The 503,021-nt window shown below is 39.9% G+C and overlaps 1 protein-coding gene and 1 non-coding gene across 2 annotated transcripts; both read right to left on the minus strand.

Annotated features, from left to right (window-relative positions):
* Positions 1-192,238: 192,238 nt before the first annotated feature.
* On the minus strand, positions 192,239-485,276 carry PCMTD1 (protein-L-isoaspartate (D-aspartate) O-methyltransferase domain containing 1). Its single transcript, XM_053715034.1, has 6 exons — positions 485,068-485,276; positions 395,645-396,086; positions 308,697-308,799; positions 266,268-266,439; positions 252,299-252,422; positions 192,239-194,647 (listed from the first exon to the last, which is right to left on the minus strand). Exons 2-6 carry the CDS (start codon positions 395,949-395,951, stop codon positions 194,280-194,282), a joined length of 1,074 nt encoding a protein of 357 aa, XP_053571009.1. The 5' UTR covers positions 395,952-396,086; positions 485,068-485,276; the 3' UTR covers positions 192,239-194,279.
* LOC128661887 (U5 spliceosomal RNA) lies at positions 260,068-260,179 on the minus strand. Its single transcript, XR_008402661.1, has one exon. It is a non-coding gene; the product is annotated as a U5 spliceosomal RNA (small nuclear RNA).
* Positions 485,277-503,021: the final 17,745 nt, after the last annotated feature.

A 503,021-nucleotide genomic window follows, 5' to 3' on the forward strand; every position in this document is an offset into this window, starting at 1 on the left:
TTCTTTTAAGGTGCTACGGTTTGAGGCATCGGTTGATTTGAGACTCCAGTGGGTGGTAGAGAGATGATGGGAGTTGGGGAAAATAAAAAAGGGATAAAAACTGCCTTGAAAACTAAATAAGGGTAACTTGAACTACGGAGCTCAAATGTGGTGTGACTTCTCTGCGATGCGGCTAGCTTCACCCCCCCCCCCCATAGTGATGCTAATAGGTTGCATGTATGCAATTTACTTGTTGTGCTGTAAAGCCATAGAGATACGTGTGTATATCCCATTAAGGGTTTAGAACAGGGTTATTATTGGTATAGTGGATATACTGTATGTATTTGTTTAGTAAATGTTTAATAGTGTGAAAGTGCTTATTATTAATTTTGTAACTTGAATTGGTCAAGCAGGTTTGTATCTGTTTGGTGATGTTGCTTCTTAAAGTCATCCAATATGATGGCAGCTAATTTCAGTGTCTTTTGTCCATGTGAAAAACAAATGTTACATATAAAAACTTTGTGTACTTGGTAATAGGTAAAAAAGTGTTTGTCCAATTCTATTAGCTGTTTCCATAAATAAAAAAAAAGGTTTCTTTAAATTCTGAGAATTTGGATTATTATCAGAAAAACAGAACTTCTGATAAACAATTTGCTATTTGTTAAAGCCCACGCAAACTGAATAGACATTTCATCCAATCAAGTTATTTTATTCCAAAGTTAAAAGCATTTGAGAATTGAATAATCTGGCTAATATTTAGCATTCCATTTAAATCAGCTGTGTAGACATATTAACCTACTCTTGTTTGTGCAATAATTTCTACTAGTAAATATCTCAAATAAAATGCTGCTAAAAATTTTTATACACTTTCCAAAAGCACATACCAGGCACATACATTTCAAATTCTTGAGCAAACTACACATTCAGTTTTTCTGTGAACACTTACAAGTAACCTTAAATAGCATCTTACAGAGGGAAAACTTTAGAAATTTACTTTAAAGGGGCATCAAAGTCAAGATTAAACTTTTATGATTCAGAGGGAGCATGCAATTAATAATCTAATTTACATTCCTTATCAAATTACTTTGTTCCTTTGGTATCCTTTGTTGGAGATGGTAGCTGATTTTGCAATATACATTATGATTAATCATAAATATCTTATTTTTTTATAATACCATGTTAGCTTTATGTAGGGGAAGTGAACAATAGCTATACAATACGTCTGAATTTGATAGCATACAACTCTGTCAGTCATCAGGAGTACAAGTTTACAGAATGTCAAAGGCTAAAATGGATTAATAAAATACCCATTGGGAAATCACAATCATTAACTTTAGTGCACTGATTTTACTGTATGTTCCCATTTTTACCTGACATTTATTAAATTGTATTTTATATTCAAGTAATTTTTTATTTTCATGTTTGTGTTTCATTTTTTTTAGCTTTTTAAACTTAATAATTAATTTGTTTTTGTTGCTGAAGACTACATCACTGGGTAAAAATAAAATTGAAATATGAAGTCAAAGTGAAATATATGTCTACATAGTCCTGAAAGAGATATGAAGAAACAGAATACTACTAAAATAATAAGTTACACAATTCATTCAGGCCTATTGATCGTTTTAGTGCTGCCAGCTCTGGAAAAAGAATAGTAGATTTTAAACTGTAATGAACTCCAACCAAGAACCAACAGCCTCATAGTTTTTCATTCACATGCAGGTTCATTATAACATCAGTAACGAACTTTGTAGCATCTTAGACATAAATGTCTATTTTGTTACTGTTGTTATTTGGTTTTTAGTATTCCTCATGGGCAGTAGTTAAAGTTGCCAACAAAAGTATTGTTTTTGCTCTTTTTGTCTGGCAATCAGGCTGTCATTCTATCACGCTCAGTGGTCTTCTCCTCGCACATACAGTATATGTTCTGTACAGTGCTTGGAAGAAACAGCAATCACTCATAATACTACCAGCACTTGTATAGAGCAACCTGAACAGCCTCTTAAGGAAGGGACTTGAAGGTTAGGGAAATGTGACTGAAAGAGGGACTGCTGAGCTAGGAGTGTTATTTGATGTCTGAATAGGACTTGTGATTGCCGCAGGCTCTGGAGTTTGATCTGGACATGTCTGGCATAACAGTTGCAGGGCCAGGGATCTGATCTAAAGTCTCATTTTTGCATTTGGCTGGCAGAAGGGCTTCAGCATGAGAGGTCTGATCTGGGGTTTTATGTGGGATGTGACTGACAGAGGCGCTGCAGATTTAGAGATTTGATGGGATGTGAGCATATAGTCCACAAAGTGGCTACAGGACCTTGATGTTTAATCTGAGTTCTGATATGGGTATGTGGAGCTGCAGAGCCTTAATATATTATTTGAAATCTTATTTGAATATGTGGCTAATAAATGGGCAGCAGGCCCAGGGGGTTGTTAAGATACAAAATGTGGGCAAGGGGCTGGGAGGGGCTGCAGAGCAAGGGATTGGGTCTGAGATGAAATTATAATTTAGTCTGTCACTTCCCAGACCTAGATCACTCCCTGGTCATCCAGTAACTTTTTGGAGGATAACTGGTAACAAAAGTCTTTACACTGATTACAATGTAAACTCTGAACTTCAAATGGCTTCTATTAAAGTATTTTTTTTTAATTACAAATTTAAACGGGGCCTTTATAAGATGGATAGAAACATAATGTGTTAAATGGTGTTTACACAATAAAGCCACACAAATGCAGGGTGTCCCGTGTGAGCACACATCAGTTATTTAACAGTTTAGGTATAAAGGCGTTCATATCCTCAAAACAGTTCTTTCTTCAGCCATTAAGAATAAATACTGTATATCCCTAGATGCAAGACCGTCAGGACCAGGGATAGGCACGGACCAAGGCTGTGGCGGACATTTTCCAAAGTACAGACCTTAGAGAAGGACACCAATGTACATTTCAAATTAAAAACATCAAAAAACACTCTCTTTACCGAGAGGATAGTGGATGCTTGGTGGAATAGCCATCCATCAGAAGTGGTAGAGACAGTGAAGGAGTTTAAAAATGCATGGGATAGGCATAAGGCTATGTTAGGTATAAGATAAGGCTAGGAACTAATAAAAGTATTCAGAAAATTGGGCAGACTAGATGGGTCACATGGTTCCTATCTGCCAACACATTCTACGTTTCTATAAGTCAGGAGAGCAGCAGTTTGTTGTCAAATGGGCTGCTTGTTGGTTGCTGACAACATCATCAGTGCTGACTCCTAGGTAACTTCACGGATGTGAGAACAATGTTATCTATATGGAAAACTGTCAAACATGCATTCAGATAAGAGGAGGCCTTCAAGGGCTAAGAAATTAGTAAATGAGCCTACCTAGGTTTAGATTTAAACTAAGCATACCAAGAGAACAAAGCAACATTGATGATAAAAGTAAAATAGAAAGTTGTTTAAAATTACATGCCCTATCTGAATCATGAACGTTTATTTTTTACAAGACTGTCCCTTTAATATTGACTTTCATTTCCCTTTAAATAAACAATGAAAATTCTAAATAAAGAATTAAATATAATGAAACCAAATGTTCTTTCCAGTCATAAAAATGTATTAATATATTTAGCTGAGGTGTAAATTGGATCATTTGTATGCATTTATATATTTACTACTTTTTCCTTTTGTTATTTTTAAACAAATAGCAAACGTATTTTACATAGGTTAGATAAAAACTGAAATAATACTAAAATCGAATTATCCAGAATAGACCATGCTGAAACAAAGTAAAGCTATTATTTGCAATTCAAAAAGAAAATATTCAAGGCTTCCATTAATAACAAAGACATTTACATTATTCATAAACATACAAAACATTTTTACATTTATTATTTTGTACTTCTCTTGCAATTTCCTCTGCTACCAAATATTGATTCCTTTTTTTTTTCCACATTAGGCTTTTATCTTAATGTAATACAATATCTATGTTTGTTTGTCATGTTTGATTATCCCCTTGAATTCTCTTCCCTACGCACATCAGTATTAATTCTAATATTCTATCTTCCTCTGAAAGCATCTAAGATAATTGACTTATTATTATGCAGATTTGTATTATAATTAAACCGCGCTTTAAATAATCATGGTAAAATTATGCTAAAGCACATATTTTTTATTATTCAAATATCTGCAAAATTTCATTTTACAATTTTCCATTGTTCCACTCACTGTAACAAAAGGCTTAGCACTATTACTATATGAAAATGTTTTTTATACCTACTATAATATCAGATTCATTTAAGTTGTGTTTCCCCTCATAACCCATATTAAATCATAATGTCATTCCTTCCTGGGATTACTGTTGGGTATAGTTGCTATAAAGGCAATGGAAGTTGAGATATTTTTTCCATTATTAGACATTTATTAGTTACTTATGAATTTGTACACATTGTGATAATCATTGTTTGCTGGAAGTATTTATTAATTACTTAGTTTATTCTTTAATACACTATCGCACAGTCACCTAAGATATTGATATTATTATTGGTTGTTTACTTCCATTTGTATTTTTTCATTATTTTTTATTTATTATTTTTTATTATAATTTTCACTATTTTTTACTTTGTATATTTCCCATCACTAGAGTTTAATTAATAAACTTACTGTATCACAATTGTAAATACAAAATTATTTTATATTTTAATATTTCAAGGGCGCCCCCTATCTGTTTTTTTGCATCCCTTAAAACAGTACTGTATGACAATACAATTTACATGTGTCAACAGAAATCCAACCCCTGTTCGTACAATACAATAGTGAATTAAACATATCAATAATACACCTATGAGAGATGAGGGATTGTGGTTATATGATATATGTATATATATTGTTTAATGTATATGTATTGTTTTGTATAATGTAACAATATGTGTGTAAACTGTAAACGTGATTGTCCAAATCTTCTATTGTGTCCTTATGCATGTATTTTTACTTATTTTAAGATTGGGATTGCGCATTCTCAATATTCATATCTACATTAAATTGAGAACGCGTATTGGCGATCACAATATTCATATTTCAAAATATTGAAATCACTTTTTCGCAAACGTGTTCTATATTAATATATTTCTATATATATACATATATATATATATATATATATAAATATAGAACACAATATTATAAATAAAACACGATCACACAGTCATGATCGCAATATTGGCAAATATATACATTGCGATCGCAAATTCTCAATATAATGTAAATATGATAATTGAGGACGCGCAATCACAATCTTAAAATAAGTCAAATGCACTCATACGGACACAATAGAAGATTTGTACAATCACATTTACAGTTTACATACATGTTGTAACATTATGCTATACAATGCCCCAGCTCCTATAGTTTTAATAGGAAGTGTTTTTATGATTTTTTTTTTCTTTATTAGCAAAGTTGATCACAGACACGACGTATATATAGGCGTTCCGTGGGAAATTACTGGCCATTCCATGGGAGTAACCTGTATGTTAATGGAAAACATCACCATGGTTTTGTAATATTCAAAGCCCTGTCCTCCATCTTAGCTATTCCTTTTCAGTCATACCAGTCTAACCTGCTTTTCAGTGGCGATATTTCCCACTGTTAACTGTCATCCCATTGTATCTGAACTTGATTATAACAATAGTATTTTGAGGACGAAATTCTGGAATTAGATATGTCATATAAATTATACTTTCTCCTAGGAAGAGCTTTAAAATTGAGCTTATTATAAAGCTTCCCAACCATATAACTGTATACAATAACCTGAACCAGAGTAGACCTGTAGCTATTACTGTTTCTTGTATCCTAAGGAGATATGGGCAAGATATTAATCTAAAATGAATTAAAAAAAATGTAATCAAATTACAGAATCATAAACAGCACATTATAAGTGCTGTACCAACCTGCATGCTGAATATACATTCCAGTCACACTATTTCAATAAAATGTAAGGATTAAATAATAATAGTTCAGGCCTTGGATCACGTAATTATGCCTATCTACATATACATATAGTGCTTGTAAAAAAATCTCCCTTTGGATGCCAAACACACATGAATATACCATTTGGTGCTATTTTTAGGTTATTTTTATGTGTATGGTTTTTATGTACTTTTTTGTTGTTCATTATTTCATAATATCATTCGGTAATATGATTTTTTTTTATGTAATATGAAATGTCACCATGTGATTAATCATGTCACATGATAAAGGACATATGGCTGAAATATTGTCCAGTTTTATGGACTCATAACATTGATTATTTTAATGGAATCTCCAAGCTGCGTTTCTCTGCTTGCTTAACAAACCTTAAAGTCCCTCCGATTTCTATTTTCCATTTCTGTTTTAAATTTATTTTTTTATTTATAATTTTATTGTCTAATAATAATAGAATGGAATAACACATATCAAACATATTTATATAGCATGAATAATATTTCTTAGGTTAACCAATTTTCATGCTCTGTAAAAGGAAGTTCCAAGATGGGTCAGAAGTGCCAAATCCCTTTTTAGAATTCTGAATAACAGGACATGTAGAGTAAAAGTTAATGTATAAAAAACAATTGACATTTTTTAAAAAAAAAATTTGAAGAGAAAAGTATGATCTAAAGTTGAATAAACTTTCTTTTATCCTGAATTTCAGTCTTATTTTGTATTCTCCTTTAATTTCCAAAACATAGTTATTTGTATTCCCTTTATTCAAAGGTGTGGAGTCAACGTTGAATTCTGACATAAGAAGAAAGCAGAACAATATCAGTAAAAATGATTAATTTTGAATGCAATAAAAAATAGTAAAATATAAAACATTTGTTTGAATTGCTTTCTGCTGTGAATTTACATGTCATATCAAATCACACAGCATATTGATATCACAGAATTTGTGTGGAAGAACAACAGCTTTTAAAAATGAAAGTCAGTCTATTACGATATATTTTGTCACATACTTTCAAATGCAGAAAACAAATCCAATGATAGTTTAATTTCACTTGAAACTCCTATATAAGCCTGATTTTTCAAAATGCATTTCTTGATTGTAGTAGTTTAGGAATAATTACCGAACATTACAAAGCATAAAGTTCTGTTTAGTTGTTTTGTGATATTTTTTAATAAATATGAGCTGTCAAGTGTTATGTCTCCAAAGCATACCTGAAGATGCCTACATTCAAAAGTACTGAATGTATTTGTTACAAATTTAACAGGATCTTAAAGGAATAGTAAAGTCATAAATAGACATTCATGATTTAGACAGAGCATACAATTTTATACAACTTTCCAATTTAAACTGGAAATTTTTCAATGTCTGTCACTTTTAACCCTTTGCAGTAAATTTGACAATACATGTCTAGATTACAAGTGGATCGCTAAATTATTGCACGTTCGCAAATGGGCAAATTTGCCCGTGTGCGGGGGTGCGATAATTAACGAGCCATTACAATTGGCTGGTTATTGCTACTGTGCTCAAAAAACGTAAGCGCCCCAAATGCCCTCAAAATAGGGAGCATTATAGTTTTTTATTTTAAAAAGTCGATTTTATTTAAATAAAAAAACAACTGCACTAGGCAGTTTCTGGGGTCTAATGTTGGTGGAAGTGGGGTGTAAGAAAAAAAAAAAAGCACTTTACATTGTGGTCTCTAATGGCATCAAAACGAGGCTCCCATTGGAGCCTATGGAAGTGCAGTCTTGTGAGCACCTAACATGTAATACTAGTGCACATTAGCATGTGTTGGTATCTCAAAGTGGAGCGCAAATATCGCTTCAGTGAAAGCGATATACAGGGAGTGCAGAATTATTAGGCAAATGAGTATTTTGACCACATCATCCTCTTTATGCATGTTGTCTTACTCCAAGCTGTATAGGCTCGAAAGCCTACTACCAATTAAGCATATTAGGTGATGTGCATCTCTGTAATGAGAAGGGGTGTGGTCTAATGACATCAACACCCTATATCAGGTGTGCATAATTATTAGGCAACTTCCTTTCCTTTGGCAAAATGGGTCAAAAGAAGGACTTGACAGGCTCAGAAAAGTCAAAAATAGTGAGATATCCTGCAGAGGGATGCAGCACTCTTAAAATTGCAAAGCTTCTGAAGTGTGATCATCGAACAATCAAGCGTTTCATTCAAAATAGTCAACAGGGTCGCAAGAAGCGTGTGGAAAAACCAAGGCGCAAAATAACTGCCCATGAACTGAGAAAAGTCAAGCGTGCAGCTGCCAAGATGCCACTTGCCACCAGTTTGGCCATATTTCACAGCTGCAACATCACTGGAGTGCCCAAAAGCACATGGTGTGCAATACTCAGAGACATGGCCAAGGTAAGAAAGGCTGAAAGACGACCACCACTGAACAAGACACACAAGCTGAAACGTCAAGACTGGGCCAAGAAATATCTCAAGACTGATTTTTCTAAGGTTTTATGGACTGATGAAATGAGAGTGAGTCTTGATGGGCCAGATGGATGGGCCCGTGGATGGATTAGTAAAGGGCAGAGCGCTCTAGTCCGACTCAGACGCCAGCAAGGTGGAGGTGGAGTAAATGTGAGATTTACAAGGAGGGAAAAAAGTACACCTCTCTGAACAGTGTCTGGGAGGCTGTGGTTGCTGCTGCACGCAATGTTGATGGTGAACAGATCAAAACACTGACAGAATCCATGGATGGCAGGCTTTTGAGTGTCCTTGCAAAGAAAGGTGGCTATATTGGTCACTGATTTGTTTTTGTTTTGTTTTTGAATGTCAGAAATGTATATTTGTGAATGTTGAGATGTTATATTGGTTTCACTGGTAAAAATAAATAATTGAAATGGGTATATATTTGTTTTTTGTTAAGTTGCCTAATAATTATGCACAGTAATAGTCACCTGCACACACAGATATCCCCCTAAAATAGCTATAACTAAAAACAAACTAAAAACTACTTCCAAAACTATTCAGCTTTGATATTAATGAGTTTTTTGGGTTCATTGAGAACATGGTTGTTGTTCAATAATAAAATTAATCCTCAAAAATACAACTTGCCTAATAATTCTGCACTCCCTGTATTGTGCTCCATTACTTTGTTTCAGGACCTAGTGTTCTATCTAAACAGTAATCCACTGCAATTATAGGGGCGAAAATTACAGTAGCTGCCATCAGTTAATACTTTTATGTTTAATATTCCCTCCTGCATTGACTGAAGATCCAACTGCATCAGCCCTAATTACATGTTCTGAAAGAGACCTCTTTCATTAATTGTTGCAGTGGTATTTTTTTTTTATTTGTATTATTTTAGCTATTCTTCCTCTCCCCAATGCATCTTTACATAAAAGTTTCCCTTATGTTTAGTTGTGTCGCATGACACCATTTCTAAACAGTTGTTCCTCTAATTATATACAATAAATGATTTACTATATCAATTTACAGTTTAACTAACAGGGTCATTTTATATACAGTTATTTAATGTATTTATTCATTGTAAAGTGATATTTTATAGAAGCATACAACCTCCTGCTAATGTGGATATATGTGTTATGAGGATATAAGTGTGGCTTCCTTTAATTTAGGGGTTGAAACAACATATATATTATTATATTTACCCCCAGTTCTGGTAATTATATATACTGAGCCACTAGCTATAGCCAGTCATAGTTTAACTGGCACAATCATATCCGCTGAGTTGCCTGCTATTTTTACTCACAATTTAGGGTCCTACGATATAGAATTTTAGCAACCTCTGGCTGATTTTGTTATATACTGTATGTTATGAGGAGGTCTAAGAGTGGCTTCTTTTAACATTGTGGTAGATACAACATATAGCAACATATCCACCTCCTGCTAGTTTATTTCTTTTTTTTTTTTACTTAAGAGATTCAAAAGTAATATCCATTTTTTTTTCAACATAACTTCAGACTAAAGAACTGTTATGAGCAATGAGGGGTCCAAGAGTGGCCTCATTTAAGACCCAGAAGGTTTTTGGTATCAGTTGGAATCCTCTGAGTATGTAAGTCTTGCTACAATTGTTCCTTAATGCATTTATACATAATAAGAAAACACTGAGGTTTTCCTTTAAGTTTACAGACATGAAGCTTTATTGATAAACACTCAAACACAGTCAAATGTAATTATTGAATTATATGTATTGATCATACTGCTCTTATCTGCTCAGTATTGGCATTTTTGTTAAAAACCCAATAAAAACTACATTTAAAAAAAAAAAAGTATAAAATTGTTAAAATAATTCTTGCCAAACTGCTGCTCAAGACGTGCATGCTCCTAAACATACCTACCTGCTTTAAAAAACAACCAAATTTTTTTTTAGTTTTTTAATTGTATGCTCTATTTTAATCATTTGTCTTTAAGGGAAACCCTAAGGTATGTTTTCGCACTTATAGTTATATCTAAGTTTAAAATATGTGAGATAGAAAATTAGTGAACATTTAACAATTGGAAACAGTCAGTAGAATATTTACCAGCAGAAGGGTCTGTGCAAAAGAATATTTTATATATTGGCATTGAGAGATGGTATCTGAACACATATATGATACACTGGAACATGAGGGGCCCGATCCGATAAAAATCGTCGCCCGCAAAAGCTGGCGACGCCAATATTTGCGCTGGTTTGGTATCCTATATACGGCGTAACTTAGAAGTTACGCGCGTATATTTCTGCCGTCGCCCGTAGTTTTTTGGGCCATAGGCAGGTATACCAAACCAGCGCAGTTTGGTATCCAATATACAGCGTAAGGACTTACGTGGCGAAAATGGAGAAATCTTACTCCATTTTCACCTCGCCACAAAAAGCAGCCGTAAGAAGCCTTACGCTGACTATTGGAGCCCCGTAACTCCCTAAACTACCTGCTAAATAAACCTAACAACTAACGCATGTGCAATGTCTATCTAGCTGTCAACCGCGATCTGCTAAATAAAACCTAACACCTAACGCATGCGCAATGTCTATCTACCTGTCAATCGCGATCCCCCGCCGCAATCCCTAATAAAGTTATTAACCCCTAAACCGCCGCTCCCGGACCCCGCCGCCATCTACATAAACTAACCCCCTACTGTGAGCCCCTAAAACCGCCACCATCTAACTGATCTATCCCCTAATGTGAACCCCTAAAACCGCCGCCATCTACCTTATCTATCCCCTAATCTGACCCCTTACACCGCCGCCACCTATATAAAAATTATTTACCCCTAATCTAATCCCCCTATACCGCCGCCAGCTATATTAATATTATTAACCCCTAATCTAATCCCCCTAAAGTAATAAACTAGGGCCTTTTGCGGGGCTTTGCCCCAAAGTAAACAGCTCTTTTGCCCTATAACCTGCCCTCCCTACACCGCCGCCACCTATATTAATAGTATTAACCCCTAATGTAAGCCCCTTACACCGCCGCCATCTATATTAAAATTATTAACCCTTAATTTAATCTACCTACCCCGCCGCCAGCTATATTATCTATATTAACCCTAAGTATATTATAGTTAATATAGTTATTACATTATATATATTAACTATATTAACCCGAATTATATTAGGGTTAATATAGTTAATATAGTTACTATAGTATTTATATTAACTATATTAACTCTATCTAACCCTAACACCCCTAACTAAATTCTTATTAAATAAATCTAATTCATATTATAAACTAAAATATTCCTATTTAAATCTAAATACTTACCTATAAAATAAACCCTAAGATAGCTACAATATAAATAATAATTACATTGTAGCTATGTTAGGGTTTATATTTATTTTACAGGTAAATTGTTAATTATTTTAACTAGGTATAATAGCTATTAAATAGTTAATAAATATTTAATAGCTACCTAGTTAAAATAATTACCCAATTACCTGTAAAATAAATCCTAACCTTAGTTACAAATACACCTACACTATCAATAAATTAAATAAACTACAAATATCTAAACTAAAATACAATTAAATACACTAAACTAAATTCCAAAAAAAACATCCGGGATGGATGCTCCGCGTAGGCGGAGCGAAGAAAGAAGATTGAAGATGCCGCTTGATGGAAGATGCTGCTGGATGGAAGAAGACTTTGCTGCCGCTTGGAGAAAGACATCGCCGGGATGAAGACTTCTTCTTTGCCGCTTGGAGAAAGACATCGCCGGGATGAAGACTTCTTCTTTGCCGCTTGGATAGACATCGCCCGCATCGGATGAGGAGTTCGGCCCGGTTGCGTGAAGACAAGGTAGGGAGATCTTCAGGGGGGTAGTGTTAAGTTTATTTAAGGGGGGTTTGGGTTAGATTAGGGGTATGTGGGTGGTGGGTTGTAATGTTGGGGGGTGGTATTGTGTTTTTTTTTCAGGCAAAAGAGCAGTTTTCTTTGGGGCATGCCCCGCAAAAGGCCCTTTTAAAGGGACAGTCTAGGCCAAAATAAACTTTCATGATTCAGATAGAGCATGTAATTTTAAACAATTTTCCAATTTACTTTTATCACCAATTTTGCTTTGTTCTTTTGGTATTCTTAGTTGAAAGCTTAACCTAGGAGGTTCATATGCTAATTTCTTAGACCTTGAAGCCCACCTCTTTCAGATTGCATTTTAACAGTTTTTCACCACTAGAGGGTGTTAGTTCACATATTTCATATAGATAACACTGTGCTTGTGCACGAGAAGTTATCTGGGAGCAGGCACTGATTGGCTAGACTGCAAGTCTGTCAAAAGAACTGAAAAAAAGGGGCAGTTTGCAGAGGCTTAGATACAAGATAATCACAGAGGTTAAAAGTATATTATTATAAATGTGTTAGTTATGCAAAACTGGGAAATGGGTAACAAAAAGGAATTATCTATATTTTAAAACAATAAAAATTCTGGTGTAGACTGTCCCTTTAAGGGCTGGTAAGTTAAAAGAGCTTTGAACTTGTTTAATTTAGAATAGAGTAGGGCATTTTTTTTATTTTGGGGGTTTATTATTTTATTAGGGGGCTTAGAATAGGTGTAATTAGCTTAAAAATCTTGTAATCTTTTTTTTATTTTTTGTAATTTAGTGTTTGGTTTTTTTTGTAATTTAGTTTAGTGTATTTAATTGTATTTTAGTTTAGATATTTGTAGTTTATTTAATTTATTGATAGTGTAGGTGTATTTGTAACTTAGGTTAGGATTTATTTTACAGGTAATTGGGTAATTATTTTAACTAGGTAGCTATTAATTATTTATTAACTATTTAATAGCTATTGTACCTAGTTAAAATAAATACCAAGTTACCTGTAAAATAAATATAAACCCTAAAATAGATACAATGTAATTATTAATTACATTGTAGCTATCTTAGGGTTTATTTTATAGGTAAGTATTTAGATTTAAATAGGAATATTTTCATTAATAATATTAATATTAGATTTATTTTAATAAGAGTTTAGTTAGGGATGCTAGAGTTAGATAGGGTTATTATACTTAATATATATAATATATAATAACGATATTAACTATATTAACCCTAATATAATTAGGGTTAATATAGTTAATATATATAATAATTATATTAACTATATTAACCCTAATATAATTAGGGTTAATATAGTTAATATAGCTGGTGGCGGTGTAGGGGGATTAGATTAGGGGTTAATACATTTATTATAGGTGGCAGCGGTGTAGGGGGATTTAGATTGTAGGCAAAAGAGCTGATTACTTTGTGACAAAGCCCTGCCAAAAGCCCTTTTAAGGGCTGGCAAAAGAGCAGTTTACTTTGGGGTAATGCCACGCAAAAAGCCCTTTTCAGGGCTATTTGTAGGGTTAGACTTAGGTTTAGTGGTAGGGATAGTTTAGTATTTTAGGGGTTAAATAATTTAATATAGATGGCAGCGGGGTAGGGGGATTAAATTAGGGGTTAATAATTTTAAAATAGATGGCAGCGGGGTAGGGGCTCACTTTAGGGGGTAGGTAAGGTAGATGGCGGCGGAGTAGGGGCTCACATTAGGGGGTTATAGATTTAATATAGCTGGTGGCAGGGTCTGGGAGCGGCGGTTTAGGGGTTAATAACTTTATTAGGTGGCGGCGGGGTACGGGAGCGGCGGTTTAGGGGTTAATAACTTTTTTTATTGTTAGGATAGTAAGGGGGGATAGCGGATAGAGGGTTAGACGTGTCGGGCTATGTTTAGGAGGCGTGTTAGACAGTGCGGGTGATTTCATACTTTAGTCAGGTTTTGTAGGCGCCGGCAGTTTCTAACGTGGCGCAAGTCACTGGCGACGCCAGAAATTTGTACTTATGCAGATTTCTGGACATTGCTGGTTTATCCAACTTACGGCACATTAGCATCTGACGGCGCCGTATATTGGATAGCTCGAGTTGCGAGCTGAAACTGCGGGCGACGCGGGTTCCCTCGTTTGCGTCGCAAACTACGCTGCATATCGGATCGCGCCCGAGATGTCTAATTTCATAAAATGCAATCTAAAAGTTAAGTATACCCTATATTTACTTTGTACTGAATAGAACCATGGAGGGCAGGTAACTGGTAAAAAATATACCTCATATTCTTTAATGCCTGTGGTGACTTATGCCAGCAATTATACATTATACAGAAAATGTGACATAGGACATATTTATATTGTCATTTTTTTCTTATATGCCAGTGTAAATACAAATTCTATTATTAAAGGGCTACTAAACTCAACAACTTTATTTTGTGATTTTGACAGAGTATGCAATTAAAAAAAAAAAGTTTCAAATGTACTTCTATTATCAAATTTGTTTTGTTCCCATGGTATTATTTGTTGAAGAGATACCTAGATAGGTCTCTGGAACACTACATGGCAGGAAATAAATGTTCTTGTAAATAGATAACATTCTTGCAAAACCACTGCCATAAAGTGCACATTTTTCTTAAATAAAAAACTAAAATATACTTTATTTTGGGGCCAATTGGGGCACTTCTGAAAAATTAACCAGAGATCTGATCTCTAGTTAATTTTCAGAGCAGTAATTGCTACCACAAGCTCACCTGTGGTTATTTAGCATGCGTGACGACTTTGCCTGTTTTGCTCCACTTGTAATCTAGCCTTAAATAGACAAATTAACCCAGGCTGTTCCCAGCTCTTGAATACATCTGGGAAATTAGGGTTTCTTGATTTGTTTGAATATTTGTGATCAATAATGAATTATTTCACATAATCAAGTTAAATCTAAAGGGAGTTTTCATTCACTGTTTGCAGCAGTTAAATATGTAAAAGCATAAACTAACATTGAAATTAAATATAGATAATCGTTTTTTAAAGATCATCTCAAACTGAAATGTGTTGCATATAGTTTTTCACTGTTGGCATCAGATTTCATTGTATTATTCATCATCATGACAGAAAACGAGCTTCCCTTTTAACATCATAAATCTTTCTCATGACACACAGAGCATTTTTAAACGAACTTATTGACATTTATATCCAACTATGAACTTCCACACGCTGCATCTAAATGAGTATTACCTTCATGTGAATATATTTAATACCTTAATATAAAATTGTCTTAAAAACGACTTTCAAATTGGTCTTTTTGTTCTACTTTTAGGGTGTTATATAATTTTTACGACTGAATTTGCATTTCAAAGATATTTTTATTTTCTGCAAAGTTGACCTGGTGCTTTCATATATTTATTCCAACTGAGATAAAATGTTGTATAACAGCAAATGCAACTATAATTCACAGGTAACTCTAGTGAAGCCAAATAAATGCCGGGAACTATCATAAGTGGCTAGTGCCTTTGTTAACTTGATTGCAATAATAAACGGAAAAGTACTATGTCGCTATTCTTCACTCTTTCCTCACTAAAGTACTAAATTCTAATATTGAATGTTAACATTTAAATATTGAATGCCAATACGAATCAGCATTTAAATGATGATATTTTTACCTTTATATGTAATAAACTAATGCTACATTTGATAATCAATTGGAACATTCAATAATGGAAAAAATATAATTTTGTGGTAACTGCAAAATTATCTGTTATGTGCTGGTGCCGCATTTGGTAACTTTTGTTTAATTAAATTATGCAGTGGTTGTAGATTCTTGAGGACCTTATGACTGCTCAAATCTCACAGTGAAGAGCAAACTGCATTGTGGTAATTACCTATCACTTTCTTTGAATGGAGCGCTAAAACTTACGCACATCAATAATACATTACAAAGTACAGTTGCACTCATAATAACGCTATATAATAAAAAATATATTTTTAAAAAATATTGCACAAAAAAGTATAAGTGCTCTAAGATATGAGGTCTCAGGTGTAAAAATAAGTATTCTCTAGGCTTTAACATAGAGATTCATACATATACATCTCTAAAGATGTATATGTACGTACATATATAATTTATATGGCATGGCCTAGTACTTACCGTAACCTTTGAACCACCGGGGTGCACATCAAACGATCAAACATACGTTGAAGATGACATGTACAGTACTTGCAAAAAGGAAGGCACTCACTGGGTTTAACAAGGAAAACAGCTTTTTATTCCTTATAACATGTAACGTTTCAGAGTGTTACCTCCGTTTTCAAACAGACAATAAGAACTCTAACTTTACACAGCCTTAAATACCCTCTTTACCTTAATCACCTAGTGCAGGTGTTGCACAGCACATAGCACGCATCGTCAGGCAGTGCCAGTATCTTAGCATCCAAATAAACAGCCTCTTGTGACCATCCATACCTATATGAAAAAACCAACGTGTTAAAAAACTAATGTGTTAAAAAACTATCGTATCTAAAAACAATATTACTGTGAATAATGTTAAATCTCTTATTGTAGCTTATTAAAGCATCTTAAGCATTTTAGTATATAGCGAAATTGAAGCATGTTTAAATGGACTTAAGCACAAATATCATTGCTACCTAAAGATTATATATATATATATATATATATATATATATATATATATATATACATACAGAGAGAAGTGCACTCACAGGAACGAACAACTGGCTCAATGCAATTGTTAGCCTGTTCTATGGCGATTTACCACCTGAGTGCAGCTTTTTAGCCCAGTAATGCTTTTCACAGAGAAGAACTTTCCTGTAGTATATCAGTCTGATCCCGCCTATTACGGTCAGTCCAGCGCCGAAATACCAGGCAATTCCTCTCTGAACAAGGAACACAGCAACCCCAGACGATCGTTTCGACCTTCATTGGGCCTCGTCAGTGAGGTGTAGCCATATTCCTCAAAGCACACTGAGCAAGGAGTCCACGTCTGGTTGCCCCTTTTTCCCATAGGGAGACTAAATACATACAGAGAGAAGTGCACTCACAGGAACGAACAACTGGCTCAATGCAATTGTTAGCCTGTTCTATGGCGATTTACCACCTGGGTGCAGCTTTTTAGCCCAGTAATGCTTTTCACAGAGAAGAACTTTCCTGTAGTATATCAGTCTGATCCCGCCTATTACGGTCAGTCCAGCGCCGAAATACCAGGCAATTCCTCTCTGAACAAGGAACACAGCAACCCCAGACGATCGTTTCGGCCTTCATTGGGCCTCGTCAGTGAGGTGTAGCCATATTCCTCTAAGCACACTGAGCAAGGAGTCCACGTCTGGTTGCCCCTTTTTCCCATAGGGAGACTAAATACATACAGAGAGAAGTGCACTCACAGGAACGAACAACTGGCTCAATGCAATTGTTAGCCTGTTCTATGGCGATTTACCACTTCTCTCTGTATGGAATCAGCCAATCAGAATCAAGTTCAATCCGATTGGCTGATTCGATCAGCCAATCAGATTGTGCTTGCATTCTATTGGCTGTTCCAATCAGCCAATAGAATGCGAGCTCAATCTGATTGGCTGATTGGATCAGCCAATCGGATTGATCTTGATTCTGATTGGCTGATTCCATCAGCCAATCAGAGTATTCCTACCTTAATTCCGATTGGCTGATAGAATCCTATCAGCCAATCGGAATTCGAGGGACGCCATCTTGGATGACGTCCCTTAAAGGAACCGTCATTCGGCTAGTAGGCGTCGAGAGAAGAGGATGTTCCGCGTTGGAGGTCTGCAAGATGGATCCGGAAGAAAGAAGATTGAAGATGCCGTTGATAGAAGACTTCATCCGGATCATGGACCTCTTCAGCTCCAGCTTGGATGAAGACTTCATCCGGATCATGGACCTCTTCAGCTCCCGCTTGGATGAAGACTTCAGCCGGATCATGGACCTCTTCAGCCCCCCGCTTGGGCTTGGATCAGGACATCGGAGGAGCTCTTCAGGACGGATCGGTGAACCTGGTAGGGTGAAGACAAGGTAGGAAGATCTTCAGGGGCTTAGTGTTAGGTTTATTTAAGGGGGGTTTGGGTTAGATTAGGGGTATGTGGGTGGTGGGTTGTAATGTTGGGGGGGGTATTGTATGTTTTTTTTTACAGGCAAAAGAGCTGAATTTCTTGGGGCATGCCCCGCAAAGGGCCCTGTTCAGGGCTGGTAAGGTAAAAGAGCTTTGAAATGTAGTAATTTAGAATAGGGTAGGGCATTTTGTTATTTTGGGGGTCTTTGTTATTTTATTAGGGGGCTTAGAGTAGGTGTAATTAGTTTAAAATTGTTGTAATATTTTTCTTATGTTTGTAAATATTTTTTTATTTTTTGTAACTTAGTTCTTTTTTATTTTTTGTACTTTAGATAGTTTATTTCATTGTAGTTATTTGTAGGTATTGTATTTAATTTATTTATTGATAGTGTAGTGTTAGGTTTAATTGTAGATAATTGTAGGTATTTTATTTAATTAATTTATTGATAGTGTAGTGGTAGGTTTAATTGTAACTTAGGTTAGGATTTATTTTACAGGTAAATTTGTAATTATTTTAACTATTTTAGCTATTAAATAGTTCTTAACTATTAAATAGCTATTGTACCTGGTTAAAATAATTACAAAGTTGCCTGTAAAATAAATATTAATCCTAAAATAGCTACAATGTAATTATTCATTATATTGTAGCTATATTAGGGTTTATTTTACAGGTAAGTATTTAGCTTTAAATAGGAATAATTTATTTAATAAGAGTTAATTAATTTCGTTAGATTAAAATTATATTTAAGTTAGGGGGGTGTTAGTGTTAGGGTTAGACTTAGCTTTAGGGGTTAATACATTTATTATAGTAGCGGTGAGCTCCGGTCGGCAGATTAGGGGTTAATGTTTGAAGTTAGGTGTCAGCGATGTTAGGGAGGGCAGATTAGGGGTTAATACTATTTATTATAGGGTTGGTGATGCGGATTAGGGGTTAATAACTTTATTATAGTAGCGCTCAGGTCCGCTCGGCAGATTAGGGGTTAATAAGTGTAGGCAGGTGGAGGCGACATTGAGGGGGGCAGATTAGGGGTTAATAAATATAATATAGGGGTCGGCGGTGTTAGGGGCAGCAGATTAGGGGTACATAAGGATAATGTAAGTAGCGGCGGTTTACGGAGCGGCAGATTAGGGGTTAAAAATAATATGCAGGGGTCAGCGATAGCGGGGGTGGCAGATTAGGGGTTAATAAGTGTAAGGCTAGGGGTGTTTAGACTCGGGGTACATTTTAGGGTGTTAGGTGCAGACGTAGGAAGTGTTTCCCCATAGCAAACAATGGGGCTGCGTTAGGAGCTGAACACGGCTTTTTTGCAGGTGTTAGGTTTTTTTTCAGCTCAAACAGCCCCATTGTTTCCTATGGGGGAATCGTGCACGAGCACGTTTTTGAGGCTGGCCGCTTGCGTAAGCAACTCTGGTATCGAGAGTTGAAGCTGTGTTAAAAATGCTCTACGCTCCTTTTTTGGAGCCTAACGCAGCCTTTTTGTGGACTCTCAATACCAGAGTTATTTTTATGGTGCGGCCAGAAAAAAGCCGGCGTTAGCTACGCGGGTCTTTACCGACAAAACTCTAAATCTAGGCCCTAGTTATGCAATATTAATTTTTTCCCATTCCTATGTTCTGCACATAATATTTATAAATAGATATAGCTATATATATCTGTACATATTTATCCCTATATAACATGTATATTGTACCAATAAAACATTATATATATATATATATATATATATATATATATATATATACAGTGAAACCTGTCCAAGACAGACCCTGTATAACACAGAAACCTGTCCATGTCGGAAATATCCCTCCGTCCCGGCGCTTAGTGTATACTTTCATTGCTTTACTACCTGGATAAGCCGGAAACTGTCCAACGCGGAAACGGAAAGTGGTCACAGTGTTAATTACGCATACATTTGGTTCACTTACCTGGATAAGCCGGAAAACCTGGATAAGCCGGAAAATGTAACGCGGAACAGAAGTGAGGTAAGAACAAGACGACGGAACAGACGCTGACACGGAAGTGATGAGAGAAGGACGCAGAAGCGTTAGTGGTGTGGGAAGGAAGCGGAAGGGGTGTTAAGTGGTGTGGGAAGGAAGCGGAAGGGGTGTTAAGTGGTGTGGGAAGGAAGCGGAAGAGGTATTGGAACAGACACTGACACGGAAGTGATGTGAGAAGGATGCAGAAACGTTAGTGGTGTGGGAAGGAAGCGGAAGGGGTGTTGTAAGGACGCTGAAACGTCAGTGGTGTGGGAACGAAGCGGAAGGGGTGTTGGAAGGATCCTGAAACTTAAGAGACTTAAGAGGTGTGTGACAAAGAATGGCTCCTAGAAAGTGCAACACTCTTACTCTTGCTATGAAAGTTAAAGTGATTGAGGCCTACACAAAAGATAAATTGTCTGTAAAACAATGTGTTGAGAAATTTAAGTGAGGCAAAACACAAATTTATGAAGCTATCAAAAATAAAGAGAAAATCATGGAAGAATGGTTAGCTGGCAATTGCGAAGTGAAGAGGAAAGCGAAGGCAACTGGAAATGAAGATTTAAACAAGCTCCTGTGGGAATGGTTTGTAGCCGCACGCTCTAAAAATGTACCAATTTCTGGTCCTATACTACAAACACAAGCCCTCGCACTAGCCAAAGAATTAGGCAAAACAGATTTTAAGGCATCTAATGGCTGGTTGGAAAGCTTTAAAAGGAGGCATTGCATTGTATGGAATGAAATATGTGGAGAAGCAAAGGATGTAGATCAAGAAACTGTTAGCCAATGGGAAGAAAAGCTCAAAATGCTTAAGGAACCATACGCTACAAAAGATATCTACAATGGCGATGAAACTGGCCTATTCTTTAGGTTGCTACCTTCAAAAACTCTGGCTGTTAAACGTGAAAAATGCACAGGAGGAAAGTTATCCAAGGAAAGATTGACGGTGTTCCTCTGTGGAAACATGGATGGAGATTGGAGAAGCCTCTTGTGATTGGTAAGGCAGCAAAGCCACGTTGCTTCAAAAACATAGACACTACACAGCTTCCGTTATTTGGCGTGCAAATAAAAAAGCCTGGATGACAGCAGAACTAATGTCTGAATGGCTCAAGATTTTTGACAGAAAAATGAAGAGAGAAGGTCATAAAGTCATCCTGTTTTTGGATAATGCTACCTGCCATCCATATCTGAAACTTAGCAATGTAAAATTAGCCTGGTTCCCTGCAAACACAACAAGCGTAACACAGCCAATGGACCAAGGTGTTATCTACACGATGAAGACACACTATAGAAAATTATTGCTACAGTCCTTGGTTGCAAACATTTCTACCACACAAAATGTACACCAGCTTGCCAAGTCCATAACAGTCCTTGATGCTGTCAACTGGATTTCTATGGCATGCAAGTCTATTTCTGCTGATACCATTTGCAAGTGCTTTGTAAAAGCTGGTTTCTCTAATTCAAACAGGAACGATAATGAAGAATTGCCAGAAATAATACAGGTGACTGTAGAAGAAAACAATGATATTCGTTCATTATTCCAGCAAGGAGGTCTTGTTGACAGTGAAATAGACCGTTACATTGACATAGACAAAGAACTTGCGACGGAAAGCACATTTACAAATGCTGTGGAACTTATAGATCAACAACAAGATAGTGATGAGAACATGGATGACGATCAAAGTGCTGAAACCACAGAAATTCCCAGTGAGCCAGAAATCAAAAGCTACCAAGATGCTCTAGAGATAGTTCATCAGTTGCAAGAGTTTGCATTATTTAATAACTGCCCGGAGCTTCTAGAACCAATAACATCCACTAGACATTTACTTGAAAAAAGGATAACCAATGCCCCAAGAAAACAAGCAACATTATTGGCACTGTGGGGACAAGAAAACCAATAAAGGTACAGGTATGTACAGTAAAAACATACAGTAGACAGTAACTGTAGTACACTATCTAAATACAGTACAGTACTGTATAAGAGTATGTAAAGCGTAAATACAGTACTGTACTGTTTTTTTAGTAAGGTACTGTACATTATTTAACAGTACTGTTGAATGTTTTGTTTATGATCATTATTTCTGATGACTAACTACTGTATTTCCCTGTTTTAGAACACACTGGCCTGTTCCAGATCATTCTGTATCCAGACCTTCAAGCAAGACCTCTCCAGCAACAGTACAGTACAAACATTTTAAAGTACAGTATGTAAACATTGTCTCCATCTGCAGCTAAAAAAAAATTAAAGTACAGTACTGGATTGGATACAAAAAACTATACAGTACTGTACTTTAAAATGTTTACTGTATTACAGTAATTGTGAACAAAGTTGATGCAACAATTGATCTTTTAATAATGTTCAGTACTGTACCATTTTCTGTTAGAATAAAAAAGTACTGAAGTACAGTACTGTAGAAATAAATCCAGATACTGTACTGTATAGAACAGGTGTACACTAAAAAAATTAAAAGTACATACAGGTAGAGTACAGTACCTGTATTTTTATTTACAGTACTGTATTTTATTAACAGTACTTGCACAGGTATTTTTATTTTCAATATTTTACTGGACAGTATTTACAGTACTGTAGTTTAAAATGTTTGCATATTACTGTATGTGAATGTGATTACTGTATTAGTGGGCATTGCGCACAATAGATACTGTAGCTGTGATTGTACTGTACTTAGAAGAGTTTAAGTTTGTGTACTGTATTACTGTAATTGTGAACCAAGTTGATGCAACAATTAATCTTTTACACTTAATAATGTTCAGTACTGTATTTGTATAGAATATACAGGTAGTTCATGTCTTCAGAGCCATTTTCTTTTAGAATGAAAAAGTACTGAAGTAAAGTACTGTAAAATAAATCCATATACTGTACTGTACAGGTGTACACTAAAAATGTTAAGGTATGTACAGGTAGAGTACAGTACCTGTGTTTTTATTTACAGAATTTCATTTTCAGTAGTTGTACACTATTTTAGGTACATTATGTTATTTACAGTAATTGTACTGTTTTTTTATTTACAGTACTGTACATATTTTATTTACAGTACTGTACTTTAAAATGTTTGCATAAGATGCGATTATTAGTGGGCATTGCGCTCAATAGATACTGTAACTGTAATTGTACTGTACAGTACAGTACTGTATTTAGAAGAGTTGAAGTTTGTGTATTACAGTACAGAAATTATGAACAAAGTTGATGCAACAATGAATCTTTTAATAATTTTCAGTACTGTACCATTTTCTGTTAGAATAAAAAAAGTACTGAAGTACAGTACTGTAGAAATAAATCCAGATACTGTACTGTATAGAACAGGTGTACACTAAAAAAATGAAAAGTACATACAGGTAGAGTACAGTACCTGTATTTTTATTTACAGTACTGCACTGTATTTTATTAACAGTACTTGCACAGGTATTTTTATTTTCAATATTTTACTGGACAGTATTTACAGTACTGTAGTTTAAAATGTTTGCATATTACTGTATGTGAATGTGATTACTGTATTAGTGGGCATTGCGCACAATAGATACTGTAGCTGTGATTGTACTGTACTTAGAAGAGTTTAAGTTTGTGTACTGTATTACTGTAATTGTGAACCAAGTTGATGCAACAGTTACAGTTAATCTTTTACCGGTAATGTTCAGTACTGTTCCATTTAATGTTAGAATAAAAAAGTACTGTAGTACAGAACTGTAAAAATAAATACAGATACAGTATTGTACAGTACAGGTGTACACTAAAAAATAAAAAGCACGTACATGTAGAGTACAGTACTGTACCTGTATTTTTATTTTTACAGTATTTTACTGTACATTTTACAGTATTTAAAATGTTTGGATAAGGTGTGATTACTGTACCTGTATCTGTGGTAATTGTGCACAATAGATACTGCACCTGTAGATGTCTTTGTACTGCATACTGTACAGGTAGACTTAAAGTTTGTGTACTGTATTACTGAACAGTAATTGATGCAACACATAATCTTTTAATACTGTACTGTACTGTGTTTGTATACAATTTATGTTTTCTCACCCATTTTCTGTGTTAGAGAAAAAAAGGCAATCCAGATAAAAACTAAATAAAAGACTGTAATGATTAAGCAGCAAAATTGTACTGTCTTTGTTACTTGAATGCAAGAAAAACAAGAAATTGATTCTGATTAGGGATGCACTGATATTGCTACTTTATGATATGGTGCTGATCCTGAGCATTTGCGCCAAAATGCTCTGATACCAGAACTGACGGTCAGAGGGAGACCTGCAATACCGCGAGGGAACATGGAAATGGCTTCCCAGCCAATCAGGAAGCTGGACAGCAGGTCATTACCTGCCGCCCGACTTCCTAATTGGTCAGGAATTCAATCCTATGCTCCCTTGCGGCAAGGCAGGTCAGACTGGCTTCATGACCAATACAGTAAAATTATTCTGCCATTTTTGAATTTGCACATGTCAAAAGATGCTCCATCAGTTACTAACTGTATAAGACGGAAACCTGTCCAAGACGGAAAATTTTCGTTGTCCGATGCCATTCCGTCTTAAACAGGTTTCACTGTATATATATATGTATTTATGAATAAACTAGTCCTAAAGCCTGTGTACACGGGCCAATTGTTTAGGTACCGCGGTTCCAACCCTTGCTCCCTCTCTCTTCCCCCTCTCTTTTGCGCTCTCTCTCTCTCCCCCCCTCTCTTTTGAGTTCTCTCTCTCCCCCTTATTTTGCACTCTCCCCCCTCTTTTGCTCTCTCTCTCTCCCCTTTTTTGCTCTCTCTCTCCCCTCTTGTGCTCTCTCTCTCCCCCCTCTTTTGCTCTCTCTCCCCTCTTTTGCTCGCTCTCTCTCTTCCCCCCCTCATCTGCTCTCTCTCCCCCTCTTTTGCTCTCTCTCTCCCCTATTTTGCTCTCTCCCCCCTCTTTTGCTCTCTCTCTCCCCCCTCTTTTGCTCTCTCTCTCCCCCCTCTTTGCGCTCTCTCTCTCTCCCCCCCCCTCTCTTTTGCTCTCTCTCCCCCCTCTTTTGCGCTCTCTCTCTCTCCCCCCCTCTCTTTTGCTCTCTCTCCCCCTCTCTTTTGCTCTCTCTCCCCCCTCTCTTTTGCTCTCTCTCCCCCTCTCTTTTGCTCTCTCTTCCCCTCTCTTTTGCTCTCTCTCTCCCCCTCTCTTTTGCTCTCTCTTCCCCTCTTTTGCACTCTCTCTTCCCCTCTTTTGAGCTCTCTCCCCCTTCTCTTTTGTGCTCTCTCCCCCTCTCTTTTGCACTCTCTCTCCCCCCTCTCTTTTAAACTCTCTCTCCCCCCACTCTTTTGCGCTCTCTCCCCCCTCTTTTTTGCGCTCTCTCCCCCTCTTTTTTGCACTCTCTCCCCCTCTCTTTTGCTCTCTCTTCCCCTCTTTTGCACTCTCTCTTCCCCTCTTTTGCACTCTCTCTTCCCCTCTTTTGCGCTCTCTCCCCCTTCTCTTTTGCGCTCTCTCCCCCTCTCTTTTGAGCTCTCTCTCCCCCCCTCTCTTTTGAGCTCTCTCTCTCCCCCCACTCTTTTGCGCTCTCTCCCCCCTCTTTTTTGCGCTCTCTCCCCCTCTTTTTTGCGCTCTCTCCCCCTCTCTTTTGTGCTTTCTCCCCCTTGCACTCTCTCCCCCTCTTTTTTGTGCTCTCTCCCCCTCTCTTTTGCGCTCTCTCTCTCCCTCTTTTGTACACTCTCTCTCCCCCTCTCTTTTGCGCTCTCTCTCCCTCTTTTGCTCTCTCTCTCTTCCTCTTTTGCACTCTGTCTCCCCCTTCTCTTTTGCGCTCTCTCCCCCCTCTTTTGCACTCTCTTTTAAACTCTCCCCCCTCTCTTTTGCGCTCTCTCTCTCCCCTCTCTTTTGTGCTCTCTCTCCCCCCTCTCTTTTGAGCTCTCTCTCTCCCCCTCTTTTGTGCGCTCTCTCTCCCCCTCTCTTGCGCTCTCTCCCCCTCTCTTTTGCGCTCTCTCTCTCTCCCTCTTTTGCGCTCTCTCTCCCACCTCTCTTTTAAGCTGTCTCTCCCCCCTCTCTTTTGAGCTCTCTCTCTCCCCCCTCTCTTTTGAGCTCTCTCTCCCCCCTCTCTCTCCCCCTCTTTCTCTCCCACTCTCTTGCGCTCTCTCTCCCTCTTTTGCTCTTCCCCCCTCTCTCTGCTCGCTTTCTTTCCTTCCTTCCTCTGTTTTGTTCTCTCCCGCCGGCCACGCCCCTCCCGCGTGCTCCCGCGAGGCCACGCCCCCTCATCACGCCTACCGTCCACGCCCCCTCATCACGTCCGCCACGCCCACCGGTCACGCCCCCATCACGGCACGCCCGATGCCGGTCATGCCCCCACCAGGCAGCTTCCGCAGTGCGCACTACTCTGCAGCTGAAGGCCAGGTGTGTTTGTCTGCGCGCAGTCTCTACTGCGCATGACGGCTTCAGACAAACACACTTGGCCTTTTATAATATAGGATAGAACATATTCTGCCATGTGAACAACATTGGAATGTGAAATATTTATATTTTCATGTCGGGTTAGCTCCCATGGGAATATGGGATCGGGTTTGCCCACGAGTTGGGTGTGTTTTCCCACTTTTTTTCTTGACTTGTTGACTTGTAGGGGGAAAAGGTTATAGAGCGCGTGATATTCTAAGTTTGGCTTTTTGCACTTGTCGGGTTAGCGTGTGAATGAAAACAGTTTACTTTCAACTCATAATACTAGTGCAACCCGAGGCGCAGAGAAAGTTTACTTCTAGAGCTAACGCTTGAGTGGAAGCATTAAATAATGCTTCATTCGTAATCTATTTTTTTGCAAAAATGATGGCCTCTGGACCTAATCGTTTTTGACCCCTACTTATTCACTGTGAACCAAGTCACCTGACAATTTCCACAGGATAGTGGAATGACTCCTCTGTTCCTTTCTTTGGATGTGGAGAAGTCATTTGACTGAGTGGACTGGGCCTATATGCATGAGGTACTTGATGAGGCGGGTATTGTGGGAAGTTTTTATAGGGCAGTGTCTACGATTTATTCACAGCCTTTATTAAAATTGATGGGTTTTGTTCTAGATATATAAATATTAAGAACAGAACAAGGCAGGGATGCCTTCTCAGTTTGTTTTTTGTATAGAACCCCTAGTTGCATATATCAGACTAAATGCAGGTATCTAGGGTATTAAAGATTGCAATAGGGAACACAAGATTTAATGGTTACTGGCCCCTTAACATCGCTTCCAGTTATATATTCAACTATAAAAAAAAATCTTAACTAATATAAGACAAATGTGAGGAGAGTTTTGCTGCCTACTCAAACCAAATAATAGCTGGAAATAAATGTTAATTTCTCATATGCCAAAAAAGGTATTAGATTCCTGAGCATCAAGATTTCCCACAATATCAGGGAGTTATACCACCTTATTTACAAGCCTATCTAGCGAGAAAACTATTAAAGACTTTGGGTGCACCTCAAAATTTCATTTTATGGCAGGTGAGTGACGGTCAAGATGTGTGTCATTACCTAAACCCTCAGACTAACTGACCTTTATGGAATACAGGGAAACATTCTTTCCTTTTGTGGGGCAGAATAACTCATATCAATAAGAAAACCAGGCTTAGGAACAAATTGGGGAGGAGAAGTTGACCAGACGTGGTGTCTTATTATTATGCTGCTAGATTAGCACAAACTGCTCTTTGGCATAATAAGACAGATACAATATTATCAATTGGAATATGATAGGAGTTACACCTATGTCAAAAATTATTATGGTCTGCTCAGGGGCACTGTTCATCCTTTTGAAAAGAATATAATGTGAAAGTGCATTCTGTTTATATTTGGGAGTTAATGAACAAATTTACCTTATGAGGAATGGGGCCACATTCCTCCCCTGTCTGCCTTATTGCCTTATTGGGCAATTTATTCAGACTAAGTCGGAAAATAGGGGTTTCTACAGGGTAGCTGATCTCATTAGAAATCATTTATTTCTTATCATCAAGATTAATTCAAGTGTGACAGCACCACTCAAGTTCAAGCATATACTAAGTTACTTGCTGTACCTGGGATATGACACTCATGAATATTGGAAAATAGTGATGATGGCAGCACACTAAATTGGTTCCAATATAAAAAATTTATAAGAACATCTTCAGACAAAAAACTTTTTTGTCTGAAGGAGATGTTCTAATACATTTTTGATATTGGAACCAATTTGGTGTGCTGCCATCATCACTGTTTTGCATTTGTTTTAGAGGACAAAGGTGTGGTGTCCTGTATGGGGTTTGCACCCCTGATATACACAGGTGCTGGGTAAGAAAGACTATTATGAATGTCATGAATATTGGGCCAGATTACAAGTGGAGCAGTATTTAACTCCGCTAGAAGTAAGCTTTTTGCGAGTGTCGGGTATCACTTGTATTCAAGTTGAAACTAAACAGTTTTCACTTGCGTGTTAACACGATGGGTGTAAAAAGCCAAACGTAGAATATCTCACATGCGATAACGTATTCCCCCATAGAAGTCAATGGAGCAAAAAAAGTGTAAAACACTATGAAAACCCTTCTCGAATGCAAACCCGATTGCCTATTCTCAAGTGCGGTAACCCAACATAAAAATATAAATATTTCACATTCATGTTCTTCACATAGCATAGCAGAATATGTTTTTTTTATTCATAAATATATATTTCTACATATACCTGATGGTATTTTAGTGCAATATATTTTTATGCCTACAATATCTATTTATAAATATATAAAACACATTCTGCTATGTGAAGAACTTTGGAATGTGAAATATTTACAGTACATACATATGCATATTTAGACATGAGTATGTATGTATCTCTATGTTAAAGCCCTTTGCCTGCCTTTTATTTCCTAACACCTGTTTGAGCCCTTATAACTTTTTGTGCAATATATTTTTTAAATCATTTTTATTAGATGGTGTTCTTATGAGTGTAACTGTACTTTGTAATGTATTCTTATTTTTAAACTTTTTATTGAAGAATAAGCTTACAAAAACAGTGATACCACCATAAACATACAAGACATATGTGGTAAGGATCAAACATATTAGTGGTATATAAAAGGTCATACACTACATATTGATATGTACTCACGTCCCCAGATCTAAGCTGAGTCGCAAGTTTACAAACATACTTGTTTAAACATTTTATAAAAATAATGTATTAGAGCAATGTGATGTTTATACCAGATAAGAGAAAGGATAGAGTTGTGGGTATAGAAACAATTAAAGGAAGTGAAGGAGAAGTAAGGGGGAAGAGTGGGAGAAAAAAAAAAAAGGGGGGAGGAATGGGGTGTATACAGGGAAAAACCCTGCCCTTACGGCACTTCTCCTGAATCATGGAGCTTTATATTGAGCCACGCCAAATTGCTAGTAAAAGTTCGTATTTATCTAACATGTGGTTTTTGAGATAATGGTATCTTTCCAGAAGCAACAGCTCTTCCGCCTGAAGGCGCCACTCCCCCAAATTGGGAAATGAGCGGGTCTTCCACTTTCTTGGAATTAGTCTCTTTGCGCTAGTAAGCATAATCAGTAATAGGGCCAGATGAGCCTGACTTTGAGTTTTATGTAATCTCAGGAAGAGGAGAATCTCCGGAGTAATCGGAATGGGGGAGTGAAGGATCTCAGACATTTTGAGGATGACATCTGACCAAAAGGCCGTTAGTGTAGGGCATGACCACCATATGTGTAACAGAGAGCCATATTCTCCGCAGCCCCTCCAGCACGAAGGGCTGGCCGTTGGGTAAATTTTGCATAATCTGGCAGGTGTTAGATACCATCTACTCAACAGTTTTATATGTGATTCTTGTATAATCGATGAGACAGAGGATTTTTTAATAAGTTTAAACGCCTTCATCCAGTGTTCCGGGCTGATATCTGATTCAAAGTCCCCAGACCACCGTATAGTGTAAGACGGAAGATAGTCTTTCCCCTGGAGGGCCACTAACTTGTATATGAGGGAGATTAAATGTCGTGGCATCGATTCACCAACACAGAAACTCTCAAAGGGAGTGAGGGATCTGCCTAAATCATGTTTATGTTTGTGGTTAGATATAAAATGTATCAACTGGTTATAGTGCATCCATGAAGTAAAGATTTTGGGTTGAAATGCCCTAAGAGACTCAAGAGACTTAACCTTCCCTTCCTCCACAACTCCAAGAACAGATCCATCCTTAATTCTATAGGGTGTAATTTTGTGAAAACCTAATCTATGATAGGGAATCTCAGGATTTTCAATAACCGGTAATAAGGGAGAGGGGCAAGTGGAAATATTAGTAGAAGTAGCCACAGTGGAGTCCCAGTTGTTGAACGTCTCTTCAAGCATGTGATATCTTTTAATCGTTTTTGGGCGCTGCGCTGAGGGGAGCCACGCTAGGGCCCCAATTTTACCAACTTTTAGGATTTGCCTATCCAAATCAACCCATGCCTTATGTTTGGCGTTGTGGGCCCATTCTGCTATCCTCTGCAGACCTATTGCCTTTCTATACGACGAGAGATCTGGTAGGCCTAGACCACCCCTCTCTCTTGGTAAATACATAGTACGCCTAGGGACCCTGGGTTTGATGTTTCCCCAGATATATTGCTCGATAAGTTTCTGCAACTGAGCAACATAGCCCCTAGGTAGCGCTATGGGGAGTGTCTGAAATAAGTATAATATTCAGGGCAGAATATTCATTTTAATAACCCCCACCCTACCCAGCCAAGAGATATATCTACTCTTCCAAGAAGAAAGGTCAGCTGCAATCTCACCTCTGAGAGGGGCGTAATTAAATTTAAAGAGGTCTGCAGGATCAGAGGTAATATAGATACCGAGATATTTTAGTTTCTTGGTGGCAAGGGGGAGATTGTGAGTTTGTTGTAAATTCTGTACAATCTGAGGGCAGGTATTGATGTTCAGGAGTTCCGACTTACTCAGATTAATAGAAAAGTCAGAGACCCTTCCGTATTCTTTCAATTCATCAAGCAGTACTGGAAGTGAGTCTGGGGCATTGGATAAAGTATACAGGACATCGTCGGCGTATAACGCCTGTTTGTGTTCCGTTTCCCCCACTCTTATGCACCTTATGTGATGGTTTGTTCTTACCTTATAAGCGAGGACCTCTATAGATAGAGCAAAAAGTAACGGGGATAGGGGGCAACCCTGTCGAGTTCCATTCCTTATGTCGAACGAGCCCGACAGGGTGTTGTTAATTCTGATCCTGGCATTAGGGTTGGAATAAAGTGCTAAAACATAATTTATAAAAATCTGTCCAAAACCCATCTTCCTCAACACCTGACGCAGAAAGACCCAATTCACCCTATCAAAAGCCTTCTCCGCGTCAGTGGAGAAGAGCACTATGGGGAGGCCGGAAACTCTGGCATGGTTAATTAATTGGGTCACCTTGATAGTATTATCCCTAGCCTCACGGCCAGGGACAAATCCCACCTGATCATTACATACTAACTGCGGTAGAAATGTATTTAGTCTGGTTGCCAGAATCTTTGCTAACAATTTCATGTCCGAGTTAATCAGGGATATAGGACGGAAATGACTAGGGGAATCCGCTGGCTTACCCGGCTTGGGGATGACCGTAATATGTGCCTCTAAAAGGATACGAGACAAGACAGGGTTATCACGGAGACTATTAAATAAGTTCAGAATTGGTACAGCCAAGATCTCTTTGAATTTTTTGTAATAGGCCGCGGAAAAACCATCCGGCCCCGGCCTTTACCCCGTGGACAGTTCTTAATGGCTTCAAATAATTCCTCCGCTGTTATAGGGGAGTCTAAAAGGTCAGATTCTTCCTTTGAAAGCGACGGAAGGGCTACATTATCAAGATATGAATTAACAAGGACTTTGTGTTGCGGGACTACCCCCGTGTGGTCTGGCTCATTTAGTGATTCGTGTATATTGTATAGAGAGTGGTAGTAACTATGAAACTCTTTGGCTATCTGTTCTCTACTGCGCAACTCACGGCCATCGGGAGATTTGAGGGAGTGAATATGAGAACGAAGCTGCCTCTTCTTGAGAGTTCTAGCAAGAATTCTACCTGGTTTATTGCCCCCCTCATAATAAAACTGTCTCAAATGCAGGGCTGCCTTTTGGTGGGATTGCGCTAGGTGCTTTTGAAAATTAGTTCTAGCCTTCTTAAGCTCATCTAGGATGGCGCTACAGGAGGGGTCAGCCTTATGTCTCACTTCAAGTTTGGCAATTTGTGTTTGGATATCATTATATTTGGTTCTGTATTGCCTATTGAGGAAGGCCTTATGTTGAATCAAAGCCCCTCTAATCACACTCTTGTGCGCCTCCCAGATGATTCCCAGAGAGGAGTCTGGATATGTGTTATTCTTAAAGTATTCTTTTAACGTGTTAAGAATATCTTTAAAGATTAAGGGGTCATCAAGGATAGAGTCGTCTAACCTCCACTTTTTATGTGTGATGGGGATGTCTGGCCACAATATCGAGCACGAAACCGGAGCATGGTCAGACCAAGTTATGTGGTCAATTAGACAGCGATGAGTGATAGAGAGACCACAAGAATCCGTGTATATGTAATCAAGCCTAGAGTAGCTGTTATGAGGTATGGAGTAAAATGAAAAATCCCTAGCCGTCGGGTGTAGTGTACGCCAAACGTCATGAAGCTTAAGGTTAGCGAGTATGTTATTAACCTGGCTAATCGTGGAGGTGGGTGTACAGGATACACCCTTTGAGGTGTCAACCAATGGGTCAGCCACTAAATTGAAGTCGCCTGCCATGTAAGTGATTCCTCGCGAATATTCTAGGACAAGGTCCGAGATGTGTTTTAAAAAGGTATCTTGTCTTTGGCTGGGTGAGTATATAGAAACCAGTGTAATATAATGTCCGAACAGAGTGCCGACCAGAATCAGATATCGCCCGTTGGGATCTCTTTCTATGTGTGTCGCAAGGAAGGGGACTGACTTGTGAAAAACTATTCCCACTCCTCCTTTTTTGTCTTGGCCCGATGCGAAGTACGCAAGGGGATATAACGGGTTATTCCATTTACGTTCCTTACCTTTTTTATAGTGCGTTTCCTGTAGGAGAATAATATGGCTCTGAGATTTATGTAATTCCGTAAAGGCTATGGAACATTTGCCAGGGTTATTCAGGCCCTTTGCGTTAATGGTTGTGAGGGTTATGGAATGGTCATCGAACCTCCCAGACTTAAGCTTCTGGGACATGTCTACCCCTGTACAGGAAAAAAAAAAAAAAGGGGGGGGGGAAGGGGTGGATATAGAAGACGATAGAGTAGAAAAGAAAAGAAAAGAGGATTTCAAAAAAGAAAATGAGAACCAAGTAGTTGTTAAAAGAGAAAATAAGAGGCGTTTATCCGAAGAATTCAAGGAAATCCCAGGAACTGCCATGATAAAGAGGATTAACAACCTTGTGACAGACAGAAAATACAGAAACAGGGGAAAAGCCCCTTTACTGACGTGAATTATATGCAGATTAAGAAAAATAGCAACAAGACATTTATAGCATATGTAAACAAGAGAGCTAACCAACCTTTGTCATAACTTTTCAAAACACAATTGTACTGGCCTGCTAAAGCACGAAGGTTTACCAAACTAACTCCTAATTCCCTCAACTCAAGATGGACCGTATTAACTAATTAAGGCCTAGTATCTCATGCTGCACTAAACAAAATAAACTAAATGATTGGGATCAAGGACAAGGGGCTTAAGTAACGGATCTCGACTTACCAAGATCCGAAATGTCGCTCACATTAGCCAGAGAGCACTAGTCCTCCGTCTGATAGAATTATGGGGCCTTGTGTATCAGGTATCATCTTAGGGCCAGCCCTGAACAAAGTTATAGCTGTAGCAGGCAATTATTCAAAAGGAGGACTGTCCTCCCATTTTCAATGATCACACAAAATAACATGGGTAAAACAACACAAAGATTTAAACATGAATCCAACATGAACATTAAACTATTCAGATAAAGTTTAACCATTTTGCACGTATAGAGAGTAATGTATTTAGCACTAGACAGTGAATAATATTATAAACCAATTTACCTCATTAGAGAAAGAATTCAACACAGGTCTTTTTTAACATAGAGGACGGTGCTATGGGGCCACTTATGTGAGGGAGAAGCATACAAAGAGCATATTTAAAGAAAAATATTATACACAAAAGTCCCACAGAAACCATACAGTTCTGCGCCAGAAGGCGTAAAGTACTTTACCCCATAGAGTTTCCAGGCGGATGGGTTTCAGATATGCGAGCGGGTGGCTGTGGTCTGCCCTTATCATGGTTACTGGTAGAGGCGACAGGTATCGCCAAACTGTCGAGAGAGTCTCTATGATCCATTCCCGGTCTGAAAATGGAAGCTTTGTTGTTGTTGGTAGCGATAATGGAGACCGGGAAGCCCCACCTGTAAGGTATACCTTGATTTCTAAGAGCTGATGTTATGTGGCTCAAGTCTCTCCATTTCTGCAAAGTCATAGGGGAAAGGTCTGAAAAAACCTGTATTTCTTCACCCACATGGGTAATAGGGTGTTTTTTCCGAGCTCCTTGAAGAATTTCTTCCTTATCCTTGTAGCTTAAAAATCTCACTATAATATCCCTCGGGGGAGCCTTGCTAGGTGGTTTGGGCCTAAGAGCCCTATGCGCCCTTTCTATAGGAATCTCAGGGGAAGACGGAGTATCCTTGATGATTCGGAATAAAGCTTGCAGATACCCTTCTATGTTCTGGGGGGAGACAGTTTCAGACACTCCTCGCAAACGTAGATTATTCCTACGTCCCCTATTATCCATGTCTTCTAATTTATCATTAAGAAACTGCAGATTCTCTGAGTGATTTTGTGTATCAGAGGTGTTTTGACGTATCATTGCTGTGTTATCTTGTGAGGACTTCTCAATCTTGAGAACTCTGGCTTCTAGTGTGGAAAAATCTTTTCTGAGGTCTCCAAACAAGCTCCGCATTTCACTGAGAACACCCTGAATGTCCTCTTTAGAGGATAAATTATGAATGTCAGCCTTAGTGATACACTGGGAGTGAGTGTCAGCATTCATGGCGGTATCCAGTGTGGCTACTCCCTGGGTGTCTTGTGATATTGCCATTTCACCCCCAATGTTGTCACTGGTTATGTCAAGAGGTCTGAGATAGTGACTCATGGGCTTAGATGAACCTATTTTATCCGCCTTACTTGGCCGTTTGTTAGGCATGCCCTGTTTAATATGAGCAGTATGGGGAGACAAGTAGGGTTTAGATAGACTAATAGAAGCCAAAAATGCCAATCTCAGAAAGTGTCAGTGTACATATACTATCCTAGCCCAGTAACAGTGGCACCGGCAATGCTGGGCTATACTCTGAGATATTCAGCCCCCTTAGATGTAAAATAAGCTGGCGTGTGTCTCTGTATAGTTGGTATCCGGCTTCAGTGTGCAAGCCTAAGATACCGTGCTCAAATCTTTATTTAGTAATAGTGAATAAAAACCCCCGTAAGGGAAAAAACACATGTCCCAGAGTTTTCCTGCAAAGAGATATGCGGTCTGAGGGAGGGCTACTATACAATGTGAGGAGGTCACAGTGCGGGGGCCAAGACTTATTAGTACCCAGCACTGACCTTTTGCAAATCACTTGGCTCCGGTCCCTCAGGCAGCGGTGGTGTGAGTCAGGGAGAACCCGGTGTTTGCTGCAGTACAGAACTTCTTACCGGGTATGAAGGTCTTCTCCGGTTTAGTGGCAGGGTGACGGGTGATCATCTGCACAGCTCCAGGTACAGAACTCCTGTGTAGCAAGTGGGTCAGGGTACTTGGAGAGGGTATTTTCTTGGAGCCAGTTCTTGTAGTGGGGTAGTCGTCGGATCAGTTAGAGGGCCTGTGTAGAGATTAGGCACCACGTGGATTAGCGGTGTTGAGACACGGGCAGAGCCCCCGGTAGTGATAGGAGGGTATAATGGCACCAAACCAGGATCCTGCTCAGGGATAAGAGAAAGCACAGTTCTTTAGGGCCAATACATGAGAGCTGAATGTTGGTAAAAAAGTGATTTGTTGCCATAAAAAGCTATATTGTCAGCATAGGTGGCTGGAGCTCTCCTAGTGTGCGACCATCTTCCAGCGTGGTCAAGCTCCGCCCCCCTGTAATGTATTCTTGATGTGTTTTGCAACACTTTTTTGTTTTGCGACACAGTTAACCAGAGCTTTGAGGACACGGTAATTGTTTTAGCGTAAATCACGATTGCGCTCACACATTCGTGTTGACTTTCAGCTTGTAATAGGAGTGTTAAAACCAATGCACATAGATAGCCACATGTAATCTGTCCCATAGTGTCATAAGATGAACTAGAAAAAAAATATACAAAACCCCAGCAGTTACACATGTTTACAAATATAAACATTTTTATTCATAAAAAAAGACATAAAAATATATCATCCACTCTATAATTGCCCTTAAAGTGACAGTAAAGTCAAAATTAATAGAAAAGGGGGAAGGCGCCAACATAGCGTGATTCTGCAAATATATGCTAGATATACAATTTGAATCAGATACACTCACATGTATTCAAGCACTGTAATGTAGTGCAGAGTAAGCAGACCGGATCCTCTGAGTTGTCCGGTAAACTCTCTCCAGGTATATATGACAGGAACAACTGCAAAGGAGTGTGTTTCACTCTGATGTGTGCTCTATAAATATAAGAGGCAATCCCCACATAGCATAATACTGTATGAAAGGAAATATTTTGCTAATAAGTGGATAAATTACACTCACTTGTGGTCTAGCACTGTAATGTAGTGCAGACTAGGCAAGCTGGAGCTTCTGAGCTGTCCGGTAAGCTCTCCTCCCTCCACGATCAAGTGAAACCAGGTGTTTGACCAGGTGTATGGTGTATCTCTCAGCTTGCTTGCAGAGTTCAGGGTGTGCTTTACAACCATAAAAAAGGTTTCTTATTGTGAATAAAAAAGTGGATCAAAAATAGCAAGTAACTTTGGAAAACTTAAAAACAAGTGTTTATTAAACACATAGATAAAATACAGCAACGCGTTTCTCAGTAATGTTACTGTTTCCTCAGGCTGATCGTCAAAGTCAAAATTAAACTTACATGGATTACACATAGAATGAAATTATAAACAATTAACTTATATTATCAATTTTCTTAGATCACTTTGTATCCTTTGTTAAAGAGTAATCCTAGGTGAGCTCGGGAGCGTGCATATGTCTTAAGACTTCTGCTGACACTGCTGACATAGATTGCTATAGACATGTGCATGCTCCTAAGATCATTTCTGAAAGAAGCTAATTTGATTTTAGAAGTAAATTGGAAAGTTGTTTTAAAATTGCATGCTCTATCTGAATCATAAAAGTTAATTTTGATTTTACTGTCCCTTTAACTATCACCAATTCAGTGTGAGTGTTTGCAATGGCCAGCCACTAAAAATGATTATATATTTTATAAAAAATAGTTGAAATGTATGCTGTTAGGTGACTAACCCTAGCCTATTGAGCATAGAGCATAAACAACGACCAGTTGATAAGAGTTTATTGTATTTAATGTTCCTGCAATGAGATGAGATCTCTCTCCCAACTGGGAGTTTGATTTCTGCTATTGTCTCTTGTTTATATAGAATTTCTAGAGCCAAATTCAAATAACAAAAGATAAAGGAGCTATTTGTAAACTATGCTAATACACTGCAACAGGCACAATCAATCATTCAGAACATATTAATGGGAAGAAAACACTATGATGTCCAATTAAGTTTTTTGCAAATGGAGCAACAACCCATAAATTTGAGAGCTTCCCTTAAATGCCGGAGCCAAAGGTTCAATAACCAGTTTAAAAAAGGAGGGGAGTGTACACTCCTGGTGGGTGCCATTACAACAGAATCCTAAAACTCTTACTTTAAGGAGAAGATTAGAGAGCATGAGAGTACTTAACACTGCCTGGAATTAATCAGTGATTCCAAAAGCCTCTGTCTCCTGGAACATAAAATCCCTTCTGACCCTGTCAAATATCTTATCAACATTAAGAGACAGGGTAAGTAGTCAGTGACATGAAGATGATTCCAAGAAAAAAATTGCAGTTATTGTTAGAATCTTGGTCATACTGAACAACATAAGATTTAGAACTTGGCATAGATTTCAATCTCAACATTGATCAATAAGATTGGTCTATTACTTTCAGAAAGAAGGGCCTTTCCGAGATTTAGAGATTGTAAGCATAGAAACTTATAAAAACATACAAAAAATGCACTTGAAAAAATGCAGTAAATCTTCAGCAACACAAGAATAGTTTAGGCAAAGAACTTCTTATGAAAAAAATTTAAGTGAACCCATTCAGTCTCAGAGCTTTATAAGCCTTTAGTACCTGAATATTTTTCTTGACCTTCTCTACAGAGATAGGGGCCAAGGAAATCTCAACAATCAAAACCAACATCTTTGGAAGGGAAAAACAATGCAAGAATGTACATTATCCCTAACTCCACGCACAGAAGAGTCCAACACATACATAGACTGATAATAGCATGAAAATATTTTCTCAGTCACATCTGTTGCAAAGACCATCTTCCCTCCCAGCCTATATACAGGACATCCTATTTTCCAGAGCATGTTGCCTTTACTTTTAAACATGTATGCAGTTTGCCTTTATAACAGAATAATAGTTTCAGGTTTTTTTTTAAAAAGAGTTGGCTTAACTACTGACTTTCCCTAATGTAATGACCCTACTCATACTGACCACACTAAGATCTGCAATTCTGGTAGCCAGGGGTAGGTTCAGGACTTGTTTATGACCAGTTTCAAGAAGTCTCAACTCACAACAGAGTTGAACTAAAGTTGTCCCCTGATATTTCTTCAGCTGTACAATTCTCTTTATCAAATAAATGTATATAAGATCGGTGTTTAAATGCCCTTAAAGGGACATGAAACCCACATTTTTTTATTTTATGATTTAGGTAGAACATACAATTTTAAACAACTTTCCAATTTACTTCTATTATCAAATTTGCTTATTTCTCTTAGTATAATTTGTTGAAGGAGCAGCAAAGTACTACTGGTTTCTAACTGAACACATGGATGAGCCAATGACAATCGGTATATATATATATGCAGCCACCAATCAACAGCTTGAACCTAGGTTTTTTGCTGCTCCTGATAATAGAACAGTATAGGGAAGTGCTGAAAGCTGGTTGGGATGGATAAAATTATACCTTCATAGGATTAATATAACTCCAAGAAAATAATTTATTTATACACTTCTCTCCTCCTTGGAAAAGTGAAAGATAATATAAATGAGGTTATAATAGTGTGTAAGCACTTATGTGAAAACATGTGTCCTATTGTGAATTAAGTGACGTGTGAAACGTGATTTCAAATTAGGTTAATCAACCAGTGGGGCATAATAAGTGTGTATTTACAGACATCCAAAAACCGTGATTTAAAATAGACAAGAGGTTCATTTGTGTAAACACTTTACTATAGATGAAAGTTAAATAAAATCAAAGTATAAATAAAATCAATTTAGATGATATAAACTGTATAAAAGACAATCCTAATTAAATATCAGGAAAAATGAATATTTCATAAAATATGGTGGGTGAACAATATCTGTAAACAGTGGTTAAACAATGATAATTGATATTGTTGTTTTTTAGGCTATCTAATAAAGCATTATCGGCTAGATTTAGAGTTTTGTCGGTAACGACCCGCGTAGCTAACGCATGCTTTTTTTCCCCCACACCTTTTAAATACCGCTGGTATTTAGAGTTCACAGAAGGGCTGCGTTAGGCTCCAAAAAGGGAGCGTAGAGCATAATTTACTGCCACTGCAACTCTAAATACCAGCGGTGCTTACGGACGCGGCCAGCTTCAAAAACGTGCTTGTGCACGATTCCCCCATAGGAAACAATGGGACAGTTTGAGCTGAAAAAAAACCTAACACCTGCAAAAAAGCAGCGTTCAGCTCCTAACGCAGCCCCATTGTTTCCTATGGGGAAACACTTCCTAAGTCTGCACCTAACACCCTAACATGTACCTCGAGTCTAAACACCCCTAACCTTACACTTATTAACCCCTAATCTGCTGCCCCCGCTATCGCTGACACCTGCATATTATTATTAACCCCTAATCTGCCGCTCTGTACACCGCCGCCACCTACATTATCACTATGTACCCCTAATCTGCTGCCCCTAACACTGCTGACCCCTATATTATATTTATTAACCCCTAATCACCCCCCCCCCCCAACGTCGCAGCCACCTACCTACACTTATTAACCCCTAATCTGCTGACCGGACCTCGCCGCTACTATAATAAAGTTATTAACCCCTAATCCGCCTCACTCCCACCTCAATAACCCTATAATAAATAGTATTAACCCCTAATGTGCCCTCCCTAACATCACCGACACCTAACTTCAAGTATTAACCCCTAATCTGCCGACCGGACCTCACTGCTACTATAATAAATGTATTAACCCCTAAAGCTAAGTCTAACCCTAGCCCTAACACCCCCCTAAGTTAAATATAATTTTATTCTAACGAAATAAATTAAATCTTATTAAATAAATTATTCCTATTTAAAGCTAAATACTTACCTGTAAAATAAATCCTAATATAGCTACAATATAAATTATAATTATATTGTAGCTATTTTAGGATTAATATTTATTTTACAGGCAACTTTGTATTTATTTTAACCAGGTACAATAGCTATTAAATAGTTAATAACTATTTAATAGCTACCTAGTTAAAATAATTACAAAAGTACCTGTAAAATAAATCCTAACCTAAGTTACAATTAAACCTAACACTACACTATCAATAAATTACTTAAATAAAATACCTACAATTATCTACAATTAAACCTAACACTACACTATCAATAAATTAATTAAATCCAATACCTACAAATAAATACAATTAAATAAACTAACTAAAGTACAAAAAATAAAAAAGAACTAAGTTACAAAAAAATAAAAAAATATTTACAAACATTAGAAATATATTACAACAATTTTAAACTAATTACACCTACTCTAAGCCCCCTAATAAAATAACAAAGCCCCCCAAAATAAAAAAATGCCCTACCCTATTCTAAATTACTAAAGTTCAAAGCTCTTTTACCTTATCAGCCCTGAACAGAGCCCTTTGCGGGGCATGCCCCAAGAAGTTCAGCTCTTTTGCCTGTAAAAAAAAACATACAATACCCCCCCCCCCAACATTACAACCCACCTTCCACAAAAAAAACATTTTGTAACTTTTTGTAGTTATTTTTAAGCTCCAGCTAACCATATCCACAGTGCATAAAATACACGGTTAACATTTAGACATATAGGGCACGATCCGATATATGGCGCAGGTTTCGGCGCAAGCATGGAAACCTGTGCCGCCCGTAGTTTCAGCTCGCAACTCGAGCTATCTTATATACGGTGCTGTCAGATGCTAAAGTTCCGTAATTCTGACAAACTAGCGATGTCCAGAAATCTGCGTAAGTACAAATTTCTTGAGTCGACAGTGACTTACGGCACTTTAGAAACTGCCGACGCCTACAAAAACTGACTAAAGTATTAAATCTCCCGTACTGTCTAACACGCCTCCCAAACATAGCCCGATACATATACCCCCCTATCAATCCCCCCTCTCACTCCTAATAATAAATATATTAACCCCTAAACCCCCGCTCCCGGACCCCGCCGCACCTAATAAAGTTATTAACCCCTAAACCGCCGCTCCCGGACCTCGCCGCCAGCTACATTATCTATATTACCCCCTAATGTGAGCCCCCTACCCCGCCGCTACCTATTTTAACTATATAACCCCTAATCTGACCCCCTTACACCGCCGCCACCTATATTAAATTATTAACCCCTAATCTAATCCCCCTATACCGCCGCCACCTATATTAAATTAATTAACCCCTTACACCGCCGCCACCTATATTAAATTATTAACCCCTAATCTAATCCCCCTATACCGCCGCCACCTATATTAAAAAAATTAACCCCTCTTATCTAAATCCCCCTACACCGCCGCCACCTATAATAAATGTATTAACCCCTAATCTAATCCCCCTACACCGCCGCCACCTATATTAAATACATTAACCCCTAATCGAATCCCCCTACACCGCCGCCACCTATATTAACTATATTAACCCTAATTATATTAGGGTTAATATAGTTATTATATTATATATATATATATATATATATATATATATATATATATATATTAACTATATAAACCCTATCTAACTCTAACACCCCTAACCTAATTATTATTAAAATAAATCTAAATAATATTAATAATATTAACTAAATTATTCCTATTTAAATCTAAATACTTACCTATAAAATAAACCCTAAGATAGCTACAATATAATTAATAATTACATTGTAGCTATTTTACGATTTATACTTATTTTACAGGTAACTTGGTATTTATTTTAACTAGGTACAATAGCTATTAAATAGTTAATAACTATTTAATAGCTACCTAGTTAAAATAATTACCAATTTACCTGTAAAATAAATCCTAACCTAAGTTACAAATACACCTACACTATCAATAAATTAAATAAACTACAAATATCTAAACTAAAATACAATTAAATACACTAAACTAAATTACAAAAAAAACAAACATTAAATTACAAAAAATAAAAAAAGATTACAAGAATTTTAAGCTACGTACACCTAATCTAAGCCCCCTAATAAAATAATAAAGCCCCCCAAAATAAAAAAATGCCCTATTCTAAATTAAAAAGTAACCAGCTCTTTTACCAGCCCTTAAAAGGGCTTTTTGCGGGGCATTGCCCCAAAGTAATCAGCTCTTTTGCCTGTAAAAAAAACACAATACCACCCCCCAACATTACAACCCACCACCCACATACCCCTACTCTAAACCCACCCAAACCCCCCTTAAAAAACCTAACACTAACCCCCGGAAGATCTCCCTACCTTGAGTCGTCTTCACCCACCCGGGCCAAACTCTTCATCCAGATGTGGTCCTCCATCCCGGCGATGTCTTCATCCAAGCGGCAAAGAAGAGGTCTTCCATCCCGGCGATGTCTTTATCCAAGCGGCAAAGAAGAGGTCTTCCATCCCGGCGATGTCTTCATCCAAGCGGCAAAGAAGAGGTCCTCCATCCCGGCGATGTCTTCATCCAAGCGGCAAGAAGAGGTCCTCCATCGGGGCAAAGTCTTCCTCCAAGCGGCATCTTCAATCTTCTTCCGGCTTCCTCCGACCTCCGATGTGGAACATCCAGCTGGCCCGACGACTGAACGACGAATGAAGTTTCCTTTAAATGACGTCATCCAAGATGGAGTCCCTCGAATTCCGATTGGCTGATAGGATTCTATCAGCCAATCGGAATAAAGGTAAGAAACTCTGATTGGCTGATTCAATCAGCCAATCAGATTGAGCTCCCATTCTATTGGCTGTTCCGATCAGCCAATAGAATGCGAGCTCAATCTGATTGGCTGATTGGATCAGCCAATCCGATTGAACTTGAATCTGATTGGCTGATTCAATCAGCCAATCAGATTTTTCCTACCTTAATTCCGATTGGCTGATAGAATCCTATTAGCCAATCGGAATTCAAGGGATGCCATCTTGGATGACATCCCTTAAAGGAACCTTCATTCGTCGGGAGTCGCCGGAAGAAGAGGATGGATCCGGGTCGGCTGCTTCAAGATGGTCCCGCTCCGCGCCGGATGGAAGAAGATAGAAGATGCCGCCTGGATGAAGATGTCTACCGGTCCGGATGCCCTCTTCTTGCCGGATAGGATGAAGACTTCGGACCCTCTTCTGGACCTCTTCATGCCGGATAGGATGAAGACTTCGGACCCTCTTCTGGACGGATCGGTGATACCCGGCGTGGTGAAGATAAGGTACGAAGATCTTCAGGGGCTTAGTGTTAGGTTTTTTAAGGGGGGTTTGGGTTAGATTAGGGGTATGTGGGTGGTGGGTTGTAATGTTGGGGGGGTATTGTATGTTTATTTAAATGCAAAAGAGATGTTTTCTTTGGGGCATGCCCCGCAAAAGGCCCTTTTAAGGGCTGGTAAGGTAAAAGAGCTGTTTAATTTTTATTTTAGAATAGGGTAGGGCATTTTTTTATTTTGGGGGCTTTGTTATTTTTTTAGGGGGCTTAGAGTAGGTGTAATTAGTTTAACATTCTTGTAATCTTTTTTTTTTTTGTAATTTAGTGTTTGTTTTTTATTGTAATTTAGTTTAGTTGATTTAATTGTAGATAATTGTAGGTAATTTATTTAATTAATTTAATTATAGTGTAGTGTTAGGTTTAATTGTAACTTAGGTTATGATTTATTTTACAGGTAATTTTATTATTTATTTTATAAATATAAATCCTAAAATAGCTACAATATAATTATTCGTTATATTGTAGCTATATTAGGATCTATTTTACAGGTAAGTATTTAGTTTTAAATAGGATTAATTTATTTAATAAGATTTATTTTATTTTGTTAGATTTAAATTATCTTTAATTTAGGGGGGTGTTAGGGTTAGGGTTAGACTTAGCTTTAGGGGTTAATACATTTATTAGAGTAGCAGCGAGGTCCGGTCAGCAGATTAGGGGTTAATGCTTGAAGTTAGGTGTCGGCGATGTTAGGGAGGGCAGATTAGGGGTTAATAAAATTTATTATAGGGTTTTTGAGGTGGGAGTGAGGCGGTTTAGGGGTTAATACATTTATTATAGTAGCGGCGAGGTCCGGTCGGCAGATTAGGGGTTAAAAAGTGTAGGTAGGTAGCGGCGACGTTGGGGGGGGCAGATTAGGGGGTAATAAATATTATGTAGGGGTCGGCGATGTTAGGGGCAGCAGATTAGGGGTACATAGGGATAATGTAGGTTGCGGTCGGCAGATTAGGGGTTAAAAAAAATTAATAGAGTGGCGGCGATGTGGGGGGACCTCGTTTAGGGGTGCATAGGTAGTTTATGGGTGTTAGTGTACTTTAGAGCACAGTAGTTAAGAGCTTTATGAACCAGCGTTAGCCCAGAAAGCTCTTAACTCCTGGGTTTTTTCTCCGGGTGGAGTTTGGTCATTAGAGTTCTAACGCTCACTTCAGCCAAGACTCTAAATACCGGCGTTAGAAAGATCCCATTGAAAAGATAGGATACGCAATTGACATAAGGGGTTCTGCGGTATGGAAAAGTCGCGGCTGGAAAGTGAGCGTTAGACCATTTCCCCCTAACGCTGGTTTGGACGGCTAACACAGAGCTCTAAATCTAGGCGTAAATTAGGGGTGTTAAAGTTAGATAGGGTTAATATAGTTAATATATATATAATATAATAACTATATTAACTATATTAACCCTAATATAATTAGGGTTAATATAGTTAATATATATAATATAATAACTATTATATTAACTATATTAACCCTAATATAATTAGGGTTAATATAGTTAATATATATAATATAATAACTAAATTAACTATATTAACCCTAATATAATTAGGGTTAATATAGTTAATATAGGTGGCGGCGGTGTAGGGGGATTAGATTAGGGGTTAATGTATTTAATATAGGTGTCGGCGGTGTAGGGGGATTAGATTAGGGGTTAATACATTTATTATAGGTGGCGGCGGTGTAGGTGGATTTAGATTAGAGGCAAAAGAGCTGATTACTTTGTGACAATGCCCCGCAAAAAGCCCTTTTAAGGGCTGGTAAAAGAGCTGGTTACTTTAGGGCAATGGCCCGCAAAAAGCCCTTTTATGGAAAAGTCGCGGCTGGAAAGTGAGTGTTAGACCCTTTCCTGACTGACTCTAAATACCAGCGGGCGGTAAAAACCAGCGTTAGGACCCCCTAACGCTGGTTTGGACGGCTAACGCAGAACTCTAAATCTAGGCGTAAGTTAGGGGTGTTAATTTAGATAGGGTTAATATAGTTAATATATATATAATATAATAACTATATTAACTATATTAACCCTAATATAATTGGGGTTAATATAGTTAATATATATAATATAATAACTATATTAACTATATTAACCCTAATATAATTAGGGTTAATATAGTTAATATAGGTGGCGGCGGTGTAGGGGGATTAGATTAGGGGTTAATGTATTTAATATAGGTGTCGGCGGTGTAGAGGGATTAGATTAGGGGTTAATACATTTATTATAGGTGGCGGCGGTGTAGAGGGATTTGGATTAGAGGCAAAAGAGCTGATTACTTTGTGACAATGCCCCGCAAAAAGCCCTTTTAAGGGCTGGTAAAAGAGCTGGTTACTTTAGGGCAATAGCCCGCAAAAAGCCCTTTTAAGGGCTGGCAATAGAGCTGTTTACTTTGGGGCAATGCCACGCAAAAAGCCCTTTTCAGGGCTATTTGTAGGGTTAGACTTAGGTTTAGTGGTAGGGATATTTTAGTATTTTAGGGGTTAATTAATTTAATATAGCTGGCGGCGGTGTAGGGGGATTAAATTATGGGTTAATAATTTTAATATAGCTGGTGGCAGGGTAGGGGGATTAAATTAGGGGTTAATAATTTTAATATAGCTGGCGGCGGGGTAGGGGGATTAGATTAGGGGTTAATAATTTTAATATAGCTGGCGGCGGGGTAGGAGCTCACATTAGGGGGTAGGTAATGTAGGTGGCGGTGGTGTAAGGAGATCACATTAGGGGGTAGGTAATGTAGGTGGCGGCGGAGTAAGGAGATCACATTAGGGGGTAGTTAATATAGGTGGCAGCGGTGTAAAGGGCTCACATTAGGGGGTAGGTAATGTAGGTGGCGGCGGAGTAAGGGGCTCACATTAGAGGGTAGTTAATGTAGGTGGCGGCGGGGTCTGGGAGCGGCGGTTTAGGGGTTAAATACTTTATTAGGGATCGCGGCGGGGGATCGCGGTTGACAGGTAGATAGACATTGCGCATGCGTTAGGTGTTAGGTTTTATTTTGCAGTTCGCGGTTGACAGGTAGATAGATATTGCGCATGCGTTAGGTGTTAGGTTTTATTTTGCAGGTAGTTTAGGGAGTTACGGGGCTCCAATACACAGCGTAAGACTTACTACGCCTGCAATTTGTGGCGAGGTGAAAATGGAGTAAGATTTCTCCATTTTCGACACGTAAGTCCTTACGCTGTATATTGGATACTAAACTGCGCTGGTTTGGTATACCTGTCTATGGGCCAAAAAACTATGGCCGAAGGCAGAAATATACGAGCGTAACTTCTATGTTACGCCGTATATGTGATACCAAACCAGTGCAAAATTTTGCGTTGCCGGCTTTTGCGAGCGACGCTGCATATCGGATTGAGGCCATAATGGTTTATTAGATAGCCTACAAAACAATAATGTCAATTATCATTATTTAACCACTGTTTACAGACATTGTTCACCCACCATATTTTTATGAAATATTCATTTTTCCTGATATTTAATTAGGATTGTCTTTTATACAGTTTATATCATCTAAATTGATTTTATTTTTACTTTGATTTTATTTAACTTTCATCTATAGTAAAGTGTTTACACAAAGGAACCTCTTGTCTATTTTAAATCATGGTTTTTGAATGTCTGTAAATACACACTTCTTATGCCCCACTGGTTGATTAACCTAATTTGAAATTATGTTTCACACGTCACTTAATTCACAATAGGACACATATTTTCACATAAGTGCTTACAAACTATTATAACCTCATTTATATTATCTTTAACTTTTCCAAGGAGGAGAGAAGTGCATAAATAAATTATTTTCTTGGAGTTATATTAATCCTATGAAGGTATCATTTTATCCATCCCAACCAGCTTTCAGCGCTCCCCTATACTGTTCTATTATCTTCATTTTTTGACATTCGTTTGGAGTAACTAATGTGTTTTTAGGGTGTAGCAGAGTTGAGATTCATCATAGAGGTGCACTCACTCACATTTGTTCTTTTAATCTTTGCTGCTCCTGAGCTTTCTTAGATAAACCTTTCAGCAAAGAATAACAAGAGATTGAAGCAAATTAAATAATAGAAGTAAATTGGAAAGTTGTTTAAATGTTTGGCAACAATTGATGTATGGTATTAATGAACCATCAAGGGACCTTCATAAAAAATACTACATCAGATATAAATTTAAATAACAGATAATCCTATGCAAAATTAAAATATACTACATAACTTTTAAAATCAACCAGAGTTAAGGAAAACCAATCACATCTAAGCTTATATAGATTCAAAATCCTTGTACCTTGAGGTCTCCCCTAAGTAAGTCTTGCAACATAGACATTCATTAAATAAAAGGCAAATTTAGACTCACATGCCAGAAGTTACATTCCTAATTGCATATTGATGCCCAGTATAAGAGTGATAAAAATCTTCTTTAATCAGAGGATTAGAGTTAGCCCAACTAAGAGACAGCATATCCTGGCTCTGGCAATGGTTGTCTGAAATACTATATTAAATGTATCTATGACAGCCCTAACAAGTTTACCTCTCAGATTAGAGCATCCTTTAAAGGTTGACATAGGTGAATGCTGAAAAGTCTGACTTACACCACTGAAGAGTATACTAATATTTTTGAGAATATGCACATTTTCTATATGTCATTATATTGTGGCTAAAAGATGTCTATAATTTTGCTCTTGGTAGATACATTTTCCAAACTATTTAATTCAACCTCATGTGTGCCTTTCTTTTATCAGCAAAATCATATTGACTCTAATAAACTGGCTTCTTAGTAGACAGATGACAGCTGCCAAAAATAAATTAATTATTTTTAGGTTTAACATAATTCCTTTTTTTGTTAATTCATGTATTTTAGTTTTAACATACAGTCTTTTTTAGTTGTTCCTCCTCTTTACATACTGTAGTTTCTAAAAAAAATAAATAAAACATTCAGTATAAGACAAGGTAAACATTGTTTTAATACGTTTAGTTCTAATCTCATCTTACCACATGCCAAAAATATCATCTAATAACAACCATCAAATTGCACCATACTGTTTAAACAAAGTGTTTTCAAACACATTTCTCCTCAAGGGTATTCATGTATATATCTAAATAGATAGAGTAAAATTGGAAAATGTTGCCATCTATTGTATCTCTATGTAATCTGTATCCTAAAAAAAGGAAATGGTTGTAATTAAATAAGAAATAACAATCAAGTGTCAGTTTTCAAAAGCATTTCAACTGATGCAATAGTAACTAAACGGCTAAGCAAGGGATATAACTAAGTGTTGATTGAGTTATAAATGGTTGTAGTAAAAAATTTAAAAATTGATTTTGAACCCGCTAAAATTGGTCTTTCTGGCATCTTATGAGATTCAAAAAAAATATCTTAAAAATCTTCTGAAGTTATCAATTAGTTTAATTCAGAATATACTTAAATTCCTTCAAATCTTGGGTCTACAAGTAGCTGTAGATATAGTCTAGAGTAATTGGGGCCAATTTAACAAGCTCCGTATGGAGCTTGATGCCCCTTGTTTCCGGCGAACCTAAAGACCACTGCTCCATAACTTGTCCGCCTGCTCTGAGGCTGCGGACAGAAATCAACCCGATCGAATACGATCAGGTTGACTGACACCCCTTGCTAGCGGCCGATTGGCCTCAAATCGTAAGCATATGCTGTCAGCATTTATCGATGTGATGGAAATCGTATCATGTCCGCTCACACTATGTTAAATAAACCCCATTGTGTTTACCTGATGTGGATATTCAAAATGATTTAATTTACTTTTTGTTCTATAAATATAAATAAACTGGCTACTAAAACGGTACATGGTCTAAAATATAAAACGTACAAAGAAAGACTCAAAAACTAAATATGTATAGTTTAGAGGAGAGAAGGGAAAGATGTAACATGATAGAAACCTTAAAATATATGAAGAAATTTAATAAAGTGGAAGCTGAAAGCATTTTTCCACAAAACAACGAATGCCTTCCGTTCACATTGCTAGGAAGCATTGCGCTCATAAGAGCGCGCTTCCATAGGCTCCGTCAGAGATGGCATCAGAACCTAAGCACAGTGAAGGGGCTAAGTAGCGCAGCGATGGCAGCAAATATAAATATAAAAATATAAAAGTATATGATTATGTACATACTAGTCCTAAAGCCTGTGTACACAGGCCAATTTTTTTAAATACCGCGGTTCCAACCCTTGGTCCCTCTCTCTCCCCCCTCTCTTTTGCACACTCTCTCTCCCCCCCTTCTTTTGCTCTCTCCCCCCTCTTTTGCTCTCTCTCTTCCCCTTCTTTTGCTCTCTCTCTCCCCACCCTCTTTCACCCTCCTTCCCCCTTCTTTTGCTCACTCTCTCTCCCCCCTCTTTTGCTCTCTCCCCCCTCTTTTGCTCTCTCTCCCCCTCTTTTACTCACTCTCTCTCCCCTCTTTTGCTCACTCTCTCTCCCCCCTCTTTTGCTCTCTCTCCTCCTCTTTTGCTCTCTCTCTCTCCCCCCTCTTTTGCTCTCTCTCTCCCCCCTCTTTTGCTCTCTCTCTCTCCACCCTCTTGTGCTCTCTCTCCCCCTCTTTTGCGCTCTCCCCCCCCTCTTTTGCTCTCTCTCCTTTCTTTTGCTCTCTCTCTCCCCCTCTCTTTTGCTCTCTCTCTCTTCCCCTCTCTTTTGCTCTCTCTCTCTCCCCCTCTCTTTTGCTCTCTCTCCTCCTCTCTTTTGCGCTCTCTCCCCCCTCTCTTTTGCATGCTCTCTCTCCCCCTGCTCTTTTGCACTCTCTTCCCTTCTCTTTTGTGCACTCTCTCTCCTCCTTTTTTGCTCTCTCTCTCCCCCCTCTTTTGTGCTCTCTATCTCCCCCCCCCCTTTTGCGCTCTCTCTCTCCCCCTCTTTTGCGCTCTCTATTCCCTTATTTTGCTCTCTCCCCCCTCTTTTGCTCTCTCTCTCCCCCCCTCTTTTGCTCTCTCCCCCCTCTTTTGCTCTCTCTCTCCCCCATCTTTTACTCACTCTCTCTCCCCTCTTTTGCTCACTCTCTCTCCCCCCTCTTTTGCTCTCTCTCCTCCTCTTTTGCTCTCTCTCTCTCCCCCCTCTTTTGCTCTCTCTCTCCCCCCTCTTTTGCTCTCTCTCTCTCCACCCTCTTGTGCTCTCTCTCCCCCTCTTTTGCGCTCTCCCCCCTCTCTTTTGCTCTCTCTCCTTTCTTTTGCTCTCTCTCTCCCCCTCTCTTTTGCTCTCTCTCTCTCCCCCTCTCTTTTGCTCTCTCTCTCTCCCCCTCTCTTTTGCTCTCTCTCCCCCTCTCTTTTGCGCTCTCTCCCCCCTCTCTTTTGCATGCTCTCTCTCCCCCTGCTCTTTTGCACTCTCTTCCCCTCTCTTTTGTGCACTCTCTCTCCTTCTTTTGCGCTCTCTCTCCCCCTTCCCTTTTGCCCTCTCTCTCCCCCTCTTTTGCACTTTCTCTCCCCTCTCTTTTGAGCTCTCTCTCCCCCTCCTTTGTGCTCTCTCCCCCTCTTTTGTGCTCTCTCTCCCCCTCTTTTGCGCTCTCTCCCCCTCTTTTGTGCTCTCTCTCCCCCTCTTTTACGCTCTCTCTCCCTCTCTTTTGCTCTCTCCCCCTCTTTTGCTCTCTCTCTTTTCCCCCTCTTTTGCTCTCTCCCCCGTCTTTTGCTCTCTCCCCCTCTTTTGCTCTCTCTCTCCTCCCTCATTTGCTCTCTCTCTCCCCCTCTCTTTTGCTCTGTCTCTCTCCCCTATTTTGTGCTTTCTCTCTCCCCCTCTTTTGCGCTCTCTCCCCCCTCTCTTTTGAGCTCTCTCTCCCCCTCTTTTGTGCTCTCTCTCTGCCCCTTTTTTGCGCTCTCTCTCCCCCCTCTTTTGTGCTCTCTCTCTCCCCCCCTTTTGCGCTCTCTCTCCCCCTCTTTTGCGCTCTCTATCCCCTTATTTTGCTCTCTCCCCCCTCTTTTGCTCTCTCTTTCCCCCCCTCTTTTGCTCCCCCCCCCCTCTTTTGCTCTCTCTCTCTTCCCCCTCTTTTGCTCTCTCTCTCCCCCCTCTTTTGCTCTCTCTCTCTCCCCCCTCTTTTGCTCTCTCTCTCCCTCCTCTCTTTTACTCTCTCTCTCCCCCCCTCTTTTGCTCTTCCCCCCCCCTTTTGCTCTCTCTCTCTTCCCCCTCTTTTGTGCTCTCTCTCTCCCCCTTTTATCTCTCTCTCTCCCCCCTCTTTTGTGCTCTCTATCTCCCCCCCCCCCTTTTGCGCTCTCTCTCCCCCTCTTTTGCGCTCTCTATTCCCTTATTTTGCTCTCTCCCCCCTCTTTTGCTCTCTCTCTCCCCCCCTCTTTTGCTCTCCCCCCCCTCTTTTGCTCTCTCTCTTCCCCTCTCTTTTGCTCTCTCTCTCCCCCCTCTTTTGCTCTCTCTCTCTCCCCCCTCTTTTGCTCTCTCTCTCTCCCTCCTCTCTTTTACTCTCTCTCTCCCTCTCTTTTGCTTCCCCCTAATCTCTTTTGCTCTCTCTCCCCTCTCTTTTGCTTGCTTTCTCTCTTTCCCCCATCTCTTTTGCTCTTTCCCTCCTCTCTTTTGGTCTCTCCCCACTGTCTTTTGGTCACTCCCTCTCCCCCTCCTTTCTCCCCTCTGTTTTGCTCTCCCCTCTGTTTTATGTACATACAAGTCCTAAAGCCTGTGTACACAGGCCAATTTTTTTAAATACCGCGGTTCCAACCTTTGGTCCCTCTCTCTCCCCCCTCTCTTTTGCACACTCTCTCTCCCCCCTTCTTTTGCTCTCTCCCCCCTCTTTTGCTCTCTCTCTTCCCCTTCTTTTGCTCTCTCTCTCCCCACCCTCTTTCACCCTCCTTCCCCCTTCTTTTGCTCACTCTCTCTCCCCCCTCTTTTGCTCTCTCCCCCCTCTTTTGCTCACTCTCTCTCCCCCCTCTTTTGCTCTCTCTCCTCCTCTTTTGCTCTCTCTCTCTCCCCCCTCTTTTGCTCTCTCTCTCCCCCCTCTTTTGCTCTCTCTCTCTCCACCCTCGTGTGCTCTCTCTCCCCCTCTTTTGCGCTCTCCCCCCTCTCTTTTGCTCTCTCTCCTTTCTTTTGCTCTCTCTCTCCCCCTCTCTTTTGCTCTCTCTCTCTCCCCCTCTCTTTTGCTCTCTCTCCCCCTCTCTTTTGCGCTCTCTCCCCCCTCTCTTTTGCATGCTCTCTCTCCCTCTGCTCTTGTGCACTCTCTTCCCCTCTCTTTTGTGCACTCTCTCTCCTTCTTTTACGCTCTCTTTCCCCCTTCCCTTTTGCCCTCTCTCTCCCCCTCTTTTGCACTTTCTCCCCCCTCTCTTTTGAGCTCTCGCCCCCTCTTTTGCGCTCTCTCTCTCCCCCTCTTTTGTGCTCTCTCTCCCCCTCTTTTGCGCTCTCTCCCCCTCTTTTGTGCTCCCTCTTCCTCTCTTTTGTGCTCTCTCTCCCCCTCTTTTATGCTCTCTCTCCCTCTCTTTTGCTCTCTCCCCCCTCTTTTGCTCTCTCCCCCCTCTTTTGCTCTCTCTCTCTTCCCCCTCTTTTGCTCTCTCCCCCGTCTTTTGCTCTCCCCCCCTCTTTTGCTCTCTCCCCCTCTTTTGCTCTCTCTCTCTCTCCTCCCTCATTTGCTCTCTCTCTCCCCCTCTCTTTTGCTCTGTCTCTCCCCCCTATTTTGTGCTTTCTCTCTCCCCCTCTTTTGCGCTCTCTCCCCCCTCTCTTTTGAGCTCTCTCTCCCCCTCTTTTGTGCTCTCTCTCTGCCCCTTTTTTGCGCTCTCTCTCCCCCCTCTTTTGTGCTCTCTCTCTCCCCCCCTTTTGCGCTCTCTCTCCCCCTCTTTTGCGCTCTCTATCCCCTTATTTTGCTCTCTCCCCCCTCTTTTGCTCTCTCTCCCCCCCTCTTTTGCTCCCCCCCCTCTTTTGCTCTCTCTCTCTTCCCCCTCTTTTGCTCTCTCTCTCCCCCCTCTTTTGCTCTCTCTCTCTCCCCCCTCTTTTGCTCTCTCTCTCCCTCCTCTCTTTTACTCTCTCTCTCCCCCCCTCTTTTGCTCTTCCCCCCCCCTCTTTTGCTCTCTCTCTCTCTTCCCCCTCTTTTGTGCTCTCTCTCTCCCCCTTTTTTGCTCTCTCTCTCCCCCCTCTTTTGTGCTCTCTATCTCCCCCCCCCTTTTGCGCTCTCTCTCCCCCTCTTTTGCGCTCTCTATTCCCTTATTTTGCTCTCTCCCCCCTCTTTTGCTCTCTCTCTCCCCCCCTCTTTTGCTCTCCCCCCCCCCTCTTTTGCTCTCTCTCTCTCTTCCCCTCTCTTTTGCTCTCTCTCTCCCCCCTCTTTTGCTCTCTCTCTCTCCCTCCTCTCTTTTACTCTCTCTCTCCCTCTCTTTTGCTTCCCCCTAATCTCTTTTGCTCTCTCTCCCCTCTCTTTTGCTTGCTTTCTCTCTTTCCCCCATCTCTTTTGCTCTTTCCCTCCTCTCTTTTGGTCTCTCCCCACTGTCTTTTGGTGACTCCCTCTCCCCCTCCTTTCTCCCCTCTGTTTTGCTCTCCCCTCTGTTTTTCTCTCTCACTTGACCATGCCACTGCCACCATGGCTGTTCTTGTCGGCCACGCCCCTTCACACACATTCCTGCCCAACCACGCCCCTGCCCACACCCGCCGGCCACACCCCCATTACGTCACGCCCGGTCATGCCCCTATCACGGCACAGCCGGCCATGCCTCCATCACGGCATGTCCGGCCACGCCCCCACCAGGCAGCTTCCACAGTGCGCACACTCCTCTGTTGCTCAAGGCCAGGTATGTTTGTCCTTGTGCAGTCTCTCTCCCCCCTCTTTTGCTCTCTCTCTCTCCCTCTTTTGCTCACTCTCTCTCCCCTCTTTTGCTCACTCTCTCTCCCCCCTCTTTTGCTCTCTCTCCCCCTCTTTTGCTCTCTCTCTCTCTCCCCCCTCTTTTGCACTCTCTCTCCCCCTCTTTTGCTCTCTCTCTCTCTCCCCCCTCTTGTGCTCTCTCTCCCCCTCTTTTGCTCTCTCTTCCCCCTCTCTTTTGCTCTCTCTCCCCCCCTCTCTTTTGCGCTCTCTCCCCCCTCTCTTTTGCACTCTCTCCCCCTCTCTTTTGTGCACTCTCTCTCCTTCTTTTGCACTCTCTCTCCCCCTTCCCTTTTGCCCTCTCTTTCCCCCTCTTTTGCGCTTTCTCCCCCCTCTCTTTTGAGCTCTCTCCCCCTCTTTTGCGCTCTCTCTCCCCTCTCTTTTGAGCTCTCTCTCCCCCTCCTTTGTGCTCTCTCTCTCCCCCTCTTTTGTGCTCTCTCTCCCCCTCTTTTGCGCTCTCTCTCTCCCCCTCTTTTGTGCTCTCTCTCCCTCTCTTTTGTGCTCTCTCTCCCCCTCTTTTATGCTCTCTCCCCCTCTTTTGCTCTCTCCCCCTCTCCCCCCCTCTTTTGCTCTCTCCCCCCTTCTTTTGCTCTCTCTCTTCCCCCTCTTTTGCTCTCTCCCCCGTCTTTTGCTCTCTCCCCCCTCTTTTGCTCTCTCCCCCTCTTTTGCTCTCTCTCTCTCTCTCTCTCTTCCCTCATTTGCTCTCTCTCTCTCCCCCCCTCTTTTGCTCTGTCTCTCCCCCCTATTTTGTGCTTTCTCTCTCCCCCTCTTTTGCGCTCTCTCCTCCCTCTCTTTTGAGCTCTCTCTCCCCCTCTTTTGTGCTCTCTCTCTCCCCCTTTTTTGCACTCTCTCTCCCCCCTCTTTTGTGCTCTCTCTCTCCCCCCCTTTTGCGCTCTCTCTCCCCCTCTTTTGCACTCTCTATCCCCTTATTTTGCTCTCTCCCCCCTCTTTTGCTCTCTCTCTCCCCCCTCTTTTGCTCTCTCTCTCCCCCCTCTTTTGCTCTCTCTCCCCCCTCTTTTGCTCTCTCTCTCCCTCCTCTCTTTTACTCTCTCTCTCCCTCTCTTCTGCTCCCCCCTCCTCTCTTTTGCTCTCTCTCCCCTCTCTTTTGCTTGCTTTCTCTCTTTCCCCCATCTCTTTTGCTCTTTCCCTCCTCTCTTTTGGTCTCTCCCCACTCTCTTTTGGTCACTCTCTCTCCCCCTCCTTTCTCCCCTCTGTTTTGCTCTCCCCTCTGTTTTTCTCTCTCACTTGACCATGCCGCTGCCACCACGGCTGTTCCCGTCGGCCACGCCCCTTCACACACATTCCTGCCCAACCACACCCCTGCCCACACCCGCCGGCCACACCCCCATTACGTCACGCCCGGTTATGCCCCTATCACGGCACAGCCGGCCATGCCTCCATCACGGCATGTCCGGCCACACCCCCACCAGGCAGCTTCCACAGTGCGCACACTCCTCTGCTGCTCAAGGCCAGGTATGTTTGTCCTCGTGCAGTTTCTACTGTGCATGACTGCATCTGACAAACATACCTGGCCTTTTTTTATATAGGATATATATTTATGTGTTAATATGTATATATACATATATTAACAGATAAATATATATGTGTATAAGCATATACATATATAGTTACAGGAAAAACACAGTTCTCAAAGACCGCAATGTAAAGGCACTTTTCAGTGCCCACACCCCACTCTCGCCAACTTTGCCACCAAAATACTGCCTAGTGCAGTTATTTTATTAAAAAATAAAAATACTGCAATTATTATTTTTTACTAAAATACACACCACCGTCGTTTCGGGGCATTTGGGGCACATTTATAAAACCAGAGATCTGATTTCTGGTTAATTTTATAAACTCTAATTGCTACCGCGACCTTGTGGTAGCAATAACCAGCCACTTGTTATGGCTGGTTATATATGGCGCGACCGCAAATGGGGACAGTTGCCCCTTTGTGTATGCGCAATAAATTCACGCTCAAATTGTGATTTAGTTCTAAACGGGAAATAGGGCCCTCAATTCCTCCTGTATGTGTTTGTAAAATGTTGTCTTGTCTCTTACTCGTCTTTATTATTGTTTTATTTAAATTAATTGCACCCATGGACAGCGCTGCGGAGTATGTTGGCGCTTTATAAATAAAGTATAATAATAATAATAAATTGTTTACACATTTTAGAGGAAACTGGCACTATGACCAGAGAATGTAAGCTGCAGAAGTGCCTAAGACTTCACAGCATTAGTGAGTACTCAGTAAAGAAGAAAGTCTAAGGTGCCAATTCCTCAGTCGTTTCTATCTCTTTAGCAGGATACTTTCATATTTAAACCCCACACACTGAGAAGCTTACTAGGAGGAAGATGGGAAAATATGCTACAGGTCTGTTATGTTCTAAGTGAAGAATAATGATATTCAAAGTATTTCTTAAAGAGACATGAAACCCATTGTGTTTCGTTCATGATTCAGATAGAGCATACAATTGTAAACAACTTTCCAATTTATTTCTATTATCAATGTAGCTTCTTTCTCTTGGTATCCTTTATTGAAGGAGCAGCAAAACCCTACTAGGAGCAAGCTATACATATTCGTAAACCAATGACAACAGGCATATATGTGCAGCCACCAATCAGCAGTTAGCTCTCAGTTCTATCTAGATATGCTTTTTTAATAAAAGATACCAAATGAATGAAGCAAATTAGATAATAGCAGTAAATTGGAAAGTTGTTTAGAAATTGTATGCTCTCTCTGAATCATGAAAGCAAATTTGAGTTTCATGTCCCTTTAATGAACAGTTTGATTTAGCACCTAGCACACCTTCGGGTTAGCGAGTAAAAGCCAAAACAAGGTTTTGTAGCGCGACCCATGGAAGTCTATGGGGAAATAGAGTTAGCATGGCCTCGCTACTCGACCGCCAGATGTTGCGCCTGTGGCTTTCTCTCGAGTTATAACTTTTTACTTAACACTCATAATAGAAACACAAGAAAAGGAGCGCTAGTGATTTAGCTTGAGCTGTGTTAGAGATCAATAGCGCTAATATTTTTGTGCCATACTTGTAATCGAGCTTAGAGAAAGCAAATCACAGATAACAGGGAACTTATAAATTCCTGACTAGTATTAAAAATAGCTAAAATGAAAATAAGTATTCCAGTAATGCACTAATCTCAATGTCACTAAGAGAAAAATTCATGACTTATGTGGGAAAAAATGAAGCGTAAGATATATCCATTGTATATAGAAATAGAAATAGTTAAATAGCGCCCTCCAGTGCACTGTTATAGCAAATAAATTATTCAGGTAAAATGTATAAAGTTAGAAATATGAATATCCATACATGTGATCTATTACTTTTAAATTAGACAGTTCACAATCTTTTTATAGTGAAAATATATAGTTTAATTAATCGAATTTAAAGGGACATTAAACACTAAATACATGCTAGATAGAATGATGCATTCAAAGAAAAGATTAGTCCATGACTAACATGTAGATGTATTTTTTAAAGTTTCATTAGTTGTTTAAAAAGTGACAAAATAAGTGTAAAGTTTTAATGTCTATAAAACACTGGGAGCTGCCATGCTGTAACTTGTGTTACCTTCTCTGCTGTGGCCAATTAGGTTCAGTTATAAATAGGTCACTAGAGTGTGCAGCCAATGGTTGTGCTGGATTTAACAGTGTTCTGCACTTCCATTTGTAACAGGAACTGAAAAGCTCACAATTTCAGAATGGAATTACAGGCAAAGAGGACAAAATAAATAATGAAAGTATATTGCAGAGTTGTTTTATTATATACAATGTATCATTTTATATTACCATCTCAAAGTGTTTAATGTCCCTTTAACAGTGTTCCTGGTATTTACTAATTCAATATATCACAAAACAGAAAAGGAAATGTGTGGGTTAAAAATGGCAAATATGTTAAAGAAGGTAACTATAAATGTAAATGGCCAGTAGAGTCAAAATGAAATGTTCATGATTCAGATAAAGCATGCAATTTTAAACAGCTTTAAAGTTTACTTATATTTTTTAATTTGCTTTTGTTTTCTTGGTATCCTTTTTTCAAAAGCATACCTAGGCATGCTCAGGAGTAGCAATGACCTACTAGGAGATAGTTGCTGAAAGTTGGCTGCACAAATATGACTCTTGTCATTAGCTCACCTGTTATGTGCAGCTAGCTCCCAGTAGTGCATTGTTGCTCCTTCAACAAAGGATACCAAGAGAATGAAACAAACATAAATTAGAAAGCTGTTTAAAAATGTATGCCCTACCTGAAACATTGTAAAATTAAATAGGAGTCATATGAGTTAAACATCATATTGTGGTTTACTCTAATAAATAATGTATACTAATTTTTTTTTTTAAACATATCTGTGTGATATCTCATAAAGCAACTCACAATGAAAAATATTTTGCAGTCCAGAAAGAAGACTTGAGACAGCATAGAGGCATTCTTCTGTACTAAAAGTAATTTAAATGACATTTCGGAACAGATAAGCATTTATAAGCTGATCGTTAGTTGCATCTCATGTGCACACAAGCGTTATATTAATATTGAAGAACTATTGAGAGAACACAATATGCAGAAAATCTGAGTTGTGAATCATACACAGACCAAAGTATTTTTAGAAAAAATATAAAACAGCATCTCTAACATTTAGAAATAACACAAAAATAATTAAATTCCAGTTATAAACTATACTATTTACTAGTAATAGCAGATGAATGTATTAAAATGAAGGCAATAATACCAGTTAGTTAAAAGGACATTCAATTCAACATTTACACTACATTAAAGGACCACTAAACACAATATAATTACATACTCAACAAAGACAATGCAAAAGCTAAACATGCGTAGTATATATTTTTTTTGGACAAATTTAAGGTTAGTTCAATTTCTTTTCCATTTTATCATGTGACAGCCATCAGCCAACCACAAAATGCATATACATATATAGTGTGAATTATTGCACATACTCAATGCAACCGGGTGCCTCTGAAAGTGTGCTTATAAAAAGAACGTGCACATTTAGATAATGGAAGTGAACTGGGAAGTTTATTAAAACTGTGTGCTCTATCTGAATCATGAAAGTTTAATTATGATTTTAGTGTTCCTTTAGGAGTAGTAAAAAAATACACAGTGCGCATTCATTATTTATTTTAAATGATTTAACTATAAATTACCTCTGATAATGGTGGTTTCCCCTCTTCCTCCAGAAAGGCTGGCTTAAAGGGAAATTGTACATTAAAATAGCCGTCCCATTAAGCACAAGATTACAAGAGGAGCGGTATTTAACGCTCTGGTTCGCGCGCTAACTCTACTTAGTGTTGCCACCTCGGCCATGTTTTCCTGGACACTTATGAGTTACATATGCTGCAGGGTGTGCAGGGAGGAACTTGAATAGTGCTTTTGTGTGGTGTCCAAAGAAGCAATTCATGTTCCCCTCTTCACACCCTGCAACATGTGTAACTCATAAGTGTCCAGGAAAATATGGCGGAGGTGGCAGCCCTAACTCCACTAGAAGTAAGCTTTTTGCGCGCTTTGGGTAGCTCTCATATTACAAGTTGAAAGTAAAATGTTTTCACTAGCGCACTAACCCGATGCGCAAAATGACAAAGAATAGTGTGGCAGCGTTAAAGTATTCCCCCATAGAAGTCAATGGAGTAAAAAAAAAATGGGAACAAAATCGCATATTCTCAAGTGCACTAACTCAACATGAAAATATTAATATTTCACATTCTAATGTTCTGCACAAAGCAGAATATGTTATTTCTCCAACATTGGTGTGTCCGGTCCACAGTTTCATCCTTACTTGTGGGATATTCTCCTCCCCTACAGGGAATGGCAAGGAGAGCACACAGCAAGAGCTGTCCATATAGCCCCCCCCTCTGGCTCCGCCCCCCCAGTCATTCTCCTTGCCGCTCTGAACAAGTAGCATCTCCACGGGGATGGTGAGGAGTTTGTGGTGTTAGTTGTAGTTTTTTATTTCTTCTATCAAGAGTTTGTTATTTTAAAATAGTGCCGGTTTGTACTATTTACTCTACAACAGAAAATGAAGAAGATTTCTGTTAAAAGAGGAGTATGATTTTAGCAGCAGTAACTAAAATCAATTGCTGTTCCCACGCAGGACTGTTGAGCCCAGAGAACTTCAGTTGGGGGGAACAGTTTGCAAACTTATCTGCTTCAGGTACGATTAGTCATATTTCTAACAAGACATGTTAATGCTAGAAGACTGTCAGTTTTTCCCTTAGGGGATCGGTAAGCCATTTTCTTAGATTCATAACAGATTAAGGCTTATAAATGGGCTCTATACTGGTTGACACTATTGTGGGCTAAATCGATTGGTTTATATCAGATTTATTGGACATTTAGAGTGTTTTTTTTGTGTTATAAAAGCACTTTTGGGAACGTTTTTTTCGCCTGGCATCTAGTTAGACTACTATTTTAGTCAGAAAGGCCCCTTCACTCTGGTAATGCAGATGGAGGAGGCCCCGTTTTCGCGCCTCAATTGCGCAGTTTATTTCCTTGGCAGTGCATGCAGCTTCATTTGAGGGTCCTGTGGGTAAAGAAAACGGACTCAGGAAGTTTTATTTCAGTGCTGAATCACTTTAAGAGAAGGTAAAAAGCCGCAGCAAGGCTGTGGCAGTGATTGTTGTGTGAGAAAATTGTTTATTTGAACAAATAGCTCCGTTTTGCTCATTTTAAGGGTTAAAGTCTTGAAACTTGGTGTGCAATACTTTCAAGGCACTAGGACTCTGGGGTGCAAATTTTGTAAAAAATCGGACATTGCCTTCATAGTTTTTCAAACTTTCAGAAATAAAGTGTGCTTATTTATTATTTAAAGAGACAGTAACGCTTTTCTTTAAAAACGTTTTTATTGCATTATTAGCCTGCCATATTCTGTCTAACATGTCTGTACCTTCAGATAGCTTATGCTCTGTATGTATGAAAGCCAAGGTGGTTCCCCCTATTAATGTTTTGTGCAAATTGTGTCATAGCGTCCAAACAAAGTAAGGACAGTACTGTCACATTTAATAAGATTGCCCAGGATGATTCTTCATGTGAAGGTAGTGGGGATAGTTTATCATCCTCTCCTTCTGTGTCAACACCAGTTTTGCCCACGCAGGCGATACCTAGTACATCTAGAGCGCCAATGCTGGTTAATATGCAGCAATTATCTGCAGTGATGGATAATTCTATAGCAAATCTATTATCCAAACTGCCATCCTATTCTAGAAATCGTGATTGCTCAGTTTTTAAATACAGAAGATGAGCAGGTTAGCGCTGAGGACAATTTATCAGTTGTTCCCTCACATCAATCTGAGTATAGCAGTGAGGGAGGGCCTGTCTGAAGGGGAAGTTTCTGATTCAGGAAAAGTTTCTCAGCAGGCAGACACTGATATAGTGATTTTTAAATTTAAGTTAGAACACCTCCGCGCCCTGCTTAAGGAGGTCCTAACTACTCTAGATGATTGTGATTCTCTGGTAATTTCAGAGAAATTGTGCAAGATGGAAAAATTCTTAGAGGTTCCAGTGGACGCTGATGCCTTCCCGATACCCAAGCGGGTGGCGGACATAGTGACTAAGGAGTGGGAAAAGCCAGGTATACCTTTTGTTCCACCTCATATATTCAAGAAAATGTTTCCCATTGTCGACCCTAGAAAGGACACATGGCAGACGGTTCCTAAGGTTGAGGGGGTGGTTTCAGTGTTAGCTAAGCGCACAACTATTCCTATTGAGGACAGTTGCGTTTTCAAAGATCCTATAGATAAAAGATTAGAAGGACTGTTAAAAAAGAATTTATTCAGCAGGGCTTCCTTCTTCAACCAATCTCGTGCATTATTCCTGTCACTACCGCAGCATATTTTGGTTCGAGGAAATGGAAAATTCGCTTCAAAGGGAAACTCCATATGATGAAGTCATGGACAGAATTCACGCACTTAAGTTGGTTAATTCATTTCTTTTGGATGCCGTTTTTCTATTAGCTAAGTTAGCGGCGAAAAATTCAGGGTTTGACATAGTGGCGCGCAGAGCGCTTTGGCTAAAATCCTGGTCGGCAAATGTGTCGTCCAAGAACAAATTGCTTAATATTACTTTCAAGGGTAAGACCCTATTCGGGCTGGAATTGAAAGAGATTATTTCAGACATTACTGGTGGAAAGGGACATGCCCTCCCACAAGATAGGCCTTTTAAGGCTAAGAACAAATCTAATTTTCGTTCCTTTCATAATTTCAGGAACGGACCAATTCCTAACTCTGTGGCCTCCAAACAAGAAGGCAACACTTCCCAACCTTAACCAGCATGGAAACCATTGCAAGGTTGGAACTAGGGTAAACAGGCCAAAAAGCCTGCTGCTGCTACCAAGACAGCATGGAGGGGTAGAAGAGAAGAAAAAGTGATTGGGATAGCGCTATGCAGCTGCGAGTCTTATAAAGTGAAATAAATATATATTAGTTTGGATCTATTTTTATCTGAATATGAAGGTGTCCCTGTTTTGGGTTGTTCAATTATGGGATTACTATTTTGATATATAAGGATCCCCGGTTTATTTTGATCATATAACCTGGATGATAGAGTAATTTCTATATTTTTAAAATAGTCTTATGTCCTATGTTTTTTATATATATCTTATAGATATTATTATAAAATATGATGTAAAAGAAGAGAGAGGAGCAAGTGCTTTAAGATATATGTATTTTATTCCTATACAGATAAGGTTCTTATCGTATAATAGTTAACAATAAAATCTAACACATAGATGCCGGCATCTAGATTTAAAACCACATTAAAACAGTTTTTTATTTGAAATTTATACTTGTTATATTCTATCAGTATTACTGCTGGTTTTGGACTATAACCGTGGTTTTATGAAAGCAGCTCTGATTGGCAACATCTGATAAAAAACAAAAAGTTTCTATTCCTTGACATACATGTATCGTATATTTTGTTTGTTACAATTACAATTTTTCAGTGCAGATCTAGTTTTACAATATATTAGCTAGATGAGTGTGAATACCACGTATTTTTACTTAGACATTGATATTCCAGGTCTACGGTGGTTTGTCACAGCGGTAAATGGTAGTAAGTGGATTTATCTGTCATATATACGTGTATAAGCAGATTGTCTCTTGTTATAAAAACCTTTTTATATTGTCCATATTCTGGATCTCCTCCGTTAAAGTTGTGACCGGCCGGTCCTTTGGTGAAGTAGTTCCGTATGTTCTCCCTTGTTTTCTTTTTTTTGGTTAAAATTCGGGTTCTTCAGGTATTTCCTGATCCAATTGTGGATTTTCTCCTTGTGTCTGTGTAGCCCTTAAGCCAGGTGATTGAGGCTGGAGCGGTTACTGGATCCTTGGATAGGAATTACACATATGGAGTCTGTCCCTAGAAAGTGGGATATGGCTCGATGTACCTATCCTAGCCAGCCCGAACACGAGAAAGACCTCTCACCTGCTGGGTTCTGTGTTTAGATATCCTGTGACTGTCAGCAATCTCTAAGCGTTTCAGCCTGGGGCCTTTATCAGCATGGAGGGGTAGCCCCGATCCAGGACCGGATCTAGTAGGGGCAGACTCTCTCTCTTTGCTCAGGCTTGGGCAAGAGATGTTCCGGATTCCAGGACACTAGAATAGTCTCTCAGGGATATCTTCTAGAATTCAAGGAACTTCCTCCAAAGGGAAGGTTCCATATGTCTCGCTGATCTTCAGACCAGATGAAGAGACAGGCATTCTTACACTGCGTAGGAGACATAGTAAAGATGGGAGTGATACACCCAGTTCCAATAACGGAACAAGGAAGATTTTTCCAACAATCCAGGAGGGTCAATTCATGACTACCGTGGATTTAAAGGATGCGTACCTGCATATTCCTATCCACAAAGATCTCCATTAGTTCCTGAGGTTCGCCTTCCTGGAAAGACAGTTCGTGGCTCTTCCATTCGGTTTAGCCACTGCTCCCAGAATTTTCACAAAGGTGCTAGGGTCCCTTCTAGCGGTATTAAGACCGAGGGGCATTGCTATAGCACCTTATCTAGACGACATTCTAACCCAAGTGTCGTCTCTTTCCAAAGCAAAGGCCCATACAAGACATTGTTCTAGCCTTTCTCAGATCTCACAGGTGGAAGGTGAACGTAGAAAAGAGTTCCCTGTCTCCGTCAACAAGAGTTCCCTTTTTGGGAACAATAATAGATTCTTTAGAAATGAAGATCTTCCTGACAGAAGTCAGAAAGACAAAGCTTCTAAATGCTTGTCAAGTTCTTCACTCTATTCTGCAGCCTTCCATAGCTCAGTGCATGGAAGTAGTTGGATTGATGGTTGCAGCAATGGACATAGTTCCTTTTGCTCGAATTCATCTAAGACCATTACAACTGTGCATGCTCAATCAGTGGAATGGGGACTATGCAGACTTGTCTCCACAGATTCAAGTAGACCAGATGAACAGAGACTCACTCCGTTGGTGGTTGACTCAGGATCACCTGTCTCAGGGAATGAGTTTCCGCAGACCAGAGTGGGTCATTGTCACGACCGACGCCAGTCTATTAGGCTGGGGCGCGGTATGGGATTCCCTGAAAGCTCAGGGTCTATGGTCTTGGGAAGAGTCTCTTCTCCCGATAAACATCCTGGAACTGAGAGTGATATTCAATGCTCTCCGGGCTTGGCCTCAACTAGTGAAGGCCGGATTCATAAGATTCCAGTCAGACAACATGACGACTGTAGCTTACATCAACCATCAGGGAGGAACAAAGAGTTCCTTGGCGATGAGAGAGGTATCCAAGATCATCAAATGGGCGGAGGATCACTCCTGCCATCTATCTGCAATTCACATCCCAGGAGTAGACAACTTGGAGGCGGATTATTTGAGTCGTCAGACTTTCCATCCGGGGAAGTGGGCACTCCACCCGGAGGTCTTTGCCCAGTTAACTCAACTATGGGGCATTCCAGATATGGATCTGATGGCGTCTCGTCAGAACTCCAAGGTTCCTCGATACGGGTCCAGATCCAGGGATTCCAAGGCGACACTAGTGGATGCATTGGTGGCGCCTTGGTCGTTCAATCTAGCTTTTGTGTTTCCACCGTTCCCTCTCCTTCCCAGGCTTGTAGCCAGGATCAAACAGGAGAGGGCCTCTGTGATTCTGATAGCTCCTGCATGGCCACGCAGGATTTGGTATGCAGACCTGGTGAATATGTCATCGGCTCCACCATGGAAGCTACCTTTGAGACAGGATCTTCTAGTACAAGGTCCATTCGAACATCCAAATCTAGTCTCTCTGCAACTGACTGCTTGGAAATTAAACGCTTGATTCTATCTAAGCGTGGGTTTTCAGATTCGGTTATAGATACTCTGATTCAGGCCAGGAAGCCTGTGACTAGGAAAATTTACCATAAGATATGGAAAAAATATATCTGTTGGTGCGACTCCAAGGGATACTCTTGGAGTAAAATTAAAATTCCAAGGATACTTCCTTTCTTCAAGAGGGTTTGGATAAAGGTTTGTCAGCTAGTTCTCTAAAAGGACAGATATCTGATCTGTTTGTTTTGTTGCACAAACGTCTGGCAGCCGTGCCAGATGTACAGGTGTTTGTACAGGCTTTAGTCAGAATCAAGCCTGTCTACAGACCTTTGACTCCTTCATGGAGTCTAAATTTAGTTCTTTCAGTTCTTCAAGGGGTTCTGTTTGAACCCTTACATTCCATAGATATTAAGTTACTATCTTGGAAAGTTCTGTTTTTGGTTGCTTTTTCTTCTGCTAGAAGAGTTTCTGAATTGTCTGCTTTGCAGTGTGTTCACCCTATCTGGTATTCCATACAGATAAGGTAGTTTTACGTACAAAGCCTGGTTTTCTTCCAAAAGTGGTTTCCAACAGGAATTTTAGCCAGGAAATAGTGGTTCCTTCTCTGTGTCCGAATCCAGTTTCGAAGAAGGAACGTTTGTTACATAATTTAGATGTAGTTCATGCTTTGAAATTCTATTTAGAAGCAACGAAGGATTTCAGACAGACATCTTCTTTGTTTGTCATCTATTCTGGTAAGAAAGCAACTGTTACCTCTCTTTACTTTTGACTGAAAAGCATCATCCGATTGGCTTATGAGACTGCTGGACGGCAGCCTCCTGAACAATTTACAGCTCATTCTACTAGAGCTGTGGATTCCACATGGGCCTTCAAGAACGAGGCTTCTGTTGATCAGATCTGTAGAGCAGCGACTTGGTCTTCCCTGCATACTTTGCCAAATTTTCAAATTCGATACTTATGCTTCTTCGGAGGCTATTTTTGGGAGAAAGGTTTTGCAAGCCGTGGTGCCTTCCGTTTAGGTAACCTGATTTGCTCCCTCCCTTCATCCGTGTCCTAAAGCTTTGGTATTGGTTCCCACAAGTAAGGATGAAACCGTGGACCGGACACACCAATGTTGGAGAAAACAGAATCTATGTTTACCTGATAAATTACTTTCTCCAACGGTGTGTCCGGTCCACGGCCCGCCTGGTTTTTTTTTTAATCAGGTTTGAAAAATTTCTTTCTTTCTTTATACACTACAGTCACCACGGCACCCTATAGTTTCTCCTTTTTCTCCTAACCATCGGTCGAATGACTGGGGGTCGGAGCCAGAGGGGGGCTATATGGACAGCTCTTGCTGTGTGCTCTCCTTGCCATTCCCTGTAGGGGAGGAGAATATCCCACAAGTAAGGATGAAACCATGGACCGGACACACCATTGGAGAAAGTAATTTATCAGGTAAACATAAATTCTGTTATTTATTCACAAACACATATTTCTACATATATATGATGTGTTTTTTTGCAAATATATATATATAAATACATAGAACACATTCTGCTATGTGTTAAATATTTATAGTAAATGCACAGTATAACACTTTATTAAGTATAAATATAGCATAAATATGCTTTTTCATGTTTTCATCTACTTGACTACAAAGGGCTCCAATGCACTTATATGTTTGTCTATATATGTAGTATACTTATGTATTTATGTGTTTATATTTGTATATATGTCCGTAAATACATATATACACATATAAATACAGATGTACACACATATAAACATATATATATTTAGACATATATCTGTATGTATCTCAATGTTAAAGCTCTTTGCCTGCTTTTTTTTCTAACACCAGAGACCGCATATCTTTGAGCCCTTATAATTTTTTTGTGCAATATTTGTTTTTAATAATTTTTTATTAGTGTTATTATGGGTGTAACTATACTTTTAAATGTATTTTTAATGTGTTTTGCAACACTTTTGTTTTGTGAAACAGTTAACCAGTGCTCTGGGGTCGCCTGTTAACTTCAATTGCGCTCAAGCAAACGCGTTTACTTTCAATTAGTAATATGATTGCTACAATCGGAGCACGCAAACAGTCATGATATACCAAATATCCATTGTGCGTAACTGTTAGTGCTCCACTCGCAATCTGGCCCTTTAATGTGCATCCAAAGATCCATTTTACTTGTCTGAGTTCAAAAGCTGGAGATCCCTGGTGAGTCTGAACAAGGTGAGATTTTAGTTAAAGGGCCATGATACCCAAATGTTGAAACACTTGAAAGTGATGCAGCATAGCTGTAAAAAGCTGACTAGAAAATATCACATGAAAATCTCTATGTAAATAAGAAATATATTTTACCTCAAAAATTCCTCAGTAGCCACATCCCATTGTAAAGGACTTCTAAGCAGCAAATCAGTATGTCTGTCCTGGGACAGCTAAGGGAGTGAGCTTACGTGCACACTCATATTATTTCCCTATTCAGTTTAAGGAAGTTTACTATGAAATCTCATGAGAGTTAAAGGGACATGAAACCCCAAAAATGTATTTCATGATTCAGATAGAGAATACAATATTAAACAGCATTCCAATTAACGTATATTATGTAATTAGCTTCCTTCTCTTGTTATGCTTTGCTGAAATATTTTTCTAGGCAAGCTCAGGAGCAGCACAGAACCTAGCTTCTAGCTGTTGATTGGTGGCTGTATATATATATATATATATATGTCGATTGTGATTGGCTCACCCATGTGTTCAGTTAGAAACCATAAGTGCATTGCTGCTCCTTTAACAAATTATACCAAGAGAATTAAACAATTTAGATAATAGAAGTAAATTAGAAAGTTGTTTCAGATTATATTCTCTACCTGAATCATAAAAGAAGAAAAATGTGTTTCATGTCCCTTTAAGTGAATTCTCATGAGATCACAGTAAAAGAGTTCATGACCTCAGCACTGCTGATGCTGATTGGCTGCTGTTCATTTCTTCATTTATTTATTTTTACCTGCAGCTAAGCAACAGCTAAAGTATAATTTTTTACACAGAACTTACTCTGCTGAGCTGAGGAAATTGTGAGGTAAAATATCTTCCTTTTTTACATAGAGATGCTCAGGTGATATTTTCCTGTCAGCTTTTTACAGTTATACTGCATCAGTTTCACGTGATTTAGCATATGAGTATTATGTCCCTTTAACTTTTGTACAGTGATTGATCAGTACAGGATGTATTTACACCTACAGACAGACAGACAGATATATTTGAGCCACTGAGAAATAAGATTTTCAAAGTGAAAAAAAAGTAAAATTAAAATTGGTTAAAACTTTATTTTTAATTCAACTTGCATATACTTTTTACTCTTTTTTTTTAATGTTACAGCTTTTAAAAAAAATCAAGGTTCAGATTACAAGTGGCGTGCTAATGATTGCTCATGGAGGCATGTGGATTGGCCCAACATGGAGGGTGAAAGGAGGGGTGGGGTTTCAATATGCTACCAAAATATCAACATGAAGGGAGGAGCCCAAACGCTATGGAGCAAACTCAGCTGGAGGGGTACCCTACTCTACAGAAAAATCGGATCTTGGAGGGGGGAAGGGAAAGGAGGAGCAGCTACACTACAGAAAAAAAAGTAAAGGGGGGAGGTAAGAGAGCTGCTGGGAGGGATTTTTCTTTTCAAAAATCCCTAAACTGCATGCTGGAAGACTATCTGCCATTACCTAAAATGGTGCTGCCCAAAGGAAGGGGAGGGAAGAGAGTTATTTGGGAGGGATCAATCAGGGAGGGTTGGGAGGTGAAAGGTGGGGAGTAATCTCTACTCTTCAGAAAAACTGAACCTTACAAGCTAATTGATTAACCCCTTCACTGCTTGTACAACCATTTGTTTTCTGACTGCAGTAGCTGTGTGTAAATTATTTCAGTGAGAAACCAAAGTTTGCAAAAATGTTAACGATTTATTTTATACAAAATGGCTTCTTAGGGCAAAGTCAGTATTTAGAGTGACCTCCCTTGGCACTAAAAACATCTTTTGGGGAAACTGTCCTGAAATTTTCTGCAGTAATCTTCTGGTATATTAAACCAGGCTTCTTTCAGTACTTCCCAGAGTTATTCTTTAGATTTAGGTTGTCTTTTATTTATTTCTCTTCCTAGATGATCCCATACTGCCGCTATAATATTCAGGTATGGGCTCTGTGGAGGCCAGTCCATGACTGTCAGTGTTTTATCAGATTTTTTTCTCTCCAAATAAGATTTCACTGCATTAGCAGTGTGCTTGGGATCATTATAATGCTGAATAATAAAACCATTCCCAAACAGGCGCTTTCTAGAAGGAATGGCATACTGAATTAAAGCCTGTACTTTTCAGAATTCATTATCCTATCAATTCAGACAATATCGCAAACACAACTGGCAGAAATGCAGCCCTAAAACAGGACAAAGTCTCCACCATGTTTAAGTGAAAGCCGCAAGCACTCATTCCTCCATCTCTCTAGAACTCTTCTCACATATTGTCGACGATTGGACCACAAAATGTCAAACTTGGATTCATCACTCCATAATACTCTTCCACTGATCTTAATTCCAATCTTTGTGAATGTTAGCCTTTTCACTCTGTTCCCCTTACAAAAAAGTGGTTTCTTGGCTGCTACCCTTCCACAAAGACCAAGCTAATCAAGCAATTATACTATTGCCAAAACAACATATCTATTGGTGGCCTTAGACTTTTGCACAGTACTATATATATATATATATATATATATATATATATATATATATATATATATATATATACAATATACACACACACACACACATTTATATATATATATATATATATATATATATATATATATATATATATATATATATATTGTTTTCAAAGGTAAATAAATAAAATGAAAGTGCTAAACATTCTCTGGTACTTTGGCCAAGTTTTTCTCTGAAATTCCTGGTTCTGAAGAGGTTAAAGGACAGTGTACTGTATTTTATTGTTTCTTCCATTTAATGTGTTCCAAATGATCCAGTTGACAGCCGAGTACCCTTGACCAATCGGTTGCCGACAGCGTGTTGAGAATACTTCTTCCACTGATCTTAATTCCAATCTTTGTGAACGTTAGCATATATTAGCCTTTTCACTCTGTTCCCCTTACAAAAAAGTGGCTTCTTGGCTGCTACCCTTCCACAAAGACCATTCCTAATCAAGCTTCTTCGGACTGTAGAAGGTTCAACTTGGTATCCTGATGAAGCTGCCAGATGCTGAGCCAGGTCTTTGCTGGACTTCTTATGGTCTCTCAAAGAAGAAACTCTGAAAAACTTCCAGTCCTTTTTTGTCCTTGACCTCTCCTCATTCTTCAAAAAAATTTATAACAGCTTGAATACCATATCTTGAGTATCCAGTTTGTTTGTTATTTTCCCTTTGAGAGTAGAAAAATTGTCTGATCTTTGGCATTTTGAATGGAATGATGTGATTGAAAGTTGGTCTTATTTGAAAGCTTCCAATTAATTAAACTCATACCACATGTGTATGTAATGCTCAAGCATGTCTTGCACAAACCTGGTGTAATAGACATTTTTAACAGCAGTTATTTTGACATGAAATAGTAGGGTTCCATTCCATTTAGGTTTACGAGAGACAGGTTCCTGTAATTGCTGTAATGTAAAGGGAGGTAACACTAAACACTTGCCACTTTAGCCTATAGAAGCATTGTTTTCTGATTTTTTTTTTTTCCTGGAAATATCCAGTATTTCCTGGCTGTATTCTAATAAAGAGAGTGAGAAATAATGGTCATTATACTATTGCTAAAACAACATATCTATTGGTAGCCTAAGACTTTTGCACAGTACTGTACATATATATACAGTATATACACACACATATATCTATATATATATATATATATATATATGTATATATATATATATATATATATATATATATATATATATATATATATATATGTATACTGTATATATATATATAGTTTTCAAAGGTAAATAAATAAAACGAAAGTTCTAAAAATTCTCTGGTACTTTGGCCAAGTTTTTCTCTGAAATTCCTGGTTCTGAAGAGGTTAAAGGACAGTGTACTGTAATTTATTGTTTCTTCCATTTAATATGTTCCAAATGATCCTGTTGACAGCCGAGTACCCTTGACCAATCGGTTGCCACCTGCGTGTTAAGAATACTTCCCCATTATTTTATTGCTATCACTGTGTTTGTGGGCTGCGCAGTGTGGAGCTATAACATGTTCAGAGATGGAGTACAGTGACACCTGGATTTTACAGCACTTATTGCCCCACTACTTGCATTTAAGTTAAGTATCTTATGAGCCATATATGAACAATATGGAACTTGTTGCTACTGTTTTTATTTCTCTACTTGGGTGTACTCCTGTGTAGTTTTGATGCATCTTGATTGCACATGTGACTTCTTTATATATCAGTACTTGAGTTCACTTATTTTTTAAGGTGGTATGAACCATAGTCAATAAAAAAAATTATAGTCTTAAAGGGACAGTCTACTCTAGAATTGTTATTGTTTAAAAATATAGATAATCCCTGTATTACCCATGCCCCAGTTTTGCATAACCAACACAGTTATATTAATATACTTTTTACCTCTGTGATTATCTTGTATCTAAGCCTTTGCAGACTGCCCCCTTATTTCAGTTCTTTTGACAGGCATGCATTTAGCCAATCAGTGCCCTCTCACTTGTAAATCCAAAAGCATGGTCACAATGTTATCTGTATGGCACACATGAACTTACGCCCTCTAGCTGTGAAAAACTGCCAAATGCATTGAAATAAGGGCGGCCTTCAAGGTTTTAGAAATTAGCATATGAGCCTACCTAGGTTTAGATTTCAACAAAGAATACCAAGAGAACAAAGTAACTTTGATGATAAAAGTGAATTGGAAAGTTGTTTAAAATTGCATTCGCAGGGTTCCGGAGGAGGAGAACAGATGTGAGGTCATGTGAGACACCTGTTCTGACTTACCTCTCTGCAAGCTTGCTGGCGGGAATTCTGTGCTTCAAACCCCTGACCTTGGGTGGCTTGCAAAGCTATGATACATCGCTACTGGAACCCAATAGTGCCACTCTAATGCACTTAAATGACTTTACCTAGGATCCAAGTCATTTCACAGATATATATATAATAATATCTACTTCTCCAAACTTGATTGCAAGAGGAATAGGCTTTTTTTCTGCTTTGTGCATATTGCTACTGCACTAATCACCTTATATACCACACCTGTACAGGTAATCTGTGAGGAAAGCCTTACCTATCCTGGATGCTGCAGGCTTTTTTGTTTGCTGGAGCGAGTGGGAGATAGTGTCCCAGTTTGAACTCTGGGGGTCTGGGGAATGGTTCGTTGCCCGGTTGGGGTCCTGTTACCTGATCGTGAGAAGGAGGTTGCTTGCCAGTTGGACTGCTTCCAAATTAAACAGGTGCCCAGCGTGTGCAGAGAATTACAGCTTCAACAGTGAGGAGGTGTAACAGCCTTGGAAGCGAAGCCCTCTACTGGTCCGGACGTTCCCCTCCCACCGGTGCTGCGTGAGGGGTTTGGACCATTCTTACACGCTGCGCTGCTTGTCCTGATCTGGGCTACGGCTCTCCTCATCCCATCCACTGCCAGATTTGCTCTGCTGGGTACGGCATTTCAGGATCCTCGCACCTGCCTGCTTGTTTTGCGCTCCCCCTCCCACCGGTGCTGCGTGAGGGGGGGTCTGTCTCCACAGGCAAGACTTTCTGGAGCGGGTAAAGTACATTCTTTTTGTATGGCATACGCCTGAGTCCTACCTATCTTTTTGATTGTTTCCCTTTGAACGCAGTGTCAATCAACATAACTGTGTTGTACAATAACTTAACTCTGTCATAAACTTAGTTTGCATTGATTCCTTCACCATAAACCTAACTGGAATAACTAGAGATGGACTTTAAGAAGGCACTGGGCTAAAAGCAAGACAGAGAAAAGGGGGGAAGGAAGGAAAGGAAGAAAAATTAGAGAAAAGAGTGAAATTTGAAAAAAATCTATGGCCTAGATTTAGAGTTCGGCGGTAAAAGGGCTGTTAACGCTCCGCGGGCTTTTTTCTGGCCGCACCATAAATTTAACTCTGGTATCGAGAGTTAAAACAAATGCTGCGTTAGGCTCCAAAAAAGGAGCGTAGGGCATTTTTACCGCAAATGCAACTCTCGATACTAGTTGCTTACGGACACGGCCAGCCTCAAAAACGTGCTCGTGCACGATTCTCCCATAGGAAACAATGGGACTGTTTGAGCTGAAAAAAAACCTAACACCTGCAAAAAAGCAGCGTTCAGCTCCTAACGCAGCCCCATTGTTTCCTATGGGGGAACACTTCCTACGTCTGCACCTAACACCCTAACATGAACCCCAAGTCTAAACACCCCTAACCTTACACTTATTAACCCCTAATCTTCCGCCCCCGCTATCGCTGACCCCTGCATTACAGTTTTAACCCCTAATCTTCCGCTCCGTAAACCGCCGCAACCTACGTTATCCCTATGTACCCCTAATCTGCTGCCCTAACATCGCCGACCCCTATGTTATATTTATTAACCCCTAATCTGCCCCCCACAACGTCGCCGACACCTGCCTACACTTATTAACCCCTAATCTGCCGAGCGGACCTGAGCGCTACTATAATAAAGTTATTAACCCCTAATCCGTCTCACTAACCCTATCATAAATAGTATTAACCCCTAATCTGCCCTCCCTAACATCGCCGACACCTACCTTCAATTATTAACCCCTAATCTTCCGATCGGAGCTCACCGCTATTCTAATAAATGCTCAGGTCCGCTCGGCAGATTAGGGGTTAATAAGTGTAGGCAGGTGTCGGCGACGTTGAGGGGGGCAGATTAGGGGTTAATAAATATAATATAGGGGTCGGCGGTGTTAGGGGCAGCAGATTAGGGGTACATAGGGATAACGTAGGTGGCGGCGCTTTGCGGTCGGAAGATTAGGGGTTAATTATTTTAAGTAGCTGGCGGCGATGTTGTGGGGGGCAGATTAGGGGTTAATAAATGTAATATAGGGGTCAGCGGGGTTAGGGGCAGCAGATTAGGGGTACATAAGTATAACGTAGGTGGCGGTCGGAAGATTAGGGGTTAAAATTTTTAATCGAGTTGCGGCGATGTGGGGGGACCTCGGTTTAGGGGTACATAGGTAGTTTATGGGTGTTAGTGTACTTTAGGGTACAGTAGTTAAGAGCTTTATAAACCGGCGTTAGCCAGAAAGCTCTTAACTCCTGCTATTTTCAGGCGGCTGGAATCTTGTCGTTAGAGCTCTAACGCTCACTGCAGAAACGACTCTAAATACCAGCGTTAGAAAGATCCCATTGAAAAGATAGGCTACGCAAATGGCGTAGGGGGATCTGCGGTATAGAAAAGTCGCGGCTGTAAAGTGAGCGTTAGACCCTTTAATCACTGACTCCAAATACCAGCGGGCGGCCAAAACCAGCGTTAGGAGCCTCTAACGCTGGTTTTGACGGCTACCGCCGAACTCTAAATCTAGGCCTAAGGAAACAGAATTTTGGATATTAAGAGTCACAAATAGTCAAAATCTGTGATTTGATTACACAGTTCATATCTTCCTTATAGAAGTATACAAGCACAAATTTTTATATGAAGTAACAGAATTCAGGGCAATCTAGGTATGGTTTCCAGGCCTTGCCAGGTGAAACAAAAATGTAAAGTTTGTGATTGTTCTGATAAATGCACATACGGTTGTTAATTTCAGATAAGTATTGTCAGATATATAGTACCTAAGAAAATAATTGATTGGGACCTGATGGGTATTTAAAAAAAAAAAAGAAGAAAAAAGAATAATTTTTTTTTTTTTTTTTTTACAGGTATTGGAGATTGTTACGTTAATAACTAGAGTTGAATGCAGATACTGTCTTTTTTTAAGTATACTTTAAACTCTGCTAGGATATAAGAAACATTGTGTCTTCCCATTATTGGCAATTAAGTAATTCTCTTCTACATATTTTTTATAAATTTAAGGACACAGAATTTTAGATATTAAGAGTTACAACTAGCTATTTCTGTGACTTAAAGTGAAGGTAAAGTTATTCTAATAGAAATGTCTCTTTATTTTCCTTTTCTAACTTACAAGGTAGTCGCTAGGTTTATTTTTAAAAAAAACTTTTATTTAACCATATTTACTAACTTTTATTTTAATGTGCCTGACAATCGTAATCCCCTCCCATCCAGCAGTTCCGTGTTTTCAATACATAGACGTATAGAGCGGTCCCACCCGCTCTATACGTCAGAACTACACTCGTGCACATCTATTCTCTGCTTACCGCGCATGCCCACAAAAACGTTTGCTCTCAAAAGCGCATGCGTTAATCGCGCTCAACAAAGTCCTCTGCAGCGCATGCGTTTGATCCAATGCGGTGGGTGTTTGGAAAACAAATGAAACTCCTAATGCGCATACACAAAACGAGGACGCGCTCGCTTTGAAGGAGGAGATAGAATCACTCGCGCATGCGCACAATCAAGCATCAGCTTGTGACGTCAATTGACGGCCGCCTAACGGCCAGAAAATCAATTGGCTATATAAACAACGTGATCGTTGTTTATAAAAAAAAAAAAAAAGAGACGGGTTGTTTTTTGACAAGCGAAATCGCAGCAAATTATACAAGAAAACAAAGGTAATAAATAAAATTAGAAAAAACCATGAATGAACATCATATTCAATTTTAATGCTATATCGATTTTAACATAGAAGAGAGAGTAAGTTTACCTTCACTTTAAGTATATAGTTCATATCTCCTTTATAGAAGTATATAAGCATATATCTTATATTAAGTAGCAGAACCCAAAACGCCTCTCACTGACTGAGTATAAAAACTACTAGGGGAAAAAATGTATTTTACTCTATTTTGTTTGAAATAAATATAATAATCTACCCTGTTAATTTTGGTATATAATAACTGAATTTAAGTCTTTTCACTTGACACAATTTGGTCTCTTATGGTGTGACCAATGATACGATAATCTCATCATAAAGGATCTCCCTAGAATACTAGTTTGAGGCGAACTAAAATATCAAAATTACATTTAACCCATCAGAGAGTGTTTTTTATTGCTTGGTCTTCGTTTTTTCTTTCTGCCTACCCCCACATTGACTCACGTCCCCTCACCTGATTCTAAGGCAATTCACAATTAATTAAATTACCCCACATCCTTCACTTCACCCCCTTCCTTCACGGTCTCTCAACTTAAAGCAAGTCTCTTTTTAATCACTTTTCTACATACCCAGGGAATTTTGTCTTTTTTCCCCTTCACTCTATTAAGTCATCTCCACCCGTCACAATCCGTACGGTTACAACCATATGGATACATTTTTACATCCTCACTCCAAAACACCACCTTCCCCCATGGCGGCTAGACAGAGAGATAAGCGAAATAAAAGCACTCTTGATCCTTCTGCTGAGACACAGTCATCTATCACTAGCACTCAAACATCAATAGAATCTATGGACATTCAATTCTTAGTTTCTAAAATATCTGAGGCCCTTGCGCCTAAATTTGAAATCTTGAAAAATGAGATTAAAGTAGATATTGCACAATTAGCATTAGAAGTTAAACAATTTGCTAGCAGGCTGACAGAAGCAGAGCAAAGGATATCCGATCTTGAAGATGCCATGATAGAAAATAATACTAGGTCCGAAGTCTCTTTTACTACTATATCTAAATTACAGCACAAAATCGAAGATCTTGAGAACCGCACACAAAGGAATAATTTAAGAATAATCGGGGTCCCCGAGGAGCAACAGTATGAGCATTTATTTAAATTACTTGCATCTACAATCCCCCAGCTTTTAAAGATCTCTGAGGGATTCCCCAAAACTTTTATAGAAAGAGTGCATAGGATAGGTTCTATCTCCCCTGGTAAAACAAATACAAAACCCAGACCAATTATTGTTACATTTTTAAATTACCAAGACAAGGTTACATTTATGCAATCTTTCCGTAAGCATCAACCTATATTTTTAGGGGACAATAAAATCCTCCTCTTTCAGGATTATTCACTAGAGACAGCCACAAAGAGAAGGGAAATATCCCTAATATGCACAAAATTTATTCAAAAGGGAACACGAGTAACTATCATATATCCCGCCAGACTTAAAATATACTCTGATAACCAGACATATTTTTTTGATTTTATGCTAAGGAGTTCGCTGCAGGTTAAGGAACTGTATAGCTAATAATAGGAAGGTAACTGACTAATGTTTGCTAAAACTAATCCAAGGATAAAGTCTTGCTTACACTGGGTATCAGAGAGCCCAGATGGCATGGGCTCTCTGAAGTGTCATTTTTTTTCCCCTTTTTTTTTTTTTTCCTTCCTTCTCTCTCTTCCTCTCTCCTCTCTCTTCTTTCCTTCGCTCTCATATCTCTCATATAGAGAATAGTTATGTCTGGGGAGTTTAAAATTACCTCATGGAATATTGGAGGCTTAACATCCTCCATTAAAAGAAAAACAATACTATCATACTTAAAGAAAATTAATACCTCTGTTGCATTTTTGCAAGAAACGCACTTAAAAGCTGAAGAGATTCTCAAACTCAAGTCTTCCTGGGTTGGAGGAGTTTTTTTCTCTACAGGTATTAATAGAAAGGGGGGAGTAGCCATCTTAATAGGTAAAAATGTCAACTATGAAATAATTCAGGTAGACCCTGATCCTGAGGGGAGATTTATAATTGTTAAAGCTAAAATTGACAATATATTGTATACACTCTGTAACTTATACGCCCCAAAAGTTTTTGACCTGGTGTTCTGGGAAAATTTACAAGCCAAGCTTATGACATGTGTTGAGGGTTACTGTATTATGGGAGGGGATTTTAACATGGCTCCAAAATATCTGCTTGACAGGCTCAGAAAGGATCCTGTTCCAAAAAAGACAAAAAGGGATAAACTAGAGTCAAAACTCTTTTCTAGATTATTTACAAACCTGAAAGTTAGGGACGTGTGGAGATTGCAAAACCCTGATTCTTGCAATTATACTTGCCTTTCAAAGGCACATAAATCGCTTTCAAGGATAGATCTATTTCTATTAGATGAAAGGCTATGTAAAACACAAGTGCAAGCACAGATATTACCTATTGTTATATCGGATCATGCCCCTATTTGTCTAGATTTTCGAGCGAATAATCTGGCACGAGGCCCTAGGCGATTTTTATTTCCCACTTTTCTCGTGAAAGATCTCAAATTTAAAAATTGGATGGAAACTAAATTTAAAGATTATGACCATTTTAATCATTAATTTGTCTCTCGCCCGATGTTATTCTGGGAAACAGCCAAGGCAGTATTAAGGGGAGAAATATTAGCCTATAGTGTGAAAAGATCTAAAAAAATTAAGCAAAGAGAGGGAGAGTTAGTACGGGCAGTCTCAAATGCTTACAATTTGCATCTACTTGAAAACTCTTCGCGAAGCTGGGACAAATATACTCTAGCTCTTCAAAATAGAGATTCTTTCTTACTTCATAAAACAACTCAAAAGGATACCAGGGTTCAATCTAAACTGTATCGATACGGCAATAAGACGGGGAAATTACTAGCAAACCTTCTAAAAATTGAGAAAGGCTCTCAATTGATAGATCTCATAAATACAGAAGGTCAGACTTTTAAAACCTCGGAAGAACTTCTACAAGTCTTTCACGATTATTATACTGATCTTTACTCACTACAAAGTTCGGATATATTAAAACGTGAGGAATTCTGGAACAGAATTTCTCCTCCTCCATTAGATCCAGAGGTATTGCAAGATTTATATGCCCCTATAACTGAGATAGAGGTGAATAAAGCAATCCAAAACCTTCCACACAATAAAGCACCAGGTCCAGATGCGTTACCTAATGAATTTTACCAAATTTTACACTCCTCTATTGTACCATATTTAACTTCTTTATTTAATGATATTTATATAGAGTTAAAAGAGCCAACAGCTAATTTCTCTGCATCTTGTACTTCTTTAATATTAAAAGCAGGTAAGGATCCAACAAAAAAAGAATCCTACAGGCCTATTGCACTACTCAATACAGATTATAAAATTTTAACATCTATATTAGCGTCTAGGCTACAAAACATCCTGCCCTCTATTATCCATCCTGATCAAGCAGGCTTCATACAGAATAGAAACTCAGCTGCCAAAATACGTGAACTTTTTCTCGTTATTGATTATTTCGAGTCACTCAGGACCCAGAAAGGGCCGGGGGGAGAGGACACCCCTGACAGGGTGGTAATATCTATTGATGCAGAAAAAGCCTTCGACTCAATACATTATGACCATCTTTTGTTCACCCTAGATAAATTTGGTATAAGGAAAAACTTCACTAGGTTTGTAAGTAATCTCTATCAAAATGCTTCTACAAAGCTGGTGGTTAACGGTTATTTAACACAGGATATAAAATTACAGCGAGGTACCAGGCAGGGATGTCCTCTCTCCCCGATTTTGTTTGATATATCTATTGAACCCCTTGCCATTGCAATAAGACAGCAACTTGATGGTATAAAGATAGGCAAGAAGGAGTTAAAAATCGCTTTATATGCGGATGATGTCCTTATTTTCATGACTAATACAAAAATAAATATTCCTAAGCGTGTATGTATAATACAACAGTTTGGATCCTTTTCAGGATACAAAGTTAACAACACAAAATCTGAATTGTTCTGGATTACTCATGCAGTAGATTCCCTGGCAAATATACCGTTCTCTATAGCTCAGACCTCTTTTCGTTATTTGGGCATTAATATCTCGTCTACTCCAGACACTTGGTATACTCTTAATATTACTCCTGTATTAAACAGAATTAAGGATACACTCAAAAATTGGCAAAACCTTCCTCTTTCTTTATCTGGACGAATAGCAGCTTATAAAATGATGATTCTGCCTAAACTTTTATATATTTTACAAAACATCCCTCTTTTCCTTAAGAAAAAAGATATTGATTATTTGAATTCCACTTTGAGACTCTTTATTTGGCAGAGTAGAAAACCTAGAATATCTCTTTCTAAATTATCGCTTCCTTTGAAATATGGTGGTCTTGCTTTGCCAGATATAGGGGCTTCTAATCAAGCTTTTTTGGCACGAACAGTCATTGACTGGATATTCCTGCAGAATTATGTAACAGATAACAACTTGGAGAAAAGTATAACACACCCTTTATACCCAGTGGCACTTATACATTGTGATACCAACGCGATACCGTCTGAAATAAAGAAATTAAGATCGATATATAACCCAATTCTTGCCTGGAAGAAAATTTGTAAGTTATTAGTAGTAGATCATCATATCTCTAGGTTTATCCCATTTCTGGGTAACCCTCAATTTCAAGCAGGACTTCAAACTAGAGTGTACCTAGAATGGGAAGCACTAGGCTTTATTAATGTTCATCAGATCCTAGATTTTGAAAGACGATGCATTAAATCATTTGACTCTATTAGATCAGAATTTAAACTACCACACAAGAATTTTTTTGCCTATTTACAGGCAAGACACTTTGCTCTTAATCTTACACATGATCATGGATGGGACTGGTCCCTGAAGGGTGTTGGGGATTGGCTTACCATTGCCAAAACTGGAAATTTATCAATTACTCCAGGATATTCAATTATGGTATCAGTAAAGGGCTTAAATAATTTGGAAAAAATACATAGTAAGTGGACTATACAGATTAATCAAACACTGGATCCCCGAATATCCTACCTATCAATCCAAGAGACTGCTCGTGTAACTCTCTCCTCCTCATGGAGGGAATCCCATCTTAAATTATTATACATGTCGTATTTCACCCCAGAAAAGGGATCCAAATATAGGAATTGTAGTTTTGTCATTTGCCCAAAATGTTCCTTGCCCGCAGCAGACCTTCAACACATGTTATGGGCTTGTCCAAAGATCAGGAATTTCTGGCTGAGTCTCCAATATTGGCTAAATAAGATACTAAATCCCACCGTGGTGACTTTTTCATTTAAAACCATAGTTTTTCTTTTTCTTCACCCAGCGGGCAATTTAGGTACCAATAAAAAAATTATTAATATGACTATATTAGCCGGTAGGTATCTAATTTTCAGAAAATGGAAATTAAGATCTATTCCTAGCATAACTGAAATTAAGAACTATTTAAAGAAACAATACATTCTTGAACAAATCGATACCAATCAAGACAATGATCAAGAAATTAGGAGACTCTTTTCAAAATGGTCTCTCTTTATTAAGGATTTTACACCTAGTGAAATTGATTACCTGATATATCCTTTTAGAAACACAGAATTAGTTGAGCTCAGTATGTGGTGATGTAACTCCGGAGGTGGGGGAGGGGGAGGGAATTCTTGGGGGTTTTTTTGTTTGTTTGTTTTTTTCCCTTTCTTTTTTTTCTTCTTTTTTTCCCCCTTTTTTTTTTTTTTTTTTTTTTCTCTCCTTGTGTATGGTTGGGGGCCATACTGGCTATATATAGGGAAAAAATATGGAAAACCCCAATTCAGTTACAGGAAATTAGGTGTTAATTGTATTGCTTCATTATTAACTGTGATGTTATAATGTTAGGTTTATAAGCATTATTGTTAAAATGTTATTTATTGTTTTGAATGAAGCTGTAACTTTGAATTGGAATAAAATAAACATTTAAAAAAAAAATTGCATTCGCTATTTGAATCATGAAAGTTTTATTTTGACTAGACTGTCCCTTTAAGGCAAGAGTGCTGTTATGAAGTCTGTCTTTTCTTTCTACATTTAGCTTCTATGTAAAAATAAAACCTAAGAGGCCAGTTTTCTGGTTTGCAAAGTTTTATATAAGCAATCACAATGACTTTATCAGAGCTTTTCACTTTGGTTAATATTTCCAGTGTTAATATGATTATTGCTTGAGTGCAAGGATTAACCATGGACTTGTAATACAAGAGTGAATTATATTTTTGCACTCATTATTGAAAGTATATGGAGTGTTAGTTCCTGCACAAGCGAGGCTGTAATACTTTTTTTAAACGTTTAATTAATATATATATTTTTTTGTGTGTGTGTGTGTGTGTGTATATATACAGTATATATATATATATATATATATATATATATATATATATATATATATATATATATATATAACGATGTGTTTGAAAAAAGGTCAGCAAGCACTTTCTTCCTTTTAAAAGTCCAAGTTTATTCAACATATATTAAAAGGATTTAGTAAAAATCAAACAGCTTTAGGTATCAAGATAGTCTATAGTATATATAGTGTGAGTGTGTATACATAAATATAAATATATAATTATTGTGTGTGTGTATGTATACATTTATCTTACAAGTTAGTCTATGTTATTGTCAATTATTAGCTTACTAAGGAAAGGTCACCAGTATTTGGAGGACAGAGCCCTAGCAGGAGGACAGTGTGTGTGCAGTGGGTGTGGCAAGCATGGTAAGGAAGGGTGAAGTCAAAGTATAATGTGGATAGAAAGATATTTGCGCTGATGAGGGAGCCACAGGAGGGTCAGCGGTAAGACAGCCTAAGCCAATGACAACCATGCAAGATTCAAGATGTTTAGGAGGTCTTTATAAGTTGCCCCTCTACTTTGGATTTGTATCACTTATATTTGATTCCTGGGGATGAAAGTCTAGTCTAGAAAAAAAAAATACAGCAATTGAACAATAAAACATGCTTTCCATTACTGACTTTATTCTTTTTAGTAACTTTTCACCACCAATCGATAAGCTATAATGATTTTATTTCCTGCCCTAAGTATTAAGGTTAGACATTGCCATCTATAAGATTAAAGGCTGTCTGAAAAAGATCCACTCAATGAAGAGTCAATCAGCTTTAAAGAACAGTTGACAGGTTAATGGTTGTGGCTACAGTATGATTTCTTTATATTTTGCCTTACCCTTTCTATTAGCTCTTATACATTTGATGAAAATTCTATAACCTCCTTAAGCAATAATCACATAATAGTGATATTTTGATTTAATAAATAGGCCAGTGATTGAAAATACAGTTATGTTGTGATGGGAGATTTTCTATACTCCTTTGATGCATTTCTGTTACCTGTAATATAAAAAGCAAACAGCAGGTTTTCGGTTTTCAAGAAGGAAAAAAACAAAATACTGATCTTTGGGCTTATTTAGGCTTACTTAATATAGTGTAATACTGCCATCTGGTGGTTAGAATATAAAAGCATATTTAAAGGGACACTGTAACCAAAATTTTTCTTTTGTGATTCAGATTGAGCATGAAATTTTAAGCAACTTTCTAATTTACTCCTATTTTCAATTTTTCTTCGTTCTCTTGCTATCATTATTTGAAAAAGAAGGCATCTAAGCTTTTTTTTGGTTTCAGTACTCTGGACAGCACTTTTTTATTGGTGGATGAATTTATCCACCAATCAGCAAGGACAACCCAGGTTGTTCACCAAAAATGGGCCGGCATCTAAACTTACATTCTTGCATTTCAAATAAAGATACCAAGAGAATGAAGAAAATTTGATAATAGGAGTAAATCAGAAAGTTGCTTAAAATTTCATGCTCAATCTGAATCACGAAAGAAAAATTTTGGTTACAGTGTCCCTTTAATGTTTGAAACAACTGTAAGGTCCTTTATCATTCCATCTTTTAATTAATGTTAGTTTTAGGTTTACTGCTTTATACATGCTTTAAATATTGATTTTGCTTTACTTCTACAGATCTGCTGGCTTTCTTAATATAATTTATGTCAGCTGTTTGTATGGAAAATGTATAATACAACCATATATCCTTTTATGTATACTTTTATCACTGTTCATTTGGATAAAAAAAATGTTAGCTTTAAGCAAATTAGCTTTGCTGCCCTACACTTTGTTTTCAGGTCTATAACAAATTAGTGTGTGTATGTCATTATCTATACATTTTATGTTTTTATTAATTTTAATTTGTGGATTCCTAGGTAATATTTACTTTAAAGGGATATTAAAGTAACTGTTATATGCCCATATAATATGTCAGCAATTCTATAGACTTAAAAATCTATATGTGTATATATGTATTCACAGACATATATCCTGTATAATAAAAGGCCAAGTGTGTTTGTCTGAAGCTGTCATGTGCAGTAGAGACTGTGCAAGGACAAACGCACTTGGCCATTTAAAAAGCTCTTTGCGAAACATGTTAGCGGGAGTAGGGACCTAATTGTCTTGCTCAGGTTTTTTTTAACTTGCAGTAACGATATCTACGGCTACTGAATTACTTATGTAGTGGCAATTTAGCTTATACAGTTAACTTTGTTGATGGCTGACGATTGGTGTCGCCGTAGATAGTTTAGTTAAATTGCTCACAGTCATCATTGGGTTTGTAACCTCTATGTATTAAAATATAGCAACCTGTCTGCCGTATATGAAATAGCAGTTAATCAGTTAACCAGTGGGACCTCCGCTAATGAATATTCAATGCCCTAACCTCATGGGAATTTAATAATTCGTAAATACTGCTCTAAAGAGATACTTTCTATCCAAAATTATGGAGTGCTATACGTAATCACAGTTAATCAGTTAACCAGTGGTACCGCCATTAATAAAAATGTAATGCCCTAATCTTATGGGAATTTAATAATTTGTATTTACTGTTCCGAAGAGATACTTATTATCCATAGTTATTCGGGTTCTCCCAGCAGGTTTATTGAGTATATGTTGCTATTTAATACAGATTAAAATTGAGCATTACTTAAGCAATAAGTTTCAAAACAACACTTGAATCACACTGATATTTCTCCCAGTTCATATATACAGGTATATATATATATATATATATATATATATATATATATATATATATATATATATATATATATACTAGTGAATCTGGAAACCAACTGCTAGATTACGAGTTTTTTTGGTAATGGTGTGCGGTGCTAATGAGCAGTTTTCCCTCACCGCTCACCTACAGACAACGCTGGTATTACGGGTTTTTACAAACCCGGCGTTAGCCGCAGAAAAGTGAGCGGAGAGCAAAATTTTGCTCCACATCTCACCTCAATACCAGCGCTGCTTACGGTAGCGGTGAGCTGGAAAAACGTGCTTGTGCACGATTTCCCCATAGGAATCAATGGGGGAGAGCCGGCTGAAAAAAAACACCTGCAAAAAAGCAGCGTAAAGCTCCTAACGCAGCCCCATTGATTCCTATGGGGAAATAAAATGTATGTCTACACCTAACACCCTAACATGAACCCCGAGTCTAAACACCCCTAATCTTACACTTATTAACCCCTAATCTGCCGCCCCCGACATCGCCGACACTTGCATTATATTATTATCCCCCTAATCTTCCGCTCCGGACATCGCCGCCACCTACATTATATGTATTAACCCCTGATCTGCTGCCCACAACATCGCCGACACCTACATTATATTTATTAACCCCTAATCTGCCACCCCTAATGTCGCCGCAACCTACCTACACTTATTAACCCCTAATCTGCCGCGTCCAATGTCGCCGCCACTATATTAAAGTTATAACCCCTAAATCTAAGTCTAACCCTAACACCCCCCTAACTTAAATATAATTTAAATTAATCTAAATAAAATTACTACAATTAACTAAATTATTCCTATTTAAAACTAAATACTTACCTATAAAATAAACCCTAAGGCCTAGATTTAGAGTTCGGCGGTAGCCGTCAAAACCAGCGTTAGAGGCTCCTAACGCTGGTTTTGGGCGCCCGCTGGTATTTGGAGTCAGTGATTAAAGGGTCTAACGCTCACTTTTCAGCCGCGACTTTTCCATACCGCAGATCCCCCTACGCCATTTGCGTAGCCTATCTTTTCAATGGGATCTTTCTAACGCTGGTATTTAGAGTCGTTTCTGCAGTGAGCGTTAGAGCTCTAACGACAAGATTCCAGCCGCCTGAAAATAGCAGGAGTTAAGAGCTTTCTGGCTAACGCCGGTTTATAAAGCTCTTAACTACTGTACCCTAAAGTACACTAACACCCATAAACTACCTATGTACCCCTAAACCGAGGTCCCCCCACATCGCCGCCACTCGATTAAAATTTTTAACCCCTAATCTGCCGACCGCCACCTACGTTATACTTATGTACCCCTAATCTGCTGCCCCTAACACCGCCGACCCCTGTATTATATCTATTAACCCCTAACTTGCCCCCCACAACGTCGCCGCAAGCTACTTAAAATAATTAACCCCTAATCTTCCGACCGCAAATCGCCGCCACCTACGTTATCCCTATGTACCCCTAATCTGCTACCCCTAACATCGCCGACCCCTATGTTATATTTATTAACCCCTAATCTGCCCCCCACAACGTCGCCGACACCTACCTACACTTATTAACCCCTAATCTGCCGAGCGGACCTGAGCGCTACTATAATAAAGTTATTAAGCCCTAATCCGCCTCACTAACCCTATCATAAATAGTATTAACCCCTAATCTGCCCTCCCTAACATCGCCGACACCTACCTTCAATTATTAACCCCTAATCTGCCGACCGGAGCTCACCGCTATTCTAATAAATGTATTAACCCCTAAAGCTAAGTCTAACCCTAACACTAACACCCCCCTAAGTTAAATATAATTTTTATCTAACGAAATAAATTAACTCTTATTAAATAAATAATTCCTATTTAAAGCTAAATACTTACCTGTAAAATAAATCCTAATATAGCTACAATATAAATTATAATTATATTATACCTATTTTAGGATTAATATTTATTTTACAGGCAATTTTGTAATTATTTTAACCAGGTACAATAGCTATTAAATAGTTAAGAACTATTTAATAGTTACCTAGTTAAAATAATTACAAATTTACCTGTAAAATAAATCCTAACCTAAGATATAATTAAACCTAACACTACCCTATCAATAAAATAATTAAATAAACTACCTACAATTACCTACAATTAACCTAACACTACACTATCAATAAATTAATTAAACACAATTGCTACAAATAAATAACATTAAATAAACTATCTAAAGTACAAAAAATAAAAAAGAACTAAGTTACAGAAAATAATAAAATATTTACAAACATAAGAAAAATATTACAACAATTTTAAACTAATTACACCTACTCTAAGCCCCCTAATAAAATAACAAAGCCCCCCAAAATAAAAAATTCCCTACCCTATTCTAAAATACAAATATTACAAGCTCTTTTACCTTACCAGCCCTGAACCGGGCCCTTTGCGGGGCATGCCCCAAGAATTTCAGCTCTTTTGCCTGTAAAAAAAAACATACAATACCCCCCCCCCAACATTACAACCCACCACCCACATACCCCTAATCTAACCCAAACCCCCCTTAAATTAACCTAACACTACCCCCCTGATGATCTTCCTACCTTGTCTTCACCATGCCAGGTTCACCGATCCGTCCTGGCTCCAAGATCTTCATCCAACCCAAGCGGGGGCTAGACATCCACTGAAGAAGTCCAGAAGAGGGTCCAAAGTCTTCCTCCTATCCGGCAAGAAGAGGACATCCGGACCGGCAAACATCTTCTCCAAGCGGCATCTTCTATCTTCTTCCATCCGATGACGACCGGCTCCATCTTGAAGACCTCCAGCGCGGATCCATCCTCTTCTTCCGACGACTAGACGACGAATGACGGTTCCTTTAAGGGACGTCATCCAAGATGGCGTCCCTCGAATTCCGATTGGCTGATAGGATTCTATCAGCCAATCGGAATTAAGGTAGGAATTTTCTGATTGGCTGATGGAATCAGCCAATCAGAATATAGTTCAATCCGATTGGCTGATCCAATCAGCCAATCAGATTGAGCTCGCATTCTATTGGCTGATCGGAACAGCCAATAGAATGCGAGCTCAATCTGATTGGCTGATTGGATCAGCCAATCGGATTGAACTATATTCTGATTGGCTGATTCCATCAGCCAATCAGAAAATTCCTACCTTAATTCCGATTGGCTGATAGAATCCTATCAGCCAATCGGAATTCGAGGGACGCCATCTTGGATGACGTCCCTTAAAGGAACCGTCATTCGTCGTCTAGTCGTCGGAAGAAGAGGATGGATCCGCGCTGGAGGTCTTCAAGATGGAGCCGGTCGTCATCGGATGGAAGAAGATAGAAGATGCCGCTTGGAGAAGATGTTTGCCGGTCCGGATGTCCTCTTCTTGCCGGATAGGAGGAAGACTTTGGACCCTCTTCTGGACTTCTTCAGTGGATGTCTAGCCCCCGCTTGGGTTGGATGAAGATCTTGGAGCCAGGACGGATCGGTGAACCTGGCATGGTGAAGACAAGGTAGGAAGATCATCAGGGGGGTAGTGTTAGGTTAATTTAAGGGGGGTTTGGGTTAGATTAGGGGTATGTGGGTGGTGGGTTGTAATGTTGGGGGGGGGGTATTGTATGTTTTTTTTTTACAGGCAAAAGAGCTGAAATTCTTGGGGCATGCCCCGCAAAGGGCCCTGTTCAGGGCTGGTAAGGTAAAAGAGCTTGTAATATTTGTATTTTAGAATAGGGTAGGGAATTTTTTATTTTGGGGGGCTTTGTTATTTTATTAGGGGGCTTAGAGTAGGTGTAATTAGTTTAAAATTGTTGTAATATTTTTCTTATGTTTGTAAATATTTTATTATTTTCTGTAACTTAGTTCTTTTTTATTTTTTGTACTTTAGATAGTTTATTTAATGTTATTTATTTGTAGCAATTGTGTTTAATTAATTTATTGATAGTGTAGTGTTAGGTTAATTGTAGGTAATTGTAGGTAGTTTATTTAATTATTTTATTGATAGGGTAGTGTTAGGTTTAATTATATCTTAGGTTAGGATTTATTTTACAGGTAAATTTGTAATTATTTTAACTAGGTAACTATTAAATAGTTCTTAACTATTTAATAGCTATTGTACCTGGTTAAAATAATTACAAAGTTGCCTGTAAAATAAATATTAATCCTAAAATAGGTATAATATAATTATAATTTATATTGTAGCTATATTAGGATTTATTTTACAGGTAAGTATTTAGCTTTAAATAGGAATTATTTATTTAATAAGAGTTAATTTATTTCGTTAGATAAAAATTATATTTAACTTAGGGGGGTGTTAGTGTTAGGGTTAGACTTAGCTTTAGGGGTTAATACATTTATTAGAATAGCGGTGAGCTCCGGTCGGCAGATTAGGGGTTAATAATTGAAGGTAGGTGTCGGCGATGTTAGGGAGGGCAGATTAGGGGTTAATACTATTTATGATAGGGTTAGTGAGGCGGATTAGGGCTTAATAACTTTATTATAGTAGCGCTCAGGTCCGCTCGGCAGATTAGGGGTTAATAAGTGTAGGTAGGTGTCGGCGACGTTGTGGGGGGCAGATTAGGGGTTAATAAATATAACATAGGGGTCGGCGATGTTAGGGCAGCAGATTAGGGGTACATAGGGATAACGTAGGTGGCGGCGGTTTACGGAGCGGCAGATTAGGGGTTAAAAGTGTAATGCAGGGGTCAGCGATAGCGGGGGCGGCAGATTAGGGGTTAATAAGTGTAAGGTTAGGGGTGTTTAGACTCGGGGTACATGTTAGGGTGTTAGGTGCAGACTTAGGAGGTGTTTCCCCATAGGAAACAATGGGGCTGCGTTAGGAGCTGAACGCTGCTTTTTTGCAGGTGTTAGGTTTTTTTTCAGCTCAAACAGCCCCATTGTTTCCTATGGGAGAATCGTGCACGAGCACGTTTTTGATGCCGGCCGCGTCCGTAAGCAACTCTGGTATCGAGAGTTGCATTTGCGGTAAAAATGCTCTACGCTCCTTTTTTGGAGCCTAACGCAGCATTTGTTTGAACTCTCGATACCAGAGTTAAATTTATGGTGCGGCCAGAAAAAAACCCGCGGAGCGTTAACAGCCCTTTTACCGCCGAACTCTAAATCTAGGCCTAAGATAGCTACAATATAACTAATAGTTACATTGTAGCTAGCTTAGGGTTTATTTTTATTTTACAGGCAACTTTGTATTTATTTTAACTAGGTAGAATAGTTATTAAATAGTTATTAACTATTTAATAGCTACATAGTTAAAATAAAGACAAATTTACCTGTAAAATAAAACCTAACCTAAGTTACAATTACATCTAACACTACACTATAATTAAATTAATTAATTACCTAAATTAACTCCAAATTAATACAATTAAATACAATTATCTAAAGTACTAAAAAAAAAAAACACTAAATTACAGAAAATAATAAAATAATTACAAGTTTTTTTAAACTAATTACACCTAATCTATCCCCCTAATAAAATAAAAAAGCCCCCCAAAATAATAAAAAGCCCTACCCTATACTAAATTACAAATAGCCCTTAAAAGGGCCTTTTGCGGGGCATTGCCCCAAAGTAATCAGCTCTTTTACCTGTAAAAAAAGTACAATACCCCCTCCCAACATTAAAACCCACCACCCACACACCCAACCCTACTCTAAAACCCACCCAATCCCCCCTTAATAAAACCTAACACTAACCCCTTGAAGATCACCCTAATTTGAGAAGTCTTCACCCAACCGGACCGAAGTTCTCAACGAAGCCGGGCGAAGTGGTCCTCCAGACGCGCAGAAGTCTTCATCCAGGCGGCATCTTCTATCTTCATCCATCCGGCGCGGAGTGGGTCCATCTTCAAGACATCCGACGTGGAGCATCCTCTTCATTCTTTATCCGACGACTGAATGAAGGTTCCTTTAAATGACGTCATCCAAGATGGCGTCCCTTCAATTCCGATTGGTTGATAGAATTCTATCAGCCAATCGGAATTAAGGTAGAAAAAATCCTATTGGCTGAAGCAATCAGTCAATAGGATTGAGGTCGCATTCTATTGGCTGTTCCAATCTATATATTGTGTGTGTGTGTGTGTATGTATAAATTTATCTTACAAGTTAGTCTTTGGTATTGCCAATTATTAGCTTACTAATGAAAGGTCACCAGTATTTGGAGGACAGAGCCCTAGCAGGAGGACAGTGTGTGTGCAGTGGGTGTGGCGAGCATGGTAAGGAAGGGTGAAGTCAAAGTATAATGTGGATAGAAAGATATTTGCGCTGATGAGGGAGCCACAGGAGGGTCAGCGGTAAGACAGCCTAAGCCAATGACAACCATGCAAGATCCAAGATGTTTAGGAGGTCTTTATAAGTTGCCCCTCGACTTTGGATTTGTACCACTTATATGATTCCTGGGGATGAAAGTCTAGTCTAGAAAAAAAATACAGCAATTGAACAATAAAACATGCTTTCCATTACCGACTTTATTCTTTTTAGTAACTTTTCACCACCAATCGGTAAGCTATAATGATTTTATTTCCTGCCCTAAGTATTAAGGTTAGACATTGCCATCTATAAGATTAAAGGCTGTCTGAAAAAGATCCACTCAATGAAGAGTCAATCAGCTTTAAAGAACAGTTGACAGGTTAATGGTTGTGGCTACAGTATGATTTCTTTATATTTTGCCTTACCCTTTCTATTAGCTCTTATACATTTGATGAAAATTCTATAACCTCCATAAGCAATAATCACATAATAGAGATATTTTGATTTAATAAATAGGCCAGTGATTGAAAACACAGTTATGTTGTGATGGGAGATTTTCTATACTCCTTTGATGCATTTCTGTTACCTGTAATATAAATAGCAAACAGCAGGTTTTCGGTTTTCAAGAAGGAAAAAAAAATACTGATCTTTGGGCTTATTTAGGCTTACTTAATATAGTGTAATACTACCATCTGGTGGTTAGAATATAAAAACATATTTAATGTTTGAAACAACTGTAAGGTCCTTTATCATTCCATCTTTTAATTAATGTTAGTTTTAGGTTTACTGCTTTATACATGCTTTAAATATTGATTTTGCTTTACTTCTACAAATCTGCTGGCTTTCTTAATATAATTTATGTCAGCTGTTTGTATGGAAAATGTGTAATACAACCATATATCCTTTTATGTATACTTTTATCACTGTTCATTTGGATAAAAAAATGTTAGCTTTGCTGCCCTACACTTTCAGTTTTCAGGTCTATAACAAATTAGTGTGTGTATATCATTATATATACATTTTATGTTTTTATTAATTTAAATTTGTGGATTCCTAGGTAATATTTACTTTAAAGGGATATTAAAGTAACTGTTATATGCCCATATAATTTGTCAGCAATTCTATAGACTTAAAAATCTATATGTGTATATATGTATTCACAGACATATATCCTGTATAATAAAAGGCCAAGCGTGTTTGTCTGAAGCTGTCATGTGCAGTAGAGACTGTGCAAGGACAAACGCACTTGGCCATTTAAAAAGCTCTTTGCGAAACATGTTAGGGGGAGTAGGGACCTAATTGTCTCGCTCCGGTTTCTTTTAACTTGCAGTAACGATATCTACGGCTACTGAATTACTTATGTAGTGGCAATTTAGCTTATACAGTTAACTTTGTTTATGGCTGACGATTGGTGTCGCCGTAGATAGTTTAGTTAAATTGCTCACAGTCATTATTGGGTTTGTAACCTCTATGTATTGAAATATAGCAACCTGTCTGCCGTATATGAAATAGCAGTTAATCAGTTAACCAGTGGGACCTCCGCTAATGAATATTCAATGCCCTAACCTCATGGGAAATACTGCTCTAAAGAGATACTTGCTATCTATAATTATGGAGTGCTATATGTAATCGCAGTTAATCAGTTAACCAGTGGTACCGCCATTAATAAAAATGTAATGCCCTAATCTAATGGGAATTTAATAATTTGTCATTACTGTTCCCGAAGAGATACTTATTATCCATAGTTATTCGGGATCTCCCAGCAGTTTTATTGAGTATACATTGCTATTTAATAAAGATTAAAATTGAGCATTACTTAAGCAATAAGTTTCAAAACAACACGTGAATCACACTGACATTTCTCCCAGTGCATATATATATATATATATATATATATATATATATATAAATATATATATATATATATATATATATATATATGTGAATCTGGAAACCAACTGCTAGATTACGAGTTTTGTTGGTAATGGTGTGCGGTGCTAACGAGCAGTTTTCCCTCACCGCTCACCTACAGACAACGCTGGTATTACGGGTTTTTATGAAAAGTGAGCGGAGAGCAAAATTTTGCTCCACATCTCACCTCAATACCAGTGCTGCTTATGGTAGCGGATAGCTGGCAAAATGTGCTTGTGCACAATTTCCCCATAGGAATCAATGGGGGAGAGCCAGCTGAAAAAAAAACACCTGTAAAAAAGCAGCGTAAAGCTACTGACGCAGCCCCATTGATTCCTATGGGGAAATAAAATGTATTCATGTTAGGGTGTTAGGTCTACACCTAACACCCTAACATGAACCCCGAGTCTAAACACCCCTAATCTTACACTTATTAACCCCTAATCTGCCGCCCCCGACATCGCCGACATTTGCATTATATTATTATCCCCCTAATCTTCCGTTCCGGACACCGCTGCCACCTACATTATATGTATTAACGCCTAATCTGCTGTCCCCAACATTGCAGACACCTACATTATATTTATTAACCCTTAATCTGCCACCCCCAATGTCGCCGCAACCTACCTACCCTTATTAACCCCTAATCTGCTGCCTCCAACGTCGCCGCCACTATATTAAAGTCATTAACCCCTAAATCTAAGTCTAACCCTAACACCCCCCTAACTTAAATGTAATTTAAATAAATCTAAATACAATTACTACAATTAACTAAATTATTCCTATTTAAAACTAAATACCTATAAAATAAACCCTAAGATAGCTACAATATAACTAATAGTTACATTGTAGCTAGCTTAGGGTTTATTTTTATTTTACAAGCAAATTTGTATTTATTTTAACTAGGTAGAATAGTTATTAAATAGTTATTAACTATTTACTAACTACCTAGTTAAAATAAAGACAAATTTACCTGTAAAATAAAACCTAACCTAAGTTACAATTACATCTAACACTACACTATAATTAAATTAATTACCTAAATTAACTATAATTAAATACAATTAAATACAATTATCTAAAGTACGAAGAAAAAACCCCACTAAATTACAGAAAATAATAAAATAATTACAAGTTTTTTTAACTAATTACACTTAATCTAATCCCCCTAATAAAATAAAAAAGCCCCCCAAAATAATAAAAAGCCCTACCCTATACTAAATTACAAATAGCCCTTAAAAGGGCCTTTTGCGGGGCATTGCCCCAAAGTAATCAGCTCTTTTACCTGTAAAAAAAGTACAATAACCCCCTCCCAACATTAAAACCCACCACCCACACACCCAACCCACTCTAAAACCCACCCAATCCCCCCTTAATAAAACCTAACACTAACCCCTTGAAGATCACCCTACCTTGAGAAGTCTTCACCCAACCGGGCCGAAGTCCTCAATGAAGCCGGGCGAAGTGGTCCTCCAGATGGGCAGAAGTCTTCATCCAAGCCGGCCAGAAGAGGTCCTCCAGACGGGCAGAAGTCTTGATCCAGGCGGCATCTTCTATCTTCATCCATTCGGCGCGGAGTGGGTTCATCTTCAAGACATCCGACGCAGAGCATCCTCTTCGTTCTTCATCCGACGACTGAATGAAGGTTCCTTTAAATGACGTCATCCAAGTGGCGTCCCTTCAATTCCGATTGGCTGATAGAATTCTATCAGCCAATCGGAATTAAGGTAGAAAAAATCCTATTGGCTAAAGCAATCAGCCAATAGGATTGAGGTCACATTCTATTGGCTGTTCCAATCAGCCAATAGGATTGAAGTTCAATCCTATTGGCTGATTGCATCAGCCAATAGGATTTTTTCTACCTTAATTCCGATTGGCTGATAGAATTCTATCATCCAATCGGAATTGAAGGAACGCCATCTTGGATGACGTCATTTAAAGGAACCTTCATTCAGTCGTCGGATGAAGAACGAAGAGTTTAGGGGTTAATAGGTAGTTTATGGGTGTTAGTGTACTTTTTAGCACATTAGTTAAGAGTGTTATGCTACGGCGTTAGCCCATAAAACTCTTAACTACTGACTTTTTAATGCGGTACCAGTCTTGACAGGAGAGGCTGTACCGCTCACTTTTTGGAAGACTCGTAATACCGGCGTTATGCAAGTCCCATTGAAAATATAGGATATGCAATTGATGTAAGTGGATTTGCAGTATTTTTGAGTCTGACCAAAAAAGTGAGCGGTGAGCCTGTCATTTCAAGACTTGTAATACCAGCAGGCGTTAAAAAGCAGCGTTGGGACCTCTCAACGCTGCTTTTTAAGGCTAACGCAAGACTCGTAATCTAGCCGCAAGAGTTTCATTCTTCCTGTTGCATTTAAACATTGTGATAGTTTAATACATATTCAGATAGGGTGTCCCCAATTATAAAATTATAACCTAGATCCTCCCAATCCGGATCCACCACACAACCAGTAGGATTTCCAAATATGACCAACCTGAATTAAATAGTGAGCCACTAGTATTACCACTAGTATTATTAATAAGTCATTTTAGGACGGTACGCTTTGGTGTTAAGTCCTACCTTACTATCTGTGTCTGCACAGTAAAAATTGGTAACACTGAAATCTTATGTAGTCCAGCATTTTGGTTAATTTTTTTTTGAGAACCTGGGAACTATCTTTAACTACCAGATCTTATTTCCGTCTGGAAGTAATAATTAATACATGAGACTAGCAACAACTGCTTGGGTGACTTGCGGAACACAGTGACTACCCATGAAACTTATTATTTGACTCTCCTAGTAACATTGAGGATACACCAAGATCTAGTAAATGTCATTTTGGCATATATAACGCCAAAACCTTATACGAGCAAATATTATCCAGACGGTACTTATACTCAATAGATGTCGAGATTTACCTACAGTAGTACATGTCTTCTGGATGCTCATAGCAATAATAGGTATTATTATATCCCTGAATAGGGAAAGACCCACTCAGGTTTACCAAACGGCTCCATTACTCCTCATCCTTCAAGGGGGACACCCATACCACTGCCCTGATAGAACCTGCTACCTGAATCTGATATAGAGATACATTTGGGCACTGTGGTACTTAGGTATGACCTAATGGTACTGCGCTACACACAACTAGATAATTAATGCTGCCTAGATTCACCACTACTGTGTTTTTAAAATTTCATGGTTATGTTGTTTATTTTTATTTTTTAGAACTAATAACTAATAACTAATAAGAACTAATAAAAGTTTTACCTCAATTACTCGAACTGGATATTCACATTCATTTTCTTCCCTCTCTGCCCATTGCTGTGAATTTACCCCAATAGAGTTTTGTTGAGTGCTATATATGTACATTATTTTCCAGTTATCCACTGGATTTTCTTGTACGTAACACTTGGCCTTTTCCCTGCAGCGCGAGACAACTTCAGGAAGCTCCAGCACTCTCAGCTGTTATGTTACAGCCGAGAGATGGAGCTTATGAAGCTTCAGGCGTCTGCCGCATATGGAGCAGGAGCGCGATCGGTGCTCCACATCCATATGAGTTCAGATGCCTGATCGTTACAGACGGTGACACACACAGTGTAACGATCTTCTGCTGGTGCCGGCGGGAGGTGTGGGGGGAGACAAGTGGGATAGGGAAAGAGGGATAGAGAGAGGGACAGAAGGATATGGACAAAGGAATAGGGAGAGGGATAAAGGTATAGGGATAGGGACAGAGAGGACAGAGGGATAAGGACAGGGGGACAGGGACAGAGGGATAGGGACAGAGGGACAGGGATAGAGGGATAGGGACAGAGGGATAGGGACAGAGGGATAGGGGAAGAGAAACAGGGACAGAGGGATAAGGACAGGGACAGAGGGATAGGGACAGGGGTAGAGGAACCGGGACAGGATAGAGAGAGGGACAGAAGGATACGGACAAAGGAATAGGGACAAGTACAGAGGGATAGGGACAGGGACAAAGGTATAGGGATAGGGACAGAGAGACAGGGACAGAGGGATAGGGACAAGGGGACAGGGACAGAGGGATAGGGACAGAGGGACAGGGACAGAGGGATAGGGACAGAGGGATAGGGCGAGATGGATAGGGGAAGAGGAACAGGGACAGAGGGATAAGGACAGGGACAGAGGGATAGGGACAGGGGTAGAGGAACCGGGACAGAGGGATAGGGACAGGGGTAGAGGAACAGGGACAGAGGGATAGGGACCGGGGTAGAGGAACAGGGACAAAGGGATAGGGACAGAGGGATAGGGACAGATGGATAGGGGAAGAGGGACAGGGACAGAGGAACAGAGACAGAGGGACAGGGACAGAGGGACAGGGAGAGAGGGATAGGGACAGAGGGATAGGGACAGAGGGAAAGGGAAAGAGCGATAGGGACAAAGGGATAGGGATAAAGGGATAGGGACAAAGGCATAGGGGTAGAGGGAAAGGGACAGAGGGATAGGGACAGAGAGATAGGGACAGAGGGACAGGGACAGAGGGATAGGGACAGAGGGATAGGGACAGAAGGCACAGGGATATGGACAGAGGGATAGAGACAGGGACAGACGGATAGGGACAGGGAAAGAGGGATAGGGACAGGGATAGAGGGACAGGGACAGAGGAATAGGGAGATAGAGATAGAGGGATAGGGAAAGAGGAATATTGATAGGGACAGAGGAATAGGGAGATAGGGATAGGTACAGAGGAATAGGGATAAAGGGATAGATATATTTCTTTCATTAAACATTTTGGCCCATGTACACTTTAACACTAGTACACATATAAACACATAAATACACTATCCACTGGATTTTCTTGTACGTAACACTTGGCCTTTTCCCTGCAGCGCGAGACAACTTCAGGAAGCTCCAGCACTCTCAGCTGTTATGTTACAGCCGAGAGATGGAGCTTATGAAGCTTCAGGCGTCTGCCGCATATGGAGCAGGAGCGCGATCGGTGCTCCACCTCCATATGAGTTCAGATGCCTGATCGTTACAGACAGTGACACACACAGTGTAACGATCTTCTGCTGGTGCCGGCGGGAGGTGTGGGGGGGAGACAAGTGGGCGGCTCAGCAGTGGAGGGGGGGAGGGAAGGGGGTTGGTATGGCCCTACGCTACAGAAATTAAAGGAACAGGGGTTTGGGGGTTCCAGGGGGGACTAAATGGTGATCGCGGGAGGGGGAGGTGGTAGGACCACTACACTACAGAATTAAAAAAAATATAATAATAAAAAAAGGGGTTTATAGGTACTGGCAAACTACTGCCAGTACCTAAGATGGCAGCAATAGTTAGAGGGGGGAGCGTTAGAGAGCTGTTTGAGGGGGGATCAGGGACAGAGGGATAGGAAAAGAGGGATAGGGACAGGGATAGATGGATAGGGACAGGGACAGAAGGATAGAGCGAGGGACAGAATGATATGGACAAAGGAATAGGGACAGGGACAAAGGTATAGGGATAGGGACAGAGAGACAGGGACAGAGGGATAGGGACAGGGGGACAGGGACAGAGGGATAGGGACAGAGGGACAGAGACAGAGGGATAGGGACAGAGGGATAGGGACAGATGGATAGGGGAAGAGAAACAGGGAAAGAGGGATAAGGACAGGTACAGAGGGATAGGGACAGGGGTAGAGGAACTGGGACAGGATAGAGAGAGGGACAGAAGGATACGGACAAAGGAATAGGGACAAGTACAGAGGGATAGGGACAGGGACAAAGGTATAGGGATAGGGACAGAGAGACAGGGACAGAGGGATAGGGACAGGGGGACAGGGACAGAGGGATAGGGACAGAGGGACAGGGACAGAGGGATAGGGACAGAGGGATAGGGACAGAGGGATAAGGACAGGGACAGAGGGATAGGGACAGGGGTAGAGGAACCAGGACAGAGGGCTAGGGACAGGGGCAGAGGAACAGGGACAAAGGGATAGGGACAGAGGGATAGGGACAGATGGATAGGGGAAGAGGGACAGGGACAGAGGGACAGGGACAGAGGGATAGGGACAGAGGGATAGGGACAGAGGGAAATGGAAAGAGCGATAGGGACAAAGGGATAGGGATAACAGGATAGGGACAAAGGGATAGAAGCAGAGGGATAGGGACAGGGAGATAGGGACAGAGGGACAGGGACAGAGGGATAGGGACAGAAGGAAAAGAGGGATAGGGACAGGGATAGATGGATAGGGACAGGGACAGAAGGATAGAGCGAGGGACAGAATGATATGGACAAAGGAATAGGGACAGGGACAAAGGTATAGGGATAGGGACAGAGAGACAGGGACAGAGGGATAGGGACAGGGGGACAGGGACAGAGGGATAGGGACAGAGGGACAGAGACAGAGGGATAGGGACAGAGGGATAGGGACAGATGGATAGGGGAAGAGAAACAGGGAAAGAGGGATAAGGACAGGTACAGAGGGATAGGGACAGGGGTAGAGGAACTGGGACAGGATAGAGAGAGGGACAGAAGGATACGGACAAAGGAATAGGGACAAGTACAGAGGGATAGGGACAGGGACAAAGGTATAGGGATAGGGACAGAGAGACAGGGACAGAGGGATAGGGACAGGGGGACAGGGACAGAGGGATAGGGACAGAGGGACAGGGACAGAGGGATAGGGACAGAGGGATAGGGACAGAGGGATAAGGACAGGGACAGAGGGATAGGGACAGGGGTAGAGGAACCAGGACAGAGGGCTAGGGACAGGGGCAGAGGAACAGGGACAAAGGGATAGGGACAGAGGGATAGGGACAGATGGATAGGGGAAGAGGGACAGGGACAGAGGGACAGGGACAGAGGGATAGGGACAGAGGGATAGGGACAGAGGGAAATGGAAAGAGCGATAGGGACAAAGGGATAGGGATAACAGGATAGGGACAAAGGGATAGAAGCAGAGGGATAGGGACAGGGAGATAGGGACAGAGGGACAGGGACAGAGGGATAGGGACAGAAGGCACATGGATATGGACAGAGGGATAGAGACAGGGACAGAGGGATAGGGACAGGGTTAGAGGGACAGGGACAGAGGAATAGGGAGATAGGGATAGAGGGATAGGGACAGAGGAATAGGGATAGGGACAGAGGAATAGGGAGATAGGGATAGAGGGATAGGGACAGAAGAATAGGGATAGAGGGATAGGGACAGAGGAATAGGGAGATAGGGATAGAGGGATAGGGACAGAGGAATAGGGATAGGGACAGAGGAATAGGGATAGAGGAATGGGGATAGAGGGATAGATATATTTCTTTCATTAAACATTTTGGCCCATGTACACTTTAACACTAGTACATATATAAACACATAAATATACATGTACACATTTATAGACATATAAGTGCATTGTAGCCTTTTGCAGTTAAGTAGATGAAAACATGTTAAAACATATTTATGCAATATTGATATTTAATACAGTGTTATGCTGTATTTTTACTGTAAATATTTCACATTCAAATGTTCTGCACATAGCAGAATATGTTCGATGTATTTTTAAATAGATATTACTCTATATATCTGTATATATCTATACCTATATATAATCATATATATATATATATATATATATATATATATATATATATATATATATATATATATATATAGATATATGTAGAAATATGTACTTATGAATAAATAGAACATGTTCTGCTATGTGAAGAGCATTGTAAAGTGAAATATTAATATTTTCATGTTGGGTTAGCGCACTTGAGAATATGAGATCGGGTTTGCATGTGAGTAGGGTGTTAGTTTTCCCCCCCCACTTTATTGCTTCATTGACTTACATGGGGGAACATTAATGCGTTCATGATATCCTAACTTATGCTTTTTGCGTGCATGAGAGCGAAAACATTTTACATTCAAGTTGTAATACAAATGCTACCCAGCAGGGTGCAAAAAGCTTAATCCTAGCAGAGTAAGCACATGAGTGGGAGTGTTGAAGAAGCGACAATACACTACTGGTTACTAGCTGAACACATCATGTGAGTCAACGACAAAAGACGTATATGTGCAGGCACCAATCAGCACCTAGCTCCTAGTAGTGCATTGCTACTCCTGAGCCTACCTTGGTATGCTTTTCAACAAAGGACACCAAGAGAACAAAGCAAATTGGAAAACATAAGTAAATTGGAAAGTATTTAAAATGTGTACTGTCCCTTTAATCATAAAATAAAAAGAAATGAGTATTGTGTCTCTTTAATCACTATAAAAATGTTTTAAAAACATCTAAACATGCAATTTTTGTTAGCAAACTATGCAATGCTTTCTTTTCCAGGAACATATATTTAAAAAAAAAGTTCTTTTACTGTAGCTAATTAGGACATGTGCACAGCGAAAAAAGTTGTTTCGTTTTCATTAGTTAAATAAATAATTTTGCTTCGGCAAATTAAGTTAAATAAATAATTTTGTTTCGGCACATGAGTTGTGTTAAGTTAAATGATTTTTCGGATCCATTCGTTATTTCGGAACCATTCTTTATTCATATGCATTATTCTATTCTAAAGTTTAGAACAGAATAATAAATATGAATAAAGAATGGATCTGAAATAACAAATACATCTGAAAAATGATTTAACTTAACATAAGGAATATGCCAAAACAAAATTATCTAAACCGCCCCCCCACCACATCGCCAACACTAAATAAAAACCTATTAACCTCTAAACTGTTGTCCCCCAACATTGCCAACACTAAATAAAAACCCATTAACCCCTAAACCCCCCCACATCACCAACACTAAATAAAGCTATTAACCTCTAAACCGCCATCCCCCACATCAACAACACTAAATAAACAAGTTACAAATATAGTCTAAACCCATAGGCGGGTAAGGACTAAAAGAATGCACTTATGTAGCACTTCAATTCCTGAAAGGAGAGTTGTAAATTGAAATGAAAACTTCAATAATTACCAATCAAAGCCAGTGGGTTGAAAAGAAGAATTAAAATATAACTTTTATTAGAACTAAACTAGATAAAAAATATATAATTACTCTTATTACTGTTTTCTCAATTCAGTTATCTCTAAGTACACCAAGCACCGCAGCATGATATACAAATGATTAGAGAAGTCCACCCCCTATGGTATCCCCTTAGACAAGTGTAATCGATTACGATATTCAAAATTACTTCTCTGAGAAATAAGTGCATATACTAATAACTACTACTATGATGGGACAGTTGTAACATCCAAGGAAACTAATGTGAGATAGAAATCAATATCTACATATAGATATAAGTTTACCTACAATTTTCTACCCCACACCACCTACTTGTTATATGGTCTCTTAATTTCATATAACTTTAATAGCATGAGGGAATTGTGACTTTCATGCAGGTGCGCCATTCTGATGGATAAAAGGACAGATATAATCTGTCACACTTACTATACCAATACTAGTATATCACTGCAGTACTGCAGGTCCTAAGCAATTTACTCTCAAGTAATTTTAAGCCACTCTTATTATTTGTCGAGTTGTTATGTGTTTTTAAAGTGCACACACTCACACATTATATATTTTTTATCTAGTTTAGTTCTAATAAAAGTTATATTTTAATTCTTCTTTTCAACCCACTGGCTTTGATTGGTAATTATTGAAGTTTTCATTTCAATTTACAACTCTCCTTTCAGGAATTGAAGTGCTACATAAGTGCATTTTTTTAGTCCTTACCCGCCTATGGGTTTAGACTATATTTGTAACATGTATGTTTCTATGCACAAGCACTCTAGCTCATAAGGTATATATATATATATATACCAATTCAAATGATATGTCTGCATACAATTAAAAATACATATCCGCGTATTAATGCACACATATATAGAAAAATAAAGTGACATTATTTAATTTGAATTATTTATCCAATTTGGACATTTAACTGAGCATTCCTCTCTTATTTGTGTAGTGCTTTTGCTATTTTTTGCTTAACGAACACTAAATAAACCTCTTAAACTCTGAACCTCCCCCCACATCGCCAACACAATAAATTAAAAACTATTAACCTCTAAACTGTTGTCCCCCCACATTGCCAACACTAAATATTAACCTCTAAACTGCTGTCCCCCCACATCAACAACACTAAATAAACCTATTAACCCCTAAACCACCATCTCCCACATCGCCAACACTAAATAAATCTATTAACCTCTAAACCGCCCCCCCACATCGCCAACACTAAATAAAAAACTATTAACCTTGAAACCTCCGCCCCCCCACATTGCTAACACTAAATAAACATATTAACCTCTAAACAACTGTGCCCCCATCACAAACACTAAGGACGATCGTATGAAGAGGACCTCCATGTCGGACCGATGGACCTCTGCCTCTGCTCCGCCTCCGCGCATCCACCAACCACTACGCCTCCGCCATGAAGATAGAAAATGCCGGACCAGCGATGGATGAAGATGGAGCCGCCTGGATGAAGATGTTTCACTGCTGGGAAGAAGATGAATGTCCGGACTTCATCGATCATGAGTAACGATTTTGGGATTAGTGTTTGTGTTTTTTGTGTTTTTGGGGGGTGTTTTTTTTTTAGATTAGGGATTATTTTTATTTTTAATGGGCTGAAAAAGAGCTGAATGTCCTTTTAAGGACAATGCCCATACAATTCCCCTTTTCGGGTCAATGGGTAGATTAATTTATTTTATTTTTTTAGGGGTTGTTATGTTAGGGGTTAGTTGGTTTAATTTATTGGCAAAAGAGCTGTTAACTTTAGGGCAATGCCCTACAAAAGGCCCTTTTATAGGCTATTGTTAGTTTATTATAGTTTAGTTTTTTTATTTTGGGGTGTTTTTTTTTTTTTTAAAACGGGGTATTAGAATAGGAATATTTTTATATTTTATTTTTTGTATTTTTAGTGTTAATTATTTTTTGTAATTGTAGTTTTTAATTTTTTTTGTATTTTTTTTTTTAAAACAAGTAATGTTAGTTTTTTTTTTAGTTTAAGCTTAGGTTTTTTTTTTATCTCACAGGTAAGTTTGTATTTTTTGTAATATTGTAACTTTAATTTAGGTGTATTTTAATTATGTTAACGTTAGGGAGTGTTACATTTAGGGGTTAATAGTTTAATTTAGGTAGTTGCGATGTGGGGGGACGGCGGTTTAGAGGTTAATAATTTTATTTAGTGTTTGCGAAGTGGGGGGATGGCAGTTTAGGGGTTAATAGTTTTATTTAGGGAGTTGCCATGTGGGGGATAGCGGTTAAGTGGTTAATAGCTTTATTTAGTGTTGACGATGTGAGGGGGACGGTGGTTTAGGTGTTAATACTTTAATTAGGTGTTTGCGATATGGGGGCGGCAGTTTAGGGGTTAATAGGTTTATTTAGTGTTGGCGATGTGGGGGGATGGCGTTTTAGGAGTTAATAGCTTTATTTAGAGTTGGTGATGTGGGGGGCGGCGGTTTGGGGTTTAATAGGTTTATTTAGTGTTTTATTTCGTGTTGACGATGTGGGAGGACGGCGGTTTAGAATGAATATGAAGAATAAATCTGAAAATTTGGAAACTGATTTATTCGTTTTCGGAATTTTTCGGGATTTTAAGTTATGGTGCCGATTGGAAAATTCAGATTCATCTGAATCTCCAAATCAGCCAAAAATTTGTCCAAAAACAGAATTCGTCCGAAACTAATTGCACATGCTCCCGTAGACTAAAATTACAGGTAAATGTGAGCAAAATTCTAATGACTGCAAGTAATGTATTTTTTCAGTGCATTATTAAAGTTTTAGTCTAAATTACGAGTGGAGTGTTATCGTTAGGATGAGGAGCGTAAAAGCTATCACGTGATTGCTGTGTTCTTTACACTGAAATGCATATTACAAGTGGCACTCTGTTAAAATTACCAGGAATTAGCTTGCACAAAATCACGGTAATTTACGTTCTCCATAAATTCTATGGGTAGCGTTGAGCGGTAATATGCGCTCGTATTACAAGTTGAAAGTAAATGCGGTCTCATTTACTGCTTAAACTTGTAATACGTAACCTTTCATAACTTTCATTCTATTGGCTGACTTGAGTTTAAGGTAACTACAAGAGGAGCTAAGTGGAATGGCTCACAAAGGATAAAAAGCACTCAAAACATTTGGGACCATAATTGTGTTGGTATCTGATATATCAGCAGGAATGATAACCCCTAATATAAGCGAACACAACAAATACTGATGCACCATGTGGTGTGGTCATTAGGGGGGGCTAACAAAATATAGTAAAGACTAAAAATAAATATATGAGTATCAATATAATTTTAGCCTTGAGTGGTAGCTATATAATAAAATAGCCACAAGATCCCTATTGCTGTAAAAGTGGGGCAATGGTCTTACAAAACCAGCCTCCTTTGTATGTTGCTTACAAAAAGGGCACTTGCTACAGTAAAATGGAAACTAAATCATTATGGTTTGCATACCGTGTTACCCAAAGGTCAGATGTAGCTTTAGCAAGCATAAGAATAATCCAACAGTAACTAGAAAAGTAAAAAACTGCTCTGCAAACTGAAGACTCTAGAAAACAGATTGAAGTTGCTTCTAAATGGTACTACCAAGTAAAAAGCATTTGCAAAACTGCAAATAACAAGCAACTTAAGTTTTATAAGAAATATAAGAAAATTATTTAAATAATTCAGCAAAATAGGCTGTCAAATAATTATGTTAAAGGTACAGCATGTGTCTTTCCGAGAAAATAACTTTTCTGTAGTATATCAGTCTGATCCTGACTAAACAGTACAGTCCAGCCTCGAAATACCAGGTAATCCCTCTCTGAACGAGACAGAGACTTGGCAAACATAAGCCATACGTTTCAGTCTTGCGTGGGCCTCGTCAGTGAGGTGCAGCCATTGGCAGATTGGGAACCAGGTCCACGTCAGAGTTTAACCAAGGTACTCAGTGACAAGCACATTTCTTGCTAAGAAAGAAAATGTTGATTGAATATTGTTTGTTTGGTTTATATTGTTCAAGTGTCCACTAATTAATTAATGTCAATCTGTTCATTTGAGCAAACTGGCTTTTAAATTAAACATAGCTTTGATAGTTATGATTTATGCAGACACTATTACATAGGTTAGTAGATATAAACTTTTTAGACAGCCTTGAAACATGTATAGGTATTTTGAAATAGTTTTATACTATTTTTTTAATTTAAATTTACGGCTAATATGTGATTATAAGGTATTAAGTATTTACTGTACATAAATGCATTATTAATATGTTTTATTTAAATTGCTGCTGTTTTGTAGAAATAATATTCCCTAATATTAATGTAAGCAACATGACACCTGGGGAAGTTAATTATGAACTGTTTTTTTATTCTATCTTGTTGGGCAGTGAAGAATTGGTTATATATTATGAGTTGTTAAACTGAATATGTTACAATTTGTTTGGAAGGAAACATGTTTAACTTTGGTCAAGATAAAGACAAGATTTGCACTGAGACACATGAGCAAGATTATTGTTTTTGATGCAAAAAATAACTTTATACCTAAACATTGAATTTTGCTATAATAAACAAGATAATTTTAAAATGTTCTTGAGATAGTGGGCTCCATTTATCAAGCAGCGGATGTTGCTTCGGAGGCCTATTGCTTTAGGTTCGCCTGAAACGAAAGTTAAGAAGCAGTGGTCGTAACCGTTTAGGTGACGAATTGAAATCATCCCAATCCGATCAGGATGATTGACAGCCCCTGCTAGTGAGCAGGGAGCGGCATTGCACAAGCATTTCACCAGCGATGATAAATGCTTGACAATAAATAAATCTAGCCCATAAGGTAAAGAGGAAACAAGATAAAATCTGAACTGCTTCAATAGCTAAATCTGGAGTTAAAGATTAATTGAAATGTTACAATTAAATTATTTTTCAATATTTCCCTCTTTGTTGTTTCACTTTATAAATTTGTCCTAGGACGAAAAGAGCCACCATTGGAGACAAGTTTATAGGCAGTTTTGAGAGACTGGGGCCCTATTCTCTAAAGATCTGTAGTCTGGTGAGATTCTATAACATGTTTCATCAGTATTACAATTGTCTCAAAGGCAATTTTCACCTTGACAACTGTGTATCTCATTAATGAATGTTCACTACAGGGAGTGCAGAATTATTAGGCAAGTTGTATTTTTGAGGATTAATTTTATTATTGAACAACAACCATGTTCTCAATGAACCGAAAAAACTCATTAATATCAAAGCTGAATATTTTTGGAAGTAGTTTTTAGTTTGTTTTTAGTTTTAGCTATTTTAGGGGGATATCTGTGTGTGCAGGTGACTATTACTGTGCATAATTATTAGGCAACTTAACAAAAAACAAATATATACCCATTTCAATTATTTATTTTTACCAGTGAAACCAATATAACATCTCAACATTCACAAATATACATTTCTGACATTCAAAAACAAAACAAAAACAAATCAGTGACCAATATAGCCACCTTTCTTTGCAAGGACACTCAAAAGCCTGCCATCCATGGATTCTGTCAGTGTTTTGATCTGTTCACCATCAACATTGCGTGCAGCAGCAACCACAGCCTCCCAGACACTCTTCAGAGAGGTGTACTGTTTTCCCTCCTTGTAAATCTCACATTTGATGATGGACCACAGGTTCTCAATGGGGTTCAGATCAGGTGAACAAGGAGGCCATGTCATTAGATTTTCTTCTTTTATACCCTTTCTTGCCAGCCACGCTGTGGAGTACTTGGACGCGTGTGATGGAGCATTGTCCTGCATGAAAATCATGTTTTTCTTGAAGGATGCAGACTTCTTCCTGTACCACTGCTTGAAGAAGGTGTCTTCCAGAAACTGGCAGTAGGACTGGGAGTTGAGCTTGACTCCATCCTCAACCCGAAAAGGCCCCACAAGCTCATCTTTGATGATACCAGCCCAAACCAGTACTCCACCTCCACCTTGCTGGCGTCTGAGTCGGACTGGAGCTCTCTGCCCTTTACCAATCCAGCCACGGGCCCATCCATCTGGCCCATCAAGACTCACTCTCATTTCATCAGTCCATAAAACCTTAGAAAAATCAGTCTTGAGATATTTCTTGGCCCAGTCTTGACGTTTCAGCTTGTGTGTCTTGTTCAGTGGTGGTCGTCTTTCAGCCTTTCTTACCTTGGCCATGTCTCTGAGTATTGCACACCTTGTGCTTTTGGGCACTCCAGTGATGTTGCAGCTCTGAAATATGGCCAAACTGGTGGCAAGTGGCATCTTGGCAGCTGCACGCTTGACTTTTCTCAGTTCATGGGCAGTTATTTTGCGCCTTGGTTTTTCCACACGCTTCTTGCGACCCTGTTGACTATTTTGAATGAAACGCTTGATTGTTCGATGATCACGCTTCAGAAGCTTTGCAATTTTAAGAGTGCTGCATCCCTCTGCAAGATATCTCACTATATTTGACTTTTCTGAGCCTGTCAAGTCCTTCTTTTGACCCATTTTGCCAAAGGAAAGGAAGTTGCCTAATAATTATGCACACCTGATATAGGGTGTTGATGTCATTAGACCACACCCCTTCTCATTACAGAGATGCACATCACCTAATATGCTTAATTGGTAGTAGGCTTTTGAGCCTATACAGCTTGGAGTAAGACAACATGCATAAAGAGGATGATGTGGTCAAAATACTCATTTGCCTAATAATTCTGCACTCCCTGTAATATTCTTTATGCAAAGGAGATACACTTAAATTACAATATAGTTATAAATAAATTAAGCTGATTTCTCTCCATGATAATTGAGCACTGAGGGAGGTTACATCTGTCCATAAATGGTTTTATTTTATTGTTGTTTGGTTTCATTCTGTTGTTTTACTGTACATTTTTTTTTTCTGGTTCTGGCTAGATTACGAGTTTTGCGGTATGAGTGAAAAAGCAGCGTTAAGCCTCATAACGCTGCTTTTTCACTACCGCTGGTATTACGAGTCTTTCAGGTTTAGGAGCACCGCACACTTTTTTGGCCTTAATGCAAATTAACTTACGCAATTTGCGTGAAGTCTTTTTTCCAATAGGACTTCCATAGCGCCGGTATTACGAGTCTGCCTGGGAGGCCAAAAAGTGAGCAGTACAGCTTATACCACCAAGATTCGTAATGCATTCTAAAGTCAGTAGTTATGGGTTTTATGCTACAACGCCGTAACATAAAACTCATAACTAAAGTGCTAAAAAGTACACTAACACCCATAAACTACCTATTTACCCCTAAACTGAGACCCTTCGGCATCGCAAACACTAAAATAAAATTATTAACCCCTAATCTGCCGCTCCGGACATCGCCGCCACTAGAATAAACATATTAACCCCTAACCCGCCGCACTCCCGCCTCGCAAACACTAGTTAAATATTATTAACCCCTAATCTTACACTTATTAACCCCTAATCGCCTCCCACTACACTATATTTATTAACCCCTAAACCTAAGTCTAACCCTAACCCTAACATTCCCAACTTTAATATAATTAAAATAAATCTAAAGAAAACCTACTATTAATAACTAAATAATTCCTATTTAAAACTAAATACTTACCTTTAAAATAAACCCTAAGATAGCTACAATATAACTAATAGTTACATTGTAGCTATCTTAGGTTTTATTTTTATTTTACAGGCAAGTTTGTATTTATTTTAACTATGTAGAATAGTTACTAAATAGTTATTAACTGATTGGAACAGCCAATAGAATGCAAGCTCAATCCTATTGGCTGATTGGATCAGCCAATAGGATTGAACTTCAATTTGTCTGGATGAAGACTTCTGCCCATCTGGAGGACCACTTCTCCCTGCTTGGATAAAGACTTCTCCTGACTTCGTTGAGGACTTCTTGCCGCTTCGTTGAGGACTTCTCCTGGCTTTGTTGACGATGGATGTCCAGTCTTCAAAACTGTAAGTGGATCTTCGGGGGTTAGTGTTAGTTTTTTTAAGGGTTCATTGGGTGGGTTTTATTTTTAGGTTAGGGCTTTGGGCTGCAAAAGAGTTAAATGCCCTTTTAAGGGCAATGCCCATCCAATGCCCTTTTAAGGGCAATGGGGAGCTTAGGTTTTTTTAGTTAGGGTTTTATTTGGGGGGTTGGTTGTGTGAGTGGTGGATTTTTCTGTTAGGGGGTTGTTTGTATTTTTTTTACAGGTAAAAGAGTTGATTTCTTTGGGGCAATGCCCCGCAAAAGGCCCTTTTAAGGACTATTGGTAGTTTAGTTTAGTCTAGGATTTTTTTTTATTTTGGGGGGGCTTTTTTATTTTGATAGGTCTATTAGATTAGGTGTAATTAGTTTAAATATCTTGTAATTTGTTTTTTATTTTGTGTAATTTAGTGTTTTGTTTTTTTTGTAATATAGGTAATTGTTTTTTTTTTGTTTTGTTTTTTTAATACTTTATTTATATCCGGCAATGTGTAATACAAAAGAAAAAAAAGAACAATCAAATTCGTCATTTTACGCCTCGCAGGGCTCCTTATCATGCTTCATATAAAAGAAAACAAAATAAAGCTAACCGCGTATTGCCTTGTTGACATTTCATAGTCATATTCAAACTGATTTACACATAATGCTGGGTTTTAAACATAATTCTTAAAAACCTTTTACATTCATGTTTGCCCTACTACACACACCAAAAAAAAAGAGGAGAGAAAAAGAAAAAAAAAAGAGAGAGAAAAAAAAAAAAAAGGGGGGCTATTCCCTCTTCCTCTCTCCCCCCGGTCCCCAAAACTACACCATCCTCTCTCTTACTTCACCCCACTGATAAGGTATCTTCTCTTCACATATCAAAGTCTGGAAAGCTAATGAATTTCTTAGCGGGGCTATATATTGTTTTTGTATCTTGATTGGCCATTCTACAATTATTTTAAGCCATTTATTGAAATATGTTATGCTCCAAGACTAGTTTTTTGTCGTATATTTCTGCTGTCATTTGTGTCTTTATCAGCTTTGTAAATTCCACCATCTTTGGGGCTTTTTTAAGTTTCCATTTTCTTAAAATTAAATTTCGAGCTGCCATAATGGAAGTATTAATTAGTTGTTTATCTCCTGGCCTTATCTGTTCTTGGTATAGTAAAAAAACCAAAAAAAACACCTCTGGATTAAATTCCATCCGTATTTAAATGTATCTATTGAGCCAATAGTTAATTTTTCCCCAGAATTGTCTGATCTTGGGACATGACCAAAAACAATGTAAAAGGTCTGCCCTTTCCACATTACATTTATAGCAGCCCAGACTAAGGCCCTCGGCTGCCCACTTGTTGATTCTGTCTGGAGTAAAATAGTAGTTATTCAGGATTTTCCAATGAGCTTCCCTCCAGCTAACTATTGAAGTGGACTCTACAACTACTCCTATACTCTTCTTAATATCCTCCTCTTGTATGTTTGGAAAGAATTTTTTGAGTTTATCTCTTATCCCCATCAAGTAATTGTCCCCCAGTTTTATAAATAACGCCTCATACCAATAGGATACTGCTCTAATACCCCCCTTATAAAGTTTGAGACCTGCCTCTACTTCTCGTAGCCTCCATTCCGGATTTGTCTCAGCTATTAATGTTGTAATAAAGCTTCTAGCTTGTAGAAACGCAAAAAAGTTTTTTGAAGGAAGCTGAAACTTAACCGAAATCTGGCTAAATAATTGTATATTGTTTGTACCTTCTATTAACAGCTGCGAAAAATATGTAACTCCCTTATTTTGCCATTCCCTAAATACTGCATTGTGAATGCCTGGTGAAAATGCTGGTGCTCCAATTATAGGTAAATATTGTGATATTCTATAATCTATCCCCAATACTTTACAATACTTTTGCCACACCAATATTATATTTGAAAATGTCAACAGCTGTTTGATATTACCAGGCAATTTTCCATATGTATGGTGTAGGACGGCTTTCAAATTAAAGGGGGCTATTAACTCCGACTCTATATCATAATATGTAATATACTGCGCTTCCGTTAACCAGTCTATTGCATATTTCACCATGGTGGTCCAATTGTAGTATCTTAAATTTGGTAGAGACATACCACCATATTTTTTGGGTATAGTTAACCTATCTGCCGATATTCTAGGTCTCCTCTTTCCCCAAAAAACTTTGTGCATGCCTTGTTATATCTAAGTAAATCCTGCTTAGGGATAAACAGCGGTAAATTTTGTAATAAGTACATTAAACGCGGAAAAAAAATAGATTTGATTAACATAACTTTAGCTGAAAGGGAAAGGAAAAACAATTTCCATCTCTGTACTTCCGTTTCCAAATTTAAGAAAAGCTGCGTATAGTTCAAGGTATACCACTTATGAGGGTTATTTCCTAGTTTAATTCCCAGGTATTCTATAGTAACCACTTCTCTAAATGGATGTTTAATATAACTTGTTTTATTTTTATTTAGCCACAAAATCTCAGATTTCTGCGTGTTGATCTTATACCCCGTAAATTTGCTAAAACAGTTTATTATCTCCAGACTTTTTGGGATATTTGTCTTTGAATCACTTAAGAATAAAATAATGTCGTCTGCATAGAGTGATACGACTATTTTTTGTTTACCAAGATTAATACCCCTTATCTCTTTTCTCAAATAAATTGCAAGTGGCTCTAATAATATATTAGTAATATAGGTAATTGTATTTCATTTAGTTAATTGCATTTAATTTAGGTAATTTATTTAATTGTAGTGTAAGGTTAGGTGTTAGTGTAAGACAGGTTAGGTTTTATTTTACAGGTAAATTTGTATTTATTTTAGCTAGGTAGTTATTAAATAGTTAATAACTATTTAGTAACTAATCTACCGAGTTAAAAAAAATACAAACTTTAGTTATTAATAGTAGGTTTTGTTTAGATTTATTTTAATTATATTTAAGTTAGGGGGTGTTAGGGGTTGATCCTCGATTCTTAGCAAAGCTGCATATTTTAGTGTATTAGGAGAGTTTGTTTATACTGAGGACGGTGTAGGATAAATGTACACTTTTAAACAATGTTATTTTGAAAATTATTGATAGAAAAGTAGAAGATAATTAAGAGATGAGCAGTTTATACACCAGGCCAGTATCCCAAACTTGTCTGGCCTAAAACTCTATGCACAATGGGTTGAGCACATGCAGGGCTTAGCTGTACAGTTTGTTTGTGCAAGTAATTTCAAGTTTTTTTTATAATATATTAATAACATTAAATGTATGCACATTAGTACAGGCTACATAACTTCTAGAAAAAAAAGCTATTTAAGAATTATAAACAGTATACCCAAAAATATAATGTGCATGTAAAATGTTTATACAATTTAGCTTTGTACCAGCTTATCTTTAAGAGCAGACAATAAGCCAAAGTAAGCTCTTTCTACAGTCTCAGATGCTAAGACGCATGACAGAAAGAAGAATATTTGTGCACTTGTGTGTGTGTGTGTGTGCACGTGTGTTCTTCTTCATCAAATTTATGTTCAGATGCATGTGTTTATTTGTTAGTGACTCAGTTTGAAGCTTTGTGTGTATACCAGATTATGTAACAATATTTGGGCTTTTGTAATTTATTTTGTATGTGAGTGTTCTAGCAAGTGTGTGTATGTCAGCACTTGTGCTTTTTGGTTTGTGTGAGTTTCTCAGTAAGTGTGAATGTCTTGATGTGTGAGTTTGTGTATGTGACAAAATGCATGATTCTTTTTAACCAACCTTTTATGTGAAAAAAAGAAGGAAATTATTTCATACAACACAGTGCAGTATGTTTCACTTGTCTGGCTTTTTCAAGGATCCTTAAAAAAGCCAGATAGGTGAAATATACTGCAACAAATGTTGGAGTCAGCAGTAAAAAGGCAAAGTCACAAGGAGGGGCAGGCATATTGAAATCAAGTTGCACCGGACTCTTCTGATATCTGTCTAGGAAGGAGATCTGAAAGTGTTGCCTGTTGATATTGCCGCTGGGACCTTTGAGTGACAGACAATTATTGCCTTTTTATTATGCAAGGACTTTGCTTTTTAAAGAATATTTTTAACACATTTGTATTTTTGATATTAAATATTGGAACCCCCTACAACAAGTCTACAGTCTTGGATCCATTTGTACTGAGCGCATCACTTAGAGCTATAGTAGCTCAAAATCATGTGAGCAGTTTTCCTATTGTGCTTAAAGGGATATTCTCATATGGTTTAATACTATGAACATTTCTCTCCATTTTCTTTGAGATACAAAGATCACCTTTTGAATATTATCCCATGACCTTATAGTGCATGGTGTTGTATAGTATAATTTCCTTTTTTTCACTTTTATTGTTTGATTATAGACACTGTTATAATTTAACTATATACTGTCTTTATTTTATGTATCTCTACCTACGTGTCATTTGTACATGTCTGTCTGTCAGCCTATGCATGTGTTATGTGTTAGTATGTTTGATTGTATTATGTAAGTGTGTGCGCATGTTAACGGGGCATAAAACCCAAAATATTTTGTTCATGATTCAGATAAACAATACAAGTTTAAACAACTTTCCAATTTACTTATATTATCTAATTTGCTTAATTCTCATGGTATCCTTTGTTGAAGAGCCAGCAATGCACTACTGGGTGAGCCAATAACATGAGGCATATATGTGCAGCCACCAATAAGTAGCTCCTGGGTCTACCTAGGTATCCTTTTCAACAAGTGATACCAAGAAAACAAAACAAATTAGATAATAGTAGTACATTGTAAAGTTGTTTAACCCCTTGAGTGCTAACGACAGCTCTGAGCCGTCACAGAGTTTCCCACTCTGGTGCTAACGACGGGCTCCCATCCGCTCCTACCCAGGCAATCGGGCCTGCATAGTGACAGGCATCGCCGGGGCTTCACATTTTGCGTGGTGACGTCACACGCAATTATGTGATGACGTCACCGCACAACTTTATTAAAAGTTAACAATACAAAGAATAGGAAAAGGGGGCATGCTGCTTAGACACCTGTATCTCAGGCACCTAAGCAGCTACAGACACCCAAGACCCACTGTTGGAAAGGTAATCGCCTAAACATTCCAACTTTGTAGGTCTTGGGGATCTAGGGGAAAAAATAAAGAAGTAAAAAAAATGTTTTACAAAAAATACAAATTTAAAAAAAAAAAGAAATCACCTTAGCACCCATGTGGGAAAGTGCTTAGCACTCAAAGGGTTAAAATCACATGCTCTATCTGAATCATGCATTAAAAAGGGGTTTATGTCCCTTTAACATATGTGTGTCTGCTTGGGTGAGTGTATGTGTATCAATGGGATGTAAATTTGTGTTTGTATACTGTTTGTATACTGTTATAGGTCTTTTTATTTTTTAGGTGGGTAGTAATTCCACATGTGTGTTTGTGTGTACATGCAAGTCACATGGGTATTCATAGATCTCTTGTAAGAATGGTAACATTAAGATTATATATATATATATATATACAGTATATATGTGTGTGTGTGTATATATATATATACAGTATATATGTGTGTGTGTGTATATATATATATATATATATATATATATATATATATATATAAAATAGCATTCCATGTTCCTAAAATGTGAACCATACTAACTAACAATAAAAAATCTTAAAGGGACATAAGAGTAGAAAAACAAATTCTGTAATGAGTTAAAGGATTTCATCATTGTACTATTGCATGCATACAACTATGTGTTTAACCATGCAACCCGTGGGTTAAACATAATTAAAGTCAGCTCCAGAGAAGCAATGCGTTATTGGTGACCTAGCTCGGCACATCTGCTGAGTCAATCACAAGAAGCATAGAGTGAAAAGTGAAAACTTTGATCACAAGCTAACTCCCTACTGTTTCTAAGCTTACCTAGGTATGTTTTTCAACAAACGATAACAACATAATTAAAGGGACGGTCAACACCAGAATTTTTGTTGTTTAAAAATTAAGATAATCCCTTTATTACCCATTCCCTAGTTTTGCATAACCAACACTGTTATAGAAATACACCTTTTACCTCTGTGATTACCTTGTTTTACCTAGCTTCTGTAAACTGTCCCCTTATTTCAGTTCTTTTGACAGACTTGCATTTTAGCCAATCAGTGCTCACTCCACGGTAACTTCACGTGCATGAGCTCAATGTTATCTATAGGAAACCCATGAACTAATGCCCTCTAGTGGTCAAAATGCATTCAGATTAGAGGCAGTCTTCAAGGTCTAAGAAATTAGCATATGAGGTTTAGCTTTAAACTAAGAATGCAAAGAGAACAAAGCAAAATCGGTGATAAAAGTAAATTGGAAAGTTGTTTAAAATTACATTCCCTATTTAAATCATGAAAACATTTTTTGGACTTGACTGTCCCTTTAAGTAAGTTTGCTAATAGAAGTACATTAAAAAGTCTCTTAAAATGACATGCTCTAACTGAATCATGTTAATTTCATTTTGACTTTAATGGCCCTTTATTTTAGAACCTCAGCTCCCTGTGAAAGCAGTTGTGAGGATTCACAGGGTGGCACTCTGTAATGCTAAACCAATGTAGGACACAAATTTAAATGTGACTGTGGTTTAATTTGTATTCACTATTGAGTCAGTCATTGTTTTATTATCTTACATTTTAGACAAACTATCTTAGTTTTAAGACAACCCCACGACCATAACTTTTGTCTCAGTTTCTTGAGCTACAGCATTTTTAACAAAGTTTCAGTTTATTGCAATCTCGTGATGCACCTTGTGGTTTTAGATTTAGAAATAGCAAGGCAAACAAGAATTATTAAAGGGAAATTAAACACTTATTATATATTATTGTTTAAAAAGATAGATAATCCTTTTATTTACTGTTCCCCAGTTTTGCATAACCAACACTGTTATAGAAATATACTTTTTACATCTGTGATTACTGAAGAGTGCCTCCTTAGCGCAGATCTTTTGACAGACGTGCCTTTCAGGCAATTGATGCTGAATCTTAAATAACTTCACAGGCGTGAGCACAATGTTATCTATATGGTACACATGAACTAACGCCCTCTAGCTGTAAATAACTGTCAAATACATTCAAATAAGAGGTGGCCTTCAAGGGCTTAAAAATAAACATATAAGCCTACCTAGTTCTAACTAAGAATACCAAGAGAACAAAACAAATTTGATGATAAAAGATATTTGGAAAGTTGTTTAAAATGACATGCCCTATCTGAATTATGAAAGTTTAATTTGAACTTTACTGTCCCTTTAAATAGAGGTCACTGTGCTGAATTATACATGTTTATTTTACTTCATGGTATGTATGCTCAGTACAATTGGTGACATTGCATGCCACAATTCTAAATAAAAATAAGGCGATAAGTTGTTATTAACAATGGATAAAATGCATTAAAAGGACATAATATACTCACTTTTTATTATTATTATTATTTATATTAAAGTTTTTTAAAAAAATATTAACATTTAGTTTTTTCTTGTTTGTTTTTTGGTTACAATGAAATTTGTAATTAAGGCCAGGCAGAAATAGAAATTCTGTTACTACAGGCTTTGGAAAATTCTTAGGAGCTTTGTTTCCTTATAAATGGTCCCTCCAAAGATACATATGTCAGTAAGTCTCCCATGATTAAGAAAGTAACTTTACAAGTTAGTATATGCTAGAGGTGAAAGATGTGATCTTACAAATAATTTTACTATTAGTTAAGTAAATATTTTACTTATATTTTGTACATGTGGAAAATCAGTAGTCATATTATAAAATATATTGTAGTAAATGAGATAAGGCGAATTCACAAATATATATTATTGTTATGTGTCTCATTTTATAGCTGCTGTTTGGGATTATAAATTCTCAATTCATTACAATTCTAACAGGGCTGTCTCTAGAACTGGAGCAGGTGGGTTCATGAGACACTCTCATTTAAACAGGGATGGCACATAGGGAGATTATATTCACACTAGTCCATCAGCTAGGTATCAGCATGCTCTGGTGGGAAACTTCCTTAAGACTGCTGACTATAGATGGGTTTACATTGTGATGGTATTGGTGGGGTCCCCATTTTATTATCTGATTCAGGTAATGTAGTGTACTGAGCAGGTCCTAAAACTTCAACAGATTAAGAAGAGCTATAAATATAGGTGCAATCTAAAATGGTAACACTTTTAGAGACAATAATAGACCACATGGAGGTGATTTACGGGACAGCTGGGCTTTAAAACTTAAATGCTTAAGGGGTGCATGGGGCTGATGACGGAAAGTGAAGAACTGGGGTAAGAAAAGGTAAGCGTATATTGTGTGCATCCATGGACAGTAGAGTTTTTTTTAAGTAATGCTTAAAGGAATATTCTCATATGGTTTAACACTATAAATATTTCTCTCCATTTTCTTTGAAATACGAAGATCAACTTTTGAATATTATCCCATGACCTTATAGTGCATGGTGTTGTATGGTATCATTTCCTTCTATTTTTCACTTGTATTGTTTGATTATAGACACTGTTATAATTTAACTATATACTGTCTTTATTTTATGTATCTCTACCTACGTGTCATTTGTACATGTCTGTCTGTCAGCCTATGCATGAGTTATTATTACTATTTCATCACCTGAACCCCTGTGGTCAAAGAAACCGGAAGTCTGCACTTTGAGATACATTTCCAGGATGGCCAGGAAATGTAAATATCTATTATCTAGGTGTTAATTGTCCCATACTGAGTTAAATATACAAAACCCTAGACTCCTCGTCTGAGTTAAAAGTAACAAAGGAAGAAATATCTTTACCCGTGTAATTTGAAAACATAAGAGTTTGAAGATTTAAAGTTTAAACTAACTGCATATATAGTTTTCATATGAGTTAATATAGTAATTACTGATATATATATATATATATATATATATATATATATATATATATATATATATATATATATATATATATATATATATATATATACAGGGAGTGCAGAATTATTAGGCAAGTTGTATTTTTGAGGATTAATTTTATTATTGAACAACAACCATTATCTCAATGAACCCAAAAAACTCATTAATATCAAAGCTGAATATTTTTGGAAGTAGTTTTTAGTTTGTTTTTAGTTTTAGCTATTTTAGGGGGATATCTGTGTGTGCAGGTGACTATTACTGTGCATAATTATTAGGCAACTTAACAAAAAACAAATATATACCCATTTCAATTATTTATTTTTACCAGTGAAACCAATATAACATCTCAACATTCACAAATATACATTTCTGACATTCAAAAACAAAACAAAAACAAATCAGTGACCAATATAGCCACCTTTCTTTGCAAGGACACTAAAAAGCCTGCCATCCATGGATTCTGTCAGTGTTTCGATCTGTTCACCATCAACATTGCATGCAGCAGCAATCACAGCCTCCCAGACACTGTTCAGAGAGGTGTACTGTTTTCCCTCCTTGTAAATCTCACATTTGATGATGGACCACAGGTTCTCAATGGGGTTCAGATCAGGTGAACAAGGAGGCCATGTCATTAGATTTTCTTCTTTTATACCCTTTCTTGCCAGCCAAGCTGTGGAGTACTTGGACGCGTGTGATGGAGCATTGTCCTGCATGAAAATCATGTTTTTCTTGAAGGATGCAGACTTCTTCCTGTGCCACTGCTTGAAGAAGGTGTCTTCCAGAAACTGGCAGTAGGACTGGGAGTTGAGCTTGACTCCATCCTCAACCCGAAAAGGCCCCACAAGCTCATCTTTGATGATACCAGCCCAAACCAGTACTCCACCTCCACCTTGCTGGCGTCTGAGTCGGACTGGAGCTCTCTGCCCTTTACCAATCCAGCCACGGGCCCATCCATCTGGCCAATCAAGACTCACTCTCATTTCATCAGTCCATGAAACCTTAGAAAAATCAGTCTTGAGATATGTCTTGGCTCAGTCTTGACGTTTCAGCTTGTGTGTCTTGTTCAGTGGTGGTCGTCTTTCAGCCTTTCTTACCTTGGCCATGTCTCTGAGTATTGCACACCTTGTGCTTTTGGGCACTCCAGTGATGTTGCAGCTCTGAAATATGGCCAAACTGGTGGCAAGTGGCATCTTGGCAGCTGCACGCTTGACTTTTCTCAGTTCATGGGCAGTTATTTTGCGCCTTGGTTTTTCCACACGCTTCTTGCGACCCTGTTGACTATTTTGAATGAAACGCTTGATTGTTCGATGATCACGCTTCAGAAGCTTTGCAATTTTAAGAGTGCTGCATCCCTCTGCAAGATATCTCACTATTTTTTACTTTTCTGAGCCTGTCAAGTCCTTCTTTTGACCCATTTTGCCAAAGGAAAGGAAGTTGCCTAATAATTATGCACACCTGATATAGGGTGTTGATGTCATTAGACCACACCCCTTCTCATTACAGACATGCACATCACCTAATATGCTTAATTGATAGTAGGCTTTCGAGCCTATACAGCTTGGAGTAAGACAACATGCATAAAGAGGATGATGTGGTCAAAATACTAATTTGCCTAATAATTCTGCACTCCCTGTATATATATACAGGGCCACCACTAGAAATTTTGGGGCCCCTGACTTAACCATTGATCAGGCCCCCCCTCCCCCCTTTGACATGTGCAATGTTTGACCAAGTGACTAAAACGTATATGCACTTTATTCTTAAGTGTAGTCAAACTTGGAAATGTTGTAAAGGTAGTAACACACAAACATAGAAACACACAGACACACTTATTCACTGAAACACACACTCCCACATAAGGATTCACATATAGACACTCTAGCAGACACGCAAAGAAACACACTCAGACACAGACACCCAAACAGACACTTAGCACTTGTTTACGTTGACCTGATAAGTAATGAGGTAGACTACAGTTTTGTCAAAAAAGGAGATTTACAAAACAAAATATGGAGTTTTAATTATCTTTTTGTCAAGGAAGATGCCAACTAAATGATGACAACATAATGCAGTGGCTGAAAGGAAGGGCCCTGAACTGCCTAAACAATAATTTAAAGGTTAAATGGTGGATTGGTGACTTCCGGAAAGGTCTCATTAGTCTCAAAGCCTGTAGAAAGATGTGAATAATCAGTAGTAAGGTCAAAATGTCCTAAAAAGGAACAGACAATACACACACACACACACAAACTTGCACATACACCCATGGAAACACTGACAGATACAGCCTCAGAAGACACACAAAGACATACACACACACACACACACAGACATCCACAGAAAACACACAAAGACATACACGCACACAGAGACAACCACATTAAACACAGAAAGACATAAATATGCACACACCCTCACTGAGACATCCACAAAAAACACACAAAGACATACACACACTCTCACAGAGACACCCACAAAAAATGCACAGACAAACACACACCATCACAAAGACACCCACAGAAAACACACACCCTCACAGAGACATCTACAGAAAACACAGACATACATACATACACACACACCCTCATAGAGACATCCACAGAAAACACACAAAGACATACACACACTCTCACAGAGACACCCACAAAAAATGCACAGACAAACACACACACCATCACAAAGACACCCACAGAAAACACACACCCTCACAGAGACATCTACAGAAAACACAGACATAGATACAAACCTACCCTCATAGAGGCACCCAGAGAAAATACACAAAGACATACATACACACAACCTCACAGAGACACCCATAGAAAAAGCACAAAGACATACACACACCTTCACAGAGACACCCTCAGAAAACACACACCCTCACAGAGACATCTACAGAAAACACAGACATATATACATACACACACACACCCTCATAGAGACATCCACAGAAAACACAGAGACATACACACCCACCCTCATAGAGGCATCCAGAGAAAATACACAAAGACATACATACACACACCCTCACAGAGACACCCATAGAAAGAGCACAAAGACATACACACCCACCCTCACAAAGGGACCCACAGAAAAAAATACATACACACTCATAGAGACACAAACAAAAGCACAAAGACATAAATACAGACACCCACAGAAACACTAACAGGAGGTAACATTTCTGGACATTGCATCCCCTAAATCAACAGTATGTGACATGCATGATAAAAAAAAACACATAAATTAAGAGATTACTTTTTAAAGAATGATATTTGTAAATGTGAAAACAAAAATAATTCTGTGAATTCAAAATTGTACATTAATGATCTGGGTAGATGGCTAGATGAAGAAAAGTGCTTTTAAGAGGTTGACATATGTTTGGTTTTTCCCCCATTTTCCACAACCAAGAGCACCACTTTGAATATAGTGTACAAATGTTCTCATCTGTCAGATGTACTTATGGATTTTGAAAATGCTGTACTCTATATGGTCTTGGTGGAAGCATAAGCTGTGGTACACATACCATTAGATCTGGTTAAATGCAGGATTTTGGCTTGTTTGTATGTATTTCAAAATAAAGTCAGCTGTAATGTAAACTGAACAGTTTTAAGTTAACCTGTCTCATTTCAAACACTGAGCAATCTTAGTCTGAGAGTATAACATTTTATGCAGATGTAAAAAAAAATGTGTTTTTATGGACCCCTGGCCCCACCATACAACTACTACCACACTGAAGTTACAATCCAAAATTGCACAAAGAAATGAAAAACATTTACTAAGTAAGTCCTACCTCCTCTGCAAATGAAAGTGATCTGCCGTCTGACTCAGGCACACACTGCATATGGGTTTAGTGCACACTCAGAAATCCTTTCAAATGCTAATACTTTACTCCTTGTAATAACATTTCCCATGCTCAATTAGCATGCTCAATGTGTCTAATGCCCAAGACACTATATTAAACATGAAGTGAAATAAATAAATATCTGTATTAATATTTAAAATGTATGACGGTATTTCAAAATAAACAGCATTGCTTTATTCCAGAATCTGATCCCAATGAGTTTTGGGAATGAATACATCTTCAATAAGTTGTCCAATGAACTATAATATACAGTTGCAAGAAAAAGTATGTGAACCCTTTGGAATTATATGGATTTCTGCACAAATTGGTAATAAAATGTTATCTGATCATCATCTAAGTCACAACAATAGACAATCACAGTCTGCTTAAACTAATAACACACAAAGAATGAAATGTTGCAATGTTTTTATTGAACACCCCATGTAAACATTCACAGTGCAGGTGGAAAAAGTATGTGAACCCCTAGACTAATGACATCTCCAAGAGCTAACTGGAGTGAGATGTCAGCCAACTGGAGTCCAATCAATGAGATGAGATTGGAGGTGTTGGTTACAGCTGCCCTGCCCTATAAAAAAACACACAGCAGTTCTAGGTTTGCTTTTCACAAGAAGCATTGCCTGATGTGAATGATGCCTAGCACAAAAGAGCTCTCAGAAGACCTACGATTAAGAATTGTTGTCTTGCATAAAGCTGGAAAGGGTTATAAAAGTATCTCCAAAAGCCTTGCTGTTCATCAGTCCACGGTAAGACAAATTGTCTATAAATGGAGAAAGTTCAGCACTGCTGCTACTCTCCCTAGAAGTGGCAATCCTGTAAAGATGAGTGCAAGAGCACAGCGCAGACTGCTCAATGAGGTGAAGAAGAATCCTAGAGTGTTAGCTAAAGACTTACAAAAGTCACTGGAAAATGCTAACATCCCTGTTAGCGAATCTACAATACGTAAAACACTAAACAAGAATGGATTTCATGGGAGGATACCACAGAGGAAGCGACTGCTGTCCAAACAAAACATTTCTGCATGTTTACAGTTTGCACAAGAGCATCTGGGTGTTCCACAGCAGTACTGGCAAAATATTCTGTGGACAGATGAAACCAAAGTTGAGTTGTTTGGAAGAAACACACAATACTATGCGTGGCGAAAAAGAGGAACAGCACACCAACATCAAAACCTCATCCCAACTGTGAAGTATGGTGGTGGGGGCATCATGGTTTGGGGCTGCTTTGCTGCGTCAGGGCCTGGACGGATTGCTATCATCGAAGGAAAAATGAATTCCCAAGTTTATCAAGACATTTTGCAGGAGAACTTAAGGCCATCTGTCTACCAGCTGAAGCTCAACAGAAGATGGATGTTGCAATAGGACAATGACCCAAATCATAGAAGTAAATCAACAACAGAATGGCTTAAACAGAAGAAAATACGCCTTCTGAAGTGGCCCAGTCAGAGTACTGACCTCAACCTGATTGAGATGATGTGGCATGACCTCAAGAAAGCGATTCACAACAGACATCCCAAGAATATTGCTAAACTGAAACAGTTCTGTAAAGAGGAGTGGTCAAGAATTACTCCTGACCGTTGTGCACGTCTGATCTGCAACTACAGGAAATGTTTGGTTGAAGTTATTGCTGCCAAAGGAGGTTCAACAAGTTATTAAATCCAATGGTTCACATACTTTTTCCACCTGCACTGTGAATGTTTACATGGTGTGTTCAATAAAAACATGGCAACATTTCATTCTTTGTGTGTTATTAGTTTAAGCATACTGTGATTGTCTATTGTTGTGACTAAGATGATGATCAGATCACATTTTATGACCAATTTGTGCAGAAATCCATATCATTCCAAAGGGTTCACATACTTTTTCTTGCAACTGTATATGTGTTTTTGTGCATTCAAAATAACATTATCAAGAGATGTACTAAATATGGATTATATTTATATTAATAGGAAATGAGAATCCAATAAATATATATGTATAATTAGTTTTACTACAGAGTTCACTTTCAATTACATACATATACAATATAAGATGGTGACTGGGAGATGCAATATATACCAGTATATTAAATGAACCGATATATTAATTAATATCATACGGAAAGTATTAAATTAGAATCCTTTTAAGTCCCCTCATAAAAATGTGACTATTAAATACATCTCTTAAAATATTAAGTAGAATTGTATTGAGACACACACTGAATATATGTGTATTATATTTAAGCAGATATGCAATTAGACATATGTCTAAAACTAAATCAATATACCCATGTTTGGTATTGAATTACACATGCTCAGTCAAACTAAATAATACCATATCAAATTGACCAAATAGTTTATTGAGCTATAAAATCATGAGTGTATTAAATAGACATTGTATAAAAATATATATCCCTGTAATTGAGAAACAGAATATTTTAAATATGAAATGAAACTACACTCCTACTCCTGTTGCCCTCCAGTGTCCAATGTGAGGTATTACAGCCAGAGAAATTCAATCAAAGGGAGCTTGAAATACAAAGTGGCATTACCAGTAACCAATGAGAAACTAAGGGCATAACCAGATCCTATTGGAATTATTAGAGAATGAAGGAGTGGCTTATGACTGATATAGGCTTCCACTCTATGCAAGAGGGGACAAGATCACTTTGTAAGAGAGAGATACAAACCTTTTGGGCCTATACTTTCTCTGACTCTTGGCTGGAACACTCTCTGTGGACAAGAGAGATACTCTGTGACCTGTACCCTTGCAAAATAAGTGGAATATTCCATCACGTATGACCAATAGAATACCTGGAAGCTGAAACTCTTAATTTGGTTATCTTGTAATGTATGTGCATTTAATTTCTTTTAATAATTTAAATAAGCCTTAGCAAATAAATTTGTTATAGCATAGTACAGCCGCAGCTGTGAATTAAAAGGTATCTTATTCTTATATTAAATATTAATTAGACCAGTGTAGTAAGTGTACTAGTGTTAAATATTATTATTAAGAAAGGATTTATGTATTTTAATGCCATAAGTTATTTGTAGTTATTGTGATATATTTTAGAATTTGTTTTATTGTGGCTAAATAAGAAGTTATCTCATGCTAGATTAATTGGTATATTTTGAATTGGTAGTATTGTGTAACAATATCTGGGTTTAAGTGAAGCATATTAGATTATATTTGGTTAAAAATAGTGAATTATATTTCCCTGGAAATTCCATTAGATTGTGGGAGTTAAGCTAAAATTTCATTGTGAGATTTGAACATAGGTGAATACAAATGTTGTTAAATAAGCTATATATATTGAATTGATTAAACTTTCTGGCTATTTATAAATTATTCTAGTATAATTCCTGTGTGATATTTAATAAGCGATTCATTTTTAGTTGAGGTTAATGTATAGAAATATTGTGTCCATAATACTGAGGTACCTTTAATTTATTTTGAGTTAAGGTTAATTTATAGAAGTGTTTCTTCCATTCATGGCATAATAGACATATATATTTGGTCATAATTAATACACTATTTTCTGCATAAATATAATCAATGTGTTTATAGAGTGTTTATACTGGTCAGAACTCAAGAACTAATTTAATTTGAGATTAAATATTAATGTTCATAATAATTTTATTGTCATACTTTCTAGATATCTCATTAGCATTTTGGATACACTACAGAGTGTATTGTATTGACAAATGCTACCATATCAGAATTAATATTGCTGACAATAATTTTATGATTGATTATTAATATTCGTAATTCCATTTATCAAAAATATTGTTATGTAAAAAACATAATTTATGTAAGAACTTACCTGATAAATTCATTTCTTTCATATTAGCAAGAGTCCATGAGCTAGTGACGTATGGGATATACATTCCTACCAGGAGGGGCAAAGTTTCCCAAACCTCAAAATGCCTATAAATACACCCCTCATCACACCCACAAATCAGTTTAACGAATAGCCAAGAAGTGGGGTGATAAGAAAAAAGTGTGAAGCATAAATATAAGGAATTGGAATAATTGTGCTTTATACAAAAAAATTATAACCACCACAAAAAAAGGGTGGGCCTCATGGACTCTTGCTAATATGAAAGAAATTAATTTATCAGGTAAGTTCTTACATAAATTAAGTTTTCTTTCATGTAATTAGCAAGAGTCCATGAGCTAGTGACGTATGGGATAATGACTACCCAAGATGTGGATCTTCCACGCAAGAGTCACTAGAGAGGGAGGGATAAAATAAAGACAGCCAATTCCACTGAAAAAAATCCACACCCAAAAATAAAGTTTAAATCTTATAAAGAAAAAAACTGAAAATATAAGCAGAAGATTCAAACTGAAACAGCTGCCTGAAGTACTTTTCTACCAAAGACAGCTTCAGAAGAAGAAAACACATCAAAATGGTAGAATTTAGTAAAAGTATGCAAAGAAGACCAAGTTGCTGCTTTGCAAATCTGATCAACCGAAGCTTCATTCCTAAACGCCCAGGAAGTAGAAACTGACCTAGTAGAATGAGCTGTAATCCTTTGAGGCGGAGTTTTACCTGACTCGACATAAGCATGATGAATTAAAGATTTCAACCAAGATGCCAAAGAAATGGCAGAGGCCTTCTGACCTTTCCTAGAACCGGAAAAGATAACAAATAGACTAGAAGTCTTTCGGAAATAAGTCTTCCAGACTCTATAATATATCTCCCTAGATACAGATTTACGAGCCTGTAACATAGTATTAATCACAGAGTCAGAGAAACCTCTTTGACTAAGAATCAAGCGTTCAATCTCCATACCTTTAAATTTAAGGATTTGAGATCCTGATGGAAAAAAGGACCTTGCGACAGAAGGTCTGGCATTAACGGAAGAGTCCACGGTTGGCAAGAGGCCATCCGGACAAGATCCGCATACCAAAACCTGTGAGGCCATGCTGGAGCTACCAGCAGAACAAACGAGAATTCCTTCAGAATCTTGGAGATTACTCTTGGAAGAAGAACTAGAGGCGGAAAGATATAGGCAGGATGATACTTCCAAGGAAGTGACAATGCATCCACTGCTACCGCTTGAGGATCCCTGGATCTGGACAGATACCTGGGAAGTTTCTTGTTTAGATGAGAGGCCATCAAATCTATTTCTGGAAGTCCCCACATTTGAACAATCTGAAGAAATACCTCTGGGTGAAGAGGCCATTCGCCCTGATGTAACGTTTGGCGACTGAGATAATCCGCTTCCCAATTGTCTATACCTGGGATATGAACCGCAGAAACTAGACAGGAGCTAGATTCCGCCCATACCAGAATTTGAGATACTTCTTTCATAGCCAGAGGACTGTGAGTCCCTCCTTGATGCTTGATGTATGCCACAGTTGTGACATTGTCTGTCTGAAAACAAATGAACGATTCTCTCTTTAGAAGAGGCCAAGACTGAAGAGCTCTGAAAATTGCATGGAGTTCCAAAATATTGATCGGTAATCTCACCTCCTGAGATTCCCAAACCCCTTGTGCTGTCAGAGACCCCCACACAGCTCCCCAACCTGTAAGACTTGCATCTGTTGAAATTACAGTCCAGGTCGGAAGAACAAAAGAAGCCCCCTGAACTAAACGATGGTGATCTGTCCACCACGTCAGAGAGTGTCGTACAATCGGTTTTAAAGATATTAATTGAGATATCTTTGTGTAATCCCTGCACCACTGGTTCAGCATACAGAGCTGAAGAGGCCGCATGTGAAAACGAGCAAAGGGGATCGCGTCCGATGCAGTAGTCATAAGACCTAGAATTTCCATGCATAAGGCTACCGAAGGGAATGATTGTGACTGAAGGTTTCGACAAGCTGATATCAATTTTAGACGTCTCTTGTCTGTCAAAGATAGAGTCATGGACACTGAATCTATCTGGAAACCTAAAAAGGTTACCTGTGTCTGAGGAATCAATGAACTTTTTGGTAAATTGATCCTCCAACCATGATGTTGAAGAAACAACACAAGTCGATTCGTATGAGATTCTGCTAAATGTGAAGACTGAGCAAGTACCAAGATATCGTCCAAATAAGGAAATACCACAATACCCTGTTCTCTGATTACAGACAGAAGGGCACCGAGAACCTTCGTAAAAATTCTTGGAGCTGTAGCTAGGCCAAACGGCAGAGCCACAAACTGGTAATGCTTGTCTAGGAAAGAGAATCTCAGAAACTGATAGTGATCTGGATGAATCGGAATATGCAGATATGCATCCTGTAAATCTATTGTAGACATATAATGCCCTTGCTGAACAAAAGGCAGGATAGTCCTTACAGTTACCATTTTGAATGTTGGTATCCTTACATAACGATTCAATATTTTTAGATCCAGAACTGGTCTGAAGGAATTCTCCTTCTTTGGTACAATGAAGAGATTTGAATAAAACCCCAGTCCCTGTTCCAGAACTGGAACTGGCATAATTACTCCAGCCAACTCTAGATCTGAAACACATTTCAGAAATGCTTGAGCCCTCGCTGGGTTTACTGGGACACGGGAAAGAAAAAATCTCTTTGCAGGAGGCCTTATCTTGAAGCCAATTCTGTACCCTTCTGAAACAATGTTCTGAATCCAAAGATTGTGAACGGAATTGATCCAAATTTCTTTGAAAAAACGTAATCTGCCCCCTACCAGCTGAGCTGGAATGAGGGCCGCACCTTCATGTGGACTTAGGAGCTGGCTTTGATTTTCTAAAAGGCTTGGATTTATTCCAGACTGGAGATGGTTTCCAAACTGATACCGCTCCTGAGGATGAAGGATCAGGTTTTTGTTCCTGGTTGTGACGAAAGGAACGAAAACGATTATTAGACCTAAATTTACCTTTAGATTTTTTATCCTGTGGTAAAAAAGTTCCTTTCCCTCCAGTAACAGTTGAGATAATAGAATCCAACTGAGAACCAAACAATTTATTACCCTGGAAAGAAAGGGAAAGCAGAGTAGACTTAGAAGACATATCAGCATTCCAAGTTTTAAGCCATAAAGCTCTTCTAGCTAAAATAGCTAGAGACATATACCTGACATCAACTCTAATGATATCAAAGATGGCATCACAAATAAAATTATTAGCATGTTGAAGAAGAATAATAATGCTATGAGAATTATGATCTGTTACTTGTTGCGCTAAAGCTTCTAACCAAAAAGTTGAAGCTGCAGCAACATCCGCTAAAGATATAGCAGGTCTAAGAAGATTACCTGAACACAAGTAAGCTTTTCTTAGAAAGGATTCAATTTTCCTATCTAAAGGATCCTTAAAGGAAGTACCATCTGCCGTAGGAATAGTAGTACGCTTAGCAAGAGTAGAGACAGCCCCATCAACCTTAGGGATTTTGTCCCAAAACTCTAATCTGTCAGATGGCACAGGATATAATTGCTTAAAACGTTTAGAAGGAGTAAATGAATTACCCAAATTATTCCATTCCCTGGAAATTACTTCAGAAATAGCACCAGGGACAGGAAAAACTTCTGGAATAACTACAGGAGATTTAAAAACCTTATCTAAACGTTTATATTTAGTATCAAGGGGACCAGAATCCTCAATTTCTAATGCAATTAGGACTTCTTTAAGTAAAGAACAAATAAATTCCATTTTAAATAAATATGAAGATTTATCAGCATCAACCTCTGAGACAGAATCTTCTGAACCAGAAGAACCATTATCAGAATCAGAATGATGATGTTCATTTAAAAATTCATCTGAAAAATGAGAAGTTTTAAAAGACTTTTTACGTTTACTAGAAGGAGGAATAACAGACATAGCCTTCTAAATGGATTTAGAAACACAATCTCTTATGTTATCAGGAACACTCTGAGTATTAGATGTTGACGGAACAGCAACAGGTAATGTAACAGTACTAAAGGAAATATTATCTGCATTAAAAAGTTTGTCATGACAAACAGTACAAACAACAGCTGGAGGAACAGATACCATAAGTTTACAGCAGATACACTTAGCTTTGGTAGCTCCAGCACCAGGCAGCGATTTTCCAGAAGTATCTTCTGACTCAGTTTCAACGTGGGACATCTTGCAATATGTAATAGAAAAAACAACATATAAAGCAAAATTGATCAAATTCCTTAAATGACAGTTTCAGGAATGGGAAAAAATGCCAGTGAACAAGCTTCTAGCAACCAGAAGCAATAAATAATGAGACTTAAATAATGTGGAGACAATAGTGACGCCCATTTTTTTTTTTTTTTTAGCGCCAAAAATGACGCCCACATTATTTGGCGCCTAAATGCTTTTGGCGCCAAAAATGACGCCACATCCGGAACGCCGACACTTCTGGCGCAAAAGAACGTAAAAATTGACGAAACAGAAAAAAAAATTTGCGCCAAAAAAGTCAGCGCCAAGAATGACGCAATAAAATGAAGCATTTTCAGCCCCCGCGAGCCTAACAGCCCACAGGGAAAAAGTCAAATTTTAAGGTAAGAGAAAAATTGATTTATTCATATGCATTATCCCAAATATGAAACTGACTGTCTGAAATAAGGAATGTTGAACATCCTGAGTCAAGGCAAATAAATGTTTGAATACATATATTTAGAACTTTATAAAAAAGTGCCCAACCATAGCTTAGAGTGTCACAGAAAATAAGACTTACTTACCCCAGGACACTCATCTACATGTTGTAGAAAGCCAAACCAGTACTGAAACAAAAATCAGCAGAGGTAATGGTATATAAATATATAAGTATATCGTCGATCTGAAAAGGGAGGTAAGAGATGAATCTCTACGACCGATAACAGAGAACCTATGAAATAGACCCCGTAGAAGGAGATCATTGAATTCAAATAGGCAATACTCTCCTCACATCCCTCTGACATTCACTGCACGCTGAGAGGAAAACCGGGCTCCAACCTGCTGCGGAGCGCATATCAACGTAGAATCTAGCACAAACTTACTTCACCACCTCCATAGGAGGCAAAGTTTGTAAAACTGATTTGTGGGTGTGGTGAGGGGTGTATTTATAGGCATTTCGAGGTTTGGGAAACTTTGCCCCTCCTGGTAGGAATGTATATCCCATACGTCACTAGCTCATGGACTCTTGCTAATTACATGAAAGAAATATATAACACATTGGAGGTTACTGCTGAGATAGAATTAAATAATATTGTAACCTAGGATATATAACACTTTGATTGTATAGTTAATATAGCTTAAGACTTAAAGGGACAGTAAACCTTAAAAATAATGTTATATAATTCTGCACATAGTGCAGAATTATATAACATTATTTAAGTGCTATAGTTCTAAAACCCTTTTTTACCTTTTAAAATGTAAAAATGATGGCGCTTTTACAGACCCCCTCTCTGCTCTCTACTGAGCGGGTCTGTAATTTTTAGTCAGCGCATCGGGCCAGCTGTATAGTCACAGCCCGGCCCGACCGCGCCATAGCACTAAGTGCAGCTCGCTCCTGTGACAGGAGCGAGCTGCACTTAGTCTTATGGCGCGGTCGGGCCGGGCTGTGACTATACAGCTGGCCCGATGCGCTGACTAAATATTACAGACCCGCTCAGCAGAGAGCAGAGAGCAGGTCTGTAAAAGCTCTGTCATTTTTACATTTTAAAAGGTAAAAAAGGGTTTTATGGCTATAGCACCTAAATAATGTTATATAATTCTGCACTATGTTCAGAATTATATAACATTATTTTTAAGGTTTACTGTCCCTTTAATAACAACAATCATAGGACTCTTTATTAGAATTTTAGGTTCTCCTTATTACTGTCTATTCTATTTTAATGCATTCAATTTTCCTCCACAAAACAATTCATAATTCAGAATCACTCTTTTGTATCCATAGAACACATTTATATTGGTGGTGCTTTTTTGACTAGCTGATAGCTAATAAAATGCCTTCCCCCCAAAATGATATCTTCTGGCTGTTCAGGTATCAGATTTATCTTCTGCATAACTGCCTTATGGTAGCTGAGGGTCACTTTCAATTCCCATTGCAGTCAATAGTAACCTTTAACTCTGGATCCATTCAGCATTATTGACTAGTCAAATACTGATGTCAACATAATGTTAAGATCTACTAGGTGTAAATGAAAACAATGATCTTTCCAACGAGTAGTACAAAAAGTAAAATAGTTTTATCCCTTGAATCAGCTTGAAGGTTAACGAGTCAGCCAAAAAATGATCACATTGTGCAATTGTTTTTATCCAAGAGAGGTCAATACAGACTGAGTTAAGTGACTTTATACAGCACAGAGTGGTTGGAAAAAAAATTCCACTGGTATAGTGGGACTTTAGCACGGACTTGCCATTTATTGCTATTCATTGATTATATAATTTTGTGTGCCATCTGTTGCACTATTCTTGATGTTTGGTCTACAATCATATGAATATTTAAGAGTGATATTGACTCATATTTACATATTAAAGGTGCATATAAATATATATATATATATATATATATATATATATATTAAATATATAGTATATTAAAGGGACATTAAACTGATGTGCACAGCTACAAAAGAATAGTACCTACTCACTATCGGCTAGATTTAGAGTTTTGTCGGTAACTACCCGCGTAGCTAACGCTGGCTTTTTTCTGGCCGCACCTTTAAAATAACTCTGGTATTGAGAGTTCACAGAATGGCTGCGTTAGGCTCAAAAAAAGGAGCGTAGAGCATATTTAACGCAACTTCAACTCTCGATACCAGAGTTGCTTATGGAAGCGGCCAGCCTCAAAAACGTGCTCGTGCACGATTCCCCCATAGGAAACAATGGGGCTGTTTGAGCTGAAAAAAAACCTAACACCTGCAAAAAAGCCGCGTTCAGCATTGTTTTATATGGGGAAACACTTCCTACTTCTGCACCTAACACTCTAACATGTACCCCGAGTCTAAACACCCCTAACCTTACACTTATTAACCCCTAATCTGCCGCCCCCGCTATCGCTGACCCCTGCATATTATTATTAACCCCTAATCTGCCGCTCCGTACACCGCCGCAACCTACGTTATCCCTATGTACCCCTAATCTGCTGCCCCTAACACCGCCGACCCCTATATTATATTTATTAACCCCTAATCTGCCCCCCACAACGTCGCCTCCACCTGCCTACACTTATTAACCCCTAATCTGACGAGCGGACCGCACCGCTATTATAATAAAGTTATTAACCCCTAATCCGCCTCACTAACCCTACAATAAATAGTATTAACCCCTAATCTGCCCTCCCTAACATCGCCGACACCTAACTTCAATTATTAACCCCTAATCTGCCGACTGGAGCTCACCGCTATTCTAATAAATGTATTAACCCCTAAAGCTAAGTCTAACCCTAACACTAACACCCCCCTAAATTAAATATAATTTTAATCTAACGAAATTAATTAACTCTTATTAAATAAATTATTCCTATTTAAAGCTAAATACTTACCTGTAAAATAAATCCTAATATAGCTACAATATAAATTATAATTATATTATAGCTATTTTAGGATTTATATTTATTTTACAGGTAACTTTGTATTTATTTTAACCAGGTACAATAGCTATTAAATAGTTAAGAACTATTTAATAGCTAAAATAGTTAAAATAATTACAAATTTACCTGTAAAATAAATCCTAACCTAAGTTACAATTAAACCTAACACTACACTATCAATAAATTAATTAAATAAAATACCTATAATTATCTACTATTAAACCTAACACTACACTATCAATAAATAAATTAAATACAATTCCTACAAATAAATACAATGAAATAAACTAACTAAAGTACAAAAAATAAAAAAGAACTAAGTTACAAAAAATAAAAAAATATTTACAAACATTAGAAATATATTACAACAATTTTAAACTAATTACACCTACTCTAAGCCCCCTAATAAAATAACAAAGCCCCCCAAAATAAAAAAATGCCCTACCCTATTCTAAATTACTAAAGTTCAAAGCTCTTTTACCTTACCAGCCCTGAACAGGGCCCTTTGCGGGGCATGCCCCAAGAAGTTCAGCTCTTTTTCCTGTAAAAGAAAACATACAATACCCCCCCCCAACATTACAACCCACCACCCACATACCCCTAATCTAACCCAAACCCCCTTAAATAAACCTAACACTAAGCCCCTGAAGATCTCCCTACCTTGAGTCATCTTCACCCAGCCGAGCCAAATTCTTCATCCAAGCGGAGCAAGAAGAGGTCCTCCATCCGGCAGAAGTCTTCATCCAAGCGGGGCAGAAGAGGTCTTCCATCCGATTGAAGTCTTCATCCAAGAGGCATCTTCTATCGTCATCCATCCGGAGCGGAGCGGCAGCATCCTGAAGACCTCCGACGCGGAACATCCATCCTGGCCGACGACTGAACAACGAATGACTGTTCCTTTAAACGATCAGCCAATAGAATGCGAGCTCAATCTGATTGGCTGATTGGATCAGCCAATCGGATTGAACTTGATTCTGATTGGCTGATTCCATCAGCCAATCAGAATATTCCTACCTTAATTCCGATTGGCTGATAGAATCCTATCAGCCAATCGGAATTCGAGGGACGCCATCTTGGATGACGTCATTTAAAGGAACAGTCATTCGTCGTTCAGTCGTCGGCCAGGATGGATGTTCCGCGTCGGAGGTCTTCAGGATGCTGCCGCTCCGCTCCGGATGGATGACGATAGAAGATGCCTCTTGGATGAAGACTTCAATCGGATGGAAGACCTCTTCTGCCCCGCTTGGATGAAGACTTCTACCGGATGGAGGACCTCTTCTTGCTCCGCTTGGATGAAGAATTTGGCTCGGCTGGGTGAAGACGACTCAAGGTAGGGAGATCTTCAGGGGCTTAGTGTTAGGTTTATTTAAGGGGGGTTTGGGTTAGATTAGGGGTATGTGGGTGGTGGGTTGTAATTTTGGGGGGGGGTTTGTATGTTTTTTTTTACAGGAAACAGAGCTGAACTTCTTGGGGCATGCCCCGCAAAGGGCCCTGTTCAGGGCTGGTAAGGTAAAAGAGCTTTGAACTTTAGTAATTTAGAATAGGGTAGGGCATTTTTTTTATTTTGGGGGGCTTTGTTATTTTATTAGGGGGCTTAGAGTAGGTGTAATTAGTTTAAAATTGTTGTAATATATTTCTAATGTTTGTAAATATTTTTTTATTTTTTGTAACTTAGTTCTTTTTTATTTTTTGTACTTTAGTTAGTTTATTTTATTGTATTTATTTGTAGGAATTGTATTTAATTTATTTATTGATAGTGTAGTGTTAGGTTTAATAGTAGATAATTATAGGTATTTTATTTAATTAATTTATTGATAGTGTAGTGTTAGGTTTAATTGTAACTTAGGTTAGGATTTATTTTACAGGTAAATTTGTAATTATTTTAACTATTTTAGCTATTAAATAGTTCTTAACTATTTAATAGCTATTGTACCTGGTTAAAATAAATACAAAGTTACCTGTAAAATAAATATAAATCCTAAAATAGCTATAATATAATTATAATTTATATTGTAGCTATATTAGGATTTATTTTACAGGTAAGTATTTAGCTTTAAATAGGAATAATTTATTTAATAAGAGTTAATTAATTTTGTTAGATTAAAATTATATTTAATTTAGGGGGGTGTTAGTGTTAGGGTTAGACTTAGCTTTAGGGGTTAATACATTTATTAGAATAGCGGTGAGCTCCAGTCGGCAGATTAGGGGTTAATAATTGAAGTTAGGTGTCGGCGATGTTAGGGAGGGCAGATTAGGGGTTAATACTATTTATTATAGGGTTAGTGAGGCGGATTAGGTGTTAATAACTTTATTATAATAGCGGTGCGGTCCGCTCGTCAGATTAGGGGTTAATAAGTGTAGGCAGGTGGAGGCGACGTTGTGGGGGGCAGATTAGGGGTTAATAAATATAATATAGGGGTCGGCGGTGTTAGGGGCAGCAGATTAGGGGTACATAGCTATAATGTAGGTGGCGGCTCTTTGCGATCGGCAGATTAGGGGTTAATTATTGTAGGTAGCTGGCTGCGACGTTGTGGGGGACAGGTTAGGGGTTAATAAATATAATATAGGGGTCGGCGGTGTTAGGGGCAGCAGATTAGGGGTACATAAGGATAACGTAGGTGGCGGTCGGCAGATTAGGGGTTAAAAAAATGTAATCGAGTGTCGGCGATGTGGGGGGACCTCGGTTTAGGGGTACATAGGTAGTTTATGGGTGTTAGTGTACTTTAAAGCACAGTAGTTAAGAGCTTTATGAACCGGCGTTAGCCCAGAAAGCTCTTAACTACTGACTTTTTTCTGCGGCTGGAGTTTTGCCGTTAGATTTCTAACGCTCACTTCAGCCACGACTCTTAATACCGGAGTTAGAAAGATCCCATTGAAAAGATAGGATACGCAATTGACGTAAGGGGATCTGCGGTATGGAAAAGTCGCGGCTGAAAAGTGAGCGTTAGACCCTTTTTTGAATGACTCCAAATACCGGCGGTAGCCTAAAACCAGCGTTAGGAGCCTCTAACGCTGGTTTTCACGGCTACCGCCAAACTCTAAATCTAGGCCTCTGTTATTGTATTGCATCCTGTTCCTGCAGCTCTTTACAAATCATTTCTCCAGCTCAAATAGCTTAAAGGTGCCAGATACTAAAGCTCCTCCTCTTCATACTGGGGGCTGCTTTCTTGGAGCTCAGGTATTCTCACAGCCGTGACACAAGCAGTGCACACTCACAGATCAGTAATATTGCCCTCTTTTTTCAGCTGTATAATGTGCTTCAGGTTAGTGCGCATGGTACATCATGTGAACTTTATATTTTTGCATTTTTATACAGTTTTACAGTTACACAAAATATAAATACAAAAGCACTCAACAATAAAATAGAGCAATGCAGACACAGCACTGTTTTGTACCATGCACCCTAACCTGAAGCACATTATACAGCTGTAAAAAGTAGGCAATATTACTGATCTATGAGTGTGCACAGCTTCTGTCAGTGAGTAAACCTGAGCTCCAGTACAAAGAGGCATAAACTAGAGGGATGATGTAAACCTGCATAAAAAAGAAGCTCTTTTCTGCTCTATTTAACATTTGCTATGTAAACTGCATCTTGTGTGTAGAAAAAGAATATTGATAAAAATAGTTGTACCAATATCTGTACAAATACAAGATGTAGTCAAAATAAAATACACCAGGTGGCAGGAGTGAGCAAGTAAATGCATACTGAGGTGTTTGCATTGCAGCAATACATAACTGATTTTAGTGGGTCTGATGTTACAGAAATACAAGTGCAAAGTATCATCAGAAACAGGCAGCTCTCTAAGGGTTTCTTCCAATTAAAGAGCATTGTGAAGTGTTTCATGTGACTTTGTTCAGCGCTTTCAAACTGAAATCCCTTCTAATCTATTGAAAAACTATGGATTTATGGACTTTTTATTTCAACAGTTGTGGCTACTTGAAAACAAACCTTTGTCTATTCCACTTGGAATGACATTTCAATATTTATGTTCTTGTACATACTCAGATCAAATAATAAAACACATTACTACTGCTATTTGTTCTTTTTTCTCTCCTTAATATTGTTTTTTAAGCTCACATTATTGTAGTTGGAAAAAAATCTGCTTTTTGCTATTTTCTTCTTTATTGAATGACATAGTATTACAGGGTTAGTAATCGTTTAATGAAGCACAATTATCTCTTGGTGTATAATTGAAGAATAAAACATCTATAAAACTTAGAGATAGAAAGGCAACAATGGCACTAACATTGACAATCCCCACTTGTATCTAGGTAATATGGTGGCACTATATTATTTTATATTATTATATAATTGTGCTTTATTATACCATTTCATACTATGTGGGTTGGTGCTCTGCATAGGTTGATATGAAATTAGAGAATGTGGATAAGGAAAAATCCACAGAAACTTATGCATATAGCACTCTAATGCCCAGACTTGGAAATTATTCGGTATTCCGATGGTTAAAACATAACTTTTAATTGTTCATTTAAAACTATATAAACTACAACAAAACATCCATTCATTTAAAATATTAAACTCTGTTGTTCACTAGATTATGATTCAAGAAGAGGGAGTCGGTCAAATAATAGTGGCCTTCCACAGCAGTGTTAATTTCGTCGACTAAAACTAGACTAAAATGACTATAAAACTAAAGAAATTCTGATGACTAAAATACGACTAAAACTAAAATGACATTTTAGTCAAAAGACTATGACTAAAACTAAATCAAAATGAAATTTTAGTCAAAAGACTATGACTAAAACTAAATCAAAATTTGTTGACAAAAACATTTTTGCAAGTTGTTATAATCAATCCATATCTAATTACTGCTCTTTTGTAAAATTAACGAAACTTAATTTTATTAAATTTTAAGATAAATAAATACATGTTTATATACCACAACTGTTAAATCTGTATTGCATGCTCAAACCTTAATACCATAAATAAAAACAGGTTAATAAACCTTTACTCCAGGAGTATATAATGAGTTTGGAAGTTCTAGAGCAGTGCTAATATCGTTGCCGAAACTTTTTCTAATCTGTGAACAATCAATTGATTCTTCCTATATAAATAAGCATAACCCACCAGTATGGGTTTAAGTTATGCTGTGCCTGTGCTAGCTGCAGAAACTTTTTGTTGTGTTGAGTTACTTGATACTTGTTTTAATTATTAACAGAGAACTGTTAAAGGTTTTATATTGGGTAATATGTTCAATTTAGCCAATACAGTTTACAGTTTTTTTTTTTATATTTTAAAGTTGCACTTCTGTTTTTTTATGAAACTTGGTGTTATTTAATTGTAAGTTTAATAAAGATGTTACATATCACAACGGCTAAATCTGTGTCTATATTGCATGTTTAAACCTTAATACCATAAATATTAACAGGTATTATGTTTACTCCTGGAGTATGTAATCAGTTTGCAAATGATAGAGAAATGCTTAAATAATGCATTACACTTTAACTAAACCCCTTAGATTTTAGTTGACTAAAATCTACTGGGTTTTAGTCGACTAAAATCTACTGAAAATTCAGTCGACTAAAACTAGACTAAAACTAAAACAATTCAGATGACTAAAATACGACTAAAACTAAAATGGCATTTTAGTCAAAAGACTAAAACTAAGACTAAATTGAAATTTGCCGTCAAAATTAACACTGTTCCACAGTTGATATCTCCACTTCTTCTATAATTCAATGTGTGTTGTACATATGTATTGGCTTAAAGTAGTTACATGTGTGACTGCCAGGTTATTTTATATTGAAATAGTTTTTATTGATTATAGAGTTTACAACCATGGTACATAAACAATATCATTCACATTTACATAATTGTACAGGTGTCTTCTGAAAATTAGCATTCCACCACAAATCCTTTAACCTATTCTAATGAAAATTTTTCTTGACATTGTCATGGTGTGTGTCTTTAATCCCAATGAAGAATCAAAACTCCCTGTACTCATATTGCTTTCAACTAGAACCTTACCCTGCTAACCCCCCTCCCCAACAAATTCCCACCCCATCCCCCGTCCCCTCCAGGAGGTGCCTTAACTGTTATTTTGCTTACACCTATCTCCTATTCTTCTACAGGGAGTGCAGAATTATTAGGCAAGTTGTATTTTTGAGGATTAATTTTATTATTGAACAACAACCATGTTCTCAATGAACCCAAAAAACTCATTAATATCAAAGCTGAATAGTTTTGGAAGTAGTTTTTAGTTTGTTTTTAGTTATAGCTATTTTAGGGGGATATCTGTGTGTGCAGGTGACTATTACTGTGCATAATTATTAGGCAACTTAACAAAAAACTAATATATACCCATTTCAATTATTTATTTTTACCAGTGAAACCAATATAACATCTCAACATTCACAAATATACATTTCTGACATTCAAAAACAAAACAAAAACAAATCAGTGACCAATATAGCCACCTTTCTTTGCAAGGACACTCAAAAGCCTGCCATCCATGGATTCTGTCAGTGCTTTGATCTGTTCACCATCAACATTGCGTGCAGCAGCAACCACAGCCTCCCAGACACTGTTCAGAGAGGTGTACTGTTTTCCCTCCTTGTAAATCTCACATTTGATGATGGACCACAGGTTCTCAATGGGGTGCAGATCAGGTGAACAAGGAGGCCATGTCATTAGATTTTCTTCTTTTATACCCTTTCTTGCCAGCCATGCTGTGGAGTACTTGGACGCGTGTGATGGAGCATTGTCCTGCATGAAAATCATGTTTTTCTTGAAGGATGCAGACTTCTTCCTGTACCACTGCTTGAAGAAGGTGTCTTCCAGAAACTGGCAGTAGGACTGGGAGTTGAGCTTGACTCCATCCTCAACCCGAAAAGGCCCCACAAGCTCATCTTTGATGATACCAGCCCAAACCAGTACTCCACCTCCACCTTGCTGGCGTCTGAGTCGGACTGGAGCTCTCTGCCCTTTACCAATCCAGCCACAGGCCCATCCATCTGGCCCATCAAGACTCACTCTCATTTCATCAGTCCATAAAACCTTAGAAAAATCAGTCTTGAGATATTTCTTGGCCCAGTCTTGACGTTTCAGCTTGTGTGTCTTGTTCAGTGGTGGTAGTCTTTCAGCCTTTCTTACCTTGGCCATGTCTCTGAATATTGCACACCTTGTGCTTTTGGGCACTCCAGTGATGTTGCAGCTCTGAAATATGGCCAAACTGGTGGCAAGTGGCATCTTGGCAGCTGCACGCTTGACTTTTCTCAGTTCATGGGCAGTTATTTTGCGCCTTGGTTTTTCCACACGCTTCTTGTGACCCTGTTGACTATTTTGAATTAAACGCTTGATTGTTCGATGATCACGCTTCAGAAGCTTTGCAATTTTAAGAGTGCTGCATCCCTCTGCAAGATATCTCACTATTTTTTACTTTTCTGAGCATGTCAAGTCCTTCTTTTGACCCATTTTGCCAAAGGAAAGGAAGTTGCCTAATAATTATGCACACCTGATATAGGGTGTTGATGTCATTAGACCACACCCCTTCTCATTACAGAGATGCACATCACCTAATATGCTTAATTGGTAGTAGGCTTTCGAGCCTATACAGCTTGGAGTAAGACAACATGCATAAAGAGGATGATGTGGTCAAAATACTCATTTGCCTAATAATTCTGCACTCCCTGTATACGCGATTCATCTAAGTCTAACTCCCATTATCCACTCGATTCCGATCTTCTCTTGCTCTTGTCGTCACAATAGTTGCCCTATTTCTACCTATCTCTGTTGATGTTCCTACTCTCAACATCCAATAAAACCAAATCTTATTAAATTGTTCTAATTATCCCTGTGACCAAGCTGCTAGCTCTGACATAGTGTATGTGTCCGTAATTTTCCCCATAACCTCTTGCCACGAGGGTACGCCAACCTTCCAATGGCGGGCTATGCAAATTCTCGTACATGTACATAGGATTCTAATAAACTTGTTGATTGTTGTGTTAAATAGTTTCACCCTTTCATGAAGTAACGCTTGTGATATTGTGAGGGACACTCTCTCCTCTAACACATTTCCTATCAGATCTGAAAGCTTTTCCCATAATGTTTGGACCTCCTGACACTCCCACCACATATGTTTAAACGTGCCCCTTTCTGGGCAACCTCTGTAGCAATTTCCATTATGTGTCACAGAGTAGTGAGCTGTCCTTACCGGCGTCAAATACCATCTGTACATTACTTTTATACAATTTTCTCTCATGTCTGCACTTATCAGACCCTTATAGGAGCTCAACATCATCTCATTCCAGTCATCTATCCCCCAGGTCTTTAATGTGTCTCTTTCCCATCTCTCAGTCACCTCTAACTTGGATTCATATTTACTTTTCTGGATTAAAATATAGAGTCGAGAAATCAGTTTTTTCCCTCTTGTTCCTGTCATTACCATTCTCTCAAGTTCTGTGGGATGTTGGCCCTGTGCGTGTGACGTATATGTTACTATTACTGACCTAATCTGTAAATAAAGAAACCAATGCAATTGTTCCGGCTCAATTCGATCTCTAATATGATTGAACGTAAGCATCTTGGAGCCTGGCAGAAAATCAGCCACCCTATATAACCCCTTATTGTCCCATTTATCTACTAATTTCCTTATATTTTTTGGAAGTAGGAACCTAACAGGTTTCGCTAGTGATACTGGTCTGCATAAACTCAATCCTTTCGTGGTCTTATTCCACAGCCGGATTGCCTCCAGTGTGATCGGTGACCTATATTCCTCTGGTTTTCCTAATGCCTCAGAGTCCCAAATAATGTCTGTTGCCCTCTGACTACCCGCAATTTCTGCTTCTATCTGTGTCCACACTGATCCGTTATGTAATTTACTTAAAGTTACCGTCTGTGCCAGTCATGCTGCCTGATAATATTCAATTAAGTGCGGGACTCCCACCCCCCCTGCTTGTCTATGTAATGTTAGCAGTTTTGACCCTATTCTTGGTCTCCCTGTCCCCCTCAAAAATTTCAATAAATCCGTTTGCAGTGCCTCCAGCTCTGGTAAGGGGATTTTGATCGGTATAGCCCTGAACAGATACATTAATCTCGGCAGCACATTCATTTTGATAGACATTAATCTTCCATACCATGAAAAATTACCTTTTCTCCACTTTCTAAGATCTGTCCTAATAGTTTTATAAACCTGGGGGTAATTTAAGTTATACAAATCTGCTAATTTCTCACCTATCTTTATCCCCAAGTAGGTAATATAGCTTTTTGCCCATTTGAATTCGAAATTCAGCTCAATCGTTTTTTTAGTGTGGGAAGGTATGTTGAGTGCAAGCGCTTCGCATTTATCGGAATTTATCTTATATCCTGAGATCTCTGCATAGTCATGTAAAGTTTGGTAAAGGTGTGGAAGTGAGCTCAATGGTCTAGTTATTGTCAGCAGAACGTCATCCGCAAACAACATAGCCTTATACTCAGAAGAACCGATCTGTACTCCCGAGATATCTCTCGAGTTCCTTATACACGCCGATACATATTGCGAATATCAGCGGTGACAGCAGGCACCCCTGTCTTGTTCCGTTCCGAATATCTATCTGTCTTGATAAATATCCCGCCGCCCCCACCACTGCCGTTGGTTTTGAGTAAATGCTCCCTAGCGCCTGCATAAAAGCCCCATGAAAACCCATATTCGATAGTACCTTAAACATAAAGTTCCAATCCACCCTGTCGAACGCTTTTTCTGCGTCAAGTGACAGGAATAGAGTTGGAATCCCCTTGGCACTCACATAATCCATCAAAGAAAGCGTTCTTCTAACATTATCTGGTGCCTCTCTTTCTTGGACAAACCCCACCTGGTCTTGGTGGATCAGGGAGGGCAAGATCAATTTTAATCTATTGGCCATAATTTTTGCAAAAATTTTTAAGTCGTGATTAATCAAAGATATGGGCCTATAATTTTGACACAGTTGTCCGTTCTTTCCACTCTTTGGTATCACTATAATCTTTGCCTGGAGCATTTCCCTAGGTATTTCCCATCCCTCCAAGATCCCGTTGCAAAAGTTAGTCAAATGGAGAAGCAAATCTGTCTTAAAGAGTTTGTAATATTCACCCGTCAACCCATCGGGACCCGCTGCTTTACCTATTTTCAAATCTTTGAGTACCCCCATTACTTCTATATTTGTTATTTTTGAGTTTAAGCTTTCTAAGTCCTCATTCGAAATAGATTTCAAACACGCCTTGTCTAAAAATTGAGTGATTTGGTCATCCAAGTTTCCAGCCTTCACTTTATTCCCATCATATAGTTGTTCATAATATTGGGCGAAACTATCTGATATATCTTGTGGGTTGGAGGTGATCTCTCCCTTTGAGGTCATCAACTTAGGTATGGATAAAAATTTGTTGTTATCTCTTAACTTACTTGCCAGATACCTGTCCGGCTTATTCACAAACACAAAATAATGGGCCTTCAACCTCAATGCAGCTCTAATTGATGCCTCATTCAGTAATTTAGCTAATTCCTTTCTCTTATTGGCTAATATTTTATACGTTTTCTCTGAGAGGGTACGCTGATGTTCCTTCTCCAGCTGTTCCACCTCCCTTTGTAGTGTGCTAGCTAGTGTAGTCATCTGCCTATTCTTCAATGTCTTTTCCTTTATTAGCAATCCCCTTAATACTGACTTGTGGGCTGCCCACGCCATCAGTGGGTTGTCTACTGAACTTGCATTTATCTCCCAGTATTCAGTCAGTGCCTTCTGAATTCTACTAAATATCACGGGATCTTTCAGCAAAGTTGGGTTATATGTCCATGATCGTTGTCTGGTAAAATTTATAATCCCCCCGAGTTCTAGGTAAATAAGTGAATGATCAGACCAGACGCATGTCTGGGTGTCCGCCTTCACTATGTTCGGTGTTAGTATTTGGCTAACATAGATGTAGTCCAGGGTTGTATAGGTCTTGTGTGCTGGCGAGTAATAAGTAAAGTCGTGACCTGATTTACCTAGAGCCTCCCATGCATCTACCAACCCATGTTCCTCCAAAGACCTTCGAATTGATTTAACAACACTATTGTGTCTATGTTGTTTAGCAGTGACTGTCGAGGTGTCTGAGCCCTTGAAAGATGTCATGTTAACATTAAAGTCCCCTGCTACGATCAACCTAGTTTTTTCCCACTGTGTGAGTAATGATGAGATTTCGGTAAAAAACAAATTCTGAGATTCGTTAGGGGCATATACATTACACAGCGTGATTTTCGTGCCCTGCAGTGTACCCTGAATTATTATATATCTCCCATTCTTATCCCTAATTATCTTATCTGTCGCAAAATCTAGTGACTTATGTAGCAAGATTGATACCCCTCTTTTTTTGGAGTCAGTTGTGGCATGGTAGTGTAATGGGAAGTTGTTTGACCAGAATTTTGGGATACTGTCCTTCACAAAGTGTGTCTCCTGCAAAAATATAATCTTAGCTTTTGTTTTTAAATATTGAGCCATTGCTGTCTTTCTCTTGATATCTGTATTAAGACCTCTCACATTGTGTGAGAGGAGAATAAAATTATGCGTCATTAGTGTAGGTTTCCCCGCAGCTATCTAGCTTCTGTCCCTCCTCTCCTGACCCCACATTTATTGTATAGTATAGATAATGCATCCCGCTGTATCTTGCTTCCTCAACTCTGTCCTTCCTCTCGCTTACATCAGTCCCTCCTTTTCTATCATTAATTGGCACCCCCTGGTAAAGAACATTAAATAACAAACAATAGCATAACAAATAAACTGTACTTTTCACAATTTCAGCCAAACATTGCCTCATCGTGACCTAACAGGCAGTAATATTAACTCGTCTCAAATTCTTAATTACAATCAAGATTACATTTGGTATTTGTAGATAGGTATCCCCATTCATTTTTGTTATGGACTATTCAACATTGTAACCTTTTCGCCCTTCCTACAGTGATAATAATAATCTGTGCCATTATATTTGTTCAAAGACACCATTTGTCCATTGTCACATAGGAATGTAAGTCTCTGTTGTGTCCTTCAAAAAGTTTCTTCCTACTTCCTTAAAATCAGGAGGAAGGAACATAACAGTCAAAGAGAATAGAGAAAAGAAATGCATATCAAAGTAATAAAACATTTTAGATGACAAAAAAAACAATACTCATCTATCCGAAGATCTGTATCTGTCTCCGGCTTCTTAACTTTTCTTCCTTCAGGCCATGATAGCCCTAGTCCCGTTAAGGAGTTCATGTCAGATCCCAAACTCCTGTAACACAAATGCTGTTTTGCCTCTTTAGTTTCTTCTCAAAACCTTCCTCCAATTTTTTCATGTCTTCCTCCTTTTCTCAGGCATCTTGGACCATCTATTCTGTAAAGGCACTCTGGGTTGCTCCTCTTTTCCTGTGGGTGATCGATGCTGTTGATGGTGCTCTGGTAGATCTATCTTCAGCTTTCTGCTTATTTCAGGTATTTCTTCTGGGTCTTTGATGGTTAACAGCCTATTTTCCCAAGTAATCATCAGAGCAAACGGGAAACCCCATCTATATGTTATTTGGGCTTTCCTTAGTTGCGTCGTTAAGGGCCTGAGTGCACCCCGTCTCTGCAAAGTCCTTGCACACAAATCTTGAAAGAATTGCACCACATTTCCCTGGTGTTTAAATGTAGGATTTCTTCGTGCCGCCGCTAAGATTTCCTCCTTTTCCTGATACCTAAGCATCCTGATAATGATGTCACGTGGAGGGTCTTCTCCCTTAGGCTTAGGACGTAGGGCCCTATGTGCCCTTTCTATTTGGAATCTGTGTGCTTCCTCAGTGCCCGTTATACCTTGAAACAAGGATAGTAGATATGCGTTTAACTCTTTCTGGGTCACTGACTCTGGTACTCCTTTCAACCGTATGTTACACCGGCGACTCCGGTTCTCCAAGTCTTCCAATTTATCATAAATTTCCTCTATATCATGTTGATGAGCACTTGTGTGATTCGAGACCTCATTTAACTCTTCTGCTAAGGCCTCTCCGTTTTCTTCAAGAGTGTTCACTCTGGTTCCTATTTCTCCCAAATCTTGTTTAAATTCTGACAAACTGCTAGCAACCGTATTCTGCAGCATTTCCATTTTTTCGAGAAGCTTTTCAAAATTTACGGATATGTCCTGTTTCGACACCAAGTTATCTAAATCAGCTTTTGTTAATGGCGTCAACCTGTCTGCTTCTCTCGTGTGCCCTGCAGCAACTTCCTGTTCCCCATCTGCTCTAGGTGACTGTTGTTCTGGGGATTTATCCTCTCTGCTAGTTTTGAAAAAAATGGGAGCAGTGGTTTGTTTGTTTCCTATGTTAGCTTTGGAGCTTCTTTTGGTTGACATTTTAAACACTGCTGCTTCTATAGTCCTCCTGTCCTAAAGTGAATTATCTGGTGTTGCTGGCGCTGTTTTGCTTCAGATCAAGTAGTTTACTATAGTCACTGTCCCTTTACTGTGAGGATAAGTCTCTTAGCAAAGTTTCTTACTCCGGTATAATGGTGTTGGATGTTAAAAGTCTGTTGCGTAGCTTTATCGCTTTACTATTTGTGCTCTCATCTGCTTGCCTTGAACCTAACAGGGGGTCTTATATTGTGACAGAAAGGATTGTTTAAACTGCTTTCTCCCCCCGTCTAGTTCTCTGGATTCGGGCTCTGTTATCTGATAGAGGATAATTCTTTTACTAGCTGCCGGAGTAGGAATTTTACTTCAGGGCCTCTGCTTATAGTTGTATTTTGGCGCCCCTCATCACTGCCATGTGACCCCGTTATATAGTGCTTCCTTTTATCTCCGCTTTCATGTCCCCTTAAGCGACCTGACCTCAATTACATTTATCCGGTCTTACCCTCTGTTTGCCCCTCTCTGTTTGAGGCCTCTCTTCTCTGACAAGCGAGTATTCCGCGGTCTGAGCCGCTCCACGTGGTCGTCCGGCATTTACTTGCGCTAATCTCTCCTTGCCTTTCCGTCTGTTCCACTCCGGTAGCGGGCACTTCTCCTCCCGGCTTCCTTTAATTTCAGCTCAGTTTGCTCCCCATATAGTCCGGTGATCTGTTTACAGGTTGAGGATCCTATTTGCTAATCACAATAGCTCATTGCAGTCTTGTTGTTCTCTGTACTGCCTGGAGCTTCGCTTCTAAGCAGCCATTTCTTGGCTTCCCTAGGCTCCGCCCCCCTTTGCCAGGTTATTTTAGATATACTGTCTGATCATATCTACTCTATCATCACAGGTCATAGTAAATATGTATCCTAAATATGTATGATCAGAGTCACTCTCTTATTTATGGTAATTTACCCCCCTCCCCCTTTCCTCCTTTTCTCCCACATGTGTGACATATACCAATAAAGGGTTATATACATGAGAGTTTTCCCAAACACCAGATAGTTGATGATAACTTACTAGTCTGATCATACATATTTAGGATACATATTTACTATGACCTGTGATGATAGAGTAGATATGATCAGACAGTATATCTAAAATAACCTGGCAGTCACACATGTAACTACTTTAAGCCAATACATATGTACAACACACATTGAATTATAGAAGAAGTGGAAATATTAACTGTGGAAGGTCACTATTATTTGACCGACTCCCTCTTCTTGAATCATACTCTAGTGAACAACAGAGTTTAATATTTTAAATGAATGGATGTTTTGTTGTAGTTTATATAGTTTTAAATGAACAATTAAAAGTTATGTTTTAACCATCGGAATACCGAATAATTTCCAAGTCTGGGCATTAGAGTGCTATATGCATACGTTTCTGTGGATTTTTCCTTATCCACATTCTTTAATTTCATCTATAAAACTTAACTTACAGATATACCTCTACATGACGCCAGGAGCTATGTGTAAAAACTTTATATGTCTAAACATTTACACAAATAACTATTTTAGTACATCAGTTTACTGACATCATGAGTGCATGACATCAAAAGTTATGGGGTTGATTCCAATGATAAGGTTTTGGGCAATGTGGGAAGCATGTTTTTCATGTGATCCCAATCCATAATGGATTTGGCTGCCAAAAGCTTGAAAAAGTTGCTGAAAACGTGATTTTGGTTTTTAAGTTCTTGCTATCGGGATCAAAACTGGGAATACAACTGAAACTGACAATGGCCATTACACACCTCTTAAAGGGACAGAAAAGTAATATTTAGACATTCATGATTTAGACAGAGCATACAATTTTTTCCAATTTACTTCTAGTATTTAATTTGCTTCCTTCTCTTGTTATCCTGTTCTGAAAGGTTTATCTAAGTAAGCTCAGAAGCAGCAAAGAACCTAGGTTCTGGCTGCTGATTGGTGGCTGCATATTTATACTGATTGTCATTGGCTCACCCATGTGTTCATTTAGAAACCAGTACTGCATTGCTGCTGCGTCAACAAATGATACCAAGAGAATAAAGCAAACTCTAAAGTTGTTTAAAATTGTATGTGCTACCTAAATCATGAAATAAAATGTTTGGGTTTCATGTTCTTTTAAGGTTATACAGTTGCTTTGAGCAAGGGAAATCATTATTTACATGTGTGGGATTAACCTATTGCAGTATTTTTCAACTCCAGTCCTCAAATACCCCTAACAGGCAATATTTTCATGATGTCTTAACTAGAGCACATATAATATAATCAGCTGATAAGTGAGAAGGTTAGTAACCATAGTAACTGATCAGCTGATTATTTAACCTGTGCTCTAGTTAAAATATTGTGAAAATCTTGCCTGTTAGTGATACTTGAGGACTGGAGCTGAGAAACATTGACCTATTGTGATCTAAATCCTTCCTCATAACTGGCAAGCAATATGAATGCAATTTGTATAAGGGCATTATGGGTATACTGAGCATATTTGCTTAATGATTATATTGACACAATAATTTAAAGGTATTTGATAGAGAAAATACCATTATATTTTTTTGTGAGATATACATCTGAAATCAAGAAACAACACAGTTTCTAATAGAAGGGAATGGACGCAACACTCATCTTCTAAAACTGAATTTTAAGAGTTCTTACACTATAAATCGTGAAACTGGCAAGTTACTAGGTTTCCTATATTACAATAATGTAGCTGCAAGAATGTTGCCAAAACCGGAAACCGCACTGTCATGAATGTTTGTCTCTGCACATTTTCTATTACTTTAGGCATATTGCGACACAAGATTCTGGATATAGTAAATTGTGTTATTTAAAAACACGATTGTTGCCCCATCTAATTAAAAAAATAATAATAATCTTGGTTGCCAGTAAATGAGCCATAATGGCAAACAGTGAAATCCCAGTCACAATGAGGAGGTTCTATTTAAAATCCCTCTCATAAAGATACAGTTCTGTTTAAGATGCTGTTTACAAACATGTCTGTACTGAAACTGACAATCACAACAATATAAGTTTGAATTAAAAACAAACATTTACAGAACCTGACTGCTACACAACATTTCCCTTTTGTCGCTTTTCCTTCAGATACCATTAGCTGTGTAGGATATAACGTATAAAATACATGTACATATGTAAATATGTGTTTTGCCTGCTTCAGGCGGACTATACACTAATAATTCATCTAGACCATGTATACAAATACACTTTTAATATGTCATCTGCGGCCATTTTAGAGTGTCTTGCACCTGTGCAACATAATAGAATTATCAAAACTGTCTTAGAATCCTTGCAAATAGTAAAAAAAAAAAAAGGGATTGTAAGTTGGCAAGAATTTTTCAGCTCTATGCTAAAAACAAAAGCTTTTTTTTTGGCAAGCTCTGAGAAACAGCCAACACCCCCCCCCCCCCCCCCCCCACACACACACACACACACACACACACAATTTTGAGCATGTTGAAACAAAAATTTGCCAAAAACAAAACTTCTTATAGATTGGAATCTACCCGTTTGAAAACCCCACAAATAAATGTGTAAACATTTACAAAAATAAGTATTTTCTCCTTGTAAGAATAAGTACCTGTGTTAATCAAAAACTTTAAATGTCTTTTTTGTTTTATAAATTTATTTTAGTAAAGTATGTATATATTATAATTTTATTTTAATAGTTTTTTTATTACTAAGTTTTACTTTCTGCTGTTGGCCATAAAAGCTTTACTCTATTTTCAAACCAATAATTCCATCCTTGTAGTATAGGGCCTATATTTGCTACAAATTACTTGGGAACACGGGGTATTCTTAAAAGCAGGACAAAATAAGTTCTTTTTATGTATTTTATTTTACTTAAACTAGACTTGTAGAAAATATTATTAAAAAGTAAATACAAAAAAAGTCAGTATTAAATTCCTATTTATTGCTATTTTATGTATCTCTATAGGGTATTACAGGAAAGCCATATTTGTCTGTTAAAAACATTATATAGTATGTGCACTTAAGAGAGCACATAAATTATAGTGAAAGCAAAAGTGCCAAAATGGCCTCTGTCATTTAAATAGAGAATCTTTGAAAAACCTTTGTCATTGAGGGGTTAAAAACAAAGCAGTCCCAAAGTGTAATATTAAAACATGCTGGGCCAGTACAATACCAATCCCACACCTTAGTTGGATATATTTTTTGTTTTGTTTTAAATAAAGTCCATTGTAATGTAAAAAAATGTACAGTACATACACAATAAAACACATGATTAAATATTAACTATGAACAAAAATAGATTTTTCTTATTTTCAGGTAATTGGGTGGGAAGGGCTCAAAAAGTAAGTGTATGTGTATATATATATCTATATCTATCTATCTATCTATCTATCTATCTATCTATCTATCTATATATATATATATATATACACATATAAACACATCAATACACATGTTTATATGTGTATATATAATTGTTGCAATTAGAAATGTTTAGGCATTCTCCTGTTTATTTCTTTTGTTTGTATTGGTATGACACAAAATAGTTGAGAAAAAAAAAAAAAAGCCAAATCTGACACATTACACGCAAAACTCAAAAAATGGACAAACTTATTGGCACCCTCAATTTAATATTTGGTAGCGCACTCCTCGGAAAAATAACTGAAATTAATTGTTTCCTGTAACCATCAATGAGTTTCTTATACCTTTCTACTGGAATTTTGGACCACTCTTCTTTCGACAACTACTCCAGGTCTCTCGTATTAGAAGGGTTCGTTTTCCCAACTGCTGTTTTGAGATCTCTCCACAGGTGCTCTATGGGATTGAGATCTGGACTCATTGCTGGCCAGTTCAGTACTCTCCAGCACTTTGTCTTAAACCATTTCTGGGTGCTTTTTGATGTGTGTGTTTGGGTCATCGTCCTGCTGTAAGACCGATGACCTCTGACGGATACACAACTTTCTGACACTGGGCTCTACATTGAACCACAGAATTCTTTGATAGTCTTCAGATTTCATAATGCCATGCACACAGTCAAGACATCCAGTGCCTGAAGCAGCAAAGCAACCCTAAAACATCAGTGAACCTCCACCATGTTTGACTGAAGGAACAGTATTATTTTCTTTAAAAGCCTCATTTCCTTTTCTGAAAACAGTAGAATGATGGGCTTTACCAAAAAGCTGTAATTTTGTTTCGTTTGTCCACAGCATATTCTCCCAAAAGGATTTTGGCTTCCTCGGGTAAGTTTTGGCAAACTCCAATCTGGCTTTTTTATGTTTCTGTGTCAGCAGTGGGGTCCATCCTGGGTCTCCTACCATAGCGTCCCTTTTCATTCGGATAGAGATGTATAGTGTGCAAGCTAACACATTTGTACCCTGTGCCTGAAGGTCAGCTAGAATTTGTCTGAAAGTTGATTGAGGTTCTTTATCCACCATTCGAACAATCCATTGCAAACTTTGATCAATTTTTCTCTTTCGTCCACGTCTAGGGACATTAGCTACAGTGCCATGGGCTGTAAACTTCTTGACAATGTTGCGCACGGTGGAGACAGGATCTCTGGAGATAGACTTGTAACCTTGAGATTGTCCATGTTTTCCCACAATTTTTTTTCTTAAATACTCGGACAATTCATTCCCTTCTCCATGCTCAGTGTGGCACACAGAGACACACAACAGAAAGGTTGAGTACATTTTTCACCATTTTAGCTGGTTGCCGGTATGATTTCTATATTGTCAGCACCTGATAATTGGTACAGATGAGTGTGATTACAAATTACAGGAGCATCACAAACTTGGAATGCAATTATTTCTTACAATTTTGATAAGGTGCCAATAATTTTGTCCAGTCCATTGGAGTTTTGCGTGGAATATGTCAGATTTGGCTTTTTTTCATCCACTTTTTTTGTGTTATACCAATACAAACAAAAGAAATAAACATGAGAATGCCTAAACATTTGTAATTGCAACAATTTTAGTCCAGAAATTTAGATATCAAAATAACAAGAGTATTGCATTGAGCAATGATACTTTTTTTTATTGGACTAACTATACATTTATAAGTTGACAAGCTTTCGGAAGAGTTCCTTCCTTTATCAACTCTGGAGCAATACTGACCAATTCAATGGAATTTACAGATTATTTCTTAAAACACAGAATAGCTAAGAAGACAGAAAGTGCAGGGAGAGGAGGAGGTGTCGTAAAAATCATGAGGGGGGCTTAGGTAACAGGCAGACAGTGTCCAGTGTAGGAGAACAGACAGGGGAAATATATAGCTATACATAGAGCATATACTGACATAAAGTTCTATATCAACATTGAATCAATATCTATAAAGATGTGAAATTGTATATACAGGGGGAATACAAAAGTTAAAAAAGACAAAAGTGTGGACATAGGCTTACCTGTGTTCCTATGTATAAAGAATGTGGAATATTCAATGTAATTGACTAAATGAAAGTACATTACAAAAAATTCTGATAATGTGTTAAGAATCATAAATAAAAAAATTAACTCTGCCCTTAATACTCCACGTGAACACTTACCATACAAAAAGGAGGCGCGGTTGAACTATACCCAATTAGTTGTTTAACATTGTGGTCTGGTCCACATGCATATGTTTGAGGTGTGTAGCTTGTTGATATGCGGTATTACTCATGCCCACATTTAGGTTGTCAGTGGTTACCATGGGGACACATTACGAATATGAGGACCGGCCTGATTGTTGTTGGGTGTTGTTATGATCACGCAAACTGGAGACGGGGCTGATCTGTACCCAATCATGTGTTTGTTAGTGTGGTCTGGTCCATTTTACATGAAGTACAGGGACACTTAGGACTTGGGGGAGGACGAGTAGGGTTTGATCATGCTTCACTGTTGGTATTTTGCAACATGTTTTTTCTTATTAACACTTGATGTAACACTTATTGTAGCCCATTATATGCTAATGGGCATTTATATAGCAACAATATAACTTTTGCACAGTTGGGCCACTTTTATGTTAGGGTCCTCTGATGTGTGCACACGGTCTTGTTTGATTGGCCAATTGGAAGGGGGGAGGATTTACAGGCCTTGAGGTCCCAAAACGTCACAAATAAATTATTCTTTTTCACAGATATCCAGACGTATATCCAGTTAAACTGAACCTTGAAACGTCATAATAAAGTTAAGTTACCTTTTGGTTTAACCCACTAAAAAGAAGTCCTGAGAGTGTTTTCTTTTATTATATATATATATATATATATATATATATATATATATATATATATATATACACACACACCCTGTTCCAAATTATTATGCAAATTCTATTTCAGTGTCACAAAGATTAATTATTTTTTTTTCAGTTTAACTCATGGATGGCATTGTATCTCAGGGCTCTTTTGATCACTGAAAACAATCTCGGACACCTGTGATAATTAGATTGCCAGGTGAGCCCAATTAAAGGAAAAACTACTAAAGGAGGGTGTTCCACATTATTAAGCAGAGCACCATTTTCAAGCAATATGGGGAAGAAAAAGGATCTCTCTGCTGCCGAAAAGCGCTGATTCAGAGCACAGACGGTTCGTGCAGATAAAGGCATATTGAAGAACATTTCTGCCAGATCCATGCATCGGATCAAGAGAGCAGCTGCTAAAATACCATTACATAGCAGCAAACAGATATTTGAAGCTGCTGATGCCTCTGGAGTCCCATGGACATCAAGGTGTAGAGTCCTCCAGAGTCTTCCAACTGTGCAAAAACCTTCCATTCGGCCACCACTAACCAATGCTCCCAAGCAGAAACGGCTGAATTGGGCAGAAAAATACATGAAGACTAATTTTCAAACAGTCCTGTTCACTGATAAGTGCCGTGCAACCCTGGATGGTCCAGATGGATGGAGTAATGGATGGTTGGTGCACGGCCACCCTGTTCCAATAAGGCTGCGATATCTGCAAGGCAGTGGTGGAGTCATGTTTTGGGCTGGAATCATGGGAAGAGAGCTGGTCGGCCCCTTTAGGGTCCCCAAAGGTGTAAAGATGACCTCGGCAAAGTATGTGGAGTTCCTGACTGACCACTTCCTTCTCTGGTATATAAGGAAGAACTATGCTTTCCGTAATAAAATCACCATCTCATGATGCAAAGAATACATCTGCATCAATGGCTGCTATGGGGATAAAAGGAGAGAAAGTCATGGTGTGGCCTCCATCCTCCCCTGACCTCAATCCTATTGAGAACCTTTGGAGCATCCTCAAGCAAAAGATCTATGAGGGTGGGAGGCAGTTTACATCCAAACAGCAGCTCTGGGAGGCTATTCTGACATCTTGCAAACAAATTCAAGCAGAAACGGTCCAAAAACTCACAAGTTCAATGGATGCAAGACTTGTGAAGCTGCTATCAAATAAGGGGTCCTATGTTAAAATGTAACGTGACCTGTTAAAATGTTTAAAAAGTTAAAATGTTGTTCAAAGTTTGATTGAAATAGCTTTTGATTTCAGTAAATATGCTACAAACACAACAAATGACAATTTTCAGTTCTTTACAACCTATAAAGTGTTTTGAAACTTACTGTGCATAATAATTTGGAACAGTGCATTGCAAGTTTTTTATTTTTAAAAAAAAATACTGTTATCATTAGGAGGTTTGTTCAATAAAATTTGAATTGTACTCTTAATAGTTGATAACATGAGAATTATGCTGACTGTTGTTTACATCAATTATTTAGGTAAATGAGAAAGATATCATTGGCATAATAATTTGGAACAGGGTGTATATATATATATATATACAAACATACATTCACATATTTAGACATGAATATCTGTGTGTTTATATATATATATATATATATATATATATTTTGCAGGTAAAGTCAGATATAAGGGAATCCTAGGATTACCCGTGTAAGACTGACATTACCCAGCAGCTGTGGGTAAAGCCCAACGTAAGATCATACATAAAGCTAATCACAGCACTATTTTCGTCCTTTGAAGACAATAGTGCTTGCAAATCAAACATATATACAATGCTCTGAAAATCCCCATCTTCACTATCTTTTTTGCCTCCGCCTGGGGGGTTCAAGGGGGGTGAACTTTTTTTATTAATATTTATATAAATATTTTTTATTATATAGTGTATATATGAGTGTAACACTTTATTTCAATGTATTTATTTGTGTTTGGTGTAACTTTTTATTCAGCCCTATGTGAGGCCGTCACTCTCACTAACTCAAAGAATGCAAATTTAGTTTGCGCTTATGCGGTCACGTTTACATTCAACTTGTAATATGAGCACAAATTATTTCAGTATTGAGTCCAAGCTAACAATAGTGCCCCACTTTTAATCCAGCCCTCAATGTATTGGGACAGTGTTGGCTACAGTCACTTCTCAGCTTCTGTGTCCTTTCCTGGACAGACATTTACTACTGGCCTGACAGAGGGCTAAGCAAAATTGATAATAGAAGTAAATGGCAAAATTATTTAAAAGTTCATGCTCTATTCAATCAAATTGAGTTTAATTTTGACTTTACTGTCCATTTAATCACCCTACTTGGTTATTAACACTTCCATTAACACTTTGAAATAATTAAATAAAAACAGGTAAATTGAGCTAAAACTATGCATTTATAATGTGTTCTGTCCATTTACAAGTAAATTGTCAGTGTAAATACAATATATCTCACCATAGGCCCGACGTTCATAGCATCATCAAAATAGTGTAATGTTATAAAGTTATCCGCATGGCAGTTGAAATGTTCTAAAGGAATGTGGTCACTGTTAGAAGATAGCCTCACACAGAGGTGTTTTACTAGACTTCACTGTGGGATGCGATGGTTCTCTGCCTAGGGTTGCCAACCCTCCCGTATTTCTCGGGTCCTCCCATAATTTAATAAAAAAAATACCTGTCTCCTGGATCTCTGGTGCTCAATCTCCCATACACACACAGCCAAGGAAGAAACAGCAGGTTTTCTTTATTTTGAAGATTTTTTTTTTTTTATTTAAATGGCACAGCGTTATATAGTGTGCAAACTGTAGGAAGCGGGAAATGTTGCAATCTTACGTTATAGGCTGAGAAGCTCTGACACCGCCCACTTGCCTGCACATCTGTCTGCGGCTTGTAAGTGAGTGACATGCAGACTGACAAGGATGACATCAGAGATTCTCAGCTTATTAGGTTAAGTAAGTCTTAGTGCAGCATTGGTTTATCTCCCATATGCTGGGGGGCCACTGATATTGCCATTTCATAAACTGCTGAGCACGCCGAGCGAGCTGAGCACACAGATAGAAGCACCTGGTAATGTGAGCTAGCATTTTTCCCTACTCAGATGCTTAAAGGGACACTCAAAGTCAAATTTAAACTTTCATGATTCAAATTGAGCAAGCAATTTTAAATAACTTTCCAATTTACTTCCATAAACAAAATTTGCACAGACTTTTTATATTTGCACGTTTTGAGTCACCAGCTGCTATTAAGCATGTATAAGAATTTACAGAATATAGGGACATGCATTTGTGATTGGCGAATCGCTGTCAGATCATGCAGTGGGAGTGGAAATAGACATCACTAAATGTCACTGTCGGCATTTAACTTTGCACAAGCATTTCTGGTGAAAGAGTAGAAAAGCATAGTCAATAAATGCATAAGAAATTGACAATGCAAAAGCACGTAGCTTACATTTTACGAGTAGTAGATGTTTTTCTGACAAATTTCAAAATTAGTTTTATTTTCCTTCCTATTGCTCATGTGACAGCCCTAAGTGAATCACAAAATGCATTTATGTATATTCTGTGAATCTACATGCTCAGTAGGAGCTGTTGCCTCAGAAAGTGTGCAGTCTTTTAACCCCTTTTAATGGGGATTGTTTTCTCAATAGCGCAGTGTTGGCACCAGTGGCGAGACTGAGCTGTTTTAGGAAGCCTGCAGGAGGGAGGGTCTAATAGCGCGGTCTTGCTGCAGAAAAGCCCTTAATGACCAGCGATGTACATGCTACGTCACGGTTGTTAAGGGGTTAAACCTTTTGCAACCAGAGGTGAATAAGCAGCTAGTAATACTTCTTATGATCTCTCTAAGGTACTCCTTATCTTACAGGCTAAAAAAAGTACCCAATAGACAGCAAAATTTAACTGTATGGCAAATTTAATAAAATTGGAGTAGTGATTTTTGCTATAGGTTTGACTAGTTGTTTTTAATGTTGGAGTATAAGAAAAGGTACTTTTAAAAAAATACACAGTAACTGATGCTGAAAATGTGAAATAAACTGTCTAAGGGTCCCTAGAAAACTATAAATAAATGTATTCATAGAATCCAAAGTCACAAGCACCTATAAAACAGGAATTAATATTTAAACTATAGCTTCAGAGTTCCCCAACCAAAAGTGAAAAGCTTGGAAATTTTAAAATTAAAAAGCTTCACCCCACAGAATTAAATAATATAAAAACAAAATGCATTCTTTGACAAAGGAGTTTTTTTTGGCATCAACATGTCTGACATTAACATTATCATGTCTGACACACTAAACAGACCTTTCTGACAATACATGCATCATCTCAAATTTGCTACAACAATTAATATTTATTTATTTTTGGCACTAATGACTCTCAGGTGAAGCAAATAAAAATTAGAGATTCTTCAAATTTTGGAAAAAGGTAGGTTCCTAATTGAAGATAGAGATTCTTCATTTTTTGGCACTTACTTTATATTAAGAAGCATACCTGTAGATAGGAAAGTCACAATTAAATTAGCATTATTCAGATAGAGAATGTAATTTTAAGACACTTTTAAATTGACTTTTAGTATAAAATTTACTTTATTCTTTTAGTATCCTTTGTTGAAAAGCATATGTACAGATCCTCAGCAGCAACTACTGGGAAATACTTACTGATTGGTGGCTGCACATATACGCTTCTTGTCATTGTGTTCACTAGCTTCCAGTAGTGCACTGCTGCTAATTCAACAAAGGATACCAAGTGAATGAAACAAAATTGATAATAGAAAAATAGTTTAAAATTGTATGCTTTATCTGAATAATGAAGAATTGTTGGGTTCAATGCCCCTTTAATGGGTTGATACTTCAGTTTATCATTTTAGAAATATATTTATTTTATGATGCTAATCAAGGCTTCCCAAACTACAGCTTTTCAAGTTTTTTTTTTTTTCCCAGTGGAAGTCAGCAAAAAATAGACATAAATAATAAGATAGACAAAAATCCACATTTTGTTATGTAATTAACCTCATGGTTGCTCATGACAACCGGTTGTTGTCATCTTCATCTACTCTGCAGTGCTGATGATAACCATGTGTCATCATCTGGGGTGGCCCCTTTTCCACTTCAGATTCTGGGAATCCACACTATAGTCTTCATCCCTGCTTCTTTCTGGCAGAGCTGGTGACAACACCATGCTCACATGTTGCGCTGTCACAGGTGAGCCGGGAGTCCCTGCTAATGCAGGGTGTTATAAAAACTAACTTCAATGCACACACCATGTATCCAGGCAGCACATTGTAAGTGCTCCAGACTTCCTGTGTGTCTCTCCTTCTCGGCTCAGAGCACCTGTACTGCGAGGGATCAGCTCCCTCCTATACTTCTGAACTCTTGCACAAGTACGGCACTACAAGATGTAGTATCATTAAAAATACCTTTTATTTGGACAAATTAAAAGCACATTGTAAAGTAGACAAGGATGGCACCCAAGTGTGGGTCCATCGGACGCATTTAGCACCCCCAAGGTGCTTAGTCATATCCTAAGTCATATGACTAAGCGCCTGTAGGGGGCGCAAATTGACTGTGACTGGCTCCTCTTATTTAAAGTATAAGAACCCAGGTTGTTAACTGTATTAATTTAGCAATGGATTATGTATCATTGAAAAAACTAAATTTATGCTTACCTGATAAATTTATTTATTGACACGATGGGGGGTAGTTATCAAGCCGTCTACTTTTCTGCCTTCGCCGGCCCAATACGCCCGCCTAAACTCGCCTACCTTCTCCGCCGCGGACCTTGAATACGTTTGCCTAAGTTATCAAAAAAAGCTGTCAAAAAGCCGCGGGGCGATGAGCAGCGGACTGTGAGAGTTATCACTCATCTGATCTCGCTGCCCTTCGGCTTTTTCCCAGCTTTCTTGCTAGCCTGTCACTAAGCACTCACACTAAACTACACTGTTCTATCCCTATACCGGCGCCCCCGGAGCCCCCCGCAACTCAATAAAGTTACTAACCCCTAAACCGCCGCTCCTAGACCCTGCCGCAACTCTTATAAATGTATTAACCCCTAAACCGCCGCTCCTAGACCCTGCCGCAACTCTGATAAATGTATTAACCCCTAAACCGCCGCTCCCGGACACCTCTGCCACCTACAGTATACCTAGTAACCCCTATCCTGCCCCCCCTACACCGTCGCCCTCTATAATAAAGTTATTAACCCCTATCCTGCTGATCCCGCACCTCGCTGCAACTAAATAAATAGTTTAACCCCTAAACCGCCGCTCCCTGAACCCGCCGCAACCTATATTAAACCTATTAACCCCTATCCTGCCCCCCCTACACCGTCGTCACCTATAATAAATTTATTAACCCCTATCCTGCCCCCCCTACACCGTCGTCACCTATAATAAATTTATTAACCCCTATCCTGCCCCCCACTACACTGCCGCCACTGTAATAAAATTATTAACCCCTAAACCTAAGTCTAACCCTAACCCTAACGCCCCCCTAACTTAAATATTAATTAAATAAATCTAAGTAATATTTCTATTATTAACTAAATTAATCCTATTTAAAACTAAATACTTACCTGTAAAATAAACCCTAATATAGCTACAATATAAATAATAATTATATTGTAGCTATCTTAGGATTTATATTTATTTTACAGGTAACTTTGTATTTATTTTAGCTAGTTAGAATAGTTATTAAATAGTTATTAACTATTTAATAACTACCTAGCTAAAAGAAATACAAAATTACCTGTAAAATAAATCCTAACCTAAGTTACAATTAAACCTAATACTACACTATCATTAAATTAATTAAATAAACTACCTACAAATAACTACAATTAAATACAATTACATAAACTAACTAAAGTACAAAAAATAAAAAAGCTAAGTTACAAAAAATAAAAAAATAAGTTACAAACATTTTAAAAATATTACAACAATTTTAAGCTACTTACACCTAATCTAAGCCCCCTAATAAAATAACAAACCCCCCCAAAATAAAAAATGCCCTACCCTATTCTAAATTAAATAAAGTTCAAAGCTCTTTTACCTTACCAGCCCTTAAAAGGGCCATTTGTGGGGGCATGCCCCAAAAAGTTCAGCTCTTTTGCCTGTAAAAGAAAAATACAACCCCCCCCCCAACATTAAAACCCACCACCCACATACCCCTAATCTAACCCAAACCCCCCTTACAGCCGATCAGATTTTTCCTACCTTAATTCCGATTGGCTGATAGAATCCTATCAGCCAATCGGAATTGAGGGGACGCCATCTTGGATGACGTCCCTTAAAGGAGCCTTCATTCGTCGTAGTCCGTCGGTGAAGAAGGAGGTTCCGCGTCGGCGGGAGGAAGATTCAAGACCCGGCTTGGAAGATGACATCGCCCGGATAGAAGACCTCTTCAGCGCCTCTTGGAAGATGACATCGCCCGGATCAAAGACTTCTTCAGCGCCGCCTGGATGATGACTTCATCGGATGGAAGATTTCTTCAGCGCCACTTGGAGGATTAACTTCTTCCGCTCCGGATGTCCACTTCGGTTCCATCGCTGCTCGGCTGAGTGAAGACGACTCAAGGTAGGATGATCTTCAGGGGATTAGTGTTAGGTTTTTGTAAGGGGGGGTTTGGGTTAGATTAGGGGTATGTGGGTGCTGGGTTTTAATGTTGGGGGGGGTTGTATTTTTCTTTTACAGGCAAAAGAGCTGAACATTTTGGGGCATGCCCCCACAAATGGCCCTTTTAAGGGCTGGTAAGGTAAAAGAGCTTTGAACTTTATTTAATTTAGAATAGGGTAGGGCATTTTTTTTATTTTGGGGGGGTTTGTTATTTTATTAGGGGGTTTAGATTAGGTGTAGTAGCTTAAAATTGTTGTAATATTTTTAAAATGTTTGTAACTTATTTTTTTATTTTTTGTAACTTAGCTTTTTTTATTTTTTGTACTTTAGTTAGTTTATGTAATTGTATTTAATTGTAGTTATTTGTAGGTAGTTTATTTAATTAATTTAATGATAGTGTAGTATTAGGTTTAATTGTAACTTAGGTTAGGATTTATTTTACAGGTAATTTTGTATTTCTTTTAGCTAGGTAGTTATTAAATAGTTAATAACTATTTAATAACTATTCTAACTAGCTAAAATAAATACAAAGTTACCTGTAAAATAAATATAAATCCTAAGATAGCTACAATATAATTATTATTTATATTGTAGCTATATTAGGGTTTATTTTACAGGTAAGTATTTAGTTTTAAATAGGAATAATTTATTAAAGTATAGTGTAGTGTTAGGTGTAATTATAACTTAGGTTAGGATTTATTTTACAGGTAAATTTCAGTTTATTTTAGCTAGGTAAGCTATTAAATAGTTAATAACTATTTAATAGCTATTGTACCTAGTTAAAATAAATTGAAATTTGACTGTAAAATAAATATAAATCCTAAAATAGCTACAATATAATTATTATTTATATTGTAGCTATATTAGGGTTTATTTTAAAGGTAAGTATTTAGTTTTAAATAGGATTAATTTAGTTAATAATAAAAATATTATTTAGATTTATTTAATTAATATTTAAGTTAGGGGGCGTTAGGGTTAGTGTTAGACTTAGGTTTAGGGGTTAATAATTTTATTACAGTGGCGGCGGCATAGTGGGGGGCAGGATAGGGGTTAATAAATTTATTATAGGTGGGGACGGTGTAGGGGGGCAGATTAGGGGTTAATAAATTTATTATAGGTGGCAACGGTGTAGGGGGGGGCAGGATAGGGGTTAATAAATTTAATATAGGTTGCGGCGGGTTCAGGGAGCGGCGGTTTAGGGGTTAATACATTTATTATAGTTGCGGTGGGCTCCGGGAGCGGCGATTTAGGGGTTAATATGTATAGAGTAGCTTGTAGTGGGCTCGGGGAGCGGCGGTTTAGGGGATAATAACTTTATTTAGTTGCGGCGGTGTAGGGGGGACAGATTAGTGGTGTTTAGACTCGGGGTACATGTTAGGGTGTTAGGTGCAGACAGCTCCCATAGAAATCAATTGTATGTCTGGCAGCAGCGAACTTGTACTTTCGCTATGGTCAGACTCCCATTGATTCCTATGGGATCCGCCGCCTCCAGGGGTGGCGGTTTGAAAACCAGGTACGCTGGGCCGTAAAAGTGCTGAGCGTACCTGCTAGTCATTTGATAACTAGCAAAAGTAGTGAGATTGTGCCGCACTTGTGTGCGGAACATCTGGAGTGACGTAAGAATCGATCTGTGTCGGACTGAGTCCGGCGGATCGAAGCTTACGTCACAAAATTCTACTTTTGCCGGTCTCGAGCCTTTGATAACTAAGGCGAATCAGCCTCGCCACAAATACGCTGCGGAATTCCAGCGTATTTGAGGTTGACGGCTTGATAACTACCCCCCGATGAGTCCACAGATCATCTAATTACTAATGGGATATATCACTCCTGTCCAGTAGGAGTCGGCAAAGAGCACCACAGCAAAGCTGTTAAATATCACCTCCCTTCCCTCCCACCCCAGTCATTCGACCGAAGTAAAGGAGAGAAAGGAAGTAACAAGGTGCAGAGGTGTTTGAAGTTTATAACATACTCATACCCTGTCTAAAAAACAGGGCGGGCTGTGGACTCATCGTGTCAAGAAAGAAATACATTTATGAGGTAAGCATAAATTTTGTTTTCTTTCTAATGACATGATGAGTCCACGGATCATCAAATTACTAATGGGATTCAATACCCAAGCTAGAGTACACAGATGATAAGGGAGGGACAAGACAAGGAACCTAAATGGAAAGCACCACTGCTTGAAGAACCTTTCTCCCAAAAGCAGCCTCAGCAGAGGCAAAAATATCACATTTATAAATTCTTGAAAAAGTGTGAAGAGAGGACCAAGTTGCAGCCATGCAAATCTGTTCCACAGAAGCTTAATTTTTGAATGCCCATTAGGAAGAAACAGCTCCATGGAATGAGCTGTAACTCTCTCTGGAGGTTGCTGTCCAGCAGTTTCATAGGCAAAACGTATGATACTCTTCAGCCAAAAAGAAAGAGAAGTAGCCATAGCTTTCTGTCCCTTATGTTTCCTGAGAAAACCACAAACAAGGCAGAAGACTGACAAAAATCCTTAGTCGCCTGTAAATAGAATTTTAGTGCATGTACCACGTCCAGATTGTGCAGAAGCTGTTCCTTCTGAGAAGAAGGATTAGGACATAAAGAAGGAACAACAATCTCCTGATTGTAATGTTCCGGTCAGAAACCACTTTTTTGGTACGTAAAACTACCTTTTCCGAATGAAAAATAAGTTAAGGAGAATCATACTGTAATGCCGAGAGCTCTGACACTCTACAAACAGATGAAATAGCAACAAGAAACAAAACTTCCCAAGATAACAACTTAATATCTAAGGAATGCATAGGCTCAAACGGAGCCCCGTTAAAGAAGAATAAGAACTAAATTAAGACTCCAGGGAGGAGTAACTGGTTTGAACACAGGCCTGATCCTGACCAAGGCCTGACAAAACGATTGCACGTCTGGTACGTCCGCCAGACGTTTATGTAACAAAATAGACAAGGCAGATATTTGACCCTTTAGGGAACTTGCCGATAAGCCCTTCTCCAAACCTTCTTGGAGAAAGGACAGAATTCTAGGAATCCTAACTCTTCTCCAAGAGTAGCCCTTGGATTCACACCAATATAGATATTTACGCCATATCTTGTGGTAAATCTTTCTAGTCACAGGTTTACGAGCCTGAATCATGGTCTGTCTGTATGACCAATTCTGAAAATCCCTGCTTGGATAAAATTAAGCGTTCAATCTCCAAGCAGTCAGCTTCAGAGAAACTAGATTTGGATGAAGGAAGGGTCCTTGAAGTAGAAGGTACTTCCTCAACGGAAGTCTCCAAGGTGGAAGAGATGACATGTCCACCAGATCTGCATACCAAATCCTGCGAGGCCATGCCGGTGCAATGAGGATCACTGACGCCCTCTCCTGCTTTATTCGAGCAATGACCCGAGGTAGAAGAGCGAACGGAGGAAATAGGTATGCAAGAATGAAATTCCAAGGTACCGCCAGGGCGACTATCAGTACAGCCTGAGGGTCCCTTGATCTCGACCCACACCTTGGAAGCTTGGCATTCTGCCGAGATGCCATGAGATCCAATTCCGGCTGACCCCATTTGAGAATCAGGCTGGAAAACACTTCCGGGTTGGAGTTTCCCCCGGGTGAAAGGTCTGTCTGCTCAGGAAGTCCGCCTACCAGTTGTCCACCCCTGGGATGTGGATCGCCGACAGACAACAATTGTGGGTCTCTGCCCACCAAATTATCTTTGCTACCTCTGTCATGGCGAAGGAACTCTATGTTCCTTACCTGGCGGTTGATGTAAGCCACTAAAGTTATGTTGTCCAACTGGAACCTGATGAACCGGGCCGAGGCTAACAGGGGCCAGGCCAGAAGAGCATTGAAGATTGCTCTAAGCTCCAGAATGTTTATGGGCAGAACAGACTCTGACTGAGTCCAAGTTCCCTGCGCCTTTAGAGAGCCCCCAGACGGAGCACCACTAAGAGGGATCCCAGAACCATTGAGAAAATTGTGGGAGCTGTGGCAAGGCTGAAAGGAAGAGCCACAAATTGGAAGTGTTTGTCTAGAAATGTAAACCTTAGAAACTTGTGATGATCCCTGTGAATGGGAACATGCAGGTACACATCCTTTAAATCCACCGTTGTCATAAATTGACCTTCTTGGACCAAAGGAAGAATGGAACGAATAGTTTCCATCTTGAAGGACGGTACTCTGAGGAATTTTTTTAGACTCTTGAGATCAAAAATTGGTCTGAAGGTTCCCTCCTTTTTGGGAACCACAAACAGATTGGAATAAAACCCCAGACCCCATTCCTGCATCGGAACAGGAACTATCATTCCCAGGTCGGAGAGGTCCTATACACAGTGTAAGAATGCCTTTCTTTTTGTCTGGACTACAGATAATCTTAAAAGCAGAAACCTGCCTCTGGGAGGAAAATTCTTGAACTCTAGTTTGTATCCCTGGGACACTATGTCTACTGCCCAGGGATCCTGAACATCTCAAACCCAAGCCTGAGCGAAGAAGGAAAGCCTGCCCCTCACAAGATCCGATCCCGGATCGGGGGCAGGCCCTTCATGCTGTCTTTGATTCAATAGTAGGCTTTTTGGATTGTTTTCCCTTGTTCTAAGACTGATTGGGTCTCCAGGAAGGTTTAGACTGTTCTTGGTTGGAAGAGGAAGCGGAAGAATTTCCTTTGAAATTTTGAAAGGAACGAAAATGACTCTGATGTCCCTTTTGCTTGTTTCTCTTATCCTGAGGGAGAAGATGACCTTTTCCTCCCGTAATATCAGAGATTATTTCCGTCAAACCCAGTCCAAACAAGGTCTTTCCCTTGTAAGGAATCGAAAATTTTAGCCTTAGATGACACATCCGCAGACCAAGGTTTTAACCATAAAGCTCTGCGGGCTAGTACAGCAAAACCTGAAATCTTTGCTCCCAGTTTGATAACCTGTAGGGAAGCATCAGTAATAAAGGAATTAGCCAACATAAGGGCTTTTATCCTATCCTGGATCTCGGCAAGGGGGGTGTCTGTCCTAATAGCATCAGACAACGCATCAAACCAATATGCAGCCACACTAGTGACGGTAGCAATGCACACAGCAGGTTACTATTGTAAACCCTGGTGTACATACATCTTCTTGAGTAACCCCTCTAATTTTTTGTCCATAGGATCTTTAAAGGCACAACTATCTTCTATGGGGATAGTAGTTCTCTTGGCCAGAGTGGAAACAGCTCCTTCCACCTTGGGTAATGTTTGCCAAGCCTCCTTGATAGAGTCCGCTAAGGGAAACTTTTTTAAAATATAGGAGATGGAGAAAAAGGGATACCCGGTCTCTCCCATTTCTTAACAATGATCTCAGAAGCTCGGTCTGGTACTGGAAAAACCTCTACCGAGGAATGTACATCAAAATATTTATTTAGCTTACTGGATTACTTAGGATTAACTACGACCATAGTGTCGCTGTCATCCAATGTAGCTAAAACCAACTTGAGTAACAGACCAAGGTGTTCTAGCTTAAAAACTGAAAGATACAACTTCAGTATCAGCAAGAAGAATTACACTGTCAGAATCTGAAATTTCACCTTCAGATGCTACCGAAGTATCCTCCTCCTCAGGCTTCAGGTAGGGGACATTCGAAATAGCAACAACTGCGTCAGAAACCTCGCTTACTGAATGTTTGTTTTTCCTCTTATGCTTTCCCTGCAACATGGGAAAAGCAGACAATGCATCAGAAACTGCAGAAGACATGAGAGAAGAGATGTCTTGCAACATAACTCCAGGAGGAGCTAGAGAGGAAGCGCAGGCCACTGCATGTGTGGGCGGTAAAATTTGGGACACTTGAGGAGAAAGCTGCTGCATATATTGAACATTGACATTAGACTCCTGAACAGCATCCGCCTTGGAAAATGTTGGCTCGGAAAAAAGTCTATCCCTATAATTTAAAGTCCTCAATTCATGAGGAACAAAAAGTGATTGGTGGTTCCACGTTGACATCAAAACACAAAGAACAAGTGACATTTTGCAAAGCCCCTTGGTCCATTCTGGCTCAAAATGGGTCAAATTATCAAATAAAAACCTTAACTTTTTATTAAAAAATTAAAATAAATAAGAAGTTACTGTCTTTTTAAATTTAAAAGTGTAACTTTTCTACTGGAGACCGCAGAATGAATAAATCAGCTAAATAACAGCAATAGAGCACCTCTACACCTCAACTGCTTTGCTGAGGTGCCTACCTGACCCGCTACACCGGAGCTTTATCCTTTCCCACAAGAAAACGATCCGGAACTCAGCAGGAGAGGAATGGAGCCGTTCTCCGGTCCTAGAAAGGCATGCTTGTCAGAGAACCATGCGTTTCTAGACAGACCTTGTAGAATCTCTTCCTCTGAGAATGTGTCTCACTCTGAGGCGGAATAAAAGTGGCGCACAACCCAGATTACCGCCTTACATTGATCCGCCCATTGTGGGTGTTCCCAAAAAACAATCTCCCGGTCGGCATTTTTCTAAGTTAAACCGCCGAGAGAAGTTAGCCACCAGAGCCATCCTTTTACTAAGCTTTCTCTCAGCCCCAGTGCCTGCATAATAAAGGCTGTCTAAAAGTCCCCTCCAGTATAGGAGAGTTTACGTGTCCCACATATAATAAAGTGCCCTCACTCTGAGCCTTTTATAATGGTCTTTCAAATAAAGTGCCCACTTCTTTCTGAGTGTTTCCTTGCCCCAGAAATAATAAACTCATCACTTACCTCACACATCTGCCCGACAGCAAGGCAGCTCACCAGGTTTGAGAGGTCCTCTTCCTCCCATCGACCTGTGGAAAGAAATAAAGACTGAGTAATTTCACTCAGGCTTTAGGAGTAAGGGCAGCATCAGTATATGGAAGGCGCAGTGAGAATTATGTCCCACCAGTTCCCATTGCTCTAAAGCCACCACTACCCTACTGAAGAGACTGATGTGGACTACGGCTACACCCTAGGACAAAGCAGCACAATCTTGCACTACTTAAAAAAAAATCTTGGATAAAAAAATCATTTTCTAACACCTAACTTTACCACTTTCTTGCTCTAACATAGGCAAAGAGAATGACTGGGGTGAGAGGGAAGGGAGGTGATATTTTGTGGTGCTCTTTGCTGCCTCCTACTAGGCAGGAGTGATATATCTGATTAGTAGATGATCTGTGGACCCATCGTGCCATTAGAAAGAAAGCACCACTTTTTTTTTCCATGTTTAGTATGAGTATCTTTAAAGGGATAGAAAAGTCAAAATGGAAATGTGCATGATTCATTTAGATTTGAAATAGAGGCATTTTTGTAATATACTTCCATTAGAAAAAATGAGAGAGAGAGAGAGAGAGGTGTGTGACACCTTTTAGGTTAATAACAGCAGTAGTGGTATTTCAGTAATTCTTAAGTTTATTAGCCACTGCAAACTCTATAACTAACGATACTTCTATAAACATTAAGAGTAGTATTCCATTACCTATCAGTGCTTATATTCAAAAATCCAAATAGAGTTTTTAGATTTAGTATTGTTTAATGACAGTGGGGGTAAAATTGCAGTGAAAAACTATCGTAAGACAACAGACCGTAATAGCTTTATACAAGCAAAGAGTGCCCATAAGAAAAGCTGGATTAATAATGTCCCTTACAGCCAATTCTTACGCATCAAAAGAAACTGTACAGATACAGCCGATTTTGAAACAGAAGCCCTCATATTGGAGAATAAATTCTTAGAGAAAGGGTACAATCATGAAACCATACAACTAGCTAAAAATAAAGCAGCAAATAAGGATAGAGTTTCAATTATTAATAAGAAAACAGATAATGAGGAATCTACTGAAAAACTGGGGACTAGAGTACATAATACAGTCATTAAATCACAAGCAGGTTCAATGAACCAACCCAGATTCATTACAACTTACAATGAGGGCACCAAGAAACTGGAAAATATCTTTAAAAAACATTGGCCACTATTAAAGTCAGATCCCATCCTTGGGCCACACTTAGAAAACAAACCTACTTTCACATACAAAAAAGCAAAAAGTCTGAAAAATATTTTGGCACCAAGCAAACTTAAATCTGTGAAAAAAAACAAATGTAGAAAAGGCAGAAACACAATCAGTGGCAGGAAATTGGCTGAGCGAATGGAAAGGAACTATGAGATGCAACAAACCAAGATGTAACATGTGTAAGCACATCAATAGAACACCAACTTTTTCGAATAGTGAATTGACTCATACATATAATATTACATTTAGAAGTAACTGCGACTCAACATATGTAGTATACTTGCTAGAATGTGGGTGCGGCCTATTATATGTAGGCCGCACGAAACGCAAAATAAGAAGAAGAACTAATGAACATATCTATAATATAAAAGAAAAACTGCTCAAACATAGTGTACCCAGGCATTTTTCAGAGTGCCACGGTAGCAATCCAACTTCACTTAAAATACAAGTTATAGACTGGGTACCCCCCTCCAACCCAAATAGGCTACTCGAACTAAGGAAACTGGAAACCAAGTGGATCTACAAATTAAAAACACTTCAACCTCTTGGTATGAATATAGATATTGATGTAGCTGCTTTTATCTAAAATATATATATTTTTAACAAGTTCAATAATATGAAATAGCTCTAAATAAACAATCCATGACCAAATAAACAATCCATGACCAGATCCTTTTTTAGAAAATATATCAAGTCATTTAAATTCCTAGATATTCTACGTTTCGTTTAAAACTTTTAGATGATACAGATATTTAATATTTTTACATATAAATTTTAGTGTTAAAACAATTATTTATCATTTAGTTATTATAGAAATTGTTTACTATTAGGTTTGATTTTAGAATTATAAACATTATTTAATCACCATCAGCAAAAACAAATATCCAAAATATTGTTAATAAAACCAAATCTCCCCTATAGCACATCATTCCATAAAAATTAATATAGTTTTTACTTGATCACTAACACTTCGTTTTTAATCAATTTTAATACAAGATATGTATGAGCAATGTGCTCAGTTAGTTCGAACATCCATACTATATATGATAGGTCCTATTTGTGTGTGTAAGATAACTATATATTGCAAATGAACCCTTTCAATCATTAGTAACGTTTATTGAAAAGCTTCTTAAATCGTGAATATTATTCATTATTATTATTTTTTATCAAACATAGAAATGAATGTAATCTCATCTGTTTTATCAATTTAGCAATGTAATATTTCGTTATTGTTTTTATATTATTTCATTTTTTTGTGTAATATCACTAATATGATTTTTTAACTATGCTGCTATAACCTTTGAGCACTGTCACTTTAGAACTATACGGGCATTAACACCGGCCTGATCTTGTGTAAGGAGCAATCTTTCAGGAGCTCCCGCTCACACCTCTGAGCCCTGATTGGATAAGTTCAGCCTAATGTTTTGAGAATCCTGATAGGCGCTCCTATACACACCTCCGAATTCTGATTGGATTATCCGGACCTAAAAAGGAAGAGCGCCTATTCCAATGTATCCGTTTTATCCCTCTTGAAGAAGGAACGCGTCAGGGTATTGAACTGACAATTCAGGTTGGACACAGAGGTCTCGGTATCCTGCACCCACAACAGCCACAGGACTTGCTGACAAGGTATCTGGACTTACCTGCCAGTTACATCCAGTGTAGCAGCGCTCGGCATTTACAAACAAGCCGGCTGTGGGAAGCATTAAGATCTGTACCACCTATGATCCTCCTAATTGCAGCAAATTCATTTTAATCTTGTAAGTGCATATATGTATGTGTAATATACTATGTCATTAAACGCTTTCACTTGAGTCCTGCCTTTTGCGCCATCTTTTCTCTTTACATATACATCTGTTCCTGCACACGAAGCCCTGGTTTGGGAATACCAGGCTGGATTAAAGGCAGCAAGGCTTGGGCGCAGTGTTTTTCCCTGGAACCAAAGGGATCCTGGAAATTAACCATTTGGAATCAACTTGGAACCATTTGTAATAACATTGCTAATTATCCCTGAGCACAGGAAGTCGTTTTGGTTTTATCTTCCATCAGAGGTACTGTTTCTCTTCACCATCTGATTAAATTGAAACATTGCAATTTGCAATTTTTTTAACAAAAAGGACATTTCTGCAAACCCATTGCAAATATATATAACATTATTTTGAGGTACAGCGCAATTTTATCATTTTTTGTTTTATCAGTGCTTATAAGCTATGTTTAATAGTGTGTCACACATGTGAACCTGTGTTGCAGTTTTATGACTTTCCTTTGTAGTAGCAGGTGGGCATTAACTTTTGGTCCACGAATGAGCAGGCCATCACCCATATGGCTCCCAGACTAAGTTCCCCGGGCTCTGGCAGCAGGGCCGGTTCCCAACTCAAACCGATCTGGATGTGCCTGTGGGGCTGAGCGGCCGTATCATGGGTGGGGGCACTAGGGGGAGAAACTGGTGAGACAGAGAGCCGCACTCCGGGAAGGGACATGTGGACACAAGTTCAAAGAACTGCACAACTAGGGAGTGACATAAATATAAAACACCCCTTGCACCACCTGCAGTTGCAGCTCCTGGAACTCTGGGCTGTCTAACGTAGCCAGGCTTCTGCACCAGCCATAGCCTGGTTTCCACACCAGTTTTAGAATTAGCGGTTGAGATGGGGGTGTGACCGCAGAGCAGCCAGCTGAGCTAGGCTTTCCTGTGAGCATAGGACACAGGAACAGAACCATTGGTATAACATGTGTGCAGAAGGTGTGTGCTTAGACATCCATAACATTTTAAAAAATGCCCTTAAATGTTGAAAGTATTTCTTACGTTTTTTTTTTTTTTTTAATTTGTTATAAGTATTTTTAATATTTTAAACTAACCCCCATTCCTTTCCTGAAAAAAAATAGTAACTTGACACCTCACAATAAAATTGTATTTCTCCTACATTGGTGTGTCCGGTCCACAACTTCATCCTTATTTGTGGGATATTCTCATTCCCTACAGGAAATGGCAAAGAGAGCACACAGCAAAAGCTGTCCATATAGCCCCCCCTCTGGCTCCGCCCCCCAGTAATTCTCTTTGCCGCTCTGAACAAGTAGCATCTCCACGGGGATGGTAAAGAGTATGTGGTGTTAGTTGTAGTTTTATTTCTTCTATCAAGAGTTTGTTATTTTAAAATAGTGCCGGTTTGTACTATTTACTCTACAACAGAAAGTGATGAAGATTTCTGTTAAAAGAGGAGTATGATTTTAGCACCAGTAACTAAAATCCATTGCTGTTCCCATGCAGGACTGTTGAAACCAGAGAACTTCAGTTGGGGGGAACAGTTTGCAGACTTATCTGCTTCAGGTATGACCAGTCTCTTTTCTAACACGACCTAGTAATGCTAGAAGACTGTCAGTTTTCCCTTATGGGATCGGTAAGCCATTTTCTTAGACTCAGTAACAGAATTAAGGCTTATAAATTGGGCTCTATACTGGTTGACACTATTGTGGGCTAAATCGATTTATTTTTATCATATTTATATGACATTGGGAGTGTTTTGCAAACTTTGAAACACTTTTGGGAACGTTTATTTGCACCTGGCAGTTGTTTAGACGCCTAATCTAGTCAGAAAGGCCCATTCACTCTGGTATGCAGAGGGAGGAGGCCTCATTTTCGCGCCTCAGTTGCGCAGTTACTTTCTATAGGCAGTGCATGCAGCTTCACGTGAGAGGGTCCTGTGGCTTAGAAAATGACTCAGAAAGGCTTATTACTGTGGTGAATAACCCCTAAGGAAGGTAAAAGCCGCAGCAAAGTCTGTGGCAGGGACTGTAGTGTGTTTTAACCGGTAAATTGGGATTATTAGCTCCGGTTTGCTCATTTAAGGGTTTAGAGACTTGAAATATGGTGTGCAATACTTTCAAAGCATTAAGACACTGGGGTTTAAATTTCATAAAGATCGGATATTTCTTTGATAGTTTTTCGATCATTCAGAAATAAAGTGTGCTCTTTTTATTATTTAAAGAGACAGTAACAGTTTTGTTTAAAATTGTTTTTATTGCATTTATAACCTGCCTAAGTCTGTCTAACATGTCTGTACCTTCAGATAGCATATGTTCTGTGTGTATGAAAGCCAAGGTGGTTCCCCCATTAAATGTACGTGCAAATTGTGCCATGGCGTCCAAACAAAGTAAGGACAGTACTGTCACATTTAATAAGGTTGCCCAAGATGATTCTTCAAATGAAGGTAGTGGGGATAGTTCATCATCCTCTCCTTCTGTGTCAACACCAGTTTTGCCCGCGCAGGCGATACCTAGTACATCTAGCGCGCCAATGCTTGTTACTATGCAGCAATTAACAACAGTAATGGATAATTCTATAGCAGCTCTTTTATCCAAACTGCCAGCATTTCCCAGAAAGCGTGATTGCTCAGTTTTAAATACAGAGGATGAGCAAGTAGGCGCTGAAGATAATTTATCTGTTATACCCTCACATCAATCTGAGTTGGCAGTGAGGGAGGGTCTGTCTGAGGGAGAAATTTCTGAATCAGGAAAAATTTCTCAGCAGGCAGAACCTGATATCGTGGCATTTAAATTTAATCTAGAACATCTCCGTGCCCTGCTTAAGGAGGTGCTAGCTACCCTTGATGATTGCGATTCTTTGGTGATTCCAGAGAAGTTGTGCAAAATGGACAAATTCTTAGAGGTCCCAGTGCACGCTGATGCTTTTCCGATACCCAAGAGGGTAGCAGACATAGTGACTAAGGAGTGGGAGAAGCCAGGTGTACCTTTTGTTCCACCTCCTATATTTAAGAAAATGTTCCCCATTGTCGACCCCAGAAGGGACGCATGGCAAACGGTCCCTAAGGTAGAGGCGACAGTTTCAATGTTAGCTAAGCGCACAACTATTCCTATAGAGGACAGTTGCACTTTCAAAGATCCTATGGATAAAAAATTGGAAGGATTACTTAAAAAGATTTTGTTCAGCAAGGTTTCCTTCTTCAACCAATTTCGTGCATTATTCCTGTCACCACGGCGGCGTCTTTTTGGTTCGAGGAACTAGAAAATGCGCTCCAAAAGGAGACTCCATATGATGAAGTCATGGACAGAATTCACGCACTAAAGTTGGCTAATTCCTTTATTTTGGATGCCGCTTTTCAATTGGCAAAATTAGCGGCGAAAAATTCAGGTTTTGCAATAGTGGCGCGCAGGGCGCTTTGGCTAAAATCTTGGTCGGCGGATGTGTCGTCCAAAACAAATTGCTTAATATTCCTTTCAAAGGTAAGACCCTTTTCGGGCCAGAATTGAAGGAGATTATTTCAGGCATCACTGGGGGAAAGGGCCATGCCCTCCCACAGGATAGGCCTTTCAAGGCTAAGAACAAATCTAATTTTCGTTCCTTTCGCAATTTCAGGAACGGACCGGCTCCTAACTCTGCAGCCTCTAGACAAGAGGGTAACGCGTCCCAGCCTAAACCAGCATGGAAACCATTGCAAGGCTGGAACAAGGGTAAACAGGCCAAGAAGCCTGCTGCTGCTACCAAGACAGCATGAAGGGGTAGCCCCCGATCCGGGACCGGATCTAGTAGTGGGCAGACTTTCTCTCTTTGTTCAGGCTTGGGCAAGAGATGTTCCGGATCCCTGGGCAATAGAAATTGTCTCTCAGGGGTATCTTCTAGAGTTCAAAGAACTTCCTCCGAGGGGAAGGTTCCACATGTCTCGCTTATATTCAGACCAGATAAAGAGACAGGCATTCTTACATTGCGTAGGAGACCTTTTAAAGATGGGAGTGATACACCCAGTTCCAACAGCGGAACAAGGTCAGGGTTTTTACTCAAACCTGTTTGTAGTTCCCAAAAAAGAAGGAACTTTCAGGCCAATTCTGGATTTAAAAATTCTAAACAAATTCCTCAGAGTTCCATCATTCAAAATGGAAACCATTCAGACGATTTTACCAACAATCCAGGAGGGTCAATATATGACTACCGTGGACTTAAAGGATGCATACCTGCATATTCCTATCCACAAAGATCATCATCAGTTCCTGAGGTTCGCCTTTCTGTACAAACATTACCAGTTTGTGGCTCTTCCATTAGGTTTAGCCACTGCTCCAAGAATTTTCACAAAGGTGCTAGGGTCCCTTCTAGCGGTCCTAAGACCGAGGGGCATTGCTGTAGAACCTTACCTAGACGACATTCTAATCCAAGCGTCGTCCCTTTCCAAAGCAAGGGCTCATACAGACATTGTTTTAGCCTTTCTCAGGTCTCACGGGTGGAAGGTGAACATAGAAAAGAGTTCCCTGTCCCAGTCCACAAGGGTTCCTTTTCTGGGAACAATAATAGATTCGGTGGAAATGAAGATTTTTCTGACAGAGGCCAGAAAGTTAAAGCTTCTAAATGCTTGTCGAGTTCTTCAATCAATTCCTCAGCCTTCCATAGCTCAGTACATGGAGGTAATAGGACTAATGGTTGCAGCAATGGACGTGGTTCCTTTTGCTCGAATTCATTTAAGACCATTGCAACTGTGCATGCTCAAACAGTGGAATGGGGATTATGCAGACTTGTCTCCCCAGATTCAAGTAGACCAGGTAACCAGAGACTCACTCCTCTGGTGGTTGACTCACGATCACCTGTGTCAGGGAATGAGTTTCCGCTGACCAGAGTGGATCATTGTCACGACCGACGGCAATCTCTTAGGCTGGGGCGCGGTCTGGGACTCCCTGAAAGCTCAGGGTCTATGGTCTCGGGAAGAGTCTCTTCTCCCGATAAACATTTTGGAACTGAGAGCGATATTCAATGCGCTCCTGGCTTGGCATCAACTAGCGAAGGCCGGATACATAAGATTCCAGTCAGATAACATGACGACAGTAGCGTACATCAATCATCAGGGGGGAACATAGAGTTCCTTGGCGATGAGAGAGGTATCCAAGATCATCAAATGGGCGGAGGATCACTCCTGCTATCTATCTGCAATTCACATCCCAGGAGTAGACAACTGGAAGGAGGATTATTTGAGTCGTCAGACTTTCCATCCGGGGGAGTGGGAACTTCACCCGGAGGTCTTTGCCCAGTTAACTCAGCTATGGGGCATTCCAGATATGGATCTGATGGCGTCTCGTCAGAACTCCAAGGTTCCTCGCTACGGGTCCAGATCCAGGGATCCCAAGGCGACACTAGTGGATGCATTGGTGGCGCCTTGGTCGTTCAATCTAGCTTATGTGTTTCCACCGTTCCCTCTCCTTCCCAGGCTTGTAGCCAGGATCAAACAGGAGAAGTCCTCTGTGATTCTAATAGCTCCTGCATGGCCACGCAGGACTTGGTATGCAGACCTGGTGAATATGTCATCGGCTCCACCATGGAAGCTTCCTTTGAGGCAGGATCTTCTAGTACAAGGTCCATTCGAACATCCAAATCTAGTCTCTCTGCAACTGACTGCTTGGAAATTGAACGCTTGATTTTATCTAAGCGTGGGTTTTCAGATTCGGTTATAGATACTTTGGTTCAAGCCAGAAAACCTGTGACTAGGAAAATTTACCATAAGATATGGCAAAAATATATTTGTTGGTGTGAATCCAAGGGATACTCTTGGAGTAAAATTACAATTCCTAGGATACTTTCCTTTCTCCAAGAGGGTTTGGATAAAGGTTTGTCAGCTAGTTCTCTAAAAGGACAGATATCTCCTCTGTCTGTTTTGTTGCTCAAACGTCTGGCAGCAGTGCCAGATGTACAGGCGTTTGTACAGGCGTTAGTCAGAATCATGCCTGTCTACAGACCTATGACTCCTCCATGGAGTCTAAACTTAGTTCTTTCAGTTCTTCAAGGGGTTCCGTTTGAACCTTTACATTCCATAGATATTAAGTTACTATCTTGGAAAGTTCTGTTTTTGGTTCTGCTAGAAGAGTTTCTGAATTGTCTGCTTTGCAGTGTACTTCTCCCTATCTGGTATTCCATACAGATAAGGTAGTTTTACGTACCAAGCCTGGTTTTCTTCCAAAAGTGGTTTCCAACAGGAATATTAACCAGGAAATAGTTGTTCCTTCTCTGTGTCCGAATACAGTTTCGAAGAAGGAACGTTTGTTACATAACCTAGATGTGGTTCATGCTTTAAAATTCTATTTAGAAGCAACAAAGGATTTCAGACAGACATCATCCTTGTTTGTCGTCTATTCTGGTAAGAGGAGAGGGCAGAAAGCTACTGCTACTTCTCTTTCTTTTTGGCTGAAAAGCATCATCCGATTGGCTTATGAGACTGCCGGACGGCAGCCTCCTGAACGAATTACAGCTCACTCTACTAGAGCTGTGGCTTCCACATGGGCCTTCAAGAATGAGGCTTCTGTTGAACAGATCTGTAAGGCAGCGACTTGGTCTTCTCTGCATACTTTTGCCAAATTTTACAAATTCGATACTTATGCTTCTTCGGAGGCTGTTTTTGGGAGAAAGGTTTTGCAAGCTGTGGTGCCTTCCGTTTAGGTTACCTGACTTGTTCCCTCCCTTCATCCGTGTCCTAAAGCTTTGGTATTGGTTCCCACAAGTAAGGATGAAGCCGTGGACCGGACACACCAATGTAGGAGAAAACAGAATTTATGTTTACCTGATAAATTTCTTTCTCCTACGGTGTGTCTGGTCCATGTCCCGCCCTGGCTTTTAGTCAGGTTTAACATTTTTTATTTTCTGTACACTACAGTCACCACGGCACCTTATAGTTTCTCCTTTTTCTCCTAACCGTCGGTCGAATGACTGGGGGGCGGAGCCAGAGGGGGGGCTATATGGACAGCTTTTGCTGTGTGCTCTCTTTGCCATTTCCTGTAGGGAATGAGAATATCCCACAAGTAAGGATGAAGCCGTGGACCGGACACACCGTAGGAGAAAGAAATTTATCAGGTAAACATAAATTCTGTTTTATGTTTGTATTTATTTATTGTTGTTGCCCAAAAACTGGAGGGGCCAATGTTATTGGTTAATTAAGAAAGGACTGTGATTGGTTCTTTTGGATATAAATAGGATAGTTGGTGCATACTGTTTTTGAGATTATACCTGATGAAGCAGCTATACAAAAGATGGGAAATGGGTTGTGTTTTTAATCCTGTAATGCTATTTTAAATAAAATACTTTTACATTACACTATTTGGCCTCTGTTATTCTGGACTAGCACCTTCTCACAGGATTTGTGTTTGACCTATTTTTTAATTTTTGTATATGATCAGATATTCTTTCCCTATTTATTTTTTGGTAAAGTGAAGAAAAAAAAATCATCTGGTTTACTAATTTTAAATGATTTGAAACCATAGGTTTAAAATGCTGGTTTTTACGCGATTTTGGTATTACATATACGGAGGCGCATATAAATGCGGTACGTATATTTCACCCGTCGGTCGCTATTTTTACTCCCATAAGCTAACATAGAACCGCGTCGCAAATCGGTATCACATATTCAGCGCAAGGATTTGCACAGCGAAAATGGAGAAATTTTACTCCATTTTCACCTTGCAACACATAAGCAGGTGCAGCAAACCTTGCGCTGAGTATGTGAGCACCGTAACTCCCTGAAAATAGTAACTAACACCTAACACATACGCAATATCTATCTACCTCCTGAAAATAACTAACACCTAACGCATGAGCAATATCTATACCTGTCAGCCGCAATAACTAATAAAGTATATTAACCCCTAATCCGCCATTAATCAACATCGGAACTAATAAGAAAAGTATTAACCCCTAAACCTACAAACCCCACAATGCAATATGCCTAATTAAACTATTAACCCCTAATCCACAATTCACCCACATCGCAAACTACCTAATAAAAGTTTTAGTCCCTAAATCTGCAAACCCAAACATCGCAAAATACCTATTAAAACTATTAACCCCTAATCCACCATTAATCCACAACGCAATAAACCTATTAAACTATTAACCCCTAATCCGCACAATGCAATAATGCTAATAAATGTATTAACCCCTAAACCACCAAAGCCCACAACGCAAATAACTAATCACTAAGCCCCATAAATTACAATTAAAATAAAAAACCTAACATTACTTTAAAAATAAAAAAATAAGTTTAGATTAAGCTAAAATTTCAGAAAATAAAAAAGCTAAAATTACAGAAAATAAAAAACAAAATTATCAAAAATATTTTTTTTAAAAATGGCGTCCCTTGAATTCCTATTTGCTAATTTGATTCTTCAAATTCAAATCAGCCAATAGGATGAGAGCTACTAAAATCTTATTGGCTAATTTGAACAGCCAATAGAATTTCAATAGTTCTCATCCTATTGGCTGATTTGAATTTGAAGACTCAAATCGGCCAATAGGAATTCAAGGGACGCCATTTTTAATTGCGTACCTTGAATTTACTATTCAGTGTACAGCAGCGATGGTATGAAGAGGATCCTCCACGCTTCATGGCTACGTGGTCCCCGGTCTTCAGTTCCGTGGTCGCCAGTCTTCAGTTCCGCGGTCCTGGATGAAGATAGACGAGGTCGCCACTTGGAAGATGACTTCACCGCCGGACTTCAGGAACAGGTCACTGCTTGGAAGAAGACTTCACCGTTGGACTTCAGGAACCGTGAGTACCTATCTGGGGGTTAGAGTTAGGCTTTATTTATTTATTTTATTAATTTTTTAGATCAGGGTTATGGGCACTCTTAAAAGAGCTGAATGCCCTTTTAAAGGCAATGCCCATACAAATGCCCCTTTAAAGGCAATGGGTAGTTTAGGTTTTTTAAGTGTTAGTTTTTTTTAATTTTGGGGTGTTTGGTGGGTGGTTTTACTGTTAGAGGGGGACTCACATAGTATTTTTTTTAAGGAAAAGAGCTGTTTAACTTAGGACAATGCCCTACAAAAGGCCCTTTTAAGGGCTTTTGGTAGTTTAGTATTAGATTAGGGGTGTTTTATTTGGGGGGGCTTTTTATTTTCATAGGGATTAGGTATAATTTTTTTTTATTTTGGATAATTTTGTTTTTAATTTTCTGTAATTATTTTTAAAGTAATGTTAGTTTTTTTTTTATTTTAATTGTAATTTAGTTTTATTTTAATTTATGTAATGGGGTTAATTTAGGGGGTGTTAGGTTAGGGGGCATAGTGTTTAGTTATTTACATTGTGGGCTTTGGCGGTTTAGGGGTTAATAGATTTATTAGCATTATTGCGTTGTGTGGGTTTGGCGGATTAGGGATTAATAGTTTAATAGGTTTATTGTATTGTGGGTTAATGGTGGATTAGGGGTTAATAGTTTTAATAGGTAGTTTGTGATGTTGGGGTTGGCGGATTTAGGGGTTAATACTTTTATTAGGTAGATCAGGATGTGGGTGAATTGGGGATTAGGGGTTAATAATTTTATTAGGTATATTGCGTTGTAGGGGGGTTGTCAGTTTAGGGGTTACATACATTTATTATTAGTTCCGATGTGGGTTTGATGGCGGATATAGGGGTTTTAAGTGTCAGATTTATTTTTGGGAGGCGTGTTAGACTTATACGGGAGATTTTACATTTTTTTTTTTATTTTCTTAGGCGCCGGCAGTTTCTAACGTGCCATAAGTCACTGGCGACTCCAGAAATTTGTATTTACACTCATTTCTGGACATTGGTAGTTTATCCGACTTACGGCACTTTATGAACTGCCGGCGGAGTTTATGTAATACCCTGATTTGTGAGGTGAAACTACGGGCGGCGCGGGCCTGCACAGTTATCTCGCCCCTGGTGTTTTGTAAACATATTGAAAATAAAGTAAAAATATGTTTAAAGTGAAATCAAAGTGATTTCATAATTTATAAACTAATTATGTGTTCGTTACCCTAATATGTCTCAATAAAATGAGCCTCACAAGCTGGGACATAATAAAGTTAGATGCAGAAATGTGGTAGCATGAATTGCCTGTTCTTTTTCTCATGTGTCTGACTTTTCTATATAAGATGCAGTGGAGGGCACTTAGGGCAACAATGCATGTCTTAAAGGGACATTAAACCCCAAATTTTTCTTTCATGGTTTAGAAAGGGCATGCAATTTTAAACTACTTTTTAATTTACTTCTATTATCTAATTTGCTTCATTCTCTTGATATTCATTGCTGAAAAGCTTATCTAGATAGGCTTAGAAGCTGCTGATTCGTGGCTGCACATATGCATTGCTATTCCTTAAACAAAGGATATCTAAAGAATGAAGGAAATTAGATAATATAAGTAAATTGGAATGTTGTTTAAAATTGTATTAGATGTAGTAGATGATACATATGTGGCCAGATCTTTGAGATTACTTTTTGAGTCTTCCATAGCTGAAACCTGGAGAGAGTCCCATATAAAACCCTTGTATCAATCCTATTTCACTCCGGATAAAGGCTATATATGGCACAATAATTTTAGCAAATGTCCAAAATGCAGCTTACCAGCAGCAGACCTAGCTCATATGATCTGGAATTGTCCCAGACTCAAACAATTCTGGAAGAAGATTGAATTCTGGCTGCTTACTTGGTTACATCTTTTACTCTCACATTCCCCATAATTATCTTTCTGATAACTAATTATGGTAACTTTTCTGACGCTAAGATAGTAAATGTAACTATTTTAGCAGCCAGAAATTTAATCTTTAAAAAATGGAAAAGTAAATTTATTCCCTCAATTGTAGAAGTACGGAATTACCTTAAAAAACAATTCTTAATTGAACAACTAGTTACAGATTTGAATTCAGAGCAAGAAATAATAACCTTTTTCAGGAAAAGGGCCAAATTTATTAAGATATTTACACCCTCTGAAATTGACCATATGATCTTTCCGTTCAGAAACTCCGAAATAGTTTTATTAGACAGGTGGTGATACCAGGAGGGTCTGAGGGGGGAGATCGGGAGGAGGGACATCCCCCTTTTTTTTATTACAATCTTAAACTAAAGTCGAATAGATAATCTATATTTTCAAGTCAGCAAATGGATATACATTTTTATTACATTTCCTTATTAGGGTTGTTTTTTTGTTTGTTTATGGTTTGTTCTGATTGTTGCTTTGTCTTGTTTTGTTCTGCTTCGTCCTATATTAAGGTATATATTATGGAATATGAATTGCAGAAGATATGCATGTTTTTTCTTTAAATGATCATTAGAATTACAAGCTAAAAGCCGAATAAGATTATTTTCATTATGAACCTGTATATATATTATTTTCTCTTTTGTTTTTGTATTCTATCAATATTGTTGATGCAGTACTATTATATAAAATAAAGACAAATTTGTATTTAAAAAAAATAAATAAAAAAAATTGTATTCTCTATCTGAATAATGAAAGAAAAAAATGTGGGTTTAATGTTCCTTTAATCATTTAGCTGCAACAACAACACAAATATATCCTTATCCAGTTTCTAAAGTTGTCAGGGATAGTTTTACTTATCACACTTTTTTTTATTTTTAAATATGCAAATTTAAAAGGCAACCCCCCCAAAAAATGTACATTAATGAAAGTTTAAATATTTGCCTAAACAGTAAAATAAAATTATAGTGATAAGTACCTTATTTCTGCATGCACATAAACAAAATATGGCTGCAGCCAGAAGCTCTATCAGATGTGTTTGCATGTAGTTTATTGCTAAGGAAGCACAGAGTTTAAGTTTCACATTAGGAAATAGCTGAAACCAAGACCCTGCTTTTTTTGCATGAGACTAAACATAATTAAACTCTTCCCTCAAAGACATGGGAGCTGATTCACCAAGCTCCGAATGGAGCTTGATGCAGCAGTTTCCGCGCGAGCCTTCAGGTCTTAAGACCGCTGCTCTGTAACCCCTCTGATCGGGTTGATTGACACTCCCTGCTAGTGGTCGATGGGCCGCAAATCAGCAGGTGGCTGCATTGCACAAGCAGTTCACCAGAACTGCTTGTGCAATGATAAATGCCGACAGCGTACGCTGTCGGCATTTATCGATGTGCGGCTGACATCATCGCTACAGCAGATCATGTCCTTCCGCACTTTCATAAATTGGCCCCATCAACCTCACTGTTTTTCTGTCATGATTCACATAAAGCATACAATTTTAAAGGGATATGAAACCCAATTTTTTTCTTTCACGATTCAGATAGAAAGTTGCTTAAAATTGCATGCTCTAATTTACTCCTATTACCATTTCTTCTTTGTTCTCTTGTTATCTTTATTTGAAAAGCAGGAGTGTAAGTTTAGGAGTCGGCCCATCTTTGGTTTAGCATCTGGGTAGCGCTTGCTGATTGGTAGCTAAATATAGCCACCAATCAGCAAGCGCTACACAGGGTGCTGAATGAAAAAATGGTCTGGCTCCTAAGCTTACATTCCTGCTTTTTCAAATAAAGATACCAAGAGAACGAAGACAAATTGATAAAAGGAGTAAATTAGAAAGTTGTTTAAAATTGCATGCTCTATCTGAATCATGAAAGAAAACAAATGTGGGCTTCATATCCCTTTAAACTAAATTTCCAATTTACTTGCATTATTGAATCTGCTTCATTCTCTTATAAAAAAAAACTTAAAAGCATACCTAAATAGGCTCAGAAGCAGCAATGAACTACTGGGAAACAGATGATGATTGGTAGTTGCACATATATGCCTCGTCAGTTTACCACATTTGATCAGCTAGCTCCCAATGATGCATTGCTGCTTCTTCAACAAAGTATCACAAGAGAACAAAGAAAATTTGATAATATTAAATAAAAAGAAATTGCATTTGGCTTCATGTCCTTTTAATGTATTATTTTAATTTGTTATGCCTTTTACTCTTTACTAACAATTATAGAAATGTACTATATTTAAATTAAAAATCATGACATACAAGTATGGATAATGAATTAGGTTCTATATTATAGGTACATATTCCAAAATTCGGAATTCAAAAATCCAAACTTATTCTGAAATCCAAACTTTTTAATGTATTTAATTTTTTTTTAATCAAAAAATACAGTTTCTGATGGTACTATGCATACAAAAGTATTACAAATGATATAAAACTATCTTTAAGTTGCATATATCAGCCGTATTATGACATGTAAATATTGCTTAAATGGTACAAGATATTACTTTTTACACTTGGCCCCATCCCCTCGCCAAGCTGTTCCATTTTAAAGACACAAATATTCCAAAATCCAAACTATTATAAAATCCAAACCTTTCAGGTCCTAAGCAGTTTGGATAATGGACTTTCTATCTGTATATTAAAAAAGGAAATTTATGCTTACCTGATAAATTGATTTATTCTACGATATGACGAGTCCACGGATTCATCCTTACTTGTGGGATATTATCCTCCTGCTAACAGGAAGTAGCAAAGAGCACCACAGCAGAGCTGTATATATAGCTCCTCCCTTCTCTCCACCCCCAGTCATTCGACCGAAGGTATAGGAAGAGAAAAGAAAAGCTAAAAGGTGCAGAGGTGACTGAAGTTTTGAAAAAAATATAATCTGTCTTAAAATGACAGGGAGGGCCGTGGACTCGTCGTATCGTAGAAGAAATCAATTTATCAGGTAAGCATAAATTTCCTTTTCTTCTACAAGATACAAGTCCACGGATTCATCCTTACTTGTGGAATACAATACCAAAGCAACAGGACACAGATGAACGGGAGGGACAAGACAGATACCTAAACGGAAGGCACCACTGCTTGAAGAACTTTTCTCCCAAAAATAGCCTCAGAAGAAGCAAAAGTATCAAATTTGTAAAATTTGGAAAAAGTATGAAGGGAGGACCAAGTCGCAGCCTTACAAAACTGTTCAACAGAAGCATCTTTTGAAAAGCACATGTGTAAGCCACAGCTCTAGTAGAATGAGCCGTCATTTTTTCAGGGGGCTGCTGTCAACAGAAGCATCTTTTGAAAAGCACATGTGTAAGCCACAGCTCTAGTAGAATGAGCCGTAATTTTTTCAGGGGGCTGCTGTCCAGCAGTCTCTTATGCCAGGCGGATGATGCTTTTCAGCCAAAAAGAAAGAGAGGTAGCCGTAGCTTTTTGACCCCTACGTCTTCCAGAATAAACAACAAATAGAAAAGATGTTTGACGGAAATCCTTGGTCGCTTGTAAGTAAAACTTCAAAGCCCGAACCATGTCTAAGTTATGCAACAGACGTTCCTTCTTAGAAGAAGGATTAGGACACAAGGAAGGAACAACAATTTCCTGATTAATATTCATATTAGAAACAACCTGAGGAAGAAATCCAGGTTTAGTACGCAAAACCACCTTATCAGATCACATTGCAACACAGAAAGTTCAGAAACTCTTCGAGCCGAAGAGATAGCAACTAAAAACAAAAAACTTTCCAAGATAACAGTTTAATATCTATGGAATGCATGGGTTCAAACGGAACCCCTTGAAGAACATTGAGAACTAAATTCAAACTCCATGGCGGAGCAATAGGTTTAAACACAGGCTTGATTCTGATTAAAGCCTGACAAAAAGACTGACATCTGCCAGATGCTTGTGTAGTAAAATTGACAAAGCAGAAATTTCTCCCTTTAAGGAACTATCTGATAATCCCTTCTCCAATCCTTCTTGAAGAAAGGACAAAATCCTAGGAATCTTAACCCTACTCCACGAGTAGCCCTTGGATTTGCACCAACAAAGATATTTACGCCATAAATCTTTCTCGTGACAGGCTTGCGAGCCTGAATCAAAGTATCAATGACCGAGTCAGAGAATCCCCGCTTAGATAAGACTAAGCGTTCAATCTCCAAGCAGTCCGCTGCAGAGAATTTAGATTGTGATGTTGGAACGGACCTTGAATGAGAAGGTTCTGTCTCAATGACAGTTTCCACAGTGGCAGAGATGACATGTCCACTAGATCTGCATACCAAGTCCTGCATGGCCATCAGGATTACTGAAGCTCTCTCCTGTTTGATTCTTGCAATCAGACGAGGTAGGAGAGGAAATACATAAGCCAGGTTGAACGACCAAGGTACTGCTAGAGCATCTATCAGTACAGCTTGGGGATCCCTTGACCTGGACCCGTAACAAGGAAGTTTGTTGTTCTGACGAGATGCCATCAGATCCAATTCTGGCGTGCCCCATTGACGGATCAATGATGCGAACACCTCCGGATGGAGTTCCCACTCCCCCGGATGAAAAGTCTGACGACTTAGAAAATCCGCTTCCCAGTTCTCTACTCCTGGGATATAGATTGCAGACAGATGGCAAGAGTGAGCCTCCGCCCATCGGATTATTTTTGAAACCTCTATCATCGCTAGAGAACTCTTTGTTCCCCCTTGATGATTGATATATGCTACAGTCGTGATATTGTCTGACTGGAATCTTATGAATTTGGCCAAAGCCAACTGAGGCCACGCCTAAAGCGCGTTGAATATTGCTCTCAGTTCCAGATTGGTAGTAGAGACTCCTCCTGAGTCCAAACACCCTGAGCATTCAGGGAATTCCAGACTGCACCTCAGCCCAAGAGGCTGGCGTCCGTTGTCACTATTACCCATGCTGGTCTGCGGAAGCACATTCCCTGGGACAGATGATCCTGTGACAACCACCAAAGAAGAGTCTCTGGTCTCTTGATCCAGATTTATCTGAGGAGATAAATTCGCATAATCCCCATTCCACTGTCTGAGCATGCACAGCTGTAGTGGTCTGAGATGAAAGCGAGCAAACGGAATGATGTCCATTGCTGCTACCATTAATCCAATGACCTCCATACACTGAGCCACATGTCTACCGAGTCTATCAGAGTTCCCAAGAATGGAACTCTTGTTAGTGGAACTAGTGAACTCTTTTCTATATTCACTTTCCAACCGTGAGTTCTTAGAAATGCCAACACAATGTCCGTGTGAGATTTGGTCAGATGACAAGTTGACGCCTGGATCAAAATGTTGTCCAGATAGGGCGCCACTGCTATGCCCCGCGGCCTGAGAACCGCCAAAAGGGACCCTAGAACCTTTGTGAAGATCCTGGGTGCTGTGGCCAACCCAAAGGGAAGAGCCACGAACTGAAAATGTTTGTCCAGGAAGGCAAACCTTAGGAACTGATGATGATCCTTGTGAATAGGAATATGAAGGTATGCATCCTTCAAGTCCACGGTAGTCATATATTGACCCTCCTGGATCATTGGCAAAATTGTTCGCATAGTCTCCATCTTGAATGATGGGACTCTGAGAAATTTGTTTAGGCATTGAGATCTAAAATTGGTCTGAAAGTTCCCTCTTTTTTGGGAACCACGAACAGATTTGAGTAAAACCCTTGTCCCTGTTCTAGTTTTGGAACTGGGCAAATTACTCCCATGGTATAGAGGTCGTTTACACAGCGTAAGAACACCTCTCTTTTTGTCTGGTCTACAGACAAGCGTGAAAGATGAAATCTGCATCTTGGGAGAAATTCTTTGAATTCCAGCTGATACCCCTGGGTCACAATTTCCAATGCCCAGGGATCCTGAACATCTCTTGCCCAAGCCTGAGCAAACAGAGAAAGTCTGCCCCCTACTAAATCCGGTCCCGGATCGGGGGCTGCCCCTTCATGTTGTCTTGGTAGCAACAACGGGTTTCTTGGCTTGTTTACCTTTGTTCCAGGCCTGGTTAGGTCTCCAGACTGACTTGGATTGAGCAAAATTCCCTTCCTGCTTTGTGGCGGAAGAGGAAGCAGAGGGTCCTCCTTTATTTCGAAAGGAACGAAAATTATTTTGTTTACCCCTCATCTTCACAGCCTTATCCTGAGGCAGGGAATGACCTTTACCTCCAGTAATGTCAGAAATGATTTCCTTCAATTCAGGCCCAAATAGGGTCTTACCTTTAAAAGGAATAGCTAAAAGCTTAGATTTTGATGACACATCAGCAGACCAAGATTTAAGCCATAACGCTCTACGCGCTAAGATGGCAAAACCTGCATTTTTCGCCGCAAATTTAGCCATTTGAAAAGCAGCATCAGTAATAAAAGAATTAGCTAGCTTGAGAGCCTTAATTCTATCCAAAATATCATCTAATGGGGTCTCGACCATAAGAAACTCTTCTAGAGCATCAAACCAAAAAGCTGCTGCAGTAGTAACTGGAACTATGCAAGCTATAGGTTGTAAAAGAAACCCCTGATGAATAAATAATTTCTTTAGAAGACCCTCTAACTTTTTATCCATAGGATCTTTGAAAGCACAACTGTCCTCAATAGGTATAGTTGTATGCTTAGCCAGGGTAGAAATAGCTCCCTCCACCTTAGGGACCGTTTGCCAGGAATCCCGAATGGTGTCAGATATTGGAAACATTTTCTTAAAATTAGGAGGGGGAGAGAACGGAATACCTGGTCTATCCCATTCCTTTGTAACAATGTCCGAAATTCTTTTAGGAACTGGAAAAACATCAGTGTAAGTAGGCACCTCTAGATATTTGTCCATCTTACACAATTTCTCTGGTGGTATCACAATAGGGTCACAATCATCCAGAGTCGCTAAAACCTCCCGGAGTAACAGGCGGAGGTGTTCAAGCCTAAATTTAAAGGACATTATGTCCGAATCTGTCTGAGGCAACACATTTCCTGATTCTGAAAGTTCTCCCTCAGACAGCAATTCCCCGACCCCCAAATCAGAGCACTGTGAGGGTACATCGGAAATGGCCAATAAAGCATCAGTATGTACCGTAATACCTGACCTACTGCGTTTACCCTGTAAAACAGGCAGTTTAGATAATACCTCTGTAAGGGTAGTAGACATAACTGCAGCCATATCTTGCAGAGTAAAAGAATTAAACGCACTAGAAGTACTTGGCGTCGCTTGAGTGGGCGTTAAAGGTTGTGACACTTGGGGAGAATTGGATGGAATAACCTGATTCTCTTCAGACTGAGAATCATCCTTAGACATACTTTTATCACCTAAAATATGTTCTTTGCAGTGTAAGGCCCTTTCAGTACAAGAAGGACACAATGTAAGAGGGGGTTCCACAATGGCTTCTAAACACATAGAGCATTGACTTTCCTCAATGTCAGACATGTTGAACAGGCTAGTAATAACCACAAAAGTCGTGAAAACACTTTATTTATTGAAGAAAACAATTTTTGAAAAAACAAGTACTGCAACTTTAAGAGATAAAAAAGCGCAACATTTCCCCAAATCTGCTTAAAAGGTTAACAAACATTCAATTTTAACATATATCTACCCTAGATTGCATTCTGATATTGCACCACAAGTAAGGGACAAATTAACCCTCTAAAGAAATAATGGGACACAAAACCGTTATGAAAAAAATGGAGACAACCCCCTGCACCTCGCCACACTCTGCTGTGGCGCCTACCTGCCCTCAGGGATCTGACAAACGTCTCACTATGACTCCGGTAGAAAATTTCTCAGTTTTGGCCCAACCGGAGCTGAAGTTTGCTGCCTTCTTGACAAAATTAACTGAGGCGCGAAAATTAGGCCCCGCCCATCATATGCGATGTACTCTCAGCCTAAACAACCGCAAGTAAAGCGGAACAGAACTAGCCATGTGGTAGACAGCATCTTAAATTGTATGATTATAGCCATGTGAACCCCCAGCACAATGTACAACACCAGTTATATTGAACCGTTTTGCAATAAAAACCGTTATGCTGCCCCAGTGTATAAACCTGATACAAATAAAATACATAGGATTTCAGTAATACCCCTTCTTATGTCTATAGGATTACTGCTTACCCCTTCCCTGTTTGGGAACTATGTCAGCCAGTTCTGATATATCACAGTCTCCTCAGAAAAAAATTACTAAACATACCTCAATGCTTGTAGCATGAAAACGTTCCCCACACTGAAGATTCTCTAGTACTCCTCAGCCATTCTGTGGGAACCCACATGGATCTTAGTGACATCTGCTAAGATCATCAACCTCCAGGCAGAAATCTTCTTTTAAATGCTGCCTGAGGAAAAATAGTACTCACCGGTACCATTTAAAATAAAAAATTCTTGATTGAAGAAAACTAAAAACTATCATTTTAACACCTCTTTCACTTTACCTCTTCCTATTACTAGTATAGGCAAAGAGAATGACTGGGGGTGGAGAGAAGGGAGGAGCTATATATACAGCTCTGCTGTGGTGCTCTTTGCCACTTCCTGTTAGCAAGAGGATAATATCCCACAAGTAAGGATGAATCCGTGGACTCGTCGTATCTTGTAGAAGAAATCTATAGTATATTAAAAGAACATTTCAGGAGTATTTTTATTGCAATTATCCCCCAATCAACAAAATAAGTAAACAAGTTCAAATATACACTTTTTATTTGCAATTTTTCATTTATGTTAATAAAAATGTAAACAGAGAAAAGAATGAGAAAATCATTTATTGAGAATATAGACAGAAACCAAACATGAAGAATCGTCAGGAAACATTAACCGTATTTTCAAAGAGTGCAATTAAATGAATGAGCGAGTGCAGGCATCCTACAAAAGCATTTTATACATATCAGTTTAAACTTGAATAAGCTATTGTCACTGTCCAACAACCCAGAACACCATACACTTTACAACTGAGTTCACAGTTTTGGAAATAATCTGATTGTAAATATTTATAAGTTAGCTAACTAAGATGCCACACCGAACAGCTCAGGCGTTTTTAAACCAAAGATGAGGAAGTCATTTAAATTTTCAGAATTACATACTAAAAAAAAAATTATAAACCAGAATAAAGCAGCTATGACAACCTCGGCAGTTTAAAGAAAGTTATATTACACACTTTAAAAATGGACTTCAAATTAAGCCACCTTAAATGCCTAACAATATTTCCACAGATTACAACCAAGCAACTGCCACAGCAATGTGGAGCAAAATCTATTTCAAGCTTCAAAATATGCTACATAAAAAGGTGAAGGTGGCTATAGATATTTACATGTCAGATAAGTCAATGTGGATTCATAAACTGACAAATATTGCCATACTATTTTAAAGTTACTGTATTTTCCGACAAAGATGTATATCTGGTATAAATTGTCACAAAAATAATGTTATTGTCTATATTGCCCTTCCTAATGATTAGGTAACTGTTTAGCTGGTGAAAATGACATGGTAGGAATGTTAAGATATTTGTGCCTCAAGAAAAATAAAACAAATTACTTTCTCAGTGTTTTTTTTTAACCTTTGTTTGACTATTAATGCAAATAAAATATCCAGAAAGCCACTTTCTAGAAAATGAAAGACACATTCTTTTAAATATTGTGCACTTAGAGGTTTGAATACTAATAGCACAAGAATATATTTGAAGCTGGCCATTGTAGTATATTGTTCAATACCATGTTTTGTTGACCTAAAAAGAAAGGCTTAGATGTAGGAAATTCAAAAACTGTTACTCATGCTTCATTTCTAGAGACAGTTAACCTAGAAAGTCACTGACAAATCTATACAATTCGCACTTGCCAACACATTTTTCCCCATCTGGCCTAAACATGAAAAGGAGAGCTGCAAAGAGTAAGAAATTAGCCAGGCAGCAAGATGAAACATATAAATGTACATATCACTATGTATTCTACTTTATGTACTAAATATTCTACTAAAAATCCAGGTTGTCTCATCCTAGGAAAAGTATTAAGTGGAATCTTAACCTTCCCTGTAAATAGAATATTGAAGCTAATCCAGAAATCACTGACTAAACTGAATACTCAAAAATCCAAGTTATTAACAGTACATGGTATACTTTATCTTTTTAGTAATTACAAGACCTCTTTCAATTACAGTTCGTTCTTTACAGTAACAACACTATTAAACAAATTATTGATAAATTATCAAACACAAATTTAATGTTTTGAAAACAAAGGAATTACAGTAAGTATATAACAAATGTGTGGGTTTAGGCTTTTTACTTTATATATTTTAAGGAAAACATTGTTTAAAGATGTTGATACCTTTAAACAGTAAATTATACCATAAATGATGGAACTTATTAAAATGCTATTTTTGCCTATATTTCACTGCCATTTATGTATCTTGCTATTTTTTAGAGAGATTATTATGACAGCAGCCAAAAACCACAATAGACTGCCCCAAATGTGCTTTATTGTGCACAAGGCTTGGGAATCAAATGCCTTATCTACTAGAAAATACTCACAGAAAGATGCGTTTTTAATTTGCAACATATACCCTATCACTTTGCGATAACCTGTTACAGATAAAAACCTGTGTACATTGTATCTCAAAATGTAAAGAAAATATAGATTTAAAAAAATAAACTAAAGTGATGAAAGGAGAGTTAAGGTGTCCAAGGTATTTTGTTTTCAAATATCAGTTTTATCTGCTAAGTTGATTCTTAACAAATGCTACATTTTCAAAAAGTACAATTATCAGCAGGTGTAAAAGCTTTAAACTCAAGTCGATCATTTTTCTCTGTAGTAGGTCAAGTATGCTTTTAAAGATTCAGGGAGCGGCAAGCTCATAATTTTTTCTCTGAGTAGATTCTGTTGAGGTTCTTCAGGTTTCAAAACTTCAGTATGATCTTTTTCTTCTTCTTTGCTGTCCTCATCAATCTTTTCATCATCATCACTATCTAAGTGTTGTGGAATAAGTTGATTGCCAACAAACACATAAGTGTTAATGCGGCGCCTGCGGCACCTCCTCCTTTTCCGTTTTGGCGGGGGCTTGGCAAAAATACCTTTTGCCTGCATCTCATCATTCAAGCAGTTTCTAAGTGTGCGACGAATGTAGATACGAGACAAGTCTTGAAGGCTTCGAACAGAACAGGAAGCTAGAAAAAGAAAACGTTTTTTATTTTAAGTTATAAAATACAAATCTTAGCTCTAGAAGTTTAGTAAGATTAAAGGGATACTAAACCCAAATTTTTTTCTTTCATGATTCAGATAGAGCATGCAATTTTAAGCAACTTTCTAATTTGCTCCTATTTTTCTTCGTTGTCTTGGTATCTTTTTTTTTAAAAAAAAAAGCAGGAATGTAAGCTTACGAGCCGACCCATTTTTGCTTTTTCAAATAAAGATACTAAGAGAACAAAGAAAAATTGACAACAGGAGTAAATTAGAACTTTGCTTAAAATTGCATGCTCTATCTGAATCACGAAAGAAAAAAAAAATTGGGTTCAGTATCACTTTAAGATATAAACAAGTCTTGCTCTCTATTATATATGGAGCCCAGTAAAAATGACTTTTTAAGTCACTGGCATAAATGAAAGGAGTATGTACAGTATATTTGCTCCTTTTCCATTTGAAGCCAAATATCTGTATAGCCGCTTGATAGTTTCATTGGCTGATGTGTATTTATGTGGCAAGTAAGCAAGATACTCTCCTTCATTTACCCCACCCTTAGCTACCTGTGCCCTGTAGTGAAAGAATAGCAATAAGATTAATTCACTTTGTGTGTCCCATGCAATAATGTGTGTCCTAAATAATTAGGCGCAATGATTTAATCCCTTAACTGTTTTAGTGTGGCGCTGGTAATCAATGGGGTTAAATTATATATATATATACACATACACGCACACATATTATATACATATAAATATATATATATATATATATATATATATATATATATATACACACACATGCATATATACATACATGCATACATAGAAGAAGCCCTTTTGTCCAAAAGAGGGTGAAATGTGCTCTAGAATAAGTGTTCCTAATTTTTTGTTGGGGGCTGCTTTAATTCCCAGCCATGAGGAATGTGTCATGGTTGTACTGTGTGCTGACCTGCTGTGAGCTGGCTATGATATACAGAACAATATGTATTTGCCGATACCCTGTGGGCTGTATAATGGCTGTGACACACTGCAAGTGATGCGGCGCGAGGCAGCTGCTTCGCTCCACATCGCTTCTGAAGATCAAATATTTCATCTCTGAACGCTCAGCTATGCGACCTGACCCAGCAGAGTGCTCAGAGATGAATAGGCAGGACACACTGAGCGTGCACAGCCGCATCTACACGCTGCGCATCGCTCCGCTTGTAGTGTGTCACAGCCTTTAGACATGCAGGTAATTACCCAGCAAATGTCCCCTCCACTGTTCTTACCCAAATGCTGATCCTTAGGATACAGTGAAAACCCCATCCTGTACTGTTACTTACAGTAGAGGATATAATAAGGGAGTACTTCTTCCTGGCCAAAAAAGGAGGAGGAACTGTCCCAGCGACACCAATGGCAGGCTTGTAACCACTACTCCCGCAAGGAGGTTTACATTGCACAGCCAGTACTCTCCTAGGTCCCACTCTTCCAGGAACTATCCATTGAGGGAAAAACATAAATAATGCTTATCTGATAATTTCATTTCCATCGTGGGGAGGAGAGTCCACTGCTTCATTCATCACTTGTGTGAATTAAGAACCTGGCCACCAGGAGGAGGCAAAGACACCCCAGCCAAATGCTTAAATACCTCCCACACTTCCCTCATCCCCCAGTCATTCTGCCAAGGGAACAAGGAACAGAAGGAGAAATATCAGGGTATAAATGGTGCCAGAAGAACAAAAAATGTATTTAGGTCTGTCCACCAGAGAATGGGCAGATGCAGTGGACTCTCCTTCCATGATGGAAATGAAATTATCAAGTAAGCATAATTTATGTTTTCGATCTAATAATTTATGTTTTCGATCTAAAGGGGAGGAGAGTCCACTGCTTCATTCATCACTTGTAGGAACAAATACCCAAGCTCTAGAGGACACTGAATGAAGAAAACGGGAGGGTAGAGGAGGCAGACCCTGTACTGAGGGCACCACAGCCTGTAGAACCTTTCTCCCAAAAGCTGCTTCCGCCGAAGCAAAAACGTAAAATTTGTAAAACTTTGCAAAAGTATGTAAGGATGACCAGGTTGCCGCCTTACAAATCTGCTCCATAGAGGCCTCATTCTTCAAGGCCCAAGAAGAGGCCACAGCTCTAGTCGAGTGAGCCGTAATCCTTTGAGGAGGCTTGTGTCCCGCTGTCTCATAAGCCAGATGGATCATACTTCCCAACCAAAAAGATAGAGAAGTTGCAGAGGCCCTTTGCCTCCTGCGCCTTCCAGAATACACAACGAATAAAGACGACGTCTATCTGAACTCCTTCGTGGCTTGAAGATAAAACTTCAAGGCTGAACCACATCCAGATTATGAAGTAACCTCTCCTTCGAAGAGGAAGCATTAGGACACAAGAAAGGAACAACAATTTTCTGGTTAATGTTACAACTCGACAGTACCTTGGGAAGAAATCCCAAACCGGTTCGCAGAACGGCTTTGTCAGCATGAAAAACAAAGTAAGGAGGCTCAAATTGTAAGGCCACCAACTCAGAAACTCTGCATGCCAATGCAATAGCCAATAACAACAGGACCTTCCATGAGATAATCTTAATGTCCAGGGCATGCATAGGCTCAAACGGAGTCCTCTGCAAGACCTTAAGCACCAAGTTTAAGCTCTAGGGAGGAGCCGGATCTCTGAAAAACGGTCTAATCCTAACAAGTGCCTGAACAAAGGACTGAATGTAAGGAAGCTCTGTGAGCTTCTTATGCAACAGTACAGATAAAGCCGAGATCTGTCCCCTTAGGGAACTAACGGCAAGACCCTTATCCAGAACCTCCTGGAGAAAGGCCAAAATCCTGGATACCTTGACCTTATGCTATGGGTATCCTTGTTCCTCACACCAGGACAAGTAGGTCCTCCACACCTTGTGGTAGATGCATCTATTGACCGCCTTTCTGGCCTGGACGATAGTGTTGATCACTCTCTCCGAAAAAACCTCTCTTGGCTAAGACTAGGCGTTCAACCTCCACGCAGTCAGCCTCAGAGAATCAAAGTTTTGATGTAGAAAAGGATCTTGAACTAGCAGATCCTTGCAACAAGGTAACTTCCACGGCGGATATGACGACATCACCACCAGATACGCAAACCACGTCCTCCGCGGCCATGACGGAGCAATCCTTGCAACAAGGTAACTTCCACGGCGGATATGACGACATCACCACCAGATACGCAAACCACGTCCTCCGCGGCCTGCTTGATGCGGGCCACTACTTGAGGTAGAAGAGGCAACGGTGGTAATATGTAGATTAGGTTGAAGTCCCAGGGTATCGCCAAGGCGTCTATCAGTTCCGCCTGGGGATCACTGGATCTCGACCCATATCTGGGTAGCTTGCAATTGAGTCTGGACGCCATGAGATCTATTTCCAGCGTTCCCCATCTGCTGCAGATCTCCACAAACATCTCAGGGAGGAGAGACCATTCCCCTGGATGAAACGTCTGTCTGCTCAGAAAATCCGCTTCCCATTTGTCCACACCCGGAATGTAGATCGCTGAGAGCGAACAATTGTGAGTCTCTGCCCATTCCAGAATCCGAGATACTTCCCTCATTGCTAGGGAGCTTCTTGTCCCCCCCCTGGTGGTTTATGTAAGCCACTGAGGTGATGTTGTCCTATTGGAATCTGATGAATTGGGACGACCCCAGAGGAGGCCAAACCTTCAGAGCGTTGAATATCGCTCGAAGTTACAGAATATTTATAGGTAGGCTCGATTCCATCTGCCTTGTGCCTTTCCAGCACCCTAAACAGCTTCCCATCCTGATAGACTCGCATCCGTGTTTACAATCTCCCAGGATGGACTCAGGAAGGAAGTCCCCTGGGACAACTGGCCCGGTCGGGTCCACCAAGACAGGGACTCTCTTACCAGTCTGTCCAGAGATATCTGTTGGGACAAATCTAAATGATCGCCGTTCCATTGTCTCAACATGAACAGCTGCAGAGGTCTGAGATGAAACCTGGCGAATGGAATGACATCTATGCTGGATACCATGAGCCCAATTACCTCCATACACCTGGCCACAGATGTCCTGGAGGATGTCTGTAGGGATAGACAAGCTTGCAACTTCTCTGGTCTGTCAGAAATATCTTCATCGCAGAAGAATCTAGTATCGTTCCCAGGAACTCCACCCTGTTGCTGGGGACCAATGAACTGTTTCCTTCATTTATCTTCCACCCGTGGGATTGAAGTAGAAGGAGAGCAGCTCTCAAGTGATCCTCTGGCAGACTATAGGATGGAGCCTGAATCAGGATATCGTCCAGATACGGAGCCACTGCAATCCCTCTGGCTCTCGCTACTGTGAGAAGAGCTCCCAGAACCTTTGTAAAGACTCTTGGGGCCGTCGCCAGACCAAACGGAAGGGCCACAAACTGGAAGTTCTAGTCCAGGAAGGCAAACCTTAGAAATTTGAAGTGATCCTTGTGGATTGGAACATGAAGGCAAGCATACTTCAGGCCTATAGTCGTCATGAATTGCCCCTTATGAACCAGAGGCAAAATTGACCTGATCGTCTCCATCTTGAACGATGGGACTGACAAAAACTTGTTTAGGGCCTTTAGGTCTAGAATTGGACGAAACGTGCCCTTCTTCTTTGGGACCACGAAAAGGTTTGAATAATACCCCAGAACTCTTTCTGCCGGAGGAACTGGGACGATTACCCCGAGAGATGAGAGATCCCTCACATATCCCAGGAAGGCGTCTCTCTTCTCTGGTTTTGAAGAGATGTTTGACAGGAGGAACCTGCCTCTGGGCAGATACGAACCGAAACCTATCCTGTACCCCTGGGCGACGACTTCCAGGACCCAAGTGTCTGTAACGTATCCCCTCCAGGCCCCCGCAAAAAAAGATAATCTGCCTCCTACCTGGTCCAAGGACAGGTCAGGGCCGCCCCTTCATGCTGACTTTGACTCAGAGAGCTTCTTGTTCTGCTTGGACTTATTCCAGGAGTTTGTTGGCTTCCAAAATCCCTTGTAATTGCTCATATTTTGCGGAAGGCTGCTGGCGCTGAGACTTGTCTGCATGAAAGGGACGAAAAGTAGATCCCTTAGGTTTGGCTTTCTAATCCTGAGGTAAGAAGGCGCCCTTGCCACCTGTGACTGTAGATATGATAGAATCCAAGCCCGGGCCAAACAAAACCTTTCCTTTGAATGGTAGGGAAAGCAAGCAAGACTTAGATGTCATGTCAGCAGACCACGATTTTAGTCAGAGCCCTGCAAGCTAAAACAGAAAACCCTGACGTCTTAGCATTTAGGCGAATAATCTGCAGGTTAGCATCACAAATGAACGAATGTGCTACCCTTAAGGCTTTGATTCGATCCAAAATCTCCAGGGGGGTCTCCACCTCAACCATTGACGATAGTGCATCACACCAATAGGTAGTCGCACCAGCCACCGCAGTGACAGCCGCCGCCGGTTGGAAAACGAACCCCATTAGTTGGAACATCTTCCACAACATGGCCTCCATCTTTTCATACACGGGTTCCTTAAAAGAGGAGCTATACTTAAGTGGAATGGTCATTCTCTTAGCGAGCGTGGAGATAGTACCATCCACCTTAGGGACGGTTCCCCACAGTTCAAGCTGCGCGTCCAGAACGGGGAAAAGCTTCTTTTAACCGCCGCCTGCAATTGATCAGCGAAACCTGGAGGCCAAAGGGCCCCTCCCGCGGGAGGGTTAGTAGTGCCCTGGGGAACTGCTTGTGTAATCGGAGATGCTTGTAGGGAATGCACCTCGCGGGATGGAGAACCCTCAGAGTTGGACGGCTCAGTTTCACTAAATACTTTATTCTTTTCAGAAGTAGTAATATTGTCATAACATGTAAAACAGAGCTGTAACGGCAGCTCCACAGGAACCTCCTCACAGTATACACAGTTAGTAGTTTTAGATAAGGAAGGAGTATCCTCCAACATATCAGAGTCATCCATAGCTTGCGCCTTTATTACGGACTTGATTATAGATTAAATGGCACCTTTATATCCCAATGGACAGGGCACTCACCACCTCCTATGACCCGGACTACAAGAAACAGCTTCCGTCTCCTTCGAACACAGGTCGAGAAAGAGGAAGTTACTGAGGCCACACCCAGTCACGCCAAAAAGCCGGCCTCAATCTCTCTCTAACTGTTCCACATTGACAGATCCTCATCTCCACAAGTGCAGCAAAAAAACACAATAAACATTATTATGTATATTAAAATCCCCCCTGTTCCATAACCCCCTTCAGAGGGTATTACCCTAGATTCTATACAGATAAAAGGAGTCACACACTGTGACCCTGTCTTCTAGCTTTATCGCATATATATATATATATATGAACAGGAACACGGCACTTCAATTGTGACAGGTTAGTAGCGTCCTGACATGGACTTGAGAGAAGAAAAGCAGGCAGTGAAACTCGTCAACGCTGATTGCTTAAGGAGCTGTTAATATGAGTCGGGATGGTTTCGCAGAAGAACTCCCCCTGCATCTCCGGTCTCTAACTTTCACCCATGCTCTCACTGAGAGGCTGACATTACTACTGAAAACTCCAGTCCCATTGCAAAGAGTACTACCCTCCATAAGAGACTACTCCGAATCTTCCGACACTTTTCTGCCAACCTCCTGTGACGAAAGGCAAAGAATGACTGGGGGATGAAGGAAGTGGGGGAGGTATTTAAGCCTTTAGCTGGGTTGTATTTGCCTCCTCCTGGTGGCCAGGTTCTTAATTCCCACAAGTGATTAATGAAGCAGTGGACACTCCTCCCCTTTAGATGGAAATTTGGGATTATCCATGAGCACATCTAAGTTTGCCTTATTCTTGGCGAGGCAAAAAACTACTGGGATGGAAAGGGAAATTGAAGGAATGCTTAACGCTTTGGTGTAGGTTGTCTGTCTCCTCCTGGTGGCCAGTAGATGAAGTAACACAAGTAAGGAATCATGTAGTCTCACAACCTTAAGAAATAAATCTAGACCAGCAGTACTTTGCTCAGTGTACCCTGTTAACTTATTAGCTATGCCCAACCTTCTGCCTCATGCTGCAGTCCCGGCTGTCAGCTCTGACAGCTAAGACCACAGTGTCACTGTTTGCATTGGCTTGCGGTGCTGCCGTGGGTGGTGTGAAATGGAAGAAGGGGGGTGGGTGGTGCATCGCGGGAGGGGGGAAGGAGGGGAGGAAGGTGGGATCCCCTACCTACATAAAAATGTTTAGTGAGGGAGGGATGGGTTCCCTACACTATGTAAAGGGTGAGGGAGGGGTTCCTCCATACAATCTGTTGGGGGAGAGGGTAATTTTAAAATAAATAATAAAAATAAAACCAGTAAAAAATAAAAAAAAAACCACTACAAACTGGGTACTGGCAGACAGCTGTCAATACCTGAGATGGCCATAGCTAGTGAGAGGGGGAAGGGCTAGAGAGCGGTTTAAGGGGATCAGAGAGGTGGGTGGATCGGTGAGGAGGGTTCCCTACATGACATAAACAAATAAAAAATATAAAAATTAAAAAAATAATCTCCCAAAACTGCATACTGGCAGAGTGGAAGGGAAGTGCACTGTTCGGGAGGGATCCGGGTATAATCTCTACACTACAGCTAAAATTAACTTTACAAGCTACCTGATTAACCCCTTCACTACCGGGAAGTGCGGTGCGCAGCTGCATTTAGCAGCCTTCTAAATGCCAAAAACAATGTATTTTGGTGGTGAAACAGTGGCATGAAATATAGCAAAATGGGCATAGATCAATACCTTGGGTTCTCTACTAATATATATATATATATATATATATGTATATATCAATCTATATATATATATATATATATATATATATATCCCAGTTACTAACTGTAACTGCCGTGCTAAGTCAGTGCATTGAGATGAAACCCCTAGGTGAATTAGCTGAATAGTAAATAACAGTTATTACCACATAATAATGTTTACATAATCACTAGACTAAATATGAAAAGTCTAAAAAATTAAGGTGGAATTAATCTGTTATATGTGTACATCCCCTGGGTATGATGCACCTCAAAATTGGTGTACCTACTAATGTAAGTGCAAGAAATGACTGCACTTGCCTCAGTGCATACTGACTGCAGAAAAGACTGCTTCCGGTAGAAATCACAGCAGAGGGGGGGATCTATGTGTGGAGTATATCAACAATCCAACAGTAGGAGGCTAAGAGACTAGTCCCTGCGACAACTGTGGCAGGCTTGTGACCAACTCCTCACTGGGTGTAATTTTCTCACTGCCCAATACTCTAATCTCCCCTCTGTCTCTTGGTAGCAGCTCCCTGAGGGGAATCGGCCTCAAATCGGTCTGAAGAATATAGAGCACCTCAATTCTTCACCTTTCTCGTGTGGAGGCAAAGTCAAGCCTATAATACCAGAGAGATGGGAGGGATTAAGTACTCAGAGTTTTTGGAAGCTTTGCTCGACCTAGTGGCCAGGAATTGAATCCCAGGAGTAATGGCTTGTGGACTCTCACCACCACCTTACTAAAGAAATGTAGGTTTAATATTGAGAAAAAATGTTTTAACAGTGATTTAAAGGGATATAATATATGACAAGAATCATAGCATATTTGCTGGTTCACCCTGATGGTTGGCATCATGTTAATAAATAAAATCCTTACATGATGTTAAAATATCTTAGGACCCCAGATGATTAGTAGTAAAAAAAAATACTCTGACATCAATAAGAGAGGACTCCTGTGCTCTAAGATTATTTTGATGTAGTTTTGATTAAGACGTCTGCCTCAGAAAATATTATTTTCAGCCCCCCAACTAATAGTCTTATGTGAAAAGACAAATGGATCCTGAGACAGGCCAAAGGTATCTTGTGAAAACCGAACAATCACCTAAGCTGCTGCCATCAAACCAACAAATTAAACCTCAACAGTACAAATATCTCATTAATTATTTTTCCCAATATATACAGCTTTTCAAACCAATACAAACTTGCTTAACCCTGAAGTTCTTTGTATGCTTAGAGGTTCAAGGTATTTCTGAAAAAGACAGTTCCCAAAGACATGATCATGAAAAAATACACTAATTTACCCAGAGTAAAAATTGTTTAGTATTACTTAAAGGGACAGTGTACATCGATTTTCATATAACTGCATGTAATAGACACTACTTTAAAGAAGAATATGCACGGTTACTGAACTAAAATCCAATATAAAACCTTTTGAAAACTTGCTTAGAAGCTCCCAGTTTAGCACTGTTGATGAGGTTAGGATGGGACACTCTGAAAGATGCTCCCCCTTCCCTGGATATAAAAAACAGATTATACAAGCAAGAGCAGCAGGAGTCTCTAGACTTAGGTCTACATGTGGTATTTTGGGGCTTGGTTAGGAGTCTAAAATCAACACAATGTTATTAAAACATAAGCAAAAACTATACATTGTTACAAAAACAGTTCAAGATGGGCTATATGAATGGATCATCTACAAAACAACTATGCAAAAAAAAAAAATCTAGTGTACAATTTCCCTTTAATGAACTTATCTATATGACAACAAGAAGAATAAACCTGGAGCTGCAGGGATATGCAAAGTGTGTTGTCTGAATTGTCTGAGTGGCAAGCCAAAATAAACAGCATCAGCGTAACTTAATACCTGTAGTAAGACATAACAGAAGTATGATAGCATATTTAAGCTGTTGAAATGTGGCGGAGACAATGCTCACACAAAAGTGTTGAACTATACACAAAACACTTAGATCAGGGACATTTTTTTTAATAAAAATAACAAAGAAAGAGAAGGTTAGTAAAAAATGTAAGATTATGAATATAAAAGGATTATATGATGTGATATGCATATATGTATATACAATCTAGATTACAAATAATTAAAACTACCATAAGTACTATACTATATATACCATTATATATGTCAACCTAGAGAAAAACCCAGGGATAGTAAAACTACCAAACCGTTAACTATACATGACAAAACTGACCACCGAACCTTATACAATAATATTAACAGTAGCAACAAGAATAATTAATGAGATAGTGATGCAACTACGGAAAAAAAAAAAAAAAGTATAATACCCTCATGCAAACATCTCAACAAAAATGTGGTGAAAATGGGGAGAAATCATGTGAATTATAGCATAGTAACACTTTTGAACATGCAAACTCGTCCCTTTTAAGAAGTAGAAACTTCAAAACATGGAAGCTTTGTAACTGCATGGAAAGAATGTGACGAATAGCCATTTAAAGTGACATGAGTGTCTAATCCATGAAAGTTTAATATTGACAGAGTATGTGGTTTAAAGAGACTTTTCAATTCACCTATTATCATATTTATTTTGTTCTCTTGATATTCTTTGTCTAAAAGCATACATAGAAAGGAACAGAAGCAACCCTGCACTATTGAGAGTTAGCTGGTAATTGGTAGCTACCCACACATACCTCTTGTCATTGGCTCATAAGATGCATTCAACTAACGTCCAATATTCAATTCCCGCTCTTGCTCTGACTTTAACTATGTGTTTAACCTTTCTCGGCGGGATTAAACACTTAGGGGTCAATCACAATCTATGGTTAATTTGCTCCAGAATAAAAATAAAATTCCGGCAAAATTGGTTGGCAAGTTTTCCAGGTGCTTACAATGCAAAATGTATACATGAGTTAAAAGCCTGCATTCATGAAAGCCTTAGGCCCTTTCGTGTTTTAAGTATCTGTTTTTGGAATAGAAACTGTGAGGTTTACCAAAACTGATAAATACAATATCCCTTTCAAACCTCAAGGCTTTTGAATTAACCCTTTTGTTCACTGTTTAAGGGAAAATATAATTTATATCTTACCTGATAAATTAATTTCTTTCATGGTGGCAAGAGTCTGCGAGCTGTTACGTATGGGATAAACTTTCCTACCAGGAGGAGGCAAAGTTTGGCAAACCTCAAAAGTCTATAAATACCCCGCCCACCTCACTCAAACCTTAGTTTGATATATAACCAAGTGGTGAGGTGTTTAGATGGAGTAAAAGCCAATAATTAGGAGCAGAAAAAAGATGTGCTAAACAAAACAAAAAAACAAAAGGTTGGTGGCTAGTGGACTCTTGCTACCATGAAAGAAATTAATTTATCAGATAAGATATAAAAAAAACAGAATTTATGCTTACCTGATAAATTACTTTCTCTTGCGGTGTATCCAGTCCACAGATTCATCCTTTACTTGTGGGATATTCTCCTTCCCTACAGGAAGTGGCAAAGAGAGCACATAGCAGAGCTGTCCATATAGCTCCCCCTCTAGCTCCACCCCCCAGGTTAGGAAGAAAAAGGAGAAACCATAGGGCAGTGCTTTCCAAACTGTGTGTCGGGACACACTAGTGTGTCGGCAGCAGTGTGTAGGTGTGTCCCTGCTTCAGCACAATTTTTTTTTTATTTTTATTTTTTTTGGTTTCTGACTTTCCACCTGCCTGCTACGCATATCACATGGTTGACATGTGATTGATACCTAGGGGGACACAGATCATCTTAACCTATTGGCGCAGCTCAGTGGGAACTGAAACTATTCCCATTGGCGGCACATTGGCTCCTGACTGCACGTGTAGTCTCCTTAATCGGCTTGTGACTGCACGTGTAGTCAGTGAGTGGGACAGCAGTGTGATTGCAGGGTGGGCAGTAGTCAATCAGACTCACCGAGCTCTGAGGGCGGCAGCTTAAATGCTGAGCTGAAGTCAGTGGGGTATTTTTTGCAGCTAGCTCCCAGTAGTGCATTGCTGCTCCTGCTCTTGATATATGGATAGGAAGTGGAAGCTTAAAAATGCTTGCTGATGAAATGCGAGTGTCTTTATCTAATATTCCACTAAATATTCAGAAACTGCTTTCATCCCATCAGCCTCATACATCCCATTAAAATAGTAAGTAGCTATTGGTGATATTAATTCTTGCACATACATAATGTTACTTGTAAATACATTTCATTATTATATAATTCATGTATCTGTCCGTATCTCTTAAACCAAGTTAGTTTAACCTCCTTTTTGCTAGTACAACTGAATTACTGTGTCGCAAAATGATGTAGGTCTAAAAAGTGTGTCACCAACATGACAAGTTTGGAAAGCTCTGCCATAGGGTGCAGTGGTGACTGTAGTTTAAACAAAAAATTTATACCTGACTTAAATGTCAGGGCGGGCCGTGGACTGGATACACCGCAAGAGAAAGTAATTTATCAGGTAAGCATAAATTCTGTTTTCTCTTGCAAGGTGTATCCAGTCCACGGATTCATCCTTTACTTGTGGGATACCAATACCAAAGCTTTAGGACACGGATGAAGGGAGGGAACAAGACAGGTACCTTAAACGGATGGCACCACTGCTTGCAAAACCTTTCTCCTAAAAATAGCCTCCGAAGAAGCAAAAGTATCAAATTTGTAAAATTTGGAAAAAGTATGCAGTGAAGACCAAGTCGCTGCCTTACAAATCTGTTCAACAGAAGCCTCATTTTTGAAAGCCCATGTGGAAGCCACTGCTCTAGTAGAATGAGCAGTAATTGTTTCAGGAGGCTGCTGGCCAGCAGTCTCATAGGCCAAACGGATGATGCTTTTCAACCAAAAGGAAAGAGAGGTAGCAGTTGCTTTCTGACCTCTCCTCTTACCAGAATAGATAACAAACAAGGAGGATGTTTGTCTGAAATCCTTGGTTGCTTGTAAATAGAATTTTAAAGCACGAACCACATCAAGATTGTGCAACAGACGTTCCTTCTTCGAAGCAGGATTAGGACACAGAGAAGGAACAACTATTTCCTGGTTAATATTCTTGTTAGAAACAACTTTAGGAAGAAAACCAGGCTTGGTACGCAAAACTACCTTATCTGCGTGGAACACCAGGTAAGGTGAATCACACTGTAAGGCAGAAAATTCTGAAACTCTTCGAGCAGAAAATATAGCTACCAAAAACAAAACTTTCCAAGATAATAACTTAATATCTATGGAATGCAAAGGTTCAAACGGAACCCCTTGAAGAACTGAAAGAACTAGATTCAAACTCTATGGCGGAGCCACAGGTTTATAGACAGGCTTGATTCTGACTAAAGCCTGAGCAAACGCTTGAACGTCTGGTACCTCTGCCAGACACTTGTGTAAAAGGATAGACAGAGCAGATATCTGTCCCTTTAAGGAACTAGCTGACAATCCTTTCTCCAATCCTTCTTGTAGGAAGGACAATATCCTGGGAATCCTAATCTTACTCCATGAGTAACCCTTGGATTCACACCAACCCAGATATTTCCGCCATATCTTATGGTAGATTCTCCTGGTGGCAGGCTTTCTAGCCTGAATCAGAGTATCTATAACTGACTCCGAGAAACCATACTTTGATAGAATTAAGCATTCAATCTCCAAGCAGTCAGACGTAGAGATGCTTGAATGGACCTTGTATTAGAAGATCCTGCCTCATTGGCAGTGTCCATGGTGGGACAGGTTGACATGTCCACTAGGTCTGCATACCAAGTCCTGCGTGGCCAGGCAGGTGCTATCAGAATCATCAAAGCCTTCTCCTGCTTGATTCTGGCGACCAGACGAGGGAGAAGGGGAAACGGTGGAAAACCATAAGCTAGATTGAAGGACCAAGGCGCTGCTAGAGCATCTATCAATACCGCCTTAGGGTCCCGGGACCTGGACCCGTAGAGAGGAAGTTTGGTGTTCTGACGGGACGCCATCAGATCCAACTCTGGAGTGCCCCATAGCTGGGTCAGCTGGGCAAACACCTCTGGGTGGAGTTCCCACTCCCCCGGGTGAAAAGTCTGGCGACTTAGGAAATCCGCCTCCCAGTTGTCTACTCCTGGGATGTAAATTGCTGAGAGCTGGCAGGAGTGATCCTCCGCCCACCTTATTATTTTGGTTACTTCCGTCATCGCTAGGGAACTCTTTGTTCCCCCCTGATGATTGACGTAAGCGACAGTCGTGATGTTATCCGACTGAAATCTGATGAATTTGGCCGCAGCTAGTTGAGGCCATGCCTGAAGAGCGTTGAATATCGCCCTCAATTCCAGAATGTTTATCGGGAGAAGCTTTTCTTCCCAAGACCATAAGCCCTGAGCTTTCAGGGAGTCCCAGACCGCACCCCAGCCTATGATCCACTCTGGTCTGCGGAAACATATTCCCTGAGACAGGTGATCCTGAGACAACCACCAGAGAAGAGAATTTCTGGTCTCCTGGTCCAACTGAATTTGAGGAGACAAATCTGCATAATCTGAGGTGCATCCGAGCAAATGGGACTATGTCCATTGCCGCTACAATGAATCCAATTGTCTCCATGCACTGAGCCACAGATGGCCGGGGAACGGAATGAAGAACTCGGCAAGTAGTTAAGAGTTTTAATTTTCTGAGTCTATTAGAGTCCCTAGGAAGGGAACCCTTGTGAGAGGAGTAAGAGAACTCTTTTTATGTTCACCTTCCACCTGTGAGACCTTAGAAAGGCCAATACAATCTCTGTGTGAGACTTGGTTGTTTGGAAAGACGGCGCCTGAATTAAGATGTCGTCTAGATAAGGCGCTACTGCTATGCCCCGCGGCCTTAGAACCGTCAGGAGGGACCCTAGCAACTTTGTGAAAATTCTGGGAGCAGTGGCTAATCCGAAAGGAAGAGCCATAAACTGGTAATGCTTGTCCAGAAAAGCGAACCTGAGAAACTGGTGATCTTTGTGGATAGGAATGTGTAGGTATGCATCCTTTAGATCCACGGTAGTCATATATTGACCTTCCTGGATCATTGGTAAGATTGTCCGAATGGTCTCCATTTTGAATGATGGGACTCTTGGGAATCTGTTTAGAATTTTTAGATCCAGGATGGGTCTGAAAGTTCCCTCTTTTTTGGGAACCACAAATAGGTTTGAGTAAAAACCCAACCCTTGTTCTGCCATTGGAACTGGGTGTATCACTCCCATGGTATGTAGATCTTTTATGCAGCGTAAAAACGCCTCTTTCTTTGTCTGATCTGTAGACAGACGAGAAACGTGGAACCTCCCCCTTGGAGGAGAACCCTTGAATTCTAGAAGATATCCCTGGGATACAATATCTAACGCCCAAGGATCGTGTACATCTCTTGCCCAGGCCTGAGCGAAGAGAGAGAGAGAGTCTGCCCCCTACTAGATCCGGTCCCGAATCGGGGGCTACCCCTTCATGCTGTCTTGGTGGCAGCTGCAGGCTTTTTGGCCTGTTTACCCTTATTCCAGCCCTGGTAAGGCTTCCAGGTTGCCTTGGGCTGTGAAGCGTTACCCTCTTGCTTTGCAGCTGGAGAGGATGAAGCGGGGCCGTTCCTGAAATTACAAAAGGAACGAAAATTAGCCTTGTTCTTAGTCTTAAAAGGCTTGTCCTGAGGGAGCGCATGGCCTTTTCCCCCGGTGATTTCTGAAATAATCTCTTTCAATTCAGGCCCGAAAAGGGTCTTTCCTTTGAAAGGGATGTTCAAAAGCTTGGATTTAGATGACACATCGGTCGACCAGGACTTTAGACATAGCGCCCTGCACGCCAAAATGGCAAAACCTGAATTTTTTGCCACTAACTTAGCTAATTGGAGAGCGGTGTCAGTGATAAAAGAATTAGCTAGCTTTAGAGCCTTAATTCTATCCATAATTTCCTCATATGAGGTCTCCGTCTGGAGCGAGTCTTCCAGCTCCTCAAACCAGAAAGCGGCTGCATTAGTTACAAAAATAATGCAGGCAATAGGCTGGAGAAAAAAACCTTGTTGAACAAAAATTTTCTTAAGTAGACCCTCTAACTTCTTATCCATAGGGTCTTTAAAAGCACAACTGTCTTCAATTGGTATGGTTGTGCGTTTAGCAAGTGAAGAAACAGCCCCCTCCACCTTAGGGACCGTCTGCCACGAGTCCCGCACAGGGTTAGATATGGGGAACATTTTCTTAAAAACAGGAGGGGGAACAAAGGGAACACCTGGTCTATCCCACTCCCTAGTAACGATATCCGCAATCCTCTTAGGGACCGGAAACGCATCCGTGTAAACAGGGACCTCTAGGTACTTGTCCATTTTACACAATTTCTCTGGGATCACCAAAGGGTCGCAGTCATCCAGAGTAGCTAATACCTCCCTAAGCAAAACACGGAGGTGTTCTAGTTTAAATTTAAAAGCCAATGTATCTGAATCTGTCTGAGGGGGAACCCTTCCTGAATCAGAGACTTCTCCCTCAGACATCAAATCCCTCGCACCCACTTCAGAGCGTTGTGAGTGTATATCGGATACGGCTACCAAAGCGTCAGAATGCTCATAATCTGTTCTTAAAACAGAGCTATCACGCTTTGCAGGTAAGACGGGCAGTTTAGATAAGAAGGCTGTAAGAGAATTATCCATGACTGCCGCTAAGTCTTGCAATGTAAAAGGGGTAGACGCACTAGAGGTACTAGGCGTTGCTTGCGTGGGCGTAACTGGTTGTGATACTTGGGGAGAGGCAGACGGGCTACCCTCGTTACCTTCAGTCTGAGAATCATCTTGGGCCACATTTTTAAGCACACCAATATGATCTTTAAAGTGTATAGACATATCAGTACAAGTGGGACACATTCTGAGAGGGGGTTCCACCATGGCTTCTAAACACATTGAACAAGGATTTTCCTTAGTGTCAGACATGTTTAACAGACTAGTAGTAAACACAAGCAGGCTTGGAAATCACTTTAATCAAATAAAAAACACAATTTGAAAAAAACGTTACTGTGCCTTTAAGAAATAAAAAGAGCACACAATTTTACAAAACAGTGAAAAATGCAGCAATCCTTTTGAAATTTTCACCATATGTACCTAAAGCCTTAATAAGATTGCACCACAAGTTGCAGAACGATTAACCCCTTAATGCCCAAACCGGAGCAGCCTAAAGCCAACACCCGGTTAAAATTACTACAGCACCTTGCCAAAGCCTTGCTGTGGCCCTACCTGCCCTTAGGGATCAGATTTGGGGGATGAAAGCTTCTTTAAGGCCCTCAAACAGCAGCAGGACCCTATATGTGAAGCAGCATGAACTTGTCTGCAATTCTAAGTGCACATCTGAGGCGCAAAATTAGGCCCCTCCCACTCTACTCCGGAGTTGTGAGGCCTACTAAATCACTCCTAAGTGAATAAAAAACAGCCATGTGGATAATAACCCCAGAAAGAACCCAAAAGGGCTTTCAAAGTGTCTTGCAAAATGATTTTTCCTTAAATAAACAATCGATTGCCCTTAATAAGTGTCAACCAGTATATCAGCCCTATTATGTAAGCATTCAATTCCTTACTAAGTCTGTGAACATAGCTTACCCTCCCCTCATGGGGATATTGTCAGTCTCTTCTAGCATTATCTCAGTCTTGTCTAGAAATAAATGACTGAACATACCCTATTGCAGATCACCCTGCAAACTGTTCCCCCCAACTGAAATTTTCTGGTACTCCTCAGTCCTGTGTGGGAACAGCAGTGGATTTTAGTTACAACATGCTAAAATCATTTTCCTCTCAGCAGAAATCTTCATCACTTTTCTGCCAGAGAGTAAATAGTACAAACCGGTACCATTTAAAATAACAAACTTTTGATTGAAGATAGAAAAAACTACAATTCTAACACCACATTCACTTTACCCTCCCGTAGAGAGACCCTAGTGCTTAGAGCCGGCAAAGAGAATGACTGGGGGGTGGAGCTAGAGGGGGAGCTATATGGACAGCTCTGCTGTGTGCTCTCTTTGCCACTTCCTGTAGGGAAGGAGAATATCCAACAAGTAAAGGATGAATCCGTGGACTGGATACACCTTGCAAGAGAAAAGTTATGCTTACCTGATAAATTTATTTATTTCCGGACATGGAGAGTCCACAACGTCATTCCAATTACTAGTGGGATATTGACTCCTGGCCAGCAGAAGGAAGCAAAGAGCACCCCAGTACAGCTGTTAAGTGTCACTTCCCTTCCCCTAACCCCCAGTCATTCAGCCAAAGGGAAATGGAAAAAGAAGATAACACAAAGGTGTAGAGGTGCGTGAGGTTTAGTAAAAAATGATTGTCTAATCTTAAGGGTGGGGTCGTGGACTCTCCATGTCCGGAAAGAAATTTATCAGGTAAGCATACATTTTATTTTATTTTCTAAGACATGGTGAGTCCACAACGTCATTCCAATTATTAGTGGGAACCAATACCCAAGCTAGAGGACACGGAATGAACAGGGAGGGAGAACAAGACAGGTAGACCTAAACAGAAGGCACCACCGCTTGAAGAACCTTTCTCCCAAAAGAGGCCTCAGCCAAAGCAAAAGTATGCAGAGAGGACCATGTAGCCACCTTGCAAATCTGTTTCACAGAAGCTTAATTTTTGAAAGCCCAAGAAGAGGAGACAGCCCTAGTGGAATGAGCTGTAATTCTCTCAGGAGGCTGTTGTCCAGAGGTCTCATAAGCAAAACAAATCATACTTCTCAACCAGAGGAAAAGAGAAGTAGAAGTGGTTTTCTGACCCTTACGCTTTCCAGAAAAACAAACAAAACAAGGCAGAAGACTGGTGAAAATCCTAAGTAGCCTGTAGGTAAAATTTGAGAGCATGCACAACATCCAAGTTATGCAACAGACAATCCTTATGAGAAGAAGGATTAGGACAGAGAGAATGAACAACAATTTCCTGATTAATATTTTTATTCAAAACCACCTTAGGGAGAAAACCCAATTTAGTACGAAGGACTGCCTTATCCGCATAAAAAAAATAAGTTAAGGCGAATCGCACTGCAAAGCCGAGAGTTCGGAAACTCTCCAAGCAAAAGAAATAGCAATAAGAAACAAAACTTTCCAAGATACTATATAAAAGACAAAACAAAGGGGCGCATCAGGTGTAGTATCATCAAATATGCATAAAGCCACAGGAAAAAAGCCAAATGGGTACTCACAAGGCTCTGGAGCACACCTATGTGCTTGTAGGGACAGGCTGCAGATTTTATCAGGTGTGACAGCTCACCCACAGAGGATATCAGTCATTAACTGTAGTAGGAAAATAAAACACAGGAAAAGCACCAAATTGTGCAGATCACAAAGGATATGGTGTTTGACGTAGCACAAAGAAAGATTGGGTACTCACATATTAGATGAGCACACTTATGTGCTAGTAGGAGCAAGCTGGCATATTATGGTAAGGTGTGTCAGCTCACCACCAAGGGACTTTTCCTTAGGATGCAATATCCAAAAGTGGCAGACTTCAGTGTGTTAGGTTCCACTCCAAGCAGGTGCAGGCAGGTAAAATAACTCACAAGAGTATTTTTTAAAAATTAAAAAGTTATATTTATTAAAAACAAAGTAAAATACATATACAAAGGAGTGAACTAGGGGCATACAGTCAAGACCTCTGTAAATGCAACGCGTTTCTCGGCTCATACGCCGTTTCCTCAGGCATGATTCACACCAATAAAGATATTTTATGCCATACCTTATGGTAAATTTTACGAGTAACAGGCTTGCGAGCCTGAAGCATGGTATCAATGACTGACTCAGAAAACCCACGCTTAGCCAGAACTAAGCGTTCAATCTCGATGCAGTCAGCTTCAGAGAAACGAGATTTGGATGGAGGAAAGGACCCTGAGTTAGAAGGTCTTTCCTCAGAGGTAACCTCCAAGGAAGAAGAGATGACATCTTCACTAGGTTTGCAAACCAGATCCTGCAAGGCCATGCAAGAGCTATTAGAATTAGACGCTCTCTCCTGTTTGATACGAGCAATGACTCATGGAAGGAGCGCAAATGGAGAAAACAGGTATGCTAGACCGAATTCCCAAGGAACCGACAGAGCATCTATCAGGGCGACCTGAGGATCTCTTGACTTTGAACTGTACCTTGGAAGGTTGGCGTACTGACGAGATGCCATCAGATCCAACTCCGACACCCCCCACTTAAAAGTTAACCTGGAGAACACTTCCGGGTGGAGAGCCCACTACCCGGGATGAAAAGTCTGTCTGCTCAGCAAATCTGGTTCCCAGTTCTTCCCTCCTGGAATGTGGATGGCAGATAGAAGACAATCGTGAGCTTCCGGCCACTGAATAATCCGAGATACCTCCTTCATGGCCAAGGAACTCTGAGTTCCTCCCTGGTGGTTGATATAAGACACTTAGGTGATGTTGTCCTACTAGAACCTGATAAGCTCGGCTAAGGGCAGTTGAGGCCAAGCCATCAGAGCATTGAAGATCGCTCTCAACTCTAAGATGTTTATGGGGAGAGAAGACTTCTCCCGAGTCCATAGGCCCTGAGCCCTTAAAGGGACATTATAAGCTAATTTTTTCTTTGCATAAATGTTTTGTAGATGATCTATTTATATAGCCCATAAAGTGTTTTTTTAAATGTATAGTTTTGCTTATTTTTAAATAAAATTGCTCTGATTTTCAGACTCCTAACCAAGCCCCAAATGAGAATACCGTCAGCTACCTACTCCAGCTTGCTCCTGTTTGTGTAAAGGGTCTTTTCATATGCAAAAGGAGGGGGAGTGTCTTTTTTCCCACTTGCAGTGGGCTTTCCAACTACCTTTTAGGCAGAGCTAAACTGAGAGCTTCTAAGTTAGTTTTTAAACAGCTTTATACTGGATTTTTATATCAGTATCTGTGCATCTTATTCTTTAAAGTAGTGTCTATTATATGCAGTTATATCAAAATTAGTGTATACTGTCCCTTTAACGATTCCCATACTGCTCCCCAGCCTAGCAGGCTGGCGTCCGTGGTCACACTCACCCAAGAGGGTCTCCAGAAGCATGTGCCCTGAGACAGATGATCCTGAGAAATCCAGCATGAGAGTCTCTTGTCAACTGGTCCAGATCTATGCTCTGAGACAGATCTGAATGGTCTCCGTTCCATTGTCTGAGCATGCATAATTACAGAGCTCTCAAATGGAATTAAGCAAAGGGAATGATGTCCATGGAAGCAACCATCAGACCAATTAACTCCATGCATTGAGCCACTGATGGTCAAAAAGTAGAAAGAATCAGAAAAATCTTCATAGATAGGGAATCTATGGTGGTCTCTAAGAAACACACCCTTGTAGCTGAACAAGCTGGAACAAGGGAACTCTTTTCCAGATTCAGTTTCCATCCGTGGGATGAAAAGACAACAATATCTCTGTATGAGAGTTTGCTTGTTGAAAAGATGGTGCCTGACATCCAGGTAAGGCGCCACCGCAATTCCCTGAGACCTGACAACTGCCAAAAGAGCTCCCAGAACCTTTGACAAATTCTGGGAGCTGTGGCAAGGCCAAACAGAAGAGTAACAAACTGAAAGTGCTTGTCTAGAAAAGCAAATCTCAGGGGGAACATGAAGAAACGCGTCCTTCAGGTCTATGGTTGTCATGAACTCACCCTCCTGGATCAAAGGAAGAATGGAACTAATGGTTTCCATTTTAAAAGACGGTATCCTGAGAAACTTGTTGAGACACTTTAGGTCTAAAATGGGTCGAAAATTTCCCTCTTTTTTTTGGGAATCACAAACAGATTTGAATAGAATCCTAGACCCTGTTCCCTTACTTGAAAAATCACTCCCAGGGAGGAAAGGTCCTTAATGCAGCTTAAGAATGCCTCTTTTTACCGGATCTGCAGATAACGTTGAGAGGAAAAATCTGCCCCTGGGAGGACGAGATTTGAATTCTATTTTGTAACCCTGAGATACTATCTCCACAGCCCAAGGGTTTGGGACATCTCGTATCCACGCTTGACGAAACAAGGAAAGTCTGCCCCCCACTTGATCCAACCCGGTGTCTCCAAGAGGACTTGGACTGCTCCTGCTTGGAGGGAGAGGAAGACTTTTGGCCTTTAAGTTAAGAAAGGAACGGCCATTAGAACTTTGACGTCCCTTAGGTCTATTCTTCTTGTCTTGTGGTAGAAAGGACCCCTTTCCACCTGTAATTCCAGAAATTATCTCCGCCAGACCAGGACCAAACAGGGTCTTACCCTTGTAAGGTAGTGACAGGAGCTTGGACTTGGAGGTAACATCAGCTTATCAAGATTTCAGCCACAGATCCCTGCAGGCTAGGACAGTGAAGCCAGACATCTTGGCTCCCAGTCTAATGACTTGCATGTTAGCATCAAAGATAAAGGAATTGGCTAGTTTGAGAGCCTTAATCTTTGGATCATTGGATCTCCTCCAATGGCACCTCTTCTAAAATCAATTCGGACAAAACATTGCACCAATAAAATGCTGCACTTTTTTACTGTGGCAATACAAACTGCAGGTTGCCATTGTAGACCCCGATGAACATACATTTTCTTTAAATAAGCCTCCAGCTTTTTGTCCATGGGATCCTTAAAAGAACAGCTATCCGCAATAGGAATTGTGGTTCTCTTTGCCAGAGTAGAAATAGCCCCTTCTACTTTAGGCACCGTGCTCCATGAGTCTCGAATGGAGTCAGCAATAGAAGACATCTTTTTAAAAACGGGAGACGGGGAGTAAAGTATCCCTGGCTTATCCTATTCCTGTGCAATGATCTCCGACAGACACAGTCTGGAACAGGAAACACTTCCACAGAGGGAGGAACATCATAGTATTTGTTAAGCTTACTAGATTTCTTAGGGTTGACAGCAACAGAAGAATCAAAGTCGTCCAAAGTAGCCAGTACCTCCTTTAGCAGTAAACAAAGGTGTTCAAGCTTAAATCTGAAGTTTACTTTTTCAGAATCAGTCAAAGGACTTACACTGTCCAAATTGGAGACTTCACTCTCAGAAGCTACCGAGGTCAACCTGCGCAGCAGAAGACGGGACAGACACCTTACACTCAGAAAAATGTTTACATTTCCTCTTGCGCTTCCTCATCATGGGAAAAGCAGATAAAGCCGCAGATACCGCAGAAGATATCTGTGCAGCAAAATCTATTGGCAAATAAACTCCTCCAGGAGGCTGAGAGGAACTGCATGGCATTGTATGTGAAGCCGTTGAGGCTTGGGACGTGTGAAGAGAAAGCTGTGGCACTGCCTGAACAGTATATTTTAAAGCTTTTTCTAAACATGAGGAACAAAAATGCATAGGTAAGACAATTTGGGCCTCCAAAAACAATAAGCATTTATCAAAAGGAACAGACACCTGTTCATTATCCATACTGATAAAGGCCCAAAAAGTAAGGAATGTCACTTTAAGAAAAACAGTACTTTTCTTCAAAACGCTAGGCAAATAAATAAAAAATACACCTCTACACCTCAGAAGCTGAGATGCCCTACCGTAACCTTCAGAGACTGAGCAAACTAGGGACTCTCCAGTCAGCCAGATGATATCTCACAGTCGCAATGAAGAGAAACTAGCAGAAATTACACAGCTCCGCTTAGAATCAGAAGATCGGGAGGTCACGTGAGCGGCATCAAAAGAAACTGACAATAAGAAAAAAGCACACGTTTCATACTCGGAAGTAAAAAACGGAGTAACCGTTTAAAACATTTCCAACATAAAATTTTATTTTAAGGTCAGAGGCCATCCCAAACCTATAAAGAAGGCTGTTAACCCTTTAGTATCCTCACTAAAGGATTATAAATGTCCAATGAAAGTAATGCAGAATTAAAATAGATAGTGCAAGTCTCAAGTACCTAGAAGACAAGTAGCACTTACCTGCATTTGCAGCTGTAGGGCGGGAAGACAGCTCACAAGGTGTGAAAGGACACATACTCCTATCAGAGACCTGTAGAAAAAGAAAGAAAAGAGTAACCAACTCTGGCTTTCTACACCAAGGGCAACAAATATGTTAGAAAACAAAGCAAGGACCACCTCATCACTTTCTAACTGCTTAAAAGCAACCACTACTCTTACTCAAGAGATTGACGTTGACACAGCTAAACCCAAATCCTTGCTTGCAGGGAAAAGTAGCCGAAAAAGGAATAAATATCGTTAGACACCAACTTCACGTTCTCCATTGACAGAGGCAAAGAGAATGACTGGAGGTTATGGGTAAGGGAAGTGACACTTAACAGCTTTGCTGAGGTGCTCTTTGCCTCCTCCTGCTGGCCAGGAGTGAATATCCCACTAGTAAATGGAATTACTTTGTGGACTCTCCATGTCTTAGGAAATATGTTTTTTTTATAAAAAAAACCTTTTAATACCAGGATAACAGGCCTAATAACAGGTTTAATCTGGATTAAAGCCTGAACAAAACAATGAACATCAGGAAGGTTAACAATATTCCTATGGAATAATACTGAAAGAGCAGAGATTTGACCTTTCAATCAACTGGCAGACAAAACCTTTATCTAAACCATTCTGAAAAAACTGAAGAATCCTAAGAATTCTAAAACAATGCCAGTAATAATCATATGTAGTATACCATGAAAACATAATTTATGTCAGAACTTACCTGATAAATTCATTTCTTTCAAACTTGCAAGAGTCCATGAGCTAGTGACATAGGGGATATACAATCCTACCAGGAGGGGCAAAGTTTTTCAAACCTCAAAATGCCTATAAATACACCCCTCACCACATCCACAATTCAGTTTAACGAATAGCCAAGTAGTGGGGTGGGGTGATAGAAAAAGAAGTAAAAAAAAGCATACAAAAAAGAGGAACTGGAAATATAATTGTGCTTTAATACAAAAAATCATAACCACCAGAAAAAGGGTGGGTCTCATGGACTCTTGCCAATATGAAAGAAATGAATTTATCAGGTAAGTTCTTACATAAATTATGTTTTCTTTCATGTAGTTGGCAAGAGTCCATGAGCTAGTGACGTGTGGGATAGAAATACCCCAGATGTGGAAGTCCACAGAAGAGTCACTAAAATAAAAACAGCCATTTTCCGCTGAAAAAAATAAATCCACAAAAAATAAGTTTTTCTCATAAAATGAAAGTAAAAAACTTAAACATTAGCAGAAGAATCAAACTGAAACAGCTGCCTGAAGACATTTTCTACCAAAGACTGCTTCAAAAGAAGCAAATACATCAAAATGGTAAAATTTAGTAAATGTATGCAAAGAAGACCAAGTTGCTGCTCTGCAAATCTGATCAACTAAAGCTTCATTCTTAAAAGCCCAAGAAGTGAAGACTGATCTAGTAGAATGAGCTGTGATCCTCTGAGGTGGGGACTGTCCCGCCTCCAAATAATCTTTATGAATCAAAAGCTTTAACCAAGATGCCAAAAAATTACAGAAGCTTTCTGACCTTTCCTAGAACCAGAAAAGACAACAAATAGTCTTCCTGAAATCTTTAGTAGCTTCAACATAATATTTCAAAGCTCTTACAACATCCAAAGAAAGCAAAGATCTTTCAAGAGCATTCTTGGGATTAGGATACAAGGAAGGAACAACAATTTCCCTACTAATGTTGTTAGAATTCACAACCTTAGGAAGAAATTTAAACAAAAGTCTGCAAAACAGCCTTATCCTGATGTAAAATCAGAAAAGGAGACTCACAAGAGAAAGCAGACAATTCGGAAACTCTTCTAGCTGAAGAGATAGCCAAAAGAAACAACACTTTCCAAGAAAGTAGTTTAATATCCAAATAATGCATAAGCTCAAAAGGAGGAGCCTGCAAAGTCTTCAAAACCAAATTAAGACTCAGAGGAGAGATTGATTTAATGACAGGCTTGATACGAACCAAAGCCTGAACAAAACAGTGAATATCAGGAAGCTTAGCATCTTTCTATGAAATAAAACAGAAAGAGCAGAGATTTGACCCTTCAAAGTACTTGCAGACAAACCTTTATCCAAACCATCCTGAAGAAACTGTAAAATTCTACGAAGTCTAAAAGAATGCCAAGAGAATTTATGAGAAGAACACCATGAAATATAGGTCTTCCAAACTTGATAATAAATCTTCCATAATATTAATCACTGAGTCAGAGAAACCTCTATGACTAAGCACTAAGCGTTCAATTTCCATACCTTCAAATTTAACGATTTGAGATCCTGATGGAAAAATGGCCCTTGAGACAGAAGGTCTGGTCTTAGAGGAAGTGGCCAAGGCTGGCAATTGACATCCGAACAAGATCCGCATATCAAAACCTGTGAGGCCACGCTGGTGCTATCAGAAACATGTACGATTGTTCCATAATGATCTTGGAGATCAGTCTTGTAAGAAGAACTAGAGGCAGAAAGATATAAGCAGGTTGGTAAAACCAAGCAACTGCTAAAGCATCCACCATTTCCGCCTTAGGATCCCTGGACCTGGACAGGTACCTGGGAAGTTTCTTGTTTAGATGAGAAGCCATAAGATCTATTTCTGGAAGACCCCACATCTGTACAATCTGACAAAATACATCTGGATGGAGAGACCACTCCCCTGGATCTAAGGTCTGACGGCTGAGATAACTCGCTTCCCAATTGTCTACACCTGGGATATGCACCACAGAAATTAGAGAAGAGCTGGATTCTGCCCAAGAAAGTATCTGAGATACTTATTTCATAGCTAGGGGACTGTGAGTCCTACCCTGATGAGTATATCAATTGTGATATCTGAGTATAATCCCTGCACCATTGATTCAGCACACAAAACTGTAGAGGTCTCATGTGAAAACAAGCAAAGGGGATCGCATCCGATGCTGCAATCATGATACCTAAAACTTCCATGCACATAGCCACTGAAGGGAATGACAAGCTGAAACCAATTTCAATTGTCTCTTGTCTGTTAAGGACAGAGTCATGGAAACTGAATCTATCTGGAAACCTAAAAAAGTGACCCTTGTCTGAGGAATCAAGAAACTCTTTGGTAAATTGATCTTCCAACCATGTCTTTGAAGAAACAACACTAGTGAAATTTGGCTAAATGTAAAGACTAAGCTAGTACCAAGATATCGTCCAAATAAGGAAACACTGCAATACCCTGTTCTCTGATTACAGATAGAAGGGCACCGAGAACCTTTCGAAAAGATCCTTGGAGCTGTTGCTAGGCCAAATGGAAGAGTGACAAATTAGTAATGCTTGTCTAGAAAAGAGAATCTCAGAAACCGATAGTGGTCTGGATGAATCAGAATGTGATGATATGCATTCTGTAAGTCTATCGTGGACATATAATGACCTTGCTGAATAAAAAGGCAAAATAGTCCTCATAGTCACCATCTTGAAAGTTGGGGCTCTTACAAAACGATTCAAAAACTTCAGATCCAGAACTGGCCTGGATAAATTTTCTTTCTTTGGGACAATGAATAGATTTGAATAAAACCCCAGACCCTGTTCCTGAAACAGAACTGGTATTATTACCCCTGAAAGCTCTAAATCTGAAACACACTTCAGAAAATCCTGAGCCTTCACCAGATTTGCTGGAACGTGAGAGAGAAAGAATCTTCTCACAAGAGGTCTTACTCTGAAACCTATTTGATACCTTAGAGAGACAATACTCTGAATCCACTAATTTTGAACAGAATCTGCCCAAATGTCTTGGAATAATTTCAATCTGCCCCCACCAGCTGAACTGGGTCAAGGGCCACACCTTCATGCAGACTTGGGGGCTGGCTTTGGTTTCTTAAAAAGCTTGGATTTATTCCAACTTGAAGGTTTCCAATTGGAACCAGAGTCTTTAGGGGAAGGATTGGTTTTCTGTTCCTTGTTCTGTCGAAAAGAACGAAAACAATTAGAAGCTTAATAATTACCCTTAGAGCTTTTATCCTGAGGCAAAAAAACTCCATTCTCCCCAGAGATAGTTGAAATAATTGAATCCAACTGAGAACCAAATAAATTGTTACCTTGGAATGAAAGAGATAGCAATCTATACTTAGATACCATGTCAGCATTCCAATATTTGAGCCATAAAGCTCTTCTAGCTAAAATAGCTAAAGACATAGATTTAACATCAATTTTGATGATATCAAAAATAGTATCACAGATAAAATGATTTGCAGGTTGAAGCAAACGAACAATGCTAGACAAATCAGGATCTGTTTCATGTTGCACTAAGCTATCCAACCAAAAGGTTGATGGAGCCGCAACAACCGCCCCTAGCAATGACAGGCCTGGGAAGATAGCCAGAATATAAATAAGCTTTCCTTAGATAAGATTCAAGTTTCCTATCTAAAGGATCTTTAAAAGAAGTACTGAATGACATGGGTGCTGGTGTGTTGGGGGAAAGGATGGTAGCACGTTTAGAGAACCTTTTAAACTAGACAAAGGGGGGAGGCTCATATAGAACACAATAGAACAGAGAGATCAGTCTGTGAATATGTCACTCCCTTAATATCTCAAGGAAGGAATGACTTAAGAAATGTCACATTAGAAAGTATAGAGGAAAGCACACCAAGTAGCAGCAGAAAGCACATGAAAATTAAATGTATGACAACAAATGCAAGAAGCATGGCAGGTAAAATGGGGGAGCCGACACTCTTAGTTGCAGAAGAAGACTATGATGTTATCAGTATAACTGAAACTTGGTGGGATGATTCACATGACTGGGCAGTTAACTTAGAGGGGTATACTTTATTTAGGAGGGGCAGGAATAATAAAAGGGGTGGAGGAATCTGCATGTATATTAAACCTAATCTTAAACCTACAATAAGGGAAGATATTTATGATACAAGTGACAATGTAGAGACCCTGTGGGTTGAAATAAAGTGTGGGGGGGAAATCCTAAAAAAATATTACTAAGAACATGCTTATAAGCCCCCTAACATTAGTGACCTGATAGAAACTCAACTACTAATGCAAATAGGTAAGGCTGCTAATAACAGTGCTGTAATTATGGGAGATTTTAACCACCCTGATATAAACTGGGCCAATGAAACTAGTAATTCAGCTAAGGGGGATAGATTTTTAAATGTTCTCAGGGATAACTTCTTGTCACAATTAATAGAGGAGCCAACTAGGAGTAAAGCTATATTGGATTTAGTGCTATCAAACAATACAGATATAATATCAAACATAGAAGTCAAAGAAAATTTGGGTAACAGTGATCATAACATGGTCACATTTGAAATCTATTTTCATATGCAGTGGCTTAAAAGTTTAACTAAGACTTTTAACTTCAAAAAAGCACAATTCAACGCTTTAAGGAAATCATTAAATAACATAAGTTGGGATAATGTATTCTCTAATAAAAATACAGAGGATAAATGGATAATATTTAAAACTTTGTTAAATAAATATACATATCAACAAATACCATATGGTTATAAAAAAAAAAAATCAAAGCCGTTGTGGATAAATATAAATGTGTTAAGAGAAATTAGGAAAAAACGTAGGGCATTTAAATTATTCAAAGAAAATAGTACAGACTCAACATACAATATTTATAAGGAATGTAACAATGCATACAAAAAAAGCAATCAAATTAGCCAAATTTGAAAATGAAAAATTAATTGCAAAGTCTAACCCTAAAAGGTTCTTTAAGTACATAAATAGCAAAAAATCTAAGAAGGATAATATAGGTACATTAAAATGTGTGGAGGGTAGCATGATAAATAATGACAGGGAGAAGGCTGAGGTACTAAACCAGATTTTTTCTTTAGTATACACAAGAGAGGAACCATTGGATGATACTTTGGAACAAAATAGAACATGCCAGTCCATACCATTAACTGGGTTATGTTTAGAGGATATCAGGAAAAAACTGGATAATATTAAAGTAAATAAAACTCCAGGCCTAGATGGAATATTCGTGTAAACAAGATTATGAGTTCTAATCAGCATGGTTTTAGGAGAAATAGATCATGTCAAACTAATCTAATTAGATTCTACGAGGAAGTAAGTAAAAATATAGATAAAGGATAATCAGTTGATGTGATATACTTAGATTTTGCAAAGGCATTTGATACAGTGCCACATGAGAGATTAATGGACAAAATTAAGGGTCTGGGAATAGCTGAAAATGTTAGCTCATGGATAAAAGATAGGGAGCAACGAGTAGTAGTAAATGGATCATACTCAGATTGGACAAAGGTAATCAGTGGAGTCCCCCCAAGGGATCAGTACTGGGCCCTGTTCTTTTTAATATTTTTATAAATGACTTGGAGCAAGGATTAAATAGTGACATCTATATTTTTGCAGATGATACTAAGTTAAGTAAGGTCATTAGGTCAGAGAAGGATGAACTTTCATTATAAAGGGATCTGCAAAAATTAGAAATATGGGCAAGTAAATGGGAAATGAGATTTAATAGGGAAAAATGCAAGGTTCTACATTTTGGAAGTAAAAATAAGCAGGCAACATATTTTTTAAATGGGACAAGACTTAGCCAAACAGAGGAGGAAAGGAATTTGGGAGTAGTAATAGATAACAAGCTAAAGATGGGTGCACAACGCAGAGCAGTGGCTTCAAAGGCTAATAAGATACTAGCATGTATTAAAAGAGGCATTGATTCAAGGGAGGAAAGCATAATTCTGTCACTATATAAAGCCCTGGTAAGGCCTCACTTTGAGTATGGAGTGCAGTTCTGGGGACCGATCGCAAAAAAAGATATTGCTGAACTAGAAAAAGTTCAGAGAGGGCCACAAAGCTAATAAGGGGATTGGAGAAATTAACCTATGAGGAGAGGCTAGCCAAACTGGGTTTGTTTTCTTTAGAAAAAAGGCGCTTGAGAGGTGACATGATTATTTTCTATAAATATATTCAAGGCCCATATTCAGAGATGGCAGAAGCTCTGTTTATTCCAAGAAAATGGTTTCTGACAAGAGGTCACAATTTAAGGTTGGAGGAAAGGAGATTTAATCTCCTGCAACGGAAACATTTTTTCACTGTAAAAGCAAAAACATTGTGGAACTCATTACCAAAGGAGGTAGTGAATGCCAATTCTCTTGATACATTTAAAAATAGTCTGGATACATTTCTGTATATAAACAAAATTCATGGATATGATTGCTAGTATTTAATGGGTCACCTTTTACTGGGGTTATTTAAGTATTTTAGATTTGTATAGGTTGAACTCGATGGACTTCAGTCTTTTTTCAACCTTATCTACTGTGTTACTGTCTTCCATAGGAATAGTAGTACGTTTGGCAAGAGTAGAAATAGCCCCATCAACTTTGGGGACTTTTTCCCAAAACTATAATTTAGCCGCTGGCAAAGGGTACAACCTTTTAAACCTAGAAGAAGGAATGAAAAAAGTACCAAGCTTAATCCATTCCTTAGCAATCACATCAGAAATAGCATCAGGAACTGGAAAAACCTCAGGAGTAACCACAGGAGGTTTATAAACAGAATTTAAACGTTTACTAGTTTTGATATCAAGAGGACTAGACTCCTCAATATCCAAAGTATAAACAGGGATATCATGTACATTAGATGTTGAAGGAACAACAGAAAATGTACTAGTACTGATGGAAACGTTTTCTGTGTGCACAAGTTTATCATGACAACTGTTACATACTACAGTTGGAGATATAATCTCAGCTAATTTACAACAGATACACTTAGCTTTGGTAGAACTGTGATCAGGCAGCAGGGTTCCAACAGTTGATTCTGAGACAGGATAAGATTCAGAGATCTTGCAAAATGTAAAAGAAAAAACAATATTAAAGCAAAATTTACAATTTCCTTATATGGCAGTTTCAGGAATGGGGAAAAATGCAAACAGCATAGCCCTCTGAGCATATAGAAGGCAAGAGGCATATAGGAAGTGGAGTGAAAAATAAACTACATTTTGTGGAGCCAAGTATGACGCATGACGCAAAAGGAAGTTGAATTTTTATTTTTTGGCGGCAACAACATCTGGAAATTACGCAACTCACGTCATAACAGATTCAACCTCGTGCAAGGAAAACTGGCACCAACTAAGATGCCGGAAATGACGAACTTGCGTCATCAACGACGTACCTTCGTGCCAAAAAAATTCTCACGCCAAAAATGACGCAATAAATAACAGCATTTTGCGCCCTTGCGAGCCTAATTTTGCCAGCAAAATTAAAAGAAAAAAATAGTCAATTTGACTATGTCCAAATTGTGCAGAAAATGTTCCTTCTGAGAAGGAGGATTAGGACACAAGGAAGGAACAACAATCTCCTAATTAATGTTCTTGTCTGAAACAACCTTAGGAAGAAAACCAAGTTTAGTACATAACACCACCTTATCCGAATGAAAAATAAGGTAAGGCAACTTATATTGTAATGCCGAAAGCTCAGACACTCTTCGATCAGAAGAAATGGCAACAATAATAAAAAAAAAACTTTCCAAGATAACAACTTAATATCTATGGAATGCATAGGTTCAACGGAACCCCTTGAAGAACTTTGAGATCAAAATTCAAACTCCATGGAGGAGCAAATGGTTAAAAAACACAGGCCTGACTCTAATTAGAGTCTGACAAAAGGATTGAACATCTGGGACATCTGCCAGACGCTTGTGTAACAGAATAGATAAATCAGAGATCTGAACCTTTAGGGAACTCGCTGAGAAACCCTTCTCCAATCCTTCTTGGAGAAAAGACAAAATCCTGGGAATCCTAACTCTACTCCATGAGTAACCTTTGGATTCACACCAATAAAAATATTTACGCCCTATCTTATGGTAAATCATCCTAGTTACAGGCTTACATGCCTGAAATACGGTATCAATGACCGAATCAGAGAAAATTTGCTTGTATAGCATCAAGCGTCCAATCTTCAAGCAGTCATCTTCAGAGAAACTAGATTTGGGTGGAAGAAAGGACCCTGATTAATAAGGTACTTCCTCAATGGAAGTGTCCAAGGTGGCAGAAATGACATGTCCACCAGATCGGCATACCAAATCCTGCAAGGTCACGCAGAAGCGAGGAGGATCACTGATGCCTTCTTCTATTTGATTTGAACAATCACCCGGGAAAGAAGCGCAAACGGGGGAAATAAATATTCTAGGCCGAAGAACCAAAGAACTGCCAAGGCAGCTATCAGTTCGGACTGGGGGCCCTGGACCTGGACCCGTATCCCAGAAGCCTGGCATTCTGACAAGATGCCATGAGACCCAACTCTGGCCGACCCCATTTGAAAATGAGATAGGATAATACTCCCGGGTGGAGTTACCACTCTCCCGGATGAAAAATATGTCAACTCAGAAAATCCGTTTCCCAAGTGTTCACCCCTGGGATATGGATTACTGACATATAGCAAGAATGAGCCTCCGCCCACTGGATAATCTTGACTACCTCAGCTATCGTTAAGGAACTCCTCGTTCCTCCCTGATGATTGATGTAAGACCATCCCCATGTTGTCCACCTGAAAACTGATGAAACTAGGCTGAAGTCAACTGAGGCCAGACCAGAAAAGTCCGCTGAGTACACACTCTGCTAAATCATGTTCCCTGGGATAAGTGATCCAGAGACAACCACCATAGAAGAAAGTCCCTTGTCTCCTGATCCAGAGATAATTGAGGAGACAAGTCTGCATAGCCTCCGTTCCGTTGCCTGAGTATGCTTAACTGTATTTTAACTGACACAAGTCGCTGCTCATTTTATCAACTTTAGAAGATGAAATGTTGAGTGGACCCCACCAGGGATTGAACCTGCAACCCTCAGGTTTTTACAAAGCTCAGACAAAGTGCCTTAGCATGCTGAGTCATCTGTCCGGCAAATGTCCATTGCTGTCATCATCAGCCCGAATACCTCTATGTACTGAGCCACTGAAGGCCGAGAAGTGGACTAAAGAACTAGACCAGTATTAATAGACCTTGATTTCCTGACCTTAGTCAGAAAAATCTTCATTGAGATGGAATTCGTCATGATTCCCAAGAAAGCTACAATTGTGTCTGGGACTAAGGAACACTTTACTAAAGTCACCTTCCACCCGTGATCTCACGGGAAGTATAACACCATGTCCGTGTAAATCTTGCTTGCTGTAAGGATGACTCCTGGACTAGGATGTTAGCCAGATAGGACGCCATTGCAATGCCCTCGTAAGAACTCAGAACTGTGGCAAGACCGAAAGGAAGGACCAAGAAGGGGAAGTGTTTGTCCAGAAAGACAAACCCTAGAACTTGAGACAATTCTCGTGAACGGCACATGAAGGCAATTAACCCTTAATCCTTGGTTGACATAAATTGACCCTCTAGGATAAAAGAAGAAATGGAACAAATTAATAGTTTCCATCTAGAAGGACAGTACCCTTCTTAAAAATGGTCTGAAAATTCCCCTTTTTTGGGAACCACAACCCGATCAGTAACTCCAGATCCTGTACCAGTATTAGAACTGGAACAATCACTCCCAGGTCTGAAAAGTCTCCTACGTAGTGTAAGGACGTCTCCGCTTTTGTCTGATCTTCAGACAATCTTGAAAGCAGAAACTGCCTCTGAGAGGAAAACATTTTTAGCTCAAAACCAAACTTGAGCAAAAACTGAAAGTCAGCCCCCTACAAGATCCAATCCCAGACCGGGGCATGTTCTCCATGATGTCATTGATTCAAACAGCAGGCTATGTGTTATATTGTTTTCCTTTTCTTATTTTTCTTTAAATTTCATCAAGTCAGGTACCGACAATGGCCTCGCTTCCATTGAGTCGTAATTCAGTTTGCGTGCACTCGCAAACCGATAAATATGCTGTCGAAAGCAATAGCGTTTAACGACTGTTTCCAATGGCGCGTTATACCTCAATATCGGCTGCCGGACTTGCGCTGCCGAAAAGATTTTCGCTTTCCATAGAAAGTAATAGAAGCCGTTAATCGATAAATTATACCAGGTTTCCATTGAAAGCGCTAACCGTTAATACACTGTCGGAGGCTGTCGATACATTGAGAAATATTACCCCCAGCTCAACTAGGTGTAAAAGAGGAAAATTGTGCTTTTTGAGACCTATTTTCTATTGAAATGATAAAACTTGCATATAATGCAAGTGTTTTAATGTAGAAATAAATTGTTATAAGTAATATTTATTGTTGTCTCATGTATAGAAATAGTTGAACTTATATTCTAATAGAAATATCAGTATATATTTAAATATAATAATATATGCAAGAACATATCTACAGAATGCAAACTAGACCTATGCCTAGGGCAGCAATAAATATTACTTATATTTATGAAGTGTTAAATATAATTATATTAGAAAATAGTATTTGATTATTAAAAATATGGATAAGTGTTTTTTTATTTTTCTTGAGAGGCGATCACAGGTAAGAAGCACGGACGTTAAACGTAAATTCTATAGCGTAAGGTCGGGTTACCTTAGCAACTAATTGATTTTCAAGAAATCCGACGTCAGATGGAAGCGTTAACACAACGTTAACTTACAGCTACACGAAAAGAGCGACTGCGCACAACACGCTAATCTTTTCAATGGAAACCTGGTACTAAAATGCAGCCGTAAATTACTTTTAGCTGTCGGCCGCTTCGGTAGCTTACGGCTCCATTTTTAACGACTCAATGGAAGGGAGGCCAATGTCTGCTCCTGGCAATGGAATCTCCAAAATCTTAGTTTTAGAACATAAATCCATAAAACAAGGCTCTAACCATAAGGTTCCAAGAGCTGGAACAGAGCTACCTATGCTCCCAGTTTGATAACTGGAAGGGAAGGAATTGAAATAAAGAAATAAGCCAATGTTAAAGTGTTATCCAGTCCCGGATTTTATCCAGGGAGGCTACTGACTAATAACATCAGACAATGCATCAAATCAATATGCCGTCACACCAGTGATGGTAGTAAAGTATACAGATGGTTGTCCTTAGCTGTCGGCTATGGAAAAACAGTCTTGTAAATATAGGGAATGCCTAAGGCACCAATTCCATCTGAAACTGAGATTCTCAGTAACATGAAGGAGTCCTTTAGAATAGCATTCCCCTAGCAATGCTTTTACCTCGTGGAAAAATATAGAATGTATCATAACCCCGAGTGGAGTGTGAAGAAAATGCAAGGCACTGCATGTGGGTCATAACATTTCGATAGAAACTATAGGAGAAAATTGTGGCCATAGTTGAAAAGTAACTCTATTCTTGTGTGCGTTTGTTTCATCCTCAGTCACAAGGGATGAATGAACAAATTAATTTATTATAAACGTACACAGAACAAAACGTTACCGCCTCTTTAAATCTCAAAGTAACTTATATTTGTGTGATTTGTACCATCCTTACGTTACAAAGGATGAATTAACAAATAAACTGCTGCAATTCTTTTAATAAATTTTACACAGAAAAAAGTGTTACTGTCTCTTTAAATTTTAAAAGAACGTCTTATTTCTGTTGTGAAGAAACAATCCAATAAGACTATTAATATTGCTGTCAATAGCAAAAGCAATGGCCTTTCAAGGAACCGCAGAGCACTGCCTGCGGGTCATAAAATTATTTTGGACACTATAGGAAAAAATTGTGGCATGAGTTGACCGATGTCACCAGACTCCTCATAGCCATCGCTTAGAAGGAGTATTTACAATAAAAATTAACACCTGAAAAGATGTTACTGTCTCTTTAAATTTTAAAGTAACTTTACAATTCATGTGCTTCTGTTCTATCCTAAATCATAAAGGATGAATTGAACAAAATAACAGGAGTTATTTTTAAAAAATAACAAATAAAAGGAAACGTTACCGTCTCTTTAAATGTTAAAAGCCACATTATTGGTGCCCTGAGACAAATCCAATGAGCCTAAAAATGGCGCCAAAGTAACTCCACCCCTCGTGGGCGTGACAGGACTCCATCTCTCGGCACCTTGATTGACCAACAAATGAGCCCCAAAAAAACGGCGCAAACGTAACTCCGCCCACCGTGGGCGTCACAGTGCTCAATCTCCCAGTCGCCATTAGGATCTAATAGATCAGATACCGGGAGATAGACTAACAGCCTAAAATAAGTTAATTGGAGTCAAGTCTGCTACCACATGTCAGGTAGCATGAACGTTGTCCTTCTATTACATTAAATACAAGTTAGCCCTCTCCCGGTCTGCATATATAATGTTAAGACCACCGGGAGTAAAATAACACTGTTTGTCAAGCCCCAGTGTCTGTATAACACAGTGCGTCCTCAAGAAGAGGCCACAGTCCCATCACAATAAAGAGTCCATCTATTGTATGCCCTTATATGTGTTGGTCAGAAAAGTAGTGCTCACTTTCATCTGAGAGAATGTATGTCCCCAGAAATAATAAATTTAGCACTTACATTAAAAGCTGTGCGACAGCATGGTAGTCCAGCAGGTTTTCAGAGGTCCTCTCCCTCTCATACCCCTGTGGACCAAGATCTGCCTGAGTTAAAAATGCTTAGGCTGGGGGCGGAGTCTAGCCGTGCAAGAAGATGGCTGCTTCTTAAGAGGGCTCCCATCTCTCACTCCGACTACATGCACTAAGTTGCAGGCAAATCTCAATTTTTCCCTTCCCAATACCCAGCAAATCACTTGCGATATCATTTCCAGCATTTACAATCAACTCCGGTCAATATCACACTACCGGCTGAGGAACTACTGAGTACGGCCTTACCGCTGCGCAATCCACGTGGCAACACAGGATCAAGACAGCCCAGCATTAATAGGAAGGCCGCTGCCGGAGCGCTGCGTTAACTCGGCCAGAGATAGACAGTGAGAAGCGAGTGCTCAACACGGAGACTTGCTTTAGGCCCCAGAGCTGCAGAGGACGCAGCAACAGTGAGGAATCAACAGCAGCATAGTCAGTTAAGCAAACCACAGGCCTCCTCGCACAAATATACCACACACACAGCATTTGGAAAGCAGCTTATCGGAGACAGTTACAGCTATACAGGTACAGTCTAAGTACACACAGGGTTATAACAGCAAACCTAATAGACTATCATTTTACCTAATCTACTGATACTGTTATGACCACGGAGCTACTTGCACGCTGCTAATACCACTTACATACCCAGAAGGCTCAGATTTGGCAGTATATGGGAAATTTAAGTATTCATTTTTTATTAATAAGCAAATATTACACTGCCTATAAGGAACAGAAACGCTGCAGACCCCTGTTGTCACACACCATCTATAAAGTCTGTGCCTTTCTCTCCCTTTTCTACTAACTAATCCCTGTTCACCAGGGGTCAACAGAATCTTTATATTTACTTTGCAACAAAGGGGGAGAGTTTTTATATTTCCATTCCTCCATTTCATAAATATTCAGTTATATTATTAATCTGGGAAGGGGATGCCTTGCAAAAAAACACTTAAAAAGTGAGAAAATTCCAGCAACAAAATCCTTAAGCCACTTCCTAAAACCTAAGGAATCTGTCCCTCCCCCAGATACAGAGGAAACGCAATCACCTATGACTTCCTCTCTCCCAGCAGGGGCCCCAGACTCCAGCTCATTTATCACAAAGAAAGACATTGTAAACCTATCCTCTAAAGATGATATCAAAGTTGTTCTCCATGAAATGAGAACCCTATTTGGAGACCTACGGAAAGATCTGGGGGCTATGGAAAAAAAGAGTAGTCACTTTGGAAAAACATCAGGAGACCATCGCTGAAGAGGTTCGCTCTAATTCCTCTGGCATTCAAGATCACGACGCCAAACTGCACTTTCTCTCAGAAAAATTAGAGGATTTGGAGAATAGGACACGGCGCAATAGTCTGCGTGTATGGGGCGTATCGGAATCCATCTTACCTCCAGCAATTGAGGGTTATCTACAGGCCCTGTTTAGAGTCATTAAAGATGATCTTAATGCTGAAGAAATTCAAATAAAGCGAGCTCATAGAGCTCTACGCCCTAAACCTCCTCCTAAAGCTCCCCCGAGGGACATAATCATCAAATTCCTTAAATTCAAGGAAAAAGAAGACCTTCTTAAGTGTGCAAGAGGAAAACACCCGATCCTACATGCAGGAGAAGAAATTCAATTATTCACGGATCTTTCTCCTACTACACTTCAGAAAAGAAGAGAACTATCCCACATCACCTCTATCCTGAAAAGACACGGGGTACCTTACAGATGGGGGTTTCCTGTTTCTCTAATTTCTACAGCCAATAACAGAACCGCCATTTTTAGGCCAGGCCCAGATCCGAATACCTTTCTCAAGGAACTCTTACTGCCCATGATTCAATAAGAAGATGGAACCATGCCCCCCCCCCCCCCCCCCGAGTCATCCAGGGAGATAGAGCTCCTGTAAATTCCAGCTCCATCCCACACTGAAAAGTGTTCAAATCTCCCTCTATAACATACTGAACATTCTCCTTATGGTGCTAAGATCAAGTAAGTGCTCCGTGTTGGTGTCACACAAGGAAAGGAGGGTGAGTGACATCCGCTTACGTTAATTTTATAACAATTGTAGAGACTCCCTTTGACATAGACTGTTGAGGAATGCCCCAATTGTTTCACCTCAAAGACTTTGTACTCACAGAGAATGTTCGCAGTTTCCTATGAAAAAGAATAGTGCATGATCTGTCTTTTTTTTTCTTGACTACAGTCCATTTAATTACTGTTATGCATAATAGGCTATACGCAGGTCTTTTCATTCTTTAGTTTTAGACAAGATTAGATTGTTATAAGTAATTAATCATACATGTCAATCACAGTTAATCAAACCTGCAATTGTTAGTACTTATTAGGAATGTTGTTACTTGTTTTATTATCTCCCAGGGACAATACGATAATGTGAAGGGAGAATGTTCTAAATATAAGTTAATGCATATGTTATAGGGAGTTTACCCTCTCATTAGTTTAATTAATGTTAGAACTGTTTATGGCTGGTGGTTATGTTCATGCCCATATGGACCTTGCCGCTTCCCTGTGGCCAGATTAATTATCTAGATTGCGGCCTAAAGTTTGAGGTCATCCTAATCTGCATGTCTCCTAACCATCATCTTATCACCACCTTTAACCATTCATCCAATTCCCTTCCTTACCCCCTCTCCCCTCCCAATGTCTCCCCTAATTCCTTAATCTCCTCTCCCGGTATCATTTCCCATCCCTTCCTTTCCTCAAACCCTTATGCCTGCATCCAATTAAAGTTTCTGACACTCATCCCACTGAGTCGGAGGTGGAGATACTTCCCCAATACTGTTACGTGCTTGAAGGTTTTCCAGGTTATTGCTAGTGTGCTGACATCTTGTGAGTACCCTTTAGGGGCTTACTTACGGTTTATTTATATAACTCAAACTGGGCACCTTCTGAGTCTCTCTTACTTTTTCTAACTTTTAATTCTGCTATTTCCCCTCTACTTTCCTTTCCTAACCAACCTTTCTAAGCCCTTTCCGCTTCCCTTTTTTTTTTTTTTTTTTGCCACCATGCCGATACATCACAGTAAATTTAAAGACCATTCCTTCCAAATAACATCTATAAATGCTAAAGGCTTAAACAATCCAGGTAAACGGTCCATTGCACTTAGAGAACTAAACAAATTGAACACTCAAATTATCCTACTACAAGAAACCCACTTTCAGAAAGGGAGGGAACCATGGTGGAACCCTCCCCATTTTCCTATAACGCACTTTGCCTCTGGGCCAGATAAAAAGGGGGGTGTGGGTATTCTCATACATAAATCCCTTCCGGTACAGGTAAATCACATTGTCAAAGATACAGAAGGGAGGTACATTCTCCTAGTGGACTCCCTCTATGGCCAACAACTAACTATTCTAAATATATATGCTCCCAACCAAGCCCAAGCCAAATTTTTAAAAAAAATTTCGAACCTACTGCTGGATCACGCTAAAGGTGTGGTTTTCCTGGCGGGTGATTTTAATATTATCTTCGACCCAAAATTAGACTCATCAAGAGGAGATTATACAATCCCAAAAGCCACTCTTAAATCAGTGAAGAATTCCCTTATTAATTTGGACTTGCATGATCTATGGAGATCCATACACATAAATGAGAAAGACTATACATTTTACTCTTCCCCACACAATTGCTACACAAGAATTGACCACATCATGACAGACTCACATGGACTCTCCCTTACTACACATTGCAACATTGGAAATATCACATGGTCTGACCATGCCCCTATCACCTGTTCCATTGTCTGGCTAGATCTACCGATCACCAATAGAACATGGAAGCTAGATGACACGTTACTGGAAAATCCCTTATTCCTAGGGGAAATAGAGAAATCTCTTACAGAATATTTCACACTTAACGAAAACACAGCCTCGTCTCCTATGATGGAGTGGGAGGCTCATAAATCAGTCACTCTTTATCAAACAGAGTTCAAAGCTAGCTAAAGAGTCAAGGGTTTATCATGCTTCTTTACTAGAAAGAATTAACACTCTAGAAAAAGATCATAAGCAAAACCCCTCTATAGAATCCGTCCTACAGGACTTAATTACAGCCAGAACAGAACTTAAAGAACTTCTAACCAAAATTAACCAACGTAAAGCATTACATTTAAAACAATATTATTATGAAGGGGGAAATAAACCGGGAAAAATCCTAGCAAGATCTCTCCGTAGGAAACAACTATCCTCTTACATACATTCTATCAAATCAAAAGACGGTTCCCCAATTACAAGCAGTAAACATATTGCCTCTACCTTTAGAGACTATTATAGATCATTATATAACATAGATGACATCACAACTGCCCCACAAACACAATCAGAATTAGACACCCTAGAAGACCTAATGGATAAATACTTCGGGGACATCACTCTCCCTTCTCTTACTGAGGAGGAAAAACTTGTTCTAGCTTCCCCCTTCTCTGAAGAAGAACTACACTTAGCAATCAAAGATATGCCGACAGGCAAAAGTCAGGGCCCAGATGGCTATACCTCTAGATACTACAAACTGCTTAGCAAAACATTATCTCCTCACTTATTAAAACTCTTTAACTCCCTTGGGGCAAGCCCACTCTATCTAAATCTCTACTGGAAGCACACATCACAGTTATCCCCAAACCAGGGAAGCCAGCCAACTGCCCCGAGAACTTTAGACCCATCTCCCTCATAAATTCGGACATGAAACTTCTAGCCAAGATCCTTGCTAATAGATTGAATAAATATCTACCAAAACTGATATCCTCGGACCAATCTGGCTTTATCCCAGGCCGAGAGGCCCGTGACAACACTATTAAAATACTGCAATTGATTAATCATGCTAAATTGTCACAAACTCCTATGGTCCTTTTGCGACCGACGCGGAGAAGGCCTTCGATAGGGTGCGGTGGTCTTTTCTGCGTCGGTCAATGACACTGATGGGAATCCCAGAACCCTTTCTAAATTCGGCTATGGCTTTATATTCTTCCCCAAACGCAAAGGTTAGAATAAATTGCACTCTCTCTGAGTCTTTTGGAATCAATAATGGCACTAGACAGGGCTGTCCCTTATCCCCCCTTCTTTTTGCTATCTCCATTGAGATACTTGCCCAGAAAGTAAGAGAAAACAAAGAGATCACAGGAGTAATGGTGGGAGAGAAAGAGTATAAGCAGGCCCTCTATGCTGACGACGCACTATTTTCACTAACAAGAGCGGAGACATCTATTCCAGCACTGTTAACAGAGATTCATAATTATAGCAAGGTCTCCAATTTTCACCTAAACATCTCCAAATCGGAAATTCTCAACATTAACACCAACCCCATCCAAGTACAACAATTAAGTAGTTATTATAACATCCCCATCGCCCAACATAAACTGAAATACTTAGGGATTAATCTTACCCACACCAATCAGGATTTATACAAACTAAATTATAACAAATTGAAAACGGAAATAATCAGAGACCTATCAGTTTGGAAAAATAAAAAACTTTCCTGGCTGGGGAGGATCGGAGTTCTGAAAATGAACGTCCTCCCTCGCATTTTATATCTCTTCCAAACCCTTCCAATACAGCTTCCTGTAGGATATATCAGTCAACTACAAAAAGCATTTGAACAGTACATATGGAATGGCGCTAGACCTAGGGTACCCAGGAAAACCATGTATCTTTCTAGGGACAATGGAGGTTTGGGGGTTCTATGTTTACAAACATATAAATATGCCATCTCTCTCCAACATATAGTAGAATGGGGACATAACTCGCAAGATAAGGACTGGATACATATAGACAGACAACTCTTTAAAATTAATAATATAGCAGTGTTGGCTTGGATACCTCGACAACAAAGACCTAAGATAATTGAAAAATATCATGTTACAATAGGAATCTTATCAGACTGGGATAAACTTATATCTACTAGTACCCACATTTCCTCGATAGAAAGCCCATTAACACCGATTCTAGAACACACCGATCTCCCATACCACCGCTTAGGTTTTACCAAAACACAACCATACAGTCTTAGACTAGGATCGGTTTATTATCTTTCAGAAAATGGTAGAATCAAAACACAATCCGAACTGGAGGAAGCCCACGGGGAGATATTCTCCTCATGGCTTCATTACCACCAACTAATCCACTTTGTCTCCCACCATAAAAATAGAGAAATGCTAGGCAGGAGGCTCACACCATTTGAGACACTGTGCACTTCCACATTAGCCCTGACGCATTTAATCTCTAAACTTTACAAAATAATTTCCAACTCTGAAGTGGCAGATCCCCCCTCATATACATACTCTTGGAATAAAGACCTAGACTGTGAAATAGACATAGATACCTGGCGCAGGGCCTTTAAATTAATCAAAAAGTCTTCGGTTTCGGCATTAACTCAAGAAATCCACCTAAAATTTTTGTGCAGGTGGTACTTAACCCCGATACGCCTCCACAGGATTTTCCCAAGCCTAAATAATACATGTTGGCGGAGCTGCAGAGAAGAGGGTTCTATTCTCCACATTTGGTGGTCATGCACCCGATTACTTGACTTCTGGCCGGCTATCTTGACAGAGATGTCAGAGATTCTCGGAGTTGTGATTCCTCATAATCCTAAAGTTATTCTGTTCCTTGACCTCCCTGAAACAGAGGGAATAGGTAAACAACCGTTACTCCTAGTTATGATCTCTGCCTCTAAAAAACTAATTCCAAAATATTGGAAATCCCAGACAGTGCCCACTCGGGAAATGTGTAGAACTGTGGTATCCGATCTTCTCTCTTTAGAGAGATATCATTTCCTAAAAACCCACAATTTGGAAACTCATGAATTGATGGTGGCGAGGTGGCAAAGAAGAATATAAATTATTTTTTTTATTTTTTTTTCCCCTTCCTCCCTTCTTTCTACTTTTACTTTCTGCCCTCCTTCAACAAACCCGTACTTCTATCCCTCTTCCCTCTTCCTTTTTACACTATTCCCTTTCTTCTCTTCTTGTTCCTTAAAAACAGTGAGACTTTGGACAGCTGTCGCTGTCAAAGTTCTGAAAAATTTAAAACCTGAATAAACACTGTGAGAAAAGTTTGCATATATCCTTTCTATTATAATTATTCATACGTATTCTCATGCCTATATATTATAAGACGGATTAGACAATAACGGTTTGGAAAAATGTAAACATGGCTATGTTGATTTTCTAGATTTGTAAACCTTGTATGATTTTCAATCCATGCTCTGTATCAAGCTGATTTTGATGTATTACCTTATTGTCTTTTTCAATATAACAATAAAAATTTAAAATAAAATAAAATAAAAATGCTTAGGCTATCTGAATTAGGGGAGCAAATATGTATAGGAGGCGCAGTGAGAATTATGTCCCACCAGTTCCTATTGCTTTAAAGCCACCAAATGCTCTACTGTAGAGACTGAAGAGGTCTAGGCTATACCCTAGAACAAAGTAGCACTCACTGGCACTACTTTAAAAATAATAAACTCTTGATTGAAGAATTCTTTCTAACACCTCACTTTGCCATCTCCTATCTTACTAACACAGGCAAAGAGAATGACTGGGGTGGGAGGGAAAGGAGGAACTATTTAACAGCTGGTGCTCTTTGCCTCCTCCTGCTGACCAGGAGGTGAACAACCCATAAGTAATGAAGATGATCCGTGGACTCATCGTGTCTTTAAAAATAAATGTATGCCTCTTTATATAGCGTTTTAAGGACGATAAAGCGTTGAGCATGTAGCATAGGTAAGCAGTTAAATTCAGTTTGCACAATTCTCAATGCTAAATTTATAGAAAAAAACATAATTTATGTAAGAACTTACCTGATAAATTAATTTCTTTCATATTGGCAAGAGTACATGAGCTAGTGACGTATGCTATATACAATCCTACCAGGAGGGGCAAAGTTTCCCAAACCTCAAAATGCCTATAAATACACCCCTCACCACACCCACAATTCAGTTTAACGAATAGCCAAGTAGTGGGGTGATAAGGAAAGGAGTAAAAAGCATCAACAAAGGAATCTGGAAATAATTGTGCTTTATACAAAAAAAATCTTAACCACCATAAAAAAGGCGTGGGTCTCGTGGACTCTTGCCAATATGAAATAAATGAATTTATCAGGTAAGTTCTTACATAAATTATGTTTTCTTTCATGTAATTGTCAAGAGTCCATGAGCAAGTGAGGTATGGGATATCAAATACCCAAGAACTCCACGCAAGATCACTAGAGAGGGAGGGATAAAAATAAACAACAGCCATATGCTGAAAAATTAATCCACAACCCAAAATATAAGTTATTCTCATAAAGAAAAGAAAAACTTAAAACATCAGCAGAAGAATCAAACTGAAACAGCTGCCTGAAGAATTTTTCTACCAAGAACTGCTTCTGAAGAAGCAAATACATCAAAACGGCAGAATTTAGTAAATGTATGTAAAGAAGACCAAGTTGCCACTTGCAAATTTGATCAACTGAAGCTTCATTCTTAAAAGCCCACAAAGTGTAGACTGATCTAGTAGAATGAGCTGTATTCTCTGAGGCGGGGCTTAAACCGACTCCAATAAGCTTGAAGAATCAAAAGCTTTAACCAAGAAACCAAGGAAATAGCAGGTCTTCCTGAAATCTTTAGTAGCTTCAATATAATATTTCAAAGCTCTCACCACATCCAAAGAATGTAAGGATCTTTCCAAAGAATTCTTAGGATTAGGACACAAGGAAGGGACAACAATTTCTCTACTAATGTTGTTAGAATTCACAACCTTAGGAAAAAATTTAAATGAAGTCCGCAAAACCGCCTTATCCTGATGATAAATCAGAAAAGAAGATTCACAAGAAAGAGCAGATAGCTCAGAAACTCTTCTAGCAGAAGAGATGGCAAAAAGGAACAATACTTTCCAAGAAAGTAGTTAAATGACCAAATAATGCATAGGCTCAATATGGAGGAGCCTGTAAAGCCTTCCAAACCAAACTAAGACTCCAAGGAGGAGAGATTGATTTCATGACAGGCTTAAATCCGAACTAAAGCCTGTACAAAACAGTGAATATCAGGAAGTTTAGCAATCTTTCTGAGAATAAAACAGAAAGAGCAGAGATTTGTCCCTTCAAGGAACTTGCAGACAAAACCTTATCCAAACCATCCTGAAGAAACTGTAAAATTCTTGCAACTCTAAAAGAATGCCAAGAAAATTAATGAGAAGAACACCATGAAATGTAAATCTTCCAAACTCCATAATAAATCTTTTAAGAGACAGATTTATGAGCTTGTAACATAGTATTAATCACTGAGTCAGAGAAACCTCTATGACTTAGCACAAGCGATCAATTTCCATACCTTCAAATTTAATGATTTGAAAATCTGATGGAAAAAATGGACCTTGAGACAGTAGGTCCGGCCTTAACAGAAGTGGCCAAGGTTGGCAGCTGTACATCCGAACAAGAACCACATACCAAAATCTGTGAGATCATGCTGGAGTCACCAGCAACACAAATGATTGTTCCATGATGATTCTGGAGATCACTCTTGGAAGAACTAGAGGCGGAAAAATATAAGCAGGTTGATAATACCAAGGAAGTGTCAGCGCACCCACTGCTGCCGTCTGAAAATCCCTGAAATTGGACAGGCATCTGGGAAGTCTCTTGTTTAGATGAGATGCCATCAGATCTATCTGTAGAATACCCCATATCTGAACAATCTGAGAAAACACATCTGGATGGAGGAGCCACTCCCCAGGATGTAAAGTCTGACGGCTGAGATAATCCACCTCCCAATGTCTATTCCTGGGATATGCACCGCAGAAATTAGACAGGAGCTGGATTCCGCCCAAGCAAGTATCCAAGATACTTCTTCATAGCTTGCGGACTGTGAGTCCCACCCTGCTGATTGACAAATGCCACTGTATGTGATATTGTCTGTTTGAAAATAAATGAACAGTTCTCTCTTCAATAGAGGCCAAAACGGAAGAGCTCTGAAAATTGCACGGAGTTCTAAATATTGATTGGTAATCTCGCCTCTTGAGATTTCCAAACCCCTTGTGCTGTCAGAGATCCCCAAACAGCTCCCCAACCTGAAAGACTTGCATCTGTAGAGATCATAGTCCAGGTTAGCCGAACAAAGAAGCCCCTTGAACTAAACGCTGGTGATTTACCACCACATCAGAGAGTGTCAAACATTGGGATTTAAGGATATTAATTGTGATATCTTTGTATAATCCTTGCACCATGGATTAAGCAAACAAAGCTGGAGAGGTCTCATGTGAGAACGAGCAAAGGTAATTGAGTCCAATGCTGCAGTCATGAAACCTAAATTTTCCATGCACACAACCACTGTAGGGAATGACTGAGACTGAAGGTGCCGACAGGCTGCAACTACTTCAAACGTCTCTTATCTGTTAGAGACAGAGTCATGGACACTGAATCTATCTGGAAACCTAAAAAGGTGACCCTTGTCTGAGAAATCAAGAAACTTTTTGGAAAATTGATCCTCCAACCATGTTTTCGAAGAAACAACACTAGTTGATTAGTGTGAGATTCTGCAGAACAGAAAGACTGAGCTAGTAATAAAATATCGTCCAAATAAGGAAACACCGCAATACTCTGCTCTCTGGTTTCCATAAAGCAGGGCACCAAGAACCTTTAAAAAAGATTCTTTGAGCGGTTGCTAGTCCAAATGGAAAAGCAAAGAATTGGTAACGCTTGTCTAGAAAAAAGAATCTCAGGAACTGATAATGATCTGAATGAATCGGAATATGAAGGTATACATCCTGCAATCCAATGTGGACCTAAAATGTCCTTGCTGAATAAAAGGCAGAACAGACCTTAAAGTCACCAATTCAAAATTGGTACTCTTACATAACGATTCAAAATCTTCAGATCCAGAATTGGTCTGAATGAAAATTTCCTTCTTTGGGACAATGAATAGATTTGAATAAAACCCCAGACCTTGTCCCTGAAAAGGAACTGGCATGACTACCCCTGAAACTCCAGGCCTGAAACACACTTCAGGAAACTGGATTTGCTGGGATGCGTGAGAGAAAAAAATCTTTTTACAGGAGGATTTACTCAGAATCCTATTAGAAACCCCTGAGAGACAATACTCTGAAACCATTGATTTGGACCGAATTTATCCAAAACATTCTTGAAAAAAACCTTAATCTGCCCCCTACCAGCTGAGCTGGAATGAGAGTTGCACCTTCATGCTTTTGGTTTCTTAAATGGGTTAGATTTATTCCATTTAATGAAGGTTTCCAATTGGAAACAGATTCCATAGGGAAGGATTAGGTTTTTGTTCCTTATTTTGACAAAAAGAACGAAAACTATTTAGAAGCTTTATATTTACCCTTAGGTCTCGTATTACCTTGGAAGAAAGAGATAGCAATCTAGACTTAAACAATCATATCAGCATTCCAAGATTTAAGCCTCAAAACTCTTGTAGCTAAAACTAGCTAAAGACATAGATCTAACATCAATCTTGATGATATCAAAAAATGGCATCAGAACTGATTAGTATGTTGCAGTAAGCGAACAATACTAGATAATCAGAATCCAATTCTTGTTGCGCTAAATCTCCAACAAAAAAGTTGACGCAGCTGCAACATCAGCCAAAGAAAATTGCAGGCCTGAGTCGACTTGAATTCAAATAAGCTTTCCTTAGATAAGATTCAAGTTTTCTATCTAAAGGAACTTAAGTACTATCTTCCATAGGAATAGAGGTACGTTCAGCAAGAGTAGAAATAGCCTCATCAACTTTGAGGATCTTTTCCCAAAACTCTATAGAAATTGCTGGTAAAAAGATACAATTTTTTAAACCTTGAAGAAGGACTAATATAAGTACCCAGCTAATTCCATTCTTTAGAAATTATAAGAGAAATAGCATCAGGAACAGAAAAAAGCCTCTGGAGTAACCACAGGAGGTTTAAAAACAGAATTTACTAGTTCTAATATCAAGAGGACTAGTTTCCATGATATCCAAAATAATTAACACTTCTTTAACAAAGAACGAAAATACTTCATTTTAAATAAATAAGTAGATTTGTTAGTGTCAATATCTAAGGAAAGATCTTCTGAATCAGATAGATCCTCATCAGAAGAGGATAATTTATTATGTTGTCGGTCATTTGAAATTTCATCAACCTTATGAGAAGTTTTAAAAGACCTTTATATTAATTAGAAGGCAGAATAGCAGACAAAGCCTTCTGAATAGAATCAGTAACAAACTCTTTAAATTTCATAGGTATAACATGTACATTAAAAGTTGAAGGAGCAACAACAAGAAATGTACTATTAACTGATGATACAATGTCTGCATGTAAAAGTTTATCATAATAACCAATACAATGACATTCGGAAATAAAATGCACTTAGCTTTAGTAGAACCGACATCAGGTAGCAAAGTTCCAACAGATACTTCTGAGGCAGGATCAGTTTGAGACATCTTGCAAAATGTAAAATAAAAAACAACATATAAAGCAAAAATGTGTCAATTTCCTTATATGACAGTTTCAGGAATGGGAAAAAAATGCAAATAGCATAGCCCTCTGACATAGAAAAAAGGCAAGAGGCAAAAAGCAATGGGGCAAATAAATAATGAAAAAAGTTTAGCGCCAAGTATGACGCACAAAGTAACTGAAATTTTTTTTTGGCGCCAACCATGTCCGGAAATGACACACTCGCGTCACCAACGACGCAACCCTGTGTGAACCTCTGCGTCAATTACGACGCCGGAAATGACGAACTTTCGCGCCAAGAATGACGCAATAAAGTGTAGCATTTGGCGCACCCGCGAGCCTAAGTCAGCCCGCAATTTGAAACAAAGTAGTCAATTGAAAAAAAGACTAAACCCCAGGTAATATTTCTTAATATTAACTTCCCCAAATATGAAACTGACAATCTGCAAAAGGAAATACATGAACCTGACTCATGGCAAATATAAGTACAATACATATATTTAGAACTTTATATAAATGCATAAAGTGACAAACCATAGCTAAGGTGTCTTAAGCAATAAAAACATACTTACCAAAAGACACCCATCCACATATAGCAGATAGGCAAGCCAGTACTGAAACAGTTATCAGTAGAGGTAATGGTATATGAGAGTATATAGTTGATCTGAAAAGGGAGGTAGGAGATGAATCTCTACGACCGATAACAGAGAACCTATGAAAAAGACCCACGTTAGGAAAATCACTGCATTCAATAGGTGATACTCTCCCCGTCCCTCTGACATTTGGTGTACTCTGAGAGGAATCGGGCTTCAAAATTCTGAGAAGCGCATGTCAACGTAGAAATCTTAGCACAAACTTACTTCACCACCTCCTTAGGAGGAAAAGTTTGTAAAACTGAATTGTGGGTGTGGTGAGGGGTGTATTTATAGGCATTTTGAGGTTTGGGAAACTTTGCCCCTCCTGGTAGGATTGTATATCCCATACGTCACTAGCTCATGGACTCTTGCCAATTACATGAAAGAAAAGGCATGCTAAGGAGTGCATCTGTTGATGCATCCTGAACATGCATGTAGTACTGATGCGGAAATAGTGACACATGATTCAAATTTTAACAGCGTTATTTTGGATTGAAATTCTGTTTCTATAGATGCGCACTGAGAACCTGAAAAAAGGGTGCATATCCAATGTATGTGCAGGTTTCAACGCACCTCTGCGATACTAGCATAGTCATATGGCACCAGGTTGCAATGTGCACCTGCGTGCGCATGTTCTCACTGCTTTGAAAAACAAGGCGCAAAGGTAAAAAATGCAAGGAGAATAGTAAGAATCTGTCTCTGGGCTATACATACACAGACATACATAAAAGTGCCCATAAACATAGATATGACATATGAGTGTCTAATAAAAAAATTAAAAATATACTTACCCATAGACACTTGTCCACTTCATTTTTAGAAAGCCAAACCAGTACTGAAACATATCAACAGAGGTAATGGAATAGGAGTATAACATCAATCTAAAAAGAGAGGCAGGAAACAAGTCCCTGCAACCGAATTTAGAGAGCTCATGAAGGATTTCCCATGAGGCAGAAACAGTCTCAAGAGGCAGTACTCCCTTCGCATCCCTCTGACAAGCACTGTACTCTGAGGGGAACTGGGCTTCAATATGCTCTGAAGCGCCTTTCACTGAAGAAATCAAGCACATCAACATGCTTCAACCACCTCCAACGGAGGCAAAATTTAAAACTAAGGTATGAGTGAGGTGGTTGTTTTTTTTATAGGTTTTGGAGGTTTGGAAAACTTTATCTCCTCCTGTTAGGAATGTATAACTCATACAAAGAAAAGCTTGTGGACACTCGCCACCTATATGAAAGAAATAATCATTTACATGTGAGGTTAACCTATTGCAATCCGATTCCATCCTCACCACTGCTAAACCATAGGAATGTCATTTGTATGTTGGCATGATGAGCATAATGGGCTCAATCACCATATTGTCACTTATAACATTTTTATTATATGTAAATTTACTGTTTCTGGCTTGGCTTGATCTTAAAACAAGATGAAAACTATAAAATAAATAAATTAACGGTTTTCAGTAGCCAAATTTGCGTAAACACTTTGCAGAAATATTGAGTGCAACAATAAAAACATAATTTATGCTTACCTGATAAATTTATTTCTCTTGTAGTGTAGTCAGTCCACGGGTCATCCATTACTTATGGAATATATCTCTTCCTAACAGGAAGCTGCAAGAGGATCACCCAAGCAGAGCTGCTATATAGCTCCTCCCCTCACATGTCATATTCAGTCATTCGACCAAAGCAGACGAGAAAGGAGAAACCATAGGGTGCAGTGGTGACTGGAGTTTAATTAAAATTTAGATCTGCCTTAAAGACAGGGCGGGCCGTGGACTGACTACACTACAAGAGAAATAAATTTATCAGGTAAGCATAAATTATGTTTTCTCTTGTTAAGTGTAGTCAGTCCACGGGTCATCCATTACTTATGGAATACCAATACCAAAGCTAAAGTACACGGATGAAGGGAGGGACAAGGCAGGAACATTAAACAGAAGGAACCACTGCCTGAAGTACCTTTCTCCCAAAAATAGCCTCCGAAGAAGCAAAAGTGTCAAATTTGTAAAATTTTGAAAAGGTGTGAAGCGAAGACCAAGTCGCAGCCTTGCAAATCTGTTCAACAGAGGCCTCATTTTTAAAGGCCCAGGTGGAAGCCACAGCTCTAGTAGAATGAGCTGTAATCCTTTCAGGAGGCTGCTGTCCAGCAGTCTCATAGGCTAAACGTATTATGCTACGAAGCCAAAAAGAGAGAGAGGTAGCCGAAGCCTTTTGACCTCTTCTCTGTCCAGAGTAAACGACAAAAAGGGAAGAAGTTTGACGAAAATCTTTAGTTGCCTGAAAATAGAACTTCAAGGCACGGACTACGTCCAGATTATGCAAAAGTCGTTCCTTCTTTGAAGAAGGGTTAGGACACAGTGATGGAACAACAATCTCTTGATTGATATTCCTGTTAGTAACTACCTTAGGTAAGAACCCAGGTTTAGTACGCAGAACTACCTTGTCTGAATGAAAAATCAGATAAGGAGAATCACAATGTAAGGCAGATAACTCAGAGACTCTTCGAGCCGAGGAAATAGCCATCAAAAACAGAACCTTCCAGGATAACAGCTTGATATCAATGGAATGAAGGGGTTCAAATGGAACGCCTTGAAGAACGTTAAGAACTAAGTTTAAGCTCCACGGCGGAGCAACAGTCTTAAACACAGGCTTAATCCTAGCTAAAGCCTGACAAAAAGCCTGAACGTCTGGAACTTCAGTCAGACGTTTGTGTAGAAGAATAGACAGAGCAGAAATCTGTCCCTTTAACGAACTAGCAGATAAGCCCTTTTCTAAACCCTCTTGTAGAAAGGACAATATCCTAGGAATCCTAACCTTACTCCATGAGTAACTCTTGGATTCGCACCAATATAAATATTTACGCCATATCTTATGGTAAATTTTTCTGGTAACAGGCTTCCTAGCCTGTATTAAGGTATCAATAACCGACTCCGAGAAGCCACGCTTTGATAGAATCAAGCGTTCAATCTCCATGCAGTCAGCCTCAGAGAAGTTAGATTTGGATGGTTGAAAGGACCCTGAATTAGAAGGTCCTGTCTCAGGGGCAGAGACCACGGTGGACAGGACGACATGTCCACTAGGTCTGCATACCAGGTCCTGCGTGGCCACGCAGGCGCTATCAGAATCACCGAAGCTCTCTCCTGTTTGATCTTGGCAATCAAACGAGGAAGCATCGGGAATGGTGGAACACATAAGCCATGTTGAAGACCCAAGGGGCTGTCAGAGCATCTATCAGCACCGCTCCCAGGTCCCTGGACCTGGATCCGTAACAAGGAAGCTTGGCGTTCTGGCGAGACGCCATGAGATCCAGATCTGGTTTGCCCCAACGATGAATCAGTTGAGCAAAGACCTCCGGATGAAGTTCCCACTCCCCCGGATGAAAAGTCTGGCGACTTAGAAAATCCGCCTCCCAGTTCTCCACGCCTGGGATGTAAATCGCTGACAGGTGGCAAGAGTGAGACTCTGCCCAGCGAATTATCTTTTAGACTTCCAACATCGCTAGGGAACTTCTGGTTCGCCCTTGATGGTTGATGTAAGCCACAGTCGTGATGTTGTCCGACTGAAATCTGATGAACCTCAGAGTTGCTAACTGAGGCCAAGCTAGGAGAGCATTGAATATTGCTCTTAATTCCAGAATATTTATTGGGAGGAGTTTCTCCTCCTGAGTCCATAATCCCTGAGCCTTCAGGGAGTTCCAGACTGCGCCCCAGCCTAGAAGGCTGGCGTCTGTTGTTACAATCGTCCAATCTGGCCTGCGAAAGGTCATCCCCTTGGACAGATGTGGCCGAGAAAGCCACCATAGAAAGAGAATCTCTGGTCTCTTGATCCAGATTTAGTAGGGGGGACAAATCTGAGTAATCCCCGTTCCACTGACTTAGCATGCACAATTGCAGCGGTCTGAGATGCAGGCGCGCAAATGGTACTATGTCCATTGCCGCTACCATTAAGCCGATTACTTCCATGCACTGAGCTACTGACGGGTGTGGAATGGAATGAAGGACACGGCAAGCATTTAGAAGTTTTGATAACCTGGCCTCTGTCAGGTAAATTTTCATCTCTACAGAATCTATAAGAGTCCCTAGAAAGGGAACCCTTGTAAGTGGTAATAGAGAACTCTTTTCCACGTTCACCTTCCATCCATGCGACCTCAGAAATGCCAGAACTATCTCTGTATGAGACTTGGCAGTTTGAAAACTTGACGCTTGTATCAGAATGTCGTCTAGGTACGGAGTCACCGCTATGCCTCGCGGTCTTAGTACCGCCATAAGTGAGCCCAGAACTTTTGTAAAGATTCTTGGAGCCGTAGCTAATCCGAAGGGAAGAGCTACAAACTGGTAATGCCTGTCTAGGAAAGCAAATCTTAGTTACCGATAATGATCCTTGTGAATCGGTATGTGAAGGTAGGCATCCTTTAAGTCCACTGTGGTCATGTACTGACCCTCTTGGATCATGGGAAGGATGGTTCGAATAGTTTCCATTTTGAATGATGGAACTCTTAGAAATTTGTTTAGGATTTTTAAGTCCAAGATTGGTCTGAAGGTTCCCTCTTTCTTGGGAACCACAAATAGATTTGAATAGAATCCTTGCCCGTGTTCCGTCCGCGGAACTGGGTGGATCACCTCCATTAGTAAGAGGTCTTGCACACAGCGTAGAAACGCCTCTTTCTTTATTTGGTTTGCTGATAACCTTGAAAGATGAAATCTCCCTCATGGAGGAGAAGTTTTGAAGTCCAGGAGATATCCCTGAGATATGATCTCCAACGCCCAGGGATCCTGGACATCTCTTGCCCAAGCCTGGGCGAAGAGAGAAAGTCTGCCCCCCACTAGATCCGTTTCCGGATAGGGGGCCCTCTCTTCATGCTGTCTTGGGGGCAGCAGCAGGTTTCTTGGCCTGCTTGCCCTTGTTCCAGGACTGGTTAACTTTCCAGCCCTGCCTGTAACGAGCAACAGCTCCTTCCTGTTTTGGAGCGGAGGAAGTTGATGCTGCTCCTGCCTTGAAGTTACGAAAGGCACGAAAATTAGACTGTTTGGCCTTTGATTTGGCCCTGTCCTGAGGTAGAGCATGGCCCTTACCTCCCGTAATGTCAGCTATAATTTCTTTCAAGCCGGGCCCGAATAATGTCTGCCCTTTGAAAGGAAAATTAAGCAATTTAGATTTAGAAGTCACGTCAGCTGACCAGGATTTAAGCCATAGCGCTCTGCGCGCTTGGATGGCGAATCCGGAGTTCTTAGCCGTAAGTTTGGCTAAATGTACGACGGCATCAGAAACAAATGCGTTAGCTAGCTTAAGTGCTTTAAGCTTGTTCATAATTTCATCCAATGGAGCTGTGCGAATGGCCTCTTCCAGAGACTCAAACCAGAATGCCGCCGCAGCAGTGACAGATGCAATGCATGCAAGGGGCTGTAAGATAAAACCTTGTTGAACAAACATTTTCTTAAGGTAACCCTCTAATTTCTTATCCATTGGATCTGAAAAGGCACAACTATCCTCCACCGGGATAGTGGTACGCTTAGCTAAAGTAGAAACTGCTCCCTCCACCTTAGGGACCGTCTGCCATAAGTCTCGTGTGGTGGCGTCTATAGGAAACATTTTCCTAAATATGGGAGGAGGGGAAAAAGGCACACCAGGTCTATCCCACTCCTTGCTAATAATCTCTGTAAGCCTTTTAGGTATAGGAAACACGTCAGTACACACCGGTACCGCATAGTATCTATCCAACCTACATAATTTTTCTGGAATTGCAACCGTGTTACAATCATTCAGAGCCGCTAATACCTCCCCTAGCAATATGCGGAGGTTCTCAAGCTTAAATTTAAAATTAGAAATCTCTGAATCCAGTCTCCCTGGATCAGATCCGTCACCCACAGAATGAAGCTCACCGTCTTCATGTTCTGCAAACTGTGACGCAGTATCTGACATGGCTCTCACCTCATCCGCGCGCTCTGTCCTTAACCCAGAGCTATCGCGCTTGCCTCTTAATTCTGGCAATTTAGATAATACTTCTGTCATAACAGTAGCCATGTCTTGCAAAGTGATTTGTAAGGGCCTCCCTGATGTACTTGGCGCCACAAAATCACGCACCTCCTGAGCGGGAGGCGAAGGTACTGACGCGTGAGGAGAGTTAGTCGGCATAACTTCCCCCTCGTTGTCTGGTGATAATTTCTTTACATGTAAAGATTGACTTTTATTTAAAGTAGCATCAATGCAATTAGTACACAAATTTCTATTGGGCTCCACATTGGCCTTTAAACATAGTGAACAAAGAGATTCATCTGTGTCAGACATGTTTAAACAAACTAGCAATGAGACTAGCAAGCTTGGAAATACTTTTCTAAATAAATTTACAAGCAATATAAAAAATGCTACTGTGCCTTTAAGAAGCACAAAAAGCTGTCACAGTTGAAATAACAATGAACCAAAATAGTTATAGCAACCAATTTTTCACAGTAAATGTATTAAGTTAGCAAAGGATTGCACCCACCAGCAAATGGATGATTAACCCCTTAATACCCAAAAACGGATAACAATTTAATAATTAACGTTTTTATCACAGTCAAAACACACTGTCACAGGTCTGCTGTGACTGATTACCTCCCTCAAAATGAATTTTGAAGACCCCTGAGCTCTCTAGAGACGATCTGGATCATAAACAGATTGTGACTGAATTTTTACTGCGCAAAAAAGCGCTAAAATAGGCCCCTCCCACTCATATTACAACAGTGGGGAAGCTCAGATAACTGTTTCTATGCAGAAAACAAAGATGGCCATGTGGTAAAAATCATGCCCCAATAAGTTTTATCACCAAGTACCTCACAAAAAACGATTAACATGCCAGTAAACGTTTTAAACATACATTTGAAAAGTTATGAATTGTTATTAATAAGCCTGCTACCAGTCGCTTTTACTGCAGTTAAGGCTCATACATTATTTCAGTATTAACAGTATTTTCAGAGTCAATTCCATTCCTTAGAAAAATACATTCAGTGTACACACACTCATCAGCCTAATACCAGTCGCTATCACTGCATTTAAGGCTGAACTTACTTTACATTGGTATCAGCAGTATTTTCTCAGTCAATTCCATTCCTCAGAAAAATAATTTACTGCACATACCTCATTTGCAGGGGGGCCCTGCATGCTATTCCCCTTTTCTGAAGTTACCTCACTCCTCAGATGAGAACAGCCAGTGGATCTTAGTTACGTCTGCTAAGATCATAGAAAACGCAGGCAGATTCTTCTTCTAATGCTGCCTGAGAACAAACAGCACACTCCGGTGCCATTTAAAATAACAAACTTTTGATTGTAGAAATAAACTAAGTTAAAAAACACCACAGACCTCTCACAGCGACCTATCTTTAGTTAGGCTGCAAGAGAATGACTGAATATGACATGTGAGGGGAGGAGCTATATAGCAGCTCTGCTTGGGTGATCCTCTTGCAGCTTCCTGTTAGGAAGAGATATATTCCATAAGTAATGGATGACCCGTGGACTGACTACACTTAACAAGAGAAATAAGCTTTGTTCAGTTCATGAATGTTCAGCTATTTAGTATTATTTTAATGCCCTGGCTAGTTGAACACTTTGTTACTTACAATACAAACAAACTTAAGGTATAGTACACAGCATTAAAAGAGAATAGATTGGCACTGCAAAGTAATTGGAAAGAATGTTTAAACACTTACGTAATCTTACAGCATCAGATTTGTTGTTGTCATTTTTATTTGGTTGCATCAGAGGCGCAAATGAAACAGCCAAGATATTTTTACTTTCCCAAGTATTCTGCCCAGTTCTCTGTATCTGTGTAAGCTAGATACCAAAAAAGTAAACATATATAACTCTTTCTGACTTTTGGCAATATGCTATAGATAACAATCGGCTAGATTACGAGATTTGCGGTAAGAGCTGCTTGGTGCCAACTTGCAAGTTATTGTCACCGCTCACCTCCCTATAACGCTGCTATTACAGATTTGCATAAACCCGGCGTTAGCAGGCAAGAAGTGAGCGTTGAGTAAAATTGAGCTCAATACCGCACTCCAATACCAGCGCCGCGGTGAGCTTGTTTTACATGCTTGTGCAAGATTTCCCCATAGACATTAATGGGGAGAGCCGGCTGAAAAAAAGTCTAACACCTGCAATAAAGGAGCGTAAAGCTCCGTAACGCAGCCGCATTGATTCCTATGGGGAAATAAAAATGTATGTTTACACTTAACACCCTAACATAAACCCCGAGTCTAAACACCCCTAATCTGCCCCCCAACATCACTGACACCTACATTACACTTATTAACCCCTAATCTGCCGCCCCAACATCACCGCCACCTACATTACACTTATTAACCCCTAATCTGCCGCCTCTAACATCGCTGCCACCTACCTATGTTTATTAACCCCTAACTGCTGCCCCTAATGACGCCGCCACTATACTAAAGTTATAAACCCCTAAACCTAACCCTAAGTCAAACCCAAAACCCCCCCTACTTTAATATAATTAAAATAAATCTAATAAAAAATTCCTATCATTAACTAAATAATACCTATTTAAACTAAATACTTACCTATAAAATAAGCCCTAAACTTGCTACAATTTAACTAATAGTTACATTGTAGCTAGCTTAGGTTTTATTTTTATTTCACAGACAAGTTTGTATTTATTTTAACTAGGTAGACTAGTTAGTAAATAGTTATTAACTATTTACTAGCTATCTAGCTAAAATAAATACAAATTTACCTGTAAAATAAAACCTTTATTGGTTGTGTTTTATTTTTAGATTAGGGCTTTTGGGCACCGAAAAAGAGCTAAATGCCCTTTTAAGGGCAATGTCCATCCAAATGCCCTTTTCAGGGTAATGGGGAGCTTAGGTTTTTTTAGTTAGGATTTTATTTGGGGGGTTGGTTGTGTGGGTGGGGGTTGTTTGTATTTTTTTTTTTTATAGGTAAAAGAGCTGATTTCTTTGGGACAATGCCCGCAAAAGGCCCTTTTAAGGGCTATTGGCAGTAGGCTAGGGTTTTTTTTAGGTTGGGTTTTATTTTGATAGGGCTATTAGATTAGGTGTAATTAGTTTAAATATTTGATAATTTCGTTTAGTTAATTGTATTTAATTAATGTAATTTATTTAATTGTAGTGTAAGGTTAGGTGTTAGTATAAGACAGGTTAGGTTTTATTTTACAGGTAAATTTGTATTTATTTTAGCTAGGTAGCTAGTAAATAGTTAATAACCATTTACTAACTAGTCTACCTAGTTAAAATAAATACAAACTTGCCTGTGAAATAAAAATAAAACCTAAGCTAGCTACAATGTAACTATTAGTTATATTGTAGAAAGCTTAGGGTTTATTTTATAGGCAAGTATTTAGTTTTAAATAGGTATTATTTAGTTAATGATAGAAATTTTTTTATTAGATTTATTTTAATTATATTAAAGTAGGGGGTGTTAGGGTTAGACTTAGGTTTAAGGGTTTATAACTTTAATATTGTGGTGGCGACGTTGGGGGCGCCAGATTAGGGGTTAATAAATGTAGGTAGGTGGCGGCGGCAATGTTAGAGGCGGCAGATTAGGGGTTAATAAGTGTACTGTAGGTTGTGGCAATGTTAGGGACAGCAGATTAGGGGTTAATATTATTTAACTAGCGTTTGTGATGCGGGAGTGCGGCGGGTTAGGGGTTAATAGGTAGTTTATGGGTGTTAGTTATGAGTTTTATGTTACGGCATTGTAGCATAAAACTCATAACTACTGACTTTCAGTTTATGTTATGGATCTTGTAGTTTTAGGCTGTTCTGCTCACTTTTTGGCCTCCCAGGCAAACTCGTAATACCGACGCAAAGGAAGTCCCATTGAAAAAGGACTTTTTAAAAGCTGTGGTAGTTACGTTGCGTTACTGCCAAAAAAGTGTGCAGTGCAGCTAAACCTGCAAGACTCGTAATACCAGCGGTAGTGAAAAAGAGCCTTAACGCTGCTTTTTGACCCAAACCGCAAAACTCGTAATCTAGCCGTAAATTAATGAGTGTAAAATCCCACAGAATATGTAGTGTCATGGTACGGGTCAGTATAAATTACATAGCCTTACATAAAAAAAAAAAAAAAAATACATTCAAAACAGGCAACAAAACTGCACGCAATTGCAATTAGCTTAAAGGGACAGGTCTAGTCCAAAATAAACTTCCATGATTCAGATAGAGAATGTAATTTTAAACAATTTTCCAATTTACTTTTATCGCCAAATTTGCTTTGTTCTCTTGGTATTCTTAGTTGAAAGCTTAACCTAGGAGGTTCATATGCTAATTTCTTAGACCTTGAAGGCCACCTCTTTTCAGAATGCATTTTAACAGTTTTTCACCACTAGAGGGTGCTAGTTCATGTGTTTCATATAGATAATACTGTGCTCATGCACGTGAAGTTACCTGGGAGCCAGCACTGATTGGCTAAATTGCAAGTCTGTCAAAAGAACTGAAATAAAGGGTCAGTTTGCAGAGGCTTAGATACAAGATAATCACAGAGGTAAAAAGTATATTAATATAACTGTGTTGGTTATGCAAAACTGGGGAATGGGTAATAAAGGGAGTATCTATCTTTTAAAACAATAAAAATTCTGGTATAGACTGTCCCTTTAAATTGTATAAGCACATGTATTAAGTGGTTCACTAGTGTGTTTTTTTTTTTATTACATATAATTTACAGGGTATTCAGTTATGTCATTTATATTTGTGGATTGGTTACTAATGTGTTTTCATTGACATTCCTTGTATATTTTTATACTTGGAAAAATAATGATTCTATTCCATATAAAAAAAAACAAAAAACTATAACAGCTGTATTATTTAGGACAATGTCACTAAAAAGAATAGACATTCATGTTAATGGAAAAAACAGATAGTCTAGCTCTCTCCATACAGGTGGCTCTTAATCTTAAAAATAGGGGGTGCTAAGACGATTGCTGCACATTCCATGTCAAGGACTGAGGATAGAGGGGTCAACCTACTAGAACCAGCACTGTACAAAACACAAAAGGTTTTGTTGTTTGTTAGTTTTTGCACAGGTGTCCAAAAATGTTTTATACATTTTTCATTCATGTGAAAAATTCTCTTTGTTGCACTCATATAAGCAACCATTAATTATAAAGTAGAACCTGTACATAAAAATAATGTCCCCTCAGAAATATAAGAATGCATGCTTCCAAAAATTAATAAATGGTAAGACACACATATTCACAAGGGCTACAATAACACAGATCAACTCAGAAAAGAGGCAAGTGAAGGTCATGTTTTCCTGAGGGGACTTATATTCAAAACCTTGCCACCCAGGCAAGATATTCTAAAAAAAAAAAAAATAAGAAACACAAATTTTATCTTGATCAAATGTTGCTATGTAGTGTACTTTATGTGAAACAGAGACTCCTACATTACAATAAAAGGTCTAAAAAGAATCCCAGAGATTTTGTGTAATTTCTCTCCATGCCAGTGAGGTTTTGAATATCAGGACCATAGTGAGCAGGATATAAAAGGGATCTACAACTCTGTGTGGGACCCTGGTGTGGGCAAGCATTATATGAGTGATTAATAGTACTGTTGCACAGTGTTCATAAATATGGGAAGTTGTCTAAAAGAATCAACCAGTAGCTCATAATGGGCCAGCTATTTTATTGCGCACCCACAAATGGGTACGCGATAAATACCCAGCCATTACAAGTGGTTGGTTATTTCTACCCCAAGCTTGCAGTTGCAATAAGCGCCCAGAAAATTAACCAGAGATCAGACTTCTGGTTAATTTTCTAAATGTACCCCAATTGCCCCCAAATTTAAAGGGACAGTCAAGTCCAAAAAAAACTTTCATGATTCAAATAGGGCATGTAATTTTAAACAACTTTCCAATTTACTTTTATCACCAAATTTTGTTTTGTTCTCTTGGTATTCTTAGTTGAAAGCTAAACCTAAGAGGTTCAATATGCTAATTTCTTAGACCTTGAAGGCCGCCTCTAACCTAAATGCATTTTGACAGTTTTTCACCACTAGAGGGCGATAGTTCATGTGTTTCTTATAGATAACATTGAGCTCATGCACGTGAATTTACCAAGGAGTGAGCACTGATTGGCAAAAATGCAAGTCTGTCAAAAGAACGGAAATAACTTAAATTATGCTTACCTGATCATTTTATTTTCTTCTGATCATTTTATTTTCTTCATCATTACTTTTGGGAATTCAGAACCTGGCCACCAGGAGGAGGCAAAGACACCCCAGCCAAAGGCTTAAATACCTTCCCCACTTCCCTCATCCCCCAGTCATTCTGCCAAGGGAACAAGGAACAGTAGAAGAAATATCAAGGTGAAAAAGGTGCCAGAAGAAACAAAAAAATTATCAGGTAAGCATAATTTAAAGTGTCAGTAAACCTTAAAAATAATGTTATATAATTCTGCACATAGTGCAGAATTATATAACATTATATTATCCTTTTCTGTATAAAACTTAATATTCCCTTTTAATTTTAAAAAAACCCGGCTGTTTTACAGACCCACTCTCTGCTGAGCAGGTCTGTTTTATTCACACAGCGCATCGGGCCAGCTGTATAGTGACAGCCCGGCCCGACCGCGCCATTTTACACAGTGCAGCTCGCTCCTGCTGTCAGACAGAGCAGGAGCGAGCTGCACTTTGTGTTATGGTGCGGTCGGGCTGGGCTGTGACTATACAGCTGGCCCGATGCGCTGTGTGAATAAAACAGACCCGCTCAGCAGAGAGCGGGTCTGTAAAACAGCCGGGGTTTTTTTAAATTAAAAGGGAATATTACGTTTTATACAGATAAGGATAATATAATGTTATATAATTCTGCACTATGTGCAGAATTATATAACATTATTTTTGAGGTTTACTGTCCCTTTAAGTTTTTCTTCTTAAAACGGGAAGAGTCCACAGCTGCATACATTACTTTTGGGAAAACAATACCCAAGCTATAGAGGACACTGAATGCAAAACGGGCTGGTACAAAAGGCGGCCCCTTCTGAGGGCACCACAGCCTAAAACCCAAAACTCCCGACAGAAAAAAAACTGCTTCCCTAGAAGCCAAAAGGACAAAAAGGAAAAAGAAGAGATAACTGCCTAACAGTTAAAACCAGCAAGGCCCTTGCTAGAGACGGCTCAGGTTATTAGACTCGACTGAGTCAAAAGCCTCTGAGGAGATGAAGTCCTGCAGGCACGCAGCCTGCAAAATTAAACACACACAATCAAAAGAAAGGGGAAACATCCACATTCTCCCAGCGGGGAAGAAAAAAGACTCAACTAAACGAGTCCGAAAGGACCCTCAGAACCCAAAGGGACTAGGACCAAGAAAATGAACTTCAAGAGAGAGAACAAGGAGGAAAAGGGCACCTATGAAAAGACCCCTCTACCTCAAACAAAAGGGCCAAGAAAAGTCCTAAGAACTGAAAAGGAGGAAAGAAAAATCCATCCCCTACACAGAGCGCTCACTCGCACCCAGAATAGAGCAACCGAAAGACAAACCGTTCCCGGGAGCCGCTGTAAAACAGCATCAGAAATCTGAATATGCTCCTCAAAGCCATAGGCGTCCTGCTACAAATAAGGACTTAGCGACCACAGGTCGCCACCCTAGCTATAAAACCGAACAGGACCTTCTTCTTCAGAAGAACTCCGAAACAGTGCAGGACAGGACCTTCCCAAAAAGGTACAGGAAAGGAAGGAACCAAACCCGGTAGAGAAAAGTACCTGCCAAGGAGGGATCCCCGCGAAAGCCTCTCTTAAAAGAACCAGGAGCTTTAGCTGACCACAAGCTCTCTATCTTAAGAAGGTTCACAATAACTGTGATACACGGCCAAGATCAACAGATCAGACAGATCCCTGACTCTCGCTCCGGCAACGGATCCAGCACCAAAGTGATAATGTCCGAAAGGTTAAGGGATTAAAAGTACCCCGAATCATCAGGACCTGCAGGAAGGAAAAAGGTAGGGATCCAGCCTTTCAAAGAGCTTGGGTTTCATAACCCATATACAGTCCCTTCCTGAAGAAAAAGGGCACTCCCAGAAGGAGACCATCTACTGTAACTACAGGAAAGGCATGGCACAAGAAATCCATTCCTACACACTGACATCCCGCACGCAAGGCAGGGGGAACAACCCCAATAAACAAAGAAATAAAAAATACCTCCAAGCACCAGGTGGATACGATGGAATGTCAAATTCACCCCCAAAGGGAGGGAAAGCGAAACCAGAGCTTAACAGCTTGCTAGCACACAATCAAGGTGCAAATGGTTGCAGTAGGACTCAAACTGCTAACCGTCGGCTCATTAGACAGCTAAGCTAACCATCAGGCTTACTACAGCGGGGCTAAAGCGTAAAGCTGTAGACAAGCTCAAAAGGACATTATCAAGAGAAAAAACATCCGGCCACTAAGGCTAGCCCAGTAGGAAGTCTAAATCTCCCTGCAAAAGAGAAAAAAAATTTGCCCGTAGGAACAGAAGACGTCCCGGAACCGGGAAACTGGGCCATCCCAAACAGTCCTAAGGGATCTGGATAGAGACCCCCAAAATTCCAGTCAAAGACAGGACAAACAAACCCGGGCACCCGAAAACTCGGAGCCGGCTTAAATATTTAATAACCCCTGAGGAACCACTAGGTTACCACATCCGGAGTAGTCTTTGCACCAGAAGTGATGCAATCACAGTCATATCCAAGACACTTTGGACACTGAACTTTCACTAAATGTCCCATCCATCGAGAGCTTAGGACACCCACAGCAGGATACAACTCCCAACATAAAGGGTGTTAGGCAACAGTGAAGCCACGCAGCCACTCTGGAAGGCCTTGAAACAGAAAACTCTGCTTAGGAATGCTAGCTGTCACCAGAATCACAAGACTGATGAGAAAAAAACATGAACATTACCTGGGTTCAAGCCCACAACCTACTGCTTCAGGTGCGGTGGAGCTAACCACTACGCCACATCTCCCTTAGAAACTGGGTAGAGAAGCTAACAAAAGTCTCCAAGATCTCCAGACTCCACTTCTCTGACACCCCTACAGCTCGAGGATTGAAGAAGGACCATGTATCCTAGTCCCTGGCGGTGTGAAAACCCACAAATGCCTAAGCGGGGGCGACACAGGAAAGAGGGGAGACAATCTAATCTGTACCTCTCCCAAAAATATGAGAGCAGACGAGCTCCCAGAAGTAGAATAACCAAAAGGCTTCAACTTCCAGAAACAGATGACCCGAAGCCAACCCCCGAAGGAAGAAAGACCGTCATCAAGGAAAACAAATTCCAAGAGGAGAACCTCAAAACAGAAGATGAGGGAAATCGCCCATTGATTGATTGATCCCTAGTAGGATCTGCTCTGGACCCCCGCCCACGAGGAACAGGATAGTGAGGACTTAGTACAATCCCCTGATGCCCCACCCAAAGGCAGAACGAGAACCAGCCTGACGTTTGGGATCAAAGGCTTCCACTACTATGTTTTAGCCCTGCAGGGGCAAAGCCTTTAAAAAATGTATGCAACTCATGGAAGATTCACTTCACGAAAACACTTAGCAAAAAGCAAAGATTATTCGATCTGAAGAGACACCAAGAATAATAAACTCCTCATCCGAGAGAGCAACTCACCACCCAGCCAGGTCAGCCAGTTACACCGGCACCATGTGGATGATATAGACCGTAAGGAACAGAAATAGCGCCCCATCAGGACCAGCCTGCTACATAGGGCACTCCAAAATGAACCAGGCCACAGAAAATTTGAGACCCCATGAGGACTTAAGGGGATAGTACATTGTTATGTCTTAAAATCCTTTAACATGCGACCTCCGCGGAAGTGCCCAAGCGACCACTAAATCACTAGTATCAAATTCCAGAGAAGAAATATTTCCCAACGGAGAAATCATAACAGACATGAGCTTATTAAAAAATAAATAAAATACATCCTGACCGGATTAAATAAAAGAAGAGCAGCACCCGCAGGTGAACGCCCAAGAAGAATGGGTACACCAACGGGACCAGCCAATTAGAGACTCCATTCTTCCACAGCTCAGAACTGGAATAAGATACCCAAAAAAGAAAGGAAAAGTGAAGACGACCAGGAGATTAACCTCATCACCACACGTCTAAGCCAGCTTGCCGTCTGGAACAGAAGACTGAGGATCCCTTAGCCTATTAGTACTGGGATCCTCCAGCACCACCAAAACATGCCGTAGCAGGACACGAAGGCGTGCCAGTCTATAACGAAAAGCAAGACTCACCTTCCCTGGGGCAATTGACGACCCCGACCCGAGGGTTGGGCCCCTGAAGCTTTAGAGGAGACCGCTTCCCCAGATGACTGATCTGACCCAGGCGATCTCCCGCCTGTCGAGCCCCGGTTAGCATAAAATGGACAATATCTCAGCAACACCTCCTCTAGAAGATGTAAATGCACCAGGGCCATAGTTATGGCCATGCGGAACCGCGTCGTAACCTCTGGAGGAAACAAGCCACCTTCCGGAGAAGGGGTAACGGCATTAGGGACACCTGCTTGCGTAGCCAAAGAACGTTCTAGGGAACGGGCCGCACGGGATATGGAATCCCCGGGGCTGATGGCTCAGCAGACTCTAAGTTCCCTGTATCGGGAGAAGAGAGCACTGAAGAGTGTCATTCGGAACATAACTGATGGGCATAGATTACCCGGGCCATTTCATACTCTTCACAAGAAGTAGAATCTGAATCAGGGACATCCGTGTCCAAAAAGTCAGAATCCTCCATAACTTGGTATATAGCAATTATGGACAGAAAAATAAAAAATGGCACCTTTGGCTGGGGCACTCACCACCTCCTGAGACACAGACAGCTAGCGAAACAGACTCTCTCTGTCGCCACACGGTCAGGAATACGGAAAAGTAGCACAGAAGCGCGACGATGCCTTGTCACACGGTGCACCGTGCAGGCCATAGAAAAGCATGCAAGGCCTACAAGGGCTGCGCAGCCTGACAAGAAAAGGCCGTTATGTTCCGATCTAGCCACAAGCCCAAATAACACTACACATTAGCAGACAGAATCACATAACAAACATGATTAAAGTCCCCCCTGTTCAATAACCCCCTAAGGAGATATTAACCCTTGATTCCTTATAAAGATATAGGAGTCCCACTGAGACCCTGACTTCTTCATTTACATTTTCACATCATCAAAGTAAAATGAAACAATCTTACCGGAATCAATGCTATGGAACAGGAACACGGCCCTTCAAGTGTGACAGATAGTAGCCTCGCTTCTGACATGGACTTGAGAGAAAAAAGCAGGCAGCAAAACTCGTCAACGCTGATTGCTAAGGAGCTATTAACATGAGTCGGGATGGTTTCGCAGAAAGAATCTCCCTGCATCTCCAGACTCTAACATTCATCCATGATCTCACTGAGAGGCTGACAGGATTACTTAAAACTCCAGTCCCATTTCGAAGAGTACTACCTTCCATAAGAGACTATCTTTAATCTTTCAACACTTCTCTGCCAACCTCCTGTGACGAAAGGCAAAGAATGACTGGGGGATGATGGAAGTGGGGGAGGTATTTAAGCCTTTGGCTGGGGTGTTTTTGCCTTCTCCTGGTGGCCAGGTTCTGAACTCCCAAAAGTAATGAATGAAGCTGTGGAATCTTCCCATTTAAGAAGAAAAAGGGGGCAGTCTGCAGAGGCTTAGATACAAGGTAATCACAGAGGTTTTACAAACGCTAGGATTTACTATTGAAACAAATAAAGGGCACTTTCATTCATTCAAGTATAAGATACTTCATGTAGAAGCTCCTTTATTTGATTCAATCGATCGCCATTCTTAGCTGCTACAACAGCCCACGGCTAAAAAATTTTTTGGCTAAGAGGTGCCGTTTTCACCTTTTAGTCAATAGCCGCGCATGGCTATTGGCTAAGAGGTGAAAACGTCACCTCTTAGCCAAAATTATTTTTAGCCATGCGCTGCTGTAGGAGCTAAGAGCGGCGAACGGTTGAATCAAATAAAGGAGCTTTCAACATGAAGTATCTTAAAATAAAATAGCAGGTAAATTAAATATAAAATATTAATTAGAAGACACAGTTATTTAAAATTATAACTGCAGAAGAGGTAAGTTGAGAAGTCATTTACTGATTAATCATATTACTGGGACAAGCCCAGTAAGGAAGGCTTTGGACTATCTGGGGTCAAGGTGAAATTGATTTGTTCTGTTGTGGCTGGTCCATTATGGCAGTGCCCCTCCAAATATCAAATTATTATTATTATTATTTTTATTTTATTTTTCAGTCTAATTATTCTGAGTCATTTTAATTTTGGTATTACAATTTTATTTTAATGTTTGTGCTTTTCTAAATGGAAGACTGTATCATTAAAATACACCTTAAAAACTTTTATTTTCCTTTTTTTTTTCTTCCTTTTATCTTAAATTGACATATGCAGCAATGTTATTTGTAGACCCCTCCTGTCCCTGTCCCTTCAATGAGAGTACTACATCAACCAGCATGCAATAGTATAAGTTGGCTAATCAGATCAAGCTATTTCATCTGCCCCCAAATCTGTACACTGTGAAATGGAGATTCTTTTTGGAGACACAAATAATGTGTTACACATTATCCCTCTATTCTTCTAATGATTAATTAATGTTACACAAGATTCAAAATTTAATTAACAGTCAATGTCAGCCATTGCTAATATTTAAAACAAATATATATATATATTTTTACTATCAAATCAAATATACTAAATAAACTATTTATTTTCTTTCAATATGTTCATGTTTATGCAAATATATCTTAACTCTTATAAACCAGAGAGGACTGCATGGAAACAACAGTGGCATAAAAGAAGTTAAAGTGAATGTAAATTTTGATGCTAAAGTGCCCGGTTTTTAAAAAATTTATTAAAAACAGGGGCACTTTAATTCATCAAAATTTACATTTCACTCATGTTGTGAAAAAAACATAATTTATGCTTACCTGATAAATTTATTTCTCTTATAGTGTATCCAGTCCACGGATCATCCATTACTTGTGGGATATTCTCCTACCCAACAGGAAGTTGCAAGAGGATCACCCACAGCAGAGCTGCTATATAGCTCCTCCCCTCACTGCCATATCCAGTCATTCGACCGAAACAAGACGAGAAAGGAGAAACCATAGGGTGCAGTGGTGACTGTAGTTTAATTAAAATTTAGACCTGCCTTAAAAGGACAGGGTGGGCCGTGTACTGGATACACTACAAGAGAAATACATTTATCAGGTAAGCATAAATTATGTTTTCTCTTGTTAAGTGTATCCAGTCCACGGATCATCCATTACTTGTGGGATACCAATACCAAAGCTAAAGTACACGGATGATGGGAGGGACAAGGCAGGAACTTAAACAGAAGGAACCACTGCCTGTAGAACCTTTCTCCCAAAAACAGCCTCCAAAGAAGCAAAAGTGTCACATTTGTAAAATGTTGAAAAGGTGTGAAGCGAAGACCAAGTCGCAGCCTTGCAAATCTGTTCAACAGAGGCCTCATTTTTAAAGGCCCAGGTGGAAGCCACAGCTCTAGTAGAATGAGCTGTAATCCTTTCAGGGGGCTGCTGTCCAGCAGTCTCATAGGCTAAGCGTATTATGCTCCGAAGCCAAAAGGAGAGAGAGGTTGCCAAAGCTTTTTGACCTCTCCTCTGTCCAGAGTAAACGACAAACAGGGCAGATGTTTGACGAAAATCTTTAGTAGCCTGTAAGTAAAACTTCAAGGCACGGACTACGTCCAGATTATGCAAAAGACGTTCCTTCTTTGAAGAAGGATTAGGACACAATGATGGAACAACAATCTCTTGATTGATATTCCTGTTAGAAACCACCTTAGGTAAAAACCCAGGTTTGGTACGCAGAACTACCTTGTCTGAATGAAAAATCAGATAAGGAGAATCACAATGTAAGGCAGATAACTCAGAGACTCTTCGAGCCGAGGAAATAGCCATCAAAAACAGAACTTTCCAAGATAAAAGTTTAATATCAATGGAATGATTCATGACAAAAACGTTTTTTTAAACAGTCACAACAACTGCCACAGCTCTACTGTGGCTTTTTACCTCCCTCAATACGACTTTTGAAGCCTTTTGAGCCCTTCAGAGAAGTCCTGGATCATGCAGGAAGAAGCTGGATGTCTGTGTCTGTAATTTTTGCTGTGCAAAAAAACACTAAAATAGGCCCCTCCCACAATAGTGGGAAGCCTCAGGGAACTGTTTCTAGGCAAAATTCAAGCCAGCCATGTGGAAAAAACTAGGCCCCAATAAGTTTTATCACCAAACATATGTAAAAAACGATTAAACATGCCAGCAAACGTTTTAAAATACACTTTTATAAGAGTATGTATCTCTATTAATAAGCCTGATACCAGTCGCTATCACTGCATTTAAGGCTTTACTTACATTACTTCGGTATCAGCAGCATTTTCTAGCAAATTCCATCCCTAGAAAAATATTTTAACTGCACATACCTTATTACAGGAAAACCTGCACGCTATTCCCCCTCTGAAGTTACCTCACTCCTCAGAATATGTGAGAACAGCAAAGGATCTTAGTTACTTCTGCTAAGATCATAGAAAACGCAGGCAGATTCTTCTTCTAAATACTGCCTGAGATAAACAGTACACTCCGGTACCATTTAAAAATAACAAACTTTTGATTGAAGAAATAAACTAAGTATAAAACACCACAGTCCTCTTACGACCTCCATCTTAGTTGAGAGTTGCAAGAGAATGACTGGATATGGCAGTGAGGGGAGGAGCTATATAGCAGCTCTGCTGTGGGTGATCCTCTTGCAACTTCCTGTTGGGAAGGAGAATATCCCACAAGTAATGGATGATCCGTGGACTGGATACACTTAACAAGAGAAATCACGGCTTTGAATCAGACACTGATCCCCCCGGGGGGAAGCCGTGATTGGAGGATGACCAATCCATCTTTTCTGACGTCAGAAATGGTTTTGCGACGACCGGGGGAATCTGGAGCGGCTGTCAAGTTTGAAAGGTATGTTTTCACAATGACTGAAATGTAAAGTTTGATGAATTAAAGTGCCCCTGTTTTTAATTGAGTTTTTTTAAAAAACGGGCACTTTAGCATCAAAATTTACATTCACTTTAAAGCAACATGTAAGTTGCTAAACATATATTTTTTCTATAAACGTAAGAGGTTTTATTAAAAGAAACAGTTTGCTGTAATTTTATTAAAAGAAACAGTAAGCTGCACATGGTGAAAATGTGTTATCTTATAAATCTACAAATTGTGCTGTATTTAGTGCTTCTTAATGCAGAGAAGAGTGAATCATTTTAAACAGTTCTCTATAAACACCTAATGCTTTTATTATCATTATTATTTTGCAAGTGCATAACACATACATTTTGCTCTAAATGGAGCCATCTTATTAAATAGTAGTACAATTAGAAACTATTATTAGTGCCCAGCATGTGTCCCTATTTTATTTCATTCAGTGATAAAAATCATGAAGTGAATCTTTAATATGATAACTATGTTTTAGCTAAATTCTAGAAATGATGGACATACATTACTGAGTAAATGTCTGCTTATTGTGTTAAATCAATAATAAAAAAAAAACCTCATTACATTAGAAAGGTATAGCAACTCACAGCTATCACAAGCATACTGTGTATGTTTCATTCATCAAATATAAATAATACATCACCTGATCTTCTATGGGCATAACTAATATGCCTCCGACTTTTAATATAATTTTCATATAGTTTTCATGGTCTTTTTGGACGCCAGCTCCACAGTAGATCCTGTCATACTGAGGACTATCTGATGCAATCTCCAAACAGTTACCAACCACAAAAGCAGGTTCACAAAACTCAAATCTAAAAAAAAAAAGTAAATACATAAATGTCTTAATTTGTGGTTCCTCATTAATATAAAATTGCAATATATAATTATATATTCAATATTTGCTGTAAAACCCATCTGAAAATAGTGACTGTTCCACACTACCAAGAGAGGCTGGAGCTCATAGTCACTTTTTCATTTGCGTTAGTATTTAAACCCCCCACCCCCACTTGAGCTAATATAGTAACATTTTCATTTGCGTTAGTATTTAAACCCCCCATGTGGAGCTCATATAGTCACTTTTTCATTTGCACTAGTATTTAAACCCCCCAGCTGGAGCTCATATAGTCACTTTTTCATTTGCACTAGTATTTAACCCACATGTGGAGCTCATATAGTCACTTTTTCATTTGCACTAGTATTTAAACTCCCCATGTGGAGCTCATATAGTCACTTTTTCATTTGCGCTAGTATTTAAACCCCCCAGCTGGAGCTCATATAGTCACTTTTTCATTTGCACTAGTATTTAACCCACATGTGGAGCTCATATAGTCACTTTTTCATTTGCACTAGTATTTAAACCCCCCCAGCTGGAGCTCATATAGTCACTTTTTCATTTGCACTAGTATTTAACCCACATGTGGAGCTCATATAGTCACTTTTTCATTTGCACTAGTATTTAAACCCCCCATGTGGAGCTCATATAGTCACTTTTTCATTTGCACTAGTATTTAACCCACATGTGGAGCTCATATAGTCACTTTTTCATTTGCACTAGTATTTAAACCCCCCAGCTGGAGCTCATATAGTCACTTTTTCATTTGCGCTAGTATTTAACCCTACATGTGGAGCTCATATAGTCACTTTTTCATTTGTGCTAGTATTTAACCCTACATGTGGAGCTCATATAGATACTTTTTCATTTGCGCTAGTATTTAAACCAACCCACTTGAGCTCATATAGTCACATTTTCATTTTTGCGCTAGTATTTAAACCTCCCAGCTGGAGCTCATTTAGTCACTTTTTCGTTTTCGCTAGTATGTAACCCCCCATGTGGAGCTCATATAGTCACTTTTTTTTATATGTGCTAGTATTTACAACCCCCCCTGTTTCCTCCACTAAGTATATTCTTAAAATTGATAAGCTGTGTTGCTGCTCATGAAAAGCAACAGTGTTTGTAATACAGTGAATATATTAGGAGGCTTAGCTGTGGATATTACTGTAACAAAGAAAAAAAAAAAGAGAGAGAGAGAAAGAGAGAGAGACTGTTCCTTTTTGTATGTATGTATGTATGTATGTATGGGGTACTTGTAAAGAGCGGCTAATCACCCGTAAGGGTCTCAAGGCGCTGCTCATTTTATCAACCTTGGAAGGATGAAAGGCTGAGTGGACCTTGCCGGGAATAGAACCTGCAACCCTTGGGTTGCTACAAAGCCACAATGCCTTAGCATGCTAAGCTATCTGTCCGGATATTGTTTAAATATTTTGTCTGTTTTGAGGTCAACGGGCTAGATTAAATTTAAAAAGTTTAGACTTATGATTATTGCTACACATCTTCAGGAATCATTTTTAATTAACTTTTTTGTATACAGTGAACTTTAATATATGGAACACTATCAAAAACATAATTTATGCTTACCTGATAAATTTATTTCTCTTGTAGTGTATCCAGTCCACGGATCATCCATTACTTGTGGGATATTCTCCTTCCCAACAGGAAGTTGCAAGAGGATCACCCACAGCAGAGCTGCTATATAGCTCCTCCCCTCACCTCATATCCAGTCATTCGACCGAAACAAGCCGAGAAAAGGAGAAACCATAGGGTGCAGTGGTGACTGTAGTTTAATTAAAATTTAGACCTGCCTGGAAAGGACAGGGCGGGCCGTGGACTGGATGCACTACAAGAGAAATAAATTTATCAGGTAAGCATAAATTATGTTTTCTCTTGTTAAGTGTATCCAGTCCACGGATCATCCATTACTTGTGGGATACCAATACCAAAGCTAAAGTACAAGGATGATGGGAGGGACAAGGCAGGAACTCAAACGGAAGGAACCACTGCCTGTAGAACCTTTCTCCCAAAAACAGCCTCCGAAGAAGCAAAAGTATCAAATTTGTAAAATTTGGAAAAAGTATGAAGGGAAGACCAAGTTGCAGCCTTGCAAATCTGTTCAACAGAGGCCTCATTTTTAAAGGCCCAGGTGGAAGCCACAGCTCTAGTAGAATGAGCTGTAATCCTTTCAGGAGGCTGCTGTCCAGCAGTCTCATAGGCTAAACGGATTATACTCCGAAGCCAAAAAGAAAGAGAGGTTGCCGAGGCCTTCTGACCTCTCCTCTGTCCAGAGTAAACAACAAACAGGTTAGATGTTTGGCGAAAATCTTTAGTAGCCTGTAAGTAAAACTTCAAGGCACGGACTACGTCTAGATTATGCAAAAGACGTTCCTTCTTTGAAGAAGGATTAGGACATAATGATGGAACAACAATCTCTTGATTGATATTCTTGTTAGAAACCACCTTAGGTAAAAACTCAGGTTTTGTACGCAGAACAACTTTATCTGAATGAAAGATCAGATAAGGAGAATCACAATGTAAGGCAGATAACTCCGAGACTCTTCGAGCCGAGGAAATAGCCATTAGAAAAAGAACTTTCCATGAAAGAAGTTTGATATCAATAGAATGAAGGGGTTCAAACGGAACCCCTTGAAGAACTTTAAGAACCAAGTTTAAGCTCCATGGAGGAGCAACAGGTTTAAACACAGGCTTAATTCTAACTAAAGCCTGATAAAATGCCTGAATGTCTGGAACTTCTGCCAGACGCTTGTCTAAAAGAATAGATAGAGCAGAAATCTGTCCCTTTAAAGAACTAGCTGATAATCCTTTGTTCAAACCGTCTTGGAGGAAGGACAATATCCTAGGAATCCTAACCCTACTCCATGAGTAATTCTTGGATTCACACCAATGAAGATATTTACGCCATATCTTGTGGTAAATTTTCCTGGTGACAGGCTTTCGTGCCTGTATTAAGGTATCAATTACTGACTCGGAGAAGCCACGCTTTGATAGGATCAAGCGTTCAATCTCCATGCAGTCAGTCTCAGAGAAAGTAGATTCAGATGATTGAAAGGACCTTGTATTAGAAGGTCTTGTCTCAGAGGCAGAGTCCATGGTGCAAAGGATGACATGTCCACTAGGTCTGCATACCAGGTCCTGCGTGGCCACGCAGGCGCTATCAATATCACTGATGCTCTTTCCTGTTTGATTTTGGCAATCAGACGAGGGAGCAGAGGAAACGGTGGAAACACATAAGCCAGGTTGAAGAACCAAGGCGCTGCTAGAGCATCTATCAGTGCCGCTTCTGGGTCCCTGGACCTGGATCCGTAACAAGGAAGCTTGGCGCTCTGGCGAGACGCCATGAGATCCAATTCTGGTTTGCCCCAACGGAGAACCAATTGAGCAAACACCTCCGGATGGAGTTCCCATTCCCCAGGATGAAAAGTCTGACGACTTAGAAAATCTGCCTCCCAGTTCTCTACACCTGGGATATGGATCGCTGACAGGTGGCAAGAGCCAGTCACTGCCCAGCAAATTATCTTGGAGTCTTCTGACATCGCTAGGGAACTCCTGGTTCCCCCTTGATGGTTGATGTAAGCCACAGTCGTGATGTTGTCCGACTGAAATCTGATGAACCTCAGTGTTGCTAGCTGAGGCCAAGCCAGAAGAGCATTGAATATTGCTCTTAACTCCAGAATATTTATTGGGAGGAGTTTCTCCTCCTTAGTCCATGAACCCTGAGCCTTCAGGGAGTTCCAGACTGCACCCCAACCTAGAAGGCTGGCATCTGTTGTTACAATTGTCCAATCTGGTCTGCGAAAGGTCATACCCTTGGACAGATGGGCCCGAGATAACCACCAGAGAAGAGAATCTCTGGTTTCCTGATCCAGATTTAGTAGAGGGGACAAATCTGTGTAATCCCCATTCCACTGACTGAGCATGCATAATTGCAGCGGTCTGAGATGCAGGCGCGCAAATGGCACTATTTCCATCGCCGCTACCATTAAGCGGATTACTTCCATGCACTGAGCCACCGTGGGGCGCGGAATAGAGTGAAGAACACGGCAAGCATTTAGAAGCTTTGATAACCTGGACTCCGTTAGGTAAATTTTAATTTCTACAGAATCTATTAGAGTCCCTAGGAAGGAAACCCTCGTGAGAGGAGATAGAGAACTCTTTTCTTCGTTCACTTTCCACCCATGCGACCTCAGGAATGCCAGAACTATCTCTGCATGAGATTTGGCAATTTGAAAGCTTGACACCTGTATCAGGATATCGTCCAGGTAAGGAGCCACCGCTATGCCTCGCGGTCTTAGGACCGCCAGAAGTGAGCCCAGAACCTTTGTAAAAATTCTTGGGGCTGTAGCCAACCCGAATGGAAGAGCTACAAATTGGTAATGCCTGTCTAGAAAGGCAAACCTCAGGAACTGATGATGATTCTTGTGAATCGGAATGTGAAGGTAGGCATCCTTTAAGTCCACTGTGGTCATGTACTGACCCTCTTGGAGCATGGGTAAAATGGTTAGAATAGTTTCCATCTTGAATGACGGAACTCTGAGGAATTTGTTTAGGATCTTTAAATCCAAAATTGGTCTGAAGGTTCCCTCTTTTTTGGGAACCACAAACAGATTTGAATAAAACCCCTGTCCTTGTTCCGTCCGCGGAACTAGATGGATCACTCCCATTACAAGGAGATCTTGTACGCAGCTTAGGAATGCCTCTTTCTTTATCTGGTTTGCAGATAATCTTGAAAGGTGAAATCTCCCTTGTGGAGGAGAAGCTTTGAAGTCCAGAAGATATCCCTGAGATATGATCTCCAACGCCCAGGGATCCTGAACATCTCTTGGCCACGCCTGGGCGAAGAGAGAGAGTCTGCCCCCTACTAGATCCGTTGTCGGATAGGGGGCCGCTCCTTCATGCTGTCTTAGAGGCAGCAGCAGGCTTTCTGGCCTGCTTGCCTTTGTTCCAGGACTGGTTAGGTTTCCAGGCCTGCTTGGATTGAGCAAAAGTTCCCTCTTGTTTTGAAGCAGAGGAAGTTGATGCTGCACCTGCCTTGAGATTTCGAAAGGCACGAAAATTAGACTGTTTGGCCTTTGATTTTGCCCTGTCCTGAGGAAGGGTATGACCCTTACCTCCAGTAATGTCAGCAATAATTTCTTTCAAACCAGGCCCGAATAAGGTCTGCCCCTTGAAAGGAATGTTGAGTAATTTAGACTTTGAAGTCACATCAGCTGACCAGGATTTGAGCCATAGCGCCCTACGCGCCTGGATGGCGAATCCGGAATTCTTAGCCGTTAGTTTAGTCAAATGAACAATGGCATCAGAAACAAATGAGTTAGCTAGCTTAAGAGTTCTAAGCTTGTCAACAATTTCAGTCAATGGAGCTGTATGGATGGCCTCTTCCAGGGCCTCAAACCAGAATGCCGCCGCAGCAGTGACAGGCGCAATGCATGCAAGGGGCTGTAAAATAAAACCTTGTTGAATAAACATTTTCTTAAGGTAACCCTCTAATTTTTTATCCATTGGATCTGAAAAAGCACAACTGTCCTCAACCGGGATAGTGGTACGCTTTGCTAAAGTAGAAACTGCTCCCTCCACCTTAGGGACAGTCTGCCATAAGTCCCGTGTAGTGGCATCTATTGGAAACATTTTTCTAAATATAGGAGGTGGGGAAAAGGGCACACCGGGCCTATCCCACTCCTTACTAATAATTTCTGTAAGCCTTTTAGGTATTGGAAAAACATCAGTACTGACCGGCACTGCATAGTATTTATCCAGCCTACACAATTTCTCTGGCACTGCAATTGTGTCACAGTCATTCAGAGCAGCTAATACCTCCCCAAGCAATACACGGAGGTTCTCAAGCTTAAATTTAAAATTAGAAATCTCTGAATCAGGTCTCCCCAATTCAGAGACGTCACCCACAGACTGAAGCTCTCCGTCCTCAGGTTCTGCATATTGTGACTCAGTATCAGACATGGCTCTTTAAGCATCTACGCGCTCTGTATCTGATGTACTTGGCGCCATATTAGCGTGCATCCCTTGAGCGGGAGGCGAAGGGTCCGACACATGGGGAGAGTTAGTCGGCATGACTTCCCCCTCAACAGACACCTCTGGTGACAATTCTTTTATAGATAAAGACTGATCTGTACTGTTTAAGGTGAAATCAATACATTTAGTACACATTCTCCCATGGGGCTCCACCATGGCTTTTAAACATAATGAACAAGTATCCTCTGTTTCAGACATGTTTGTACAGACTAGCAATGAGACTAGCAAGCTTGGAAAACACTTTAAAGCAAGTTAACAAGCAATATAAAAAACGTTACTGTGCCTTTAAGAGAAACAAATTTTGACAAAATTTGAAATAACAGTGAAAAAAGGCAGTTACACTAACAAAATTTTTACAGTGTATGTAACAAGTCAGCAGAGCATTGCACCCACTTGCAAATGGATGATTAACCCCTTAATAACAAAAACAGAATAATAAATGACAAAAACGTTTTTTAAACAAAGTCACAACAACTGCCACAGTCTACTGTGATTGTTACCCTCCTCAAACACAACTTTGAAGCCTTTTGAGCCCTTCAGAGATGTCCTGTAACATGCAGAGGGAAGCTGAATGTCTCTGTCAGTATTTTTAGCTGCACAGAAAAGCACTAAAATAGGCCCTTCCCACTCATATTGCAACAGTGGAAAGCTTCAGGAAACTGTTTCTAGCCAAAAATCAAGCCAGCCATGTGGAAAAAAACTAGGCCCCAATAAGTTTTGTCACCAAACATATATAAAAACGATTAACATGCCAGCAAACGTTTTATATTACACTTTTATAAGAGTATGTATCTCTGTTAATAAGCCTGATACCAGTCGCTATCACTGCATTTAAGGCTTAACTTACATTAATCCGGTATTAGCAGCATTTTTCTAGCAAATTCCATCCCTAGAAATATATGCACATACCTTATTGCAGGAAAACCTGCACGCCATTCCCCCTCTGAAGTTACCACATTCCTCAGAATATGTGAGAACGGCAGTGGATCTTAAGTTACTTCTGCTAAGATCATAGAAATCACAGGCAGATTCTTCTTCTAATGCTGCCTGAGATGAAACAGTACACTCCGGTACCATTTAAAAATAACAAACTTTTGATTGAAGTTAAAAAACTAACTATAATACACCACTCTCCTCTTACTACGTCCATCTTTGTTGAGAGTTGCAAGAGAATGACTGGGTATGGCAGTGAGGGGAGGAGCTATATAGCAGCTCTGCTGTGGGTGATCCTCTTGCAACTTCCTGTTGGGAAGGAGAATATCCCACAAGTAATGGATGATCCGTGGACTGGATACACTTAACAAGAGAAATAATACATTTCAAATGTTTCATCAAACTTATTTTGCTGTTTATCTGTTCGCTAATATTGCTGTATGTTTTCTATTATTCTTGTTTTTTCAAATGTTACATCAAACTTTTTCTGCTGTTTATCGGTTTGCTAATATTGTTGTACATTTCTAGTATTCCTGTTTTTAGAAAGTGATCTAAACAAGATGGTTGGGAAAACAAGTTTAATCTGTGAGTTCATCATCCGTTAGACCGGAAGTTGGAACATATCAAATGTGTATTTAAAGCTGTTGGTGTCAGCAAGATGTCAGCTGATTTTAAGCTTTTTATTCGCTCTTGAGAAAGACGCATTGTAGCATTGAAACGCGTTGACATATTTTTATGAGATGTTTTATATTAAACACTGTTCCTAAGACCTAAGGACTGTTGTTTTTTTTCCTTTTTCGACATCGCTGACACCAGAAATGTATACTTGTGAGTAAACTGCACTTATACACCTGAATTTTGTGTATATACATCATGAAAGTTTTCTACTCCTAGTGAAATTTTACTACCTCAAGGGTCGTGAGGATCCTATTTGCAAAGAAAGAACCCCCTAAACCTGCACCACCTACTATTGAATCCATATATAGATATAGATAGATAGTTAGGAATTGGCAAATAGAAATATATTTGAGTTAGTTTATTTAAAAATAAATTATAATAAATTAACTGAGCAGAATCAGTGCTTACAGGGACAGTAAAGTCAAAATGTAACTTGTATGGCTTAGGTAGAACATTTTATTTTAAACAACTTTTCAAATTATTACTATTATCTAGTATATGCATGTCTATCGCATTTCCTTACATTAAACGCCCTCATTGACCCACTGCAATCTGGATTTCGCTCCCATCACTCCACTGAGACAGGAACTGCTAAGATTACCAATGACCTACTTACAGCAAAATCCAAAGGCCACTTCTCTCCGCTTATCCTCCTTGATCTGTCTGCAGCCTTTGATACTGTCGACCACCCTCTTTTGCTCCAAACCCTCCAATCCTTTGACATTTGCGACACAGCTCTCTCTTGGTTCTCTTTCTATCTGTCTAATTGTACCTTTATTATAGCCTTCTCTGGGGCATCCTCCACTTTCTGTTGGGGTACCGCAAGGTTCTGTTCTTGGTCCCCTTCATATCTCAATCTACAAATAATCATTGGGTTCCTTAAAAAAGTCCCATGAGTTTCAATATTATTTGTATCCCGATAACACCCAAATCTACCTCTCTGCACCAGACCTATCTCCTTCCTTGCCGTGTCACTAAATGCCAATTTTGTCTCATCAGGCTTCTTGCTCTGTTTAGACTTGTTCCAAGAATGAGCCGGCTTCCAAGTTCCCTTGGACTGGTCCGCTTTCGCGGCATGCTGCTGGCGCTGGGCCTTGTCCGCACGAAAGGGACGAAAAGTAGATCCTTTAGGCTTAGCCTTCTTATCCTGCGGTAGGAAAACTCCCTTGCCTCCCGTAACTGTGGATATGATCGAATCCAATCCTGGACCAAAAAGAATCTTTCCTTGAAAAGGCACGGACAACAGCCTTGACTTAAAGGTTATGTCCGCAGACCAAGACTTTAGCCACAGAACCCTGCAAGCTAAAATGGAAAAACCTGACACCTTAGCATTCAGGCGAATAATTTGCAGATTGGCATCACAGATGAAAGAATTGACGATCTTCAGTGCCTTAATCTTATCCTGTATCTCGTCGATGGAAGTCTCCCCCTCGACCATTTCACACAGGGATTCACACCAATATGTCGCAGCTCCGGTAACCACGGCTACGGCCGCTGCCGGCTAAAGAACAAACCCTGTGTGTTGAAACATCTTCCTTAACATGTTTTCCAACTTTTTATCCATGGGCTCTTTAAACGATGAACTATCCTCGAGGAGAATAGTTGTCCGCTTCACAAGCGTGGAGATAGCACCATCTACCTTAGGGACAGTATACCACAGCTCAAGCTGAGAGTCCGGAACGGGGAACAGTTTCTTAAAGGAAGAAGAAGGGGAAAAGGAACCTAATCGCTCCCATTCATTCTTAATAATATTTGCAATCTGAACAGGAACCGGGAAGGCCTGAGGCACCACCCTGTCCTCATATACCATATCAAGCTTAGGAATCGCAGGTTCTTCCAGAAGTTTCTGTTCCGGAACCTCCAGAGTAGCAAGCACTTGCTTCAGAAAAAAAACAAATTCTCCATCCTGAACCTAAAGTCAGGCTCTTTGGATGACACACACTCTGACCCAGAAAGGGCCTCCTCCAAAGAGTTGGAGTGGGCCTCGTCATCGTAGAACGCCTCTGATACTTCCACATGCATAGACAACCCCTGGGACGGGCCGCCATGATGCGCCCAACGCTTGTGCTTAGCAGAATGGAGTAAGGCATAGATCACTTTCGATACCGCCGTTTGCAGTTGATCCGCAAAATCTGGCGGCCAACGAATCTCTCCCGCAGGAGTAATTGTTGGACCCTGGGGCACTGCATGTGCAATTGGAGATGGATGCAGGGAACGCACCTCACGGGACAGGGAACCCTCAGTAGCACTAGACATCCGTTTACTTTTAGATGTCGTAACTTTAAAAGGCATGTGGAACATAGTTGAGTAGGCTGATCTACCAGAACCTCCTCACAATAAACACAGAAATGAGACCTTGTTAAAGAGGGAGAACCCTCTAACATGTCAGAGTCCTCCATAGCTTGCGCTGTTATTACGAACTAGATTAACTTAATAAATAAGCACCTTCATAACCTCCTATGACCCGGACTACAGAAACCTTTCGGTCTCCTGCGCCGCTGATCAACAGAGCAAGAGAGATAATCACGCCCAGTCACATTGAAGGCCTGGCAGGACCGCCCCTGCCTAAGGAGAAAATGCGCCAAAAAATAGCTGCTCAACACTCCCATAAGTCACCTGAAAGTTTCACACATTGCCAGAGCCTCATCTCGCACATAACGTAGCAATGACACAATAAACAATATCATGTATAAACCCCCCTGTTCAATAATCCCCTTTCCAGGAATGCTAACCCTTGACTCTTTAAAGATAAAAGGCGTCACACTGTGACCCTGTCTTCCGTGTTATCATTTATGTAAAAAAAAGGATCTTACCAGAATCTACGCTGTGGAACAGGAACACGGCACTTCAAGTGTGAAAGGGTAGTAGCCTCGATCCTGACATGGACTTGAGTGCAGAAAAACATAATTTATGCTTACCTGATAAATTTATTTCTCTTGTAGTGTATCCAGTCCACGGATCATCCATTACTTGTGGGATATTCTCCTTCCCAACAGGAAGTTGCAAGAGGATCACCCACAGCAGAGCTGCTATATAGCTCCTCCCCTAACTGTCATATCCAGTCATTCGACCGAAAACAAACAGAGAAAGGAGAAACCATAGGGTGCAGTGGTGACTGTAGTTTAATTAAAATTTAGACCTGCCTTAAAAGGACAGGGCGGGCCGTGGACTGGATACACTACAAGAGAAATAAATTTATCAGGTAAGCATAAATTATGTTTTCTCTTGTTAAGTGTATCCAGTCCACGGATCATCCATTACTTGTGGGATACCAATACCAAAGCTAAAGTACACGGATGATGGGAGGGACAAGGCAGGATTAAGCGGAAGGAACCACTGCCTGAAGAACCTTTCTCCCAAACACAGCCTCCGAAGAAGCAAAAGTATCAAATTTGTAAAATTTTGAAAAAGTGTGAAGCAAAGACCAAGTCGCAGCCTTGCAAATCTGTTCAACAGAGGCCTCATTTTTGAAGGCCCAGGTGGAAGCCACAGCTCTAGTAGAATGAGCTGTAATCCATTCAGGGGGCTGCTGTCCAGCAGTCTCATAGGCTAGGCTTATTATGATCCGAAGCCAAAAGGAAAGAGAGGTTGCCGAAGCTTTTTGACCTCTCCTCTGTCCAGAGTAAACGACAAACAGGAAAGATGTTTCACGAAAATCCTTAGTAGCTTGTAAGTAAAACTTCAAGGCACGGACTACGTCCAGATTATTTAAAAGACGTTCCTTCTTTGAAGAAGGATTAGGGCACAACGATGGAACAACAATCTCTTGATTGATATTCTTGTTAGAAACCACCTTAGGTAAAAACCCAGATTTGGTCCGCAGAACTACCTTATCTGCATGAAAAATCAGATAGGGAGAATCACATTGTAAGGCAGATAGCTCAGAGACTCTCCGAGCCGAGGAAATAGCCATCAAAAACAGAACTTTCCAAGATAAAAGTTTAATATCAATGGAATGAAGAGGTTCAAACGGAACTCCTTGAAGAACCTTAAGAACCAAGTTTTAGCTCCACGGGGGAGCAACAGGTTTAAACACAGGCTTAAATCTAACCAAAGCCTGGCAAAATGCCTGGACGTCTGGAACCTCTGCCAGACGCTTGTGCAAAAGAATAGACAGAGCATATATTCTAGGAATCCTAACTTTACTCCATGAGTAAGTCTTGGATTCACACCAATAAAGATATTTACTCCATATCTTGTGGTAGATTTTCCAGGTAACAGGCTTTCGTGCCTGTATTAAAGTATCAATGACTGACTCGGAGAAGCCACGCTTTGATAGAATCAAGCGTTCAATCTCCATGCAGTCAGTCTCAGAGAAAATAGATTTGGATGATTGAAAGGACCTTGTATCAGAAGGTCCTGTCTTAGAGGCAGAGTCCATGGTGGAAAGGATGACATGTCCACTAGGTCTGCATACCAAGTCCTGCGTGGCCACGCAGGTGCTATCAGAATCACGAAGCTCTCTCCTGTGATTTTGGCAATCAGTCGAGGGAGCAGAGGAAATGGTGGAAACACATAAGCCAGGTTGAAGAACCAAGGCGCTGCTAGCGCATCTATCAGCGTCGCTTCTGGGTCCCTGGACCTGGATCCTTAACAAGGAAGCTTGGCGTTCTGGCGAGACGCCATGAGATCCAACTCTGGTTTGCCCCAACGATGAATCAACTGAGCAAACACCTCCGGATGGAGTTCCCACTCCCCCGGATGGAAAGTCTGACGACTTAGAAAATCCGCCTCCCAGTTCTCCACGCCTGGGATATGGATTGCTGACAGGTGGCAAGAGTGGTACTCTGCCCAGCGAATTATTTTTGAGACTTCTAACATCGCTAGGGAACTCCTGGTTCCCCCTTGATGGTTGATGTAAGCCACAGTTGTGATGTTGTCCGACTGAAATCTGATGAACCTCAGTGTTGCTAGCTGAGGCCAAGCCAGAAGAGCATTAAATATCGCTCTTAACTCCAGAATATTTATTGGAAGGAGTTTCTCCTCCTGAGTCCACGATCCCTGTGCCTTCAGGGAATTCCAGATTGCACCCCAACCTAGAAGGCTGGCATCTGTTGTTACAATTGTCCAATTTGGCCTGCGAAAGGTCATACCCTTGGACAGGTGTACCCGAGACAACCACCAGAGAAGAGAATCTCTGGTCTCTTGATACAGATTTAGCAGAGGGGACAAATCTGTGTAATCCCCATTCCACTGACTCAGCATGCATAATTGCAGCGGTCTGAGATGAAGGCGCGCAAATGGCACTATGTCCATTGCAGCTACCATTAAGCCGATTACCTCCATACACTGAGCTACCGAAGGGCGCGGAATGGAGTGAAGAACACGGCAAGCATTTAGAAATTTTGATAACCTGGACTTCGTCAGGTAAATTTTCATTTCTACAGAATCTATGAGTCCCTAAGAAGGAGACTCTTGTGAGTGGGGATAGAGAACTCTTTTCTTCGTTCACTTTCCACCCGTGCGACCTCAGAAATGCCAGAACTATCTCTGTATGAGACTTGGCAACTTGAAAGCTTGACGCCTGTATCAGGATGTCGTCTAGATACGGAGCCACCGCTATGCCTCGCGGTCTTAGAACCGCCAGAAGTGAGCCCAGAACCTTTGTAAAGATTCTCGGGGCTGTAGCCAACCCGAAGGGAAGAGCTACAAATTGGTAATGCCTGTCTAGAAAGGCAAACCTTAGAAACCGATGATGATCTTTGTGAATCGGTATGTGAAGGTAGGCATCCTTTAAGTCCACTGTGGTCATGTACTGACGTTCTTGGATCATCGGTAGGATGGTCCGAATAGTTTCCATTTTGAAAGATGGAACTCTGAGGAATTTGTTTAAGATCTTTAGATCCAAAATTGGTCTGAAGGTTCCCTCTTTTTTGGGAACCACAAACAGATTTGAATAAAAACCCTGTCCTTGTTCCGTCCGCGGAACTGGATGGATCACTCCCATAACTAGGAGGTCTTGCACACAGCGTAGGAATGCCTCTTTCTTTATCTGATTTGCAGATAGCCTTGAAAGATGAAATCTCCCTTGTGGAGGGGAAGCTTTGAAGTCCAGAAGATATCCCTGAGATATGATCTCCAACGCCCAGGGATCCTGAACATCTCTTGCCCACGCCTGGGCGAAGAGAGAAAGTCTGCCCCCTACTAGATCTGTCGCCGGATAGGGGGCCGTTCCTTCATGCTGTCTTAGAGGCAGCAGCAGGCTTTCTGGACTGCTTGCCTTTGTTCCAGGACTGGTTAGGTTTCCAGGCCTGCTTAGATTGAGCAAAAGTTCCCTCTTGTTTTGAAGCGGAGGAAGTTGATGCTGCACCTGCCTTGAAATTTCGAAAGGCACAAAAATTAGACTGTTTGGCCTTTGCTTTGGCCCTGTCCTGAGGAAGGGTGTGACCCTTACCTCCAGTAATGTCAGCAATAATTTCCTTCAAACCAGGCCCGAAAAAGGTCTGCCCCTTGAAAGGAATGTTGAGTAATTTAGACTTCGAAGTCACGTCAGCTGACCAGGATTTAAGCCATAGCGCCCTACGCGCTTGGATGGCGAATACCCGGAATTCTTAGCCGTTAGTTTAGTCAAATGAACAATGGCATCAGAAACAAATGAGTTCGCTAGCTTAAGTGTTCTAAGCTTGTCAATAATTTCAGTCAATGGAGCTGTATGGATGGCCTCTTCCAGGGCCTCAAACCAGAATGCCGCCGCGGCCGTGACAGGCGCAATGCATGCAAGGGGCTGTAAAATAAAACCTTGTTGAATAAACATTTTCTCAAGGTAACCCTCCAATTTTTTATCCATTGGATCTGAAAAAGCACAACTGTCCTCAACCGGGATAGTAGTACACTTTGCTAAAGTAGAAACTGCTCCCTCCACCTTAGGGACCGTCTGCCATAAGTCCCGTGTAGTGGTGTCTATTGGAAACATTTTTCTAAATATAGGAGGTGGGGAAAAAGGCACCCCCGGTCTATCCCACTCCTTGCTAATAATTTCTGTAAGCCTTTTAGGTATAGGAAAAACATCAGTACACACCGGTACCGCATAGTATTTATCCAGCCTACACAATTTCTCTGGTACTGCAACTGTGTTACAGTCATTCAGAGCAGCTAATACCTCCCCAAGCAACACACGGAGGTTCTCAAGCTTAAATTTAAAATTAGAAATTTCTGAATCAGGTTTCCCCGAATCAGAGATGTCACCCACAGACTGAAGCTCTCCGTCCTCATGATCTGCATATTGTGACGCAGTATCAGACATGGCCCTTACAGCATCTGCGCACTCTGTATTTCTCCTAACCCCAGAGCAATCGCGCTTGCCTCTTAATTCAGGCAACCTGGATAATACCTCTGAAAGGGTATTATTCATGATTGCAGCCATGTCGCTATGGGCGTCCCTGATGTTATTGGCGCCATATTAGCGTGCATCCCCTGAGCGGGAGGCGAAGGGTCTGATACGTGGGGAGAGTTAGTCGGCATAACTTCCCCCTTGTCAGAATCTTCTGGTGATATTTCTTTTATAGTTAAAGACTGATCTTTACTGTTTAAGGTGAAATCAATACATTTAGAACACATTCTCCTATGGGGCTCCACCATGGCTTTCAAACATAATGAACAAGTAGTTTCCTCTGTGTCAGACATGTTTAAACAGACTAGCAATGAGACTAGCAAGCTTGGAAAACACTTTAAACAAGTTTACAAGCAATATAAAAAACGTTACTGCACCTTTAAGAAACACAAATTTTGTCAAAATTTGAAATAACAGTGAAAAAAGGCAGTTACACTAACAAAATTTTTACAGTGTATGTAACAAGTTGGCAGAGCATTGCACCCACTTGCAAATGGATGATTAACCCCTTAATACCCAAAACTGAATAATAAAAGACAAAAACGTTTTTTGTTGTTGTTTTTTTTCAGTCACAACAACTGCCACAGCTCTAATGTGGCTTTTTATATCCCTCAAAAACGACTTTGAAGCCTTTTGAGCCCTCCAGAGATGTCCTGGATCATGCAGAGGGAAGCTGAATGATCCTGTCAGTATTTTTAGCTGCACAGAAAAGCACTAAAAACAGAATTTATGCTTACCTGATAAATTACTTTCTCCAACGGTGTGTCCGGTCCACGGCGTCATCCTTACTTGTGGGATATTCTCCTCCCCAACAGGAAATGGCAAAGAGTCCCAGCAAAGCTGGCCATATAGTCCCTACTAGGCTCCGCCCACCCCAGTCATTCGACCGACGGACAGGAGGAAATATATATAGGAGAAAACATATGGTACCGTGGTGACTGTAGTTAGAGAAAATAATTCATCAGACCTGATTAAAAAACCAGGGCGGGCCGTGGACCGGACACACCGTTGGAGAAAGTAATTTATCAGGTAAGCATAAATTCTGTTTTCTCCAACATTGGTGTGTCCGGTCCACGGCGTCATCCTTACTTGTGGGAACCAATACCAAAGCTTTAGGACACGGATGAAGGGAGGGAGCAAATCAGGTTACCTAAACGGAAGGCACCACAGCTTGCAAAACCTTTCTCCCAAAAATAGCCTCCGAAGAAGCAAAAGTATCAAATTTGTAAAATTTGGCAAAAGTGTGCAGTGAAGACCAAGTCGCTGCCTTACATATCTGGTCAACAGAAGCCTCGTTCTTGAAGGCCCATGTGGAAGCCACAGCCCTAGTGGAGTGAGCTGTGATTCTTTCAGGAGGCTGCCATCCGGCAGTCTCATAAGCCAATCGGGTAATGCTTTTAAGCCAAAAGGAAAGAGAGGTAGAAGTCGCTTTTTGACCTCTCCTTTTACCAGAATAAACAACAAACAAGGAAGATGTTTGTCTGAAATCTTTAGTAGCCTCTAAATAGAACTTTAGAGCACGGACAACGTCCAAATTGTGTAACAAACGTTCCTTCTTTGAAACTGGATTCGGACACAAAGAAGGTACAACTATCTCCTGGTTAATATTTTTGTTAGAAACAACTTTAGGAAGAAAACCAGGCTTAGTACGCAAAACCACCTTATCTGCATGGAACACCAGATAGGGCGGAGAACACTGCAGAGCAGATAACTCTGAAACTCCTCTAGTAGAAGAAATTGCAACTAAAAACAAAACTTTCCAAGATAGTAACTTAATATCTATGGAATGTAAAGGTTCCAACGGAACCCCTTGAAGAACTGAAAGAACTAGATTTAGACTCCAGGGAGGAGTCAAAGGTCTGTAAACAGGCTTGATCCTAACCAGAGCCTGAACAAATGCTTGAACATCTGGCACAGCTGCCAGTCTTTTGTGTAGTAAGACAGATAAAGCAGAGATCTGTCCCTTTAGAGAACTTGCAGATAATCCTTTCTCCAAACCTTCTTGTAGAAAGGAGAGAATCTTAGGAATTTTTATCTTATTCCATGGGAATCCTTTGGGTTCACACCAACAGATATATTTTTTCCATATTTTATGGTAAATTTTTCTAGTTACAGGTTTTCTGGCCTGAACCAGAGTATCTATAAAAGAATCTGAAAACCCACGCTTCGATAGAATCAAGCGTTCAATCTCCAAGCCGTCAGTTGGAGGGAGACCAGATTTGGATGTTCGAATGGACCCTGAACAAGAAGGTCCTGTCTCAAAGGTAGCTTCCATGGTGGAGCCGATGACATATTCACCAGGTCTGCATACCAAGTCCTGCGTGGCCACGCAGGAGCTATCAAGATCACCGAGGCCCTCTCCTGATTGATCCTGGCTACCAGCCTGGGAATGAGAGGAAACGGTGGGAATACATAAGCTAGGTTGAAGGTCCAAGGTGCTTCTAGTGCATCTACTAGAGTCGCCTTGGGATCCATGGATCTAGACCCATAGCAAGGAACCTTGAAGTTCTGACGAGACGCCATCAGATCCATGTCTGGAATGCCCCATAATTGAGTTATTTGGGCAAAGATTTCCGGATGGAGTTCCCACTCCCCCGGATGGAATGTCTGACGACTCAGAAAATCCGCTTCCCAATTTTCCACTCCTGGGATGTGGATCGCAGACAAGTGGCAGGAGTGATCCTCCGCCCATTGAATTATTTTGGTCACTTCTTTCATCGCCAGGGAACTCCTTGTTCCCCCCTGATGATTGATATATGCAACGGTCGTCATGTTGTCTGATTGGAACCTTATGAATTTGGCCTTTGCTAGTTGAGGCCAAGCTCTGAGAGCATTGAATATCGCTCTCAGTTCCAGAATGTTTATCGGGAGAAGAGACTCTTCCCGAGACCATAGACCCTGAGCTTTCAGGGATTCCCAGACCGCGCCCCAGCCCACTAGACTGGCGTCGGTCGTGACAATGACCCACTCTGGTCTGCGGAAGCTCATTCCCTGGGACCGATGGTCCAGGGTCAGCCACCAACTGAGTGAATCTCTGGTCTTTTGATCTACTTGAATCATTGGAGACAAGTCTGTATAATCTCCATTCCACTGTTTGAGCATGCACAGTTGTAATGGTCTTAGATGAATTCGTGCAAAAGGAACTATGTCCATTGTTGCAACCATCAATCCTACTACTTCCATGCACTGCGCTATGGAAGGACGAGGAACAGAATGAAGTACTTGACAAGAGCTTAGAAGTTTTGATTTTCTGACCTCTGTCAGAAAAATCCTCATTTCTAAGGAATCTATTATTGTTCCCAAGAAGGGAACTCTTGTCGACGGGGACAGAGAACTTTATTCTTTGTTCACCTTCCATCCGTGAGATCTGAGAAAGGCTAGAACGATGTCCGTATGAGCCTTTGCTTTTGACAGGGACGACGCTTGTATTAGAATGTCGTCCAAGTAAGGTACTACTGCAATGCCCCTTGGTCTTAGAACCGCTAGAAGGGACCCTAGCACCTTTGTGAAAATCCTTGGAGCAGTGGCTAATCCGAATGGGAGGGCCACAAACTGGTAATGCTTGTCCAGAAAAGCGAACCTTAGGAACTGATGATGTTCTTTGTGGATAGGAATATGTAGGTACGCATCCTTTAGATCCACGGTAGTCATAAATTGACTTTCCTGGATGGTGGGTAGAATCGTTCGAATAGTTTCCATTTTGAACGATGGTACCCTGAGAAATTTGTTTAGGATCTTCAAATCCAAAATTGGTCTGAACGTTCCCTCTTTTTTGGGAACTACGAACAGATTTGAATAAAATCCCATTCCTTGTTCCTTTATTGGAACTGGGTGTATCACTCCCATCTTTAACAGGTCTTCTACACAATGTAAGAATGCCTGTCTCTTTATTTGGTTTGAGGATAAGTGAGACCTGTGGAACCTTCCCCTTGGGGGTAGTTCCTTGAATTCCAGGAGATAACCTTGAGAAACTATTTCTAGCGCCCAAGGATCCTGAACATCTCTTGCCCAAGCCTGAGCGAAGAGAGAGAGTCTGCCCCCCACTAGATCCGGTCCCGGATCGGGGGCTACTCCTTCATGCTGTTTTGTTAGCAGTGGCAGGCTTCTTGGCCTGCTTACCCTTGTTCCAGCCTTGCATTGGTTTCCAGGCTGGTTTGGGTTGTGAGGCATTACCCTCTTGCTTAGAGGATGCAGAATTAGAGGGCGGTCCGTTTCTGCGAAAGGGACGAAAATTAGGCTTATTTTTAGCCTTAAAAGACCTATCCTGTGGAAGGGCGTGGCCCTTTCCCCCAGTGATGTCTGAAATAATCTCTTTCAAATCTGGTCCAAATAAAGTTTTACCTTTGAAAGGGATGTTAAGCAATTTTGTCTTGGATGACACATCCGCTGATCAAGACTTTAGCCAAAGCGCTCTGCGCGCCACGATAGCAAACCCTGAATTTTTTGCCGCTAATCTAGCTAATTGCAAAGCGGCATCTAAAATAAAAGAGTTAGCCAATTTAAGTGCGTGAACTCTGTCCATAACCTCCTCATATGGAGTTTCTCTACTGAGCGACTTTTCTAGTTCCTCGAACCAGAACCACGCTGCCGTAGTGACAGGAACAATGCATGAAATTGGTTGTAGAAGGTAGCCTTGCTGTACAAAAATCTTTTTAAGCAAACCTTCCAATTTTTTATCCATAGGATCTTTGAAAGCACAACTATCTTCGATAGGAATAGTAGTGCGTTTGTTTAGAGTAGAAACTGCCCCCTCGACCTTGGGGACTGTCTGCCATAAGTCCTTTCTGGGGTCGACCATAGGAAATAATTTCTTAAATATAGGGGGGGGGGACAAAAGGTATGCCGGGCTTTTCCCACTCCTTATTTACTATGTCCGCCACCCGCTTGGGTATAGGAAAAGCGTCGGGGGGCACCGGAACCTCTAGGAACTTGTCCATCTTGCATAATTTCTCTGGAATGACCAAGTTGTCACAATCATCCAGAGTAGATAACACCTCCTTAAGCAGTGCACGGAGATGTTCTAATTTAAATTTAAATGTCACAACATCAGGTTCAGCTTGATGAGAAATTTTTCCTGAATCTGAGATTTCTCCATCAGACAAAACCTCCCCCATGGCCCCTTCAGATTGGTGTGAGGGTATGACAGAACAATTATCATCAGCGCCCTCTTGCTCTTCAGTGTTTAAAACAGAGCAATCGCGCTTTCTCTGATGAGTAGGCATTTTGGATAAAAGATTTGCTATGGAGTTATCCATTACAGCCGTTAATTGTTGCATGGTAATAAGTATTGGCGCACTAGATGTACTAGGGGCCTCCTGCATGGGCAAAACTGGTGTAGACACAGTAGGAGATGATGTAGTATCATGTTTACTCCCCTCATTTGAGGAATCATCTTGGGCAATATCATTATCTGTGGCAGTACTGTCCTTACTTTGTTTGGACGCTATGGCACAATTATCACATAAATTTAAATGGGGAGACACATTGGCTTTCATACATATAGAACATAGCTTATCTGAAGGTACAGACATGTTAAACAGGCTTAAACTTGTCAACAAAGCACAAAAAACGTTTTAAAATAAAACCGTTACTGTCTCTTTAAATTTCAAACAGAAAACACTTTATTACTGAATATGTGAAAAAGTATGAAGGAATCGTTCAAAAATTACCAAAATTTCACCACAGTGTCTTAAAGCATTAAAAGTATTGCACACCAAATTTCAGAGCTTTAACCCTTAAAATAACGGAACCGGAGCCGTTTTTAAATTTAACCCCTATACAGTCCAAGCTATAGTCTTTGCTGAGACCCAACCAAGCCCAGAGGGGAATACGATACCAAATGACGCCTTCTAGAAGCTTTTTCAGTGATTTTTAGATCCTCACACATGCATCTGCATGCCCTGCTCTCAAAAAACAACTGCGCAGTAATGGCGCTAAAATGAGGCTCAGTCTATAACTAGAAAGGCCCCCTGACTGAAAAAGGTGTCTAACACAGTGCCTGCCGTTTTATAAACGTTCCCCAAGATTATAAATGCCAATTGTTAGCCTAAATCTGAATAATATGCCCAAATAAAGCAATCGATTTAGCCCATAAAAATGTCTACCAGTTTTTTAGCCCATATTAAGCCCTTTATTCTCTTTGTTTGACTAAGAAAATGGCTTACCGGTCCCCATGAGGGGAAATGACAGCCTTCCAGCATTACACAGTCTTGTTAGAAATATGGCTAGTCATACCTTAAGCAGAAAAGTCTGCTAACTGTTTCCCCCAACTGAAGTTACTTCATCTCAACAGTCCTATGTGGAAACAGCAATCGATTTTAGTTACTGTCTGCTAAAATCATCTTCCTCTCACAAACAGAAATCTTCATCCTTTTCTGTTTCAGAGTAAATAGTACATACCAGCACTATTTTAAAATAACAAACACTTGATAGAAGAATAAAAACTACATTTAAACACCAAAAAACTCTTAACCATCTCCGTGGAGATGTTGCCTGTGCAACGGCAAAGAGAATGACTGGGGTGGGCGGAGCCTAGGAGGGACTATATGGCCAGCTTTGCTGGGACTCTTTGCCATTTCCTGTTGGGGAGGAGAATATCCCACAAGTAAGGATGACGCCGTGGACCGGACACACCAATGTTGGAGAAAAAGGCCCCTCCCACTCATGTTACAACAGTGGAAAGCCTAAGGAAACTGTTACTAGGCAAAATTCAAGCCAGCCATGTGGAAAAAACTAGGCCCCAATAAGTTTTATCACCAAATACATATAAAAACGATTAAACATGCCAGCAAACATTTTATATTACATTTTTATAAGAGTATGTATCTCTATTAATAAGCCTGATATCAGTCGCTATAACTGCATTTAAGGCTTTACTTACATTAGTTCGGTATCAGCAGCATTTTCTAGCAAATTCCATCCCTAGAAAAATATTAACTGCACATACCTTATTGCAGGAAAACCTGCACGCCATTCCCTCTCTGAAGTTACCTCACTCCTCAGAATATGTGAGAACAGCCATGGATCTTAGTTACTTCTGCTAAGATCATAGATAACGCAGGCAGATTCTTCTTCTAAATACTGCCTGAGATAAACAGTACACTCCGGCACCATTTAAAAATAACAAACTTTTGATTGAAGAATAAACTAAGTATAAAACACCACACTCCTCTTACGACCTCCATCTTGGTTGAGGCTTGCAAGAGAATGACTGGGTATGACAGTTAGGGGAGGAGCTATATAGCAGCTCTGCTGTGGGTGATCCTCTTGCAACTTCCTGTTGGGAAGGAGAATATCCCACAAGTAATGGATGATCCGTGGACTGGATACACTTAACAATAGAAACAAACAGCGAAACTCGTCAACGCTGATTGCTTGTGGAGCTGTTAATACGAGTCAGGATGGTTTCGCAGAAAGACTCTCCCTGCATCTCCGGACTCTAACTTTTGCCCAGACTCTCACTGAGAGGCTGACCGGACTACTTAAAACTCCAAAGAGTACTACCCTCCATAAGAGACTCCATAAGAGACTACTCCGATCTTCGGCACTTCTCTGCCGTCATCCTGTGACAAAAGGCAAAGAATGATTGGGGGATGAGGGGAGTGGGGGAGGTATTTAAGCTTTTGGCTGGGGTGTCTTTGCCTCCTCCTGGTGACCAGGTTCATAATTCCCAACAGTAATGAATGGACTCTCTTCCCCTTTAGATGGAAAATACAGCTATTACTTTGTGTGATTTGTTTAGTTCATCATCTACCATACTAATACTTAAAGGGACAGTCTAGGCCAAAATAAACTTTCATGATTCAGATAGAGCATGTCATTTTAAACAATTTTCCAATTTACTTTTATCACCAATTTTGCTTTGTTCTCTTGGTATTCTTAGTTGAAAGCTTAATCTAGGAGGTTCATATGCTAATTTCTTAGACCTTGAAGCCCACCTCTTTCAAATTGCATTGTAACAGTTTTTCCCCATTAGAGGGTGTTAGTTCACATATTTCATATAGATAACACTGTGCACGTGCACGAGAAGTTATCTGGGAGCAGGCACTGATTGGCTAGACTGCAAGTCTGTCAAAAGAACTGAAAAAAGGGGCAGTTTGCAGAGGCTTAGATACAAGATAAGCACAGAGGTTAAAAGTATATTATTATAACTGTGTTAGTTATGCAAAACTGGGAAATGGGTAATAAATGGATTATCTATCTTTTAAAACAATAACAATTCTGGTGTAGACTGTCCCTTTGAGCAAACACAAACACTTACTGTATGAAACTTTTCAAATATATATAAAAAACATATTTATATTAGAAAAAACATAAGACATAGATTGTAAAAATATGTATAAATGGACAGATGTCAAATTAGGATATGGAATAGATCAACTGCACATCTGTCAACAGTTCAAATACCTGAAACACAATAAAAACACCAATTACAAGGGCAGGGCAGTAATTGTAGAATTAGACAGTGGTAGTTCATCAATTCAAGATTTGCTAGATCATTTTAATTAAAACAATCTTAATCTATCATTTACGCACAAAGCAAGCGATACAACGATAGAATATTTAGATCTTAATTTAGAATATGATCAAGAATATAACATCATCACCAGCAATAGGAAACCTTTGTCAAGGAACACCATATTGAGAGCCGATTCGTATCATGCTCCTCACATGAGAAAAGGTATCCCAAAAGGTCAACACGTGCATATTCGCCGGGAACTGTACCTCATTGAAGATGTATAGAAAGCAAGCTGAAATCTCTCAACTAGATAGATAGCGAGAGGATACAATAGGCATACACTAAATAACATTAATGAGAGTGTAGCCAGTTTGGATAGACAAGCACTGCTAAATTATAACAGTCATACAAAAAAACAAACAAAAAAAAAACATAAAGATAACTGGCACGGGGGAAATATATTTTACAATGAAGTACAGCAATCAATTTTATGTTATTTAATATAATTAAGAAATATCTGCCAATTTTCAATGGAGACCCTACTCTTAAGAACAAATTTGAGAAAGGTATCAAATTTGTAACCAAAAGGGCCCCTAACATAGGTGATACTATCACAAAGGGGAACATGTAACACACAACTGGCTCTCTTCTATCAAAGGATATTATAAATGTGGCTGTATTCCTTGCGAAAGTTGTGCATACACTAATACAAGTCTAACCTTTACCTTAAATCAAACTAATAAAGTGTTTAATATCAAATGAAGAATTGATTGTACATCGACACATGCTGTATATCTTATCACATGTAAGCTTTGTTCCCAAAAATATGTAAGAGTTACATGTCCCCTTTAAGACAGCATTAGGGAGCATCTCAATTCCATAGATGAAGAGATACCAAGAACTCCAGTAGCTAAGCATTTGCACCAACATGGACAGGGTTCATAGGTATTGAACATATAGAGAAAAAACCATTAGGAGGAGACAGGTTAAATAAGTTACTAATAATAATTGAGATTAGAATCCACCAAGTAGATCTATTATATAGGATTGGCTGTTCCAATCAGCCAATAGAATGCCAGCTCAATCCTATTGGCTGATTGGATCAGCCAATAGGATTGAACTTCAATCCTATTGGCTGATTGCATCAGCCAATAGGATTTTTCCTACCTTAATTCCGATTAGCCAATCGGAATTGAAGGGACGCCATCTTGGATGACGTCATTTAAAGGAACCTTCATTCAGTGTTAGCCGTCGGATGAAGAGGATGCCGTCTGGATGACCACTTCGCCCGGCTTGGATGAAGACTTCTCCCGGCTTCGTTGAGGACTTCGGCCCGGTTAGATTAAGACGTCTGCCTGTAAGGTGATCTTCAAGGGGTTAGTGTTAGGTTTTTTAAGGGGTATTGGGTGGGTTTTAGAGTAGGGTTAGTTGTGTGGGTGGTGGGTTTTAATGTTGGGGGGATTTGTAATTTTTTTTACAGATAAAAGAGCTGATTACTTTGGGGCAATGCCCCGCAAAAGGCCCTTTTAAAGACTATTTGTAATTTAGTGTAGGGCAGGGCTTTTTTATTTTGGGGGGGCTTTTTTATTTTGTTAGGGGGATTAGTTTAAAAATCTTATTTTCTGTAATTTAGTGTGTGTGTTTTTTTGTACTTTAGATAATTTTATTTAATTGTATTTAATTTAGGGAATTAATTTAATTATAGTGTAGTGTTAGGTGTAATTGTAACTTAGGTTAGGTTTTATTTTACAGGTACTTTGTATTTATTTTAGCTAGGTAGTTAGTAAATAGTTAATAACTATTTAATAACTATTCTACCTAGTTAAAATTAATACAAACTTGCCTGTAAAATAAAAATAAATCCTAAACTAGCTACGATGTAACTATTAGTTTATTTTTACAGGTAAGTATTTAGTTTTAAATAGGAATAATGTCGTTAATTATAGGAATATTTTGTTCGATTTCTTTTAATTATATTTAAGTTAGGGGGTGTTAGGTTTAGGGGTTAATAACTTTAATATAGTGGCAGCGACGTTGGGGGCGGCAGATTAGGGGGTTAATAAATGTAGGTAGGTGGCGGCAATGTTAGGGCCGGCAGATTAGGTGTTAATAATATTTAACTAATGTTTGTGAGGCGGGAGTGCGGCGGTTTAGGGGTTAATATGTTTATTATATTGGGGCGGCAGATTAGGGGTTAATAAGTGAAGGTAGGTGGTGGCGGCGACATTGGGGGTGGCAGAGTAGGGGGTTAATAAATATAATGTAGGGTTCGGCGATGTTGGGGGCAGCAGATTAGGGGTTCATAAGTATAATGTAGGTGGTGGCGCTGTCTGGAGCGGCAGATTAGGGGTTAATAATTATAATGTAGGTGTTGGCGATGTTGGTGGCGGCAGATTAGGGGTTAATAAGTGAAAGATTAGGGGTGTTTAGACTCGGGTTCATGTTAGGGTGTTAGGTGTAGACATAAAATGTATTTCCCCTTAGGAATCAATGGGGCTGCGCTGCTTTTTTGCAGGTGTTAGACTTTTTTTCAGCCGGCTCTCCTTGTTGATTCCTATGGGGAAATCGTGCACGAGCACGTTACACCAGCTCACCGCTAACGTAAGCAGCGCTGCTATTGGAGTGAGGTAAGGAGCAAAATTTTGCTCAACGCTCACTTCTTGTCTTTTAACGACGGGTTTGTAAAAACCTGTAATACCAGCGCTGCAGGTAAGTGAGCGGTGAGCATAAACTGCTCGTTAGCACCGCACAGCCTCTAACGCAAAACTCGTAATCTAGGTGAATAATTTCAATCGCTGGTACTTTATTATTCATTATATTTTTTGCCATATGACTTAAACAATGATAATTGCATATTAATATATATAGCTATTAAGATGATTAGAAATAGATAATAAGTTTTTTTAATTCTTAACTTTTAATATTGTTATTTCATATAATTCTTAGAACATTGTTAAACACGTAAATAAAGGCGATTTGTAGGTAGTGTGGAGGCGGTCCCTAAGTACAATCCCCTAGTGTATAAGAAGGTACCGCTTACCTCCACACCTATCTATGACAAAGCGTCAGAAGGGCAATTGCCATGTTTCCATACTGCTGTGAGTGTTTTATCCGTCTTCAATAAAGGTATGCAATTTTACTAATTCTCCATAGCAGTGTTTCATGTGTCTTTATAAGTTTGCAATTTCCTCACCTGGCTGCACCTATTAGGGTATTCTTTTTCTGGATTATTTATATATATACACTGTGTGCAGAATTATTAGGCAAATGAGTATTTTGACCACATCATCCTCTTTATGCATGTTGTCTTACTCCAAGCTGTATAGGCTCGAAAGCCTACTACCAATTAAGCATATTAGGTGATGTGCATCTCTGTAATGAGAAGGGGTGTGGTCTAATGACATCAACACCCTATATCAGGTGTGCATAATTATTAGGCAACTTCCTTTCCTTTGGCAAAATGGGTCAAAAGAAGGACTTGACAGGCTCAGAAAAGTCAAAAATAGTGAGATATCTTGCAGAGGGATGAAGCACTCTTAAAATTGCAAAGCTTCTGAAGCGTGATCATCGAACAATCAAGCGTTTCATTCACAATAGTCAACAGGGTCGCAAGAAGCGTGTGGAAAAACCAAGGCGCAAAATAACTGCCCATGAACTGAGAAAAGTCAAGCGTGCAGCTGCCAAGATGCCACTTGCCACCAGTTTGGCCATATTTCAGAGCTGCAACATCACTGGAGTGCCCAAAAACGCAAGGTGTGCAATACTCAGAGACATGGCCAAGGTAAGAAAGGCTGAAAGACGACCACCACTGAACAAGACACACAAGCTGAAACGTCAAGACTGGGCCAAGAAATATCTCAAGACTGATTTTTCTAAGGTTTTATGGACTGATGAAATGAGAGTGAGTCTTGATGGGCCAGATGGATGGGCCCGTGGCTGGATTGGTAAAGGGCAGAGAGCTCCAGTCCGACTCAGACGCCAGCAAGGTGGAGGTGGAGTACTGGTTTGGGCTGGTATCATCAAAGATGAGCTTGTGGGGCCTTTTCGGGTTGAGGATGGAGTCAAGCTCAACTCCCAGTCCTACTGCCAGTTTCTGGAAGACACCTTCTTCAAGCAGTGGTACAGGAAGAAGTCTGCATCCTTCAAGAAAAACATGATTTTCATGCAGGACAATGCTCCATCACACGCGTCCAAGTACTCCACAGCGTGGCTGGCAAGAAAGGGTATAAAAGAAGAAAATCTAATGACATGGCCTCCTTGTTCACCTGATCTGAACCCCATTGAGAACCTGTGGTCCATCATCAAATGTGAGATTTACAAGGAGGGAAAACAGTACACCTCTCTGAACAGTGTCTGGGAGGCTGTGGTTGCTGCTGCACGCAATGTTGATGGTGAACAGATCAAAACACTGACAGAATCCATGGATGGCAGGCTTTTGAGTGTCCTTGCAAAGAAAGGTGGCTATATTGGTCACTGATTTGTTTTTGTTTTGTTTTTGAATGTCAGAAATGTATATTTGTGAATGTTGAGATGTTATATTGGTTTCACTAGTAAAAATAAATAATTGAAATGGGTATATATTTGTTTTTTGTTAAGTTGCCTAATAATTATGCACAGTAATAGTCACCTGCACACACAGATATCCCCCTAAAATAGCTATAACTAAAAACAAACTAAAAACTACTACCAAAAATATTCAGCTTTGATATTAATGAGTTTTTTGGGTTCATTGAGAACATGGTTGTTGTTCAATAATAAAATTAATCCTCAAAAATACAACTTGCCTAATAATTCTGCACTCCCTGTATATATATATATATATATATATATATATATATATATATATATATATATATATATATATATATATATATAACAGAATTTATGTTTACCTGATAAATTTCTTTCTCCAACGGTGTGTCCGGTCCACGGCGTCATCCTTACTTGTGGGAATATTCTCTTCCCCAACAGGAAATGGCAAAGAGAGCACAGCAAAAGCTGCCCATTTAGCCCCCCCTCTGGCTCCGCCCCCCAGTCTTTCGACCGACGGTTAGGAGAAAAAGGAGAAACTATAGGGTGCCGTGGTGACTGTAGTGTATAAAGAAAGAAATTCATCAAACCTGATTAAAAACCAGGGCGGGCCGTGGACCGGACACACCGCTGGAGAAATAAATTTATCAGGTAAACATAAATTCTGTTTTCTCCAACATTGGTGTGTCCGGTCCACGGCGACATCCTTACTTGTGGGAACCAATACCAAAGCTTTAGGACACGGATGAAGGGAGGGAGCAAATCAGGTTACCTAAACGGAAGGCACCACGGCTTGCAAAACCTTTCTCCCAAAAATAGCCTCTGAAGAAGCATAAGTATCGAATTTGTAAAATTTGGCAAAAGTGTGCAGAGAAGACCAAGTCGCTGCCTTACATATCTGATCAACAGAAGCCTCGTTCTTGAAGGCCCATGTGGAAGCCACAGCTCTAGTAGAGTGAGCTGTGATTCGTTCAGGAGGCTGCCGTCCGGCAGTCTCATAAGCCAATCGGATGATGCTTTTCAGCCAAAAAGAAAGAGAGGTAGCAGTAGCTTTCTGCCCTCTCCTCTTACCAGAATACACAACAAACAAAGATGAAGTCTGTCTGAAATCCTTTGTTGCTTCTAAATAGAACTTTAACGCACGGATCACATCTAGATTGTGTAACAAGCGTTCCTTCTTTGAAACTGGATTCGGACACAGAGAAGGAACAACAATTTCCTGGTTGATATTCCTGTTGGAAACGACCTTTGGAAGAAAACCAGGCTTGGTACGTAAAACTATCTTATCTGTATGGAATACCAGATAGGGAGAAGTACATTGCAAAGCAGATAATTCAGAAACTCTTCTAGCAGAAGAAATAGCAACCAAAAACAGAACTTTCCAAGATAGTAACTTAATATCTATGGAATGCACGGGTTCAAACGGAACCCCCTGAAGAACTGAAAGAACTAAATTTAGACTCCAAGGAGGAGTTATGGGTCTGTAAACAGGCTTGATTCTAACTAATGCCTGTACAAACACTTGTACATCTGGCACTGCTGCCAGACGTTTGTGTAGCAAAACAGACAGAGCAGATATCTGTCCTTTTAAGGAACTAGCTGACAAACCTTTATCCAGACCTTCTTGGAGAAAGGAAAGTATCCTAGGGATTTTAATTCTACTCCAAGGGAACCCCTTGGATTCGCACCAACAGATATATTTTTGCCATATCTTATGGTAAATCTTCCTAGTTACAGGTTTTCTGGCTTGAACCAGAGTATCTATGACTGAATCTGAAAACCCACGCTTAGATAGAATCAAGCGTTCAATTTCCAAGCAGTCAGTTGGAGAGAGACTAGATTTGGATGTTCGAACGGACCTTGTACCAGAAGATCCTGCCTCAAAGGTAGCTTCCATGGTGGAGCCGATGACATATTCACCAGGTCTGCATACCAAGTCCTGCGTGGCCACGCAGGGGCTATTAGGATCACCGAGGCCTGCTCCTGTTTGATCCTGGCTACAAGCCTGGGAAGGAGAGGAAACGGTGGGAACACATAAGCTAGGTTGAACGACCAAGGCGACACTAATGCGTCCACCAGTGTCGCCTTGTGGTCCCTGGATCTGGATCCGTATCGAGGAACCTTGGCGTTCTGGCGAGACGCCATCAGGTCCATATCTGGAATGCCCCATAGTTGGATTAACTGGACAAAAACCTCCGGGTGGAGTTCCCACTCCCCCGGATGAAAAGTCTGGCGACTCAGATAATCCGCCTCCCAGTTGTCCACACCTGGGATGTGAATTGCAGATAGGTGGCAGGAGTGATCCTCCGCCCATTTGATGATCTTGGATACCTCTCTCATTGCTAAGGAACTCCTTGTTCCCCCCTGATGATTGATGTACGCTACAGTCGTCATGTTGTCCGACTGAAACCTTATGAATTTGGCCTTTGCTAGGAGAGGCCACGCCAGGAGCGCATTGAATATCGCTCTCAGTTCTAAAATGTTTATCGGGAGAAGAGACTCTTCTCAAGACCATAGACCTTGAGCTTTCAGAGATTCCCAGACCGCACCCCAGCCTAAGAGACTGGCGTCGGTCGTGACAATGACCCATTCTGGTCTGCGGAAATTCATTCCCTGAGACAGGTGATCGTGAGACAACCACCAGCGGAGAGAATTCCTGGTTACCTGGTCTACTTGAATCTGGGGAGACAAGTCTGCATAGTCCCCATTCCACTGATTGAGCATGCACAGTTGTAATGGTCTTAGATGAATTCGAGCAAAAGGAACTATGTCCATTGCTGCAACCATCAATCCTACTACTTCCATGCACTGAGCTATGGAAGGCTCAGGAATAGAGTGAAGAACTTGACAAGCGTTTAGAAGCTTTAACTTTCTGACCTCTGTCAGGAAGATCTTCATTTCTAAAGAGTCTATGATTGTTCCCAAAAAGGGAACTCTTGTTGACGGGGACAGGGAACTCTTTTCTACGTTCACCTTCCACCCGTGAGACCTGAGAAAGGCTAGAACGATGTCTGTATGAGCCTTTGCTTTGGAAAGAGACGACGCTTGAATTAGAATGTCGTCCAGATAAGGTGCTACAGCAATGCCCCTCGGTCTTAGAACCGCTAGAAGGGACCCTAGCACCTTCGTGAAAATTCTGGGAGCAGTGGCTAAACCGAATGGAAGAGCCACAAACTGGTAATGTTTGTCCAAAAAGGCGAACCTCAGGAACTTTGTGGATAGGAATATGCAGGTACGCATCCTTTAAGTCCACGGTAGTCATATATTGACCTTCCTGGATTGTTGGTAAGATTGTCCGAATGGTTTCCATTTTGAATGATGGAACTCTGAGGAATTTGTTTAGGATTTTTAGATCCAGAATTGGCCTGAAAGTTCCCTCTTTTTTGGGAACTACGAACAGATTCGAGTAAAAACCCCGACCTTGTTCCACTGATGGAACTGGGTTTATCACTCCCATTTTTAATAGGTCTCCTACGCAATGTAGGAATGCCTGTCTCTTTATCTGGTCTGAAGATAAGCGAGACATGTGGAACCTTCCCTTGGAGGGAGTTCCTTGAACTCTAGAAGATACCCCTGAGAGACTATTTCTAGCGCCCAGGGATCCGGTACGTCTCTTGCCCAAGCCTGAGCGAAGAGAGAAAGTCTGCCCCCCACGAGATCCGGTCCCGGATCGGGGGCTACCCCTTCATGCTGTCTTGGTAGCAGCAGCAGGCTTCTTGGCCTGTTTACCCTCATTCCAGCCTTGCCAAGGTTTCCATGCTGGTTTAGGCTATGAAGAGTTGCCTTCTTGTCTGGAGGCCGCAGAGTTAGGATTTGGTCCGTTCCTGAAATTGCGAAAGGAACGAAAATTTTATTTGTTCTTAGCCTTGAGAGGCCTATCCTGTGGAAGGGCATGTCCCTTTCCACCGGTAATGTCCGAAATAATCTCTTTCAATTCCGGCCCGAAAAGGGTCTTACCCTTGAAAGGAATATTAAGCAATTTATTCTTGGACTACACGTCCGCCGACCAGGATTTTAGCCAGAGCGCTCTGCACGCCACTATTGCGAAACCTGAATTTTTCGCCGCTAATTTAGCCAATTGGAAAGCGGCATCCAAAATAAAGGAATTAGTCAATTTTAGTGCGTGAATTCTGTCCATGACTTCATCATATGGAGTCTCTTTTTGGAGCGATTTTTCTAGTTCCTCGAACCAAAAATACGCTGCCGAAGTGACAGGAATAATGCACGAGATTGGTTGAAGAAGGAAACCTTGTTGAACAAATATCTTCTTTAGCAATCCTTCCAATTTTTTATCCATAGGATCTTTAAAAGCGCAACTGTCCTCAACAGGAATAGTTGTGCGCTTAGCTAATGTTGACACTGCCCCCTCCACCTTAGGAACCGTTTGCCATGCGTCCTTTCTGGGGTCAACCATGGGGAACATTTTCTTGAATATAGGAGGCGGAACAAAAGGTATACTTGGCTTTTCCCACTCCTTAGTCACTATGTCCGCCACCCGCTTGGGTATCGGAAAGGCATCAGCGTGCACTGGGACCTCTAAGAATTTGTCCATCTTGCACAATTTCTCTGGAATTACCAAAGAATCGCAGTCATCGAGAGTAGTTAGGACCTCCTTAAGCAGGGCGCGGAGATGTTCTAACTTAAATTTAGTACGACATATGTGTCTGCCTGCTGAGAAACTTTTCCTGAATCAGAAATTTCCCCCTCAGACAGACCCTCCCTCGCTATCAATTCGGATTGATGTGAGGGTACAACTGATAAATTGTCCTCAGCGCCAGCCTGCTCATCTTCTGTATTTAAAACTGAGCTATCACGCTTTCTGGGATAGGATGGCAGTTTGGATAACAGATTTGCTATAGAATTATCCATTACTGCTGTTAATTGTTGCATAGTAACAAGCATTGGCGCGCTAGATGTACTAGCCTGCGCGGGCAAAACTGGTGTTGACCATCCTCACTACCTTCATTAGAAGAATCATCTTGTGCAATCTTATTCAATGTGTCAGGACTGTCCGTACTTTGTTTGGACACTATGACACAATTTGCACATACATTAACAGGGGGAACCACCTTGACTTTCATACACACAGAACATAGGTTATCTGAAGGTATAGACATGTTAGACAGACTTTGGCAGGCTAAGAATGCAATAAAAGCGTTTTTAAAGAAAAGCGTTACTGTCCCTTTAAGTAATAAACAGACACACTTTATTTCTGATATGTTAGAAAACAATGAAGGCAATGTCCGATTTTTACAAAATTTTTACCCCAGAGTCCTACTGCCTTGAAAGTATTGCACACCAAGTTTCAAGACTTTAACCCTTAAAATGAGCAAACCGGAGCTATTTGTGTAATTTAACCACTTTAATACACTACAATCACAGCCACAGCCTTGCTGCGGCTCTTTACCTTCCCTGAGAGTTATTCAGCACTGAAATAAACCTTCCTGAGTCCGTTTTTTGAAGCCACAAGACCCCTCACATGAAGCTGCATGCACTGCCATGGAAGTAAACTGCGCAATTGAGGCTCGAAAACGGGGCCTCCTTCCTCTGCATACCAGAGTGAAGGGGCCTTTCTGAGAGAAATAGTAGTCTAACTAAATGCCAGGCGAATAAAAACGTTCCCAAAAGTGCTTTTACATACTCAAAAACACTGCCAAACATGAAATAAATCAATTGATTTAGCCCACAATAGTGTCAACCAGTACAGAGCCCAATAATAAGCCTTAATCTGTTATAAGTCTAAGAAAATGGCTTACTTACCCCTTAACGGAGAATTGACAGTCTTCTAGCATTAACATGTCTTGTTAGAAATATGACTGATCATACCTGTAGCAGATAAGCCTGCAAACTGTTACCCCCAACTGAAGTTCTCTGGTTTCAACAGTCCTGCGTGGGAACAGCAACCAATTTTAGTTACTACTGCTAAAATCATACTCCTCTTAACAGAAATCTTCTTCATTTTCTGTTGTAGAGTAAATAGTACAAACCGGCACTATTTTAAAATAACAAACTCTTGATAGAAGAAATAAAAAACTACAACTAACACCACATACTTTTTACCATCCCCGTGGAGATGCTACTTGTTCAGAGCGGCAAAGAGAATGACTGGGGGGCGGAGCCAGAGGGGGGCTATATGGGCAGCTTTTGCTGTGCTCTCTTTGCCATTTCCTGTTGGGGAAGAGAATATTCCCACAAGTAAGGATGACGCCGTGGACCGGACACACCTATGTTGGAGAAATATATATATATATATATATATATATATATATATATATATATATATAATTTCAATGCAAATAGAATACATCATGTTAAAGACACAGTAAACTTAAAAAATAATGTTATATAATTCTGTACTTACACCTAGATTACGAGTTTTGTGCGCTATAGGGAAAGTAAAGAACGCCACAAAAGTTGCATTATTTAACCCCCTATAGCGCTGCCATTACAAGTTTAAAAAAACTCGGCTTGTGCGGGCGAGTTGAGCTCCATATTGCACACAAAAGAAGCTGTGTTTTGACGTGCTCATGCACGATTTCTCCATAGACATCAATGGGGAAAGCCGGCAAAAAAAAAAATCCTAACACCTGCGATCGGGGAAACAAAAGCTCCGTAACGCAGCCTCATTGATGTCTATGAGGAAAAAGAAACCCTAAAATCAACCCCGAGTCTAAATACTCCTAATCTGCTGCCCCTGACATCGTTGACGCCTGCCTACAGTTATGAACCCATAATCTGCCGCTCCTGATATCGCCGCCACTATACTAAAGTTATTAACCCCTATCCCGCCGATCCCGATAGCGCCGCCACCTAAATAAAGCTATGAACCCCTAAACCTCTGGCCTCCCACATCACTAAATAAACCTATTAACCCCTAAACCACCAACCCCCAACATCACAACAACCTAACTTAAACTATTAACCCCTTACCCTAACAGCCCCTAACTTTAACATAATTAAAATAGATCTAAATTAAACTTACGATTATTAACCTAAACCTAACCCTAACACCCCTTAATTTTAAAATAATTAAAATAGATCTAAATTAAATTTACAAATTATTAACTAAATAATACCTAGTTAAAACTAAATACTTACCTGTTAAATAAAACCTAAGCTAGCTTCAATATAACTAATAGTTATATTGTAGCTAGCTTAGGTTTTATTTTTATTTCAAAGGTCAGTTTGTTTTTATTTTAACTAGGTAGACTAGTTAGTAAATAGTTATTAACTATTTACTAACTACCTAGCTAAGATAAATACAAAATTACCTGTGAAATAAAACCTAGCCTGCCTTACACTAAAACCTAACATTACAAAAAATAAAAAGTTATCCAAAAAAATAAAGATTAATCCTATTCTAATACCTTTACAAAAAACACCCCAAAATAAAAAGCCTAAATCTAGAATAAACTACAAAGGGCCATTAAAAGGGCCTTTTGTATGGCATTGCCCTGAGTTAAACAGCTCTTTTGCTCCCAAAAAAATACAACCCCCCCAACACTATACAAACCCCCACCCCCTAAACTACCAAGGGCCCTTAAAAGGGCCTTTTGTAGGGCATTGCTCTAAGTTATACAGCTCTTTTGCTACAAAAAATAAAACACCCCCTAAAAATATACATTACACAAAATAAAAAACAAAATCATCCAAAATAAAAAAGAATTTCACCTAATCTGACAGCCCTATCAAAATAAAAAAGCCCACCCAAAATATAAAAAAACCTAGCCTACAATAAACTACCAATTGCACTTAAAATGGCCTTTTGTGGGGCATTGCCCCAAAGATATCAGCTCATTTCCCTGAAAAAAGGCCCCCCAACAGTATTAGATGTCATATAATTCTGATCTATGTATGATAATGTAGTTATTAAATGAATAGCCAGTTACTCCATCCTTGTCACAATTATGCAATTTTCAATTTTTCCACAGAAAGATAAAGAAAATATTATATGAGGGGGAAAAAAAAGAGATTTATTTAGAGACAAGCCAGATTAACACTATTAGTAAATATTTATATTCCTCTACTCTACTATTTGTTATTATCTTTTGCATTTCATAAAATAATTTAATCTGCAAGTTACCATCCTATCAGACAATGGGGCTGTAGCGTATCATGTCCGACAGACATCGCTGTCGGCATTTAACATTGCACAAGCAGTTCACCAATACTGCTTGTGCAATGCAGGGGGTGTCAATCAACCCGATCGTATAGGATTGGGCGGATTGCAGACTGCAGCCTCGGAGGCAGCGGACCAGTTATGAAGTAGCGGAAGGCTCACGCGGAAACAGGGGCATCAAGCTCTATTGGGAGCTTGATAATTCGCCCCCAATGTCTATTACTATGCAACGTTATTAGAGTAGTCAATGATGATACTTGGCTCCTGTATGATACTTAAGATTCTCAGGCAGGAGAGGTAACCATCTCTGAGGAAGCACAAGTGAACATGCGCAAAAAGCATCAGATTCTAGGGAGTGTACATTTCACCTGTATGGCTTTTATCCAATAAAATGTTGATTATGGGAATCAGTCTTCTCTCTTTTTTTCAGTTTTGGACAATTAGAACCTGAAAGCAACTTAGCTAGAAAGGTGACATGCATTGAGAGTGGTTGAGCCTGTTTCAGAAGATGGGCAAGGTGAGAGAAAGATGTGAAGGTTGGGTAACTAGTAGGAGAGGCTGGGTCAGTGTGTGTATTAATGCTAAGGGGGGGGGGGGGTAGATTGCCACAAAAGGGATATCTGCTTTAAGGTTAAACATAAGCTGCAGATGCTGGTAGGCCCAGATGACCTTGAAAAGCTTTGCCTCAGGGAATGAAAGTGATGTTAAATTAAAAATGCTGTTCCACATTAATTCATTAGAATGAAATAACAAAGCAATATATTTGTTTATTTGCTAGCATTTGCTGTAAAATACAAAAGCTGTGTTTCACACACTCCCTAGGAATTCTGGAAGTTACATTTTGCAAACCTAAGCATGCTGCAAAATACTCAAATTGCCTGAGCCAGCTACAAATTATGTGATTAGCAGACAAACTAATGTACAGCTCACCCTAACTGGTTCTTTCTTTTTTTTAAGGGAGCTCCATCCTGTCTGTCCCCCTCTCCCTAAATTAATCTATGCAGCTTCACTTTATCCTATTAACTTGAGTTTATAAAGGGTAAAAAAAATTTTTTTATGATACAGTTGTCTGACATAAAATGAAATAAACCAATCACACAAGAATTTGTTCATGAATGTAATGGTAAACAAAAATGTGTATGACAGAAATAATGTATTGCATACTGATCTAATGAAATAAAGCATGTTATTTTATTTAATGGAATGCCCCTTCAACTCACTTCTTGGACCCCTTCTAGGAAAAATTAAGGGCCATTGGATTGTCATACAAAAGTAAATAATCTTATGTTAGAAACTTACAGCTAGATTACGAGCTGTGCGTTCGGGTTTTATGGCTGAAAAAAATGTCATTTCAGTGTTAAAACAGCACCGCAGCCATTACAAGTCTTGTCGGTATAGCTGTACCGTAAGCCTTGTAGCCTGTACCGCAACGTCAGTCCCGCACACGTAAAAATGATGTTTTTTCATGGGACTTCCATAGTGCTGCCATTGCCAGTTTTGCGGTGAGGCTAAAAAACCTACGTTCCAGCCTATACAGACAAGATCCATTCCACAATCTAAAAGCAGTAGTTATGAGTTTTACGCTACAAAACTGTAACATAAAACTCATAACTACACTGCTACTAAGTACACTAAACACCCATAAACTACCTATTAACGCCTAAACTGAGGCCCTCCCGCATTGCAAATACTATATTAAACCTATTAACCCCTAATCTGCCGCCACAAAAAATATTAACCCCTATTCCCCCGCTCCCCGACATCGTCACCACTATAATAAAGTTATTAACCCCTAAACCGCTGCACTCCCGCATCGCAAACACTATTTAAATATTATTAACCCCTAATCTGCTGGTCGCCCACATCGCCCCCACTGTACTAAAGTTATTAAGCCCTACACCGCCGCCACTATAATAAACCTATTAACCCCTAAACCGCAAGCCCCCCACAATGAAATATACTAAAGTAAACTATTAACCCCTAAACCGAAAGCCCCCACTTCGCAATAAACTAAATTAAACTGGTAACTCCTAAACCTAATACCCCCCTAACTTTATATTAAAATTACAATTTCCCTAACTTTAAATTAAATTAAAATTTAACTGTCAAATTAAAAAAAACTAAGTTTAAACTAACAATTAAACTAATATAATTATTAAAGTAAAATTAAACTAACTACCAATTAAATAAAACTAATCTACACATTAAAAAAATACTAACATTACTCTAAAAATTACTAAGTATCTAATTACAAAAATATAACAAACGAAATTATCCAAAATAAAAATGACTTACACCTAATCTAATAGCCCTATCAAAATAAAAAAGCCCACCCAAAATAAAATAAAAATCCTAGCCTACAATAAACTACCAACAGCCCTTAAAAGGGCCTTTTGTGGGGCATTGCCTCAAAGATATCAGCTCTTTTCCCTGAAAAAAATACAAAGACCCCCCCAACAGTAAAACCCACCACCCAACCAACCCCCCAAAATAAAAAACCTAATTCTAAAAAACCTAATTACCCATTGCCCTGAAAAGGGCATTTGTATGGGCATGCCCTTAAAAGGGCATTTAGCTCTTTTGCTGCCCAAACCCTAATCTAAAAAAAAAAAAACACTCAAAAAACCCTTAAAAAAAAACAACCTAACACTAACCCCCGACTAACTACTTAGTTTTTGAAGCCCTGCTTGAACGATCTTCATCCAGGCGGCGAGAAGTCTTCATCCAGGGGGCATCTTCTATCTTCATCCAGGCGGCGAAGTCCTCATCTAGTCGGCAAGAAGTCTTCATCCAGACGGCCTCCTCTATCTTCATCTAGGTGGCATCTCCTATCTTGATCCCGGCGGCGTGGAACGGGTCCATACTGAAGACATACGGTGCGGAGCATCCTCTTCATACGGTCGCCGCCGTACACTGAATCTTTAATGCAAGGTATACGATTCAAGATGGTGTCCCTTGCATTAATATTGGCTGAAAATTTTGAATCAGCCAATAGGAATTAGAGCTGCTAAAATCCTATTGGCTGTTCAAATCAGCCAATAGGATTTATGCAGCTCTCATTCTATTCTAGATTAGGTTTTTAATTTTGGGGTGTTTTTTTTTAAATGGGTATTAGAATAGGAATATTTTATTTATTTTTTATAATTTGTTATTTTGAGTAATGTATTTTTTTCGTTTTGGGGTGGGTTTTTATTTTTAGATTAGGGCTTGGGCAGCAAAAGAGCTAAATGCCCTTTTAAGGGCAATGTTCATACAAATGCCCCTTTCAGGGCAATGAGAAGATTAGGTTTTACTTTATTTTTATTTTGTGGGTTTAGGGGGTGGGGGTTTGTATACTGTTAGGGGGTGTTTGTTTTGTTTTTTAGCAAAAGAGCTGTTAACTTTAGGGCAATGCCCTACAAAAGGCCCTTTTAAGGGCCCTTGGTAGTTTTTTTTTATAGGGCTTTTTTTATTTTGGGTCTTTTTTTTTTTTTTTTAAGTGAATTAGAATAGGAATAATTTTTATTGTTTTGTATAATTTTGTTTGTTATTTTTTGTAATGGTAGTTTTTTTTTTGTTGTAATTTTAGTGTTTTTTATTTTTTGTAATGTTAGGTTTTAGTGTAAGGCAGCTTAGGTTTTATTTCACAGGTAAGTTTCTATTTATTTTAGCTAGGTAGTTAGTAAATAGTTAATAACTATCTACAAACTAGTCTACCTATATAAAATAAATACAAACTTGTGTATTTAAACGGTGTGTAAACTGTGAAATAAAACCTAAGCTAGCTACAATATAACTATTAATTATATTGTAGCTAGCTTAGGTTTTATTTCATAGGTAAGTATTTAGTTTTAAATAGGTATTATTTAGTTAATAATTGTAACTTTAGTTTAGTTCTATTTTAATTATGTTAAAGTTAGGGGGTGTTAGGTTTAGGGTTCGGTTTAGTGGTTAATATAGTTTAATTTAGGTTAATAGGTTTAATATTTAGTGGTAGTGATGTGGGAGGCCGGAGGTTTAGAGGTTAATAAATGTATTTAATGGCGGCGCGGCGGAATAGGGGTTAATAACTTTAGTATAGTGGCGGCGATATCGGGAGCGGCAGATTAGGGGTTAATAGTTTTATTTAGGTGGCGGCGATATTGGAGGCGGCATATTAGGGGTTAATAACTTTATGTAGGTGGCGGCGATGTCAGGGGCAGCAGATTAGGGGTGTTTAGACTCAGGGTTTATGTTAGGGTTTTAAGTTTAAACCTAACATTTTTTTTCCCCATAGACATCAATGGGGCTGCGTTACGTAGCTTTTCTTTTCGCGATCGTAGGTGTTAGACTTTTTTCTAACCCTCTCTCCCCATTGATGTCTATGGGGAAAGCGTGCATGAGCACGTCAAAACAGCGCTTGTATTCTGTGCGGTATGGAGCTTAAAAACCCCATATCGCACACACAAGCCGGCTGTTTGAAAACTTGTAATGGCAGCGCTATAGAGGGTTAAATAACGCAACTTTTGTTGCTTATGTTAATTTTCTATAGCGCGCATAACTTGTAATCTAGGTGTTAGATTATAGGGAAATAAATCTTGACAGACTGATTAAATTGATGGGGTAAATATCAGTATTAAAAGAAATCTCCTTAACTTAAAAGAGCATAATACTAATATGCTAAATCACTTGAAAGTGATAAAGCATAACTGAAAAATGCTGACAAGAAAATATCACCTGAGTATCTCTATGTAAAAAAAGGAAAATATTTTACCTCAAAAAAATTCAGCTCACCAGAGTAAGTGCTGTGTAAACAGTTGTACTTCAGCTGCTGTCCAATTGCAAGTTAAAAAAAGAAAAATAGCCAATCACCATCAGCAGTGCTGGGGTAATGCTTTGCCCTTGCTGTGATCTCATGAGATTTCACTGAAATCTCATGAGATTTCAGTGAAATCTCATGAGATTTCATAGACGTTACTTAAAAGGGACATAAAACCCAATTTTTTTCTTTCATGATTCAGATACAGCATACAATTTTAAACAACTTTCCAATTTACTTCTGTTATCAAATTTTCTTTGTTTTCTTGTTATCCTTTGTTGAACAGCTGGGGCGTAATTTCATGTGTCCACAACACTATATGGCAGCAGTTTTGCAACAATGTTATACATTAGCAGGAGCACTAGATGGCAGCACTATTTTTCTGTAATGTAGTGCTTCAGGCATGTGCACACTACCTACCTAGGTATCCCTTCAACAAAGAATAACATGAGAACAAAACAAATTTGATAATAGAAGTAAATTGGAAACTTTTAAAAAAATGTATTCTCTATCTAAATAATGAAAGAAAATATTTGGGTTTACTGTCCCTTAACTGAATAGGAAAATAACATGACTGTGCCTGTACATGCCAGATGCACACTCCCTTGTTAGTCCTGGGACAAGCATCCTGACTGGCTGCTTAAAAGTCTCTTTACAGTGGGGTGTGAATATTTAGGAAATTTGAGGTAAAATATCTTCCTTTTTTACATAGTGATGTTCAGGTGATACTTTCTAGTCAGCTTTTTACAGCTATGCTGCATCACTTTTTATGTGCTTCAACATTTGGGTATCATGTCCCTTTAAACTTTAAGTTGTCTCATTGCCAGTCAGAAGATTTGGAAGCATAATGTTAACTAGATCAGAGGACCAGGTTGTGCACAGTCATGGCTATTGATAAGGAAACAAACAAAGGACTACAGCATCTATGAAAGATGAGTGTGGGCTACTGGTTCTTGCACTAAAAACATAAATGTATTGTCTGAAAGCTGTAAAGTTGACTTGTGGAACACCAAATCTAGGAGTGATTTTCTGTAAAGTCACTAATGCCTATAAAGCTGCTACTGATTAAGACCATCTGCTCCTAATTGGATTAAAGCTTGAGTTTAAACTAACTGTATACCCACAATAAACATTACTCCATAAGTACTTAATTATTTTTTTCATTTTCTTAAAAAATAATACATAAATACACAAAGGGAATCTTCGCTGAATTATTCACAATTGCTTCATACTGCAAGTTGAACAAATGTTCTGGCAAACAAGCCTGACACAAGATGCACAGAACTTCCCCCCTATTATGGTACAACACAGGACACGTTTGTAGACAGCATAACATATTACTTCTGAACATTACGCAAACTTACTTGTCAAAGCTGTCACTGTACTTTATAAACGTTTCCAACTTTTCCTTGGCATATTCAACAACATCTGAATGAAGCTCAATTCCATGGTTTATGCCAAAAGGACCTGCAACATCACAGAAGAGAAGAACAAATATAATGTATTGATATGCCCAAATAAAGTGAAACTGCTTAGAACCAAGTAGTGCATGTGTATTCATTTAAAGGGATAGTCTAAAGCAAAAGTTACACTCTCTAATTCATTAAAGAATGTCATTTTTGCATTACTGACCCTAGTATACTCTATGTTATTCCCACAAGTAGGGGTTAAACACATAGGTAAAGCCCTGCAATCTAATCAAGAGCAGACATTCTACTTAAAGGGATAGGAAAGTCAAAATTAAACTTGCATGATTCAGATAGAGCATGTCATTTTAAGACACTTTTAAATTCACTTCTATTTTCAAATGTACGTTGTTCTCTTGATATCTGTTGTTGAAAAAAATATGTACATATCCTACACTACTGGGAGCTAGCTGCTGTACACGTTTTAACTGGCTGGCTAGATGTGTTCAGCTAGCTCTCAGTAGTGCATTGCTGCTCCTTCAGCAAATGGTAAAAAGAGAATGAAGCACATTTGATAATACAAGTAATTTGGAAAGCTGTTTGAAATAGTATGTTCTATTGGAATCATGAAAGAAAAAGGTGGGGTTTCATGTCCATTTAAGACACCAATCACCAGCAGTTTCCTTTTTGGAAGCTGCAATGTTTGCAGCTTTTGAGTGGGTAAATACCTATATGTTTAATCCCTTTGCTTGAGTTAAGCACTGTGTAAGCTAAAATCACTAATGCAAAAATGAAATGCTGTGCTGATTTAGAGCATGCTAGCTTTGCATCAGGATGCTCTTTTTTGTTTTATTAATGTAAGAGTAAAGGCATTAAGTATGTAAATAAAACAGTATAATAGGGGATATTATGACTCACAGGTCCCCCATATAAGTAAGATAACAGAATAAAGAATAAAACTGTGAGGACACTGTGTCTCGTTACATCACAACAAGGCGTGGGTAAAATACATAACAACAAAGGTTTAATAATGTCCATGAAGAAAAACCATACATAGCTCCAATTAAAATGAATGAACATGTGTGCTAGGTATTACAATGACAATGTAAATTAGGTAGTTGGGTTATTAGAAGGAACTAGAGGAGAACAGAGGAACAGAGAGAAAAGAAATGGAAATTCTCTGTTTGTCAAGAAGAGTACTATAATGTTCCCATTTTTCAATTGTAACGGAATGTATCTTGTTTGTGCATTTTTCCCTTATGTTACCTTATCTACTTTTTCTACCCTCTTCCTTCAGTTCATCACCCCTCTTTTTTAATATCTCTAATCATCCTCTCTCAGTGACTGCTCACCCTAGAATGTGTAAACATAGTGACACAATTAAGTGGTGGGGGTTCCAACTGGACAGGAATAAAAATATCCAGTCAGCACAAATTAGTTCAAACAGAGTGAGGTTATCCATGGTACAGAAGGCATGTCTCTCCATGCTATGAATGTAGCTCATAATGTACTTCCTTCCAATATAGGAAGGTGCTACTCTTCCATGATCTAGCAATGGCTAATTTGACAGCTGTCAGCAGATATACACAAAAATAACCTTGGTGTTTGGGAAAGGATTTTATGCCTAGATGTAGTAGTGCTACCTCTGAAGTTTTAGGGAGTTTAATGTGAAAGTTAGTTAAAATGGAGAAACTATGATTCCAAAGAGTCCTTAGTTTGTAAAAGGCCCACCAGAAATGTAGGGATTCCCCTTCTGCTCCATATTCCTGCCAACAGAAAGGTGAAGTGGCATTATTAATTTTAAAGAGTCTAAGGGGAGTATAATAAAAATGTGCTAATATTTTATAATACGTTTCATACATGGTAACACAATGTAAGGCTTTCTTTGTTATGAGAATGCATTTCGGCAAATCCTTGAGAGGTATAATTAAGTTTAGGATATGTTCCCATGCTAGAAGGGGGGCAGCTTTAATGAAAAGATAAAGGTTTATAGAGTTTTCCCCTTACACTTCACCTACTCTCCAAGAGTGTCTTGGGCCTGAGGCAGGTATACTCAAAAATTAAAATGTTAGGTGTGTGGGGGGGAGAAACACCAAGGAAAGTTGGGGAAGGGGCACGTACTGGTTTCAGGGTAGTAAATCAGAGACTATAGAGGCTCCTATGTGTGACCACAGGTTAGGGTGATTTGGGGAGGCCAGCGAAAAGACCTTTAATTAGTGGATAAGAAAGGGATGTGCCGCTACGTCTGTATAGTGTCCGATTCTATCCCACATAGTCAAACATACCAGTATTATTAAATTGGTGATTCCTATACTTCTACGGCAATGAGGGGGAATCCAAATTAGGTCTACAAGATTTATATGGTAAGGAAGGGAAGCTTGCTCAATGCCTCTCCATTTACTAGTCTGTTGCATAACTCCCCACTGTGTTATATGTGTGAGCATAGCCCCCTCATAATATCTAATAACTGAGGGGGAGGCCACTCCTCCATGTGAGATTGGGTATTTTAGCATTCTGTGTGCCACTCTTGAAACTCGTCCCTGCCAGATGTAATCAGTCATTCTGCATTAAAATTGAAGAAGCAGGTGTCTAGGTAAGCGAATAGGCATCTGAAGAGGTAAGTTTTGGGAGTTATAGAGGCCTGTAGGAATTTTCTATCAAAAGAGCCCCTTTCGCAAGCGTTGTGAAAAAGTCGCAATAATAATGGTGAGAGTTCAGATTTATACATTTTATAGAATATAGCACTAAATTAATCGGTTCCAGGGGCTTTAAGTGGTTTAAGTTTTTTAATAACAGTAGTAACTTCATCAAGGGATATAGTGGTAACTTGAGACTCCCTTTAATCTAAGCGAGGGGAGATTCAGAGATTATATGAATGACTGTATATGAGATCTGGGTGAATTAGTTGTAGGGGTCATGCTTTTTATATCGTAGAGGGATTTATAATAGTCTGCAAATCTTTTGCTAATAAGAGTTAGGTTACATAGGATTTGATCTCCATATTTAATTTGGTGTATATGTGTAACACTCAGACAGCATCGTAATTAATTGGCAAGCCTAGTATCTGCTTTATTTCTCTTACTATATAAAGTCAAAATAAATTCTGCTGTACTCTCCGCAGCTCAAATGTGCGAATATGAGTTTTAATATCAGTGATATGGGTGGTAAGTTGGGACAATGGATTGATTCAGTTTTGCTTCTTCAGTTGCAGCAATTCACAGTGGGACAGAGAAAGGGTAAGGCCTAAGGATTTTCTAATGTGGGCATGTTTTTTCAGTTTATAACCTCTAACCGTTGCTTTAACTACACATAATACATTGTCAGGGACAGAGTGATTGTCATTTATTCGTATAAAGTGTTTGATTCTTCACTGAATGCTTTATCAGATAGAATCTGGTATCGTAGGGGCCACTGAACTTTAGGATCCGTATGATCAATGGCCACCTGGTCATGATCTGACCAAGAACTTAAATGTATTTTAGCCAATTTCACAAGATGTTATGTTTCAATGTGAATAAAAAAAAGAATCTAATCTGGAATAAGTATTGTGAGGATGAGAGAAGTGAATGTAGTCTTTTTCCATAGAATTATAAGACCTACAAACATCATAGAAGTTACGTTTTGACAGTGTTCAAAATGTAGATGCTGAACACTCAGCGTGGGAGTTACTACCAACTGGAGTACCAGACCTTCAATCCCATTTAGTGCTCCAAACCATATTAAAATTGCAGCCTATTATGGTGCGGCCCTGTCGTATTTTGTCTAGGAGGGATAATCCTTTTTTTTTTTTTTTAAAGTATTCAGTTGATTGGTATTTGGTAGATACACAGAGACGAGAGGGTGTAAAATATGATCTAGCTTACAAATAAGAATAATATATATTGCTTGTGGGTCTCTCTATGTGTGTATAAACTCAAAGGCTACTTTGAATTAGAATTGCAAAGCCTCTGGTTTCTTAACATATGGGAAATATTCTATGATATGGAAGTATTTGGAGTAGAATCTAGAAGGATCATCTGATTTCCAATGGGTTTCTTGTAGGAAAACCACAACATCTTGATTAAATTTGGCAAGGGAACAATCTTCTCTTGTCAGGAGAGTTGAGACCTTGGATATTATGAGTTAAAAATGTAAATGTGGTTATTGGAGTAATGTAAGGCAATAATGGAGATTGGCGAGCAGGGAAAAAAAAAAAAAAAAGATGAAGAAAAGAGAAAAGAAATGCATAAGTTAAGGAAGAAAATGTGGTGGAATTAGCCCATCAATGATTAACCCTATAGTGGCTTTCTAATATGGGGGGGGGGAGAGTACCACGCAGCAAGAACCAATGCAAGAGAACTACAAGAAAACATAGCATAAAGTAAAGTTTTATAAAATATAAGTGTTATACTGCAATGAGAGAAGTTAAAAATATCGGTCTGTTCAGAGTTAATACCATCTAATGCTGAGATATAATTAGTATAACTATTGGCTACTAATATGTAACTCAAAGAGCTGCTTGCATCATCAATATAAACTGGAAACGGGTGACCTGTGAAGGTAGGGAGCAGTGTATTTTTTTTTTCAGAGAACAAACAGGAAAAAGGATTGACAACAGACATGTACCACAAAACAGTCCTATATCTACAGCATAAACCGAAAACCTATGATATGCTGAACTAGGATGTAGAATAATATTTTTCATAAAACAAATAATACGATAAGTGGGTTAATGTAGCTAAGTATAATATTTGTCTACACAAGTAAATCCAAGTAAATAATACTGTGTGTAGATAACCTATAGAGATGGCAGAAACTCAGAAAACTGGTCATATCCTAAACAAACCTGATAAACAGATAACATATACTGTAATATAATTAATGTATTGAGTTACCCCAACCTCATTAGGGCCAATCCCTGCGAGTGTGGGGTAATAGTGTCGGTTTGGTTGTTTTTATTGACTAGGTTTTACAGGGAAGCCCAACCTATATTTAAATTTTAGCGGATCTCAAAATTGTAGTTATGGGTGAATATAATTTTCGCTGTTACAAAGTGTGAGAAGAGAGATCTGGGAACAATTGAATACCTTGATATTGTTCAGAAAGGTTGGCCGCTTGGAGTAACTTGTCTTTGAAGACAAAGCTGTGAAAACAAACTTTAACGTCTCTTGGCTTGTCAGATGATTCAGTTCTGGGTCGTAAGGCCCTATGGGCTCTTTCTATCATCTGGGGCGTACTGTCAAACTGTCCAAAAAGTTCTGTAAAAAGATGTAGAAGACGGTCCATTAGATCATGGGTTAGAACTGTTTCGGGGATGCCTCAGAATCTGTTATTCCTTCTGGATCTGTACTCCAAATCAGCAAGTTTGAAATCCAGTCTACTTATTTGCTCTGCTAGGCATTCTGAATAAGGTTAGTGTGATCTATAGATATGTAATCCTGTTTACATTCAAGAGCATCCACCCTTTCCCCCATCTCAGAGATGTCTTTGCACAGCTCAGTGGAGCTAGACTGTATTTCCTGTTTAATAGATGCAGTTTGCGTTGCCAACATTTGCTGTAGAGTAGTTTCAGTGATGAAATGTTGAGAGTGGGGGGGGGGGCGAGTGAGTGCTAGATTGAGATTCATCATCTTGCAGATCGAGTCCTCTTGGGTCCTCATCCATCTCACTCGGTATGTCCTTCTTAAATCGAGGAAAGTGATCCATAACAGTTCTCTTTATGTTGTTTGGGGGTTTTCAAATGCTTGCGCAATAAATGAGGCATGTTGAGGAAAGAACTCAGAATATATAGAAACCTGTGGAAGTAGTTTAAAGCTGAAGTACAGGGTTAAACTTCTCCTTTTATATTGCTATGGCGGTTTTCTAGCAAGTTGACCCCTTAGATCTGAGCCTGAATGTATCACAGTGTTTTGAATTCAGATCAGGTCCATGAGCAAGGTACTTCAGTCCCCATCAGGGTGTATCTAATTACAGCATTACATGATAGACTTGTTTCATAAGCTGTACTCAGCAAACAGCATGCTGACTTTTAATGTATAAAATGGGGTGATGGTTGCAATTAAAAGTATGAACCAGATGAAAACAGTCACAAAACTGAAGCAATAAACTAAGTAAAAAGGAAGTGGTAGGGTAAAAGATACCTCTCCTCAAAGAAATTGTCTTTACAAGACGATGTCGGAAAAAGATGTAGGGGATATGACCCACCCAGAGATACTGAGTGGGAAAGGGAGAGGAGAGGGCATAAGGTCACCAATTAAAAGATGAGAAAATGTTCTCTACGAAGATCAAATGGAGGATGTGATACGAGGAGTCACAGCAACCTGTACAAAAAGCAGACCCTAAAGTGTCCAAGCACGCAGTAGCTAGTGGCTCTGGATATGTTTTTAAGGGAGTCTGTTGACAGGTTGTACCCCTAATAAAGCTGGGCTGATGTGGTGTTTCAGGGTTCCAGAATAACTGGTAAAACTTAGACAACTACAGAAGTGGTGAACCCATACATTTATAAAGCTTGTCTCTAAGGAGTCTCAAAGGAGCGTCCCTCATAATTTCCTTGCAGGGAAAGAACCACACAGCTGTCCAGACCTCCACACAGATCACGCTGACACTCCCAGTATGTGATATGCCCGGCTGGACCTACATTATCATGTTGCCGCAGGCTCGCTTCTGCAGTGTAGTTGCGCAGAAGGGTGCTCTTCAAGGATAATATCGTTGCCTAGCTGCACAAAAGGTCTGGAACACCCGAGATGTCCTCCCACTTGAAGACACCATGTTCAAGATTTTCGCTCCCTCAAAGCAAGGGCCGTAGTTCTGCCATGCAGACCTTCAGAGAGTGCTCAGTCTCCAACAAGGATCAGTAACTGCCAACTCACCAATCCTCGCCCCTACTAACACAGGGTAAGCTTGCTTGTAAGTGAGGGTTCAACAAGCTGAGTGTCAGGAAAAAAAAAGTTTTTTAATCCTCTAAAAAAAAGAATGTTGCAACATTAAATAAATATATTTGCATCAGCATTGTTTATACTAAAACATTCTTTCTGAAGCTAGCTATATTTGCCCAATGAAGGGGGTAATAGTTTCCACTTTGTGAGGGATATATTGTATCCCTTTTTCTCATGAGCCAGAATTCAGCTTGAAACTCTGCCCTTGTTTCTCCCACAGGCTCTCTATAGTCGTGTTATCTTAAAGGGGCAGTAAATACCTTGTAATTACATGACAATTCTGTTGCGCTGTTATATAATAACACATAAACATCCATTTTACTGCAATTATTTTTCAATAGCCAAGCTCCACACACCATTTGCCTTATTTGGAGGAGCCAAGCTGCGCTTAACTCTGCAACAAAATGGTTAGCCATGGTCATAAAGTTAGTATAAAGAACTCTGTTTTGCAGCTGTTATCAGTTATAGCCAATTAGTGAAAGATATGTAGTAGCAGAGTTAGCCTTGACAATTCAGCAGGGTACTTTCATGTTCTAAGTAGTAGAAATTCCTCAATTTTCAAACCTAAATTACATAAAAAGAGAGCAAAATAAATAATGAAGCTGTTTCATTACACATAACTAAACATTTTTTAAAAATGTTTACTGTTCCTTTAAGGTAGATTATAATGCTGCTAAAGAAGGATAAAACTCAAAGGCGGTAGGCTGCATGTAATGATCCAAATGTCTCACATAAATATAAGCATATGAATATGTATGTATAAATATATAATTAGTTATTGTGTGGAAATTAGAAACAAATTTAGGTATGTTAAATAAGTAACTGGGCAGGACCATTGCTAACCAACCTTAAAAGGGACAATAAATACCTTGTAATTACATGAATTACAGATGAATCTGTCAAAAAAACATAAAGGAATGGAATGGGCCAAGCACCTGGGAAAACAATCATGTAAAAAAAAAAAAAGGCCAACCAACAAGCAAACGTGAGAAGCGTGTGCAGCCAACACCCAAAGTGCCAATTTCCAATAAAGAAATGCCTGTCAAGCTGTTTGGTTGACATCACAAATGGAAACCTAAAAGATGGAAGAAGAAAACAAAGACTGACAAACACATAAAAGCAATGCAATCAGAATGTTGCATCAATGATTATATAGTTTAAAAAAGAAAATCACAAGCAAATGTATAAGGAGCATGTATCAAGTAAAGGGTCAGATTACCTTAAAATGTTGAAACTTAAAAGAAAATATATCTGAGAGACTAGGACATTTGGTACAGAATTAGGGGATAATGAAAAATTATAAGAAAGCACGATCCCACTGCATCCGATTGCAATTCTTGTCTTCTTCTCTTGAATGCATAAGTACCATGTCAACTCCATTAATCACTCAAAAGCCGACGTTAAGGTAAGTCCAAATCTCACCAGGAGCTTAATAATGTTACAGAAGAAATAGCTCTTTGTGTATGATACCATGACCCATTGGCCATAGAAACTCAGAAAAAAAGAGCAAAAATTTGCAGTGCTTAAAGGGACAGTCTAGTCAAAATGAAATGTTTATGATTAAGATAAGGCATGCAATTTTAAACAACTGTCCAATTTACATTTATCATCAACTTCGCTTTGTTCCCTTGGTATTCTTTGCAGAAAGTTAAACCTAGGTAGGCTCAAATTAATTTACAAACTGTTAAAAACCGCCTTGACGTCACACTTGACTTCACCAGCACATTGAGGCTGCGCTTCTTTGGTGGAGCAGTGCACATAAAAGAGCGTGCACTGCCCACATAAGCAGAAAAGCGCCTGCATGCTGGAGAAGACAGAGTCATCCTAGTGGTGGAGTGGACCTGCATACAATGTAACTTATAAAAAAAAAAAAGTAAATTATGCTACACAAGAATAGGCACTGTACATAAATCAGTGCTGTACACAAAATAAGCTGCTTGCACAAGAATATAACCAGCGAGACCGTAAATCTAGATATATAATATATATAAAAAAAAGGGTCAGATAATAACAGAATTTATGCTTACCTGATAAATTACTTTCTCCAACTGTGTGTCCGGTCCACGGCGTCATCCATAACTTGTGGGATATTCTCTTCCCCAACAGGAAATGGCAAAGAGCACAGCAAAAGCTGTCCATATAGCCCCTCCCAGGCTCCGCCCCCCCAGTCATTCGACCGACGGTTAGGAGAAAAAAAGGAGAAACTATAGGGTGCCGTGGTGACTGTAGTGTATAGAGAAAGACATTTTTCAAACCTGATTAAAAAACCAGGGCGGGCCGTGGACCAGACACACCGTTGGAGAAAGTAATTTATCAGGTAAGCATAAATTCTGTTTTCTCCAACATTGGTGTGTCCGGTCCACGGCGTCATCCTTACTTGTGGGAACCAATACCAAAGCTTTAGGACACGGATGAAGGGAGGGAGCAAATCAGGTTACCTAAACAGAAGGCACCTCGGCTTGCAAAACCTTTCTCCCAAAAATAGCCTCCGAAGAAGCATAAGTATCAAATTTGTAGAATTTGGCAAAAGTGTGCAGAGAAGACCAAGTCGCTGCCTTACATATCTGATCAACAGAAGCCTCGTTCTTGAAGGCCCATGTGGAAGCCACAGCCCTAGAAGAGTGAGCTGTGATTCGTTCAGGAGGCTGCCGTCCGGCAGTCTCATAAGCCAATCGGATGATGCTTTTCAGCCAGAAAGAAAGAGAGGTAGCAGTAGCTTTTTGTCCTCTCCTCTTACCAGAATAAACGACAAACAAAGAAGAAGTTTGTCTGAAATCCTTTGTTGCTTCTAAATAGAACTTTAAAGCACGGACTACATCTAAATTGTGTAACAAACGTTCCTTCTTTGAAACTGGATTCGGACACAAAGAAGCAACAACTATTTCCTGGTTAATATTCTTGTTGGAAACAACTTTTGGAAGAAAACCAGGCTTGGTACGCAAAACAACCTTATCTGAATGGAACACCAGATAGGGTGGATTACACTGCAAAGCAGATAATTCAGAAACTCTTCTAGCAGAAGAAATAGCAACCAAAAACAGAACTTTCCAAGATAGTAACTTGATATCTATGGAATGTAAGGGTTCAAACGGAACCCCTTGAAGAACTGAAAGAACTAAATTTAGACTCCAGGGAGGAGTCAAGGGTCTGTAAACAGGCTTGATTCTGAACAAAGCCTGTACAAAAGCTTGTACATCTGGCACAGCTGCCAGTCGTTTGTGTAACAAGACAGATAAAGCAGAAATCTGTCCTTTTAGAGAACTCGCTGACAATCCCTTATCCAAACCTTCTTGGAGAAAGGAGAGGATCTTAGGAATTTTAATCTTACTCCAGGAGAATCCCTTGGATTCACACCAACAGATATATCTTTTCCATATTTTATGGTAAATCTTTCTAGTCACAGGTTTTCTGGCTTGGACCAGAGTATCTATCACTGAATCTGAAAACCCACGCTTGGATAAAATCAAACGTTCAATTTCCAAGCAGTCAGCTGCAGAGAAACTAGATTTGGATGTTCGAATGGACCTTGTACTAGAAGATCCTGTCTCAAAGGTAGCTTCCATGGTGGAGCCGATGACATATTCACCAGGTCTGCATACCAAGTCCTGCGTGGCCACGCAGGAGCTATCAGAATCACCGAGGCCTTCTCCTGTTTGATCCTGGCTACAAGCCTGGGAAGGAGAGGGAACGGTGGAAACGCATAAGCTAGGTTGAACGACCAAGGCGCCACTAATGCATCCACTAGAGTCGCCTTGGGATCCCTGGATCTGGACCCGTAGCAAGGAACCTTGAAGTTCTGACGAGACGCCATCAGATCCATGTCTGTAATGCCCCATAATTGAGTCAACTGGGCAAACACCTCCGGGTGGAGTTCCCACTCCCCCGGATGGAAAGTCTGACGACTCAGATAATCCGCCTCCCAGTTGTCTACTCCTGGGATGTGGATTGCAGATAGGTGGCAGGAGTGATCCTCCGCCCATTTGATGATTTTGGATACCTCTCTCATCGCAAAGGAACTCCTTGTTCCCCCCTGATGGTTGATGTAAGCTACAGTCGTCATGTTGTCTGACTGGAATCTTATGAATCCGGCCTTCGCTAGTTGAGGCCAAGCCCGGAGAGCATTGAATATCGCTCTCAGTTCCAGGATGTTGATTGGGAGAAGAGACTCTTCCCGAGACCATAAAACCTGAGCTTTCAGGGAATCCCAGACCGCGCCCCAGCCTAATAGACTGGCGTCGGTCGTGACAATGACCCACTCTGGTCTGCGGAAACTCATTCCCTGAGACAGGTGATCCTGGGACAACCACCAACGGAGTGAGTCTCTGGTCATCTGGTCTACTTGAATCGTTGGAGACAAGTCTGTATAGTCCCCATTCCACTGCTTGAGCATGCACAGTTGTAATGGTCTTAGATGAATTCAAGCAAAAGGAACTATGTCCATTGCTGCAACCATCAACCCTACTACTTCCATGCAGTGAGCTATGGAAGGCTGCAGAATAGAGTGAAGAACTTGACAAGCGTTTAGAAGCTTTGACTTTCTGACTTCTGTCAGGAAGATCTTCATTTCTAAAGAATCTATTATTGTTCCCAAAAAGGGAACTCTTGTCGACGGAGACAGGGAACTCTTTTCTACGTTCACCTTCCACCCGTGAGATCTGAGAAAGGCTAGAACAATGTCTGTATGAGCCTTTGCTTTGGAAAGAGACGAAGCTTGGATTAGAATGTCGTCCAGATAAGGTGCCACTGCAATACCCCTTGGTCTTAGAACTACTAGAAGTGACCCGAGCACCTTTGTGAAAATTCTTGGAGCAGTGGCTAGCCCAAATGGGAGAGCCACAAACTGATGTTTGTCCAGAAAGGCGAACCTTAGGAACTGATGATGATCTTTGTGGATAGGAATATGTAGATACGCATCTTTTAAATCCACGGTAGTCATAAATTGACCCTCCTGGATTGTAGGTAAAATTGTTCGAATGGTTTCCATTTTGAACGATGGAACTCTGAGAAATTTTTTTAGAATTTTTAAATCCAGAATTGGTCTGAAAGTTCCCTCTTTTTTGGGAACTACAAACAGATTTGAGTAAAACCCCTGACCTTGTTCCACAGTTGGAACTGGGTGTATCACTCCCATCTTTAACAGGTCTTCCACACAATGTAAGAATGCCTGTCTCTTTATTTGGTTTGAAGATAAGTGAGACATGTGGAACCTTCTCCTTGGGGGTAGTTCCTTGAATTCTAGAAGATAACCCTGAGAGACTATTTCTAGTGCCCAGGGATCCTGAACATCTCTTGTCCAAGCCTGAGCAAAGAGAGAGAGTCTGCCCCCTACTAGATCCGGTCCCGGATCGGGGGCTACCCCTTCATGCTGTTTTGGTAGCAGCAGCAGGCTTCTTGGCCTGCTTACCCTTGTTCCAGCCTTGCATTGGTTTCCAAGCTGATTTAGTCTGGGAAGCGTTACCCTCTTGTCTAGAGGCTGCAGAGTTGGAAGCCGGTCCGTTCCTGAAATTGCGAAAGGAACGAAAATTGGACTTATTCTTAGCCTTGAAAGGTCTATCTTGTGGGAGGGCATGGCCCTTTCCCCCAGTGATGTCTGAAATAATCTCTTTCAATTCTGGCCCAAAAAGGGTCTTACCCTTGAAAGGGATATTAAGCAATTTTGTCTTGGAAGATACATCCGCCGACCAAGACTTTAGCCAGAGCGCTCTGCGCGCCACAATTGCAAACCCTGAATTTTTCGCCGCTAACCTCGCTAACTGCAAAGCGGCGTCTAAAATAAAGGAATTAGCTAACTTAAGTGTGTGAATTCTGTCCATGACTTCCTCATACGGAGTCTCCCTACTGAGCGACTTTTCCAGTTCCTCGAACCAGAACCACGCCGCTGTAGTGACAGGAATAATGCACGAAATAGGTTGAAGGAGGTAACCTTGCTGTACAAAAATCTTTTTAAGCAAACCCTCCAATTTTTTATCCATAGGATCTTTGAAAGCACAATTGTCCTCAATGGGAATGGTCGTGCGCTTGGCTAGTGTAGAAACCGCCCCCTCGACCTTAGGGACTGTTTGCCATAAGTCCTTCCTGGGGTCGACCATAGGGAACAATTTCTTAAATATAGGAGGAGGGACAAAAGGTATGCCTGGCTTCTCCCACTCCTTATTCACTATGTCCGCCACCCGTTTAGGTATCGGAAAGGCATCAGGGTGCACCGGGACCTCTAGGAACTTGTCCATCTTGCACAATTTTTCTGGGATGACCAGATTGTCACAATCATCCAGAGTAGATAGCACCTCCTTTAGTAATGCGCGGAGATGCTCTAATTTAAATTTAAATGTCAAAACATCAGGTTCTGCCTGCTGAGAAATTCTTCCTGTATCAGAAATTTCTCCATCTGACAAGCCCTCCCTCACTGCCACTTCAGACTGGTGTGAGGGTATGACAGAAAAATTATCATCAGCGCCCTCCTGCTCTACAGTGTTTAAAACAGAGCAATCGCGCTTTCTCTGAAATGCTGGCATTTTGGATAAAATATTAGCTATGGAGTTATCCATTACTGCCGTCAATTGTTGCATAGTAACAAGCATTGGCGCGCTAGAAGTACTAGGGGTCGCCTGCGCGGGCATAACTGGTATAGACACAGAAGGAGATGATGTAGAACTATCTCTACTTCCTTCATCTGAGGAATCATCCTGGGCAATCTTACTATTTGTGACAGTACTGTCCTTACTATGTTTGGACGCTATGGCACAATTATCACATATATTTGAAGGGGGAACCACATTGGCTTCCATACATACAGAACATGATCTATCTGAAGGTACAGACATGTTAAACAGGCTTAAACTGGTTAATAAAGCACAAAAACCATTTTAAAACAAAACCGTTACTGTCTCTTTAAATGTTAAACAGGGCACACTTTATTACTGAATATGTGAAAAACTATGAAGGAATTATCCAATCTTTACCAAATTTTCACCACAGTGTCTTAATGCATTCAAAGTATTGCATCCCAATTTTCAAGCTGTTAACCCTTAAAATGTGGAAACCGGAGCCGTTTGCAATTTTAACCCCACTACAGTCCCAGCCACAGCCTTTGTTGCGACTTCACCAATCCCAGGGGGGTATACGATACCAATTCAAGCCTTCTAGGAACGTTTTCAGTGGATACCAGACCCTCACACATGCAGCTGCATGCACTGTACTCAAAAGTAACTGCGCAATAATGGCGCGAAAATGAGGCTCTGCCTACTATAGTGAAAGGCCCTTCCTGACTGGGAAGGTGTCTAAACTAGTGCCTGGCGATAAAAACGTTCCCCAAACAATAAAAGTGTGAAAATTACTTCAAACTTTCAAAAATAACTTAAATAAACAATCGATTTAGCCCTTAAGAGTGTCCACCAGTTAATAGCCCATAATAAGACCTAAGAAAGTCTAAGAAAATGGCTTACCGATCCCCATGAGGGAAAAATAACAGCCTTCCAGCATTACACAGACTTGTTAGAAAAATGGCTAGTCATACCTTGAGCAGAAAAGTCTGCAAACTGTTCCCCCCAACTGAAGTTCTCTCAGCTCAACAGTCCTGCGTGGGAACAGCAATTGATTTTAGTTACTGCTGCTAAAATCATACTCCTCTTTTAAACAGAACTCTTCATCTCTTTCTGTTTCAGAGTAAATAGTACATACCAGCACTATTTTAAAATAACAAACTCTTGATAGAAGAATAAAAAAACATAATTTATGCTTACCTGATAAATTTATTTCTCTTGTAGTGTGTTCAGTCCACGGGTCATCCATTACTTATGGGATATATTCTCCGTCCCAACAGGAAGTTGCAAGAGGATCACCCAAGCAGAGCTGCTATATAGCTCCTCCCCTCACATGTCATATCCAGTCATTCGACCGAAACAAGACGAGAAAGGAGAAACTATAGGGTGCAGTGGTGACTGGAGTTATTATTTAAAATTTAGAACCTGCCTCAAATAGACAGGGCGGGCCGTGGACTGAACACACTACAAGAGAAATAAATTTATCAGGTAAGCATAAATTATGTTTTCTCTTGTTAAGTGTGTTCAGTCCACGGGTCATCCATTACTTATGGGATACCAATACCAAAGCTAAAGTACACGGATGATGGGAGGGACAAGGCAGGAACATTAAACAGAAGAAACCACTGCCTGTAGAACCTTTCTCCCAAAAACAGCCTCCGAAGAAGCAAAAGTGTCAAATTTGTAAAATTTGGAAAAAGTATGAAGTGAAGACCAAGTTGCAGCCTTGCAAATCTGTTCAACAGAGGCCTCATTCTTAAAGGCCCAGGTGGAAGCCACAGCTCTAGTGGAATGAGCTGTAATTCTTTCAGGAGGCTGCTGTCCAGCAGTCTCATAGGCTAAGCGTATTATGCTACGAAGCCAAAAAGAGAGAGAGGTAGCCGAAGCCTTTTGACCTCTCCTCTGTCCAGAGTAAACGACAAACAGAGAAGAAGTTAGTCGAAAATCTTTAGTTGTCTGTAAGTAGAACTTCAGGGCACGGACCACGTCTAGATTATGCAAAAGACGTTCCTTCTTTGAAGAAGGATTAGGACATAAGGATGGAACAACAATCTCTTGATTGATATTCTTGTTAGAAACAACCTTAGGTAAAAACCCAGGTTTAGTACGCCGGACTACCTTGTCTGAATGAAAGATCAGATAAGGAGAATCACAATGTAAGGCAGATAACTCAGAGACTCTTCGAGCCGAGGAAATAGCCATCAAAAACAGAACTTTCCAAGATAAAAGCTTAATATCAATGGAATGAAGGGGTTCAAACGGAACACCCTGAAGAACTTTAAGAACCAAGTTTAAGCTCCACGGAGGAGCAACAGCTTTAAACACAGGCTTAATCCTAGCCAAAGCCTGACAAAAAGCCTGGACGTCTGGATTCTCTGCCAGACGCTTGTGTAAAAGAATAGACAGAGCAGAAATCTGTCCCTTTAGTGAACTAGCGGATAAGCCCTTTTCTAAACCCTCTTGTAGAAAAAACAATATCCTAGGAATCCTAACCTTACTCCATGAGTAACTCTTGGATTCACACCAATATAAATATTTACGCCATATCTTGTGGTAAATTTTTCTGGTAATAGGTTTCCGAGCCTGTATTAATGTATCAATAACCGAATCCGAAAACCCATGCTTTGATAGAATCAAGCGTTCAATTTCCAAGCAGTCAGCCTCAGAGAAATTAGGTTTGGATGGTTGAAAGGACCCTGAATCAGAAAGTCCTGCCTCAGGGGTAGAGACCATGGTGGACAGGACGACATGTCCACTAGGTCTGCATACCAGGTCCTGCGTGGCCACGCAGGCGCTATCAGAATCACTGATGCTCTCTCCTGTTTGATCCTGGCAATCAGTCGAGGTAGCAACGGAAAAGGTGGAAACACATAAGCTATGTTGAAAACCCAAGGGGCTGCTAGTGCATCTACCAGCACCGCTCCCGGGTCCCTGGACCTGGATCCGTAACAAGGAAGCTTGGCGTTCTGGCGAGATGCCATGAGATCCAGATCCGGTTTGCCCCAACGATGAATCAGTTGAGCAAATACCTCCGGGTGAAGTTCCCACTCCCCCGGATGAAAAGTCTGGCGACTTAGAAAATCCGCCTCCCAGTTCTCCACACCTGGGATGTAGATCGCTGACAGGTGGCAAGAGTGAGTCTCTGCCCAGCGAATTATCTTCGAGACTTCCAACATCGCTAGGGAACTCCTGGTTCCCCCTTGATGATTGATGTAAGCCACAGTCGTGATGTTGTCCGACTGAAATCTGATGAACCTCAGTGTTGCTAACTGAGGCCAAGCTAGAAGAGCATTGAATATTGCTCTTAATTCTAGAATGTTTATTGGGAGGAGTTTCTCCTCCTGAGTCCACGATCCCTGAGCCTTCAGGGAGTTCCAGACTGCTCCCCAGCCTAGTAGGCTGGCATCTGTTGTTACAATCGTCCAATCTGGTCTGCGAAAAGTCATTCCTTTGGACAGATGAACCCGTGACAACCACCAGAGAAGAGAATCTCTGGTCTCCTAGTCCAGATTTAGCAAAGAGGACAGATCTGAGTAATCCCCGTTCCATTGACTTAGCATGCATAGTTGCAGCGGTCTGAGATGTAGGCGCGCAAATGGCACTATGTCCATTGCCGCGACCATTAAGCCGATTACTTCCATGCACTGAGCTACTGATGGGCTTGGAATGGAGTGAAGGACACGGCAAGCATTGAGAAGCTTTGATAACCTGGACTCCGTCAGGTAAATCTTCATCTCTACAGAATCTATAAGAGTCCCTAGAAAAGGGACCCTTGTGAGTGGTAACAGAGAACTCTTTTCCACGTTCACTTTCCACCCATGCGACCTCAGAAATGCTAGAACTATCTCTGTATGAGACTTTGCATTTTGAAAACTTGACCCTTGTATCAGAATGTCGTCTAGGTACGGAGCCACCGCTATGCCTCGTGGTCTTAGTACCGCCAGAAGAGAGCCCAGAACCTTTGTAAAAATTCTCGGGGCCGTAGCTAACCCGAAGGGAAGCGCTACAAACTGGTAATGCCTGTCTAGAAAGGCAAACCTTAGGTACCGATAATGATCTTTGTGAATCGGTATGTGAAGGTAGGCATCCTTTAAATCCACTGTGGTCATATATTGACCCTCTTGGATCATGGGTAGGATGGTCCGAATGGTTTCCATCTTGAACGACGGAACCCTTAGGAATTTGTTTAAGATCTTTAAATCTAAGATTGGTCTGAAGGTTCCCTCTTTCTTGGGAACCACAAACAGATTTGAATAAAACCCTTGCCCCTGTTCCGTCCGCGGAACTGGGTGGATCACTCCCATCACTAAGAGGTCTTGTACACATTGTAGAAATGCCTCTTTCTTTACTAGGTTTGTTGATAACCTTGACAGATGAAACCTCCCTTGTGGAGGAGAAGTTTTGAAATCCAGAAGGTATCCCCGAGATATAATCTCCAACGTCCAGGTATCCTGTACATCTCTTGCCCAAGCCTGGGCGAAGAGAGAAAGTCTGCCCCCCACTAGATCCGTCTCCGGAAAGGGGGCCCTGTCTTCATGCTGTCTTAGGGGCGGAAGTAGGCTTTCTGGCCTGCTTGCCCTTGTTCCATGACTGGTTGCCTTTCCAACCCTGTCTGTAACGAGCAGTAGTTCCTTCCTGTTTTGGAGCGGAGGAAGTTGATGCTGCTCCTGCCTTGAAATTACGAAAGGCACGAAAATTAGACTGTTTGGCCTTTGCTTTGGCCCTGTCCTGAGGAAGGGTGTGGCCCTTACCTCCAGTAATGTCAGCAATAATTTCCTTCAAGCCGGGCCCGAATAAGGTCTGCCCTTTGAAAGGAATGTTTAGTAGTTTAGACTTAGAAGTTACATCTGCTGACCAGGATTTAAGCCATAGCGCTCTGCGCGCCTGTATGGCGAATCCGGAATTCTTAGCCGTAAGTTTGGTTAAATGCACTACGGCATCCGAAACAAACTCATTAGCCAGCTTAAGGGTTCTAATCTTGCTCAAAGACTCATCCAATGGTGCTGTGCGAATCGCCTCTTCCAGAGACTCAAACCAGAATGCCGCTGCAGCAGTGACAGGCGCAATGCATGCAAGAGGCTGTAATATAAAACCTTGTTGAACAAACATTTTCTTAAGATAACCCTCTAATTTTTTATCCATTGGATCTGAGAAAGCACAGCTATCCTCCACCGGGATAGTGGTACGCTTGGCTAAAGTAGAAACTGCTCCCTCCACCTTAGGGACCGTCTGCCATAAGTCTCGTGTGGTGGCGTCTATAGGGAACATTTTTCTAAATATCGGAGGAGGGGAAAAAGGCACACCGGGTCTATCCCACTCCTTTCTAATAATCTCTGTAAGCCTTTTTGGTATAGGAAAAACGTCAGTACACACCGGTACCGCGTAGTATTTATCCAGCCTACATAATTTCTCTGGGATTGCCACCGTGTCACAATCATTCAGAGCCGCTAACACCTCCCCTAGCAACACGCGGAGGTTCTCAAGCTTAAATTTAAAATTTGAAATTTCTGAATCCGGTCTCCCCGAATCAGAACTGTCACCCACAGAATGAAGCTCTCCGTCCTCATGTTCTGCAAATTGTGACGCAGTATCAGACATGGCTCTCGTGTCATCGGCGCGCTCTGTCCTTAACCCAGAACTGTCGCGCTTGCCTCTTAACTCGGGCATATTGTATAATACTTCCTTCATAACATTAGCCATATCATGTAAAGTGATTTGTAAGGGCCTTGATGTACTTGGCGCCTCAATCTCACGCACCTCCCGAGCGGGAGACGAAGGTACTGACACGTGAGGAGAGTTAGACGGCATAACTGCCCCCTCGTTGTCTGGTGATAATTTCTTTTTCGGTACAGATTGACTTTTATTCAAAGTAATATCAATACAATTGGTACACATATTTCTATTGGGCTCCACATCGGCTTTTAAACATAATGAACAAGCAGATTCCTCTGTATCAGACATGTTTAAACAGACTAGCAATGAAGCTAGCAAGCTTGGAAATTACTTTCAATAAGTTCACAAGCAATATAAAAAACGCTGCAGCGCTTTTTAAAAAACACAGTTGAATAACAAAGAACTAATTCAGTTATAGTCAACAATTCTTTAAATGTATTAATTAGCAGAGGATTGCACCCATTAGCAAAAGGATGATTAACCCCTCAGTACCCAAAAAACGGATATCAAATTAATATTAAACTTTTTTATCACAGTCTAACACACTGCCATAGGTCTGCTGTGACTGATTACCTCCCTCAAAAACGAATTTTGAAGACCCCTGAGCTCTCTAGAGACGTCCTGGATCAAGGAGGAAGAAGCAGGAAGACTGTGCTAGAATTTTAACTGCGCAACAAGGCGCTAAAAAAGGCCCCTCCCGCTCATTTACAACAGTTGGAGACCTGATATAACGGTTTCTATGCAGAAATATACGTTAGCCATGTGGAAAAAAAGAAAAATTCATGCCCAAAAGGATTTATCACCAAAGTACCTCACAAAAACGAATAACATGCCAGTAAACGTTTTTTTTTTTTTTAAAAAACAAACTTCTTTTAATGTCATGCAAAGTTATCACTAAGCCTGCTACCAGTCGCTTCCACTGCAGATAAGGCTTAAGCATTATTTCAGTATTAACAGTATTTTCTCTGTCAAATTCTAGTCCCTAGAAAATAACTCTACTGTGCATACATTAATCAGCCTGATACCAGTCACTACTACTGCATTTAAGGCTGTACTTACATCATACGGGTAACAGCAGTGTTTTCTTAGTCAATTCCATTCCCAGAAAATACTGTACTGCACATACCTCATTTGCGGGGGACCCCGCATGCTATTCCCATGTTCTGAAGTTACCCCACTCCTCAGAATGTCGAGAACAGCCAGTGGATCTTAGTTACGCCTGCTAAGATCATAGAAAAACGCAGGCAGTTTCTTCTTCCAAATACTGCCTGAGATAGAAAAACAGCACACTCCGGTGCCATTTAAAATAACAAACTTTTGATTGAAGAATAATTAAGTAAAAACTCCAACTCCTCCCGTGACCTCCTTCTTTGTTGAGGGTTGCAAGAGAATGACTGGATATGACATGTGAGGGGAGGAGCTATATAGCAGCTCTGCTTGGGTGATCCTCTTGCAACTTCCTGTTGGGAAGGAGAATATATCCCATAAGTAATGGATGACCCGTGGACTGAACACACTTAACAAGAGAAACTACAACTAAACACCACATACTCTTCACCATCTCCGTGGAGATGCTACTTGTTCAGAGCGGCAAAGAGAATGACTGGGGGGGGCGGAGCCTGGGAGGGGCTATATGGACAGCTTTTGCTGTGCTCTTTGCCATTTCCTGTTGGGGAAGAGAATATCCCACAAGTTATGGATGACGCCGTGGACCGGACACACCAATGTTGGAGAAATATATATTTTTTTTACTTACAAAACAAAATTTGTATTACATTAACAAAAATATAGAATATATATAGCTCTCCCATAATAAAAGATATCCAGAAAAATGCACTTGAAAGTATTGGGCAATAAACCAAAAGCCCATTACAAAATAATAAATCTCTAACATCTTTCCTCCATAATTCTTATTTACTGGTAATGCACATGACACCAGCTAAGATGATAAGCAGCGTTGGTTGTGTTCAAGTGCGGCAGGGGAGGTGTATAGACGTGTGCGCACTGGTGGGATGCGAGTGAGCACGCATAAGAAAATGAACACAAGCCTGCTAATTAATGCTACAGCAAATGGTCCACAACGCTTGCCAATCACTAAAGGGAGATCCTCCTCTGGACATGGGTGGTTGGCGTGCAGCGGTGAAATGTAATAAGCACAATTTCAAAGTAAGTTTAAGCAAAATGTTACATTCATTTGCTTAGATTTTTTATATAGATATATTGGGGATAATTTATCAAAGTGCGAGCGGACATGATACAATGTTCTTGTGAACTGCTTGTGCAATGTCGCCCCCGACCGCTAGCAGGGGGTGTCAATCAGCCCGATCGTATAGGATCAGGCGGATTGAAGACCGCAGCCTCAGAGGCAGCGGACAAGTTATGGAGCAGCAGTCTTTAGACCGCTGCTTCATAACTACTGTTTCCGGTGAGCCTGAAGGCTTGTGCAAACAAGTTAATAAAAAAAAGCAAGGCACCTGTAGCTGATGATGATGGAGATACAATGAACTAGAATGGAACAAAACTAGTTTTTCTTCTTTGAAGTAAAAACAAAATGTATGCTTACCTGATAAATTTATTTATTTCTTGACACGGTGAGTCCACGGATCTAATTACTATTGGGAATATCACTCCTGCCCATCAGGAGGCGGCAAAGAGCACCACAACAAAGCTGCTAAATATCACCTTCCTTCCCTCCAACCCCAGTCATTTGACCGAAGTAAAAGGAAAGGAAGCAACAAGGTGCAGAGGTGCCTAAGGTTTGTAACATAACAAAAAAATAAACCAGGGCGGGCCGTGGACTCACTGTGTCAAGAAAGAAAGAAATGTATCAGGTAAGCATAAATTTTGTTTTCTTTCTAATAACACGGAGAGTCTATGGATCATCTAATTACTATTGGGAATCAATACCCAAGCTAGAGGACACAGATGATGAGGGACAAGATAGGGAACCTAAACGCGTTTTAGCCCATTCAGGGCCTTTGTCAAGCTCCAGAAGGAAGTGCTGCAAGGACTTTTTAAACACACATACTCTATGGTGATAGGTTAGGTGCCACAGGTGGGAGTGCCTTACAAGTACAAGAACATGTTAGTAATAGCGATTACGCTCAGACATCAGTTTTTTTGACAGGTTATTAAGCTGATACATTATTACTACATATATATACAGAAAAGTCAAAGAGAAACTCTTAATACTGTGCCAGCAGTTCAGACATATTACTAAATCCAAAAATTATAATGTCCAAAAGTATGTGAGCCGTATGTGTTGCCAATGCAAGCAAATAAATAAGAGTGAAATGTCAGTTGGCGCGAGCTGCCACAAGTAGTTGCGCTATGCAGGCAAACAAATCATGTCATATAACAATGAGTAAACGTGTGTTCAGGCACTCTTGGCAAACCAAATGTTTCACTCACCCGTGTTCAGCGGAGTGGGGGTACTTCAGGCAAACCTATGCCTCTTTGCTATCGCAAGGCTCCGTGCAGGTAAAGCTCCACTTTGGGAAAGGCAAGAAGACCGGAAGCTCGCCAGGACGAAGCGGTGTACCTCAACCGCCTCAACTTATCCCAGCTGTAATTCTTCCTGTGTCTTGTATGTTGCTCCTCCCCCCTGCTCCGCTCTGTAACACAGTGAGACTTGTGGTCGCTGGGGCCGTAAGTGCAAGGCTAAACACAAATGTCCATCATACTTGCTCCAAAGTGTCGATTAGGATCCCATAATCAGCCAATGCTACTGGTTTACTGGAAAGTGAAAAAAATCAAAGAGAGGAAATCCCAGATGCATAAAAGTATAATCCTTTATTCTTGGCTCAAATAAAACAGAGAATCACAGCAAAAAAGATGTGGAAGGTGCTGAGGGCGCAGCACTAACTGGCTTACATGTTTCGGAAATGATCCGTAGTCATAGCCATAGGCTATGACTACGGATAATTTCCGAAACATGTAAGCCAGTTAGTGCTGCGCCCTCAGCACCTTCCACATCTTTTTTGCTGTGATTCTCTATGTTTTATTTGAGCCAAGAATAAAGGATTATACTTTTACATATATATACAAATAGAAATTAATTGCGTTATCCAAAGATATATATTGAAACTTAATAGCCAACACAAATAACAGTTGTAAAAAGTGTTACAAGCAGGAAACATTGAGACTAAAAGACAAGCATTAATGTTAAAAAGCTATTATGGGGCTTTTAACCCCCTTAGCAAATATATATTCATCTAATTAATTATTACGGAGGAGATCTATATACAAAAGAAGATTATTTTAAAGAGCTAATTCATTTTCCCCAAGACCAAAATAAAAGAAAAAAATATATATATTTCTCCAACATTGGTGTGTCCGGTCCACGGCGTCATCCTTACTTGTGGGAATATCTCTTCCCCAACAGGAAATGGCAAAGAGTCCCAGCAAAGCTGGCCATATAGTCCCTCCTAGGCTCCGCCCACCCCAGTCATTCTCTTTGCCGTTGCACAGGCAACATCTCCACGGAGATGGTTAAGAGTATGTGGTGTTTAGTTGTAGTTTTTTTATTCTACTATCAAGAGTTTGTTATTTTAAAATAGTGCTGGTATGTACTATTTACTCTGAAACAGAAAAGGATGAAGAATTCTGTTTGTGAGAGGAAGATGATTTTAGCAGACAGTAACTAAAATCCTTTGCTGTTTCCACATAGGACTGTTGAGATGAAGTAACTTCAGTTGGGGGAAACAGTTAGCAGACTTTTCTGCTTAAGGTATGACTAGCCATATTTCTAACAAGACTGTGTAATGCTGGAAGGCTGTCATTTCCCCTCATGGGGACCGGTAAGCCATTTTCTTAGTTTCAAGCAGAATAAAGGGCTTAATATGGGCTATAAAACTGGTAGACACTTTTATGGGCAAAATCGATTGCTTTATTTGGGCATTTTACACTTATAAACTTGGGGAACGTTTTTTAACGTCAGGCACTATGTTAGACACCTTTTCCAGTAAGGAAGGGCCTTTCCAGTTGTAGGCTGAGCCTCATTTTCGCGCCATTACTGCGCAGTTGTTTTTGAGAGCAAGACATGCAGATGCATGTGTGAGGACCTGAGGATAGTTGGAAAAGTTCCTAGAAGTCATTTGGTATCGTATTCCCCTCTGGGCTTGGTAGAGTCGCAGCAAAGGCTGTAGCTGGGACTGTAGAGGGGTTAAAACTGTAATCGGCTCCGGTTTCGTTATTTTAAGGGTTAAAGCTCTGAAAATTGGTGTGCAATACGTTTAATGCTTTAAGAGACTGTGGTGAAATTTTGGTAATTTTTGAACAATTCCTTCATATTTTTTCACATATTCAGTAATAAAGTGTGCTCTGTTTAAAATTTAAAGAGACAGTAACGGTTTTGTTTTAAAACGGTTTTTGTGTTTTACTGACAAGTTTAAGCCTGTTTAACATGTCTGTGCCTTCAGATAAGCTATGTTCTATATGTATGAAAGTCAATGTGTCTCCCCCTTCTAAATTATGTGATAATTGTGCCAAAGCGTCCAAACAAAGTAAGGACAGTCCTGTCACAGATAATGAAGTTGCCCAAGATGATTCATCAGATGAAGGGAGTAGACATGGTTCTACATCATCTCCTTCTGTGTCTACGCCAGTTTTGCCCACGCAGGAGGCCCCTAGTACTTCTAGCGCGCCAATGCTTATTACCATGCAACAATTGACGCATGTAATGGATAACTCCATAGCAAATATTTTATCCAAAATGCCTGCATATCAGAGAAAGCGCGATTGCTCTGTTTTAAACACTGAAGAGCAGGAGGGCGCTGATGATAATTGTTCTGTCATACCCTCACACCAATCTGAAGGGGCCATGAGGGAGGTTTTGTCAGATGGGGAAATTTCAGATTCAGGAAAAATTTCCCAACAGGCTGAACCTGATGTTGTAACATTTAAATTTAAATTAGAACATCTCCGCGCACTGCTTAAGGAGGTGTTATCTACTCTGGATGATTGTGACAACCTGGTCATTCCAGAAAAATTATGCAAGATGGACAAGTTCCTAGAGGTTCCGGTGCACCCCGACGCTTTTCCTATACCCAAGCGGGTGGCGGACATAGTGAATAAGGAATGGGAGAAGCCCGGCATACCTTTTGTTCCCTCTCCTATATTTAAGAAATTATTTCCTATGGTCGACCCCAGAAAGGACTTATGGCAGACAGTCCCCTAAGGTCGAGGGGGCAGTTTCTACTCTAAACAAGCGCACTACTATTCCTATCGAGGATAATTGTGCCTTCAAAGATCCTATGGACAAAAAATTGGAGGGTTTGCTTAAAAATATTTTTGTACAGCAAGGTTACCTTCTTCAACCCATTTCGTGCATTGTTCCTGTCACTACAGCAGCGTGGTTCTGGTTCGAGGAACTAGAAAAATCGCTCAGTAGAGAGACTCCATATGAGGAGGTTATGGACAGAGTTCACGCACTTAAGTTGGCTAACTCTTATTTTAGATGCTGCTTTGCAAATAGCTAGATTAGCGGCGAAAAATTCAGGGTTTGCGATTGTGGCACGCAGAGCGCTTTGGCTAAAGTCTTGGTCAGCGGATGTATCATCCAAGACAAAACTGCTTAATATCCCCTTCAAGGGTAAAACTCTCTTTGGGCCAGAATTGAAAGAGATTATCTCAGACATCACTGGGGGAAAGGGCCACGCCCTCCCACAAGATAGGCCTTTCAAAGCCAAGAATAAGTCTAATTTTCGTTCCTTTCGTAATTTCAGGAACGGACCGGGCTCTAATTCTGCATCCTCTAAGCAAGAGGGTAATACCTCACAGACCAAACCAGCCTGGAAACCGATGCAAGGCTGGAACAAGGGTAAGCAGGCAAAGAAGCCTGCCGCTGCTAACAAAACAGCATGAAGGAATAGCCCCCGATCCGGGACCGGATCCAGTGGGGGGCAGACTCTCTCTCTTTGCTCAGGCTTGGGCAAGAGATGTTCAGGATCCCTGGACGCTAGAAATAGTTTCTCAGGGTTATCTTCTGGAATTTAAGGAACTACCCCCAAGGGGAACGTTTCACATGTCTCACTTATCCTCAAACCAAATAAAGAGACAGGCATTTTTACATTGTGTAGAAGACCTGTTAAAGATGGGAGTGATACACCCAGTTCCAACGGCGGAACAAGGAATGGGATTTTACTCAAATCTGTTTGTAGTTCCCAAAAAAGAGGGAACTTTCAGACCAATTCTGGATTTAAAGATCCTAAACAAATTTCTCAGAGTACCATCGTTCAAGATGGAAACCATTCGAACGATTCTACCCACAATCCAGGAAGGTCAATTTATGACTACCGTGGATCTAAAGGATGCATATCTACATATCCCTATCCACAAAGAACATCATCAGTTCCTAAGGTTCGCCTTTCTGGACAAACATTACCAGTTTGTGGCCCTCCCATTCGGGTTAGCCACTGCTCCAAAGATTTTCACAAAGGTACTCGGATCCCTTCTAGCGGTTCTTAACCAAGGGGCATTGCAGTAGTACCGTACTTGGACGACATTCTAATACAAGCGTCGTCTCTTTCAAAGGCAAAGTCTCTTTCAAAGGCAAAGGCTCACTCAGACATCGTTCTGGCCTTTCTCAGATCTCACGGATGGAAGGTGAACATAGAAAAAAGTTCCCTGTCTCCGTCGACAAGAGTTCCCTTCTTGGGAACAATAATAGATTCCTTAGAAATGAGGATTTTCTTGACAGAAGTCAGAAAGTCAAAACTTCTAAACGCTTGTCAAGTACTTCATTCTATTCCTCGTCCTTCCTTAGCTCAGTGCATGGAAGTAATAGGATTCATGGTTGCAGCAATGGACATAGTTCCTTTTGCGCAAATTCATCTAAGACCATTACAACTGTGCATGCTGAAACAGTGGAATGGGGACTATTCAGACTTGTCTCCGGTGATTCAAGTAGATCAGAAGACCAGAGACTCACTCCGTTGGGGGCTAACCCAGGATCACCTGTCCCAGGGAATGAGCTTCCGCAGTCCAGAGTGGGTCATCGTCACGACCGACGCCAGCCTAGTGGGCTGGGGCGCGGTCTGGGAATCCCTGAAAGCTCAGGGACTATGGTCTCGGGAAGAGTCTCTTCTCCCGATAAACATTCTGGAACTAAGAGCGATATTCAATGCTCTCAGGGCTTGGCCTCAGCTAGCAAAGGCCAGATTCATAAGATTCCAATCAGACAACATGACGACTGTTGCGTATATCAATCATCAGGGAGGAACAAGGAGTTCCCTGGCGATGAAGGAAGTGACCAAAATAATACAATGGGCGGAGAATCACTCCTGCCACCTATCTGCGATCCACATTCCAGGTGTGGAGAACTGGGAAGCAGATTATTTGAGTCGTCAGACATTCCATCCGGGGGAGTGGGAACTCCACCCGGAGATTTTTGCCCAGTTGACGCAACTATGGGGCATTCCAGATATGGATCTGATGGCGTCTCGTCAGAACTTCAAGGTTCCTTGCTACGGGTCCAGATCCAGGGATCCCAAGGCTACTCTAGTGGATGCACTAGTAGCGCCTTGGACCTTCAACCTAGCTTATGTGTTTCCACCGTTTCCTCTCATTCCCAGGCTGGTAGCCAGGATCAAACAGGAGAGGGCCTCGGTGATCTTGATAGCTCCTGCGTGGCTACGCAGGACTTGGTATGCAGACCTGGTGAATATGTCATCGGTTCCACCATGGAATTTACCTTTGAGACAGGACCTTCTTGTACAGGGTCCATTCGAACATCCAAATCTGGTCTCCCTCCAGCTGACGGCTTGGAGATTGAACGCTTGATTCTATCAAAGCGTGGGTTTTCAGATTCCGTGATAGATACTCTGGTTCAAGCCAGAAAACCGGTAACTAGGAAGATTTACCATAAAATATGGAAAAGATATATCTGCTGGTGTGAATCCAAGGGATTCCCATGGAATAGGATAAAAATTCCTAGAATTCTTTCCTTTCTGCAAGAAGGTTTGGATAAGGGATTATCTGCGAGTTCTCTAAAGGGACAGATTTCTGCTTTATCTGTCTTACTACACAAACGACTGGCAGTTGTGCCAGATGTTCAAGCATTTGTTCAGGCTTTGGTTAGGATCAAGCCTGTTTACAGACCTTTGACTCCTCCCTGGAGTTTAAATCTAGTTCTTTCAGTTCTTCAAGGGGTTCCGTTTGAACCTTTACATTCCATAGATATTAAGTTGTTATCTTGGAAAGTTTTGTTTTTGGTTGCTATTTCTTCTGCTAGAAGAGTTTCTGAGTTATCTGCTCTACAGTGTACTCCGCCCTATCTGGTGTTCCATTCAGATAAGGTTGTTTTGCGTACTAAGCCTGGTTTTCTACCAAAGGTTGTTCCCAACAAAAATATTAATCAGGAGATAGTTGTACCTCCTTTGTGTCCGAATCCAGTTTCAAAGAAGGAACGTTTGCTACACAATTTAGATGTAGTCCGTGCTCTAAAATTCTACTTAGAAGCTACAAAAGAGTTCAGACAAACTTCTTCTCTGTTTGTCGTCTATTCTGGTAAAAGGAGAGGTCAAAAAGCAACTTCTACCTCTCTTTCTTTTTGGCTTAAAAGCATCATCCGATTGGCTTATGAGACTGCCGGACGGCAGCCTCCTGAAAGAATCACAGCTCACTCCACTAGGGATGTAGCTTCCACATGGGCCTTCAAGAACGAGGCTTCTGTTGATCAGATATGTAAGGCAGCGACTTGGTCTTCACTGCACACTTTTGCCAAATTCTACAAATTTGATACTTTTGCTTCTTCGGAGGCTATTTTTGGGAGAAAGGTTTTGCAAGCCGTGGTGCCTTCCGTTTAGGTAACCTGATTTGCTCCCTCCCTTCATCCGTGTCCTAAAGCTTTGGTATTGGTTCCCACAAGTAAGGATGACGCCGTGGACCGGACACACCAATGTTGAAGAAAACAGAATTTATGCTTACCTGATAAATTACTTTCTCCAACGGTGTGTCCGGTCCACGGCCCGCCCTGGTTTTTTAATCAGGTCTGATTAATTATTTTCTCTAACTACAGTCACCACGACACCCTATGGTTTCTCCTATTTTTTCCTCTTGTCTGTCGGTCGAATGACTGGGGTGGGCGGAGCCTAGGAGGGACTATATGGCCAGCTTTGCTGGGACTCTTTGCCATTTCCTGTTGGGGAAGAGATATTCCCACAAGTAAGGATGACGCCGTGGACCGGACACACCGTTGGAGAAAGTAATTTATCAGGTAAGCATAAATTCTGTTTTTCATTTTTTATACAAAAATACTGACATATATCAAAAAACATCCAATTGATCACCATAAGAATTGCTAAAAGATATATATATAAAAATATATATATATATAAATACAAGATATAAAATATAAATAAAAAATTATATATATATTGCTCAGCAAAATAACCATACAGTAGTTTTGCTTAGTTGACCACAAAATAGACAAGGAGAAATACAAACTGCTTTTATTCTCTAAGAAAACAGCTTATATCAAAATCAATATTCAGGCCATTAGGTTGTAATGTTTTTAAATCAAAAATCCATTTTGTTTCTTTCTTTATTAATACAGACTATAATTACCACCTCTCCAATTACGTTTAACTTTTTCTATTCCCATAAAAGAGAAGTGTGCTAGATTACTATTGTTACAGGCCGCAAAGTGTTTGGGCACAGGTAGATCTTTGTTCCTATCTGAATCATGTTTTTCAATTGACCATATATGCTCACGTATACGATCACGTAAAGGTCTTTCAGATTCTCCTATATACTGTTTGCCACACCGGCACTGTATCAGGTAAATAACAAATCTATCAGAACATCTTATGGTGACATTGATCTTAAAGGGCTTTCCTGTAGTATTAGATATGAACTCCTTTTGTTTCTTGGAGTGTTTACATGACTTGCATGTTAAGCAAGGAAAAAAAAAACAGACGCCTAGATTTAGAGTTCTGCCGTCAAAACCAGCGTTAAGTGCTCCTAACGCTGCTTTTGGCCACCCGCTGGTATTTAGAGTCAGTCAGGAAAGGGTCTAACGCTCACTTTCCAGCCGTGACTTTTCCATACCGCAGATCCCCATACGCCAATTGTGTATCCTATCTTTTCAATTGGATCTTCCCAACGCTGGTATTTAGAGTCTTGGCTGAAGTGAGCGTTAGAACTCTAACGACAAAACTCCAGCCGCAGAAAAAAGTCAGGAGTTAAGAGCTTTATGGGCTAACGCCGGTATATAAAGCTCTTAACTACTGTGCTCTAATGTACACTAACACCCATAAACTACCTATGTACCCCTAAACCGAGCCCCCCCCCCACATCTCCGCCACTCTAATAAAACATTTTAACCGGACACCGCCACCACCTACATTATCCCTATGTACCCCTAATCTGCTGCACCTAGCACCGCTGACACCTACATAATATTTATTAACCACTAATCTGCCCCCCCATCCTTACCTACACTTATTAACCCCTAATCTTCCGACCGGACCTCACCGCCACTATAATAAATGTATTAACCCCTAAACCGCCTCACTCCCGCCTCGCAAACCCTGATCGGAACAGCCAATAGAATGCAAGCTCAATCTGATTGGCTGATCCAATCAGCCAATCGGATTGAACTTGAATCTGATTGGCTGATTCAAACAGCCAATCAGATTTTTCCTACCTTAATTCCGATTGGCTGATAGAATCCTATCAGCCAATCGGAATTCGAGGGACGCCATCTTGGATGACGTCATTTAAAGGAACCTTCATTCGTCGTTAGTCCGTCGGTGAGGAAGGATGGCTCCGCATCTGCTGCTTCAAGATGGACCCGCTCCGCTCCGGATGGAAGAAGATAGAAGATGCCACCTGGATGAAGACTTTGGACCCTCTGGAGGACCTCTTCTTGCTGGATAGGATGAAGACTTCGGACCCTCTTCTGGATGGATCGGTGATACCTGGCTGGGTGAATACAAGGTAGGGAGATCTTCAGGGGCTTAGTGTTAGGTTTTTTAAGGGGAGTTTGGGTGGGTTAGATTAGGGGTATGTGGGTGGTGGGTTGTAATGTTGGGGGGGTATTGTTTTGTTTTTTTTACAGGCAAAAGAGCTGATTTCTTTGGGGTATGCCCCGCAAAAGGCCCTTTTAAGGGCTGGTAAGGTAATAGAGCTGTTAACTTTTTATTTTACAATAGGGTAGGGCATTTTTTTATTTTGGGGGGCTTTGTTATTTTTTTAGGGGGCTTAGAGTAGGTGTAATTAGTTTAAAATTCTTGTAATCTTTTTTTATTTTTTGTAATTTAGTGTTTGTTTTTTTTTGTAATTTAGTTTAGTTGATTTAATTTTAGGTAATTGTAGGTAGTATATTTAATTAATTTATTGATAGTGTAGTGTTAGGTTTAATTGTAACTTAGGTTAGGATTTATTTTACAGGTAATTTTGTAATTATTTTAACTAGGTAGCTATTAAATAGTTAATAACTATTTAATAGCTATTGTACCTAGTTAAAATAAATACAAAGTTGCCTGTAAAATAAATACAAATCCTAAAATAGCTACAATATAATTATTCGTTATATTGTAGCTATATTAGGTTTTATTTTACAGGTAAGTATTTAGCTTTAAATAGGATTAATTTATTTAATAAGAAATAATTTATTTCGTTAGATTTAAATTATATTTAATTTAGGGGGGTGTTAGGGTTAGGGTTAGACTTAGCTTTAGGGGTTAATACATTTATTAGAGTAGCGGTGAGGTCCGTTCGGCAGATTAGGGGTTAATACTTGAAGTTAGGTGTCGGCGATGTTAGTGAGGGCAGATTAGGGGTTAATAAAATTTATTATAGGGTTTGCGAGGAGGGAGTGAGACGGTTTAGGGGTTAATACATTTATTATAGCGGCGGTGAGGTCCGGTCGGAAGATTAGGGGATAATAAGTGTAGGTAAGGTAGCAGCGACGTTTGGGGGGGTCAGATTAGGGGTTAATAAGTGTAAGGTTAGGGGTGTTTAGACTCGGGGTTCATGTTAGGGTGTTAGGTGCAGACTTAGAAACTGTTTCCCCATAGGAAACAATGGGGCTGCGTTAGGAGCGGAACGCTGCTTTTTTGCAGGTGTTAGGTTTTTTTTCAGCTCAAACTGCCCCATTGTTTCCTATGGGGGAATCGTGCATGAGCACGTTTTTCAAGCTGGCCGCTACCGTAAGCAACGCTGGTATTGAAAGTTGAAGTGGCGGAAAATTATGCTCTACGCTCCCTTTTTGGAGCCTAATGCAGTCCTTCAGAGAACTCTAAATACCAGCGTTATTTAAAAGGTGCAGGGGGAAAAAAAATTGCGTAGCTAACGCACCCCTTTGGCCGCAAAACTCTAAATCTAGGTGTAAGTTTCTTACCTGTTAGATCATTCTGTAGTGGGCTTTTATTTTTACCTTTATGTCTATTTTCAGTGGGTGTTAAAATTGTTTTTAAATTGCAATTGTAAATAATTTGAAGCTTAGCTGGTAATATGGATCCTAATTGTTCATCGTTCTTTAAAATACCTCAGTGTTTGTTTAATATCTTTTCCACTAAATATTTGTTATTACTATAACCAGTAATAAATGGAATGAAAGTGTTATCATTTTTTCTTAATTGTTTTTTATTGTGGGATCTCGTATTGCTGTGGACTAAATCAAGCCTACTAACTTCTCTTATTTCTCCACGTATTTTTTAAATCTTATTTGTGTCATACTCTCTCTCGAAAAATTTCTGTTTAAGTTTGTCAGATTGAATATCAAAATCTGTCAGATTTGAGCAATTTTTCTTAACACGTAAAAACTGTCCCTTGGGGATATTTTCAATCCACCTTGGATGGTGACAGCTGGTATGGTGAATATAGCTGTTTGCATCTACACTTTTAAAGTGCGTTTTAGACAAGATTTTGTTGTTCTCTGGAAACAATTCCAAATCCAGAAAGCTAAAACTTTGCCTACTTTTTTCACATGTGAATTTAAGATTTAGTTCATTATTGTTCATTGAAAAAACAAAATCCTCCAACACATTCTCTTCGCCCCTCCAGATAATGAGGATATTGTCTATATAACGTTTATATGACACCAGGTTTGCTCCAAATGGGGTATTCGCAAGAAACAATTGTTCCCAATGTCCCATGAACAAATTGGCATAACTTGGAGTAAACCTGGTGCCCATAGCCGTTCCTCTCTATTGATTATAAAACTGATTATTACAGCTGAAAAATTATGTGTTAAAATAAATTCAATTGACTAACAAGAATTCTTTCTGTTCACTTTTTAAGGTGCTATCTGTATCTAAAAAATATTTTGTAGCTTGTAGACCATCTTTATGGTTGATACAGGTGTACAAAGAGGTGACATCACACGTGACAAGAAGAAAATCCTCTTGCCACGGGATGTTTACTATTAATTTTAGCACATCTGTAGAATCCTTCAAATAAGAGGATAAAGATATAACATACTTTTGAAGGAAAATATCTAAATATTCAGATAAGTTCACTGTAAGTGATCCCATTCCCGATATGATAGGCCTACCGGGAGGATTTGTCAAAGATTTATGAATCTTTGATAGGCAATATAGTAATGGAATTTTAGGGAATTTTGGTAATAAATAACTCATTTCTTTAGTATTAAGTATTCCTATATCAAAGGCTCCCGTTAATAGCTTTATCAGTTCATCAGTATATTTCTTAGTGGGATAATTTAATATTTTTTTATAGGTTTCATTATCTTTAAGAATGTTATCACATATTGTGTGGTAATCTATAGAGTCTAAAATCACTATACCTCCACCTTGTCTGCAGACTTTATAATCAAATCATCAGTTTCCAGTTCTTTAATAATCCTTAGTTGTTTCTTACTTAAATTATTATGTGTTTTGATAATTTTTTCTTCCGTTAAATTTTCTATGTCTCTTAACACTAATTTTTCAAATGTCTCCAAAATTGGACCCGTCTCTTGTTTTGGGTAGAAAGTTGATTTGTCCCTTAACTGGGTATGTGTATATTCATTATCTTTAGTTAGAGTGTTGTCTGCTAATTTCTCTATCCCAGACTTTAAAAACCACTTTTTTACTGTGAGTTTTCTAATGAATTTATGTGTGTCAATGTATGTACCAAACTTATTTAATTTACAACTGGGTGCAAAGGATAAACCTTTACTCAATATATCCTCATGGTCTTTGCTCAATGGTTTCTTACTTAAATTGAAAATTCCAAGATGTGTGTCTGGCTTACTTAAAACCTTGATTTTTTTGGATCTCCTAATCCCTCCTCTCTTTCCTCTCTGATGCTCTTCTTTTTCTTAAGTCCCTTTGTGGTAATGGACTTGAGAGTGTACTTTGGCCTTGTCCTAAAAAAGACGAGGAGGTAGTTGGATTAACTTGTTCATTATTCTTGACATTTTGTAACGGAGCAAATCTATTTGATGATCTCCAATCGTTACTTGAATTTTGATAAGAGTTACGCCTATTGCCTACCTGCAAACTATATTCTGTTCTATTTAAATATCTTCGATATTGATTGTTATTAGTATAAATTATTTCATTCTGATAGGTATAGGGCACATTATTTCTATAATAACCCTGGTTCGAGCGATATGCTTGATCCTGGGAGGGAAAATGCCTAAATTCCGGACCTTGTCTTTGTTCTCTATTTGAACCATATATATTGCCAATAAATGTTTTTTTATTTGAATTTCTATAGTTAGGCACAAACCTAGGACCTTGCTCAACTAATGGTTGATTAGCAGTCTCAGAGTATTTAGCTTGAGAACAAGCCTGTGATTGTTGATAATCAAAGTTAGCTCTATAACTAGAGTTTCTATGTTCATACCCAGTGTAATGGTTCTTATGGTTAATTGCTTTATCTTTTGTTATAGGGTTTCTTTCATTTTCTACCTTATTTGTATGATTGGAGATCATCAAATAGATTTGCTCCGTTACAAAATGTCAAGAATGATGAACAAGTTAATCCAACTACATCCTCGTCTTTTTTTAGCACACGGCCAAAGTACACTCTCAAGTCCATTACCACAAAGGGACTTAAGAAAAAGAAGAGCATCAGACAGAGAAGAAAGAGAGGAGGGATTAGGAGATCCAAAAAAAAAATCAAGGTTTTAAGTAAGCCAGACACACATCTAGGAATTTTCAATTTAAGTAAGAAACCATTGAGCAAAGACCATGAGGATATATTGAGTAAAGGTTTATCCTTTGCACCCAGTTGAAAATTAAATAAGTTTAGTACATACATTGACACACATAAATTCATTAGAAAACTCACAGTAAAAAAGTGGTTTTTAATGTCTGGGATAGAGAAATTAGCAGACAACACTCTAACTAAAGATAATGAATATACGCATACCCAGTTAAGGGACAAATCGACTTTCTACCCAAAACAAGAGAAGGGTCCAATTTTGGAGACATTTGAAAAATTAGTGTTAAGAGACATAGAAAATTTAACGGAAGAAAAAATTAACAAAACACATAATAATTTAAATAAGAAACAACTAAGGATTATTAAAGAACTGGAAACTGATGATTTGATTATAAAGCCTGCAGACAAGGGTGGAGGTTTAGTGATTTTAGACTCTATAGATTACCACACAATATGTGATATCATTCTTAAAGATAATGAAACCTATAAAAAATTATTAAATGATCCCACTAAGAAATATACTTATGAACTGATAAAGCAATTAAATGGAGCCTTTGATAAAGGAACACTTAATACTAAAGAAAGTAGTTATTTATTACCAAAATTCCCTAAAATTCCATTACTATATTGTCTACCAAAGATTCATAAATCTTTGACAGACCCTCCCTGTAGGCCTATCATATCGGGAATGGGATCACTTACAGTGAACCTATCTGAATATTTAGATATTTTCCTTCAAAAGTATGTTAGATCTTTATCCTCTTATTTGAAGGATTCTACAGATGTGCAAAAATTAATAGAAAACATCCCGTGTAGATGGTCTACAAGCTACAAAATATTTTTTAGACACAGATAGCACCTTAAAAAGTGAACAGAAAGAATTTTTGTTAGAGTCAATTGAATTTATTTTAACACATAATTTTTTCAGCTATAATAATTAGTTTTATAATCAAGAGAGAGGAACGGCTATAGGCACCAGGTTTGCTCCAAGTTATGCCAATTTGTTCATGGGACATTGGGAACAATTGTTTCTCGCGAATATCCCATTTGGAGCAAACCTGATGTCATATAAACGTTATATAGACGATATCCTCATTATCTGGAGGGGCAAAGAGAATGTGTTGGAGGATTTTGCTTTTTCAATGAACAATAATGAACTAAATCTTAAATTCACATGTGAAAAAAGTAGGCAAGCTTTCTGGATTTGGAATTGTTTCCTGAGAACAATAAAATCTTGTATAAAAAGCACTTTAAAAGTGTAGATGCAAACAGCTATATTCACCATACCAGCTGTCACCATCCAAGGTGGATTGAAAATATCCCCAAGGGACAGTTTTTACGTGTTAAGAAGAATTGCTCAAATCTGACAGATTTTGATATTCAATCTGACAAACTTAAACAAAAATTTATTGAGAGAGGTTATGACACAAATAAGATTGAAAAAATATGTGGAGAAATAAGAGAAGTTAGTAGGCTTGATTTAGTCCACAGCAATACGAGATCCCACAATAAAAAACAATTAAGAAAAAATGATAACACTTTCATTCCATTTATTACTGGTTATAGTAATAACAAATATTTAGTGGAAAAGATATTAAACAAACACTGAGGTATTTTAAAGAACGATGAACAATTAGGATCCATATTACCAGCTAAGCCTCAAATTATTTACAAGAGGGCACGCAATTTAAAAACAATTTTAGCACCCACTGAAAATAGACATAAAGGTAAAAATAAAAGCCCACTACAGAATGATCTAACAGGTAAGAAACTTAATGTTTTTTTTCCTTCATTAACATGCAAGTCATGTAAACACTCCAAGAAACAAAAAGGAGTTCATATCTAATACTACAGGAAAGCCCTTTAAGATCAATGTCACCATAAGATGTTCTAATAGATTTGTTATTTACCTGATACAGTGCCGGTGTGGCAAACAGTATATAGGAGAATCTGAAAGACCTTTACGTGATCGTATACGTGAGCATATATGGTCAATTGAAAAACATGATTCAGATAGGAACAAAGATCTACCTGTGCCTAAACACTTTGCGGCCTGTAACAATGGTAATCTAGCACACTTCTCTTTTATGGGAATAGAAAAAGTTAAACGTAATTGGAGAGGTGGTAATATATAGTCTGAATTAATAAAGAAAGAAACAAAATGGATTTTTGATTTAAAAACATTACAACCTAATGGCCTGAATATTGATTTTGATATAGGCTGTTTTCTTAGAGAATAAAAGCAGTTTGTATTTCTCATCCTCTATTTTGTGGTCAACTAAGCAAAAATAATTGTATGGTTATTTTGCTGAGCAATATATATATAATTTTTTATTCATATTTTATATCTTATATATATTTTTATATTTTTATATTTTTTTATATATATCTTTTATCAATTCTTATGGTGATCAATTGGATGTTTTTTGATATATGTCAGTGTCTTTTTATAAAGAATGAAAATATATATATATTTTTTTTATTTTATTTTGGTCTTGGGGAAAATGAATTAGCTCTTTAAAATAATCTTCTTTTGTATATAGATCTCCTCCGTAATAATTAATTAGATGAATATATATTTGCTAAGGGGGTTAAAAGCCCCATAATAGCTTTTTAACATTAATGCTTGTCTTTTAGTCTTAATCGCCTAGATTTAGAGTTCTGCGTTAGCCGTCAAAACCAGCATAAGGGGCTCCTAACGCTGGTTTTGGCCACCCGCTGGTATTTAGAGTCAGTCAGAAAAGGGTCTAACGCTCACTTTGCAGCCGCAACTTTTCCATACCGCAGATCCCCCTACGCCATTTGCGTATCCTACCTTTTCAATGGGATCTTTCTATCGCCGGTATTTAGAGTCTTGGCTGAAGTGAGCGTTAGAAATCTAACGACAAGACTCCAGCCGCAGAGAAAAGCCAGGAGTTAAGAGCTTTCTGGGCTAACACCGGTTCATAAAGCTCTTAACTACTGTGCTCTAAAGTACACTAACACTCATAAACTACCTATGTACCCCTAAACCGAGGCCCCCCCACATCGCTGCCACTCTAATAAAAAAATGTAACCCCTAATCTGCCGACCGCACACTGCCGCAAAATACATTATCACTATGTACCCCTAATCTGCTGCCCCTAACACCGCTGACCCCTATATTATATTTATTAACCCCTAATCTGCCGCCCCCAACGTCGCCGCCACCTACCTACAATTATTAACCCCTAATCTGCCGACCGGACCTCACCGCTACTCTAATAAATTTATTAACCCCTAAAGCTAAGTCTAACCCTAACACTAAGACCCCCCTAAGTTAAATATAATTTTTATCTAACAAAATAAATTATTTCTTAATAAATAAATTATTCCTTTTTAAAGCTAAATACTTACTTGTAAAATAAACCCTAATATAGCTACAATATAAATTATATTGTAGCTATTTTAGGATTAATATTTATTTTACAGGCAACTTTGTATTTATTTTAACCAGGTACAATAGCTATTAAATAGTTAATAACTTTTTAATAGCTACCTAGTTAAAATAATTACAAAATTACCTGTAAAATAAATCCTAACCTGAGTTACAATTAAAATTCGAGGGAAGCCATCTTGGATGACGTCCCTTAAAGGAACCGTCATTCGTCGGGAAGTCATCGGCCAGGATGGATGTTCCGCATCAGCGGAATGAATATGGAGCCGGAAGAAAGAAGATTGAAGATGCCGCTTGATAGAAGACTTCAGCCGGATGATGGACCTCTTCAGCCCCCGCTTGGATCAAGTCTTCAGCCGGATGATGGACCTCTTCAGCCCGATAATGGACCTCTTCAGCCCCCGCTTGGGCTTGGATGAAGACTTTGGATCCTCTTCTGGACGGATCTGTGATACCCGGCGTGGTGAAGATAAGGTAGGGAGATCTTCAGGGCTTAGTGTTAGGTTTATTTAAGGGGGGTTTGGGTTAGATAAGGGGTATGTGGGTGGTGGGTTGTAATGTTGGGGGGGTATTGTATGGGTTTTTTTACAGGCAAAATAGCAGAATTCTTTGGGGTATGCCCCGCAAAAGGCCCTTTTCAGGGCTGGTAAGGTAAAAGAGCTTTTCAATTTTTATTTTAGAATAGGGTAGGGCATTTTTTTCATTTTGGGGGCTTTGTTATTTTATTAGGGGGCTTAGAGTAGGTGTAATTAGCTTAAAATTGTTGTAATATTTTTATAATGTCTGTAAATTATTTTTTGTACTTTAGTTTATTTAATTGTATTTATTTGTAGGTATTTGTATGTAATTACTTTATTGATAGTGTAGTGTTAGGTTTAATTGTAGATAATTGTAGGTATTTTATTTAATTAATTTATTGATAGTGTAGTGTTAGGTTTAATTGTAACTTAGGTTAGGATTTATTTTACAGGTAATTTTGTAATTATTTTAACTAGGTAGCTATTAAATAGTTAACTATTTAATAGCTATTGTACCTTGTTAAAATAAATACAAAGTTGCCTGTAAATTAAATATTAATCCTAAAATAGCTACAATATAATTATAATTTATATTGTAGCTATATTAGGGTTTATTTTACAGGTAAGTATTTAGCTTTAAATAGGAATAATTTATTTAATAAGAAATAATTTATTTAGTTAGATAAAAATTATATTTAACTTAGGGGGGTGTTAGGGTTAGACTTAGCTTTAGGGGTTAATAAATTTATTAGAGTAGTGGTGAGGTCCGGTCGGCAGATTAGGGGTTAATACTTGAAGTTAGGTGGCGGCGACGTTGGGGGCGGCAGATTAGGGGTTAATAAATATAATATAGGGGTCAGCGGTGTTAGGGGCAGCAGATTAGGGATACATAGGGATAACGTAGGTTGCGGCGGTGTACGGAGCGGCACATTAGGGGTTAATAATAATATGCCGGGGTCAGCGATAGCGGGGGTGGCAGATTAGGGGTTAATAAGTGTAAGTTTAGGGGAATTTAGACTCAGGGTTCATGTTAGGGTGTTAGGTGCAGACTTAGGAAGTGTTTCCCCATAGGAAACAATGGGGCTGCGTTAGGAGCTGAACGCTGCTTTTTTGCAGGTGTTAGATTTTTTTCCAGCTCAAACAGCCCCATAGTTTCCTATAGGGGAATCGTGCACAAGCACGTTTTTGAAGCTGGCCACGTCCGTAATCACTGCTGGTATTTAGAGTTGCAGTGGCGGTAAATTATGCTCTACGCTCCCTTTTTGGAGCCTAACGCAGCCCTTCTGTGAACTCTAAATACTAGCGGTATTTAAAAGGTGCGGGGGAAAGAGGCACGCGTAGCTAACGCACCCCTTTGGCCGCAGAACTCTAAATCTAGGCGAATGTTTCCTGCTTGTAACACTTTTTACAACTGTTATTTGTGTTGGCTGTTAAGTTGCAATTTATATCTTTGGATAACGCAATTAATTTCTGTATGTTTGTGTGTATATATATATATATATATATATATGTAGCCACAGTGTATCAGCTTAATAACCTGTCAAAAAAACTGATGTCTGAGCGTATTGCTATTACTAACATGTTCTTATACTTGTAAGGCACTCCTACCTGTGGCACCTAACCTATCACCATAGAGTATGTGTGTTTAAAAGTCCTTGCAGCACTTCCTTCTGTAGCTTGACAAAAGGCCCTGAACGGGCTGAAACGCGTTGCTCCGCTCAATTGACTTTACGTTACACAGCTGTTACAGACCAGCTTCTGTGTTGTTTGGAATCCTGAGCAAAGTGGTTAATCTGATACCGGCACCGTGCACCTAAGAGATATCCGGTTCCGCTGCAGCTCTCAAAGGGGATTCGCCGCTATTGCGAATTAATTTTGGTTCTCTGCTTGTCTTTTTGATTTGGATCCATTCTCATTCCAGATTCATTTGGCACTCAAGAAATCAGCTGTTGATGTGGATTTCCCAATACCTTAACTCCGGACTCCATAATTTTGATTCATTGTCCTTCCAGGGTTTATTTGTTTGTGTTTAATTTGTTTTATGAATGAATTTTTAGCTCCATTTTAAATGTTAGCTACTACACTTCTGTTTTTTTTAGATATTAGTTGCTGATCAGCACATTGTTTATAATTAATTGTTTGTTTTTACTTGTAATAAATTCACTTTTTTAAAGTATGTTTATTCATTTTCCTTAAGGCTAAATGTTTTTAACTTCATACTCTCTGACATAGGTCATATTATATCCGATCACCAATTTCAGCAGCACTTGTTGCAGCGCTGAGGGTTTTACATTTCTTGTTTCTTTTTGAGCAAGTTTTTTATTAGTTCTTGACATATTTGTGGAGAGAGGGGATTCTCCATTACCTATTGGCTAATTGGTGTTTTAGTTAAATTGTCTTTTCCCTGCGCAGGGTAACACAAATTGCTAGACCACTTGAAGAACTTAAAGAACAAGGTTAAGACTCCAGGGAGGAGTAACCGGTTTAAACACAGGACTGCTTCTGACCAAGGCCTGACAGAACGATTGCACGTCTGGTACATCCGCCAGACATTTATGTAACAAAATAGACAAGGCAGATATTTGACTCTTTAAGGAACTTGCTGATAAACCCTTCTCCAAACCCTCTTGGAGAAAAGATAATATTCTAGAAATCCGAACTCTACTCCAAGAGTAGCCTCTGGATTCACACCAATGCAGATATTTACGCCATATCTTATAGTAAATCTTCCTGGTGACAGGTTTACGAGCCTGAATCATGGTCTCAATGACCAACTCAGAAAAACTCTGCTTAGATAAAATTAAGCGTTCAATCTCCAAGCAGTCAGATTCAAAGAAACTAGATTTGGGTGAAGGAAGGGCCCTTGAAGTAGAAGGTACTTCCTCGGTGGAAGTCTCCAAGGAGGGAGAGATGACATCTCCACTAGCTCTGCATACAAGATCCTGCGAGGCCACGCCGGTGCAATGAGGATCACCAACGCCCTCTCCTGTTTGATTCGAGCAATGACCCGAGGAAGGAGAGCGAACGGAGGAAATAGATATGTGAGACTGAAAAATTCCATGGGACTGCCAGAGCATCTATCAGTACAGCCTGAGGATCCCTTTACCTCGACCCGTACCTCGGAAGCTTGGCATTCTGCCGAGATGCCATGAGATCCAGTTCCGGCTGTCCTCATTTGAGAATCAAGCTGAAAAAGTTCCCACTCCCCTGGGTGAAAGGTCTGTCTGCTCCAAAAAATCCGCTTCCCAGTTGTCCACTCCTGGAATGTGGATAACAGACAGACAGCAGTTGTGGGTCTCCACCCATTAAATAATCTTGGCTACCTCTGCCATGGCCAAGGAACTCAGAGTTCCCCACTGATGGTTGATGTAAGCCACTGAAGTTATGTTGTACGACTGGAAACTGATAAACCGGGCCAAAGCAAACTGAGGCCAGGCCAGAAGAGCATTGAAGATTGCTCTCAGCTCCAGAATGTTTATGGGTAGAACAGACTCCTTCCGAGTCCATGTCCCCTGAGCATTTAGAGAGCCTCAGACTGCTCCCCATCCCAGCAGGCTGGCGTCTGTTGTCACAATCACTCAGGAGGGTCTGCGGAAGCAGGTTCCCTGGGAGAGATGAAAGTTCCCTCTTTTTTGGGAACCAAAAACAGGTTGGAGTAAATTCCCAGACCCTGTTCCTGCATTGGAACAGGAACTATCACTCCCAGGTTGGAAAGGTCCCGAACACAGTGTAAGAGCGCCTCTCTTTATCTGGTCTACAGATAATCTTGAGAGCAGAAACCTGCCCCTGGAAGGAAAGGTCTTGAACTCTAGTTTGTATCCCTGGAACACGATGTCCACCGCCCAGGGATCCTGAACATCCCGAACCCAAGCCTGAACGAAGAAGGAAAGTCTTCCCCCCACAAGATCCGGTTTCCGGATCGGGGGCAGGCCCTTCATGCTGACTGAGTCATTAACAGACTTCTTAGATTGCTTTCCCTTGTTCCAAGACTGGTTGGGCCTCCAGAAAGGCTTGGACGTCGTAGACTTACCCTTTAAGTTTCGAAAGGAACGAAAATTATTCTGACGTCCCTTCTGCTTATTCCTCTTATCCTGAGGGAGGAAATGACCCTTTCCTCCCGTAACGTCAGAAATAATTTCCACCAATCCCGGCCCAAACAAGGACTTGCCCTTGTAAGGAATCGCCAAAAGCTTAGACTTAGATGACACATCAGGATTTTAACTATAAATCTCTGCAGGCCAGTACAGCAAACCCAGAAATTTTTGCTCCCAGCTTGATAACCTGTAGGGAAGCATCCGTAATAAAGGAATTGGACAACTTAATGGCCTTGATCCTATCCTGGATTTCTTCAAGGGGAGTGTCTGTCCGAATAGAATCAGACAACGCATCAAACCAGTATGCCACCGCACTAGTGACGGTAGCAATACACACTGTAGGTTGCCATTGTAAACCCTAGTGTACATACATCTACTTGAGCATCCCCTCCAACTTCTTATCCATAGGATCTTTAAAGGAACAACTATCCTCTATGGGAATAGTGGTCCTCTTAGCTAAAGTGGAAATTGTCCCTTCCACCTTGGGGACCGTCTGCCAAGATTCCTTGATGGAGTCTGCAATAGGAAACATCTTCTTAAAGATAGAGGATGGAGAAAAAGGGATACCTGGTCTTTCCCATTCCCTAACAATAATCTCTGTAGCCCGATCTGGTACAGGAAAAACCTCCATCATGGAAGGTACATCAAAATACTTGTTAAGCTTACTAGATTTCTTAGGATTGACTACGACAGTAGTGTTGGAGTCGTCCAAGGTAGCCAAAACCTTCTTAAGTAACAAACGGAGGGGTTCTAGCTTAAACCTGAAGGATACAACTTCAGTATCAGAAGAAGGAATTACACCGAGTCTGAGATTTCACCCTCAGATGCTACCGAGGTATCTTCCTCCTCAGATTTCTGGGAGGGAACATTCGAAATAGCCAAGACTGTCAGAAACCTTACTCACTGATTTTTTATATTTCCTCTTGCGCTTTCCCTGCAGCATGGGAAAAGCGGACAACACATCAGATACCGCAGAGGACATGAGGGAAGCGATGTCTTGCAACATAACTCCAGGTGGAGTATGAGAGGAAACGCAGGGCATTGCATGCATGGATGATAAAATTTGGGACACTTGAGGAGAAAGCTGCGGCACATCTTGAACATTGTCAGAAGACTTCTGAACAGCATCCACCTTAGACAATGTTGGCTCAGAAAAAAAGTCTATCCCTGTAATTTAAAGTTCGCTCAATACATGAGGAACAGAAAGGGATTGGTGGTTCCACATTAGCATCAAAACATAAAGAACATTTAACACCCTGCAGGGCCTCTTGGTCCATTTCAAATGGTCCATTCACAAATAAACAAAATAGATAAATAAACTGATATTTTAATTAGAAATTACCACAATAAAAAAAACGTTACTGTTTCTTTAAATTTTAAAACAAAACTATTTATTTTCTTGCAGAAAAATAAAACAAACTGTCACAAAACACTCTGGACAACCTCTACACCTCAGCTTAGCTGAGGTGCTTACCTGCCTAACTGACAACGGAGGGAATATTCTGCAAGATAACCCGGACTCAACTTCTATATGCTGTAAATTGCAGCCCGGTAACCGTAAACACTGCGAAGAACTGCAATGAAGTTATCTCCGCTCCAGAACACAGGAACTGTAGGAGGAAAAGGCATGCAACATAAAATTGCTGCCTCAGCTAACCCCGCCCATCGTGGGCGTTACAAAATTAACCTCCCGGTCAGGTAAATGTATTCTAAAGCCGCCGGGAGTAAGATAAAAAATAAAACACCACCTATTGAGCCTAAGTCTCCTCGTCCCCAGTGCCTGCCATTACTGCCGATAATAACATGATCCCCAAGCAATAGGAGAATGTCTCTTGTCCCATAAACTGATTTTAAAGTTAAAGTTTTGTAAGAAAGCCAGACCAAATTAGGAAAAAGTGCAAATGGAATATATAACACACCTAAGAAAAAAGAGAGGCAGATCATGACAAGTATAGTGGCCTGATCAGAAACATAGCCACTGTTTATTTTGTATTTGCATTTTATTTTCAGATCTTTGACGAAATATAATATATAAACAACAAGCACACAATGACATTCTGTGTCATTTTCTTCTCACAGCTCCATTTTTTAGTATTTCTCCTTCATACATAAAGTATGAGCTTATAGCACACACTGCATAAAGGTGCACAGATGACCACCTGTAGTTAAAGGACCAGTTCACTCAGGAGATGTAATTGTTTAGCAACAATAATGCTATATTAACAAGTGAAGTAGAATCTAAAACATAAATATTGTAATGAGGAAATATATTTTTTTTACCCTTTTCCCTTGCTTATTTTCCCTTCTACCAGACAACCCTGGAACGCCCTGATGAAAGGGCTGTACTTGAAAACTTCATTACCCTGCCCCATAGCCAATCAAGTTGCGTTATGCAATTATATGCAAAGTTCGCAAATTTAGCACTGGGCATGCACACAATCCTTATCTAATGTGAGCACTGAAGGCCGCTGTGTTTATGCTCTGTGACTGGATCGTTCTGTAAGGGGGGGCATATACAGTTTGTTAGTTATACATATACAGACATCTGTAAATATTATTATTCAAAGCATCCATTGGCCAAATAGGAGTTCCTTTGAATTATAACATTTACAGACGTGTATTTGTATAACAAACAAATAATATCAAAGTGTCTAATCTATAAGGCACTTTACGTTTGTGTCATACGCAAGATATCCATTAACTAAATACGGCAGGTACTCTATCACCCTCTCTAGGGACACTCTCCTTTAATGTGGCTATACAGGTCTTTCTGCTCTCAGCTCACACCTACCCTGACCCCGCTCCGGTCCTGCGCTGCTAACAGCGCACTGAGCTCTCTTCATCCTGTGAGTACTGAAGGATGTTATGTTTATGCGCTCTGACCGGATTGTTCTCTAAGGCCGCCGTATCCATTGTGCTACATACAAATACACACATCGGTAAATGCTATTATTCAGAGAAACCACTGGCAGAATATTGGTTGCTTTGAATAATAACATTTACCGATGTGTGTATATGTATATAACACAATGGATACAGCCGCCTTGGAGAACAATCCGGTCAGAGCGCATAAACATAAGAGCCTTCAGTGCTCATAGGATCAAGAGAGCTCAGTGCGCTGAGACTGTTAGCAGCAAGACCAGAGCGGGTCAGGGTAGGTGTGAGCTGAGAGAGTAGAAAGACCCGTGCACCGCGTCATTGTGGGGGCTGGAGCATGCGCCCTGCGAAGAAGGGAGCACAACCACAGTGGCCGCACGTCTAGAAACGATTTCAGTGGGTATAGGTAATACAAAAGACAAGAGGCTATTTCAAAAAATTATTTACAAAGTTAGAAAACGATCTGTAATGATTGATCAGCAGTGATGTATTTAACTTTGACAGTTATTTTGTTTAAAATTTATTGTCATTTTGGGTAGACTGTCCCTTTAAAGCAAAGGGTCCTCTTCTCCTTTTATTAGTTTATAGTTTTAGAATTTTTTTTTTCTATTGTGTCAAGTATGTAAAATACTCTTGGATAATGGTGATTATAATTTTAACACGTTATAAAAAATAAAATAAAAAAAATAATGTTTACCTGATACATTTATTTAATAACGGTGAGAGTCCACAAGCAGTTACTCCTAGCCCCCAAGGCAGAACATGCAGTGATCTGAGATGTCATTGCAGAAAATGCAGCATGTCTGCAGAAAGAACAGGATACATGCAGGAATTGTTAGCTATTTAACTTTTCAGCACTGCTCCATATTAGGCTGTTCTCTTCAAACAGAGCTGTTCTCTGGCTGTACTGTCTGTGTAAGTTTTTCTTATCACAGTTCATCCAGAGCAAAGTATTGTTTTAAGTGAACAGTGAAATATGCAGTAGCGCTGCAAAGCAGTAGTGCATTGATTGACTGGCTCTCATAGATTGCTTCAAGCCCATCCCCTAGCCTTTAACTGACTGCAAAGCTGTTTTTTTCTGAATGTAAAATGTTTGTATGAGCAATGCACCTTTTTTATTACTACTATGTTAGACTATGTCTGCAGCTAATTTGCAATGTATTTTTCAACTACTGCACTATATTATAAAACTTTTAAATATTGCTTTATTCTCCATTTAACTGACACGTTGCAATTGAACTGGTGCTTTAGTGCAACTGCCTAATTTAAAATAGAATAAAAAAATTTAATCGCAGAAAGTGAAAAAAAGTTCTGCCTCTGGGCTCCTAGCCACTAGGAGGAGGCAAAGATTCCCAAAACTCCAAGAGTACTTAATCCCTCCTGCCAAGCTAGAAGTAGAAAGGTAGGAAAAGAAAATGCAGGGAAAATGAGGTGCAAACTTTCACTACCATGAAAGAAATGAAAGGACCACTAAATACTGGAAAATAGTATAATCAATTAATGCATAATAAATAGACAATGCAAAAGCCCTTAGTTTGAATTTAACATGAGTCGATTTTTTTAACAGCCAGTCGCACCCTTCTTACTCTACACCTGATGAAGGGACGTGATCCAGAAACGCGTAGTAAGTATGTTGTTTGAGTTGTCTGGTCAGACCAGTAGGTTGTGACTTGCTGTCAACGTTTATTCATTTTTATCAATATTTTTATTTTTATGTAATTGTTTTTAAACGATATTATTGTGAAACATATTGTAAACAGTTCTTTTGTACTTTATTGCCAACATGCATCATTATATTGCCAGTAGGCATCAATGTTTTAAGATACAATCAATTTGTAATACATTTTCAAGTGTTCAAATTGCTATCAAGTGTTCAAATTGCTACTAAGCTGTAATTGTTTAGTCTGCATAGAGGTTGCAACTATGTTTGCATAGGTTGTTTACATTTGAGAATATTGTATTTTATATATTTGAAATAAATAGTATTAGTATTAATACTATAAAGGTGTTTTGCACAATTATTTGTAGCGCTGTTACCACTTGTTATTTATTTTTATTTGAAAAGCAAGATTGTAAGTTTAGATGCCGGCCCATTTTTGGTGAACAACCTGGGTTGTTCTTGCTGATTGGTGGATACATTCACCTACCAATAAACAAGTGCTGTCCATGTGCTGAACCAAAAATTGGCTGGCTACTTAGTTTAGATGCCTTCTTTTTCAATTAAAGATAGCAAGAGAACGAAGAAAAATTGATAATAGGAGTAAATGAGAAGGTTGCTTAAAATTGCATGCTCTATCTGAAACACAAAAGAAAAAATGAGGGTTCAGTGTCTCTTTAAATAAATGCTGTTGCCTTTTGGCCTTTGCATGGACATGATAAATGAATAAATAAATAAGATAATTCTATTTACATCTTTAGTAGCATGTAAATATAATTTTAAGGCTTTCACTACATCAAGGTTATGTATAAGTCTTTCTTTTAAATTCTGAGGATTAGGACAAAGAGGGGGACTAGCATTTATCTAACCTTGATTCATTCCTACGGATGAAGGGATTGGTGGCGGTTTTAGTCTACTTCCCAGTTCTTCACACCTGGTATATGAATTGCTGAAAATAAAGAGAGAATGTTCTCTGCCCAAGTCCACCCTTGATGATTGATATAGGTCAGTGCTGTGACATTGTCTGATTCAAAATGCAGATATTAATTTCTTTCAGGAGAGGCCAGCTCTGCAGGGCCCTGAAGACTGCACGGAGTTCTAGAATATTTTATAATTAACAACAGATATGATTTTAAACTCATAAATATGATCCTTGTGGTCCGTTAATGGATTTCGTAGATGAAATTATTAACATGAACACTTCTGCCCAAATAAATGATGGTGGACGGCATTTTCCCATATGGGGAACTCTTGCCCTTATCAAAGATGGCAGACGGAACTTTCAAACATATATGAAGAACTCTCTTGCCCTTATCAAAGATGGCGGACGGAACTTTCAAACATAACCAGGTGACATTGAAAACCACATATGATTTGATGACATCATTTGTAACAACCAATAGGATCATCATTCACACTATATCTTCCTTAGGAGAGGAGATGCACACCATCCACTACCTTGAAAAAGCCGTACGCTTACGGCGAAACGTACGTCGGTACTTTGGAATCTCTATTGCCACCACTCCTATAAAACAATTTGGTTACCAGGACAGGTATCGAGGGTTTGACATTTATTGGATTGGGGTTAAGCTTAAGCCATTTGGCAGGCTATTTTACCACAAGTCCATTACAAATTTGTTATACCGCTCCCACTAATAACATAAAGTGGAACAGATATCCGAGTAACTATTAATGTGAGAGTATTACGTTTGGCTTTTTAACATTATATATGTATTTTAATAAAAATAAATTTTACTGAAGCAGCGGTCTGCGTTTGGAGTTATACTGGAAGCTTGGCAGTATAAAACCAGGTTTGCGTCTGAACCCAGAGCCTGGTTGGCTCTTCTAAGTGTGAGTAGCCCCCTGGAGGGACCACTGGTGTGAATAATATCTTTGTTATCAAACATATTGCACTATATTGTTTCTGTTTTTATTTTGGAGGTATGAAGGAAATCCTAATTTACCAAGAGGAAGGAGAAACCACACACACATATATATATATATATATATATATATATATATACACACATATATATATATATATATATATATATATATATATATATATATATATATATACATATTATTCCACAAAAGCGAGTACATACCTCACATTTTTGTAAATATTTTATCATATCTTTTCATGTGACAACACTGAAGAAATGACACTTTGCTACAATGTAAAGTAGTGAGTGTGAAATCACAAAGAATCAATTGATGGAAAAACAGATCGCTATGAGAATTGTGTCAAAAATGGTAACAAATGTTTATTAAGACAATGTGTTCAACATAAAAATATATGTCTAACAATTTTAAAACCTACGATGCACTAATCAGGCACTTAAAATGGCATAGTATCAAAAAAATGAAACAAAATGAAAATAAAACAAAATAAATAAAAAATAAAAATGCAGATAAATACAAATCATTTTTTTGCAGAAATATGTAAAATTGTTACCTTCATATTTGAAGGACTCTTCAGATGTTTTATCACTAATAGAGAACATCACGTGGCAAGAGGATTATCTTCTTGCCACATGTGATGTAACATCTTTATATACCTGCATTAATCATCAAGATGGTCTACGAGCAGTTAAGCATTTCTTAGATTTAGATGAGGATCTAAAGGAGGCACAGAAGGATTTCCTTATGGACTCTATAACATTTATTTTAACACACAATTTCTTCAGCTATGAATCACAATTCTACAATCAGGAAAGGGGAACAGCAATGGGCACCAGGTTTGCTCCAAGTTATGCAAACTTGTTCATGGGCTTTTGGGAACATTGTTTTCTTATGAACAGTGCACTTGGAGCAAACCTGGTGTCCTATAAACGATATATAGACGATATCCTCATCATTTGGAGAGGAGATGAGGTCAAATTTGATGATTTTGTGAAGAATATGAATCAAAATGAGATAAATCTTCATTTCACCTATGAAAAGAGTAGAATAAAAGTTAATTTTCTTGATCTAGAATTATTTGCTGTCAATAAGAAATTACATTCCAAAACGCACTTTAAAAGTGTGGATGCGAATAGTTATGTGCACTATACTAGCTGCCATCATCCAAAATGGGTGGATAATATTCCCAAAGGGCAATTTTTACGTATAAAGAAGAATTGTACTGAACAGGACTACGATGAACAGTCAGAGAAACTTAAACTTAAGTTCTTAGAAAGAGGCTATAAGAATGATAAAATAGAAGATATAAGACAGGAGGTGAGATGTGTGAATAGAAATGACCTAGTGAAGAAGAATAAAAATAAGAACAATAATAAAAACAAAACTGGGGACTACAATAGGATAGGTGTAGAGAAGGATAATATTTTTATACCATTTATTACGGGCTACAGTAATAACAAATCCCTTTTAGAGAAGATCCTAAATAAACATTGGGGTATTTTAAGAAATGATGAATTAATAGGCAAATTATTACCAAAACGACCGCAAATCATTTATAAAAAAGCACGTAACTTAAAGTCTATTCTGGCACCTACCGAAAAAAAGAAAAAGAATGAGGATACCCAATTAAGCTTGGAAAGAAAAAAACTGAAAGGTTTTTTTCCTTGCCCGACTTGCAAGTCATGTAAACACTCTAAAAAAGAAAAAGTATTTAAATCAAATATATCAGGGAAGTCGTTTAAGATTAATGAAACTATAAGATGTGCTGATAAATTTGTAATTTATCTGATACAATGCTCCTGTGGGAAGCAATACGTGGGGGAGTCTGAAAGACCCCTACGAGACCGTATAAGGGAACATATATGGTCCATAGAGAAACATGACCTAGAGAGGAATAAGGAATTACCCATTCCAAAACATTTCGCTACTTGTAATAATGGGGATTTGAAATGCTTTTCATATATGGGTATAGATAAGGTAAAGAAAAATTGGAGAGGGGGCAATGTGCAATCTGACCTTATTAAGAGAGAGACAAAATGGATCTTTGACTTAAAAACACTAAAACCAAATGGTCTAAATTTAGATTTTGATATAGGTTGTTTTCTTAGGGACTAATTAAGTTCTGTCAGTTTCTATCGGTCTGTATGGCCCAAAATAATTTCTATCGGTCTATAAGGCCAAAATATATAGAGACACTATTTTTATTGTCATAGTATCCATATGTTATACTTCTATCCATATTGTGTATACCTTAAGTTCCTTATAAAGACTGTATATATTAGTCTATATTGAATATATTATTCTCTATAAATTTGGAGATATATTTTCACACCGTAGAGATTATATGTCTATCACAAAGAATCTGTAATGTATATTTCACCTATCTAATTGGTGTATTATGGAGAAGATGTGTCATAGATGGATGCAAAGGCATCAAGTTATTTCATTTTATTTTATTTTATTTAGTCTTATAATTATTTAATTTTATTTTTATGTACATTGAATATTAATATAATATGTTATTTTAGATTTTAAGCCTATTCTGATTTAATATTTAGTCTTTTGTTTTTTTTGTAGTTTGTGCACATTCTATGTAAGTACTGTCTCTTTAAATTACGAGACGGCATGAGATTTTACAACTACTATACTCTATTACATAATTGTTCCTATTTAGGCTGCTATTTGTATCGTTGTGACATTTGTAGTGCATAAGGCAGATCTATCTTTGATATATCTTTAAACAAAGTTACTAGCTTATGATCTGCACTTGTATTTACATTGCATGGTGGCTATGTAAAGAGAATTGACTGTTTGATCTGAAATTGAGTTACAGCCAATCAGAAGAAGTGCTGACGGTTTAAAAGACCGGGCATTTAACACAACAGGAGCTTGACAAAGGCCCAGAACTGGCTGAAACGCGTTGCTCCGCCCACCAAATACCTGTGTCACAGGTGTACCTGACGAAATTACTGCCGACTGAGTTTGCTGCCCTTCCAAGCTGTCCTGCCTTTTGATTGAGTGAAAAACACGCTGCTTGAAAAAAAGAGGACCGCGGTGATTATTGGGCATACACTAGAGAGAAAAAAAGAAAAAAGAGCCAGAGACTACAGAGAACCGTTATGGTGTAAGTAAAAGTGAACACCATGATTTTGTGGCTCTTTTCCTGTCTTTGATGTGGGTCTTGATCTCATTTCAGCTCCAGACCGTTCATACCCTCAGCTGATCCGGTTTCCATTTTGACTGCTCCTCTGGGATCATCATTCTGGCAGCCTTTTAAACATAAATTTTTGTCTTTCCTATGTTTGGAATATAGGGATTTGTATTTATCTGCATTTTTATTTTTTATTTATTTTGTTTTATTTTCATTTTGTTTCATTTTTTTGATACTATGCCATTTTAAGTGCCTGATCAGTGCATCGTAGGTTTTAAAATTGTTAGACATATATTTTTATGTTGAACACATTGTCTTAATAAACATTTGTTACCATTTTTGACACAATTCTCATAGCGATCTGTTTTTCCATCAATTGATTCTTTGTGATTTCAGACTATATAATCTGATATATTGGTGATATTTACATTCATATTATTTTACTTATTTAAGCTGTTTCTAACAGCGCCAGGTTTTCTACAGTTTAGTTTCTTTTAGGACTTAACTGTGTCTTTTCTAGTATTCTGCTTGGAGTTTGAGGAATCCTCCATTTAACCTTTTGGCATATAAGTAAATTAATCCTAGCGCAGTGTGATCTTTGCTCTTTTTGTTGTAAAAGTAGTGAGTGTACAGTCTGTATAACAGTGTAAATTTGCTGTCCCCTCAAAATAACAACACACAGCCTAAGTGGAAATGTCCAAATTGGGCCCAAAGTGTCAATATTTTGTGTGGCCACCATTATTTTGCAGCTCTGCCTTAATCCTCTTGGGCATGGAGTTCACCAGAGCTTCACAGGTTGCCACTGGAGTCCCCTTCCACTACTCCATGACGACATCACAGAGCTGGTGGATGTTAGAGACCTTGCACTCCCCCACCTTCCGTTTGAGGATGCCCCACAGATGCTCAATTTTGGCCAGTCCATTACCTTTACCCTCAGCTTCTTTAGCAAGGCAGTGGTCGTCTTGGAGGTGTGTTTGGGGTCGTTATGTTGGAATACTGCCCTGCTGCCCAGTCTCCGAAGGGAGGGGATCATGCTTTGCTTCAGCATGTCACAGTACATGTTGGCATTCATGGTTCCCTCAATGAACTGTAGCTCTCCAGTGCCGGCAGCACTCATGCAGGCCCAGACCATGACACTCCCACCACCATACTAGACTGTAGGCAAATAAGTTTATCTTGGTCTCATCGGACCACTGGACATGGTTCCTTCTGGCACGACAGCCATGCAGACCAATTTGATGCAGTGTGCGGCGTATGGTCTGAGCTCTGACAGGCTGACCCCCCATCCCTTCAACCTCTGCAGCAATGCTGGCAGCTTTATTTTCCCCCAAAGACAACCTCTGGATATGACGCTGACCATGTTCACTCAATTTCTTTGGTCGACCATGGCGAGGCCTGTTCTGAGTGGAACTTATCCTGTGAAACCACTGTAGGGTCTTACTCAATGTGCTGCAGCTCAGTTTCAGGGTATTGGAAATCTTCTTATAGCCTATGCCATCTTTATGTAGAGCAACTATTCTTTTTTCAGATCCTCAGAGAGTTCTTTTGAACTTCCAGTGACTAGTATGAGAGAGTGTGATAACACCAAATTTAGCAAACCTACTCCCCATTCACACCTGAGACCTTGTAACACTAACGAGTTACATAACACTGGGCAGAAAAATTGGCTAATTGGGCCCAATTTGGACATTTCCACTTAGGGGTGTACTCACTTTTGTCGCCAACGGTTTAGTCATTAAAGGGACACTAAACCCAATTTTTTTTCTTTAATGTTCAAGATAGAAAATGCAATTTTAATCAACTTTATAATTTACTCCTATTATCAATTTTTCTTCGTTCCCTTGCTATCTTTATTTAAAAAGCAAGAATGTAAAGCTTAAGACCCAGCCTATTTTTTGTTGAGAACCTGGGTTATGCTTGCTTATTGGTTTGCTAACTGTATCCACCAATACCAAGCGCTATCCATGGTGCTGAACCTAAAATAGTCTGGCTCCTAAGCTTTAAATTCCTACTTTTTAAATAAAGATAGTAAGAGAATGAATACAAATTGATAGTAGTAGTACATTAGAAAGTTGCTTAAAATTGCATGCTCTATGTGAATCATTAAAGGGACAGTATAGCCAAAATTAAACTTTCATGATTCAGATAGGGCATGCAATTTTAAACAACTTTCCAATTGACTTTTATCATTAAATTTGCTTTGTTCCCATGGTGGTATTTTTGAAAAGCTAAGCCTAGCTAGGCTCAAACTGATTTCTAAACCATTGAAAACCACCCCTTAGCTCAGAGCATTTTGAAAGTTTTTTACAGTTAGACAGTACTAGTTCATGTGTGTCATATATATAACATTGTGCTTAGATACAAGGTAATCACAGAGGTAAAAAGTGTATTAATATAACATTGTTGGTTATGCAAAACTGGGGAATGGATAATAAAGGGATTATCTATTGTTTTAAACAATAAAAATTCTGGTGTATACTGTCCCTTTAAAGAAAAATAATTGGGTTTAGTATAGCTTTAATGGCTGTGTGTTAAGTTATTTTGAGGGAACAGCAAAATTTGCACTGTTATACAGGCTGTACACTCACTTTACATTGCAGCAAATTGTATATATATCTGTACATATGCATTTGAGTTTATATGTGAATATATGTCTGTATATACATATGTACACACATATAAACATACAGTATATATATATATATATATATATATATATATATATATGTGTGTGTGTACACACATATGAATGAATGAATGTATACTTTAAAGCCCTTTGCCTCATATCTTTGAGCCCTTATAAAAGTTATTTTCTTTTGAATAATTTTTATTAGATGGTGTTATTATGAGTATAACTGTACATTGTAATGTATTTTTTGTGTGTTTTGTGACAGTTTTTTAGTGAAACAGTTAACAAGAGCTCTGAGAATGCGGTAATCATTCTAGCGTAAATTGCAATTACGCTCAAGTGATCGCGTTTACTTTCACTTTGTTATACCAGCGGTAAATCCAAAGAGTGCAAAAACCTGCACTAAACCCCTGTTAGAGCAGAACACTAAAGTCCAAAACAATGGTTTCAGTAACCAAGTGTGATATACCTTTAAGGTATATCACCTGTTTGGCCTCTAACCCTATAAAAGGCTTCCTGTTCCTGTATCTCATTGCCTGAATATTGAAGGACATACACTGCTGTGAATCTGAGTTTCTAAATTGCTCTGATTGTTCTGCAGTGTTTCAAACTTTCTACTACAAGTTTTGTTACTTAGTTCTAATTATTATTCTGCTAAGCAGTATCGTTACTTATTTCTTTTGCATTATTGGGCAACCTCTTCACAGCCTTTTTCCAGGAAACTTTCATTTGAAATTACCGTTACGCTGACAGGAGTCAGCTGTCTGCAGAATCTCTCAGCGAGGACACAGCGTCTGCAGGACCGGAAGTCAGTCACGCACATACCCGCTGCTGTGTAAACGCTGAACACGCCGAGGAGGTCAGGTATCAAAGTGTTTACCACTTCAAGCGTATTATTTATCTCATCAACTTGTGTACATACAAAACCTTGTATAAACTTTTGCCAATACAAATACCGGAACTCATTCTATGACTGTTTACCTAAACTTTACCTCAGTATTGCTCATTGCTGGATTCCTCTCAATAACTGTGAGCTTCTGTGAGTGTATGTATTGTACGGGTGTGTGTGTGTGAAGACAGAAGGACTCAAACAGATTATACCTCATCATTTGTGTAAGGATTCTTACTGCTTCTATTACCAATTCAAACTACTAATCTCCTTGCTAAGCTACTCATATCAGAGTCAGCCCACGCTGAGAGAAACATCTTTAAGCATAAACTCTGCTCTCATTTATACTGAAATTACTTAACATCAAAACTAGCTCACTGTGTTGTTACCTAGAGTAATCAGTGACTCTTGGGTATCATTCACAAAAGAGCAACAAAAACTAATTTTTATAACAAATATTGTAGCGATTATATCGTATTTGTTACACCAAGTCCAATAGACACTGGTGCTTGAATTGTGCATTAGAGAGTGAGTCTGTCACAGAATACCAGGTAGGTACAGCAGGCACAGCTGGTTTTAATAAAATTGTCACTGGTATAGTAGACACAGGATGATCAGCAGGCATAGGATACCCAGCAGGTACTGTTGGTGAGACTGTCACAGGATGCCAGATAAGTACAGCAGGCACAGTTTCAGGAAAAGGGTGAGCATACACCGTTATCATGCAAGTCTGCTTGACTTTCAGCAACCAGGTGAGCATATGCAGGTGCAAGATAAGTATTCTTGGTATCTGGAACAAGGTGAACATATGCAGATACAAGGCAGGTATCAGGTAAGTATGCTTGGTCTCTGGAACAAGGTGAGCATAAACAGGTATCAGGTAAGTATACTTTTGCTTTCAGGAACCAGGAGAGCATATACAGGTACAAGGTAGGCATGCATGGTCCCTGGAACAAGGATAGCACACATAGGTATCCGGTAAGTATGCTTTTGCTTTTAGGAACTAGGTAGGGAAGGACTCAGCACAACGTGATGGGCTGAGTGAGGTTTTATAGGAACTCCCACACCTGGAACTTCCAGGTGGGAGTTCCAGTAATTGGGATATGGGCACTTTAAATCTTGGCAGAGTCCAGTCACTTCCTAGGGGAAGTTACAATAGCGGTTGTAGGAGTTGGGTCTCGGCATCCCTCCACGTAGGACGCTGAGACTGAAGCAATCACTCTCAGCATTGGCCAAGCCCGTGGAGCCGGGCTAGGAGCAGAGCTCCCTGAGGTAAGATCCTCACAAGTTATTTGCTCTTCTTTGGTTAGCGCTCCTGAATGCCTTGTCTCAAGATATTTTAAAGGACCAGTCAACACAGTAGATTTGCATTATCAACAAATGCAAGATAACACGACAATGCAATAGCACTTAGTCTGTACTTCAAATGAATAGTAGATTTTTTTCTGACAATTTTAAAAGTTATGTCTATTTCCACTCCCCCTTTACCATGTGACAGCCATCAGTCAATCACAAATGCATACACGTACCATGTGACAGCCATCAGCCAATCACAAATGCATATACGCTTATTCTGTGAATTATTGCACATGCTCAGTAGAAGCTGGTTACTAAAAAAGTTTAAATATAAAAAAAGACTGTGCACTTTTTTTTAATGGAAGTAAATTGGAAAGTTGTTTAAAATTGCATGCTCTATCTGAATAATGAAAGTTTAATTTTACTTGAGTGTCCCTTTAAGTAACTTCTAAATCTAAAGTTTACATGAGATATTAGACCAACAATAAACTAAAATGTAAGTTTAAAGGCACATGAAACTCAAAAAATGTCTTACATGATTCAGATAGAAAATACAATTTTAATCAACTTTCTAATATATTATTTAATTTGTTTTAGTCTCTTGGTATTATTTGTTGAAGAAACAGCAATGCACTACTGGTTTCTAACTTAACACATGGGTGAGCCAATGACAATCGGTATATATAGGCAGCGACCAATCAGCAGCTAGAACATAGATTCTCTGCTGCTCCTGAGCTTTCATAGAATAACAAGAGAATGAAGCAAATTAAATAATAGAAGTAAATTGGAAAGTCGTTTAAAAACATAATTTATGCTTACCTGATAAATTCCTTTCTTCTGTAGTGTGATCAGTCCACGGGTCATCATTACTTCTGGGATATTACTCCTCCCCAACAGGAAGTGCAAGAGGATTCACCCAGCAGAGCTGCATATAGCTCCTCCCCTCTACGTCACTCCCAGTCATTCGACCAAGGACCAACGAGAAAGGAAAAGCCAAGGGTGAAGTGGTGACTGGAGTATAAATTAAAAAATATTTACCTGCCTTAAAAACAGGGCGGGCCGTGGACTGATCACACTACAGAAGAAAGGAATTTATCAGGTAAGCATAAATTATGTTTTCTTCTGTTAAGTGTGATCAGTCCACGGGTCATCATTACTTCTGGGATACCAATACCAAAGCAAAAGTACACGGATGACGGGAGGGATAGGCAGGCTCTTTATACAGAAGGAACCACTGCCTGAAGAACCTTTCTCCCAAAAACAGCCTCCGATGAAGCAAAAGTGTCAAATTTGTAAAATTTGGAAAAAGTATGAAGCGAAGACCAAGTTGCAGCCTTGCAAATCTGTTCAACAGAGGCCTCATTCTTGAAGGCCCAAGTGGAAGCCACAGCTCTAGTAGAATGAGCTGTAATTCTTTCAGGAGGCTGCTGTCCAGCAGTCTCATAAGCTAAACGAATTATGCTACGAAGCCAAAAAGAAAGAGAGGTAGCAGAAGCTTTTTGACCTCTCCTCTGCCCAGAGTAAATGACAAACAGAGAAGACGTTTGTCGAAATTCCTTAGTTGCCTGTAAGTAAAATTTTAGAGCACGGACTACATCCAGGTTGTGCAGTAGACGTTCCTTCTTTGAAGAAGGATTTGGGCATAAAGAAGGAACAACAATCTCTTGATTGATATTCCTGTTAGTAACTACCTTAGGTAAGAACCCAGGTTTAGTACGCAGGACTACCTTATCTGAATGAAAAATCAAATAAGGAGAATCACAATGTAAGGCTGATAATTCAGAGACTCTTCGAGCCGAGGAAATAGCCATTAAAAATAGAACTTTCCAAGATAACAACTTTATATCAATGGAATGAAGGGGTTCAAACGGAACGCCCTGTAAAACATTAAGAACAAGGTTTAAACTCCATGGTGGAGCAACAGTTTTAAACACAGGCTTAATTCTGGCCAAAGCCTGACAAAAAGCCTGGACGTCAGGAACTTCTGACAGACGTTTGTGTAACAGAATGGACAGAGCTGAGATCTGTCCCTTTAATGAACTAGCAGATAAACCCTTTTCTAAACCTTCTTGTAGAAAAGACAATATCCTAGGAATCCTAAACTAACTCCAAGAGTAACCTTTGGATTCACACCAATATAGGTATTTACGCCATATCTTATGGTAAATCTTTCTGGTAACAGGTTTCCTAGCCTGTATTAAGGTATCAATAACTGACTCAGAAAATCCACGTCTTGATAAAATCAAGCGTTCAATTTCCAAGCAGTCAGCTTCAGAGAAGTTAGATTTTGATGTTTGAAGGGACCCTGTATCAGAAGGTCCTGTTTCAGAGGTAGAGACCAAGGTGGACAGGATGACATGTCCACCAGGTCTGCATACCAAGTCCTGCGTGGCCACGCAGGTGCTGTTAGAATCACTGATGCTCTCTCTTGTTTGATTCTGGCAATCAATCGAGGAAGCAACGGGAAGGGTGGAAACACGTAAGCCATCCTGAAGTCCCAAGGTGCTGTCAGAGCATCTATCAGGACTGCTCCTGGATCCCTGGATCTGGACCCGTAACGAGGAAGCTTGGCGTTCTGTCGAGACGCCATGAGATCTATCTCTGGTTTGCCCCAACATCGAAGTATTTGGGCAAAGACCTCTGGATGAAGTTCCCACTCCCCCGGATGAAAAGTCTGACGACTTAAGAAATCCGCCTCCCAGTTCTCCACTCCCGGGATGTGGATTGCTGACAGGTGGCAAGAGTGAGACTCTGCCCAGCAAATTATCTTTGATACTTCCATCATAGCTAGGGAGCTTCTTGTCCCTCCCTGATGGTTGATGTAAGCTACAGTCGTGATGTTGTCCGACTGAAACCTGATGAACCCCCGAGTTGTCAACTGGGGCCAAGCCAGGAGGGCATTGAGAACTGCTCTCAATTCCAGAATGTTTATTGGCAGGAGACTCTCCTCCTGACTCCATTGTCCCTGAGCCTTCAGAGAATTCCAGACGGCACCCCAACCTAGAAGGCTGGCGTCTGTTGTTACAATTGTCCAGTCTGGTCTGCTGAATGGCATCCCCCTGGACAGATGTGGCCGAGAAAGCCACCATAGAAGAGAATTTCTGGTCTCTTGATCCAGATTCAGAGAAGGGGATAAGTCTGAGTAATCCCCATTCCACTGACTTAGCATGCACAGTTGCAGTGGTCTGAGGTGTAAGCGTGCAAAGGGTACTATGTCCATTGCCGCTACCATTAAGCCGATTACCTCCATGCATTGAGCCACTGACGGGTGTTGAATGGAATGAAGGGTGCGGCAAGCACTTTGAAGTCTTGTTAGCCTGTCCTCTGTCAGGTAAATCTTCATTTCTACAGAATCTATAAGAGTCCCCAGGAAGGGAACTCTTGTGAGTGGAACGAGTGAACTTTTCTTTTCGTTCACCTTCCATCCATGTGACCTTAGAAATGCCAGCACTAACTCTGTATGAGACTTGGCAGTTTGAAAGCTTGAAGCTTGTATCAGAATGTCGTCTAGGTATGGAGCTACCGAGATTCCCCGCGGTCTTAGTACCGCCAGAAGAGCACCCAGAACCTTTGTGAAGATTCTTGGAGCTGTAGCCAATCCGAATGGAAGAGCCACAAACTGGTAATGCCTGTCTAGGAAGGCAAACCTTAGGTACCGATAATGATCTTTGTGAATCGGTATGTGAAGGTAAGCATCTTTTAAATCTACAGTGGTCATGTATTGACCCTCTTGGATCATAGGTAAAATTGTCCGAATAGTCTCCATCTTGAACGATGGAACTCTTAGGAATTTGTTTAGGATCTTTAAGTCCAGGATTGGTCTGAAAGTTCCCTCTTTTTTGGGAACCACAAACAGATTTGAGTAAAACCCCTGTCCCTGTTCCGATCGTGGAACTGGATGGATTACTCCCATTAACAAGAGCTCTTGTACGCAGCGTAGAAACGCCTCTTTCTTTGTCTGGATTGTTGACAATCTTGACAGATGAAATCTCTCTCTTGGAGGAGAGTATTTGAAGTCCAGAAGGTATCCCTGAGATATTATCTCTAGCGCCCAGGGATCCTGAACATCTCTTGCCCAAGCCTGGGCGAAGAGAGAAAGTCTGCCCCCCACTAGATCCGATCCCGGATCGGGGGCCCTCAATTCATGCTGTTTTAGGGGCAGCAGCAGGTTTCCTAGTCTGCTTGCCCTTGTTCCAGGACTGGTTAGCTCTAAGCCTGTCCGTAATGTCGTCCAGAGTAGTTGAACCAATGTTCTCTTCCAGAGACTCAATCCAGAATGCCGCTGCAGCCGTGATCGGCGCAATGCATGCAAGGGGTTGCAATATAAAACCTTGTTGAACAAACATTTTCTTAAGGTAACCCTCTAACTTTTTATCCATTGGATCTGAAAAAGCACAGCTATCCTCCACCGGGATAGTGGTACGCTTAGCTAAGGTAGAAACTGCTCCCTCCACCTTAGGGACCGTTTGCCATAAGTCCCTTGTGGTGGCGTCTATTGGAAACATTTTTCTAAATATCGGAGGGGGTGAGAACGGCACACCGGGTCTATCCCACTCCTTAGTAACAATTTCAGTAAGTCTCTTAGGTATAGGAAAAACCTCAGTACTCGTCGGTACCGCAAAATATTTATCCAACCTACACATTTTCTCTGGTATTGCAACTGTGTTACAATCATTCAGAGCCGCTAACACCTCCCCTAGTAATACACGGAGGTTTTCCAGTTTAAATTTAAAATTTGAAATATCTGAATCCAGTCTGTTTGGATCAGAACCGTCACCCACAGAATGAAGTTCTCCGTCCTCATGTTCTGCCACCTGTGACGCAGTGTCTGACATGGCCCTAATATTATCAGCGCACTCTGTTCTCACCCCAGAGTGATCACGCTTACCTCTTAGTTCTGGTAATTTAGCCAAAACCTCAGTCATAACAGTAGCCATATCCTGTAATGTGATTTGTAATGGCCGCCCAGATGTACTCGGCGCTACAATATCACGCACCTCCCTCTGAGCGGGAGATGTAGGTACTGACACGTGAGGCGAGTTAGTCGGCATAACTCTCCCCTCGTTGTTTGGTGAAATTTGTTCAATTTGTACAGATTGACTTTTATTTAAAGTAGCATCAATACAGTTAGTACATAAATTTCTATTGGGCTCCACTTTGGCATTGCAACAAATGACACAGGTATCATCCTCTGAATCAGACATGTTTAACACACTAGCAAATAAACTTGCAACTTGGAAATACAATTCAATTAGAATAATATTAAAACGTACTGTGCCTTTAAGAAGCACAGAAGATCTATGACAGTTGAAAATTAATAAATTGAAACAGTTATAGCCTCAATCCTTGTAAACAACACAACTTTAGCAAAGGTTTAATCCCATTAGCAAAGATAACAAATTCTGAAAGCAGGAAACAAATTACAGAATAAACGTTTTTTATCTCAGTCAAACTATAATTCTCACAGCTCTGCTGAGAGAAATTACCTCCCTCAAAATAAGTTTTGAAGACCCCTGAGCTCTGTAGAGATGAACCGGATCATGCAGGGAATACAATGAGTTGCTGACTGAAATATTTGATGCATAGTAAAAGCGCCAAAAAACGGCCCCTCCCCCTCACACACAGCAGTGAGGGAGAACAGAAACTGTCAGAAAAACAGATTAAGCAACTGCCAAGTGGAAAAATAGTGCCCAAACATTTATTCACACAGTACCTCAGCAAATGAAAACGATTTTACATTCCAGCAAAAACGTTAAACATAATCTCTAGTTATTAAACAGCTTTATGTATTTCTTACAGTGTAATTCTAGTGAAGTACCATTCCCCAGAATACTGAAGTGTAAAGTATACATACATGACATTATATCGGTATGGCAGGATTTTCTCATCAATTCCATTGTCAGAAAATAAAAACTGCTACATACCTCTATGCAGATTCATCTGCCCGCTGTCCCCTGATCTGAAGTTTACCTCACTCCTCAGATGGCCGAGAACAGCAATATGATCTTAACTACTCCGGCTAAAATCATAGCAAAACTCTGGTAGATTCTTCTTCAAACTCTGCCAGAGAGGTAATAACACACTCCGGTGCTATTTTAAAATAACAAACTTTTGATTGAAGATATAAAACTAAGTATAATCACCATAGTCCTCTCACACATCCTATCTAGTCGTTGGGTGCAAGAGAATGACTGGGAGTGACGTAGAGGGGAGGAGCTATATGCAGCTCTGCTGGGTGAATCCTCTTGCACTTCCTGTTGGGGAGGAGTAATATCCCAGAAGTAATGATGACCCGTGGACTGATCACACTTAACAGAAGAAATTATATTCTCTATTTGAATCATTAAAGAAAAATTTTGGGTTTGATGTCCCTTTAAGCTCTCCTTTTGACCCATATATGACTATCCGAGGAAATGATAAGGGCTGTTTCAAATAAATTATATTGTGAAAATGTTCTTTTAAGCGTCATATTTATTTATTATTAAAGCACCAACCACTAATATGCGCAGGATATCCTTTTTACCAGAATATGGGCCAGATTACAAGTGGAGAGCTAAATATCGCTTTTGTGAAAGCAGTATTTGCGCTCTACGGAGTAATATCAGCGCATGCTTATGTGCGCTGGTATTAAAAGTTGACAGCAATGGAAATGTGAGCTGGCATTCGCATTACTGGGAAGCACTGCGCTCATGAGAGCGTGCTTTCATAGACTACAATAGGAGACTAGGAGACTCGTTCTGATGCCGTCATATGACAGAACCAAAGCAGTGAAGGGGGTAAGTCACGCAGTGATGGCAGCAAATTGTAATTTTATATGTAAATTGCAAACAAAAAAGAAGAGAGAGCGCAGCCACGACTCACGGTAAAAATATTTAATACATCCTTATTGCGCAAATAAACATATTGCACTTACAAAAATTTCAATAAAAACAGGCGTCTCTTGGTTCACTTTAGTTGTCAGTTCAAGGAGCAAACGCACACAGCTGAAAAGGACTGAATAACCGTACCGCAGTAACTGACAACTAAAGTGAACCAAGAGACGCCTGTTTTTATTGAAATTTTTGTAAGTGCAATATGTTTATTTGCGCAATAAGGATGTATTAAATATCTTTACCGTGAGTCGTGGCTGCGCTCTCTCTTCTTTTTTGTTTGCAGTTCTTTTCCAGTCTGATACACTCCTTAGTGTTCAGTGAATCGAGCAGCAGCGCCACACTTACAGGAATACAGAGGAGAGTTGAACGAAGAGGAACGAAAAGAGGTTTCCGCAGATTGGAAATTTTTCTACCATACTCCCTGAGACATCAAGGTAATACAGATTAGTATAAGAAAAACCCGAGAATATACATATATACAATTTGTATGTGGGGGTATTTATCTCATTAATTGTGGACAACTACTTGCATTAAAGAGCTATCGTACAGTAAAGATTACGTATTGAAACTTTTAACAGGTTAAAGATAGTGGCATTTTATATTGATTTATAATAAAATTATATTCATCCAGGGTACTGTTAGCGCTGTTTTTAGAATTTGTGTTAGTTTATATGTATATGCTTAAATACATTTATATGTATGTGTGCTAATATGTGTATATACACATATTAACACATAAATATATATGTATATAAACATATACATATAAATGTACTGGGAACGCACAGTTCCCATAGACCACAATGTAAAGGCACTTTTTAGTGACGTTTTTTTTTCTAACACCCCACACCCGCCAACTTTAGCCTCCAAAAACTGCCTGTTGCAGTTATTTTATTAAAAAATAAAAATGCTACAATTTTTATTTTTTAATAAAATACGCTAGACAGTATTTTGGGGGCATTAGGGGCACATTTATCAAATGAATCAGAGATCTAAACTCTGGTTAATTTTATAAGCACTAATTTCTACCGCAAGCTCGCAGTATCAATTCTAGCCACGTTTGTTGTCGTGCGATAAATTAGCTAACCTAGTTAACCTAGTACTATATATATATTTAAAAAGCTGATCAAACTTACATAAGCTGATGAACTTGAATACAAGCTATATTACTAATATCCCTATGTTCAAAATGCCTAAAAAGCTTGGCTACAGGAGCAACAGAAAAACAGAATTTATGTTTACCTGATAAATTTCTTTCTCCTACGGTGTGTCCGGTCCACGGCTTCATCCTTACTTGTGGGATATTCTCATTCCCTACAGGAAATGGCAAAGAGAGCACACAGCAAAAGCTGTCCATATAGCCCCCCTCTGGCTCCGCCCCCAGTCATTCGACCGATGGTTAGGAGAAAAAGGAGAAACCATAAGGTGCCGTGGTGACTGTAGTGTACAAAAATTAAAAATTTTAAACCTGACTAAAAGCCAGGGCGGGCCGTGGACCAGACACACCGTAGGAGAAAGTAATTTATCAGGTAAACATAAATTCTGTTTTCTCCTACATTGGTGTGTCCGGTCCACGGTTTCATCCTTATTTGTGGGAACCAATACCAAAGCTTTAGGACATGGATGAAGGGAGGGAACAAGTCAGGTAACCTAAACGGAAGGCACCACAGCTTGCAAAACCTTTCTCCCAAAAACAGCCTCCGAAGAAGCATAAGTATCAAATTTGTAAAATTTGGCAAAAGTATGCAGAGAAGACCAAGTCGCTGCCTTACAGATCTGTTCAACAGAAGCCTCATTCTTGAAGACCCATGTGGAAGCCACAGCTCTAGTAGAGTGAGCTGTAATTTGTTCAGGAGGCTGCCGTCCGGCAGTCTCATAAGCCAAACGGATGATGCTTTTCAGCCAAAAGGAAAGAGAAGTAGCAGTAGGTTTCTGCCCTCTCCTCTTACCAGAATAGACGACAAACAAGGATGATGTCTGTCTGAAATCCTTTGTTGCTTCTAAATAGAATTTTAAAGCACAAACCACATATAGGTTATGTAACAAACGTTCCTTCTTCGAAACTGGATTCGGACACAGAGAAGGAACAACTATTTCCTGGTTAATATTCCTGTTGGAAACCACTTTTGCCGCCAGACGTTTGTGCAACAAAACAGACAGAGCAGATATCTGTCCTTTAAGAGAACTAGCTGACAAACCTTTATCCAAACCCTCTTGGAGAAAGGAAAGTATCCTAGGAATTTTAATTTTACTCCAAGAGTATCCCTTGGATTCGCACCAACAGATATATTTTTGCCATATCTTATGGTAAATTTTTCTACACGTTATCATTATACATCTTTGTCACTATCATCACTACCACTCGTGATTGCACATTTCCAAACACATTAGGGACTATATTTATTACACACACTATATAACATAATTTATGCTTACCTGATAAATTTATTTCTCTTGTAGTGTAGTCAGTCCACGGGTCATCCATTACTTATGGGATTATATCTCTTCCCCAACAGGAAGTTGCAAGAGGATCACCCAAGCAGAGCTGCCATATAGCTCCTCCCCTCACATGTCATATCCAGTCATTTGACTGAAACAAGACGAGAAAGGAGAAACCATAGGGTGCAGTGGTGACTGGAGATTAATTAAAAATTTAGATCTGCCTAAAAGACAGGGCGGGCCGTGGACTGACTACACTACAAGAGAAATAAATTTATCAGGTAAGCATAAATTATGTTTTCTCTTGTTAAGTGTAGTCAGTCCACGGGTCATCCATTACTTATGGGATACTAATACCAAAGCTAAAGTACACGGATGAAGGGAGGGACAAGGCAGGAACTTTAAACGGAGGGAACCACTGCCTGAAGTACCTTTCTCCCAAAAATAGCCTCCGAAGAAGCAAAAGTGTCAAATTTGTAAAACTTTGAAAAAGTGTGAAGTGAAGACCAAGTCGCAGCCTTGCAAATCTGTTCAACAGAAGCCTCATTTTTAAAGGCCCAGGTGGAAGCCACAGCTCTAGTAGAATGAGCTGTAATTCTTTCAGGAGGCTGCTGTCCAGCAGTCTCATAGGCTAAACGTATTATGCTACGAAGCCAAAAAGAGAGAGAGGTAGCCGAAGCCTTTTGACCTCTCCTCTGTCCAGAGTAAACGACAAACAGGGAAGAAGTTTGACGAAAATCTTTAGTTGCCTGCAAATAGAACTTCAGGGCACGGACTACGTCCAGATTATGCAAAAGTAGTTCCTTCTTTGAAGAAGGGTTAGGACACAATGATGGAACAACAATCTCTTGATTGATATTCCTGTTAGAAACTACCTTAGGTAAGAACCCAGGTTTAGTACGCAGAACTACCTTGTCTGAATGAAAAATCAGATAAGGAGAATCACAATGTAAGGCAGATAACTCAGAGACTCTTCGAGCCGAGGAAATAGCCATCAAAAACAGAACTTTCCAAGAAAACAGCTTAATATCAATGGAATGAAGGGGTTCAAATGGAACGCCTTGCAGGACGTTAAGAACTAAGTTTAAGCTCCACGGCGGAGCAACAGTCTTAAACACAGGCTTAATCCAAGCCAAAGCCTGACAAAAAGCCTGAACGTCTGGAATTTCTGCCAGACGCTTGTGTAGAAGAATAGACAGAGCAGAAATCTGTCCTTTTAACGAACTAGCGGATAAGCCCTTTTCTAAACCCTCTTGTAGAAAAGACAATATCCTAGGAATCCTAACCTTACTCCATGAGTAACTCTTGGATTCGCACCAATACAAATATTTACGCCATATCTTCTGGTAAATTCTTCTGGTAACATGTTTCCTAGCCTGTATTAAGGTATCAATAACCGACTCCGAGAAGCCACGCTTTGATAGAATCAAGCGTTCAATCTCCATGCAGTCAGCCTCAGAGAAATTAGATTTGGATGGTTGAAAGGACCCTGAATTAGAAGGTCCTGCCAAAGAGGCAGAGACCATGGTGGACAGGACGACATGTCCACTAGGTCTGCATACCAGGTCCTGCGTGGCCACGCAGACGCTATCAGAATCACCAATGCTCTCTCCTGTTTGATCTTGGCAGTCAGTCGAGGAAGCATCGGAAATGGTGGAAACACATAAGCCATGTTGAAGACCCAAGGGGCTGTCAGAGCATCTATCAGCACCGCTCCCGGGTCCCTGGACCTGGATCCGTAGCAAGGAAGCTTGGCGTTCTAGCGAGACGCCATGAGATCCAGATCTGGTTTGCCCCAACGATGAATCAGTTGAGCGAAGACCTCCGGATGAAGTCCCCACTCCCCCGGATGAAAAGTCTGGCGACTTAGAAAATCCGCCTCCCAGTTCTCCACGCCTGGGATGTAGATTGCTGACAGGTGGCAAGAGTGAGACTCTGCCCAGCGAATTATCTTTGAGACTTCCAACATCGCTAGGGAACTCCTGGTTCCCCCTTGATGATTGATGTAAGACACAGTCGTGATGTTGTCCGACTGAAATCTGATGAACCTCAGAGTTGTTAACTGAGGCCAAGCTAGAAGAGCATTGAATATTGCTCTTAACTCCAGAATATTTATTGGGAGGAGTTTCTCCTCCTGAGTCCATGATCCCTGAGCCTTCAGGGAATTCCAGACTGTGCCCCAACCTAGAAGGCTGGCGTCTGTTGTTACAATCGTCCAATCTGGCCTGCGAAAGGTCATCCCCTTGGACAGGTCGGGCCGAGAAAGCCACCATAGAAGAGAATGTCTGGTCTCTTGGTCCAGATTTAGTAGAGGGGACAAATCTGAATAATCCCCATTCCACTGACTTAGCATGCACAATTGCAGCCGTCTGAGATGCAGTCGCGCAAATGGTACTATGTCCATTGCCGCTACCATTAAGCCGATTACTTCCATGCACTGAGCTACTGACGGGTGTGGAATGGAATGAAGGACACGGCAAGCATTTAGAAGTTTTGATAACCTGGCCTCCGTCAGGTAAATTTTCAGCTCTACAGAATCTATAAGAGTCCCTAGGAAGGGAACCCTTGTGAGTGGTAATAGAGAACTCTTTTCCACGTTCACCTTCCACCCATGCGACCTCAGAAATGCCAGAACTATCTCTGTATGAGACTTGGCAGTTTGAAAACTTGACGCTTGTATCAGAATGTCGTCTAGGTACGGAGCCACCGCTATGCCTCGCGGTCTTAGTACCGCCAGAAGTGAGCCCAGAACTTTTGTAAAAATTCTTGGAGCCGTAGCTAACCCGAAGGGAAGGGCTACAAACTGGTAATGCCTGTCTAGGAAGGCAAATCTTAGGTACCGATAATGATCCTTGTGAATCGGTATGTGAAGGTAGGCATCCTTTAAGTCCACAGTGGTCATGTACTGACCCTCTTGGATCATGGGTAGGATGGTTCGAATAGTTTCCATTTTGAATGATGGAACTCTTAGGAATTTGTTTAGGATTTTTAAGTCCAAGATTGGTCTGAAGGTTCCCTCTTTCTTGGGAACCACAAACAGATTTGAATAGAATCCCTGCCCGTGTTCCGTCCACGGAACTGGGTGGATCACCCCCATTAGTAAGAGGTCTTGTACACAGCGTAGAAACGCCTCTTTCTTTATTTGGTTTGCTGATAACCTTGAAAGATGAAATCTCCCTTGTGGAGGAGAAGCTTTGAAGTCCAGAAGATATCCCTGAGATATGATCTCCAACGCCCAGGGATCCTGGACATCTCTTGCCCAAGCCTGGGCGAAGAGAGAAAGTCTGCCCCCCACTAGATCCGTTTCCGGATAGGGGGCCCTCTCTTCATGCTGTCTTAGGGGCAGCAGCAGGTTTTCTGGCCTGCTTGCCCTTGTTCCAGGACTGGTTAGTTTTCCAGCCCTGTCTGTAACGAGCAACAGCTCCTTCCTGTTTTGGAGCGGAGGAAGTTGATGCTGCTCCTGCCTTGAGGTTACAAAAGGCACGAAAATTAGACTGTTTGGCCTTTGATTTGGCCCTCTCCTGAGGTAGAGCATGGCCCTTACCTCCCGTAATGTCAGCGATAATTTCTTTCAAGCCGGGCCCGAATAAGGTCTGCCCTTTGAAAGGAATATTAAGCAATTTAGATTTAGAAGTCACGTCAGCTGACCAGGATTTAAGCCATAGCGCTCTGCGCGCTTGGATGGCGAATCCGGAGTTCTTAGCCGTAAGTTTGGTTAAATGTACAATGGCATCAGAAACAAATGCGTTAGCTAGCTTAAGTGCTTTAAGCTTGTTCATAATTTCATCCAATGGAGCTGTGCGAATGGCCTCTTCCAGAGACTCAAACCAGAATGCCGCCGCAGCAGTGACAGGCGCAATGCATGCAAGGGGCTGTAAGATAAAACCTTGTTGAACAAACATTTTCTTAAGGTAACCTTCTAAATTTTTATCCATTGGATCTGAAAAAGCACAACTATCATCCACCGGGATAGTGGTACGCTAAGCTAAAGTAGAAACAGCTCCCTCCACCTTAGGGACCGTCTGCCATAAGTCTCGTGTGGTGGGGTCTATAGGAAACATTTTCCTAAATATGGGAGGAGGGGAAAAAGGCACACCGGGTCTATCCCACTCCTTGCTAATAATCTCTGTAAGCCTTTTAGGTATAGGAAACACGTCAGTACACACCGGTACCGCATAGTATCTATCCAACCTACATAATTTTTCTGGAATTGCAACCGTTACACAATCATTCAGAGCCGCTAATACCTCCCCTAGCAATATGCGGAGGTTCTCAAGCTTAAATTTAAAATTAGAAATCTCTGAATCCAGTCTCCCTGGATCAGATCCGTCACCCACAGAATGAAGCTCTCCGTCTTCATGTTCTGAAAATTGTGACGCAGTATCGGACATGGCTCTCACATCATCAGCGCGCTCTGTCCTTAACCCAGAGCTATCACGCTTGCCTCTTAATTCTGTCAATTTAGATAATACTTCTGTCATAACAGTAGCCATGTCTTGCAAAGTGATTTGTAAGGGCCTCCCTGATGTACTTGGCGCCACAAAATCACGCACCTCCTGAGCGGGAGGCGAAGGTACTGACACGTGAGGAGAGTTAGTCGGCATAACTTCCCCCTCGTTGTCTGGTGATAATTTCTTTGCATGTAAAGACTGACTTTTATTTAAAGTTACATCAATGCATTTAGTACACAACCTTCTATGGGGCTCCACATTGGCCTTCATACATAGTGAACAAACAGATTCATCTGTGTCAGACATGTTTAAACAGAATAGCAATGAGACTAGCAAGCTTGGAAAATACTTTTCAAATAAATTTACAAGCAATATAAAAAACGCTACTGTGCCTTTAAGAAGCACAAAAAGCTGTCACAGTTGAAATAACAATGAACCAAATTAGTTATAGCAACCAAATTTTCACAGTAAATGTATTAAGTTAGCAAAGGATTGCACCCACCAGCAAATGGATGATTAACCCCTTAATACCCAAAAACGGATAACAATTTAATAATTAATGTTTTTATCACAGTCAAACACACTGTCACAGGTCTGCTGTGACTGATTACCTCCCTCAAAATGAATTTTGAAGACCCCTGAGCTCTCTAGAGACGTCCTGGATCATGGAGGATGAAGTAGGAAGATTGTGACTGAATTTTAACTGCTCAAAAAAGCGCTAAAATAGGCCCCTCCCACTCATATTACAACAGTGGGGAAGCTCAGTTAACTGTTTCTATGCAGAAACAAAAGTTAGCCATGTGGTAAAAATCATGCCCCAATAAGTTTTATCACCAAGTACCTCACAAAAAAACGATTAACATGCCAGTAAATGTTTTGAACATACATTTTAAAAGTTATGAAGTGTTATTAATAAGCCTGCTATCAGTCGCTTTTACTGCAGTTAAGGCTCACACATTACTTCAGTATTAACAGTATTTTCTGAGTCAAATTCCATTCCCTAGAAAAATACTTCAGTGTACACACACTCCTCAGCCTAATACCAGTCGCTACCACTGCATTTAAGGCTGAACTTACATTACATTGGTATCAGCAGTAATTTCTCAGTCAATTCCATTGCTTAGAAAAATAATTTACTGCACATACCTCGTTTGCAGGGGGGCCCTGCATGCTATTCCCCTTTTCTGAAGTTACCTCACTCCTCAGAATGTGCGAGAACAGCCAGTGGATCTTAGTTACGTCTGCTAAGATCATAGAAAACGCAGGCAGATTCTTCTTCTAATGCTGCCTGAGAAACAAACAGCACACTCCGGTGCCATTTAAAATAACAAACTTTTGATTGAAGAAATAAACTAAGTTTAAAAACACCACAGACCTCTCACAACGACCTATCTTTAGTTAGGTTGCAAGAGAATGACTGGTTATGACATGTGAGGGGAGGAGCTATATGGCAGCTCTGCTTGGGTGATCCTCTTGCAACTTCCTGTTGGGGAAGAGATATAATCCCATAAGTAATGGATGACCCGTGGACTGACTACAACAAGAGAAATTTCACATTTTTAGTGTCTACACAATTGAAACTATACCAGCTGTATCCTATATAATTATCAGCAAAATACTACATCATATATACTGCCCATACAAATCACTTTATATATATATATATATATTGGAGTTTCATCCATTCTTTTACATCACTAATGGGAGATCACACAGTTCATCACTAAACTCTACTGTTATCGGTTAGATGGAGGAACATCCAAGGTTACTAAAGGATGTATATTCTACTCTGATATCAGGCTCACCCCACATTATGTTAAGATTAAAATAAAACAAAATAAAATAAAATAATAAATATTTAGCAGATGTCACAAAATACTATTGACATTATCCATATACTCAGTATTTAGTCTTTATACACTAACGTTTTATGAATACTTGTAGTCTAAAATAATATTTCTTTATCACTTTGGTCTCAAATATATGTGCAGAGATAGCGTGACTAGTTTTACATATAAATATAAATATTGATGAATGTATTTACTTATAATAAGACAGTAATAACTTCACAATATCTCTTGACATCAACAGTCAAATAGTATTAAACTATATTCATTTTTACTTATCCGACACATATATAGTAGTGATTATTTAATAACATTGCACATAGAGACTATTCTGTCTCTATCGATCATTTATATTTTTTCAGTCATCACTTATACATATATTTTTTACACAGTTAATTTTGATAGATATACATATAGTATTATATTGCTTATATATATGAATTGTATATTGCTCTAGTCTTATAGCTTTTTTTCTAAAAAGTACAATCATTACTGATTTGAAGGATGTTCACATACTGTCAATATGTCATTAATGACGTTAGCAACAGCAACACGCCCCATTTTAACATACCGTCACATATTCTCAGTATTGAGGACAAGCTTATACTAACTAGGGTAGACACCACTCTGATCCGCCCCATGACGCATTGAGATGCTCCAATAACAAACTCTCGCATCCTATCCCGGAGCTGAACGTAAGAGCTAATAGGTGTGACTGAGATAGGTTGGTAGCCATTGGACAATAAACCTCACACCTACACTTAGTATCGGACATATTAGAGCAACTTAGATCCAAGTGAACATAGAAATAATTGAGTCTGAACGCTCGATAATACACTATTTGACAACATTCAATCTACAACTGGTATTTTCCTAAGTCTTATAACTTACGCTAACAATTGTAGCGAATCTGATCCGATAGACAGGACCTCCTAAGACATGCGCAATGAACATGCACACACGCCAACTTGTTAGTATCAATGTAACAAATGGATCATGCTGTAAGTAAACGCTACACCACTTATAAACTGTCTGATCTATTGAGGTTAGTCATTATTAGTCCATTTAGATGAAATAATAACTTGTATCGATTATCAATGTTGGTTTACACTTGGGGGGTATGAACTCGCACGCCATAGAGGCCTTTTATATTTGTAGAAGTGATTGTTTAATATGGCCCCTCACTATTTAGGGTCACTATTATTTGATTTGATCTGATTATGAACTGTTTTAGACTACTGATGCCAAATAATATCATGCTGACTGTTAAATAACATCAAACAAGACATGAAAGTTATTAGTTTATTCTATATATTATCTGAGATAGTTTAGGATGATTTATATTGATTATAGCTTATCTTTATGTATAAAGTGCTATTAAGTGATATGACAACTCTAATTTTAAATATTGTTATTTTATTAAGTATGTCTATATATGTACTCATATCTGCCAATGGGTGTGTTATTGTTTACAACAAAATGGGCCAATAGTATTCCATTTGCATCTTGGACTCCCCCCACCACCATGTGATTTTGTTTTAGACTAATTAGATCTAAAGTGTATATATAGCAAGTGTTCTCAAATGTTTTTATGAAGCCTGATGAAACAGCCTAGAGCTGAGAAACGTGTTGCCTTGTTTTATGATTTTAATAAAACTTTTTTAAATATATCTGGAACACTTGCTATTCATTGTTTGCTGGTTTGCTATCCCTCTGATGAGAGGACACATTTCATCCTGGTAATCCTGACGAATGGTGGTCTACCTTCATCTGCATCCAGTGAGCCCTTGGTTAAGTCTGGTGGGTGACCATATTGATCCCACTCTGCCTCTATAGCATCAAAGGAGATGCTACAACTATTGTGAGTACCATCCTATCTCATTATTCTGCAATTGTTGCTTAGACAATACTAGGCCATATAGGCACCCTGTCTCTCTTGTCATTTGATACAGACAACATACCACTGCCGGAGTTTGGTCCCCTGGGTGACTAGTAGAGATCCCAGACTGCCTCTATAGCACTAACTGAGGTGCTCTAATAAATGTGAGTTCAATCCATGTACACTTTTACATATATCTTTGGACCAAACAATATTGGGCCATGTGGCGCATCTGTCTTCTTTCATCTTTGTAGCTTCCATGGTGGAGCCGATGACATATTCACCAGGTCTGCATACCAAGTCCTGCGTGGCCATGCAGGAGCAATTAAAATCACAGAGGCCTTCTCCTGTTTGATCCTGGCTACAAGCCTGGGAAGGAGAGGGAACGGTAGAAACACATAAGCTAGGTTGAACGACCAAGGCGCCACCAATGCATCCACTAGTGTCGCCTTGGGATCCCTGGATCTGGACCCGTAGAGAGGAACCTTGGAGTTCTGACGAGACGCCATCAGATCCATATCTGGAATGACCCATAGTTGAGTTAACTGGGCAAAGACCTCCGGATGAAGTTCCCACTCCCCCGGATGGAAAATCTGACGACTCAAATAATCCGCTTCCCAGTTGTCTACTCCTGGGATGTGAATTTCTGAAGATAAGCGAGACATGTGGAACCGTCCCCTTGGAGGAAGTTCCTTGTACTCTAGAAGATAGCCCTGAGAGACTATTTCTAGTGCCCAGGGATCCGGAACACCTCTTGCCCAAGCCTGAGCAAAGAGAAAAAGTCTGCCCCCTACTAGATCCGGTCCCGGATCGGGGGCTACCCCTTCATGCTGTCTCGGTAGCAGGAGCAGGCTTCTTGGACTGTTTACCCTTGTTCCAGCCTTGCAATGGTTTCCATGCTGGTTTAGGCTGGGAAGCGTTACCCTCTTGTCTAGAGGCTGCAGAGTTAGGAGCCGGTCCGTTCCTGAAATTGCAAAAGGAACGAAAATTAGATTTGTTCTTAGCCTTGAAAGGCCTATCCTGTGGGAGGGCATGGCCCTTTCCCCCAGTGATGTCTGAAATAATCTCCTTCAATTCTGGCCCGAAAAGGGTCTTACCTTTGAAAGGAATATTAAGCAATTTTGTTTTGGACGACACATCCGCCGACCAAGATTTTAGCCAAAGCGCCCTGCGCGCCACTATTGCAAAACCTGAATTTTTTGCCGCTAATTTTGCCAATTGAAAAGCGGCATCCAAAATAAAGGAATTAGACAACTTTAGTGCGTGAATTCTGTCCATGACTTCATCATATGGAGTCTCCTTTTGGAGCGAATTTTCTAGTTCCTCGAACCAAAAAGACGCCGCCGTGGTGACAGGAATAATGCACGAAATTGGTTGAAGAAGGAAACCTTGCTGAACAAAAATCTTTTTAAGCAATCCTTCCAAATTTTTATCCATAGGATCTTTGAAAGCGCAACTGTCCTCTATAGGAATAGTTGTGCGCTTGGCTAACGTTGAAACTGCCCCCTCTACCTTAGGGACCGTTTGCCATGCGTCCCTTCTGGGGTAAACAATGGGGAACATTTTCTTGAATATAGGAGGTGGAACAAAAGGTACACCTGGCTTCTCCCACTCCTTAGTCACTATGTCCTCCACCCTCTTGGGTATCGGAAAAGCATCAGCGTGCACTGGGACCTCTAAGAATTTGTCCATTTTGCACAACTTCTCTGGAATCACCAAAGAATCACAATCATCAAGGGTAGCTAGCACCTCCTTAATGCCACGATATCAGGTTCTGCCTGCTGAGAAATTTTCCCTGAATCAGAAATTTCTCCCTTAGACAGACCCTCCCTCACTGCCAACTCAGATTGATGTGAGGGTATAACAGATAAATTATCGTCAGCGCCAACTTGCTCATCCTCTGTATTTAAAACTGAGCAATCACGCTTTCTGGGAAATGCTGGCAGTTTGGATAAAAGAGCTGCTATAGAATTATCCATTACTGCTGTTAATTGCTGCATAGTAACAAGCATTGGCGCGCTAGATGTACTAGGTATCGCCTGCACGGGCAAAACTGGTGTTGACACAGAAGGAGAGGATGATTAACTATCCCCACTACCTTCATTTGAAGAATCATCTTGGGCAACCTTATTAAATGTGACAGTACTGTCCTTACTTTGTTTGGACGCCATGGCACAATTTGCACATACATTTAATGGGGGAACCACCTTGGCTTCCATACACACAGAACATATGCTATCTGAAGGTACAGACATGTTAGACAGACTTAGGCAGGTTTTTAATGCAATGAAAACAATTTTAAACAAAACCGTTACTGTCTCTTTAAATAATAAAAAGAGCACACTTTATTTCTGAATGATCGAAAACCTATCAAAGAAATATCCGATCTTTATGAAATTTATACCCCAGTGTCTTAATGCTTTGAAAGTATTGCACACCAAATTTCAAGTCTCTAAACCCTTAAATGAGCTAATAATTCAATTTACCGGTTAAAACACACTACAGTCCCTGCTACAGACTTTGCTGCGGCTTTTACCTTCCTTAGGGGTTATTCACCACAGAATTAAGCCTTTCTGAGTCATTTTCTAAGCCACGGGACCCTCTCACGTGAAGCTGCATGCACTGCCTATAGAAGTAACTGCGCAACTGAGGCGCGAAAATGAGGCCTCCTCCCTCTGCATACCAGAGTGAAGGGGCCTTTCTGACTAGATTAGGCGTCTAAACAACTGCCAGGCGCAATAAACGTTCCCAAAAGTGTTTTAAAGTTTGCAAAACACTCCAAATGTCATATAAATATGATAAAAATAAATCGATTTAGCCCACAAAAGTGTCAACCAGCATAGAGCCCAATTTATAAGCCTTAATTCTGTTACTGAGTCTAGGAAAATGGCTTACTGATCCCATAAGGGAAAACTGACAGTCTTCTAGCATTACTAGGTCTTGTTAGAAAAGAGACTGGTCATACCTGAAGTAGATAAGTCTGCAAACTGTTCCCCCCAACTGAAGTTCTCTGGTTTCAACAGTCCTGCGTGGGAACAGCAATGGATTTTAGTTACTGGTGCTAAAATCATACTCCTCTTTTAACAGAAATCTTCATCACTTTCTGTTGTAGAGTAAATAGTACAAACCGGCACTATTTTAAAATAACAAACTCTTGATAGAAGAAATAAAACTACAACTAACACCACATACTCTTTACCATCCCCGTGGAGATGCTACTTGTTCAGAGCGGCAAAGAGAATGACTGGGGGGCGGAGCCAGAGGGGGGACTATATGGACAGCTTTTGCCGTGTGCTCTCTTTGCCATTTCCTGTAGGGAATGAGAATATCCCACAAGTAAGGATGAAGCCTTGGACCGGACACACCAATGTAGGAGAAAACAGATAATATGTCCCCCAAGTCTGGCTGGACAGTAAAAAAAAACAAAAAACCTGATTGAGTTGTACCATGTGAGATCATGTTGAGACGTGTCAGCACAGAGGTAAGAAAAGGTGTAGAAGCAAAAGGGTTAAGAATGAGTCTAAAAACAAAAAGTAGAACATTTCTGGACTACAACTGGACAGTACATCTCAATATGAGAAGCAGCTGCATGAGAGCATTTCTGCCTTATCTTAGTTTTATAATAGAAGAAATGTTACAAGGAAGCATGCAATAAAAGTTCTGAGATAATAAGCATATCATTTGTAATGTCGCTTGCTGTATAGACCTTTTAATTACTTTGGGCCAGATTCAGAGTGGAGCGCTACAGTTTGTATGCGAGCAATATTGGGTTTTCAATTTCGTTTGAGCGCAAGTTAAATTGTGCTCATATTACAAGTAAAAAGTAAATGCGAATGCAAGAGAGCTCAATCTCGATTTACGCTAAAATGATTACCGTGACCCCAGACCTCTGGTTAACTGCTTTGCAAAACAAAAAAGTGCCACAAAACATATCAAAAATACTTTAAAAAGTAAAATAACACTCATAATGACATCATCTAATAAAATTATTAAACAAAAAAATATTGCACACTCAACGATAACCATCTCAACGATAGGAGATCTCCAGTGTTAGAAGAAAAAAAAAAGGCAGGTAAAGGGCTTAAACAGAGATACATAAAGACGTATGTGTATGTATATATATATATATATATATATATATATATATATATATATATCTCAGTAGTTGTGGCAGGAACAGCACTCATAGAAAGGGAGAGAAAAGAGACAAAATAAACCAAAAGTGTAATGTGTTCTATATATGTATTTATATGTGTATATATGTATTTAAAGACATATATACACATAAACACTAATATATATGTACACATATAGAAGTAATACAAAAAAATATGAGAGACAGAAAAGAAGCACTCAGAGTTAGAAACAAAAACAACAAATTTACAGAATTATGAAGACCCCAAAATAGAACATATAATTATTCTCATAAAACATAAAAAATTACCTTTATTAGTGAAAAGGTAAAAACATGTAAAAAGGAAAAAAAAATAAAAAAATTTAATTCTGGAGAGTCAAAAAACCATGTTATCACAATCAAGCCTTTTTCAAGTGCTTTTTAGACCAGTTTATTGATTTTTCTTGATTTTTTTTTTTTTTTTAATGTTTCAGGGATATTAGCACTGAAACACCCAGTCCTTTTTAAATAATTGCGGTGGGGTGTCACTGTGTTCGCACTGGAGCTAGAAACATAGATTTATGTAAGGGACTTTTTTGTGTTTTGTGCCACACATTGAAATGGGGATAGTTACCTATTATGTAATTTTTCCTGTGTAGCTATTATATATTGATTTTTTTCTCTCTTTTTTTTTTTGCTGGGCCCTGGACTCACCAGTATTTTCTTTTTTTTTTTTTTCTTTTTACATGTATATACCTATGTTTTTAACGTTTCACTAATAAAAGATTATATTTTAGGTTTTATTCAAATAATTATATTTTGGGGACTTCGTAATTCTGTAAAAATAAAAATTCTACCTCTGAGTGCTAAGGGGATGCTTCTTTTCTGTCTCGCATATTTTTTGTGTTACATTTCCTTGCATCCAGCACCGCCCTGGTGGGCAGTTTCTCTTTTGTCAACTAGGGTTACTTATTTGAATTTCCACCAGTCTTTCTCTGTTGTAATTATATATATATATATATCCTCTCCAAGAACAGAGGCACTCACTGGTCTTATAAAAGGTAATCCTTTATTCAATCCATTAAAACGATTATAATACCATGGTATTATAATCGTTTTAATGGATTGAATAAAGGATTATCTTTTATAAGACCAGTGAGTGCCTGTGTTCTTGGAGAGGATACTTATTCGTTTGCAGTGCACCTTGGCAGTTGAATTGGCGTAAGATTGTGCTGTCCTACATCTGGACTGTATATATATATATATATATATATATATAGTAGATGAAAACACATAAAAACAGAATTTATGCTTACCTGATAAATTACTTTCTCCAACGGTGTGTCCGGTCCACGGCGTCATCCTTACTTGTGGGATATTCTCTTCCCCAACAGGAAATGGCAAAGAGTCCCAGCAAAGCTGGTCACATGATCCCTCCTAGGCTCCGCCCACCCCAGTCATTCGACCGACGGACAGGAGGAAATATATATAGGAGAAACCATATGATACCGTGGTGACTGTAGTTAGAGAAAATAATTCATCAGACCTGATTAAAAAACCAGGGCGGGCCGTGGACCGGACACACCGTTGGAGAAAGTAATTTATCAGGTAAGCATAAATTCTGTTTTCTCCAACATTGGTGTGTCCGGTCCACGGCGTCATCCTTACTTGTGGGAACCAATACCAAAGCTTTAGGACACGGATGAAGGGAGGGAGCAAATCAGGTCACCTAAATGGAAGGCACCACGGCTTGCAAAACCTTTCTCCCAAAAATAGCCTCCGAAGAAGCAAAAGTATCAAATTTGTAAAATTTGGCAAAAGTGTGCAGTGAAGACCAAGTCGCTGCCTTACATATCTGGTCAACAGAAGCCTCGTTCTTGAAGGCCCATGTGGAAGCCACAGCCCTAGTGGAGTGAGCTGTGATTCTTTCAGGAGGCTGCCGTCCGGCAGTCTCATAAGCCAATCGGATAATGCTTTTAAGCCAAAAGGAAAGAGAGGTAGAAGTCGCTTTTTGACCTCTCCTTTTACCAGAATAAACAACAAACAAGGAAGATGTTTGTCTGAAATCTTTAGTAGCCTCTAAATAGAATTTTAGAGCACGGACTACGTCCAAATTGTGTAACAAACGTTCCTTCTTTGAAACTGGATTCGGACACAAAGAAGGTACAACTATCTCCTGGTTAATATTTTTGTTGGAAACAACTTTCGGAAGAAAACCAGGCTTAGTACGCAAAACCACCTTATCTGCATGGAACACCAGATAGGGCGGAGAACACTGCAGAGCAGATAACTCTGAAACTCTTCTAGCAGAAGAAATTGCAACCAAAAACAAAACTTTCCAAGATAATAACTTAATATCTACGGAATGTAAGGGTTCAAACGGAACCCCTTGAAGAACTGAAAGAACTAGATTTAGACTCCAGGGAGGAGTCAAAGGTCTGTAAACAGGCTTGATCCTAACCAGAGCCTGAACAAATGCTTGAACATCTGGCACAGCTGCCAGTCTTTTGTGAAGTAAAACAGATAAAGCAGAGATCTGTCCCTTCAGAGAACTTGCAGATAATCCTTTCTCCAAACCTTCTTGTAGAAAGGATAGAATCTTAGGAATTTTTATCTTGTTCCATGGGAATCCTTTAGATTCACACCAACAGATATATTTTTTCCATATTTTATGGTAAATTTTTCTAGTTACAGGCTTTCTAGCCTGAATCAGAGTATCTATTACAGAATCTGAAAACCCACGCTTTGATAAAATCAAGCGTTCAATCTCCAAGCCGTCAGTTGGAGGGAAACCAGATTCGGATGTTCGAATGGACTCTGAACAAGAAGGTCCTGTCTCAAAGGTAGCTTCCATGGTGGAGCCGATGACATATTCACCAGGTCTGCATACCAAGTCCTGCGTGGCCACGCAGGAGATATCAAGATCACCGAGGACCTCTCCTGATTGATCCTGGCTACCAGCCTGGGGATGAGAGGAAACGGTGGGAATACATAAGCTAGGTTGAAGGTCCAAGGTGCTACTAGTGCATCTACTAGAGTCGCCTTGGGATCCCTGGATCTGGACCCGTAGCAAGGAACCTTGAAGTTCTGACGAGACGCCATCAGATCCATGTCTGGAATGCCCCATAATTGAGTTATTTGGGCAAAGATTTCCGGATGGAGTTCCCACTCCCCCGGATGGAATGTCTGACGACTCAGAAAATCCGCTTCCCAATTTTCCACTCCTGGGATGTGGATCGCAGACAAGTGGCAGGAGTGATCCTCCGCCCATTGAATTATCTTGGTCACTTCTTTCATCGCCAGGGAACTCCTTGTTCCCCCCTGATGATTGATATATGCAATGGTCGTCATGTTGTCTGACTGAAACCTTATGAATTTGGCCTTTGCTAGTTGAGGCCAAGCTCTGAGAGCATTGAATATCGCTCTCAGTTCCAGAATGTTTATCGGGAGAAGAGACTCTTCCCGAGACCATAGACCCTGAGCTTTCAGGTATTCCCAGACCGCGCCCCAGCCCACTAGGCTGGCGTCGGTCGTGACAATGACCCACTCTGGTCTGCGGAAGCTCATTCCCTGTGACAGATTGTCCAGGGTCAGCCACCAACGGAGTGAATCTCTGGTCTTTTGATCTAATTGAATCGTCGGAGACAAGTCTGTATAATCCCCATTCCACTGTCTGAGCATGCACAGTTGTAATGGTCTTAGATGAATTCGTGCAAAAGGAACTATGTCCATTGTTGCAACCATCAATCCTATTACTTCCATGAACTGCGCTATGGAAGGACGAGGAACAGAATGAAGTACTTGACAAGAGCTTAGAAGTTTTGATTTTCTGACCTCTGTCAGAAAAATCCTCATTTCTAAGGAATCTATTATTGTTCCCAAGAAGGGAACTCTTGTTGATGGGGACAGAGAACTTTTTTCTTTGTTCACCTTCCATCCGTGAGATCTGAGAAAGGCTAGGACGATGTCCGTATGAGCCTTTGCTTTTGACAGGGACGACGCTTGAATCAGGATGTCGTCCAAGTAAGGTACTACTGCAATGCCCCTTGGTCTTAGAACCGCTAGAAGGGACCCTAGTACCTTTGTGAAAATCCTTGGAGCAGTGGCTAATCCGAATGGAAGTGCCACAAACTGGTAATGCTTGTCCAGAAAAGCGAACCTTAGGAACTGATGATGTTCCTTGTGGATAGGAATATGTAGGTACGCATCCTTTAAATCCACGGTAGTCATAAATTGATTTTCCTGGATAGTAGGTAGGATCGTTCGAATAGTTTCCATTTTGAACGATGGTACCCTGAGAAATTTGTTTAGGATCTTCAAATCCAAAATTGGTCTGAATGTTCCCTCTTTTTTGGGAACTATGAACAGATTGGAATAAAATCCCATTCCTTGTTCTCTTATTGGAACTGGATGTATCACTCCCATCTTTAACAGGTCTTCTACACAATGTAAGAATGCCTGTCTCTTTATTTGGTTTGAAGATAATTGAGACCTGTGGAACCTTCCCCTTGGGGGTAGTTCCTTGAATTCCAGGAGATAACCTTGAGAAACTATTTCTAGCGCCCAAGGATCCTGAACATCTCTTGCCCAAGCCTGAGCAAAGAGAGAAAGTCTGCCCACCACTAGATCCGGTCCCGGATCGGGGGCTATCCCTTCATGCTGTTTTGGTAGCAGTGGTAGGCTTCTTGGCCTGCTTACCCTTGTTCCAGCCTTGCATTGGTTTCCAGGCTGGTTTGGGTTGTGAAGTATTACCCTCTTGCTGCGAAAGGGACGGAAATTAGGCTTATTTTTAGCCTTAAAAGACCTATCCTGTGGGAGGGCGTGGCCCTTTCCCCCAGTGATGTCTGAAATAATCTCTTTCAAATCAGGTCCAAATAATGTTTTACCTTTGAAAGGAATGTTAAGCAATTTTGTCTTGGAAGACACATCCGCTGACCAAGACTTTAGCCAAAGCGCTCTGCGCGCCACGATAGCAAACCATGAATTTTTCGCCGCTAATCTAGCTAATTGCAAAGCGGCATCTAAAACAAAAGAGTTAGCCAATTTAAGTGCTTGAACTCTGTCCATAACCTCCTCATACGAAGATTCTTTACTGAGCGATTTTTCTAGTTCCTCGAACCAGAAACACACTGCCGTAGTGACAGGAACAATGCATGAAATTGGTTGTAGAAGGTAACCTTGCTGTACAAAAATCTTTTTAAGCAAACCCTCTAATTTCTTATCCATAGGATCTTTGAAAGCACAACTATCTTCGATAGGAATAGTAGTGCGTTTGTTTAGAGTAGAAACCGCCCCCTCGACCTTGGGGACTGTCTGCCATAAGTCCTTTCTGGGGTCGACTATAGGAAATAATTTCTTAAATATAGGGGGGGGAACAAAAGGTATGCCGGGCCTTTCCCACTCTTTATTTACTATGTCCGCCACCCGCTTGGGTATAGGAAAAGCGTCGGGGGGCACCGGAACCTCTAGGAACTTGTCCATCTTACATAATTTCTCTGGAATGACCAAATTGTCACAATCATCCAGAGTAGATAACACCTCCTTAAGCAGTGCGCGGAGATGTTCTAATTTAAATTTAAATGTCACAACATCAGGTTCAGCTTGATGAGAAATTTTTCCTGAATCTGAAATTTCTCCATCAGACAAAACCTCCCTCACGGCCCCTTGAGATTGGTGTGTGGGTATGTCAGAACAGTTATCATCAGCGTCCTCTTGCTCTTCAGTGTTTAAAACAGAGCAATCGCGCTTTCTCTGATAAGTAGGCATTTTGGATAAAAGATTTGCTATGGAGTTACAGCCGTTAATTGTTGCATGGTAATAAGTATTGGCGCACTAGATGTACTAGGGGCCTCCTGTGTGGGCATAACTGGTGTAGACACAGTAGGGGATGATGTAGTATCATGTTTACTCCCCTCATTTGAGGAATCATCTTGGGCAATATCATTATCTGTGGCATTACTGTCCTTACTTTGTTTGGACACTATGGCACAATTATCACATAAATTTAAATGGGGAGACACATTGGCTTTCATACATATAGAACATAGCTTATCTGATGGTACAGACATGTTAAACAGGCTTAAACTTGTCAACAAAGCACAAAAAACGTTTTAAAATAAAACCGTTACTGTCACTTTAAATTTCAAACTGAAAACACTTTATTACTGAATATGTGAAAAAGTATGAAGGAATTGTTCAAAATTCACCAAAATTTCACCACAGTGTCTTAAAGCATTAAAAGTATTGCACACCAAATTTCAGAGCTTTAACCCTTAAATTAACGGAACCGGAGCCGTTTTTACATTTAACCCCTATACAGTCCCAGCAATATGCTTTGCTGAGACCCAACCAAGCCCAGAGGGGAATACGATACCAAATGACGCCTTCTATAAGCTTTTTCAGTGATTCTTAGCTCCTGACACATGCATCTGCATGCCTTGCTCTCCAAAAACAACTGCGCATTAATGGCGCGAAAATGAGGCTCTGTCTATAACTAGAAAGGCCCCCATCTGAAAAAGGTGTCCAACACAGTGCCTGCCGTTTTTCTAAACGTTCCCCAAGATTATAATACCAATAATTAGTTAGAATCTGCATAATATGCCTAGTAAAGCAATCGTTTTAGCCCAGAAAAATGTCTACCAGTTTTTAAGCCCTTTTTGAAACCCTTTATTCTTTTATGTTTAACTAAGAAAATGGCTTACCGGTCCCCATGAGGGGAAATGACAGCCTTCCAGCATTACATGGTCTTGTTAGAAATATGTCTAGTCATACCTTAAGCAGAAAAGTCTGCTAACTGTTTCCCCCAACTGAAGTTACTTCATCTCAACAGTCCTGTGTGGAAACAGCAATCGATTTTAGTTACTGTCTGCTAAAATCATCTTCCTCTTACAAACAGAAATCTTCATCCTTTTCTGTTTCAGAGTAAATAGTACATACCAGCACTATTTTAAAATAACAAACACTTGATAGAAGAATAAAACTACATTTAAACACCAAAAAACTCTTAACCATCTCCGTGGAGATGTTGCCTGTGCAACGGCAAAGAGAATGACTGGGGTGGGCGGAGCCTAGGAGGGATCATGTGACCAGCTTTGCTGGGACTCTTTGCCATTTCCTGTTGGGGAAGAGAATATCCCACAAGTAAGGATGACGCCGTGGACCGGACACACCAATGTTGGAGAAATCATAGTTATGCAATATGTATATGTATAGATATATATTGTACAAAAATACCATCAGGTATATGTAGAAATATGTATTTATGAATAAATAGAACATATTCTATGTGAAGAACATTGGAATGTTTTTTTTCCCACTTTTTTGCTCCATTGACTTCTACAGGGAATAGGTTATTGCGCTTTTTGCGCTCCTCTGGTTAGCGCACAGGTGATAACATTTTACTTTCAACTTGTAATATGAGTGCAAGCCGACGCACGCAGTTAGCACACAAGCGAAAGTGCTAAATAGTGCTCCACTTGTAAAATCTCCACTCGTAATCTGGCACTTAATTAGTACTTTATAAAATCTTTTTTTACAAGATGAAAATGTTCAAAAATGTTACATTAATATACACAAGTTAGGTTTATCAAATGGTGCAATATATTAATAGAAAAGGTAAAGAGTTTTACCTAATATTAAGCCCACCATTGTACTTAAATAGCCTGTTCCACTTCCAAGATTAAGAAAAGACAATCCAGGTTGAAGTTTGAGGGCTTCCATAACTTCTGAATAGATGCAAGGAGCAGATAAGTGTATGTTTCCATGTTTCCAAGCCAAGTCTTTGTATGCATTGTCCCTATATCCCTCCAGGTAATACTCCCCACGATCAATTGCTCTAAAGGCTTGTTCAACTTTTTCAGTGCGAATATATTGGGCTTCTTTAAGGTTATCAATTAAATCATCATTATCTTCACCAGCACTCACTGCTCCACCCATGGTGAGATATTTTAAAAAAATGTGTTAGACATCAGAGATTTACAGAAGAAAGTGCTAAGAAAAAATAAACTTTAATTATTAACTTTAACTTTCTTCTTTTTAGAAGAACATCAGTGAAGCTGTAGTGGAAGCATCCTGTGAAAGAAACAAAGAGATACTGAGTTTCAAAGAAAATGACAAATTAGTATGCAACATAAACATTTTACAGCATATTTATCATGTTGGTTGTATAACTTAAAGGGACATTGTGGTCAAAATTTAACTGCACATATGTTTAAATAGAAACATATTTACAATATATATGTATTGACAAAAATGCTTCTAGTAAAAGTTATAACTGTTTTAGTGTTAACATTTTTCTCTGCGTGTGCACGTGAAGTATAGCTAGACATTCTCTGAGCACCAGCAATTTAATTTTAAATACTGCAGCTACTCAGAGTGCAAGTGTGGCTTGTATCATGTCAACAATTAACAAATTGGGTCATTACCAGATGCACCTTAGGCTTTAAAGGGACATAATACTCATATGCTAAATCACATGAAATTGATGCAGTATAACTGTAAAAAGCTGACAGGAAAACATCACCTGAGCATCTCTATGTAAAAAAAAGTTAGATATTTTACCTAACAATTTCCTCAGCTCACCAGAGTAATTGCTGTGTAAAAATGTATCTTTCAGTTACCGCCCAGCTGCAGATTAAAAAAAAAAGAAAAAAAAAAAAAGAAATGAACAGCAACCAATCAGCATCAGCAGTGCTGAGGTTGTGAACTCTTTTACTGTGATCTCATGAGATTTCATAGTAAACTTCCTTAAACTTAATAGGGAAATAACATAAATGTGCATGAGGCTCACTACCTAGCCTGTCCCGGGACAGGCATACTGATTTGCTGCTTAAAGTACTTTACAATGGAATGTGAATATTTCGGACATTTTGGGGTAAAATATCTTTCTTTTTACATAGAGATGATCAGGTGATATTTTCTTGACAGCTTTTTACAGCTATGCTGCATCAATTTCAAGTGTTTCAACATTTGGGTATCATGGCCCTTTAAGTAAGTGCTATGTTTAAATTTCTTGTGCATGGTGCATACTTAAATACACTTTTGAAACAACTATAGCTTTTATAAGAAGCATTTTTGCTAATACATTTATATTACAAAAATGTCTATTCAGAACTGAAATGCATCCATGTGGATTAAAACTTTAAATGTCCCTTTAAAATCATTGAGATTACAGTTTAAATGGTTATGCTAGATCAAATTTAAAGTGCTGCACAAGGCATATTGTCTGGTGACAACAAATTTTAAGGTCAAGAATAACTGTTCCTCACATAACACAACAGGAAGTTAATAGTACCATTGTTAATGCACAGTGTGAAATGAAGTATTCAAGACTTCATCCATATAACACTAAAAATTAAAGAATACCTGTATAGCAATAATAACAACTATTTTTAAGAGACATATACCAAAGCGAGGAGAAAGTAAATGTAAAATCATTTATGATTCCTACAACACAGAATCTATGTAATACAAATAAAATAATGGTATATTAAAAAAAATCTTATAAAGTTGTGAACATTATAATATAATGTATTCCAACTATTATAATCCTGTTAAAAAATACTTTACATCTAGAAAAACAAAAAATCATGCATTGCACAAAAACACATACTTAATTCTATTAAAAGTTATACACACATTTTAAAAAAGAGCATATAGTGGTGCCAACAAACTATGAGAAAATACAGGGCCAGATTATGAGTGGAGTGCAAATTAACGCTTCCGCTTGAGTTAATTGCACTAGAATTAAGCTTTTTGCGCTCGTCAGGTTGCGCTCATGTTATAAATTGAAAGTAAACTGTTTTGCTCACTTGCTAACCCGACAAGCACAAAAAGCTAAATTTAGAATACCTGTGCGTGTTCACGTATTCCCTCATAGAAGTCACATTTCAATGTTCTTCACATAGCAGAATATATTCTATGTATTCATAAATACATATTTCTACAAGTATATGATGATAGTTTAGTACAATCTATATATGTGTGTATGATTATATAAAAGGTATAGATACAGATATATTTAACAAAAAGTTTTTTGGATAAGATTCCAAAAGAAGCGATGCATATTACAGCACTCTATACATTAGTCTGAGTGCTGTAATATGCATTGCTTCTTTTGGAATCTTATCCAAGAACTTTTTTGTAAAATGTATTGATGCTAGTACCACTCCCATAACAGATTTTTATTATAATTTGGAGATAAGTAACATACTTCAATTTAGTATAAATAAACGATATATTGGGAGATTGCCTACAATAGTGCAGCTTTTAGTGTGTGAATTTTGATATACAGATATACAGGAAGCCCTCAGTTTACGCCGGGGTTAGGCTCCAGGAGGAATGGTTGTAAATCGAAACCATTGTAAATTGAAACCCAGTTTATAATGTAAGTCAATGGGAAGTGAGGGGGTTAGGTTCCAGGCTCCTCTCAAAATTGTCATAAGTTACACCTAATACATTATTTTTAAAGCTTTGAAATGAAGAGTTTAAATGCTAAACAGAACAGCATTATAAACCTAATAATATATATTGTATCATCATCAAACTAAGTTTAATGAACAAAAACATTTGCTAAACATCACCTAATAAAATAATTACACAACAGACTGCATCATCAAATTAAGTTTAATAAACAAAAACGTTTTTTACTTGCATTTTTCTGCAATCAGTTCTCTGCATTGTTAGTATGTTAGATAATATTGGGTCTGCACCTATTCTATGCATTTCAATCTGAAGTGATTAATAGGCAGTTAGGCACCCTCACCTCAAGCTGCTGGACAGGAAGATAATAGGGAAGTGGCTGCTAAAACTTGTTGCTCGATAGCTAATGTCTGCTCTGTGTACTCAGATCAATTTCAGGCTGTTAAGTTGCATAACTTTGCTGCAAAACAAGTAAACAGCTCCACCTACTGGATATTTTAATTAGTACACTTTGCTTTCAGAAGATTTTCAATAGCAGTCACATGACTGAAAAAAACAGAATGTATGCTTACCTGATAAATTACTTTCTCCAACGGTGTGTCCGGTCCACGGCGTCATCCATAACTTGTGGGAATATTCTCTTCCCCAACAGGAAATGGCAAAGAGCACAGCAAAAGCTGTCCATATAGTCCCTCCTAGGCTCCGCCCACCCCAGTCATTCGACCGACGGACAGGAGAAAAAAAACAGGAGAAACCATAAGGTGCCGTGGTGACTGTAGTTAAAGAAAGAAATTCATCAAACCCGATTAAAAAACCAGGGTGGGCCGTGGACCGGACACATCGTTGGAGAAAGTAATTTATCAGGTAAGCATAAATTCTGTTTTCTCCAACATTGGTGTGTCCGGTCCACGCGTCATCCATAACTTGTGGGAACCAATACCAAAGCTTTAGGACACGGATGAAGGGAGGGAGCCAATCAGGTTACCTAAACAGAAGGCACCACGGCTTGCAAAACCTTTCTCCCAAAAATAGCCTCCGAAGAAGCAAAAGTATCAAATTTGTAGAATTTTGGCAAAAGTGTGCAGGGAAGACCAAGTCGCTGCCTTACATATCGGATCAACAGAAGCCTCGTTCTTGAAGGCCCATGTGGAAGCCACAGCCCTAGTAGAGTGAGCTGTGATGCGTTCAGGAGGCTGCCGTCCGGCAGTCTCGTAAGCCAATCGGATGATGCTTTTCAGCCAAAAGGAAAGAGAGGTAGCAGTAGCCTTTTGAACTCTCCTCTTGCCAGAATAAACGACAAACAGAGAAGACGTTTGTCTGAAATCCTTTTTTGCTTCTAAATAGAACTTTAAAGCACGAACTACATCTAAATTGTGTAACAAACGTTCCTTCTTTGAAACTGGATTCGGACACAAAGAAGCAACAACTATTTCCTGGTTAATATTCTTGTTGGAAACAACTTTTGGAAGGAAACCAGGTTTAGTACGCAAAACAACCTTATCTGAATGGAACACAGATAGGGCGGATTACACTGCAAAGCAGATAACTCAGAAACTCTTCTAGCAGAAGAAATAGCAACCAAAAACAGAACTTTCCAAGATAACATCTTGATATCTATGGAATGTAGAGGTTCAAACGGAACCCCTTGAAGAACTGAAAGAACTAAATTCAGACTCCAGGGAGGAGTCAAAGGTCTGTAAACAGTCTTGATCCTGACCAAAGCCTGAACAAAAGCTTGAACATCAGGCACAGCTGCCAGTCATTTGTGTAACAAGACAGATAAGGCAGAAATCTGTCCCTTTAGAGAACTCGCTGATAATCCCTTATCCAAACCTTCTTGGAGAAAGGAAAGGATCCTAGGAATTTTGATCTTACTCCAGGAGAATCCCTTGGATTCACACCAACAGATATATCTTTTCCATATTTTATGGTAAATTGTTCTAGTTACAGGTTTTCTGGCTTGTACCAGAGTATCTATTACAGATTCCGAAAACCCACGCTTAGATAAAATCAAGCGTTCAATTTCCAAGCCGTCAGCTGGAGGGAAACTAGATTTGGATGTTCGAATGGACCTTGTACTAGAAGATCCTGTCTCAAAGGTAGCTTCCATGGTGGAGCCGATGACATATTCACCAGGTCTGCATACCAAGTCCTGCGTGGTCACGCAGGAGCTATCAAGATCACCGAGGCCCTCTCCTGCTTGATCCTGGCTACCAGCCTGGGAATGAGAGGAAACGGTGGAAACACATAAGCTAGGTTGAAGGTCCAAGGCGCTACTAATGCATCCACTAGAGTCGCCTTGGGATCCCTGGATCTGGACCCGTAGCAAGGAACCTTGAAGTTCTGACGAGACGCCATCAGATCCATGTCTGGAATGCCCCATAACTGAGTCAACTGGGCAAATATCTCCGGGTGGAGTTCCCACTCCCCCGGATGGAATGTCTGACGACTCAGATAATCCGCCTCCCAGTTTTCCACTCCTGGGATGTGGATCACAGATAGGTGGCAGGAGTGATCCTCCGTCCATTTTATGATTTTCGTCACTTCTCTCATCGCCAGGGAACTCCTTGTTCCCCCCTGATGGTTGATGTAAGCAACAGTCGTCATGTTGTCTGATTGGAATCTTATGAATCTGGCCTTTGCTAGTTGAGGCCAAGCCCTGAGAGTATTGAATATCGCTCTCAGTTCCAGAATATTTATCGGGAGAAGAGACTCTTCCCGAGACCATAGCCCCTGAGCTTTCAGGGAGTCCCAGACCGCGCCCCAGCCCACTAGACTGGCGTCGGTCGTGACGATGACCCACTCTGGTCTGCGGAAGCTCATTCCCTGGGACAGGTGATCCTGGGTTAGCCACCAACGGAGTGAGTCTCTGGTCTTCTGATCTACTTGAATCACTGGAGACAAGTCTGTATAGTCCCCATTCCACTGTTTCAGCATGCACAGGTGTAATGGTCTTGGATGAATTCGCGCAAATGGAACTATGTCCATTGCTGCAACCATCAACCCTACTACTTCCATGCACTGAGCTATGGAAGGTCGTGGAACAGAGTGAAGAACTTGACAAGCGTTTAGAAACTTTGACTTTCTGACATCTGTCAGGAAAATCTTCATTTCTAAAGAATCTATTATTGTCCCCAAGAAAGGAACTCTTGTCGACGGAGACAGGGAACTTTTTTCTATGTTCACTTTCCATCCGTGAGATCTGAGAAAGGCCAGAACGATGTCTGTGTGAGCCTTTGCCTTTGAAAGAGACGACGCTTGTATCAGAATGTCGTCCAAGTAAGGTGCCACTGCAATGCCCCTTGGTCTTAGAACCGCTAGAAGGAACCCGAGTACCTTTGTGAAAATCCTTGGAGCAGTGGCTAGCCCGAATGGGAGAGCCACAAACTGGTAATGTTTGTCCAGAAAGGCGAACCTAAGGAACTGATGATGATCTTTGTGGATAGGAATATGTAGATACGCATCCTTTAGATCCACGGTAGTCATAAATTGACCCTCCTGGATTGTAGGTAAAATCGTTCGAATAGTTTCCATTTTGAACGATGGCACTCTGAGAAATTTGTTTAGGATCTTTAAATCCAGAATTGGTCTGAAAGTTCCCTCTTTTTTGGGAACTACAAACAGATTTGAGTAAAACCCCATTCCTTGTTCCACAGTTGGAACTGGGTGTATCACTCCTATTTTTAACAGGTCTTCTACACAATGTAAGAATGCCTGTCTCTTTATTTGGTTTGAAGATAAGTGAGACATGTGGAACCTTCCCCTTGGGGGTAGTTCCTTGAATTCCAGAAGATAACACTGAGAAACTATTTCTAGTGCCCAGGGATCCTGAACATCTCTTGCCCAAGCCTGAGCGAAGAGAGAGAGTCTGCCCCCTACTAGATCCGGTCCCGGATCGGGGGCTACTCCTTCATGCTGTTTTGGTAGCAGCAGCAGGCTTCTTGGCCTGCTTACCCTTGTTCCAGCCTTGCATCGGTTTCCAAGCTGGTTTGGTTTGTGAAGCATTACCCTCTTGTCTAGAGGCTGCAGAATTGGAGGCCGGTCCGTTCCTGAAATTGCGAAAAGAACGAAAATTAGACTTATTCTTGGGCTTGAAAGGCCTATCTTGTGGGAGGGCATGGCCCTTACCCCCAGTGATGTCTGAGATAATCTCTTTCAATTCTGGCCCAAAAAGGGTTTTACCCTTTAAAGGGATATTAAGCAACTTTGTCTTGGAAGATACATCCGCTGACCAAGACTTTAGCCAGAGCGCTCTGCACGCCACAATTGCAAACCCTGAATTTTTCGCCGCTAATCTAGCTAACTGCAAAGCGGCATCTAAAATAAAGGAATTAGCTAACTTAAGTACGTGAATTCTGTCCATAACCTCCTCATACGGAGTTTCTCTACTAAGCGACTTTTCTAGTTCCTCAAACCAAAACCACGCTGCTGTAGTGACAGGAATAATGCACGAAATAGGTTGCAGGAGGTAACCTTGCTGTACAAAAATCTTTTTAAGCAAACCCTCCAATTTTTTATCCATAGGATCTTTGAAAGCACAATTATCCTCAATAGGAATAGTAGTGCGCTTGGCTAGTGCAGAAACTGCCCCCTCGACCTTAGGGACTGTCTGCCATAAGTCCTTTCTGGGGTCGACCATAGGAAATAATTTCTTAAATATAGGAGGGGGGACAAAAGGTATGCCGGGCTTCTCCCACTCCTTATTCACTATGTCCGCCACCCGCTTGGGTATACGAAAAGCGTTGGGGTGCACCGGAACCTCTAGGAACTTGTCCATCTTGCACAATTTTTCTGGAATGACCAGGTTGTCACAATCATCCAGAGTAGATAGCACCTCCTTAAGCAGTGCGCGGAGATGCTCTAATTTAAATTTAAATGTCACAACATCAGGTTCTGCCTGTTGAGAAATTCTACCTGAATCAGAAATTTCCCCATCTGACAAAACCTCCCTCATGGCCATTTCAGATTGGTGTGAGGGTATGACAGAGCAATTATCATCAGCGCCCTCCTGCTCTACAGTGTTTAAAACAGAGCAATCGCACTTTCTCTGAAATGCAGGCATTTTGGATAAAACACTTGCTATGGAGTTATCCATTACTGCCGTCAATTGTTGCATAGTAACAAGCATTGGCGCGCTAGAATTACTAGGGGTCTCCTGCGTGGGCAAAACTGGTGTAGACACAGAAGGAGATGATGTAGAACTATGTCTACTCCCTTCATCTGATGAATCATCTTGGGCAACTTTACTATCTGTGGCAGTACTGTCCTTACTTTGTTTGGACGCTATGACACAATTATCACACAATTTTGAAGGGGGAGTCACATTGGCTTCCATACATACAGAACATAGTTTATCTGAAGGCACAGACATGTTAAACAGGCTTAAACTTGTCAATAAAGTACAAAAACCGTTTTAAAACAAAACCGTTACTGTCTCTTTAAATTTTAAACAGGGCACACTTTATTACTGAATATGTGAAAAACTATGAAGGAATTGTTCAAATTTAACCAAATTCTCACCACAGTGTCTTAAAGCATTCAATGCATTGCACCCCAAATTTCAGACCTTTAACCCTTAAAATTACGAAACCGGAGCCGTTTACAGTTTTAACCCCTCTACAGTCCCAGCTACAGCCTTTGCTGCGACTTTACCAAACCCAGGGGGGTATACGATACCAAATGAAGCCTTCTAGGAACCTTTTCAACTACTTTCAGACCCACACACATGCAGCTGCATGTCCTGCTCTCAAAAACATAATTTATGCTTACCTGATAAATTTATTTCTCTTGTAGTGTAGTCAGTCCACGGGTCATCCATTACTTATGGGATTATATCTCTTCCCCAACAGGAAGTTGCAAGAGGATCACCCAAGCAGATCTGCTATATAGCTCCTCCCCTCACATGTCATATCCAGTCATTCGACCGAAACAAGACGAGAAAGGAGAAACCATAGGGTGCAGTGGTGACTGGAGTTAAATTAAAAAATTTGAACTGCCTTAAAAGACAGGGCGGGCCGTGGACTGACTACACTACAAGAGAAATAAATTTATCAGGTAAGCATAAATTATGTTGTTTTCTCTTGTTAAGTGTAGTCAGTCCACGGGTCATCCATTACTTATGGGATACTAATACCAAAGCTAAAGTACACGGATGAAGGGAGGGACAAGGCAGGAACTTTAAACGGAGGGAACCACTGCCTGAAGTACCTTTCTCCCAAAAATAGCCTCCGAAGAAGCAAAAGTGTCAAATTTGTAAAACTTTGAAAAAGTGTGAAGTGAAGACCAAGTCGCAGCCTTGCAAATCTGTTCAACAGAAGCCTCATTTTTAAAGGCCCAGGTGGAAGCCACAGCTCTAGTAGAATGAGCTGTAATTCTTTCAGGAGGCTGCTGTCCAGCAGTCTCATAGGCTAAACGTATTATGCTACAAAGCCAAAAAGAGAGAGAGGTGGCCGAAGCCTTTTGACCTCTCCTCTGTCCAGAGTAAACGACAAACAGGGAAGAAGTTTGACGAAAATCTTTAGTTGCCTGCAAATAGAACTTCAGGGCACGGACTACGTCCAGATTATGCAAAAGTCGTTCCTTCTTTGAAGAAGGGTTAGGACACAATGATGGAACAACAATCTCTTGATTGATATTCCTGTTAGAAACTACCTTAGGTAAGAACCCAGGTTTAGTACGCAGAACTACCTTGTCTGAATGAAAAATCAGATAAGGAGAATCACAATGTAAGGCAGATAACTCAGAGACTCTTCGAGCCGAGGAAATAGCCATCAAAAACAGAACTTTCCAAGATAACAGCTTAATATCAATGGAATGAAGGGGTTCAAATGGAACGCCTTGCAGGACATTAAGAACTAAGTTTAAGCTCCACGGCGGAGCAACAGTCTTAAACACAGGCTTAATCCTAGCCAAAGCCTGAACGTCTGGAATTTCTGCCAGACGCTTGTGTAGAAGAATAGACAGAGCAGAAATCTGTCCTTTTAACGAACTAGCGGATAAGCCCTTTTCTAAACCCTCTTGTAGAAAAGACAATATCCTAGGAATCCTAACCTTACTCCATGAGTAACTCTTGGATTCGCACCAATACAAATATTTACACCATATCTTATGGTAAATTCTTCTGGTAACAGATTTCCTAGCCTGTATTAGGGTATCAATAACCGACTCCGAGAAGCCACGCTTTGATAGAATCAAGCGTTCAATCTCCATGCAGTCAGCCTCAGAGAAATTAGATTTGGATGGTTGAAAGGACCCTGAATTAGAAGGTCCTGCCTCAGAGGCAGAGACCATGGTGGACAGGACGACATGTCCACTAGGTCTGCATACCAGGTCCTGCGTGGCCACGCAGGCGCTATCAGAATCACTGATGCTCTCTCCTGTTTGATCTTGGCAATCAGTCGAGGCAGCAGCGGAAACAGTGGAAATACATAAGCCATCTGGAAAAACCAAGGGGCTGCTAGAGCATCTATCAGCGCCACTCCCGGGTCCCTGGACCTGGATCCATAATGAGGAAGCTTGGCGTTCTGGCGAGACGCCATGAGATCCAGATCTGGTTCGCCCCAACGATGAATCAGTTGAGCGAAGACCTCCGGATGAAGTTCCCACTCCCCCGGATGAAAAGTCTGGCGACTTAGAAAATCCGCCTCCCAGTTCTCCACGCCTGGGATGTAGATTGCTGACAGGTGGCAAGAGTGAGACTCTGCCCAGCGAATTATCTTTGAGACTTCCAACATCGCTAGGGAACTCCTGGTTCCCCCTTGATGATTGATGTAAGCCACAGTCGTGATGTTGTCCGACTGAAATCTGATGAACCTCAGAGTTGCTAACTGAGGCCAAGCTAGAAGAGCATTGAATATCGCTCTTAACTCCAGAATATTTATTGGGAGGAGTTTCTCCTCCTGAGTCCATGATCCCTGAGCCTTCAGGGAATTCCAGACTGCGCCCCAACCTAGAAGGCTGGCGTCTGTTGTTACAATCGTCCAATCTGGCCTGCGAAAGGTCATCCCCTTGGACAGGTGGGGCCGAGAAAGCCACCATAGAAGAGAATCTCTGGTCTCTTGATCCAGATTTAGTAGAGGGGACAAATCTGAATAATCCCCATTCCACTGACTTAGCATGCACAATTGCAGCGGTCTGACATGCAGTCGCGCAAATGGTACTATGTCCATTGCCGCTACCATTAAGCCGATTACTTCCATGCACTGAGCTACTGACGGGTGTGGAATGGAATGAAGGGCACGGCAAGCATTTAGAAGTTTCGATAACCTGGCCTCCGTCAGGTAAATTTTCATCTCTACAGAATCTATAAGAGTCCCTAGGAAGGGAGCCCTTGTGAGTGGTAATGGAGAACTCTTTTCCACGTTCACCTTCCACCCATGCGATCTCAGAAATGCGAGAACTATCTCTGTATGAGACTTGGCAGTTTGAAAACTTGACGCTTGTATCAGGATGTCGTCTAGGTACGGAGCCACCGCTATGCCTCGCGGTCTTAGTACCGCCAGAAGTGAGCCCAGAACCTTTGTAAAGATTCTTGGAGCCGTAGCTAACCCGAAGGGAAGAGCTACAAACTGGTAATGCCTGTCTAGGAAGGCAAATCTTAGGTACCGATAATGATCCTTGTGAATCGGTATGTGAAGGTAGGCATCCTTTAAGTCCACAGTGGTCATGTACTGACCCTCTTGGATCATGGGTAGGATGGTTCGAATAGTTTCCATTTTGAATGATGGAACTCTTAGGAATTTGTTTAGGATCTTAAGTCCAAAATTGGTCTGAAGGTTCCCTCTTTCTTGGGAACCACAAACAGATTTGAATAGAATCCCTGCCCGTGTTCCGTTCGCGGAACCGGGTGGATTACCCCCATTAGTAAGAGGTCTTGTACACAGCGTAGAAACGCCTCTTTCTTTATTTGGTTTGCTGATAACCTTGAAAGATGAAATCTCCCTTGTGGAGGAGAAGCTTTGAAGTCCAGAAGATATCCCTGAGATATGATCTCCAACGCCCAGGGATCCTGGACATCTCTTGCCCAAGCCTGGCGAAGAGAGATAGTCTGCCCCCCACTAGATCCGTTTCCGGATAGGGGGCCCTCGCTTCATGCTGTCTTAGGCGCAGCAGCAGGTTTTCTGGCCTGCTTGCCCTTGTTCCAGGACTGGTTAGTTTTCCAGCCCTGTCTGTAACGAGCAACAGCTCCTTCCTGTTTTGGAGCGGAGGAAGTTGATGCTGCTCCTGCCTTGAGGATACGAAAGGCACGAAAATTAGACTGTTTGGCCTTTGATTTGGCCCTGTCCTGAGGTAGAGCATGGCCCTTACCTCCCGTAATGTCAGCGATAATTTCTTTCAAGCCGGGCCCGAATAAGGTCTGCCCTTTGAAAGGAATATTAAGCAATTTAGATTTAGAAGTCACGTCAGCTGACCAGGATTTAAGCCATAGCGCTCTGTGCGCTTGGATGGCACATCCGGAGTTCTTAGCCGTAAGTTTGGTTAAATGTACGACGGCATCAGAAACAAATGCGTTTGCTACTTTAAGTGCTTTAATCTTGTTCATAATTTCATCCAATGGAGCTGTGCGAATGGCCTCTTCCAGAGACTCGAACCAGAATGCCGCCGCAGCAGTGACAGGCGCAATGCATGCAAGGGGCTGTAAGATAAAACCTTGTTGAACAAACATTTTCTTAAGGTAACCTTCTAATTTTTTATCCATTGGATCTGAAAAAGCACAACTATCCTCCACCGGGATAGTGGTACGCTTAGTTAAAGTAGAAACCGCTCCCTCCACCTTAGGGACCGTCTGCCATAAGTCTCGTGTGGTGGGGTCTATAGGAAACATTTTCCTAAATATGGGAGGAGGGGAAAAAGGCACACCGGGTCTATCCCACTCCTTGCTAATAATCTCTGTAAGCCTTTTAGGTATAGGAAACACGTCAGTACACACCGGTACCGCGTAGTATCTATCCAACCTACATAATTTTTCTGGAATTGCAACCGTGTTACAATCATTCAGAGCCGCTAATACCTCCCCTAGCAATATGCGGAGGTTCTCAAGCTTAAATTTAAAATTAGAAATCTCTGAATCCAGTCTCCCTGGATCAGATCCGTCACCCACAGAATGAAGCTCTCCGTCTTCATGTTCTGAAAATTGTGACGCAGTATCGGACATGGCTCTCACATCATCAGCGCGCTCTGTCCTTAACCCAGAGCTATCACGCTTGCCTCTTAATTCTGTCAATTTAGATAATACTTCTGTCATAACAGTAGCCATGTCTTGCAAAGTGATTTGTAAGGGCCTCCCTGATGTACTTGGCGCCTCAAAAACAGAATTTATGTTTACCTGATAAATTTCTTTCTCCAACGGTGTGTCCGGTCCACGGCGTCATCCTTACTTGTGGGATATTCTCTTCCCCAACAGGAAATGGCAAAGAGCCCAGCAAAGCTGGTCACATGATCCCTCCTAGGCTCCGCCTACCCCAGTCATTCGACCGACGTTAAGGAGGAATATTTGCATAGGAGAAACCATATGGTACCGTGGTGACTGTAGTTAAAGAAAATAAATTATCAGACCTGATTAAAAAACCAGGGCGGGCCGTGGACCGGACACACCGTTGGAGAAAGAAATTTATCAGGTAAACATAAATTCTGTTTTCTCCAACATAGGTGTGTCCGGTCCACGGCGTCATCCTTACTTGTGGGAACCAATACCAAAGCTTTAGGACACGGATGAAGGGAGGGAGCAAATCAGGTCACCTAAATGGAAGGCACCACGGCTTGCAAAACCTTTCTCCCAAAAATAGCCTCAGAAGAAGCAAAAGTATCAAACTTGTAAAATTTGGTAAAAGTGTGCAGTGAAGACCAAGTCGCTGCCCTACATATCTGATCAACAGAAGCCTCGTTCTTGAAGGCCCATGTGGAAGCCACAGCCCTAGTGGAATGAGCCGTGATTCTTTCGGGAGGCTGCCGTCCGGCAGTCTCGTAAGCCAATCTGATGATGCTTTTAATCCAAAAAGAGAGAGAGGTAGAAGTTGCTTTTTGACCTCTCCTTTTACCTGAATAAACAACAAACAAGGAAGATGTTTGTCTAAAATCCTTTGTAGCATCTAAATAGAATTTTAGAGCGCGAACAACATCCAAATTGTGCAACAAACGTTCCTTCTTTGAAACTGGTTTTGGACACAGAGAAGGTACGATAATCTCCTGGTTAATGTTTTTGTTAGAAACAACTTTTGGAAGAAAACCAGGTTTAGTACGTAAAACCACCTTATCTGCATGGAACACCAGATAAGGAGGAGAACACTGCAGAGCAGATAATTCTGAGACTCTTCTAGCAGAAGAAATCGCAACTAAAAACAAAACTTTCCAAGATAATAACTTAATATCAACGGAATGTAAGGGTTCAAACGGAACCCCCTGAAGAACTGAAAGAACTAAATTGAGACTCCAAGGAGGAGTCAAAGGTTTGTAAACAGGCTTGATTCTAACCAGAGCCTGAACAAAGGCTTGAACATCTGGCACAGCTGCCAGCTTTTTGTGAAGTAATACCGACAAGGCAGAAATCTGTCCCTTCAGGGAACTTGCAGATAATCCTTTTTCCAATCCTTCTTGAAGGAAGGATAGAATCCTAGGAATCTTAACCTTGTCCCAAGGGAATCCTTTAGATTCACACCAACAGATATATTTTTTCCAAATTTTGTGGTAAATCTTTCTAGTTACAGGCTTTCTGGCCTGAACAAGAGTATTGATAACAGAATCTGAGAATCCTCGCTTCGATAAAATCAAGCGTTCAATCTCCAAGCAGTCAGCTGGAGTGAAACCAGATTCGGATGTTCGAACGGACCCTGAACAAGAAGGTCTCGTCTCAAAGGTAGCTTCCAAGGTGGAGCCGATGACATATTCACCAGATCTGCATACCAAGTCCTGCGTGGCCACGCAGGAGCTATCAAGATCACCGACGCCCTCTCCTGATTGATCCTGGCTACCAGCCTGGGGATGAGAGGAAATGGCGGGAACACATAAGCTAGTTTGAAGGTCCAAGGTGCTACTAGTGCATCCACTAGAGCCGCCTTGGGATCCCTGGATCTGGCCCCGTAGCAAGGAACTTTGAAGTTCTGACGAGAGGCCATCAGATCCATGTCTGGAATGCCCCACAGGTGAGTGACTTGGGCAAAGATTTCCGGATGGAGTTCCCACTCCCCCGGATGCAATGTCTGACGACTCAGAAAATCCGCTTCCCAATTTTCCACTCCTGGGATGTGGATAGCAGACAGGTGGCAGGAGTGAGACTCCGCCCATAGAATGATTTTGGTCACTTCTTCCATCGCTAGGGAACTCCTTGTTCCCCCCTGATGGTTGATGTACGCAACAGATGTCATGTTGTCTGATTGAAACCGTATGAACTTGGTCCTCGCTAGCCGAGGCCAGGCCTTGAGAGCATTGAATATCGCTCTCAGTTCCAGAATATTTATCGGTAGAAGAGATTCTTCCCGAGACCAAAGACCCTGAGCTTTCAGGGATCCCCAGACCGCGCCCCAGCCCATCAGACTGGCGTCGGTCGTGACAATGACCCACTCTGGTCTGCGGAACGTCATCCCTTGAGACAGATTGTCCAGGGACAGCCACCAACGGAGTGAGTCTCTGGTCCTCTGATTTACTTGTATCTTCGGAGACAAGTCTGTATAGTCCCCATTCCACTGACTGAGCATGCACAGTTGTAATGGTCTTAGATGAATGCGCGCAAAAGGAACTATGTCCATCGCCGCTACCATCAACCCGATCACTTCCATGCACTGAGCTATGGAAGGAAGAGGAACGGAATGAAGTATCCGACAAGAGTCTAGAAGTTTTGTTTTTCTGGCCTCTGTTAGAAAGATCCTCATTTCTAAGGAGTCTATAATTGTTCCCAAGAAGGGAACCCTTGTTGACGGGGATAGAGAACTCTTTTCCACGTTCACTTTCCAGCCGTGAGATCTGAGAAAGGCCAGGACAATGTCCGTGTGAGCCTTTGCTTGAGGAAGGGACGACGCTTGAATCAGAATGTCGTCCAGGTAAGGTACTACTGCAATGCCCCTTGGTCTTAGCACCGCTAGAAGGGACCCTAGTACCTTTGTGAAAATCCTTGGAGCAGTGGCTAATCCGAAAGGAAGCGCCACGAACTGGTAATGTTTGTCCAGGAATGCAAACCTTAGGAACCGATGATGTTCCTTGTGGATAGGAATATGTAGATACGCATCCTTTAAATCCACCGTGGTCATGAATTGACCCTCCTGGATGGAAGGAAGAATAGTTCGAATGGTTTTCATCTTGAAAGATGGAACCTTGAGAAACTTGTTTAAGATCTTGAGATCTAAGATTGGTCTGAACGTTCCCTCTTTTTTGGGAACTATGAACAGATTGGAGTAGAACCCCATCCCTTGTTCTCTTAGTGGAACAGGATGAATCACTCCCATTTTTAACAGGTCTTCTACACAATGTAAGAACGCCTGTCTTTTTATGTGGTCTGAAGACAACTGAGACCTGTGGAACCTCCCCCTTGGGGGAAGTCCCTTGAATTCCAGAAGATAACCCTGGGAGACTATTTCTAGCGCCCAAGGATCCAGAACATCTCTTGCCCAAGCCTGAGCGAAGAGAGAGAGTCTGCCCCCCACCAGATCCGGTCCCGGATCGGGGGCCAATATTTCATGCTGTCTTGGTAGCAGTGGCAGGCTTCTTGGCCTGCTTTCCCTTGTTCCAGCCTTGCATTGGTCTCCAAGCTGGCTTGGCTTGAGAAGTATTACCCTCTTGCTTAGAGGACGTAGCACTTTGGGCTGGTCCGTTTTTACGAAAGGGACGAAAATTAGGTCTATTTTTCGCCTTGAAAGGCCGATCCTGAGGAAGGGCGTGGCCCTTACCCCCAGTGATATCCGAGATAATCTCTTTCAAGTCAGGGCCAAACAGTGTTTTCCCCTTGAAAGGAATGTTTAGTAGCTTGTTCTTGGAAGACGCATCAGCCGACCAAGATTTCAACCAAAGCGCTCTGCGCGCCACAATAGCAAACCCAGAATTCTTAGCCGCTAACCTAGCCAATTGCAAAGTGGCGTCTAGGGTGAAAGAATTAGCCAATTTGAGAGCATTGATTCTGTCCATAATCTCCTCATAAGGAGGAGAATCACTATCGAGCGCCTTTATCAGCTCATCAAACCAGAAACACGCGGCTGTAGTGACAGGGACAATGCATGAAATTGGTTGTAGAAGGTAACCCTGCTGAACAAACATCTTTTTAAGCAAACCTTCTAATTTTTTATCCATAGGATCTTTGAAAGCACAACTATCCTCTATGGGTATAGTGGTGCGTTTGTTTAAAGTAGAAACCGCTCCCTCGACCTTGGGGACTGTCTGCCATAAGTCCTTTCTGGGGTCGACCATAGGAAACAATTTTTTAAATATGGGGGGAGGGACGAAAGGAATACCGGGCCTTTCCCATTCTTTATTAACAATGTCCGCCACCCGCTTGGGTATAGGAAAAGCTTCTGGGAGCTCCGGCACCTCTAGGAACTTGTCCATTTTACATAGTTTCTCTGGGATGACCAACTTTTCACAATCATCCAGAGTGGATAATACCTCCTTAAGCAGAATGCGGAGATGTTCCAACTTAAATTTAAATGCAATTACATCAGGTTCAGCCTGTTGAGAAATGTTCCCTGAATCAGTAATTTCTCCCTCAGACAAAACCTCCCTGGCCCCCTCAGATTGGGTTAGGGGCCCTTCAGAGATATTAATATCAGCGTCGTCATGCTCTTCAGTAACTAAAACAGAGCAGCCACGCTTACGCTGACAAGGGTTCATTTTGGCTAAAATGTTTTTGACAGAATTATCCATTACAGCCGTTAATTGTTGCATAGTAAGGAGTATTGGCGCGCTAGATGTACTAGGGGCCTCCTGAGTGGGCAAGACTCGTGTAGACGAAGGAGGGAATGATGCAGTACCATGCTTACTCCCCTCACTTGAGGAATCATCTTGGGCATCATTGTCATTATCACATAAATCACATTTATTTAAATGAACAGGAATTCTGGCTTCCCCACATTCAGAACACAGTCTATCTGGTAGTTCAGACATGTTAAACAGGCATAAACTTGATAATAAAGTACAAAAAACGTTTTAAAATAAAACCGTTACTGTCACTTTAAATTTTAAACTGAACACACTTTATTACTGCAATTGCGAAAAAACATGAAGGAATTGTACAAAATTCACCAAATTTTCATCACAGTGTCTTAAAGCCTTAAAAGTATTGCACACCAAATTTGGAAGCTTTAACCCTTAAAATAACGGAACCGGAGCCGTTTTAACACTTTAACCCCTTTACAGTCCCTGGTATCTGCTTTGCTGAGACCCAACCAAACCCAAAGGGGAATACGATACCAAATGACGCCTTCAGAAAGTCTTTTCTAAGTATCAGAGCTCCTCTCACATGCGACTGCATGCCATGCCTCTCAAAAACAAGTGCGCCACACCGGCGCGAAAATGAGGCTCTGCTTATGCTTTGGGAAAGCCCCAGAGAAATAAGGTGTCTAATACAGTGCCTGCCGATATTATAATATCAATATACCCAGATAAAATGATTCCTCAAGGCTAAATATGTTTTAAAACTGAATCGATTTAGCCCAGAAAAGTCTACAATCTTAATAAGCCCTTGTGAAGCCCTTAAACACTAAAAAACTCTAAGCCATCTCCGTGGAGATGTTGCCTGTACAACGGCAAAGAGAATGACTGGAGTAGGCGGAGCCTAGGAGGGATCATGTGACCAGCTTTGCTGGGCTCTTTGCCATTTCCTGTTGGGGAAGAGAATATCCCACAAGTAAGGATGACGCCGTGGACCGGACACACCTATGTTGGAGAAATCACGCACCTCCTGAGCGGGAGGCGAAGGTACTGACACGTGAGGAGAGTTAGTCGGCATAACTTCCCCCTCGTTGTCTGGTGATAATTTCTTTGCATGTAAAGACTGACTTTTATTCAAAGTTACATCAATGCATTTAGTACACAATTTTCTATGGGGCTCCACATTGGCCTTCATACATAGTGAACAAACAGATTCATCTGTGTCAGACATGTTTAAACAGACTAGCAATGAGACTAGCAAGCTTGGAAAATACTTTTCAAATAAATTTACAAGCAATATAAAAAACGCTACTGTGCCTTTAAGAAGCACAAAAAGCTGTCACAGTTGAAATAACAATGAACCAAATAAGTTATAGCAACCAAATTTTCACAGTAAATGTATTAAGTTAGCAAGGATTGCACCCACCAGCAAATGGATGATTAACCCCTTAATACCCAAAAACGGATAACAATTTAATAATTAACATTTTTATCACAGTCAAACACACTGTCACAGGTCTGCTGTGACTGATTACCTCCCTCAAAATGAATTTTGAAGACCCCTGAGCTCTCTAGAGACGTCCTGGATCATGGAGGATGAAGTAGGAAGATTGTGACTGAATTTTTACTGCTTAAAAAAGCGCTAAAATAGGCCCCTCCCACTCATATTACACAGTGGGGAAGCTCAGTTAACTGTTTCTATGCAGAAACAAAAGTTAGCCATGTGGTAAAAATCATGCCCCAATAAGTTTTATCACCAAGTACCTCACAAAAAACGATTAACATGCCAGTAAACGTTTTGAACATACATTTTAAAAGTTATGAAGTGTTATTAATAAGCCTGATTTAAGGCTCACACATTACTTCAGTATTAACAGTATTTTCTGAGTCAAATTCCATTCCCTAGAAAAATACTTCAGTGTACACACACTCCTCAGCCTAATACCAGTCGCTACCACTGCATTTAAGGCTGTACTTACATAACATTGGTATCAGCAGTAATTTCTCAGTCAATTCCATTGCTTAGAAAAATAATTTACTGCACATACCTCGTTTGCAGGGGGGCCCTGCATGCTATTCCCCTCTTCTGAAGTTACCTCACTCCTCAGAATGTGCGAGAACAGCCAGTGGATCTTAGTTACGTCTGCTAAGATCATAGAAAACGCAGGCAGATTCTTCTTCTAATGCTGCCTGAGAACAAACAGCACACTCCGGTGCCATTTAAAATAACAAACTTTTGATTGAAGAAATAAACTAAGTTTAAAAACACCACAGCCCTCTCACAACAACCTATCTTTAGTTAGCTTGCAAGAGAATGACTGGGTATGACATGTGAGGGGAGGAGCTATATAGCAGATCTGCTTGGGTGATCCTCTTGCAACTTCCTGTTGGGGAAGAGATATAATCCCATAAGTAATGGATGACCCGTGGACTGACTACACTTAATAAGAGAAAGTAACTGCGCAGTAATGGCGCAAAAATGAGGCTCTGCCTACTACAGAGAAGGCCCTTCCTGACTGGGAAGGTGTCTAAACCAGCGCCTGACGTAAAAAAACGTTCCCCAAAGTTTATAAAGTGTGAATTTCAACATCAAGCTGTATAAAATGCCCAAATAAAGCAATCGATCTAGCCCATAAAAGTGTCTACCAGTTTTATAGCCCATATTAAGCCCTTTATTCTGTTTGAGACTAAGAAAATGGCTTACCGGTCCCCATGAGGGGAAATGACAGCCTTCCAGCATTACACAGTCTTGTAAGAAATATGGCTAGTCATACCTTAAGCAGAAAAGTCTGCCAACTGTTTCCCCCAACTGAAGTTATCTCATCTCAACAGTCCTATGTGGAAACAGCAAACAATTTTAGTTACTGCTGCTAAAATCATACTCCTCTCACAAACAGAACTCTTCATCCTTTTCTGTTTCAGAGTAAATAGTACATACCAGCACTATTTTAAAATAACAAACTCTTGATAGTAGAATAAAAAACTACAACTAAACACCACATACTCTTCACCATCTCCGTGGAGATGCTGCTTGTTCAGCGGCAAAGAGAATGACTGGAGTGGGCGGAGCCTAGGAGGGACTATATGGACAGCTTTTGCTGTGCTCTTTGCCATTTCCTGTTGGGGAAGAGAATATTCCCACAAGTTATGGATGACGCCGTGGACCGGACACACCAATGTTGGAGAAATGGTTGTTATTCTGAAACGGTGCAAATTGAACCGGTGTAAACCTAGGGCCACCTGTATATAGAAATATTTATTTAGAAATACATAGAATATATTCTGCTATGTGCAGAACATTGGAATGTCAAATATTTACAGTAAATACAAATGTGGCTTTTTGTTTACAGTTCAATAAGCCCTTCTTTAATATGGTTTATAGTTATATTATTATTGTGACTGCTAGCACCTAATTGTGTATTACAAATACAGTCCCATTGAGAGTGCTGCTGCAACAATAGTAATGTGTTTTGTGCAACTTTTGTTTTTCGGTAATTATTCTAGCATAAATTCCGATTGTAATACCAGCGGTAAGACTGACTAGCGCAACTCTTTGGGTTAAACCCCTTATCGCTCCACTCGTAATCTAGGCCCCAATGTTTTTAGTTTGCACAAGACATAGATTTTATATTTGATTATAGTAAAAAGGTAATCAATTAATTTAAAATATTTTGATATTTACTGTAAAATGATTTAAATAGTCTCATATTTGCTATGACTGAAATGTTGTTACAAATATAAATCAGTTAATGCTTACTATCTGTTTTGAGCATAATCTGGATGTGTCATTGGATTATTATTTTTTTGTACATACACATACAAATTTCCAATCAAAACGTTAGAAGCAAAATTCTGTAAATAAAAATCAACCCCGAAGAATATGTCGTATTATACTGTCATGTTATAATTCAATTATGTTGGGGTGAGGTGAGTTTAATTGCAGGGTTTATGTTTTTAACATTTGATTGTTAAAATCTATTTATTTATTTTTTGCTACTGAATTCCCAAGGTTTTTTTTTTTAATATGAGGATGGGGTATGTGTAAATAAAATGGAAATGCTATGAAGAAGCCTGAAGCAGTTGCAACAACTGATGGCAGCAAAAGATCATCATGTGCTGGAAACCTTGTTCGTCCATTTAATGCTAAGGGCCAGATTAGGAGTGGAGTGTAAAATTGCGCTTTTGTGAGTGCAATATTTTAACTCAACTTGTAATACCAGTGCACGCAATACTACGCTTGCGAATGCAATTGTACTGTGGTATTTAAAGTGGCCCGCAATGCGAACGCGTTCTCGCGTTCACATTGCATGGAAGCTTTACGCTTAATAGAGCACGCTTTCTTAGGCTCCAGTGGGAGCCTCGTTCTCATGCCATCAGACATGGCATGAAAACCTAGCGCAGCGAAGTGGGTAAGTTGTGCAGTGATGGGCAGCAAACAAATTAAAATTTTTTATTTATATATATATATATGTATGTGTATATATATATATATATATATATATATATATATATATTAGTGCTTTAATATGTGTCTATTTGGGCTGCAACTAACGATTATTTATATAATCGATTAATAGGCCGATTATTTTTTCGATTAATCTACTAATCGGATAAAAAGAGAATCAATAATAGTTTTCTATGTTTTAAATAAAGTCCACATAATGAGTGTTACAAATATAAACTTAAGACTAAAACTTTACATTAACACAACTGTTTCTTCAATTTTTAAGCAGCAGAGCACAGTTTTATAATTAAACAAAACAAAACCACAAACTTTGAAAAGAGGTAGAACTAGAAAGAGTTAGACTATCACTGTTAATAACATTCTGTTATTCACTCTTTCAGAAACTTTGCATTGAAATGCAAAAATCTCAACATGTCCACATGCTTCTGGCTAAGGCTGGTTCTCTGTTTGCAGCTATATTTCCTGCAGCAGAGAAAAGGCTGAGGTGTATAAGTAGGGTTTTGCCAATTTCACCAAAGTGGGATATTTATCTTCACCAATGCTAAGTGTTTTCTACCTTGGCAAGGGACCTCTTAATAAAGTAACCCTTGACTTTATTCTAACATAAAAATATCTTGAATATCTATATGCAATGGTAAATAACCAGCTATAAGGTTAGGGGAAATATCTAGTCCGCTCTAAAAATAACGAATTATTGAGGTTGAATCTGGTACATATCACAATTTATTAAAAATATAAAAAAAGCAATAAAAAACTAAATCAGAAGCGCTAAGGGCTGTATATCATTAACAGCACAAAGCCTTACACGTTTATTTATACAGTACATATAATCAGCAATAGCAAGCAATCTGCTAATAATTGTGGAAACAGATAATAGTGCACATCAATTTAAATAACTCCCATCAATCAAGGGGCAAGGTGTAAACAACAAGCTTGGCACCATATCCTGAAAAGCATAGTTCCAAATCACCAGATTTAATATAAACAATCCAAATGATGACTATTATATCTGGGTTGCACATAAGTCAGAGGTAGTTGTAAACGTATAATGTCCTGAAAAAGTGAAAAGTAGACGTCCTTTAGGCTAAGGACATAACCATAAAACACAATACCATATGCAGGAGTTCATTGGAGTGAAGCAGCTGGTGTTGTGCACAGACCAACTAATTGCAAACCGATTAATCGATTATGAGATTCGTTGACAACTATTTTCATAATCGATTATGCCGATTATTTGTTGCAGCTCTAATATATATATATATATATATATATATATATATATATATATATATATATATATATATATATATATATATAAATATATACATACACACACACACATATATATATACATATATACACACATATACACACATACTAAAATATACTTTATTTTTGGGCCAATTAATTTAGTTAATTTTCAGAGCGCTAATTGCTACCGCAAGTTGCAATAACCAACCACTTGTAATGGGTGATTATTTATCGCAAGACAGTAAATGGGCAAATTTGCCAGTTTACGGGTGTGCAATTAATAAGCGATCCACTTGTAATCTAGCCTTAAATTAGGTCCTATATGTGTATAGCTACAATGAAAGTTCTGTGTGTACAGAGAGAATAAGGGTGCTGTATATGCAAGCTTACAGAAAAAAAGTGCTAGGGCTGCTAGAGCAATTACTATCTATATATCCTTTTAAACTCCAAGTTGCATCCATCTTTGCTGAGGATATAACACTATTGAGCATCTCTTGTATATTTTCCCTGTGCCTTTGCTTTCTGCTGATCATATGCAGTCTGCAAAAAACGTTATATCTTGTCAAATACTGATCCTCTTAAGGGGACAGTCTACTTGAAAATTGTTATTGTATAAAAAGATAGATAATCCCTTTATTACCCAATACCCAGTTTTATATAACCAGCACTGTTATATTAACCTTTTACCGCCATTATAGCGTTTTATTCCGTCCAAACGGCGCTGGGCTTTAGCGCTGTTAGGACGAAATACAACGTCATAGCCATTTGGCTGTCTTGAAGCCAACGGCACTTCCTGGATGTGATCGCGGTCTGGAGGGCGTGTCTAGTGTGATTGTGAGGCCCCCCTGACCCGATCCCATAATTGAAATCTCGCGATCACGTGCACAATCGCGGGATTTCAATTTGTCTACATCAGAACTTTATTCCGATGTAGACATTATGATCATTATGAAAGGGTTAATATACGTTTTACCTCTATGGATTACCTGTATCTAAACCAATACAGATTGCCCAATCAGTGCTGGTCCTTGCATAAACAATGTTATCGATATGGCACAAATGAACTAGCACTGTCTATCTGTTGTGCAAGATTTAAAAAGCACTGAGATAAAAGACAATCCAAGGTATTGATCTAGGCGCATTTTGCTATATTTGATGCCACTATTTGACCGCCAGATACGAACATATGAAAAAATATTAACTTTTCGCAAAATTTGAGTTTCTTACTGATATTTTTTACTACTAGTGCAGTCATATGATAAATGGTTATTATAAAAGCTTCTCTGGGATCCCCTTCGTTCAGAAATAGAAAATATTAATTGGCTTTGACAATGTTTTTGGCAATCAGAATGCCACTAATTGCAGCTGCGCACTTAGCGTGAAATTCAAGGCAATAAAGGTGTCAATTAGTTAGCTTGTAAGGTTAATTTTTGATGCAGAGTAGAGATTACAATCCCACCCCCTGATCACACCTGATCCCACTCAAACAGCTCTAGTATCTGCCTCACTACTCACTGATCACCACCATCTTGAGTACTGGCAGAAAGTCTGCCAGTATGCAGTTTAGGTTGTTTTTTTCTTATTAGTATTGTCCACACAGTGTAGTGATCACTCCTCAACCCTACCACCACTCTGATGCCCCCCAAACAGCTCTTTAACCCTCCCACTCTGATTACTAGTGGCCATCTTAGGTACTAGAGGATGTCTGCCTGTACCTAATTTAGTTATTTTTATTATTAGATTTTAATTATTTTGTAATTTATTTTTTCTGTTGTGTATTGGTGACCCCTACCTCCCCCTTCCTGCAATCATTAAATTATGCCCCCCCTTCCATATCCCCTTTTTCCTCAGTGTGGCTTCCCATCCCTCCCTCAAAACAAATTCAGTAGCATAGGGACCCTCCCACTCCCTCTTCCGCCCACCCAGCTCCCACCTACCCTCCCACACATACTACCGGTTGCATATGTAGACAAATGCCTGGAGATCAGGAACTCCAGTTCTCAGCTGTAACTTTACAGCCGAGACTGCTCAAGCTTACTGCAGCTCATATATATATAAACGTTATACAGTACGATGGGCAAAGTAAAGCATGACGTATATATACGCCTTTTTGGGTTTAAAGTGATGGTAAACTCACTTAAGTTAATTTACATAGTATGAAAGCACTTTTAAATATATGCATATTGATGCTAGTTTTTCTGTTACACACACACTATATCTATTGTTATACCCATTTTTATGTGCCTCTGTTCCCTGTTTCTATACTGCCTCCGTATCTAAAATTCTTATGCTTCAGTTTGACAGGCAGCTGTTGCATCCAATAGGAGCTGCACTATACGCCCTATGTTACCTGCCAGCATGCTCCCGCTCCCTCCACGCTGGCCTGGAAGACAGGTTTGATAGGAGGAATCTGCCATTGGATGGATGAGACTTGAAACTTATCTTGAATACCTGAGCGATGACCTCCAGGACCCACGGGTCTTTTATGTCCCCAAACCAAGCATCCGAAAAGAGCGACAGTCTGCCCCCTACATGATCCGGATCTGCTGACGTTGGGATTTATCAGAACAAAAGGAACGAAAATTAGGACCTTGTCCCTTAGGCTTGTTCTTCTTATCTTGCGGTAAAAAGGCACCCGTGGAGATAATGGAGTCCAGGTCTGGACCAAATTAAATCTTTCCCTTAAAGGGGAGGGAAAGAAGTCTGGACTTTGAAGTCATGTCTGCATACCAGAACTTCAGCCAGAGTGCCCTACGGGCTTGAACAGAAAAACCTGAAACCTTAGCATTCAGGTGAATAATTTGCATATTAGCATCAAAAATAAAATAATTAACCACCCTTAAGGTTTTAATTCTTTCCTGGATCACATAGAGGGGACCCTCTACCTCGATCAACTCAGATAAGGTGTTGCACCAGTAGGTAGCCGCTCCAGCAACAGCAGCAACAGCAGCTGCCGGTTGAAATAAATATCACGTATGTTGAAACATCTTTCTCCATGGGCTCTTTAAACAACGAACTATCCTCAAGCGGGATAGTAGTGCATTTAGCAAGCGTGGAGATAGCACCATCCACCTTGTGGATAGAAGCCCACAACTCCAATTAAGAGTCCGGGACCGGGAAAGAGGGGGAAAATGAAGAACCAATCCTTTTCCATTCATTCTTAATAATGTTCGCCATCTTTACGGGAACGGGGAAAGTCTGTGGTACAACCCTGTCCTGGTAAACCTTATCTAATTTAGGAATCAAAGGTTCCTCTGGCAATTTGGACTCTGGAACCTCTAACATAGCCAAAACTTCCTTCAACAGAAAGCGTAAATGCTCAATCCTAAATCTAAAATCTGGTTCCGCAAAACTGGAGGTTTAGAGGCAGCAGATTCCGACCCAGAAAGAGCGCTCTCTTAAATATCAGAGGCGGCTACATCATCGGATAATCTTGTAACAGATAAATCCAATAAACTAGTTAATGACCCCTGGGAAAAATAGCAATATTTGACCTTCTGTTTGCGCTTAGCAGGGCGTGATAAAGTACTAAAAGCCGCAGACACTGCCATTTGCAACTGCTCAGTAAAGTCTGGCGGTAAAAGGCCCCCTCCAGATGGAGGATTAGGAGTGCTACGGGAAGCTGCATGTGTATTAGGAGATGACTGTAGGTTACGCACCTCACGGGACGGAGACTAATAGGGACATCTCCTTTAACTGTATTGGTGGAGATGCTCCATGCTACTGGTGAACAGAAACATTCAAATTCGGTACTATAAGTCCTAGATTGCCCAGTAACACACAGCAGTAATTAAGCTTTTGATAACACACAGATGTGTAACTTTGGTAACCATTAATACACACAACAGTAATCAAACTATTTGCCAATAATAGGCATGCAGCAATTTGTCATTAATTTTCAAAAACACATATACTAGTTACAGCTATTGCCTTTGACATCCTAGCCGCAGTATCAGTTTATGACAATGAAGGGGATAAATCGCTGAAGTCCTTGATCCCCAGTTTTTTTGAGAAAGAAGAACATGGTCTCCAAAATGTTACATTAATACTTAGTAAAGTGCACAAAGGATATGTGGTTAGATGTTTCATTCCGGTGTATTGTAGTCCTCAGACTTGTTCCACTGTGGGTTCCTCAAACAAAAAGGAAAAGTGTACAATCCTGAAATCCTTCTTAGGCAAAAGGTATGGTAGAAGTTTTGAAAGTATACTCACAGACCAAGCTCAAAGTAAAATTGCACTGGGAGACCCCTCCAGGGTCAAATAGAAACCCACAGACAGTGCTAAGATTAAAATATACATTTATTAATAAAATGACAACAAATCACTAGGGTTATCAGGACATAAGAACTGCACAAACAACAAGATTGACGCTGAGCACGTGGAATTTTTAACTGTCTGAACCAGCAGTCAGTGCAAAGTTCCACCCTCCTTGTGACGTTACGTCCAATTAGAATATTAAATGTACGTTTCACTAATCTTTTTGGCTTTTTCAAGGATCTCCTTAAAGTGAAAGTCAACCATAGCGTTTTTGAAACGCTAGAGTTGACTGTTGAAACAAATAAAGGGTACTTTCATTCACAAAGTATAAGATACTTCATGCAGAAAGTGCCTTTATTCGTTTCAACTGTTCGCCGTTTTAACTGCTACGGCAGCCCAGGGGGCCAAAAGTTTTTTTGCTAAGAGGTGACGTTTTCACCTCTTAGCCAATAGCTGTGCGGTAAATCCAGTTTGGAGCCCATGGGAGCCGGATTTACCACACAGCTATTTGGCTATTTTTAGCCGTGCGGTAAATCCGGCTCCCATGGGCTCCAAACCGGATTTACCGCACAGCTATTGGCTAAGAGGTGAAAACGTCACCTCTTAGCAAAAAAAAAATTTTTTTTGCCGTGGGCTGCTGTAGCAGCTAAGAACGGCAAACGGTTGAAACAAATAAAAGGTACTTTCTGCATGAAGTATCTTATACTTCATGAATGAAAGTGCCCTTTATTTGTTTCAACAGTCAACCCTACTGTTTTAAAAATGCTACGGCTGACTTTCACTTTAAGGAGATCCTTGAAAAAGCTAAACAGATTAGTGAAACGTACACTGGATATTCTGATTGGACGTAACATCACAAGGAGGGTGGGACTTTGCACTGACTGCTGGTTCAGATAGCTAAAAATGCCAGGTACTCAGCGTCAATCTTGTTGTTTGTGCAGTTCTTATGTCCTGATAAACCTAGTGATTTGCTGTAATTTTATTAATAATTGTATATTTTAATCTTAGCACTGTCTGTGGGTTTCTATTTGACCCTGGAGTGGTCTCCCAGTGCAATTATACTTTGAGCTTAGTCTATGTGAGTATACTTTCAAGACTTCTACCATAACTTTTGCCTAAGAAGGATTTCAGGATTGTACACTTTTCCTTTTTGTTTGAGGAACTCACAGTGGAACAAGTCTGAGGACTACAATACATCTATCTATGTATTGGGTTCTTGTAAAGCATGGCTATTCACCCGTAAAGGTCTCAAGGCGCTGAGGGTTGCAGTTCAGTCAAAGAGCCAGGTCTTGAGATCCTTTCTGAACTTAGTAAGGGCGGTAGCTTGTCTGAGGTGCAGCGGGAGGGTGTTCCAAGTCTTGACTGCCAGGTGAGAGAAGGATCTGCCTCCCGCAGTGGGTTTTCTGATGTGGGGGATGACAGCGAGGGCTTGGTCGGCCGATCAAAGTTGTCTGGCAGGGGTGTAGAAGGTAACACGGTGGTTCAAGTATTCGGGACCGATGTTGTGGAGGGCCTTGAATGCGTGGGTGAAAAGCTTGAAGGTTATTCTTTTCTTGATGGGGAGCCAGTGCAGGTCCCGCAGGTGTTTGGTGATTTGGCATTGACAAGGGATGTCAAGGATTAGTCTGGCCGAGGAGTTCTGGATGCGCTGTAGTCTCTTTTGGAGCTTGAAGGTGGTGCCAGCGTAGAGTGCGTTACCATAGTCCAGTCGGCTGCTGACGAGGGCATGAGTGACAGTCTTCCTGGTCTCGGTTTGGATCCATTTGAAGATCTTTTGCAGCAGGTGAAGTGTGTGGAAGCATGCAGAAGAGACGGCGTTGATTTGCCGGTCCATGGAGAGCCATGAGTCCAGGATGACGCCTAGATTTCGTGCATGGTCGTGGGGGTTGTAGGGTGTCCGAGGGCTGTGGGTCACCAGGAGTTATTCCAAGCGGATGTGGTGGGACCGAGGAGGACGACTTCGGTCTTGTCTGTGTTCAGCTTTAGGCAGTTGTAGCTCATCCAGGTGGCGACTGCTGTCAGCCCTTTGTGGACGTTTCTCTTGGCGGTGGTGGGGTCACTGGTGAGTTAGATGATTAACTGGGTGTCGTCGGCGTAGTAGACAATGTTGAGGTTGTGTCGTCGGGCGATGTCGGCGAGAGGGGCCATGTAGATGTTGAATAGGCTGGGGCTCAGTGAAGAGCCTTGGGGTACACCGCAGCTGATTTCTGTGGGCTTGGACGTGAAGGGTGGGAGTCTAACTTTCTGGGTTCTGCCGGTGAGGAAGGAGGTGATCCATTCCAGGGCTTTGTCGCGTATGCCGGCATCATGTAGTCGGATGCGGAGGGTGAGGTGGAGACAGTGTTGAATGCTGCTGAGAGGTCTAGGAGAATGAGGGAGGCGGTCTCTCCTCGGTCGAGGATGTCGTCTGTGGCGGCGAGGAGGGCGGTCACGGTGCTGTGGTTGCTCCTGAAACCAGATTGGGAGGGGTCCAGGGTGTGGTTGGCTTCGATGTAGTCAACAAGTTGCGCGTTGATGGACTTCTCGATGACTTTGGCCGCAAAGGGGAGCAAAGAGATTGGGCGGTAGTTCTTCGGATACACTGGAATGAAACATCTAAACACATATCCTTTGTGCACTTTACTATGTATTAATGTAATATTTTGGAGACCATGTTCTTCTTTCTCAACAAAACTGCGGATCAAGTGCTTCAGCGATTTGTCCCCTTCATTGTCATAAACTGATACTGCGGCTAGGATGTCAAAGGCAATAGCTGTAACTAGTATATGTGTTTTTGAAAATTAATGACAAATTGCAGCATGCCTATTATTGGCAAATAGTTTGATTACTGTTGTGTGCATTAATGGTTACCAAAATTACACATCTCTGTGTTCTCAAAAGCTTAATTACTGCTGTGTGTTACTGGGCAATCTAGGACTTATAGTTCCGAATTTGAATGTTTCTGTTCACCAGTAGCATGAAGCATCTCCACCAATACAGTTAAAGGAGATGTCCCTTTTAGTGAGTAAGAAATAGTTTCAGAATTTCCGTACACAAAAAGATATGACTGTAAAATTTACAGTTTCAACAACAGAAATAAGATGAGTGATGCATCAAATGTATTTAATTATTTTGAATTAAAAAATAGAGAAAAGAAAAATAAAATGTCATTATTTGGAGATGGGGGGAGCACTGTTTTCAGAAGTGACACTTTAAAATAAAATAAAGGAAAATGTCAACACACAGTGCTAATTAAAGATAAAACCATTTTCCAAATCGGTAGACTTATTTCTCATCTGCTATCAAAATATAAGTTACTACATAAGCATGACCTTGTTTTCTCTTAGGCTAACCAGTCACAAAACTAAGCTAAAATTAAAAATAGCAGTTCTGCTGCAGAGAAAAAAAGGCTTCTCAGCAAATCTATACAGATAAGAAAGGTGAAAAAAAAGTCTACAAACAGGAGAGAACAATTTTAATACAAAAATATTATTCTCTCTATATAAACATAATACTGTTACTTTTTCTGTATATAGTCCTTTAAAAATAAATGCACTCAAAATTCAGTCATACCTTTACATATCTATCGGCTAGATTACGAGTTTTGTGGCAAGAGGGGCACGGTGCTAACTTGCACTTTATTGTCACTGCTCACTTACCTACAGCGCTGGTATTACAGGTTTTCCTAAACCTGGCGTTAAAAGACAAGAAGTGAGCGTAGAGCAAACTTGTGCTCCATACCGCACTCCAATACGAGCGCTGCTTAAGTCAGTGGTGAGCTAGTTGTACGTGCTCGTGCACAATTTCCCCATAGACATTAATGGGGAGAGCCGGTTGAAAAAAAGCCTAACATCTGCAATAAAGCAGAGTAAAGCTCAGTAACGCAGCCCCATTGATTCCTAATTGGAAACAAAATGTATGTTTACACCTGACACCCTAACATGAACCCCGAGTCTAAACACCCCTAATCTTATACTTATTAACCCCTAATCTGCCGCCCCCGACATCGCCAACACCTGCATTATACTTATTAACCCCTAATCTGCCGCTCCGGACATCGCCACCACTATAATAAACATATTAACCCCTAAACCACCGCACTCCCGCATCACAAAAATTTGTTAAATATTATTAACGCCTAATCTGCTGCCCCTAACATCGCCGCCATCTACCTACATTTAACCCCTAATCTGCTGCCCCCAACATCGCTGCCACTATACTAAAGTTATTAACCCCTAAACCTAAGTCTAACCCTAACCTTAACACCCACTAACTTAAATATAATTAAAATAAATCTAAAGAAAACCTACTATTAATAACTAAATAATTCCTATTTAAAACTAAATACTTACGTATAAAATAAACCCTAAGCTAGCTACAATATAACTAATAGTTACATTGTAGCTTGCTTAGGGTTTATTTTTATTTTAAAGGCAAGTTTGCATTCATTTTAACTAGGTAAAATAGTTACTAAATTGTTATTAACTACCTAGCTAAAATAAATACAAATTTACCTGTAAAATAAAACCTAACCTGTCTTACACTAACACCTAACCTTACACTACAATTTAAAAATTACCTAAATTAAATACAAATACCTAGAATACAAAAAAAACACTAAATTACACAAAATAAAAAACAAATTACAAGACATTTAACCCCTTAATGACCACAGCACTTTTCCATTTTCTGTCCGTTTGGGAGCAAGGCTATTTTTACATTTTTGCTGTGTTTGTGTTTAGCTGTAATTTTCTTCTTACTCATTTACTGTACCCACACATATTATATACCGTTTTTCTCGCCACTAAATGGACTTTCTAAAGATACCATTATTTTTATCATATCTTATAATTTACTATAAAAAAATTATAAAATATGAGGAAAAATGGAAAAAAAACACACTTTTTCTAACTTTGACTCCCAAAATCTGTTACATATCTACAACCACCAAAAAACACCCATGCTAAATAGTTTCTAAATTTTGTCCTGAGTTTAGAAATACCAAATGTTTACATGTTCTTTGCTTTTTTTGCAAGTTATAGGGCCATAAATACAAGTAGCACTTTGCTATTTCCAAACCACTTTTTTCCAAAATTAAGGCTAGTTACATTAGAACACTAATATCTTTCAGGAATCCCTGAATATCCCTTGACATGTATATATTTTTTTTTAGTAGACATCAAGTATTGATCTAGGCCAATTTTGGTATATTTCATACCACCATTTCACCGCCAAATGCGATCAAATACAAAAAATCGTTCACTTTTTCACAAATTGTTTCACAAACTTTCGGTTTCTCACTGAAATTATTTACAAACAACTTGTGCAATTATGGCATAAATGGTTGTAAATTCTTCTCTGGGATCCCCTTTGTTCAGAAATAGCAGACATATATGGCTTTGGCGTTGCTTTTTGGTAATTAGAAGGCCGCTAAATGCCACTGCGCACCACAAGTGTATTATGCCCAGCAGTTAAGGGGTTAATTAGGGAGCTTTTAGGGAGCTTGTAGGGTTAATTTTAGCTTTAGTGTAGTGTAGTAGACAACCCCAAGTATTGATCTAGGCACATTTTGGTGTATTTCATGCCACCATTTCACCGCCAAATGCGATCAAATTGAAAAAAAAAAGTTAAATTTTTCACAATTTTCGGTTTCTCACTGAAATAATTTACAAACAGCTTGTGCAATTATGGCACAAATGGTTGTAAATACTTGTCTGGGATCCCCTTTGTTCAGAAATAGCAGACATATATGACTTTGGCGTTACTTTCTGGTAATTAGAAGGCCGCTAAATCCTGCTGCGCCTCACACGTGTATTATGGCTAGCAGTGAAGGGGTTAATTAGGGAGTTTGTAGGGAGCTTGCAGGGTTAATTTTAGCTTTAGTGTAGAGATCAGCCTCCCACCTGACACATCCCACCCCCTGATCCCTCCCAAACAGCTCCCTTCCCTCCCCCACCCCACAATTGTCCCCGCCATCTTAAGTACTGGCAGAAAGTCTGCCAGTACTAAAATAAAAGGGTTTTTTTAAAAAAATATTTACATATGTTACTGTGTAGGATCCCCCCTTAGCCCCCAACCTCCCTGATCCCCCCCAAAACCGCTCTCTAACCCTCCCCTCTGCCTCATTGGGGGCCATCTTGGGTACTGCCAGTACCCAGTTTGCAAAAAAAAGTGTTTTTTTTTTTTTAGTTGGTTTTTTTCTGTAGTGTAGCTTCCCCCCCACACACAGACAAACCCCCACCACCTTGCTGATCGTTTTTTTTTTTTTACTTTTTAGACATTTTTTAACATTTTTTTATTAATGCATTATCTGTAGCGTAGCGGTTCCCACCCACTCCCTCCCCGTGCACGCGCCCGCACGTGCCCGCCCCCGCCCTCCCGTGCACGCGCGCGCATCCGTGCGCGCCCCCGGCCATCCCCGCCCACGATCCCACCTTCCTCCACATCACCAGGGCCATCGATGGCCGCCACCCGCTTCCCGGTCCGGCTCCCACCCACCAACGCAGTGAGCCACCGATCTCCGGTGCAGAGAGGGCCACAGAGTGGCTCTCTCTGCACCGGATGGCTTACAAAGGTTATTGCAGGATGCCTCCATATCGAGGCATCACTGCAATAACCGGAAAGCAGCTGGAAGCGAGCAGGATCGCTTCCAGTTGCTTTCCACACCGAGGACGTGCAGGGTACGACCTCAGGCGTTAACTGCCTTTTTTTTTTTTGAGGATGTACCCTGCTCGTCCTCAGTCGTTAAGGGGTTAAACTAATTACACCTAATCTAATAGCCCTATCAAAATAAAAAAGACCCCCCAATATAAAAATAAAAAACCCTAGCCTAAACTAAACTACCAATAGCCCTTAAAAGGGCCTTTTGCGGGGCATTGCCCCAAAGAAATCAGTTCTTTTACCTGTAAAAAAAAATACAAACAGATTATCTGGGGCGGAGCCTGGCCATGCGGGTGAATGGCCGCTTGTATGTGAAGCTCCGGCACCAGGGCTGCTCCTTTCAAACCATACCCAAGAGATACAGACCATAACTTCAGATTTTAAGTGGGGATCTGATGTGGGGACGTCGCTGTCACTGCCTGAGTAGCGCAGAGTGAAAGATCCGACGTAGGAGCGGAAACCGAACTGCTGCAGCGCAATCTAACTGATCCAGTGCTTTGGAGACACAATACAGGGTAAGAGCTGTTATAAGAAAAGCCCCCAGCAATAACTGCCGTAATGTTAGAGATCGCTGCACAGCGATAGTGACGAATGCACAGACAGCTTGCGGTCACTTCTCATGGCGGAGAAAAACAAAATTGCTAGTTAGGCCGCAATGGCGTCATGACTAGCAAGAGACGCAGGAATAGTACAAGCTGAGACAAGCTCACTCTCTTCATGGGGAGACACAGCCCATTTCTACAGGTTCCAAGGCTATAGTACACAGTGTTACTAGACTGCTGCAACTTACAATATGTTCAAAGGACATTGTACTAATAGTATATATATGATGTAACTCTATATAGGGAAACTCTGGTACTTTTGCTACAGCTTGGCGGGAAGATCAACGATTATCATAACGATTATCATAATATCTATCTAAAAGGGGGTCGAGGCGAGAGACAGATAGGGTCTAACGACTCGCATTTCAGCATTAGTAGTGATTTACCCCTCCTCATCTTTATATACTTTGTCTAGGCCTATTCACAACTCAGGCATCGTTTCTAAAGCTAAGAACAAAGGGGACAGAGCAGCCAAAAGTCAGACCCAGCTACCCACCTCAGTGAGTAACTTTTTTCACTGTACTGCAAATAGTCAAGGCAAAGGAGAATCACTAAACCAAGGCTCACAAATTCAGAAGCCCCATCTACACCAGTTATGGCTATCTCAGGAGTGTATGCTTCACAGATCAAGGCTGATATAGCAAACCTACCTACTAAAGCTGACTTTGACGCTCTCAAAGATCTCATTACAACGGATCTAGCTAACATGAAAAGGAATATAAATTAAATGGGGCAGAGAATTGAGTATGTGGAGGAAACACAGGAGACCATGAACACCTTATTCGATGAAGTAACTACACAAACCAATGTACATCAAGCCCAGATGGAATCTTTACAAGTAAAAAATAGAAGACCTAGACAATAGAGGGCGCCGCAATAATTTGAGAATCAGGGGCATACCTGAATTTGTCTCCCATGTGGATATTCCTAACTGCCTACAAGGCCTGTTTAAGTTCCTTATCAAAGATCAGACTATGCATGACATAGAGCTTGATAGAGCACATAGGGCCCTGAGACCCCCCCCCCCCCCCAAATGCACCGCCAAGAGATATAATCAGACAGTTCCTACGGTACGCAGAGAAAGAAAAAATTTGGCAGGCAGCACACTCCACTTCTACTATTCAATATGTTGATTATAACCTTCAGGTATACTTAGATCTCAGCCCCTCTACTATACAAAGAAGAAGGGAGGTGCGGTTCATTACTAAGATACTATAGGAACAGCGAATAAGATATAGATGGGGTTTCCCTTTCAGTTTGATTGTGACCCATGAAGGGAGAACAACTATCTACAAAACTGAGATCTACCTGCCTTAACGGAAGAGTTGAAGCTTTCTTTTCGACATCCACATCCATCGGATGTGGGCGCAGAGGATACCAGATACCAGACATACTACACAACGCCAACATACGCAGGGCTCATTACAGAAATGGACTAGGGTCCCACCTAAAAGAAAGAAGACTAAAGAAGTGGACAATCTGGCGGTGCCTAACTCGGATGCAGAGACCTGAGCTAACTACTGATGTGATTCAAATTCGTATTGGGTGAGATCTTTCTTAATTATTTGTCTTGCTGAGAGATGTAGACTTTATATTATTCATGTTGATGTGCTTTTTGATATGGACAATGAATTACCCGGGATACTGTAATATTATGACTCTGCTGCTTACAGCCCTCCCGGGGCTTGGTAGAGGACTAACCTGAACTTTGTTTGGGAAATGTGAGTACAGGGAGCACAACATATGAGTTTTTCCTGTGTGAGAACTGAGCTGTGAACATGCTAATGTAACTGTAAATGTTTTATTACACTACACCCTTACGAGGGAAGAAACCTGGAAGAATCAAATGACTAAGGAGTAGCCCTGGACATACTCTCTAGTACTATGTACGCTCCAAAGGATAAATCCTTTTGAGGAGCAAGGTTATTTGTTATTGTCTGTGGTTTTTCTTTTTTATGTTTTAGCTTTAGTTTAAATGTTGTTAGGTTTGCTATAATGATTATGTCGGAATGTAAACACACATGTATAGATCTCAGGGCACAAGATGGGCATGGTCTGGAGCCTACACAATTCTACATAATAGTACCATCCAATAGATATGATACACATCTTTCTACAGTGACACCAAATTGCACATTCATAACTAAAATATTAGTGGCTGGTGGGAGCGGAGGTAATAGATGAAATGACAAACGTAGCAAGCAACCTTCACTTCCTTACAGCCAACGGACTCAATAGTCAATATAAGAGAAACCTGGCACTGAGGGACTTTAAACAGAAGAAAGGTGAGGTGATATTCGTGCAAGAAACACACTTCATTAGGGGAAGGGAGCCTCAGAGCCTAAGTATTATAGTGCACCAAACACACTGACCAGATACGGGTTTACTGTTTACAATAACTGCTCCACTCCTTTATATTTAAGTGAACTACACTCAATATAATTTGCAATATCGATTTATATAATCGGCGGTATTACAACAGGGGTCACCCCAAGGCTAAATACTTTTAACGCTACTCTGACACCACAAGTGTGACTTTACTAATAGCTCCCCACAGGGACAGGTGGTAATGTGTTGCTTATTGAGATCAACAGTACTAATAAGTCACAAATATATACAAATATAGTGCAATATTACAACGAAACCACTATCCAATGAAATTGAATTATTTACAGAGTGATATTTATCAACTTGCAATATTTTCCAGAAAGCAACAAATGTAGCTACTAGATCACTGTCGCACTTTCATAGAGTGTTACCTGATTTTTATTTTACCTATTTTTATCATGTCTTTTCCTTGCCTGTGGTGTTATTAGAAGCTAAACAGCTTATATGATACCGCAATCTGAGTCTGTTCATAAGTATAGAGTAATATATTCAGTACCCAGTACGAGGTATATACATGAGCATTTTCATCTCATTACCAATCTTTAGTACACACTCGATCAGGTGCGTGGTGACTATTGTAGGACATTCCAGAGCATAATATTAATAACTCTGACTCCTATATTATTACATCCAACAAGGACATTATTATTGGGGTTCTCTCTATATATTGGTATCACTCACCCCCAAGACATAGGGGGGTTAGTAACCTGAAAAGATACAATTCCATCACCTTGGGTATTAATACATTTATTATTATTTTTTCCCCTCCTCTAGTAGACATAACTTGGAGAGCATACCACTTACTGGTCAGATTATTCTCCTTAGGAGTTGCATTCTCCCATTTCTACACCAGTTGGAATTTTAATACCCTTTTCTTCTTTTTTATGTATTATTAAACTAATAAAAGTTAAGTTTTAAATTGCCTTGTCCTGGGCCCATTACCTAGGCATACATGGCCATTTAACCATTATTTTGCTGTTGAGTGCTACCAAGTACACTCTTTCAATTGCAGATTGCAATTGATTTTTCTAGCCTAAGAAATTTGCCTATAAATTTGGGGAATCGTATTAAGCTTCAAATCTCACCAAAACAAATGGAGTGGGTATTCTCATTAAGAGAGGTGTCCCATTCACTTTAATTAAGAAACATGCAGATAAACAAGGGTATTACCTCATTTTGATAGGGAAACTTTCTAACTCAATAGTTACCATGGTGAATGTGTATGCCCATAACTTAAAGCAGGATATGTTTTTTAAAACGAGTCTCTAACTTACTGTTAGAAGTGGCCAGGGGAGCGGTAATTATGGGAGGGGATTTTAATCTAACCATGAACCCCATTTTAGATAATTCCAACCACACTTCTTCTACTCCACACCGTGTGATTAACGCCGTAAAATCACATTTGAAAGATCTTGCATTGCATGATTCCTGGAGAGTGTTGTATCCAGACAGGAAGGAGTACACCTTTTATTCTAACCCACACCATAGACACTCACGGATCGATTACTTCAAGGTAGATGTTACCAATCTAACCAGGGTCACACGGTTACAAATCCTTACAAATGCATGGTCTGACCACTCTATAGTTAGTTGTGAATTTCAATAGTCGCACGTTCCCTGCAAACAAAACACTTGGAGACTAGAGGGGGGTCTATTAGAGGATCCAATCACTTTCCAACGCATAGAAAAGATAATGAAGGAATATTTTAACATCAACACTAACACAAACCCTAAGATAGATATTAGATCCATATAGGAAGCACACAAGACTGTTATAAGGGGTGAGATCATTAGCATACAGTCCTTTCATGCCAAACAAGCTAATGGGGTCCTCAACGAGTCACTGCAGCTGTTGGAGACCCTAGAAAAACAAAGGGAGTCAGAGACCTCAGATTTAGTACTACAGCAGAAAATAGTAGACTGCAGAACCAAGATCAATTCAATTATGGGTAAGGAATGCAAACTACAAGCGTTTCAGTTGAGACAGAATTTTTTTTGAGGGGGACAATAAATGCGGTTCAATATTAGCTAGGAAACTAAAAAATTAATAGGAGCTATATCCTCACACTTAACAATAGTCAAAACAAGGAGATACACACCGCAGACCAAATAGCAGAAGCATTTAGAGTATACTATGAACATTTATACAACCTCAACAGTGATTTAGCGAACCCAGCAGACCAAAGTAGATACATTCAGGACTATTTGAATAATATTTCTTTACCACAATTAACGTTAGATCAGAATAATGCCCTCAAAGCCCCGATAACTGTTGGGGAGATTAAAGATGTAATCGCCCAACTACCGGCAAATAAGGCTCCAGGGCCAGATGGCTTCACCAACTATTATTTTAAGAAATTTAGAGATATTCTGATTCCCAACATGTTGACCCTTTTCAATGATATAACTGAGAAAGCCCCCTTTCCAGAGCTGAGCCTGGAAGCTTACATAACTGTTCTCCCAAAACAGGGCAAACCGCCAGATAGACCCGAGAACTTCCGCCCAATTTCATTACTGAATTCAGATCTGAAGATATACTCAAAAGTTTTAGCAAATAGACTACGTTTAGTTCTGCCGTCCCTTATATGTAATGATCAAGTGGGCTTTATTCAAGCTCGAGAGGCAAAAGACAACACAGTTAGGGCTATCCACCTTATCAATTACATACATGGCAACAAACTACCAACAGTGGTGGTCTCCACTGACACGGAGAAAGCTTTTGACCGCATCAGTTGGCTTTTTCTGTGGAAGGTACTCCAAAAATTTGGGGGGTGTGATGCCTTCATAACAAAAATCATGGTCCTATATACATCCCCTACAGCAAAAGTTAGAGTCAACGGTATTTTTTCGGAGGCGCTTCATATTTCTAATGGGACCAGACAGGGGTGCCCGTTGTCACCCCTGTTGTTCGCATGCGTGGTAGAAGCATTAGCAGCAAAAATAAGATCAAACAAAAAGATATCGGGCATCACCATAGCAGAGACTGAACACAAGACATTGCTGTATGCAGACGATGTCTTGTTCTTTTTAACGTCCACAGCAGAGTTGGTTTCCCAGTTGCTAGAGGAATTAGATAACTTTCATGTTGCATCCAATTTTCTGATTATTAAAAACAAATCGGAGATGCTTCCCATACAATGTGAAAGGCGCCTTTTAGAGCAGATACAGGACAAGTGCCCGTTTCGAATCCAGAAAATTAGTTTAAAATACCTAGGGATCATGCTGGCACCATCCATCCAAGAGATGTTCGCGCTCAATTATAAACCATTGCAGAAATCTTTGATAGCAGAAATGTCTTCATGGCGTTCTAGACATATTACATGGCTAGGCAGAATCAATACCAAGATATCAATATCAAGATGAATGTCCTGCCACGTATACTATATGTGTTACAGACTCTGCCCATCCCTCTACCCTTAAACTTTCTAAATAACCTACAGAACGTAATATTTGATTATATTTGGGACAGGGGAAAGGCGAGAATAAATAAAAAAACTCATGTGTGTACACATCAAAGATGGAGGCTTGGGAGTCCCTAATTTAAAAAAGTATAGACAAGCTGTCTTTCTGCAAAGGGTAGTAGATTGGTTCACAAATTATGAGCATAAGGCCTGGGTGAGGCTGGAACATGACATTACAGAACAGAGACACTTGGGGGTATTGTGTTGGCAGAGACGTTCGACACTGTCAGATAGGATCACTCAAAACGCACCTATCCTAGAAACTATTAAAGTATGGGACAGGATCTTGATTGAGTATCCACACATATCGTCCAGATCCTCTCCGTTGACCCCTCTCTCGGATAACGTAGACTTTGCACCAGGGGCGAGTTTACTTAGACAATCCCAGAACACACAAAATCATAGAGTAATTATGATGGTACATTTGGGGAACGAACAGCACCTACGCACAAGTAAAGAATTGACTGATGAGGGGTTCTCTATATTCAATAACTGGTATATCCTAAGGCAATGCCATTCTTATATATACAAACATAGGGAGAGGAATAATTTTCTACGCACATTAACCCCGTTTGAGGTATTATGCAATTCCACCTCTCCCATCAGGACACTCTCTCTCGCATACTCCATTCTACAATCTTCATCCAGTATACCCTACTACATAGATAACTGGGAGAAAGAACTTGGGATAGACTTGACACATAAGGACAGATCACATATATTTTCAGCGGTAACTAAGGTGTCTGCCTCCAGCAAGCTAATAGAGTTGAATTTAAAAATAATTCAGAGGTGGTATCTTACCCCTGTTAGAATTCATAAATTATTTCCTGCATGTAGTGAAGTCTGCTGGAGGTGCGGAGAGCACTTAGGGACTATGTGACACATTTGGTAGACTTGTCTTCCAATAGCAAAACTATGGGAGGAGACAGCGCGAGAGATGACAAAAATGCTGGGAATCACATTGCCACCAGATCCGCTCATATGGTTAACATTACCCCAAATAAGATTTCTAAGGACAGAAAGAATTTAATCTATATAGGTAGTAAGAGCATTAAAAAATGGGTAGCTAAGAATTGGAAGAGTAAACAGGTGCCGAGCGTTGCGCAGTGGTTACATACATTTAATCAGATTTTAGAACTTGAAGAATATACATACTTGATCAACAAAAGACTAGATACATATATTCAAATGAAGATGCTGTGGGAGGTTTATGTGAAATCTAGAATCCAGGGGTCGCATATAGCAGACGAGGCCAAAATACAAGTGTAAGTGTTAAATAGACAGATTGTGAGAATTGACATTCCGACTTTGATATATCTTGATTGTGTTATTGTGTATTATAGTTGACGTTTTTGTCAAAAGGACAGCAGTATTCAATGCCTGCACATGATGTATACCAAATGTGGCAATTTTTCTTTTGAATCCTCATTGTATAACATGTAACCTGCCTGATGTGATATTTATTTTCCTTTATATAAAGCCGTTTTAAAAAATAAAATACAAACAACGCCCCAACAGTAAAACCCACCACCCACACAACCAAACCCCCAAATAAAACCCTAACTAAAAAAATCTAAGTTCCTCATTGCCTTGAAAAGGGCATTTGGATGGGCATTGCCCTTAAAAGGGCATTTAGCTCTATTGCTGCCCAAAGTCCCTAATCTAAAACTAAAACCCAACCAATAAACGCTTAAAAGAACCTAACACTAACCCCTGAAGATCCACTTACAGTTTTGAAGACCGGACATCCATCATCAACGAAGCCGGGAGAAGTCCTCAACGAAGCGGCAAGAAGTCCTCAACAAAGCCGGGAGAAGTCTTCATCCAAGCCGGGAGAAGTGGTCCTCCAGACGGGCATTAGTCTTCATCCAGACGGCATCTTCTTTCTTCATCCATCGGGCGCGGAAAATCCTCTTCTTACGACGACTCCCGACGAATGAAGGTTCCTTTAAGTGACGTCATCCAAGATGGTGTCCCTTAGAATTCTATCAGCCAATCGGAATTAAGGTTGAAAAAATCCTATTGACTGATGCAATCAGCCAATAGGATTGCGCTTGCATTCTATTGGCTGTTCCAATCAGCCAATAGAATGCAAGCTCAATCATATTGGCTGTTTGCATCAGCCAATAGGATTTTTTCAACCATAATTCCGATTGGATGACGTCACTTAAAGGAGCCTTCATTCGTCGGGAGTCGTCGGAAGAAGAGGATGCTCCGCGCCAGATGTCTTGAAGACGGACCCGCTCTGCGCCGGATGAAGATAGAAAATGCCATCTGGATGAAGACTTCTGCCCGTCTGGAGGACCACTTCTCCCGGCTTGGATGAAGACTACTCCAGGCATCATTGAGGACTTCTTGCCGCTTTGTTGATGACTTCTCCCGGCTTCGTTGAGGATAGATGTCCGTTCTTCAAAACTGTAAGTGGATCTTCAGGGGTTAGTGTTAGTTTTTTTTAAGGGTTTATTGGGTGGGTTTTAGATTAGGGAATTTGGGCAGCAATAGAGCTAAATGCCCTTTTAAGGGCAATGCCCATCCAAATGCCCTTTTCAGGGCAATGGGGAGCTTAGTTTTTAAGTTAGGTTTTTATTTGGGGGGTTGGTTGCGTGGGTGGTGGGTTTTACTGTTGGGGGGTTGTTTGTATTTTTATTTTATTTTTACAGGTAAAAGAGCCGATTTCTTTGGGGCAATGCTCCGCAAAAGGTCGTTTTAAGGGCTATTGGTAGTTTAGTTTAGGCTAGGGTTTTTTTTTTATTTTGGGGGGATTTTTATATTTTGATAGAGCTATTAGATAAGGTGTAATTAGTTTAAATATCTTGTAATTTGTTTTTTATTTTGTGTAATTTAGTGTTGGTTTCTTTTTGTAGATTAGGTAATTGTATTTCATTTAGTTAATTGTATTTAATTTAGGAAATTTATTTAATTGTAGTGTAAGGTTAGGTGTTAGTGTAAGACAGGTTAGGTTTTATTTTACAGGTAAATTTGTATTTATTTTAGCTAGGTAGTTAGTAAATAGTTAATAACTATTTAATAACTATTCTACCTAGTTAAAATAAATACAAACTTGCCTGTAAAATAAAAATAAACCCTAAGCTAGCTACAATGTAACTATTAGTTATATTGTAGCTTGCTTAGGGTTTATTTTATAGGTAAGTATTTAGTTTTAAATAGGAATTATTTAGGTAATGATAGTAAGTTTTATTTAGATTTATTTTAAATATATTTAAGTAAGGGGGTGTAAGGGTTAGACTTAGGTTTATGGGTTAACAAATTTAGTATAGTGGCGACATTGGGGGCGGCAGATTAGGGGTTAATAAATGTAGGTAGGTGGCGGCGATGTTAGGGACAGCAGATTAGGGGTTAATAATATTTAACTAATGTTTACGATGCAGGAGTGCGGCGGTTTAGGGGTTAATAAATTTATTCTAGCGGCGGCGATGTCCGGAGCAGCAGATTAGGGGTTAATAATTTTATTTTAGTGTTTGCAATGCGGGACAGCCTCGGTTTAGGGGTTAATTGGTAGTTTATGGGTGTTAGTGTACTTTTTAACACTTTAGTTATGAGTTTTACACTACAAAGCCGTAGCATAAAACTCATAACTACTGACTTTAGAATGCGTTACAAATCTTGTGGGATAGGCTGTACCGCTCACTTTTTGGCCTCCAAAAAAAGCTTGTAATATTGGCGCTATGGAAGTCCCATTGAAAAAAGACTTTACGCAAATTGCGTAAGTTAATTTGCGGAACGGCCAAAAAAGTGTGCGGGACAGCTGTAACTACAAAACTCATAATAGCAGCGGTAGTGAAAAAGCAGCGTTATGAGCCTTAACGCTGCTTTTTTACGCGTAACGCAAAACTCGTAATCTAGACGTATGTATGTTTCAACTCTACAAGGGCTGCAACTAACTATTATTTTAATAATCGATTAATCGGACGATTATTTTTGTTGATTAATCGACTAAAAAAAACAAACATAATTTATGTAAGAACTTACCTGATAAATTCATTTCTTTCATATTAGCAAGAGTCCATGAGCTAGTGACGTATGGGATATACATTCCTACCAGGAGGGGCAAAGTTTCCCAAACCTTAAAATGCCTATAAATACACCCCTCACCACACCCACAATTCAGTTTAACGAATAGCCAAGAAGTGGGGTGATAAGAAAAAAGTGCGAAAGCATATAAAATAAGGAATTGGAATAATTGTGCTTTATACAAAAAAATCATAACCACCACAAAAAAGGGCGGGCCTCATGGACTCTTGCTAATATGAAAGAAATGAATTTATCAGGTAAGTTCTTACATAAATTATGTTTTCTTTCATGTAATTAGCAAGAGTCCATGAGCTAGTGACGTATGGGATAATGACTACCCAAGATGTGGATCTTTCCACACAAGAGTCACTAGAGAGGGAGGGATAAAATAAAGACAGCCAATTCCTGCTGAAAATAATCCACACCCAAAATAAAGTTTAATGAAAAACATAAGCAGAAGATTCAAACTGAAACCGCTGCCTGAAGTACTTTTCTACCAAAAACTGCTTCAGAAGAAGAAAATACAACAAAATGGTAGAATTTGGTAAAAGTATGCAAAGAGGACCAAGTTGCCGCTTTGCAAATCTGATCAACCGAAGCTTCATTCCTAAACGCTCAGGAAGTAGAAACTGACCTAGTAGAATGAGCTGTAATCCTATGAGGCGGAGTCTTACCCGACTCAACATAGGCAAGATGAATTAAAGATTTCAACCAAGATGCCAAAGAAATGGCAGAAGTTTTCTGGCCTTTCTAAAACCGGAAAAGATAACAAATAAACTAGAAGTCTTTCGGAAAGACTTAGTAGCTTCAACATAATATTTCAAAGCTCTAATAACATCCAAAGAATGCAACGATTTCTCCTTAGAATTCTTAGGATTAGGACATAATGAAGGAACCACAATGTCTCTACTAATGTTGTTGGAATTCACAATTTAGGTAAAAATTCAAAAGAAGTTCGCAACACCGCCTTATCCTGATGAAAAATCAGAAAAGGAGACTCACAAGAAAGAGCAGATAATTCAGAAACTCTTCTGGCAGAAGAGATGGCCAAAAGGAACAAAACTTTCCAAGAAAGTAATTTAATATCCAATGAATGCATAGGTTCAAATGGAGGAGCTTGAAGAGCCCCCAGAACCAAATTCAAACTCCAAGGAGGAGAAATTGACTTAATGACAGGCTTTATACGAACCAAAGCTTGTACAAAACAATGAATATCAGGAAGAATAGCAATCTTTCTGTGAAAAAGAACAGAAAGAGCAGAGATTTGACCTTTCAAGGAACTTGCGGACAAACCCTTATCTAAACCATCCTGAAGAAACTGTAATATTCTCGGTATTCTAAAAGAATGCCAAGAAAAATGATGAGAAAGACACCAAGAAATATAAGTCTTCCAGACTCTATAATATATCTCTCTGGATACAGATTTACGAGCCTGTAACATAGTATTAATCACAGAGTCAGAGAAACCTCTTTGACCAAGAATCAAGCGTTCAATCTCCATACCTTTAAATTAAAGGATTTCAGATCCTGATGGAAAAAAGGACCTTGAGACAAAAGGTCTGGTCTTAACGGAAGAGTCCACGGTTGGCAAGAGGCCATCCGGACAAGATCCGCATACCAAAACCTGTGAGGCCATGCCGGAGCTACCAGCAGAACAAACGAGCATTCCTTCAGAATCTTGGAGATTACTCTTGGAAGAAGAACTAGAGGCGGAAAGATATAGGCAGGATGATACTTCCAAGGAAGTGATAATGCATCCACTGCCTCCGCCTGAGGATCCCGGGATCTGGACAGATACCTGGGAAGTTTCTTGTTTAGATGAGAAGCCATCAGATCTATTTCTGGAAGTTCCCACATTTGAACAATCTGAAGAAATACCTCTGGGTGAAGAGACCATTCGCCCGGATGCAACGTTTGGCGACTGAGATAATCCGCTTTCCAATTGTCCATACCTGGGATATGAACCGCAGAGATTAGACAGGAGCTGGATTCCGCCCAAACCAAAATTCGAGATACTTCTTTCATAGCCAGAGGACTGTGAGTCCCTCCTTGATGATTGATGTATGCCACAGTTGTGACATTGTCTATCTGAAAACAAATGAACAACTCTCTCTTCAGAAGAGGCCAAGACTGAAGAGCTCTGAAAATTGCACGGAGTTCCAAAATATTGATCGGAAATCTCACCTCCTGAGATTCCCAAACCCCTTGTGCCGTCAGATACCCCCACACAGTTCCCCAACCTGTAAGACTTGCATCTGTTGAGATTATAGTCCAGGTCGGAAGAACAAAGAAGCCCCCTGAACTAAACGATGGTGATCTGTCCACCATGTCAGAGAGTTTCGTAAAATCGGTTTAAAGATATTAATTGAGATATCTTTGAGTAATCCCTGCACCATTGGTTCAGCATACAGAGCTGAAGAAGTCGCATGTGAAAATGAGCAAAGGAGATCGCATCTGATGCGGCAGTCCTAAGACCCAACATTTCCATGCATAAGGCTACCAAAGGGAATGATTGTGACTGAAGGTTTTGACAAGCTGATATCAATGTTAAACTTCTCCTGTCTGACAAGGACAGAGTCATAGACACTGAATTTATCTAGAAACCTAAAAAGGTTACCCTTGTCTGAGGAATCAATGAACTGATTGGTAAATTGATCCTCCAACCATGAACTTGAAGAAACAACACAAGTCGATTCGTATGAGATTCTTCGAAAATTAGAAGACTGAGCAAGTACCAAGATATCGTCCAAATAAGGAAATACCAAAAACCCTATTCTCTGATTACAGAAAGAAGGGCACCGAGAACCTTTGAAAAAAATTCTTGGAACTGAGGCTAGGCCAAACGGTAGAGCCACAAAACTGGTAATGCTTGTCTAAAAAGAGAATCTCAGACACTAAAAGTGATCTGGATGAATCGGAATATGCAGATACACATCCTGTAAATCTATTGTAGACATATAATGCCCTTGCTAAACAAAAGGCAGGATAGTCCTACAGTAACCATCTTGAATGTTGGTATCCTAACATAACGATTCAATAATGATAGATCCGGAACTGGTCTGAAGGAATTGACCTTCTTTGGTACAATGAAGAGATAAAATAAAACCCCAGCCCCTGTTCCAGAACTGGAACTGGCATAAATACTCCAGCCAACTCTAGATCTGAAACACATTTCAGAAATGCTGAGCCTTTGCTGTGTTAACTGGGACACGGGAAAGAAAAAAATCTCTTAGCAGGAGGCCTTAACTTGAAGCCAATTTTGTACCTTTCTGAAACAATGTTTCTGAAACCAGAGATTAAGAACGGAATTGATCCAAATTTCTTTGAAGAAAACGTAATCTGCCCCATACCAGCTGAGCTGGAATAAGGGCCGCACCCTCATAGGTACTTAGGAGCTGGCTATAGGTTTCTATAAGGCTTGGATATATTCCAAACTGGAAATAGTTTCCAAACTGATACCGCTCCTGAGGATGAAGGATCAGGCTTTTGTTCCTTGTTGTGAGGAAAGGAACGAAAATGATTATTTACCCTGGAAAGAAAGGGAAAGCAAAGTTGACTTAGAAGACATGTCAGCATTCCAAGTTTAATCCATAAAGCTTTTCTAGCTAAAATAGCTAGAGACATATACCTGACATCAACTCTAATGATATCAAAAGATGGTATCACCAATAAAATTATTAGCATGTTATAGAATAATAATAATGCTATAAAATTATGATCTGTTACTTGTTGCGCTAAAGCTTCTAACCAAAAAGTTGAAGCTGCAGCAACATCCGCTAAAAATATAGCAGGTCTAAGAAGATTACCTGAACATAAGGAAGCTTTTCTTAGAAAGGATTCAATTTTCCTATCTAAAGGATCCTTAAATTAAGTACTATCTGCCGTAGGAATAGTAGTACATTAGCAGGAGTAGAGACAGCCCCATAACCTTAGGGATTTTTGTCCCAAAAAACTCTAATCTGTCAGATGGCACAGGATATAATTTGCTTAAACGTCTAGAAGGAGTAAATAAATTACCCAAATTATTCCATTCCCTGGAAATTACTTCAGAAATAGCATCAGGGAGATAAAACACTTCTGGAATAACTACAGGAGATTTAAAAACCTTATTTAAACGTTTACATTTAGTATCAAGAGGACCAGAATCCTCTATTTCTAATGCAAATAACACTTCTTTAAGTAAAGAACGAATAAATTCCATCTTGAACAAATACAAAGATTTATCAGCATCAACCTCTGAGACAGAAACCTCTGAACCAGAAGAACCATTATCAGTATCAGAATGATGATGTTCATTTAAAAATTCATCTGAAAAAAGAGAAGTTTTAAAAGACTTTTATGTATACTAGAAGGAGAAATAACAGACATAGCCTTCTTAATGGATTTAAAAAATAAAATCTCTTATGTTATCAGGAACACTCTGAAAATTAGATGTTGACGGAACAGCAACAGGTAATGTAACAGTACTAAAGGAAATTTTATCTGCATTAATAAGTTTTGACATGACATGCAATACAAATAACAGCTGGAGAAACAGATACCAAAAGTTTATAGCAGATACACTTAGCTTGGTAGCTCCAGCACTGTGCAGTGATTTTCCTGTAGTATCTTCTGACTCAGTTGCAACGTGGAACATCTTGCAATATGTAAAAGAAAAAAACAACATATAAAGCAAAATTGATCAAATTCCTTAAATGACAGTTTCAGGAATGGGAAAAAAATGCCAGTGAACAAGCTTCTAGCAACCAGAAGCAATAAATAATGAGACTTAAATAATGTGGAGACAAAAATGACGCCCATATTTTTTAGCGCCAAAAAAGACGCCCACATTATTTGGCGCCTAAATGCTTTTGGCGCCAAAAATGACGCCACATCCGGAACGCCGACATTTTTGACGCAAAAAAACGTCAAAAAATGACGCAACTTCCGGCGACACGTATGACGCCGGAAACAGAAAAAAAATTTTGCGCCAAAAAAGTCCGCGCCAAGAATGACGCAATAAAATGAAGCATTTTCTGCCCCCGCGAGCCTAACAGCCCACAGGGAAAAAGTCAAATTTTTTAAGGTAAGAAAAAATGATTGAAACAAATGCATTTATCCCAAATATGAAACTGACTGTCTGAAAAATAAGTAAAGTTGAACATTCTGAGTCAAGGCAAATAAATGTTTGAATACATATATTTAGAACTTTATAAATAAAGTGCCCAACCATAGCTTAGAGTGTCACAGAAAATAAGATTTACTTACCCCAGGACACTCATCTACATATTTGTAGAAAGCCAAACCAGTACTGAAACGAGAATCAGTAGAGGAAATGGTATATATAAGAGTATATCGTCGATCTGAAAAGGGAGGTAAGAGATGAATCTCTACGACCGATAACAGAGAACCTATGAAATAGACCCCGTAGAAGGAGATCACTGCATTCAAATAGGCAATACTCTCCTCACATCCCTCTGACATTCACTGCACGCTGAGAGGAAAACCGGGCTCCAACTTGCTGCGGAGCGCATATCAACGTAAAATCTAGCACAAACTTACTTCACCACCTCCATCGGAGGCAAAGTTTGTAAAACTGAATTGTGGGTGTGGTGAGGGGTGTATTTATAGGCATTTTAAGGTTTGGGAAACTTTGCCCCTCCTGGTAGGAATGTATATCCCATACGTCACTAGCTCATGGACTCTTGCTAATTACATGAAAGAAAATCAATGTTTCCTGTATTTAAAATAAAATCCACATACTGAGTGTTACAAATATCGAACACAATACCATATTCAGGAGCTCATTGGAGTGAAGCAGCTGGTGTTGTGCACAGACCAACTAATTGCAAACTAACTAATCGATTAATTGATTATGAGATTCGTTGACAACTATTTTCATAATCGATTATCATCGATTATGACGATTAGTTGTTGCAGCTCTAGTGTTGAGGTACCCGAGATGCATAAGTAAAGTTTTGTCAAAGTGAAATATTTATCTTTGTTAGCGCTCCACCAATGCAAAGTGTTTTCCTCCTTGGCAATAAAGTAAGCCTAGACTTCATTCTAACACAAAACTATCTTAAAATTCAATATGCAATGGTAAATAACCAGCTATAAGGTTAGGGGAAAAACCATCTAGTCCATTCTTAAAATAACAAATAATTAAATTTATGCTTACCTGATAAATTAATTTCTTCTATGGTAAGACGAGTCCACGGATTCATCCTTTACTTGTGGGATATTATCCTTCCCTACAGGAAGTAGCAAAGAGCACCACAGCAGAGCTGTCTATATAGCTCCTCCCTTAGCTCCACCCCCCCAGTCATTCAACCGAAGGTACAGAAAGAAAAAGGAGAAACTACAAAGGTGCAGAGGTGACTGAGTTTAAATCAAAAAATACAATCTGTCTTAAAATGACAGGGCGGGCCGTGGACTCGTCTTACCATAGAAGAAATCAATTTATCAGGTAAGCATAAATTTAGTTTTCATCTATAAAGGTAAGACGAGCCAACAGATTCATCCTTTACTTGTGGGATACAATACCAAAGCTACAGGACACGGATGAACGGGAGGGACAAGACAGATGGTTAAACAGAAGGCACCACTGCTTGAAGAACTTTTCTCCTAAAAATAGCCTCCGAAGAAGCAAAGGTATCAAATTTGTAAAATTTGAAAAAGGTATGAAGCGAAGACCAAGTCGCAGCCTTGCAAATCTGTTCAACAGAAGCATCATTTTTAAAAGCCCATGTGGAAGCCACCGCTCCAGTAGAGTGAGCTGTAATTCTTTCAGGAGGCTGCTGTCCAGCAGTCTCGTATGCAAAAGGATGATGCTTTTCGGCCAAAAGGCAAGAGAGGTAGCCATAGCTTTTTGACCTCTACGTTTTCCAGAATAGACAACAAACAAAGAAGATGTTTCACGGAAATTTTGGTCGCTTGCAAGTAAAACTTCAAAGCACGAACCACGTCCAAGTTGTGCAACAGACGCTCCTTCTTAGAGGAAGGATTAGGACACAGAGAAGGAACAACAATTTCCTAATTGATATTCCTATTAGTAACAACCTTAGGAAGGAATCCAGGTTTGGTACGCAAAACCACCTTATCAGCATGGAAAACAAGATAAGGCGAGTCGCATTGCGATGCAGATATTTCAGAAACTCTTCGAGCCGAAAAGATAGCAACTAAAAACAGAACTTTCCAAGATTGAAGATTAATATCTATGGAATGCATAGGTTCAAACGGAACCCCTTGAAGAACTTTAAGAACTAAATTCAAACTCCATGGCAGAGCAACAGGTTTAAACAAAGGCTTAATTCTAACCAAAGCCTGACAAAACAACTGAACGTCTGGGACATCTGTCAGACGCTTGTGTAGTAAGATTGTCAAAGCAGATATCTGTCCCTTTAAGGAACTAGCTGATAGCCCCTTCTCCAATCCTTCTTGGAGAAACGACAAAATCAGAGGAATCCTGATCTTACTCCATGAGTAGCCTTTGGATTCACACCAATAAAGATATTTACGCCATATCTTATGATAAATTTTCCTGGTGACAGGCTTTCGAGCCTGAATCAAGGTATCTATGACCGACTCAGAGAACCCCCACTTGGATAAAATCAAGCGTTCAATCTCCAAGCAGTCAGTCGCAGAGAAACTAGATTTGGATGCTGGAACGGACCTTGAATCAGAAGGTCCTGTCTCAGTGGCCATGGTGGAAGAGATGACATGTCCACCACAGTGATGTGCAGTCACTAGAGGCAGGTGAGGCAGTGCTTCACCTCTCATATGGGCAAAAATATATATTTTTTTATTGGCTTTAAAAAAAAAAATTGTAATTTTTTTTCCCCAGCATTTTCTTTTCTCACAGCTATATGTTGTGCAATGAAGAGGCACAAGCAGGTCTGCCCACCATTACACAACATGCTGCGCCATCTACTGGATGCAAGTGGTTAAGATCATTGCATGGCCCATTAACTGCTTATTTGAGGCAGTCCTATTTGGGCTGAACCAATCCAGAGAGAGGCATTAGTAAGTGGAACATAGGGTTGGGGCTGGATGTTAAATCATATAAAACAAAACAAAAACGGAAAAAAACAACTTTCATATATTTTGTTGCTGTCCTGTGAAGCTGCCAGCTTTGCTAAAGTGAAAAAGAGAGTTCTGTTCTTCCCTCTAAGTGCAGTGGAATGTGCCACTGTCACTTCCTGAATCCTTACAGAGCAGGAGAGAGGCACAGAGAGCAGTGTTTCACCCACATCTTATTAAAGTAAGATTTTACTGAAAGGGATTCTGTTAGTGAAAATGATAATTTAATAAATGTAGTTTAGTTTTTGTTTACTCTTTTACAGCAGGGTCGTTTTTGTATTTTGTTTACTCAAACTTTACACCCACTAACTTAGCAGCTTGGCTCTGTACTTTACACTAAATTATAGACTAATTTTCTGAACTCTCTGTAGCTCTGCTGTTTTATTACTTTAAAATTCTGTGGTCCCTCTCCCCCCCCCCCCTTGTGTGTGTGTGTGTGTGTGTGTGTCTCTCTCTCTCTATCTATCCATCTCTCTCCTTATGTGTTTTTCTCCCCCATGGTCTCTTTCTCTCTCTGTCTCTCTTCCTCCCCCTCTGACTCTCATCCCTTATGTAATGAAATAATCTATAAGCATAATTTGCAGCATTAAAGTAAAAAACATAATTTATGCTTACCTGATAAATTTATTTCTCTTGTGGTGTATCCAGTCCACGGATCATCCAATACTTGTGGGATATTCTCCTTCCCAACAGGAAGTTGTAAGAGGATCACCCACAGCAGAGCTGCTATATAGCTCATCCCCTAACTGCCATATCCAGTCATTCGACCGAAACTAGCCGAGAAAGGAGAAACCATAGGGTGCAGTGGTGACTGCAGTTTAAAATTTAGACCTGCCTTAAAAGGACAGGGCGGGCCGTGGACTGGATACACCACAAGAGAAATAAATTTATCAGGTAAGCATAAATTATGTTTTCTCTTGTTAGGGGTATCCAGTCCACGGATCATCCATTACTTGTGGGATACCAATACCAAAGCTAAAGTACACGGATGAAGGGAGGGACAAGGCAGGTACTTAAACGGAAGGGACCACTGCCTGTAGAACCTTTCTCCCAAAAATAGCCTCCGAAGAAGCAAAAGTATCAAATTTGTAAAATTTTGAAAAGGTATGAAGCGAAGACCAAGTCACCGCTTTGTAAATCTGTTCAACAGAAGCCTCATTTTTAAAGGCCCAGGTGGAAGCCACAGCTCTAGTAGAATGAGCTGTAATCCTTTCAGGGGGCTGCTGTCCAGCAGTCTCAAAGGCTAAGCGTATTACGCTCCGAAGCTAAAAAGAAAGAGAGGTTGCCGAAGCCTTTTGACCTCTCCTCTGTCCAGAGTAAACAACAAACAGGGAAGATGTTTGACGAAAAACAGAATTTATGCTTACCTGATAAATTACTTTCTCCAACGGTGTGTCCGGTCCACGGAGTCATCCATTACTTGTGGGATATTCTCTTCCCCTACAGGGAAAGGCAAGGAGAGCACACAGCAAGAGCTGTCCATATAGCTCCCCCTCTGGCTCCGCCCCCCAGTCATTCGACCGACGGTTAGGAGAAAACGGAGAAACTATAGGGTGCCGTGGTGACTGAAGTGTATAAAGAAAAAGAAAAAAATTTCAAACCTGATTAAAAAACCAGGGCGGGCCGTGGACCAGACACACCGTTGGAGAAAGTAATTTATCAGGTAAGCATAAATTCTGTTTTCTCCAACATTGGTGTGTCCGGTCCACGGCGTCATCCATTACTTGTGGGAACCAATACCAAAGCTTTAGGACACGGATGAAGGGAGGGAGCAATCAGGTTACCTAAACAGAAGGCACCACGGCTTGCAAAACCTTTCTCCCAAAAACAGCCTCCGAAGAAGCAAAAGTATCAAATTTGTAGAATTTTGGCAAAAGTGTGCAGGGAAGACCAAGTCGCAGCCTTGCAAATCTGTTCAACAGAAGCCTCATTTTTAAAGGCCCAGGTGGAAGCCACAGCTCTAGTAGAATGAGCTGTAATCCTTTCAGGGGGCTGCTGTCCAGCAGTCTCAAAGGCTAAGCGTATTACGCTCCGAAGCTAAAAAGAAAGAGGTTGCCGAAGCCTTTTGACCTCCCCTCTGTCCAGAGTAAACAACAAACAGGGAAGATGTTTGACGAAAAACAGAATTTATGCTTACCTGATAAATTACTTTCTCCAACGGTGTGTCCGGTCCACGGCGTCATCCATTACTTGTGGGATATTCTCTTCCCCTACAGGGAAAGGCAAGGAGAGCACACAGCAAGAGCTGTCCATATAGCTCCCCCTCTGGCTCCGCCCCCCAGTCATTCGACCGACGGTTAGGAGAAAAAGGAGAAACTATAGGGTGCCGTGGTGACTGAAGTGTATAAAGAAAAAGAAAAAAATTTCAAACCTGATTAAAAAACCAGGGCGGGCCGTGGACCGGACACACCGTTGGAGAAAGTAATTTATCAGGTAAGCATAAATTCTGTTTTCTCCAACATTGGTGTGTCCGGTCCACGGCGTCATCCATTACTTGTGGGAACCAATACCAAAGCTTTAGGACACGGATGAAGGGAGGGAGCAATCAGGTTACCTAAACAGAAGGCACCACGGCTTGCAAAACCTTTCTCCCAAAAACAGCCTCCGAAGAAGCAAAAATATAAAATTTGTAAAATTTGGCAAAAGTGTGCAGAGAAGACCAAGTCGCTGCCTTACATATCTGATTAACAGAAGCCTCGTTCTTGAAGGCCCATGTGGAAGCCACAGCCCTAGTTGAGTGAGCTGTGATTCGTTCAGGAGGCTGCCGTCCGGCAATCTCATAAGCCAATCGGATAATGCTTTTCAGCCAAAAGAAAGAGAGGTAGCAATAGCTTTTTGTCCTCTCCTCTTCCCAGAGTAAACGACAAACAAGGATGAGGTTTGTCTAAAATCCTTAGTTGCTTCTAAATAGAACTTTAAAGCACGGACTACATCTAAATTGTGTAACAAACGTTCCTTCTTTGAAACTGGATTCGGGCACAGAGAAGGAACAACTATTTCCTGGTTAATATTCTTGTTGGAAACAACTTTTGGAAGAAAACCAGGCTTGGTACGCAAAATAACCTTATCTGAATGGAACACCAGATAGGGTGGATCACACTGCAAAGCAGATAATTCAGAAACTCTTCTAGCAGAAGAAATAGCAACCAAAAACAGAACTTTCCAAGATAGCAACTTGATATCTATGGAATGTAAGGGTTCAAACGGAACCCCCTGAAGAACTGAAAGAACTAAATTTAGACTCCAAGGAGGAGTCAAGGGTCTGTAAACAGGTTTAATTCTGACCAAAGCCTGTACAAAAGCTTGTACCTCTGGCACAGCTGCCAGTCGTTTGTATAACAAGACAGATAAAGCAGAAATCTGTCCTTTTAGAGAACTCGCTGACAATCCCTTATCCAAACCTTCTTGGAGAAAGGAGAGGATCTTAGGAATTTTAATATTACTCCAGGAGAATCCCTTGGATTCACACCAACAGAAATATCTTTTCCATATTTTATGGTAAATCTTTCTAGACACAGGTTTTCTGGCTTGGACCAGAGTATCTATCACTGAATCTGAAAACCCACGCTTGGATAAAATCAAACGTGGTTGATGTAAGCTACAGTCGTCATGTTATCTGACTGGAATCTTATGTATCCGGCCTTCGCTAGATGAGGCCAAGCCCGGAGAGCATTGAATATCGCTCTCAGTTCCAGGATGTTGATCGGGAGAAGAGACTCTTCCCGAGACCATAAACCCTGAGTTTTCAGGGAATCCCAGACCGCGCCCCAGCCTGATAGACTGGCGTCGGTCGTGACAATGACCCACTTTGGTCTGCAGAAACTCATTCCCTGAGACAGGTGATCCTGTCTACTGGAGCATGCACAGTTGTAATGGTCTTAGATGAATTCGAGCAAAAGGAACTATGTCCATTGCTGCAACCATCAACCCTACTACTTCCATGAACTGAGCTATGGAAGGCTGCAGAATAGAGAGAAGAACTTGACAAGCGTTTAGAAGCTTTGACTTTCTGACTTCTGTCAGGAAGATCTTCATTTCAAAAGAATCTATTATTGTTCCCAAAAGGGAACTCTTGTCGACGGAGACAGGGAACTCTTTTCTACGTTCACCTTCCACCCGTGAGATCTGAGAAAGGCTAGAACAATGTCTGTATGAGCCTTTGCCTTGGAAAGAGATGACGCTTGAATTAGAATGTCGTCCAGATAAGGTGCCACTGCAATGCCCCTTGGTCTTAGAACCGCTATAAGGGACCCGAGCACCTTTGTGAAAATTCTGGGAGCAGTGGCTAGTCCGAATGGGAGAGCCACGAACTGATAATGTTTGTCCAAAAAGGCGAACCTTAGGAACTGATGATGATCTTTGTGGATAGGAATATGTAGATACGCATCCTTTAAATCCACGGTAGTCATATATTGACCCTCCTGGATTGTATGAGAAATTTGTTTAGAATTTTTAAATCCAGAATTGGTCTGAAAGTTCCCTCTTTTTTGGGAACTACAAACAGATTTGAGTAAAAACCCCTGACCTTGTTCCACAGTTGGAACTGGGTGTATCACTCCCATCTTTAACAGGTCTTCTACACACTGTAAGAATGCCTGTCTACTTATTTGGTTTGAAGATAAGTGAGAAATGTGGAACCTTCCCCTTGGGGGTAGTTCCTTGAATTTTAGAAGATAACCCTGAGAAACTATTTCTAGTGTCCAGGGATCCTGAACATCTCTTGCCCAAGCCTGAGCAAAGAGAGAGAGAGTCTGCCCCCTACTAGATCCGGTCCCGGATCGGGGGCTACCCCTTCATGCTGTCTTGGTAGCAGCAGCAGGCTTCTTGGCCCGTTTACCCTTATTCCAGCCTTGCATTGGTTTCCAAGCTGGTTTAGTCTGGGAAGCGTTACCCTCTTGTCTAGAGGCTGCCGAGTTAGAAGCCGGTCCGTTCCTGAAATTGCGAAAGGAACGAAAATTGGACTCATTCTTAGCCTTGAAAGGCCTATCCTGTGGGAGGGCATGGCCCTTTCCCCCAGTGATATCTGAAATAATTTCTTTCAATTCTGGCCCAAAAAGGGTCTTTAAGCAATTTTGTCTTGGAGGATACATCCGCCGACCAAGACTTTAGCCAGAGCGCTCTGCGCGCCACAATTGCAAACCCTGAATTTTTCGCCGCTAATCTTGCTAACTGCAAAGTAGGGCTGCAACTAACGATTATGTTCATAATCGATTAATTGGCCGATTATTTTTTCGATTAATCTACTAATCGGATAAAAAGAGAATCAATAATAGTTTTCTATGTTTTAAATAAAATCCACATAATGAGTGTCACAAATATAAACTTCAGACTAAAACTTAACATTACTACATTAACTACAACTACATTACTACATGTAGTTGTAGTTAATGTAGTAAAACTAAAATTTAACATTACTACATTAACTACATTAACACAACTGTTTCTTCAATTTTTAAGCAGCAGAGCACAGTTTTATAATTAAACAAAACAAAACCACAAACTGTTTGAAAAGAGGTAGAGCTAGAAAGAGTTAGACTATCACTGTTAATAACATTCTGTTATTCACTCTTTGAGAAACTTTGCATTGAAATGCAAAAATCTCAGCATGTCCACATGCTTCTGGCTAAGGCTGGTTCTCTGTTTGCAGCTATATTTCCTGCAGCAGAGAAAAGGCTATTGAGGTGTATAAGTAGGGTTTTGCCAATTTCACCAAAGTGGGATATTTATCTTTGTTAGCTTTTCACCAATGCTAAGTGTTTTCTACCTTGGCAAGGGGCCTCTCAATAAAGTAACCCTTGACTTCATTCTAACATAAAAATATCTTGAATATCTATATGCAATGGTAAATAACCAGCTATAAGGTTAGGGGAAATATCTAGTCCGCTCTAAAAATAATGAATATATACTTATAAAGGTTGAATCTGGTACATATTATCACAATTTATTAAAAATATAAAAAAACAATAAAAAACAAAATCAGAAGCGCTAAGGACTGTATATCAATAACAGGACAAAGCCTTACACATTTATTTATACAGTACATATAATCAGCAATAGCAAGCGATCTGCTAATAATTGTACAAATAGATAATAGTGCACATCAATTTAAATAACTCCCATCAATCTAGGGGCAAGGTGAAAACAACAAGCTTGGCACTACATCATGAAAAGCATAGTTCCAAATCACCAGATTTAATATAAACAATCCAAATGATGACTATTATATCTGGGTTGCACATAAGCCAGGTGTAGTTGTAAATGTATACTGTTCTGAAAAAGTGAAAAGTAGACGTCTGTAGACATCCTTTAGGCTAAGGACATAACCATAAAACACAATACCATATGCAGGAGCTCATTGGAGTGAAGCAGCTGGTGTTGTGCACAGACCAACTAATTGCAAACCAACTAATCGATTAATCGATTATGAGATTCGTTGACAACTATTTTCATAATCGATTATTATCGATTATGACGATTGGTTGTTGCAGCTCTACTGCAAAGCGGCGTCTAAAATAAAGGAATTAGCTAACTTGAGTGCGTGATTTCTGTCCATGACTTCCTCATACGGAGTCTCCCTACTGAGCGACTTTTCCAGTTCCTCGAACCAGAACCATGCCGCTGTAGTGACAGGAATAATGCACGAAAAAGGTTGAAGGAGGTAACCTTGCTGTACAAAAAATTTTTTAAGCAAACCCTCCAATTTTTTTATCCATAGGATCTTTGAAAGCACAATTGTCCTCAATGGGAATGGTCGTGCGTTTGGCTAGTGTAGAAACCGCCCCCTTAGGGACTGTCTGCCATATGTCCTTCCTGGGGTCGACCATAGGGAACAATTTCTTAAATATAGGAGGAAAGACAAAAAGGTATGCCTGGCTTCTCCCACTACTTATTCACTATGTCCGCCACACGTTTAGGTATCGGAAAAGCATCAGGGTGCACCGGGACCTCTAGGAACTTGTCCATCTTGCACAAGATTTCTGGGATGACCAGATTGTCACAATCATCCAGAGTAGATAGCACCTCCTTAAGTAATGCGCGGAGATGCTCTGATTTAAATTTAAATGTCACAACATCAGGTTCTGCCTGCTGAGAAATTCTTCCTGTATCAGAAATGTCTCCATCTGACAAACCCTCCCTCACTGCCACTTCAGACTGGTGTGAGGGTATGACAGAAAAATTATCATCAGCGCCTTCCTGCTCTACAGTGTTTAAAACAGAGCAATCGCGCTTTCTCTGAAATGCTGGCATTTTGGATAAAATATTAGCTATGGAGCTATCCATTACTGCCGTCAATTGTTGCATAGTAACAAGCATTGGCGCGCTAGAAGTACTAGGGGTCGCCTGCGCGGGCATAACTGGTATAGACACAGGAGGAGAAAATGTAGAACTCTCTCTACTTCCTTCATCTGAGGAATCATCCTGGGCAACCTTACTATTTGTGACAATACTGTCCTTACTGTGTTTGGACGCTATGGCACAATTATCACATATATTTGAAGGGGGAACCACATTGGCTTCCATACATACAGAACATGATCTATCTGAAGGCACAGACATGTTAAACAGGCTTAAACTGGTTAATAAAGTACAAAAACCGTTTTTAAACAAAACCGTTACTGTCTCTTTAAATGTTAAACAGGGCACACTTTATTACTGAATATGTGAAAAACTATGAAGGAATTATCCAATCTTTAAATTTTCACCACAGAGTCTTAATGCATTCAAAGTATTGCACCCCAATTTTCAAGCTGTTAACCCTTAAAATGTGGAAACCGGAGCCGTTTGCAATTTTAACCCCACTACAGTCCCAGCCACAGCCTTTGATGTGACTTCAACTATCCCAGGGGGGTATTTCAAGCCTTCTAGGAACGTTTTCAGTGGACACCAGACCCTCTCACATGCATCTGCATGCACTGTACTTAAAAGAAACTGCGCAATAATGGCGCGAAAATGAGGCTCTGCCTAATACAGTGAAAGGCCCTTCCTGACTGGGAAGGTGTCTTAACTAGTGCCTGGCGATAAAAAACGTTCCCCAAATAATAAAAGTGTGAAATCCACTTCAAACTTTAAATAAAAACTTAAATAAACAATCGATTTAGCCCTTAAGAGTGTCCACCAGTTAATAGCCCATAATAAGCCCTTTATTCTTTCTAAGTCTAAGAAAATGGCTTACCGATCCCCATGAGGGAAAAATGACAGCCTTCCAGCATTACACAGTCTTGTTAGAAAATGGCTAGTCATACCTTGAGCAGAAAAGTCTGCAAACTGTTCCCCCAACTGACGTTCTCTCATCTCAACAGTCCTGTGTGGGAACAGCAATCGATTTTAGTTACTGCTGCTAAAATCATACTCCTCTTTTAAACAGAACTCTTCATCTCTTTCTGTTTCAGAGTAAATAGTACATACCAGCACTATTTTAAAATAACAAACTCTTGATAGAAGAAATAAAAAACTACAACTAACACCACAAACTCCTCACCATCCCCGTGGAGATGCTACTTGTTCAGAGCGGCAAGGAGAATAACTGGGGGGCGGAGCCAGAGGGGGAGCTATATGGACAGCTCTTGCTGTGTGCTCTCCTTGCCTTTCCCTGTAGGGGAGGAGAATATCCCACAAGTAATGGATGACGCCGTGGACCGGACACACCAATGTTGGAGAAATCTTTAGTCGCTTGTAAGTAAAACTTTATAACACGGACTACGTCCAAATTATTTAAAAGACGTTCCTTCTTTGAAGAAGGATTAGGACACAATGATGGAACAACAATCTCTTGATTGATATTCTTGTTGGAAACTACCTGAGGTAAAAACCCAGGTTTTGTATGCAGAACTACTATATCTGTATGGAAAATCAGATAAGGAGAATCACATTGTAAAGCTGATAACTCAGACTACGAGCCGAAGAAATAGCCATCAAAAACAGAACTTTCCAAGATAAAAGTTTGATATCAATGGATAAAAAAATAACCTTACGGGGCGTGTCCGAACAACGTTCTGAATAGGACGTACCTACTGCAGGCTCTAGAAGAAACCTCTATAATCCACCGATTTTGGAGAATCTAACAGCCTACATTAATATCTATAAGATTTATGGTTGCCAATCGTACAGTGATTATATATCTATTTTTGCTGGCTGTTTACATGACCCAAGAGCCACAGACCGGACGACTAAGACCTAAGGCGGTGGCCTATTCATAGGTAACGACTCCCCCCTGGCTCCTCCGGGTCACCAGTGCTGGCAGCAGGTTTCTGCCTTACTGTTCTACACATCGCAAAGCAGAAAAAATAACCTACAACCAACAATCTTGCAAAAGACCGGGTCCTTACGTTATCGCTTACAAGATTGCTTTCAAGATGGCGACCGCTTGGGAGATGAGCCGGGAGCAAGAGCTAGATCAGCGCTTCGCTAAACTGGAGAATTTACTTCTCAGAATCTATCACCGATCACTCCCATTAGACCATGCACAGAGTACCCTGCCTCTGCTAAACAATTTACCTACGGAAGAACCAACGCGGTCACCTACATCACATCCAAACAAAGATGGCGACTGGAGAGAGATCACAGCAGAGAGAACCCCTCAGCCTGCAGAAAATCCTTCAGCACAGTGACAGCAAAGGGGACTCAACACTACAGCACAGGCCGACAGCCCTAACCCTAACAGCGGGGAGGCAGACATGAATGGCTTCTTCCTGCGGCCCGCGCAGACAGGTCCCGGTGGGGTCACAGGAATTACATATCCTCTCCGACTGTCCGGTAAGAGCACATCTATCCTCCCAGGTGCCGGGGGGCTGGCTTTGATCGGTTCGGGCTTGCAGAAAGAATCTGTCACTGACATTAAAGAGATAATGCCGGCGCCAAAGATTTCCCTTGCACAAGCACTGGCGACATGTGGTGACACTGGGACATGCATAGATACCAAGCCTAATCAGAGGTGCCACATAAGGTGTAATATGCACGACATAATAGCCTGGGGGATTGCTATCTTTGACTCTGGGATGGGGGAGATTGTGTATGAGAACTTACACCCCTCTTTGAAATTAGGGGAGAGGGCTGAGTATGGGATGGACTGCACTATTTCACGGCCATGCAATCTGAGTAACCACCAAGAGACACTGTTCAGCAGGCAAGCAGACCCAGGGGGCTGACAAAAAAGCGAAAAAGAACTATAATAAAAGTGTCTGTGTATTTTCCTGTTTATTGGAACCAACGTTAAGACTCCTTAGTAATCCCTTGTTGTTTCAGATTATTATAAGTACATTATAAGTTCCCCAAAATGTTTTCACGGTATATATACTTATAACACCACGAGGGTTGTCAACATCTCATGGATAGCTCAGCAAAAAGCCTATTTCCATAGTACACCTTGTAGGTAGAGATTTAATGTATATTAGTCGTTGATTCTCTGAGCTCTAAGGTAATATTTGGGAACACAAGCCTGAAACTATGCGATTGACTGTGAAGCGATTGATAACATTTATCTACATTTAACTCCATATAAACGGCACTCTAATGCACGGCTCCTGTTTAGATTGTTGCTGACTAGACCATGCAAAGGAATGCCTTGCTTTTTAATAGTTTATATACAGCCCCATGCCTTTTACAGCCTAATGTATCTGGGTGTGTTAATTTACTGGCCTTCTAGCAATTCCTAAAGCATATTATTTGGCAGGGGAAGATATATCTACATACACCTCATGTTTATTCTCTAACAAGCTCTCTCTGTTTATATTATTGTTTATATTATTGAAATGGCCCATGACAGCATGGACCTGGTTTAGCCCTGTTTCTGTTTAATTTACAATGTTTTGCAACTAGTTTAAATAATCCCATCTTCAATCTGAAATATATTCTTTAAAGGTCCAAGAGTGACCTAGAAACCTGTTATATGGGACAAAAACGAGGACTGCTTCAGTAATGCACGATACTTGTACATGCATCAACATTTGTTATATTTTTGGTTTCTCCTTTTTGTACTTGTTTCTCATGTATGTATATTTCCTCAATAAAAAAAATATAAAAAAAAATAAAAAAAAAGTTTGATATCAATGGAATGAAGGGGTTCAAACGGAACTCCTTGAAGAACCTTAAGAACCAAGTTTAAGCTCCATGGAGGAGCAACTGGTTTAAACACAGGCTTAATTCTAACCAAAGCCTGACAAAATGCCTGGACGTCTGGAACCTCTTTGCTTGTGCAAAAGGATAGACAGAGCAGAAATCTGTCCCTTTAATGAACTAGCTGATAATCCTTTATCCAAACCCTCTTGGAGAAAGGACAATATCCTAGGAATCCTAACCTTACTCCATGAGAAATTCTTGGATTCACACTAATTAAGATATTTGCGCCATATCTTATGGTAAATTTTCCTGGTTACAGGCTTTCGTGCCTGTATTAAGGTATCAATGACTGACTCGGAGAAGCCACGCCTTGATAAAATCAAGCGTTCAATCTCCAGGCAGTCAGTCTCAGAGAAATTAGATTTGGATGATTGAAAGGACCTTGTAGTAGAAGGTCTTGTCTCAGAGGCTATCACACCTTTTGAACAGTATCAGTATATTTTGTAAACAAAACTTTTTATATTGGAAGTATACTTTCTGGTAAATGAATGTCTCAGTTTCCTTGACTACAAACAGCTGAAAGTACTGCAGGCAAAGAATCTGAGTTTGATATATGCCTAATGCAGTAGTGATAGACAGACACTGAAGTCTGTATCACTGTGCAGAGGCGTGGAGAAAATGGTAGAAATCACAAGTAATAATATGGAGAGTAATACTGTAGTTTAAAATATGAATATAGGAGTTACAGCGTTCATGAACAAGAATAAATATCACCAGTTTGGAAGTATACGACCTGAGGTTGCTGTTAGAGGGAACCGTCACAAGCCAGAAGATGACGTAACAGTGTGTGCTGACAGGCAGCGAGTGCTGAGAGGCAGTTAGAGCTGACAGGCTCTGAGCGCAGAGTGTTAGGAAGAGCGCAAAAGGCTTGAGAGGAGCAGAGACCACAGAAGCAACTGACTTCCTGTAAGGTGAGAACCGGATTGGTTCACTGAAACTCTGAAACGTCAGAGACAGGAAAAATAATCCAGCAAAGAGTTAGAGAAGCTGTGGGGTTTTATAGGCTGACAAGAGAAATTTAAAGGAACAGTAACAGGAGGCAGATAGGATCTGACAGAGGCAGAGGCCAAGGTGGAAAGGATGACATGTCCACCAGGTCTGCATACCAGGTCCTGCGCGGCCACGCAGGCGCAATCAAGATCACCGATGCTATCTCCTGTTTGATTTTGGCAATCAGTCGAGAGAGCAGAGGAAACGGTGGAAACACATAAGCCAGGTTGAAGAACTACAGTGCTGCTAGAGCATCTATCAGCGTCGCTTCTGGGTCCCTGGACCTGGATCCGTAACAAGGAAGCTTGGCGTTCTGGCGAGATGCCAATGAGATCCAATTCTGGTGTGCCCCAACGATGAACCAATTGAGCAAACACCTCCGGATGGAGTTCCCACTCCCCCGGATGAAAAGTCTGACGACTTAGAAAATCCGCCTCCCAGTTCTCTACACCTGTGATATGGATTGCCGATAGATGGCAAGAGTGAGTCTCTGCCCAGCGAATTATCTTGGAGACCTCTAACATCGCTAGGGAGCTCCTGGTCCCCCCTTGATGGTTGATGTAAGCCACAGTCGTGATGTTGTCCGACTGAAATCTGATGAACCTCAGGGTTGCTAACTGAGGCCAAGCTAGAAGAGCATTGAATATTGCTCTTAACTCCAGAATATTTATTGGGAGGAGTTTCTCCTCCTGAGTCCACAATCCCTGAGCCTTCAGGGGAGTTCCAGACTGCGCCCCAACAGAGAAGTCCTGGATCATGCAGGAAGAAGCTGGATGTCTGTGTCTGTAATTTTTGCTGTGCAAAAAAAAACGCTAAAATAGGCCCCTCCCACTCATATTAAAACAGTGGGAAGCCTCAGTGAACTATTTCTAGGCAAAATTCAAGCCAGCCATGTGGAAAAAACTAGGCCCCAATAAGTTTTATCACCAAACATATGTAAAAAACGATTAAACATGCCAGCAAACGTTTTAAAATACACTTTTTATAAGAGTATGTATCTCTATTAATAAGCCTGATACCAGTCGCTATCACTGCATTTAAGGCTTTACTTACATTACTTCGGTATCAGCAGCATTTTCTAGCAAATTCCATCCCTAGAAAAATATTTTAACGGCACATACCTTATTACAGGAAAACCTGCACGTTATTCCCCCTCTGAAGTTACCTCACTCCTCAGAATATGTGAGAACAGCAAAGGATCTTAGTTACTTCTGCTAAGATCATAGAAAACGCAGGCAGATTCTTCTTCTAAATACTGCCTGAGATAAACAGTACACTCCGGTACCATTTAAAAATAACAAACTTTTGATTGAAGAAATAAACTAAGTAAAAAACACCACAGTCCTCTTACGACCTCCATCTTAGTTGAGAGTTGCAAGAGAATGACTGGATATGGCAGTGAGGGGAGGAGCTATATAGCCGCTTTGCTGTGGGTGATCCTCTTGCAACTTCCTGTTGAGAAGGAGAATATCCCACAAGTAATGGATGATCCGTGGACTGGATACACTTAACAAGAGAAAAGGCTGTGATTGCAATCTGACACAGAGCTCTGCTGCTCCATATAAGGATACAGCTAATGAGAATTAAAAGTGGCATTCAGTGTACTGTCCAGTCACCAATCTTATCCTATTCAGAAGCAGCACAAGAGAGTTCAAAAGTTTAACTTTTTTTGCCAAAATTAAATACAGGTAGCTATCAGTTTACGCCGGGGTTAGGTTCCAGAAGGAATGGTTGTAAATCGAAACCGTTGTAAATTGAAACCCAGTTTATAATGTAAGTCAATGGGAAGTGAGGGAGATAGGTTCCAGGCCCCTCTCAAAATTGTCATAAGCAACACCTAATACATTATTTTTAAAGCTTTGAAATGAAGACTTTAAATGCTAAACAGCATTATAAACCTAATAAAATAATCACACAACACAGACTTCACTTGCATTTTTCTGCAAACAGTTATTTCTATGCATTCCAATCTGGACTGATTTATAGACAGGAAGATCGTGTTCCTTTGAAATCTGCTCGATAGCTCAGGTCTGGTTAAATTGATTAATTTCAGCTTGCTTGGCTTTGCTGCAACAAGCGGACAGCTCCACCTACTGGCTATTTTAATCAATGAACTGCTTCTCAAAGCTTTTCAATAGCAGTCACATGACTGAAAAAAAAGGTTGTTATTCTGAAACGGTGCAAATTGAACCGTTGTAAACCGAGGGCCACCTGTACAGGATGAAAAATGAAATTTCACTATCAGCAAATTATTACACCGCGGAACACAATATTAAATTCAGCAAATTTAAAATATAAGTGAAGCATTTTAACAATAAATTTAATTTAAAAACCATATTGCTAACCTTTAGGACGCCTAAAAACTGTTTCCAAGACTTTTTACTACCCTGTCCGATGCTTTTTTTCCTGTTCCTGCAGACAGCTCAACAAGTGTAAGTATTTTTTTTTAAATTTAGCATGTAGTACAGCCAATCAAACTACTATCTGTTTCTGCTAATTGGTGGCTGCACATATTTGGCTCTTTTTATAGTGCGTTGTTGCTCCTTCAACATAGGATACCAAAGGAATGAAGCAAATGTATTAATAGAAGTACACTGCAGAATCTGTTCGCGCTCTACAAATAACCGATAATAAATACAGGGAGTGCAGAATTATTAGGCAAGTTGTATTTTTGAGGATTAATTTTATTATTGAACAACAACCATGTTCTCAATGAACCCAAAAACGCATTAATATCAAAGATGAATATTTTTGGAAGTAGTTTTTAGTTTGTTTTTAGTTTTAGCTATTTTAGGGGGATATCTGTGTGTGCAGGTGACTATTACTGTGCATAATTATTAGGCAACTTAACAAAAAACAAATATATACCCATTTCAATTATTTATTTTTACCAGTGAAACCAATATAACATCTCAACATTCACAAATATACATTTCTGACATTCAAAAACAAAACAAAAACAAATCAGTGACCAATATAGCCACCTTTCTTTGCAAGGACACTCAAAAGCCTGCCATCCATGGATTCTGTTAGTGTTTTTGATCTGTTCACCATCAACATTGCGTGCAGCAGCAACCACAGCCTCCCAGACACTGTTCAGAGAGGTGTACTGTTTTCCCTCCTTGTAAATCTCACATTTGATGATGGACCACAGGTTCTCAATGGGGTTCAGATCAGGTGAACAAGGAGGCCATGTCATTAGATTTTCTTCTTTTATACCCTTTCTTGCCAGCCACGCTGTGGAGTACTTGGACGCGTGTGATGGAGCATTGTCCTGCATGAAAATCATGTTTTTCTTGAAGGATGCAGACTTCTTCCTGTACCACTGCTTGAAGAAGGTGTCTTCCAGAAACTGGCAGTAGGACTGTGAGTTGATCTTGACTCCATTCTCAACCCGAAAAGGCCCCACAAGCTCATCTTTGATGATACCAGCCCAAACCAGTACTCCACCTCCACCTTGCTGGCGTCTGAGTCGGACTGGAGCTCTCTGCCCTTTACCAATCCAGCCACGGGCCCATCCATCTGGCCCATCAAGACTCACTCTCGTTTCATCAGTCCATAAAACCTTAGAAAAATCAGTCTTGAGATATTTCTTGGCCCAGTCTTGACGTTTCAGCTTGTGTGTCTTGTTCAGTGGTGGTCGTCTTTCAGCCTTTTTTACCTTGGCCATGTCTCTGAGTATTGCACACCTTGTGCTTTTGGGCACTCCTGGTGGCAAGTGACATCTTGGCAGCTGCACGCTTGACTTTTCTCAGTTCATGGGCAGTTATTTTGCGCCTTGGTTTTTCCACCCGCTTCTTGCGACCCTGTTGACTATTTTGAATGAAACGCTTGATTGTTCGATGATCACGCTTCAGAAGCTTTGCAATTTTAAGAGTGCTGCATCCCTCTGCAAGATATCTCACTATTTTTTACTTTTCTGAGCCTGTCAAGTCCTTCTTTTGACCCATTTTGCCAAAGGAAAGGAAGTTGCCTAATAATTATGCACACCTGATATACAGGGAGTGCAGAATTATTAGGCAAATGAGTATTTTGACCACATCATCCTCTTTATGCATGTTGTCTTACTCCAAGCTGTATAGGCTCGAAAGCCTACTACCAATTAAGCATATTAGGTGATGTGCATCACTGTAATAAGAAGGGGTGTGGTCTAATGCAGTGGTACAGGAAGAAGTCTGCATCCTTCAAGAAAAACATGATTTTCATGCAGGACAATGCTCCATCACACGCGTCCAAGTACTCCACAGCGTGGCTGGCAAGAAAGCGTATAAAAGAAGAAAATCTAATGACATGGCCTTCTTGTTCACCTGATCTGAACCCCATTGAGAACCTGTGGTCCATCATCAAATGTGAGATTTACAAGGAGGGAAAACAGTACACCTCTCTGAACAGTGTCTGGGAGGCTGTGGTTGCTGCTGCACGCAATGTTGATGGTGAACAGATCAAAACACTGACAGAATCCATGGATGGCAGGCTTTTGAGTGTCCTTGCAAAGAAAGGTGGCTATATTGGTCACTGATTTGTTTTTGTTTTGTTTTTGAATGTCAGAAATGTATATTTGTGAATGTTGAGATGTTATATTGGTTTCACTGTTAAAAATAAATAATTAAAATGGGTATATATTTGTTTTTTGTTAAGTTGCCTAATAATTATGCACAGTAATAGTCACCTGCACACACAGGTTGCTGTTCAATAATAAAATTAATCCTCAAAAATACAACTTGCCTAATAATTCTGCACTCCCTGTAGGGTGTTGATGTCATTAGACCACACCCCTTCTCATTACAGAGATGCACATCACCTAATATGCTTAATTGGTAGTAGGCTTTCGAGCCTATACAGCTTGGAGTAAGACAACATGCATAAAGAGGATGATGTGGTCAAAATACTAATTTGCCTAATAATTCTGCACTCCCTGTAATAATACACTGGAAATCTGTTTGAAGGAACATGAAACCCAAAATGTTTCTTTGAAAGATCCTTGACAAAGCCGAGAGGTGAAACAATATGTTGGAGGTGGAGCTGAAATGCGTAATTGTGTTGGCACGTTGTCATGAGGAGGAAAACACCATACACCATAATACATTGTAACAGCTTGAAATTTGCAACTGTTATACCTAGTGTGTTCGTTGTGTAAGGACAGTGCTATAAGCCAGTGTTTTTCAACCAGTGTGCCGTGGCACACTAGTGTGCCTTGAGAGATTCTCAGGTGTGCCGCGGCAGACTGACAACAGTGTGACATATTTTTTAAATTTTGCTTGTTTTTTACTCTGGGCCATTTTTTTATTTTGAGTGAGATGATGACTGAGAATAACTGCAGCTCCAGCCCACCTCCCCAACCTGTGTTCACACTTGGAAGGAACCCCCACAACACGTGCCTAGTGCTGGCTCTACACGCAGCACCACGCGACACTTCAATCCCCCATGCATGCTGGCGCAGCTTTGCTCCTCCTCCAGAACAGCATACCATGCTCCACATATAATCTTGTGCTCCACAGATAACACTTTTCCCAGTTTGCGGGGGGGGGGGGGGGACTTTTCCCAGTGCGGGGGTGTCCCTCTTTCAAATTTGGAAATATTGGGAGGAATGTGACAGGCTCATCAGGCAGGCATCATTTACAACCATGACATATTGACATTCATTCACAATCATTATGATTGTTTGTGAATGAATGTCAATATGTCACGTATAGTTTGTAGGAGGCATGAAATGACAGTATAGTGTGTGTGTGTGTATGTATATATATATATATATATATATATATATATATATATATATATATATATATATATATATATATATATATATACACACACACACACACACACACACACACACACATACATACATACACACACACGCTGTATTAGGCTACAACGAGTGATTTTGTAAAATTTTGGGATGGTGGTGTGCCGCAGGATTTTCAAATTTAAAAGTGTGCCACGGCAAAAAAAAAAAAGGTTGAAAATCACTGCTATAAGCAATTCCCCAGAGTGACTTATATAATGCTTTGTGTTCCATATTGTGTTACAATTGTTTTTAATGCAACAGATGTATTTTCATAAATGCTGGAACCCCCTGCAATCACAATATGATCCTTTGCTAATCTTGGAGCTATTGAAGCTACAGTATATGTGATTACCACTCTACTGTATGTGGGTTGTTATACAATATATTCACAGTTACTTTGGGGTAACCAGTCAAGAAAATGAACCATTGAGAGACTCTTTGAATGACATCAATCTGCTTTATTTTGTTCATAGTTGTTTGAAAGTTATAACTGATATACTACTAATATATTAATATATATGTTTTGTCTAATAACTAAAGCAATTGTGTTTTACCTTTCATAATTCTAAGTTAAATCCTGTAAATCTTACCTATTGCCAATAATGCTTGGACAAACAGGAATATGGTTATAACATGGTCTGCTTCTTTATGGTCATCCATGATTTATTATATTACTGCATAGCAGACAGATATGCTAAAAATTAAAAAATAAAGGTTCTGTTTCTTTAATACAAAAGCAGCGGATACAATTATTTGTAAATCACGGTTGCTTTTTACTGATTATTTCTAATCAATAACCTTTCAATAAAAATAGGATTAGTAATATGGTCACACTTTAATTGATAAATATAATAGAACATGAAGGATTTAAATTGCATATGTATTACCTTCTGCAATTGATACAAATCGGTGTCTTTTTAAATTGTATACATGACTCTACCACAAAGGAACAGCTGGGGAATTGGTAATTACTGTTCCATGTATTAAATTAACTTACAGAATTAGAGAGATTCCATAATATTTTTTTGTCCTAAAACCTATTATAATGTGTGGATACTAATTACATAAAATACCATATTTTCCTTTTGAGTTTGCAAATGTAATAAACATGTTAAAGTGATAAAATATTATAATATATATTTTGGAAACAAGGTTGAAATGCAATGTCCTTAAAGTAATGATAAATTAGAGGTTTCCAGAGTCAGTCTGGTTAATATATGCTATAATCACCTAGTACACATTAATAATCTTGTACCGGCATTTGATAGTCCTCTCCCTTCCTTTTCTGTAGTGCAATGATTATAGGGTGGTCCCAACCACTCTAGATGTTGTAACTAATAAGCACACATTGCAGTGTCTCTCAGCAAGTGCTAGAACCACGTAAACAATGATTAGGAACAGGACCAGATTACAAGTGGATCGATAAATATCGCTGTCATGAAAGTGACATTGTGTAATACCAGCACACGCTAATGGGCGCTGATATTACAAGTTTTCAGCAATGCAAGCGAGCTTCCATAGACTCCTATGGGAGCCTGGTTCTGATGTTGTCAGAGACGGCATCAGAACTTCAGAGTAGCAAAGGGGGTAAGTAGCGCAGTGATGGCAACAAATGTAAATATATATGTATATGCTTATATACATATATATTTATGTGTTTATATGTGTATATACACATATTAACAAATAAATAGATATGTATATAAGCATATACATATATATATTTAAAGGGAACACAGAGTTCCCATAGACTGCAAGGTTAAGACACTTTTCAGTGCCGTTTTTTGTTTTTTCACACCTCACTCCCGCCAACTTCAGCCCCAAAATGCTGCTAAGTGCAGTTATTTTAGTAAAAAATAAAGATGCTGCTGCTATCTTTATTTTTTAATAAAATACACTACACAGTATTTTAGGGGCATTTGAGGCACATTTATAAAATTAACCAGAGATCTGATCTCTGGTTAATTTTATAAGCGCTAATTGCTACCACAAGCTTGTGGTAGCAATAACCAGCAAGTTGTAATGGCTAATTAATTATTGCGCTCCTGCAAACGGGCAAATCTGCCCATTTGCAGACGCGCGATAATTTAGCGCTCTACTTTTAATTCAGCCCTCACTGTTTACAACTACATTGTTGTTATTTTCCTTCAGGTACCACTGTGCATGTGCTCGGTGTCTAGGAAGCATACATAAAGTAATTTCTATGAGCCGTGGGGCAATACTCATGATTGGATGAGTAATCTCAAGAGGGATTTTTTTAAAACAATTAAAAATAACTGAATGCATTTTAAAATAAAAGAAATTATTTCTGTACATATTCAATATTGATCTTAGATTATACTTGCAGCAATTCTTGATACTTTACTAACACTTTAAAGGGACATACTGATGCAAAAAAATAGCATGCTCTAATTAGTTAGGATTGCGTTTAAAGGAAAAACAGAATTTATGTTTACCTGATAAATTTCTTTCTCCTACGGTGTATCCGGTCCATGGCTTCATCCTTACTTGTGGGATATTCTCAATCCCTACAGGAAGTGGCAAAGAGAGCACACAGCAGAGCTGTCCATATAGCTCCCCTCAGGCTCCGCCCCCCCCCAGTCATTCGACCGACGGTTATGAGAAAAAGGAGAACCATAGGGTGCAGTGGTGACTGTAGTTTACAAAAATAAAATTTAAACCTGACCAAATGCCAGGGTGGGCCGTGGACCGGATACACCGTAGGAGAAAGAAATTTATCAGGTAAACATAAATTCTGTTTTCTCCTACATTGGTGTATCCGGTCCACGGCTTCATCCTTACTTGTGGGAACCAATACCAAAGCTTTAGGACACGGATGAAGGGAGGGAACAAGTCAGGTAACCTAAACGGAAGGCACCACTGCTTGTAAAACCTTTCTCCCAAAAATAGCCTCCGAAGAAGCAAAAGTATTGAATTTGTAAAATTTGGCAAATGTATGCAGTGAAGACCAAGTCGCTGCCTTACAGATCTGTTCAACAGAAGCCTCATTCTTGAAAGCCCATGTGGAAGCCACAGCTCTAGTAGAGTGAGCTGTAATTCGGTCAGGAGGCTGCCTTCCAGCAGTCTCATAAGCCAACCGGATGATGCTTTTCAGCCAGAAAGACAGAGAGGTCGCAGTCGCCTTTTGACCTCTCCTCTTGCCAGAATAGACGACAAACAAGGACGATGTTTTTCTGACGTCTTTAGTTGCTTTTAGATAAAACTTCAAAGCACGAACCACATCAAGATTGTGTAACAGACGTTCCTTGTTAGAAACTGGGTTAGGACACAGAGAAGGAACAACTATTTCCTGGTTAATATTCTTATTGGAAACCACTTTTGGAAGAAAACCAGGCTTGGTAAGTAAAACGACCTTATCTGTATGAAACACCAGATAGGGTGAATTACACTGCAAAGCAGACAATTCAGAAACTCTTCTAGCAGAAGAAATAGCAACCAAAAACAAAACTTTCCAAGATAGTAACTTAATATCTATGGAATGTAGAGGTTCAAACGGAACCCCTTGAAGAACTGAAAGAACTAAATTTAGACTCCATGGAGGAGCCACAGGTCTAAAGACGAGCTTGATTCTGACTAAAGCCTGTACGAACGCCTGAACATCTGGCACGGCTGCCAGACGCTTGTGCAACAAAACAGACAGAGCAGATATCTGTCCTTTTAGGGAACTAGCTGACAGACCTTTCTCCAATCCTTCTTGGAGAAAAGATAGTATCCTTGGAATCCTAATCTTTCTCCATGAGTAACCCTTGGATTAGCACCAGCAAAGATATATCCGCCATATCTTATGGTAAATTTTCCTGGTGACAGGCTTTCTAGCCTGAATCAGAGTATCTATAACTGATTCCGAAAACCCACGCTTAGAATCAAGCGTTCAATCTCCAAGCAGTCAGTTGCAGAGAAACTAGGTTTGGATGTACGAATGGACCTTGGATTAGAAGGTCCTGCCTCAAAGGTAGCTTCCATGGTGGAACCAATGACATATTCACCAGGTCTGCATACCAAGTCCTGCATGGCCACGCAGGAGCTATTAGAATTACCGAAGCCTTCTCCTGTTTGATGCTGGCTACTAGCCGGGGGAGAAGAGGAAACGGTGGAAAGACATAAGCTAGATTGAACGACCAAGGCGCCACTAAGGCATCTACCAATGTCGCCTTGGGATCCCTGGACCTGGACCCGTAACGTGGAACTTTGGAGTTCTGACGTGACGCCATCAGATCCAGATCTGGAAGGCCCCATAGTTGAGTTAACTGGGCAAAAACCTCCGGGTGAAGTTCACACTCCCCCAGATGGAAAGTCTGACGACTCAGATAATCCGCTTCCCAGTTGTCCACTCCTGGGATGTGAATTGCTGATAGATGGCAGGAGTGATCCTCTGCCCATTTGATGATCTTGGATACCTCCCTCATCGCCAGGTAACTCTTTGTTCCTCCCTGATGATTGATGTACGCTACAGTCGTCATGTTGTCCGACTGAAATCTGATGAATTTGGCCTCCGCTAGTTGAGGCCATGCCTGGAGCGCATTGAATATCGCTCTCAATTCCAAAATGTTTATCGGGAGGAGAGATTCTTCCCGAGACCAAAGACACTGAGCTTTCAGGGACTCCCAGACCGCACACCAGCCTAAGAGGCTGGCGTCGGTCGTGACAATGATCCACTCTGGTCTGCGGAAACTCATTGCCTGAGACAGGTGATCCTGAGACAACCACCAGAGGAGTGACTCTCTGGTTTTCTGGTCCATTTGTATCTGGGGAGACAAATCTGCATAATCCCCATTCCACTGTTTGAGCATGCGGTCTTAAATGAATTTGAGCAAAGGGAACCACGTCCATTGCCGCAACCATTAGTCCTATTACCTCCATGCACTGAGCTATGGAGGGTTGAGGAATTGATTGAAGAACTCGACAAGTGTTCAAAAGTTTTAACTTCCTGACCTCCGTCAGAAAGATCTTCATTTCTGCCGAGTCTATCATTGTTCCCAGGAAGGGAACCCTTGTGAACGGGGACAGAGAACGTTTTCTATGTTCACCTTCCACCCGTGAGACCTTAGAAAGGCTAGAACAATGTCCGTATGAGCCTTTGCTTTGTGAAAGGACGACGCTTGTATTAAGATGTCGTCTAGGTAAGGTGCTACTGCAATGCCCCTTGGCCTTAGCATCGCTAGAAGGGACCCTAGCACCTTTGTGAAAATTCTGGGGGCAGTGGCCAATCCGAAGGGAAGAGCCACAAACTGGTAATGCTTGTCCAGAAAGGCGAACCTTAGGAACTGATGGTGATCTTTGTGGATAGGAATATGCAGGTACGCATCCTTTAAGTCCATGGTAGTCATATATTGACCCTCCTGGATCATTGGTAAAATTGTCCGAATGGTTTCCATTTTGAATGATTGGAATTTGTTTAGGATTTTTAAATCCAGAATCGGCCTGAAAGTTCCTTCCTTTTAGGGAACTACAAACAGGTTTGAGTAAAAACCCAGCCCTTGTTCTGCTGTTGGAACTGGGTGTATCACTCCCATTTTCAAAAGGTCTTCTACGCAATGTAAGAATGCCTGTCTCTTTATCTGGTCTAAAGATAAGCGAGACATGTGGAACCTTCCCTTTGGAGGAAAGTCCTTGAAGATACCCCGGAGAGACAATTTCTAGAGCCCAGGGGTCCGGAACATCTCTTGCCCAAGCCTGAGCAAAGAGAGAAAGTCTGCCCCCTACTAGATCCGGTCCCGGATCGGGGGCTACCCCTTCATGCTGTCTTGGTAGCAGCAGCAGGCTTCTTGGCCTGTTTACCCTTGTTCCAGCCTTGCAATGGTTTCCATGCTGGTTTGGGCTGGGATGCGTTACCCTCTTGCCTAGTGGCTGTAGAGGTAGAAGCGAAAGGAACGAAAATTAGACTTATTTTTAGCTTTGAAAGGTCTATCCTGTGGAAGGGCGTGGCCCTTTCCCCCGGTGATATCTGAAATAATTTCTTTCAACTCTGGCCCGAATAGGGTCTTACCCTTGAAAGGAATATTAAGCAATTTTGTTTTGGACGACACATCCGCCGACCGCGATTTTAGCCAAAAGCGCTCTACGCGCCACTATTGCGAAACCAGAATTTTTCGCAGCTAATTTAGCTAACTGCAAAGCGGCATCTGTAATGAAAGAATTAGCCAACTTCAGGGCGTGAATTCTGTCCATGACTTCATCATAAGAAGTCTCCTTCTGGAGCGAGTTTTCTAGTTCCTCAAACCAAAAAGCCGCTGCAGTGGTTACAGGTATAATGCAAGAAATTGGTTGAAGAAGAAAACCTTGTTGAACAAAAATTTTCTTAAGTAAACCTTCTAATTTTTTATCCATAGGATCTTTGAAAGCGCAACTGTCTTCTATTGGTATAGTCGTGCGCTTAGCTAGCGTTGAAACTGCTCCCTCTACCTTGGGGACCGTCTGCCACGCGTCCCTTCTGGGGTCAACAATTGGGAACATTTTCTTAAATATAGGAGGGGGAACAAAAGGTACACCTGGCTTCTCCCACTCCTTATTCACTATATCCGCCACCCTCTAAGGTATAGGAAACGCATCAGTGTGTACTGGGACCTCTAAGAATTTATCCATTTTACACAATTTTTCTGGGACCACCAAGGGGTGACAATCATCAAGTGTAGCTAGGACCTCCTTAAGTAGGGCGCAGAGGTGTTCTAGCTTAAATTTAAATGCTATGGTATCAGGCTCTGCCTGCTGAGAAATTTTTCCTGTGTCAGAAATTTCTCCCTCAGACAGGCCCTCCCTCACCGCCAAGTCAGATTGATGTGAGGGCACTACAGATAAATTATCCTCTGCGTCTGCTTGCTCATTTTCTGTATTTAACACTGAGCAATCACGCTTCCTTGGAAAAGCTGGCAGTTTGGATAAAAATGCTGCGAGAGAATTATCCATTACTGCTGCTAACTGTTGCATAGTAATAGCAATTGGAGCGCTAGATGTACTGGGCATCGCTTGCGCGGGCATAGCTGGTGTTGACACAGAAGGAGGGGATAGCAGGCTATCCTCACTACCTTCAGCTAAAGAATCATCTTGGGCTACATCTTTAAGCGTGATTGTACGGTCCTTAAGCTGTTTGGACGCTATGGCACACTTCACACATAAATTTAATGGGGGAACCACCTTGGCCTTTAAACATACAGAACATAGGCTATCTGAAGGGTTAGACATGTTTGACAGACTTAGACAGAACTTCAATGCAATAAAAATTATTTTTGACAAAAAACTTTACTATCTCTTTAAATAATAAAAGTGCACACTTTATTACTGAAACATCAGAAAACCATCAAATAAACATCCGATTTTAATGAAATTTTCACCACAGTGTCTTAATGATTTGAGAAGATTGCACACAAATTTTCAAACCAATTAACCCCTTAATGCCCAAACCGGAGCTAATAACAGCAGTTAACCGGTTAAAAACACTACAGTCCCATGCCACAGTCTCTACTGTGGCCTTTACCTTCCTTAGGGATTATTTAAGTAGGAAATAAGCCTCTCTGAAGCCCTTTCTGATGCCTCTGGACTCCCCACGTGAAGCTGCATGAACTGCCTAGTGAAAACAACTGCGCAATTGAGGCGCGAAAATGAGGCATCCTCCCTCTACATTCCAGAGTGGAGGGGCCTTTCTGACTAGATTAGGTGTCTAAATAACAGCCAGGCGTAATATTAAACCCCATAAGTGTTTCAAAGTCTGAAAAAACACCTTATTTATACTTCAAACATGCCAAAAAGCAATCGATTTAGCCCACAATAGTGTCAACCAGCATAGAGCCCTTAATATAAGCCATAATTTTATACAGAGTCTAAGAAAAATGGCTTACCTATCCCAGAGGGGATTTCTGACAGTCTTCTAGCATTACTTGGTCTTGTTAGAAAAATGACTGATCATACCTGAAGCAGTTAAGCCTGCAAACGGTTCCCCCCAACTGAAGTTCTCTGGTATTCAACAGTCCTGTGTGGGAACAGCAATGGATTTTAGTTACTGGTGCTAAAATCATATTTCTCTCAGCAGAAATCTTCATCACTTTCTGCTGCAGAGTAAATAGTACAAGCCGGCACTATTTTAAAATAACAAACTCTTGATAGAAGAAATAAAAAACTACAACTAACACTACATACTCTTTACCACCCCCGTGGAGATGCTACTAGTTAGAGCGGCAAAGAGAATGACTGGGGGGCGGAGCCTGAGGGGAGCTATATGGACAACTCTGCTGTGTGCTCTCTTTGCCACTTCCTGTAGGGATTGAGAATATCCCACAAGTAAGGATGAAGCCGTGGACCGGATACACCAGTGTAGGAGAAAAGTTAACTTTCATGATTCAAATAAAGCATGCAATTTTAAGCGATTTTCTAATTTACTCCTATTATCAATTTTTCTTTGTTACCTTGGTATCTTTATTTTAATGTAAGCTTAGGAGCTAGCCTATCTTAGGTTCAGCACCTGGGTAGCGCTTGCTGATTTGCTGATTGGTGGCTACATTTCGACACCAATCAGAAAGTGCTACTCAGGTGATGAACCAAAAATGCTTACATTCTTGCTTTTTCAAATTAAGATACCAAGATAATGAAGAGAAAACAACTATAAAGTTTACTGTCCCTTTAATTTATGGGAAGTTGGCTTGCAAATTACGCTCTAAAAAAGTCTGGACATTGCCAATGATTTATGCTCTTTTACAATCCCTCTTGCAAACATACTACAGTAATAGGCACATTGAGCACATCAATTTTTATATAATCTGAGGAAAGTGTTTTTGACATCAGTTAAAGATCACTTGCATAGATTTGTTTTATGAACCCATTTTCACCTTGCCTTAGAATGGAAAGTGTGTGTGTATATATATATATATATATATATATATATATATATATATATATATATATACACACAGGGAGTGCAGAATTATTAGGCAAGTTGTATTTTTGAGGATTAATTTTATTATTGAACAACAACCATGTTCTCAATGAACCCAAAAAACTCATTAATATAAAAGCTGAATAGTTTTGGAAGTAGTTTTTAGTTTGTTTTTAGTTATAGCTATTTTAGGGGGATATCTGTGTGTGCAGGTGACTATTACTGTGCATAATTATTAGGAAAATTAACAAAAAACAAATATATACCCGTTTCAATTATTTATTTTTACCAGTGAAACCAATATAACATCTCAACATTAACAAATATACATTTCTGACATTCAAAAACAAAAACAAATCAGTGACCAATATAGCCACCTTTCTTTGCAAGGACACTCAAAAGCCTGCCATCCATGGATTCTGTCAGTGTTTTGATCTGTTCACCATCAACATTGCGTGCAGCAGCAACCACAGCCTCCCAGACACTGTTCAGAGAGGTGTACTGTTTTCCCTCCTTGTAAATCTCACATTTGATGATGGACCACAGGTTCTCAATGGGGTTCAGATCAGGTGAACAAGGAGGCCATGTCATTAGATTTTCTTCTTTTATACCCTTTCTTGCCAGCCACGCTGTGGAGTACTTGGACGCGTGTGATGGAGCATTGTCCTGCATGAAAATCATGTTTTTCTTGAAGGATGCAGACTTCTTCCTGTACCACTGCTTGAAGAAGGTGTCTTCCAGAAACTGGCAGTAGGACTGGGAGTTGAGCTTGACTCCATCCTCAACCCGAAAAGGCCCCACAAGCTCATCTTTGATGATACCAGCCCAAACCAGTACTCCACCTCCACCTTGCTGGCGTCTGAGTCGGACTGGAGCTCTCTGCCCTTTACCAATCCAGCCACGGGCCCATCCATCTGGCCCATCAAGACTCACTCTCATTTCATCAGTCCATAAAACCTTAGAAAAATCAGTCTTGAGATATTTCTTGGCCCAGTCTTGACGTTTCAGCTTGTGTGTCTTGTTCAGTGGTGGTAGTCTTTCAGCCTTTCTTACCTTGGCCATGTCTCTGAGTATTGCACACCTTGTGCTTTTGGGCACTCCAGTGATGTTGCAGCTCTGAAATATGGCCAAACTGGTGGCAAGTGGCATCTTGGCAGCTGCACGCTTGACTTTTCTCAGTTCATGGGCAGTTATTTTGCGCCTTGGTTTTTACACACGCTTCTTGCGACCCTGTTGACTATTTTGAATGAAACGCTTGATTGTTCGATGATCACGCTTCAGAAGCTTTGCAATTTTAAGAGTGCTGCATCCCTCTGCAAGATATCTCACTATTTTTGACTTTTCTGAGCCTGTCAAGTCCTTCTTTTGACCCATTTTGCCAAAGGAAAGGAAGTTGCCTAATAATTATGCACACCTGATATAGGGTGTTGATGTCATTAGACCACACCCCTTCTCATTACAGAGATGCACATCACCTAATATGCTTAATTGGTAGTAGGCTTTCGAGCCTATACAGCTTGGAGTAAGACAACATGCATAAAGAGGATGATGTGGTCAAAATACTCATTTGCCTAATAATTCTGCACTCCCTGTATATATATATAAATAAGAACCTGGCCACTAGGAGGAGGCAAAGACAACCCAGCCAAAGGCTTAAATACTCCTCCCACTCCCCTCATCCCCCAGTCATTCTGACAAGGAACAAGGAACAGTAGAAGGAACATCAGGGTGAAAAGGTGCCAGAAGAATATAAGGATGCCCCACAGAAAATGACAGGCGTGGAGCTGTGGACTCTTTCCATCAGAAGAAAAGGAAATGTTCAGGTTTTCAAAACACAAAACCTTCCACATGCTGAACAAACCATACAAACTGTTGGATCAAGTCCCATAGGACCATCCCAGGGCCTAAAAATTGAAGGGCCAAACCACTCAACTAGTGGCAACGGGGCACTACGCCTGCCAGCCCCCTCCCACAAGGAGGAGGAACTCTAGGTTCCTCTAGGTAACAAAGAGTATCGATCCCAGAAGGTTCCTGAAGGAAACAGAATGAAAATAAAAGACATCCCATCGGATAAAATATAAGGCAACCCGAAGGTTAACGCCCAAAAAAAGACACAGGCCTACCTGTAGGACCAGCAACACGGAGCCCTACTTGTCAAAACTGGGAAAGAACTCCAAAACAAAGACAATGTCTAACGAGTTGTACCATATCTGAGAACTACAGGATCACTCAATAAGTCAAACAGATGTCTGAGCAAGACGCGAAGGTGCGCAATCTGGTACCAAAAGGCACAACACTGGGAAACAGCACCTTCAGGCTGCGGAGGCCCCCCCCAAGGTGGAACACCCGGGACAATAGGGCACAAGCACATTCTCAAAGAAATGTCTGAACCCTGCAGACGAGCAAGCACCAAAAAGATCTGCAAGCGAAAACATGCTGCAAGCTCCGGGGAGGAACACACTACCCTGCGCGGAGAAACCATAAACTGGGTTACCCGCATGTTTAGGAGGAATAATCTGAAGGGAACTCGCCCTCTGAAAGACAGGACCCCCAGAGGCGGATGGCTCAGCAGATCCCGTATTCCCCGAGCCTGAGGAACCAGGTGCTCTCATATGGCATATGGAACAACACTGGTTGACAGGAGTCAACAAGGCCAAACTGGATTTGTCACCTGACACAGAATCATAATCTGATATCATAATCGTCTCGGTATCAGAACCCTCCGGACCTGAATTTGAAATGATCACAGGATCAGCATCAGCATCCCCCATAACTGTAAAGAGGAAATAGGACTGCAAACAATAATAAATAAAAAAAACAGCACCTGACACCACCAATGGCTGGGGCACCAACCACCTCCTACGACCAGACCCCTGCGAGGAACCAGGTGCTCTCTTATGGCATATGGAACAACACTGGTTGACAGGAGTCAACAAGGCCAAACTGGATTTGTCACCTGGTTGGCTGGGGCACCAACCACCTCCTACGACCAGACCCCCCGAGGAACCAGGTGCTCTCATATGGCTGGGGCACTAACCACCTCCTACGACCAGACCCCTGCGAGGAACCAGGTGCTCTCATATGGCATATGGAACAACACTGGTTGACAGGAGTCAACAAGGCCAAACTGGATTTGTCACCTGGTTGGCTGGGGCACCAACCACCTCCTACGACCAGACCCCCCGAGGAACCAGGTGCTCTCATATGGCTGGGGCACTAACCACCTCCTACGACCAGACCCCTGCGAGGAACCAGGTGCTCTCATATGGCATATGGAACAACACTGGTTGACAGGAGTCAACAAGGCCAAACTGGATTTGTCACCTGACACAGAATCATAATCTGATATCATAATCGTCTCGGTATCAGAACCCTCCGGACCTGAATTTGAAATGATCACAGGCTCAGCATCAGCATCCCCCATAACTGTAAAGAGGATATAGGACTGCAAACAATAATAAATAAAAAAACAGCACCTGACACCACAAATGGCTGGGGCACCAACCACCTCCTACGACCAGACCCCTGCGGACTAGAATATCTCAGTCGCCAGATGTACAGGAATGCGGAAATGAGAACAGAGCGTAACCATGCCCGGACACAGGGTGAACCGTACAGTCCAAAAAGCGCGCCAAAAGGCTGCGTCAATACCAAAAGGCCTCAAAGTTCCAAACCACGAGCCCATAAATCTTACATATAAGCAGGTTGAATCACATAACAAACATGATTATAAACCCCCCTGTCCAACAACCCCCCTCAGAATATGTTAACCCTCGATTCCAAGATACTAACAGAGACTCACTGAGACCCTTATGTTATAAGATAAACCTGTGAGGTGATAGCCACACAGAAAACATTCATAATACAGTACATTGAACAAAGTAAAATGAAACGATCTTCCCGGAATCAACGCCGTGGAACACGAACACGGCCTTTCAAGTGTGACGAATAGTGGCATCGCCTCCGCCATGGACTTGATAGAAGAAAGCAGGCAGCAGAGGGAAGTTTGACAACGCTGATTGCTTGAGGAGCTGTTAAGCCGAGTCGGGATGGTTTCGCAGAAAGAGACTTCCTGCATCTCCGGACTCTAACTTTCATTTAAGTCCTCACTGAGAGACTGACAGGACTACTTAAAACTCCTGTCCCATGTCGAAGAGTACTACCCTCCATAAGAGACAAAAACAAAAATTAAAAGTTACAAATTCTGACATGTCTCTGCCAACCTGAGACGAAAAGCAAAGAATGACTGGGGGATGAGGGGAGTGGGAGGAGTATTTAAGCCTTTGGCTGGGGTGTCTTTGCCTTTTCCTGGTGGCCAGGTTCTTATTTCCCAAAAGTAATGAATGGAGCTGTGGACTCTTTCCATTTATGAAGAAAACGATGTTAAACTCACCCTATCTTTAAGGAAAGTAGATCGCTAACACAGCATCTCTGGCTGCCCACAGCACAGCGCTTTCTCCAATGAGGTGACTTTTCCACCTCTAGACCATTAGCCGTGCTAGGATGTCAGTTGACACGCACAGCTATTGGTCTAGAGTTGGAAATGTCCCCTCATTTAAAGAAAGTGCTGTGCCGTGGGCGGCCGGTGGCCCTGTGTTAGCAATCTACTTTCCTTACAGATAGGGTGAGTTTAACATCGTTTTTTACAAAAGGATGAGAGAAACTAATGTTTATTTTTAGTAATGGTAAATCCTAGTGTTTGTTTTACACTTGGGTTTTTACCATTAATCTTTACTGCATGTGATGACGGAATTTTATTTAAAGAGTGTGTGCAACTATGCTCAAGCATATAATAATGTAGTATTATTAATAATAATAATAATAATAATAATAATAATAATAATAATAATAATAATAATGTAGTATTGCCATTGGAATTCTTTTTCCTCGAGTACAATATAGCATTGCATAAAATGACAGTTCTGCTGCATTTACACTTTGTGTTTTGTATTTTATATTACTTTAGACTCCAGATTAAGTTTTATTACATTTAATCTTTGCACTTTCTATTTTGTATTTTCATTTCTATTGATTCTGTATACAGCAGTGTATTAAGGACTGTGATTTTACAAATTCTGATTATGCTTGATGTTTAAAGATTCTCTAGTTTGGACGGAAATTATAATGAAGTCCCAGAGAAATAAGAGATACCTTCTGTAGAGAATAATGAGGCTCTCTGTAACACAGAATTTCACAGGAGAGTGAAGTTAACAGGAGAACACCTGGGACTGATAAAGGCTCAATTTGCAGCAAATACAAATGAAACTGAAATGTTTTCCCAACAATTTAACTTGAGTTTAGTGTATATTACTTTTTCTGTCAGATAAATAAGTGTATTGTGAATTTTGTGCAAAGTTTACCTGCATACAGCTGGTGAGAATTTAGTGAGACCAGATTGTGTAAAAAGTTTACTTTGTTTCATGAGAATTGTGTGATAGCTTCCGACATACCCTGGGAACTCTCCTGTTCAGCCCAGGGAACTCCCCTGTCCCTGGGCTTGCCTCTCCTTAGAAATGCAGAGAACACCCCTTATACAAGTATAGCAAAATGTGCCTGTCTAGAATTTTGTGAGATATTTTGCAGTGCCGGAGGATCATTTTAGATCTCATCTGAGTTGAGAGCTTTATGAGAGGCATCTCTCATTTCTCTGGGACTTCCAGGTTTCGCCCTTTTTCTTTTTGCATTCAGTGAGTTTAGCCCCTGTGAAGCCTGCACTCTAATTTCTCTCCAAGCAGGAGAATCTCTTATCGTCAGGCCCTTAGAGCACTGCTTGTCTCACATTGCCAAGAAACAGCCAAAAGCATACACCCTTAACTTATATCTGGGGACTTCTATGGGTGGTGAGTAGAGTTGCCACCGCAGCCATGTTTTCCTGGACACTTATGAGTTACACATGCTGCAGGGTGCATGTGCAGGGAGGAAAATGTATTGTGTTTCTGGACAGCCCTATTTATATGCACTATTCATATTCTTTCCTGCACACTCTTCAGCATGTGTAACTTATAAGTGCACAGGAAAACATGGCTGAGGTGGCAACCCTAGTGGTGAATCACTGTACACATCATCACACTCTAGTTTAGAAGCAGTAAAGGTTTTTGTCATCACAAGATTTTTCTACTGTATAAATTAACATAGTTGGTGAGTTTGAAAATGCTTTCAATGTTTAATTGACTTGTTTACAGGAATTGTTTTTTTCAGTAGCCAAACTCCACCCACCCCTTTATTTATTTGGAGGAGCCAATCACTGTCTGTTACTTGACTAGACAGGGTTGACCCCTGCCATTATGTTAGCAAAATCATTATTGATTTGCAGTTCCTTATCTGATAAGCTTGCTGAAGCCAATTAGGAACAGATATGTTGCAGGGGTAGGCTTCAGAAGCCCACAATGTGCCTTTCCAGTTGTCAGAAATGGAAAATTTTAATTTTCCAACTTACATTACAGGAAAAGATGGAAAAATAAATGTATATTGCAAAGTTGTTATACAACACATAATTAAAAATCTCATATTAAGATTGCAGTGATAGATGTCCACTAAAGTTATTTCATTATGTAGGTCATGTGAGGCCAGCAAAGCAGTGAAACAACTGGACCATAAGTAGATGCAGACTGTAAATGAATGCTATGAGCACAGGAGCAATAATTAATAAAACAGCCTGTTCTTCACGCAATTCAAATGTTACAGTGAAAACCGTAAATTGGAAGGTGTTGTTATCAAGGACAGCAGCTTTGCAGCATAAAAGAATGGTTGAGAAAAGCATCAAGTTAGAAGCCAGCCAAGAATATTGAGGAGCCAATCATCTAGTTCTATTTAGGAGCCAAATATGCTAAGAGTAAAAAATAATATTATAGGAGCTGAGACATCTTCAAGGATGTGCCAAATTCCAGATTAAAGGCAGCAGACAGGTGGGTTGTGTACCCTTTAGCAAGCCCTTTGAAGTAGGCTATGTAGCATGGGGAACTATTTCAGACACTGAACCCTGCTCTGGTATGAGCACATAAAGATACATGGCTTGATTACAGTTAAAGTGAGAAAGTGAAAAAAATGCAATTTATCAACAACCACAGTGTAATCGTTTAAACTTAAAACAAGACAAATTGCTAGACACCAGACAGAATGATGTAGATTCCATGGCAACAAGGTGCCCAACATTTGTCATGTTGCCTCATACTATAAACACTGACATTTGAGACTCCAATTTCAAAATATAGGAGTTCCATCTTTGCTTTGAGTTTTTTATTCCATTCAATATGTGTGTATATAATATATATATATATATATATATATATATATATATATATATATATATATATATATATATATATATTTACATATTGAATTAATATCATAACACAAACATCACACACAGCCTACTTTGGGGTCTGTAAATGAATTTGCAGACGCAACTTATGAAGTATTGATAAGCAGGTTTGCCTATGTGAGTCTGCAAGTTCTGAAGAAGTTATCTTGAGACCACTGCTTTCTAACCTCTTTGCCAGAAAATCTCACCTGGGGATAATAATGGTCATTTTTTTAATGTAGAATCCTAAACTTGTATATTGAAAGAGATACTGTAAATAGGACAGACAGGCAGATATAGATGGATAGATAGATATCCTTCACAAAAGGAAAGTAAACAAAGATTCACCCAAAGAAGACACATGCTTTTGTTCTGCTTAATATATTTTAGCTGTCCATACTAAAGTAAATTAAAGGGACAGTAAAGTCAAAATTAAACTTTAATTATTCAGATAGGGCATTACATTTTAAACAACTTTCCAATTTATTTTCTATCATTAAATTTACCATGTTTACTTGGGATTCTTTGTTGAAGGTTAAACATAGGCAGGCTCATAGGCTGACTTCTAAACCCTTGAAGGCTAAATCTTATAACAGTGCATTTTATTAGCTTCTAGCAGCTAGACAGTGCTAGTTTGTGTGTGCCATATAGATAACATTGTGCTCATTCCTGTGGAGTTATGCATGAGTCAACACTAATTGGCTGAAATGCAAGTTTCTAAATAGCACTGAGATAAGGCGCAGTCTGCAGAGGCTTAGATACAAGGTTATCACAGAGGTTAAAAAGTGTATTAATATTACTGTGTTGGTTATGCAAAACTGTTGGAATGGGTAATAAAGGGATTAGCTATCTTTTTTTAAAAATAAATATTTTTAAGTAGACTGCCCCTTTAATGCTTATTAAATGTTAAACATTGTGTGACTTAACAAGTAACATTTAATATACTAAATATAATAAACTATATCTCAAGAATGGCTTTTTTAGTTAATTGGTCAAAAGACAACACTAAATTCCCACTAACCTGTAAATGTATTAAATCAACAAATTTCCTCTCATAATATTCTTAAAGGGACATGAATCCCAACTTTTTTTTATTTCATGCTACAGATACAGCATTACACTTTAAAAACTTTCAATGTACTTATATTCTCAATGCAGCAATGCATTACTGGGAGCTAGCTGAACACATATGTAAGCCATTGACAAAAAGGGAAATATGTGCAGTCACCAATCAGCAGCTAGCTCCAAACTCCTGAGCCTTCATATGTACTATTTTCACAAAGGATAACAAGAGAATGAAGCAAATTGTAAAGTTGTTGAATATGAAGGGCAATTATCTTATGTGTAACAGCATGATTAGCTAGCCTGCATCCACAACAGTGACTGACATGTCCTGCTCTCGTGCAATTGGGAGAGCTCTTGTGCATAGGTAGATTTTGACACACGATGCGTTACAAATGATGATTGCAGGCGGAAAAGTTCTCAACTTGAGAATGTCCTCTGCAATATTTTTATTTTTTTTTTACTATGGTTGTATTATCTTTTTCATAACAAATAAAATATTGCAAAGATAATTAAACAGAATAGGTTGGATTGTACTTGCATTTAAATGTAATTCCTTGGATGCATGACTGAGCTTCACACATTGCATGGCAGTGACAAAGATTCTTTCCGACAGCAAACAGGGTAAAGTTGTGTATTGCCAACAGGAACAATCCACTTGAATTCTGCTAGTTGGACCATTATCTCCATCAACATTTCATCTAAGAGAATATTCTGCTTATGTACATAAAGATCAGCATTTAATCTTTTTTTTCTTGAAGTAATGTTAAATAAAAGCTGCTTAAATGTAAAGTGACACTAACAGGAAATACATGTTTGTGTACAACTGATATCTAGATATGTACTGCCAACTAGCTGACAGGGAAACTAACAGACAAATAAAGTTGGTTTATTCAGGGCAGTGACATCAACTTTCCAAAACACTGTAATGAGTTTTTTTTTTTTTATAAAACAAAACAGTTTGAGTGCATTGTCCCTTGGTAAAATTATACAACCTTCCCAAAGCCACATATCAATTAGGTTTACGTGGAATAAATAAAGTATAAAGCAGGTTGTAGCTGCTTCATTGTATCATTTTTTTCCAGATATTCTCTCTCATCGATATAGGTCACTACATTTGCGTATAACTCATCTGTATGTAGCACAAAGATGCGTAAACTTTATGCCATGTCTAGTATCTACCAGACACAAAGGAGGAATTGTGAGAGACGTTACTGTTTTGCACATTATATACATCTGCACAGCAGCAGCTAGCCTCAGCAAAATATTACCAAGTCCTAAGCATAAATAAGCCAAAATGACTGCGCCACAAACTGCGGAGCTGATCTCTGCGGAAGGATATAGGTGAGGGATCACATGACAAAATAGAGCGATCTCTACATAGTCAAGACATTCAATCACAAAACCACTTGGCAACAAAGCAAATACACATTACTGCTGTTACCTGCTGCATGAGACCCTCTCAGATCAGCTGTCCTCCTACTTACCATCAGAGCCCGGGGGAGTTTATATTGCGTAAACTCTCTTATAGGCTTTTCTCCTGTAGCTTGTTCAGATTATTTGCTCTGAGAATGTGTAAACAGCAATACTAAGCGGCTATTTTTTGGGTGCAATTAATGATCTCTACATTTGAGAGTTAAGGGGCCTCCGACAGCCGATCTTCTTGTTTGTTTTGATCTGTGCGGTGGATTCTGGGAGGAGGGGGAGCACTGAACAGCTGAGAGGATGTAAACAGTAGCCATGTGACTGGCGGCTCTGCAAGCCAATCGCTGCAGATCAGATACACTGCTGCCGTGGTTGCTACGTATGTGTTTATTGTGTAGGCCTGAGGGAACGGAGTTATCGCTCTTATTATGAGTGCGATGGATTTGACATTTAGTGGAAACGTTAGTTGAGGATAATATATATATATTATATATACAAACCATGATTACCTACATGGATACATTGTATGAAACCCTCAGCCTACCAGTACCTATACATTTTTTGTGGGGTTTTATGACAGTTTTCCAACTGTATAGGAACACACTGCTAAGAGACTAATGTTGACACGGCACAGTCTTAAAGGTGCAAATCACTGAATACGCACACAATCGTAAAGGGACATGCACACGAAACCCACACAGCTTTGACAATTCACACCATGATGCACACAGCTTTAAAAAGGGACAGATAATGGTATACAATGTTTTTTTTCTTGGCACTGATATTTGGATTTTCAACATATGTTTTTTTTTTTTTTTCTAATTTTTTTATTAATGAAAAAAAGTTTAACAATACAAAGTGAATTGAAAAGAATTAGGATACCCAAAATGTATCCCAGGATTATACCAATAGTTAATATTAATAACAAGTGGAGCGTAGACATTTCTAAAATCAATCTAGGAGAGTTATAGAAAAAGAAAAAGAGAGAGAATTTTTTTTCTTTTTTCCCCTCCTCTCCCCTTGATAGAATTATGTGTATTTTCCTCTCTCTCCCCCCCCCCCCCCCAAGCCAGCCATTTTTATAATTGAGCATTAAAGGGACATAATACTCACATGCTAAATCACTTGGAACTGATGCAGTATAACTGTAAAAAGCTGACAGGAAAATATCACCTGAGCATCTCTATGTAAAAAAGGAAGATATTTTACCTCACAATCTCCTCAGCTCAGCAGAGTAAGTTCTGTTCATGTGATATTTTCTAGTCAGCTTTTTACAGCTATGCTGCATCACTTTCAAGTGTTTATGCATTTGGGTATTATGGCCCTTTAAGGATTTTTTCCATGCGGTTAATGAAGGTTTTATCTTGACTTAGAACAAAGTCCCTCCAAATCTTTATATATTAATTATCCTTCTTTTTCTCCAAGCTATAGTCATGAGCCGCCAATAGTGCAGTATTGATTAGGGCATTTTTTGTATCCTTAACCGAAGGGACTTGAGGTTTGGTCCAATTAATGAACAAAAGTTTTCTAAGGTTAAGTATGGCAGTTAAAGTGAATGTAAATTTTACACTTATTCCCAATAAATATCGAATCTTATTAACTATATTATTGATACCGCATTATTATTATATTAAAATATGCCAAATATAATATGATATTTTACTTTTCAACTTAGCTCCGTTTTCAGTTGGAGCTCCTCCCATCCATTACTTCCTTTCTTTCCTTCGCATAACGTCTAGAGCGGTCCCACCTGATCTATGACATATTACCAAAGCGCGCTCACAATCTCCTGTTTTTATGCGCATGCGTTTCAAATCAACTTCCGAATTTGCGCATGCGTTTACTCTCTACCAACGAAATTGCGCATGTGTTGATAAACTATGGTGTACTCGCAACCACAGCAGTGTGTTTACGCATGCACATACAAAAGACGCATGCGCATAAAGTCATAATGACGTTTTGAAAAAGGGGCTGGACAGCACGGGGTAAGACCGATCATTAGTTTATTGATGTGTCAATCAAAGTAATAAACGCAGACCAAAATGGCAGGAGGAGGGAGAGAGCAAGACAATTTGAACTAAGTATATAAATCTATAAAATATAGAGTTTTTAAAAAAAACGATGACTTAAACTTATGCTAATTTTGAGAGATACAGCAGTTCGGATTGTCTACTATGAGTGACTTTACATCCACTTTAAGATGAATTTCTCTTTACTCCCCCATGAAATACATGGGGACAGTAAAATTATAGAGTCCATAAAAAAAGATAGTTTAAGGCCTGTCATTTGTGAGAGGAAATAAGCTACTTTTTGCCAAAATTGATTCACTTTGGGGCATTCCCATAAAAGATGGTCCAATCTTGGATCACTTAGACCACACTTAATACATTCATTCTTAACTTTATTATTCCACTTGGCTACCCGCCGCGGGGTAAAATAATCTCTGTTAAAGATTCTAAACTGAGTTTCTCTTAAATATGCTGAGTGAGATAAAGACAGCGTTGTTTTTAGACTTCTAACAAATTGATTTAAAAGGTCCGGGGAGTCTCATAACTTTTCCCAATACACAAGTAATTGTATTGTACTTTTTCCTTCCTCAGCAGTTCTTAATATTTTATATATAGAGGATAATGAACATTTTCCAGGTTTAATATGATCCATTAACGGATGTTCTGAACAGATCTGAGGGAATAAATAGAGTAATTTATACACATAATTTTTTACCTGCAGAAAGTAAAACTTATGCTTATTCTGAACTGTAGGAAAATTGTTTTGGAATTCCTAGAAATTGTACAATCTCTTAGCTTTGAAGTAAAAAAAACTCTGCAATAGAGAGAACTTTATAAGGTGACCAAAATCTAAATATATTCGCTGAATTGCCTAGCGGGAACAAACAGTTGCCTTGAATAGGTAGCCATTTAGAAATATTGGCTGATTGACCAAGTAGCCTCAAGGTCTTCCTCCATGCACATAAAATGTCTTTAAATAAAGGATGGGTAACAATTGTCCTTCCCAAAATTTTATTGGGTGCAAGTACCAAAAACCCCATAGAGTGTGGGGAACAGGCCTCTTCCTCTAGATATCTGTCAGAAAATTTATATAATTGAAATAGCCAGTCTATTGGAAGGCGTATTAACATTGCTAAGTTGTACCATTCCACATTGGGCAGGGCTAGGCCTCCCCCCGTGTATGGTTGGTATAACGATTCTAGTTTTATTCTAGGTTTACTCCCACTCCAAAGAAAGTATCTTAGTGCATGATTAAAGCGCCAGAGGTCCCGTTTTTTAATAAGGAGAGGGAGCATTCTATATGGATATAAGATTTTAGGAACTATAAACATTTTATAGAGATTTACCTTACCCGAGACTGAGACCGGAAGAGATGTCCAACTTCTCAGTTTTGCCATAGTTTCTTGGAGAATTGTAAGAATATTGTCACGATACCAATCAGCAGGATTGATAGAGAGTTTCAATCCCAGATATTCTAAAACATCAGATTCGATAAAGTTATAGGTTTGGCTTTTATTCCTTCTATTTAACCAGATTACTTTTGATTTTGCAAAGTTGGTTTTATAGCCAGACACATTACCATAGTTATTTAAAAGTTCTAATACCGGATTAATAGTATCTTTAGGATTATTAACAAAAAGAAGTAAATCATCAGCAAATAAAGACACTTTTAACAATGCCTTACCTATGTTAATTCCTGTCAGAAGTTTTCTCAATTTAGCCGCCAACGGCTCCAAAACTAAATCAAAAAGTAAAGGGGAAAGGGGACACCCCTGGCGTGTACCTCTTGAGAGTGTAAAAGCTTGAGTGATATCATTGTTAATCTGAATTGATGCCTTAGCATCTGAATATATATTACTAATAAAGTTAATAAAGTTTTCACCAAACCCATATCTTCTTATGACTTTAAACATGAATAGCCATTCCACTCTGTCGAATGGCCTTCCCTGCATCCAAGGATAGCAGGAAGGCCTCCGGCAGAGCAGAACTATCTCCACTATAAAGGGAAATTGCATGAAGAATTTTCCTTATATTTTTTTTCAGACGTTCTACCACTCACAAAACCTACCTGATCTTCATGTATAATTTTAGGTACAATTGGTTTCAGTCTTTCTGCCATGATCTTCATCAAGATCTTATAATCAAGATTAAGCAGTGAGATCGGCCTGTAAGCTGTTACATCTAAGGGATCTTTATTAGGTTTAGGAATTAGGACGATATTGGCCCTTTTAAAATCCTCAGAGGCCTTGGTATTATCCTCAAAATAGCCTTTATATAAGTCTCTTAGAACCGGTGTGATCTTTTCCAATAGTAACAGGTAGAACTCCACGGGCAGATTATCTGGGCCCGGTGTTTTTCCTTTAGATAGAGATCTAATGACCTTTAATATTTCCTGCTCGAGGATGGGCCTGTCCAAAGCATAGAGATCAGTATAGTATTTATGAAATAGTAAAGCTATCTGGTCCTGATCTGAAATAATAATGTTATCCTTTTAATGGCTACATGAGTTTGTGTTTTAAAAATAGAAGCCAGAAACGTACCAGCTTTGTTACCATGCCTTTTAAATTTAGCTGCTTTTATTTGAATTGAGTCCTGAGCTTGTTCCAACAGAAAGTAATCCCTTTCCTTTTTATTGGAAAGATAATTGTCTCTATTTATTATAGTAGGATTATTTATATACAGAGCATAGGCCTCTTTAAGTTTGTTTGTTAACTCCTGACATTTAAATGCCTGTTTCTTTTTTAGCCTAGCCATATAAGAAATTATCTCCGCCTTTAAGTATAATTTAGCAGTTTCCAAAAAAATAGGGACGTTGTCTCTGCAATGGCCATTGAAAGAACAATATTCTTCCCATGCATTAGTCAAAAAGGACTTAAATTTAATTGAGTTTGACAAATAGGTTGGAAAAAAAAGAGTTAAATGTATATGGTCTCTTAATTTGGAGTGTTAATATTACAAAAGCATGGTCTGATAATGTGAAATCCAAAATAGCACATTTTGAGACCTTAAGTGCCAAAGATTCTGATATTAAATATAAATCCAACCTAGACAGAGTGTTATGAGACTTAGAGTGGCATGTAAATTCTCGAAAGTTAGGAGGATTTAAGTTTCTCCAAATGTCAATGAGATTGAGTGCCTGAGAGAATAAATTAAATATTTTCTTTTCATAATTAAGCTGAAATTTCGTGTATATAGATTTTTTCTTATAATCCCCCAGTCTAGTTCTATCAAGGTACGAGTTAGGGGTAATATTAAAGTCACCTGTCACTATTATCTTATCCTTTGAAAATTTAAGAATGTTCTTAAGTAATTGGTTCCAGAATACCTCATCCGAATTGTTAGGACCATATAAGTTAACTATTAAATAAACCTGTTTTTGAATCTTTATTCTAACCAATAGATATCTGGCCTCTCTATCTTTCACTACTTTAATAATTTCATGACCAAGATTTTTATGAATTAATATCATAACACCTCTTGCCGTTTTTTTATATGAAGAGAAGAAAGAATGAGAAAAACCCTGTACCTTAAGTTTAGCATGTTCAACGTCCGAAAGATGCGTTTCTTGCAAGCATATTATGTCCAAGGCCTTTTCACTTAAGAAATTCACCACGGCCTTCCTTTTAACTGGAGAGTGAATTCCTCCCACATTCCAAGACAATAACCTTATCTTCTAATTCTTTTTAAAGAATCGCCTAAACTGCGACCGAACAAAGGGCATAGGAGGGAGAGGCGGAGGTGACTGGGGGAGGAGGGAAGGAGAGAAAAGAAGAAGAGAAAAAAAAAAAGTTTGAACGTAAATATTAATAAAAACAATATATTCATTTAGTAAACCAATCATAATCCCAACAATAAATAGAACTTTTGAACCCAAAGGAGCAAGTGAGTAAGAGAATATAATTACAACTATACAATATATCTATATCGACCCTAATATAAAAAAATTAGGACCTGACTAAATACAGCCAACGACAATAAAAAAAAGTGCCACATCGTACAAACAGTAAGGTCTCTAATTATAAAATAGTAATACAAAAACTTATAAGCAGATATATCAGAAGTTAATTTAAATATACGTGAAATATATACATGGTTTACCTTCCAAAAAAGTTTGTAACTATAATGAACCGTAGTGGAAAAAAAATAAAAAATTTTTTAGAAAGCAATACAGTCATTTAGTAAACCAATCATAGTCCCAGCATTACGTGAACCTTTTGAACCAAAGGGAACATATGAGTCAGAAAAAGTGATTACCAACATACCTTGTGTCTAAATTGACCCTAATGTTAAAAAGTTAAGGCCTTTCTAATTACAAGTATCAACAATAGAAAAGTGCAAAATCATACATATAGTGAGGTCACTAATTGTAAAGCAATAATACGTGAGTTTATAAATAAATATGCCAAAAATGTGTTCAAATGTACGTGAAATATATACCAGGTTTACCTTCCAAAGAAATATACAACTATGATAAACCATAATTAAAATGATGATATGGAAAAAAAAAAATCTCTTTTCCCCCAAACACTCCTTAAAAAATGAAGCTAAAATTGTTTTTTGGGTAGTAACCAGTAAGGGGGAAGGAGAAAAAAATAAATAAATATATGTAACTCCTCCAAAAAATAGATAACATGGAAAAATATAATACTAAACACATAAATACCCACAGATCAAAGACTCTCATTAAATAAAGATTGTTATTTTGTTTCATTATCTAAAAAAGATTGTGCTGCTTCTGGGGTTTCAAAAACAAAGAAATTTGACCCAGACTTAATTCTGAGCTTTGATGGGTAAAGTAGAGAAAAAAAATCTCTTTTCCTGCACTAGGCGAGAACAGATAAGGGAAAATTGTCTCCTTCTGGATGAGGTCTCTACTGAAAAGTCTTGGAAGATCAAGATCCTTGCACCATTAAATTGTAGATTTTGTTGTTTCCTAAATGCTTGTATAAGCTCATTCTTTCCTTGGAAGTTTAGAAACTTAGCAATTACTGGGCGTGGTTTCTTTGGGCCTTGAATCGTCTCCTGATGTTCTCTACCCAGTCTGTGTATTCTTTCAACAGTAAACAGAGAATGTTCTTGCTGAATAGCCAGAAGATGTGGGAGGGTTTCTTCCACAAATTTCTTTAAATCCTGAGAATTAACTGATTGGGGAAGCCCAATTATTTGTAAGTTGTTTCGCCTCGCTCTATTTTCAATGTCTTCTATCTTGTTTGCAAGAACTTTATTTTGCGACAGTACAACTTCCAGCTTTGCACTCATTATATTTTGAATGTCCTCATTATCCAAAAGCCTTTGCTCCAGCTGATTTATTCTGTACTTTTGAGCTCTAATTTCGCCCATGATTATATCAAGCCGTGCATGGAGCTCCTCAATTTTTGGTATGATTAATGCTGAGACTTGAGTGGCAATTGCCGTAGCGTCTGAAGCTTCAGATATTTTTTCTTCCATAGAAGATTTGTTAGGAGAAGTTGTAGATTTACTGCTTTTCTTATCTGTGACTTTTAGCTTTGGTGACATTTTCGGGTGTGAGAGATATTTATCCATCAAACAGTGCTAAAAAATTTAGCTTCAAGTGGTACCGCAGTAGAGAAGAGCAAGAAATAGTTGTTGTGGTAAACTAAAGCACTTTGGAAATATCAATTCCAATTTTTACAAAAATAAACCAGCCTTAGTTGATTTCCAACCCTCCTCTTGATTTGACCCTTCTGCAATGTGAGTAAGACTAACCCATATTATTCAGGGAGATGTGTCTTTTTTTTGACATATGTAAGTTTTATGTATAAATTGTCAGCCTATTACTTCAGCGCTGTTCATGTAGGTCCCAAATAATTGGAATCGGTTTATAGGAGAGTATATTACCCAAAGACTTATACTTCTTATATTAGTTTAGTTAAGCCTTTCAGTACTTTATTAAGAGGGGGTTCAATGTCTTTTAAATTGTGAGAAAGAAAGCCAAATAAGCAAGGCCATAGTAAGATGTTTCTTTTTTTTCTTCTCTCCCTTCCCCTTCCTTCTCCTATTCTTCTCTCTCCTTCCTCCTTCCTTTAATCCCTTCCCTCTCCTCTCCTTCTTCCTTCCCCTTTTCTTTTTTCTTTATTTTTCTCCTTTTTTTCCCTTATTTCTTCCTTTCTGTCATTTATGATTCTAGAAAGTGGTTCCCTTGCTTTTTATGGGTAGTAGCACTGCACCAATCGCCTCTCATGCTTTATATAAAGGTAACCAACCCGGGAGGAGATATGTATCCCAAAGTATAGATGTTAGTTTTGTCTTTATAATGCTGCCTTTGAGCACAAAACATACGATCAAGTCCTGTATTCAAGACAGATAGGTTGTTACTACCGTATACTGAGAGGTTATATAACTCCAGATGGTTGAGCTAGTGTCAGCCTTTTATTTAAGGGGGCGACCCCTTTAAGATCTCACTAACCTCCCATAAAAAACACTTTTATCCTCCGTTTGCTAGCTTCACTCCTTACACACTTATAACAACTCTAAGCTTTTACCAATTATAAGTCCAAATGAGCCCAGACCAAAAAAAAAAAGTGTGTGGAGTGGAAGTTATACTTGGATAATTAAACCAAACTCATAGCGAGTGCTATTATTAGAGTTAGATTTTTTTCAACTTTTCCCAGAAAAGAAGGTATTTGTGGAGAGGGGGTTATTCACAGTATTAGATATTTGTTTATAGTGCTTGCGTTTTTTGTTTTAACAAAAATATGGGATTTAACTGGCTTCTGTGCCCTCCTACCTCTCTCCACTTCTTTCCGCAGTATTCAAAGTCAAGCTCCGGGGGTGAAGGTCTCATCCAAAGAGACAGGTCTGCAGTGCCAGCTCCGGACTCCAACCACCTGGCCCCTGCTTACTTGGTCGAGGCTTTGAACGCCCCTAGACCCTTCGCTGTGTGAGGCTGCAACAATAGCGGGGACCCGCTCTCTCGCGTCTGCTTTCCACTTAATGCCGAACCGGCAAAGGCGGCCCGCTGACTTGGCCGCTCCAATCTGCCCTCTCACGGCTGTGGCTGCTCTCCTGGTGCTAAGCGGTCGACACGGTCTCGTATGCCTCTACTCGTCTCCGCAATCTCTCCAGGGACGCATCTCACATTGCGTGATGACGTTGCCTACACACGTCTCCCCCGAAGTGCTGGAATTTTCCAACATATGTTTCTAGTTATCCTTAGATTTAAAGTGAATGTAAATTTTGATGCTAAAGTGCCCGGCTTTTAAAAATTCGATTTTTAGAAAAAAAATTTCACTTGTGAAAAAATACTTACCTTTTAAGCATCCCCCGATCATCGCAAAGCCGTTTCTGATGTCAGAAGTGATGGATCGTCGGTCATCCTCCAATCACGCATGGCTTCCCCAGGTGGAATCAGTGTCTGATTCGAAGCTGTGATTGGAGGAAGCCGGATTCCTGATTTTAGACCCAGGAAGAGTATTTGCGACGGGTGGAGCGAGCTGGAGCTGCTGTCAAGTTTAAAAGGTAAGTCTGTTTTCACAACACGAGTGAAATGTACATTTTGATGAATTAAGTGCCCCTGTTTTTAATCAAATTTTTAAAAACCAGGCTCTTTAGCATCAACGTTTACATTCACTTTAAATAACTTACACTTGACATATGGTACACAACCAATATTGTTTCAAATGAACAAAGTTTGCATTTATTATAATGGATTTGAAACAAATCAAGTAATAGTATTACACTTTATATACCATTCAAATGGGATGATTTGTCCTACTTATACACCAATGTTAGTATACACATTATTGTTAGCGATTTATTTTATCACATATTTTAGTTTACATTATTAGTATCACACACACTGATATTATATTAAAATAAATATATATCAATATAAATTACACACCTACTGTACACCCAAATTATTATGCCAATGATATTTTTCTCATTTACCTAAATAATTGATGCAAACAACAGTCGGCATAATTCTCATGTTATCAACTATTAAGAGTACAATTCAAATTTTATTGAACAAACCTCTTAATGATAACAGTATTTTTTCAAAATAAAAAACTTACAATGCACTGTTCCAAATTATTACGCACAGTAAGTTTCAAAACACTTTATAGGTTGTAAAGAACTGAAAATTGTCATTTGTTGTGTTTGCAGCATATTTACTGAAATCAAAAGCTATTTCAATCAAACTTTGAACAGCATTTTAACTTTTTAAACATTTTAACAGGTCACGTTACATTTTAACATACAACCCTTTATTTGATAGCAGCTTCACAAGTCTTGCATCAATTGAACTTGTGAGTTTTTGGACAGTTTCTGCTTGAATTTGTTTGCAAGATGTCAGAATAGCCTCCCAGAGCTGCTGTTTGGATGTAAACTGCCACCCACCTTCATAGATCTTTTGCTTGAGGATGCGCCAAAGGTTCTCAATAGGATTGAGGTCAGGGGAGGATGGAGGCCACACCATGACTTTCTCTCCTTTTATCCCCATAGCAGCCATTGATGCAGAGGTATTCTTTGCAGCATGAGATGGTGCATTGTCATGCATGAAGATGATTTTATTACGGAAACCATAGTTCTTCCTTCTGTACTAGGAAAGGAAGTGGTCAGTCAGGAACTCCACATACTTTGCAGAGGTCATATTTACACTTTGGGGACCCTAAAGAGGCCGACCAGCTCTCTTCCCATGATGCCGGCCCAAAACATGACTCCACCACCGCCTTGCTGACGTCGCAGCCTTGTTGTAACAGGGTGGCCATCCACCAACCATCCACTACTCCATCCATCTGGAGCATCCAGGGTTGCACAGCACTCATCAGTGAACAGGACTGTTTGAAAATTAGTCTTCATGTATTGTTTTTCTGCCCAATGCAGCCATTTCTGCTTGTGAGCATTGGTTAGTGGGTGCCGAATGGAAAGTTTATGTACAGTTGCAAGACTCTGGAGGACTCTAAACCTTGATGTCCGTGGGACTCCAGAGGCACCAGCAGCTTCAAATATCTGTTTGCTGCTATGTAATGGTATTTTAGCAGCTGCTCTCTTGATTCGATGCATGGATCTGGCAGAAATCTTCCTCAATGTGCCTTTATCTGCACAAACCCGTCTGTGCTCTGAATCAGCCACAAATCTCTTAATAGTGATGATCATGCTTAAATTTTCGTGAAATAGCTAATGTTTTCATACCTTGTCCAAGGCATTGAACTATTTCACTCTTTTCGGCAGCAGAGAGATCCTTTTTCTTCCTCATATTGCTTGAAAATGGTGCTCTGCTTAATAATGCGGAACACCCTCCTTTAGTAGTTTTTCCTTTAATTGGGCTCACCTGGCAATCTAATTATCATAGGTGTCCGAGATTGTTTTCAGTGATCAAAATAGCCCTAAGACACAATGCCATCCATGAGTTAAACTGAAAAAAAAAATATTTAATCTTTGTGACACTGAAATAGAATTTGCATAATTATTTTGAACAGGGTGTATATCTTTATTAAATATGGCTATTACCAGTGCACACTATCATTTCGATGATATGGAACTTTAGCACGCTGTTTACATATACAATAATCTTGCATTTAAAGATGCACACTCACTTATAACACTGTATATATACACATCACTATGTTAATGGAAACACCAAATACAGTGTATCTATGTACATATATAATAGGAAAATCGTAGATATAGATCGAGCGGTATATATTTTATTGCAATGTAAACATTAGCAAGAGTGATGTGGAGGAGTAGTGCCACTTGGGATTGGTTGAATTGCGGTCACGTGTCAAAGGTTTCTGATTCACAATTGGCCGGTGACCTGGTGGATCTGTGATTGGATAGAAAAGGGCGCTATTAACCTCTGACAGTTGAGACCGCAACAACAATATAAAACAGTGTATATTCACTGTCGAGCAATCCCGACAGTCTTCAAAAGTATGAATTATGAATATAAAGGTATTGTTTTTAAGTATACAATTGTATTAAGTGATTTTAACTAATTAACGGCTAGATTGTCGGTAATGGTGTGCGTGACTAACGCACAGTTTTCCCTCAACGCTCACCTAAAGTAACGCTGGTATTACGTTTTTTTTTAAACCCGGCGTTAGCCGCAAAAAGGTGAGCGTAGAGCAGAATTTAGCTCCACATCTCACCTCAATACTAGCGCTGCTTACGGTAGCGGTAAGCTGGCTAAACGTGCTCGTGCACGATTTCCCTGTAGGAATCAATGGGGCAGAGCCCGATGAAAAAAAACCTAACACCTGCAAAAAAGCAGTGTTCAGCTCCTAACGGAGCCCCATTGATTCCTATGGGAAAACACATTTATGTCTACACCTAACACCCTAACATGAACCCCGAGTCTAAACACCCCTAATCTTACACTTATTAACCCCTAATCTGCCGCCCCTGACATCGCCGACACCTGCATTTTATTTTTAACCCCTAATCTGCCGCTCTGGACACCGCCGCACCTACATTATCCCTATGAACCAGTGACGTGCAGTGAGGTCAGAGGCAGGTGAGGCACTGGCTAGGATATGCCTTCATTCTTTAGATATCCTTTGTTGAAGAAATAGCAATGTACATGGGTGAGCCAATCACATGAGGTATCTATTGTGCAGCCACCAATCAGCAGCTACTGAGCATATTTAGATATGATTGTCAACAAAGGATATCAAGAGAATGAAGGAAATTAGATATTAGATGAAAATTGGACAGAAGGGGTGGGAGAGACAGGGAGAGAGAGATAGACAGAGAGACAGAGGGGGAGAGAGAGACAAAGAGACAGAGGAGAGAGAGAGAAAGAGAGACAGAGGGTAGATAGACAGACAAAGAGACCACGGGGGAGAATGAGACACATAAGGATAGAGACAGAGGGGGTGGGAGAGACAGGGAGAGAGAGATGGATAGAGAGAGAGAGACAGAAAAGAGAGAAGAGAGAGAGACACAGAGGGGGAGAGAGAAAGAGAGACACAGAGGAGAGGAGACAGAGGGGGTGGGAGAAAGGGAGAGACAGAGGGGGAGGGAGAAAGGGAGAGACAGAGGGGGAGGGAGAGAGAGAGACAGAGGAGAGAGAGAGAGACAGAGGAGAGAGAGACAGAGGGGAGAGAGAGACAGAGGGGAGAGAGAGAGACAGAGGAAAGAGAGATAGAGAGACAGAGGGAGAGAGAGAGACAGAGGGGAGAGAGAGACAGAGGGGGGAGAGAGAGAGACAGAGAGGAGAAAGAGGGGGAGAGATAGGGATAGAGAGACAGAGGGGAGAGAGAGAGACAGACAGAGGGGAGATAGAGAGACAGAGGGGAGAAAGAGAGACAGGGGGGAGAGAGAGAGAGGGGAGAGATAGAGAGACATAGAGGAGAGAGAGAGACAGGGAGAGAGAGAGAGAGAGAGAGAGAGAGACAGGGGGAGAGAGAGAGAGAAAGAGGGGAGAGAGAAAAGAGAGAGAGACAGAGGGGAGAGAGGGGGAGAGGGAGAAAGAGAGACAGAGGGGAGAGAGAGAGAGAGAGAGAGAGAGAGGGGAGAGAGGGAGAGACAGAGGGGAGATAAAGAGGCAGAGGAGATAGAGAAGGGAGAGAGACAGAGGGGGATGGAGAAAGGGAGAGACAGAAGGGAGAGAGAGAGAGAGACAGATGGGAGAGAGAGACCGAAGGGGATGCAGAAAGGGAGAGACAGAAGGGAGAGAGAGAGAGATGGTGAGAGAGGGGAGAGAGAGAGAGACAGAGGGGAGAGAGAGACAGAGGGGGAGGGATAGAGAGACAGAGGGGGAGAGGGAGAAAGAGAGACATGGAGGGGAGAGAGAGACAGAGGGGAGAGAGAAGAGAGGGGAGAGAGAGAGAGAGGGGAGAGAGAGACAGAGGGGGAGAGAGAGAAAGAGAGACACAGAGGGGAGAGAGAGAGACAGACAGAGGGGAGAGAGAGAGACAGAGTGGGAGGGAGAAAGCAAGAGAGAGAGGCGGAGGGAGAAAGGGAGAGACAGGGGAGGGAGAGAGACAGAGGAGAGAAACAGAGACAGAGGGGAGAGAAAGAGAGACAGAGGAGAGAGAGAGAGATGGGAGAGAGAGAGAGGGGGATGGAGAAATGGAGAGACAGAAGGGAGAGAGAGAGAGGGGAGAGAGAGGAGAGACAGAGGGGGAGGGATAGAGAGACAGAGGGGGAGAGAGAGAGACAGGAGAGAGGGGAGAGAGAGAGACAGATGGGAGAGAGAGACAGAGGGGGATGGAGAAAGGGAGAGACAGAAGGGAGAGAGAGAGAGGGGAGAGATAGAGATAGGAGAGAGAGACAGAGGGGGATGGAGAAAGGGAGAGACAGAAGGGAGAGAGAGATACGGTGAGAGAGAGAGAGAGAGAGAGAGAGAGAGAGAGGGGGAGAGAGACGGAGGGGAGAGAGAGAGACAGAGGGGGTGGGATAGAGAGACAGAGGGGGAGGAATAGAGAGACAGAGGGGAGAGAGAGAGAAGAGAGAGACACAGAGGGAAGAGAGAGACAGAGGGGAGAGAGAGAGGGGAGAGAGAGAGAGAGAGAGAGGGGAGAGAGAGACAGAGGGGGAGGGAGAAAGGGAGAAACAGAGGGGGAGGGAGAAAAGGAGAGACAGGGGAGGGAGAGAGAGAGACAGAGGGGAGAGAGAGAGACAGAGGGGAGAGAAAGAGAGACAGAGGAGGAGGAGACAGAGAGAGGGGAGAGAGACCGATGGGAGAGAGAGAGAGAGAGAGAGAGAGGATGGAGAAAGGGAAAGACAGAAGGGAGAGAGAGAGGGGGAGAGAGAGAGAGAGATGGGAACGAGAGACAGAGGGGGATGGAGAAAGGGAGAGACAGAAGGGAGAGAGAGAGGGGGGAGAGAGAGAGAGAGAGAGAGAAAGAGAGAGGAGAGAGAGACAGGGGAGGGATAAAGAGACAGAGGGGGAGGGATAGAGAGACAGAGGGGGAGAGAGTGAGACAGAGGAGAGAGAGGGGAGAGAGAGAGACAGATGGGAGAGAGAGACAGAGGGGGGTGGAGAAAGGGAGAGACAGAAGGGAGAGAGAGAGAGGGGGGAGAGAGAGAGAGACAGATGGGAGATAGAGACAGAGGGGGTTGGAGAAAGGGAGAGACAGAAGGGAGAGAGAGAGAGAGAGAGAGAGAGAGGAGAGAGAGAGAGACAGAGGAGGGGGGATAAAGAGACAGAGGGGGAGGGATAGAGAGACAGAGGGGGAGAGAGAGAGATACAGTGAGAGAGAGAGAGAGAGAGATAGAGGGGAGAGAGAGAGAGACAGATGGGGGAGAGAGAGAGACAGAGGAGAGAGAGAGAGGGGAGAGAGAGAAAGACAGAGGGGAGAGAGATAGATACAGAGGAGAGAGAAATAGACAGAGGGGGGAATGAGAGACAGAGGGGGAGGGATAGAGAGACAGAGGGGAGAGAGAGACAGAGGGGAGAGAGAGAGGGGGGAGAGAGAGGTGGAGGGATAGAGAGATAGAGGGGGGGATAGAGAGACATAGGGGAGAGAGACAGAGGGGAGAAAGAGAGAGACAGAGGGGGGAGAGATAGAGAGAGAAAGACAGAGGGGGAGAGACAGGTGGGAGAGAGACAGAGGGGAGAGAGTCAGAGGGGAGAGAGAGAGAGAGAGACAGAGAGGGAGAGATAGAGAGAGAAAGACATAGGGGAGAGAGAGAGACAGGGGGATAGAGAGAGAGAGAGACAGAGGAGAGAGAGAGAGGAGAGAGAGAGAGACAGATGGGAGAGAGAGAAACAGAGGGGGATGGAGAAAGGGAAAGACAGAAGGGAGAGAGAGAGAGAGAGAGAGGGGAGAGAGAGATGGGAGAGAGAGACAGAGGGGGGTGGAGAAAGGGAGAGAGAGAGAGGAGAGAGAGACAGAGGGGGAGGGATAGAGAGCAGTGACGTGCAGTGAGGTCAGAGGCAGGTGAGGCACTGGCTAGCATATGCCTTCATTCTTTAGATATCCTTTGTTGAAGAAATAGCAATGTACATGGGTGAGCCAATCACATGAGGTATCTATTGTGCAGCCACCAATCAGCAGCTACTGAGCATATTTAGATATGATTTTCAACAAAGGATATCAAGAGAATGAAGGAAATTAGATATTAGATGTAAATTGGACAGAAAGGGTGGGAGAGACAGGGAGAGAGAGATAGACAGAGAGACAGAGGGGGAGAGAGAGACAAAGAGACAGAGGAGAGAGAGAGAAAGAGAGACAGAGGGTAGATAGACAGACAAAGAGACCACGGGGGAGAATGAGACACATAAGGATAGAGAAAGAGGGGGTGGGAGAGACAGGGAGAGAGAGATGGATAGAGAGAGAGAGACAGAAAAGAGAGAAGAGAGAGAGACACAGAGGGGGAGATAGAAAGAGAGACACCGAGGAGAGGAGACGGAGGGGGGTGGGAGAAAGGGAGAAACAGAGGGGGAGGGAGAGAGAGAGACAGAGGAGAGAGAGAGACAGAGGAGAGAGAGAGACAGAAGGGAGAGAGAGACAGAGGGGAGAGAGAGAGAGAGGAAAGAGAGAGAGAGAGACAGGGGGATAGAGAGAGACAGAGGGGAGAGAGAGACAGAGGGGGGAGAGAGAGAGACAGAGAGGAGAGAGAGGGGGAGAGATAGGGATATAGAGACAGGGGAGAGAGAGAGACAGAGGGAAGATAGAGAGACAGAGGGGAGAAAGAGAGAGAGAAAGACAGAGGTGAGGGAGAGAGACAGGGGGAGAGAGAGAGAGACAGGGGGGAGAGAGAGAGAGAGAGAGAGAGAGAGGAGAGATAGAGAGACAGAGAAGAGAGAGAGAGACATGGAGAGAGAGAGAGACAGGGGGAGAGAGAGAGAAAGAGGGGAGAGAGAGAGAAGAGAGAGAGACAGAGGGGAGAGAGGGGGAAAGGGAGAAAGAGAGACACAGAGGGGAGAGAGAGAGAGACAGAGAGAGAGGAGAGAGGGAGAGACAGAGGGGAGATAAAGAGACAGAGGAGATAGAGAGGGGAGAGAGACAGAGGGGGGTGGAGAAAGGGAGAGACAGAAGGGAGAGAAAGAGGGGAGAGAGAGAGAGACAGATGGGAGAGAGAGACAGAGGGGGATGGAGAAAGGGAGAGACAGAAGGGAGAGAGAGAGACGGTGAGAGAGAGAGAGAGAGAGAGAGAGAGAGAGAGGGGGGAGAGAGAGATAGGGGAGAGAGAGACAGAGGGTGAGGGATAGAGAAACAGAGGGGGAGGGATAGAGAGACAGAGGGGGAGAGAGAGAGATACAGAGGGGGAGAGAGAGAGATACAGTGAGAGAGAGAGAGAGAGAGAGAGAGGGGAGAGAGAGAGAGAGAGAGACAGAGGGGGGGAGAGAGAGAGACTGAGGGGAGGGATAAAGAGACAGAGGGGGAGGGATAGAGAGACAGAGGGGGAGAGAGAGAGAGACAGAGGAGAGAGAGGGGAGAGAGAGACAGATGGGAGAGAGAGACAGAGGAGGATGGAGAAAGGGAGAGAGAGAGAGAGAGAGAGAGAGAGGGGAGAGAGAGACAGAGGGGGTTGGAGAAAGGGAGAGACAGAAGGGAGAGAGAGAGAGAGAGGAGAGAGAGACAGAGGAGGGGGGATAAAGAGACAGAGGGGGAGGGATAGAGAGACAGAGGGGGAGAGAGAGAGATACAGTGAGAGAGAGAGAGAGAGAGAGAGAGAGAGAGGGGAGAGAGAGAGAGAGACAGAGGGGGAGGGATAGAGAGACAGAGGGGAGGGATAGAGAGACAGAGGGGAGAGAGAGAGAGACAGAGGTGAGAAAGAGAGAGACAGAGGAGAGAGAGAGGGGAGAGAGAGAAAGACAGAGGGGAGAGAGATAGATACAGAGGAGAGAGAAATAGACAGAGGGGGGAATGAGAGACAGAGGGGGAGGGATAGAGAGACAGAGGGGAGAGAGAGACAGAGGGGAGATAGAGAGGGGGAGAGAGAGGTGGAGGGATATAGAGATAGAGGGGGGGGGATAGAGAGACATAGGGGAGAGAGAGAGAGACAGAGGGGAGAAAGAGAGAGACAGAGGGGGGAGAGATAGAGAGAGAAAGACAGAGGGGGAGAGACAGGTGGGAGAGAGACAGAGG

This window comes from Bombina bombina, chromosome 5 (genome assembly GCF_027579735.1).
Source record: "Bombina bombina isolate aBomBom1 chromosome 5, aBomBom1.pri, whole genome shotgun sequence".
Classification (NCBI taxonomy): Eukaryota; Metazoa; Chordata; class Amphibia; order Anura; family Bombinatoridae; genus Bombina; species Bombina bombina.

Bases quoted from the DNA above. Each gene is read 5' to 3' on its own strand.
- PCMTD1 (XM_053715034.1), bottom strand. From the start codon at position 395,951: ATGGGTGGAGCAGTGAGTGCTGGTGAAGATAATGATGATTTAATTGAT. The intron at 308,800-395,644 runs GTAAAACTCTTT...GTGATGTTGCAG, and splicing joins AATGGTGGGCTTAATATTAG to GTCCTTTTGGCATAAACCAT. The intron at 252,423-266,267 runs GTGATGTATTAT...TTTGGTATCTAG, and splicing joins TTATGCCCATAGAAGATCAG to CTTACACAGATACAGAGAAC.